Genomic DNA, 576716 nt, shown 5'->3' with positions numbered 1-576716 from the left:
TTGCACTGAATTTCTCCAATGTGAGCAAGTTACCTCAAAACCCAGCTCTTCGACTTTTATGATAGAACATTCCATTGCAGCTAACCATTTTTCCTGCACTAGGATAGTAGGATGAGATCCTTAAAGAATTTAGAATTTTCCAGAATCCCAGTTTTCTTTGTATTTCTTCCTATATCACTCACACAGTGCAAAAAGTTGTTATCAAATGGAGTCTTCCTATAGATCAATGTTCACAGTCTTTGGTCAGGTGGATTACACGAGAAATCTCAGTGTTTTATTAAAAGAACTGAAATAATAGAAAGCACATGATGGGCTTTTGCAGCACTTAGATTTCATCAGATTCTAATATTGCATTAATTACTTACATATTTTAATATATTCAAAAAGGCATGGGAATGATAATGTTCTATAATTTAATTTTAGATATTTAAAAGCACCTATTTATATAATTTTTGTTGTTTCTACTTTGAAAATAAACTTGGAGTTCTGAGAAAGTTCTTAAGAAAGTTTTCCTGGACTGACTGTCAGAGTTTAAAAGTTCTTTGATGTTTCTGTATTAGCTATCTACTTGATAATTTTCCCATATTTCATTTGCTTTCTCCAAAAGTAATACAGAATCTAGGAAAATCCACAAAGTTCTCTTCTGCTGAAGTATATGTAAAAGAAGAAATGATCAAAATTCCTGAGGACATATAGGGGATAGAGCCACCAGCACTCAGCAGGCCAAGGAGATTTTGGAAGTGAAATGTAGTAACAGACATATTTCTGCAACTGCCTTTTTGTCCCCTTGTGTACCCCACAAGGCGGCAAGGCTGGAGTCAAAGGCAAATACTGCAAAGGGATTGCACTATAAATAGCAACTACATTTGATCTTGCCAACAACTTTGTATGTATTCTGCCCACAAATGTCAGGACCAGGCATGATGCCTCCAACTTAGCCACATTTCTCCTCTTCTCAGGCAAAATGTGGCCTAAGAGTCTGGGTTAAGTATTAAGATTACCATGTCTGAATCATTAAAATAACTCTATGATGTCATTGGTACTATCAAGGATACTTTTGATCATAATATCCTGACAAACCTAATTCAAATATGTGTATTTATTTGTCATGTTAACATATTTTACAGCTTTTTTTCAGCACATATTATATATTAAGATAAGGCAGACCTTAAGAGAGGAAAATGGAACCTGAATTTTCAAGCCTGCTTAAATAGGATATAAAGCTAAATCTGGTACTTATGATGCTTGTAGTGCAAATAATGTAGAAAGTAACAATTGCAAAGGCATAACATTATTCATTATGAGTATAGAGCTGAAATGTTAAGTGAAATTAAAATTTTTCTGTTAAGACTTGGTAATGGGTGTCTGGATAGAAACTATTTTGAAAGCAATAGTTAAAAAGAAGGAAATGTGTTCTCTCTTATTTTACTCAATCGGTACACAATTGCTCCTACAATGAAAGCAGGTTAGATGTCTAAAGTCTGCAAGACTGAATTTTGTTCCTGCATGTTCTGAGACAAATGGAATTAGACAGATTTCTCTGGAGATGAAATCAGTCACCACTGTGCTGTATGGATAAATTAAACAGAAGAACAGTATGTCTGAGGAGAAAAAATACATTGTCTTAAATTTTCCATGGCAGAGTACTTATATTTCATAGCATTGCATTTATGCTCAATAGCAAAGCTTTGGCACTGCTCAATTGATGTAACAAAGACCAGAATTGTACTCTGCTCAATTTCTCAAAGAATAGGCCACTTAACCAAATAATGCTGCAAGTGAACATATAAAAGTGGGCTACCAATTTTACAAATGATGTCTTCTACTGCCAAGTACTTCAGAAAGCTGGCATGAGCTTTCCAACAGGAAGTATCCCTGTGTGCAATAGTTCCTGAAGAGTGCCAGCTAATGTAGAACAAAGAGGAGTCTGAATGTGTCATGAAGCAGTTTTGAGAATAGAGGGCCAGATATTTGGAGATACATTTGGCTCAGAGTTTTTGAACTATGAGTTAGCAATTTCAACTAGGAGCGCTGCACATGAAAAGCATCTGGTTGTTTTGGAAACAGGAAATAAGAAGTGCCCCAGAAGACACCAGTGAGAAAAGCTTTTGCTCTTAGCAACTTCATGTTAGCTGAACAAATTTGTGTTTGGGTTCCAGCTGCGAAACCTGCACACTGGTAAATGGAAATAGTTGAAATAGAACTTATCTATCCTGCATCTGCTTCTCACACATTTTCTGTCTTCTTTGTAACAACCAACTTTGCCAGGACACTCTACAATGTCTATTTGGGGTCAAGACAATTTCATTAGATATATATTAAAGGCAGAGTTTGCAAACAGTAGCCCAAAGTCTAGCTAGGAGAAAACCAAAGTGAAAAAATGACCAGAATATCATATAGGAGTGCAGCAGAAATAAAAACAATAGAAAATGAAAGAAAGATCCAAGACAAAAACCAATAAGAGTAGGTGGAGTAATTTGACAAAGCTCTGTAGAAAAGTTTTGATATTCTCTTTTTAAAAACATTTTTAACTGTCTTTATTGTGTCTTGCATTTAAAAATGTTCCCAGTGCATGGCATTTCTTGCCTAACTCCCTAATTTGACTCAGACTTGCTACCTTCTGAGCTATTTTTTTCCAGTAATCTGCTTTTTCTAGATGATATTTTCTGCCTTCTTTGTCCTCTACAGAAAAACTGTGCATCTTCTTAACCTTTTATGTCCTTTTTTTCCAGGATTAAGGCAGCAATCACAAAGAAGGAGAGATGGCTTTTATTTATTCCAAATTTATCAGGCCACAGGAGTATCTTTCTTCCTCACCTTAGCAACACAGCTGAAGGGCAGCAGGAGTCAGTGCTCTGACTCCCACTTGGTGATATTTTGCTTGCTCCTCCTCAGTTGCTCAAATTAATTGATTGTTCTGCCCATAAGCTGTCAATCAGCGAAACACAGGAAAAGGGAAGCATATTTGAATGACTGTTTACAGATATATTAGTGAGCTAAGGAATTAATTTCTGTTTGTCTTCTCACCACAAGAGTTAGTGTTGACAGAGAAAATAAATTCTTTTCCTTGCTCCTTAGCTATAGAACCTGCATTTTGAAACCAATGCAGGGATTCAGTGGAAATAGGACTTTTATAAGTCTTCCCAAGGTTTATCAGGTATCCTCCATGCATGCACACAGAACCTGAAATGAAATTAAAATTGGAAGCAAACAACATATTCAGTGAAGAGGAAAAAAAAAAAAGTTTTCTGTTATGATGTATCTTCCACACTTAATTGGGTCTTCACAAAGACCTTTCCCTTATGTGTTTTTTCTGGTTGACAAAAGAAAAGAGAATAAGGAAGATGCTGTGGGAAGAATCCAAAGTCCTGGAATAAATTCTGATGAGTTTGGACTAATGTTCTATCTTTGTAGGACTTTTCTGTTGTATTATGAAGGAAAAGCATGAATAAATGAAAGAAATTACATATATACAGCAAATTTTAGATCAGATTTAGTCTTCACTCAAGACCCATTTTTGAGACTCAGGTGAATCAGAGGCTCTGTTACTGGCTCTCTGTCATGCAGAATTTTACACTATTATTAATACCATTCTCATGAGATTTTTTAATTGATACATAGAAATCAGTCAGTGAGAGAACATGAGAGTTTTTTGATCAGCAGTCTTTGACATTGATCAAGGCAGAGTCAGTAAGGCACTGCTGATTAACAAAGCTCATCTTTCATTGCTTCTGCCTCACCACAAATTCCACTTTATGTTCATGCAATGAGTATGCATCAGGTTCAGGTACAAACATGGCTTAGAAACATTGACTGCTACTTTTGCATTCAAGAGGTATTTTCTACTGTGATTTCAACCAGGAAAGCTGATTTTCAGAAAGCATAATAGTTATGGCTGACTCAAGTGATGAAGACATAAAGAGCATTATGCAAAGGAGTGAAAAAGTACAAGGATGTCAGAAACAATGTAGCAAAATGTTCCAACCCTGCATTTAGATCAAACTCTTCAAAGGAAGTAGAATGAAATTAGTGCTTTTGTACCCCTCAGCTGGTCACCAGGAGACAGAAATCCCTCTTCTTCTGCAGATTGGAAGGACAAAAGGGGCTAATAAACAATAATTTATGGAGCTATCTGTAACCAAAGTATAAAGTTTCAGTGCAATATTTCTGTCTACAATATGGTAACTTGTGTACCACTAAACATCTTCCAGAAAAGCTGACTTGCATCAAGAAATTATTTTTATCTGCATTTTCAGACTTGAGCTTTGTGAAGAGAAAAATTCAGTCACACATTTGCTATATGGATTTATGTCCTACAGTTTTAATTGCATTTGATGTCTTTTTCTTCCTGGTCCAATAAAGCTACACTGCACTGTCAGAGAAATGTAAATTGGTCTTAATGTGACACTTTTGGCAACAAGGGATTGATTTTAAAAATACCTTTGTCTAGTTGTTTTCCCAAATTTAGGTGTACTTAGTCCAGAATTTAAATGCATTTTTATCCCACTGCTAGGTCCATACTTGCTTAAGGACCAATAATACTGCAAATTAGGACATCCTTACGGGGGCTCATACCCAAGGTCAGTTTGGCTGCTCCTGGAAATCTCAGGGCCAAGAAAAGAAACTCTGAGCAATCTTTGCCTCCAGTTGCAGTTCTGCCAAGGCTGTGAGGCTCTAGAAATTTTCTCTTTCTAAAATGCTGATACTTTAAAGAATTGCCTATACATTTGTGGCAAATCATATTACAGTTCTAATTTAATATTTAGAAAGACCATAGTGTTGTATTTGAGGTACAGATGGCATAAACCAGCTAAATTAAATACTTAAAAAAAAAAAAAAACATGGAAACTAACAGCAAACAGTACTTTATCAGAATCTATGTGTTTAGAGAACTACTTAGGTACTAAATCTTGACATCAACGTTGACCTTATGTTTGCCATTTATCAGCAAAGTTCATCACTGAACTATTAGGGTATGATTAAGATATGTACTTCAATACATATGTATTTCAAAACTGTAGTCTCGGTCATGTAGCTCACCTGCTTTACAGAAATTCATCATCATTACTAAGTAAAACAAGAAGAAAAATGTGGATATTATGGTCTGGCCAGAGAAAGAGAAAGCCAGATAAGCTTTCCCATTAATCGCTCTGGGAAGTTTTAGGGAGGCAGAGAGAAAGAATGGTAAAAAAATGGTAAACTATTTGCAGGTGGTGTTTGTATTAAGTTGTTTTTCTCATAAGATGTTTACAAATGGGTGTCTTCTTAATTAGCCAATCATGTGAAATGTGTTGATTAAATGACCAATCAGGTCAAAGTGTATCGGAGCACTGTATAAAAGAAGGAGTTCCGATAAACAGGGGGATTCTAGCCTTCTGACCTAGAGTCTGTGTCATCTATTATTCATTCCTCACTCAACGGTGACATAAAAATACTTCCAATGGCTTCAATAGTGAAAGGACTAAAGCAAATGGAAATTACAAACAGCGATGCTACAAATTTCCTAAATCCTGCTGAAACAGAGTAAAAACTTAATGGGGAAGAAAATCCATTTAGATTTAGGTGAAATGTGCCACACTGAGCTTGCTAACATAAGTAAAATATGCTGTTTAATCTGGTAACTGCAGCACTAGCAAAACTGGCCCAGCTAAAGAGAAAGAATGCAAATTTCCAAGCTAAAAAGATAAGAGATAAGAAAGACTCCTCGGACCTTGAAACAGAGAGTGTAGAGTGACCCAGGAGTTCTTTCTGTACTTTCTGCCAAAAACTGAGTACAAGTGTAATTAGCTGTAAGTGTAACATGAAATCAGTGGAATGAATATGCATGAGCCTATTGTGAAATTCTATGAATATGTAAATTGGTAAGAGTAATAAAAAAGGACTGGGAGTTTTCAGGGGTGCGCATGCTCTTTTGAAGGGAAATCCCTGCATGCGCCCAGCACTGTAATAAAAACATACCGCTCCCTATAAATCTCTATCGGAATTGTAGGGTCTTGATTTTTCACCGCATTTCACTGCCATGGAGAGCTGCATAATGGAGTATGTGGGACACTGACATTTTTCTGGGTTCTGACAATAAAAATTCTGAACATTTTGTTTGAAATTCAGTTGTTGAGACTCACAGCAGATAACAGATCCCTTATATGAAGAGGTCACACTTTTTCTTCAAAGTGCTGGTGATCACCATTAGCTCTCTTCATAATTGTGCTAATAATTCACATGCTCATGCTCTTAGGACAGTGAGGGGGCTCACCTCTGAAATTCCAATTCACAAATAAGGTTCAAGAGCATGGATACAGTCTACAGCATCGTTTTTCCACTTTGGCTGAAGTCTTGTACAGTTTCCTGACCTCCCCCATGAAACTCAGCACAAGGGCTGGAGCAGCTTCTACTGGAGCAGCTGCCACTCCATGGTGTGGCAATCAGTCACTTTTTCCTCAGGTGAACAGGTATATTGGACCACAGTCCAGGCTCCAACTGACAGGCTAAAAGCATGCTTAAGTAAATTTACAGTATCAGAGACAGCCTGAACAAAAGTGAGCAACATCTTGAGCCATAGTTGGAGGCACTCCACAGGAAATCCTGAGATCCATATTTTTTTTTCTTTTACTGAATTGCTTTTTATCAGAGAATTTATTACTATATAATATACATGCAGAGCCTGGAACAGAGACCAGATAAACCTTATCTTTCCTCCTCCCCCATTACATTCTACATCAAGTGACATGATGTAAGAATTAATATTCTCAAAAACTGTCAGGAGCTCTGATACTGCAGTGACAAGGCACCATATATAGGCACCTATACATACAAGGCACCTGTAAATAATCCTCAATTTCTTGTGAAATTACTACATTCTGAAAGGGTAAAATTTATAACATTTAACTAATATAATTAATTTGTACTGAATTGTTTGGCTAATTGTTAGAAGAATAACATTAACAGAGAGTACATGAGGATCTCTATCAATATTGTTAGAGATGGGAATAAAACCCTCCTAATCAGAACAATCACTTTGCTTCTATATGCATTCTGAGTCCTCCCAGGTGTCCCAGAGTATTTGCTTTTGAATCTCCATTTGAGCTGCAAGATGTGTGAAAACTCGAGTACTTAGACAGCTTTCTATTAGATCTACATCTGAGAAGACTCCAGAGTATAAATTAATCCTTTTAAAGTCAGTTGTAACTTACCTTCATTAAACTGGCTCAAGATCCTTCTGCTTGAGAAGATAACATATGACTGACTTAAGCTTTTTGCTAAACACTGATTTTTTCCCTTACCTCCTCCCTTAAAAATTTCTTTGCTTTTGACATTGACTGTCAGACCTGAAAGAATAGGCATGTTTTAGACTTTTGATTTCTGAGAGGGGGACAGAGCTCTGATGCACCTGAATGTGTGATATACTATATTAATACCTGATCCTGAAGAGTCTCTCATCTGACTGGAAGGAGGGGAATCAATGCAGAGGAAACAGCAAAGTGGAAATTGCTGTGTGGCCTCTGGTGGCTATCTACTTTCTACCAATTTAAAATTTTTTCATAGTATTTTATGCCCTCTGAGCTCTCAGTTTCCCAAGTTAGCAGCAGAATATAATCACTCACATCTTTGTGAGGGCCAATGCCAGTAGAATGAGTTCTGCCAGGGAAGATGGTGAAAACAAGCAGTGCTGAGGTGCAGCAGAGTTCTTTTCATCTTTCCTTCAAACATTCTGAGGTCTTCAAGATCTCTTTTACTCAGTGATTTATTTCTCCAAACAAGTTCATTTAGAGAAACATCTCTGAAGGGCAATGAACTTTGAGGGGCTGTCCTATAACTACTACTTAGTCTGGATGGATTGCTATGTAGTGTAAAGGTAACATCAAGCTTTGGAAACTTGAAGAATTGCAGAGGCACATTTGCTGCTGATGCATTTGGATGAATCACCTAATTCAATTCAGTGAAACAAAATGTCAGTTTCCAGTCAGTCTGGTCCATATAGACTTATACTTTTTACATTAAAAATGCCAGTAATACACAAATTGGATGAGATTGAATTTAGCACTTTAACTTTCCTAATACTTCACATAGATGATCTTCCTTGAGATAACTTGTGCTTACCTTATTATTGTCTAGTCTCAAGTCTTTCTGGCTTACTGTACAATCAGCTTTTAAAGACCAGTTCAGTTTTCCTTTATTTTCTGTCTTGAAAATATATAGCTATTTTTTTATCAACATCCATTAAGCTTCCAATTTTTATAACTCAGAGTGTTATTTGTAAGGAGCATCTATTTGCTTTGAAGTGCTTCTTGGTTCCAAGAATTCTGGAAGAGGACTTTCTAGATCACTTTCTTGAAGGCATGATCCTATTTCCAATTTATTCTACCTGAAAGCCTGCTCACTCTCAAAAAATACTCCAATTTAAACAACTTGTAGATATTTCCCATTTTGATAGCTGATCTCAAAACAGGTTTCCAAAGAAAAAGTTTCAATATTTTAGTAAAATGTTTAAATTAATCAAATGCAATCATATCAAGTAAGAAAAGCTTAAGCCAAGTTATTGAATACAAAATGCAATTGATTTAAAAAAAACCCCTTCATTTATATCTTCCCATCTAAGCTGTAATAAAAAGATGTGTGAGTATCAAAGTTCTCACACCATCCCTTTTCCACACTGGAAAAAAAATTACAGTGGATTATGAATTTTTGTCCATTACCAGAGTACAATGCCCTGGTAGTTGATAAAAATTCTTCATAAGTCATGGAAAGTGACAAGCATCCATGCAACTTTTGACTTCAAAATAGTGTAACACCAAGTAAAAACTTCTGATCATTAGACTGGCACCATATGAGTGTCTGGGGGGAAAAAGAAGTATCCTTAGAATTTAATGTCAGAGTTTGAGTGCTTGTTCTTGCCCTTTTTATTGGTTGGATTTCTGACTCCACTTCCTGCTGCTCAGTACTGACTTCAATTATCTCTTATCCTGGTTCTTTGGAATGTTTCTTCCTGACTTCAGCTTCCCAGCTTCAGTGTGCCCTGCCCTGACACACTGAAGCTTCTTAGCTGAGCCTTTTCTAAGTGTGACTCCAATATCATGTAACCCTGGTCATGACTGTGACACATGCTACTCAGAACTTCATAGGGTGGAGCACCTCAGATATGTCTAATCTCCCCCTTGTGTTGGTAGAACAGGGGACCAGACAAAAAACAAAAAAGACCAGCTCTTTTTTTTTTTTTTTTAAGGTGCACTTTCTGTTTTTTGAGTATTTAAATGACCCAGTTGCAGGACGTAGATATTGTATTTTATTTGTAAAGAAGAGCTCTATTTCAAAATGTAAACCTATAATCAATTTGGTGTCTTGGGTGTGTTGGGATCTGCCTTACTTCTGGCTGTCTTCTATTGATAAAAGATATATGGAAGCCATGGAATCCAAGCTTCTGCAGGAATTTTGAGATACTTTGCAGGGGGCTCTATATACAGGAGTTCAAGTTATCCTAAATTTTCTTTACACTTTTGAAACAGACAGGAAAAATCATTCATGAAACACTGTTAAAAGCTTACACAACACAAACATTTCAAGAGGAAAACAGCAACAAGAAAATTGATTTCTCCTCTAATAATGCCAACACCCTTCTTCTTTTGCTGGAACCTTTAAAGGATTTACTTCTCATCAAAAAAAACCCAAAAAACAACCAAACAAACCCACAAGGATTTTTGTTATTAACTCTCCACAATATGCTTTAATTAGATAAAATAATGCAAGATATTGATGTTGGCATAATCTATAAAAGCTTTAAAAAGTCTCTATATTTCTTGCTCACTCTCTCCAAATTTAAATATCTTCTCATAGTGCAATAAATATTTTAAATGAAGCAGAAAGACATAAACATAATTAAAAAGTAGTGCTGCACCATTTCCTTATAAATATTTTATAAGTTTTTACATTAAAATAATATGAGTCTGAACATAGTGAATTAGAAGGGTATTAGAAGCATCTGTTGAATACCTGATAAAGAAGAAATTCAATTTCATTGAATGATACTTTTGAAAGCACAATACAAATCTTTGGATCATAGGGCATATTTCAATATACTATATTGTTTTTTATATCTCAAGGAGATAAGGACGACTCCTTCATTTCATTCTGTAAATTATTTCAAAATTCATTTTCTAGGAAGTTGTCACTTTAAATTTTATAGGCAAAAATTGTACATCAATAAAAAATTATTAGTGTACAATTTAGGATGGTGTGTTTGCATACAAAACACACAAATGACTATGTATTAGGCCTCTCATCAGACAATTTACTTGTATTATAAGGAGAAAGACATCGCAGAATTTACAGTGTACTGCACAAAACTCCTGACTGTTGTAACATCTAAAACCAGAACAGGTGGAAAACCTATTAAGACTGATTTTCAAATATTGTGAAAGCCTAGTTGCCATAAATTAATGTCAGCACAATTACAGACCCAACTTGTGCAAACGTAGTATGCAAGCGTCTTATATATGAAGAGTTTCAAATAACCATTCTGATGTAAATCTAATTATGCAACTGTATAAACAAATACACTGTGTATAAACACAATAAATAAATAGACATAAAGGAATATGTTATGGGCATGGGATTCTTATACACATGTTCTACTGTTCAAGTCAAGAAAATAATTCAAAAGGACCAATGAAGGTGTACCTTCTAGTTCCAAGTCCGCTTGGTCATTTGTTTTAAACAAACAGCAGGAAGATATGGTCACCGTTTCATGAATAGTATTTATTTCATTTCACCTCCAAATGTAGCCGAAGGACATCTGGTATGTTGGACAGCCTATTTCATTTAAGGCATTTGTCTCTGGTGTGCAAACGAAGAAGGATCTGATGGAAGCATGATTTTGGAAAATTTTCTTTCAAGATAAGTTATTTTTCCAGTATAGTTTATTAAGTGTATTTGTGTCCAAGCTTGTATAGAGCATACTTCAGGGTGTTCCACATAGCTCTTGGCTTCATGTAGATGTGTTATTGTGCAAGTTTAACACTATCATGTAAGTTATAATTTCAAGCATGCTGACCACTATGCCTAGGAAAAATATATAGCACATATATTAAATTTTCATAGAGGTATAATGGTCATTAAATTTTGGCTGCAACAATAGACTTGCAATCCAAATATTATGCAAAAGATAGATATTTTGCTTACTCATTGCATTGTGGACTTTATGTAACTTATTCAATTATCTTTTTAACTTATTCAAAAATCTCTTGATCAAAGTGGCTTATTAAAACTCCAGCACATGATGAGACAATCAGTTATCTGTCATAATCTGAAAAAACATATTGTTGTGGAAAGTAACTTTGACATGGGTAAGGAGGAAATAGATGAGTTTAGATTTGTAAGAGTCTCCACACAAGATGTGATTGACAGCATCACAACCTGAGTACTTGAGGTACAAATTGTTCTAGCCCATCCTGATAATGAGAGAAAGATATATCTTGTTGAATGGTTTATAGAGGAAATCTGATGTGCCTCACAACAAGCCTTTTTAGTGCTCTTTCAATGCCAGAGGGTTTAATAAGAGTTTTGTGAGTCCTGCTAATTCTTCATGGAGAGTATAAAAATAGGCTACTAAAAGATTACTACTTCTTGAGAAAGACATTATCAAATGCTATATAGGAAATGGGAAGGTGGGATTGTGTAATTTTCCCCATAGTATAAGAAGAAAAAGTTGGATATTAACTTTGAGCTGCTTTAGAGCTCCTTATGAAAAACTGCTATAAGAGGTTGACAAGCAGAGACAGAATATTTATCTTTGGTTTTCCTTTCTTAATTTGATTTTTTTCTTCATTTTTCTAGAATACTAACATATTTCATAGAACTCTTTGTGTGTTTCATGAAGGTACTTTAATTTGTAGTTGTATCCTTTATATCAGTAATTTTATTAAGGGCACACAATTTAAAAAGTTATTAAAAAATTTGGAACTATAATGACTTCCTCAAAATGCTACCAAAATCCTCCAAATGAAAGCAAATTAATCTTATGAATCACTTAGTAAAACTTCCTTATCTTTCCAAATTAAAACTACCTCATGAACTTTTCAATAAATTCCAGTCCAGTCATATAACCTACATGTATTCTTCATTGATTTTTATATTCCTAAAAAAGCAGATCTATTTAACTCTTATGTTTCATATGAAAACTTATAGGAATTTTAACCAATCTGTTTTCTCAAACTGTCTTCCTGAATACGACTCTATGGTGGCAAAGATCCTGGAATGGTCCATGTCTTTGTGTGGATATTTCTGTGCAAAGTTTCAATGACACACAGCCATTATTTTTATATTAAAAATTAAGTCCATAATAAATTTTACGATGCATGACAAATTATATTAAACTAGAAGAACAACAACATCTAGTGTTTTGTGATACAAAACAAGAGATTAGCCCATCTAACACACAGAGAGATCTGATAGCTAAATAAAGGAGGAAAGGGAGGAAATAATTTCATTCTGAGTAACAGATTTGAGCTGAAAGAATTCTTTACCTCATTTCTTCATCATTTTTACCACCCCATAGCTTCTGATTAGCTGCCATCAGACATAGCTCAGTTGCAGCAATATTTGGAAAGAAAATCTCTTAAGCTCAGTCCAGGTGCAACACCCTGCTCTTTTGTGATCTCTGTTCCTGCTTTCTCACATTTTTTGCTTTTGCAGGTTCTCTATATTCAGCACTGTTTACATCTCTTTTTCATTTCAGAACTACTTGTGGATAAGCAGGGTTTCTATTTAAAAACGTAACAAGGCCCTTGTGCTACAAATGATCTGTAGCTTAAAACTTCATGTGCCAAATTTCATTCCTGAGGGAGGTCACTTGATACTTCTGCTGACACCCCTCAACTGATAAATTTCTCATTAAATTAGACACCTCCACAGTTGTGAGAATTGGCTTTTATGAGTCTACACCACGTTTTTAAGTATAAGTGCAAGGAGCAACTATCTGTTAAAAATGATTCTGTAAAACATGACTAAACTCTGGAACCAGGATAATGATTTCAGACACTACAGGAGAAAAGCTAACTGCTTTATCTGAAGGAGATTTTTTTAGTAACTACTTGCTACATAAAAATACCTTGTTAGATATTTGATAAATATTTTATTGAGTTTTCAGTTCCTAGAGTACATGAAGTACAATTACATCAGCACAAATGGATGTAATTACCCTGATAGCACATAATATTAAATAGTGGATTATTTTGGTCTTAGTAACATCATTAAAATAAAATATTAGGTGAAATAAAGTGAAAGAATTCTACTGTCTCTCAGTTCTTGTGTTGGTAGACCAGAAAATGTGTTCTGTCTGTCACCTCTCTAAGGCAGTCAAATATTCAGCTACTAAATTTTAGAAGCAAATTTTACATGTAGACCAAAAGAATCCCCAAAATTTCACATTTGGAAAAAAAAAAAAAAAAAAAAGAAAATGAATCATTAACTCCCTACTTGATATAAATCCAAGAAAGAGCTTGCATTAAATTAAGGGAAATTAACACTATCTTACAGAATACAAAAGAAAAATATCAATCCATTCTTTCTTTGCATGTATATGGCCTTACAAAATCTGATTTGCAGAGAGCTATGGTCTATATAATTCAGAAAGATTCAGAAAGGTCTGTACAATATTATAAAGTCTGATGATAAATATTCAGCATTCCATGTCACCTGAGAATCCTGTAAAGGGTTGTCTGCCACCTACAACATCCCTTAAGATTTTCAGTAGCCTGCTGCAGTCCTTAGCAGGGACAGCATTTCCATCTGCAAAGATAATCTGCCTTGTTACAGAACTGATCCAATAAAAAATCCAGAAAGAATATCTGAAGCACTAAGAAAATATGGAAAATCTGTGGAGATTGAGGGTTCTGTGAAGTTATAATAAAGTTGGAAATTTAAATTCTCATGGTCAGTGGTGTTCTCCTGATTTATACCTCTTCAAGGTCGCATGAGTAAAGGTAAATATTTTCTTCTGTATTGGAAGACTCAGAAGTCTCTGGTACAGTCTCTTATTCACTGACTATCAGTGCTGCAATATAGTTCTATTTCTTACAATTCTGAACATTAAGAAGGATTATCTAAATATTTTAATATTTATTATTCAAATTTTATATATACAAATAAAATTACATTCTTGCATACCAGACTATGTAGGTGATCATTAATAAATTTCACTCAAAGACCATTTTACAAGTCACTGAGTACCTTCCAAAGGTTTGTGATATTATTTAATTTGTATTGGAAATTATGGTTTCAATCCTTTCAGGGATTTGAACATTGCACAGTACTGTCAGCTTACTATGATTAATGTGGGAATTGTGGAATTTTATCAAGGTTGTCCTGGATCCTAAGTTTTCCAAAGTGAATGAGAAAAACAAAAGAGCAGTTAACCTTGCAGTATAGAATTGTTAGGGGAAAAAAAATTTCAAACATACAGTAGCAGTCTTAAAGGAGATAGAATTACATCACTATATTCTTTTCAATTATATGAACACTGAGTAACACTTTGGCTATAAACATAAACTTCATGCTGTTTGTCTTTCCTTAAGACATTTTCATTCCTCTACACATCATTTTGCTAATTCTATTGTTCACCTCTTGTTTTTTACTTTTTCTCTATAAAACATCTAACTTTGCCAAGTAAAATGATTCATCTTTTCTAACAGTATCCCTAACCTACAGCTAGGAAGGCAATATAAAATCAAAGGTTTCAAAAATTCCATGCCATAAAGTTCAATTATTTGAGCAACAAGATGATATGTCAGTCTTTTTCCACAGCAAGGATGTGTGGGAGAGTAGAATTCAAGAACAAAATTATCTGCTTTATCTTTTCTTTTGTCTTTTAATTTCACATGGATGTTTTCTGTTGGGGAAAGTAGCATCAGGCTTCAGAATACTTTTTTCCCCTTTGACCATCCTTAATAAAAGCTATGCTAAAGTGAAAGAGAAAACAGGAACTGTTTACATGAGATACATAATTTTATAATGCTGTAAGTAGGTTTTTTTCTCAATTCTGTGCCCTGAAAATAGCTATTTTTTTATTAATAATGTCATTTGATACAATGAAGGATACCTAGGGATATCTTAATCTGAAAAGTAGAAAAATAGAAAAAAATATTGTTAAAATTATGAGTGGGATTTTTTTATTTTTATTTTTCTGTTAGTTTTAATTACCACCTCCACTCCCCTTTCCTTCTTGTTTTAACCAATCACTAACTCTTTCAATCAAATTAGAGAAACTTCTTCTCTGAATAAAATCTTCTCTCAGGTAATTTCAAGTAAAATATGTCTTGCACAGCATCATCTGTAAAATACATCTGTTAGAGGCAGAATAAATAATCTGGACCATTGGGGCAGAATAGCACAGGTTTTCTTAATGTTATGAACACAAATATCTGTTTAGAAATCCTTAAACACTATTTCAGATTGAATAAATTTCAAAATAAATAGACTACCTAAAAATAAATTTCTACCTTTCAAAAGATGAATTTACATGTGCTCTGAAAAAACTTTAAAGGCAAAATCTATTTCAAATGTTTACTAAGTCCATTTTTGAGCCTAATTTACTCATAAGAAGTCAAAAACCCCCAAAGATTAAGATTTGGCTGAAAAATTAAGTAATCTGGAAAACTCCTTTTTTGCTTCCTATTCAATCTATTCTTCCCCTAGTGCCCACAGATTATTTTCCTTTTTCTCACATAAAATAGGATTACAATTTTAAAATCAAAGGATCAAGGTATATCAGACAATCAGCTCTATACGGGATAGAAGAAGGATTTTTAAACCAGCAAACAAGCCACAATTCATATGGAGAAATATGGGTTGTGATTGGATAAAACTGAAATTTTTCTGTGGAATAAAAAAGACTTGGCAGCGAGAGTTTTCATTTGTTTTTCTACTATGCACACAGATTGCCACAAGCTACAGGGACTATCTACCCTTCAATAATATATACTTGGAGGTGGAATTAGGGATACATTTACAGTCATACTGAGTATATATTCTCATTTTGCATGCTTAATTGCACAAATCAAATCCTAGGCATGTTGATTTGCGTGCACTATATATCTGATAACATAAAACAGATAAATCCCAAAAACATTCACTTGGAAAACAAACTTCAATCGCTTAAAAGTTCATCGGTCATTCTATCTTTTATAAATTTTAAATCAATTCCTTTTGTTTTGAATTCACTAGCAAATGTTTTTGTTTAAAACATTTTGAAATATTCCCTAGTTTTATGTCATGCTTGTCTTGGTCTCTTCCAAAAATTATAATGACACCATAAATATTCAAAAACTCTATACACAATTACATGGCTTGTTAATTAAACCTTGATATTTCTCAGGTGCTGACAAAACTTCAAACATCAATCTTGTGTAACACTGTAATTTTGCATGATTTACAAATAGCATGTTCATTTAATGTTTAGACTCAAGCCTGACTAAAGAGTTCACAAAGAATGTGAAGACTCTACAGAGTCTTCATGGGATGCTGCAGACGGTGAAAAACTGAAGGCCTGGTAATGAAAAAACCTGATACATGGTTGGAGAAGATAGAGAAATTACTGCCATGATACAAGTCCCTTCCAGAAAACTGTGGAAGTCTGTAGACAATCTACCAATTTTTAAAAATATTTTTTACAAAGCTTTAGACTGTAATCATCAGAATAATGGCATTGTGTAGTTAAAAGTGCAGTCAAGTCCCTGCTCTTCCATATGTTCTGGTTTTCAACTCCTCAGGGTCAAGAAATTCCTCTCAGCAAAGCATCTTCTATACAACTGCAAATAAATAGTTCTAATGGGCATAAAATCCTGTGCCCTGTGCTTTAGGATGGCCCTGATTTAGTGTTGAGGTTGGACTATGTGACCCACTGTGGTCCCTTCCAAACTGACTTAGTCTGTGTTTCTGTGAAAGTTTTCCCTTTTAGGTAGAAAAAAAAATATCACAGAATGCAATAAATAATGTAGCATAGGTCACACATGCTCTAATTTTTTTAATTCACCAAGGAACTTAAGCTGTAGACTGGGAGTAGGCTTGAAAATATGTTAAGTGCAGTAGTAAAAAAATGCTATTTTCTGATGTAAAACTGAGTCTGTGGAGGGTAGTTTCAGCTTTCACAAATGCTTTTAGCTTTCCTGTTAGGAGAAAAATAATGGGGATGTTAAGGCTTTTTTTTTCTCTTTATCAGTGTATTTGACTTTCCTAAAGAAAATACTTTTTTTTGTTTTTTTTTTAATTTCTGAAATATTTAAAGTTATTTGTGTGTCATAGGGAAAACAACCGAAACAGCTCAGTTTGAAAAATGTTTTAATTTTATGGCTCACACTAAGTCCTCCTACATAACTAAGAGGTACACCTGATTCTGCACTTCTTCACAACCAGTAGTTGGAAACTGGAAATATATATCTATATAGCAGATGCTTAGGATGCAATTTTTGATAAAACAATGAGAAGAAAAGAAATAACTTCAAAAAAAGAGTCCAACTTCCAATTAGGAAATGCCCTGACTGGGAGATCCTGAGCCCATGATTACGTCTGCAGATTGGAATGACTAGAATCCTTTCACTACAAAGAGGACATAGTTGGAAGCCTGTTACAATGATCCAGAGAGATGGGGAAGCAGAGACTTTTTTCCTAATCAAACAGAAATGTCATTGCACAAGAACTAAATTAAGATCAAATTCTTTGTTGTGCAGATTTAATGGGCAGTAGAAAGTTAAGATCTTCTCTTGGTGACAGCATAACTTATATAAACTCTGAAATAAACCTTGGGAAAGCGGAAATAACACTACTAGGAAAAAAGCCCAATGCAAAACCAAATATAAAACAAAACAAACAAAAAAATCCCCCAAACCACAAATAAACCAAAGCAAAAAAAAAAAATAAATCCAACTCTTCCAACAAAGAAAAGTGTGAAATAGGAATATAGCATGTTTTGAAATTGTCAAATAATAGATTTTGAATATGTACCCATGATGTCCTTCTCATAACATAAATTCTGAGAAAATAGTTTACTCAAGTTCAGAAGGTCTTTGCAATTTAATGGAAAAAGATATTTTACAAGATTCAAAGATATGAGGAGCAGTTCTAAAATTTGAAGGTGATTTGCCTTGATTCCATCAGGAAATTACTCCTAAGACAAAAAGTCTAATGAGTCTATCAGTTTTGGGTTTACTTAGTTGATGCTATCATTGCAGATGCAGACACTCTTTTGCAGTACCATATCAAAACTAAATGGGAGAGAAAGAAGAAATACAGAAGCTGGCTAAAGAGCATTAAAACAGTATAAGACCTAATTTCAGCATCCCTAAAAACCAGTTTGGCACTGATGGGTGGACCCTAGCTGGACACAAGGTGCCCACCAAAGGTGGTCTATCGCTCCCTTCTTCAGCTGGACTGGAGAGAGAAAATGTAACCAAAGGCTTCTGAGTTGAAATAAGGACAGGGAAAGAACACTGAACAGTTGCCATCACTGGCAAAACAGACTTGGGGAAACAGGTTGAATTTATTACCAATCAAATCAGAGTAAGTTAATAAGAAATGAGAACTAAAATTTAAAACACCTTCCCTTATCCCTCCCTTCTTCCCAGGCTCAACTTGACTCCAGACTTCTCTACTTCCGTCCCCAACAGTGTGAGGGAACAGGAAATGGGGCTTGTAGTTACCTCATGGCATTTTGTCTCTGCTGCTCCTTCCTCCTCTGGGATAAAACTCCTCAAACCCTTACCGTGCTCCAGCCTGGGATCCCTTTCATGGGAGACAGCTGCCCATGAACTTCTCCAGCGTAAGTCTTTCCCATGGGCAGATTTTCATGAACTCCTCCACTGACCTTTGTCTCTACAGAGCTGTTTCTCTAACATAATCTCACACCTCCCTACAGCTGCAGTTGTTCTTGCACAGTAACTTTTCCCTCTCCTTCACTGTGTTTTCAGAGGCACTACCACTGTCACTAACAAGTTTGAGCTTGTTCAGTGGAAGGTCCATCTTGTAGCCAGCTGCCATTTGCTCTATCAGGCATGGCGACAACTTCTGGCATTGATTTACAGAAAACATCTCTTGATGCCTCTCACTTCCAAACAGTTTCACATAAACTCAGCATAATGATTAACGTGGAAGCATCTTAAAAGTAGCTGGATTATGATACAAGCAGACACCTACTGGGTTATTATTCTAGAATTTCATAAACACATTTGTGAAAGACTTTATTCTAATTTCCACCTAATTTCTAATTTTATTCATGGACATGGGGCACATATGGTATAATTCATAGGAAACAATTTAAAAGTGTTCTACCATGGTCAAGAAAAAAATGCTTATTTGCTTCAAGAATAGGGAAAAGATGCTTAAAACCAGATGCGGTTCACAAACCTGTCTCTTGATCTCTGTATGATTTCTTAGCAAAATTAATACAATTCTGCCTTGTGCAGTCAGTGCACAGAAAAAGAAAATGCACTTAGTTAAAAGAGATTAATCTAGTTAGCACCTCAGTAAGTAGCACGGACTTTAATGTTATTTAATGTAAATACCCTTCAAAATATAAGGTTTAACGTTTACACGGATTTAATATATTTTAAAATATTTGACTGGAACTTAATAGGCTACACATCTTACTCTATTTTTATATAGATGGCCATATTACTGACACAGTACTCAAATCTAAGTTCCAGTAAAAATTCTATATTATACTTTGTAGAAAAGTAATGTCTTTTAATTTCATGTAAAGACATTGCAATTTAGATGAGATTAGAATATTTGCTTCTCCCTGCATTTAATTATTTTTTCCTTCACATTATTTCTTCTCCATACTCTTTTGTTATTTTACAACTATAAATTTGCCATACCAATGTTTTCTTCCTTCTCTTTTTATTTTTGTTGAGTGTTTCTGCGGAATTGATAATTTCATATGGCATTTGATAGCTCCTTAGAAGAACTATATTTTATAAATTATCCCGTTGGTAATTTCCTGGAACCTTGATTAATATTTAAAGACCTTACTGACCACAGCAAAGATAAAATAGACTTTAAACTCTGTAATTATCCTATTTCACTGCTTGATATATGCTATGTGACTAACTGTGAGTTTAGGTATTGAAGTACACAAATGTCTGAAACTGAAAATTAGGGATTTACTTTTGCTGGTGAGTGCCTATGACATTGTAATATCTCCAAAATATTTTCAGCGTCTGGAAAGTGTGTTTGAAATATTATGTCTGAATAGGTAAAATTTCTGACTATATGTTTTGGGGGTTTTAATGGAGAAAGTACAAGTATCACTTGGATATCTCTTAGTATTGGAACTGTTTGGGTCATCTTCATTTCTTAAGGACTGTTGCAAAGCATATTTGGAAGCAACAACATTTGCGGCATACTATCTAAAACATAATCCTTACACCTACCCCTGAGAGGATTCCCATGCACCACAGTTAGTCACCCTTTGACTGAATTATTTATTTCATGAAAGGACCTCCTTTTCAAGTTCCTCTAAGTTTGATAATTCCTTCTGAAATTCTTTCTTTTGTGACCTCATTACATCTTTCTGAGAAAGGCACTCTGGAGACTTATGTTCAAGCAATCTTTCATATTAAAAGAAGGGTTTTCAACAGCCATGTACAATGGCAGTTCTTGTTTTTCATGCTTTGTTGAGGGAATTATCTGTGGTCCTTTAGGGCTGCAAGCAACTTAACAAATATTGTAAAGCTCAGGTATTTATCTCCCAGAAATAGGATTAAACTACTGCCTCTCTTGTTTTCTTCTGCTTTACCTTGGTGATGTCCTTATTTTAAATATGTTAAGTACTGTACCTTCTCAAGTGCTAGTTGTGCAGATCTCCAGAATAATGTGACCTTAGTCTATTTTTTTTTAATAGTAACAGCAAAAGAAAATAAATGGTCATAATCATGTCTTGAATGATCCTTGCTGTTGCTGACTTAAATGAAAAAAAAAAAAATTAAGCAGACAGAAAAAGCAGAGAGGGAAAGAAAAGGGAGGGAAGAAAAGTTCTTTCTCACTAAACAGCAACATGAATTTTTGACTGTGAATCAGCAATCAGGAAATGCACAGGTAAAGTGTGATTTCTATATAGTATTTTCTGAGCTATTGTGTATCGAGTTTCAAGAATATTTCAGTCAACACTTTGTACTGGAGAAGAGTTTGGCAAGGCACTGGGACAACCTAGGGGCAACCAGCAGCAACCTGGGAAGGCAGTTTACCACCTACTGGTAGATGCTTTGATAGAGTGTTCATCCACTACTTCACTATCCATGCTCAGTAGGCATGGAAAAAACTGCAGCCTGGAGCAATGACCACAGAGAAGATCTGATACTCTCAGTCAACCCCTGGCAACATACAGCAATTTCAGTGCACTTTCAGAGGGCACTTAATGTAGTTCTGAGGTTTTTGTTTAAAATAAATCTAAACTTATATGTCTTTATAATTAGTTTAATACAAGTCTGTGTGATAATGAAATGCCGCCAAAATATACATCCTGGCGATTGAGTGTAGGAGAACATCAGGGTTTCACACAGAAATCAGAACTCATCCTAATAAAACTCAATGGGAAGCCAATTCTAATCACACAATTTAATTTTGGTCCTGAGATTAAAAACGGGGGGAAAACTCACAATTCATTAATTCCTACAGGAAACCAACTCTAGATTTACGATTTGAAAGGAAAAAAAAAAAAAAAAGTGGAATAAAGAAAATATCTGAAATCAAATACAAATTACATATTGGCATTACAAATATTGCTTTTTAAAATAAAGGTTACTTTCTACTTAATGTCAACAATCCTACAGCTCCAAATATATTTACCCTAACAGACTGAAAAATCAGATACTATTACACAAAGAACTTTATTCAGTACTTTTAAAATGACCTGTTGCTTTAATGGCTCAGGTTGACACATATTTATGAAAAATATATACATAGAAACTCAAATATTACTGGAATAGAAAAAGTAAACTGTATACCTCAAATGTTGAAAGTTTAAGATAAAAATATATTCACCTTGCTAAGGATGGGGGGAAAGAATTTTCTCTTGGCTTTTATTTGTTTCCTTATGGCTTTCTTGTAGTGTGTGGTTCAAGTGAAACTTCAATCAGTGTTCAGAGATTTTAGTATGTCTGGGAGGTTAATCCTACCAAAATGCACTGACAAATATTATTTGACAGCTTTATTGATTATGCATTTTTTTAGCTGTGTATAAACAAAACCACAAAATAAAATGTTATAGAGTTACTCAAGGATGAACCCTGCATGGTATATAAGCAACAAAATTCTTTTCTCATGTTTGACAAAGATCAGAAAGTTTCTGCTACATTCTATCCCAGTTTTTATATATACAAATATAAAATTCCAAGTACTTTTCATGTTGTTGGCAACCTCCCACCAGAATATTTTTCCTTGTTTGTCATGTGAAATGGGGAGATTTCTTTGACCCTTAGTGTGGGGAGATTTCCTCAACCCTTTGTTGCATCCCGAGTTGGTACAGTTAGGGAATTTAATAAATGTTAGTTAGACCAGTTCTATGTATCCCTTTTCCCTCCTCATAATAGTTTGCTCCAAGCTGTATCACAGGAACTCAGTCATGACAATCTTGTAACCACTCCCCTTCTCCTCAGAAAGCTCTGTATCAATCACCCCACCTCTCTAATCCCATTCATCCCAGAACCCTGTACACATCTCTGTTATGTTCCCATAGGTTGTCGTGTTCCGCGTCACTCCCCTGTCCTCTGTCCCCATTGGGCGAGGGGGGCTTCCTCCCCTGTCGGCCCACCCCCATTTAACCCCCTGCTCCTGGTACCCCGCCGCCATTTCTGCCCATGCTGGCTTGGGAACAGCTGCATTATTCACCACTGCGGCCATGCGGGAATAAAGAGTTCTCAACCACATGAGCAGGGTGCGCCATTCTCTCACCCCTTGTCTCGTCTCAGCATCCGGCTATGGTGCAGCAGACCCACGCAGAGGCACAACCCTAGAGCTCCGCACACACACGGTGGCCCTGGTCCGGCAGAGAAGCAGCGCGCTAGCCAGACACACCCACTGCCCTGGACCGGGGGAAGAAAAGCACAACGTTGCAACCCTTAGAGTAGGATTTGTCTGTCAGTGCCCCAGGAAAGGTGAGACTTGTGCCTGACCAGTCTGTCAGTGTCCTGTTATGGGGACACTGTACTGAGCAGTACTATGCTAAAATCCTAATCATCATCTAAATCCTACATTGCTGTGGTGTGGTTTTTGCTTTAAGTTTATGTTTGCCCACTATTCTCCTCCCTAACTTCCTCCCCTCCTGAGTTGCCAATCTCCCCAAGCCCTTCCCTAACTTCCTCACTCCCAAGTTGTTAATCCTCCCTATCCCTAAACCCTTTTCCAGAGTGTTCCTTGCCTATCTTGTAGTATTTGATACCCCATTTGTTACTCTGTATTATCCCCCTCTCCTGCTCTCCCTGATAGGTTTATGGAATGTTAGTCCTACCCTAGATTCCTCCCCTGCCATGCCCTCATTGGTTGGTTGCCCTATAGCACTCCCCCTATAAAACCCTCTGCAGACCCCCTAAGTTTTGTCTTGGGGTCCCAGGTTGTGGACCTAATAAATCCACCCAGTTCTACCCCAAGTCCTGTGTCATCGTTATCTGTTCCTGCACCGGACCAAGCAATAACTGGGAATAACAGAGCTCATGGGAGGAAGGTCGTGCCCCTGCTGTCACTGCCCAGCACACCACAACAGCGCACTGTGACACTACATCATCATCTAAACAGGACTTGTGAATGAAGAAACAAATGGTAAAAATAAACAAACAAGATTATGCTTCTGTGAGAATACAACATACAAGATAAAGTTCTTATGGAACAGTGGCCTGGTGATGTGGTCTTTGTTTCCATGACTGCTTCTGCTTTTCAATATTTAATATAAAATGCATTCACCTGTCAGGGAATAGGATCTCAAATGCCTCTTCCAGTCTCTTTCTGTTGGAAGATTCCCTCTGGCAGCAATTCAAGCAGCAAATTGTAAAGGTGGCAAGCCAGTATGAGAGGAGCAATGATCAGATGTTCTACCGAGAACTCAGTCCAGCAGTTTCTGCTGCTAATACTGCTGAGAGCAGAAGCACATAGACTTTCTTGTCTTCTCTTTCTACAGGTCCGTCCCTGCTGGTCCATCCATTGTGCTTTGGGCTATAAAAGTCTTGGTTTAGACTGTGTTCTAAACTCCAGCAGTATGAGATTTTTGTCCATGACCATGAAAGTTCTTGCATAAACTGCTGTCCAACCGTAAGCTAGGATTTCCAAAATAATGTAAGATGTCTTTGCCCATTGGTAGTTGTGCCTTTTTTGCAATCATAGCTCTGAGGCTTATGCACGAATGAGGGGTTACTGACTGATCCAATGTATCACATAAATTCACCAGCATGATAGCCTGATCTCACAAATCACAGCATTCCAAATGTAAATAAAAAAATGCAAAAAAGCCCCAACAAAAACCAAAAAAACCCAAACCAGAAAATTAAGAAAACCCCACACACCAAAACTCAACCAAACAATGAAACCCAAACTCTAGCATTTTCCAGACGTCTCAAATGAAAACTCAAAAAACCCTTACCCAATCTTCTGTAGAGAGAAAAATGTTTTTCAAATATTCAGGGAAGACATTCAGTATAATTCACAGAATGACAGGATAGCTCAGATTGAAGAGGACTTTAGTCGAAACTTCTCAAATCAGGGAAGAGTTGTGAGATCAAATCAGATTGCTCAGAGCTTTATATAGTTGGACAAACACCTAATGATGGAAACTTGGGGGAAAAAAATCTTTTTTTGGACAACCTTCTTCAAGGCTTTATTAGCCACATTTTTTATTTATTATTATAAACATGAAAGCATTTATTCTTGCATGTGGTTAGACACTTCTGTTTATGACAACTCTCATTTCAATGAATATCCATTGTCTCTTCCCCTCCTGTTTTCAATTTCTGTGATGAGCCTGGCTCTGTCTGTTTGCTGACTTTCTCCCTAGTATTAGAAAGGAACTATTCAGCTCCCTTAAACCTACCTCTTTTTTCAGCCAAGAAGTCTCTCAACCTCTCCTCATCAAATTTTATCCTGTTGAATTCACAAATAAAGGATGGTTTTAATTCTTCTGTTGTAGTGTTAAGAGCATCCATTTTATATTTCAAAGTTCTCTTTAGGAGAATATGAAAGCTAGATTAATGAGAAAATTTAAAATATGGAAGATATATAAACATACATGTTCAGACACTGTGATTTTATCAAAATAAGAGAAATTGAGTGGAGTTAGCAGTCATAGAATTTTTCATGCTTCAATTCTGTGACTTGTCATTTTTTCTAATTTAAGTTAACAAGTAATGAATTATATAAAATTTTCCATGATGCTTTTCCAATTAAGTTTATAAAAGAATCATGATTTCATCTTTTCTCTAATTTGTGGGCATAAGTATGTTCTAGTTCCCTTTATGCAAAAATATTCGAAAGGTCTGTAGTAGCATAAGCTCTTTTAGCATTTTAAAGTTCCCTGCCTTTGCCCTTACTTGCCAGTGTGTGCTGGCTTTGTCTGAAATAGGGCTAGTTTTTTTACAGTAGCTAGTATGGGTCTGTGTTTTGGATTTGTGATGGAAAGGGATGCTTCTCTTATTGCTGTAGAGTGCTTGCATAGAGTCAAGGCCTTTTCTGCTCCTCACCCCACCCTGCCAGCACAGAAACCAGGGTTGCACAAGGAGCTGGGAGGGGACACAGCCAAGACAGCTGAGCCAGACTGACTCAGGGGATATTCCAGAGCATATGGCATTATGTTCAGCATAAAAAGCTGGGGCAGGAAGAAGAAAAAGGAAGAAATTCTTCCCCAGTAAACATCAGGTGTGAAGTCCTGCTTTCCTGGGGAGGGCTGAGCACCAGTCTACCCATGGGAATTGGTGAATTAATTTCTTGTTTTTATTGGCTTACACACTTAGCTTTTGCTTTACCTATTAAACAGTCTTCATCTCCACCTTTGAGTTTCCTCACTTTTACTCTTTGCATTCTCGCCCCCTCCCCACCAGCCAGGAGTGATCAAGAAGCTGCATGGTGCTTAGTTGTCACACAGAATTAAACCACAACCAAGAGAAGGGAAAGCACTTAATACCACTAACTTAAAATTAGTTTTGCAACATTTCTGAGATTGCAAGATTCTGTAAGACATATCAGAGTAGGATGAGACTGCACCTTATGTTTCACCCCGCATCTCATATCTCTGTATATTTTGTATTGAGAAATGGATATAAACCCATATTCATTTTAGGAATAAGTGCATAATTTATAAAAAAGCCTGGCTGCATCTACATTTAGTAACTGTGTTGTGAAATCCTGGATAGTTAAAAGAAGTTCTCACAGACAGCTGAGAATGAATCATAAGAGAAAGTCTGTAACATTCTCCTGCCTTTGAAGGCTTTATATTCTCCACTGGAAATGCTTTTAGCCAACATAAACTGTCAATTTCTGATTTTAAATACAGCCATCCAGCTGAAAGTGCGTTCAAAACAATATTTAGAAAAACACTCCTTTTTGCTTTATACTTTCAGTTTTAAAAGTGTGGGTATCAAAGGAGAAAGAGCCTACAAAAGAGCTCTGTAAAGTGTGCTACACAGTAAGAAGCCCGTACCTGAAAGGAGTCAAGAAGAATCCTATAGGTGTTCTTGATCTACAGTTTTAGTGAAGGGTCACACCCTGGAAACGTTTATAGTTCTGAAGCACCTCTGGTTAGAGTCATATGGTTGCTGGGTTGCTGAACTGAGTAGCCCAAGAAAACCAAGGCTGATTCAGCTCCAGCATCAAGACTGGGCACATTTTCTCAATATGTACACAGACAATTGCACATATTGTATACACTTATGTATCCCCCTGGCAAGCCACACAGATCAGCACAGACAGAAAACACAACATTCATGCAAGTAGAAACAGCATCAGTAGCCTTATCCTATTTCCCTCGCAGGCTGAGCAGACTGAAGATGCATTAGTGAGAAACATGTCTATGTACATCTCTGTGGATATTGTGTCTGTATCTGTGTGTGTCACAGTTTGACACTGGCGCAATGCCAGCGCCCCCATGAAAAATACACCTTCCTAAATAATTGCTGTGAGATGTGATCAGGAACAGAGCAGAGCAGGCCCAAGCTTAATAACAAAGAAAATAACTTTATTAATCTACTACTACTATAAAACTACAAACACTAAATCCTGGATGAAGACCTTCCAAAACACCCCTCCTCCTCCCACCTAATTTCCAAACACACCCAACAGTGAGACACCACCCAGGATCCTGATCAAGTTGCCACCCTTCAGATATTCAAATACTCAGTCCTTCAAGAGAGACAGGAGTCTCTCCTGTGCCACAGACACCCCAGGAAACACAATTGCCACCCTTGTGTTTCCATGTCACACATGGCAACCACTCGGAGAAAATCTGCCATGGTGACACTCTCCTTTCCATGTCACAGTGCTCTCACCACCGTGCATGGACAGACTGCTCAGAGGGCTCCTTTAAGGATGCTTTGCCATGGACCAAAAGAGACAACAGTTCAGCATCTCATCTCAGGACTAGAGTCCCCCCCATTTTCCCCTAGGGCCGAGGGTCCAAGAACAGAGGTCTTCTCCTCTTCTTCTTCCTCGAAGACAGAGGGCCTCTCCACACCTTCTTCAACTCTCCTCTGTTCTCTCCACTCCTCTGTTGGTAATCACTGAAACAGGTCTCTTGGCTCACCAACGCACCCCCCTAAGTGCAGCCTCTGTCAGGAGAATTTGGTACAGTCTATGGCTAACAAGTCCAGCCACAAGCCACTCCATCATCTCCTTACAACGCAGCAATTTCCTCTTCCATCATCTCGGATCCCAGACTGTCTCTCTTCTACTTCAAATCAAGGAGGAGTAATATTTTACAAAGCCTTCATTTCTCAGGAAAGGGTTAAAAGCTCAGACTCCCTGGACAGCTGAAATCTCTGCCCAGCAGCCAATTCCCAAGGCCAAGGCTGGGCACCTTTCCCCCCTGCCCCCTTCACCTCCGCAGGCAGAGTTACAGGTGCCGTCCGGACTCTCTGTCTCTTCCCTCTGGGGGGGGGGGGGGGGGCGGGGGGGGGACGACAAAGGCATCTCCGCTTCTCTCCACCCTTCTGTCCACAGGAGCTGGCTCGGTTCCAGTCCTTCTACCCCTCGGCTCACCTCGACCAGGCCGCATGGCTTCCCCTCCCCCACCCAGCCCCATGGCTGGGCAGGGGAGATCTGCACAGCACCCTGACCAGAACCAAAGAGAGCGAGCTCTTGGGAGTTCGTGCTTTTAACCCCCTGTGTTCTCAGAGGCGTGTCCATACCCTTCAGTGGTCACTTTAGGTGCCAATATCCAAACTTGACCATTGACTGGTTTGACCCAACTTCCTGAAAGAATTCACTTCCATGTCAAACCACAACAGTGTGATACACATCTCCCCTGGCCTTACAGTCTATGTGTTAATTAGAGCCCTTATGCCCTCATTCTCCCAGCTGCTGGCACCCAGGCACTCAAAGTCCCAAGGCACACAGATACACACTCATGTAAGCCTGCGCTGCAGAAGACATCTGGCAGGACCTATGGCTCCCTGGACTGGAAGGCCTATGCTGGAGCAGGTTTGCTGGCAGGACTTGTGACCCCATGGGTTACCCATGCTGTAGCAGTCTGTTCCTGAAGGTCAGGACCCTGTGGAAGGAATACAAGCTGGAGCAGTTAATGAAGAGCAGGGTCTGTGGAAAGGACTTGTGTTGTAGAAGTTTCTGATGGTCTCCTATGGGATGAACCCCATGCTGGAGCAAGGGAAGAGTGTGAGGAGTCCTCTCCATGAAGAAGAAGGAGTGACAGAGATAATGTATTTTGGACTGATTACAGAACCCATTCCTCATCCCCCTGTGCTGCTGGGAAGGCAGTGCAGGTAGAGAAAACTGGGAGTGAAGTTGAGCCCAAGAAAAAGTGAGGAATGAAAGGAGGTGTTTTTAAGATTTATTTTTTATTTGTCATTACTCTACTCTGATTTTATTGGTAATAAATTACATTAAATTCCCCAATCTGCTTTGCTCATGACAGTTATCAATAAGTGATCTATCCCTGTGCTTATCTTGACCTATGAGTCTGTTTCCATTCCAGGAGGGGAATGATAGAGCAGCTTTGGTAGGCACCTGGAATCCAGTCAGAGTCAATCCACCACACTCCCCCAAAGCATACTGTAAAAATTTTTGTACATTCCCAAAATATTCTTCCCCTGGATTTCATACTATGTATCATATACCTAAGCATTCACCATAGTCAGTGTGAAAGGTGACCTGGAGAGAAGTTCCTATTGCCTTATGGTGGTGGCTGTAACCTGGTCCATGGGAAGGAAACTCTCCTGGGACACACTTGGAGCACCCAGAAATGGAAATTTTTTCTGACTGGTTTGTTGAGTTTCCTCCACCTGTCCTTGTGCCTCTGTATGCCCCTGTACATGTAGATCAGAGTCCTTTATAATAAAACTTGCCTCTGCAAGGACCACAACTGAAATTTAGATTCTCTAAAAGAAATTTTGCAGCTTTTCTCTCCTCCTAAAACACCTAAGCATCCATCTGATATTTCAATAAGGGCTTATGTCTTTTTTGTGCTCATAGACATGCTAAAACATCTGCCTATTGAAACTGTGGAATGACTGGCTCTGTGGTTCTCAGCAACATTCCACCAGGTACACAAGTCAGGCATTCATCATCCATATTACTTTCACAATAGACAAAAGAAAACTTACTGCTAGTTCATTTTTCCTTAGGGGTTAAAATAGGAAATTTAAATTAATTTTCCTCTTCATGGTATGGTTTGAACCTAAAGAGGTCTTAAACTGAGGCAAAAATACCCATGAAATAATTACAGTGAAGAATAAAATGCATGCTAAATATACATAGTCAAGAACACAACCAACAGAAACATCATCCCTGCAAAATAACAGAAGGGTTTGCTATCATTGAAAATGTAAACATTTTAAGCTACAAAATTTCTAGAAGAGAAATTCATGTAGCCTTATCTGTACTTTGTGTTCCTCAAATATGTCCCTTCAATGATCTGAAAAATAGTGAAGCCTTTTTTTGCTCTTTGGACTGCCAAAATTCCAGTATTTACTTAAAAAAAAATAAATAAAAGCCCTAACTACAAAAGCATAGGACACGCAGACTCTCCCAAGAGTGAAATTCAATCTGGGCTATTCACTTGGTCAGCTGGGGGTTTTTTGAGAACCCTTAGCTGAGGCAAAATCATCCACTTCTAGGCAGATCCTCATTTCTCTATATTTTCCCATAAGAACCTGAAGTTAACAGTTCTGTTTTCCTAAAAATTGCTTTAATTAGAGGTGAAAAATAAGTAAATCATAAAGATTAAACAGAATGTATGAGCATTTAACTTTCTACTATGGACTTTGCAGGCATGCTCTGAAGATGTCTCAAAACTGTTTAAAGACATAATGGAAAGGGAAAGTGGGCATAATAAAAAAAAAAAAAAAACAACAAAACAAAACAAAACAAAACCAAAAAAACAACCAGCTACTGTCTTGTCTGTATCCTTTGAGGATGAATAACTAGAACAAATTTTTCTCTTACATATAGAAAAAGAAATAGGAAAGTAAATTTATGTATCTATCAATATGGAAGTCACCAGATAGATGGCTTTTGGGCATTTTTAACAGAGTGCTCAGAGGGAGAGGGAGAGGGAGAAGGAGAATGAAAAAGAGAGAGAGGGAAAAAAAGAAGAGGCAAGAAGAGAAGGGGAAGGAAAAACAAAAAACAGAACAAAGAAAATTGAAAAGCTGTGAATTCTGTAATAATAGAAGGGGAAGGGACTTGAGAAAAGAATCAGGATGTCAGGGACCTCATTCAGAAATCAAATAAAATTGTTCATCTTGCACTGAGAGAAAGTCTTCATATACTCAGCAACAAAACCACCTTAATGATACCTCCATCTTCTTCAAACATGAAGTATGCTCATCAATGACTTGAAAAAACAGGGGTTAATGTTTGCTGTTAGAGTTATTTCAGTTCTAATATCAAACTCCCATAATATATCAAATAGAGCATGCTATTTTGCATCAATACACTTTTTCCTCCATTAAGTCTTTTTTTGTATTGGCTGAGCTGGAGTTCACTTTCCCCCAGCAGCCCTCTCAGTGCTGTGCTTTCCCTGGTAGCTGCAAAGGAGCTGATAACCCTCCAGTGTTTTGGCTGCTGCTGGGCAGGGCTGGCACAGCACCAGCGCTGGCTCCCAACATCGTGGTCCCATCGAGGGGCTGGGGGTGGGAGAGGTCCCAGGAGGGGCCACAGCCAGGCCAGCTGGCCCAAATTAACCAAAGGGCCACTCCACACTGTGTGACAGCTCAGGTATAAGAGCTAAGGGAGGGAGGAGGAATGGTGAGGTGTTTGTTATGTGCAGTGTTTGCCTTCTGTAGTGACTGCTCCATGTGCTGAGACCCTGCTGCTGGGGAAGCGGATGGACACCACTCACTGATGGAAAGTATAGAATAAACCTTTCTTTTTTTCTTTGTTTATGCAAGTGCAAACTTCTGCTTTTTTGCTTTTCTATATTCTACTTAAATTCAGAACAATTTTTATCAAAACCTGCTTTGAAATATTTATCAAAATGAGGCAGTTGCAAATTTCTAGGTGAACAGGAAGCATTGTTGAAATTACTTGGGCTGCCTTGGAAACAGACTGTGGTATGAAAGAGAAAGAATTAAGAAAAAAATTTACTTCAAATAACAGGAAGTTGGGTTTTTTTTCTTTTTTTCTTTTTTTTTTTTTTTTTTTTTTTTTTCTGAGCACAGACAGAGATGTCAGGAATTCTGATTATATTGTTGTGGAGCATTCTTGGCAAACAAGATATTTCCTCTGAACAAGTTGACCAAACCTGAGATTTTTTGCCTTGTAGAAACCAACAGGGAATCAAAGGGCCTTAGGCATTCCATAAAACTATCTTCTTGTTATGGGGATTGATTGACTTAGCAGAAATTTAAACAGCTTGCAAATCTGCTACTCACATTTAATGAAAGTTTTCCAGAGTTATTGGACCGAGTTTTTCTTGTAAAATTTTGCTGAAGATGCACCAACACCAATGAAGTAATATTCTGTCTCTGTGTTTGATTTCTAATAAAAATGCTAACTACAGGAAAATGGGGAGCATGAGAGAAATAAAGCATATGAAAATACATCTCATAGAACAGCAAAGAATTAGTGTAGCTTTCTTCCCAAATCAAAATCTGCTGAGATTATTTATGCTACCGTTTTCTTCCTATCTAATTCAGCATATGAGAACAGAGCTCATTCTCTATAGAGATATCCTAGAGATGTCCCAGGGATAGGATGTCTTAATGATTGTCTTGTGCAGTAAATTATTGCAAGAAAACAATTTAACTGGTGAATTACTATGATGACACCATGATGTCATTAAGCTACCCCTGTTGGCTACTCCAGCTTTAATACTTCAGCAAGAGTCACTATCTTTCATATGTCTGAGCCCTATGAGTAACAGAATACAAACAATAATTTTGAGTTTAATGAATCCATGCAACAACATGTGCTTTAATTTGCAGTAAGAGCAGTTCTCCATCCTCCAGCAGGAAGACAACTGGCAGTAAACTATAAATGAGAATTCCTTCTCATCTGTCTAGTGAGCCAGACCTCCAAGGAATCAAAGAAGTCAGGCTATGTTCTGTCTATTCCCTCCACCAAAACCAGATAAGTAGATCATTTTTTTCAACCCAATGACCTGAGCTGGGGTCCTAAAACTGTTGTGACTTACCTATGTGAAAGTACATCCAAAAAAAGCTATATTGCAAATACATTATTGAAGCTGCAAAAGCAAGTGTTCAAGTGCTAAGAACCAGAAGATTCCTGTTCCCTGTAGAAACTAAATTCAAGCTTCTAGCACATTTCTTTTACAAAGTGAGTAAAAGAACCCCTTTAGGGAAGCAGTATCCTCCTGTGTAATCAAGAATGCGCTAGAGAGAAAGTGATGGCTCTGAAACTGCAACTCCTGTGCATACCTAAACACACATGCACACTGCTCCCTCCTTTCCCAGGCTTCAGGGGTGCAGCAGCTTTCATACACAAACCCCAATGCTCAGGGTGAGGCAGTAGTCAGTGTGTCCTAACTCTGGCAACTCCTTGTACGCTGGGTAAGAAAGCAGTGTTTTACTAGTATCTTGGCCAATTATCAAGGCAAAAGTCATAAATAATTGTGATTTTTAAGAGCCTCACTCTGAAACTTTACATTAAAGAGGCTAGATCCTACCCAGTTTCAGATATCACGTTGAGGTAACTAGATATTGGCTTTACAAAAAACCCCAAACAAAAGAGTGTTGCCCTTTTTTTAGTCACAGCCATGGGTAGGAGATGATTCTGTGTCTATTGTCAAAATGAGCCTGATGGTTCAGAGTTCACTATATTTTGTTATCCATTTTTTCTTCTGTACTAATGCAGTAGCTTAACCTTTTTGCCCATTATCAACTGGGAAGATACCTTAAAAGACAGCATCTCCATTTCATATGAAAGTTAATTACAGTTTGGAAAAGCTAGGAAAAAAAGAGAAGAAAATTGGATTACTTGTGACAATGTTATTACAGGCTTTTTGCATATGGTGATTTGCAATAGCCTTTGAGTTCAGGGAGCAGCTAGATGATAGTAATATCAAAACTATCTTGAATATGCAGATATGCATATCTATGACAAGACTTTCTATTTACTTTTTGTTACAGGTGCTAATAATAGGGATAAAACAATTCCCTGAAGTTTTCATATCTGATGACAATGCTAGATATTTGAAATTCTGAACTAAAGTATCTTCAATATTTCTAGGGTAGCTATTTATACATTCACAGTTACTTTGTTAAAAAATTAATCTTATTGAAATTCAGACAGAAATATTGCTTTTTTCCTCATTTTTATGTTTTGCTTTAGAATAAACAGAACATAGCATTTATGAGAACATTGTCCATAAGAAACATATATGACAATTTTTAAAGAAAATAATTTCTATAACATATAAGTAGTTGTTTTTTTACTTACATAAATTTTCTGGTTTAGCTTAATTTTAAATATTTAAATGGCATAAATTTGCATTCATTTTATTGCCAAAGGTAAAATGAAATCAACACAAAATTCTAGTTCATAATCAACTTAGTGAATATTTTTATTAAGAATATATCAAGGAAAGGTCAGTTTTTACACATGAATAACTTGAATTTGTATTTCAGATTCATGTGCTTTAATCCCTGCAGCAAAACTTTCAACTGAGCAGAAAATATTTTTTCAATGAACCATTTACTAAAACAATCACATAAATGTACTTCTAACGCTGCATGAACTACCATTGTGACAATTTGCCATGACTTAACATTCAAATTTGAAATTGCTGACATGATGACAAAAAAGACAAATAATGAGAACAATCATATTACAGGAAAGGGCACTTTTTTTTTTTCTGTAATTGCCACAGAATTGTCGAAAAGATTTATAGTTCCTGTTGTGGAAAATAATCTTGTATCTTTGTTAGATTCCAGTTTCATACTGCGTATAATAATTTACAGCTCTCGGAGCAAGTGTCACCTGCCCAAAGCAGTGCATTTCCAGTCTTAAAAGCTTCTTCATGCTATTGCTTAAAGTCATCATTCTCAATATTGTGTTTTGCACATCACTTGCTTCTCCCAAAATTTTTTTCTCTTTACACTTACAGTGTATTTCTAAATGAAACAGCCTTTTATATCCTCAAACTTCTCAATTTCTTTTTAAATATTATTTTTAAAATGAAGGAATAAAAAATTCTATAATATCTTGTAATAATTTAAGGATGTCTTAGTACTAATTGTTTTTAGTCAGTAACAGAAATCATTGACTTAAGAGACTTTTCCACCAATATAATGACAATAAAAGAATGTGTGTAGCTTGCCTCACAAACAGGCAATCTTACTGTTGTGAGACACAATTTTGCCTTTACAGAGAACATGTCTGATTTCATAGAACTGCAGATACGTCAACAGAGGATCTAAAGACATGATATGCTTTATGAACTACTGAAAAGCAATTGTTTGCCTGCTATTAATTCTTATTCTAAATACACTTAAAAGCTGCACAAGTTTATTGGTAAGCGTGGATTTTTTCTTCATGGAAGACTGTGCTTCCCGAAAAGAATTTAAATTACTTTTTTTTTCCATTTTCAAAGCCATAAGGTAATCAAACCATTTTAAAATAGGTTTAAAAGAAAATTTATCAAAACTGACTTGTACTGAGGCTTATGAAAACAAGACAAAACTGATGAAACAAGTTAGTTCGTTCCACAAAAGTGAATTTGGAATGCACCCAACTCATCTAAAAAAAAAATGACCTTAAAGCATTGAAAATTTTCTGCACCCAGAATGTGAACATGTGCTTGAATTCGACAATTTTAAATTATAAAATTCTTAAAATTTTCCATTTCATTGATATGTTTCATAAGATAAAAAATAAAGGAAGGGGTTATTTTGATAAATTGATTTATATACAGAGATTAACTTTGATAAAAAGGAACATGATGTAACTATTCTTGACCAGAAATATGCATGGAAAAATTTTATCTGAATTAAATATTTGAAAATATTAATTGCTGGATGATTTTTTAAATTTCCTGTTTATTTATTTATATATTGTAAACGTTATTGTCGATTTTCTTCCTTCATTCAGTTTGCTAAACATTAAAAAACACAAGAACAGGGTTTTGTTATTCATGAAACTAGCTAGAAATAAACTTTTAAAGAAATTGATCTTACTGTGATATTCACCTTTTTGCAGTTTATGACAATATAATGATGAATTGTCTTGCATTAACACTCAGTGAAGTCATGAAAGGTTAATAACTCATTTAAACATTCATTACATGTCCCTATCAAAGTCATCTTAATTTCACAAAGACATCTAAGTTTCTCTTTAGGGAAACACTCTCTCAGGATTCAAGTGTGATTCTTTATTAACAAAATGGCAAGTGCAAAGTTACATGTCAAAACCCTGACTGATGATGCTGCAAATTGGTTCTTCCACCAAAGCAGAAGACTTTAAATTACTGCTTTTTAAAGGTGTGCTCCCTCAAAGGCAATTAATGTGTCAGTTGTCAGTCAGGATTATTTAACTTCCCAGTGAGGACTAAGAAAATGGGTACAGCAGATTGATGAACAGAACGTGGTGATGCCCACAAGAGAATTCTAATAATGCTGGCAGTTTTCCACATTTATTTGGAAAGATTTAAGAATTTAAAGTTGTGTGTCAAATAAAATGTGGAAATTTCTTTTAATATATTCAAAACCAAAAACCAACCAACCAACCAAAAACTAAACAAAACAAACAGAAGACCCAAAACCACAGGAAAACCCATATAACAAACCAAATCATCACAAGGACATGAGCTTTCAAGGAACATAATGTTCCAAGGCATTCATAACATTCCCTATGCAAGTCATAAACAAGCATGATAAAATTTCTGTTTCCAGTATATCTGTTTTGTTATTTATCTTGCTGACAAGCTATGACCCACACAGCCCTATCTCAGAATGAGCAATACCTCACCTAAAAGTTGTAAAAAGATTTTACATACTCTTTATTCTGTGATTTAGGATAGTGATTTTTAATTGATGTCCTATGATTTAGGAATGTCATCATGTTCAGAATTCAGGACTCTGCATCTGCGTTACTAATTTTTCCTGGTTCAAATCAAATGTGTTCTCCAAAAGTGAATCTTGAAGTTCAATACATTTATATACTGTTCAGTTCACATTGTGGACCATTCTTAGACTGCATTAGCTGAATTTCTTACAAATGAAATTAAATTGGAAAATGCAATAAATCCAGGATTGTAAATCAGTCAGCCCATGAGTTTGCCCTGAAGCCAGCTTGAAGTATACTCTCAGAAATTACACGCACATGAGATTCTCAGCACCAAGCATTCCAGAGCATAAATCCATTCCAACTCAACCACATCATTTGATGATGTATACATAGCTCAGATCTCTCTGCTGATGCTGTTCCACTTGTCATCATGTAGTCAAACTTCCAAAATATAAATATTTCTGTACGAATGCCACGAACACTTGAATTGAAATAATTTCTGAGAATCTGAGAAACAGAAGCCATGCAGAAGAACTTGAGTGTGAACAGTCATCCCAGTTATGTTTTGCTCTTTGCAAGTCCTGATGCCTCGAAAAACAAACAGCATAAAAGCATAACCCTGCCTTTCAATAAGATAAATGTTTGCTGTGTACACAGATGGGATTTGATAAACCCAGAGGGGTAACTTACAGATAAATACATTACTAAGTTTTCTGGAAAAATGAGGCCATATGCAGTAGATTTCCATTGTCTGAGTAAGTATGATCATCAAAATTGCTGTTCAGACATTCATCACATTAAAGCTTGCAGTAAGTGATATTACTTACATCTATTGTTTTTAGTTTTACTTATTCAGAATTCAATTTTTTCAGTCTTCCAGTAACAAAATGCAGTGTTTCTAAAGTTAACATGTAAACATGCTGAGTTGTTTAAGAAATTTTTATCAGAAGAGCAGAGTGTTCCCTTGAAAGTGAGGCTGTTGTATAATGGAGTGTAAAAAATAAGGTCTCTTCATGTATTCTGCCCAAAAAGGGATTTTATATTAGAACAGGGACCAGAAAATCCTACATGCATTTTTTTTGTACGGCAAGTTTCTACCTAAAAAATGACATGAAAAAATTAAATACATATGGTATTATCACTTATTTAATATAACATTTAGAAAATGCTGAGGGCTGTCAATTGAAAAATAGATAATTTGAGTTTAAGTTTTCACACTGGAGCACTTATGTTCTGCTTGACAGACAAATAAAAGAAAGTAACATTTAGTTTTCTAATTTATCTTTTCAAAGACCTCTAAGAAAAGAAGAAGAAAGCTTGAATATTTGAAATATAATGCAAATGACAGAATTTTTGTTAATCCTTACAGAAGTTCAAATTGTCATGAAGAAAGAATGCTTTATCTTTCAAGAATCTAATCCAAAATGCCTGTGGTACTTTTACAATCACACAGCAAGAAACCTTTACTTGTTTAAAAGGCGTAGGTATCACTAGGCAGCAGAAATAACGACCTTTATTAAGTTATTTTAAATGTGTTTTTGAGCATGAACAATAGGAATGTATACATGACACAATTCATCAGGAAAATACTCAACTGAAGAGGAATATTATCTCTGCTTCATTAATGCCAATAGGTTTTTGTTTTCTGAAAACTTCTCTGATTTACAGATTTGATTGAAAGGTCATTTTTTAACATTAAAATTAAGTCTAGTTACATAATCTTGTATTAATATTTATATTTAGAATGTCTATTGTTATGAGCATGTGAGAGTATTTTGATAGACTTTGTATTTCTTTTCTAAAACATGGTTGAAAGGGACTCAGACACTCTCAATAAACAGCCACATGTATTAAAATATTTAATAACATTTTGCTACTGGAAGACACGTCTGAGGAAGTTTATCCTGAATCATCTACATTATGGCATCTGGCTCGCTTTAAAATTCATTTTTATCTGAGTCATCTTATTCTCTTTTGCAACTTGACAGAATAGCTTGACTCATATTTAAAGATACAAAATATGTTTTTAATTCCTTATCATGCGAAAAGCTGCTTGACTGATACTGTTCTCCATTCTTTTCTTCCAATATTAAAAATTATTTGGTTTTCACTGCACTAGTCTCTACACAATTACTTTTAAAAAGTCAACCAGATTTAAAACTCTTAGACAAGAAAAAAAATCCCTGACTTCTGCTCTTAACAGGCCTCTTTCTTGTGGGTAGTCTTTGTGCTGTTCCCTTTCTGAAGTGTAAAATTTGCTTCATGGATCAACAAGAGGAGAAAACTTTCTTTGCATAAAGATGGAGCTGAAGCAGACATCAACTGGAGTCTGAAATCTAATGGATGGTAGGATCCTCCCTCTGTTTCATGACTATGTAAAAGATTTGCATATATTTAGAATATTGTGAAATAATCACAAGTCAGGCAAAAAGTTTTGGAAAAAAAAGGTTTATTCTGAAGAGGGTTATGCAACATCCTTGGGCTGGGGTGATATTCTGCCAGTGATTCTCCAGAATGACGTGAATGCTGACAATTTTTATCCTGTTCCAGGGAAGAAACTTGCAGGCTTGATACAGCTTTTACATTTAACAGCATTCCTAAAATTCTACCTTTTAGTTTAACTTATTCCAAAGATGGTGTCATTTGTGGAAAAACTGTTCTTTATCTGAAAATACATGCTTAAGTGGAAAGCTGGCAGCTGGTATAGAAGAAAGAAGAAGGCAATAGTAAAAAAAAAAAAAATCATACATTTGTAAAAACTGAGTATCATAAATATATATTTTTAATACTTATGGTTTTCCTTTGAAAAAAAAATCTGAATGCTCTCCAATCCACTGGCAAATAGTTGACTGAGGTTTCCACACTTCTGCTTAGGAAGCAGGTCTTTCTTCTGGACACTGGGATTAAGGATGCTATAACCTTACAAACTTTTCCCTGCTACCAAAGATCAGAAAAAGATGACCTCTATGACACCCTTTCTGGTGTGATATCTTTGACTTTCTGTCTGTCCTCACAGAACTAAAATTAAGTTTTATTGTTTCTGAAATGGATAGTGCAATCATTCACAGAAATATGGGTATATATGGAGCACTAAGTCATTTTCTTCGAGCGCTGTAAGTGCTTTGTGTATTTCATTATTTTGTGTATTTCATTCCATATTTTATTCAAATGTAGAAAAAACTTTCTGATCCCATTTAATCCAGAAAATTATGTTCCATTTGGTTCAAAGAGAGAAGAAACAGCAGGAGACAAGATGAGGAAAGGGAAAAGGAAGGGAAATTATTTTCTTACTATTCAGACACAAATATTAAATGAAAACTATGAATATTCCAGAGGGAAGCTACTGCTGGAAAATCAGAAACTATGCAGATTAAAATGTATTTGTTTAAATTGCCTAATTTCCTTGGCATTTTTTAAGAGCTAAATCTTATTCTGAAAACACAAACATGACAGCCCTTGAGGATTTAATAATGAAGCACACTTTTCCCTTAAAAAATGTTTTGTGTCACATGTTAAAAACTTGCAATAATGCAAAATTTATATTTGGCTAAATTTTAACATATTGCAAATAGGAATGACAGAAATGTCAAAATCTACAAATACAAAGGGCTATTCCTTTACTGGAAATAATTCTCTGTGGACCAAAGATGAAGGAGATAATCAATTTTGTAACCAGCTTGCCCCTTTCCATTAGTATCAGCAAGGTCAAGAAATGGTAGTATGCTTTAGAAAACACATAATATGTTTCTCTTTTCTTCTCTTCTCCTGTCTGGGAAGTGATATGTCCTTACAAATATTTTTAAAAGGAATCCCACATCTTTAGCTATCACATATATGATCATTAGTCTGATTATTGCCTTTTCACCCAAATTCTTGTTGCTTAGTTCTGTGCCTTTACTTAGGCAGTGAGGTTCTTTTTTAAGATCAAAACTACCTAGCAGTGACCTTGAAATTTAATAAATCTTAACAGCCCTGAAAACAGCCTCCACTGGCCCAAAGAACTGGAAGAGCAGTTGTTACCAGAGAAGTGTACTATTAAATTGTTAGAGCAGATGAATAGTTGTGGAGCAGAAGAGAATCAGAATCACTGAATGGTTTGGGTAGGAAGGGAGCTTAAAGATCATTTAGTTACAAATCCCCTGACATAGCAAGGGACATCTTTCAGTAGAACAGGTGGTTCAAAGCCCCATCTGACTTAGCTTTGAACACTTCCTGGGAGGGGTATCCACAACTTTAAACATCTCAAAACTGAGTGCCAAGAAGATGGTGCCAGATTCTTCTAGGGGTACCCAGTGACAGGACAAGGAGTAATGTGCAGAAAATAAAATACAGTAATTTCCATCTCAACACGAGGAAGAACTTATTTACATTGAGGTTGGCAGAGCACTGGAAAAGGCTGCTCATGGAGGTCATGTTGTCTCCCTCTCTGGAGACATGAAAAATTCACCTGAACACATTCCCATGTCAACTGATCAAAACCCATCTGTCCCCTTCCTTGGCAGGGGAGTTGGACTAGATGATTTCTAGAAGTCCCTTCCATCAATAATAGCTCTGTTATTCTCTGGGCAACCTGTTCCAGTATCTCACCACTCTCACAGTAAAGAGTTGTGTCTTAATATCTTATCTAAACCTACTCTCTTTAAGTTTAAAGTAATTTCCCTTATCCTGATACTTTATACCCTTGTAAACAGTCCTTCTTCAGTTTTCTTGTAGGCTTCCTGGAAGCTCTCCCTGGAGTGCCTTCCATTTTTCAGGCTGAACAACCCAAATTTTCTCAACCTCTCCTTGTAGGGACAGTACTCCATCCCTCTGACCATCTTTCTGTCCCTCCTTTGGGCTCTCGCCAACAGGTCCACATCCTTCTTATATCAGGGCCCCAGACTTGCATGCAGTACTCCAGACAGGGTCTTATATGGGTGGAGTAGAGGGGAAGAATCACCTCCCTTGACCAGCTCGCCACACCTTTTTGATGCAGAATACATTTGGCTTTCTGGGCTGCAAGTGCACATTTCTGGGTCATGTTAAGCTGCTTGTCAATCAACACCCCAAAATCCTTTTCCTCAGGGCTGCCCGTGATGCATTCTCCACCCAGCCTGTATTTATGCTTGGGACTGCTCTAGCCTCTATACAGGACCTTGCACTTGGCCTTGTTGAACTTCCAGAGGTTTGCACAGGCACAAATTCCAAGCCTATCCAGTCCCTCTGGATACGATCACTTCCCTCTAGCCCATTAATTGTTCCACATAGCTTGATGTTGTCAGAAAACTTGCTGAAGGTGCCCTCAATTCCACTGTTAAGTGGGAAGGAGTAGGTCATGAAGGAGAAAGCAAGTAACGAGAATGATGCAGAGACATGGGTTGAGTGGCTGACAGCCTTAAGAATTGCTCAAAGACTGGATTATTAGGTATTTTGATGTGAGACTTCCTTAATTCTTCTTGTAAAACAGTTCTGCTAATAAAATACATAATGACCCTTTCTTACTAGTACTTGGCTAGACCACTGGAGTATGATAAGTATTACAGATTTTCATTTAATATGTATAATGAGCTGAATAGACCCTTTATAGATTTGTGCCTAAAATTCATCTAAACTTAACTTCTTCCCCTGAGTGCTTTAAAAAAACAATAACAACAGGAAAACATGTTCCCATTTTGAAGTGCTTCTTCTCCTCATAAACAAAATAGTAAGCTTAAATACTTAATTTTATCCTGAAGGTTCAGCTAGAAGGTGAAGCATCTTACTCAAATTTTATATAAATATTACCCATGCCTTAAGTATTGCAGTGCACCAGAAGGTTTATGCATATCTCACAACTCACTTCAAATCCCAAACCAGAGTTTCAGTGCAGTGTAAGATATATGTGTACCTCTTCTTTGCATAACACAAAATCATTGAGAGAGTGAACAAGTATTTAAAAGAAAATATTAAGAGAAGTACAAAAAAAGAATCACTATACAGGGAATGAGTCTATTTCTTTTAAAAGGTGAACTGGGAGAATTTTGATAATATTTCATCACACATGTCTCAGGTATAACACCTCTAAAGCTATCAGCCATGTAGATCACTCCTTCCTATTCATTATGCATAGTGCCTTAGTACCTGCATCTTTTAAGCTGTAGAATGCAAGATGGCTGGAGGTTAATATCAGGTTTCCTATGCATGCTATCTTTGAAACCAGCATGCCATATCCATTTAGGATTCAAGCAAATAGAAAAGAGAACAAAAGTACTTTACATATATTAACTCAGCAACTCTACAACAAAATTCACATGTAATGTAAGAGGAGACAAACATCCCCATAACGATTCAAGTGAAAGCTGATGCAGGCTTTAAATCTGCAAGCAGGAAAGATGGTTTAAGGCATGGAGTCTAAAGAAGAAAGGATTTAAGGAGGATAAAGTTTGCTCATAAATGAAAAGTAGTTCAAGTAAGACTGAAAGCAGAATGTGCTACAGGGATTGTCAAGCAAAAAGCAGAGTGAACCAAAGTAAACAGTAAAGAAGGAACATAAAATTTGTATATAATGCATATATATCTGTATATTTGTAAATACAGATAGGCAGTTATGGGTAGGATCAGAATACCCACATGATGTGTGTGTTGTACATCCAGCACTGGCCTTCATAACAAGGGCTCACAGTTCCTCCTTCCAGACACAGCACAGATGCCTTCAAATCCTAATGTCCTGAATTTCTAGCTCCTTCAAAGCCCTTGTATAATCCAGCCACAGGATGTTCCCATATGTGTTCTCTCATCCCTGGTACAGCTCTGCCAATGAGTTTCACAAAGACAGAAAAAGGTGAAGGATGCCTTGACAGGAGTGTCTCAGGCCACAGATAGGCAGGAATTCAATGCAGCCACAGGGTCAAGTTGGAAGGAAATAGGTGTATTTACAGTGTGCTTGGCTGTACTTTGAGGCCAGGCATCTGAGTGGGAGAGGTGTGAGGCAAGAAAGTTCCTGGAATCCCTCCCTTCATCCACCCACACTATGCACAATTGGGGTAGGAGTTTCCATGAAGTACCAGTCTACTGACAAGACATGCAGAACATACCCAGGGATGCACAGGAAGAAGCCTAAAGAATTTCGGAAAAGATAAAGGCAGAAAATGCTCTAAAAAAATCAGAACTTTTTTTTGAACAGTATTTCTTTGTTAGCAAAACCCCCTAGTTTAGTGGAGCATGTTTTTGACACAAAATCCAATACACTTCAGGCAGCACTGCAGTGTCCCTCAGGTGAACTACTAGATAAGATTTATATATTTGGTGATCATAACTAATTTATAGCATTGGTCATCAGGAATATTAGAGGAAAGTAATTTTTTTTGGTATCTTCTAAAACACAGCAGTAACAGAAACATTTTCTGAAATATGATTAAGTCTAGAAGTACTTTTAAAAAAGCATATTCTTTATTAGACAGACTATTAGACATATATTCCTGTAGCATATGTGACAGATGATATATTTCAAAAATGTTTTTTAAAAATTCATTCTCTTACCCAGAGTAATATTTTTTTACCTTTTTTTTTAACACAATGTGGTCTTTAATTAATTTAAATTTTTATAATCTGAAATATTTTCTCATGGAAAATTTGAATGATATGTACCTGTAGTAAATTAAATTATGACACCCAGTTCAGCTGACATTAAAGTTCAGTTGCATCTATATTCATATAAAAACAAATTAGAAGACTCATAACCTGAAACAGTTTGGAAACCAGTAAATAATAAAATGTGAGCATACTTATGAGATATGAGATATTTCCTATTATCCTCTGTTTTTGCAGGTAAGATTTTCTTTGGGATTTTTTGTTATGTGCAGTTGTGAATTGTGAACAGAGAATTCAACTCTGTCTCAGATGTTGACTCTGAATTAAATTATAATGTGGTGTGGACAAATTGAAATGTTTTCCCTTTATGTAGTTATACTTATTTCCTCAGCCTAAATAAAGATATTTAGCTAACATCAGTTGTACAAACTTTATATATGTCATTTATATGAAACTGCATAAGAATTCCCTAACAGCTTTTTCAGTAAGCTGGAGACAAGATAATCCCAAGATGATATACAGGGGAAACATAATACATGAGAAAAAAAAAATCTATCATTAATGTTAAAGAAATTAACTCAAAGCAGAAAACAGAATATGATAAAATGGAGTTGAAATGTGTTTGTTTTTTTTTAATGATTATTAAAATAGGTACTTACCATAAAATGGTCAAACAGATCAAATTAAAATCCAGGGTAAAAAAAAAAAAAGAAATGAGACAATACATAACATATCTAAAGAATGTATTAGACTTGAATTTAATTATTTTTTATGATTCATTGATATTAATGTCTTATGAATGTAAAATAAAAGAAGTACCACATGAATGCTAAGCAGATTTTATTTAGACTGACAAATTGAATCATGCAAAGTGAAGCAATACTGTAGATTATAATGATACTGCATGTATGAACACCCTTAAAGATGTTTAGATACCACTGCTCTTAAATGAAAATTCACACTGTTTTCCTACTCACTTTCTCCATGTCAGATCAGTAAAATTCAATAGAAAGCTACAGACAACGAAAAAGCCTCTTTATTCTTTTACACTTGAAAAGCCAATCACCTGGAATAAAATAAGCTGGGGCACAAATACATACAGTATTGCTGATTTCCTTAGGAAATTATTTCATTTCTTCTATTAAAATATATTAACAGAGCATACATTGGTTTTATTTCAGAACAACTTTCTGATGCCAATACTCAGCTTCACTATGTATTCAACACAGTTATCAGCAGAGTCATTTAACCCCTGCTGTCAGGAGGCTGGGTTTATTAATAACAATGAAGATGATAATATGTGATATAAACCTGAGCAGTACCAAAATAGAAGGGGTTTCCTAGGTAAAACAGAGGGGAGCAAAAAGGCTGTAAAACATTATTAGCTTTTAATGAGGAATAAGCTACAGCATCAGGATAAAAGGATGAAAGGATAAAGCTTTTAGAACAGACATTATGTCAAGTTAACTGAAAATAAAAAAAAACATTCATTAGTAAGGAGAAAACTCTAGCATGTGTTACAAAAAAAGCTTAATACTGGAGTGTTCAAGAGAAAAGGATGCATAGTTTTCAGAATCACACATATTCAATCAATATAAAAATCTTTGCTTGCCTAACTTTTTCACAGAATCCACTGGAAATTTCATATTCAGAGACAGTTTTAGATTTAGATTTTATTGCATTCACATTTACATTTCACAGACTGTAAAAGAAGAACTAAATAAAGCAAAATTATATACCCAATCCTGCACTAAATTTAGCCTAAAAATTAAATAATCTTTCTCTTTAGCCAATTATCTTAGAAGAAAAATATTATTTCTCTGGTTTTTCTAATAATTCAGCTTTAGGCAAAATTTGCCAATAGCAGCACTACTTTCTGCCTCATAAAATATAGTACAATATTATGAAGCCAGTAGGATAGCTGGACTTGGTTCATTTTTTAAAATAGATGGATAATTGCTTTCCATTGAAACTCTCTTTGGACTTATTGTGTGTTCTCACCTTTCATTGAAGGCAGTAGTAAATCAGAAAATACATGGGAGACAAGACCATGCATCAGCAGTGACTGTGCTTTTCCTCAATTCTATTTTCACTCTTGTTTACAGATTGGGTAGAGAATGAAGAAGATAGAAAAAATATCAGAACAGAATTAGGATTCTTCTAAATTACCTGCAAACATAGTGGAAATCAAACAATAAAAGAAAACAAACAAATGAACAAAAAAAGTGAGTGAATGAAACAACAAAATCATCCAAAGAAACCTCTCAAACAACCAAACCAGAGTCAAAAGCAGAAAAGCCAAATTACTCCTTTTTAAAAATAATCACATTATTTATTTTACCATTGCTAAAGCATTTGCTTTTTTCTGTAAATGTTTATTGAAAATTATATTATTTTCAATAAAAATAACATTATTATTATCAATTATATTATTGTATCATTTAGATACTAATACATTTACTTCTTCAACTCTATTGCAAAGTATTTCCAAAGTGGTAGATTATTAAGAAACAAATAGATGAAAGTGCATGAAGTTCCAGACTCAAGAATTTTTCAAACATTCAAAGCCCCAAAGACTCTTTAATACACAGTAAAAAAAAAAAAAAAAAAAAAGTAGGAATGCAGAAATTAGTGGTCTTGTCTTTCATTCTTTTATTTTTGTGAACAGCTGCAGCTCAGAATTCTACCTGTGACCTACTGCTTGTCCAAAACTACCCAAAGAATTTTTCTGGAAATATCTGCATTTCTCAACAAATTGTGATATTTGTTAGAGGAAAGTAATTTCAAAGATGCCTTCAAGTTTTCTATCTCAAAAACACTTCCTAAAAATCACAGAGCTATGAGAAACTATTACCAATTGGTTAAAAGCAAGAGAACAGACAAAATATGTGACTTTTTTAATTCTATGATTCTTCATGAGTTATCTATGCATCATTTTTAAGAACATGAAAATCAAAGAATCACAGAATGGGTAAGGTTGGACAAGACCACTGAAGGTCATACAGTCCTTAAGCAGAGTCATCCTAGAACTTGTTACTCAAGTTTGTGTCCTGGCAGCTTTTGAACACCTCTAGTGACGAGGACCCCACAACCTCTCTGGGCAATCTGTTCTAGTGCTCAGTCAACCACATTGTAAAGTTCTTCCTCATGTTCAGTTGGAACTTCCTGTATTTCTGTTTCTGCCCGTAGTCTCCTGTCCTTGGCACAAATAAGTAGAGCATGGCTCCATGCTCTCGATGACCTCCCTTCAAATATAGACATTGGTGAATTCCCCTCTCAGTCATCTCTTCTCAAGGCTGAACAGGCCCTACTCTCTCAGCCTTTCCTCAAAAGAGAGATGCTCCATTCCCCTAGTCTTTGCTGTCTTCCCCTGGACCTGCTGCTGGATCTCCATGTCTCTCTTGTTCTGAGGAGCCCAGAACTGGACACAGCACTCCAGGTGAAGCTTCACTAATGCTGAGTAGAAAGGCAGGATCTCATCCCTTGACCTGCTGGCAGTGCTCTTCTTAATGCATCCCAATGGCCTTCTTGGACGCCAGGACACACTGCTGGCTCATGGACAGCTTGTCATCCACCAGGACCCCCAGGTTTTTCTCTTCAGAGCTTCTTTCCAATATAATAAAAGAAATAAAACAAAGTGATTTACATTCCTAAATCAGTAGTTTTAATATCATGTCTTGCTTTATTTATTTCCAAACTTTTGAATTCTCTTTTGTTATTAAATGTAATGACAAATACAAATAATGAAAAATTCAAAATGTAATGTGGCAGCAAGGCACCATATGCAGTAGTGCCAAAATTAGCATGAACTTTATGCTGACCTCTAAGTAGAAGTATCAATATTTTGTCTTAATGCAGTTTAATTAGTAACAAAGCTTACTTCAGATTTTTAGCCCTAAAGTCAAAAAGTCCAGAGGGGCTTTTATTGCTACTTTTTGAAAAATTAAAAGTATTGTCCCACAGAATTTAATTTGTGTAATTTCTCCAGGGAGATTTCAAGTATAGAATGTAAAGGAGTAGAAGAGACCCCCCAGAGTGCTGTTAGCCTGGGCGAGAGCTCTATTCTTGTGCCAAAGGGTTTATTTCCAAGCAGTAAGATTTTTCTCAGAGGCCCTAAGCACTCTTGTCTCCAAGTGTACTCTGTGCCAGAACCTTTCATAAAGGTTTCTCATGTGACAGATTTGCTCTAAGTGCTGTCATAAAAATCATGGGAGAAATAACACAGTAGAAGAGCTAGAGGATTTCCTGAGACCCACTTTCAAAGCTGATCTTTTTTTAAAAGCCAATCAGTAAGTCTAATTGAACAGAGATTTTCTCAAGGACATTTGTCAAGTGTTTTCCTGAGGTCTAGAGACTAATCCACGACAGAATATTTGATAATACTTAATTTAACCTGAGAGTCAGGTCTAGTTACGTGATATAGAATCTGTAGCAATTTTCTTCCATGTGTATGATAGTGTTATCTCATTTTATATCAATTTCCACCTTTGTAGTCAGTCTTTTTTCAGGACTTGTGAATGTGAAAATTTAGGCATCTTAAAAGAGCTAATGAATTCACACTCATAGTTTTAAAATTTATCAATGTAAACTGAAGACACCTTTCTATTTGTGAAGAGACCATTAGTTATATTGACCTTTTCTGCTAAAATAAGCAAAGGATAATAACCTCATATTATTTTCTCCTTTTCTCCTATGTTCAGATTGCCATTTACTGCTTAACCTGAATTCTCTCTTTACTGTAATATCCCTTAAAAAGAAAAAAAAAAAGTGTTGTAAAAGTGGTTCATATGCTTCTTTATTCTTCTCGCCCATAATTTCTGCTAGACCTTGATTACCAGTGATGTTTTTTCAAGGTTTTATATTTGCTATCTGTAGTGGGTTGACCCTGGCTGGATGCAGTTACCCACCAAGACACTCTATCACTTCCTAGCAGGACAGGGGAGAAAAAATAAGATGGAAAACAACTTGTAGGTTGAGATAAGTAAAAAAAAAAAAAAAAAAAAAAAAAAAAAAAAAAGCAGCAAAAAACCGCAAAAGCTTGCACATGCATAAACAAAGAGAAAAAAAGTTGAACCTCTACTTCCCATCAGTGAGTTTATCCACTTCCTGAGAAGCAGGACTTCTGCACATGATGCAGTTACTCCAGAAGACATACCTTATAAAATAGCAACCATCCCCTGCCCTTCCTTCTTCCCTTGTCTTTCACATCTGAGCTGACATCATATGGCATGGAATAGCCCTCAGGTTAATTTGGGTCAGCTGGCCTGGTTTTGTCTCAGGATATTGCCCACTGCCAGCCCCCTGATGGGAAGAGAGAGGAAGGGGAGATGGTGCTGTGCCAGCCCTGCCCAGCAGCAGCCAAAACACTGTAGGGTTATCAACTCCTTTGCAGCTACCAGTGCAAAGCACAGCACTGTGAGGGCTGCTGGGGGAAAATGAACTCCAGCTCTGCCAGACCAAATAACTTTCATTGTTTGAGCTTTCCCTTGTAAAAAAAAAAAAAAAAAAAAAAAAAAAAAAAAAAAAAAAAACCAAAAAAAAAAACCCCTTAATTTATTCTTATATTTTACATACTAATGTGAAGCTGAGATAGTGCAATAGGTATTGCCTACAAATTAGACACTCAAACATGATTTTTTCATACTATTTCCACCAATACCCAATCAGTGCACAGGGAACAATACTGAACATTCCATAGCCGTGGAAATAGTTAGTGGTGGCAATTTTTAATGACCAACTTTCTCTGGCCATAGTTTAAAATAACATAAACTTCTTGACAGTGTAGAAAAAAATTCCTTAAAGATTTGAACTATTTTTCAACCTTAAATTTAAAAATAATCCCTACCTTTGCCCATAGAAAGCAATTCTTTCACACATCTTGGCATGTAATCAAATAAAATCATATATATATGAAATAGGCTGCACAGTGATAGACTTTTGATGTTAGAGATAAATTTGATGGAATTCCTCTCATTCACCTTAGACTTGTATATCTGCTTAACAGTGGAGATCAAAAAGTTTCTCAAGGGAGCATTTCTAAGATGTAACTTAAATATTCTCTCTGGGAACCAAATCTTGATCTCTAACTACTGAACTCTATGATTCATGGGCTTTTTCCACCCCTGATAGATCAAGATTGTGACCATCACTTTGACAAACAGACATTAAAACTGCAACAGTCAAATCTCATTGCTAGATAATGGGTGGTAGCTACCTTTCTGTCTCCTCTGCCTATCTCTCTCTTCCTTGTAAGCAAGGCTAAAAAATTCCAGTCAATGTCTTAGTAAGTGCGTTGTTCTTTGAATAAGTTAAAGTTGGCAAAGTATAAATTTAATAACTTAAATTTTGTGAAATGGCTTATTTTTCTGGGTGTTGTTTTAAAATTAGCCAAGTACCTTATTCTACCATAGTGTCCTAAATTTTGCAAGTAGAAGTGTGTTTTCAAACCTCTTGAGAATTTTGTTGTTTCTTCTGTGCACAGCCTGGAAGAATTCAACCAACCTTCCCCTAAAACTGCCAAGCAGACTGGGGCATAACATTCACCCAGAACTCTATACCGTCTTACAAATTGTTTGCCAGTGAATTTTTCTGTTTTCCAGATAATTCCTGTGCCACTTAGCTGCAATCATTAGCAAGTAAATTATGGTATCTCAAAGTTTGTTTGGAATAAAACTCCAGATTTTACCTGCCAACTTTACATGCGTGAGTAAAATTGGTATAAAAAGAAGAGTTGTGCTGGATGAATTGTAACTCATTTTTTCCTTCCTGGTAAGATCTTGGCTGTCTTAAGTTTTTATAACAGACTAATAAAAAAGCTATCTACACTAGTTACTAAGTGATAAACAATTTTAAAGAAATCTACATTCTAACTCTGCCATTAGCTATTTCAATTGCATTTTCTAACATTTCAAGAAAAATTCTTGCAGAGTGCTTAAAAATGTAGGTTGATAACAAGCATAAGCTAAGTGTGGACTATGCATTTACTTATGAGTTACCACTGTTAACATTCTCTGTGTTATCGACAAAACACACAGAATTGCAGGCAAGCCACATTAATAGAGAGAATCTAGTTCCAGATTCCTACAATTTCCACTCTGAATACTCATTTTTTCTGAAACTCAACTTGGTTATCTTATCTACAATTATACAGTACCATAACTTGTTATATTAAGAGTTTTCTACTGAAGTGCTGAATTTCAAAGCAAAGAACTAGATCTATTAAATGTCTCTGTAGAAACATTTCACACCATAAACATTAGTGTTAAATTTATAGCAAAATTCAGATACTTCTAACTACCATTACTCATTGAAATACTCCTTCAGCTGCCTGGTTGCAGCTCATTTTGCAAGTAAATACTTGAACTTCTTGTGTATATACACACATTTTATTTCTACCACCTTCGCAGCTTCAAATTATTCAAGGTAGAGTAAACTCTTGAGCTAAAAGCAATTTCTTTGTATTTTCTACCTCTTGATGTATTTTCCTTCCAAGAACTTCCTCAAAAGCAAGAATTTTAAAGAAAGCCAAATCAGAGGTATTGGGTATTTTTCTCTTTGGTGACTCTAATAAGCAATATTAAGTAATTTTAGAAGTAATCCTGCACACTAAATTTGTGCTAGAAGCCAAAGAACTCAGAAGCATTCTTCATGGTCACAGTAAAGAATGCTGTGACAATCTTTTCTCAGGATCTTATGTTTTGCAGATCTTTTTAAAATAAACATAAAATTATGGTTTTCACCAAGGAATTTACATTCCACTGAAGTATAAGGAACTCAACAGATTTCCTTAATGAGGTTTTAATTCTTCCATGTAGCTTCAAATTACCAAATTCTACTGATTCCAGCAAAATTAAGACAATGATCCCATGGAAAAAGATTACTAATCTGAGGCTTAGTATGATTGACCAAGATTCCTACTCTCCTTCTGCAGTCTCCACCAGAAGGCAATTCATAGAAGGAGTTTATCTGTGGTGTTCCAAATTACCCTGTAGAGGAGCCAATTGCTGAAATTGGAAAACTCAGAAAAGAACATCATAACAGTTGGAAAATAACATCATAACATAGACTCGTAAATTAAATACCTTATTTTAAAAATACTCATACAGATGAATGCATTGCCAGAAAGCATTTTAAAAGCAGGTAATCTTTTGAAGGAGGACAGTAAGGGAAAATATATGATCACAATTTTTTTTTTTTTTTTTAACTTTGCATTAAAAAGTAAGCATAGTGAAATTTTGGCACACATTGCAGTGCAAGGAGGTAGTCTTCTTTGTTCTAGGAAATGTGTTCATGTACATCCATGTCTACATATGGGAGGAGGAACAGAATGTAAACACAGAAGGATTATTTTGAGCAAGTAGAAAGTAAGATAAATATCTCCTCAGCAAGCTGCCACTGAAAAGGACGAGGATCACCAGAATTCAGTTTTTAATTGGGTTTGACAGACTTTTGAGAACGGGAAGCATCAGTACTATAGCTGTCACCATGTTCAGGGAGCATAGCCAAGAAACAATAATCTCTGAAATGCATTAGTTCCAGTTTTGACTTCAGAGCCGAGCATCTCTTGTGATTCTGAAGATGGGCATCCACTCTGCTGCCTAATAATGAAAAAGTAACTGGAATGGAAGCCAGGGATGTGCTTTATCACTTTTATTCTAGGGAAGCTGTTGTTCTATCAAAATTTACAGTACTGCAAATTCATTAATCTCAGTATAATGAAGGGCTTGGAATGCAGTCACAAAACACACAAGAAATCCCTGTTAAAATCTGTTAAAAAGTCCATCTTAAAAGGTTTTGCCTGGTGTGGCTTCAGCCTTGCATTAAATTTGTATGGGTACCTTAAGATGGGTGTCTATTTTATGAAACTGTTCATAGAGAACAACATAATAAATTAAGTGAAAACTCTGGAGAGAAAATACATTTTTCTGTCATTCTGAACACGGCACTCTAAAGAGCTGTTATCTGGGAATAATGTTAGAAGGAGAAGAGGTTTTGTGCCATGTCACTTGCGCATATTCAGCCAGAGAAGCATTCTAAAATGAGACTAGATAGTTTGGAGCATAAAAATAATAATTCCCTTGATAATTAGCATTTCTTAATCACCAGTCAAATCTTTATTCACTTTCACTTGGGCTTGTGAACACTAAGATCTCAAGGCTTAGCTGGAATTCATCTAAACTGTTCAGCTGTTCAGCACAGTGTGTAGCACCACAGCAGTGTAACCAGGTACAGAATCTAAGAGGGGAGAAAAAAAGAAAAAAGGTCTCTGTGTTATTGCATGCCTCAGAGGGAGTATGAGAGGCCTTGTAGATGGGACTAAAGCTCTGCAACTCTCATGACTGGTTGGTTGGGCTTTTTTTCCTCAGGATATGAAATTTTCACATCTACCTGGTTAAGAAGATGCCATTTAACTACATATATAGACTTTTGAAACAAATTTATTTTAATAATTCCAATTTTTAACAGAAATTTCATATAGACAGTCCCTCTAATAGTTAGGAAATACAAATTTATGAGAACAGTGCAGCATCCTTTATGATCCACAACTGTCCCAAAACCAAATGCTAGCTCTTTTAAATAATCTACTAATTCTGACATAGCTGCAGTCTCCTGAAACTCTCTTTTTTGTAATTGATTTAAAAGCAAACACTTCCAGAACAAAAATATGAATAACATAGTCTATTCACCAAAAAGCAGAGAGGAAAATGTCAAAAATTCAAGAAATATTTTTTTAATAATTTTTGTCCTTTTTTATTTTATTTTGAATCCACAAAAATAGGTAAATAATGTAAGGAATTATTTTCTCTAGTTGAGCATTCATCCTTAATGTTATCTTTTGCATCCCCTCAGTCTCATCTTAGAAAAGGTCCTCAGAGTTCAACAGTGGAGCAGTAAAGCAGCAGGACATCTTCACAAAGCCAAGTGACTATCCTTGTAAAAGTTCTGTATTCATTCACACACAGCGAAGAAAATCATTATTATTGTTACTAAAGCTGAGAAAAAAGTATTTCAAAGTAAAAAGAAAATTACTTTATTCATATTGAATGCCTCATTTACCACTGCTTGTTATTAGCACTCTTTTGCTGTTGCCTATAGCTTGTCTATATTCACTTTCACTAAAGAAATTTCATAATCTTTTCATCCCACTCTAATTTTCCTTCTTACTGCTCATTTTCAGAAAATTGTAGTCAGACCACACTATGTTCTAACACCTAAGAGAGATTTAATGCATAACAGACAGAAAGATTGTTTGGCAAAGTAAGCATGCACACACACACGCAATTATAAAGATATTTCTTGCTTTCATTTACTTTTCTCTTAAAGATTATCTGTTAATATCTTGTTTTTCAAAATCTTAATCTGGTAAATTGCTGGAAATTATGTCCGTAATCAAACTAAAGATACAAGCACATGCCCAGCTAGAAACTTTAAAATCCATTTCTTTGAAGTCACTAACCCTAGAGAATTCTAAAATGAAACACTCTTAAATACTTTGATGAAAAGGAAGCAGAAACAAACTTACAGTTCTGATTTCTATAAGGGAGAAGACAAAATACCTTCTACATGTCATACCTCTGATCTTGCTTGTATATATATATATTTATATATATCTATAGCTATGTCTATATATATATGTCTATATCTATGTCTATATAATTCTATTTAACCTGGTAGTTTGATACAAAGAAAATCAACAGTTGTTTTTTTTTTTTTTTCCATGTGGTAATTCTCTTGACAATTTCAATTATCTTTCTTTAGAATCTCCTCAGCATCATTACTCATTGTGAAAATTTACTCATGTGTTCACAGAGTTTGTAAAGCAAGAAGTGCATTCTGGAGAGTCATTGCATTATGTTGGTTTGGGCTGATATGTACAGCAAGTCACACAATTAATTTTTATGTATTCCTGTAGAAGAATAGGAGTAAAAAGTGCTGTAGGTTTCTAACACTGTGTTTTCCAGGAGTCAGGAATATTCATAATGAATAGAGTTGTTTCCCCCTTCAGTGTGAAAGACATGAAAGAAAAAGACTACTACTACTACTACATGAAAGAAAAAGATACTTATGTATTGGCAAGGTTTTCATGCTGGATATATTTATTAAGGATATACAAGAGTAACTAATAAAAATACAAGACCCAAAATTGTGGCTTTTAATAGTGGAACGAGGGATAACATAGTGATGTTTCTCGTTGCACATTTGCTTATGCTTTGGTTTCTAAATCATAAGTCTCACAATTTTATTAATGCTGCATCTAGATGTTTGTTAGCATACACCTATTGAAAATAAAACCTTTTCTTTAGCTACTCTTACCTCTTTCTTGCACTTTCTTAGTCAATTAATTTTCAGAAAAATACTAACAAAATGCACATAACAAACAACAGGCAAATAATTTTCACAGCTAACTAGTATTTTACATATATATATATATGTGTGTGTGTATATATATATATATTTATATTAATATAAATTCTAAGGACAAATTCTCAGTCTTTAAATGTGAATTATGAAGAAAGAATTGTTTATATCCAGGGTAGCAATTTCTTTCTATGGTAGAGATGTTGAAATATCCTTATTATTCCAGTACACACTAGAACACCAGATTAAATTTTTTAGATCAGATGCCTTTGAAGAAAGAGGTTCTCTAGCAGTAAGTCTTATCCCACATAATTTTAACCCTTTATCCATTTTATATATCTAACCACATTAGAATGAATTGCCTTATGCAGTCCAATGATCAGATAAGTATCTTGGAGTACCCAGGAAAGTAAATTATTCTGAGCTAGATCTTAAGCCAAAGATCTGAAAAGTATTGTATACTTTTCTTACTTCTACCCCCTATCCATTCTTTTTCATTACCAATGTTAGGAATCTTGGCCAACAATAAGCACTTACACAAATAATAAACACACCTACACAAAGTTTGCAAGCAGAGAAAGATATTTAAGCTCAGTTACCAACTCATTCAGTTTTCTGTCATTTGCACGATGCCTGCCCACATGAAATGTCAACTCTAATCCATTTTCAGATGTGTCAATGACTCAGTCCAAGTTCTGTTATCCTAATATGGTACATTACAGAAATTAACTAACATCTGTTAAACTCATAATAGTCTTTGTATGGTCTACAGAAGTATCACAGTTTGCCACTATTCAATGGAATTCCTCATCCAAATTAATATAAACTGCTGTGAGCTTCAAATCATAGCAGGGAAAGAAAGAAAGAAAGAAAATAAAGAAAATAAAGAAAAAAAGAAAAGAAAAAAAAAACAAAGAGAAGAAAAGCAAAGAGAAGAAAAGAGAAGAAAAGAAAAGAGAAGAAAGAAAAGAAAAGAGAAGGAAGAAAAGAAAAGAAAAGAAAAGAAAAGAAAAGAAAAGAAAAGAAAAGAAAAGAAAAGAAAAGAAAAGAAAAGAAAAGAAAAGAAAAGAAAAGAAAAGAAAAAAGAAAAGAAAGAGAGAGAAACAATTTGAACCCATTATTACTTGCATATCCTTCACCTCTGACTATAAGCAATTATTTAGCACATTTTTGATATTTCAGTTTAGCACTGCTTGATGTTTGAAAACAAAAGCCATATATATAAAGATCAGTCAGAAGTGTTCAGAATAAACATGTAGTTTTTCTTTCTCATTGTATGTGAGTTCATTCAGGTTTATCTCATATTCCTGTAATAATTTTTGATCACAATGAGAAAAGTCACACCTTTTACAGCTTAATTTATGAATGCACTATCTAAAAGTTTTATAAAGCATTTTGTGGATTTCATATTCTGTCCTTTTAATACAGAACAGCAATAATGAAAAAAAGAATATTAAAACTTTTTCCTCCAAGTTCATGCAAGCATACCCAGTTTTAAACCAAAGGAAAGATGCCATTACAGAGTAGTAATGTTTTCAGAGAGGATGAACTAATATTAAAAATAAATATTATGCATTCATATAAAAGGAGAGATCTGTCTACACAGTAAATCACACTTTTAGATTAATGATATTCAACAGCCTACAAGAAAATGGTAAGAAAAAACTTTTACCATATATATATGTTTGAGTACACAATGCACTTAGTACTTCTAGGGAAAAAAAAAAGGTGATAATGATCTTTAGCAAAACTGGATGCAATTAATTTCGAGGAATGTTGTTCTTTCACTAATGTGGAGTGTGGCTAACAGACCACCAGTTAATTTACTGAATCAAGTCCATGTGGAAAATAGCTTAGTAGTATGTGTACATCTCTTCCAGAAAACTCATCAGTAAGAGATATTTAAATACAAACTAACGTGTTGATGAATGTTTTTTTATAATAGGACTTTTTGCAAGAGTGGAAGGTGTGACTTTGCAAGTATTCATTATAAAAATAGATGAGTAAAAAAAACTAAAAAAACCCCAGAATACAAAACCAAATAAAAATTTCATCTGTCGCCAGAATTGTAACACAGTAAAACCTACTTTTTTTGCCATTTCTAATCAAAGGCTTCAGGCTGTTCCCTGAGCTCAGAACATGTCTCAGGGCTGGTTTGGGCTCACCTTGGCCAGAGCTCAGCTGTGCTGGTTTCAGCTTCTATCTCAGGTCCAAATGTCTGTTGCCTCCCCTGCCTGAGCCTGGACTGTGCCAGTGCCTCCATGGGAAGGGTCTGGCAAACCCAGGGTATTCCCATGTCTGAGCATGGGCAAATGATGAGGGTTATGCTCATCCCTTGCCTAGGATCAGCCAGGAAGCATCAGCCAGATGTAAGGAAGCCTTTAAAAATAAATACAAGCATATCAAACTGAAGAGGAAAGATGCACCCCACCTTCACACACAAATCTTGCATGCACTTCGTAAATGACCTGTTCCTCCTGCAGTGACTTTTGATGTTCCAAACCCAGTAAAATCTTTACATTTTGCAGCTCATGGGGCATAATGAAGTTCTGACCATAGATCCCAAAGACATACTTTGCTAGCAGAGAATGAATGAGTTAGGTGGAACAGATGTGAGGCATGGGAAAATAGCAGTGAGGACTGAGTGGAAATGAAGGCTACCATTTGGAATTTGTCCCTTTCTTTACTGAACAACTTTGGTATGTTATGAGTAAGGAGTTATTTGCAGCTGGAGGACAAGTAAAAGAGCCAGTGCAATGCTCAGTTGCAAAACAAAACATGGACCAATACTCATAGAGCATTACTTTACCTCAAAGTCCCATCCCCCCAGTTTCCTTCCTATATTCAACACAGAAAAATAAATTTCTCTATGGGACAGCTTGGAGTGGTGACAATTGTAACATTGTTATGAGCAGTCTCAGTCCATTAATAGTCTTCCTAACCCAGAGGTCTCTTGGCGAATATTCTGTAGTGATGATAACAATAAGGTTTAAAAGTACTTCTCTGACATACGTACACAAGACTAGTCATAGGTACTGCAGGATATGCAGCTGTGGAATTTAACAACAATGAACTTTATATGTCACAAGGGAGCTGCATAAACCTACTTCAGCAGGAATCAAGCTCACAGTTTTTATTCTAGTCTTAAATAGTACTGTAATAGTTTTAACCTAGAGTGTTCTAATTCTGATAAAAAGCATGGGAAGTTGTATTTTGCAAGGGGTGATAGTTTTATTGTATTTGTTTTAAATGGAATGGGTGAATGCAAGATATTATTAGACATGCTTATCTTTGTCTCCCCCTGCATGCAAAAATTCACCTTTTTTCCTCTTTTTTTTTTTTTTTAATAGGTGTACTCTCTCAAAAGCCACTCTTTACAAATTATTCCTAGTGGAATCTCATGAGTGAAAAAATAAGCAACAGATTGAAACAACTATATATGCTTTAACTAGACTGGAATCAGTCCATTACTATTTAGCTGTTTATTCATGCTGTAGAGTTAAGCTCTTTTACTAAATATTTGTCATTATAATGAGACTTCATGGAAAAGCAGCTGGACATTCAAGTCAGTTTTTTAGAGTGATACTCAGACAGAAGATCGGCTTTGACAGAATGAAAAACAATTATAGCTAAAATTTTACAGGTTTTGGGAAATTATTTATCTGTCCTGTTGTTTTGTTTCCTTCCTTTCATGAGTTTGATTATTTAAAGACAGCATTTTTGACGTAAAAATTCTTTAAAATAAATATATATCAGAAAGATAAAATTTTCCCAACCGTGGTATGAATTATGATACAACCTGTAACTAAATAATTGCATTTGCTGCTGCTGTCAGTGAGTGTAATGGACAATGTCTATTAAATAGTAGGTACGTAGTTGTTATCTATTTGTTGTTCACTGCCTCTCCCTGTCTCAACGAGATTTAGATATCTATATTCAAAACCAGGTTTGAAGAGACAATTCTTAATATATCGTGGACTTTTTTTGCCACATGTAAAGAAAAATTCTCTTTGGTTATTAGTGACTTTATTTCATTACTATCTTATGAGAAGAATGTGTGTTATTTCAATTTTACACATGCAGAATGGGTATGTATGGAAGTTAAGGTTTACATATTCATCGGTGACGTATCAGGTAAGGTAAATGTCATGCATGAGTATATATTTCCAATTAGTCACGGGCAAATTATTGTTACTCTGCTCTGTATGCCAAACCCTGCTATCAGTCTTTTATCTGGCTTTTTGCCAATGCAAGTGCTCACTTTCTAGTAAGGAAGTCAGTCTACACCAACACTTAACATATTTCAAATAGCTTGATCATAGTTGCATATGCTGTGAAGTAGCAAATAGAAATAATATATTAGTTAATTTTGTAATTTCTGTGGATAACGCACTGTAGCATGAGGCTGTATTGAGCCTTGCATATAAGGTTCTCATTCTCAATGCAAATCCCACACTGTGGAAATACAAATAATAGTATAATGTATCAAGCCCGAGAAGTTGCACAGATAAGAATACATATCCAAAAATTAATGAACTAAGCATGAGAAATTCAAGGACTTGAACAGTTTGAACAGTTCAGCAGTCAAAAAAAATCAAAAGAAATCATGGATCCAATACTGGATCCAACACGGAGATGAAGGAAATCGCAGTTCTAATTCTATTTGTTTTAGAGTAAACACTAACTGAATCTTAAAGTATTGGATTTCAAAGAAAATTAGGAGTAAAGCCTAGAACCTTGATTATTTCACAGCCTCTAAATGCAAGCTAACAAGTCAGAAGACTATATTTATTATTCAATGATTTTCCAGGCTTGTAAAGTCCTGTGCCAAGGGATGTGCAAAGGAGATGAAAGCACCAGCTTACCTCTGAGAAATAAGACATTTTCACAGAATATGAGATGTATAGATCAGATCCCCTGACATGGCTGTGTGAATTTACTAACCATTGGGTTAAGGGGAAAATGTGTCCTTTGGCTGCATGTCAGAGGCAGATCGGTAACTCCTCCTGCTACAACAGACATTGGATTTTGCCCTTAGCAGAGGGCTCTGTGTGCTCACCTCTTACACAATTTACTACAACCATACACCATGCATCAGGAGAGTGACCTCAGGACAGAGGATTAGACCCAATGTGAGGCACTTAATTCATGCCCTAAAAGAATCCTAAGAGACTAACACTCCTCTTTTGTTTCCTGTTTTAACTCTTTATCACTGTCTAGTCTAAAACTGAAATCAGCAATTCTCTGCTCTGCTGATTGCAATGGGAATATTGCCAAGGGGTCTATAACCGCAGTCATAAGCTTTTTGAAGAATTTTCATCAGTTTCAAAAATTTGGGCTTAATCCATTTAGAAATAATTTTCAATGGAATATACAAGTCTGCATAAGACCTTCATTGCACAATGGTCTGAAACTCCTAAGTGCAAAGTTTGTATGAAATATCTAGTCAGAAATCCCTATTCTGTATATTATGTAATAAATGGTAGTTCTGTGAAAATAACATAAACATAGGAAAATAAAAGGGTGGGGGAAAGGGAAGAAATATAAAAGAAAAAATAAAGAAAAAAAGCTTTGTGTGTATAAATTTGAGACCAATGTATCATGAGCTACTGCTTTAATTGACTTTACCTGTAAGGTCTTCAATACTGCCATAGAGAGAATACGAAAGGGCGCGGCTGCTCTTTACTTTGTCTGCCCCGATTCTCCCGATTGCCCGGCTTGGGCGTCTCAGCTTTTCGTCGGGGCCGGGGCTCGCCGCAGTTTCCGGGCGCTTTTGCTGTCACGCTCCGGGGTGGGCTGTTGGCCACGCTTTGCCGTCGGCGCGAGGGAAGAAACAAAGAGGCAGGGAATTCGTCCAAATCCGTCCGCGTGGCGGCTGGATGCTTTATTGGCTGCGAGAGCTGCGATGGAAAGGTTACAGCCGCTCCCAGCTTCGCACGGACGCAAATGGCCTCGAGCATGCCGAGGAGTGGGGTGATATAGGGAAGGGACAAGGCGGACGGGGAGCCCTCCCGCCCAATGGGTACAGACATCGCGGTGATGACGTGTACTACAGCGACCAGTGGGAACACGGCAGGGGCGGACACGAGACTTTGGGGTGAGTGGGACCACGAGAACGGGAAGACGGGCACGGAAACCACAGGAGTAGGGGAAAACCCGGGGGATGCACGAGGGTACAAAGAACTGGAAAACTAACAAAGAAAAAACCTATTATGTGAACCCAAACCTGGGATGCAACAAAAGGGAATAGATATTTCTTAAGAATTTAGGCCCAGATTCTAAATAGTTTTCAATTTATAAAATCATTTCTAATTCTCCAGAGGTCAGAATTATACTCAAATTTTAGAGGTGGTTCTTATTTAATGTTATATTGCTTAAATATTATACATACGTATGGTTGAATAGAAAATAAATATTAAAGACGCATTTCTCATCCTTTCCACAAGTCAAGTGGCATTGTCAGCAGATTATTTCAGAATTAATTGAGGCTCATAGAAAATAACTTAATGAAACTAGACCCTTTTTATGTGCTCTTTCTGAGATTAGTTTTTCCACCAGGAAAAACAACTTCTCATTACTGAACTAAGTAATAAGCATTGCCCAAATTAAGAGGAAATAGTGTAAAAGATTTTCCACATATCTAACTTCATCTTTCTTTTTTCTGTTGATAACTGCAGTTTAATGATACTTTGAGATAAATTGTGGGGCAAAAAATGTCCGATCTGACAAACAGCAGGAAGTATTAATGGACCTGCTATTTAGTAGGAGCAACAATGTACTATTCTCGATAAATGACCTTTTTTTACATGTTGGGAATTGAGCCCTCACTATGTCCTTGATAAATGAAAAATAACTCTGGCATCAGGAGACCAACAAGCAGTGCCTCAGATATTTTAAATGATAATTGCTACAGCAGGCCATCTTACAACAGAATGATGACCAAAATCTGTAATCAGTTTTATAAACAAGTTAATAGGGTCTTTGACAACTACTTTTATTTTAGCTCTTCATAAGAATAATTTACTTTTATTAGATGGCTGCCTTCATAGGGTAAAAAGGAAAATCCAGGTCTACAACTCCATCATTCTTGTTTTGAAGCCACTTTAGATTAATAGGACCCTGATGATTTCATATAATTTACCCGTCAGCCACTGGTAACTTCATAAGAACTTTTCCCTGGGGGGCTGCTGGATGCTGAACTGCTGAGTCTGATCAGTAACCATACATTACAAAGTGGATGAAAGAGGTAGAATTAGATGAGAGCATTTATAACACCATTTGGTTCTTGCTGTTTTGCAACAAAAATCCCTGTTGTGTACATTGTGTGAGATCATGGAGAGAGAAGATACATATTTAGAGAGTTACCTGTTCATTCATGAGCCAGTGTTACTGCTTACATTCCCATCTGAGGAGAAAACATTCATCAACTACAACATTTTAGGCTTGTAAAAGCTTGCAAAGGTTGTGAAAGAGCAGAATGGATTTTAACTTTCTGACTTTCATGTCAAAAAAGATTTAAAAAAAAAAGAAGACTGGGAAATTATCTGTAAGTCTATGAATATAATAATTCAGACACAAATTTGATATAGTAGTGGTTATTTCAATAAGAATGATATGTGAATCTTGGAATTAATTATTTTTAAAATGCCATTTTATTGTTTGAATTGCAGCAAGAAGTTTAGGTAGTGATATATCTAATTTTAATTAGACTGCAATTTAATTTGTGGTCTTCTATCAGAAAGCAATCAAGGATCACTTGATCACTCTTGGATTTTAAGGCCCCCTCATAATCCCATTTCAGTACAGACTAAAGGATGCTATTACGCCATAGCCAAACCAGATGAATACCTCTTTATTTGAGTTCAGAATAGAGTAAGAAGGAATCACCGAGTATTCAGGTATTTCAGATAACATAATCCCAATCCAAATAAAACAATGTCTTTAAACCTGTTCAGTTCATAAAATGTCACCTTTGGCACTTGATATCAAAATCAACTATTGGAATACTTGCCTTTCCAGTGCAGATCCATTATCTTCACTACTATGTAGAAAAGGACAAAAGAAGCTTGTTTAAGCAACAGTACCAAGTTATTGAATGTGGGATTTTTTGTAAATATTTTCTGTGAGCTGTACTGTTGATCTCAGCTATTAGACTTGTAAATGTTAATTATATTATTACTCTGAAATGAATAGGCTCAAGTCAAGATTTTTATATGTGACTTCCTTAAATTTGGAATATTTATTTTGGGTCTACAAAATTTCATAATTCTTACAGAAATCACAACAAGTATATTTTACCATAGGTCTGACTGCAACCCTATGCCATATTTCTCATTAATCTTACCCATTCCTTGTAACTATGAGAAATGATACATGCTCCTATTTGATAGGGTATTTTGCCCAGCATCTGTGGTGAAAATTTCACAGCATGTGACCTTTTATTTTTTAATCTTGTCTGTAAATTAATGTTGGAAGTCCCTAATAGCAGGATAAAGAACTTATGTGGAACACATGATGTAAGTACATGCAGGTTAGAAATGGAAACAAGTTCACATGAGCTTATTGACCAGAAGTCTCTGCCACCATGATATATAGCTTTAGAATTGAACTCTATAGATCATCTCAATTTCTGTCACTGTGCAGTTCAAAGTTTTGCAGGTCTCTTGTGGAAAGAAAGACATAACCCTTTAAATCTATCTAGCTGAGACATGGATGTTTCTCATTCAGAAAAATGACCCTGGGATAAAAATGAAAATAAGATGCAACTGCTCATCTCAAGAGATTATCTCAGGGCCTACAATGTGAAATAGATTTTTTTAAATATTTGTTTTTCTAAAAATAACAATAGATGCATTAATGTACATTCTGTAATGAATTTATATCATATGTTATTTATATCAGTCTTTTTACAAACAACATTAAGGGGAAAAGTGTTGTAAGAAATCTTCTCATTCAGATTAGGGGAAAAAACAACTGTGACATTGCCCTTAAAAGCCTTATCACAACACTAGTGTCACAAGCTCAAGCTTGGTGTCTGCATAGAAATGTCTCGTAATAAAAGTTTCCAAATAGTAGGAATTTGAGACCTGCTCATGTTCTTTATTGTAGGACCATTAGCCAACACATTTTTAGATTTAGTCTTCATTTTTGCTGATTTGTTGTTTTAATAAAGTTCCAAAGCTTGGGAAGAACTTATCTCTTTGATTCATCAATCCATATATGTGAGCTACAGACATACATTTTACCACTGAGAAATTACTCATTTTGTCTGGTAGGCTTCAGTAAAGTAACATAAGGTTTTCTGATATTGGTTTTCATTTGGATATAATAAATAGGAAAAATTCATTTGTTCTCCATAGGTGCCATATTTCAGGTAGAATCCAGGTAGCCTATGATTTACATGCACACTCTAATTTCTGAATAGTGACTTTAATTAGAATTATTAACTCAAAGCCAGTGCTAAAAGAGATAGCTTTCCCCTCCATGTGTTTTTGGATCAGTCCTAGTTGTACTAATATCAACATCAAAACTCCTGTTGATTTTCCTGAGAGAGAGACATGGGCCCCATTTACTGCACACTCAAGACCCTAAAGGATCTTTTAAAGCCTTCAATAGACCAAGCCCCTGTTGTACTGTGGCTGTTTAATTCTCTTAGAATTATTCCCTGAGTAGCACTACACTGCAAAACATCTTTTTTTTTACTTCAATTTATTTTTTCTCATACCATTTTATTGCTTTTAAACTTAATTTCCCTTTCTTCATCTTTCATAATCAGCTCCAATGTCTTCTTAGGCTAGCACTCAAATTTACTGAGAGGGCAAGCAGCAGTGAAACAAGGGCAAACGAAGGAGTAGAACATGGGAATAACTGGGAAAAGACATGCTAATTCAAATAGTTTTAAGCTATTCAGATGCATCTACTTTCATTTTTATATGGATCTTGACACTAAATACTTGACTTAGCTGAATCTTGTGGTCATCTCACTTTTCAGTGGTTTAATATACCTTAACAGTGATATTATTTCCCCTGGGAGGCACAAACCAAAACCACTGAGAGATAAATCACTGAAGTCTGAAAACAATTGAAATTTTTAATGCTTTTTTTGAAACGAAAGTAATCTTCAAATACACACATTTTGTCAAGCAAAATAAGTATTTGTTTATATTTACCAAATCTTATTTCCTCAACTATATTGATTAGTAGCAAAGATAACAAAGAACTCATATGTACTCAGGTGCATAAGTGTATAAACACAAATGAGCATTTTGTGAACCACGTGTGTTGTGTATATATATACATCCTGTCCCCATAATTCTCCTTCCTTTGCAGTTTATAGCTCCATCTGCAAATTGTCCTCCAAATACACAGTATGTGGCATGACATAACTGTCAATTCTCTTCTCCAGATGCTCTGAAAAGGGCAATGAATACTGGAGAGAGAGTTAACTTGAAATGCCTAAATTCCTTTGGAGGAATATAACTGAAAGGACTTGACAGTACATTCCTGATTAGACCTTTCCACCTGAACCCATTCTTCATTCTCTTTCTGCTGGCATTGGCTTTTATTGTGAGGGAATAGCTTTGTGCAAGCTACTTTGTGAGCAACTAGGGCAAGCTGTGCAGCTACTGTGAAGTGCAAAAAATTATAGTCTATTAAACTATGTCTCCATATGGGATTAGCTGGATGATAATTAAGCCTTCTCTGCTTCTAGATGACAAAAACCTGTCAGAAGCTCCGGATCACTATTTTTAAAGTGGTTTGTAGTGTGTAGAGTTGCAGAGCTGCATCCTTTTGTGAGATGCATTCATTTCCTGTCTGGATCAGGGAGCAGGGACCTTGGTCACTTGCACTGAAACACACACTGTATTGACACTTGCAATATTTTTTTTCCAGACACAGGGTAATACCTGGAGAGATGGTTAGTAACGAGAACACAAAACAACCACAGTAGGAATGTACAAAGCACTCCACAACAGCATGAAATACAGATGTGCTTACCAAGGTGGTCTGGCAGGATGAGACTACGTGTTACTATAGAAGTATTTCAGAAGGCATGTATCAGTCCTGTGTTTTTAGGTCATCTGCTCTTGCTCATACACTGTGCTCCATAAAAAGTGTTCCAAAGGGGAGCCAAAGTTTTTCAAATATACCTTAGTTTAACTACAAATGCAGGGAATGGCAACTACCTGTGTGCCACTGCCCCAGCTGAGGCATTTAACCTGGAAGCTGTGACTGACAAGGCGTGAAACTACCAGGGCAAAGTACTCAAAAAGATTCACCAGTCCTGAAATCTGTCTCTGACACACGCTGCTGCATTAACCAGTGGCTTAAATTTGTTAAGTTCATGTACAAGGCATAAACATTGCCTTGAATATTTTCTTTGACGTTACAGATATAATACACATCTTAGGAGCTGAAAGGCTGATTTATAGTTTCAGCTGTGATAAGTTTCAATAATGCCATAGGAAGTTTTTGGGTTTTTAATATTTTTTGTTCTTCAAAGCATTTTATTTTCTTGCAATGTCTGCTAAGATTTTTTTTCTCCATTTCATCTAGTCACACTTCAAATTAAATTCTCCTTTAAAGGAAAATGCTTCTGAAAAATAAATAATATTTTAGGACATAAACACTGGTATTATTCATTTCCACCACTTAACAAAGTCTTATGCAATTGGAGCCACTGGGTCTGAGAGAAAAATCCAAATCAATGCCAATGATTTTCTTTCTACTATCAGGCTTCAACAGTTCTCTGAGTTTCTGAAAATATAAAACTGTCGTGCTCTTCATCATATAATGTCCAAGTATTATGTTCAAAGATTAAGAATAAAATTTCCTGAAACTACCAGCAATCTACACAAAGTACTGTCACCATCAACAGGTCTATTTCATGTGATGAAATAGCATGATGGGTAAGTATTCAGGTTTGACAGTTTTATTACAGTTTACAAAAATATTGTTATCTAATGTAACTTGTCTAAGTTTTGTAAATATTTGAAAGCTTGTTGACATTTTCTGAACAATATACATTAGCAAATATATATTAGCAAATCTATTTTGAATCGCTAAAATCTTGAGGAATAGTTATCTTCATTTTATGGTGATATTTATTTGAAAGATTGTGATAACAAAGGAACAGTAAACCAAGCTGGTTTTGCATAGCAGGTAAAAACACAAGGTAAAAATAATGTGATGCTTCTTTTGGGATTGGTGTGATGGTAACTACACCCCCACAAGTTTAATTTTGGGAATCCTTTCAGTCACTGCGATTCACTTTAACAAGTTCATTCATTCAGTGTTAAATGTTCCAGAGCTCAGTGCCCTGTGATTAGCTCTGCTTTCTTGTGTATGTAAAGGGGAAGAACAGTCAAATAATTTGAAGCAGGCTGCAAGACTATTGACATATGCATTGATGTTACCCATGATAGGATAGGCCCTAGTGATGGTAATCCACAGGAGGCAGCACACAGCACTGAATACCATAAACTCCACTAAGTAGAAAACAGTGCTAGAATTCAAACCAACCTAATTCAATCAAATACAGCTGTGCTACACACTGTCCACAGACAATCTTTTGGATGACTCATTAGAAACAAACAAAATTACAGTGATCATGTGTTTTATTTAACATTTGATTCTGTCAGTACTCATATTATGAATCAATTATTTATATTACATAGTCTGTAATAAAAATATAATGCCAAAAACACCTGAGGAAAGTTGAAAATACATGTTGCTTTTTGTGATATATGTAACAAAGTGCTGTTTCAAACTGTGAATACTCAAGCTGGACTTCAGGGCTGTTTTTTAAGAATTAGAAAACCTGACAAAACCTGAAATGCCTTAGTGTGAAGAAAGAGAGAGAGAGAGAGAGGAAGGAACAGACAATTTTTCTCCTTTCTTGTATGAGAAATCTTCCCATCTACCAATGACAGATATGTGCATTATGGAGAAACCCAGAGCACATGACCTGCTCCCAAATGTCGCAGTCAAATCGAATTCAGTATTATATTCCCATTATTGACCTTAACTGAAGGTAGATCCTTGAGGATGCAGTATGACATTGATGGTAGTGATAGAGAATGGGGAGTCTTAAAAGGATTTGTTAAGATGATTTGGTCATGCTTGTCAAATCTCAGGCATCTCTGACTGATTTCATTATTTTTATATTTTACTTTTAATCCTAGAATGTTTTATAATGAATGCTAGGATGAAAGACTGAGTACTACGATACAAATTTAACCTTGTTCAAGATGGCCCAGCCCTGCAAAGGTGGGCAGTGTGTCCTGAACCATGAATATGTACATGTGATTGGTACTCACTTTGCCTCACGTTGCTCTCAGTTCTCCACTGCTGCTCAAGTGTGACTGCAAAATCTGTCCTGAAATTTTGGAGAAATAATCTGTGCATCCACAAAAATATGTGGAAAATCAAGAACTAAACCAAATTTTAAGCCCTTGGAACCTTGCCACCAGCAACAGATATTTGGTAATTCATATGAGTAGAGAATTCTTTTGTTTTGGCAGTTAATTTGTATGGTAGTAGGAGAAATTGCATAATTGCATTCAATGTCTCCCAAGTTATTTACTGTTGAAACAGATATTCTTTCCAAATATCAGTGTTTTAAGTGCTATCATAAATTAAGAGTTTAATAACACAAAAAAAAGTTAAATCTGTTGAGTAATAACCTTTAGTATATTAATTGAATAGAATGTTCATCAGCCAGTATTTCCAAAAGAAAAGAAAAACCTACCAAATATAAGCAGTATTGAGGAAGATACGTTTATACAGAAACAATTCTCACATACTTGTCTTTAACATTCATTACCTTTCCCTATGAGCCTCTCTTTATTACAGCAAAATAGATCATAAACAGACACTATTTCAGCCTTACTCAAAAATCATAAAAAATTGGTTTAATCAAAATCAGCCTTCCATAACTAAAGAAGGAATATGAATCAGTGTGTTGGGTTAACCTTGCTGACTGCCATTTGCCAATCCATTCTCTCACTCCCCTTTATCAGCAGGACAGGAGGGGAGGGGGAAAAAAATGGGAAAAGAGTCATGGGTTGAGATAAGGACAGGGAGATCACTCATAAATTACTGACTCATGCAAAACAGACTAGACTTGGGGAAATATATTTATTTTACTGTAAATTAAAAATAGAGTAGATAAGAAATGAGAAATGAAAACAAACATACTCTCAGCCTGCTTTTCTGCTTAGACTCAACTGCATTCCTAACTGTTTTAAGTCTTCCTCCTGAGTGGCACAGGTAGGCAGGTAAGGGGGTTCTAGTCAGTTCATGACCTTTTGACTCTGTTACTCCCTCCTCATTACACTCTTCTAAATCCAATGTGGGCTCCTCAACAATGGGATAGAGCCCTTCATTAATTTCTTCAGTGTGGATCTTTCCCACCAGCTTCATGATCTGTTCTGGAATGGTCCTTTCCATGTTGCACTGTTCTTCAGGAATGGTTTGGGTACCCTACAAGACTACAGCTCCTGACAGAAGGCCTGCTGCTGTGTTCCTCCATGGGCATGGTCTTCTCCACAGGCAGCAGCAGAATCTCTGCTCTGGTACTTGAAGCACCTCCTCTCCCTCCTTCTTCATTAACCTTGGTGTCTGTAGGGCTGTTCACTTATTTTTCCTCTCTCTCACAACTGCTACACAACATTCTTTTCACCCTTTCTTAATTATGTTATCACAGATGGGTCATTAGCTTGAATCATGGGCTCAGTTTGGTCCACTTTTGGGGTCTTTCAGAGCTGGCTGGAACCAGCTGTGTCCAACATAAGGCAGCCCCAGGCTTCCTCTCACAGAAGCCACTCCTTCAGTGGCTTCCCTTGCCAACCCAACACAACGAGTTTAACAGTAAAAGAAAATACAAGGCATTTCTCTAAATCCTGTGTGAAAATAAAAATAAAAAAGAAAATACAAGGCATTTCTCTAAACCCTCTAAAGGCTTTTTCATTCTGCACTTTTAGAGTTGAGAGTAAAGCATCTCCAGAACTGGCAGTGGCAACAGCAGTAGCCAAATTTTCTGTGGAAAAGATTGTCCAAAATGCTATTAGAAAGATCAAAATTATTATTATGAAAGTGTTTCCTTAATTTATTCTTCTTTAGAAAGACAGAAAAAACACACAAAAAAAAGTAAATTCCTTTTCTGGAATGAGCATGCATCACATCTTTTACTTTTCTTGTGGCAATATAAAAAATATGGAAAATTCAATGTCAAAAAAAGCCCAAACCAAAAATGTAATAAAAGATATATAAGTGAGAAATAAAGAATGAAACTCTGTCTTACATATCCCAATAGATATAAGACAATCATCCACCTAATATAAATGCTGTTTTAATATTAGTATATACAGCATCTTTGGACAGGTCGTTTAAAGATAAAAGGTTGTAAAAAAAAAAAAAAAGAAAAAAGATGTTCTGTCAGATTTCACAGAAGCAGAGATACACAGTCAATATTTTTCTGAATACTAAAGAAATGCTCAAATCTGTGACTTTTATTTCTGCTTTTCTTCAGTAAGTCATACTCCTGTTTTTTATTGTAGCAAAGAATAACTTTCTTGAGATAATTTCTGTACAATATATATGGATGTTAGTTCACCGTTCCTTACTACAAAAAAATATTTGGATGTGTTTAGATCATATACTTTTAAAACAATTTATATGTGAAGAACATTTTATTGAATTCACAGCAAAGATGTTATTGTCCAGTTTTACAGTGACCCAGAGCAGCCATAGAACTCTAATAAAAAAATTAGAGAGTCCTTTATTTTAGATTTAGAAAAAAGAGAAGAACACAAACATTCCATCAGATACACATATCTACTTTGGAAATAAAAAAATTTTAGGTGCTTTGAGAGCAAACAGGCCACTACTAACTGAAGCATCAAAATCTGTGTTTGTTTTTGACTCAGTGAGAATAAAGGCAAATTTCTATACACCAGTTTTAGTTGAATCAAGAATACTTTATGAAATTTTGCAAATACTCTGGAATTTTCCCTCTAAAGAGCATACCAGTAGTAAAAGTCTGGCATTTCTTTTTTTTTTTTTTTTTTTTGAAAAATCAAAGTTCTGGATAAAGCATCTGAAAGGGTTGTTAAACGAATGATTGGGTAATAATGGACAGTACCTATGAATACTTTTCTGGAAGACCACTTGTATAAACCTAGTGAAACCTCCCTGGATTCTACCTGTTCAGATCTCCCCATTAAAGTGTCTGCCTCCAACAGATGGTAGGAGACAATTTCGTGTTCAGCCTCCAATGCTGTTCTTCCCATGAAAGTAGAAAATCACACTCAAATGATGAGAGAAAAGTTGCTGTCAAAGCTGTCATTGTCAAAATAAAAAAAAAAAAATCACACAGTATAGAAGTGAAAAAATCTGTGCAGTAGTTATTGCATATTGCTGCATCTAACAGAAATTTGGTTGTGGACATGGAAGGCAAGAGATAAAAATTCACTGGTTTCTTCAGCTGCACCCACTTTTTTTTACTTTTTCCTTTTGGTTTTTGCTTTTTCTTTCTTTATAATTCTTCCTCAACAGAGAGAGATTAAAGGGGAGATTGTCTTCTAAAAGAGAAATATTTGGGGTTTTTTAAATGCTTCATAAAAGTAAAATATCTCAAAAAAATTATTTGATCCTACACAGATACAGGAGAAAATACAGGAAAAAAAATCCTTCCTGAAAACATTTTCATTGATGTTCAATTACCCGTGAATGAACACACCTTTTAATGCTGTTTTTCTGAGATATGAAACACATCTGAGAGATGTGTTTGAAATGAATTTAAGTGTGATGCCTTAGTCAACAAGCTGCAAAGGTAATAAGCTTCCTTGGCCAATAGTGTCTCAGAAAATGTCACATGATACATAGCAAGGTCCAATATTGTTTCTAACGCAGAAATTAATTTAAATAATTGTCGTATTTATTCAACCATTCTCTCTAACAGCAGAATCTGTTTCAATGATAGGAGCTTCATTTCAGGGAGTTCAGCAGTATGAAAGTAAGCAACTCAAAGAATTCTGTCCTTTCAACCTGTGCAAGATATATTTTTTATGTGTTACCATTTAAAATGTTGAAAGATTCTGCTATGAAAGCTAAGTGATTTATTACCTTGATATGGAGCACAGGTGAACATATTTCTTCCTTTTTCGCTGATACCATTAAAAAGTATTGCTTCATTTGTCTTATATATTCTATCTTCATTTATCTTACATATTTTACCTTCAACACTTGTTAGCAAGCTGCAATACAAACTTCCTAGAGAAACTTTTGATACTCAAATAATGAGAGTCTTCTGTAAAAAATGCAGTTCCAGAGACTCTGGAACATTGTTCTTTTCACTCATTCTGTAAGAAGAATATTAAAAATAAATTTAAAAATAAATTAGTGAAAAATCTTGAAAGAAAAGAAACATTAGGCCCCATCTTGCTAATTATCCTATCTTTTTATTTGTAAATAAACTAAAAGTATTTTTACATGTAAAAAAACTTTAAAATTTCTTATTTGTGCAGTTTATGATAGTAGGGGAAAATATTTCCTACTTCAAAGTTTATGCTATTGAATGAGAAATTACATTATTTCTTGACTCATATGGTGAATAAATCAACTAGATAATTAGTAGTACAATTAAGCCATGGGAAAAAAATTATCAAGGATATCAAAATGAGACATTACAGGAACCATTTGAGAAAAGTATTAAGAATCTAATTTTAAAATATGAGAAAGCAAATAATTCTCCTCTTGCCTCCTCCAAGATGTCAAGAACTGCAGCTAAGCTCCTTGGGGCAAAACTTGAAAACTCAGCAGAGATTGGTTTACATAAAACAAGAGTTTACGAGGCTGGAAGACATTCTCTGCGCATTTCTATAAATGGCTTTCCATGAAATTGCGCTAATAGCATATATGGGAGACACATGCAGCTAAGAAATCCAAGGGGGAAAAAAGAAATACATATATTAGCTAATGTAAAATCTGTTAGCTGAAGTAAAATAAATTGTAAGATCTGCCTTCTTTTCCTAGCTTGGTCACAGGACTCAATACAATCTGTGCAAATTAATTAAAATATAATTGTTTCTACTATTGAAGGCAAAGTCTGAAAAACCAAAAATGCCTTTTAAATAACAAAATGTTTCTCTGACCATCCTTCCATGTTCCTTCTGTTATATAGGAATCCTAACTGTCACTGAGCTTCTAGATATTCCTGGTAGTTCCAAACAATAACAGTCTGTATGTCTAGCAAAGTGTTTCTGCTTCATTACAGAGTCATCAAATTATATTTATCAGAGGAGCCAAGAGATTTTCTCTGAACTACCTCTTACATGTTTTTTACCTGGAAAAAGAACAGCGTGTGATTTGGATGCGTCATGTAAGTCAAAACGGCATAAAAACATTACTATAACAAAAACTATGTTAGTTGCAAATTTTGTTTTTCAAACAGTTAACTGATTCCATGCAAGTGACAGCCACATTTCTGCTGTGCTTATGATGCTTTCCAGGAATTGCTGTAGAAAATAACTTTTACCAGAGAGTCTCATTTTTTTCAATTGCAAGAAATCTCATGCACATTTTGTTGAGAAATATATCTGGTCCAGGTAACTGGGCTTGAAAGCTGCAGATGGAGATGCAGATTGGGCTTGGGTGGGAGTCTGAGACAAGAGGCTGTGAACTGTCAAACTTTGAGATAACAAAGTGCGTGAAAACTGGTGAGATCAGCCAGGTGAATGGACACTGGGACATACAGCTGGAGCTTGGAGTTGCTGATCTTTTGGGTAACAGAAGAGATGAAAGGGAATGACAGCCAGTGAGCTGGTTGGACATGGAGAAAGCAAGGAGTGGGGCCTCAGGAGGAAGAGTGACACCTGCAGACAGACAGTCAGGGTGTAAAAGCCATGGGATTCCTTTGTTGGGGGTCCCTTCTCAGCAGCACCACTGGAGCTGTTTCTGTGTCACTGCACCATGAATAAATGGCTTTATGGAACGAGACATCTGGGACCCTGCAATGGGAACCTGAGGGTCAAAATGGTGAGGAAACCTGGAAACCTGATCTGCCTGGCTGGGAGTGGGGTGTGCAGGGAGTCAAGGGGGCTCCTCTCGGGCACTGGAGCTGCTGCTGCCAAGGGCTCCAGTCCCAGCAGTGAAAGTCTCTGGCCTTGGGAGTGTGACTGCCAGAGAGGCTCAAGAATGGTCACACTGGGAAGATTTCTTAACAATTTAAAATTTCAATTTTAATTTCATTTCAGTTGTGCTTCATGTATTCACACAATCATTACGAGGGGTAAAATCCTCACTCCATAAAAAAAGAACCACCACAGTAGACAGCCAAGACACATAAATATACACATAGTTTAGCCCACAGAAGAAGCTCAAGGGTATTGCCAAGGTCTCTGCAATAGTGGTAAAACTAATTCATTTAAAATGTTGTACTGACCCCAACAAGTGGACCACGTCCTCTGCTACAGAGAAATGTCATATTGTATGGAATATCACTTTTGGTGAGTTAGAGGCAGCTGTCCTGACTATCTCACCTACCAACTTCTCCAACCCCAGCCTCATGGCAAAGGTGGCAATGTTGGTGAGACAGTGCTGATGCTGTGCCAACACTGCTCAGCAGTAGCCAAAATTCTGGTGTGTTATCAATACCTTTCCAGCTACTAATACAAAGAACAACACTATGTGGGATGTCACATGGAAAATCTTATTCTCAACCAGACAAAATTCACACCTCTTCTCCCAAAATCTTAGGATATATTATTACTCCATTCTTCCTACACTGAGTTGAGTTCATCAACTCTCTTTTGATATGACTGCTATTCTTTTTTGGGACACAGAGGGTAATGCTCAGACTTTTACTGAATCAGCATGCTAGGCTCATTTACCTTTTGCATTATGAGTAGCATGGATTTAAATTAATTTTTCACCCTGAAAATTGCTAATTTTTATTAACTTCCACTGCCTGACAACTGTGTCTGGCTTCTGCAGTACATGAACATGACTAGCAGCTATTTTTTTCATATCAGAAGTGAGTGGAAAGTATTTTTTTTTTAAATCCACTTTTTTTTATAAAAAACAGCAGGAATGTTTGTAGAGTTAAATCTCTCACTGTGAAAATGTAAGACCTTGGCTCACTCTATATGTGGCAAACCTCCAGAAGTCAACATTCTTTTTGGAGGTGAACCCTTCAAGCTTAGCCCTTTGGTATTGATTGTGACATTTTCTTGTCAGCATGAACATCCAATATCCAACGCAGGCAATATTTCTCATTAAATTGTATAGACTATGGACAGCATAAACTTAAACAAATGTGCAGTGTCAGGGCACAGGCAAAGTGCAGCACCTAGTTTTAATAGACTGAAAACAATCCAGCTGACAATATTCCCTAATTTTACCTTTGACTCTGTTTATGTTTTGTTCCCTCCAACATTTCTCCTTTCATTTTACTTTATCTTCTCCTTTTGTAATCTTTCTTTTTTGCCCAAGTGAGTGCCTTCATAGAAGGCTGCTTCACTGAACTCAGCAATAATCCTCTCATTGGAAGCAACAGTCCAATATCAAGCTCATCCCTAGCAAAGTAAAATTTTTATGGCTATTGCTCTGTTAAGTGCTGAATACTCCTCTCTAGCTGTATAAATCAAGTATTAATTCTTCACTAGACTCACAGATTTTAAATTGTGACAAAATCAACATGATCATCTAATCTAGTATGTTGCATACCATAAAGCATATAATTTTGCTTCATTTTTATAATACATTCATTTCTTTCAGCTATACTATCTCTTTCCAAAAGTCAGTTCTCTTGAATGAATGACATCATATAAAGTAGAATGCATCCTAGTTTTTCATAAGTTGTTGCAATGGCTCATTAAATCATAAACCAGTTATACTTCAATTTTCAATATGTTTCATTTATGATTAAGTCACCTCTGAAACTTCTCTTGGATAAGCCGAAAAGCATGTCTCTGTTTAGGTCACTGTCAAACCATGAATACTTTTATCTGTGTTTTATGAAGCTGTTTCAATCTGCCATTTTTTGCTCTAAAGAGCTTTGCACAGTCAGTATTCAGGCAATGACCCCACTAATGTGGCAATACAATTTCCCTCTTTCAACTCAATAATCTTTTGCTTATTGAGACTCAATAGTCTGAAGATATTGTCTGTCATAGGTATGTTCAAAGTGCTTTCTGATTACTTGCATTTCAAAGATATTTGAGTTTTACCCCATTTTTTTGTTGGTTATTGAGCTTATTTTGCATTTAACAGTCTCACAGGGCAAGTGAATTTAGTTGAAGAATAGTACAGAGTTGTCTGTATAACAGCTAATATTTTTGTTATCCACTGAGTTCACTAGTAATGACTTTGCATTTTCTTCTACAGACATTCCAGCTACTTGAATATTGTCTCAGAAGTTTCTGAAATTGTGTAAAATGGCCTCTCTTTTTTCTTCTTTGTTTTGATGTTTGTTATTTTGTTTTGGTTTGGTTTTGTTTGTTGGTTTATGTTTGCTTTGTTTTATTAGTGAATATAGGGAAAAAACCCATCCTCGAACATGTATTCTTATAGAACAGTCTACAGCTTCCTTTAGTAGAACTCCCACTGTCAGAAAACAAAGAAATGGGGATACTGTGGAAACAGTAAAATGAAAAAGACAAAGTGCAGGAAACTGTAATTATACTGTCATTTTGGTGTCAGAGTCTCTGTGTTCAAATGGAGATTGTGTGTCTGTGGGGGTCATCCTGGGCCTGCCCTGTGATATCAGAAGCTCCTGATAAACCTTGACCAAGTTGACTGAACAGTGATCCTTGATTGGATCAGCTGGGTCATGAGTCACTCCCTGATTGACCAGGAGCTCTCACATGTAAAGCTGGAAACAGCCAGAAACATCAGCTGACCAATCATGGTGGAAAACAAAGGACAAGCAATTATCCTTAGTTACCTTGGTAAACCATTTACCTGAATTGTAGCCTGAGTGCTATGGTACCCTTATGAATTGTAGCCCCAGAAGAACAATATAATTATTACTGTACTTTGGGGAAAAAAAGCCCAGTAACAGCAAATTTGCATTTTAGCCAGGATGGAAACTTAGTGCTGACAGAAGTTGTTAGTTACCTTGGAACTACAGGAGGCTGTGCCACTACCTCCCTCTGAGTATGACACCTCTCAAAATCAGTTGTACTTGGAGGCCTGGGCTGATAGTCCCTGCCCTCATCTCCACAGTCCTTGATGTCCCCCCCGCCCCTTGGTGAGGAAACACAAATGGATTTGAGTGAGGTGTTTCTCAGAACCTGAGAGGAATTTTTGGTAGGTACCTTTCCACATAAAGAAATAGCTGTGTGGACCATTTTACCTCTGTGTGTATGAACTGATTATTGTATGAATGTGTGCTGGTTTTGTCTGGGTTAGAATTAACATTCTTCCCATTGTCTTGTATGGGTCTGTGTTTTGGATTTGTGCTGAAGACAAGGTTGATAGTACAGAGATATTTATGTTATTGTTAAGCAGGGCTTACACAGAGCCAAGGCCTTTTCTGCCTTTCATATGGCCACGCTGGTGAGGAAGTTGGTGTTGCATGAGAGACTGGGAGGAGACACAGCCAGGATAGGGAACTCAAACTGATCAAAGGAGTATTCCAGATCCTATGGCATCATGCCCAGTATATAAAGGGGGAGGAAAAGAGGGAATGTTTCGAGTGATGACATATGTTTCCCCAAATCACCATTAAGTGTGATGGCACCCTGGTGTCCTGGGGATGGCTGAATATGTGCCTGCCCATTGGAAACAGTGAATTAATTCCTTGTTTTGCTTTGTTTGTGTGCATGGTTTTTGCTTTCTATATTGAACTATCTTTATCTCAATCCAGGAGTTTTCTTTTACCCTTTTGATTCTCTCCCCAGTCTCACTGGTGGGGGAGTGAGCAAGCAGCTGCCTGGGGCTGGGTTGACAGCAGAGGTTAAAACATGACAGAATGTTACTATTTCAAATCCATAGTTAAGTCATTGTTGTAATTGTAGTGAAATCTATCAAATCACTTGGTAAATGTTAAAGTACACAATGGTTAAGAGCTGCTACACACTTTTGCACGCTTATCTTTCCATTCAAATCTTTTTCACTCTTACCTACTTTTGCATTCCTGGCTTCCATGTAAATAATTCAAAATTACTTCTAATTTGATCTTCCTTTGTATTAGTCTTTGTAGCAAGCAATAGAGTGAACCTTGCCATTGAATTCTGTAAAACTGTATTTTCACAAATTCATAATACACTAATTCATAATTCATAATACACTATGAACTTTTTTGACACTACCATTGACAATGTTTCTTAAAGTGGCAAGTAACTCATCCACATTTCAAAACAAGTTATGAGGTTGTTTTTTTTTTTACTTTTGTATTTAACTTTGCTAATAAATATATCAGATTAGACCTTGCAGAAAGCACAATCTGATCTATGTTACTTACTAGCTTGGATGTATTAAACACAACTAAATTTCAGGAATCCTGTGTATTCCTTGCACAGAGTTAATCTGACTTTTCAAAGACACAGCAAATTAGGCATGTAATCACAGTTTACCTAACAGAGTCACAGAATTATTTTCATAACCCTACGTAAATTTCTAAAAGCTTGGAAGACTTTATCCAGTATATATATGTGGAGGAAGAAAAAAAGTTGAGCAGAAGAAAAATGATAGAAGGGGAAAACCCTAAAAACCAGAGAAGTCATTTGAATTACAGCACTGAAAATGAGAGAATAACTTTATGCTTTTGTGAAAAAATTCAACATTGTAGTTGGATGAGATTTTAACTGTAAAAGGCTTTCCATATTAATGGTAAATAACAAGGTTGCTAAATAGCAGTATGATAGATGTTAAATCAGCAGGTCCAGATAATTTTGCCTGCAAGTGCTGTAGAGAGTCAGCTGCGCAGATCTCTTGCTCATCAGTGATGATTTTCAATACGTCTTGGAGCACTGGAGCATTTCCAAAGGGTTGGAATGAAGCTAATGTTATGCCAATATTTTAAAAGTATAAATGGGACATCTAATTATAGGCCTGTCATCCTGACATTGATCCCAGACAAATTATGGAACAAGAGATATGGGATTTGATGAATAACCTATTAAAAGAGGATAATATAATTAATGGCAATCAGCATGGGCTTATAGGAAAGACATTCTTTTGAACTTGCTTGTATGCTGATCAGGAAAAGCTATCAATGAACTTGTATAAGGATAATGCTGATGATCTTGTTTTACTTCTATAGGTCATTTCATACTGAACATGCTGATTAACAAAGAAAAAATTGCAAACACCAACATTATACATACTAAACTGAATAAAATGTTCTAGCATATAGGTTTTAATATACTGTGTTTAAAGAATTATCAATGAGTATATGTTCTAAAAAATGCCAGAGGGCTTGTTTTTTTTACCTTATTTGCAGCCTCAGTATAACAGCATTATTGCTGGGAAAAAAATAATGCATAACGCCACAACTGGAGGAGGGATAAATGAGGAAAAAGAAAGATTGCTGACAAGCAGTTGGAATCCACCAGATATCAGGTATAAACATTTATTATAGACAATGAAAATTATGTATCTAGGGACAACAGTGTAAAGAACACTTGTAAAATGGGACCTCTATCCTAAGAATTAAAACTCTAAAACCTTGAGGATGACAAACAGCAACCCACTCTGCCTGGAAGAGCCTAATACAGTCTTAGCCTGTACAGGATTCAGCCTCTCTTTCTTGGAATATGAAGGCTACTTCTGTACTCCTCAATTAAAGGAGGGCACTCATATATTGAAAAACAAGTACCGAGAAACATCGCAAACCTATCTAAGCATCAGGAAATAAATCTTACACCTAACCTTAAGGAACTGTTGTAAAAATTTTCTGGTATAGCAGTTCCTTTGCTTCTTTTAGCATAGAGAGCGCAGCAACAATTCTAGTAAGAAGTCAGCTTTGGTGACTATTCCCAAGATGTTCAATCTGCTTAAGAATTACAAAAGAAGGTACAGGATTCATTTGACCATAAGCTGTCTGTACTTACATTCAGAGCAGAAATATGGCTGTGGAAAATGTGATAACCAGAATCCATTTACCAGACAGTAAAGCTTCTCTTTTTTTTTTTTCTCTCTAAAATCATATATTAATTCTAACAAAGTGTAGTCATGTCATTAATTGTGAGCTTGTTTGACTGCAATAAATTGACTTCCACAAGTTAGCACTGATACATCATTCCCACAGATTTTGCTTTTGCTAGGTGCTATCCTGAGTTGTATTTAATTCAATAACATTTATGAGATTTATGGTTGATGGCAATCCATTGTATAAACCCAAATTTAAATTCCCAAATTTGAATGAATTATTTTTATTTCCCTGCCCTTTTTATCTTCTTACTCATCAAAAATAGAAAAAGAAAAAAAGCGAAATGAGGGAAAAAACTAAAAAAAAAAAAAAAAAAAAACAACAAAACAAAACAAAAAAAAAAAAAAAAAACAAAAACAAAACAAAACAAACCCAAAAAACCAAATCAAAACAAAAATTGAAATCCACAACTAAACAAAACCCCACAAAAAACCTACAGAATAATTCTAGCCAGTAGTAAAAGAACAAAGATTACTTCTTGGACAATAGATATTAAGAGTGTAATGTGTAAAGTCAGAACTTGCTTCTCAATTCAGCTTTTTCATTCAGCTTGTAACAAATTTCCCTTCCTTTGGAATGAAACACATGAAGTATTATATGCTAAATGCTTGTTTTGAATTCTAGAGAACATTATGTTTTTCTGTGTTTTAGGGAACAAATAATAGGTGTTCCTCTTTATTATGACTAAAAAATAATGTTATGAAATTATTCAGTTTCACCAGCTGTCTATGCAATAACCTATTTTGAACTCATTCTCTTAAGACTTCAGATCTTCTAGCCTACAGTAAAATGCAGCAGTTGTTTGAGAGCATTCCCAACCCTTTCTAAAGAATTCCTGTGAATAAAAATTAACATATTACAACCATGAAATTTTCCTTTAATGTGTGCTGACCATATCAGTTTCCATTGAATTCAACATGATTTTAACTAAAGCTTTCAGTCAGGAATGTCAAGGAGAAACATGACTCCATAATGCTGACAAATTCAAGACTCTTCTGCATAGAAAACAAAAAAATACTTGAAGAAACAGCTGCTTCTTCAGTGCTGATTGTTCCACTGCTGTCCTTTGATTTTGAAAACAATAGCAATCTAAAATCTAAACTAAAGAAATCTTGAAAAATAAAAATATTTTAAAAATCAAGCTTAGCATAAGACTGAGTTTGCTTTGCAGCTCCGATGCTGCCGTGTGCTACCAGTACCAGTATTACAAGTGAAGTTCATGCAAATATTTAGAGGTTTTCCATGTAATGAGAGCTCTTTTGAAAAAGAGTAATTAATAAAAGTCTTATTTTATGAAATACTATATAAAACGCTCTAAATACTATCAAAATGTGGTAGAGCAGTTAAGGCGCAGAAACACACATAAGAATACAATTTTCCAAAGATGCAATGCCAGAGTTAAAATTTTCACTGGAGAATGATTTTTTAACAAGGAAAAAATACTTTATCCTGCTATTAATTGATTGGCAAATACCAGCATAATGACTATGAATATAACAAATTATGTGGTTCCTAAGTGTTTCACAGATGCATACTGCCAAGGTACTGGAGTGTGAAATTAGTGAAGCACTTATGCAATATACAGGTATTGTGAATATGGTTATAACTAAGAGATGATTCTAGTAATGATAACTTGAAGTTCACACTAGAACAATTACTAATTTTCATAAGGTGATAAGGGTGACAATTTTAATGTTTAAGGTCTCTATCTTAATCCCTCCAGCATTTGTATAGATGTAGCCAATGCAGGCATGCAGTAGTGTGGAAACAGGTTTTTTTCTGGTGAGAGGGATAATCTTATCTCAGTTCTGTGTGGTGTTCCTATGGCTAAAGAAATTTCAGTGTGGCACACAGAACACTAAGTCATGAAATATATTTAAAGAACAGGATAGAATAGAATAGTTCAGTTTGAGGGCACCTACAAAAGTAATTTAATTCACCAGCAATATTTTGCTCATATATGTGACAGGCCAAAAGCTACTATTATGTGGTACACTGACTACAAAATTATAAGGTGGGTAAAATTATGCATGGTCTAAAATAACACAGTAAAGAGTATGAAATGAGAAAAAGCATCTGGCTAAGGCTAGATACTAATCGCAAACTTTCTATTTGGATACTTAGGGTCAGCTACTCATGAATGAAGACAGATGGTGCACATAGTTCAATTCATGGAAATGTCAATGTTGATCAGTAATAAACCAAAACCACTCATATTCAAAGTTTCTTTCTCTTTTTCAAGGGTATCATTCTGGAACATGCAGGCTTTCCACCCTATCAGTAAAAGCACAGCAAGAATACCTATACGAACAATGTTCTCAGGTACATGGTGTGACTCTTGGGGTTTCCTGAAGGGGGACAGAAGCTGGAGTTAATGATCTTGATGGATCCCTTCCAACTCAGCATATCCTACGATTCTATTAATTGAGACCTAGATTAAAAAGAAACAGCATATGTATGAAGATGTATCATGGAGTTTTGACCTTTGTTACACTCTCCAGTATCGCTCAAGTATGTATTCAGTGTGAGCTGACAGTTCCCTGTGCAGTTGAACATACCATCAAGCATTCCTAGAGCTCCAGCAGACAAAGTCTGAGCTTCAAAATAATCCCATTCTATTGAAATCCATAAATCATGACAATGATTTAATCATAGTATTTAAAGTTGTTTTTATGCAGTGACTGAATTGACATAGCCTCTTATTCTGTCACTAAAGCCAACTTGCATAGAGCTTCTCAAGCACTAATGCTTAAAAGGTAGAAAGCCTCCAAAAAGTTATTTGAATATGGGCCAGAAAATATCTTTTTTTTCAGGCAAATGCAGTCACAAATACACAGAGGTGGTTATCCTAGGCCTCTTTAAATTCCTACTCCTTTGTATTGATGTCCTCAAGCAAGAATTCTTAATTTCATTTTTGAACATATTACCTACTGAATTATGAATCTAGAAACACTGACAACTAGCCTGAAGTAAATTTATTTTAATATAATCTGAAACTTTTATTTGGAACCTATCTTCCTCCAATGGCAATATAATCACCAAGACATTTTGCATGATTAGCTGGAAAACTGTTTTTCAATACTAAACATGCATACATGAAAAGCCATGCTGGTTTATTTTCTTCTGTATTTGAAAATGAAACTGAACACAGTCCTTTCTTGTTGAACCTAAGATTCATGAGTCTACAGAGTAAGACCATTTTTAAAAAACATTTGACGGAGCAGATGACTCAGGTATTCTTGTAGCTTTCATCTTTCCTCAAAATTTTAATTCATTAAAAATTGTTGGATCAGTAAAGGTCTCATTCCAACAACTGTCCAACAACTTGGTTTTATATGAGCCACAGAATTAATATCTGGGAGGGTAATATATTATTTCATTCTAAGCTGACCATGAGCTTAAATAACTCCAAGAGTTCCAGCTGATGGAACGGAATGTCCCTATCATCCAGTTAAAGACTCAGGCTTTAAGGTAAATTGTATCATATTTTGGAAATTCTTAGTTTCTTACAGTTGCTTTTACAAGAATATGTATGCAGAAATCCACAAGAACACACGTGCAAAAATCCAGAATGCATCTGCAAATATGAATTCAGATACCCAGATTTCCTCATTGACTGGACACAGAAGGTGTAATAATTTGTAACAAGGTTTTAAACAATGCAGAAGAACAAAATAAAATGTTCACTGAAAAAAAAAAAAAAGATTTGTAGGTCAGATACTGGTCTTGCCCTCAGGAGACAAGTATTCATTTCTTGATTCAGTAAGAGATTAATTTTATAATACTGAGTAGATCTGTGTCTCCATTTCCCATTTTCAGAGCAAAGATAATGCTGTTTAACATTCCCTAACCACAACATTCCAAAAACTGCTTTGAGTTGTTCAAGCTTTCTAACAATTTTATATCCACAACTTTGTCTGTACAGTCTCTCCTAGGAAGATGTTGAAGGGAAGGAATAAGACAGCATTTCCTTTCCCACCAAAAATTTCCTTCTCCTGTGATCATCTAACCTGACTGGTTTTCTTACCAACCAGATGGTCTCGGTGTCTGGTCCTTGCATTTTCACGGTAACCCATGGTCAAACTCCAAGGATGTTACCAGTTTGGGGAATCTGTCAGTTTACGTATTTTTTTGCTTATTCTTGCTTCTACCAAGAATATCACATTCTCTGTTGCTGTAAATTCTAGCTTCAAGGAAAGTCAGAAGTATAGGTAAATGTGTGTAGCTACATCCTTAAAAACAGTTTGGAGCTGAACCAAAACCCACCAGGAAGCTAGGTTTGATAGTAAGATGTAGACAAAACAATATTTGGTGCTCAGCAGACAGTCCACCTCTGCCCAACACCCTCCCACAATTCATAACAGCTCTCGTTAATTACTTCTTGCAATTTGTACCAGAATGACATTCCGTTGGAGGCTATGACCAGAAAAAACCCAAAATATCAGTAAGTGACATCTTCAAGTACAGAAATAATTTTTAAAAAAGTATTGCTTTCTAAAAAAATATTTTTTAATCTTATTTAAGCAACACTGCAAAAAGACCATTTCTACACTAAATTATCCCAGCTGGATGTCTAATGTGTTCTAGTTTTGAAAAAGTGATGTTCAGCTGATGCTATAAATTTCACACAAATGTTCCAGTTATTTACCAAATGATTAAAATCAAATATATTATTGTCATATTACAGATTTTTTTTTCTGGAATCTTAAAAATGCTGCTTCAAACATGCCCTTTATTGCTATTCATCAATCCTGAAAATGTTTTATTCTCATATGGCAATGGTGGAAAATTTTATGAGTCAGCAGTGCCCTGGCAGCCAGGAGGGCCAAGCATGACCTGGGGTGCATCATACAAACTATCACCAACTGGGCCAGGGAGGGGATTGTCCCACTCTGCTCTGCTCCACACTGTGGCAACCTCACCTCAAGCCATCGGGTCAGTTTGGGGTGCCACAGTGCAAGAAAGACATTAAACTATTAGAGAGTGTCCAAAGGAGGGCAACAAAGATGGTGAAGGACCTTGAGGAGAAGGTGTATGAGGAGCAGCTGAGGTCACTTGGCCTGTTCAGCCTGGAGGAGACTGAGGGGAGACCTCACTGCAGTGACAACTTCCTCATGAGGGGAAGAGGAGGGACAGACACTGATCTCCTCTCTGTGGTGACCAGTGACAGGACTTGAGAGAGTGGATTGAAGTTATGTCAGGGGAGGTTTAGGTTGGATATTAAAAACCAGTGGGTGGTTGGGCCCTGGAACAGGTTCTCCAGGGAAGCAGTCACAACACCAGCCTGACAGAGTACAAGAAGCCTTTGGACAATGCTCTCAGGCACAGGATGTGATTCTTCGGAATGGTGCTGTGAAGGACAGGGAGTTGGACCCAGTGGTCCTTTTGTGTCCTTTCTGACTCAGCTTATTCTGTGAGTCTATGATATTTTTTTTCATAAAAGTGTTCTGAAACTGAATTCACTTTAATAATTTAACAATAATACTGATAATGTAATGTTTTAAGCTCCTATTTCAAAAGCATTTTAGATTTTTTTAATTGCAGTTTTCTATTATGGAGTTTTCTGAGGTGGGGAGATTAATTTCTTACACTCAAGCTGTTTTAAATTCATAAATGAATGCATATTGACAGAAAAAATTTCATTGCCCCAAACTCATAATGTCACATAATTAATGTTGAATTCCTTTTTTCCTTCAGTTGGATAAGATCTCCAAAATTAGCAAAGCAAGTTTGAATGAAGTTCTTTTCTTCTGTCTCAGATATGTGGCTTTGGATGAGAAGACTTTTCTTTGGGAAGTACCTGTCTTTTTCATTTGAATTTAGGGTTTGTGTAAGGGGATGAGGACTCCCTTGTCAATGTTTTTTGTCAGAAATGAGAGCTAGAAATTGTGAATCCATAGAAGTGGGGGCTTTTTTAAGTACTGTATCTCTGAGATACTCCCTTACTTTAGGACACATATGGGTGATCTATTATCTAAATATCAATAATCTAAACAAATCAATAATCTAACTAAATTTAAAAAAATATATAATGGGACTTTTTTATGTTTGTGTATTTCAAATGTCTTGAGGAATCAATCTTCTCTTGCCCGATCCAAATCAAATACAGGGAAATGTGAGTTCTTCCATTAAATTCCAAAGCATAACCATCAAGCTACTGTTTTCAGGTGGCACACAACCTCTCTTTTGTGAACTGACTATTATCCTTAATACAACATTGTTGTGGTTTGGGTTGGTTTAGTCAGGAGTTTAATTAATGTTAGTTAGGTACATTCCCTGTACACCCCTACTTTTCCCTCACAGCGGTTTGCCCCAAGTTGTTTACCCCAAGGTTTACCCACCTCTCGGATCCACAGTTACCTGTCAATCTTCTCATTTCTCCCGGGTTTCTCCTTATTTGGTTCCACCAGTCAAGGTTTGTTCACTCCCTGCCAGGTGTAAATCATGTACCCACTCCCAGCTTCTTCATGAAAGTCATGTATCAGTCACCCCACCTTAGCCTCTCTATTTGTCCCAGGACACTGTGCCCACCTCTGTTATGTCACCATTGGCTTTGAAACCCTTTCTTGTTTGTCCACATTGGGCGAGGCAGGTTTCCACCCCTGTCCGCCCACTCCCTACTTAATCTGCTGTAACCTTTTGTTCTCCGGCATTTTGAATAGCATCACGCTCAGAGAGCTTTTCCTTCCGACCACGCATGGGGGAATAAAAGTTCTTCGAGCTTGCAAGAAAAGCGTCCTTCTCTTGTCCCTTTGTCTCCCTCTCAGCGTGTGAAGCTACCAAAGCTGCGTTACGCACACCGCAGCGATCAGCATTACTAGGGAGGCAGACGCCAACCTCTGGAGCACCCAGACTCATGTGTCAGCCACCCGGCCTCATGCGGGCAGTACTAGCTAGTGCATTTCGACTGCTTGAGGTCATGGCAGGTAGCCAACGCACAACACTGATATATTTTACTCAGAAACATAGCAGACATTATTTTCTCTTCCTAGAATGCTAGTAGCTACTAAGTACTTAGCACTTCCCAGCACTAAGGAAAACCATCATGTTCTTCTCAGCAATTTCCTTCTTTATTCACTCTTTCAAAAGTCAACATTGAAGAAAGTTAAAATCAGAGGATGTATCATTATATGCATTTTAAGAAAAAACACAAGTACCAAGCTGGTAAGAAATGCATTATTTGTAAGAGAGGCTTTTCTTGCCATGCTGTTGTCATTTGTTTATGTCTGAATTGCAGTAATTCTTAAATCATAATCTTAATTTAGGCCAATAGTTTACTGACAGGTACTGCATTCTCTAAATGTTTGCACCTGCTTCAGATTGACATCTCATTGACTGGACATGCAGAATCAACTCTTCCTGTAGGATTAAGTGACAAGCAATAGAGGTGAGTATAGAGCACCTGTGTATTACAGTAGCTGCAAAGGATGGGCAAGGTAGCACTTTCATACCTCCACCAAATTGTACTGAAAATCTGTAAAGCTGATCAGAGAATTACATCTCAAATAATCTCAGTGCAAAGAACTGACGCTATTGAGAATTCCAGTTTGAACATTTTTCTAATTAAATCTGTTAGCTACACATCTGTGTGAATGGGGGTGTGGGGGTGTGGGTGGTCATTTTCTGCTAAAGGCACCCTGAACTTTTCTTCCTGGATCTTTTTCTCAAATTTATTTAGGCTTTCATAAAGCTGCATGTTTCATTGCAGTATTAAGTCTCTACAGCATTAGAAAGTCTAAACTTCAAATAGAAGATTAAAAAAAAATAGTCTAGAACCAACCAAGCTAATTAAAGACTCAAATACTCTGTCTTTAGGTAGCAAAACAAAACAAAAAATATTAGTGTTAAAAAACAGGCTGCCCTGGCCTAAATAAAGAATATTTTTTTTTGTAGAAGTGCTGACACACTGCATTATTAACCTGATCCTTCCTAACTCAGTGGGGGACAAAAGTGTAATCCATGAGGCACAGATGTATAATCAGAAGATGAAGTGTGGGGCAGAGAAGTCTACTATTACATGCTGGAAGCTGCTGAGAAGCCATCATAACTGCTCACTAGTGTCAGCAAAAGAAGTGTGTGTTGAGGCGCCTGATCAGCGTGGTGAAGGGAGAATTTTGCTTTTTCTTTTCCCCCAGCATCAGGGTGGGTTTGTATTGTCAGAATAAGTGAATAAAAGTAGTATCCAGAAGAAAGCACCCTCAGAATTCTTCATACTGATCTCAAAGGATAAAGGTGTTTTACTCTGAGCTCAGGTGTACCTCCAACTCACACTTGAGCTAGAGTGCAAGTCCTGAGCACTGCACGAAGGCTTCCAGTGTCAGGGCTTTTCCACTAAAAGCTGGCAATTAATCTGAAGGATTCACATGTCTTAGCTGAAAATGCTACTGCATGATAAACTGCTGCTCCTGTTTCTTTCAGACAAGTGAAAATATGTTATGCACATCTGTTTCTATCTCTATAATCTATATCTATATATCTGTATGTGTGTCTCAAAAAAAATGTTCCCCCTTTATGTCAATTTGTTACAACATGAAGCAAATACATACCTGCTTCTTTTTAAACCATGGTTCAGATAAAACAGTATTTTGGTCAAATGGTCTATGGATCTGTTATTCCTCTTTGAAAAGTAATCTCTTTGTCAATATGGACACATTAGCTGTCCTTCTGTGGCGGAAATATCCAAACAAATTTCACCCATTGTGTTTTGCAACATTCCAGAATCCTCTGAATTGGAAGTAGATCAAAAATAAAGACTTCAAATTTATTAGGGCTGATCAGAAAATGAAAATCTGCTATGAAAAAATTACTGAAGCTTGCAATTTGCTCAGTAACTGTACAAAATTGAGATATTTCAAATTTTTGAATAAGAAATGCATGTGAAGATATGTATATTAATAAAAGACATGGTCAAACTTTTACTCTAGGTGCTCTAACTGAAGCTATTGGATGCTTGAGGGTTTGGGCTCTATCTATAATTCTCATTTATTTTGGCTAGAAAATGCTTTCTTAAAAAAAAAAAAAAACCTTGAATTTTATATGCTCCCACTAACTTTTTCAGTCTGGATTAATAGAGGTGTTTTGACAAAATTTATTTTATCACAAATTCCAAGCTGTTCTTTATCCAGTGTTCTCAAATTTTAGTGATTTAGATAAAACTGGACATAAATCTAGATAGTAATCATTTCAGAATCTAATCCGCATAAACCAGTGCTGACCAAGTGAAAATAAAAGCAGAATACAATCTCTTTAGCCAGCTGTGGTCATAATAGGCTTAATCACATCAGAAGGTTGAACTTAGAATTCTGCTTTTTGATTTCTAGAGTTGCTGCATTCTAGAAACTGAAACTTAATTATAGACCCTGGCCACACACTCATACAGTTAAGACAGATGAGACTAATAACAGTTATTTTTGCTTGATTGCCTACTGAGATTGTATGTGCCATCATGATTTTCACACTGCATCTTCTCTGAGGGAGAGGATACTTGATTTGTTTTATTTGTATCATAACCCACTTTTAAAACAGAGATTAAATCATTTTATTAAAATAACACTGCTGAATAGAAGTGTACTTTATCACTCTGTATTATTTGATTGGCATTGATTTAAGGGGTAAAAAGAGATACAACTCAAATATTATATGATTTAAAAAAAAAAAGAAATCAGAAAGCAAAATTCAATTCTCACACATGAGATTTTAATCAAGTAAACATACAGTATCATATCACATACAATTACCAAGAAACTTTTATTGCCAGAAAAATATGGAAAGAACACTTAGAGTCATGAGCCTGAAACATACAATCATTCAAACATGAGCACAGCAAGCCTGAAATAATGCACAGATCTCAGAGGGTCAAATGTAGACAGTCTGTTTCCAGTGTTCCTATCAAAGGGATTCCAGTTTTTCTCTCAACATAGCAGCACGTGTGGCTCATTAATTTTTAAATAGAGATCTTGTCAAGTGCTTAAAATAAATAGATTCATACAAATCTTTCTCTTGACATGTCACTCTCCCCTTAGAGGACAAGCTTCAAATATTCTTGAAGTCCTTGCTTTAATTAACTCTTTCAGTACCATATGATAAATAAGAGATAAAATCACTTGAATTTTGAAAATGATGGAATATGGTGCATAGTCTAATAATTCCAATTATATTTAAAACTAGATCTCCCATTGCAATGCCAATTATGCTAGACTTTCCCTCACTTTAATAAAGCATGAAAAAATTGGATATTTTGTTGAATACAAATAGTTATTAAAGACTGTTTTAAATAGATAAGCCCTATTGTATGTGATTGAGAAAAATTGGGTGTATGTAAAATCAGTTTATGTGCTGTTTTTTATCCAGTTGTTCTGTAAAAAACATATTGTTAAGCTCAAGAATGTAAAAAGTTATACTAGGCCCAAAGGTTCAGAATTTAGGATATGTTCCTATAATAAGGTGTTTGGAATGAGGGAAACCTGGGTAAGCTGTTTGATAACATTCATGGCTATGGTAAAGATTTTGATCAACACACAAAAGAGAAGCCTTACAGAGCATAGGGAATTTGTTTATGCAAGTCAAAGACAGCTTACATGCAGGATTGAGGTAGTTATCAATGAAAGATGGTGTCTTAACTGCAGAATGAAAGAAACAGTACTCAAAGCCTAGCATGAAAGTTCAGTGTCATTTATGGTTCTGTAAGGTTGTTCTAACACACCATTTATGGATGCAGCGCTGCGCCATTTGGATGTAGGCTAGAAAGAGCGTGCAGTCCACACAGTGAGGAATGACTCTGAGACAATGGATATTGCCAGCAGGACAATTCTGGGCATTAAGGAAAATAAAAATAAAACAACCACTAAAACAGATTTGTAAAGAGAGATTATATAGGGAATTTCTTTCTTTTTATGAAGAGTGTCTGAATTTTCTATTCTAAATGCTTTGACCATCCTGTATGAAAAGAGGTTACCTTCAACTTCACCTATTACAGTAGAGAAACATAAAATTAACTTTTGTTTTGGCAGTCGCAGATAAAGATACTTTCCAGAGCAAATACCTCTCATGGTCACAATTGGAATTTTCACTGCACACACTTATCTCCATAAGTTACAGTATGCCTGCACACCCTCATTTGATGATGATTTCATGGAGGCTAAGAACTATCCAGGAAACATTTTGAAAGATGATCTGCAGAATATAGCAACTTCTATATCTTCTGTAAAGAATGTCTTGGTTTAACCCTAATCAGCCACCTGCTCATTTCCCCCTGGTGCATTTCTCCCCTGGGAGAGAGTTACAAGAGTAAAAGTAACTCCAGCCAGCAGCTCCAAACATTACCCAGTAAGACAGGGGGAAAGACAGTATACTGCATAATGAAACCAAACAAATTAATTTGGGATCTGAGCAAGGTACATTTCCAGTTTGAATAGACTGAGCTTCTTATCATCTACATATGCACGGAATCTTTCCTTTGGGGGAAAAAAAAATCAAGTATGAGAAAGACCAGTGTGAGAGAAAAACAATAAACACAAATTCTGCATACTTTAAACTGTTAGGAATATGTAACAAACACTTGTTTCTCAAATATGCACACAAATAGCGGAATCTTGTACTTCTGTGGCTCTTGAAAGGAGATGAAGATGGAAGAACAGCTCCTGAAGCTGCATATTCCGGATTAATATCAAGTCACTCCTAGTGAACAGAAGAAAAACAATGTAAGTAAGAGTCAAATCATGCAATTTATGCAGCACCTTTTATATTTTAACAATACTTCATAGCAGTTCACCAGTGAAATTAGTCAGTTTGATTTCCACAGTGATAGCAAAGGTTTCAACTTAAATTTAATAGTCAGAAAAAAAATCTAGAGCAAAAACCCTAGGGTTTAGTGTTTTTTAAACTAAAATCTTAGATGGGACTCCGGTTGCATCTCTGAAACTACATGTTCTTAGTTGCATTGCAATACACAATTTTTCTTAATGAAACTAAAACAGTTACAAAAGTTCAGGAAGTCTTCATTACTTGAGATGACTCTCCCCCATCATAGAGCTCCTGTGGGTTTTCAGCACATGGTGTACACAATTTCATGTCAATTCAGCATTTACTGCTGAAGCTGCAGTCAAACACTTGACATCTACCCAATATACCCCTTTTTAATGTCTGTATTAGGTGTACTTGCTATTATAATTAACAGGGTTAACCACATTAGTATCCCTCATAGAGTGCTCTTGCAGTGTTTACTATTGACCTTATAAGTTAACTGTAAGAGGTCAAGATCCTGAAGATAATATATACTTGCTAAAAATAAAAGTACCTTTGCTATTCAATATATCCCGTATTAATACATATATATATATAAATTATTACCATTATGGTTTCATGTATCTTACATTTAAAATTATGCTTGAGATTTCAATTATTAAGAGGCTTTATATCTTCAAATTTTATCACAAAATCGAGGTTTATATGTAAAATGTTATTCATATATGTTCTGTGAATAACTATAAATGAACAAAACTACTAGCATATAGATGACATAATTTTTTTAAGGTTGCTTTACTTTAATTTCCCCTTGATTAAATTTTGTGAAGATTGTATTCTAAGATCTGTGATGAGAATGTATCAGTTCATATCTAAGTAGTTCATTGAGAACTGTAAAGCAGAGTGCTGAGATAATTAAGTATTAAATGGATCAGTTGGTCACATCCCAAAGCTCTGAAAGGCCTTCTCAGTATAAAATAATGCAAAATTACTACAAAATCTGATGGTATAATTTCAGTCATGGATTTAGCTGTCTTTGTGAGAACGAGGTTTTACTTTCTGCTGTATTTTCTCCTTGTCACCTTACAACAATCATCAAAGAGTCATGACCATATTATAATTATTTCCTACTTTCAGTATTAGTTTACATGGAAGTGAAAGGGTCTAGAATGAAAATTTGACTCTTTGTAATTCCCAGATGGATTTCATAAAATTTGAGGCCTACTAATACTCTTTATTTCTACTCTTATAGAAAATAAAGAGTGTCATACTACTGGAATCAATGTGTCTCTAAGTTCTGGATATTTGTTATTTGTAGGAATTCAGATAATGACCATTTTTCAGGGGAAAAAAAGGTCTAAAATTGTCCCTATTTCACATTAAACTCTGTTTATTTTTTAACTGTAGTTTATTTTGAATTTATACTTATAGCAGGACCAAAAGTTTCAACTTGAATGGTATCTCAGAAAGCAAATAATATTTCTCAAGAAGTAAATATAAAGAAAGGAGAAGACACTGCATAAATACAAAATTTATTTTTAAAGAGAGTGACTAGACTTGTTTCAATAAGTCACTTTAGGACTATAAGTAATAGCTAAGGGGAGTGTTTGCTAGTTTTATCATTCCACTTTGGAAATTTGAATTATTCTGCATCCTGTCCAATGACAGAGTTCCACTGGCAGCCAGCTGAGGTGACCATGGTGTGGCAGCCTGAAGTAGTGAATATTCCATTTCAAAGCTGAAAGCTGTGAACAGCTACAAGCTGTTCTAAGGTTTCACTTCTAAAAAAGTTGGTGTCCTTTTCTTATAAAAGTATTGTAATTTTTTTTTTTTAATCTGGCCTGGAGAAAGGTACTTAAGTAAACACATGGGAACTGTTTCATCACAGAGATTTAAATGTAAGTTAATTAAATCAAAATTCTATTGAATAATTCTTCAAAGTGAAACTGTACAGAAAATGTTTGTCTTCCTTGGAATTTCCTGGGTTAAATAACTGATGAATTAGTTTTTAATTTCATCTCTAATTTATTGGAAATCATATTTCTTTAAATTATGAGCCTCATTCTTTTCTGGGTCCACTACATGAATAACACTGCTATAGTTTTATTCTGTGTTGTGCATATTTTGCAATACCTTTTCATGTCAAGCCACATATTCCTGGAAAACCCTCCCATTTTTCTTCAAGTATTGATATTTGATGGATTTTGCTTTAGATATCTGAAGAGAAATTTTCTTTTGTCACTCAATTTAAATCCTCAGTAAGATAATTCTAATCTTCCCCAAGGTATTTCACTGGAGATATTTTTCTCTGGTAATATCCCTGGCTACAGCTTTTAATATACAGACACATCCTAAATTTTGAAATTATTATGAAAGGAATTTTGCTTGAATAGGCCAAAGACTTGTTGACAATGAGTTACAATTTTCTATAAAAATGTAAAAAAAGAGAGAGGCCAGAGCCATAATTAGCAAGCAATAGACAGCAGTGTAAAATCAGCATATAATTATTAGGAGTTATTTACTTCCACATTTTCCAGGTGGCTTTAGTCAGCAAAAATAATTTATTAGTAACAAGCTTAGGCATTATCATAACTCTGTATAATACAATAAACTACATATCTTCATGACAAATTTTGAAATAAGGAAATTCCACACCATTCCAATTTATATGCTTATTGTTTTGAAAAAACATTTTCTAAAGTAGATGGCCAGCTATCTTTAAACAAACTATAGAATGTTTTGTAAGAATAACTTTTATTTTTCCCCAGAAAATAAAAAAATTGGTGTTAGAAGTGGTTTAAAGTGGTAGATATGTTAACAAAATAGTTTTTAATGTCTTTGTCTATAAATATGGAAGCATTTAGGTAAAAGAAAAGTCAAACAACAAAGACATAATCATTACCAAAAAATTATAATTTTATCTATTTGGCTTCAAAATTGTCAAGTCTGGAATTTCTCGTAGAAACTGTACACACATACACAGAGTTCATTGCAAAAACTCTATCAGTTAGAAGGTCCTTTAAAATGGGAGACAATCTGAGATATAAGAATATATTTTGAAAGGGCAGAATTTCTCTCCCTGTATTGAAAAAAAAAGAAAAATAGACCTTAGAAAGGTAATGGAAGAGAGTACAGAGAAGATACAGGAAATCACAGTCATAGTAGAGAACACACTGAGTCATAGTAGAGGAAATACTTGTAGTACATGTCTTTAACAACCAGTTCTTGAGATATTTTCTTTTCACTACTGTTTTAAATTACCTCTCTTCAGGCTGAGAAAATTAGTAAACTGAATATAAGTTTTCCACTGAAGTGACTTTATGCAAATGATTCATTAATGCAGTCTCCAGGATGTTGTCAGCCCAATCTGTTTCTATCTTAGCATTAACTTCTTAACATATGTTTGCATCTATTTTATGATTCTGGTAACACTTCTATCATGTGAACCAGGAATTGGCCCCAAAACTTCTGAGTAGTAGCAGCTTGCTGTACAATACAGGAAACTGTTGTGCAGATCCCTTAAAAAATTATTTAAAACATTCCCAATACATCACTTAAATAGATTGCTCCTTTAAAGAATTATAGAATAAATAGATAAATTGGTTCTATTCATTACACATGCTGGTGAGTTTCCTACTTTGTTTCCTTACTATTTCAGATTTGACATGCTGTTACTGTGACTAATGCAACCTCACAGGGCTTAAAGAAACTTATATGCTAGGAATCAATAATAAAGGGTGTCTCTGCTTTGGTTTGCATACCTTTATTTATTTAAAACAATGAAAATATATTTTTCTTAGTAACAGAGACAATACTTACTAGTTCCTATTGTCTATTTTTAAAATAACCAAGAGCTACAAAAAGTGAATAACTATTCTAAATAATATACAAATAAAAATACATTTCTGATTGCAGTCTTTTAAAAAAATCCTCCTTTAACTGACAAAAACAGAAATTTGTACATAAATAGCCAACAGCAAGTTGATATTGTGTCTCTTCTGCTCAATAAAAATGAAAATTATAACCCCAAAAAGCTTTCTTTTTTTGGCACTATTAAAATTTTGATAGCTGCCTTTACACTTCAGTTTGAAATGCTGTCTGAATGATTTCAAATGAATTTTTTGAGGGTAGCAGGTTGCAAGAGCTCAGAAATTTTAAACTGTCACCAGTATAAAAGGCATTAACATCCCACTGAGCAGGGACTAAAATGCTGGATGACTTCTTAAGCTGTCTCATGAGTTTTTGAGTGAAGAGTTATTTTTCTACTGCAAGAAAGAAGACCAGGGGCTGGGCCAGTCATGCCATAGAAAGGGTACAGTGGATGTACAAAGCTCATGGTTTCCACATCACAGCCGGGGGGAGAAGGAAGAAGAAAGAAGAGAACTGACAGCTTCAGATAGGAGGGTCTTCTCCCCCTGCAGAAGCTGTTGTCCCAGCTTCTCCTTTTGGAGCTGGCAGCAAAGGGAGCCCAGCTTTTCACAGCTTTGATACAGCAGGGAATGAAATGGTGCAATAACTGGCTGTCTGGGTCCAGCAAGAAACTGGCTTGGAAACCAGTACAATCAGAAGCTGCTCAGCCTTCTTCCTGAGTTATCATTCATAACAATTGCACTTCAGCTATGCCTCCACTTTGTTCTTTTTTGCCCTGCTCTCATGAATCATACACTTTGATTTGCACAGTGATGCAGCTTTGTTATATAATTAGCCTATAACAAGTGGTCATGGTGAGATATAGATCTGAAACTGCTGGACTGAAATGGATATTTTATCTTTATCACCAATTTCTTGCATGATTCATAAAACTCTCTATATAAAGTTGGCAGGAAATAGTGGCCCATGGGCAGTAATTTATTATAGATGCTTAGATAGTCTACAGTCATTTCTTTTTAATTTGATGAGCATATCTACCTGCAGATATGTCAGAGTCCTGAGACTGAAAAGCAATAGGATTTCAGGTACTAACTCTCTGGTCCTCCATATTTCCTAAAGCCCTAATCAACACATGTGTATTTTGAAATATCTAATTTCTCTGTGAAATGTGCAGGCTTTCCCACTCACATATTTGATTTCTACTCAAATAAAAAGAAGGATCTAATATATAATTCCTAAAAAAGTGGCAACTCAAGAATATCTGTGGGAAAATTTCCATCTCTAACCCCATTGCAGGATCACAGTACAAGTTAATAAGAGACTGTTTCATCTTAATTTCTTTCAAACTACAAATATGCATCTATATACTGTAATATTCAATATTTGGGGCTAAAATGTCATCTTGGATTTTGCTCGTTGACCTGTCTGTAGTGGATCTCATCCTTTTTCCCTACAAGTTTTCAATATTGCTATTGTTGTGGTGACTGATACTATTTTTTCTCTGCTAAATACAAAAGTAAAACAGATATTCTCCAAGTTTAAACAAAATCGCTATAAGGGGCATAACTAGACCCTTGGGAGCATAGCAGGAGAAAATCATTCCCCCAGAAGATTCTGCTTCTGAATTTATAGATGTGGAAAAGAAAATAACAATCTATATAACAGTGAAATCCAAGAGTAAGAGAAGAAAGGAGAATGAAATGACATAAAGAGACTCATTAAAGGTATTCTTTAAGGAACAAATGAGAGACAATATCAGAGGTCAGAAGAGAAAAAGAAATTACTGTTACTCTGCTTTATCAACACTTGAATCATAAATATATTTTTATTTCTTAAATGAGAGTATTTAGAGTAGATCCTTGGATGAACAGGAGCTCAAGGGGTACTTCATAAAGGTGTTTTTTTCTCCTAAATAGTAGTTTCAAAGAAAAATCCCTATAGGAAATAGCAGAATCTCTTTGTGACCTAATTACTTAGTTATAAAAGACTACTGAAAAAGAAATATTGGCTAAGCATTTATATTTAAAATTGTATCTTTAAATATAAATACAAACTCTGAGTGTAACCAACTGTATAATGTGTAATAATGTACAGCTGTGATTCCAATGATTCCAATCTGTAAATGCAGGTAAGACTTCTAGTGCTCTTCAGGAGTTTGCACATATGAAAAAGAATGAGTTCATTTGAGAGATTTAGCAAAGGAGTTATTTGAAAACCTTTCTAGAGCCCCTTCCTCCTCTGTTTATGGTACTCCTTCTTTTGCATCATTAACTGTAGGATGATTCTGCTTTATATAAGATAATATTAATTCAAATTAATTTCATAAAAGGACATCTTGAATCACATTCCCTCCTTGTGTTTCTTCTGAGTTTTTTTTTTTTATTGTATGATTTATGTTTTTTTCTCCTCTGAAGTGGCTTTAATGTGGTTGAAAATAATATATGAGGCTAAGTGTAAGGGGCTTTCCTGTGCCATTAAGGTTATCTGGTCAAAGGAGCCATAAACAAGAACACACAGAGACAAACCTGGGGTTGTGATATAAACAATTGTGGTTAGTCACGCAAATCACTAAGGGCATATGGATGGTGAGAATGTTCCTCTATTCAGTTGGAAGGATAAGGAAGGGGAGGAAGACAACCCATAGACATAGAACCTGAGAAATTAATGTTTACAACAAGAACAGGAAACAAACCTGGTCATTAGCACTAAATGATGTGCTCTCAGGAAGCTGCAGGCAAAGCAGGACACTGGTTTTTGGTGTATGGGAGGAGGTCAGTGGGACTATGCCAGCTGATGAGACAATGTGCAGGGTAAGGGCAAGCAAGGAGCGACAAAGTGAAGGGCAAACAGAAAATGGTGCAAAAAGGAACAGCTACATGAAAAATGGGGTTAGTCAGCACACGTCTCTGACTGACCCCCTGAGGTGTCCCATCACCTCAGTCTATCCTATCTTCTCGTATCTTGTTCTTAAACATTTTCTTGTTACTGTACAAGCTGACTTGTACTGGGCAATTGATTCTTCTATAACTAAGAAACCCAGCCAGCTTCATCAAACTGTTCATTTTCTTTTCAAATTTGACTTTCAAAATACAAAAATGAAAGGATCATAATATAAAAGCAAAAATGTTTCTACATATTTAAATAGGTTCAGTCCAAAAATAGGTTCATGATTCTATTTTCAGTGACAAGTTAAGATTGTGTCTTTCTTATACTTAAGTATCTGTCAAATTTTCTTTTGAAATTGTGGAAATCCACTGGATAAATAATTTTTTTGTAACTTTAACCTTAGAGCAAAGACCACTTGTGTATTGTTTTCGAAGATGGCTCAGATTTCTGTAGAAACTGAATATTCATTTTATGAAATAAAGGGAGTATATAGTTAGAAAGCTGATACTTTTCCCCTAGCTACAATCTATGAAAAAGCTTATCTCCAAAGTTGCATTAACTATAAAAAATGTGCATGGTTTGGTGTCTCATGTACAGCATACAAAGAGCATCTCAAGGAATCTGCAAATGTAAGGATCTAATGCAAATGCCTATCACCAAGCCAATAGAATATTCTCTCGCATTAGGACCAGAATGTCTGTGATCTGCTGAAAGACTTCAGGAGTGGAAAAAGAACTTAAGATGTTTCTAAGTCACATTTCACCTTTCTGAATCCCTCATCTTGTCATTCATAAGAGTTGCCAAGAACAATTTTGTGTGGCAGAGCAGTATATTTTTTTTTCTTTTTAGGGATTCCTCCATTAAGAAAAAAAAAGTATATATATAAAAATTAGAAATTAGTTATTAATCAGGGTAAATGATGTTCACTGGGTGGATCTAGACTATCAGAAAACAAATTTCTTAATCCTTACAGCATATGTCAGCTCCTCCAAATCATCAAAACAGAAGGTCGGTATTCTGAAACTTTCATGATCTTCAGAGACTTCAACAAAGCGTAAATAGTGTATGTTGTACAAAGGGAGTCACAGCAGAGAAGCAGGACTTCTTCCAACAACTGTTTGACTCAGGGCATGGATTCGTAACCTAATGCCAACTAAAGACATGCACTGTTTGGTGTGGAATCACATTTTTTAATCAGCATAAGGAACAGGGACCTGAGCCAGTGGGAAAAAAAAAAATTCAGGGATAATGTGATCAATAAATTTCAGTCTGTGTCAGGAGTCTGATTAGCATATCCCAAGTGTAGCTAAAAGGACATACAAGGCACCAATAAAAAGGTCAGAGTACAACACACAGCAGTAATTGTGTGCTGCTTATTAAAGAACACCTACAGGGCTGTGTACTGCCCTAAGTGAAAGAGTAAGAGAATTGACTGTAGGCATTTTTAATTTAATGAAACTTAAAGGACAACCTCTTTTTGCTTTTTTTCATTACAAAATAAAAATCAGCAATTTACAGAACTACTTAACAAAAGAAAACAAACAAAACCCAAGGAATCTCCTCCTCCAATAAAATTCTAACTCCCAACAAGAGCTGATAGCTATCATCTATCTAAATATGTGTTCAGATCTGAGCTTTTCATCTCCCAATTATTATTTCTGTTGAGGTTTAAATCTAAATATTAAAATGGATGAGCCAATTAACTATGTTAGATTGGTGTTATCGTCTGCTTTAGTTCTGTAATAGCACTGTTATTTTTAATAAATTATAAACAGTATAGTGTTCCTCAATCTAAGAATAATACAGTTTAGATTTATGTAGCAGGTTACAGATTACTCTGCCTTTACCACTACTGGAATCAAAATAAAAACATCAGTTAAAGAAAAAAGGTATAGTGAGAGACTGATAATATAAGCATTCTCTGGCTGCAGGTCAGGTGAAATTAGTTTACACACCTCTTTGTGTTGAAAGGAAGTCATTCAGTAAGAGTTTCTGGCTCTTAATATAGCTATAATACTTAACATGAGAAGCCAGTATCAATCTTCCTAATAAAAAATTGAGACTATGAGAAGGAAGAGGTATTTTTCTGCATGTATTCAGCATAGCTGGTAGTCTCCCAGTCATTCGTGTCTATACCTGCTGCTCTAGAAGAATGCCAGCATAAACATAATCTGCAAAATCTCATCCCAAAATAATTGTGTAATGATCCCTGTGATACTGTGATCTTTCTCTAAACTAATTATAGAAGTCAGAAGAAACTGATAATAATTTAAGGAAAAAAAATTACATCTTTCATTCTGTATAATATCTATGGATCAGAATCCAGCCAGTTTTATGGGAGAGACATAGCTGAACCTTTGCAACATACTAAATGAAATACCTGTGTGAGAGTTTTTCTGGTCTGAAACCAAATCTTACCTGAATGCCTAACCCAACATGTCAGCTTAGTATCTAAGCAAATGAAAGAGACATATTTATGACACATATGTTAACTATAACTTTTTTCTTTTAATTGTGTTCTACTGTCAGACTCTCAAATTCCTCTCCTTTGGGACGTTGGGTCTTTTAGTTCCCACCTTTCAGCCTGTAGCAGAGGTAACATGAAAAATTAATCCCTAGTGAATTAAGAGTAAATTTCTAGCATTTGTATATCCATGGCCTGATGTCTCAGTACTGACTTGTATGTTTCTAGTAGTTGTTGTAACTATTGATAATTAATTGATTAATGTAAGTAAAAAAATAGCCAACAAAATATGTAGCATATGTAAATTATAGGTCTTCAAATATACAACTAAATTCAACTTGATTATGTCATTAGCGTAGGTAAGTGATTTGACTCCTTACTAGTGATTCTTCCAGGCAGACTATATTGAAGAATGTCACAGAGTTTCTTGTGTAAAACAGAAGCAGCATGTTCACACATCCTAGCTGGCTGCAATTTCATGCTGAGAATAGTGTATGTGCTCACTGGTAAGGGAGGCTGGCGACAGCCCAACAGACATCTTCTTCTACCCCGTTTAGATATAATGTACATATTTGTAAATCTTCCTACCATGATTCCTAAAACACTGCCTTTACTTAAGGAAAGCTTAATCCTGCTGAACATACCACAAGAGAATACACTTGCATAAGCACAAAAACACACACACAAAAACCGATAAAATGCTCCTTTTTTTCAGAGGAATTGTATTCCCTTACTAAGCTCTCAAAGTAGCAAGAATTCAGATTCACTGTTTGCCTCAGGGAAAGAGTCCTCTAACTATGGTTGATATGGAGATATGGTTTCTGCTGTAGCCTCACATGCAACTTTCAACTGATAGCAGAAAGGAAACATATTTTATGCTTTCCTCTCCATCCCACTCAGACCTTAGCAAATGGTAGTGATATTGTCCTCATGTTTCATTGAAGGAGGTACAGTAGCTCATACACAGCCAGCTACAGCCATTCTTTTTCTCTATGATGTCTCATACATTAATATGAAGCTCACAGACACAATCCAGGACTTTCAGGAGACTAGCAGTCTTTTGAAGCAGTAGCTGGAAGCCAAGAGGGGGTTGCTAGGGCATACATCTGGCTAAAAAACAACAGAGTAGATGGGAGAGGGGACTCTGAACACTTTGAAGTTCATTGTTAGATCTGTAATTCTTGTAGCAATATGAACACAGCAACTGATCCTAAATCCCTTTAAAAATTAACTTCCATCTCTGACAACAGAGTAAGGTAGCATTCTATAACCTCTGCATTTTATCCCACCTTTCTACACACTGGGAAGCAAGATTTGTGTCACAGCAACGGGCCTCCAGCTGGGTAATAATTGACATAGACACCATGTATTACAGAAGGCTGATCAATAATCTTTTATAAGAAACCCATTGCTGTTTTATAGACAGTTACGATGGAGCAGGACTTAATTGGTCCTCCAATGCAAACACCATCACCATTGGCCAGTTAAGAAACCACCCTTTGGTAAACAAATCTCCATATCTCAACATTCCACATGTTCACAATACAAAGTGCAGCAAGTTAAGATAAGAATTGTTTCTCATTCTTTTCTCTGATCTTCTCACAGACCTTCCTAGAATGATGTCTGGGAAAGTTGTGTTTCTCTCTGTAGCCAGAGAGCTGCTGCCATAGATTTGGGGTAAGGATTGAACATGTACATCTCTATGCAGCCTATAACTCTCTTCAGACAGCAGTTATATGACTGTAAATGTATTTAAAAAAAAGTGAACTAAAGTCTCTACCCTCTTTTCTTGTGGGATGGCATACCACATCTAAAGACATCATCTCTTTCTTTCTATTTTTCTGAGTATGACAGCATGCACAACAAGTGAATGATGTGGTCCCTTTGAAGGTTCCAAGTCAATCAGAAGCACAAGGGGCATATGATTTGCCCTCTCCTGCCTTTACCAGAGTTTAATTCACAGGCATTGCATAAGCAAAATGAGTCAGATGAATGAGGCTGGAAATGTGGTTAAATTGTTTGACTTTCTGTCCTAAAATACTTCATATAATACACATTTTCTTTTATCTTTCAGGATGTCTTTCTTTTTACACTCACTGCTTTGGCATTCTGAAGGGCAATGCTCATTTTAAAATATGTATAGGCTTCATTTAAAATAAATGAATCTAAAATCCTCTGGGGCAAAACCACGTTTGGTGTATCTCAGCTAACTTCAGTGGAGTTACACCAAGGTTGAATCCAGGCCTACATCCTCTCACTATGAGCTTAGAGAAAAACAAAGAGATGCCATTAAAAATATAGGGTATTTTAGATTCTCTCATTCATTGACTAGCTTTATTTTATGGCCTTTATAAAACCTTATATTAGTGGGATTTCATACATTTGTCTTTATGTTTGATAACGTTTTTGCGCACAGTGATAAAATCAACGGAAATTAATGTAATTTTTTCCAGCCAGATTCAATAACTCTAATTACCAGCATTTCTAGTCCAACTGCATAATATGCTTAACTATCCTATGTACTGAAAAAAATTTAACTACTGCTGACTCAGTGTTCTTTTATATTTGTATATGGATAACAATCAGAAGAGTAAATAAAGAAAAAAATGAATTTGCAAATTCCTGTTCATCATAGAGCCATCATTATTGCCGAGCTCCATAGAAATATATGAAAAATCCAATCAGGAATCTTTTTTCATGGTGCATTTAAATTAGAGAAAATTGTATGAATCATTATATGAGAAATGTGGCAACATAGTAATGCATTTTTAAATTGAAGAACATCTATGATATCCTAAAATAGCTAACTCTTTCTGGTATGATATATTCATGACTGTCTTTTACACCCTTATTTTTGTATTCCTCTTGGATGAAAGTGTCTTCAATGGCTTAGTGTGCTGAAAACAACACAAAGAAAAAGATTGAGTCATGATTATTTATCTGAATTTGATCAAGGGAAATAGGAAGAAATTATAACCTATTTGTATCCAGAAAAATTGTAAACACACATCCATTTAAATAATTTTGTTGCTAAACTGTAAAAAAAAATAATTGGTATATCACTGATTTATGGGTATTTTGGTTTATGCAGATATTTCTAGATATTTTAATCTAGAAAATACACCATAAAATACAGTTACAGGGTATGGAAGTTGCTGGCATTTTTTACCTGATTGCAGCTGACTCATGTGACTCTAAACAGTATATTCTATACTATTTTAAGTTACCAAGTAATTAATAAGAGTGGTATCTCTGTTACCTTAAGAGGACAGTCTGAGAAGAAGCAAAAAGATGATAATGTTCACTTGTATGATCAGTAGAGACGGAGTAAGTCACTACTCTACCATATGATAGATGAGCAAAATACCAACTTCTTCCCGCTGAAAATTCAATTATTTATATTTCAGAGACAGTTAAGATCTGGAAAATGCTTTTGCATTTTCTATGCAAATTAAAGTGTTTAAAGCTTGTTGGGGATATGGGATTATAATTAATTCTTCTAAAGGCTAAAAATACAGTGATTCACTGAGTTTATTACATGGGCTCAACAAACCATGAGATTTAAATATATATACATCACACTCTACCTACTTTAAAATAAGCTTTGCCATTATATAATAAACACGAAGTGCAGAATTTTTTTTTCTAAAATTCTCATTTCCTATAATGAATATTTTCTGTTAATTCTTGAATTTTACAAAGTAAGTTTCCTATGCAACATTAGAATACACACTAACATATTTTACTGCCTATATGTTCCAGCAATATATTTCAATGTATGCCCCTATAGTGTTCAATTTACTTGTCCACAAACCCAGCTGAGGCATAACAAAATGAGAAAAATCTTTGTATCTTGTATAACATACATGCACAGAAGCTCAAATATCAATGACTCTTTAATCTGAAGCAAATATAAAGCAGAAATTCCCTGTTAGTTTGACATGCTCATCACATCCTTTTTTTTTTTTCCTGAATAGAAAAAATTAATTTCTCTGTAGAGTAATTTTGCAGAGAAAAATTACACCTCTACACTGCTCACATTGCTCTAAATCCCTGATCTTTATATGTTCCTCTTCAAAGTCATCAAATTTATCAAATTGCAGGACTCGTAAATAGTTAACAGTCCTGAGTGTCAGTCATTTTTAGAATGACATGCTAGGTCATGTTTATGTTCTCAGCTTGCTTTATCTATTTTGGTTCTTCTCCTCCTCTGGCCTGCTGCTATATTTTGTTTACTGGCACTTGTGCCAAACCTAGTTTTTTCCTGTTCATGTGGAGATCATCACCTTTACAGTGACTGTGATGATTCCAGTAAAACCCAACATCTCAAGGTATCAGAACACTTGGTCTTCCTGAAAGGTGCAGTAAACATTCACATTTAGGGATGTAACTAATATTTTTTAATTAATTGATTTAAGGAACAATGACAAGATTCACTCAAGGGGATGCAGGGAGCCTCGGTTACTCTGAACATCAAAGCTTAATTTAGTTCTCAGACTGCAGAGTGATACAGTGCCCTAAGGAAGGTCAAAGTACCTGGAAAACCAGCCTCTCTTTAGAAGAGCCAAGCTGTATATAGGTTTTTTTTGATGTTCAGTGCTCTAAGACTTCCTTTAAAATAATAAGATATAATTTCCTAATAAAAATATCCCCTATAATTATTTCCATTAAAATGTTTACTTCAGTAATTTTTTTTAAATCAATGCTTCAGAAAGTGCTTTAATATAATTTGACCTTGGGTTTGGTTTTTTTTATCTTCATAGCTAGCTACCATTTTAGTACCAGCCTTTTGTGAACTAGTTTTGATCCTGGTCTTGACTTTTTTTTATCCCTTATTAGAGTTTCACATCTTCATCTGAGCTGTGTCAGACAGAAAGCAGAATTGTAGGTACCACGCAATGAACACAGTCTCAGCTGCTGCTTTCATACCCTTCAGATTGCTGAATATATACTGTAATGTTCACTAACAATGACAGTGCACAACTGTACATAGATCAGCTTGCATGCTATAGAGCTGAGGAAAATAGTGTTGTTTCACTTACCTTTTCAATTCTGCCCTTTTTAGTTGCAAACAAGATTAAAGATGAGGAGAGGAAAATAAAATAGAAAAATTTCTCAATAAGGAAATGTAAAAGTTATTGATGGTACTAATGAAAACAAAATTACAATAATATCTTGAAGCTAGTAAAACCTGGAGGAGGATTTTTTTTTCTTTTGAGCAAAGTAATTATTAACAGTTTATTCATAGATTATATTGTCAGAGGCATTATGTTTTTAATAAAAGAGTTGAACATTTTTGCCCAGATGTTGAATACAAGTGCTTTAAAGCAATACAAGTACTTTGAATTTTATTTTTTTTCTCACTGAATTTGTTGGGGGCTTTTTTTCCCAGTATTTAAACACTCTGATGATTACTTGCTCTCCTTCAAGGAAAATGTTTTAAAGTACTACAGACCCAGTAGAGTTCTTTGTGCATCTGTCCAAGATCTTGGCACGCTTCCCTGTGCTCTTCTAGCCTCAACCCTAAGGGCAGCCAAAGGCAAAAGTATTTTCAGCAAACTAAGAAACACTGTAAGCTTCAGGGATTTCTGGATGACACATTTTAAACTGTAACCAAAGTAAAGGTTGTGATTAAAAATAATGAGCTAAATCCTCTCTCTAAATTGTAAAGGGAAGTGTACAAATTTATCTTCCCTCAACATTATAACTGCTAACTGAACAATTTCTAAGTTATTCACAAAAGTTAAAACGAGGATCAATCTACAGGCCATTTGAGCCATGTTCCTAACAAAGCAGTAAAACTTTACATTAAATTTTGTCATCTTTTTTTTGTTGTCAGAATTCAGGTGTTTTGAAACTTCCCTTGCTGTATATAAGGTGCTGATGTCAAATGTCTTTGTTCCTCTTGGCTCTTAAAGATTTTCATTCCTTAAAGTCTTAAGAAAGATCATTGTTTAGTCTGGAGAAAAGGAGGCTCAGGGGGACCTCATTGATCTTTCGCAACTGTCTGAAAAACTTCTGCCTAGTCTCAAATAAAAAGACAAAAGGAAATGGCCTTAACTTGTGCCAGGAGAGGTTCAGATTAGACACTAGAGGTTTTTTTCCCCCACTAAACGTGTGGTTAGACATTTGAATTATTTGCCCAGGGAGTTGGTAGAGTGTTCAAGAGAGGTCTGGACATAGCACTTCGGGACATGGTTTAGTGGTGATTGTGGTGGTGCTGGGTTGACCATTGGACTAGAAGATCTTGAAAGTCTCTTCTAACTTCAATGATTCTATGATTTTGTCATTCCTAAAGAGTGTATAATCACAACAATAAAAACAGTTTCTTCTGCTGCAGCTACCTCAGTCTAATTAGCAAAGCTGCTTTTAGACAGATTATGGAATTAAAATCATGTAAAGCAGTGAAATTTATGGAAGCATTTCTAGAATTAGGAATTAATTCAGTGTAAAGAAATATTAATAGTTACAAATTTGAAATATAGTCTGCACAAAACCCCAAATCCATCTGAGCAATGGTATATGTGCTGAAAATTCTGCCAGACATCTTCAGAGTAACTGTGATAGAAGAACACGGTACATTCAAATTTATAATGGTTTCTTATTCCAGACAAAATAGCTGCCAGGTGTTAAAAAATCAGGAACCTTACAGTGAATATCAAACAAAATCTGTTTGTATTTTATTCAGAGTTCTCTGTTTCCTGTCTTTGCACATAAAAAATGCAAACATCTTCAGCAGGTCTTGCACCCAGGATTAGACATGAAGGGTTCTTTCTTTTGAGTCAAAAGATCTTGACTCACCAACTCACAAAACATTGCTCTATCCCAAATCTACATCCAAAATAATTTGATTAGTTAAGATTAAGATGTCTTTCCAAACAGTCCTCATTCAAGCAAAGCGGGTCTTTTTTTTTTCTTTTTTTTTGTGTCACTTGTAGAGTGTAATAGCTTTTCTTTATCCAATCCTTTCCAGACATTCCCATTCAAAAATATGTTAGGAATAAATTGAAATCACTTTAAATTCAAAATCAACAACATATCTGTAGTGTTAGATCTAACAAACTAACCAAAGAATTATTTCTATTCCAGGTATAATGATACTAAAAATTACAATTCAAAATATGTGCCTTTAAAAGGATAAATACTAACTTTACTTGGTGTATTACTCATCTATTCTATGCCCCTCTGTGCCATTCAATTTCAGTGCACAAGGTAGAAGGGGAAATATATATTATATATATTATATTATATTATATTATATTATATTATATTATATTATATTATATTATATTATATTAATTATATTATTAGGAATCCTCAGGCTTTTTGAGACTATGATGGTGGTCTTGGTGATTTTCTTCTTACCTCTAGGAGTTGCCTAAGAACATTTTTATGTTTGTAAATATACTTTACACCTTACTCATACTTCAGTGATGTGAATCTACACAGATATGAAGTTGTTGTCTATGATGTGTTTCTCTTATGCTGGATACATGTTTTTTTGTTGTGTTACCACTGTAATCCAATGATAAGAGGTGGTTGATCACTGGTAGGTGTTCTGGGGCCTTCATATTGTCCTGTGTCTGTATTTTCAAGGTCCTTAAATACAGGTATCACATCACCAAGTCTCTGGCAGCCTCTGCAGAAGGGTATACACTGATTTACTACTTCTGTCATAACTGCCAGAGTGTCTAAAATGTAGCTGCAAGTTTAAGTTGAGGCAAATGAATCTCTTCTAAAGTTACTACAACTTTTGTGAAAATCTGTAGTCTAATGAAACAGGTAATAACAAATACAGTAATTCCCCAATTGGCAAGAAGCTATAGAACTCAATGCTTATCTGTCCAGATTGAACCCATTTGTCACACTCTGGTCAATCCCACGCCAAGGTCAGAATCAGCTCTAAGAGATGTTGCCATTTACACTGTTTTTAATATTAGGTTACAGAAAGGAGATGAACATACAGCTGAGGAGTTTTTTGGGGATTTCTCTTTTTCTGTCTTCTGCGTCTGGAAGTCATGGTTATTTCTGAAGTGATTTATGTAACAATACAATTTCACTTGCATGTGTCAGAAAGATGACTTTGGTCCTTACTTAGCACCCTGACTACCTTGAAGGATTTGTTCATGCTGATCCTCTGGAATTAGACCTGTTCCTCAAAATAATTCTGTCACTTCAGACCATAATTCCTTTTCATTTCATCAATTAAGCTATCCAGTTCTCACAGTTTCTCAGCTATTCTACCTACTTCACAGATTCCATTTTTATATGTAAGTCCTACATCAATCACTTTTTCTTCAGCTGGTTTGTGGTGGATTCACTTCTCTTTCCATCCTGTCTCCTAGAGTCAGGGGAAGAAGGAATTGTTTACAGCAGGACTTTCTTGGACTCTGATCCAAGACTGGAAGAAAAGGAAGATGTCTCAAAACCTTTTGAACACCTTTTCCTCTTCCTAGGGAAGAGCTGCAAGGATGCAGAAGGAACAAAGAGAAGAAGGAAATATCTTTTGTACTAAAAGGACAAAGAATCTGCCCTGGAAATCTTGTTCTTTCTGTATCTTCCTTCCCATTTACTTTAGGCAACAAAAACTTCATTGTTTATACCCCAAGGAGATAGATCTGTTAAAAAAGTATTTTTCTCCTTCAGAAAACTTACTGATTAGACAAATTTCCTAGGTCACTGAAAAATTCTTAATAGTCCCTGAAAAATGTTATTATTAAAATTTTTATACTGTTGATTGGAAACATTTTCATGGTTAGGAATATATAGTATTATAAGTAGACTTCTTATGCATTTACATTTATGCAATAGGCAACAACAATTTGTTAATTAGTTATAATTATTGTTATAATTATTTTGAGCCTCCTGTTTTAACCAGATAATATTAAAACATACCATGTTTCCTTTCAGGACGCTAAGGAATTTCTAAGACACAGATAACTGCAACAGTGGTATTTCACATATTTTAGCTTTAGGTTTTGTTTTTGTTATTTTCAACGAGTCTCTGGACATATCTATTTCAAAGTAATAATAATTTATATGTGAAATGTGTAATATTGTAACTGAATATATTTGTCTATAGATTAAGATTTGTATAACTTAGGGAATTAGAAATTGTGTTGGGAGTGATGCTAAAACCAAAAAAAAACCTAGGTCTGTGGAGTTGTTTCTGCATTGTTAGCAACAATAGCTATGGCCCTTGGTGGTGCTAAATTCCTGTCACCAAGGTGAGCAGGCTTAATAGGTCTTTGACATAAGAAGTTGGACAATTAAGTGGAATTGGCTTCTTTCTCCATCTTCCTCACTTATTCCACATGCATTTATACTATTCAATCCTCCACCCCAAAAGGAGCTTTTATTTGCTCCTGATGCTGCTTATTTTGTTTGTTTGCTTTTCTTTTCCCAGTCATCCTTGTGGACTTGGTAATAAGTGCTGCTTATTCACAGTCCTTAGTGCTTACCTTCATCATTGTTCTCTAACTTGAAAGAACCCTGATTTGGATACTTCCTAGGACCAACTACACAAATATTCATTTGTCCCTCTATATTCACACACTGCATATGTATTTGTGCAAAATATCTATACATTTTATTTGTCTGTGTCATCACAGTACTACAAAGTACCTATATACTCTTATTGGTCACATAATTGCTATGCAAATTTTGAACAATCCCATCCTTGGAAGTCTGGGCTGTTCTCACTTATAATCAACTGATGAATTTGAAAACCATTGTTTTGTTTGTTTATTCGATTTTGGTATTTAGCCATTTTCCATTCAATACAGATTAGGATTTATCTGAATCTTTTTGTGCATGGCTGTTCGTCACTCTCACATATTAATGGATCAAAGTGATGTCACCTAAGATCTGTGATCAGCACAAACCATCAGCCACATTGCCACAACATTCTACACCAGACCACAATGGAAATACTCATCCGGTGGGAAGTTCTTTGCATAGCACCGTGTTCTATGCGCAATGGCTGGGCTGCATCTTGCTTAGCTGAAGATACCTACAGTGCAGAATTCCGTGCCTCAGCTAATTGCCTTCGGATTTAGTTAGCCATTACTTTTTGTCCACAAGGGACAGACATTTTAGGGTGTCATTCAGCTGATGAGATGAGGCATAACATGACACGCCATTGTCTTTCCATTGGCTCTGAAGATAACTAGCTGAGGTACACGTATTTATCAGGACACCCAACTTGATGCCTTATACAGGATAATTGCACAGAGTCCAAAACTGAAATAGTGTAGTCTGCATGTCAATCTATTTTTCTGTGTAGCTGAGTAATAAGATTCTAACATCTCCATTTTAACTTAAAAAATACAACTATAGAGCAGGTAGTAAGTACATGGTTGAAAATCCAGACTGATTAAGATTGGTAGAATAGTGACCCTATATTCATTGTCTTTAGGGTCAGAAAAAAAGGCAGATATCTTTATTTTCTGCATAAAATACTGTAGTAGAGTTTGTCAACTCTTTTCTGCCTTTTTGATGAAGTCAAAGCCAAAAGTGCTCGTCTTCCTCCTTTCGGATCATCTTGGTAAGCTATATTTGCTTACATTACTTATCTTGTCATTTAGAAACACATGATACTAAAATAGCATCAGTTTATAATTTATGTCTATTTTAAAATTTATCTTCTATCCTAAATTTATCTTCTATTTGATCTTTCCTGTGAAAATGGATCTGAGTTTAATAATGTGGGAGTATATTTATTTTAAAATTCTATCTTTGCATTTTTCCTAAACGCTACTTGGAAAAACTCCCCTTAATTTCAGATTTATTTTAGGTCTTTGTTAAGGAAAAACATTCTATTTTAAGAATCCTATGTTACCAGTTACAATATTTCTATATGGAAAATCATTTAAGTCAGCATGACACATAAAGGTACGACAAACATAACAAATATACAGAGATTTATAGAAATTGGAAATCCTTTCTAAGTAAATATATCAAGAACAAGTAATAGAATATGTAACTTACATCAGTATGAAAATTGATGTGATGTAAAGCAAGATGTACAGGTAGATATCTGAGGTAAGAGTGATTGAAAAGTTGGTAGAAAACTGATATGATTTAAGTCCAGAAATTGAAGCAGATGGTGAAAATTAAGAAATTCAAAAAACTGATGCAGCTCTAAGTGAACAATGGAAATAGTGAGCTAATTAAACTTGAAGAGACTTAAAACTTGAAGAGATTTAAAATATGAAGCAGCTAGGTTCATCTGAAAAATCTGTGTGATTTAAAGACAAGCCTGGAAGAGGGGACCTGAAGTAGAATTTACCAAAAAACAGAAATAGTCAGCTGAATTATGACTGGTAAACTTCAAGAAAGACACGTGATTAGATCACATGCTATGTCCTTGTTGTAGTCCAAGTCAAATTCTACTTTAAACCCATGCTAGTTTCCAAATATAAATGCCAAATAATTTTATGAGAATTTTCTGGATTTCTTTATCCTTTGCATTAATTTTTTTTTAACTTGCAGTTTCCTGTGGAGCCTCATATGCTTCTGCCTTGTGCTTCTTCATTTTCAAATGCAGATTTTGACCTAAGCAGCTGGTTTTTTTTTGACTTTACCATGGCTTTCATACCTACATTTTATGGTCCATGCTCACCTGTGTTACTCTGTATCCCAAAGTTTTAGAATATTATAAGACATTGCAGAAACATGCTGATTTCCCTTATTTTGCAGTCAGGAGCTTTCATGGACCTTGAGTGATATCTTCTTGAGTTTTGAGGACAGGGATATGAATCATGAGTGAATCCAACCTTGGCACTAATTTTGACAGCTCCATGGTACTGGACAAGACACTTCATGTTTCTTCATCAATTTCTCTTTTTGCAAAGCTGTGATATAAATACTTCTCTGTCTGTAGGCTGTTTCAGTGAATAATTGAATTTGTAGGTGTTCAGACCACTATTTCTGTCGGTTTTTTGACACAGAAAAACTTAATAATGATGCTGGTGCTGTGAGGAGAGTGTCAGAGAAACATGGGGGATATGGGAATGGGGTTGTGGCAATAAGTAAATTTAAGTATGAAGTGTGACTCTCATTATTGGATAAAATTCTAAAATTCCCTAGGGAGGACAATATCAGTGGTGTGATTGGAACATAAGTAAATCTCCTATTGAAAGAAGTGCATATATTGACATTCTATGGGGTAACATCAGATTTTTTAGATCTTGGTCTCTAGTTATTTCTCTTAAAGTCCTGAACATTGCATGTATCAGCTTATGAAGTTAATCTCTGCAATTTAGTGTCCTGAGTTTTAGCTTCTTAGTTATCTGCAAATATAAGTCTGACTTAGAAGAAATTTGACACTTTGTATCTTTTACTATTGAACACAGACATGACTCTGTTGTGCATATGATTTTAACTCATAAATAAGCTGTATCAGCATTAAAAGCATGTAAGGTAAAGGGTACCACAGCAGTAAGGGTGGAACAAGTACTCACGCAAGGCCCATTATTAACTGCAATTCACTTTCCTCCTTTTCTGTATTATCAGGAGGAAAAAACAGTGACAATCTTACTTATGCTGCCTTGCTCCCTTGTGCTGCACTTCACAGCACAAGTTTCTGTAGTTTTCTGTGGGGAGTGAAGCAGTGAAGGAAAACAGGAGAAAGGTAACAGTGAAAAGGATTATTCACTTATTCCAGATATTTGACTGAAAATACAGGTATAAAATTTCATCGTTCAGGAGGTTGAATAAGTTTCTGGGAAAAGATAGGAAAAATATTTTCTATTCATCCATTTATTTCTTTTGTCCTATGAAACAAATTATGAAAACAAATCTCAAAGGAATTTAGATGAATTCTGGAAATCACTATTTTCAAATGAGTAATCTACTCATATGGCTGACAGTCCAAGTGACAACTTCATCCAAATTCAGACTTCTAGCTCTTATGCAAACACTATCTTTAACCAAAAGTATATGGATTATCCCATTAACTTAGTAGGACTGCAGACATGTTTTACATTCAGGAATATATAGAAGCATTTTTTGCAATAGGGCCAAATAAGTAAAGAATACAATAAACCTGAAATAAAATAGTAATGTATCATATCTTTATTCTGGGGGAAAGGTCTCTGTGAATTTAGATACCTTATTAGCAAATAAAAATGTAGATTCTATTCCTCCTTGGTCCACTTTTCGAACTGCTATGAAGACAATGTTGAAGTAGTAAAATGATGATTAACTTTGATATTCATCCAAGAATAAGTTAAGATCCATGACTAGGGTAGGGGAGAAAAGATTTAATTAACATCCAGTCTGTTTACTGGCAGATATATTTTTGTTGTTAGTACTTTTTGATGGTACTCTGAGTCTTGCTAAGTTCCACTTAAAATCCAGATATTTGAGACAAACCAGTTATAATCTTAGGAGCTCATTCTGAGCCGGGTAGTTTGAGATCAGTCAAACTGTTCAATATCTAGGCATATATATATGAGTGTGCATATGTGTAAAGTCATCATTTATTGCTTTGACAGAAAATTACCCAGCCAGTGTCTTAGGTTGCTCTTTTCAGATAGATCAAATAAAGAAATTTCAATTTAGAGTACTTGAGACTTAATTTCTCTATTTTCTTCAAGATATGTTGGAACAGGAATGAAACTCCAAAGACCTAGATCCTAATTCCAGTTTTACTATATTAAGTTGCTCTGCTGCTTCTCCAAAGTCACCAAAATATGCTAAAATTTTAAAGGTAATCAGGAAAAGTATGAAAGCTGACTGTCTGGGACTTCAGCAGAGCAGACTCTGGTCCTTCAAGGACCTGCTCAGTAGAGTCCCAGGGTATAGAGTCCTGGAAGGTAAAGGGGCAAAAGAACTCTGAGTTTCAAGGATCATCTCCTCTATGGTCAGGAGCAGTGGATACCAACACAGGGAAAATTGGGCAAAAATGCCAGGAGGCCCCAGTTAGATAAGGAGCTGTTGTGCAAATTCTGAGTAAAAAAGAAGCTTTCAGGAAGTAGAAATGATGGATAAGTGGCCTGGGTGGAATACAAGGAAGTTGTATGGGAAGCTAGTGACAAATTTAGGGGAGCCAAGGCCCAGTAACCTCTGAGTGTGGCCAGGCATATTAAGGATAACAGGAAGGGCTTTCACAGATATGTTGCAAGAAAGAGAAAGAGTAGGGATGAGGTGGGCCCTCTCCAGAAGAATATGGAAGACATGGTTACCCTGAACAAAGAGGATGCTAAGGTTCTCAATGACTTCTATAGCTCAGTCTTTAATGGGAATTATATAGTATATACCACTGATATAGTAGGAGAGGGTCAGGTCCAATAACACCTAAAAAACCTGAATGTGCACAAGTCCATGGGACCTGATGACATTTGTCCACGTGTCCTGAGGGACATGGCAGACAAAGCTGTTAAGCTACTATCCATCAATATTGAAAAAATTGACAGTCAGGTGAAGTCCATAATGACTAAAAAAGGGAAGTATAAGCCCCATTTTTAAAATGGGAAAAGCAGAAGACCTGGGGAACTACAGAGCAGTCAGTCTCACCTCTGTGCCAGACAAGATCATGGAGCAGATTTCTCCTGGAAACTGCTGAGGCACATGGAAGACAAAGAGGTGATTGGTAAGAGCCAACATGGCTTTACAAAGGGGAAATCATGCCTGCCAAACCTGGTGACCTTCTATGACAGAGCTACAGCACTGGGGGATAGGGGCAGAACAAATGACATCTTCTCCCTGGACTTATGCAAAGGCTTTGACACTGTGCCATGTGACATCCTTGTCTCCAAACTGGAGAGACGTGGATTTGATGGATGGACCATGCAGTGGATAAAGAACTGGCTGGAGGGCTGCACACAGAGACTTGTGGCCAGGGGCTCATTGTCCACGTGTCGAGTGGTGCCCTCAGGGGTCACTACTGCAGCTGATGCTGTTCAGCATCTTTGCTGGTGATGTGGATGGTGGGATCAAGTGCACCCTCAGCAAATTTGCTGCTGACACCAAACTCTGTGGGGCAGTCAACACACTGGAGGGAGGGGATAATGCCATCCAGAGGGACCTGGAGAGGCTTGAGAAGTGGGCCTGTGTAAATGTCATGAAAGTCAACAAAGCAAACTGCAAGGTCCTACACCTGGGTCGTGGCAATCCTAGGCACAAACACAGTCTGGGTGAAGGAGTGATTGGGAGCAGGCCTGCAGAGAAAGAATTGGGGGTGTTGGTTGATGAGAAACTCAACATGCAGCAGCAATGTGCATTTGCAGCCCAGAAATTCAACCTGGTCTGCATCAAAAGGAGCATGGCCAGCAGGTCAAAGGAGGCGATTGTCCCTCTGTGTTCTGCTCCTGTGAGACTCCACCTGAATTACTGCATGCAGCTCTGGTGTGCAGTACCTGGGAAGCCAGAGAGTGACTCTTTGTCAGGAACTGTAGTAGCAGGACAATGAATAATGGGTATATATTGAAAGAGGGGAAATTTATGTGTGATATAAGAAAAATGTTTTTACTGTGAGGGTTGTTAGACCCTGGAACAGGTTGCCCAAGGAGGTTGTAGATGCACCAACCCTGTCAGTGTTCAAAACCAGGTTGGAGAAGGCCTTCAGATACTTGGTCTAATGGGAGGTGTCCCTGCACATAGGTGGGTGTGGGGTGTATTTATGGGAGTAGTTGATCTTTAAGTTCCATTCTATGATTCTATATTCCATGCAAGTCTTCCCTGAGAATATAGGTTCCTTTCTGCTCTACACGTTCATGACTTATTAAGGGGAGTGAGTGGATAGTATGGTTTCTTGATTCATCTTTTGGAATAAAAATTTTCTCACTTTCACAGAAAAGATTGGAGATTAGACACTGCAGTTTTAAATCGTGCACAGAAGCCTAAACAGATTCACTACCACCAAAATCAACATTGATCTCAACTATGTTAGCACATTAGTGTCCATGTTATTCATACTCTATATCACTCTGGTTGAATAAACCTATTGGATATTAATCTTTGGAAAGACAGGGTAAAGTTAGCAAGGTAGTGAAAGATATTGGAGTAAGCAGTTAGTAAGAGGTATTACAGTATGGGTTCCAGATTCTCTTTTTGATCTTGGATTGCTGGAACCCTTCTTATTACTATTTCACAACCCACCAAAAATAAATTTAAAAAATAAAGGTGTGGGGAGAAACCCACCAAACCCACCAAAGTCTTCCTGAGTCAATGATGCAGTAAATTTTCTATATACCACAGAGGAAGGAAGAATTTTTCTTGTGGTCAGCACCAGCCATTCAAAGTACAGTGCAAGGAGAAGCTACTGTTTCACCTACCATAGAAAACCTTAATAATAGCTAAAGGTCCTTCCAAAGTTCACTGAATTCAAGGCAATTGCTTCCTTTGACTGTGTTAGAAAGGAGTGAGAATTAAACAGAAGGGAACTGACATGGCAAAAGGCTATAAAGACGAGTGAAGATAAAACTGAATGAAAGGAAAGCAAAAGCAGATAAATAAATTAATAAGAAGAATAGCTCCATGAACAGGAAGATAATGAAAGAAATGAGAACTGAAGTATGTGAGACACATAACCAATAGAAGGTACAACACAAAAATTAGCTTGAAGCAGCTAAGGGAAAATTGTCTTTTAAACAGAAATCTGAAAAGCGCAACAAAATTAGAAGAATGAAGGATATAATTTATAAATGCTGCTTGAAAAATCTTCCATGTGTTCATTACTGTTCCTCTTTCTCCTCTCCTCATTTTTCTGATTCTTTCAAAAATCTGGTGCTTAATTTTCTTTTGCAGTGGTCAGCAGTCCATACCTAAGATTGTCTTAAAAGGACCACTTATGGTTCATTTCAAAGGGTAATTGAGCTTTGTATTTCTATTTGTTACTGCTTCCAGCTATTAAAATTTGTAGATACTGCATTTGCTAATATACTGGCCCTCAGTTCCCTATGGATTTTGCCATCAGAAACAAAAACACGGTGATTATGCACATTTACTTAAAAAATAAAACAATCCATTACTCACCACCTGCTAATCAGGAACTGCAGTTATAAGGCATTACAGAAGAAAACACACTGTTGGAGAGGTTTCTATCAATCAGAGAAAGTCTTCTGAACAAAGGAGTTAAACATCCTAGAACAGTTTGGATTGGAAGGGGAGATCATTAAGTTCATATCCCTCATCCATGGGCAGGGACAGCTTCCACTACACCAAGTTGCTTGAAGCCCCATCCAACCAGGCCTTGAACAACACCTGGGATGAGGCATCCATGATGTAGGAAAGGAGTCCAACAATGATCTATACAGAGAGGTCGGCAAGTAGGAGGAGAAATAATGTCACTGACTAAACATTGTTATAAAACAGTAAACCTTTCCCTAGTGTGTATTCATTTGCACTTTCAGATGAAACAAAAATGTTTTTGTGAGGAAAACCCATGTCAGTTATTATATTTACATATATAAATATATGTAAAACATTAGGACTCAGTTTAAACTTAGTGGCAATTTTCAAATCCAAATTAATTGCTTTGCCTGGATGATATAAGTCACCAACTTATAGATAGATTGATATCTTCTTATTAATTAAGTACTCCAAAGCCAGAAGTCACATTTTTAAGAATACAAATGCATCATGCAGCCCAGAATAGATAGATTGTAAGCCAGTTTAAATGGTGGCATCTTCCTTCTCTGACTCTAAGGTAAATTCTTATATTTTCAAGAGATTGAATGCTAAGATACAGACAGGTTGCACTCTTAGTGATATTCAGCTGGCCTTTCCCCAGCTTCTTCCAAGAGATATTCATTGTGTTATAAAACACCTTTTTATTGTATTCACCCCTTCTTGGTGAATAGCTAATTTCCTTATTGTGAAAGCTTGGTTAATAATATATCTACAGCATTATGCTATTATGCAACTGTCTCTCTTTCTTGATTTAGAAGTAAGAGGGTGACCTCTCAATATAGCTAATTTAATCTGTAAAAATAATCTTGCAAATTGACTTGCCAGAAACTAATATTAGATGAAATCTTTGTTCTATTGAACCTGAGTGTCATTTGTGATTCTCCATAAAAGCCTTAATCTGCAATTTAAAAAAATCTCTGCTAATGTTGTCAGGTTTCATAAAATATCTATTCTATTAAAGAATGAGTGATGCTGATTCTGGTGGATTTCCAATATTTGGGTTGAAAGCTTGGATCTGATTCAGATTCAGATCACCTTTTTGTATTAAAGTTTGGTAGAGCTGAAAAAGTGTTGCAGTAGCTAATGCTGGGAGCAAATTCAAGAGCATATGGTTTTAAGAAAATACTAATTCTTCTAGGAATGTGAAACATTCTTGTTTTCCATGAAAAAGAAAAGTTAGACCATTAGAATCTTTTTCAGCAATGTCCATTTATGACAGCAATTTTCTTCTTACTTAAATAACTCTACTCTTTGTTTTAGATTCCCTATTTCACCATGTAGGAACAATTAATCTTCACAGCAAAACAAATATGTGATGGTGCTGCTCATTATAAGTAGTTCTACAAATTTCAGTATTAAAGCAGTAAATCAATTTGAAATATATTTTAGACCTAAATATATTTAACTTTGTTAAATACTCAAGCAAAGATACAACAGCTATACTGAAAAATTTAAAATTCTTTGTGCATATCTGGAACAACCCCTAAAATCATATAAAGGTGAGAATAAATAGGAAGATGATTGTCTAATGCTTAGGCTGTGCAGTGTTTGAAGTGATCTCCTATATATTGGAGGCTCCAATATAGAAAACGGGACGTGCCTGGCTTGTCTGGCCCCTGCTGCTGGACCAAATGGCAGCAACTGTGGGTTTTCACCACAGAGACACCTTTGGCTAGCTGGATGTCACAGCTGGGTGCATGGAGACAAGCCCAGGCATACCAGAGCTCCAGTAGGGGTGGGATGGAGCTTCCTCTTGCAGAGGTCCTGCTCCTCAGGTTTCCCGCTGTCGGAGAATCATTTAAGGCTATGGTGAAGGAAAGGAGTCGGTTCTGATGGAGGGTTTAATCCAGAGCTTTTATTCTGGCCCACAGGCCTCTGATTGTAGTAACAGCTCCAAGCAGAACTCCCTGCATGCCTTTGAATTTGGTCACTGCTCCATCAGAACTTTCCTCAACCGCATGGCTCCCCTCTCTTTTTCCTAAGGGAGGGAAGGAGGGGAAGCATTAGGGATCCCACCAACCAGGTATGGGAGAGGAGGTCTCAAGGGACAAAGGACACCTGGATGGCCCAATCCCCCCCTCCCCCTCCCCCCCCCCCGGGGGTGGAAGGCATCCTTTGAATCTGCCCAATCACTGGACACACTTCTGGAATGCCAGGAGTGATGGACAGTGCTCAGCAGGGGTCAGTGTGGGGAAAGGAGGAGTGATTAACACACCTGGGAAGACAACTTCAGGGGAGGAAACCATGGTTCGGGGGTACACCATGAAAGCACACTGCAACAATCTCCCACCAGACAGAGTGAAATGCTAACACCTTATCATTTAAAATTAAAATGCATAGATCAAACTTATAGAGAAAAATCAAGCTTTGACTGGGTGCAAAATAGATGGGATTAGCTACTTGTGACTTTTCTATGATTCTTTTTACTTACAGATAATTTGATGAATTGCATGAGGACAAAGAGTATAATTTTTTTAAATTTAAATATAATAGAGTGTATTACACTAGTGAAGAGGCTGTTTTGTGAACTAACCAATGACTATATGTATGCTCTGTACATACATAATATATTTTTTACTAGGTCAAGATTGGAGGCAAAAGGCAGGCTTAGGAAACAAGCAAAGTGTCTTTGAACACCACTTCACAAATTTTTGAACATTAATTCAGTTTAAAATTCAGACCTAAGTGTTAGAACTCTTTCTTCTAATGGTCCATTTTATAGTACAATTAAGCACTGAACTGCATCTGAGGCCACAGCAATATCTATACTTATGTGTGTATGTATGTGCATGTGTACGTATTTTTATATGTCTTTCCAGAATTTACCTGGTTTACATTTTGAAGCTAAGCTCCTGCTTGAGTACTGTTTACAGTATGTTTGAAGAGTATCATTGGACTTTGGCCTGTCACATCAAGATACACATAGGCATGAAGAATACAAAGACTTATATTTCTCTGAAGTATATATATACATTGTTTACATATACTGTTCTTTATCATACCTCCATTTTTAATGCTGTCAATATATGATTATACAAAAACATACAAGAAACAAGATACATGTATTTGGTTATGTCTGCAAATAGCTGTGTCAGTACCAACAAATTGCATAGATGTATTTATTAATATCTTTGTACAAAATACAACCAGGTGGAGTCTATTTTATAGCTGCTTAGAATTACAATAATATTTTTAACATTTAAGTCCTTAAAAGCTACTCAGTAAAGCCTAATTTTGGATATTGTGCTTATAATAATGGATCAAACTATCATACTGTCATTTTTTTCAAATTTAATAAATTAATTCAAAAGTGATGTTTACTTTTAAATTAACTGCCAACACTGTATAGAATAAAGAAACTATTTTAATAGAAAAAAATATGGTAGCAGGCTTCTGTGTCGATATTACATAGAATGTGAACAACAAATAGACATCAATTCCAAATAAGTCATAATAATTACCCATTTGAATTGCAATGTGGTTTTTGCATATTAAATAAAGAAGCATGCTAATGGGCCAAATAACTTGTAACTTGTATATGAAAATAACTTGTATATGAAAAAAAAAGATCATCTGTCACAGTCTATGCTAGCACTTTCCATTGTTTCCTATATGCCTGGCTTGAACTTGGGCTATAGATATGTAAAACACCATATTTGATTAGCTTTTAGCAATCTCATGTTTTCCTAGTCAAAAAAAGCCACAGTAGGAACATCAATGTTTCTCTTGACAGTATCTTTTCAAAAAGTGATACAATCAAAGGAAAGCAATTTGCATCCTTATAGCATGTCTATCTCCATCAGGATAGTCAGTACATTTCTCAGATATTATGAAAATTTCCACCCTACAGTTAGAAATTATTGGTTAAGAGAAAAAGCTTTCTTAGGGAACAATGTGAGTCTGAATATGAAATGAACTACAAAAGGATCCTGGGACCTCATCATTTTGCTATTGCTGCTTGTATGGTGACTCATTCCAGTGGGCTTTGTTTCTCTAGCAGGCTGCAGCTAGGTCATCTGGAGAAAGTCACACATTTTCTGTGCTTCAGCTGTTGCAGTCTGAGTCACCCAAATCCTCCAGAAAGTGGAGAGAGGAGCTGTTCACATTTGGAAAATGAAAGGGTAGGACAAGGAGATGGAATGACAGTAAGGGTGGAACCTGAAGCACACAGAGAAAGGTGGAGCTTGCTAAAATGAACCAGGGACCAGGCTGACCAGCCAGGGACCAGCAGTCAGGGGTTGAGAAGGGATTATGTAGACTTTATTGCAAAGCAGACACAGCTGAAAATTGTTGGGTCAAGCCTTCAGGCTTAAAAATGTTACATCCAAAATTTTGTTATGGCAAAAGGAAACCAGATATATGGAACAAGGAATTTATTGTCTGTTAGTGTTTAAATGTCTAAAAGAGTAAATTATCATATTGTAATGGAAAAACTATGTTACTAATTCAACTAAAACTGTATGTAAACAACCCACTACTGTTCCTGATTTATATTCACCTTTCCTCTAGATCTGGAGTCTGAAATTTTCTATCTTTCTGAAAAAGCACTGAGTGTCTGTAAGCAGATGATACATGATATGTCATTAATAATCTAAGACTTTCACAGGGAGGAATATGATGCTCGCAATGAGAGGCCCCTCCACTGAGCCTTGGGACTTCCTGCTCAGGCAATTTTTGGCTGGTCCCAGCTGAGCCTAAGTGTGGCTCTGCAGCCTCCCCAGGTTCAGCCACAGGGGCTCTTCTCATTTGGAAAACAACCCCCTGGCTCTGCCACACCCTTCCCATGAAAGCACCAGCAGGGCTCAGGCAGTGAAGGTAACAGGCACGTGGCTCCCAGACAGGAGCTGAAACCAGCCCAGCCCTGCTCCTGTCAAGGTGAGCCCCAGCTTTGAGACCAGCACTTGCAGCTCAGGAGTATGTGATTTCTCAGCAGGATTGACAAACTTTATTGGTCAGGCTATGCCAGGTGCATTTCTCAAGCTCCTCTTGCACTCCATATGAATTGCAGAGATCAGAGACAAAGAAAAAGGCAAAGGATGTTCCTTAGGGATCAAGCATTGCCCATCCAGAGGTCTTGCCCTAGACTCCTCTCCCTGCCCCAAGCTGCTCATAAGCTCTTATGCACAGACTTAATGAAGGTGGGAATTTTTACATTCATTTACCCAGGCACTTGATAAGAAATGTAGGTGCAAAATCACACCCCTCTTACCATAGAATTATACATTCTGCACAGGATATTCATAATAATATGCTAATTCTTCATACTATAAAGCTTCAAAATGTACCCAATCTTCATTTTCTTGAGAGCTTATTAACATAATATAACTACACAGCTACATGAACATAGTCCTACCATTAAGCTCAGAAGAAATGTGCACAAAAGGAAAAATAATACGATAATTAGGGAAGAAAATAAGGGAGGAAGAAGTTTGACTGAGATCATCAAAACATCTTCAGAGGCAGGAAGAAACCTAAAGCTTTTTCAGAAACCAGCACAAAAACCAGCATAACTACTAGTCCTTTGAACTATCAACTAATGAACAAAGGAATCAAAGCATGGCAAAATGAAAAGTAGCTTTCTACACTTATATTTGCTATGAAGGGCAATGAGGAAATTTCTTGGCTCAAAGATAATTTTTATAAGGAATTAATGAGTGAACTTAACAAAGGCTGTTGCCTCTAACAAAGATGTTATTGAGCAACTCAAAAAAAAAAAAAAATCCAGGGCAGTAAATCACTGGGACCAGATGGTGCTGATGAAAGAATTCTGTAGGAACTGAAGTGTGAAATAGCAGAGGTAGCAATGAAGATATGCAATATATCCTTAATAAACCACACACTGTTCCCAAAGATTGGGAAGTTGTTATCTTAGGTTAAAAATAAAATAGAAAACCGTATATGACCCTTGGCATTACAGACCAGTGGGTCTCATATATGCTCCAGGGAAACTGGTTTCGAATTTAATTAAAGACAGCATTCATGCACTTATAGCCTAATAGGGTATGGCTTCTGTGAGGGCAAACCTTTCAAACCTCCTAAAAGTTTTAAATGACAGTGGAAAAAAGATTGGTGCTTCTTAACTGGCCAGAGTAATATGTTTTCTAGTTTCACCATATTGCCAAACACGTGGGGATCACAGTATACAATCTAATAGATAAAAGTATGGGAAAGGTACTTCATTTTACTTTCCCAGAGTTATGGTGTCAGGAGAGGCAACTGGGTGCTTCTGAAGTGCTGTAATTACCATCTGAAATGATGATTTCACTTGCCTGCTCCTTAACACTGTAATCTCAGGAGAAAGTATTCTCTGACAACCTTTCCAGAGGTAAAATGACTATTGACTTCTCACTAGTACATTTTTAAACATGCTTTTACAGCAACTGTAAGGGAGATGGTAATGAAAATTTAACTTTGAATAATCAGACATCTACTTGGAAAGGCTGAAAAATGTTGCTTTAGGGGAACTAATATCAGTTTTTGTTATGGTCTCTTTTTTTCATTGCCAGAATTCTCATTTTCTACCTCACAGCTTGAAAGAAGGTAGCTGCTAGAGACTCTGAGGTAGCAAGAATTCATTAATTTTATCATTGCTTCATCTTTCTTTCTATTCTTCATACCTAATTAGAACTGTGCAGAGGGACAATTCCATTTTATCAAAGAATGTATATTGCAAAATTATGTTATGAAACAAAAAATGCAACCAAATAACCATTTATTTGGGGGAAAAGAAAACAGAGCCCTTTTAAAAGAGTGGAAGATGTGGGCTGTTTAAAAAGTTGGCATCCTAAAAATTCCAGAATCCATGTTTCTGGGTTCAATCCACATGGTTCAAGACTAGACAATACGGAAAAAATTGCTTGGTGTTACAATACTAGGGTGCTGTGGGACCCTCAGCCCTGTGGCAATCAAAGTGTCTGGCAGCTGCATCAGCCAAGTTATCTCCCTCAGCAAATCTATCTCTGAAATGTCACCAGTGCACATTGTAACACCATGCAGATACGTTAGCACAAATCCCAAAGCAATATATTCAAAGTTATATTGAATTCACTTTGAGGTATTGCATGTTCAGCACAAGAGCATGGCTCTGGGCACCATGCAGAGCCACTCTTACAGAACTGCACTCCTAAGAAGCCAAAACTGCTGATGGATTGTGCACATAAATTGCCAGGAGCCTAAGCATGCCATATATTTAGGTCTGATTTACAAAACTTACAATGTTTACATTAGATGATTTTCTTATAAAAACCTTAAACTTCAAAAAAATTCTGTGCTTGGGATAATATGACACCAAATTCGCATATACCTGATGCTTTGGTTTCACCTATTTCTATACCACAAAGCCCTCATTGGACTTCCATCTATGTGCTCCTCTATCACATTTCTTTTCAAAAAGATATATCATAGATGGTGAAGTTCTATTTTATACACCCTATAGTGGGCTGAGTTCTTGTTCAGGCAATACTTTGATACAGATGTTAAGTAGCAGTAACAAAGATTTCATGCAAAATACAATTATGTCAGAAGAAATTTGGGTTCTTACTTGAAAGAGAATTGTATATTTGCTTGTTGTATGACAGATTCATTTTTTCAGTCTTGTAAAATAGTTATCTGGTTCAAATGGTCAATATGTTTTCACATTCATATTAGCCTCCCTTGTAAATCAGTAGTAAATTTATAAATGTTTATTTTTGACATACTGAATGTTATCGCTTCAAAACAAATTATTTTTCAGCATGGTATAAACAGAACAGGGGAGTTAGTTATGAAGGCTGTTGAGTTTCACAATAATAACATATCTGTCTTCATATCACTTTTCTACTGTATAATACTCTTTTGTAATGCAAATACCAGAGTAATGTAAGCATAAGGCTAAGCTTAATTGCCTTACAATATCTTTATCCATTTCTCAACATGAATTTTAGTCATTCATCTATTCATTAACAGATAGTTTGCTATGTGGAGATGATATTTTTAATATGTAAGGCAATTTATAGAGTATAAGAGTGCTTACACTACAGAGCTGTTATACAGGTCATTGACCTGTAAGGAAATTAATGAAGAAAGCTTCTTAAGACTACCAGTGAAAAAAAATGAGACATGCCAGCAATGCAAATACATAACATTTATCTATGTAAATCTCTTCTATATACATAAAATCCCAGGAAAAAAAAATCAATAAATTAGACTCCTTTTTCTTTTTTCCAGCAACCACTCTGGAAATCATTAACCAAATCAGGAAAACAAGAAAATGATCTTCAAGTACTATTCATTATTTTTTAGGGTAATCAAAAAATTAAGATCTACCAGACATGAACCTTCTAAAACAACCCTTGCACATAGATTCAAGTGTAATTAAAATCATTATCAGTTCTTGGTTCTGAGGTCATCCTAATTATGTCTTAATACTAAGATAGGTGCAGGACCTTGGACTGATTGAACTTCATAAAGTTCATATAGGCCTACTCCTCCAGGCTGAAAAGGCCCCTCTGGATCCTTCCTTTAAGTGAATCAGCTGCACTGCTGAGGTTGGTATCATCTGCAAACCTGCTGAGGGTCCACTCAATCCCAGTGTCTGTTAATAAATATATTGATTAACACTGGTTCCAGTATTAGACTAGACCTCTGAGGGACATCACTTGTTACTAATCTCCTAATGGACAAGTGCTGTTGACTGCAAGTCTTTAGAAACTGCCATCTGTTCAATTCTTTATCCATGTTATATTCCATCCATCTAACCCCTATCTCTCCCATTTAGAGACAAGAATTTTGTGTGGGAATACTTCAAAGGCTTTACAGAAGTCAAAGTACATGACACCCATAGCCCTTCCCTCATCCACCAACGTGGTCAGTCCATCATAGATGGCCACTAGATTACTCAGGCAGAATTTTCCCTTTGTGAAAACATTCTTGGTGTTTCTCATCACCTCTCTGGCATCCATATGCCTGGACATAGATGCCACAAGAATCTGATATTACTGGAGATAAAGCTGTTTGAACAGTAGCTCCCATGAACTTACTTTTTATATAGATTACAAATTTTGGACATATGAATTAGTATACCTTTTGAATTTTTGAAATGCTAAGCATATACATAAATGCTACTAGTATTTTATTAAATACTTTTTGACACAGATGTTGTGGAAAGTACTGTATACTTTTTTACAAGCATACTTTAGATTTCAGATGAGTCCACTAGCATGTACTGGCTATTTCAGTGATGCGGTTTCTTGACACTAAATTAATCTGCTTTCTGCTTTTAATTTGTGTTAGTTTCACGAATTTGAAATAATATCTGATTCTGTAGGACATCTGTAGAGTGTATAACAAGATTTTTATGTTCCAGGTTTCTCGTGTTTTAAATAGTTGTAGATATGTTATAATGAAATTCTTTGAACTACTTTATAAAGTCAGTTAAGCCCTTCACTCTAAACTTCTGAAATAGGGTTTCCAAAACTTGTGTCATTCTTCTAGCTCGTTTCAAAATCCTGAAATATTTTTCTATATACTTTAGAGGAGTGGAAGTAAGGAGCAAGGAAGCAAGGATTATAATTGAAAACCTTGCACCAGCTGAAAATCCGTATCTGCAAATGTATGAAGAATGCTTGAGCATCTCTAATAATTCTCAGTCTTTACAATCTCTGTATTCACACTTAGTATCACCACAGAGTTGTGCAGCATCACTTTCAAAATGTATGATAAATGAAGTTGTTTATAATTTCTGCTTTTGCAAAATAATTTGCTTTTTGTAATCCTTTCATTGTAAGTATAATGCAAATGCTACATTTCTACCTGTGTCATTCAAGCCATTTAGCATGTCCTGTAGAACTGACTTGTTCCATTTCAATGATTCTAGTGTGTTCTTCAGAGTGCAAGACTATTCATAGAAATCTACTCAGTTTTATTAAAAACCAACAACATTAGGGATCTTATTTTCTCTTAGAATAGTTAGGAATAAGTTACTCAAACCTTTAGATCTAACAAAAAAAATAATTTTCCATTTAGCATTTGCCTAAATATTTCTGAAACAGAAAACATGGCTGTTTCATTGAAACTATGAATTTGTCATCAAACTCTCCTGCAGGTGCAGTAGAAAAACACTTGTTGAGCACCTTATGCCACCTTCCCATGCCCTTATTAATCTTCTGCAACTCTTATTTGAAGAAAATTGAAAACAACAAAAATCTGCAACACAACAGCACTACACTTTCCCATGTTTAAAGTAGCATTCTCTTCCTGTGCTCACATATGCATTGTCTTTTATATTCCCGGTTGAATGCTTAAATGAATTTCTTTCATTGGCACAATCACCTCTACTTGTGATCTATATAAATATAACCAAAGCCAGTGGAGGAGTGGATAACACCTATATGCTATAGATTCCTTGTCTACTGTTGGCTCCGTCAGCAGTCCTCATAAGACTTGTCAATATGATGAGGATCCAAGTACATAGAAATTCAGGGCTGTAACAAGGGAAAGATGAATTGTGTGGTAGCTTTCTTGTCATTGCTGTTGATACTGTCACATAAAAAGAAATACTGAAGCTTTACAGACCCATGGTTGAAAGAAAAGGCAAGAAAAACAAAAGAGACAGAATACTACATAGAAGACTCCAGGAATATTAATCCTAAGATTTAGGATTACATTTTTATCATGTGTTCTCCTTGTTATGCTGGTAATTGTTTTTTTTTTAGTTATGTTAAATTCAAAATTTTAAGAGACAGTTGAAAGCAAGCAGATTATCACCCACTGTTTCCAGAAGGCATACCTGCATAAAATCTTCTGGCAGCTTTGTAAGCAGGAAGAAACTGATCACGATTGGCCATTTCAGCACTGAATTCATGCATATTTCCCTCAATATTCGCAGTTCCCATCCCTAATGGGAGCTGACAGAATGTAAATGAGTTCCTAAAGGAACCAGCAAAAGTGGCAATTTTTCTCATTTAATCTTCAGATGAGCTGTCTGTCTCCCAGATGCTGAGCTTCATTAGAATTCTGAAACTAATTTCACCTATCAACACATGATTATTGGTTTGAGTGAGGGTTTTGGGATATTCTGAGTAAAAATCACTACAACGCAGAGTTGGCTCAATAAAAAAAAAAAAAAAAAGGGATTTGAATAAAACTGGCAGGCTTCAGAACAGTCAGTTCTTACCCTGAAGAAAACTTTCATCCATCTTTAGAGTCTGGGAAAATTTCATTCTATAGATGATCAGCAAAGTAAAAAAAAATGTGATAAGCAGGAAAGCTAGAAAGAATTACACTTTATTTATTAGCATAAAACAAGTCAGAAATTATTAATATTTTTGTCCAATGACAAAAGTATTTAGCTATCACTGGTGTGTTTACCCAAATAAAATACAAGTAATAATGAGATTTAAATGACAAAGAAATAGAATATACTGAAAAAAAAAATAGAATCACTAATTGATTCTTCTCTGCAAAGTGAGCAAATTTTCAGTATTAATATCTGATTGATGTTGTCTTTTCCATATCTTCCCTGAAGTCATGCTTTGGTCATCTCCAGTATTTGTTTTCTATCAGTCATTCTTAATAATGCAATCGGGTGTGTCTGTTTATCTGTTTCAAGATCTATGATGACCACCGATGTCATCAAAAATTAGTCATAAAACTGTATGTATACAAAGCAAGAAAAAAAATAGTTTTGTACATTTTATTTTATCCAGAAAATTACATATGTCTGCAGGAGATGGGTATAATTGTTACCATGACTATGTGTCCTTGGCACTGGACAACTGTGTTTTGCTGTGGTTGCCTTCCCATTTATTAGCAAGAAATCTGTTCTCTGTCATCCATTTACCCCTGCATTTTGTTTTTATGGATCAGTACATACTCATAACAAGATGTATTTCATTTCTCTCACTGTTTTCATTTGGGAAGTCAAGTTTTCCCTAATCTTGCAAACTATTCAGTGCTCTCCTAAAGTACACAATAATTCAGCTTCGACCTAGTTATCAGTTACATCACAAATAATTTGTCTCTGTTGGTCCATCTGTTTCTGCACAGCTTACATGATTTAGCTTTATTATGTAGGGGTAACAGGATGGCTAATAGTCTCAACTGGCAGCCTATTTCTTGTAAAGAAAATTCTTTTCCCCTGTGATATTATTGAATACATCACAGCAGTCTTGAAATTTCTAAGTGACTTTGCCTAGTATTTTACATTGCCTTTCTTTCTCCCAAAAGAGCATTGCTCTCAGCTTGCAAGACAACATTTTGATTGTTTCCAACTCTGATTTCTCTACACTATTACCCATTTTAACTTAATGCAATTTTACACCAGGAACCTGTGACACATATGTTAAAGGACCATAGAAGCACTGAGCAGAAACACAATGTTGATTTCTTATCCCTTGATCCAATGGCATGGGGCAGTTTGCAGAAAGATAAATATACCACAACAGAGATTAGCATAACCTGATACACCAGAGATACAGTACAAAAGAAAAGCAACAAGCTAACTCTAAAAAAGAGAACCTGTTTCTCAAGGTCAGATCATTATATTCTTTTTAGAAATCAGGATGTCCCAGGAAATAAAATAACTTCTTGAATACAGAAGACTTGGAGCTAAAATAGCTTCATATTCCCTTTTCATTTCTAATGGCAATAAAGTACAAGGATTTCTTAAAAATATAAAATTAAATTAAGGAACAAAGAATAACCATAAATGCAACAGTAATTTGTGTTTTGTGTTAATTAAAACTCAATAGACACTTTCAAAGAAAGCACTTATAAGAAATGAAAAGTAAAATTTCAACTATTTCTAATTCTAGTATATATATACAGGCTCAAGAGGTGGGCCCCTGCAAATCTCATGAACATCAACAAGCTGAAGTGCAGAGTCCTGCAAGTGGCTTAGGTCAATCCAAAGCACAGACACAGGCTGGGCAGAAAATGGATTGAGAGTAGCCCTGAGGAGAAGGACTTGGGGGTTTTGATTGATGAGAAGCTTGACATGACCCAGAAATGTGCAATCACAGCCCAGAAAGCCAAATATATCATGAACTGAATAAAAAGAAGCATAGGCCAGCAGGTTGAGGGAGGTGATTATCCCCTGTACTCCACTCCAGCAAGGCCACATCTGGGGCGACCAACATAAGAAGCACTTGAACATGTTGGAGAGGGTCCAGAGAAGGGTCGTAAAGGTCATCAGAGGGCTGAACCTCACCTTTCATATGAAGACAGGCTGCGAGACTCAGTGCTGTTCAGCCTGGAGAATACTCCAGGAAGATCTTAGAGCAGCTTTTATTACCTGAAGGAGACCTACAGGGAAGATTGAGAGGATTTTGTACAAGGACTGTAGTGATAAGAAAAGGGGTAATGACTTCCAACTGAGAGTAATACAGATTAGATACCAAATAAAAATTCTTCACAGTAAGGGTGGTGGGACACTAGAACAGGTTATCCAGAGAAGTTGTAGATGCTCTGTCCCTGTAAGTCTTAAAGTTCAGCTTTCATGGGGCCTTGAGAAACCAGGTCTAGTAAAAGGTGTACCTGACATCGTGAGGGGCTTGGAATTAGATGGTCTTAAAGGTTCCTTCCAACCCAAGGCATTCTTTGATTGTACATCACAGAATGCATGGTCAGTAAGCCATGTCCTACGTCCAGATTCACATCACAGGCTTAAAAACGACAAGTCTGAAAAATACTACAAGAGAGATAACTGCAGTAGCCCACATTTGGTATGAAAAACCTGTAACTGTATCAGAAATCCTTGTTATTTTTACAAACTAACATATATAAGAATTGTTTATTACACAGCTGTACATTATGAATTTGTGGCTTCTTTATGGGAGGTTCTGCAGGATAACTACAGAAAGTCATTATTATTCCATACATATCAAGTGACTTTAACAGGACTCTCTTTCATTTCTCATATTCACACATTTTGTATAGCTAATAACCCATAAAGCACCTTTACAGTCAATTTAACCTGCTTTAAATTTCTATTTATCAGCCATACAACTTACTCCTACTTGCTGGAGCTGTTTCAACAGGTTACCACTCTAATAATACATTAAAACAGCCTTCTAGGACCTAAACAGGGCCTAGAATAAGTCTGAGGAGGGACTTTGTAGAAGGGCATGTAGTGACAGGACAAGGGGGAGTAGCTTCAATGAGACAGAAATTTAGATTATATGTTAGGTAGAAATTCTTTACTGTGAGAGTAGCGATGCACTGGCACAAGTTGCCCAGAGAAGTTGTGGATGCCCTATCCCTGAAAGCATGGAAAACTGGCATGGGTGGAACTTTGAGCAACCTGGTCCAGTGGTGGTGTCCCTGCCCATGACAGTGGGCTTGGAACTCAATGATCGCTAAGATCCCTTCCATCCCAAACCATTGTATGATTCTGTGATTCTATATTACAGCAAATTCAACGGTAAAGGATTTGACATATCATAGGAAATAATCTTAACAAAATATTATCTATGCTACCACAGTGTCTTTTCTGATTAATGCCCTTCTTTTTTATTGTTTTACTGCTTGCCTTAATTCTTATAGTAGATGTAAAATGGACAAAACTCTTCTTTGCAAAAGATTTCATAGCTAGCTAGAAATGGCAATTTTTCAACAGGTTCAGTTCAGAGGCTCTCACCAACTGGATTTCTGTTCCTGATGGATAAGTCTGTGATGATTCTTAATCTCATAATGAAAAAAAAAAAGCAGGTCCTGGGAATAGATATTGTCACACATATTATTAATATGTGTACTGTGTCTTAAAGAAAAAAAAAAAAACTCATAACAATTCTTTAAAAGATAATAATTATTGTAAGAAAAACACCAACTTATTAAATAATACTGAAATGAAAAGCACCTTGGATAACCAGCTGAAGATTAGACAGCTGAAGATGAGCAGCATATAACATTTGTATCATAAGAATACAAATTCATTCAAATTTTCATTTCTAATAACTAACTCTTATCTCTTCACATGATTTTGCTTACCTGAGAGGTAAGCAAATTATTTTTGTCTTATTTATATATAATATTTTTTTAGAGAAAGACACAGTTTCAAGGGTATGTATAGGAGAGGTAGGACATTAAAAAAAGTCCCACAGTCTCAGAGATCACTGCTATTTCCCTAAAACCAGTGAGATTACTTATGTTGTTTCTAAAGCTGACAAATCAATCCTAGACACCTCTAATCAGACAAAGCAGGAAAAATGCAGCTGAGCTTTTATTAAATGAGTCTGAGTTGTTTTTTTCTTGTTCTTATTTTTTTATCATGAAAGGTTTTAGGTTGTTTTTTTTTTTTTCTAGGGATGTTATGCATAGATTTTGGATATTAAAGGAAAAATCAGGATACAGGTGTTATGGCATTCCAATTACTTTTACAAAGGGACATTCAGAAAGAGCATGAGTCATTGCTACATTCTTCTGCCTGTGAAATGGCTGATATTAAGAAAACCTCAGAAGCGAAATAACCTTATTTCAGACTTCTTTACCCCCTGTCATCTTTATACACACAAAGCATGCATTATACCAGACCACTGCCCATAGCAGAATTTCATTTACATAAATGTTCTTCATGAATTGAACTTGTATTTTTCCCATCCTTTTTTTCTGGTTTTCTAGAAGTATTAATATGGATATGAAGGTTTTTCATAGTGTCATTCACAGTGGTAGGTTATACTTATTCATTTGCTTAATTAGTTCATTTATCAAATGGATGTGCTCCATTGTAGAGAAGCCTGATTAAAAGCCTGTCTTTTCTGTCGGTTGGTTGGACTCCAGCTTGGCTGTGAGTTGATTTCACTAAAACCATCCAAAAAGTCTATAGAATGAAGACATGAGCCTGATCGATCTCCAGTTCCTCCTGTTGTGTTCACAAGAACATTAATAACAAGTATTTTTTCTGAAATTACAGAAAATGAGGAATTTTCTTTCATTTGTGAGCTGAAGAGAGAGTTAAAATTGGCCTTATTATAATTATTATTTATATTGCAGTGGTTTCATTGTGCATGTTACAAATGTGTAATACAGACTCTTTTGAAAGCCTTAAATTCTAAAGAGAAGAGACAAAGGGGGAAACAGGAAATGGAGACAGAGAAAGGTGAAGTAACTGCATAGTGACCACACAGCAAGTCACAACAAAACCAAAAATAGAATGTCTCTTGTCTTTCAGCTCACATTGTCTCCAAAATCCCCAGTAAAAATCATAAATTCTCTGAAATAAATTCTCTACATGTTGAATATCAGTTTTCTTGTTGTCGATTGAGTGAACATCTGCTGTTTTCTTGGCAACAGTTCCAGCCATTTTGAGGCACATAATATGTTTTGTTCCTTTGCAGTATTCATCATGGTACCTCACAAAAAATAAATATAATTCAAACTGTCCTAACATATAGAACATATATTACAATATGTTTCACCTAAGGGTTGAATAGAATTGGCACAGGAACAGATAAAATTTTACTTGTGCATTTGTTATGTTTTATGCCCATTTTTGTTGAAAACAATACACATAAAAGGAAAAAAAGAACCATATTTATGCTGTGAAACACAAGAGCAAAACAGTACCTAAAAGATAAAGAATTCTCTCACAGATAGCTGCATTTAGTAGACTTTGAATAAATAAATTTTAATCAAACAATCTGAGTGATTCTGACAAGATAGGAAAGGTTGCTCAAGGAATTGTATATTTTTAATAAAGCTGATGGTTGGATCTTCCTCATCAATCTAACTTTTCCAGAGTAAATTATAGTCTAAAGCAATGGCAGTGCAAAACCATTCGGTAAAAAGCTTGAAAAATTCTTGGATTTTCTTCATTGTTTTAGTTGTATCCCTACCCCATATAAAGCCAAGATTGAAGTCTTCCTATCACATTTCCTATCCAAGACCTTCATTTCCCTGGGAAATAAATCTGGAAACACAGAACAGTAGGAAGGGGAGCAGGTTTGAGCTGGTTCTTGGTCAGGACACAGAAGAGATCAGGCCCTCTACAGTGTGCACAAAAGGGCAGAGGGAAGGAAGTCCTTGTCCCACTGATTTGCTTGCCAAATTAGGGGCTCAAAAAGCTTAAATATTAAGACTACAGCCAACTCCTATAAAGTTACCTTTCACTTACTTTTTAAAATTTGGGATTTTAGGTTTTGGTGACTTGTTTTGGGTAGGTTTTGGGGTTTTTTTGGGTCTTTTTGTGTAGTGAGTTGTGAGGGAAAATTCTTTCTTGTGTCTTTGGGTTTTTGGGGGGTTTTTTTTGTTTATTGTGGTGTACTTCCTAATAAATAGGCACAAGGCCCAATTTAATTTGTATAGTTGTGACATTTTGAGCTTAAATATGGCACAAAATGGAGATATAACAGTAGATGAAGATGAAATTGGGAAATGAGAAACAGCTTAAGGTAAAAGTCTCTGAAACCATTTAAACTTTGTTGATAATTTTAGCTTAATTTTACCATCTTCAAACCAGTCATGTAATTGAAACTAATCTCCACCGTTCCAGCCACAGAGAAGGGAGAGTTTCACATCTCTTCAGTCACTGTAAATTTTGTATCTTCATTACTTTAAGACAAAAAGAAATATTTTCTAACACTTTTCTGCTGATATTGACTCTGGATGGAATCCACATCTGTGCACCTATGGAAGAGCTAATGCACCTAGAAAATTATTTCTCTTAATCTGATATTCTCTGAAATTAGAAGAAGCATCCTGATGCGCTTGTTGTTCAGTCAATGATTTATAATCTATTATGAATATATATTAAGATAATTGATAGTTCAGCTTCCTTCTTGATTAGCCACAAAAATTGCTAAACTTTGAATTAGTAGAGAGGGGAGTAAGATATGTAAAAGCAAAATAACCACTGTAACCCTTGAAAATGTCTTCAATTTAGAACAGACTCTCAAATAAATACCTCAGCAAAGAATAAAGCATCACATGTGCAGATTTTATACACTTCAAATTTACCTGCATATTCACTAATGTTGCTGGCATAGCTGTGCACAAGGCTCGCACAAAGAGATGGACTCCCTTGTAAATCTAGCAAGAACAGAATATTTCTTTCCTCATCTTTCAATCGCTTCCAAATCACTTCGTAATTTCCTTTCTTAGTTTCAGTTATCTTCTGCACTTTACTTCAGGCTTCTTGAATTTAGTTTCATTGCATTTGGCTAAACTCACAAATATCTTCTTTTATAATTTTCCTTATGAGTCCTTAGTGTTATTAGTCTTCAATGTCAAATTCTGTTTTGTAACCCACATTGCTATGTTGTTCCCTGCTGTTCAGCAATTTCAGTCAAGTGATTTCTATTCAAAGCTAATAAAAACTTGTTTGGCATCAACTAACTATAGTAAAAATGTTTCTAGAGAGAGAAAGCAAGATATGCATATACAGTTCTAATTATTTTTATTAATTACTTAGTCTGCTAGGTTTTTAATTATACCAAACATAGCTTCTTATAAGACTAAGGCCAAAATGCTTGCTTGCCCCTTACTTGCTTTCATTAACCTAGCCAACAAGATGGACACAAATGAGAATTGGATCATCTACTCAGACGAACAATTTGTCTTTAAAAAAACCTATAAATAACAATCAAGGTAACAGTGATAGTCCGATTATTAGGATGCTCATCAGATGATGGAGGAGATGTGGATTACCTACAGGCAAAAACATACATCACCATCCCAAATGACTTCTACAAACATCAGGTTATGAGGTAAACACCTTCAAAAATCCTGTCTTTCTGAACATATGTTACTTTTTGTAAGTACATAATTATCAGACTGAAAAGAATGAACAACTAAGCACACAGTCCAGTGACTGGGCTATGATCGACTTTTTTCACAAACAAGACTTGTATGAAAGACTGATGAAAAGCCACTACAGGATTTCCACTAGGGTGGTAATAGCATAATCAGGAAGAGATTAAGAGCTTGAATGCAGATGCCCCTTCTGTTGGGTCTGGGATAACCACATTCACCTAGAGGGCTATGCATGCTGAGTATCCAAGAACATTTGCAATGACAATTTCATCAACAGTCACTAACCAGTTTGAACTGATAGCCGATTAAATGTCTTTTTTTTTTTTAATATGCTTAAAATATGTTATGGACTAGTGGAATATATTATTTCTAGTAATTTACAGCAGCTCTGTCAATTTTGGTTAAAAAGATCAAACAAGAGAGTTTGTACCAAAAACAAAGCAGGACAAAGCATCAGGAATAAAAGACCAGTGGTTTCTACTAAGAATGATGACATGAAGGTGTGAGACATTGAATTCACTTAAAGTCTTAAAGCTGTGAAAGAACCAGACTTAACCCAAGGAGAAAAGGGAATGATACAAAGCTCCATAGGACAAAATTGGTGAAACATGAAAGCTCCATTGCAATGAGGGGTTACAGTATAAAGACTATGTAATACACTACTATCCTTCACTTCATAGCAGACCTATTTAAAAAAGAAAAATGTATATGGTTGTTAGAAATACTGTTTCCTTTATGACCTTATGTTATTCTTATTAATTTCAACAAGATCTAAGCCAGTACTGATAGATATTATAGATTATTTTAATGTAAAATTCGTTCCTAAATCTTCATGTTATTTATACCCACAAGGATTCAAACATAAAACCTAACAAATTAGTATGAAGACCACATTTTGTAACACGTATCAAGACTGCAGTCTTTCGCATCTCTTTATGTACTTCTAGTGAAGAAAGCATAGGGGTAGTATGTATATATACATTTAGTTTTCATGTATATACAATTTTGAACAGATAAAAGCTATATTTTTGGCATTAGCCTTCTACCTATGGATATAGTACAAAGCATTCACAATACTCTTTAGATCTATGGATCCTACAATACATAGAGAATACAATGATTGCATAGCTGTAAATCAAATGTTGCTTTTAGAGTGCACTAAGATTTTTTTTCTCAGACAACTAAAAAGACAGATAATTCTAATGGATTTGGAGAATTGTTGCATTGTGTCTAAGTAATATTTATAATATTTCATGCATCTTTGGCATTACTTCGAGGTAGTGTCTCCCTATAACTAATCTGACACAGGTTTTTAAGGAACTTGGAAAAACACATTTCAATATTTACTTCAAGAATCTTGGCTTAAAGATCACCTACTTGAAGGTAGTATACTTGAAAGAGTATTCATAAAATAGAATACCTTTGAAGCTCCTCCAGCTTATGCCAAGTATTAGCTTGAGCCCATTAGCTCTCAGAATACGTGCTAATAAGGCCAGCTATGGTGTTAACTCCCTTATCTGGGTGAAACGAGCCGAGTGTGTGCAAGAAGGCATGTTTGCACACCCCATTATGTAGTTTCATGTCACGTTCCAGACATATCTTGGTAGTTCAGTGTTTAGGAATTCACTTCTCATTGCTTTATACAGCTGATTACACATATAAAGACTCTGCTATTGAGCACACAGTGCAAGGGGCTGTTTTGTTAACAAATGTTCTGTGCCACGGATGAGATGGCACATAATTACAAAAACACAGATCTGCTTTTCCTTTTGTTATTTTGTGAATACCTGTTTTAAAACAAGTAGTGAAACATTTTTATTTCCAAAATCATTTTCTGCAGTAATTTAACTTCATTTCTAGAGACTAACATTTGTTGTTTCTATACTTTTCCCCTGTCAAATAATACTTTGAAGAATGTACGATCACACCTTTTGTTACAGCAAGTCTTTCTTCTCATATAACCATAGCTGTGTGAATAGCTGAGGATACATTCAATCATTAATTATCCTCAACAGCAGCTTAATGTGGATATATAGCTTTCAAGACCAGAGCAGACATCTTGTCATGGAGCTGTACTAACCTGGGAGATAGCTTAGAACTGAATCTAAAAGGCCTAAGGAGTGCACTGTATTGATACGGCCTTCTTTTTATTTTGGCTTTTCTTAAAGTGTGGAATGAAATTCATGGGAACAACTCTAGCCTACAAAAGGAAACATATATCATATAAATACCTTAAGGAGATAATAGTGAAATAAATGTCATGTACATATTAAATCTCTATTGCATTACATTGTGATACTGAATTACTTAACTGCAGAGAGCAGAGCAGAACAGATACACCTAATTGAAGTATCATGCTCTAAACTGTCCAGTGGTTTTGACTCCCTAAATAAACAGGAGAATGTGTAAGTTCCTCTGTTGACCAAATCTTGACTTCACTCACAGTCAGACTGTTGGTCCAAGATATACTTCAGTGTACTGTGAGCAGCAGAAAGGAACTGATCATTCCCCTCCCACACATGTTGTGCTGCTTGAGAGGACAATAGAGGAGACAGAGGAGTTAGGAATGAAGGAGTGAAGGTGAATTTGGGAAAAAATAAAATGTTTCTTTAATTTTGTCCTTGTTTCTCACCATCCAAGTCTATTTTAATAGGCAAGAAGTTAAATTTATTTTCCCAAATCAAGTCTGTTTTGTACATGACAGAAATTGGTAAGTGATCCACACATCTTTTCCTTGATCTACAAGGATTTTTATCTTGCGTCCTGTCCTGTTGAGGAGGGGGAGTGAGAGAGCAGCCAGGATATCCGGCAGTTGACCAAGGTCAATCCACCACAGTCAGTAACAGAAGAACAATCAAGAATAATCACAAACACAAGAATATCATTCCCAATTTCCCAAAGAATTCTTTGTGTAATTTCCAGGGGTAAATATATATCTAAGGAGAACTGAAATAAGTTCAAAAATAATTAAGCAAATTATTTGCACAAGAACCACATTAGTGAACAGGAGCCTTCAGAGTTCTTTGGATCTTTCAGGTAAGCGGCTTTAAATATTACAAATTCTAAATAAACAAATTTATAAAATGTTATTATATTTTCCTGATTGCAGTTAAGAATTCAATCTGACTATTTACAAAGTTAATATTTTGGAGCCTTATCACAGTAGAATTAGACGCATTTGAAAGACATCACTCTATATACACATTTTCAATAAAATATTTTAAAGAGAAAGCTTCATCACTAGAATAATGTCATTCACCTCTTCCCAATTTATTTCCATAGAGATCTCCTAAATATGAATGAAGATTAGAAAGATTTTACATCTTTGCCTTTACATTGTGTATACTTATAATGAAAGAAAAAAAAAAATTAAAAATCTCTGTTTCTTGTCTTAGTCCTGCTCTGGTTATTTTGTCTTTGGAAAAATACCTCGAAAACCCCGGAATGTTTGACTCCTGGCAGCAGATTTCAGCAGTTAATCGGACGCCACCCAGTGTTAGTAGAGGAAATCACTACTACTTAACTCCGCTCTAAAATAAGATGGGCACTGGAGAATGAGACAAGGGGAAGGCTTACAAAGAAGGTCGAATTGTATTTTATTTTTAAAGTAACATTTTAAGATGCAGTCTTCTTACTGCTGCTGTGCTATTAAATGGAAAATAAATTAGATAATGACTAAAAGAGTCGACAAGAAATAGCGGGGGAAGGAAGTTAAACCTTAAGTTTTGAATTTTTAGTTTGAAATCTATTGCAGGTAGTATTGATCTAATGTTTAATATTGAATTTATAATCTACTAATTAAAAAAAAATCAGCGGTGTTAAACCACATTATTTAAAAGGTTTTATGTCTTTTGAACAACTGTAGCTCTTGAGAATTAATGGATATTAGTGGAGACAATTTTGAATACTATGTCTTAAACCCCAGACACATATTCTTCAAAATTATTCATATTATTTTAAATTTAAAACAAAACAAAACCAAACCAAAACAACAACAACAAAAATAAATAAAGGGCCCTGATGTATTGCATAGTTGAAGGAAGAGAGTGCTGGGAAAAGAATAAATATATCCATAAAATTCAGGAAGTTTCTGAGAAGAATAACCAATACAGAGATATAAAAAGCAACAATTTTGAAATCATTTGTATACATGCCTCATAAAATATCAGAGAAAAGCAACAGAATATTTGAGGGTGGAAGGAGGTATTCTGCCTTCAGAAACTCATGTTGTGAATATTTGTGACTTATAACTCATTTGGATGTTGCTTCTTTTCCTGGTCCCAAACTGTTGGTGAGCAACTCATGATTGTTTCACTTCAGTTTATTTTTTGCTGAATGACTGCTGCTATTGGTTGATCTCTTGGTTGTTCATATTCACTTTGTTACTCTTGATTCTAAATTAAAACCTGCCTTCACTACCCACGTAACAAATCAGCATGAAAACAGAGAGCCAAACCCAAACACTTTGCACACTGTGCAGTACTCAGTAACAGAAAATGAAATATCCAAGAAAACAGTGAAGTTTACTTGGTTGGTTTGGGGTATTTTATATATACATGTGAATATATAATTCATTTTATTATTCATTTTATAGTAAATAATTTTTATATTCACGTGAATACTTGTGCTGAAATCTGAAACCTTTTTGTACACTTTAATTCATAACTAGGATAAAATCTTTCTCTAAGAAAGTAACTGTGGCTACTCTTCATGTTTCTTACTATCATTTCCTAAAAATGATATCTCAGAGCTCAAGAAAGAGGGTTTTATATATTGTTTTATACTATATGGAAAAAAAAAGTCTATTCTCTCAACAATATCCACCTAGCAGATTAGATAACCACCATGTCATATCTACTCTAGTTTCCATATACTGACAATGTGAGACATTTCTTAATGCCCTTTTTAGCTGATGTATGAGGAAATAGAGCAGTGAATAGTCTTTAGAAGTATTTAGGGGAAAAGTCAAATATCATGAGACCTGTATGGGCCAATTCTTTACTGCAGCTCCTAAGGTTATTTGAAACATTTCAGTTGAGAGAGAAAACAATTTTTTTCAGTAGTATATAAACAATCCTTTTTAGGGGAACAATCTCTGCAATTATATCATCACTTTGTAATAGAGCGTGTCGAATTCTTAATCCTGGTATTGTAAGTTAATATAGTGGGTACTTCAGTGAAAGACAATGAAAATCAACAGGTTTGAATATATTAAAAAAAAGAAAAGTTGAACTTACATTGAATTTAACAGTTTGAAAAAAATTCATAATATGTTTAGGACAAATCAGAGCCTCTGCAATCTGCTTTTTCATGGTAATAATGGTTACCTAAGAACAGTGCACATTCTTCATAAGCCAATAAACATGTAAGAGATGCTTAAAAACCATTTTATTGTTTTTAATTTAAATTTAAATATGTTGTGGAAAAAATGTCAAAGACAGTATTGATTGCCACTAAAGAGATTCAACATTTTCTAAGATGCTGTAATTTCAGTATATAGTGGTACTTATATTTCCATTTACGCAAACACCTGCACTATAAAGTTAAGGTGGACCCCAGATGCAAGTGTAAAATTAGAACTAAACCCAAAGTTTTTCAAAACAGGCCTTGAGGTTTGGGTTGAAGTTCAGCCTGATTTATACATAGCACATTTTTTCACATAAACATATCTTATACCCCAAAAAAGAACAGAAAAATATATACTCTTCATCATTTTCTGTTCTAAAGAAAAGATAACTGACAGCTGTAACAAAACTAATTTTGTTATATTTCTATAAGCATAAAACATAGCTGTACTTCCCAATTTAAAGGAATGGGAAAGAATGAATGACTGCTTGGATACAATGTTTTTCTATTTATTATGTATCTTCTTCCTTAAAAAGTCCTGAACTGATCAAAAGAAAAAAGTGATTAAATTATTATCAGCACTAACAAGAAAAAGAGGGGTGGGGAAAGGATATATAAATATATATAGTTAGTAAAGCTAATATTTACTAATAAGAACCTCCTTTAACAGGTTTTACTCTGACATGATGGGGAAGGAAATCAGTAATTGAGTTTATGAAGCAGAAATAAATAAATAAATAAATAATAGTAGATTAGTCATTATTTAAGCAAAATATTATACAAAACTTGTCACATTCATTTGTTATTTCAAATGCCATATTTTTAGCAAGGAAATGCCTCTTAGAGTATTTCTATAGATTTGTTTATTTGTAGAAATTATTGTATTATTTGTAAATAGAATATATATATATTTAATGTATGGATTTTTTTTTCCATTTAAGAGTGAAGCTGGTTAAAAATTAAATGATAGAGATTAGACATATTTTCTTCAACAAATTTTCCATTTTAATAGAGCCCAGGAGAATAAGTGCCATTACAAATTTGGTGGGAATTAATCACATCAAAATAGTTTGCTTAAACCATAATCACAAGCACTTTAGTATTTATATATGCAACCAGAAAATATATGAATTCATTATAATCTGTGATCTGAATTGTTCTCTGGGTCTGTCTTTCTCCATAGGAACTGAAGAAACATCAATTCAGTGATGGTACCCAGTTTTGGTATGGGTGCTGTTAAGGGTTTCTGCAATCTGAGCTCATCAGAAAAAATACAGGTGAAGTCAGGCAATACAGAAGAAGGAATTAAAAAAAAGAAAGAAAAAAAGAAAATAAAAGATAAAAAAGAGGAAAAAATGTCTATAACAAGAAAAAAAAAATGAGATTAACGAGGTCTGGATTCATTCCACTTAACTTGAGATAGCCTGCTAAGTTAGGATCATCAGTCACTCTAGGCTCCCTGCAGAGAAAAACAAATTAGACATAGGAACCTTCAGAAGGCAATTTACCCCACCTAAGAACCAAGTCATCTTCTGGTGGTTTGTCTCATACTGTTCACTACAGGGACAACCCTTGCTCCCAGATAAGGTATGCCACTTTATTCCTGCAGGTGTCCTTGAGCTTAAGTAAGAGACAGGCAAAGTAGCAAAAATAGTAAGATATAGAAATTAATAGATGTCTAATTAGAAAAAAATTAAGAGCATGACTGAGAAAAGATTAAGAACAAGATAATCACCATGGAAGAGAAAAATTGCAAAGAGGAAACTAAAGAAACAAAGAAAAATGAAACAGATTGCAAATAATGCAAAACACAAAAAAGGTTTTCTTTCTATTTATAAATTCAAGTGAGCAGAGCTGGCACTGCTGGTGTGAATTAAGAGGCTGTGTTGCATTTATTATGTTTTATATTATTTTTATGTTGCAGTGGGCTGGAATAACTCTAGCCAGTTGGCAAATGTTTGTCCATGCATGTGGTTTGATGAGCTACAAAGATGATGATGATTTCAAGTATGCTGGGACTTGTAATATTACAAACATCCCAAATTACAAAAAAACTAAATCCATCCAGATAGGCAAAAATTCTCTAAGCACCCAGACCCTACTGAGAAATTCAAATTAATAAAATTTGTGAAACATGTATATTCATTCACTAAAATGAAAATGAAAAAGCATCTTGAACTAATTTTTAAGCCATCTATGCTAACACAGGTTAACAAATAATTCAATGTCCATTATTTGTTGAGCTATGTACATCTTGTTAACTAGAAGGATAAAATACTCCAATTTCCCCATTGAACAGAGCACTCCCTTTGACTTGGAAGTTGGGCAGCTACTAAACGCACTTAATTTACACAGGCTATCTAAGATGTTAAATGAACCATAAAGGGCAGATGACAGAGACAAATAATTCTTTTCCCTCAAAGTGCCGAGTTTCAGGGACTTGGTCTCCCTTTCACACTGATGCACTGTGTGACACTGGAGGACATGGCTATCACTTTCTATAAATGGCTTAACCTTCAGCTTTGTGTGGTTTGTCTAGTACTATACCCTGACAATTAAAGAAAATCAATATCTGGCACTTCAATGCTGAAAACATGGAACCCACTTTGGAGGTAAATAATTAGTTCAGAAATGCTTCAGGCAATAATTAACTAAACTAGACTTATTAGGAACTCTCGCCTACAGCATTTTTCCTCTTTAGAGGTGTTTAATATCTATCATATAACTTCTAAATTATTTAAATTTAGGCATTTCAGCTTTTAACAGTGTTATAATTAACATTGTTTGACTGTTTACTCTTTTAATGATAAATTAGTCTCAAATTACCACCTCAGCTTCACCTTGGTGAAGCTTTTGACCTCATGCTCATTTATTTCAGTCTTCAAAGAGAGAAGCACAGAAATTATTTGATTCAGAAGCCTCTGATTTACTTTTCTATTTAATACTTATGGAGAGAGGGTATTTTTTATATGTTTCTGTTTGAATAATAGATTATACATGTGATTATACATTTTCACAAAGAATTCCCATGTAAGCCACTGACCATGAGAGTGAAAGAATAACATCCTTATCTGTCTGTGAGATTTTCCACTGCCTTTAAAAGGAATAGGAACTTATGGAAGACTCTTATGGTGAAGTCCAGTGATGTGTTCAACATATTTCAAGTTTACATCATTTGACTCAGTGACACAAAGTAAAAAATTTTCATTCCGGTTGCCTAGATACATTATGGCTCAACAGCTGGCTGGAAATAGAGAGTGGGAAGACAAGAGATAATTTTTGTCAGACTAGATGTTTGTCTTTTTCATGATCAACTGTTGAATTCTTATCCAGGTTACATCTTAGCAATTGCTCAATTTTGAAAATATTTCTGTTGAAGTCAGCATTGCTTCTAAAGTTCTATAACATATGTAAATATTTTCAGGATCTGGGCCTCTAGGTATGTTCTGTTGCTATTATAACATTGGAAAAGTAACATTTGAGGGCAAAAAAAGACACTTCATACTTCTGGGTGCAGTGGTTCTGTGGTATCCTCACTCTCTAAGCTATTTTCCCACCATGATTCTTACGCAAATAATTTGCAAAAGTAAAACAAGAGCTTTTCACAAGGCTCGGCTTGGGGCTTGCATGTGAGTGTGTGCATGCATGTGTGCATGCTGCTCAGAAATCCATTCTTCACCTTCAAAATTCTATGGAAAACACTTATACTAGAACATTTAAACTAAAAAAAAGGAAAGAAAAATCCTAAAGCCCAGGTTTGTGGGCCTAAAGATAAACAAATCAGTCATTCACAGCCCCTCTGCGATTTGTGGAAGGAGCTACAGCATCCCTAGATAGAATACTACCCTTTTTTCTCCTAATGGAATTGCTTGATGGGTAAAATTGGTATTGTATGTAATCTATCTTCTCCAGTGTCTCATGAATATACCCTCATTTCATGGGTATAAAATACACTTCATCTTACAATGCTTAAAAAAACCCAAACACTGTAGGAATTAAGAGTCATGGATTACTTTCTATATTTAAAACCTTTTATATCATCCATTTAACAATTTAAAGGTGACTAGTTGGGAAAGTCAAACACAGAATCATAAGGTTTTACTTTATAAAGCAAAGTGAATACTTCTGGAAATTGAGACACTCTAACACAGAAGAGAATTGTCCTGTTTTATTTCACCTACCAATCTTGAAATGCAAAAGTACAAATAATGCAAGCAAGATATCTGATTTCAGTTACACACTTATGCTTCCTGTATACTCTCTACAAAGAGATTCAGTTCTCTGACCATTGGCACATATCCTACACTAGAATACATAACTTATCTTCTGTAGCTAATTTATTGGCTGTAAAAGGGCTATAAACAGCTTATAGTATGGGTAAATGGTGGCCTCATTTTAGTAATATAGAATGCAAACAGATACATACATAGGTTTTTAAGATCTCATAAGTCAACAGAAATTAAGTTCATGATTTATAATCTGTTCAGAGGACCAAATGCTTGTTTCTCCCTTAGGATAAGGAAAATTGCTCTCAGAACACTATTAACAGTACTTACAAGTTCTCCACAAACTACATGGGAAGGTCTGAAAAAAGTTGCCTGTTCTTGAGGCAGTTAAAGCCAAGGCAAGAAATTTCCTACTCAAGAAACTTAAGGCATATAAATTTAGGTAAGACAAACTTTACCTATCAGTAATTTCCCACCAGACATTTCTCTGCTCATTATCTTGTATTTTTTTTATATGATTGCCATATAACATGGTTCCTGTTTTTACTTGTTTCTTCCAGTTTTATATCACTGACCTCACATACATCAACACTCACATTAGTGTGAATGTTCAATTTTCTTTCCATGTATTTAAATTTTAAAGTTTAATTCAGTTACAATACTTAAGGCTACATCCATAAAATGTTTAATTAAACACAATGTATTTTAGAGTAATATTATTTGAGTGATTTTTATTTATTTTCAGAAATTGAGGTATAACAGGAACAAAATATTTTTAAATGTCCATATCTACTATTTTTTTTAATAAAAATTCCACCAAGGATGTAAAGTATTCATTTAGTCAGAATGTTCTATAGATATTTGGGTAAAAAAACATAAGGTGGGTAAATACTTGCCTTGTATGTAACATGCAGTCACCTGAAATGCAGTCACCTGAAATTATCATAAAAAGACTCCATGGAGGATTAAATAGGTTTGCGAATAAGTTGTTATAAGATTTTTGTTGAAGGCCAGGGTTACAAGAAAATAAAGTCAAATGGCGCATTTTATTATTTCATACCCATTACAACCTCATGGGTAAATGGTACCCTTACTGCGAAAACAGATTGATTAATTTTCCGTATACTCCTATGTTTTTATATTGATCTTCACCTTATTTGTGTTCTTTTGCCTTTCATGGATTGTTTACCACAGAAAGTTTGGAAGACCATTTTTAGTGCTACTCCTGTGTTCAATGTAGAACTTTACTATGACAAGCATTTCATTCTGGTTTTAATGATTCAAGGGAAGTCTAAACTGAAGAATGAAATCCTGGCCCTTTTCAGAACAATTCATCTGATGTTTTAGACATTTTAGGCACACTCAGCCAGCTTCTGCAACATTTGGTTGGTTTCCATATATTTTTCCATTTCTTTGCAAACCTCTTGCCCTCCAGGTACATTTTTAATTCTCAGTAAATATTGCATCTCATTCAATAAAAATTTCCTCTGTTGTGTTGAAAAAGTGAAGATTTTAACACCAAGCTAATAGAACCATGGACAGTCTAGAAGCAGGATGCCATTCAAACTGAAGGAACAGAAAGAAATGCAAGTGGAGGAAATAACTTTACAGCAGGTAAAGTCTCTTGTTTCTGTATGACCACAAGTCATCCTTAATAGCATTTTAACATGAAACAATCATACAAGCCTCTGCCCAACTGGGATACGAGCTCAGTCTAACTAAAACGCACATTAGCATGAAAGAAAGTTTAATTACCACTCTCAGCACTGTCAACTGCAAATTTTTTGAACAATGAAGATTACGTTCCTGTCTCCTCAATAAACTCCCTGCTGTACTACAGGAAGATTTCCACTGGAGTTTGCCTAGATTTATTGTGAAACTACATTCATAGAAATTTATTATAAAAATGACAGCTTTTAGATGTCTTTAATGTAAATACAACCAACAAATATTTAATATCTGAACTGTCCAACATTTTTCCAGATATTCAGGTTATGCTTTTGTGCTTGAAATCAAAGATGCATTTTTATTTAAAGACATTCCAGAGTTAGTATTGGAAATACATTTATATTTATATTTACATTTATATTTTCTGTCATATTTTTGAATATACTGTCTCATGACCACCAACTAATTAGGGAACTTAATGAAGAATTAAGAGCATCTTGTATCTCAGCTGACCTTGTGTGTATCAGTGGAAAAGCAACAGGACACATACATGAGATCAAATTATCGGCGTTTCCTCTGACATGTTAGCAGTGATGAGGAAAGCAGACGGAAAAAAACCATATTAGATATTGATCCCTTTCTCATTCCTGCATACCCTTTAATTAGATTTAGATTGTAAATAATGCTATTGTATCTTGTGACAGTATGCATGAAATGATGGCCTGAACTGTATCTATGTATATTTTGAGATATGATTCAAACTGAATGCTTGGGAATTTTATGCATTAGAAACATGTTTTTCGTGACATTGCAAATTTTCTTAAAAATTAACATTTAAAAAAATAGAATGCGCTTTTGAATGCATATTGAGGGAATAGACAATGAAAACTAACCAGGACACCAATATGGTCAGAATTTTTGTCCTTTTGTTATGCTATGGCTGTCGCTGCATCAGCATCTGTCAAGCCAATACCATGCAAACAAGCAAACATCCATTTTACACACACAGTGGTACCTCACAAAATTATCCTTCATAAAGCTGAGGTGAGTCCAGCAGAGTTTTTCAGCTTAGATCTCCTGTCACACAGAGACTGCTCTCTGACTGTAAAACAAGTTCTCTCCTACAGTAGACCACATCAACAGCCTGATCACAGGCGCCTATGTTTTGCCAGAACAGCAGCAGCCCTGAGCAGCTGAGCAGTCTGGATAATTCTCCTGCATGCTTTGATTCTGGACTGGCTTATTAGCAATAGATATGTGTTATAAAACTGCAATTACACTGTATAGGGTGCTGTGCTACTTCCTGGCACACAGGTGATCCTAGATATCTGTTATTAATACAGCCTGGATTCAGGAGTTTGGTGCAAAGAGACAAGAATTTTACACAGGGACAATTCTATATTGGTTCACTTCACATTGTTATGCTCTGCTAATCTCAAAATGTCATGACTTCAATGATGCTAAAAACAAATACATGAAAGTATACACCCGAAATTAAATATAGGGCATGTAAGTAAAGTTACTGATTTGGATTTCCCATTCTGTTACATAGTGGTGCAGAGTAGCAATGAGGTACACTCTTCTCAGTGGCGGCAAACAGGACAAGAGGCAAATTGAAGAACATAAAATTCCATTTTAAAACAACAATTTCTCTTTTGCTATTACTTTTTATTGATAGGGTCATCAAACAGTGGAATAAATTGCTGAGAGAGGTTGTGGACTCTCCATTGATCAAAGCACTCAAAGCTGATTGATCAAGGTCCTGAGAAACCTGCTTTAGTGGACGATCTCTACCAGTTCCTACCAAGTTCCACTATTCTGCCAAAAGACATATATTTTAGTGAATAAGTCAGCTGCTTCTAAAGACATAATAATATGTATATCCCCTGTGAAGAGAATTGCATGAATATGCTGATGCCAGACCTTCCAAGTATTTTCTACTAGAGGATCAAAACTGGATATTTTTTTTAAATGGGTTACACTCCCCCATGATAGGACAGATTGAAAAACTCAGCATGCCATAATATGAGTTACAAAGGTTCCTATTCAAAGCCATCTAGTAAAAAACAAAATATGCAGTTTCTTGAGATTTAGCAAGTCCCTTTTTTTTAATTTAAAATACTATTCATTGCACTCCATTCCACATGCCATGCAATCTACTTCTCTGTTCCTTCCTCCCAAAGCACCACCAAACCTAAGTTTTATGAGGGTTTTGGAGGAGGGGAGGAGGTAGAGAAGAAGATTGAAGGAGGTTAATCCAGCCATTTCTTTTATGGACTACCTGTTGCTAGTGACTTCTCAACATATGGAGACAGCAATGGGCAGCAGTGCTGAATCTTAAACTCAGTGAGGTGGTCTGAATGGAGTAGTCTTAATGGAGTGGCTCATCTTCAGTAAACACAAGCCAGTGGGAAATCATGGATTGCAGTTGTGTATTAGTAAGTGCACTATGGTTTTCCATTGCCTGCAATGTACTGTCAAAGTAATTCTAAAGCCTCAGATATCTGGAACTGGCTGCATACAGGAGACAGACATAAATAAAATGTCAAAGGCATTTGCTTTTCCTTCTTTAATCCACTGAAAATACAATTATCCCCAGAGACAGAGAAAAGGGAATTTTTCTCAGTCCTGCAGGAGATTGCCAAGAAGGGTGTCTCTTCAGGCTGTATTGGCTTCACTAATTTACTTATTTCCTGATTTCCTTCAGGCCTCATCACCTTTGTTAAGAAACAGTACTGTACTTTTTTATATTCGTGTCTGTAATTTGAAAGTTATTTTTTTTTAAGTTACTTAAGTGGCTTTGAGGATCAGTGGAATTTTGGCTTGGGTTTTTTGGGGGATTTGCTTGTTTGGTTTAGGTTGTTTTGTTTTTAAAGACAGTTGCTATTAAAATGTGCTGGATTAGAGACTAAATCCCTTGCAATTAATGAAGAAACATGTTAGTGTAAAAAAACCCAAACAAGTACAAGGGAAAAAGAAAAGCAGCTGTCAGGGACCTCAGTGAGGAGGATCAGGGCTGCCCTAGGCCAACTCCACCCAGCTTGGCCAAGATGGAAACACCACTGGAAAAACAGATTTAATAATGTTCAAAACACTGCACAGCAGTGAAAAGTGAGGTAAAGCACTGTGAGAAACAGCCCTGTAGACACACGGATCAATAAAGAGGAAGGAGGGGAGGTGCTGCAGGTGCCAGAGATAAGATTCACCTGCAACCTGTGGAGGAGACCAGGGTGGAGCAGGTATTTCCCTGCAGCCCTTAGAGAGATACTACTGGAACAGATATCCACCCTGTAGCCTGTGGGAAATGATACGTGGATGGTTTAGGTGGATATCCTGGTTTTGGCCAGGATGGTGAATTTTTCCACAGTAGCTTTGAGGGGGCAGAGGCTGAAGCCCTGTGGATGTGTGGAGGTTGTTATTCTGCACCACTCACTTCACTGCTGGGGAGCAATAGTAAGGGGCTCTCACTTCCAAAGAGGGGCATGTGACTGGCACTGTCAAGGATCTCCTGCCGTTTCATTCATTGTCTCAGGGGTCATTCGGTGCTGGATTGGTCAGTGAGCATCTTTTGAATGTAAACCACCCTAATTTTGTATACTTTTGTTATTAATACTGATTCTGTTCCCCTTTGTTTTCTTGTAAATAGTTCTTATCACAACTCAGGATCTCTCTTTTGTCTCTCTCACCAGAGGGGTTGGGAGAAGGGGAGAAGCTTGTGGTTTCCTTTTAGTGGGAAAAATTTATTAGTGAATACCATTCCTAAATCACCACAGTGGATATGGTCTGAAGGAACTGTGGCATGTAGCAGACCCACACACATCTGGTTTTCCCTTGAGGACTGCAGCCCCTTGTAAGTAACTCTCAGAAGCAAGGAAAAGTCTCAGGAGGCAAGAGCAGCAAAGAGGCTGTTAGGGACTCATCACTATTCTCCCACCCCACATCCTCCCTGTGCCTCTTGAGGACAGGAGGAGGAGGAATTCGGAATGAAGTAGTGAAGTTGAACTTTGGGAAAAAGAGGAGAGAAAAGGTGATCTTTAAATATTGTCTTTTTTTCTTACTATCCACACCTATTTTATTGTCAATGCCTTGGACTAATTCTCTCAATTTCAGTCTGTTTTTCTTTAAAGATTAATTCATAGAATATCTCCCTGTGCCTGTCTCATTTTCTTCCACTGTCCTGTTGAGGAGCTGGAGTGAAAGCAAGGTGTAGGTATCTGGCTGCAGGCCAAGGTTAATCCACCATATGTATAAAATCCAAATAAAGTTACCTTGAATATCAGGAGCAGCAATATATTTGAATTCATTGTCAACACGTAGATAGATTCTGTGAAGAGTCTGTAGCCTATGAATATATGTACACTATGTGCAGTACAGGAAGAATCCCTCTGAAAATACCCTACTTTTCTTAACAGTACCATAGAAGATGTGAAGACAAAGTTTGTCTTGTAAAGATCAGCATCTCCAAATGGCCAGAAGAACCCTCACATATGGAAGACTAAATATCTCTCCCTCTACCACCTAAGATCTACAGATTATATCTCTAATTTTTTTTACCAATGTTGATGTCATAACTCCTGAGTGTAACTAACATCTATGAGACTGAGAAAGACAGTAAGCTCAAACCAGACAGTCTTTCACTATATATGTACAATATATACACATACATTTATATATTTAAGATAAAAATATTAATAAAATGGTAAAGATAAAGTTATCCTTTACCTATGCAAAGATTATCCCACAGTTTTTTTTTTTTTTTCCTTTTAATTATCTATTTTCATACAATTTTAACCCAAGAAAGATGTTGTATTCAGGGCCTTGAAATAGGAAATGCTATTTGGTCTTTCAGTTAATTTGACACATATTTAATATCTTACCACATTTTCAGGTAGCAGAGGGATCAAGGTGTCTCATTACATAAGAGCATTTTGATATTCTGAAATGGGGCTGCAAGGTGTAGCATTTCAATACTTGAACACTTTTAACTCACACTTATTTGAGCCCTGCTAATGGAATTAGAGAGTTATGATGTTTCCTGGCAGTAGGTATATTGTCCTGTAGATTTTTGCAGAACTTCCATTATCATTAAAGGGAGTTACACACTAGAGTAACAATGTCTATTAATACAAATAGCATCTTCCACAAACAGTCTTCTAAACTGTAATTTGGGTGTCCTAAAGCTCTCTAGTCATTCAGGAGAAATTACTCTGATGTCAGCCCTTTAGAAGCAAAGAAACATCCATTCCTCTATAACCACTCACAAGAGACTCTAAAGCAAGACTTTTTTTCTTTTTTTTTTTTTTTTTTTTTTTAGTTAGTGGAAATGTCTTCTATTCTTGAGCCTATTAACTTGTAACAATAGGAATAATAGGAGCTGAGACAGGTGTAGAAAGTTTAATTCTCTTCTTTCTTGTGAGCTTCAAATTTAAAAAGGGAGTTCAAAATTCATGATAAAAAAGGTTATTAAAATTCATGAATGCCAGTATAATATAATTTTGATCTGCACAGTTTTTCAGGGATTGTTGTCAGTTTCTATTCCACTGTTAGCCATCATTAACAGCAAATATGACAGATACACTAATGAAATTGATTTGGTCATGTTATCAATTTAATTCAAAAACGTAACCCCATTTTATTACCATGTAAGTTATAAAGGCTTATAGGCTAATGTCATCTGTCACTGTAAGAGTTCTCTGCCAGACTCCTTAATAAATAAATGTATGTTTATTTTATTTTTTTAATATTTTGAATTAATTACTTCAGTGCAGCAGTAATGCTGGTTTAGCTCATGGTAGGACTGAAATATTGGTCAATGCACTCCAATAGGGGAAACCTTTCAGTAGAATGAAAATAGCAATAGAGTATTGCCTTGGAATCTTGCTACAGCTGAGCAATAGATCACTGTGCAGCAATATTCCCTGCAGTCAGCTCACTGTCTAAGAAATGAATACATTCCTCATACCCCTATAAGAGGTGTGCCTTGTTGTAAGGATGTTTTTTTAAGGTACAGTGAAAGCAGGACTGTCCTCAAACACATACCTCTCTCATTATTAACATTAGAAGGCTCAGCAAGACATTCCTCCTTGTAGATGGCAATATTTCTTTTGAGCATTGATTATCTGATGAAGCCACTTTATAGCTTTTATATTTGTTTGGAAAAATAACAGACAAGGTTGGCTATCATTATGACAGGTGTCATGAAATTGCGTCATTAGACACAGACCTCTGAATTATTTCACTGAGTGACTAAATGTTTGAGCTTGGGAAACTTCTCAATTGTGAATATAAGCTTAGGCATTATCTTAAAAAATGGAATGAATAGCAATATTTTTACTTCTGGTTCACATTTGTTCTTAAGGAAGAACTTGTTTGGAGCACAGGAAAATACTGTTGTATGTAAATAGTTGTTTTACAAGCTGATTGCCTTGTTTTTAGACTATGCCATCTTTAAAAGTAAGTAGAAAGTCAACAAGCTTTAGTGTGCATCTATCTAGATTTGTACTTCTAATTATTCTCAAGACAGTAAAAGAATGATATAAGATTTCTGAAAAAACAAAATTTTATTTTTAACTGGCTAGAGATACTGAGGAAATCTTTAATTCCTGTTCATCTCAGAAAGCCATTCAAATTGCAGTAGTTTCATATTATGCAACCTGTAAAAAATCCCCTCAAGAGTAACAAACCTGAGGGACAATTGCCACCTGGCATACAAATGCTCAGCTAGAGGCAACTAAAAGCTGGGCTTTTAGTTGGTGCTGCACCACACAGTGCCAAACCCACACCAGTAGCCAAATCAGGATGACCAACCTTAAAATAATACCTTTAGGACTGCTGGTAACCATTGCAGTGGCTATATCTGCACAGCATTACAGGGTGCAACCAACGGGAAAAAAAGGAGAAGAGACGAAGCTTGCTGAGTTTTTCAAACTGCTTAAGGAAACTACAGTCATCATCTAAATAATACAAAGTGTCCTTGCCATGGAGTCAGTGACAAAGATTTCTTCCAGTAATATTTTGTTAATCCATGAAGAAAAGTAATGAAGTACAGGAAACACTAACCTGATGTCTACAATTAAATGCAAAGATTTCACAATAACTTTTCCCTCTTACTGTGTTTATCTTTGGGTTTAGACAGTTTTCATGTCTAAAATTTCCTGATTTGGAAGAAACTCTACAGCAACACATGTAAATTCCTGGAAAAGCCTTCATCTCAAGAACAAGGCGTGGCCATTTGCTCTTCTCAAGAACTATCTGTGTCATTTTCAGGGGTGTTAGTTTCCTGTGCACAGTGAGGCCATTGTTATTTACTTAGCTAGAATTTGTGCCCCTCCAGAGCTCACCCTCATGTGATTTATTTTGCATGAGCTGAAAGTTACATTATCATTCTCATGTTGCCCTCTTCAATATTCTGAGAAGAAACAAAACTGTCTGTGGAGAAAACCAAGTGCTTCATGGCTTCACTGAGGCAGAAATTTTAGGTTGTATCAAATTAAACATAATTATCTTCAAACACCAGCATGCTTTTTTGTTTGCTAATAGCACGTCATTTAGGCTTATATGTTTTAAAGTTGCAGTCCATGTTGAATTTCTGCTCTGGAGTCTGCTTAAATACATCTTTGTAGAAGTGAATGGAGAGTGTAGACAGAAGTAGCCACATTAATTTTCATCTCTCCATGCGGAGATTGTCTGCATATACAGGAAGAAATATATGACCCTTGCGCTTACACTTGCTTTAGTCATTGTGCTGGGAAGGCCCTCTCTACTGCCACTGGGGGTCTGTGAGCTGTTCTGTGCAATGTGTTTGTACATTAACAGCCAGGCTGTTAATGTACAAACACATCAGGCTTCTACTACCCACTTTTTGTAGCACCTTCACAGTTCAGTAAAAAATTCTGGTTGACAGCTGATGTCAACCTTTCCTGTCATTATAGCCTCTGCCTGAGGTGGGTGACATCTATTCTTATGTCAGTGTGAGAACCAGACATAAGAATAGATGTCACCCACCCGTCTCATTTCTTGGGAACATAGAAATGTATACATCAGCTTCTTCCAGTGCAGTGAAGACAGACACTTGCTCACAGTGCTTTATACAATGGTTTTGAGGTAATGCTCAAGCTCCTTAGATAATGTAAACTGCTCTCTATACGTGCTAGCATTGTTCCTTCTGTTATGTCAGACTCTATACTAACATAAATACCTTTGGAGTTGTTACTCCTAAACAAAGATCTTTTCAGAAATATTCCTTTTTCATTCTAGATTTTGGTGTGGGTTTTGTTTATTTGTTTGTTTTCTTTTTTACATTAACAGTACTTATGTGTGTTTGGGTTTTTTCTTGTAGCTGTTCTTTGCATGCTATTTATAAATACTTTTAGAAAAACTGGGGTTTGATTATGTGTTAATCAACTTAGTTCATTTGCACAGGTCTTTTAGCATCAGTGCAGCACAATATAGTGTTTTTGTGTCACTTTCACTAGCCTAATATTGGCAACATCAAATTTAGAAAATTGTGGGTATGGTCTGTCCAAGTCAGATGTGGAGGACATAAGTGCCACGAGCACATTGTACTTTGTGATTACAGATACATATTGTAAGCGTCCTCCAATGGCTTGCTGGAGTTCTAAAAAGTCATAACTAACATAGGATGACCATATGAAACCAGTGACTTGACCTAGGCATTGAGTAGCTTGAAACCAACATTAGGATCTATTTCAAGAGCAGAAGTCCTTTTTCACATATTTCCAAAAATTTGACATAGTTGAAGCCACAATTACTTTGAAGTTGTAAGAAATGATAAATTGACACTCCTGATTTTCAGTTTTCCATTTTCTGCTAATATTTGGTGATCCATTTTGTCTCTGCATGTCTTCATATGCCTCCCATATCTTCACTAATCTGTGTTATTTACTGATACTAACAAACTGTGCAATCTCAGTATTCATATTTCATTCAAAGTCAGGAGTACAGGAACTTGTGTCGATTCTCCCACAGAATTGCTCAGTATTAGTCACTATCTATTCTGGCTTATTGTCATTTCCACTTTTTAGTTTAGTTCCCAGTTTTTAGTTTGTTTTTAATCAGTGACAGAATTACCTTTTATATATTACCCATGGGTCTCTAAGTTTAATGGAATTTATATCTCAAAAGAAGACAGCCATTATCAGTAAAATTCTCATCTCTACAGTTAAAATAATGTTTCCTTTCTTATTTCCCTGTTTCAAATAATACTCCTTTTGACTCCCCTACCATGTATTGAATACTAAAAAACACTTATTAAACACTACATACTCTGAAATGAAAAATTTTATTTTTCTCTGGTCTTGGTTGTTTTTTTTCCTCAGTTTCTTTCTTGACCTCCTTTCTCCTCTCAAGCCCCAGTCTGAAAGGAGAAGTAGAATATTGTGATTTCTGTCCATCTTTATTTGCTTAAGCCCAATGTGAGAGATTGATTACTTTAATGTAGGATCAATTCTGTGATGTCAGAAAAAAATAGTCAAGCCATTTCTGTCTTTGTCTGTTATTCATGTATATGTGATTCTTGGTATGCATCATACAAAGATGTTTAAAAGGAAATGCCTTCTTATGTATTTTTTTAATTGGAAAAGATACTGTATATATGTAAGTTTATGTCACGAAAGAGCTGGTTCTGGGTGTGGCTTTCTCCCCTGATTAAATATAATAGATATTTCCATTTTGGTTTGGTTTGGGGATTTTTTGTGTTGTTTTTTGTTTGGTTTTTGTTGTTGTTTTTGGTTGGTTGGGGTTTTTTTTGTTTGTTGTTTGTTTTGGTTTTTTGCTTTTTGGGTTTTGTTTTTCTTTTGGCTTCTTGTGCTACATCCACTGCTGGCTTGTTCATTTTTTCTTTCCGCGAGTTCAGTTCCCCAGGCATTCAGTGCTATGATTTTTCTGTCATCCAGTCATTTGCCATCTTCTAGTTCAGCTGTTCCTCACAGCTATAAAGGCTTTTCAGACACAGTGTTGAAGTCTTTATTTTCTTCTCAAAACTCTAATTAGTAATCAGGATTGTGATGAGTAGACTATATGAGATAGTAACTGCCTGGGTTAAAGATTTATGCAACAGCACATGGGTACAATTTCAGTAAACAAGTGAATGATTGAGAATACCACACAAAAACCTGAGCTGCTGCTAAGAAGAAATGAATTGGCAAAAAAAAAAAAAAAAAAAAAAGAAAAGGCTAAAAGCATAATTATGAAATTGGTGAATGATGTGTCACATTGATTGCTATAGTGTGCCAATGTTTGCTCCATTTGATATCCCAGATATTAAAAGCAGTACTTAAGTGTGTCCTTGCCCATGCTAACAGAAAGCTACATAGAAGGTGTTTTCAAAAAATTTTTGAAGGTGTACTGTATTTCTGGAGGTTGTTTTTATTTTTCTATTATGTGTTTTAATGTATTATTCTGTTCCTTTTCAAGCGTGTTTTGAAAAAGTTACTTGTGTGCAAAATGAGAAATGACGGATATTTAATAGCATTCAAATAAGACATTACCCTCTGTGTTTCAAATTCTGCTTTGGAAGAGGCACAGAAAATACTTTCAGAAACAAACACAATTTTTTATGTAACTTAGTTTTGTAAAATTAAAGTTCACAATATTCTGAAAACATATTGTTCCTGAGAGAGAAACATTTCACCACTGCTCTTAGAGTAGTAATTCACAGTGACAAAGGCAGCCAGTATATTTTGTTTGTTTAAAACTATACATTCTGGGGGAGGACGGAAAACCACGAAACACATTTTAAGTGCCTTGAAGTGTCTGTAGTACACAAGAGACTCAGAAACTAGAATGCACCTCTGAAGAGTAATCAGAATCTTTTTTCTTTGATAGTTCTTATCCAGAGTAGACCTTATAACCATGTACATCTACCCTTTTTTGAGTATTTAACGTAATTAGAAAAAGAAAGACATAAGGTTGCATATTCAGAACTGATTGGACAGTATGATTCTAGATGTAAATATTTCAGATGTCCATTCTTAGATTCTCTTGTTCTTAGAGGATCCATTTTCCTGAAAATAAATGACCATAATATGATCTGTAACTGAACACACCAAAATGAACGTACCCAAGACATGAAAATGGAGGGGTAAAACTTCAAAAAACATTTCATGTCCTCAATTTCCAATTCCATCTTCCTGTCTGTGTTCCTACCTTTCTTATCATCTGGTGAAATTCCTTTGGTGATGTCATGCTCAGGGAACAAGTCTCACTTATAAAAGGATTTTCTTTATTTTTCATAATTTAGCTGAACCAACACAAAACTGAATACTGTAAAGCAACAAAAATGATGCAACATCTTTCATTTTTTCTATGTTTACTAAATAAGGCTACGAAGCTCCCTTTAAAATAAATCAAAACAGAGAGTTGGTAGAGTGAGGGATCTGGCTCTTGAGGTCTACATGTACAGTAAATCTATTTACCATCATTTATTGCATGACATTTTAAACCTGACATTGCTCATCTATAGTGCAGTCAGTCCATAACACTTTACAAGTGGCTGGGCTTTAATTGCTACTTTGATACTGGTCAAAATCCTATGATTAAATAAGAATTTTGTATATATTTATTTTGCTTGAAGACAAAATGACCCATAGTTCATATTTTCCTGCAACCTCTGCATTATATAAGCCTCAGTGTTTGAGTAGGCTTTAAAAAAATTCTTTAATCAACTTTTCATTTTTGTACCTTTCATCTATGGTCACTTGAATAATCTCTATATCTTTTTCTTTAGTAGAATAGAACTAGCATTACACTAAAAGTTAATTGGAGTATTAGGTAGTATACTTGAAACCATAATACATTTGCCTGGAAGAAATTAAGCTCCCTTGTTGAGTGTATCATACCAATATGTACTAAACTTATATGCCAAAAGGTACAGTAAAAGGAACAAGGTTTTGTTTCTGTTTTATTGTAATTTCTCCCTTGTCTATGCTGTCTTTGCTAAATTTTCACTAACCAATAATGCTGAAAAAGTGGGCTTTCTAACAATGAGGTAAAACACTGAAAATGGGATCGAGGAATAGGCTTCAAATTGACCCTAACATAAAAGTAGGGAAGAGAAGAGGGAAGAGAGGGAAGAGGGAAGAGAGGGAGGGAGGAGGGGAGGAAGGGAGGAAGGGAGGAAGGAAGGGAGGAAGGAAGGGAGGAAGGAAGGGAGGAAGGAAGGGAGGAAGGAAGGGAGGAAGGAAGGGAGGAAGGGAGGGAGGAAGGGAGGAAGGAAGGGAGGAAGGGAGGAAGGAAGGGAGGAAGGAAGGGAGGAAGGAAGGGAGGAAGGAAGGGAGGAAGGGAGGAAGGAAGGGAGGAAGGAAGGGAGGAAGGAAGGGAGGAAGGAAGGAAGGAAGGAAGGAAGGAAGGAAGGAAGGAAGGAAGGAAGGAAGGAAGGAAGGAAGGAAGGAAGGAAGGAAGGAAGGAAGGAAGGAAGGAAGGAAGGAAGGAAGGAAGGAAGGAAGGAAGGAAGGAAGGAAGGAAGGAAGGAAAACCTTGCTATGAAGAGCAATGAGTAAAATATTTTACACTCTATTTTTATCAGTACATAAAGACAAAAAAATAAAAATAAAATAAAAATAAAAAATGCCTTCCAACAGTGCAATGGTTGAATGCATTTATGTAATATAAACAACATTATTCTTTGCTTTTTCTACACAGTCCTCTCTGGTCATGCTTTACATCCAGAATGTCCCAATGGAAGAAAGCAAACGACACCGGTCACTTCAGAGACAACTGAAGTAATAAAACACAACTTAACTCTGAACCACTTTTCATGACTGTCAGAGTTATCACGTTAATTGTTAAATAGGATTTTCTACAAATATACAACATATAAAAACTGTTAAATATATAACTTTAGGCTTTTCAAAATACATTTAATGATCTCTTTCAAACAAGTGTTACTTTTGTTTTCTCTTTAATTTCTTTCTGGTGCTAAATGGTGTATCAGATGAGACATAGGCCACAGATGACCAAACATGCTCTTTGCAAATACTGTATTATCCAACTTTAACTATCAAAAATGGAACTGTAGAAGAGGCATGTTTAACTGGTTAAAACGGAAAATGATTTTAGTACGAGAAAGTCAATCTAAGTACAGAGGAATAAAGGTGCTGTGTAGACAGTTTGTGTTCTTTTTGTCCAAGTTTTTCAAACATAGGTCATTTTCTCTCAGTGCTCCATTATGTTCTCTTGAACATGGCATTTCAAGAGCAGGTCTCTGAGTTAGTTTTTACTTCAGCTTTCCATAAAGACTTCTGCTGGACAACATTTCAGCTTTGTGAAAGCTGGAATCATGTCTTTGTGGAGACCTTCAATTTAATGACATAACTCTCTTAAGAGTAAGATTGTGTCCACTTTAAAATAGATTTTGCTCTTTGGTCTATTGTAAATACTGAAAGTATAAGAAAATAAAAGCAATTCAGATAGTTTAGGGCACAAGAAGAGTTTCTCTTTTGCACCTCAGTGTCCTCCCATAGGCAAAACAGTCTTCTCTAAGGCTGATTGGGATGATACTCTTCATTGTAGCAGACTCTTCAGATTGAAACATGTAGGTTACAGCAAGTCCAGCAGTGGTGTATAACGTAGATGAAATGTTAACCATGAACTTTTTTGTATTGCTAATGCCCAAGCATATCTCTTTTTCTATATTCCTTAGTCCATTGATCCTTAGAATGGTAGAACAAACTTTAGCTCATAATGCAGAGGAATTATGCTGTCATTCATGAGATACAGAGAAACAGACAGTTGAGTTGATGACATATAACAGATGATGATCAACAGCAGTGAAACTTGACTAAGTTAAGTAGCTCACAGAGAGCCTAAACCACTCCTACGAGGATTCTGTGTTGCTGCATTTGTCAGGAGACCTGTAAATCAATAAGAACAAATGAGTCAGTGTTTTAATTTTCAATTCTGCTTGTCTTTGCTGTCCATTATAAAATACACTGTAATGAGGTTTTTCAAGGAGACAGTTAATGAATTAGAAGATATTTATTTTGCACAGCATTTTCCCTGAGAAAAAAACATATGAAAAAGCATATATTTTATTATAAAAATGTTATGCTTTAATAATTATTTCTAATAAATTATAGCTTACAATAACGTCAATGCCATCTAATTTCTACTAAGCTTCATGCACATTCCTTCTCATAAAAATCATAGAATGTTCTTTTACACACATTAAAGTTACAAACAACAATGTCAAATATACATGGTGATTAAGATTACTTTTACTTTTTATGTTCAAAATGTAATGAAAATGGACTCGAAAGCCATGACCATGTATTAAAAATGCAAATATGTTTGTACTGGAGGCTTTTCTGCAGTTAAGTTTCAGAAGAGCACTAGACTGTGCCTAATTTAATCAATACTGCCCTCTAGCGATGCTATTACAAGTGCAAATTAATGTAAATAATGGTTATTAATAGTCAATTTAATCACAAAAATTGTTTTAGTTACACACCAGACAAAAAAAATAATCAAAACAAAACCACAAGAAACACAGAATACAATAAAAATAGGCCCAATGAACCTGTTGCAAAGAAAATTGAATGGAAGAAGCATTTCTAAAAAGAAGCAAAGTTCACACTATTAAAGAAAACAAGAGTACTGGAAGACAGCACAAACACAAATGAGAAAATAATGACTTATTTATACAACAAAGAGCCAGCTACTCATGCTCACCCAAAATATGCATTTAGAAATGGTTTAGAGATTCCACAGATTCTGTATACACCAAAATGTTGTGGGGTGTATTAAGCAAGCATGATTGTTACAAAATGCTGTTTGCATTTTCAAACACTATCTTCTGCTTTGGCATTGTTCTGTCTCCAAGTAGTCAGAACTGTTATTACTGATGGAAATACCATGCAAAACTCCATAAAATACTGAACAGTGAATGTAAAAGAGCAAAACAAATAAGAAAATCCAATTCAATTGGTGTAAACCATATATTGAATATTGCATTTTTAACCTAATCAGTACCAAGCAGTACATTAAAGAAAAATCTGCCTCCAAATCAATTTAGTGACAGCTTGAAACATATGGATCTCTATATATATGCATGTAGAAAGAAAGAAAGAGAGAGAGATAGAGGCAGATAGACAGATGAATACTTTCCTTACAAGGCATAAAGTGTATGTCATAGATTTCTGCTTTTGTCCTCTCACCTTTTCCAGGAAAAAACACCCCAGAAATCTTGCAAACAGCCTTTCCTTTTCGGACTAGTGATCAGATCTCCAAACCACATGGCCTCAGACAGGCTGAAGGCAAAAAACCTGGTTGATTATTGTGATATATTCCCCTTCTTAAATATACTTTCAGCAAGAGAAATAATGTTTTGGTTCTATTAATTGCCCTCTTTCCTCTTTAAACTCTTTCTTGACCTTCCTGTAATGCCCCCTATTTTTCTTCCCATTAGAAAAGAACACAACTTTTAAGGTAGTAATACTTTTTAGGTTGCAAGACACAAAGCAAATCATTTATGGTTTATTAGGTCTGAAAGTAAACTACTATGTGTTAAGAATTAACTTGACTTAGCTCCATCTTTCCTTTATAATGCCAGAATGGCCCACAGCTAAAAGCAACAGCGTAAACTGCTGATGGACTGTATGTTTGGTGTTTTCATAGTGTGCTTCTCTACCATATTGGTCCCAGGAAGAAGAGAGAGTTCAGGTACAATGACATACATTCAGAGATAACCATCTGCTTTGTCATTTTATGGGGATAAAAGCCTCCTTCCTTCCTTGCTATCCCTGTCTCCACCTTGAACACCCCTGCTGTATGAATATGGTATTAACACTTTAAAAGAAGATGAGAAGATGGGAGAAAATTATGCACTTTAAAAATGCTGAGGAAGGGCATAGAGCAGGCTTGAAGTAAAGTGATGACAGGAAGAGGAACAGATTAGAGAACAGGAAGCGAATTTACAACTTTGGACAATGACAGAAGAAAATGAAATTAACGTGGGGAAAACGCATATGTTAGCCAGGGAGGTATAAACATCACTTAATAATGAAGCCATGAAAAATAAGTAAGATAGGTAATAAGATTAACAGATAAAAAGGAGAGAGAAGATAGGAGAGAACATGATGAGTCCAGAGAAGAGGAAGAGAATGCACACCTACCCTCCCACCTCCTGTTTTTTCCCTTTCGTTCCTCATTACAGGTAAATTAATCACTCCCCAGAAAAACAGACAGATCAAATTAGAGAAAAGAGGGACTCCTAAAAAAAATAAAAAGGACTAGTTTACGATTTACAGTAATAGTTCAATCCATAGAATAGAATCATAGAATCTGTTAGGTTGAAAAATACTTTTAAGACCATCAAGTCCACCCCAGGACTGCCAAGTCCAACACTAAACCATGTCCATAAGGACCACCACAAATATTTTAAATACTTCCAGGGATGGTGATTCAATCACTTCCCTGTCTAGGCTTTTCCAAAGCTTGACAAGTGTTTTAGCCCCTCTTTTAGTGAAGAAATTTGGACTAATATTTAATACAAACCTCACCAGTGCAACTTGAGGGTGATATCACTCATTCTGTCACTTGGGAAAACAGACTGACCCCCTTATGGCTACAATCTCCTTTCAGAGCAATAAGGTATCTCTGGTCCTCCTTTTCCCCAGGCTAAACAACCTCAGCTCCCTCAGCCACTCCTTAAAAATCTTCTGCTCTAGACCTTTTCCCAGCTTTGTTGCCCTTCTTTGGATATACTCCAGTACTTCAATGTCCTTCTTGTAAGTGAGAGGCCCAAAACTGAAAAAAAGATTTGAGATGTGGCCTCAGGAGCGCCAAGTACGGGGGGAAATCACTACCCAGTCCTGCTGACCATACTATTGTGGATACAAACAAGGATTCCATTGGTTTTCTGGCTGCCTAGGCATAGCTGGCTCATGTTCAGCTACTACTGATCAGCATTCTCAGGTCCTTTTCTGCTGGGTTGTTTTACATCCACTCTTCCCCAACCCTGTAGCACTGCATGGGGCTGTTTTGATCCAAGTGCAGGACTCACCACTTCACCTTGTAGAACCACCTATACTTGTCCTCAACCCACCAATCCAGCCTATCCAGAGCCCTCTGCAGAGTCGTTCTACCCTCCAGCAGATAAACACTTCCATCCAACTTGGTGTCATTTGTGAACTGACTGAGCCCTTGTCCGGATCATTGATTAAGATATTAAGCAGAACTGGCCCCAGTACTGAGCCCTGGGGAACACCACTAGTGACTGCCTGCTAGCCAGATTTAATTCTATTCACCACAACTCTCTGGGCTCAGCCACCCAGTATTTTTTTTTATCCAGTGAAGGGTGCACCTATCAAAGCAGCCAATTTTTCCAGGAGAATGCTGTGGAAAACAGTGTAAAAGGTTTTACTGAAGTTCAGGTAGACAGCATTGGCAGCCTTTCCCTCATTCACTGAGTGGGTAGCCTTGGCATTAGATGAGGCTGGTCTAGCAGGTCAATGCCTTTCATAAACCCATGTTGGCTGGGCCTGATCCCCTGTGCATGTGCCACAGGATGACACTCAAGAAGATCTGCTCCACGACCTTCCCTGACACCAAAGTCAGACTGAAAGACCTGTAATCTACTCCATGGATGCCCATAGTGGCAGTTCTGCTGACCTCCCTTTTTACAACTCCAAGAATTGAAAACATGAATTGGAACACATGAGAAGTACCACTTCCCCAACAGGCAAGTTTAAAGTAAAATAGTGTTCTTGATGGCTGTTTGGCAGCAAATTTTAGAATATTAATTAGCTCATCAGATTGCAATAATAACTGTAATATTAAATAACTACTTACATAAAACTGCTTCAAAGCCTGGGAAATTGGTTTTTGCACTGTTTTAGTTCTTTTTTCACTTCACTTAGGAAATTTCTAGCAGTATCAGATTAAAGAAAGGCTTGATAACTGTCACATAGAGCAACATTTTTTCTGTTCATACACAGAACTCATGTTATTTCTAGGTACCAAAGCACATGTCTGTTTGTCACTGACTTCAGTAAAGTCATAATTTCTTCCCAGCTCTTCAGAAGGTTCTGCTTCCTTTGGAAGTAGTCAAATATCTGGGCTGTAAGTTTGAGTTTCTTCAAATTTGAGGTACTGAGAGGGCATCTAGTACCAGAGATTAAAATACTACTGTATATTTTCTGACTGTTTACATGGTGGAAGCCATACCCCTGCATGTTCCACAGGAATCTGCTCAAGAGGAAAACAAATTTTCCTGCTAATAATCCAAAACATAAGAAGCAATACAGTTCACATGAGCATATGCATCTTTTTGTTGATCTTGGGTGGTTTGAATATGTCCTAAGAGTGTTTGGCTTATTAGAGCAATTATAGCACATTCCACTTAATTTTTCTTACTCTGGAGGGAGTAGAATAAGGGTCAGTCTAAACCCAACTGTGCCCTAATGACAAATAAAATATTTTATTTCTTCATTTTTATGGTCAAAACAAAGGAAAAAAGTTATGCAAGTCACCTTGAGAAGATAAGAATATATGATGCTTTGCTGACTTACACAAGCTTTTCACCAAAAGAAACCCCCACAAAATCCTCTCTTTCAGTGTAGTATCTAGGATTTAACTGAGTGACAAAAATGTTTGAATTTCTCGTCGCAACCAGAAAGTTGAGCCAGGCTTACTGCGAGTGGCAAATATTTTCAGTTAGGATTGAGTTTCAAGTATGTCTTGACCTTTTACTTTATATGGAATCCACATAAATACCAACAATTCCATGTTAAGCCTGATAAAACTTTAGCAGTTTCACCTGTTTTTCACTCTGTGTTTTTAGAATAAAAAAGTTCACCAAAGTTGTGGTTTTTGCTACAGTAGCCAAGTGCCCTTACATGACTACCTATTGCAGTCACATTGGCACTCTGTGATGACAATTCTATCATGTTTCCAGAACTGATTTCTGGAAATTTTCTGGATACCTACAAAGTAATTGGTCGTATTAAAGAGGTTTCAGTGTTGCTTAAGAGATGAACTACCTGTCTAAATTGTGTGTCTTACACTTTCAACTACAGTCTTATACCTCTGTGAGTCTTAGGATTCTGTGCAGCATCCATGAGTGCAAACAGATTTTTTTTTTGTTTGGGTTCTTTTTACCCAAGAAAATTCACAGAAATGGATGCTGGTTGAACCAGACTCTGACTCACAAATCTACTCATAATAGAAACAGTTCCAAACCTTTTACCAACTGACTGCAAGTCAGATAAACAGCATGTATTTCCCCTCTGCTTCTGTGGCTCTCAGTTCTAGGTCCCTAAACAACTAAGCATATATGATGCAAAAAGAAAGATGTAAAAGCATTAAAATGCCCTAGGAAAACCTTACACTGCCTTGCAAGACACCTCCTGCTTTATGGGAATAAAAATGTAAATTTCTGGTGATGAGCCAAGGAGCAGCAATGATCTGTTTCATTCATGAGAACTCCCATAGTCCCTCCTGAAAATGTATTTTGTTTCCTTCCCTTCCTCTCCTTTTCTCCATGCTGTTCATATATGCAAACTGAATTGCTTAGTCTTCAGAAAAAAAAAAAAACCCACAAGTTAATCTAAAGTATCTAAAGCTATTAGAAATAAGAAAAAGAAACATGAAAGCTACCCTACTTAATGCTGTATTCTGTCTCACTATGCTAACCACAGGAAGAGCAATTTCAGAGTTCAAACCACAGTACCTAAGGAACTAGGAGTTATAAGATTGAACAAATTTAGAGTCTGTGCTTCTGGATGAATATTTATAAAAAGAAGTGTAATGTATTATGTAGTGTATATGCAGTAGTGTATATGCAGGTATATTTTGCCGCGCTGCATTCCAACAAAGTAGCAGATAGCTGAGTTACAGATAGCAGAATCCCATTATCAGCCACCTTCAAAAAGAACATGTCTTTTAACACCAATTGTATGTTTCTTTTCACTTCCACTATTCAAGCCTGACACAGAAAGAAGTGTTTATTCCCAATCTGAGACTCTTGGCATATTTTTTCCCAATAACTATTTTAAAATCAGTCTTTCTCAAAAAACCCCAAAAAGTCTTATTTCCCCTTAAATAACACTTCTAGTCCTATCTTCTCAACTTCCCCTGACCATTTGCCAGGACTATCATCATGATCATTAACTTCCTTTTCTGTTAAAACCCTTTTTGTCTCATATTACCTTTTTTTAACTTACAAGATCTTGGAATACACTGGATCAGATCATACACTCCGTTCTTCTTCTGAATTGCCTATTATTTCATAAGAAATAGCAGTGAAGGAAGTGGGACTGTTGTTATAATTAGATAATCCTTACAATGACTGAAAATGTTGGAATCACATGTTGTAAACCAGCTGAAATACATTTGAACCTGGGTCGTGCAGGTAACCTTTGTTTAAAAGCTCAGCCTGAAGCATGTATAATTACACAAGTTTGGTTTGTGGCATCTGAGCATATGCTAAGGAAAAGCAATGAAGGTGGCAGTATCACAGACTCATTTAGGTTGGAAAAGATGCCTCTAAGGTCATTGGTTCCAATCTTTCATCGTCAGCTTGTCAGCTAGGATATGGCACTAAGTATCACGTGCAGTTTTTTTCTCCATGCATGGTGACTTCACCACCTCCCTGCACAACCTGCACCAATGTTTGACAACCCTACTGTGAACAAATTCCTCTTGATGCCAAACCTGAGCTTCACCTGCTACAGCTTGAAGCTGTGTCCTCTCCTGTCACTAGTTGCTTGAGAGGGTGATCCTTGCCTTTTACAGCCTCACTTCAGGTACTTGTAGAGAGCAATAAGGTCTCTACAAGTAGAGATCCCTGAGCCTCTTTTTCTCCAGGCTATACACCCCCAGTTCCCTCAGCTGCTCCTCACAAGGAGCACCTTGTGCTCCAGCCCCTTCACCTGCTCCATGTCTTTCTCTGGACACATTCCAGCATCTTAATATCTTTCTTGCAGTGAGTGGCCCAGAACTGAACATAAGATTCAAGGTGTAGCTCACCCGTGCTGACTAGAGGAGGAAAATTACTGCCCTGCTCCTGCTGGCCATACTATTACTGATCCAGGCCAGGATGACATTGGCCTTCTTGGCCACTTGAGCTCACTGCTGGCTCATGTTCAGCCAGCTGTGGACTCGCACCTGAGGTCAACATTGGTCCAGAAGAGAAAGACAGCAGCAAGAATATCTGTCCTCAGAAGATTCAAAGCCCTTGGATACAAAGGTGATCATGGGAGATTTTTGCTCAAAGTAGCATTTAAAACTGTTGTGGGTAGCAAAAGAGCAAGGCAGGCCTCATTTCGCCCCCAGTGAAAGTCTAAAATCAGCTCCTTCAAGCAACATGGGTGGAAAGAGGGAAGGATGAAGAGGATCACACATCTTATAAGGAACAACAATGCAAATAAGTGTGTTTTCATCTCTCACGTGCTGGCTAAAATACTAAATATCCTTAAATTAACTCCAGATAAAGACCTTGAGCAATTAACTCAATTTTATCTGATTTATTTCTGCTCTTTTAAATTGGTTAGAGGCATGCAAATATATGAAGGTTAACAGCAGATAGAGCTAAGAAAGATTTGTAACTGGTGTGGAATTGTAAACTTGAAAAGTTACTACTTCTCTGTCACCCTTTTTTTCTTCAAATAAAAAACAACAGCAATATTAGCATGATTGAAAGTGTCTAAGAATAGCCATGAGCTTTCCTCAGGATACTGAAAAGATATCTGGAGTTATTTTTCTATTTATATATTTATTTAAATCTATATTATATATAATATGCATAAATTTATATTATATTATATTATATTATATTATATTATATTATATTATATTATATTATTATTAACCATTTCTGACACTTTTCTCTAAGGTAGGAGACAGGTTCAGATTCAATTACCAATGTATCAAAGAATTTATTTTTTATTTAAATGTAATACCTTAATTTTTTACTGAATTCTGAATGTTCATACATATATATCTATATTCAAAGCCTATATGCAAAGACTAACAAATCTTAAAGTTTTAGGCTTAATTAAATTAAATCTTTTTGTGAAAAAAAGTGATTTAAATATTACTGTGTGCTAATAAATCAATGCAATGCAATTTTCTTCCAAAAAATAATGCTTTTATTGAAATAATAGAAGAGTATTTTATTAAGAGGGTGATGTGACTTTTAATTATAAAGTTTAAAAAAATAATCTTGCCTATAGCTAAATTTATTAGTCTACCTCACAGAAAAATTTACTAGTCTACATCATGGAAAAAAAAAGGAAAAAAAATAGTCCATACATAAATATAAGATTTACTTTTTCTTTTCTAATTAAAAGGAGAAGATTGTTCAAGGACATCTGGGAGCACTATCTGATTGATTGTGTTGGTTAAGCCAACAGGAGTTTGGGATGAAGCAAGGTTAGTCTCATATTCAGTAAAAACTGGAACAGTGTTTTACTAAGACTGTGAAAAAAGTTGAATAATACATCAAAAGTGCAACATGCTTTTAGAGGGAATATTTAGGATATCCTACCCATGAAAAGAGCTAATTGTGACTTTAAAAGCATGAGCTTTAAACTGGAAGTTCAACTGGTAGTGAAGGAGCTGCATAGTCAATGTTCACCAGTGAGATACTTTGCTTTATGTACTCCATTTGACAAGTGATTGTTTAAGAAAGCAGTCATGTTTCCCATCAATCCAGAAAGCAATGCAGCACTGTAAATTACTTCTGACAAGCAATCTTTATAAATATTTTGTGTATCAGAAATAAATGTTTGTCTTTGGAATTACTCTGCTTAGCCTTTGTCTAGAACTTGAGTAGAGAGTCGTAAGTGGACAATTATAGGGAATCAGAGTGGAGCAAGAATATATGCATATGAGATAAGAAGAACGCAGGAGGGTTTTTTTTCTCTCAGAGACATGTTTGAAAACAAAAAACAGGAACATACACAACATTTTTCTGTAGAAATAACACACAGACATTCACTGAAAGCAGAACAGCAAGTGTGGTCTTCAACACAGCTCACATGTAGGTAGATATGTAAACAGAAGAAAGTCTATTACTGCTCTTAGTCCTTACGTCCTCTGCAAAGGGAAAATCCTCTGAAGGTAAAATTTTCTAACACGGAATTGTTAGACAGTCCTCTAATATGTACATGGAAAACAAAATAAGCATATAATAGCATAAAATAGTTCAGTTTCTTAAACCTTGATCCTATTCACTTTCTGTGAAAACCCAAAAAGTCCTGGACTAACAGATTGTTACATCCTTGTTAACAGGTTTATGAGATTTAGTTCCTGGCCCTAAAGACGATTTTCAAAATGAGAAAAAACTTTCCCTAAAACAGTTCACCACAGAAACAGTGAGGTTCTTCAGGAATGTGAAATGGATATTCTTCAAAAAGTCAGCTATCATTTTGTATCAAATTAAAGCCAAGGTTTTCTAGAGATCCTTCAAACCATCATTCAGCCATAGACATTCTGGAAGCACAGTGGGAAATATAGTGACTTAACACAGTGTTTTCTTCATAATTTGAGGAGGGAGAGAATTTTTCTTGACAGGGTAAGGGGGAAATTGACAGGTGTAGGGGTTTGTGCATACAGCAACTTCTGCTGATCTCTTAAATGCAAGTGTATCCATACACCTTATAAACATTCAAGTCCCAGTTTTCTTCACTCCAGGAAATGTTTATGTTTGTTTTGTGATATATACTCATAATCCCCAGTAAAATATCCTTTTGCACACCTATGCTTATCCTCCAGTTTTAAGCTGTGCATGACTATGGCAAAGAAGTGGGAAGAAGGATGCGAGAGGGAATTTAAGGATCATTATCCTAAACTGGCCAATTAAGACTATTTGATTCCCCTAGAATAACACCTTTAGGCATAGCAGACATCTAAATGCATTATACTGTGTAGCATTCTGATTAACAGTGCAGATATATTTAAACTTATCACAGGTTATGGATGTAGTGTCTCAGAAACAACCAGTGTTTCAATGACTACTGAGGCAGAGCACTCTGTACACTGTGCAGCATATTGGATCGAAATTCTTTGGCAAGATCACCATTACTCTCTCTACCCTGTTTCTGTGCTGTTTTGGCAAGCAGTTCTGTGGTGATCAGATTTCTGCAGTACTCTGAAAACAAACAACAAAAGAGGAAAAATAAACTGTGGCAAACTTCAAGGAATTTTCTGTAATTTGCAATAAATTTATACAGAAAAAACACAGAACTATATAAAAGCAGCTTCAATAGAATTTTGGGGAGTAGGAAAGGAAGTAAACCTTACCTTATCTCAAAGACATCAGTCTCACGTGCCTCTCCCAGAAGTGGGATGAATCCCCTACCTTGTAAAACCTTTCTCAACTAGACTTTAGAGATACCTAAGCAGTGTCTCTTCCATAACAGCCCTTAAACTCCCCATCATTACAGTCTCCTTGGATCAAATTCAGAGCTTATGATATCTGAAAATGGGTATTATATATGATGATTATGATCTCAGTCAGGATCAACAAACGTAAGCGTAGATGTTTAGTGTCTCTTAGACATGCTTGGGTATCTCTCCTTTTCTACAGAGGCTACTTAAAAAGCCCTTGTTGCACACCTGAATATATCTTAGACTTCTGGAACCTATAGGCTGCCCTGGACATATGAGTAGAGGGAACTGAATTCGGCCCTTATTCTCTTTTCACAAGCTGAAAAGTTCCAAGCACCTTCTGCTTGTGGCTCAGTGGGCCTCCTTGAGTCATGAGTGACCCACTGCACATGCATCAATGCCCAAACCATGTCCTTGTGACTGAGCATTTTGTCTGGGTTGAATGATGCAGATGACAAGGAAGAAGAAGATACCAACCATGATCAGTCGCTGTGTTAAAGAAGCAAATGATTGTGGTTCAGTTAGTCAGCATTATGAGACAGACCATGAAACATTTCTGTGGGTGCACCCTTAAGAAAGAAATGTCATTACACCAATCCCACAGGATCAGGAGGATGAGATCACAGATAAGTGTCTTATTGCACTAAGCACAAGTATTATGAGAGCTGTCAGTTTCTTTCTTAAAAACATTTATCTGACCTTTGTTATCTTCCAAGCTTGTTTTCACATTTATAAGAATGACACATAGTAACATCAGACCCTAAGACTATTTCAAAAGTGACTGAGCTATCTGAGAGATACTTCTGGGTTAAATCCGAGTAAAATGCTTGTTCTAATTAGAGGTGTGGAACAGAACTTGTTGGTTCATAAAACAGTTATTCAGATGAAATGCAATGAACCTGAAAGGAAAATAAGCTTCATGTGAAGACAGGGCTCAGGCTCTAGTTTTGACAGTGTCATTAGTGAATCCATTTTAATGGCTCACACTGTTCCTGTACTGGTCATCAGAGTACCATTTTTGTGTTCATAATCTAATGCAACAAATCAACTTCAGGAACCACTGACATGAAACTTATTTTTAATAAAATATTTTATGCTTTAGGACTTGAGGCCTTTCATATGGTAAAATTTTTGCTGCTGAGAATTCACAGATTTCTTTTTCTTATCATAGATTTTCCCAGATTTGAAAAAATATGGAAGAGATCTGAAAGAGTTCAGCTGCTGCCAGTATCAAGCCCTTGGTTCCTCTGGTATGTCTGGGTTTGTGAGGAGGAGGTTCTCAAGACAGAAGGAAGAGATATCACCATGTTTTAGCAGTTACCAGAAAGTACATCAAAGTTAAGGGGATAGGTCCTAAAATATTAACTATAGTCCAGATGGCCTACGTGGGTGAAACTTGAGAATGTTTAATGAGAAATCACACAAAACTCAGATGCTATAGAAACAAGAGACAAAACAGAAAAAAAGGAAAATGTATTACTGACTCTGCCAGACATGCTAGGCAACATTTCATAAATATCAGATGGAAGAAGTCATGATCAATCTTTCCATTGAGGTCAGGAATAACATGCCATATAGAATAGGACTGGTGCACAAATGGCATTGTATGTTTTGAGTTTCTGCTGTTAGAAGGATACTTGTATATTGTCCTCATAATAGGACTTGGCTTGGGCTAAGAGTTTCTTGGATGTCAGTGTATCAGGGTTAATAGGCAAGGAATAGTTTGTGTTTCTCTAACACTGGTCATTTTTACCTAATTAATCAGAAATGGAAAAGAAAAGCACTTTTTTTCCCAAGTAGGAGCAGAAATCTGGTCTGTGTAGGAGACAATGTGGGTGTGTTCTACAGATTCTGCAAGATTCACAGGGATCACTGTGGGAATGACAACATAGACAGGAAATTACTACTGAAAGACAACCATGCAAGGTAAAAGTATGCTTGTCCCAGCAGTCAAATCTCTTTGGAAAGCTTAGCTGCAATTCTTTTCTATATGCAATTAAAAAGTCTGATCACAAAATGTTTTATCACTTCTAGATTAAATAGGTACAAATACTATTTTGAATAATTTTGTTTAAGAAAAAAAAATACATTCCAAAAAGTTAAACTTCTATTTAAAAGTTATATAATTCATTTTGCATTTTGCATTCCAGAAGTAGTAATATGCAATAAGATATGAGCTGTGTTGAAAAGTAGAAAAAACTTCCAATAGAAAAATAAATACCTGGGCTGCAAATATTATCCTATTTGACCTCTGGGCATTTAAAAGCCTAACTTACAATTTTGTTGGTCAATGAGACTTCTTGGAAAACAGACATTTGAAAGGGCAATACAGTTTTTTTCATACATATTGTAACTAGCTTTTTCAGGTGCCTTCATGTCAAATCCTATAAAAATGTATAGCCTGACAGTATTTGAGGAAAAAAAGCAATTGTCTTGATCATGTAAATGAAATTAAACCTTATCTTTTGGAAGGCCCTATCTTTCTACTGATGATGGGGAAGAATAACAACAACTCTTTTCTGAAGTCATGTAGGTGGTAAATGCTTTATAAGGAAAAAAATGAATCTGGATGTCACAAATTATTTATTTGATATTTAAAAAATCATGTTCCCTGGTTGGTTTTTTTTTTTTTTTTGGTTTTTTTTTTTTTTTTTTTGGTTTTATTAAAAACAAACCACACATAAAAACCCAACTGCATGCTATGCAACTTCTAAAGATAAGATGACATTTTCATCTTCCCAGCAAAAAATATTTCAAGCTAAGATATTAACAAGAAAACAGCTGCCTTTCTAATTAGTACATTTGATGCTTAGCTTCTTTTCATTACAGTGCAGACAGGGAACACTTTGATCTAAATGTTTTAATGAGTTTTAAGTAGCATCAGGCCCCAATAATTTAAAAATTATTTTTTATATATATATATATATATGTATATGCACATATATTTGTATATACATATAAATGCATATATATATATATATGTACATATATTCACACACATATATATATGCACACATATATACATATTATAATTTTTAATGTACACCTAAAAATTGATCGGATCAATGCATTTCCTTATAACATGTCAGCAGGAATTGAGCACATTATATGTGCTCTGGATAGGCCATATAACAATGCCTGAACTGTAATGCTAATGAGAAACATTGTGACAGAACTGAAGCTTCTTTTGGGATCTGAAAGTAAAAATATTAAAAAAACAAGTGAATAAACTTAAATATCAAAGTGAAAATTCTAAGTTGTAACAAATATGATTAGTTGTTTATCTGACTGTTTGTTGATTTAACATTTAGGACAGAAAACTGAAATTATTCCTGAATTTCCTCCTTTTCCTTTCAAAAACTCCATACCAGCACACCATCTGACTAAAAGGTAAGGGTCAGGAGGGTTTACTTTTTTACAATATATGCACTATTAAGTCTTTAAATTTACTCCAATAAAGTATGCTTAATTAACCAATGGTACTTATTCTTCATATAGACTTTAAAATGCAGAACAGCTATATCAATGTGTAATAGAAGACATTTTCACCATAATTTTCTATTTAAAGGTGCACTTATGTTGATATTTGATTACACTAGTGTTCTTCTATAAATAGTAGAGTATCTGCATATTCCCCCAACAAGCTCTGCTCCTGGGAATTTTCGTTCAAAATCTGGCACGATTGTAAGTCAGGACTCTGACACCTGGAACATTTTGGGCTACCTCCAAATGGGAAAAACAAAACAATATCTGCCAGAGGGTGTCTTTCTCAAAGATGGACCAACTAACCTTGGCCAAAAACATATAAACTGAAATTGAACACCTTGCTATCAAAATTAACAGAGTGACTTGAAAAGAATGCTGTCACTCCTAGCAATGACACTGCTTTGCTCACTTTTTACATTTACTGTTGCCTGATAGGCCAAAACTACACAAAGTGTGTTTGGACAAAATTGACAAGAATTATAAGTAGACATAATTCAGAAGCTACAGATTTAGACCTTTATTAATGGCAATGAAGAGAGAAATACATTTTCATTTAAAGCCTCATACATGGTTTGATCAGAAAGAAGTGCCACGATTCATCAAAAGCTGTCAATTGCCATTTGCTGTGCTAATTCGAGACATTCATGTACTTAAATATACTTTTTTTTTGTTTTGCAGAAATCCTGCTGAGTCTCCTGAGACCATTATAACTGGCTTATTCCCCAGACATATCTGTAAAGGGTAATTGGCTCATAGAAAATATAACATATAATATCCTAAAGTGAAAAGAGTGGTAGAGCACTTCTGTCTGTCAAGTTTGTGTGTTAAGGGAAAGAAGTGTTCCAATCTCAAGATACAAAAGGTAAACTGAACTCTTGGCTAAGTCCTTAAAGCTTAAAAAAAGACAAGTAAAAAAAAAAAGCTCCTTGGTCCTTTTGCCAAATAAATAGAATAATTTATTGTCAATTTAATCCCTACTTTTTATTATCTATAATATAATTTATGACTGGTGAACTGTATGAACAAAGACTGTGGTTCTCACAATTCAGTTCCTAGTGCAAATAAGGCACAGAGTCTGATGTAATATCTAAAGCACTGGTTAACTGCCATACTTTACCTTAAATATAGCTCACGACTACCACCCGGAAACTGAGAAGAATGTTATTCACTGAGATTCTGAAGACAGGATAAGGTGTACATATCTGTAACACTTTCAGTCACAGAAAGAGATAAGGGGACTAAGGATATAATTAGTATATCAGTATCAGAAAGCAGTATGGCTGTTAGCACAGCAGAGTTATTAAATTTTATAACATCAGAGAAGCACTTAGCTGAATTATATGAATCTGCAGGTTCTGGTTACTGTCTTAAAGCACAATGTCTACCTGTTCACAGATTCAGGTCTATTTTTAATCAGATGATGAGTAAAGAACTACTCAAACAGTTTTTTGGGTTTTTTCCTTCTACATTTTTTTCCCCTAAGGAACCATTCAAAACACTGTCTTCTTTGCTAGATTGCAGTTCCAAATTCTCCCCCGCTCCTTCCAATGTTCCTGGCTGCACTGTGGTACATCTATACAAGAAAGATTCAGCATTCATTTCCCCCCTTTTCTCCTTATCTCTAGACTAGAGATGAAGTAGATTTCAATTCCTACACTGAAAAGAGAACAGAACACAAGTTTCTTGCCTCATCAGTAATTATTTTCCATTAGGTCTAACCACTAAGTCTATGGGTTCAATTCATTAACCCCAGCATGCCATGTTTAGATGCCTCAGTGTATTGAGTGCTGATGGACCTGGTCAGGCTCCAGTGATCATCGATACCTGCCTATATTTCTTCACCAAGTACTGTATCTCCTAGTAGGGACGCAGGTAGGCAGCTGTGGGAACTACCTCACATAGGAATAAATTGCAGCAGATGAGCCACTTCCTTGAAAAAAAATTGATTTTGTACAATCTTCTGCCTTACAGGTAATATGTGACAAAAGTCTGCACAGGGAGAAGTAGAGCAGAATACCTGAGTTCTGATAAATTGACTCAGCAGAAGTTTGGACAGCCCCAAACCTCAGAGGTTCCTAGAACTATTAGTCCCCAGGCAGCTAACTTGCAAAACAATGCTCAAACTCTATGAAACCTCTGACAGATTGGGTCCTGGTTTTCACTTTGAGTCCTCCATGGTATTGTTACAAAACCATGGCTGGTGCATTCTTCTCCTATTCTAGTTTTTGAGAAAAAGACTTTTGGATCCAGTGCTTTGTGCAGAAGCGCTGAGTACCAATATGCACAGCATCAGTTCAGAATTAAGCGAGGGAACATGCACTTAGAGGATATCAAACATGTTTAACCTCAAGGCAACACTAAATTTCTCCATTTTGCCAAAGTAGCCAGACCTTGGGGTGCATGCAGAAGTGAAATTATATGCCTCTGAGAAACTTTACTGGGAAAGAATATGATGTTAATAAAATTACAGGGACAAAGATACTAGGCAGAACATTTATCAAACACCATCTTGGATTTAAGACTCATCAATAAAACAGGAACAGCACGAACGCAAATATGTTGCACTAGAGTATTGAAGTAGAACATGGTTCCATTCAAGAAAGCCTATTTACCTGTATGCTGTCTCTGATAATCTGTTTCCATTTATATTTGTGCTTTAATCAGCACACCAAATGTGTTGGCAACCATTTTTGAGCTCACTTTTTGACCTCACTGTTAGAAAACCCTCATGGGCAACCATGGGCAATATTCCTCAGGAATTTTCAAAAAGAAGTCAGAGTGGATAAAGCTGAGTGTGTTCTAGCCCCCATGGTTTTTAAGTTGCTTATGAAATTGATCTTGGACATTTTGAATGCTTTGGCATAATAGAACTTTTATTCAGTAAATATCACTCTGGTGCCTTCCAGTGGAAATATGATAAATACCGCATCACAAGACTCAAGATGAATGAACGTCTACTCCAGGGACAAGGAATGCTGACAGCCTTTTCACATGAGGGAGCAGATATCCTACTGTACATCTCTTCATCCTCACCATTCACCAGTCTCACTCTCCATGTTGTCTTTGAAGGATGTCTCCACCAATGATGTTTCTCAGACAGAATTAATTCTGAAAGAGACCTAGTTTTCTTTTCTTAACAGAGTTAAGTTGCTTTGGAATTGCTGTAGGACAGAGAGCAGAAATCAGTAATTCCCCTTTGCAGACGTCTTTTGTAACAAAGTTGCACTGTAGGCATGCTGGACTAACTGGACTGCCTAAGGTCAAACCTTCCCTTAGAGCTCAGCCAGATGCTCTCAACAAACTCTATAAGATGTTCTGGAAACACTGAAATGTGACAAGAAAAATGATAGAAACTTTCATAAATGTATCAAACTGTATGAGAACTGCACTAATGCATACTCTGTAATATTGCTAGTATGACCTTGATGTTTTTTAGGCCTAAAAAATATATATATTTTTAGTACTTTTTGGGCATTACCTGTACTCATGAAAAATGAATACTTGAAAATACAAAGGAAAGGGACAATAAAAAGAAGTGCTGGCAATTTCTTGTTCTGTCTTTTCAAACAAATATATTTTAAAATTCCCTAACATCTGCTTCTTTCCACTGGACTGCATGTAGCATCTAAGATCTTATTTTGCATTACAACATCAACCAGCAATGGGTGGTACTGCACAAAAGGAAGTGAGTATTGTTCTGTCTCATACAGCTGCCTGAAGTAAAGTACTGCCTGTCTGTGGTCCACCCCAGAGACACAAGAAGGATTTTACATGTGGCACAGCTCTTCTTATAGCACCTTCCAGCTTCACACAGCTTTCCCCTCTCACTGAGGCCTGTCTCATATTACGACACAGTCAATCCCCAATTTATTTCTAACGCTAATTTAGGACCAGTACTGCCCATCAGTTTAATGCTCATGAAGTGTATCAAATATCCTCACTCAACAGGACAGATAGGAGATGACTGAGAAACAACTTATAACCCTGAAAAATACCTTCACTCCAGCCACTGCATTTGCCCATAGTTGGTTACAGGGAAGCAAATGGAAATCATATAACTCCTTATGAAAAATTAAAGTCATAAAAGGTGCATGACTGCCTGACCACTAAGACAAGCTTAAAAAAATCTTAAAAAGGAGAAAAGCCCAAATTTAAAACCTTCTCTCATGCTTTAAAAACGTATTATCTTAGTTTCAGAGGCACACTAATCCATTTATTTTCCTCTTGGAAAAAATAAAGGTAAAATTTAAGGCATTTTTTGTGGGTGAGTAGCTATCAAGGGCAGCAGATGCACCAGAAATTTCTTAGTGGTTTTGAATATGGTGGGGGATCAGTCTCTTCTCCCAAATAACAACTGACAGGATGAGAGGAAATGGCTTTAATTGGAAGAGGTTTATATAAGATGTTGGGGAAAATTTCTTCACCTGATGAGTTTTCAGGCATTGCAGGAGGCTGCCCAAGGAAATTGTTCAGTCACCAGTCCTGGAGGCATATAAACGATGTGTAGATGTAGCACTTAAAGCCATGGTTTAGTGGTGGACTTGGCTGTTCTGGCTTATGGTTGGACTCAAATAACTTTTTCAGCTTAAATTATTCTATGTTTCTATGATCCCTGATGGTCACCAGAATAACTTGGGCCAAACTTCCTTACTCCTAATAAAAAATCAGCCAACCTTCAGTTGTAGACAAAAGTAAATGAGATGCCAAAATGGCATCCAGGGAAGATATGGTCGTCCATTGATTCTTGTACCAGTGAGGAGCTGTGTGTTGAGCTTTCTACTCATATCTGAAGTTTTGTTGATCCTGACTTTGGCTGTAAATGAGGAAAGGTTCTGTACAAATGTGTTGTCATGTGCTATACACGATAGGATCAAGATCTACAAAACCTTCTACTTATTACAATATTGACATCAGTAATATTCATGACAGTGACCTAAGGATATGTCAATATTAAGAAGTCTTTTTTTTTTGGTATCCACAAACAGTGACTACAGTGCCTATTGCCACTAGTGTTGATTAAAAATTCACGAAAAATATATTACAAACATTCCCTTTTAAAATCAATCTTATTGAGAAAATGCATTTGTTCTATAAAATATGCCCTCTAAATGTTCTTATTATATAGTGTCTTTCTCAGACTTTCATGTTTGGATTTAATTTTGGTTTCTATCTTAGACAAGGATCATCCTCACTCATTCTTGGGTAATTTTTTCTGGCAGAATTAAAAAACTTATTGTGACTTATATTTCTGAAGAAAGTAGATAACTCTGTCATTCTTAGTGATGGCATCACCATGACATTTTCAGGCACTTTGTACAACACTTGTGAAGATTATAATGTATCTCCGTTCCATTGTGTACTCATGGCCTAAACAGAAAACTTCAGTTTCCATTCAAAAGGCAGAATTTTTGAACTTTCTAAAGCATTGGAACTATATACACACATAATATTCAAGTTTAAATGCAAAGATAATTATTTTTAATAACTTTTTGGTGTTCCTGATATGTCAAGAAAACACTAAAAAATCTAACAAAAAAAAAATCCAAACAATATTAGCATATAATAAATTCTTTTCTGTACATCAGTTGGTTTAATCTCTCTTCATTGCTTCTCTCATGCTTTGTCACACAAGTGGAACATTGAGATAAATCAACCATTTATTTGCTTTATAGCATAAATCTCACAGCAGTAAAACAGAATTGATCACATAAGGAAGTTTAAGATGGTTTTCAGTGAATCCTTGAGACACTGTAAATTAATCATGCAAGCTGATATTATATTTCCCAAGGGAAATATATTTTAATAGATGTTTTCCAAACATTTTCCTCCATTAATATATTTATAAATATTGTTACTACTCTTGTTTTTTTCTAAGATGATTAAACCATTATTTTTCCCTAGCCTTGTGTGTTGAAAAACAAGTCATGAAAATCTCCTTATTACTTATAAAAATATGCAACAAAATAACTGGGAAATTTTAAATGAAGGTACGTATATATCTTCAGCAGCAAATATGAATTCCTAGCCTTTATTTAGACCAAAATAGATGACACTGCAAAAGGATCCATAAAAATGGAAAGCTGCACTATATGTAGCATGTAATATAAAGAAATGAAAGAAAACTGAACTAGTCAATTCATCCTTTGCATTACTTGATATTGTCCATAATATAGCATTTTAAATAATTAAAAAATTATTTCATTATTTTCAAAACTGCTTGATTTATAATGCCAGAAAATATGGTTTAAATTCCCATTTGTGAAGTACAGATTAATGATTTTATGTGCAATAATATAATTTAAAACAGGACTGCTACTAGCTCACAAATAGCTACTGTGTGAATGTTGTCAGTACATGATCATCTTCATTGCCATGTCTTCCTTCTTCAGGGACCTGAACTGGGAAACTGCAGACTCTGCTTGCTCTTGAGATCCTGTACTAAAACCTTCCAATGTCTCCTGATTTGTGCAAGTCATAATAATTTTGTTCTACGATAGTTACTATTCTGAGAAGACTGAAACAAAACATGAACACTTTTATGTCCCCACAATGGAAATTGACATCATCAAAAGGAGGGAACTGGGTTAAACTATGACTGGAAATGAAAATAGTTTCCCTACCCCTAGTCTCAAATAAATTGTTAAATCTGACTAGTTTATTATGGAAATACAGGATTAAAACATCTGAAACCAGTGATAGACAAGGTAACATTAATTCCTTTAATAGTCCAAACATATGTGATAGTTTTAGTTTGCTCAAAGACTAATAGCTCTATAGTAAGAACTGGCATATCTGCTTAGCTCTTAACCATCAGCCCTTAAAAGGGAGTCTGGTGATAATGGTTGTTATTATTATTATTAATATTAATAATAATAATATCACCAATATTATTATTTTCCTAACAAACAGATGGCTGGTAAATCCAGGTTGAAGCACAATATTGTCACATAGTCAAAGTCATCATAAGGCTGATTCATCAGAAAGTGGTTTATGTGAATGGAAATCATGCGTGATTTTTGGCATGGAACAAGGCCAGCAAACTTTGTACCTGATTTCAGAGTACAAAGTAAGGGCTACTTGTGACCAGTGATATGGATAGGGTGAAAGACATTTTTGAGACAAACTAGTAACACCGTGGAAAATAACATTGTACTTTGCTGCACAGGGTTGAAGTTGCCAGTAGGATTTCTACAGGATCCTGTAACAAAGACATTATCTTTATGCTTCCATAATGTGGTTTTGTTTTCAGTGTTATTGAAAGGAAATCCAAACAGATTAAGAGTATGGTAAATGTTTGTTGCAGTATTTTGCCTTGTTACCATAATTTGAATTGAGTGATCCCTCACCATCTTCAGACAAAAGAGGGCACATGTAAAATAAAACAAAAGGATGAAACAGGGCAATTGATTGCAATAGTAAAGCCAGTGTTAATCTGCTAACTCTTTCACTTTGATTAGTAAGCTTTCCAGATATAAAAATAAAGGTGTGGTTTCATTATACTCTATGCCATAGTTCACTCTTAGTCTATTCAATTCTTCTTCAGCTTTCTTGCACCATACACAGTTGCTTAGCCACTTGTTTCAAATCTAATTATGGTGCAATCAAAGAAGGAAGTGGAACAGTTCAATGATCTGATAGAAAATTAACTCATTAAAAAAAAAAAAGAAAAAAAGACTTTATGTCAGAGCAGCGAGCTCAACTGATTTATGCACACAATTGCTAGTTGCAAGAAATGGACATGAATTTCCAGCCAGGCCTGGAAGAGCCTACTTTTCAGGGGCAATGTATAGCTATACTGAAGCAGGTACAATGTCACAGTAAGTCCTGAGAAAGATAAAAACAAGGTTAATGACTAGATGTAATATGATAGGAAAACATAGTGATTAGAAGTTGTTTGTCTTGATGCTTTGACATATACAAAATATAATGATTGCTTTCTATAGAGGCTTTAAATACATAGGACTCAAAGTAGACCATTTTATCAGGTCTGTAGGTCTGCCATATTTGAATTGGGCTAACAGCCATAACTTTAAACAGAAGGCTTGCTATATTAGAAGTATTTATCATGTGATTTCAAACAATGCCTTTTCCATGACAACTGTGGTTCTCATCTTCCCAGGGATCAGCCAGCTATATGCAGACTACTATATGTTTCATAGTATAATCATTGCTTAACTAATATTAACTGAACTCTATTAAGCTAAGTGGTCTTTTTGCTTTTACTTATCTCCTTTCTTCTTTTCTTTATCTGACAAATTGCTTCCCACAGATTTGAAATTGAAAATTTTGAAGACAAGTAATATGTCATATGTGTAAAAGAGCTGAAATAACCCTTGCTGATTGTTTTAGATTATTTCTATATTAATCTGTGTTGATTTTTTTTTTTATTAATAGGAAAAACAACTGCTGATACCAAGGTTCGAGAAGGTAATTTTAACAAGGATTCACAAGTCATCCACTATCTATGCAACATGTTCCAAATAAAGTTTAATGATGAAGAGAGGTGTTGGCCTTCAGCCCTTTTTATTTAATGAGCTAACAATGCTTCACATTCCTGGGCAGCACTGAGAACATTTTGGTTTACAGTAGATGAAACTGGATAAAATGTTTACAGCTTAAGCTGGAAAATTTTTCTTCAGAGGCAGACTAAGCATATCCAGCTCCTGGCTGGATATGAGAACTTTGAATCTATTTTCCTATCAGAGGTCAAGCTTGTCAGCTATTTTTGCAATGGCTCAACCTGTACTGCACTTTCGTCAGCACCTGGAAAGAAAGGATTAGTGAATAACCTTTTTCCACTATGGAGATCAAGAGTTAAAACACTCTCACAGTTGCCTCTGAAGTTCCCTCAGATTATGATCAATGAGTTCATTCTATTTTCCTGATGCTTCTTCAGTTCCCTCACTATAGATTGAGCTAAGAGAAGCCCATAGTTTCTTTACCATAAAGAAAACTGATTTTCAAGTAGTTTGATGGCTACTACAGTTTTGCTGAACAGCACACCCCACTTCAGAGTATTTGTTCAGTCAACATGACCAACATATCTGGGTAAACACACCAGATGAATACAAGCAGCAAAAAGCAATGGAACATGGCTGATCAAGCATGAAAATGAACATTTTCCCCTTAAATGTCTTTGTGTTATCTTTACATTCAAAAGAGGCATTTCTATTGGAAAGAACTCTTGTCATGACAAAGCAATAAATACAGTTAAGAATATATCTCATAACCTTTAGTGAAGTTCATTACTAGTCTTACTACAAGGAATTAATACTGTGAATTAGAAATATGAATGACCATTTCAATGCTTCTTTTGATTGGCTTAGCACAAAAACTTGGTATTACCTCTGGAAGAGATGCTTTTTAATATATGTAATCAGATTACTCTTCATATGTGCTACTATTTGGGTAGTAGTATACATGTACCGAAGAATTTACTGTCATATCACCTAAAGACAGTAATTTTTGCCTGTTAGTTGAAATATTTCACTTGCACCTTCTTCCAAAAAAGGAAACTGTTTTTAAAGAAACTTTAAATAAGAATTTTGGCTCTAACATTACTCACTGTGTTGAACTACCATGTAACTAGTTTCCATGCATATGAGATCAACTATATTTTCATTCTATTCCACAAAACATTGTTCTTTAAAAAATACATTGTTTTCAATTCAGCAGCTGCTTCAGGCCGTAAAAATTTAGAAACCATTCTACAGTGTGAGACAGGATAAACTAGAATGGCACATACCTTACATGAATGCCATACTTAGACACACCAAAGAAAATACCTAAAGCACATTTGTGTTGTGTCATGGTTTGACACTGGCGTGATGCCAGCGCCCCCATGAAAATGTACTTTCCTAAATAATTGCTATGACATGTGATCAGGAACAGAGCAGAGCAGGCCCAAGCTTAATAACAAAGAAAAGAACTTTATTAAACTACTACTACAATGAAACTTGCAAACACTAAATCCTGGATGAAGACTTTCCAAAACACCCCTCCTCCTCCCACCTAATTTCCAAACAAACTCAACAGTGAGACACCACCCGGGATCCCGATCAAGTTGTCACCCTTTAGATATTCAAATACTCAGTCTTTCAAGGGAGACAGGAGTCTCTCCTATGCCACAGACTCCCCAGGAAACACAATTGCCACCCTTGTGTTTCCATGTCACACATGGCAACCACCCGGAGAAAATCTGCCATGGTGACACTCTCCATGTCACAGTGCTCTCACCACCGTGCATGGACAGACTGCTCATAGGGCTCCTTTAAGGATGCTTTGCCATGGACCAAAAGAGACAACAGTTCAGTTTCTCATTTTGGGACTACAGTCCCCCCCATTTTCCCCTGGGGCTGAGGGTCCAAGAACAGAGGTCTTCTTCTCCTCTTCTTCTTCCTTGAAGATAGAGGGCTTCTCCACACCTTCTCCAACTCTCCTCTGTTCTCGCTACTCCTCTACTGGTAATCACTGAAACAAGTCTCTTGGCACACCAACGCACCCCCCTAAGTGCAGCTTCTGTTAGGAGAATTTGGTTCAGTCTATGGCTAACAAGAAAAGTCCAGCCACAAGCCACTCCACCATCTCCTTCCAACTCAAAAATTTCTTCTTCCATCATCTCGGATCCCAGACTGTCTCTCTTCTACTTCAAATCAAGGAGGAGTAATATTTTACAAAGCCTTAATTTCTCAGGAAAGGGTTAAAAGCTCAGACTCCCTGGACGGCTGATATCTCTGCCCAGCAGCCGATTCCCAAGGCCAAGGCTGGGCGCCTTCCCCCCTCCTCCTTCTCCTCTGCGCCGGCAAAGTTACAGGTGCCGTCTGGACTCTCTGTCTCTTCCCTCTGGGGGGGGATGACAAAGACATCTCTGCTTCTCTCCACCCTTCCGTCCACAGGAGCTGGCTCGGTTCCAGTCCTTCTACCCCTCAGCTCACCTCGACCAGGCCTCATGGCTCCCCCTCTCCCACCCAGCCCCATGGCTGGGCAGGGGAGGTCTGCACAGCACCCTGACCGGAACCAAAGAGAGCGAGCTCTTGGGAGTTCCTGCTTTTAACCCCCTGTGTTCTCAGAGGCGTGTCCATACCTTCAGTGGTCACTTTAGGTACCAATATCCAAACTTGACCACTGATTGGTTTGACCCAACTTCCTGAAAAAATCACTTCCATGTCAAACCACGACACGTTGCCTGTGCCAGTTTAAGTAAGCAAATCTTGTTGTTCCACCAAAAATGAAAAATATTGAGGATATTTTTGTTTGTTTTGTTTGCTGTCAGATGTCTTGTTTTTAAATACTGTGACAATGCTGAAATCTCCATTCTTGCAGAAGCTAGCAGTTCTGACCAGTACAGTACAACAGTGCTACATACTGTTGTATTGAAGTGACTGAAGCAAAGCCAAACAGCATATTTGTCATCATATTCCTGCATTTCCATTTTTCCCCTGGCCTATCATTGGAACAATTTGTCTTTGTCTTTTTCAGAAAATGCCCCCTTTCCAAATCACCCCTCAAACAGAACAAGCTGCCAAGAAGACTGAAAGGCACATACAACATGGTCATGATAGGTCTTAATGAGTGCTGTGGTGTTAGACATTACAATGGATGCATTTGGTGTTCCAGTTCAATGGTACTTTTCAAGATGATGTTTTTTATACATGGTTACTTCCAGGCTGTATTGTACATCATAAATAAGCATTTTCTGGGAGGTATGTTAGGCATACTGACCAAGGAAGTACAATATTGTTATATTAGCAGGCCTCTGTTATGATTGATTTCCATATCATTTCACTACTGTTTTTTTTCTTGCATTTCATTCAGATTGCATTTATAGCTGAGGTGACATACTCATTTCTATAGGTTACATATATCTACCTTATATAGGAAGCAACATCCCAACAAGGCACCTCAGGTTTCTTTATGGCAATTTTAGAAGGTTTTTTAAAGATATCTAGATTTAGCTTTTTTAATGTGCTCAAAATAGTGGTTTTACCCAAATAACAAGCGTTTTCATCACCCCAGTATCTTTCTAGTTTGAGGGAGACATCTTGATAAGCTACATGCACACACAGGCTGTGTGCTATAATCATGTTAGGAATTAAAGAAGTACTGCTTTCCACATTTCCCATGTCTAATAGAAAAATACCTTTTACCATTCTGATGATATGAGAGACTGTCACCTGTGACTCCCCCTACTCAGAAGGTGCTTTCTGGGAGCCCCTTCTGCTTGGTCAGAATCTGAGTCAGAAGCTCTTGAGCAATACCTAAAGAACAATCTGGTGTACCAGTTCCTCTCTGACTCCCCTGTTGGGGGCTTCCATATGGCATTTTTTCACAAAGAAGCATGAGAGTCTCTGCCTCTGCATGGATTACAGAAAGCAGAAGGGCATAGAGTGAAGAACCAGCACTCCTTGCCTCTTACTCTGAAGTGCTCTGAACATCTGCAGTGGGCTCTGCTGCCCTCTATGGTGGGTTTATAAGGGGCCACTATGAGCATCCTCTGATGCCATTCAGCCTCTTCAAAATTCCAGTATGCTGTCAATGTTGTTCTTAGGGACGTTCTTCATAGCTATGCTATGGTATACCTGTGTGACTTCCTGGTGTTCTGCACCTCTCAAAAGGAATTTATTAACAGCATTTTCAATGACTTGCTGCAGTGTTGGCTGTGCTGATCAGAAGAAATGCTGCTTTGGCCAACAGAGGGTAGAGTTCCAAGACTAACTGAGCAACTGTGAATTGCACATAGACTCCAAGGAGACTGTAGACATCTCAAGTTGGCAGCATCTTCCAGCACAGGTGCAATGGTTTTCAGGATTTACCACACTCTAAAAATAGTTCAGGAGGGGGATTGCTGGTTTGTATCTGCCATAATGGCACTCACCTAAAAGAGGGTTTTACTTTTATGGATGCCTGATGCACAATCAGCTTTTCAAAAATGGGTATTCACTGTAGCTTTTATCCTGTACTCACCCTTTTAGTGTAGAACCAGATGCTTTAACCTATACCTGCTTCTCCGGGTAACTTACCCCACTGAGATGAATTATGCCTGAGATAATGAGCTCCTGCTAATCAAATCTAACTTTGAGGATTGATGGCGCAGCTGTGAGGGAGCAGAAGGACAGAAAATGGTGATGACCAGCCCCCAGCCTGGAAGAGTATTGAGGGATGAAGTGCATCTCTCTCTGCTTTGCATCCTGACCCTCTTTCTTTTTTTCTTTCCCTTTCACTTTCCTTTGTCATCTAGGAAACAGAATTTCATGGCAGATGCCTTGTCATGGAAGAATGACACAGATTTGGACCTCATACACAGACATTGTTTTCTTTTTCTCTGCTTCACTTCAGATCTGGCAGAGGATGAGCTCATGGCCAAAATTCACCAGGTAATGGCAAACAACATGATTCTGGCTCAGTATTGTGATGACACAGCATCAACCAACCTCTAAGCAGGAAGGGAGATATCTCACAGGGACTGCTGAAAAGATGGCCCTTCTACTGATGCCACAATGCATCTGAAGCTGGAAATGAGCTTCAGCGCTTTTGTATCCAGTCTTGTGGGTAATGCATTGTATGGACATGTGTGGTTGATAATATTTGGGTCTGTAACATCTGTAGTTGTACCAAAAGGCTTCTGCAAAGACTACAGTGTGTCGTATAGCCATGGTGAGAAACGGGGCCTGTGGTCCCTCAGTGGTACCTTAAGATCTGTCTCTAATCATGCTAAAAATGTAAACACCTGTATTGTTCCTATAGCTCTCATTGGAGGAGATAGGTAGGAAAGACAGATCAACATTTCCATGTCTCTCTCTCTCTCCCCATCATAGATCATGGATACAAAGAAGAATAAAAAAAACTTTTGTTTCCAAGTTCCGGATCCTGTGTTAAAAAATGGCAGCCAAGCCATTTCACTCGTGGCTTGAGTAAATGGTGCTATAATGAGAAAAGACAGCTGCCATGGAGCCTTTCAATAGATTTCCTCCAGCTGTGCAGGTTGCTGGCCAGAGAGCTTCTTCTTACTTTTTTACTGTAGTCTCAATTTTTGAAATTTTATTATCTCTCATCACTATTTCAGTGCACATAAGGTAAACGGAAAGGAAGAGTTATTAAAATGTCTGTTGCATAAGCACACACAATTTGATGGACAGTTTCTTCTTTCCTTTGAATGTGAGATGCTCTAGTCAAAACTAGATTTTAAACAGTATTATATTTATATAACCAATTTATCTCTACCAAATTATGACTTTTCTATTATTCAGTATTTAATTTATAATTTCTTTTAACTATTAAAGAGTTTTTTCCATTTCCTTCTTTGCTTTTCTTGATATTATGACCTAATGTAAGAGAAAAAATCTGTGTGCAACACAGTTCCTATCAAAGCATCATAATTAGCTATAAAAGTATCTTAACAATCTTTATTTTTCCTAATGACCTGTACCTTCTAACACTTTTGTTGGCTTGCTTACTTCATTCTGCATTGCTCTTTCTGACTTCATCAGATTATTTTTCTAATTGGAAAAATGCAAGCGGTCTAGTGCATACTCCATCAATTACTATTTTTAGTCCACAATTTGCAAAAAGTCTTGGCAAATTGTCAATACAGAAAATTGTCTATTGTAAAAAAAAAAAGGAAAAAAGTTTTCTGGTGAATTTTCTTTTGATTAGTCTGTGATGTTTTAGAATTTTGCACACTGGAATATCTCTTAAGAAAACATTAACCATTTTGATTGGACTATAATTTCTCTGAAAAGGTCATATACACTTAAAAAATAGCAAAATCTTCACAGTTGCACACAGAAGGTGTAGAAACACAATATGAAAACAAAATTGTGGAAGAAATAAACTGGAGATGAATATGCAAAATAACACGGATTTTAACAGCAGCAGCTTTCTGTAATACAAACTGTGAGGTGCTATTAGCAAAGTGAGCAAAGATAAAAAGAACACTAATCTTGTAAACACAGAAAAATTAGGAGATGATGTGAATAGAGTACTAAGAAAAGCACATAGTTTTTTGGTTTTTTTTTTTTTGGAAGCTCAAGTCATGACTTTTCTAGGAATATTGGTACAGAATACTGTGGTTGTGCCTAGTCATGCGGAAATTTGATTACTGCAATGACCATTTATGATTTTTGCCTTGCCAGCCTGACAGTGTCAGATGTTAAGTCTACAGGTACCTGTATACAGCGCTGAGATTTTGACCACACAGCTTTGTTGCTGTTCTTAACAGTGCTCAATGGCAACCTCCTGAGCTTTGGCTCTGCTGCATTTTGTACTGCAACATTTCAGGCTGACATTTCTGGTATGGCACCTTATTCACTGCTCCTGCAGACAGTACACCAGAGCTCAGATTCCTCCATGAGCAGAGTTTTCATGGTGCAGTTTCCCTCTATCAACCTGCCGTGGTTTGAGCCCAGCTGGAAAATAAGCACTATGCAGCCGCTCCCTCAATCCCTCTCTCTCCCTTGCTGTTGTACCAATTGCTCCTCATTATGCCCTTCTGACACAGTAGGGTGCTAAGGATACCAGTCACTGTCAGCTGAACCACCACCAGACCTTATTTCCAATTCATAGAATATCAGATGAAATTGGAGAAAAGCTTTATATTTCTCTTAATGAACAACTGTAATTTTGCTCTGTCCTTAAAATGTCCTCACAGGCTTGAAAAAATCTGTAAACTCTAAATTTTCCAAAAGCATCCAGATAATATAAAATACATTCTGGCATATAAAAATAATTTCCAACTTTTAGACAACTGGATTTATTAGATATGCATAGGAAGAAATGGCAATGTCTCATATACAGCTCTCCTGGATTCTAACATACATACATGCCATCTTGCAAGTTACACAGCCCTGTTAGACTGAAAAGAAAATATTTAGGTCTGGGAGTCAGGTTCAATCTAGGCTTTGAGCTCTAGTTTGGAGAGCTTGCTTTAAGTACCATCTGTACCTCAGTTATCTCCAGACACAGAATAGGACATTTTCCCTTGTTTCTCCAAGGACTGAATGACCTTCTGCGTGACAGTCATTCAACTGATTCTTTTAATGTTTTAGTTAAATGCAAAACATTTCTCAGAGTTATTTCCCACTTGATACTATCCACGAGGCTACATCTGTTATTCTTTCCTGGTATTGCCCCCTGGTACATGAAGGACAGATGATAAATCTGGGCTAGATTGCATCTGGCTTTGCATGGGCTTGCAGTGAATCAGACAAAAGGGTACAAGGAACTCCTCCTTCTTTCTTGAGCATTCAGTCAAGGGGAAGACACAAATTTATCCCTGATTTAGGTGAGCTCTGAATGTGCACAACTTTTGTATTTAATATTTATAGAAACATTGAGTGCCAAAAAAAGATCTGAGGCCATGGTCAGCAGTGGAGCTAGATGACTTTTTTTATTAATTTGATTCAGAAATACAATCCAGAAGAGACCAAAAATACTAGATTAGGTAATTCGGATTTCTTGACTAGATTTACTCCACACTTCAGAGCAAAAACACCAAGTAAAACATTTCCCTTCTCCCTCAAATAAGAATAATACAATGGAAAAAAAAAAAATCTCTTTCAGTTGTCTCTGTGTCTTGATTTTTTTTCCCCAATTTGATTAGGAAATTAAAAATGAAACCAAACCAAAAAAAAAACAAAAACCATCCACACAACTTTTTACACAGTACAGGCAATGAGAAAGGCCGATGTGTAAGGAATATTAATTGTACCCTTTAAAAAGAACAAAACAATACAGCACAGTAAAAGCTCACCACACCCCTGATTATATCAATTTCATCCCTATCATACACCAATACTGCCAATCACACTATATATTAAAATTCATTATACTGTTCATTCTCTTATTAAGAGACTAATCCAAAGCCTGCTTCCATTATTAATCAGAAACATTTTAATTTTAAGATCTCAGTTGTCCATGACTACTACTATTATCCAGTTGTACCAGTGTAAACAATTCATTCCCTTTGGTGTTTACTTTCTAGCCTATGTCTATTGTGCAATCATCTGCCTTCACAGGCTTGTTATCTAGACAGGGCCACAAAGCACAAAGTCTCTTGTATTTTTTGGGGGGGGTTTTGTTTGTTTTTGTTTCGGGGTTTTGTTTTTTTGATTTTTTTTTTCTAGAAAGAAAAACATCAGCTTATTTTACAAAAGTGCTTTAATCTAATTATTATAGTAACCTTTTTCTTTACATGTTCCACTTTGAAATAACATTGAATGGTGAGTATAACTAAATTTAGGATTCTAGATGAAGTTTCATTTGTGTCTTGCGAAATGGCGTTATGGCTTCTTTACTCCAGGATGTAGTTCTTCCATTGCTTCCAAGGCCCAGAACATTTAACTTATCACAACTCATATTTGTTGGAGGACCTGATGCAGACGTGATAGAGTTAATAACAAAAAAAAAAAGAAATGAGTGTACTTCTGAGGATTTAGAGGAACTAATATAACAAGACTATTAACTTTAGGTTAAAAGAAAAAAAAAACAAAAGACAAATGTTGTTGGTAAGTCTTTGGGTCAGATAAGCTAGATTAAAATAATATTTGTTTTAGCCTTGGGAAAACACAACTAGCAAATTGGGAAGTAAGAGTTATTACAGTTAGAAATGGAAAAATATAAAGAAGATTAGCTAAGTAGTTTAAACCAAATAATCAAGGATGGAAACATTTCTGCATTGTGTTTATGAGGGTATAATTGAAAGCAGGAGATAGATACTTTTAAGTTTTTCCTTAGTGTCTTCCAATATGCTCGTGGATTGATTAGCCACCAGTGATTCTAATAAGGATATAGTGCCCACTAGAGTTTAACTTCATCTCTCAAACAGAACAATTTGAGCACATAAATCCTTCTGTCTGGACATGGAAGCTTTGAGACATATTAACACTGCTATTTGGCATTACTTGCACTGAAATCAAGACCAAAGTAGTTTAATTTGAGGCAACCGTTGTAGTACTTTGAATGTCCCTAGAAATAGGTGGGGTTTTTTCACTTTTCCTTATTTAATTTTGTAATTGCATGGTCAATAAGCACATTGTCAAACTTAATGCCCCATAAAAGTTTCATTTCAGTTTGCCTTCTGGAAATCTTCATTTTATTCTAAAAGAAGTAAGGTTTTACAGCCTTTGCAGTTTCTCTGTTTAATCTTAATGTCTCATTTGTATTGGTTATCAAGTTTTGAGTTTTCGCAATGTCTTCGAATTCTCTGCTTGGGATACGTGTTCAAGAACATTTCTGGACGTTCAAGACAAAGGACTTCCAGGCCTCTTTCACATCCAAGTCAAATATTAATTTGAGTTGCCTTTATGAGTAAATTAATAAATTTTGTTTATATTAGCTTGCCTCATCAAAACTGATACCCTTTATTGCATGCCTCTATTTACTCTTCTACTTAAATGACCTTATGATCACGCAATCCAAGTCTATTTTCTACAACTGACATTTTGCATAATGTCCTCACTACTTAAAAAATCAAATTTTATAGGCAAATCAGCTTTGCTGTTTCATTGGTGGAAGCAACACAATTTCCGTATTCTGAGGGACCACATGCTTTATGAGTAGCTTGTGGTCAGAAGCTCTAGCTGGGAAAAAAATCTGCTGCACATGATTTTCCCAAGGTACACACTTGACAAGATTTTGCATATTTACTGTCAAGAGTGTGGTGGCGTAAAACTCTTTCAGGACAGGTAAGTTCCTTTGAGGTGTCTGCCTCACACACAATGTTCTGGAATACGCCAGGGTAGTGGATCATCCTGGGATGTGCAGAGCAGTATTTAAGGGGCTCTACTTACACTATTCTCTCACAATCAGATGCAGTTTCACTTCTATTACACTTTGCTTCTTTATTATTTTACACTGCAAAGTAAGAACATGTTCCTAAAGCAGGTATGTTCTCCCCATTGCTCTCGTTTTTTTTTTTTTTAATTTCTCTTTCAAAAAATGAAAAGTGATATGCTTGAATAAACTATAAAATATAAGTCTGAGTTTTAATTAATAAAGACTATGGAAACAATCAACTAACACATATGAATTATTAGCTTTTTACTAGCCATTCTGTAACAAAGTAATTTCAAAGCTGTTTCCAATTCCCTCACATGCCAGATGAAACTGGGTACTAAATAAAAGACTGTTGCCTGTGAGATGCAGAAGGAGTGGCAGTAACATATTTGTCTTACTTATTTTCATATGAGGCTTACACAAAGGAGGTCCTCTAGAACTAATTTAACAAATGTTCTGCTCTTTTGCATTGCTTTGTAATCTAAAAGGAAAATTTCTATTATGCTCTTTCTCTGAGGTCTTTGTGGTTTCAGATAAATAATGTTTCTTTGTAAACCATGATATTATTTTCAAAAAATTCAGTCAGACTCAGGGAAGGTCCCATTATTGTTCCATGGACTGTGTGGCTTCATATATTGGTACTGAATGAAAGACTCAATGCATTTCATCAGTATAAGAGCACGAGTCCTTTTTAGGACAACATTGGGAGGTCATACCTTTGTAGGGGATACTAGCAGAACACTAGTAATGTTACGTATTCAAGCTAGATTAAAACCTCATGTCCAAAGACTATGTTTTGCACAGTGAATACCCTCCCCCCCCCATTTCATTTTCATGGATCCCTTCATCTTGACTGAAAAAAAGAGCATTTAAGCATACAGTCAGTTTTCCGTCAATATGCGTGTACCAGTCTGAAAGCAGGACTGTGAATCACATTTCCCAGCATTAGTTAGAGGTGACTGTTATTTGGGGGCATTGCTTCACGGTAACTCCATTTCTTTTCACTTCTCATGTGGGGTCCTGATTTAGATTTCTGTAATTCTAGTGTAGCACTCAGTCTTTCTAATGAGACTTCAGCCCTAGTAAAGCCACGCACAAGCAGATTTTTATCTTCCTGTAAATTAACAATTCTGCAAGAAAGTCAAATGATTCTGTTAAACATACAAAACCATCCATGCTTTAAAATTAACTTTCTAGTCATTGCTCCAGCCCACGTGGCACTTGACAAGTGCTATAACACTCAGAAAAAAACCATGTTAATTATCACATGACTATTATTTATATCTCTATTTCTTGAAACACTATTCAGTTATTAAAGATAGTGAAAAATGGCACTATCCAGAATGAATATGAAATGAATATTCATAACATGGCTAATTGTCACTGACATCTCAAATTTCATTATAATTTCTGTTTTGCTTAGCACTTTCTCACACTTGCAATAAGCCATTCACTGTGCTATTCCATTACCGACTATAACACAAGTCCAGACAAAATTACATATACACAGTAGGACTCTACATTTCATAATCAGCAATATAGTTAGGATGTTTAGAGAAATGCTTCTTATATGAGTATAGATGCATTTATGTAGCACACCAGGTCTTAACTTGCTTAACAGAATCTCCCACTTTTTTTTTTAAATAGGCATTGTGTGTTTTAACTCACAGCAAATCTAATAACTCAAGAGTTTTTATACTTGTTAGTGTAACTAAAATCAACTTTTCCCCTCTATTGGGACATTATAATAGGCGTTATTTATTTACTCAGTGCATTTCTTCACTCCTTTGAATGTGCAAGTAGGAAAATGCAACTAAACAAAAAGGCTTAAAAGTGAGCCATACTAATGCTTATCGAGACCATTATTTTTCTTGCAGGCTTGTTAAGCTCTTAAATATGCATTTGTATCAAGCTAATGTAGCCCATGCTTTTTGTGTAATATCACCTACTTCACATACACATAGACAATAACTGAGCTTTATTTAAAAATTACTGTGGTTATAATGCTGGCTATACAAAGCCAAAGGGAGATTATTTTAGCTTTAAAAATTGACTTGGGGAAAATTAACACAGTGAACAAGCATATTAAATACTAACTGCTTCAAACCATACTGATTTTTGCTGCTGCTAAAGAAAGGGTTATCTAATTTAAAATATCTCTCAGACTTTAACAAGCACTTCTCTTAGAAACACTTCCTTTTACAATCACTATTAATGGAACTGCATTAAAAAAGGAGCTGTTTATTGTCAGCTGTTTAGAGCTGAAAGTTTTGAACTGGACACTGTGATGAGGAAGCTTGTCACAGGTGGGAAAGTAGTCATTTGGGAAGGAGAATTTTTGATGGTTTGATCATGACATATTTGCCAGAATTCCTGGGACTGTAGGTCAATAGATCCCCTTTTCCAAAAAGGGGAAGAAGTCAGCTCCTAACTAGAGGGTGGCCAAGTCGCATGGAGCTGCAGAGCCAGCTGCAGAATGCCCACTGACTTCTGCTGCGATAAATGTCAGCCTCTGAAGCAGTTATTTACAAGCTCTGTCTGTGGTAGCCCTGAGATTCCCAAAGCATGGTTGGCTGCAGCATTATGCATAAGTTCTTTCTATCACAGTAACCAAGGCAATAAAGACTGAAGCTGACAGGTCACAACCCCATTACACTTTATGGCTACTGACATTCCTTTTCATTAATGGATACTTTTAAAAAATTTAAACCATTTTAAGAAACAGTTTCCTAAGAAAATGTTTGTGTATCTATAAAAAAATAGCTTCTCTCAGCTCCTCTTGGGTGTGCTATCATTATTTCTTTTACTTTCTGCTGCAGAAGTTGCACAGAGGTATATAAGCAGGAAGGACAAAAAGAGCTGTGTGTATGAGAAAGTTTTAGACTAACTGTATGTTTTTGTTCTCTAAAAAGGGTAGTAGGTAAAATTTTAAAAATTCATTAAAGGGAAAAAGCAGTGCAAACACTCAGTCTAAAACTGATTTTGTCTGTCTGGTATTTACGGAAGCCATCCATGATTATTCTTAGATAAATATTGAATAGAATAAAATGAACTCGAACAAGCATCATAAGGAGAATCTTTCTTGAAAAATAATTGTCTGGTGATACTCACAGGCCTAGTTATCTGCCCCTCTCTGAAGAGGGACTAACAGATAATGACACTCTGCCAAAGAAGTTCTGCTGGAGGTCATATTTGATACTTGTGACATTTAAAACAGAAATGCAAAAAAAAAAAGGTGTTAATGCTGGGAAAAGAATCAGTGAACACAAACTGAAGCACAACTGAGTTGTTAATCTTTATATCTATCTACAAACACCAGTATTTTCTTTATCCTATGATGCAGCTAGCTGTCTGATACATCCTTATGCTGTTTAAATATGCTAAACATAAAGACCTATTTTAAGTGACTTGAAGAATACAATGGGAAACGTGTTTAAATGACATTTTACACAAGATTTTAAATACGTGTTTCCTTGAACTCCATCCTTCACCATCAGTTAATCAACTGGGACCGAGTAGCTACACTGTGGAGTGCAGAAGTGTATGAAACAGGGCATAAGATTCAATTCATGGCTAAAGTACTCCCAAAGATGCTGGATTCACTGTTAATGCCCTGGATTCAAAGTCAAAAAATCCAGAAAAGATACTTGAAAATTCAAATGAACTATGGAAATTAGAGAATGTTCTTATGAGAGAACAATCAGTAGAGAACAATGAGAGAACAATTCTGTAGCACCACACATTCACTGAATTTTTTCCTAATCTTTGTGGTTTGGAGATAAATTTTCACAGGTGATCCAATAGCAAACTGGTGTTTTCTTCTTCAGTTTGAAGTCCAGCAGAAATGTGAAGATATGTTATAGAGCTTTTAAAGAAAAACAAGAATTTTAATGGGAATCTTTAAATATCCCCCTTTTGGTGTGGCGGATACTGCTTTTCTGATTATAGCAAATGTTGAGTGAAGCTGCTATGGAGTTCTTTATGGTTCCAAACTGACAGGACAGAACTCACTAAGGGAAAAAGAAATTGGTTGTCAGAATAGAAATGGATAAATAAATAAACATACTGGTAGAAGTCAGAGAAAAATAATTTACAATACTGCTATTGGAATTGCTGTGAAAAGCATGGTTTTAACCTACTAGAGAAACCCATTCAATGTGAAGACATGATTTTGACTAGAACAATGGGAGAGTAATTACATCCCAGTTTATAACAGATTATACTGTTAAACTGGCACAGTAGTCATGTTTGACCTCACCTACAGAGTAGTTTTTTACAAAATAAGCAAGCAAGAGAACAAAACACAGTACCTGTAGCAATAATACAATGTACAAAAACACTATTTTATTGAAAAATTTGATAATGGAAAACAAGGCAACAAAAAGAAAGTGAGATTATAAACCCTTGTCTTCTAAACATCCCTTGTTCTACTTAATATCTACAGGATATTTGAGTTCAGACAGCAAAAGATCACCTCATTTGGAGATGAGATTCTTCTCATTCAGACATAGACATTGAGGTAAATGACATTTACCTCACAGGTTTGAGACACCAAATTTATGTATCTACATGTGACTTACATAACCAAGACATCAGTCCAGTTAGTAAAAAACTGTAGTTTCAGTCAGCTGTCTAAACACAGTATTGCCTTCCCATTTAAAATTCCTTCCAATTTAAAATGTCTTTTTAGAGTGTCAGAGAAAACCCCATGGGACTGGTAGATACCATAGAGGACTTCAGGACACTCTTCTGAAGAAGAGGCTGGAGAGTAGGCAAGAATACCTGAGGGATCACTCATAAATTTAACCTCTGTGCATGGACAACTGGAGCACAGACATTTGATCAATGGATCCATAGAGCTATTTAAGCCCCTCCAAAATGGACATCTTCAACAGATGAACTGAGCTGATCCCTACATGCCCCTGCAGAGGACCAGGATAAAATGAGAACTATGAATTAAGTAATGTGCATCTACTTTCTCTTATGCATACATATTAAGTGGTTGGTTAAACATTATTCTGCAGTGCACATGTTCTACAAATGAGCCAAGCCTTGGGTTCGTTATTAACCAAGTGCACTAACTTTTACAATCTAGCAGGTAAATCACTGTAAAGAAAGAGAATTATTGTCTTGTCATATGAAGCGACTTTATTTGGAATACTTCATTCAAATGAAGGAACTACATTCTTAGAAACAGATTGGCAAATGGGAAGGAGTTCTTCAGAGAACAAAAGAATTAGGAATAAATACCTGAATTTTTACTTATTAAATCACTTAAATATTCCAAAGACCTCAGTGCTGGAACAACCACAGACAAGTGATGGAAAGGAAGAATAGTATTAGCTTGATATAGTACAACTCCTTAGGAAAGAAGGGGATTATAGTATGCAGTACTCAGGGGTGTATTTAGAAAACAAAAACAAGAAATATAAAGAGAAACTTTCCAGTCAGTGGTACTTTTTTAGTTATTCAGTAACCTCTGAAATATAGAAATCCCATTTCACAGGATACTGAAAACCAAACTCAATTTATTAATAGAAAATGTGCTTTAGGGGGGTTTCCTATATCAACAGGGAGACAGATGGGATAATCTGAAAAGCTCATCTATTAGCAACACCTATGAATTTTCCCATACATTATTAGTTGTCAGATATTTTGTCAGGACAGCAACTACCCTAAAAAAGGAACAAGATTTGTCAAGAGAATACCAAATAACTCTTACTCAGAATTCACACTGGTAGGCCCTTAGCAGGCTGCCTTAAATCATATCTATCCACCAATATTTCTGTTTAGCAGATGCTCCTTGGCTAGTACTTATTTTGGACCAGCTTTAAAGTAAAAGATTAAGGGCATTGAGTATTGATAACTAAATTAAAAGGGCTGGCTGCCAATAGCTATAACAGTAAGTAAAGAATAAAGAGCATTGCCTGCTCTGTGTCCTCTTGACCACACAGAACAATCATTAAGAATTAAGTGCTGTGATTCAGTCCCCCTCCTCTCTTTTCCCCAGGAGGCAATGCCTCACACACCACCAAGTATGCAGTACTCCGGGAACAAAGCCAAAAGGAGCAACTCGTTCTCTGAATGAGAACAACTCAAAAATAGGTCTTACCCAAGACAGAGGGGCAGGGGGAGGGGAATGACAATGTTTCCTGCTATTGCTTATAATGTAATTTTTGTAAATTGAATGAAATTTGTATTAACTCATCTTTTAATGGCTTTCTTAAACGAAGTTCAGGATTCTAGCTAAGAGGCTACTACAAAAATCTACAATAAAATGATACTGTTTCTTTTATTCTTTTACTTTTGCAATCATCTATATATATATATATATATATATATGTATGTATGTAAGCTATATTTTTGTCTAGCCAGATCATGTAAGTTACAGTAATTTATAATGTGTGAAGTTTAGAAGGAAATGCCTTCCACAATCCCATATCCCTCCTTCTCTTTTCCCCACTAATATCTGCTCCTGGTACACATAAACCAAAAATAAGCCACCAAACAGCTGCATGATATATATTACAAATAAATATACTTTATACACACACACTACCCTATATGTGTATACATAAGCATAGACTTGCATTAACCCTTGTACTAAACTGAAGAGCTAGTAATAATGGCAGTAATGATTTAAAAAAATCTGTTTTACAAAAAACCAAAGTGTAACTAAAAATAATAGCTGAGAAACAGAGCCCCTTCTGTTTTCTTGAGCTTGCTGTCTGAGACCGGTTATACAAAAATAAGGGCACTGACTTCACTGTAGTTGAAAGCAGGAACAAACTACAATAAAAGTTATGCAATGTTTGCATCTCTTTAAGTTATTTAATTTTCTCTTTAAGTTATTTAATTTATTCTTGGTAGAATGAAACACAACTGTTGATTGTCTCAGTTACATTTTCAAAGGGTTTCTTTCTCTTTTGCTTACAATCAACAGCTGAATCATTTCAAATACATGTTATTTTCCATTTGGAAGACACATTGTGATTTGTTTTTTTTTTCTCAAGTCTTTAATTTCTAATGATGTTCAACATTATCACCACTTTCCTATTTATTCTGTGTTCAGATCAACCTTGATTGTCAGAGAAACAGTGTTGCTGGATGTGGTTTTTAAAATTAATATTCTTTAGAAGACTAATTGCTCTAGAGAGCAAAAAATGGGGATGATATCAGAATAATTAAAAAATCCTCCTGTGGCTCTTGTTTAGGTGTTTTTAGATTCTACATTGATGACTACAGGCTAGAATAGGCTAAACACAAATGGTATTGAATTCAGTGGTATTATACTGATGATTCATTTCATCAGGCATGTTCAGCATAAAAAAAAAAATATTAAATACTCTCCTGGCTGTGGCTGACATACGAGTGGCCAGATGACAGAAAAATCTACTCTTGCAGGTGAAAGCCACTGGAAAACTGGGGAGGGCAGTCGAGGTTAGCAGAATTGAGCTGAGCAGTGACAAACAAGCTCTGAATCATTTCAAACTGTGGCTGAACTCCTCCTCCAGCATCCCCTCTCCAGAGGTCTGGCACCCTCTGAAAAGGCTTCAGTATGTGACAGATGAATCAGAGAGTATTCCTTGAGGGAATTCCACTGTTGCACGGCTCCTCTTTGTCTCTTGTTGCCTCCAGCATAACACAGTGCATGCAGTTGTCACGTTCAAATATTCAGACCCTGGATTTACACACAAATACAGATGTTTGCATCTGCATAATGAATACACCTCCCGTTTTTAGGGTATGCTCAGAGTGACTCCAGCATTTAATGTCTGATTAAATTAGGAGGATGTGCATTGTGACTTTATGTAAACTTCATGGAACAGTTCTCAGATCAACAGTCTGTGAATTTTAACTATTAGATACCAATGTCTTTCAGTTCTTCCAAAATTTTGTTTTTTATTCTTTTTAAATACTCTACATACTGGAATAGGGCATGTCTTAGATATTTTTTAGTATGAAAAAAAGTATTACAGTAGATGTAAAATGGAATATATGAACATTTTTTCTTGACTGAATAGTTTTCCTAATACCTGACTTTTAAATACCTCAGAATAAACTGGACAGTACGCTTACATTGCAGTCACTGGAGAGGGAAAAAAGCCCTCATTCAGAGAGTAATCAATATTATTTTCCAATAAGAATCTGAGAAAGGTCAGCACATTGGTAAGTGCTCATTTCTCTGTGTAATTTACAGATAGGAGCTAGGATAGATATCTGAAGCTTGTATATCTACATTTTTGATGACTGTTGTCAGAGAAATCAGCACAAACCCAAATGACCAATGCAAGTGAAAAAATGCATCTCTGTGCTTGTCCTCTTCTCTTTTTCCCTAGACTTCATCAAGGAATCACAAAATCTCAGTGGTTGAGCTTGGTGTGGACATCTGGAAATCCTTTAACACCTGCACTCAGAACAGATAAAGCAGATTGCCCAGAGCTGTGTCCAGGTAGGTTGTGAATATCTCACACAATCCCATTGTGTTTGACCACTCTCAAAGAAAAAAAGAAAAAAAATTCTTTTGCATAAGTGAAATTTCCAGTACTTAAATTTGTGTCTATTTGTCTCTTTCCCTTTCACTGGGCACCACTGAGGCGAATCAGTGGCAAATCTCACTTCCTTAGAACCCTCCCATCAAGTACCTCCAGAAATGGATAAGAACCATCTGAGCTTTCTTATCTCTTGGCTAAATAGGACAGATGCTGCAAGCCCTTAAAATCATTGTTGCCCGAGTAAGTCCATGTTTCCCTCATAATGGGGAGACCAGCACTGGACATAGCACTCCTGATTTGTCTTTCCAGTGCTCACCAGAGATGAAGGCAACTCCTTCTGACCTGCTGGCAATGTCCAGTTTGATGCAGTCCAGAAGGCTCTTGGTTTTCACGGCAAGAGAGCTCAGCTGGCTCAGGCACAATTTGCTGCCCATCAAGACTTCCTTATTCTGCAAAGCAGTTTTCCAGCCTGTCAGTCCCCAGCCTGTACAGATGCATGGTGCTATTTTCCTTTGGCTGCAAAACTCAGTATTTTCCTTTGTTAAACTTCACAAGATCAATACTTCCATTCATTATAGCCATCAAGAAGTCAATTAATCCAATTTTTTAAAGTCATCCCAATGAATTGGAAAGACAAAATTGCTTCAAAGGGCAAATCATCCATCTATTGCACCAAGTAATGTCTGGGAGAAAGGATCACATCTCTCTCCATATCTGTGGCCAATCACACACTGAAGACTATTTGATGTTTTTTTCATGCTGAATATGTTTGCTTGCTTCACAAAAATTCTTTTTTTAATGCCTTATGCATTCTTATTTCAAGAAAATATGGATACTAAAATTTTACTAAATATGGTTGTGATGGTGCTCAGCAATTCTTTGATCCCTGGTATTCAAAATGCAAATGCTCCTCCAATAGCAGCCTTCCCCCAGTCTAAGGCATATCTTTTATTTGATGCCTTATTTTAATCTTTAGTTACTTTACCCACTGTGTCAAAAAATTTATTTTTAGTTGCAATAATTTAAAGCTATTTCTGTAATATTTTATAAATCACATATGATAAATATTCACTATTCCTTCATCCAGTCAAATTCAGTACCTTTAATATGTCTTGATTTTTTCACACGCACCACATATTTTAGGCCTGATTTTAAAGTTTCCTTAATACAAACTACTTTTTCCATGATACTTTAATCACTTTTAAGAGTTCATGTCATGGTAGCTTTCAGCAAAGAGAGAAAAGAACAGAAGTCAGTAAATTTAGTTTTTTTTTTTTTTTTTTTTTTTAAGCAAATGTAGAAAAGTGGTTATTTTTATAATTTGCACTAGTCATTGAATAATGTTTGTATTGCCATTGGCAGTTTAAAGTCCAGTGACAGTTCATACATCAAAATCATAACACGAAATTCACTTATAATTAAAGTATAGATTATTTTACAAAACTCTTTAGGGTCTTTAAAAAAAGAATTGAATAATAAAGATATAGGTATGTTAGTTAAAGGAACAACACAAACAAGTGAAAATTTATATGTAAAGGAAAAAAGAAGAAATAACTATTCTTGCATCCCATAGGTTTTGTAAACACTTATGGCTAAAATGATAAATCCTGTTACTCATGGAAAGAAGTTGTCTTCCAAAGTACAGCTTTATGATGGAATTATATCATACTAGACTCCTTCTGATTTTTTTTTCCCAAAAATATTTTCTTAAGAGTAATTGTCACACAAATCACCCCATTAAGCCAGGTTCTGAAATTCTCATTCATTTTTCCATCTACTGAAGTGGCCTTCAATAACCCTTTCAAAAATGACAGAGCTCCCCCTCTGGCATGCCTTGTCCAGAGCTGTGATTCCTTTTGAAGAGAGGTCAGCTGGTGCAATATAGACCATGGAATGCCAAAAGCAGACTTTTGAGATAGGCCTATCATTTGAAGTTATGCATGCTTTTCTCCGCCTTTTTGTCACCGTGTCTTCTTAATTTTTTTAAGGCTGCTGGGAACCAAACTGGCCCCCGGCATAACTAAGGCAATCTTAGTTGCCCCTTTGCTGGGCTTAATTATTGCAGTGATGCAGAAGGGCTGTGCATTTCTTTTTGTATTTTTACTGTCCTTGGTAGAATATTACTGAAGGACAAAGCAGACAATGTAATACATGTCACAACATAAAAAATATTCACCTCAAAACTAAAGAAAAACAAACCAATGCCCAAAACAAAAGCAAACACAAACTGCTTTCAAAAATATTCCAAGCTGTAAAGCACCAATAATGTTTTCACTAAATTACTTTCCCTTCATTCTTACTTTCTTCATTGGTGTGAAGTCTATACTGTTTTCCTTCCTGGTCTATCATCAAGCAATCCATGTAAACACTTGCCCATCATCGCTTTCACCTGAGCAGGACTGATTAGTTAATTTTGTTAGTTTTTTATTTTTTTATGTCATAGGAACATAAGTTGATGCCACAGAGAAAGATTGTTGATATCTTCTACTGCTATGCTCCTTTGTTGAGAAAGTAGAGGTCAGGACGTTATTTTACTTGGATCAAAATGGCTTGGTCAGCCAAATCAAGAGTCAGACTAGAGATTGCAGTTTTACTGCTGATCACAGGTGTTCTGTGGCATGATGAGCAGTTGCATGGCTGCATCCTTAGGCTGCAGCTCTCCTTGCAGCCACACTCACAGCAGGCCTCAGTGCTGTGGGCAGTGGATGATTCTGTTACTTCGAAATAAGAATTCTTTTCTTGACACCCCTTTTCCTTTGAATTAGATATTGCAGCATCAATAATGAAACACCTTTGAATTGTATTGAAACCTAGAGTTTCTATAAAGGCTGTCTTTTCCCCTGATTAATGCAGCTTTTCTTTAGCACTCTACCTCTGAATGGTTTGTCTGCTGTGCATTTTCCTTCTTTAAACCAAAGCTGTCACTGCAAAATGCAAAAATTTTAAGAATGTGAGCAGGAAGATTTGGCTAACTTGTTTCTAACCTTCTAATTTCTTTCTGCCATGATCATGCATAGATTTTAACATTATCAACATGATTATAATGTATGTTTCCATCAGATTTCCTCTTTAAAAGTCCTCATTTAAAGGAATCACTCCAATGTAAAATCCATGCTTTTGTATGAACTGTTTTTAGCTATTATTCTTGAAAAGAATATTTGAAGTTATAATCTCAGAGAGAGGAAAAAAATTGTTCTGGATCTTCAGTCTTTATTTTCTGCAGAGAACAACCTTGTTTTGCATCATCATTCTGTTCTCTCATTGCCTTCAGTTTAAATAAAAGTGTAATTTGGTCCATAAGAAATGACAGTATAATAATTCATAGGAAAATCTATGTTAAATAATTTTTTTCTCTCTTGACACTACCACTGTTAAGCTTAAACCAAATTCCTGTTTGTTACTCTAGCAGAAAAGAAGAAAATCTACTTTACTGTCAGAACAGTTAATCACTAGTGAGGGCCAAAGAATCATGTCCTGTTTTAATCATGATGTCAAGAAAAATTATTCCTTTTATTTGAAAACATGCCATAAGTGAGAAATTGCAGGATGCTTTGTTTTTCATTAAAGGTATTGACATTTTATCTTTGATTCTTCACAAAAGTAGCACCAGTTATTTCATCCTTGCGCTCATCAGCATTAGAATCATTAAAGGCAGTGAAAAGCAGTTAAACTTTCTAAGTCCTGGATATTGATCTAATTAAAAAAAATCTTCCCAGGTTTATTTTTATTAGATTTCTTAATAAGAAATAAAAGTGCAGGATCTGCACAGCAGTCATGCTATTCTCTATTAAGTCTGTCTCTTCTGTGGACATGTCATCAGGGATGTCAGATTCAGACCTTGCATTGTTTTGCCTATACAGACTTTGATATGTAGATTAATATACCTGTTCTGCACCTTTTTCTATCTAAGATACTTTGGAAGGACTATGGGTGTCTTCTACATGATGTATTTCTTATATTTTGCCTAAAGTTAGACTTCACATTATCTATACTGTATTTCTATTCTCAGATAGTCACACTCAGGCTACCTCTGCAGCCAAAAACTTACAGGAAACTATTAATTTACCCATATACACAAGGTACCTTAAGGTTGAGAGAAATCATTCACTGCTAGGGTCGGTTTCACTGCATAGAATTTAAATATGATTCTCAATATCTACACTTCAGTGAGTCCAATTCCTTTTCTGTCTTTTTCATCCAAAACTTGCCTAATGTGCAATTAAACCATGTCTCTATCAGTCTACAGGAGTGTAGTCAACAACTGAAAACTAAACCCACATATCATATTTAATTAGGCAATTTAACCATGCTGATTTCATGATTGCAGTTCTTTCTGATTCACATTTGAAAACAAAACCCAGACTGTTTAGAAAGAAACTGTCACGTTGAACGGCAGTTGAAGGAGCTCTCCAAATCATAGTATCACTTTTTCCTGATACATAGCTCTTCAGGAGATTTCTCCAACACTCCAGAAAGATTGGGACTGAGCAGATAAATTGTGCTGTTGAGGTCCAGGAAAGTGGGGAATTTGAATTATACTACAAGCCAACAGTACTGAGAATTTAAAATAGAATCTACTTCTGTTGCCTTTCCCACATAAAGGTCTTTGGGCTTAGCTTAGGTTCAATGTAAAGACATATTTTTAAGAGAAAAACCTGAAATTCTATGACTGAACACCAGACAATAATGTTCTTAAAAATATTTTCAAAATTTAAAGTACTGAACATGCATAGCACCTTTTAACCTCTCAAGTCTGCTCCATTCAGGAAGAACCAATGAAAAAGCAAAAATTTATTGGAGCCAGGATAGATTCCTTGGAAGTAATTTACATCAGTCTGTATCTCATAGAAGATATTCCTGGGTAAATACTGATAAAGCAAACTTAGATAGAATTCTAGGCAATTTCAAACAAGAAATGTAGTTGATTATCTAACATCAAACCTCCTTCTCATGAGTCAATCTGTGAAGTTACAAAGCATTATTAGTGGTATATTGTTAGATTCTAAAAATTAATGCATGCCTGAAGAAATATAGGAAGTTCATTTTTTTTTCACCTTGGTTATGAAAACCATAATTTGAACTTTTGGAGAGTCATCTCAGTAAATTCAGTCACCAAATGGTTTGCTTTTGTTTAGGAGCTGTATTAATGCACTGGTCCCTTCAAATACAAGACCTTTTTGTATTTCAGGCATTAATGCATGCCTGAAGAAATATAGGAAGTTCATTTTTTTTTCACCTTGGTTATGAAAACCATAATTTGAACTTTTGGAGAGTCATCTCAGTAAATTCAGTCACCAAATGGTTTGCTTTTGTTTAGGAGCTGTATGATTGACTGATTCTTAATAAGTGCAAAAAATAGCTGTAGGCAAACAATACTAAGCTTGCAGTGCACAGAAGTAAGCTGAAAATCAGATGCCAGCCCTCAGCTCTTCCTGTATAATTTGTACATGGCAACAATAGTAAAGTGATTCCTAAAGCATATTTTCTAGCTTATTATTCACTACTATCTTATTTCATGTGGCACTTCAAAATGCTCTTTTTACCTGGGTTGCTAGAACAGGATAGCAGCAGCTTTTTCCTAGTGCATAAAATTTAAAAGGTTGCTACTTAGAGGAGGCACCATTAAAAATCTGAATTTGCCAGCAGTTAAAGCTCAATTCTACACCTAGAATAGAAAAACAATTATGGTATGCTGCTGTATTTAGAAGGGCTGGCAAGTCTTGATCTCTTAAGGGTGACTTCTGTTCATAATAAGCAGAGAAACAGTGCAAGTAGGTAAGGTAGAATGAAAAATTTTATCAGGATTTAAGCTTCAAACAATAAAATTCCATTACATTTCAAAGGTAATTTCATTTTTAAAAAATGTTGTTGGTTCTCCTGATTTCAGAAAATAGTTTGGAATCACATCTCTTTTTTCTGTTTTGTGAAAGCAATCCCAGTGTTTGACATGAAGTACTTAATCCCACTGTTCAGCTTTAAAATGAGCACCAATTCCTGACTATACTGTGCTCAAAGGGGATGAAAATCAAATGACTTAACATTCTATTTTTTTCCAGAATACAATCCTGCTGCCTCAGGTGGAATCAAAATAAATTCCCAGTATTGCAAAGAGTATGTGTGTTCTACCATACAGATATGTCTTAATGGCACTGCATAGAGTGCAGCATGTTAAGCACATTTACTGCCCATCTTCTGGCATTTGTTAAAATAGAAATATACCTGGCATTTTTGAGGTAGACTCAAAAGATTAGGAGGATAAAATTATTAAGAGATGTTCCTTTTGTAGCTGAAAAAGGTCTTGTATTTGAAGGGACCAGTGAGCTGACTAGATTCCAGTATTGTTGCACATAAGCTGGATTTGCACTAACAATACAGTACTGATTATACCTTAAAGCAAGATTTACTTTCCTGTAGAAGATCATCCCTCTTTATTTACTGAGCTAAGCACTTCATGGGCATTGCCTTGTCTAGCATGAAATAAAAGAGCTTGTATTGAAAAAGGCTGCTGATGAATGAAGAGTTATGTATGCTGTAACATATTTAAATTATTTACCATTTATGTATTTTAAATGGTTGTAAGAAACACACTTTTCTAAAGAATTGATACTAATGTTGTCAATTACCATATATAGCCTTTGGGAATGTAGTGACAAAGTTCTCTACTTCTGTGTTAACCCAAATTGGAGCATGGATGGTTGTCAGCTTGATCAATCACATTCAGGTGAGATTTTCACCCTAAAAGTTAAAATATCTGGGTTTTTCTTAATACTCAAAATACTCAAAACTTGTATTTTTATCTAAATAAAATTGTAATTCATAGATTCATTAAATCTTTGTTAATCCAAGGAAAATAAAATAGCCTTTAAAAGTGACAGCAATTGCAAATGAGAGGTAAAAATATTAACTTTATTTTGATTGTTAAAAATGAGAAAATTTACTTGATGCTGTAACAGTGTGAGGTCACTGGAGATTGACATCTTCATATAAGCCAAGGGTTTTAAAATATTTTTTTTTTCTTTTATTGTTACAGCTGCCTGTCTGGCATCAAAACACTAATCTGCTACTCAAATGATGCGTTATTAAATAAAAATAATGATATTTCTTTTATTTTGTCAATAGGAGGTTTTTACTTGAAATGCAGCTAAAGAGAAATAGTTAAGACAGGAAATTTTCAAGAATTCAGAAAAGTGTCTCCACATTAGCCTGAACAGAGTTCATTCTATCTCAGTCTTTTCTGGACTAAAAAAGAGTCTTTTCTCCATAACTTACAAGAGGATTTCAGCCCCAAGATCAAGGTATCTCCTCATTCTCCATTTGAAATCTAATTTCCATTCTAAGAATTTAAGATACTGTGGAGTCACAAAACTGGCACACAGAAATCCCACTAGAAGCACAACTCTGGAGCTCAGGTACCTGAAAAATGACACAAATCATAAGAAAGAAAATCCAGACTCATTCATTTGATTTAGTAGATGAAAACGGAACAGATTCCAAAGAAAAAACTCCAACTTAGATGTAGCCCTCATTCAGGCCAGCTCTCATGAGCACTAACATGAATTAAATCAGGACAAGATCTAAAAATTAGTAGGATTAGTAGTAGGATTTGTAATTATGTGTGCCATGGTCTGGCTTTTCCGTCTCTTTGAATAATATCAATCTTTCTACATGCTTTTGTGTGTCTGTGTTTCTCTTCAGTACCAAATGTTTACAAATCTGTAGGAACACTCAAAATGGTACTCACTCTGCAATTGTACTTTGGATTTAATTGATGGCAGGAGTGGTTGTTATTTCAGATGTTTTGGGTCATGGAAGAGAATGATGAATTTCAGTTTCATGAGTGACCTCGTATAGAAATTCCATAGAGCAGTTCTGTGCACATAGGTATATAGGAATAACAGTAGCCATGGTTGTCACTCTGATCTTCATTGGTGTTAATCTGAAAGTCTACATAGACAGGCAGACATTTCAAATGGCATAATTTGATGGCAAAGGCTTTTTGCAAGGTAAGAGAAATATTTCCTCCTGTTATTCCTCTTTATGAAAGTGAGACTGATCCTCATGAAATGATAAGCCCCATTGAGGAGGTCTTTCAATTCCTTACATTTTAACTGCATGTTGAATGTTTCACATTTTCTTACTTTTGATCTGGTAGATAAACTTATATCTTTTATTGACTTTCTCACAGTCATGGGTAGCCATCTAAAGATATAGAATTTCCTATAATAAAATCAGGATGGACAGGCATAGGAATGCCAAGATTCCCTAAGCAGTCCTCAAGAATTTTGCACAGGTTTTTCTCTACTGCTACTGCAACACTAAGCATGTATAAAATATCTCTCATGGACTAATGCTCTGAATTTTTCTATTACTTTCAACCAAAAAAAAAAAATCCAGTGTGTGATAAGTTGTAAAATTATGCTGAAGTCATGAGGTACTCCAGCTGCAAAACTAAAAGCTTAACTACTTTATCAATATTAATGTAGACAACTAAAAATCTGTTCTTCATATTAAACATAGGAAAATCTAAACTTAGAATCTTAGAAAGGACTACCACTTGTATAACTAGATTCCTCTTACTTGTAATATGAAGCTTTTATACACATCAATTATACCTAAAAACTTCATGGAGAAAATACTAACAGCTTGCAACCAATCATAATTGTTCTCTCACATTCTTAATTACTAAAAGTCATAGTATGATTTTTAATTTTACAAAGGAAGAAGTTTCTCCTAAGAGCTTCTAAAAAGTAGAAAACATGATATTTTTTTATGCAACTGTGCTCCTACCCAGCTGAATGTTAAATCAGATCATAAATTAATATACACTGCACATGAACTTTTGTTTCATAGCATTTACATTTCCTCCATGCATGCAAAGGAATTCCCAATCCAATCAAAATGCTGATAATCTTCAGTTTGGAGATTAGGTTTATTTGAAGGACATCTAGATTTTAAAAAGTAATAAAAGTTAAAAAAAAAAACAAAAAAAGAAACTTATTAAAACTAGAGAGCTAGCTGTCTAAAAAATTGCAAATATAAACACAGAAGTTTCATTGACTGTGCTTCTAGAAACCTCTAACTTTTTTTTTTTTTTCTTACAAATAGGTCACTTCTTGGCCACGTGATTTTTAACCACAAATGTAAGAAATGTGCAGCACAAGTACATCTAACATCACCTCTGGTAAAATATATGGTAACACAAAGAGTATAGCCAGGTAAATGAGCAGGTCTGATCCCTGCTACAGAACAATTATGACTGGTTGATAAACTGCGAAAAGGAAAAAATTTCAGGAAAAAAAAAAAAGCAAAATTAGTATGGCCAATATAAAATTATATGAATAAAGAATGAATGACATTGATAGAGGATGTTATACTAGATTCTTTGGTACAAAAACTCTGCAAAGTGCTGTGGAACTGGGTCTGGGCTGAATATCAATTTCCTGTAAGAGACTTATCTAAAATGTATATAAAGGGAGGATCTTTACTATTGAGTCAATGGAGCACTTCAGTCCAAGACACAGCTAATTTTCAAAAAGTCTGTTTAGTTCTGCTAAAACTGTCTTCTAGAAGATCACCAATAAAATTGAGAGGTTTCAGAAGATATTTGAGGAAATAAATAAAGGAATGAAAACAGACCTTCTGTGCAATTCAGAGAGTCCAACTTGCCTGATCAAAGGAAAAGATTAATGGGGAAGAAGGGTCTTAGTCACAGCCTGTAAATATCTATACAGGTTTTTATCTTGCATTTTCCTATCCAGAAAACAAAGTTATAATAAGTTCCCATGACTGGCAGTGATGGCATTAATGATAGACAAATTTGCCTCATGAGTGTAGCTAAATTTTCTAACTGATGTCTTTTAGAACTGTTTATGTAGTATTACTTTTGAGCCTCCCCACCTGATGATTTAAAATAATGATTTTTAGAGCATTGTTTAATAACATGATGGTCTTTTCCAAACTCATAACCTACAGAACAACTTAACTGATAATTAGTGCTTCTAATATTAGAGGGTGAATTAATTCAGTGAATAATTCAGAGAAAATACAAGACTAATTCAGCAACAACCTAAATGAAAAAATGAGCATCATAAGCCCATATTTCATGAACAGATCTGTGATTTAAACGCATTTTTGCAAAAAATCCTAAAAGAGAATTCATTTCTCTTGTGTCAAGAAGTATGTTTCTTTATTCATGAGTCCACTGTTCTTTAAAAACATAGCATCCATTCTAATTTTGTCATTTGGGAAGGTAATATGCTGAGTTAAAAAGTTGTCTATTCAGACTTTTTTTTTTCTGTAGGATGTGGACTACAGATAATTTGAACAGCAAAATCTCCCGTCTCTTGAGAAATACTCATTTGCTTTTAAACTCCAGTGCACTCACTGCAATCATGCACTAAAGCACCATATTTAAAACATGGAATGCTGGATATATTTAACAGGTCCAATTCTGTTTGCTGGTTAAAGATTAAGAGACCAAAAGATGGCATCTATTAACAATACTGTATAAAGAAAGGAATCACTGCACACTGAAGTAAGTCCCACTGGGGGCCTAACAAGCACCTGCCATTTTCACGTGGTGAGATCAATCAGTCTCTATGTGCAGCAAGACGACCTGCCAAAAGCTGAACCACAAGGGGGAGAGAAGAAAAATGATCAATTCCCCAAACTGTGTGCTCTGCAGTAATAAAACACTGTTCTATAAACACTTAACACTCTTTTTGCAATTGTGATATCTTGGTCAAGATCAAAATTTGCAGTGAAACCCCATGATGATATACAGAAAAAAAGATATCAAAAATGTATTAGAAAATAAATTCTCTCTATTGTTAATGTGTAAATTCTTTGCATTAGGAGAAAAATAAGTTTTAGGGTTTTCAAACTGACACTTGTGGAGAATAAACAATCAGGGTGTTTTCCTCATGTACAAGAAGACTGCATTTCAAATTTTCCAGACTTCAGTTCATTGCTTACTTGATTCCTGGCTTTCATGGAGGACTGAGTTGGACAATGGAATACTAAAATGTTCTAAATATATATCAAAACACAACAGTGGCAACTAGAAATGAAAACAAGAGAATTGGAACCTGGTATTTGTTTATTTGCTTGAAAGTGTTGTACTAACATCTCTATAAATTCACTTATTATCAAGAAGAAAAATAGCCCAAAAAAATCACAGAATCTTGCAGATAATTCTAAGTCCTACCCAAAAGCCCAGGATATTCCAGTTTGGGTTGGTGCCAGGGCACCATATATTTACATGTTGAGGTAAGGAAAGCCAACCTCAATTTGCAAAGATGAGAAACCATGAATGAAATCTCTAGACAGTACTATCCTTTCCTAGGAAATTAAGTACTCAAACTCATCTTAACAGCTGACATGATCAAACAAAATTATCTGGAATTCTAGGAGAAGCACTTAGATCATGTACTTCTCATGTGATTATCCTGGATTTTTTAATATTTTCATGTTCTCTCTCAAGTGTTCTTAAAGCCACTCTCCCACAATATGATGTGTGATTTTTCATCTCCTGTTATACAGAAGACAGCTGCAGAGCAGTAGTACAGTAGTAAATAATACAGGATGAGAATCTGTTTGGTATACAGAAAAAAAAACAAAGAGCGTTATTAGAGGTATTTATTTGCATTTTCCCTTCACTATGTTAAGAGCAATGATGGTTATACTAAAAACCCTCAATTAGAAACATTTAAAGAGGTCTTTCAATGTAACAAATGAAGTCCAAACTAGCAAAAATGAAAAATAAAGAAGACAACCAAAAAATTCAAAGTAGTGTATTATTCTTCATTAGTTGGTTAGAAAGATACTTCTTTTTGAAACAAAACAATGCAAATGGTCTGAGAAAACAGTGTGCTTCTCATTCACTGGAGAAATTGTTCTGGAAGTGTTAATCCTTACACAAATATTACCCTTGTTATTAAGGTCATGGTCTGCAGAGGTTATCTGCTGAGCAAGTGACTGTAGTGTTAGCTCAGGAGAGATCCAAAGATGGCTATAACTGTTACATTAAACTTGCAGAAAAAAAACACATGACTTTCTCATAAAGAGACAGGCTTTTAAAGAGCTAGTTCAGTTCTGCCAATTCCTGCTTTAGTCTAGTCTCTGACTTCAATTAGGCATCAGCAAATCCATCTGCCCATTAGTTTTGCTCCTTAAACACCACTGTTGATATGTTTAATTTTAATACCACACATTCAGTTGTCTCACGAAGACAAATACAACATGACACTGGGTGGGCTGTACTGCTCCTCAGTCTAAAGTTCAGTTTATAATGATTTTTAGTGATTTTAATGAAGGGAACAGACAGACTTCCTCTGATTTCTGTGGTATCATGGTTTAATTCACAGACTCTATAAATAAACACATCTCTAGGGTTTGCACCATAAATTCTGTTATCACATGCCCTGACCAAGTTCCATACATTAACTCTCAGTAAATTAACTTGTACAGTTAAAAAAACCTAAAAAACTTAATCAATGACAGTTATGTAGATAACCTTTAAGAAAACACTTAAAATAAGCTCTTGATAAAGACTACAAAGATTGAAAAGAAACAAACAGAACCCAAGAAAGTAAACCGTAAATAATTTCTTTCACGCAAAACAGAATAGATTTCAAACTGCATACTTGCCTATTAAATGAGAAGAAATATATTCTTTCTTTTTGGCCACAAATATATATTCTGTACTTCTGTATGAAAGCCAAGTACAAAAATGCTGAACAATGCTGAAGTATTTAGCGGTTGTTTCTTTTTAAAAAACACTTCAAGGATGACAAAATTTACTAGTAAGTTCTTCGTATGAATTGTGTATCACTTAGGCTTACTGTGATGCAATGCCTGTGAAAGAGATTCAAAGGTATAGCTGTGCAAAAATACTCAGAACTCAAAATGAAATACTTCTCTTTCTAGGAATAGTAGACTAAGCTAAATAATGCCTAAAATGATATTCAGATGCCTTACATCAAGACATCACCTAATATCGTTTTACTTAGTCCTGAAAGCATTTCACTCTCTACCTCGTTCTCAGTTTGGTCTCAACTTTCACTGTGTTTTTATATTAAATATCAATGTGTGTGCACTGACACTGATACACTGAGAAGCATGTGCTCTGGGGAGAACCCTGTCTTTCTTCTGCCTAAGCTTCCCTATGATCTACTGTGCCTAACCTAAATTCCACTTAACTCCCCAGAAAGCTGCAAACACTTTTATGCTCAGTCTCAATCTAAAAAGCGATGGAAAACAGTGTTTAACTCCTAGGAAGCAACCTAATGGGTATCATCCATATTCCTTGCAATATAAGCTATAAAAGTTTATATTCACAGCCTGAACCATATTGAAAAGTTTCAAAGAGTTCATCTTACAAGTTTGAATAAAAAATTGTAAATATTATATTTTAGGTATTTTCAAGAATGTCAGTGTATTTTTCCTGGATCATTAGCAAGCACACTGGTTAGTTTATGCTGAATGAGATTTCTGTTATCATTGAAGAAGGGATATTTTAAAGTACTACTGTGTTACACAAATTAAGACTTCTCCAAGTATCCATAATATATATTTACGAACCACTTTAATTAAAACACATATCTCTGTATTTAGCTTAAAGCCTGTATTTCAATCTGACTGCCTTATGATTTTTCAAGGTTCCTGTACCATATGCACATACATTTTGAAAAACAAATATAAATAAAATATGACAGAATAAACACTGATTAGAACATTTTGTAACATCATTAACATATCAAATTTACATGGCACAAATCTGCTAACATCTGCAGTGATTTAGAACCCATCCACATCTTTCACATCATGAAGAATAAAACAGCCTTTTTTTCTTTTTTGCTTCATTTGGCACAATAAATAAAACAGCATATTTCACTTATTTTGCATTTAATGAGAATCCAATACGCATAGAACATGAAAAGGGAGAAGATGGAAATATGATGCTGAGCCATTCAAGTAATCTCTTAGCCCAGGGCCTAGGACAAGAAATTACCTCCATCAGACAGTCTTTCATTGTTCTGGGAGACTCCAAGATGAATAACCTTGCCTGCAGCATCACCTTCCTTGGCATTTTTCACATTTCTTCATTTCATTTGTCCGTACTGAACAGTGGAATTTTAAACAAGGAACAATCTATTAAAGCTGGTGAAAGACATACCTGTATGTACACTGACATGCAGAAGGTTCTGAAGCTATTGCTGCTGACCATTCATGACAAATATTAAGTCCTTGTTTATTTAGATGGTCATTGTTATTTGGCTAACTTTTAACTGGGAAAATGTTTTCTTGATTCTTAACAGGAAAATAAAAATCTTCCAAAAATGAAAATATATTCTGAAGGGTGCCAACTCTTGATGTAAAATGAAATTATATTACAATTATATCCATAGTGAGCTTGCACAAAGATGCAATGAGCATAATCCATTCAGACCTTATGAAAGAAAGCTCAGGTTAATACTCAACTGCCAGATTTTTGCTTCAGTTGAACTGTTTTACTCAATATCCATTTGTATTAATAAATTAAATACTAGTCCTTAGTTTAAAAAAATCAACTATAGTGTTCCCCTAATGAGAGTGGAGTGTACAACTTACCTAATAGTAACAGATCTGTGATTTGATACTATAGTCTGTCCATCTGAACATTTTTAAAACAGACAGTTCAGATCCATTTCAGATCTGCAGATATTCATTCAACAAAATATTAAGTCCTTAGAAACAACCCTCCTCTGCAAAGTCCTACAGACTAATAACTGTTGACAACCTCTTTAATTTGCTTTTCTTCATTTCCACAGAGCCATGTGGCAGCAATCTATCATCCACAAGGTTTTGCATCTCTTTGCTCTTTTCCTTTGTCCACCTCCTTTGCCCCAGGCATTATTCTGCTTCACAAAAATGAACTGCTTGTATTTCAGAAAAACTGAATGCAAAATGTTATGCATTTGCAATCTTCCAAATCCAATAAAGCCACTGTGCCAAAAGTGAGCACTTAGATTTGGGAATCTGAAACCAAATCACTGAGACTTTAAGCTCTTAACCTTGCCAACCTAGTTTTGAAACAAAAAAGGGCCAGTGACACCTTGTATAAAACCACTTTTCCATGGGCCACTGCAGCTGTCAGCATTGCAGGGACAGCTAGTGGACTGGTTATTGAGCAGATTATTGATCAGATACTGATTTTTCTACTTGTTGTGCTGTTTGCCCACCTTTCCCTTCCATTCAACAGAAACCATCTCAGAATGGTCTCTTCCTAGCCATCTCCATGTGTATATTCCACACCCTATCAGGTGTGGGATCCCACATCTTCTCCCACACACTTCCCCAGTGAAGAATTGTTACCATACGTTAAGATAACCTAAAAAACTAATAGCTAATCATAAGATCAGTTTGAAAAACAATTTATTACCCTTACAGATTTTTCGACTACTTATCCTTTGTAACTCAGGGCTTTTTCTTTTTTAAAATTATGTTTCAGATACATCACATACTTTTCCAAGGACAAAAAATTAAATGTAAGCCAAAAAAAAATTTAATGTGTATGTGTCATTCCTCACATAAATTAATGGAAGATCTAGTCCTTGGCTCATAAAATTCTTCCTTATTTGCCTTTTTTACTATGCATTACCAATGACATATAAGATACATCCCTGTCTGCTATTTTAACAAGCACTTTTACTAAAATGATTGTAATTAATGATGGGCCCTTCATAAAAAATGATTTTGAAGTTTTTACTTTCAAAAATGTTATCAGCAGTAAAATCTCCCTCACTAACAACAGACCACTCTGCACCATTAGGCAGAAGAAAGGTAGCTTCAATAGAGCAAATAAAGTAGCAAAATTAACTTTTTTAAAATGAAAGTAACTATAGCTGCTAGATGTCTCATATTGGTTATATATTTCTTTCTGCATTTCTGCATTTCTGTGCTTTCTGCATTCTTCATGTTCACCCTAATTTTTAGAGGAAATGGTTCCATAAGATTACAAAAGACAAATCATTCCTCCTAGAAAGATCAAAGTGCTCCTGTGATCAAGTCAAGTAATTCAGCTTGCTCTGGCTCTATGGGAGGCAGAGAGCTCAAAAAGCAGCAGCCCCTTAGATTACTGGGTCATTGGGTCACTGTCCTCTCTGTATGAAGACCTAATTCAAATGACCCAAGTGACTAGTCACTCACTGTAGATGGAAACTCTCTGATTAACCCTTATCAGGTCTGTGTTATCTTCAGAGGACTCAGAACTGTTCATGTGATTTCTGATATTTAAGATGCAGTTCATCATTAAACAGCAATGGGGATCTACAGCATGACCTTAACTGAAGCACCACTGTCAGTCTGGGACAATAATCATCTCACCTGAAACCTGCGTGAGTTGGCAGATGACACTGCAGGGATAACAGTAGAAGCAAGGAAATCTAAGATTTTGCAGGAAACTTTCACAGAGATTTTCCTAGAAAAGTTTTAAGAGGGCATTGGCATGTGTACTTGTATTAATAACTTGTATTAATGTATTAATACTTTTTGCCCCTTTCCATACCCTCAGTTGACTTTCGACTCTTCTACACTATGGAGTCCTCTCTAGAGGCCCAGTGCAGGAAAGTACATAATTTTATGGTGGCAATTGTAAGAGATATGGGAAGATTTCTGGTTTTAAGAGGCATGGTTGGACCAAAATATTCTACTGGACCATGTACTATCAACACTATAAAACCAGAAATGCATCCTATTTTACGGGGTTAATAATCTTTAGTGCAGTTATCTTATTCTTTCATCTTTTTATTGTCTCGTAATGGAACACCATTTTTAAAGGATATTGTTCCAGATAGTATCAGAGATTTAAGAAATACAACCTATTAGTTTCTTTCTGCACTTATATTAGGCCCCTTAAGAAGAACTCACTTGGAAATAACTTGTGAGAAATAGTATCTCTATCTTATGGGCTTTTACAAAACTCAGCTTTATTTTTATGGATGTTGTTCATTTATTGAAAAGGTTAAAGATCTTTTAAAGTGTTTCATTATTCACAGCAATAGAACTTTACACACACTCTATGAACAAAAAACTTCACCCATGACATCTGCAATTTAATTGTTTCTGCCATTATATACTAGCAGTGAAAATCCTAGATTTTTCTTACATTATACAATAACTTATAATAGGGTGCAGTACGATGAAATATACATATGTAGTCTTGGTCAACAGAATATTATCAAATCCAGCTCAATAAATTCTGATTTTCTATGTTTAACAAGACTCAGAAAAAAACCCACCACCATCAGCAAATAAGGTAAATGAATGGGGCTTCAGTCCTACTATCATGGAAAAAGAAAACAGGAAAATTTCACCCTGCTGAGGAAAAGTCATTCAAATCACTTCTGCTTCAATTGCTGGCTTCCCTGAAAGCACAGACCACACATAAGGGTCAAGTCTTCTAGGGCTGGATCACACTGCAGGCCAGAGCCAGCTGTGAGAAGTGGAAGCTGGCTAATCCTGAGCCTTGCAGGTGCCCTTCTGCACAGAAATACATGGTTAGAGACAAAGATCTGTACTAGCCTGGAGAAAAGGGGGCTGAGAAAAGACCTTATCTCAGACCTTGCAACTATCTGAAAGGAGATGGTATCCAGATGGTGTTGGTCTCTTTTGACAAGCCATAGGATAAGAGAAAATGACCTCAAGTTCCACTGAAGGGGCTGGATGGTAGCGGTGTGTGTGTGTTAGATTGAATGTTAAGTAAAACTTCTTCACCAAAAGGGCTGTCAAGCATTGGAAGAGACTACCCAGGGAAGTGGTAGAATCACCAGCCCCAGAGGCATTTAAAATATGTGTAAATGTGGCACTTAGGGACATGGTTTAGTGGTGAATTTGGCAGTGTTATGATAATAGACTCAATGATCTGAAAGGTCTGTTCCAGTGAAAATATGTCTATGATTTTATCATTCCTGTCAAAATGATTGTCTACCCCTGCATTTGTAAGTAGGAACAAGACTATCACTGAAAAGGAAAGGAGAAAGTTTATTTGGGAAAAATCTTCTCTCTGAATATGAATTAGTGGACTGTTCTTGAACTAATGGACAGAGAATTCAATGCAATTTTATCAATACAGTATGCTGATAATTTGAATCAAGAATTCATACTTGATGTTGTAATGCATACAGGTCAGTATGTCTTCAGTCTTGTTGATACTAGAAAAGTTTTCACAACATATACATGATTTGTGAGTAGAGATGTGCCTGATACAAGGCCTCATTAAAAACAAAACTAAGTAAAAAAAAAAAAGGAAAAAGAGACCCCAAAAATAGGAGTTGCTGAATTATTTATAGAACTCTTGTGAGATCTGTCATATTTTTCCAGTGTACCATTTTGCTTGCAAAGCTGTAACAACCTCAGATTGTAAAAACATGTGATATTTACAAAATCAATCAATAAAAATCTGTCGGAAAACACCAGCAGTAACACACTAACTTTATTCCTTAGCACTTGGTTTTTGATCATGAGGCTTACTAGTCTCTTCTCAAACTATTAGCTTTTCAGTCTGTGGGCAATAGAATTAGACTGCTAATGGGTTGAAATGGACCTTAAGGATCAACTAATCCCAACCACCCCTGCCGTGTGGAGGGACCCCTCCCACTAGACCATGCTGATCAAGGCCTTATCATTCTGGCCTTGAACACTGCCAGGGCTGGGGCATCCTCAACCTCCCTGGGCAACCTGCTCCAGTGTCTAAAAACCCTCACAGTAAAAAATTTCTTCCAAATATCTAACCTAAATCTCCTGTCTTTCAGTTTGTACCCACTTACTCTTTTTCCTGTCACTACAGTTCCTGATGTACAGTCCCTTTCCAGTTTCCTGGCAGGCCCCTTTCTAATACTGGACAGATTCTATGAAGTCTGCATGAAGCCTTCTCCAGCCTGAACAGCCTCAGCTTTCTCAGCCTGTCTTTTTAAGAGAGATGCTTCAGTCCTCTAATCAGTTTTGTGCCTCTCCTCTGGACTTGCTACAACAGTCCTTATGTTGGGGACACCAGAGCTTCATGCAGTAATTCAACTGGGGTCTCATAGGAGCAGAACACAGAGGGACAATCACCTCCTTAGACCTGCTGGCCATGCTTCTTTTGATGCAGACCAGGTTGAATTTCTGGGCTGCAAGTGCACATTGCTGCCGCATGTTGAGTTTCTCATCAACCAACACCCCCAATTCTTTCTCTGCAGGCCTTCTCCCAATCACTCCTTCACCCAGACTGTGTTTGTGCCTAGGATTGCCACGACCCAGGTGTAGGACCTTGCAGTTTGTTTTGTTGACTTTCATGACATTTACACAGGCCCACTTCTCAAGCCTCTCCAGGTCCCTCTGGATGGCATTATCCCCTCCCTCCAGTGTGTTGACTGCCCCACAGAGTTTGGTGTCAGCAGCAAATTTGCTGAGGGTGCACTTGATCCCACCATCCACATCACCAGCAAAGATGCTGAACAGCATCAGCTGCAGTAGTGACCCCTGAGGGCACCACTCGACACGTGGACAATGAGCCCCTGGCCACAAGTCTCTGTGTGCAGCCCTCCAGCCAGTTCTTTATCCACTGCATGGTCCATCCATCAAATCCACGTCTCTCCAGTTTGGAGACAAGGATGTCACATGGCACAGTGTCAAGGCCTTTGCATAAGTCCAGGGAGAAGATGTCATTTGTTCTGCCCCTATCCCCCAGTGCTGTAGCCCTGTCATAGAAGGTCACCAGGTTTGGCAGGCATGATTTCCCCTTTGTAAAGCCACGTTGGCTCTTACCAATCACCTCTTTGTCTTCCATGTGCCTCAGCAGTTTCCAGGAGAAATCTGCTCCATGATCTTGCCTGGCACAGAGGTGAGACTGACTGCTCTGTAGTTCCCCAGGTCTTCTGCTTTTCCCATTTTAAATATGGGGCTTATACTTCCCTTTTTTAGTCATTATGAACTTCACCTGACTGTCAATTTTTTCAACATCGACGGATAGTAGCTTAACAGCTTTGTCTGCCATGTCCCTCAGGACACATGGACAAATGTCATCAGGTCCCATGGACTTGTGCACATTCAGGTTCCTTAGATGGTATTGAACCTGACCCTCCCCTACAGAGGGCCTTCATTCTCACAGTCCCTGCATTTGCCTTTTTCAAATTGTGTGGCATGACTGAAGCACTTGCTGTTGAAGACTGAGGCATAGAAATCATTGAGAAACTCAGCACTTTCTTATTCCAGGGTAGTAAGGTCTCTCTTTTCCTTCTGGAGAGGGCCCACATTTATCCCCAGTCTTTCTCTTACTTACAACAAATCTATAGAAGCCCTTCTGTTATCCTTAATATCCCTGGCAAGCAAATAAGTGTGGCTCTGTTGGGGTTTTTTTGTGTGGGTTTTTTTTTTTTTTTTCTTTCTGTTGTTGTTTCATATTTGTTTGTTTGTTAGTTGTTCAGAGGTTTTTGTTTGGTGTTTTGTTTGGTTTTTTGTTTTCTTTTTGTTTGTTTGTTTGTTTTTTATTTTCCTGTTGTCTTCAGATTTTGGTTAAACTGAATAATACTGTAATGAAGATTTCCTTGAAAAGCCATATAAACCCTGCTGTACAGATATTTCACTCTTTACAACCTAGCTACAATATTCTTCTAAGCAATGGTGCCAAATTTTTACGCAATGTTCAGCTTCATGGCGGAAGTCTGCATGCATACAGACATTTATATGGCAGATGTTTTGTGCATGATATTTTTTGTTTTCCTTTAAAAAAATTGTGTTATGTCTATGCAAATTCCCCTTACTTCAATAATTTTGTGAAGAGCTAACAAATACGCTCAGTACTGTATCGTTCAACAGGAATAGTACTCAAATACAGACTGCTTTGTCAACAACATCTGCAACACTTTGGGAGATGCTTCAAAATTTGTTTCATTTTAAAGTTCATTAATTTGAAACATTTAAAATAAAAATGTATTATAAAATCATGCATTTCTGGCTTTCATTAAAATGTTTATATTGCAGAGAATGTCATTTTGCTAGTACCCTTTATTTCCTTCAAGTTCACCATTAAAAAGACAACTATTCCTTTGTTAGTGTTAGAGTTTTATTTTCATATGTTGAATCAAAAACAAATAAAAGCTTGGCACAAAACACACCATAAGAGGATGTTTTGACCCAGTTCAATTTTGATGTTCTTAAAAGAAAAATAAAATATTATTTCTAGGGGATAGAATGGGAGTTGATTTCTACATTATTAAGTATATAGATCGTCTCATAAGAGCCTGATGACAGCCCAATGAGAACAGTGTGACTATTTCAACAGTGCAGGTAGAGACATTTTCAAACTTCCTTGAGCAGAACAGCTGCATGTATACAGTATGCTACCAAAGAATTCTTGATTTGATTTTAAACATCTGCCAGTGGTCATATATTTTTTATCATTTATTAAGAAGGACTAAGAGATTTCTGATGAAACACAGACATTTGAGAAAGCATTCACACTGCAATTACACGACCTTCTATCTAATATTATTATATAAACACACATTTATTCTTCAAGTCATACCATTGATTTCAGTAGTTAGCTACATCAAGAATAAGACGAAAGAGAAAACAGCAGTTCAAAAAGGAAAAACAAAGATGAAAGGTATGATATTTAACATAACAAAGCCTACTGAAAATCAGATGATTAAATGCAAGTATGCACTTAATAAAATAGAGGCAAAAACAGTGCTGCTCTCTGTGTCAAATTCTCTTCTGGAATGAGAGTAATGGGATGATTTGATTTAAAAATAAAAACATAAAATGTGACTATGAAAACAAAGCTAGGCATCCAACTTAAATGTTTGGAAGCTTCCTCCCTCAAACACATTTTTCATCGCTCCCCCAGCCTCCACTGAACATGTTTACTGCAGCATTATATGGACAAATCTGATCCTCCAGATTGCCTGCAATGGCCAAGATATCCACAGCCTCTGTTCAGATTCCCTAATGGTTCCAAGTTCTTATTTTTCTACAAATAGAAACTTACTATGAAAAGATTTCTAAAGTCAGTATAAAATTCTGCATTGATCACTTAGCAAGTAACATGAAAGGAAAAGGCAAGCCACCTAAAAGGTTAAGTGATAAATATCTAAATCTTCCAAGTTCAATTCTTTTAATTTGCATGTCTTTTAGAATTAATGTTTATTAGATCTCTCTGAAGGTAGTATTAAATACAAAAATGTTCATTCACATTCTAAGCTGAGGCCCTTCTACTATTTTCCAGATTTAGGCAGACAAGAATATGAAGTCTGGCTAAACCACCAGGATCAGTCAGGGAAGATATGGTAGTACGTCAAGAAACGATGATGACAATAGGACAATCCATCATTTGCATTTCAGTCTAGTAGGTCAGTCATCTGGGATGCATCTTGACTTATTTATGGCAAGGGTGATTGAATCTCCCATTCCTGCATTCCAGGAAATTGCCATGATCACCAGGCAAATATCTCAAATTGGAATATTTTATCAGCTCCTTTTCAAAAACTAAAGCACTGTGCTGCAAGTCTGAAGTTGCATGGAGAATTGAGAACATATTGTTCAAGCTCAAAAGTTGACACTCATCAGGGGAAAGAACTGAGGATACAGACCTCTCTCCATGAAACATAGATACATTTTTATACTGCCATGGGATAAAAAAAACAGTTTGAAGAGATTTTAAATTCTTCTGGAGATACCTAATCTGACTGCAAAGCCACTTGGGACAGAAATTTCAGTGTCCTGGTGGAGGTCTGGATAGGTATCCACTGTTCTAGCTGGATAGCAAAGTTGGCCACATGTCCTTGTGCTCATGTCCTTGTGAAAAATACAGTAATTGGCTTGTACCTCATCTTTCCCATGCTACCTCTACTATTATAAGAAATAAGTATCAGTCTTTGCACAAAATGTCTCATTCTTTTGTGGCTAGAACAATTCTAAGATCTGTTCTGTGCGGGAAAATTCTCAGGACTTTGTGGAGAAAAAGGAAAATAATAAAAGAGAAAATAAATTAAAAAAAAAAAAAGTAAATGTATTAAAAAATAGAGATGCCACCTTTAAAAGCCCTGGTCCAGAAAAGTATAACATCCTCCACAGATTAGGACATGAACTTTAAAACATCGTATCCCCTTCATGTAGGGGTACACTGGTGTATTTCACATGAGTGATGAATTTAATGCACTTGGTCTTTACTTCAGAGGCAACTTTGGAACTCTTCGGTAAGGGCGCATTGGGAAGAATAGCAGCGTTGGCTGAAAAAAGCTAACTAGGTATCCATCAGCAATTGCTGATGGCCCAAAGGCATTGGAAATGTGTAATAAAAACAGACAGACTCCACAGATTTTGGCCTAGAATAATTTAATCTGCAGTATTGCAGTCAGAAGCTGATGTAGCTGAAAAGTAAAGTGATGGCAAAAAGTGATGCCTATTTTGGCATCCCAGACACTTCCATAAGCACTTAGTGCCTGACAAAAACAGAAGTCAGACATATACAGACAGAGTGAGGTGGGAGAATAGGAATGGGACAGTCTGGATTTAGGCTGGTTTAGAGTACCATAAAGCTGCAGTATCAATTGAAAGAAAAGGTCTTATTGTATATGTGGCTGATTGATTTTACTGTCCTACCCTTGCCTGGCTTTATTTGGATCAAGGATCAGCCAGTTCTGTTCACTTCCAACCTCTTTTCTTGTTCATGTAATGAGGTCGCTAAGATCTAATGAAAAACAGCCTGAGCTTTGGGCCGTCACTTTCCTATGACAATGTAAACTGAATTGTCATTCTGCATACCCCTGCATGCTCATATGCAAGTGGCCAGGAGGAGTAGCTGAAAACAAAACCTAATGGGCAGGAGCTAACTACAACAAAAAACTGGCAACTTTATCCTTATTTCTTTCTTATTTCTTTGCCCCCAAGGCAAAGAAACTTATGTGCAGACATAATGTTGCTGAGTATTTCTATTCCAAATGGTTAATGAAAACATAGCAGGGGAATACTGAAAACCAGAAATGTCTGGTATGTGTCTACCTTTCACAGATTTTCAATAACACTTTACAGCTTAATACCTTTTATGCTTTTGAAACCTTTCTTAATAAAATACTGTTAGACTTTTCACAAGTCTGTCACTTCCTGGGCCACCTCGACCTAGATCAATACACTCATGTTAAGTGTTATTATGCACTGTTCACAGGTCCTTCATCAGTATCTTGTTGAAAGGACAGTTTCCAATATGACAGGCCTTTCTGAATTAATTTTCAAGTATGGTTTTAAGAAATAATGTGTCAAATGTTATTATAAAAATCCCTGAGCTAAAACACCTTTTTCATTTTCTTTATTCACTGCTTGTTTTTTTTCAGTCCGAGAATTCTAGCTTGCTTTGCATGATTTAACAGAAATCTTTGTGGCTATTCTTAAAAATGGAAACGCACGAAAATGGATATACATGTGCAAAAACTTCAGCTTCTAACACTTGTGTCATGAACACAAGTGCAAAATGGGTGTGTAAGAATTTTAGAATTTTAAATTCTTAGTGTTGATACGACATACCAGTTTCCAGCCTTCATAAGTTTATATTACATGCCCACAAAAAAAAAATGTTTTAAACTATATAGCCAGTTCTGCATTTAGTCTTTCCAGCTTTCTTCCTTGTTTGCATTATCAAATCTATTTTTCTTCCATATGCACAATGTATCTTGTAGTCCCCTTCAGTTCAACCATATAGCACTCAGCATCTATTGAATCCCTTCTTACAGTGTATTGTGCTACTTAGTTCAAGAAATTTCATAAGTAATCTCCAGGTTTGTTTCCTCAGTCTCTCTTTGCAGTCATTTATTAAATGAAAATTGATTTTTTTCCCATATTCATGCAAGAAATCAGTACCTTCAGATAATATCAATCTATCATGAAGCATATATGGTAGAAGCAGACAAAACTGTCTTAAATTATCTGATCTAGCAGATGAGGAATGAGATTTAGTTGCTTAACACAGACAATAAGTGAATGAGCACCTTCTGTCTGACTTCCAGCTGTCACCCCAGAAGGGCACTGGTCTGTAGGTTCTATGTTACAGATGCTCACTCTGTGCAAGATGCCATCAATACCCTTAAGTACCTGAATGCACTAAAATGATAAATTGAGGAAACGAAATCACATTTATAATGTCTGTTTTGCTAAGAATTGTCATAACACAGAAAGCCCAAATATTACCATTACTAATAGGAATTTGGCTTATCTGATGCTTTTAGTCCATCTCAGTACAAATTCTTAACATGCTTATTTCTTAGACCAGTTACCATGATATTTCAGTATTTGGAAAGGTCTATTTAAATGCAAATGATGACCAGGGTGTTAAACAGTAATAAAAAAATCTAGTATCAGGATCTTCACATACACTATTTGATGGGCCTGCAAATTTTCCAGGCATATACTTGAACTATCAATACTTGAAAATTCACTAGGTGTGAATTTTCTGTGACCTGAGCCTTGCATTTTTAAATTTAGGCTATTTTTTGTTTTTGGGAAGATGAAAGAGAATACTAACCCCATATAAAAACATAATTTTTACTCATGTCCTGGAAAATTATTCAATTTAGGAAGAATTTTAAATGAAAGTATTTCTGTTTATCAGGACAAATTTAACAATTCAGACATTACTTAAAATGCAGCTTTTAAAGCCTTTGAATACTTGAATATTCTTAGACATTCACAATTTATTGTATGTGTTCATACTATGATACAGTAGTCAATGAACTTGCCAGATGTGGTTTTATTTGCATTTCAGACTTCTGGTTTCAAAGTATACAAAAAAAAAACCCAAAGGTTTTGCTTGGTGTTTTTACTGAAAACATAATTTATTCCTCAAACCCATTAAATAGATGATTGAAAATTATTATTATTGCTTTGGGTAGAAACAGCTTTTGTTTACTTACTGAAACTGACAGCTCAGACCTCAAACAGATCAAAATTTAGCACATTTTACAGTGCAGTAACTGTTTTCAAATATAGATTAATCTATATAACAAAGAAAAGCCAAAGTTCATAAGCATTAATCAGAAAGTAGATTTACCCCACTGAATCTAAACCTGGCCTGTGTCTAAGTTAGCATAGTAAAATTGGACTGAAGCTAGAACACCTAGTATGAATATGAGTTAAGTAATAGGAAACCTGAAAGAAAATATATGTCTAGAATTTTTATCTATCTAAAAATTCTGGTTTTTTTTTTTGCACAGTAATTGCAATGTCTTTGAAACAGCCCATGCAGAAATGAGCATTCATATTTTCTGTAACTTTAAAAAGACAAAAGAAATTAGTATATTATAATTCATGATAATCTGAAAATACATATTCTAAAAGTGAAGAAAAAAACTTGAATTTACCTAATTTCTTCCAAGGATTTATTTGAGATGTTCACAAATTATGATTTCGCTTTGCATGCCATTTTACTACAAGATATTTTTGGTGTAAATTTTGATCTCTTTTCAAGCAGTGTGGATCAGTGAATATCAATAGAACCCGTATTCAGAATTCATGACAGAGGCAGGTGGCAAATCTCTTTAAGGTGGTTCTTTAAGTATCTGACAGCTCCTTTCAATCTAAAGTCTACAAAAACCACAAAATCTTTTCTAGCATTTTGGCTTAGGACTTGAAGATTACTTATTTGACGTGAAGAAGTGTATTTTGATAAGGATAACAGAAAATAGAATGTGCAGGTTTCAACACATTGGTATGACAAAGAAGTGCACGGCTTTGAAAAGACTGTACTAGATGAAGCATTACTAACATGCAAGAAAACCTGTGTAGTTTGAAGGAATAGTACAGTCCCTTCATGAGATGCTTTAGCTTCATGAGGATTTTATTTCTATTTAGATTTCTCTGTGAATGTAGTCCTTAAGACATGGGTCCACAAAGGCCATCCTACCACTCTGCTTGTAAATTGTCTAAAGGGACTATTCTTTTCTAAAACAAGAATTAGAAACATGATTTTTAACTTTTCTGAGAATTACGACATCCAATTCCCATACTACCTTTCTTGGAAATTAAGAGAAGATAATCTATTACCAACGCTGTCAATGATGACAATTTGCAGATTAAGATACCTTTTGTAAACAATGAGAGTAACAGAAACTGCTCAAAGCATTAAAATATCTTGTAAGCCATGGAAATAAATCGGTTGAATCTGGGCCTTGTAGCACACATCTATAGAGTGACCATTGAAACCCATGGTTACAACATACAAAGAGCTGGTATTTTCTCTCATAATTTATGTTAGTACTACTGAGAAGAACATCAAATTGATACAAAACTATTAAAAGGCTCAGTTAAAGCACTGTACAATGACTAGGACTGATTCTATAGATATGCTGTTACATTAGAATGAGATGCTAATTAAACGTAACCTAGTTCTGCCAGTTCATATGTACAGCCACAGATGCATATATCATGACTTTTTGATCTCAACAAGATCTGCACATGTCATTCTGCAGAAAGTGTTCATGTTCTACCCTTTCTCAGTTTGGTGTGTATATATGAAAAGTAAAACACATCAATGTTTTAACATACAAAAGTTATTTCAGGCTAACTTCCAGTTATGTGGTGTGGTCTCGGAAAATCTTAATCAAATATCAATTTCAGAAGCATACTACTGAGAGCTGAGTTAGTTTTAAAGGACTTTGTGATGCATAATGCTTGGTGAAGCAACGGTCTCAGAGCTCACAAAACTGGCTGTCAGAAGGACTTAAGAATGCAAATGATTGTTTGTGGAAATAAAGATAGAGGTTTTCTTAAACCAGATTTCTAGCCAACCAACTAGAAATTAAGAGTGAGTATATCTGAGCTTGACCCAAAAGACTTAATGATCTATTTCACCACAGAAGTGTATTTGTGAGTGCCCTTTCTTCTGCTGTTAAGATCTCTCACAAGACAGTGGCAGGCATGCCATCATGAAGAGGGACACACAGAAAAATAAAAGACAGAGAAGACATAGGGATTCAAATTGTGTAAGCTCATGGGCTTTGAAGCAAAGATAGTCCCATAGGTTAAATACGGCCAAAGATCCTGATTCAACAGTTGACTATAAACAATGAAAAATTCAGGATCCCAATTTCCTTCTTGTTTCTAAAAGCTAATACTTGGATTGGAGTGAAGGGATAAACCAGCTTGCTGAAAAGTGTCGTCTGTAATCTTGGTCCACACATAGTGGTCCTGTTACAATTCCGACTGTGAAGGAGCTTAGCAGATGAATTGCTGACAGATCTATAGAGTGGATACTGAAGCACACGGTTATGATGTGTAAAGAATTGGTATTATTGTATCTGTTTCATCAGTTGACCACCTCTGACAAAGGGCAAGGGTGAAAATTAATTTGGCATGGCATGCATGCACCATTTCACTTCTCTAATCTGGTACTGCCTGAAAGCTTGTTTTGGTAGGCATTGTATTCTGGAATGACACAGAACTAGAACTGGCAGGATGTCAAAATACTTCCAAAACCAGCTTAACCAAATGAAATCAGCTGAGCTCTGGAGATGTGAAATGCACATTTAGAAAGACTCAGAGCTGGAATGTAGGTGAGGCTAAATACAGGAATACCGGTGTTATGTGAATACCTGACATCAGGAATATTACCAATAAGGACATTTATACATAAGAGTATTTTTATTTCTAAATTAATCTGAATTGAGAAACCTCTAAAAATGTTAAGTCAGGACTCCCAAATTTACTGACCTATGGAGCTAAGAATTATTAATCTTACTTCAGCTGCTGGGGAAACTGAGGCAGAGAGGTTCAGTGACTTACCCAAGGCCACAGAGGGAGTTATTGTCAGAGCCAGGATTAGAGCTCAGGAGTTTCTGGCTCCCAGTTCCCAAGCTCAGACCACTAGACCATGGCCTCAGGATATTTCCAGCTGATCTTCAGTCTAAAAAAAAGTAAATTCTCAAGTATGTTACAAATATGTAACATATATATATATATGTATATTTATATGTGTATACATGTATATATATATAACATATATATATATATATATATATATATTTCTTTTTACCTGAATATAATGGTATGAGTGAAAACACATTGCTCATAAGTCAGTGCTGAAAATCATACCAGTATATTTTATCTGAGTTACCTAAATCATACATATATGTATGATAAAGCTCTGCTGAGAAACATTATGATTTAAATTATAGCCAATACAAATATGTATTGTATTTTTCAGAGTGAGGAACAAATTGCCTTTCCAACCCAGCCAGCATGTCATTTATATTAATGATGAGGCATTTCTATTAATGATAAGTTGCTCTGTGTGTATGTAAACTCTATTAAGAAAGTCAGGTCCCTTGGTGGAGCTAGATCCTTAGTAAATTTTACTAGCTAAGCACTCAGTTCCATGTCAGAGTAATTACACCTTTTATCCACTGTGAGCTCTCTCTTAGCTTCTCCATATTCCTTAATTTCCCACTTCAGCTAATTTAGCAGTAAAATCGCAAAGGTTTAAAAGGTTAGCTACCGAGGAACTGGCGCATGAATGTTCTGTTAAGCTCCGTGCATTGAAATTGCATTATGTAGAAGAAGGAATTAATTAAGTAACAATTAGGTAGTGATGGATCATTGACAACATATCTACACTTGGGTGCTAAAAATTAATCTCCCCTGTAAAAACAATACATTATGCATCTTCTCATCTATACACAAGCAAGTTTTACACTTGAAATATAAAATGGAAAGGCCCTTCAGCAACTTATTTTCGAAAAAAGAGGCATATCTTCTGCACAATTAAAACAATAAAATATATTTTTAAAATCATATAGCTTAATTTTAATAATTAACTTAAAAAGTAATGAGGATAGCAAAAGGAGAAGAATTTTTTAAAGGCAGGAAATTTTAAAGTGAGCGTAAGGACATTTGTTATATGAAAGTACTTAGTATGTTAAAATTGCTAACAATTGTGTAGTATTCTCTTGCTATCTTCTTTTTCAAGTTGCCATGTTGTTTCCTTGTATTGACAGTCAGCCTCTTAATACACAGATTGGCAGTTAGCCCAGTCAGTCCTCAATTCTAAAAGCCTCTTAGCAGATGAAAAATCTTTGGTTCATTCACACCTTGTAGAAAGAACAACAGGGCAGAAGTGACATCCAGATCCATTTAGAGTATACTTTGAGTCTGATTTTCCTTTGCCTTGCACCTTGTGTAGTCATTTATAGCTTTGCAAAGTGAGCACAAAATGGATATAAAACACTGATACTCATGTGAGGAGAGAATTCTGATTTGGTTGCATTATTTCCAGAGGTGATCACAAAAAGTGCCAGCCAGTTGAAAAATCTGGCTCTGCATAGAATGTGTAAACAATTTTAACACAAAATATAAAGAAAAAAGCAGCAGCCCTTTCCAAACATTTTACAGAAATTGCACTTTTGTTTTGCAGCAATGAATATGTTCACTTGCTGCTTGCTTGGAATTTTCATAGAAAGAATACTAAATGCTTAACTCATCTACAGAAAACAAATCCTATTTCTTCCTTTCTTTTAAAGAACCATATTTAATTATGACTCCTAAAGTATATTCTCACTTAAAAGGGAGCTCATATAATCTGTAAGATCTATATAAGTCCTAACTTCCCACATGCTGCTTCTAAAACCAGTACTTAAAAAGTTGCAATTCTACAAAACCTCCTGGAATCAATGTGAAAAGCTGGTATTGTCACAACAGCTGGTCTCAGTCCATCAGAGTTCAACACTGTTCTGACTTTAGTAAGGGTGACAAATTATTATCAGCATTTATCAGTGATATCTCTGCTATACAATCTACTATCAGTATGATAACTCAAGACCTACTGCCAAAAATATCTTTAAGATGCAAGCTATATCAGCAGGAAAGGGCTGCTGATATTAGATTAATGAATGTGTTTTAAAAAATTTGACAGTTAAAAAAATGAAGGACCTAATCTGGCTGTTGCTGGAGATGTGGTCAAAAATTATTTCTACTTCAGAACAGGATACAGTAACTAATTCAGTATGTCTGTACATTTTTCCCCCATACTATCTTGTGGTCGTTTTTCTGGCCCTTCCCAGCCAGAGGTTTTTCCTAGTACACTTAAATACCATGATGGCATGATAGTACATGGCAACTTTGTGTTGATTAGGAGCAGAAACAGCAGTTACTGCATTAGCAGCTATTGGTCTGAGAATATTGCTACAGTAAATAATGCCTCTTAGTGTTTCTGTTGGATTTTTTTTCTTTTAATCACAGTCATGAATTTCATGGAGTCATCTTATGACACAGTTTCCAAATCTACTACCATGGTCCAAATCTTACTTTTCAACCAAGTAGCTAAAGAACATTTTTTTTAATTCTTAATATGTTAGTAATACTGTATTATAGGCTAGAAATTATTGCAGGGTTTTGAATTTGTTTTCCTTCCCGTTTTTTTTTTTCCTCCCCCCTTCTGCATTCAGAGCTTCTGTAAGCATTCTGAGTTGCTAGTCTGGCTTGACTGGAAAGTACTGTGTGTTTGTTGTGTGTCTGCATGTGTGATACCAACTGTTGAAGACTGCTTGATGTTAGATGAGGGCTTATGCTCAGAGCTGTTCTACAGTTGTCTCTCTGGCAAAATCTTTCCTTACCGATGACAATGATGTATCTGTGTGGGGAGAGTCTGTTTTACAATATTACACTTGCCGTGGTCTTAATTTTACTGATGGAGCATGATTATGATTTCATTTATATTAATCAAATTCATGAGTCATTCCATTCATGTCAATAGCATTAAAGAGCTATAGAGACGAGTAAGAGTTCAGAATCAGGCTTCTGGTATTTAATCTAAAAGCATATCTGAATCACTTCATTAAAGACAGAAACTGAAGGATAGATCCTCTGCTTACTTTGCATTACTCAGTCATGCCATTAGCATTAAACATCAAATAAAGAGCTGAAATGACAGCTGGCAATGTGTCACAGTACATGGATTTTCCGTTTACCTCAGATACAGAAAATACCCCGTAACAAGATTTAAGACTATATTCAAAGTTTGACAAACTTATGGTATTAGATCTCCATGCCCTTGAACGTTGGCATTAATGTTTAAAAAACTTTTTCCTTCCCTTGATGTTTTTTTTTTTTTATGTCAATCTTACATAACTTGAATGCAAAAGATTTACATAGCTTGAATGCAAAAGATGTAAAGGCAAACTATATTTAAGTAAGACTTCAGAGATGAGTTAAATTTTATAGCCCTGTCCATAAAGAATATTATATCTGGTAAATACAGAAGCATAAAAATAGTGTTCACAAGACATAACATTTGTTTTGGAGGTATCTTATAAAGCATTATCAAATCTTCTTTCTTAAAAAAAAAAAAAGAAATAATGTTAATTTTCTAAATACAGGCATTCTAAAACAATAAAAGTTTTTATACTGCTATCTGTCTCCTGCTCAGACAGAGAAATTGTGAAGGGGATGATGGGCATTAATTTAGTCCTCACTGATAAGTACTTTTAAGACTAAATATTCTTGAAATTGCACTTATTTAAATTACACTCAAGTTCCCTGTAAATCTAAAAAAAGATTATAAGGAGGGGAAATAATTTCAAGAGGCCTAGCAAGTTAGCAGAAAATTGCTCTATTATATCTCTTCAGATTTTTTCCATTTATTAAGTCAAAGAATTACTGGCATTTGAGAGCATTTTCTAGAAATCTGTTTGATACATTATAGGCCCTAGAAACTATTACAGTCATATACGCTTTCAGCTTCACCACAAGCATAAACCCCAAGATACCTAATCAGAGAACTGAGGGATTTATCAACAAACCAGGGCCAAAGCAAGCTGGGAGAAGGAATCTTTTGCAATATTTTCTGTAGATCTCACTGAAAACCAAAGATCTGTCTGAGCAACTTGTTTTTCAAGTACAGCTGGAATTGCAAAAAATATTTTCTTCGGAACTCCCAGAGAAAGCTTTCTTTTCACTCTTTTAGACCACACATTGAGTTTAACACACTACACTAACACAGCATAAGTTTGTGTATGTTGAAACAATAAGATACTGTCTTCAGGCTGGATACAAATGTTAGTTAAGCCACTGGTGTCTTATGAGAAAACTTTGATATAATGTCTACTCTTAGTAACCATGGGAATTAAACATTTTCCTTTGCTATCTTTTCCAGTGATGTACTTTGAGATAATATTGCTGTGTATTTCAGCATGCACACTTGGTCACACAGATTAATTATGAGGCAATAAACCTTACATAAAAATGCTGAAAAACAATTAAAAATTTCACTTGTTTTTCAACAAACCAAAGTGAATAAGAAATTGAAGTATAGAACAGAGAATTCACGTACCGTGGTTGTCTTTATCCGTCCTCCTGGTTGTGTACAGGTCCAGCCTGATTTATTGATTAGCAAATCACAGCCTTCTCCTTCTAAACATGGAAGCATTTCACACCACTGTTTTGTTTTGATAATTCGTGCTACAAAACAGAAAAGGAAGAAGAAAAAACAAAACCAAAAACAATTGGCAGGAGAATTCACATTTTACTTATCTCTAAACACTTTCTCATTTGAGTTGTCTATTTTCATTATCCAATAATTCAGCAATAGTTTATGATGCAGGCAGCCCTAGGCAGTTTACAAAATTATTTACAACACCTGCCGTGCAAACAAATTTAATTTCAAACTTAAAAACCAACAAAAAAAGTAGACAGCTTTATTATAAATCAAAAGAGTGTAGAAAATAGCTCTTTTTCTAATTTCATGCTCCTCCCAATGAAGGAAACATTGTTGGTGAGGTCTAATAATTGGAAACTTACTATCCTAACTAATCATTTTGGTGTCCCACAACTGTGATTCATTGTGTTAGACTCTCTACAAACCCGAGCAGACTGTCCTTATCCTGAAGGGCTTACACTTTAAATAGATATGAGGCATGCAGGGAAAAGAGAAAAGCCATAATAAACAGAGGGGTCAGTTTAATGACAGCAATTGAGAAACCCTCTGATACTTGCAAAGGTAGGGGTATAGTCAAGGGCAGAAACTAGGAACATAGGAAGGACAGGTATTGAATGAAGTAAATATTGAGAAACCATGGCAAAGGAGACAATAAGCTGAGGGAAAAGACAGGACCAAACAGCTTATTACTACAAGGGAAAAGAAGTCTAGTTAGGAAGGTTTCTAACAGAAAGCTGGTGTGATATGTATTTTGTGTCTACTCTTAATGCTTGTGTCTCTGGCAAGCCAGTTCTGCAAAATTTCCACAAGGTCACATACAGCATGTAGTCTTGGAACAGCAGAGCCCTGACTGCAGTAAAGTAAAAGCAAAGGAGTTGTAAGGGGAATCTTTTCCTCGAGGTATGGAGAGAAGGGGCTTTAATACCTGTAGACCTCTTTCTAGACTATAATACTACTACTTTTGAGTTCACCTTTGTAGTATCTAGGTTCCTTCTCATAGAATAGCAAACAGTATTACTAATATCTGGTATTCTGTTATCCTTTCACTCTTCACTGAAGACAATATTGTACAGTGGAGTGTTTAGGATATTTTTCATAAAATACATATACAGAGAGAATCAATATATGGCACTTGCACGATGTAAGTGCAATATATTCATTCTAAATGAGGTAAGGTCTCCCAAACTAACTTTTGCTCAAACTGTAAGGTTTGCAGTCTGCAGAAAATGGTCCTCAGTTCCTCCAGGAATCATCTCACCAATTCTTGGCTGCACTACAGGAAAGCTTCAGCACTTCAGTTTATACATAAGTGTCCTAGGGTTCAAGGCCAGAACTTGTCCCACATAGAGGGACACAGACCATGCCTTCCTCTATGTTGATGTGTGACACCGATACATATAACACACCTTCAATAATCATAAATAAGCCCAGCAAAAAGAGAACTACAGGAGAAGTACTTAGTAAAATAAGAGTACAAGAAGCTTATGTTGTACCAAATTAGTTTGGGGTCCAAGGAGACTAAAAGTAGGCATTTATCCCAGTGAAAGCTTCAACTTTATGCTCATGTGAACGTGTGAATCAGCCTGACATCTTCTGTCTGGAACTACTTTAAGAATACAATTCCCAATGCCACTGGATCATGGCAAGAAATTGAAGTGCAATTTAAAGTATTTTAATAAAAACTCTTCCAATATTTTGACACAAAACAACTTGTGTCCTCAGCTCTGGTATAATTGTTGGTAAGCTCTAGTAATATAACAAAACCTGATTTCTTTCAGTGGAAGCTAAATCTGAAATTCATATTAATATTTTAATTACAAAACCTCTTTAGCACCTAAATGTCTACATAGGAATTTGCACTGTTCATTAGGGAATATATAAATCAATGGTGAAATGATTCATAACTAATTTTTTTTGAAGCAACTCTGCTAGGGTTTTTAGCTCATAATACACAGAAATGTGGATTCTACTTGGGTACCAGAGATACTGCTGTACTGATAACTGGATATTATCAGGTTTTGAGACTAACCTCTCCTTTGTAACAGATAACAGCCTCATCCTTTCAGTGAAGGTCTGCATCCAGTTACAGGCTTAACAGAAAAAGCTCAGTAAAATGCTAATACCAAATCTGACCTACTTGCATGCATACCTTTCTTAATTCACATATCAAAATGGCTATTTCTATAAATGCTTCAACAATATGAGGAATCACTGAATGACTGAATGACTGAATAGTGAGCTAAACTCAGAAATATCCACTAGATTGCCTTTACTATCTCAGCTAGGAGGTTTTCCTGGAAACATGACTTGAAGTAATCTCATTAAAAAAAAAGTATCTCTGAATTACTCTTAATGTTTGCTTGGTTGCTATTGGTACTATCACAAATCCTTGGGGTCGTTGCTCTGGGTATTGCCTATATCCACACAAATTTAAAACACACCAAGGGTATTTACAAAGCACAAATTCTAAAACATTTCTGTGCTGTGTATAGACCAACTCACACATTTAAGCTTCTTTTGTAGGGAAAAGCTAGCTAGCTCACCTGATTTAAAGCTAATCAGTATCAAAACTGTGTCCCCTCAGCCCCTACACCCTCTTCCAATCCTGCTTCCTGCCACGATCCCTTCCCCATTACAGGTTTTACATCCCTTTAATTCTGCTTCTCCACCCACTCATTGTTTTGCTTCAGGAGCCTCACCAACACATAGGCCCTCACACACAGTGCCACGAGGGAGGCCTGTTCTTGTCCGCAGGACTACATCTATTTTTGCATTTTCACATTTTCACTTTTCAGTTTGCACATTATATCACAGTATGAGAGTGAAGCTCAATGTGTGTTATAGGAAGGGAGCAAAATGTACAACAATTTTTATCAGCATAATATCAAAGAACTTTCATTAGTAATTGAAACTGAATTATACTAGTCAAAGCAAAGGAATATAGTGTATTTCCTGAGGCAGTGTAGTTGCCTTTTTTCTGTGTATATTCACCAGGGGTGTAATTCAGCCCTCTGCAGACAAAAGAGCAAAAAGACTATCAGCTTCTTCAAATCCACTCTGAGCTCCATTATAAAGAATTAAATTATACACAGGCTTTGTGCAGAGCTTCTGCAAAGAACTGAATTTCAGCTTTAGAATCTGTGCTGACACTACCTTGCATCTCCTAAGAAAGGCTGTGCCTCTTCACTCAAACTGGAGTTAATAGGAACTGACGTTGCTCAGCACATGGTAGAATTGCTTTCCTGGGTAGTGCCATTTGAACTGGAGAACAAATGGACTCTATCCAAGGGGTTTTCAGGCAAATAGTTTCGAGGCATTGGATGCAAGCAGATGTTGTATCAACATCATGACAAAATACCCACCAATGTGTTCTTAAGTGTTTTGTAAGACAGAGAAATTTGCAGTTTCCAGTTATTTGTAGAAAAAGTCTCCATTCAAGATCAGTATAGTGTAATTTAAGACTGCTCAACTGAGTAGTGTTTCAGAACACCACAGATTGTTTTCTGCTAAATACTGCAACTAGATAAGCTTTGTCAATAAGCCTCTCACCTGGTTTAATATTGAATTAATATTATAATATTAATATATTTCCAATGGAAGTATTATATAATTTATATATATATATATATATTTCCTATGGAAAATAATGGTTTATTTTCTAGATACTCTTTTCCCAGATTCAACCCACACTCAGGGAATTATCAATCTCTGCATCTCTAGTCAATCTTTTAACTGAAAATCATCAACTCTTTGCGATAGGAAAAAAATTAAGATAAGTCTTGTTCAGTAGCAGTAAATACAAAAACTTACAGTCATCTAAAATATGGTAAATTAAACCACTCAGATTGTTGCAGTTTGTTGTCTCTTTTTTTTAATGTTGGAGAATGAATAAGGGAAATAAAAGTAAAAATGTACTTCATTTTCACTGAATAAGAATATTGATTGAGGCAGCATTTGGATACTGACACTTATGATCTCAGACTACATTATGCTTCTATGCATAAAAGGTGAATATTCATTTTTTTAAAATACATTTATAAAATATAATCAAAACCGTGATGCATGAGCCTAAATAAAGTAAGAAAAAAAGGTAGCAGAGATGTAGGGACAAGGGACAGAACACAAGATTTTGAAACATACTTCTTAAATGAGAACTTAGCCCAACTATACCTTTTCCAGAATGATGTTCTTCTTCACATTATTTTTCTTCAATGGTAATTTTTAGCACTTAATGCAAGCTGTAACATATACATTGGAGAAAATATTTCCTCTTTGACTTTCATATATTATTTCACTGTGTTTTTACTTGAACTTTGAAGAAAGCTGATCAGCATAGCGTATTCCCAAGGTTCAGAAAAGCTTTTGGCTTCACCTCTTTAGAAGTACATAGACAAACACATTCATCTTGCTTGCCCTATTAACACTGAATAAGACCACAGCTTTTATAATTATTCACCTTCAAATGATCCCAACTGGTTTCATAACCCCACTCATCTCCTAGCCTTTTTAAAATTTTATCTGATAGTTTTCCTTTTTCCATTTTTTTCAACCCTAGCTTTTTGCTTTGACCATTTCCCTTGTCTGCCTGATTCAGTACTTATACACTATCTACCTATCAAAGATCCCTAAACATCTTACAGACCTTCCTATGTTTAGCTAGTTTTATCTATGACTGGTAAATGCTGCTCATTGTCCCCATTGTGCACAGAGGTTAATCATTTTGACCAAGGTCGCACAAGAATTTGTTGCACAGCTGGAAACAAAACCTCTGAATTCTTAGTGATCACTAGACTGGAGATCTTTCTGTGCTGCTTCCTTCAGAAAGAGAGTGTATTTTAATATGTATTCATAAAAAAATTAAACAACAATAAAAATATGCAAAGTAATATGCTTTCAAAAACATATATCAGTTAAATTGCAGCAACAGGAAAAAGGCCATCTGAAAGACAAACTGAATCACACCACTCTAAGACACTGCAATCATGAACTGCCTTTAGAGCAGCAATTTGACTGTAATAGTGTAAAAGCCCCAAATGTCAATCTATTTTACAACAAGGAAACATCACAAAGCTTGGATACCTTTTACAGCAGTCATTCTGCTTCCTTAAAAAGAATTGAAGCACTGCTAATTCACACAGAGTTAGATTGTCTCAATTATTTATAGGGCATCTAGACCAAAAACTATTTAGTTCTAAGAACAGCAATATAGCAATGTCTAGACAACTATTTTATCATTTAGCTCTTGCTGTCAAGACTGGGAGGGATGCTTTAGCTGAGGTTGAGAAATATATGGGGAAAAGTGATCTCCTGTGGGCTACAGAGAAGCTACAAATTGAGACCAGGTAACTAGATCATGAGTAAAAGATTGAATGACGGGGCAGAGGCTTTTCCTGCAGCTCATCCAATCATAGTTCCACTGAGGGATAAATCTTATTGCAACCCGTGGGTTGAGAAAATACCACCAATGTTCACTTGTACCCTGAAAAGGAATAACAATCTGGCTTTATCAGAAATGATGCAGATTGCACCTTCTACAACATGTATTTAGGAGAAGCAGGATAATACCTAGGAGACAATCTCCAAATTACGTAGTCATCCATATTAACCCAAAGAATGACTTCCTAAGACACCACTGCCATTTACATGAGTGGTCCCTAGGAATTTAGCTGAATTACCTGGCGTAAGAAATTGTTGGATTAAACTGAGTGAAAGCAGGAAGCTTGGTAAACCACTGATGCAAAAACTATTTGAAAATACTTTGAAAAAGTAAGACCAAACTTAACAACTCCATTTAGAAAGGCATGCATGCATTTGTTCATTTTTATGACATACTTAATGTTTTGCTTTATCTTCATAAGACTCTGTGAAATAAATATATACTGACAGCTTAAAAATTACACAAACTAAAACTGAAGTATAATCCAGATTCTAGGAGCACTCTCATGAAATTCAACAGCTCTTATCTTTTTTCCTCTCTCTGTCTCCAAATAGAAGAATTTCCTCATTATGATACCCCAAACAATAAATAAATAAACAATGAAAAGCATATGAGACTAAAAGCAAAAGAACATGATACCTGACTTTTTGTAGTGTAGAATCTAGAATGTATTTTTCTGGCCTCTCTCTTTTCAGTTCTTGGAAAACTTTAATACTATGTGACTCACTGATATAGTTAAAGGTACCTTACATTAGCCTACATCCAGATGTTAAAATATTTTTTTATGACAGAAGCATTATCCTAACATGGAAAGAGTCCTACAAATCAGCATCACTGTCAACTCATGTCTGTTTCCATTTTACTTTTCAAGGGCCAGTATTCTTCTAATTGCTCTAATTTGAGATTGTAATATATCTCTGCATTTGTTCTCAACTCCTCAGTCTCTCACTGAGGAGTACTCAAATAGTACTCTCACTGGCAAAATTGCTTACTTGGAAAAGTAATGCAGCAAATATAACACATATTTTCCAAATGGCTACAAAGCAGTTGGACAGAAACAGAAAAAAAAATTATTATCATTTAATAAATTTCACAGGGTCACAACAAGCATCCTGACAGCTATAATAAATGATGAATACTGATAAAATCTACATGTTGAATTTTATTTAGGGACAATACATGTGCTTCTAGTCTGTTCAAAACTAGTGTATTCTAACTAAACATTAAAATGTCAGTCTTTAGAATAGGCAACCTGGCCTACAACGTCGTCCAGCATTTCAGCAGTTGTCTGAATATTCAGAGAGGTACATATTCAATGGTTTTCAATCTATGAATGATCTTATTGCTTTGTTGTCTGTGGGTAGTTAGCATTTGCTGTCTAATAAGAGATGCTAATAGAACACCTACCCCTAGAGAAAGCCTTTGTCAGGACTCAGTGTTTTCTGTTTCTATCCCCTGCTGTTCTGCTCTGCTGTATTCAATTAGTGTGCTGTAAGCAAAGTAAAAATTACTAAAAATCTGATCAGTTATATGCCAGCAAAGAACCCTTCAGAGATCAGGTTTTCATCACATTTCACTTTGCTGCCAGCACATGGAGAACAGCAAATTTCACTGGAGAGGGACAGCAATTTCAGAACCAAAGAAGAGAATTTGAAGATTGTGGCAAAGAATAGACAAGAAGGGTTAAAATGGGAAGCAGAGGGAAAATAGATATTAGGGGGAAAAATAGGCAAGAAAGGAAGGAAAAAGAAGACAAATCCCAGCTATATGTAGTAGCTACTGAAGCTAATGGGCAAGGTCAAAAAAGTTGAGCAACTTGTTCAGTGAGTGGAGGCAGAATGGCAATGTAGCTAAGTGAAGGTGAAAGACCAAAATATATTGGGTTTTCTTCTCTCAAGTACACCAGTTTCAATCCTTCTGATGATATGAGCAGAGAACTGCAGTGGAAGACCAGATTCACTATGGTTAAAAGTCAAATGAGAACTGATCAGATACTCACTGCCATCCCTACGTTATGCAGAGAAAACTGGGCAGCTGTGGAAGAGGGAGAAGGGCCCTGAGAACTCTCCTAGCTATGAAATATGTGAACATACAAAAGTAATCACTGAATACACAATGAAGCAAGAATTTTAAGGAGGATGCCACAGTAATAATTAAACTTGCTCTAGGTTACATGGTCAGAGTTTTCACAAAACACACACTAAAATTATAGCCAAGGATCAAGGTTGTTCTTGGGACTCTAGATGTAATGAGTTAATGTACCCAGTCTTACTGGGTAACTAATGAACTCTGCACATGCTTAGTAAGGAAAATATAAAAAATAAAAAAGAAAAAAAAAGCAAATAAAACAAGAAGCACTCTCCATTTGACAATTGCTTTTGCATGAGCAAAGCAATGAGAATCAGAATGTGAGATTTCACGTGCCTGAGGACAGAAATCCGTTAATCTATAATCTTTTGACAGCTGTTTCTGGGAATTTTAGTTAATGTTCTTCATGTGTACTCAAAGGACAGGCATTAGCTGATGGTTCTGCTGCGACCCTCACTGCTTTTAGTACTTTCCAAGTCTGGTCTCAGCATGTGTTTTGCTGCTGTGACATGGTGCTGACATTTTATTGTGCACTGAAAGAGATAATAAGTCAGCTGTTCTCAAGTACAATGGCCTTCCTTTGTCAACAACCACAGCAATGGGAAACTCTGCCCTCCTTTTGTCATGTATGTATGAACAGAACATGGAAGCAAATTGAATTGAAATAAGCTTGATGACTAGCACAGAAACAGACTAAGATGTGTGAACAATTAAAAGTATCAGAAAATGGAACTCAGCAATGCAGCTGAACTTATCTCCTACCAAAAGTGCTTTCCCCCTATTCCACATGACTAGAAGCTGTGTTGCAGTAAACTACAAGCTTTTTGGGGTAAGCCTGTGACTTTTTGCTTTCATCAAATATTAAATATAAGCTACAATTATACTAGGGATTTTGACACAAATCGATGCTTCAAGAATGAAGACTAAGAAAAAATTCCAATAAAACTAGTGAAACAGGTGAAAACAAAAAAAAAGGGAACCATTTTTATGGTATCACTTTTCATAAAGAGAATACAATTAATATAAGCACTTGTGATTCTTTTGAAGCTTGTATCAGTGACCCGGGAAACTTGCCATAGGGAACTGTGATGTTGAGCATTACATAGCTCGGAAACTGGCCTTTCCTTATGAGTTCTGCTTTCACTAGCCAGTGTTTGACCAACAGAGGAAAAAAAGTGTTAAAATACAGCAATGTTAGTTTATATAACATGCATTGTATTGATACACTGTCCATGGTGAAACTCTGTTACAGGTGGATGTGCTGTATCTCAGCTGCACAGTCAATTACACATCTTGTCAGACAGCAGTTTGATATTATGGCTTTGCAGAATGATTTTTGACTGATAGGTTAGGTCATGTGAATTTTTTAAGGTGGGTTTTCATCTATACAAAAATATTACTGCTCCTTACCCCAAAATTTTATGGTCTTATACAATTTTCCTAACTTTGTAGTTCATTTGGACAACGGTTTGTCTCATTACTTAGTCAAGCTTTCTCTGTAGAGCTTCTCTCAATATTTTGTAAGAATAAAAAAATACAAATGAGTACCTTCCATTGACCTTAGGTTCCTATTTTTAATTTATATTTATAATGCACAAAAAATTGGGAAGCAGATACCTTAAAAAGACACCGCATCTCTAAAACTCAGCTAATGCATGGACATTTTTACTTTGTGCACCTAATGCAACAAAAAATTGATTTTCAAAGATCCTCTAGATTCTACTACATAAAAAATTATTAACACTACAGTTCTGAAGGAGATCTATAACAGAAATAGTCACTGATTAGAAGGAATAGTCTTTCTTGACCTAAGAGGCAATATTTGACATATCAGAACATGTCCAGCCAAATGTCTTCTTGATATTCCTATCCTTTTCACCACCAGAAAACCTAACTTTAAATTTCCAAAATTATTTCTATTAAATCAAACTGGAAGGATTGGCCACAAAGTGAAAAGGGGAAATGCTGCCTCTGTCCCAGGGCAGGAAATGCATGTGCTCCCATGCTACAGCCACTCTGTTTGCAAGCAGGAGGCCTGTCCCCTATCAAAAGCTGCACAGTGGAGGCTGGTTGGGCCAAAGGACACAGTAATAGCACAGGAAATATACTCTGACTTACTTTTCTAAACCATCAATTCTTAAAATTAGGGGCTGCAGCAACTTCACCAATTGTAAAAAATCAGACGACCAGGCACAAAGCAGTTGATCAAGTCAGTACATCGAGAGTTAAAACTACTTTTCTGCATTGTACTCCTTTACAGGAAATATGATAGAGTCATATATTTTAGGGATAGAAACAAAAACGTTTTTTAAAGGCCATAAAATTTAATCCAGCAATTTCTATAATAATTTCAACAATTTCTTGTTGACATAAAACATAACTTTTAGAGAGACATCCAGTGCTAACTTTCAGAAAATGTTCACATTTCTAAAAACTCTCAAGGCAGCTTATACAATTCAATGGCAAATGCAAAACTTCTCAGTTCTATAGATTTTAGTATTATTCCTATTGGACTCATTTAACTTTCATAGGAGTATACTCATCTTCCTTTACTAAACTCCAAATGACTGAGTAGTCTACCGCCAGCTATAATAAAGTCACATCTCTAACAAAATAATCTGTGCGCCTAAAGGTTAATTATCTAAATTTTAAATCTCCTGCTTTTGCTTTTTTTTTTTTTTTACATTAAAAAGTATCTTAAGGAAAATAAAACAAACTAAGCATCAACACTGGAGAAACAGGAGATAGTAACGCACAAAATTATCTGGAATAGAAGCAAGTTAGAATACTCCATCTGCAGGAATGTAATTGTTTTCTTTTAACAGCAACTGTCTGAAAAAGAGCTTTCTCAAGTGACTCTTACTTTGTAAGAGCAATGGGGAAACCTCTTTGGAAATATCTACAAATTGTAACAATCAAACAATACAAGTTCACAGCCCTGACTCAGGCAAAACCTGCAATGGGTTTCTTGAGGGTTCTTCTGAATAAAGCACTGCTTGACTGAGTCTGCAGCTTGGAAATAGCCCCTTGCAGATTAAGAAATAACAACTGCTAGTTCTCTATGCTTCTCTTAAGTATAATACTGAAATATTTAAGTGTTCATTTAGACTCGACATTTTAAACATACAAAAAAAAATATCATCAAGAAATCCCACCAGAGAAACTCCACTTTTTTTTTTTTTTTAATATTTTCACATAGCAAAATGGTCCTTTAAATTATCCCAGTATGCTTAATTATGATATTAAGCATGTATGTATATATTTATATATCTATGATATCAGGAATAAAAGTTGCTATTACTACATCACTGCAGTGTTTTGCTCTGGTCAGCAGGATACCCTGTTTAACCACTTTAGTTATACTGGAATAATAGAACACTTTGTATTAAAGTGTAGAATAATATGCATACTTTCTCCTGTGAAACTGAAAAAAAAACTTTCATAATTCCATAAGTGTAGAGCCTATTTAAACTTTTTAAAAAATCCTTTATGTTCAAGAACGGAAATATGTATATATTAGTATATATTATATTTCTTCCTAATAATGTTAGTAAACATAAAATTATTCAGATATCTTATGCCATTATCAGCATACTGTATATTCTAAAGTAATCTTCAAATTCGTAAATTTTGACTAGTGAAAAGGTAGATATTTATAGCTGCCTGTTACAAAGATTTCTCAGCTTAGCAACTTAGAAATATTCACAAGATATTCAAAACCTGGGAGAATAATTTCATGAAAACAGGTACATAGTCTGATAGTATGGAGACTTGCAATTTCTACCATGTGCATAAGTAGGCACTTCAGTTTTCTGAAAATCAACCTCAGAGCATATGTGACAGAGGTATGTATAACACGAACAGACACAAATTTGTTAGCAAATTCTTCAGCAGCTTTGCTGTAATATGAATGCTGGGGATTTTTATGGTTGTTTTTTTTTTATTATTATTTTTTTAAACAAACTTGTAGCGGAAGATACAGCTCCAGTGCCCTGTTTATTACATGTATGGTCTTGACTACTTGAATCTGTGCAGCCCATTCAAAAACAGACTGCAAAATGCCAAAGACTTTCTTTCACTTCCAGCTCTGCTCAAGTTTTCTTTGAGGCAGTGCTCATCTGAATCATTGCCTGTTTCTTGCTTACAAAACATTCATATTCAAAGCACCATTAGCACAATAGCAATTAACAAAGAGCCTTTTATGCCAACATGCTACAACTTCATCTCACACACCCTTTACAGGAAAAAGGTCTTTTCTCTTCTTTCCAGTATCAGTGAAGCACTCATGCCATGTGAAAAGAATGCTCCCTTTCAGTGCAGAGGGGACATGACTGCCTTATGCGAATCTACTCTACATACAACTGAGGGGAAGACAAGGTGACCTGAAAGATCTTTCTCATTTCTAACCTCTGTGAAAGTTCATGGTATCAGGAATTGCATATTAAAAACCAGATATAGATTTTTGTGTGGAAATGGCACAGTACTTCCACAGGATGTTTTTTTCTTAATTTTTATCTGCTGTAAAGGATAGGAAAAGCACTTTTAGGTTTGTCACAAGTACGATCAAGAAGAACAAGAAAAGAGAGTAATTAGCCTTGAGTCATTCAGAGCAGTCATTTACAAAATATTCCTAACACTGAACAGTAAATGGGAAGCAGGAAGAATCAGCAGCTATGTCACATTAGAATCAGTGGGGTTCATTGCCAATACTATATCAAGTTGCCACATTGGCACTAAGACAAACAGTGAGGTTTCCCATGAAGTAAGACTGTTTCTTTATAGTATGCTGTAGATGCAATGATCATATTAATTAGAGAAGAACAAGAGAAAGTGGAAATGTTTTATAATTCCTCCTAATAACAATTATAATTTATAGTCAATTTCACAAGACAAAAGAGTGAGTAGCACAAAGTTGGTCAGAAAAACACAGATGACAAACACATTTGCAATAATGGCATATAGGCAATATTCAAAGCGTTTTACAGTAATGTAAAGATAGATATGAGAATCTAACTTCCCCAAAACATCTTCAGTATCAGTCACAATATTTCCCATAGCTGAACTACACAACCCTGTGACATGTTAATAAACTCAATCATTCAAGAACAGCTGTAACATTGTCTAGAATGTGTTACCCTGAGTTCCCACTAGCACAACACACACTCATAAAACAAGAAACAAAAAAGAAACGACCCCTCAAAGGCTCTTGTGTGCCTTTATTTCACACTGAATGAGCAGGCACAGTACAGCCTGCTGCTAAGCTTTTCCTTACCAGTTGGTCAAAACATGGATAGACTCTTGGTTACAGCTCCTAATGTGTTGATCAACTGACCCAGAATAACAAAGGCTAAGGGTAAGCAACACAGAAATTACTGTACTGGATCAGACCTGCATCAGTCTAGTCTAACATCCTGCCTCTGCAAGTAGCCAGAGGGATGTGTAAGAAACCAGCACCAGCCAGCTGCCCCTATTTCTGTATGTTCTAGCAAGAACTGTTAAGAAGAAATAACTTAATACACCCAGATTTTTTTTTTCTCAATTATTGCTTTGCAAGCTGTTGATTGAGGGGCAAAGGGTGGAAAGTGTATATCTCAGAAGAACAATTAACTTTGTTCTTGATTCCCTGAGGTGTATGGTAAGCCATAATACCATAAATTAATCCAAGGAGAATTTACCATAATAGATCTAAATTGAGAGCATTAAAAATGTTCATACAGTTGTGTTTAAACGTGCCTCTTGTGGTTTTTTTTTGTTTTTTGTAAGGATTTTTCACTGCCAGTTTGAAGGGGAAACAACTCACTATATTTTTTCCCATTAAAATAGAGAAAGCATTGCATATGCATCACACATTAATCACAGATAAATTAAGGACACAGAAAAACAAATATGATAAATCACACATCCTTTTGCCTGAGATATAATACAGCATCAGGCTTCTATACCTCATTAACTGCTGTATGTGCCATTAACACTTTACAAAAATGTGTGAACATATAGCTGCACCATGAAGCTGTTAAAAACAAAACTGTCTAATTTTTTCTGCTTCATCTTCCTCCACATATTAGATGAAAATGATCCATACTGCATACATTTCCTGGTTTAAAATATAAAAATTTCCTTTACAATGGAATCTGCAATGTATTTCATTCACTGTAATACCTACAGCACATGATTTCCCCCTGACCCCAATACGAAATCTTTCCTAAATAAGTTTGACTTGCTAATACTCTGTTCTGTTCTATTCAGCTTTTTACACAGCATCCAGATGTGTTAGACCCAAGAGCCTCTTGGTAGCATATGAGCAATGTGGCTTGCATTTACCATATGCACTCTCACTCCCAGGACAAGTATAAATGGTAAATGTTTTGTCCAACATTTCATTGCTTTTGTTTTTCTTAATGTGAAAAAAAAAAAAAATATATATAAGGGAAAACAAGTCAATAAAACAAATCCTGGACTTAGAGTGGAGAGTGCTGAATCTTATCCTTAGCTCTTTGAAAAATTATTTCAGTTGAAGTTAGGCCATGGACTGCTTTCCTTAGCACAGCCAGGTGCCAAATGAGGCTGCTGAATGCACTCTCATTCCTACCCTCTCTTGTCAATAAATACATGCTTAATTATATTAACTTTAAGACACTTCTTCAAACATCTATTCTTTCTTCCATAGCAGCTCTCAAAATAACTCTCAAATTAAGAAATCACATTCATTTCCTAAATATACCCCATGTTTCAAATATCGGAAAGATTATTCTACTTAAATTCTTTGCTTCAGGAGAAAGATGACAACTGCTTTCATCAGGCTCTCTGGCACATACCCTTAAAACTGGATAATTTTAAACACAAACCCAAATTTATTATAAAGCAAAGTGTTAACATTTGGAGCATGAAAAGAAAATATTAAAAGGATTTGGAATGCTAATATCCATCTTTGTACAGGATGTTACTCCAGTATCTTACCCATTTGGAGTGCTAGTGGTCTACTTTATTATTTAACAGAGAGGAAGTTATTGGTGTTAAGTAATTCTTTCTATTTATTTTTTTTCTGATTCTATGGACTAAAATCTATAAAAATGAGGAATTGTTTCTTCTTAGCAGAATCACTGGTAAATCACACTCATACCCTTTAGTATGTTCTTTCACTCTTACTGCTATAGTTTCACATAATTTTTGTGCAGTTCATGCGTAGATCATGACAAATATTCACACATGCCAGTGCAGTATATTTATACTAAGAAATGTGTAGCTTCTACCTTGCCCCAACAGCTTGACAGGGACAATAGACAATTAATTAATTAATTACAAGCAGTTTAGAACATGTCCCAAGCCTGCACTCTTTCCTTCACCTTTTGTGAACATGAACAGCTCCTGCTTTCACAGCTTTTTGTGAAGCTGGAGTCTGGAACTGAGAACGTCTAGGTACTCTGACTATACTGGCTACATCACTCAGTTCCTTTAAGCTACGGTGTAAAATGTAAATATGATTGAACATCTTCTGGTGATGTAGGCACTAGCAAACAAAACAGCTTGCTTGTCCTGCAGTGATGTATGTTGCCAAAGACACATTTCATTGGAAGATTTTTTCAAAGGCTTTAGGATTATCCTTCAGTCAGAAACGGTAAAATTAGCTATGGCCTTAACACATATAGTCAACTACATAATTAACCTGCCAGTTGTATAACTGACTCATTAAAACAATGGGCCAGTAGTAACTTTGAAAAAGGATTTTGAAATATTATTGTTAAAATAAGGTAAAGAGAAATGTCTTGATATAGGAGGGTATAAAAATAAACCCTGGTTAGGAAAAAATGCATATTTTTACCAACTCTGATTTAACATCAAAGGCTTAGCAGAAATGCAATTCTCAATGACTGTCTCACAGTAAGAATCACTGAAGTATAATTCCAAACTTTCCAACAAGAGTTTTTAAGATCTCTGCTTTTATATCCCTTTTTATTTCTTTTAGCAAGTTACTAGAGAATTATGTAAATTAATTAGATATTATTACCAATATAAAGAATATTTGTGTCTTTTTTTCAAGTGGTATAAACCACTGAACAAAAGAAATCCATTTACATTAATACTAAATCCAGAACTGCTTGTGTTTTTATTAAGCATTGGGATTTTTCACTGAGATTTTATGTTTATAAATGCACATTAGCATATCTTACAACTGACAAAATTGCAGTTGCTCTTGGAAACAAGAAAAATCAAAATTTGTGTTACTTAAGAGAAAATGAAAGCCTGTACTTCACATCTTAGCTGCAACAGTTGTTCCTAATACAGCAAATAAAAGCAGGAATCAACTTCATGCAAAACTGTAAATTATCTCAATCATTTTAATGTGTGAATCTAAATAGGTTAAGAATGAAAAAATAATATATAAAAATGTATTTGGAAATATAAAAGCAATACAAGTTGAGGGAAAAAAAATGAAACTGGAAAACACAAGAGTTGTTAATTTATTTTATGGATGAAGACCAGCAAGAGTCATTGTAATTCTATATTCTGACCTCCTCTGTAATGTTACCCAGAGGAATTCTCTGCATTCATCACTCTACTCACCACAGATAGCAGTAGCTCTCATAGAACTAGAGAACTGTTTTGGAAAACAAACAGAAAACCCTGAGTTTAAAATTTTCAAGCAACAACTTCAGAGACATATCCCAAAGGACAATGGCAATTGCTCACAGAAAAAAAATATTGTGCTTGTTTTGCATTTTTTAAAGTCAAAGTTACAACATTGGTGCCTTAAACTCTATACTCCAGAGTTAGGGATGGAAGAGGCCTCAGGAGATTTCTAATTCTCTTAGCTCTTGATCAATGTCTTGATTAGCACAAACTTCATACAGTAAAGAAAGTTACTTTCATCATCACCAAGACTGCTCTCTGAACTCTTTTAAATTTTTCAATAAAAATTATTTCAAATTATCTGTCCTATGTCTCAAAAGTGCAACAATGAATTTTCCTATATTCACCCAAGCTTTTCCAGGCTTTTGTCTCTAAGATATTCACCTTTATGAGCATTTTTCTTTTTCCAAATCTTTTATTGATGTGTATATACTGGATCTAGCTGGGCTGGAGATAATTTTCTTCATAGGAGCTGGCATGGTACTTTAGACTTGTTATGACAAATGTCTTGGTAACACACTAGTGATTTAGTTATTCCTGAGCAGTGCTGCACAGCACCAAGGCTTCCTCTGCTTTTCATTCTGCCCTCCCACAGAGAGCAGGCTGGGCATGGACAAGAGTTGTGAGGGGACACACTTCCAACACAGTTCCACTGAACAAATGGATATTGCATGCCATACAATGTCACTCCTGTCAATAAAAAGCATGGGGCACTTTTTCCAAGGTAGACACACTGGCTGAGCATTGGTTTGCTTGGGGGAGGTGGTGTGCAACTGCCTTTGTATTACTTTCTCCCCGTATTGCTATCACTTTAACTGTCTTTATCTTGACTCTCAGTATTTTCTTTTTTTTTTTTTCTTACTTTTGCTCTTCTCTCCCCTATTCTGTTGCAGCGACTGGGAGTGGGGGTCAATAAGCAAGGAGATGGTGAGTTCTTAAGTTATTGGCTGTGATTAACCCAATACAGCCTATTAAAAGATACAGTTCACATGGTTACACACACTGTACCACTGGACAGTGCTCCTGAAGCTTTAGTGGATAACTCCCAGTCTTGGCCTTTGGAACGTTTTGGAAAAAAATGATCTGTGTAGTCTTTACAGCAATCTATGCTGCCTACTTTCTAGACGACCTCATGGTCAGAAGTGACTTCGTAGAGCTGCTTGAGTTCATGGAGGCATAATCCTCCAGTGCAATGCAGCAGATCCCACACAACTTTCTTTCCATATCATTCTTCAACCTCATTATGACTTCACATATAGTTTATCTTTTCAGGGGCAGAATGTAGTAAAAATCTCACTTGTAAGAGCCCAACACAACATGATGCTGCTCAGGAAAATCACTAAATGTGCAGCCACAATTAGAGCCACAGCTATAAGAAGTGCCCATGATGATCACTAAGAATAGAGCAACCTCACACCTTCCAGCACTTAGGTTCTACAAATGCTTCGCTTAGCTTCTATAAATGCTAGTCTTGGGCTCTTGCCCTGACATTGTAGGTTGAGAGCTGAAATGGGGGTTTCCCAGGCAACTCAAATCTGTCTAGCAACCACCCATGTAAGCACTCATTACAAGGTCATCGCAGTGTGTTTGCGATTTCCCATGGCATCATCTTGTTCCTTGGCAGCTACAGAAGACAGATGCGCATGGTGCCTTCTCAACCTTAGCTCCTGGTGCCAGCAATCGGAAGCCAGCTGGACCTTTGACAGCCAGCAGCACTGTCCAATACTGATACAACACCCAGCAGAGAAAAGCAAACAGAAAAGGTCCCTATTTGGTCCATACATTAGATGCCCTATGGACACAGTGTCTGGTGCTGCCTGGTCGTGGTACCTGTCTGGGTCTGCCAGCAGACACAGGTAAACTAAGCACAAATCAGCTATCCACAGAGGCATGTCAGGGAGAGCTTGAAGTAGCCAGGGGATCCAGTGGAGGCGAAAGTTCTGGAAAGACTGTACTGAAATGTCAGCAATGGCATTTGGGACATCTGTCGCTCTTAAAAGCCTTCCTTTGCAGAATGCAGTGACTGGGGTAACCTTAAAGGCTTGCAGTAGGAATGTAAATAGCTACTTTAGCATGAAGTGCCACCACAGGGGTTACATAAAGTTATCTAACACAGCAGGATGGGTAAAGCCATTAGAACTACTGTGGCCATTGATGCTTTTTTTACCTCCTTTTAGTTTGTGAATCATGCACAAACACCAAAAGTGACCTTACATTTTCTCCCAAGTTAAGAACAAAGAGTAGGCACTACAGATTAAAAAATCCACTAAAAAATACAGCTCTATGATATGACACTCTATTTACATTCACTTACTTATCTGCTAATTAATGACTTTTTTCACTTATTAAGTGGCATGATTATTTTTAATTGTACATTGTTCTTGCTTGCTTCCAATTTTTGTGTCCATTGAGGAAGTACATTATATTAACACTAGTACCATTATTACATAAAAATGCAATTGATTTGGAAAAAAATAGTATACCAGCTGAAAATCTGCAATTTGCACTAGCCCAAGAGATCTGCAAATTGAACTCACTTCATTATCCTATTTTTGAAATGCAGATTGAAGTAAATATGCTTCCATCTTTACAGAATAATTTTTAAGACTAAAGAATTTCAGAAACACTTTATAAGAGACCCTTAGAATAATCAGACACAAATAGTCTTTCAACATGTCTGAGATACAGGCATTTTTTCACCTGGGATTACCTTTTCACCTATTGAAATTAAGAATCTGCATTTTTACTAGACATTCCAGTGTTTGTCCCAAGCTGCCACTAGATTATCAAGCAAAAATAACAAAGCTCAACCTCCACTCCCATGAATTCTTTTGACCTGTCCCTGGTCATTCTCCATATTTCCTTGACTTCCTAAGTACCATACAGATAATCAGAGAAGAGTCTTTACCTGGGTATTCTTTAATCTACAAAATTAGGTATTTACTACTACTTTCAAATTAAACAGCTCCAGGGCTGCTGTAACAAAGTATTTCATTGCTATCATCTTCATCTAATATGATGTTTTCTTTTTACATAATTCTAGACATAAAAAGAAGAAGATTTTCAATGTAAATGACTGCTATAATTATGACAGATACACTGAGAGAGACATTGAGTTTATTCAGTAGCTGAGTCAGCATTTATGGTGAAAGAATAATTAATTTATTAAGGGGAAAACCCACAAAATCCAAAGTAAATATTGTTTGATCAGATTAAGTAGCCAAATACCATTGTTTACATACCCACAAAGGAAACTATTTTATCTGCCATTCATTGCTTGATACATGCAAGCAATGTAATTCAAAGCAACAAAGACAAACATAAAAATGCTTCCATCTCACTTAGCAGGTGCCTTAAATAGCAGATTCTATAATCCATAAAAATCTTTGTCTTTCATAGGCTAAAAAAGACCAGTTTCTGCAAGTTTCTCAAGCAGCCTCTGAAACGATACCTTTGAGAAAATCTCAGATTACCAAAAGGATTTGGTTTTATTATTATTCAATATAATTTTAGTTTCAAATTAGGTAACACCGTCCTCTTTAAAACTAGTGAAGTAGTAACTTATTTCATCACCTGACATCAAAACAAAGCTCTAGGGAAGCTTTTAAGAAAAGATACATAATCTTTAGCATAGCAGGCTCATTCCAGTATGGAAAACAAAATACTAATAAGAAAATAAAGGAAAAACACCAAAACTCAGGTTCCTGTCTAGAAAAATCTACTTTCAAAGATTTTTTTTTTATTTGGATTAAAATTGAATGAAAAGTTTAAAATTTGTCTAATAATTTAGAATACATTAAAAAAAATTAAAACCATTGACCTACTTAATGGGACTGGAGTATTGATGAAATATCGGTGCCAATTTGGATTAAAAAGAATGTGCTTCTACATTTGAGACATCTCTCAAGATCCTTTTCCCAATGCCTGCTGAAGACTGTTTACCAGTTATGAATTATTCTGGCATTCCAGCAGTTTTACTTCACTCACAGCTCCTTTAAGAGGATTGAACAGTAAAGTAATATTCTAGAATGCACTTTAGTATTTGTCTTTACTGTATTAGGACTTCATATCCACATAGCCTCAGCTACCTACACGCAAATCAATGCTTTGACTTTTGATCAATTTAGAAAGTAAATCAAAGCAAAAAAAGTGTCATTTGACTTGGGTAATAGAGTTGTACAGTCACAGTGCAACTCCAGGATTTCATGACCTGCACAGCTTCCACTTTGGTTTTAACCTAAAGGGAGCTTTGATACAAAAAAGCTCCAGATGCCCTCTGTTCCACCTACTTGAAGCGATACCACAGCTAGTATCAACAGAGAAGCTTAATCTAAATTCCTCCCAGTTTAAAGAAAACTGAGTGTCAATACATTGCTTTCAAAGGGAACTTTCTGCTCTATGGGACCCAAATCAACCAGATCCTTGAAGGAGAATTACCTTTGCCTTCCTTGCCTTCTTGAAATGAATCCATCAAATGACACTTTACTTTTATTCCCTGCAGGTATGTTTTACTAGAATAATAAAATACCCAGGAAAACCAAAACAAAACAAGCCCTAAAACAAGAAAACCAACAAAAAACCTCTTAAAGCACAAAAGTCTGAATGGTTGGGTGAAACTTGAGATGCTTGTAAATAAATCTATCCCTGTTCACTGCTCTTAGACTAAAGTAACCTTTCTTCTAGATCTCTTTTTCAGTGTAATAACTTCAGTGATTTTTTTACCTTGACAAGCTGAAGAGATGGGCTGACAGGAGCCTCATGAAGCTTAACAAAAGGGAAATGTTCTGCATCTGGGGAGAAACAAACCCCAGTAAATGCTGGGGGATACCAAGATGGAGAACAGCTTGGTAGACAAAAATCTGAAGTTGCTGGTAGATAACAATCTGATCATGAGTCAATAAATGTCCTTGTAGCCAAGAGGGTTAATGGTATCCTGGGCCACCTTAGGAGGAGTAATATATTCTGCCAACCATGACTTAACCTGGGAGTGGAAAGAGCAGATCCTTTTCTCTGTATATTTACATGTCAGTAACACAGATAAAATCATTACAGAATTTCAGAGGATCTAGAACGAGCACAATTATCATCACTTCATTGCAATAGTGCAAATTACACTACTACAATAAACCAATATTTACAGTATTTCAGTGCAGTATGAGCCAAAGGAAGACTCACTTCCAGCAGTGGGAGATGCAGATTTAATATTTAGTCTTTTTCTCCCAAGGGAAATGTCAACTTTCTTGCCTTAATTCTCTTTGGCATGAAACATTCACTGGAAATACACCTGGTTCAACAGAGAATGTTACAATTAAATACTGAATTCTGTTCTAAAATAAGCAGCTCAATTTAAATACTGAATGTCTCTTCATATTTTTTGCATCATTTTTAAATATAATACTACATGCAATTACTATTATGCAGTACTTTTCAGCTTCAAATTCCACAGCCAAAATTAGATCATAATAAAATATTTCTTTGGAACTTTTTTTAATTTCAATAAAAGGTTCTCTTTCACTCCTTTTTAATGTGAATGTTCATTTTAAATGCATCCAATTGAAACACTATAGCACTTTGACAGTGCATTACAATAAAACACATAACTGACAGAATTAATTAATGAACAGTAATTACTGTAATTTACAGTAATTCTGTCTGACAGCATCTAATTACCAACAGAGCATCCCTATGACTATAAAGGTAAGCATTTTATTGCTTCTCATTTTTTAATGGGGAAATTGAAGCAAAAATGTTAATTAAGCCCAGAATACTGAAAAATTAGATGTCCAGAATTTAGTCTGGTATGTATCTGTGGTAGATTTAAAGCTTTTCTTTTTTTTCAGAATGGCTCATTAGTCTCTAGATTCTCCTATTGCTTCAGCATATCTTCAGAAAGCAAACAGTCTGATTGGTAGGGGTAAGAAAATTTTCCAAATTATATATTTTGCTGGGGTTTTAATTTCTCACAAGGGGGCGAATCCCAAATATCTCAGTGGAATGATTAGGTTTTAGATTAGCTTGGATGGATTATTTATCAGGAATTCAAGTATAGCAGGTTTCAGGCTTTTTTAAGAGATTTTTCCTCCTCTTAAAACTCCCCAGGTCTCTTTCTGTGCCACCTATCTCCATCATCTCATTCCCCAGTCTGTATGAAATCCAGGATTGTCCTGTTCCAGTCACAGAACCCAGCACTTGCTTTTGATCATCTGGCCGGTGATTGCACAACCCTCTAATTTGTCAAGGTCTCTCTGCAGGGCCTCTCTGCCTTTGAGGGATTCAACAGTTCCTCTCAATTTACTGTCATCAGTAAACTTACTTGCTATACCCTTGAGTTCTCGGTCCAAGTTGTTTATGAAGATTTTGAAGGGCACAGGAATGAGGATGGATCCCTATAGAACCCCACTGATGACAGTTCACCAGTCTGATGTCATCACATTGATGATGACCCTTTATGTCCAACCCATGAACCATGAACCAGCTGCTCACCCATCCCATGATGTGTTTATCCAGCAGTTGTGTGCTGGACATTTTGTTTAGAAGGACCCAGTGACAGACAGCATGGAAAGCTTTACTAAAATTAAAAAAAGAAAAAAAAAATTGCTTAAGAGTCCTACCTTAAATCTCATGCTTTGCATTGCAAAAGTATATCAACAAATAAAACAACCTTGAACTAATCCAAATTGCTTAACTGAATACAGATAATGGCAACAGAATACCCTTCCTGATCCCCAATGGGGATGTTTCCATTCTATTCAGGAACACAATATGCAAGTATATGAGTGTGGGTGAGAACCAAGGTCAAGTAGTTTATGATCATGTGTTCTTTGTCTGCCCATTTGTTGTAATTTGGTGAAAAAAACCCAGCACAACTGAATGAGATATTCAGGCTGCTGCACTACTTGTATAATCACTCCACTAATCTTCTGCTCCTCTTTGTGAGAATATTAGCTTATCCTTTCCTGTCAAAGGTTCATCTTTCTGTCCCAGAATCACTTTCCACTATAATGGAAGCTTTTCCCATATAACACCACATTATCCCATACATCTATCAATACTACCCTGCCACCGAGTTATTGCCAATATGAAGTTCATCACATTAACAGAAGGTTGAATTGGTACGTGTTCATAAAGTTACATATATGTTTTTGAACATGTGACAAAATATGGTTCCCACAGATACATTCTTTGGACACAGGAATGTCAAAGAGAGAAGGAATTCTAAGGGTTTGCATTTCCCCACCCAGTTTTACTGTCTGTGATGGTACATATTCCTACACCACAGGCCAAGGCTGCAACTGGGCTTCTCCTCAGTTCTCTGTTTACAGAAGAGCTATGCCTTTCTCTGTTGTTTAAAATTACCAGAATGCAATTCAGTAAAAGTGCATTAAATAAATTTGTTGGAAATATTGTAAAGACATAAATACTTCTGAACTGGAAAATGAATGGTTTTCAAAGCAACACTGTATTTCATCATGCTATGCAAATTGAACCTATCCCCTTGGAGTTCACTGTTTCTTGGTTTCTGTTAACATATGAATCTGCTTACTTTACCCAACTGCTGGAAAAAATGAATCACCTAGAACAAGACCTGTGAGACTGCACTGAATCCTGCATGTACCATTGCACACTGCTTAATTCATATATGCCATAAATACCAAAACTGCCAGTATTTTTCTTAAATGTACAGAAAATTTGCACACATTGTTAGACGTTCAAGACTACAAATATTTCTTATAACATTGCCAAATAGCATTGCCAAAGAGCCTATAAAGTCACTTTGCTATTGTTTCCCTTTTCCTCAGAAAAGGGAAAGAAGGCAATAACAGAAAGCTCACTTTCCATTTTCCAATATGAAGGTAGTGCACAAATACACAGCATCAGCCCCAAGTTCTTTCTGACACTGAAGAGAGAAAAGTGAGGCAGCACAAGAAAAGATAGCAGTTTCAGTGGTGTCTAGATTTGGGTATAAAGGACATTTGCCAAGCTTTCTCACTGGCTTTGTAACATTTACAGTTATAATCAGAGGTAATTAATAGATTACATATAGTTTCTCCTGCATCTTCTTCCCCTTTTGGTTCACTAGCAGATGTTTCACACATGCTTATATTAACACACACCTGTAAGTCCAGGAAAATGCTGACATTCTTACTATTCACAGTTTGCACTATGATAATGTAGTTGAACATGAAAATAAAACAATTGCAAAAAATTACATAAAGATTTGGTGTGAATTATTCACTCATCTGCATGCACCTTTAATGCAACCTCTTTCTTAGTGAAGTGCAAATTCTGCAGGATCTCCTTTTCAATTGAAAAAGAAGCAACCACTCTGGGCCTCTTTTGTATCATCAGCCATGCAAATGTGAACAGAGTGAAAATAGATATTGCTGTGATTGTAATGCTCACAAGAGGCAGCTCTAGTTCCTCTGCCACTATTCCTACCTTCACCAAGCTGCAGAAGAATAAAAGTTGACTTGACTTTTATCATGTTTAATTGAAAATACTTTCAGAATTGTAGAAAATACAGTCACCTAAAAAAGATTGATAAAACAATCTGAATGTCATGATTAGGCTGCTTGCATACCACATTGAAATAGGTACTTGGCTGTCAGCAGCCTAACTACTTAACAGTGCCTGTTTGATGGGGAGCCCCGTCAAACCCTGTATAAATAGGACAGCAATGAAAGGAGACACCTTTCAAAAGTTTAACAGCTGCTGCAAATTACAGTGTGCTCCTGTATTACAGTATTATTCCTTATTTTATCTATTCAGAAGGTCACTCCATTTCATGGGGAAATATAATAGTCCAAAATCTAATTTCAATCTGATTAAGAACAAGAAAATTCAAATACTGAAATGCTCGTTTAAAAGGGACACATTTATTGGATGTGAAAGCCCTGGAGCAGTTTGCATAGAAGTTCCAGGTTAAAAGGTCAACTCCTGAAATGCTGTAGTCTCTCTCACAAAGCTCAGATTTCCATACCGACAATTTACCAGTATAATTTATTAGAGATATTTTGGCCAAATTGAACAATTTCTATGAAGTATTCCTATTTAAATATTCACTATATTCCAATGAAATCAGAGTTTTTTCTTTTCCTTCTGACTTTTCTCTGCATTTGTGAACTCTTCAGTTTCTCCAAACTATGCTTCCATCACTCAGGAACCACTTCCCTGCTTAAGGACAAAGCAGGCTGCCTGGAATGACATATAGCATTTAAACAAAACAAGCTTGGTAGTGAGAAGCAATATATTCTATTAGCCTTGTTGATCAAACTTACCTAAACAAGCTAGCGGAGTTAAAACGTTTTCTTTGGGACCATACAGGACAACAAAAAAAATACTCATTTGAATTCAACTTGGATTTACAGTAGAACTTAACTGTACCATTCTGCAAAGAGGTAGCAGCCTTGGAATGCAGTTCATGCAGACTTGCATTAGCTAAATACTGTGGCAGCTGCAAAAGAGCTGCAGTGCAAATAAAATTCAATGTTTTCTTTTTCTAAAAACTGCAAGGATCAATTTCAAATCAAGACTACCTGTAAAATCAAGAACTTGTAAGCAAAGCAGCAATGTAAATGGAATTCTATGGCCTTCAGAAATCAACAGGTTTTATTTGCTTTTATAAGTTATATAGAAAAACACAGCATAAAGCTTTAAAGAATTTTGTGAAAATATATTTCACGGTGATACAAAAGAGCTGCATAACAAAACACAACACACTTACTACTCAGAAATAACAGACATTTCCACCAGTGAGGAGTAGATATAATGTGGGGAAGCCCATGACTTTTATCAGGTAGCTGTCAATTTAAGTAAAAACATAAGGAATAATGGGAAAAAACACCTTGGTTGGTTGCTTGGCTTACAAGCAACTTGCTAAAGAACAATGCTTCAAACCTGCATTTTAGATGTCATTTCACTAACTTTTTTATCCTCTGCAATCCATCAATGTAATATGACACTTCAAAGCTAGACTGTAATCTTTAAAATTAATATTTTAAAAAGATTGCAAGTGTTTTTGTTTGACTCCCTGGAAATGCTTTTTATTTTAATGAATAGAAGGCAGACCTCAGGATTTGTGTTCATAATTTCATTGGTGCACTGCTGATACTGTTTTCTTGACTTAAGAAAACCAAGATACTACAATTGCAGCTAGTCTCTTATCGCATACTGGCTATCAATAAATTTCAGATATAGTTTCTCTGGATTAAAATTTACCATTAGCCAAGTCCCAATAGCAGTGCTCATAAGAATTTATTTTATTAAATTATAATTCAATTAGGAGAATTCTTAGCAGCATTATCAACCTATGGCATTTTTGAAAGCAAGGCAGCTAAGTCTCATGGAGAACAATTGGTAGATGTTTTTATTATACCACAGTGCCCTAAAAACTAGGGAATAGTGTTTTCTCTTTTGATACCAATTCAAAACTTCACAGGCTCTGTGAAGACTCTGAATCTGTGTTACTTAGATCAGTGCTGCAATTGCTATTAGGTGAAAGGTGGGTGAGGACTGCCACTGCTTTATTTTGCTGTCCTGATATTTTGAGCTCATTCAGTATTGAGATGAGATTATTGCATAGCTAGGAAATGTTACAGCTCTAAATAACCAACCATGATTAATTTATTTTCTACTCTTGGTTCATTAGTTGCAGCCATATCTTTTCCCACTAAAAGTCCCTTTAAATGGTTTCTAATTTGTTGGTACAGTTTCACCACTAACTGTGAGGGAAAGAGGAAAGATTTTCACACCTCCAATTGAGTGCTACATCAGCTTGTCTTAGCAAATGACCAAAAATAAATCAATCGTAGTTTGCTCTACCTAAAGAGACAAATCATTCTAATCAAAGTGGTGATTCAACAGACTACAAGCTAGTGAGTTGCTTGGTTTGTTTTTTCTTTCATTAGACCAACTAAAGATTTTGTTCCTTTAATCTTTATTCATTATGTGACAGAATCCTATGTGGCACTAGACTAAATACCAATTTACTCCTTACTTGTTTAGTAAGTTCTTGTTTAACAAAAACTAGAATACTCTCCATTCATTTTATAAGCCTTCTAATCTGTGCAACAATCTGTACAACACTTAATGTTAAAAAAAAAAAAAAAAAAAAAAAAGCCCAAACCTACCATGCTCTTTTCTTTTGAAATAAAGATAGAATAGACAGGACCACTCTAAAGAAGTGACATTTAGTGATGTTCTACAGTAGTTCTAAGAAATCCCCCAAACACGTGCATTTGTTTTTCTATCAACACTGAAATAAAATAAATAGGCAGCAAACATTTTTTGATAAACAAAATATTCTGAGCCAATTTTTTTGACCAAAGTCACAACTTTTCAATATTTATGCCATCATTTGAGTTAAATTAAAGCATTGAGAAATTTCCAGCACAAATTTATACAACAGGAAGGTCATGGTGAAGGACAGGATGCTTTCCAATGTATATGCTGGCTATTGAATGGACTGCAATTATTTGATTAGAATTAGACCATGCTTGATTACACTACTTAGAATGGTCTTATAAAAATTGCTTATTTGCAATTTTTAAATGTGTTTGTTTGCATCTTAATTGTATTTGTAATAGCTTAAAGAATAACTAAGATTATGTAATACCAAAAGTAAATAGATTATACAGTCTCAATAGTTTTCAAAGATCATTCACTTGAAAGTTGGAAGAATGCTTCTTCACACAGCTGAGGTTGCTGGATAATTTATAATCTTTTGTGAAAACTAGGCACACTATAATCTGAAAATGAAGATATTCTAGTGTGGATGATAGACAAATCTACAAAGACATTTACTAATCACCTCTAGTATATTGTGATGGCTATTAATAGTAAAAGTACATGATTAACATTTTTTTAAATTAAATAATAGTAAAAGCATAATGAGATGCCAAGCTTACTATTAATGCTATAAGGTTACATCACAAACATATTTTAACTCCTTTTTCCTGGAATTTATGAACATTTTCCAAAGCAGCAAGCAGAAGTATGCCTTCTTTTTTGGTCTATTTTTGATAAAGAACCTAATCCCTTTTAAGACAACACCAAAATGTCTGATTACTTAAGTGAGCAAAGGATTTTACCCAGAAAGTAAATAACAAACAAATTCAAAGTGTCTTAAAATTTCACACTTAAAATGAGATTAACTGCTGTGTCATCCCAGTCTTCATTATGAAAGTATGCTAATGTTTTTAGATACAACAAACTCCTATTTCAAGCTTTTGTCTATTAAATCATTTGGACAATGTATGCTTAAAAATAAAGACAAAAAGTAATTCATCTTCTGAAACCACAAACACTAAAGGAAAGAAGTTCAAAGACAGCAATAATGTGAAAACTTAATGGGCCACATTCCCTGGAAACACCACTTCAGGGTAGTTTTCTACAAAAATGAATTCAGCCCATTTCTTTGTGTTTCATGACTTCTATTGAAACATGATAAGAATGACAACGAAGTAAAAAAGCTAATGTCTCTAATATCAGACAGACAACAGTAACAAAGAGATTTTAAACTGCATTTATGCATAAGTAATAAATGCTTTAACTTGAGCTTCCATCCTGCAAAACTTGTGTTTGTCCATCCTGGTAGATTCACTGATGCCAATGAGATCACAAACGCTTTCAGAACTAGAGACTGGAACCTTGTCTACACCAGAGTAAATTTTTGCTTATAAATACACTTGAATATTGAAAACAATCAAATTTTTAATCAGTGTTCCTGTTACAGCACACTTTTAACAATCTAGCACCCAGTAAAAGCAAGAGACTGCTCTGACTGGCATAAATTCTATCAGTGAAAACCAGACATGTACATACAACTTTGTCTCCAGTGTCAGCTGAAAAATAGAAAGTGTATCCCTAACTAACTCAGTTATGCTGGAAAATCACAAGTACATTTGGACTTACTTCTACTTGTTTAACATTACACAAATATTTACAAATGACAATATATATCCCCAGAGGAAGAAAAAATAAACAAAAACAAAGAGGGAAAATAAAATATTTTTGAATGCAAATTGAAAACTACAGAATCAGCTGAATAATTCTGCCATGTCACAGTGTCTAACTATAACACTGAAGAAACTGCTAATAGTTCAAAAACAGACAGCTGAGGAGGTAAAGAGATAGCAGCTGGAGGTGTCTGTAGTAGAGGCAGGCTTAATTTCAGTGATAATCTAGATTTCCCAGCTTCAAAATATAAGACATTTATCTGATTATAGAATTCAGAAAGATAGGAAAGAATGAGTTATTGAAACAGCAAAGTAAAATTCCTGTGTAAGTAATTCCAACCAGCACTGAACAGACATATATACATAGGATATATTTCACATTTTCCTCTGTATCATGACTTTTAAAAGGTAAAAAAATCTCAGCCTGTTCTAGCCTCCTCCCCAAGTTTTCCTCCCTCAATGTGGAATTCTGTCTGAGATGTTATCTGAGCTGAGAATGAGAAATAATTATGTCTGAATGACTAATTTCCTCTCCCTTCAAAAAAGACTTACTTCTATTGTTCTGGTGGTACTAATAAATGGATAGTGAAATTGGTCTAGAAAAAATGTCCTGCAATTCAAAGCCATTTAAAATAGCTCAAATTACAATGACCCAATGTAGGAGCTCTGGATCTTTATGAAGTATGCCATAATTTACTATGTTGATAAAATATTTTATTATAATAAATATTTTATAATAAAATATTTAATATTATTGCTTAAGTGCCTTGGACTGATGGGATCAAGAAAGTTATAAAATATTATTTCAAATGTATCTAAGAGTGAAATTAGGAAAATTAAAACAAACCAAAAATTGGTTTAGTTTAGGAAAATTAAACCAAACCAAACCAAACCAGTTCTGTCTGTATTAAGAAAGAAAAATGTCCTCTGTAAAATTTTCTGGGCAAATTCTAATAATTCCATGCTCCTCAACAGGCAGCTGATAATGGGTTCAGATGTTTTAACTCTCTGAGATGTTCTATGGGGGAAAAAAAAAATAAGCAAACAAGGAAAAAAAAATAACCTACAAAAATATTTAGCAAATTAAAGGGTTTGGCAGCTAAATTCTCTAAAGTTACCAAACATGCTTCCTTTCCTTTATGATCTCCCTACCTATTACTGATCTCTGAGTAAAGATCTTGTATGACACAGGGTAGCAGCTTCATTGCAATGGAGAATTTTCCTCACAATTTGCTGTTTTTATCGAAATCTAACAGAGAGAGAAAACTGGCATAAGGTAGCAGAATAAATCAGCACAGGAAGGACTGAGATGGGCAAGAGAGACCAGGTGGGTATGTAACCACAGCAGGATATTGCCTCATTAAACTCAAGAACCCTTCTACCAGCAGATAACCTGAAACAACTGAAAAATGTGTCATGTATTTCTAAGGGCTGATACAAATAAGCTAAGATTGTCACCAGTCACTTTGTATCAAAGAATGATCTGCAATATCTAGGAAACTTGTAGCACTTTCAGGAAAATCATCCAGTATCCTTTTTTACTGCCTTTGCCTTGAGGGTATTCTTCCCCCACCCAACCCACCTGAAATCCCTTGCTTTTCATCAAATCCTTAACACAGAAAAAGTGTGGCATAGACCCCCTGTATTCTTCCATAATTTTTAACTCATGTGAAGACCACATTCTTTTATAGACCATGCCTTTTATAGAAAGCAGGGAAGAGGTTTGTGGGAAAGGTAATGTGTAGTGGCAGCCATCATCATTTAAAAGATGTACTCATTACCTTTCTTGACATTAGAATATTTGATTCATAACCCTGGCATTTCATATTGTTTTTGTAAGAGATAAAAATGCTTGGTAATTTGTGTACCATCTGATATGAGTATGCATGTATACATACTTAAGGTAGAGCAGCTTCTCCAGCAATAGTTTTTTTAGCAAAGTCCCTTTATGTTTCATATTATTAAAAAAAAAAAAAAAAAAAAAAAAAAAAAAAAAAAATTATATTTCCAAGCTAGGGTTTATCAGGTTCTCATTATCCTGATATGTAACTTTGACAGAATATGTGTCCAGATTAGAAATATTTTAAAATAAACCAGTCTCTAATTAATTTATAGAGCTCATTTAAACAGGTATGTGATACTCAATTTTTTGTTTATACCAAACTGGCTAATTATTATTTCTTTTTAAATAATGTGTATACAAATATTGATTCTTTTCATTTTTTTAATTGCTATTTTATAGAAAATTCTAGGGGAAAAAATCTTGGAGGATTTTTCCATTGGTAGCCTTTACAATAAGAATTCCATATACAAGTGACTCCTTTAGAACATGTACTGGTTGATTGCACAAAAAAATTCTTACTTTCTCGTGACAAAGATATCGCTTAGTCAGGAAAATCAGTTCAGTAAATATACAAAGTTTTTGCATTACATATCTTAAAACTGAGCCAAAGAATATTCTTGAACAAAACGAAGCACATATCACTGCTGGCTGAGGTATTTAAAAGGTAGATAGGTGTGACACTTAGGGGCATGGTTTAGTGATGGACTTGGAAGTGTTTAGTTAATGGCTGGACTTGATGATCTTAAAGGTCTTTTCCAACAAACTTGATCCTATGATTCTGATTCTATAAACTACTCCTGTGTGAATTAGATTCTTTACCCAACAAAAGAGATGTGACCACTGACAAACTGCTTTATAAAATTTATTAACGTATCTGAACATTTGTCTGGATACAAGAGGGTAATTTTGTTATCAGTTTAATCCCTTGCTAAAAATCTGTTGCATCCCTCTTTGCTAAAAAGAGGGTAATTTTGTTATCAGTTTAATCCCTTGCTAAAAATCTGTTGCATCCCTCTTTGTATAGCTAGCCTTTACCTTTCTGCTGAAACAGCCAAAAGAAGTTCAAATTTACATTATCAGAAATGTTGTCTTACAGTGTGTTCTAGCGTAAGATCCAGTGTGCCCAGTATAATCAGTGGAAATGTAATCAATACAGCCAGATAGTTCGAGGCAGTTCAGCTCACCCTAAAGTAGACAGTTAACACTAGGTAAAAGTTTGTCCTTGTACTCCATTGACAAGAGTAGGGTTTGCTTCACTTTTCACACAAAAACATCCTGCAATTTCTGAAATAGTACAGGGATTTCTGCCTACCCTTCCTCTGACCCTCTCAAAGGGCAAAAGTCTTGCACATTTTATCTCATATCAGCCACAGAAATATTTGAACATTTGGGTATCACGGCAATAAATGCCCAAGAGTGGATAACTAAGCCAAATGCTAGATCTCCATCAATGAGAAATGGAAGTTAGACACCTGCTGACATGTAGATACTTGAATTTAGGTACTTTAGCACAGATATTTTTCAAGTGAGAGCTGGGATGTGATCTTATTTTCTCTAGCCACTGAACTGACCTTTCATTCATTCATATCATGTGGATGCATTTTGAGGCTTACACATGATAAATTGGATCTGAACAAAAGCTGATAACTTACAAACAGCTCCAGGAGCGGAAATAATCTTTTAAAGTCAGAAACTTTAAGCACTATGTTGCTTTTTAAAACCATTGAAGGACATTTTTGAAGAGTAATAAAATTATATAGAAATGCGTGGAATCAGCAAGCATAAAACACAAACCAAAACCAGACAGACAAAACACATGGACAATATCACTTCAAGTATTCTGAACCCATCAATAGAAATGCACTTCACTGTCACATGAAATAAAATCGAGGTTCATACTTACCAAAACCAAATTTCCTGGTCAAATAAGATGGTGATAACATAATTTCTGATAAGAAACAAAGATAAAGCTGTCTTCCTGAGAGGTTTAACTGAATGCTAGGGCTGTGACATAAGGAAAGTCTAAAAAGAAACTCATACCTTGAAATAATGCAATAAAGTTGGAGAGCGAGGGGTAGAAGGGATGTGTTCATGACAAGTATTTCTACATGGTATTTGAAAACTAGAGAGCCCTGGTATTTTCCCTTTTTTTTTTTTTTTCTTTAAATCTTTGGCATTGCATGCTGAAAGTGACCTACATCACTCTCCATACAGTACATCAAATAACCCATTACTTAACAAATCAGTGAAGCACCTCTACTAAATGAAAGGGACCTATAGCTTTAATCCCACTTCGATTAACTTTGTTCTTCTCAGAAGGCAGACCTTAATTTATATCAATTTGCAGTAATCTTTACAAGAAAATTCTACTTCACTTACACATGCTGTTTGACAGAAAAATGAATTTCTCAGGCATGTGGGTACCCTATGATGGTTCCAATAAAAATTGCCCCTAGTAACAATGAAAAAGCTAAACACTTTCTGTCTGCTTAAATGATTTCTTTGGTTAGACAGATGATGAGGTTTAATGATGTATGTTGTGAATTCTCCACTAACAAATACAAGTAGCACTTTGATCAGCAGAAAGACCTCAAGGACATTTGGTACAGTCATTTAAAGTTTCCTCTATGTCCCTGTAGAAAGGCATTCTGTTACTGTATTCAGTTATGCTATTACATGTTTCTGTAAAATAACTTAAATATTTCTAAAGGTCATCAAAACAGCATGCTATTTTTACCAATGGGGAAATAAAGAAAAGGAATCTTTCAGAATAATGTTTTACAAGTAGAACAGACTAAAGGTAATATTTTAATTGTATAATTAAGCATTATACTTATTTTAGGTGCCCCAATTTTTTGAGAACCCACACTTGTCAAGTTAATTATTTTTCAGAAGTCTTATATCTGTGAGTGCAATTTCTCAGGGTGTTCAAAGACCACGTCTGCAAAGACAGTCAAATATGTATCTCTTATGCATTTCCTTAAGTACAATGGGATTTAGGAGCTGAAGCAGAAATAGAAGGTATCATTTGTGTGTACACTTTTGCAGAGTTAAGTCTAAATCCATAACAAGAATATGCCAATGGGATGCTCAGAAGTCCTGTTAAATTATTCCCTAATCCCTTAATGATCTGAAGCCACAAAAAAGTCACATTTTTGCTGAATAACAAGCATGCAACAAATTCCTGATATGCCAAAAATGTCTAGTGCTCAGATGCCAGGAGATCAGCCAGTTCATTTCTTTTGCATCTCAAAAGTTATCACACTTCAGGAAGTATATGTAAAAATAGATGCTGGAATAGTTTTGGCAGCAAGACCAGACTACCTGTGAACTTGTTTGTTAGCACATACACAACAGCCAATGACTCCACAAGAGGAAGAGTCAAAAAAAGAAGTAGAATGCCTGTTTTCAGGTTCATGTGCTAACATAAAGCAGAGCCTGAATCTAGACTGTGAATGCCTTAGCATTCAAGCTGTAAGACATGCATCATTTCTGTAACCTCCTTTATTCAAATTACTATTAAAAAACTGATTACCAAGTGGAATATCTGCAGCAGAAAGGACTGGGACAGCCTTTCACCAAAATAAATGCTTTCTGAAAACTGAGAAAATTGGGCCTCAGAGTCTCAGGTTTGAAATGTTCCTTCTCCTCTGGCAGGACAGTATTACAAAAGATATGTTCGGTCATCAGTGGGCTGTCAAAGTAACCACAGGGCTTCAATATATTATGCAGGTGAGGGAATGGTTGCTTATTTTCAAATGATCAGGACTAATGACTGGACTGACTTAAAACATAGACAAAAGGATCCCAACAAGTATGAGCAGAATTAGACACCTCGCGACAAACTATGTTTAGGCAGAGTTAGATCTGACTTTAAGTCCAGACTAAATTTTGACATCTGAATCCAGACTCCTGTTCAGTAGGTCAGTCACAGGTATCTAGTACTTTATGAAGTGCCATTGGGTTCCCTAACTTCCAGATGGTGATTCAAAAAGGCAAGTTTTCTGTCAAAACTGCAGGCCTCAGGTTGATGCTTTTGACATTGCAGAGCAACTCAGGTGTGTTAAGTGGCTATTGGGAGGTAGCGACATAGAGTAGAAGCTTTTGTTCATGCAGTACAAAGAGTTTAGGGAGTTATTCACCTAACCAAATAAAGACATATATTTTATGCTGAATGGCTCTCTAGATTTTCTTGACTACAGAATAGGCATTAAGATGCCAACATTTAGATAGGTTTATCAGAATATTGCAAGACCTAGGTTCTGAGGCAGATTTACATTATCTGCCTCACCACAAAATGGTTGTCAAAAACAATCAAACAAATTAAATTGTTTCACAAAGCTGGAAACTATCACTTCTGGTTTGCAATTCTGTGGTTCACATAAAATTTGAGAGACATTAGTGAAAGTAAGAGTAGGGAAGGGTTTTCTGAATGGCCTTTCTGACAAACAGTTAAGCAAAAGATACTCTCAAGTCAGCTTAGAATTTAGGATTTCTAACAAAAGAAAGAGATGCCAGTTCTGAAATTCTTTTTTATATAATTTTAGATTATTTCCCACAGTGTCACACTGTGAACACATGAATAATTAATGTGGCAGCAACAAATCCAAACATATGGATTTGTATGTTTTGTGTTGGTCTTTGTTAAAAGGATAACATTCTGTACAAACACAAACAAACCCTGTTGCCCTTCATTCTTCCCTCCCTCTGGGATTAGCATTGTACCAAGAGTAAAGGCAGACAGTTTACAAAGCTTTTTGCTGTTTAAATACATAGATGTCTAAGTAAATGCTATAATTTCGCAGTAAAGTTTTATTTATACATAACCTTTTATTGATTTGTAGTCAAATAAAAAAGCAGAGGGTATCTGACCTAAGTTTGGACAAAACATTGCTAGCGCAAATATGGAATTTGATGTGGGTGTAGTTTTTAGCTGATTGTGTTTGGTTGGTTTTTTTTTAATCCCTCTATTTTATATATAGTTCAAGAAGAGACATCTCACTGAGTCTGTATCAGTTCAAGTTCATTGCATTTCTAATTTGTTGTTCAAGCAATTATTAGTTCAACTTTGAGATAAATTTGTAAGAATAACAGTAGGTATCATAATACTCATACTCAAGTGATGATATTTTATCAAGGAAATTAATGACAAGAGTATAAATTGGCTTGGATGATACTCAGGATCCAGGAGGAAGTAATTTTTAAAACAAAAAAGAAAAAAAAATTAGCAATTATAAACAAACAAAAAGACAAGAAAGTGACAGTTTCTGAGCACAGTTTTCATGTGTGAAGCCCACTCAGGGGCTCAAATGTATTTGTAGTTAAAATAGAGATGCACCAAAGCAAATTACAGCTTTCCTGAGGATAAAAGGAGGGGCTGGAGGGACTACCATGTGTTTAAAATTAGAAGCTCTTCTCAAAGCTGATGATTACAGTTAAATATAAATGAGGGAATCCAGCCCATGACTGTCAAACAGAAACAGCTTCATAGCCCTAAGGGCTTTTCTAAAAACCATCTGAGTTCTAGTCTGCTACAAGAAAGGTGATCAGTCACGCATCCCACACTCATACAGGGGAAACATACTTAATAAGATTCGCAAGATATTTGACCCAAAAGATTTGATCTAATATTCTTTATATAATATAAAATTATCTTGCATGACTTCATCAGAAGTCCCTGAGGAGCTATTGCATAGTCACTGCTACTCTGTTTTGTTAACTGCCCATTTTTTCCTCAAATGAACCTTGTTGAAGATGCCTACTCATTTCAGCTTTCAGAAGGTCATTTCTGATTTTTGAAATCATGGATAAAATGCAAAAAAATACTGATCTTCTTTGTCTATAATTTACTCATTTCCCTGTTCACTAGTTCTTTTTCTTCCCTTCACTCACCCTCTTTTACCTTTTGGCCCATACTCATTTTGTGCATAGATGCCTGAGGTGAAAAAATCCCAACTCATAGATGCTTTTTTCTTTTAACACGTTAATGAAGAAATAATAGTCCAGGATTAAACTATATCGGAAACATACAGTATTTTTCTTTATCTGACAGATACAATCAGACTGTCTTCTAATCAGCAGCAAGATATCTAGCTATAAATTCTGCCAACAATATTTCTTTTATTCAATGGATAGTCATTCCATCAATATAAAATGCATCTCAGGTGAGAAAGGAACTAGAATTATTTATGAATCTTAAGTAATCTGAAAAAAATGGAGCAAACAATAGAAAAAATCCAGGAAGTATATAGGCTTGTTTCCCTGCTTGTTTGCATGTTTTTCCTCTGGTGAAATACTCTCCAGTATAAATCAGTTCTCAGTGCCTCAGATTCAATTTTTTTTCTTTTAAAAACCTACAAGTAACCACAAGTTATTCCTCTTGCAACTAAAACATCTGCATTGCCATGGATTTATTCCATATTACAGTTTTAATTAACTTGTTATGTGCATAAAATTTGAAGATGAAAAATGTATTTCCTAATACAAGCAGGCATGGTTTTCAATGTCTCAGATACAATTTATTTTTCTCTCAGATATATTACAGCACATAAAAAATCTGAGGGCTGCCTGAAAGACTATGTATACTAAAACCAAGTGTTTCTACAAGTAAGATTTAAAGTCATGAAGTAATAATCTCTGTTTTGCAATTATTTACCTAATTTGCAGTAAGAAATCTTACTGCAAGTGACAACTAAATAATGGCTAAAAAAAAGAGTAGATATTCACTGCTTCTACCAACTCTGCCAGCACATGATGTCTGGCATTTTTTGTGTGTTTTTTGGTTGACTTGGTTTTGGTTGGTTGGTTGGTTGGTTTGATTTTGGTTGGTTGGTTGGTTGGTTGGTTGGCTTGTTTTTTTGTTTTCCAAAAGATTGGACCCTTAAGAAAGCAAGGAAAATCTTATACATGATATACCATGAGGTTGCTGAAAGACAAGAAACTGAGAAGGGCTTTTTTTTTCCTCAGATCTTCCGTAGTCACTATAATCATAGTTGATCTTCAGGTACTTATTTTTCAGGTAGAAGTGATTTTTTTTAAAGCTATTGCTGACCCTTTAAACTGATAAAAGGTTTCCCCTTGTTTCCAGATTTTAATGGTTTTTAAAAATTCATCTTCATTTTAAACTGTCAGAGCTCTTTCTTAGCCCAAAAGTGATTCAAAAAAACCCAGAAATGTCTTCCTCACTAATTTGACATGGCAAGAGACAGTGATTGGGAGAGGTGAAAACACATAATTAGCAGAGCTTTATAATGAATAAACCACATCATATTATGTGCAAATTGCTCTATACCATACAGCATCTCCCTCAACCACTCAGTATCAGCCTGGCTAACAGGAGACTCTATCCTGATTTAAAAACACATATACAATGCGTCTAATCTATTTTCTTTCCAGAAAAAAACAAAACAACAAGAAAAATGACAACAACAAAAAACAAACAAAAAACCTCAACCTATTATAAAAAAGAGACATCAACTTGATACTCTGCTTGGCTGACAGGGGAAGAACTTATTTCTCCCATCAGTAGAGACTAGAATGCTGGAAATAAAAAAAATACAATGCAAAAAATAAAACAGATAGCGACTTAAATTTCATATCTGGACATGCTCAGTGATGATCTGCTAAGATTTTGGCAGAGCATAATGAAGAACCGTCTTCTTTGTGACCTCACTGAACATTTTCTCTGCCCAGTCTGGCAGGCACATCTGCTCCCGAAACAATTTGCATGAGGCAAATTTTAATTGAGTCACTGAAACACAGAGCCATGGTCTGCAAAAACAAAATAGACCAACACTTCTTTTGTGGGAAAAATGCAACTCAGAAAATTATAATAATTAATCTAGTAATGTTAAAGTATTTCCATGCTTTTTTGTTTTACATGCTTATTCTCTTTCTATTTCTAAATTATTTTTTTTCTGCCAGCAACAATATTTTCATTACAGCAAACATAGATATGCATCTTGCCCTGTCAACCTGCTCTGAAATGGGACCTCACTGCAGTGTTCAACATCCTCATGAACAGAAGGGGAAGGGCAAGTACCAATCTTTTCACTCTTGTGACCAGGAAAGGACCCAAGGAGACAGCATGAAACTAAACCTTGGGGGTGGTTAAGGTTAGATAATAGGAAAAAGTTTTTCATCCACAGGGTAGTTCCAGAGCAGTGGAACAGGTTCCCCAGGGCAGTAGTCACAGCACCAGCCTGACAGAGTTCAAGAAGCATTTGGACAATGCTCTGAGACATATGGTGTTATTCTTGGGGTATCCTGTGCAGGGCCACAAGTTGGACTTGGTGATCCTGACAAGTCCCTTCCAAGTTAGCTTATTCAATGATTCTTCCAAAGTGAATTAAGCTTAGTGATCAAGTTAACCAGAAAAAGAATAGCATTAGTAAAAAAGCTGAAATTTCACTGCAACTCCTACCAGTTGTCTGAGTAAAATGATCATTTCATCCCCAATTAAGGATGGTTACCTCTGACATTGAGACCTGCACAGGATGAAAAGCTGGGTGGAGAGGAAACTACGGAAGCTCAACAAAGGCAAGTGTAGGATCCTGAATGCAGGAAAGAACAGCCCCATGCACCAGAACAGTGTTGACCTGCTGGAAAGCAGTTCTGACCCGCTGGAAAACAGAGAAAGAACTGGGAGTCCTGATGAACAATAAGTTGTCCACGAAGGAAGGCCAGTGGTACCCTGGAGTGCTTTAGGAAGAGTACTGCCAGAGGGTCATGAGAGGTGATCCTTCTCCTCTACTCAGCCCTGGTGTGACCGCACCTGGAGCACTGTGTCCAGTTCTGGGCTGCTCATTTTGAGAAGGACAAGAAACTGTTGGAGATGGTCCTGTTGAGGGCAACAAAAATGATTAAGTAACTGGAGTACCTCTCTTATGATAAAAGACTGGCTTGTTTATCCCTGGGAAGAGATGACAGAGGGAATCCTATTAATGCACACAAGCATATTAAGTGCAGGTGTCAAGAGAATGGAGCCAAGCTCTTTTCATTGGTGTCCAGTGAAAGGACAAGTGGCAGAGGGCACAAACTGAAACACATGAAGTTCCATCTCAATATAAGGAAAAACTGCTTTTCTTTGAGGGGGACTGAGCACTGGAACAGGCTATCTAGAAAGGTTTCTGAGTCTCTTTCTCTGGAGATACTCACAACCTGCCTGGACACAATCCAGTGCTACCAGCTCGAGGTGAACATGCTTTACCAGGGAGATTTGACTAGATGATCTCCAGGAAGCCCTTCTAACCCCAACCATTCTGTCATTTTGTGACTCTGTGATGATTAAATTGTTAAATAAGCAAAACCATTTCTGTTCTCTCATATCTGGGAAAAAAACAGAAAGAAAATAAAAATATAAAAACAATTACATTAAAATAAATGTTCAGCTAACATTTTCTTTATATCTAAATGCTGACATGAAGATTTCTGCCACGCAGTCACACTATACGTCCAACATTAAAGTGAAAGTTTTTGATCTTTATTTAAAGCTTAAATCCTGTAAGCTATTTTTAGAAGTATATACATATGTTTCTGTGTACACACACACACAGATCACACTGTCCATTATGTTCATAATCACAAAGTATTCAAAGCACTGTCAGTGATCAGCATTAGGGCAAGATGACAAACCGGTAGTCACATACAGTTAACGAGCAATTCCCATCTGGTTTCCATGCTGGGACTGCAGTATGAGGCCAGTCTGTTGACATGAAGATTTTGGGATAATCCAAATTCTCTGTCAGAGAAAGTGAAGCGGCCAGGTTGTCAGAACAACACTGCAGTCTACTCCAGTACTGAGCTGGACACCTAACCCAGTCTTATGCCACAATACAGCACAAATCAGGAGCATTTTAGCAGTTCATTTGAGGGCTGCTTTAAGAGTAAGCCTTTAAAGAAGCCCCAATAAGCACACAACACTCTGAATCTTGCCCACATGGAGATGTTGGAAATGTGGCTCATGCAGCCACAAACACTAGCCAGCCTAATCCACCCTGCAGCCAAGCTGGTTGACATCAAACATTGGTCTGAAGCTCAGGGAGATCCCTCATCAGCTCTGTCGATATGTGCTGACCCATAGCAATGGCCTGAGCTCTGGAGATCTACAAATACTCTACATTTGTAGATCTCAAATGATCTGCAAATTGGCAAAACAATTTCTTTAATAATGAAAATATTTTTCACTGCATGTACACAGAGTTTGTTTACCAACAAGCAAAACTCAGAAATACATTATAGTAAAATGGCAGTAAAACCCCCCATGATTGTGAAATGGGGTTGTATTAGAACTGCCACAGGAGTTCTAATGTTTTGCCATTTCTAATTCCATTCACAGTTGTTCAGTTGTACCAGAGCATTAAAGTGCTAAAAAATGTTTTCATGCTTTGCATATCATATCCTTTCCAAGCAGATCTATAAAGTTCTGCTTAAATATGCTTACACACCTAGAAAAGAAGCCACCTATTTTTCATTTGGCTTTATTCAAGTATCCTGACAATTCACTGAAAATATTGCAATAAAGTTCTCATGTAGTACTGGCTGCAGACCCATTAGAAATAGGAAATCGAGTCAAGAAAGCATGCAGGTAATACACAGTGTTTTCTAAATACAGAGATCAGGCCAAAAGCCAGCACAGTGTAAAATGGGAAAGCATCCAAAAGAGAGCTTTATGCTGTTCTCAGGCATAAATATTTATCAACCAGTGCAAGAGAATGTCACATTCCTCCTCAAGCAAAGAATTTGCTCAGAAAGCATTCCAGAAGAGGCAGAAGGGAGAGAGAATGAAGAAGGAGGAAAATAAAAAAACGTAAAAAAAATGTTGCCTTTATGATGTAAAGCTGGATTATAGCACAGAGCCCCCAATAAGAAGCTGAACTAATCACTGTTACTTTTGTTGTCAGGGAGAAAGGAGCCTCTTCCAGAACACCAGCCATCTCCATGACTGGCCAACACTGAGTGCAGCACAATCAAAATGGCAAACAAACATTATGCCGTGTGAAAGCTGAAGATAATTTAGAGGTTGATGCATGTGCTAAATGAAGAAAAGCCGGCTGTGAGTATGCACCATACTCATCTCATTAAAGCATCACACACCTTTTCTAGCTTACATTCACTTTCCTCTCAGAGAAACACAATCAGCTTGCTTAGTTTCCTAATGAGTATAATAGACAATCATGTAAAGTAGACTATCACTTGGTAAATATGTAATGGAGAACTGCAGGCAGTCTATTAGATGTAAACTTGTTTAATTCTTTAATTATGTGTCTTTTATCAAAAGCAGCTCACTGAAAGATTTTTTAAAAAGCAAAGTAATGAGCTCTCACCTTTCATGTACACTATTGACTGTTAGGCCAACCTGATATAACTGTGGTTTCACTGTTTGTATGTCAAGCACACCACTAAAATTGAGATAATAAATGTTACTTACAGCTATTAAAGCTTTTCTCTCAGAGACACCGACCTGTAAGGGCTGTTCTGTGCTTTTAGCTTTTCTTTCCATCTCTGTCAAGTATCTCAGAGAATTTTTAAAAGAGCTAATTGAGGCCATTTATCTTTATTTTTTTCCTTCTTTGTCCTCATCCTCTTTCCTTTCCTCATTAACCTCAAAATCTCTGCTGAAGATCTCTTTCCTATTACTTTCCACACCTTATACTGTTCCTTGGATTTCATCTTCTGACAACTCTTAATCAAGACACAATCTCTTCAAGACTCTCCTACCTGCTACCTACTTATCACATATGGCTATTTCCTTCTCATCTCCTTCCCACCTGGTCCCTCAAATAATTTCCTCTGTTCAGGTCTGGTGTGATTTTGTAAAGGCAAAAAAGAGTTGCAAACCAAGTTAATGTCATATGCTATTTAGTTTTTACAATCATGGTGAGTAATCAGCCTGAAGGTGGTGTGACAACAGGAAAAGTTTCAGAAACTGCTGCTCCAACATTTTGGCTATAAGTATGGACACATTTCTGTCATCTTTGACTGACCAAGGCTCTGGACCACATTGCCAGAAACTGGTGATGAAATCATTGGCTACATGACAAAAACAAAGCATTGACCATGAAAAGGTTTTGAGCCCAGTCTGAAACATGTCATGATAGAGTCTAGAATGCAGTAAAAACCCCTTTCTAAGCAGTAAAATTGGAAGTTAAATTACCTGGATATTTTCAGTATAGAATTATAACTATCTATCAACATGTCTTAGGTAAATTTCCACAAACATGGAACCCTTGTCATGAGAGAGTAAGCACACTACATGTTCATTACTGGCTCTTCTGTAAAGTGAAGTATTAGGAAATTTATGACTGATATGGAAGACAAGGCTCATTCATGCTGCCTACTTCAATCTAACTTTATTGGAAAAGAATAATAATAAGATCAGCTAAAAGACTGAAACTAGGCAGAAACTAAAATAGAAGGATGCATAGGAATGGTCTTTGCAGCATTCCTGTAACTTACTGGACATCAGGAAAAGTGACTGATGCTATTCCTCTCCTGCAAGTGTATCTTATACACAAATACCTGTAAGAGTATTAAGCACCACAGTTTGAACTCCTTGTAATTATTTATGTGAATCGATTGTTAATCTAATTTTTCTTTTCCATAAATGAAAAAAAGCCCAACTTTTGTTGTATTCTGTTACAACCAAGGGGTAAATAAATACTCCTCCTTTACTGTAAGACTAAAAGAACCTATACATTGAACAGAAAGAGACTGATTTGTCTTCTCAATACAAATACAGTTTGTGCAGATTACTGTTTCATAAAAATAAAAAAATAAATGCTTAACAGTATTGTAGGAGGGCTTACCAAACCCTAAAATCTCAAAAGAAGGAAAGAAAAAAGGAAGATAAAAACAATTCTTTAAACTTGTTTAAACTCTGTGTGCTCGCTTACTGAAAATACAGTACAGAATCCATTCCAGTTCCCACAAATAACAGCTTATATTCTCATGCTGTTTCTATCTGCTGTTTCTTCTCTATGTCAAACATAATGACCTAATTCTCTGAAATTCTTGTTAGGACACATGCAAATCAACATCATGTTTTGCCACATACTGTCTAAATTTTTGGGGTAAATACATACATAAAATTACTAGATCACTGAGATTTACTTGGATTTTAGTCAAGAAAATTTTTATTTATTTGCATGAAATGTTGTTCTTTTTTTTAAAATATATTCTTGGACAGTTTTCAGCAACATTTCCAAGACATTAATGCTTTCTGACTTTGATGACGGTATATGATGTAATTTACATTAATGCTAAATTTCAGAAGATTTTTTTTTAATATAAAAAGTACCAGAATATTTCAAATATTCTTCAAATTTAACTTGCCTCTCACAATCACAAATCACATCATTAAAAATCAGTCCAAGTGAAAATACTGATATTATGTTAGAGAATAAGATTGACAAGACTAAGAACTGCAATTATGACATGCACTAAGCAACTGTTTCAACACAAATAAAAAAATTAAATTTCTTATCACTGAAAATTGATGGTATTCAAAAAGTGAAACTTCCATTTAAAATAAATCTTAATTGCCTCAAACCAGGACCTCTATGTTTGTCTGTTTTAAAGTAATAAAATTAGTACAACTTTCCTGCTCCATGTCTGTTCAGTCTCTCATTTCTTCTTCTGACTAAGCTGAGTTTCATCAGTTGACAGCTGTCTGTGGCAGAGGGAACCAAATAGTTTTGACCAAATGAACAAGCACATTCCATTGCAGCTTGTCCTGTTCTGATATAACTGTGGTAATACAATCAATGACATACATGCATATGTACTGCAGGCAGCAGGAAGAGCAAAAAGTTATGAATATAAAAGCCTGAGTACAGCAATAAAGGGAAGGTATGTTCTGTATTTTTTTAAACTTTTATTTATTTTTTTAATAAGGGGGAAAATACAAAATTCGTTTCCTGAGATTCCATACTAAATTTCAAGGAAAGATAGCTAAGTGAAAATGTATCTAATGGTAAATTCAGCACTTCTGATTACACAGCCTTTGAAGAATTGTTTAAGTTTAGAGTAAAATATTACACAGGAAATATCTTCAAAGTATTCTAAAAATACTAATGTGAGATTGCAGAGTTAATTCTCAGAACACAGGTAAACAACAGTGTTTCAGCATTTTCTTTGAGTCACTAATGTAACCTAGAAATCAAATTTACAGTGTCTTAGCAGTTTTACAGAAGGATTGCTACCCTATGATTTTTCACGCTTCGTGATTTACTCATCTGTTGATTTCTGCACATCTTCCCGTTCATCCTCAATGATGGTTTTGCTTCATCCTATGCCTCAGAGTTAAAAAAGAAAACTTAAATGCCTGATGTAATTCAGCTTGTCATTTCCCACCACAAAGTTAACCTGCATATGTAGGGAAAACAGTAGCAGTTCAGAGCAGGAAGGTGCTACATACCTACACTGACATACTGGCAGATCTGTTTCCATTGTCAAAGATCAGCTCAGAGTTAGCCTTCCTTGCACATTCTATAATGTTTTTCATACACATTCAGTCAGCTCTTGGCAGTAAATCCCTGCTGCAGCCTCTCTGATTTTACACATTTCATTAATTACACTAAATGAGGAGCATGGTCAACCAAGTTTCCTATGCTATGTGTGGAGGGAGACCCTTTTCTCCTGAGAAAGACACTCAGAACAACTGAGAACTTTGCTTTGGAGATTCTTTTGTCTCTCCACTAATGATGAAGGGTGTTTAACAGGACTTATATCTTGACCCTGGGGACTTTGAAAAACGTCAGAAGATAGGTGGGATCAACCTTGGCCCCAAGCACTGCTGGCATATGTAAAGGGCTGCATTTGTGCAATGGCACAAATGGTCATCTCATGAAACTTCATACAAGGTTGTCCAAACAATCTGAAAGAATTTGTACCTTAAATCTTCCAGTTCTGAAAGGCTGCTTGTTCAACCTATCAATTTAAGCAAGATTTAAAACACTGAAGAAGGAAGGAAGAAAGAGAAAGGAACTGAGCAAGACAGACATGCATCTATCTACAAGACTTGAAGTCTTCCCGTCACAGTCTTCTTTTTCCATTGACTTCTTCCTTAGCCATTTGAGTAAGGACAGGAATCTAGAGTACTAGAGAAAGATTAGCCTTCCCTAATAATGATATGAGAAGAATATGAGAAAACATTGTTTACTCAAGTCATGATGACAAAGAAAGGGGTTAAACTTCCTCTCTTTGAACAAAAGTTATGACCTAGTGGTAAGAATGGAAGACTAAGACTGTGGAATTTCTTCTCTTTCTTTCTCCAAATAAGCTGTCTGAACTTATTTTTATTTTCTCTGTGCTACTGTTTCCATGTCTTTATAATATTAACAGTTCCTCATAAGGTTACTGGAAAGTTTAATTCATTAATGTGTGTAAAGTACCAAGCAATTCTTAGAATGGGACTGTGGACATGTGAAATATTATTAATCTGTCAGATATTCTCCTATAAAATGAGACCCTTCTGTCTAAGTAAAAAATAATTGGTATGACAACAAGACTGAAAGCTTTTAAGTATAACATAAAAGCTTGCTTATAATTATGAGGTTATCAACTGACACCACATCCTCCAGAAATTGTGATTCAAAGACCATAGCATGACAACAAAGAATTATTTTAGCTAGCATAGTTCACATTTATATGTATTCCAGTATTATTATTACACACACAAAAAAGAAGAAAGTACAAGGCACAAAGAAACAAATGCACCTCTGAGAAATCTCTACCAGCCTGACAGTTAAAAAGATACTGCTACTCTACTAGAGTTTTTGATGGATATTAGAGGAGTCAAACTTTGGAGTTCTTTAGCAGACATTCAAAACTATTAAAGCATGTGTTTCAAGGAACTGCATCCAGAGAGACGCACTATCAGAATTAAAGAAGAATAGTGAAGAGATATTTGATACCTGTAAAATAGGGCTAAGGTTTTATCTCATGGGAATTCTGGCAAGCAGTGTGCCTATGCGTTATAATAAGGACTGACTATGAGAAAAGCAGCATGCTGGGAATATGCAGAAAGTTGACAAAGATGATGAAGGGCAGATTTTGACAAGGACTTTTTCAGACAGGCTGAGTTTCTTATAACAGAAAGCATGTTTGAAGAAGGCAGGTTATGAGCCAAAGAGTGGTAGCATTAATGAATAAACCAGACAGGCAGGAAAGGTACCATGTGTTCTTTTTATCATCTTACTTTAGACAGGAGCCATGACAGAAACTCAGTCTGCCTCCTATCTTTCTAATTCTTATATGTGATAGCAGAAGCTTGGTAACACCACTTCTTCCCTAGCAGTGAATCATACAGTGTACTGAGGTTCAAGCTAGCGCAAGAATGAGTATTTGAAATTCCTTTCACCACTTCTGTTGCCTTCAAGGGGGTAAGGACCAGATGTTACATTTAACACAGATGTAATGCCACAGAGCCTCAGCCTCTGTTTGGTTCTGAAGCTCCCATAGCAACTGCTATTAAGTGTTAATAATACGATTAGGAGGAAAGAAAGAACTGCTTGAACGACTAAAAAGTAACAGAAACATTTTATTCTGACCCTGCCTATTCTTATACCTGATGCTCTAGGAAATGCAACTGAAAACATTGTTGATGACTACAAAGAAAAAAGGAATGAAGTACATCAGATAGTGCAATAAACACTTGGTGTAATAAATACTTCTATCTCATATTTGCTGGGAGGTAGCAGTGTGCTAGAAGGCAGAGTGACAAGTGTGCCTTTAAAAATATAAATCGACTGATGATAAGAGAACTGACTCACTTGCAAACCAAGCGATCTTATCTGTAAGCAGAAGAAATGTAATCCCTACATAAAATGTCCAAACTGGGATATTTTATGATTTTACTGAAACAGAACAAACAGGGACAGTACAAGGAATAGAATACATGGTTACAAAACAAAATTCAAGACTGTAATTCAGCCAAGGTCTCCTGACCCCACAAAGCACAAAAGACCAACTCAAACGGCTCCTGAATGACAATGAATGATTGAATTCCAGCTCCAGAATTTCAGCTAAAATCAGGATGCAACATAAACCAGCAGAACAAGACTCTTAAATCTGTTTCTTACAGTCTGAAGGTGAAAAATGTCAAAAAGCCAAAATGGCAGCAGCTACCATTTGTGAATTTTAAATAGATAATTAAGCTAAAGAAAGGATCCTGTACACAGACAGGAGATTTAAAAGGTTAATGAAGGTATAATAAAGATGGAGATTTGACTATGAATGCAATAGTGGCTTGAAAAAACAAATGTGAATAGCAGGCAAGGAAGAAAACTGATTAGAATAATATTCATTGGACTTTTGCCTTCCCCCTTGCCATCTACTTTTCTAGTCATTTACCATATATAGGCACATACATAAACTATGCATGATCCCACTTGTAGGATCTCAAACTATGACCATCTCCCATGACCCATTCTGAATCAGTAACGTCACTATGAGAGCATATGCATATTTATAAAAAAAACCCTAAAAAATCATTTTTATTTCAGCTATTCTACTTCACCTTGCCAAGTTTCCATAGCAAGCTGATGTTTATGTAGCATTCAGTAGCTATTTTAATCTTGTCACAATTTTGAAAATATCTAAACTAATGGATGGCAGAAATTATTATGATGTTTTACTTTTCCAGCTAGAAAACTTGGAGGTAACACTGGAGGTAAATACAAACTTCTTCTAACTGACTTTCAACTTCCTCGGGGTAGATGGTTATTTGTTTCTTCACAGTAACATTTACAAAAGGTATGACACAGTGTTAGGGTTAACATGATAGGTCTTAGAAGTAGTATCTTCAGGCAAACTCCATCTTAAGCAATATTTTAACTTTTCAGAGTCCTTGAATATATAAATAAATGCAACATGTTTTGACAGTGTCAGGTTATCCCTGAGTTTCTCATTTTCCATAAAAATATTTTTGTGATAATTCATGCCCTGTCTCCTCTTCATGGAATACCTCAAGATCAAAAAGCATTCTAAACTTTTCTCTAAATCCCTGAAATCTCGTGTTGGACTTACTGCCTGTAAGAAATTATTTAAAACAATTTAAATGCTATTTGTATTAATTGAAAACATGCAAAATTAGGTCAGAAATGCATATATATTTGATTGCATATAATTTGTTCACAGCATTACAGTTCTCCCTCAGGCCATACCTTACAAAGTGAGCTTTGAAAGAATCAAAGCTCTTCTTACTCCAGGCACCACAGTGTCTTTGTATAGACACTAATGTAACAAATATTTATTCTGAATTCTGTATACAGCTGTAATACTGTTCTTAACCAATGTAAATAATTTTATAGTTATCAAAAAACTTAATAGTTGCTTAAATCCACCTTATTTCAGTCCTGGGAAAGTAAAGAGAAGCAAGAAGCTTTACAGAGTATTTTTAATGATAGAATAAACAAAGCACAGGGTTTATCTGAAATATCCTCTAGCTCCAAATTCAAGTGGCACTATCTCAATGTACCTAAAAGTGCTAAAAGGTATGCTCAATTTTGTAAAGCTTTTCATCAACACAAAGAGACATAATTTAGCAAAACTTACCTGGAATTAATGCATTGGGCCCAGAAGTTGAAATCTATGTACTCACAGAAAGGTGAATTTAAGTCATTTTGTATTTCCATCTGCTTTCTAAGAGTACTTGTTTACTGAGTTGGACTTCAAAATAGGTTAGAAAGGACTCAAGGTGTTAAAATGTATGTCTCCTTGCCAAAGTGTCAGACTGACTAAAACCACCACCAGCAATGTCTCCTTTTTCCTAACTATGCCGCTTTAGCAGTGAACAGGAAAGAAGTCATGTTGAAATTGTACAAGTGGTCCTAATCCTTTGAATATTTTCTGTGTAGGAGGAATTTGGGATAGTAGTAGGTTAGCATATATTGCAGGAAGAGTGCAGAGCGTCCTCAATAAATTTCAGCTTTGGCAAGCATATTCTCACTGATTTCATAATTGCTGACAGTTGTCAGTTGGCTGGAACCAAGCTACAAGATGATTGGAGTCGAGAGTAAGCAAAGCAGAGAAACTGCTTAAAAAGGGAAAAGGAAAAGAAAGGAGTACTCTGGCATCAAACAAGAAAGGAATCAGTAAAAAAGCAGGATCTTATTACTGATGATGGAAATAACAGTGGAATAACCTGTAATACACCACTCTGCAATGCCCCAGTGTAGAAGAAAAAGGGCAAGTCCCCAAGGCAGCATCAAAGTAAATCAAACAACATACAGACCACATACATGATCTATACACCAACCACGCAGACACAGGGTGTTATGACACACAGACAGATGTCCTGGCCTGAGATGTAGCTGACTCAGTCAGCCACAAGAAATTACTGCACACAGCGCAAGGAATTGTTGGAGCCGGTGAAGAACAGCATGAGAAGGTGACAAAAAGGACAGAGCAGTGGCAATGAGAGGAGTCCCATGAGAACAACCAAATTGCTTGAAGGGCAGAACTGAAGACCTTCTGTGGAGAGAAGAGCCTCACAAAGCAATATCAAGTAATGCCATAAAAGATCAAGATTACCTAGGTAATGAATTTGGGTATGCATGTAGCAAGCTCTTTTACTCATCAGCTGAGTGAAAGATCACTGTGGGTGTTCACAAGGGTGTCAGTTGGGCATGGTTAGGTTTGTTGTCCATGTGGCTGGTCGTGCCTTACGGTGTGTGTCGAGGTGTGCACAAGTTCACTTCTGTGTGCCTGCACAAACTCCTCTGTAATATATACCAGCCCTGCCACAAGCTGGACTTGCAAATGGGAATGGCAGCAAACAGGCTCAGAGGAGAAATCACCAGAGCCGGAAAGTCCACTGGATTAGAGTTGCCATAAAAGAGCTTGTCTTCGGAATTCCTCCGCTCCCACTTAAGAACAGGGGCTTTACAGCTGGAGATGGAGAATCTGTGTTGATACAGTAAAACTAAAAATCAAACTGGATATTTAAAGGAGTTGCAGAAGTGAAATATGTGTACTCTGGCTAAGAAAAAAAAAATCCTTTCTTTATTTCTTTCTCTTGCCCCATGCTCATTTGTATTTATGTGTGTGTGCATAAATACGTATATAAACGAATATACAGGCAGATAGATGCTAAAGAATCAATACATATCTGTTGAAACACTTTTTGTTCAGCTTGAACTGTACAGAGGGACCAGATATATTTTTTTGGGAAGGGGAAAAAAGCTTCATACTACAGGTGTTACCAACTGTACCGTATTGACACATAAAGCTTCTTTTTGTCAGACAGATATAAGATCAATTTGCATTTGTCTGAGGTTTTATTTACTGGTGGGGTTTTTTTGGGATTTTTTTGAGGGGGGGTGGTTTGAGAGGCATTCTTTGTTGGTCGGGTTTTTTTTTTTGCCTTATGTTGGTTTTTATTTACTAATTATTGTTTACTAATGTAGACAGAAAGTGAATGAACACTTTGAATAGATATACAGCCATGCCTCTTCCTAGATTTTGACACTGTTTTCAAATATGTCACTCAAACCTGAGTATTTAATGGTGATCATATATTACTAATGAATCCAAATGCTTCGAGATGAACACAAGCTTTCATCTCAAGAGTGGTTCATCAATAGTACAACCTTGTCATGAGACTATCCAGGGAAATTTACTGATATCAGCATAAAAAATAATTAGGCCATTATTACTTCATGCATCTGCACTTCTATTTCTGGTTTTGCCTATGTGATTACATGGAAATGGCACTGGAATGTTCAATAACACCATTCAGTTAAGATCTACTTTTGTTTTCATAGAATGTAGCTTTGAGATTTGACTAAGTAAATGTCCATAGACAGCCTACTCAGTGGGCAAAGCTGTTGCAGTTGGGTCCCCAGTTGGAGATCTCTGAGGTTGAACTCCTAAAACTAATTGTTATTCTGCTTCAGGTGCTTGTGAGATTTGTACTTTGAGTATGTCATTACCTATAAATCTATATATATCTATATATATATATCTTTTAATGGAAATTTATATTACACCATACCAACAATTAAAGGAGATAAGAAAATTATATGGCACACTTGTTGATGCGTTGCAGGAATCTTCATGTAGGTTTTCTTTTCATTTTTATAGTATTAATTTCAGACATGTTTCTTATTTAAAATAGAAAAAATGATTTTATAAACTTTCCACCTTACATTAAAAACCTAAAATATCTTTACAATAATTATGATGGAATAAAGTAGAGGTTGTGGACTCTTCTATTAAATTTATATAATTCAAACCTAGGTTTTCACTTTTGAAGTTGCCAACAGACGGAAATCCATGCATGAAACAGCATTTGTGAGTGAGGGAGTAACCATATCTGTCAATCATGAGGCCACTGCTGATATAGTCAACATTACATCCTAGTGCTGGATGCTTCCCTGTGCACTAAGCAATAAAGCTCAAAAGAAAAGATTGCTTGTTATCCTTATTGGCCAGAATTGCAGCTGGATTAAATGACTACATCTTTATTAACTTTAGCATAGCTATGTTAACATTTATTACCCATTTCTTTAGAGATAACATTCATGATGTCTTTCTATTCAAGAAAGCATGATCAATCATACATGTAGTTCCTAAAGCTGCATCAACTATAAATACACACAAAGACATGCTCAAGAACTTTCCGGTCTCTGGTATAGAATTCCTAAAGCTAAAGTGTAGAGATAGACAAGATGATTGCATTCAGACTATATAATTTCAAATCAAAATTCTGCCTGTAAAATTGGTTTGATCTGTAGACAAATGTCAGCTCTGCACCCTATTAAACTTGCAATTGTTTTAAAAGGACATATCAGTGAGCCCTGAAATGTTGAATAAATGTTAATTGGAAGTCAAAGAAAATATCATGACTAAAATAAAATATGCAAAGAAAAAACATTTTCAATCTATAACTCAGTAACAAGTAGATCCAACAAGCATTACCAAACAGTCAGAAGACAAGACAAATACTGGGAGCTAGTTTAATTTAAATGAGCATAGTCCTGGTGCTTATTATTTTTTAAAGTTGTTACCATGAATATATATATTATTTTAAAGACTAAATTGCATGATTAAATTGATTGTTGAGCTACCTATTAGAAATCCCATATGCTTAGTAGGGTAAAAATGCATATGATTTTTGATTTCCATACCATAATATACTCATGTAAGCATTGAGGATTTGTATAATCTAATTAGAATGAGGAAATAGCAATTTGTAATGTTCTACCTTTTTTATTATTCATCCAAAACTAAGTATTATGAAATTTTTTTTAGGTATTTCAATCATTTTTCTCTGGGAAATTTGTACAGTTTGACAGCAGCAATTTAAAAATGAAGACAGAAGAGGGATTTGATTTTTATTTTTAATTATGGAAATGCAATCGTCTTCACATCTACTTTCAAAATGATGACTAGAGGCTATTTGCTTAAGTGAACAGTGAACAGTATGATGAGTGAATAATCACACTTACTGCAGTAACTGTATAATATATGAAATTATTCTAAAAGGCTGCTAGATATAATACTAAAGGGAAATACCATCAGAACACTGTATTGTATATCATCTTAGAGTAAAAACAGCATTTTGATGGAATAAAGTAATCACATCTTCATGTGGCATACCAGTAAAGAATTTTATGGGTATATTCTTTCCTAAATCCTGCTAAGAATTTTACAACATGGAAAAAAATTAAAATATTTTAATCCTAATAATAGGATTATTTAAATTTTTGTAGTATGACCAATGTAATCAGCACAGACCTTAAAAGATTCAAATACAGTAATTATTACAATGTTGTTGGATAGGGAAAAAAAACCAAACAAAATTATTTTAAATGATACCTAGTTCAAAACAAATCTGGTAGACTATGACAACAAATGAAATAAACTGACATTGCTTATTCTCTGAGAAAATAAGATACAAAAGCTTGGTTTCATATGATTCAGTGAGAAATTTCTCATTGGCAAAGGCTGAGGAACTATTTGATTTCAGGCTTTAAGCTATTTTTTTTTCTAACAAGAGTAGTTCAATTTCCATTTCTGCTAATCTGATACTTTGACTGCATGTTACTGAATTTTCTCCCGCTCACACTCTTAGAGAAGAAAATATCTGATAAACTACTTTCTGAATTTCCTAATAACAATAAAAAAGACCCTCTTACTATTCATTTATCTTCAAGTGCCTCTGAAGAAACATTTCTTTTCCATGGAAAAGAATATAATATCTATTAAATTTTAATCCTTGGCTCACTACCTATACAGACCTAATTCACATACTCTCCAGAGAATCTTCAGTTTAAATCTTGAAATATAACCAACCAGCTACAATGGAGTCAATCAATGTCAAGAAGGCAGTTTTAGCAACCTTGACTAAGCACACCCTTTATTTTTCAACTGTAGAGAAAAAGGAAAGAAGGTAAAAAAAATCGTCTTTTCTTATTCTTTCCATTCCTCTCACTTTATTAGGCCTTAACTGAGTGACAAAAAGTTTGGCTACCCTGCAGTTTTACTATAGCAAAATCTTTGTGATCTGGTTTGTTTAAGCACATGTTGATAACAGCAATAAGATTAAACATATTGCATGGTGTATATGCATATGAAAAAAAATCTCTTTAATTCAAAATAATCCTAATTTGGTGAGATGATCCTGCCTTGTGTTAGTTTTCAGCTTTCCCATCCTACTATGCTTCATGGAGCGCTTCAACACTTCAGATCAATCTCATAGTTTGCAGTCATGTATTACTCATCCCATTTCTGTATATTCCTTCTTGTTTGACTCATTGTCCACACTGTTGCACATTTATGGGGACAGATAAATCAGAATCTTTGGGGTTGATGGACTATCCAGTTTCATCACCTTTTACTATTATTTATCCTTCCTTTTATGTCAGTATGGCAGCTACCGAACAGCACCATCTTCTTCATTTCCCAGAAGGGCAATGTAATAAAGGGAATGGAATATATCCTGTGCAACTTCAGATATTTATCTCATCTAAAATTGGCTGTCTAAAGCAATTCAGATGAACCAAGTCCAGTAGTGCCTATTTCTCTTCAATGAGTAGGGGAGTTTAGGATAGTTAGCTAAGATGCAGTCATTTGAATTGAGGAAGATGAATCCAAGTCCACCTGTCCAAGGTCATCAAAATAGTCTGAAAAGACATTTCAACTCCCATCTCAGGTTTACTTTTTGTATTCTGGAATATCTTAGAAATAAAGTGAAAGATTTTTCAGACTAATGAAGAATGGTTAATGTTGTATCAGTGTTCTTATGAACTGAAAGAAAATATTTTGTTTATGGATGTCTTCAGAGTCTCATTTGATATAAAATATTGTAATACCCTTGAAAATGTTAGATCCCATAGTTATGGTTTATGTTAACTAGTTCAAAAATTTTTAAATAACTAGCTCCTTAAGAAAGAAGTGCAGCTAAAAAATAAATTTGCAGGTTTTAAAAATTATATACACGGATTTGAGATCTCTCTGCATCTAGGACCACTTATTACTTTTAATATAATCAAAATGAAGAGTCAAATGATGAATATTTGAATACTTATTAATACTTATTTAGAGTTGTACAAAAAGAAGGCATCTGAATATTGTTAATTGAGCCATTGAAGGTTGGCTTGTCTAATGACAAAGAATGTCTCTATAACACTGAACAATGCTTCCTCTTGACTCAGATAATGGTATTTTATGCAAAAAAAAAGGAGCATTAGTGGAACCATATCAAAACCTGATAATAGGTTAACTTGTATTTTTTGCTCTTGGTACATTCCATGATCTGGACCTTTGAAAATTAGTTGAACAGTGCCTATGAAAGCACCAAACAACAGATGAAATAAAAATAAGGCTAGAAGTGAACAAAGTATTTATTCACTTTGATCTCCAGCTCTCAAACTATTATTTATAATACATAATGTCCTTCTCAGGTGAAAATGTGACTCCTATTAGCACAAGGTTGTACTAATGGCCAACACAGGAAGACTTTAAGTCCCAGTTCTTACTAGGCAATTACAATAACAACATAAAAATTAAGTGCTTTAAAAAAAATTGTTGTTTTTTTTTTCTTTTTTTTTTTTGTTTGGCTTTTTGTTGTTGTTGTTGCTTGTTTGTTTTCTTTTATTAGCTACTTTCTTAGCCTTACAGAACACTATAACAGAGTAACTGACTGAAAATGAAAACATCTGTATTGGTCACATCCACTCTTAAGGTCAGAAATTATTTATGCATATTTTAATACTGTATTGTTTGCTTTGTTTCATCTTCTTGATGGCTTTAATATTCTTCTACCTGTGTTTCCTAAAGAAGACAAAGGGCTGCATTTTACTTGCAAACATTAACAAATTTTAAGCATCTCTTTCCTGCACAGATGCTTACTGTGCTGCTGTCATTGCAGGGCTTCACCTTTTACAGTTAACATTGCTACATTTTGCAAATGAGAAGCAAAAGCTGAGCAAGGACAATTGTGACAAATCCAATCTTGACTTGCATAAGGCATAAACTGGCCAGGACCCCTACAATTATCAAATGCCTTGTGTCAATCTTTCAGTTTTTTAAGCAGTGTTTTTTCTTTAACAATATGTTATGACAATCCTAATAGGGACTGACTGATATGGAGTTACACTGGCAGAGCCCTTGCAGTTGTTCTAGCATCAGGTTCTCCAGAATTTCTTGATGGCCATTGCATAACCAGCTCTTTCTCTCACCAGAACGTGGTACATACTGGTGAAGCAAAGATATGTCCTCACCTTTTTTCCTGACGCGTGTCAAATGGTTTCTATGTTAAATGCTACCAGAAAGACCAGAAGGCTACAACTGTGCCATCTAACAGGGATAAAAATGATGAAAGCTTTTCAAAAATCTTACACAGGAACAGTTTCGTTTATAGAAAAGCAGCAGAAAGAGCTCCTACCATCTTCCTTATTTCTCAGGAAGCCCGCCTGTACTATAAGCTGAGAATAGATTTCTGAATTAAATACCTGTCTTCTCTAAACTATACTTATCACAAGAACGCCTGCCCACAATAGGTAATAGAACTAAAAGCTGTAGGTGTAATTCAGTCTCAGAAAATCTCCAATTTCCTCAAAAAGAGAAAAAAAAATGCAGTAATTCTGTACACTAAAACACTGTAACTGTTCTGGAATGAATAACATTCCCAGTCCTCATGATTATTTCTAGCAACTCAAAACAGCGTGTTCTGCTTGTATAACGAGTATTTAATTTAGACTCATATGCACACTCACTTCGATACAAGCTGAATGCCATCATAAGCATCCTCTTCATTTCACTTACCTTGATTTACCCTCAGAATCACTTTAAAGACTGCAATATACAGAAGTGATTAGAAGGGATTTAAATCATAGAAGGGGCCTGATCAAGGAATAAATGTATAAACAGAAAATAGTACTGCAAGGATTTTTTTAATACTTTTCTTCTAGAATCAACATATGACAATAAAGCATGTCATATTATGTGATGGATGGACTATAATTTGCTAGATGGCCTATAATTTGAAACTTTTTTTCCTTGCTCTTTTGACAAAAAAATACACTCCCATCACCAATCAAACTCTCCTCAAAACTCTAAACCTTCAAAATATTAAAACTGTTCTCAAGTGTAGCTTTCAGTATTACAGAGTGATTCTTGATCAATAAGGTGCATAAATCACAGGCTATATTTTCCTTTTAGTAAACAGGATTTATTTTACTCTCTCTTTTAGGTTACAATTCCCAAGCCTTATCCCCACGTCCATTCTTCCCCCTCCCCACTAAAAAAAAAAGCAAGACAAGAGAAAGGATAAACATCATCCAATTCCGGTAATTCAAGTAGGAGAATACCAAATTTCACTGTGTTTATCAGTTTCAAGTGCAATTGAAGTTACTCCTAGAATCACAGCATACGCTGAAAAGCACACAGATTTTTCTATGTCTTTGTACTCAAGTTCTTGCCTGTATGTTTTTTTCTCATGTATGTCTTTGCAATACAATGATCAGATTGGGAATGTACTACCAAACTGGTAGGTCTGTATTCTGATGAAATACATACTCAAATTCAAATACAATAATAGACATCAAAACTATTCTTAACTGCATGTAATGATGTATTATGTTGAAGAGAAATAGTAGAATAATTTTAATTTCTTGACCACAGCTGTGATTTGAGCCAGGTTTTTTTCAATGCTAAAGGAAGAACAAGCAGCTTGTTACCTCTGCCATTCTTGGAAGGTGTGTTTTGGAGGACTGAAGGATTTGTTCAGTAGTTCTAACTAGTTTTATTCTGAATTTCTGACTACCAAACAATGAAAATTTCAAAGGCAAAATAAAAAAAATAGGATGGTTATAGGACATTTTCGAACACACACAATAAGGGTTTTATTCTTCCATTACCTATGTATCATAAACTTATAGTTCAAACTTCTTCCCAATGTAAAGTAAAATGCAATACATTCTTATAGTTGTGTGACTGATAGGAGGGAGGTCTTGGCTTTTTGCTAGTTTTGCTAATCACTTCTAATACAATGGTGAGTAGCTTAACAGATGCTGCCAATAGTCTCCAGGGAAGTGCAAGTACATTAAGATGACTTTGCAGTGCGTCACTCCTGCTTACAATGTAATTAAGCTACAGTTTTCTGTATATAATTTAATTAATGTGGATTAGTCAAAATATCAATGCACAAATAAATGCAGACTTGCAAAATGTATCTGTCGATGAAATAAACATAGCGCTCTAGTAATAAGGTAGGAGTGTAACTTCCACAAGAAGCCAATTCAATACTGCTACTCAATTGTCATTCACATGAGTAACAGAGGTTATCTGAACTGTGCATTTATGACCACATCCTTTTGACAATTCCTCACTATTCTAATATACTGTGAGAAATGTTTTTTTTCCTCACAGTTGTCTGAAGGCAGACTCTTCTGTTTACTTGAATCAATTCCCTGGGATAACATTCTGTGAAAGCAAAGGTAAACAGGAGCTCTGCAGGATGAATCATGTGAAGTAAGGCAGCTCACAAGTGAGCCAGCAAACCATCACGAGCAACCATAGAGTCAGCAAAGAATATGTCACATTTATAGTCAACAAGAAAATTAGACTTTAAGAAGATGTAAAAGAAATCTTGACTGTATACCTGGTGAAACATTATATATCCAAAACTAATATGGTTTTCACACAGTATAAGTTTGGTTCCCTTTCCTTCTTTCCTTTTCTACATCCTACTCTGCTTTCCCTTTGAAAATTAATTACACTTACAAGCATGTATGGGTCTATTTGAAACTTGTCCATAGTCAGCTTTATGGAATATCATTCAAAAAAACCCCAAATTGTATACAAATAGCTGTTTCCACTCTCACCATACTGGAAAAGCCTTTGAGAAGACAGAACTGCCATCAGCTAATTAAGAATATGTAAAAGATTTTTATTTACTGACCTTTAGGGTTTTATTACACTTAATGTCAAGATAATACATAAAAAAGCAAAACCATAAATGCTGTATATTAGAACATACTTTTAGATCCCTTAGAGAAATAGAAAAGAAAAAATATAATTTCCTTGCTAAGCTTTTTTATAGTAAAATATATATATATATATATATATATATATATATATTTATAGATATATATATATATCAAAAACTTTTTTCAGTCTGAGTTTATACAGAGGAATGACAAATAACATCTCCTGGCTCAGTTGGGCTTGCAGATTAGTACTTTTTGAGTCAGAGAGAATTAAGCTCTTTCTCCTCCCCCAGCAAAGGTAAAGGTGATAAGATTCTATTAGTATACCTAATAAAATCCTACATTGCAGCAAACTATCACAAATAAATCACGTGTTTCAAGCACCAGGCATTAAGATGTTGTACATTAAAAATAAGACTGATGCAAAGAAACCAGACTCAAGCTTAAGTATAAAGACAGAGATTTGCCATGTTGCTGTACAGAAAACAAAAAGGCTTACAATTCTGTACAGCTCCTTAAGAAAAATAAACAGACAAAGCAAACATAATCCAGCTGCTGTTCTCTAAAAAGACAGGGATAGCACACTCTTCAAGCATAAAATAAATTAATAATTATGATAATTCATTCATTTGAGCTTGTTTTCAAGCAGGTTCCCTGTTGGTTTCTTAATGAGGATAATGATGCATAATCTTTACAACTGAAAGTCTCAGAGGAAAGTTTACACTTCAGAAAAAAAAAAAAAAAGAGACTGAGACAAAGTGCCTTAAGAGTAAACTAAAGCCGCACTGGGATAGATCTAAACAAGTGATATTGTAAGGAGAGGCTTCTACCCAAGTTGTGCAGCCCTATGAAGTCATGGAATAACAGCATCAACACTAGAATAACACTAGAGCTCCTGATTCTGAGAAGCATCTCTTTATAGATACCAAAACCACGTTAGGATAAAAGACTAGGCAGTACAACTGTAGTACTCTGCCTCATATAAAAGCTATGAAAGGAATGGTCTTTCTACCCATCCTATTCCTTAGGAAACCATGCAAGATTTTATACCAAAAATATTATCTTCCTAGTACTGGCTGATGGTGAGTTTGTGTTTCAAGAGAGGATTTGACAGGCAGTGAAAGGTAGCCACCTGCCTGAAGAAAAACAAATACAGACATTCAAAAGTGCAAGCACAGATAAGATCATAGAAATGTAGAATCATTGAAGCTTTTAGATTGGAAAAGACCTTTAAGATCACAGAGTCCAACATTAACCAAGTCCACCACTAAGCCATGTCCCTAAATGTCACAACTACATGTCTTTTAAACACCTCCAGGAATGCTTACTTCAGCACTTCACACAATCCTTTCTGTGAAGAAATTTTTCCTCATATCTAATCTAAACCTCCCTGGTGCAACTTGAGGACAATTTCTCCTGTCCTATCACTTGTTACTTAGGAAAAGAGGCTGATGCCCACTGGATTACAATCTCCTTTCAGGCAGTTGGAGAGAACAGTAAGATCTCACTTGAGCTTCCTTTTCTCCAGACTAAACTATTCCAGTTACCTTAGCTGCTCCTCATTAAAGATATATATATATATATATATATACAAAGTCAAGAAATTTGATGTTAAACCTAAAATCAAAATACAACCTAACAAGACCAAAGCAGTTTGTCTTCTTTATGTCTGGAATTTTAATTAAAATTTTAAACAAAAATAAGCATGACATCAGAAATGTAACTATTACAGAAGGGCAAAGGAGAGCGATGTTTGTTTGATTTGGTATTAGTAAGTTAATAATGTGATAAATCTACTTATTACTTAGCATTAATACAGAAGCTATTGAGAAGCACTTGATAAAATCTGCCCTTAGAGAAATGACTTTCTCCTTGTTTGAGGAACACATCTAATTGGGTTTGAAAATGGCATCTGATCCGCTAATCTGACAATTTTGAATGAATTGGGTTTCTCAGGTTTTATACACTGATAAATCTACAACTGCTGGGCTTATGGTAGCATTCTCATTTTTAACAGTTTTTGAGATGAATCAATGCACATTTGGACACATCACACTCACTCTCTCTCTCATCTTGATTAATCCATTAATGTTAATGCTTTAGATCTCATCTGCAGCAGAATCTCCTTGAAAACCTGGTAAGGCAAGTTAATCATGAAAACAGAGTGATGCCACATCACAGTCCTTAATATGCCCCTTCTGATAACCTGATTAGTAGATCATAAATATTAGGTAATTATTTTTAAGAGACAAGGATCCGAGTTTCCAATTTAAACTTTGCATTACTATCTGCAAGAATTAGCTTACTTTGGTCAGCTACGCAAGAATATAAAAGAATACAACTAAATGACTCGTAGACTTCAGTTCAGTGTACAAGCAGTGAAGAACGTTTCTAGTCAAGTAATGTTTGTAATATAAATATAGATCAGTGACCTAGAGCAAGTAAAAACAATAAGAGTAGTCTCAATGGTGAAGACACTGATACACAATAAACACATCAAATAAAGAGCGCATTTACAGGACTATCCCAATTTTTATCTTTGCCCTCACACATAAGAAACTTATTTTGCTGCTTCTGAACACAGTCAACTAAAAAGTTTCCAGTACTGCACAATAGTAGCAGTTATTGAACATATCATAAAATCATTGATAAAGCAATGATAAAATGTGATTGATAATTAAAATAATCTGCTTATAGTACAGTAGTCTCCTGCAAAAATTTAACCCCAGATATAACAGAAGTCCAGAACAACCACTTTCTGCATCCAGTATAGTTTTAAAATCTGGGAAACTTCAAAATATATTTTATGTCTCCAGCAAATACTCTGTTAAAAAAATCCTCACTAAAGCTACATTTTTCTAATGAGCTATTCAGGGGTAGGGAAGATGCTGTCCTTCTATTAAACCAAATGCTCTCAGGTGGGTATTACCTTATGCAGAATTTTTATTTCTTCAGGTACTCCCAATAGGTGAAATCAGTGTTTTGGATAAAGCATATATAAACATATATAAGCATATATAAGCACATGTAACTTGCCAAAAAGTTGCAATTGGAACATAAAAAAATACAGGAAATATCTTTCACATTCTAATTGAGCATTTGTTTTAGAAAAATTTTTAGAAAACTTTATTCCTTACCAGAAGCTGAACCAGGTGAAAAACATACCACACTCAAAGGAATTTCAGAAGTTTAAATTATAAATATATCCAATATTCTTAACACTGCTTTGTTTTTCTGTTAATCACAGAACACTCATCACATGCACATAAAAACAGTGGACTGCCACTTCAGTAATATGCATCAGATGAAGACATCAATTCTACTATTTTGAGAAGTTTTGATAGATGAAAAAATAAAAAACCATCCCGTCATAAAAATTTGAAGTGTTAAATTCTAGTCATTAAAAAAATCCAAATGTTAAGTCATTTCAGTTGGACCAAGATATCATCCTCAAATCTAGACATTTTCAGAGCCACGCTATTTACTTAAAAGAAAAATAAATAAATATCTATATATTAAAAAAAAAAAAAAACCAAAACAACAACAAAAAGAGAACTAAAAAAAAGACGCACAAAGAAAAAAGGGGAAAATTAGGAAAAGGTGGGGGGGGAATGGAAAAAAAAAAAAAGAAGGGCTACAGAAATTCTCATTTCCCTCTCTAGAATAGGATTGGGCTTTTAAGTCATCTAAACAGAGGTTGGCCACTAAGGCACTTTGTTTAAAGCATTTTAAAGCAGAGAAATATGTACGTTTCTGAGGTATTTCAGTGAAAAGAGGCTCACTTGTGATGAGCACCTGAGTCACAACTATAATAAACAATTAGGAGAAGCACTACAAAAGCCTGGTAAAGAGAAAAGACAAATTGCTAAGCCTGGTAAAGAGAAAAGACAAATTGTTAAGAAAAGCCTTCCTTTGAACAGGAAATCAGCAGGAGGGAAGAACTCTCAGAAACCTGCAATAACTAAGTGCAGATTGTTGGTATTTGCCATTTTGTAATGCTTCTTTTGGAGTTCACCACCTTTTCCACTGATTAAGAGAATTAACATTCCTGACACAGGGAATTTTTGTTTTTCGGTTTTATTTTCTAGTTTGAAGTTTCTGAAATAATAGAAGAGTTGACTGCAGCTGCTAGTGGTGGTATTTTTTATAGTATACAACTACTTCTGTGCCATAGTCTAGGATAAGTCATGGCAGCACATGGGAGTATTTGTCGGTGAAAACATGTTGAGATAGTAATGGAAAACTGTGGAGGAAACCAAACTTTATTTTATCTTGTTCACAATGCTTCTTCAGGAATGGTCTCTGGCATTTACTCCCTCAGGCGATGTCTCAAGGAGCACTGACTGGCCCAGACCACAAATGTGTCAGGGACCACTCTGATAAGAGGGCTGGATGAGTGCAGGTCAGGGCCCAAGCTGTTGCTCTGGCTCTGTTTTACTTATTATAAAGATCCCTGCTACAGAGCCAGCAGGACACAGAGATGGAAGATGGACAGAAGTGCTGGATATGAACAAGAAATTGTCCAAAGGGTTTCACTGATTTTTACTAACAAAGAAAGAACAGTAAAGTGTGGAAATCATGTTTGTATGGGATCATCCTTCTACCTGTTTGCTCCAAATTAAGCCCATATCAGAGAATCACAGAACCACAGAATATGCTGAGTTGGAAGGGACTCACAAGGATCATTGAGTCCATCCACTGATGTCTGTCTTCCATCAATGTCACTCCAAACTGTTTTATTAATTGCTAGCTATTCATTGTAACCCCTTTCTGCTTAGTTCTCATCTTCTCCCAGTTGGCTTCTACCAGTTTCTTCCCTTTCCTATCCATTCCTGGGCCTACGCTTAACAGAGAAGAATGCATTATTTCCCCAGTCTCTTTCTTGGAGACAGATGAACCATATTTAGCCTCAAGCAAGCAGCTGTAATGAAAAAATTCAGCCCAATACCAGAAAGTTTAATAAAGTTAGAAACAATCAAAAGCAAAGATCCGTCTTTGTGGAAGACAACTAAAAGATGTGTGTATAATACACATAGCCTTTTGTATACTCAAAATAAAGAAACTCCCCAAAATCCAACCATGCCTGACATCTATTTGGCAGTGTAGTCTCATTGGAAAGATCTATATTTTTGAGACTAAAATTATCTTAAAAAAGCATTTGCAAACACACCAATGCTGGGCATTTTTTGAACACTTAGCAAAAAAGAAAAAAGTAAAAACAAAAAAATAGAATGAGATGACCTAATCAAAATGAAAACCCCAAACATTTCCTGCCTCACAGGTCACATAATACTCTGAACCCTGCCCTGTAATTCTTCTCAAGCCAGGGGACCTTTGGACACTGGAAAATAAATAACCTCATTTCCTCTTCAGCATGTTGTTGGATGTGCACTAAATAGGAGAGATGTGGCAGCTTTGACATAAAAAATGAGATAACTTACTTTTTTAAAAAAGGACAAAAAAAAAACACCTTGCCAGAAGCAAACCACAATGTTTCTTTCCTTTTTGACACACTTATACAAACTATAGAAAATAGAACTATAATTTTTCCAAACGTGAGACAACTGTTCCTAAAATAACATCAAATGGTAAAATCACATGCTAAGCTGAGTCTCATATGGAAGTAAAACAAAGCTCTGGAAAACAAAGACCTTTAAAGGACTGGAAAATCTTTGTAGAAATTGAAGTTTTATAACTATGTGATGTAAGACAACAGTTTAAGCTCATATTAGAGAATGCAAAATCATTATTACAGAAGAAATTTATAGCCATCATTGATTTGCACAAGGTAATGACATAAGTTTTACTGAACAAATATTTGTTTTAATCCTTTAAATTATGAGTTTTATGTCAGTACTTAAGGTAAAAACTAAAGCAGTGAGCAGTAGCCTGATTATATACAATAAATACTCCAGTTCCTGTACATGAAAAAAACTAAAAAAACCCAAAAGTGTAAAAATTAAATAGTTCATATATAAAGCTATCAAGTTAACGGAGTATCTGAGAGCTAAAGACCTACATGTGACAAATTTGACAAATGTGTGTGAGTTAGTGTGAATGCTATTTTGGATATCTATGATTCAACCAAAAGAACTTTGCTGCTGCCTTAATGAGTACATACAGGCAACAGAATTGAAAAGGTTTACAGGATATGTGCTTTCATTGGATGTTATGAGACAGTGGTTATAATTATATTGTGAAAACAATACTTTAACTGTGATACCTTGAGAAAAGTATCTCTTACTTTTCAGAACATGCTAATGAGACATAGGATGGAAATTGTCTACATGCTCCATTTTCATTTTCTCTTAGGGAATCTGTATTTCCATGAATCTGCTAGGACTACGTCATAAACCAGGTTACACAAAGAAATTTTTGAGAGTTGACTAAATTATGAGCAGGACTATCTGTAATATTCAGTAAACTCTGTAGTATTAGATAAATTCTGTAACAGTGCATGAATGGTAATAACTGGACAACTGCAAATGCTTTATCTCGAAATATTACCTACTGTAATTGTGGAAGGATATAAAAATGCATAAAGAATTTCAAGGATCAGTAGAGGCCTTTATAAATAATACTACCATATCTAAGTTGTATTTTGTACTTCTCAGTACTAGAACTAATTTTAAAACTTAAACACAAGCATTCTCCTTTAAATACTATATAATATACAATAATATAATGAATATACTATAAATACTATATAATATACAATAATATAATGAATAAGAAAACTTTCAAAATATAAAACAAATATGTTCCCTGTAACTTAAGTTTGAAAATAAAGTAATGTCATTTGTTATGAGAGGTTGTAACTACCTCATTCACCACTGTATGGAATGCATGAGAAAAAAGCAAACATACACTAGAAACCTCCATTAATTATTGTGAATAAAAACTGTAAGGCTATAAGAGGATTTCTTGGAACTACACACAAATCAGTAACAGACAGGAAAGAATAAAGGAGAAAAAAAAAGTCAAGGGAAAAAAGTCCCTTCCATAAAGGAGAAGCATTTGAGAAAAAGATTATTTTTTCATCCGTACTTTGCTTCAGGTGAGCATTGTAGATATAATTGTTATAAATGGAGCTGCTAATAATTAATGACTGCTTACTATTCAAAATATTTAAATGTTAATTAATGTTTAGGAAACTCACTGTTTTAAATATACTCCTCTAATGCCTTGTCCTGATCTACAATTGTTTCAGAGGTTGTTGACTACATCATTATGAGTATGAAGATGAAAACTAGAAAGTTCCATTTCACACAGTAAACTGCTAGGAATTTTGCTTTATTTTTTACTTACTATTACATTGATTATTGCTGTTTCTTAATTATTGGTATAATCTATTTAGAGTATGCTCAAGGCAAGCACTAAAAAGTTCAAATAAGAAACCCAAAAAATAGTGAATGGTGCTCCAGGAGAATCTCAGAAATATATTTGAGATTTCAAAAAGATAAATGAGTTCATGTCTTCATTCTTTTTTTTTTTTTTTTCAAAATGTGGAGAAACAAGCTATTATAGCAACAGAAATAAATGTCGAGAGAAACTGTTTTATTGAAAGAGAACAGAACTGGAAAATATTTTGTTAGGTCTGTTGCAGGGCAGGGGATTTTCAGTCATACAACATCCAAATGTTGCTAAAGAGATTTCAAAGATCCTGTGCTATTTTTTCCCATTATAACCTTAAGGTAATTTATAAAAGCCAGTGCTTTATATGCTGACTGACTGAAAACCTTCAGATGCATCTGTTCATGTGGCAGAAATGGTCGGATTTGGAACAGTATTTGTGAACTCAGATCTGACTTCTCTGCATGTAAACCAGCTTCATCTTTCACACAACTTTATAAATTCAGGGGATGAAGGAGTTACCAGTTTGAAAATATAATTTCTAAAACAGAAGAATATTTTCAATTATTTTGAATATATTTTCTATACACATGATAAACCTAATAATACTCCCAAAAAGCTCTGATAAAATCCCTCCAATCTCTCATAAAATATAAAAAATTGAAAATTTTTCTTTCTCTATGACAGACTTTTGATATAAAAATGCAGTCAAAATACAGAGAACTAAGTAAAACAGATCAAGCTTTTTACATCTCAACATTCTTAAAACAAGTCTCACACTGAAGTTTGTTCCTGTCTCTCTCTGCTTTGAAAGATTATTTATTTCAAAGATTGGGAGAAAAAAATATTTGAAGAGGAAAACTAACTGGGAAAGACATTAACATTAATCGTGTTTTGTTAGCAAATATTCAATTTGTGCCCTAGACTCTCAAGCCATTTTACAAACATTTCCTGTTAAAACATTTTTACCAGTTGTACAGATTTACATGTCAACATTTACCAACACATATGCTTATCATCAGCCAATGTTACACAGTTATTTAGTGATTACATCAGCTCATTAGAATTATATTATTATAACTGTCAACTCTTCCCCATGCTGGCATTTTTTTGATTATCTTTTTTATGCTGCTCACACTTCAGGACTCAATCCTGTTAACATGAGAAGTTTAATTTTTTTTAAACTATTTTTAAATTCAAAATTAAAATAAAATAAAAAACCCAACAAAACGCTTCCTGTTAGCAGAACTAGGAAAATGATTCCATGGTGATGTGAAAACGTTTCACTTCTGGGAGCAGACTAAGATCAACCTTGGCAAATAACATAAGCATTAATAAACAGTGTTGTTTCTGATCCTCCTAATTAATGAAGACCAAAAACAACAACGAAGCAAATGATATCTGAGGTGTGCACAAGATCTGTCAAGGGCGGGACAGTCACGTCTGAGACAGATCCAAAATAAAGCTTGAAAATATTATGCATGACAAATCAAAATTTTGCTTTGGAGGTGACATCCATGATGTATGCAGTTCTCATCTGTTTCAAGGCACTTTTGGTAAAAAAAAAAAAATTAATAATAGAAAAAAAACCATCAAATGTGCATAGATGGGCTTTCTTAGTAGGAAGGACACATCAAAGTATCAGGATCTGATTAACTCTGAAAATGTGCCGTTTGCTCTTACCTAATGTGGAACTTGTGTCCTCTATTGTGATATACAAATAGTTAACTCCAAACTTGGTATTTCCTTAAAAATATAAAAAAAAAGCCTTTAACATCTTTGAAACTAAAATGCTTTTAAAGTGAAGTCCTAGGCTCCATGAAGAACATTTTTGCTTCGTACTAATTCCAGGTTTTCTCCCACAGCTCTGCACTGGATTGGACACAGTCTACCTACCATGCATGTTACTTTGGGATAATATAAAATCTGAATTTATAGAAAATATATATATATATATATATATATATATATATATATAAGTGCATATATATATATGAAGTGCATATATATATATATCTGCATTTCTATATATATATATTTATATACCTAGCATTATGAAATGCAGGTATATATATATATATAAATGCATATATATATATGAAGTGCAGATATATATATATATCTGCATTTCATAAAATTTCCTCTTTCTGGCACACAGTATGTTGTACCTATCTGATAGGTCTAAAGCTGGTGGGCAGATGTTGCAGGTAACCCATATTATACCCATCTCTCTAAAGCCTGTGTGTGTAATAGCCAACCATCTGTTTTCTGGACTCTCTGATCTCTCCAGTCTTTTAAGGCCAGCTCTATGGAGAATGGTGGCAGCAATGGCTTGTCATCTAGTGAAGAAGTATCACATCAGCTCCTCTACTTGTTTTATACCCCCTGCATAATACTGCATGGGTTATTTTAATTATAAGCAACCTTGTTAATTGCATTCTGTTTGTTGAGTTAAACCCACGTAACCTGGAAGTTCTCAAAAGAGATATAATAAATTTGGATTCCATAAGTATTTAGCAGTTTTCCAATTATGGCTAACATCTTACAGGGAAAAGCAAACGTAGGCAAAAAACATCCGTAAGTCACGCTTATGTCTCTAATCATCTTGGTATAAAGTTTTCTACAAATTAGATAAAGAAGTAGTATATTATTAAATGTAGTACTTAACAATAATAGTGATAGAAATGCTTTTAGATACTTAAAAATGTCATCCATAGAACTCTAGATTGTTCAGCGTACACCTGCTCTGACAATTCTACTTTATAATGATAACTCTGTCTCGTGTAAAATCTGCCTCCCCAGTCTGACTTTCCTTTGATTTACTTTTAATATCTTTATTCTGTCTTACCTCTGTGCTTTGGAATAGGCCACAGAAATAGAAATATTATAAATATTTCATCAATTATACATTCTTTTCTGAGATTAAAATATGACATCTTAAGAGAGAAAAGCTGTTTGGAATTTGCACAGAAATATGTTCCTGTGTCTAAATGATTGTTCTAATGCTTTTATGGACTTCAGTGTTTTCTTTCATCCCTTCTTAACTGCAGCATATAGAGTGGTGATTTGATCAAAACCTCTTGCAGCTAAGTATCTTATAAAGAGAGATGAAGGCAGTGTCTTTTATCAAGACTGTGGATAGACAAATTGAAGATGGGAAAAAAACAAGACAAATAACTGCTTTACTAAGAAAACTCTCTCCTCTGAGGTATGCTTAAGATTTTTATGTTCTTTAAGTAAATAATCTGTAGAATTAATTCATTGCAGACAACAACTAAAACAGGAAATATCACACAGGTTTCAAATAAACTTTGTTGCTTTTTGATCTTAAATATTAAGCAGAGAGAAATCAGCTAGGAACTTATTAATTTCTTTTTAATGAAGATTAAAAAAAGCCATAAACATTGGACACAGAATATATTATTTATCCATATTCCACTCAGCTGATAAGAAAGGGTAAGCTTTTTCAGTACACTAAATATCATAATTCTACAGGTGTCCAGAAGGCACCATGAAGTAAATCAGCTTGTCTGCTGGCTGGGATTCAGACTGTCTTGCCAAAAGCCTGCCAGTTTAACTGAATAATTCATGATGTTTTATGATGTGGAGTACTGTCCACAGAAGAGACAAACAGATTCATTTTTCTTATGTCCTGAAATTGGACTCAAAATGGGAGGCTAAGAAGAGAGGAAAATATGGTTTTACTCTTGCATCTAAATAAGCTTCTCACCTTGTGAGAAATGCATTATACGGCTACTTGTGACCAGTCATGTCCTATGGTATAATTGCTCTGATGAAGATGTTGAGGAACTTGAAAAAAATGAGAGTTTTCTGAAGAATGTTTTGTTGAAATTCAGGAGATAAACTGTAACAAAAAAAGTGACAGAAAACAGACCAAAATTTTGTAATCCACTATTTTTGGATCTGTTTTCCTACCTAATTCCTATAATGGAATGGTTATAATGGTTTTGCATTGAGCATTACTTGTGTTCCTAAAACCTTTGTGCATGATATAGTAAGGCCATTTCTTGGGTAACAACCTGATTCTCAGTAATTATTTTTTTAAGTTCTATGGCAATTTGCCTTAACAAATGGCACATTTTTTTGTGTCATGCCTCTGTAACCTTTTACACATGACTACATTCAGTATGGCATTTTCTACAGAAGAGAATGTTAGTATAATGTCAGCAACACCAATGTTTTAATCTCCAAAGTGTTCCGATCAGAGCTATGAAGTGACTGGTACAATCTCATTAATAACAAATAATTTCAAAGATGCCTATAGCCCTAATCCACTGAAGTTGTGGTGAATTTCACTGAGTTAAACCACCGAAAATTCAAATATGGAATTGCATGTAGATGCAAAGCAAGATGAGAAGTAACATTTCTATATCTTAATATCTTCTTTATTATATTTGTTACTTTTTTCTCAATAACTTTCAAAAAGCTTACTACTACATAAGATATATTCTTATGTGATTCAATGTCTGTGAACTTTAATGCCTCATTTATATATGCATACAGGATTTTATCCTCTGATCTATAGGCTATGTAATAAGGAAAAAAATATTATAATCACAAAACCTGAAAAATATGTTGCTTAAATGCTTTCAAAATAAAAATATTCATATTATTCCTTTCATTTTCTAAACCCCAGGGTTCGGATTTAAAAGCAAAAGATTTGTCACTTAGCAACGCAATAATCACTTTTCAAATCTGTTTTCATACTTCTGCATTACAAAAAATTTAATGCATTTTAACAGAAAAAGAAAGAAAATATATTAAAATGCTCTAAATAGATTATCGCAGACTTTTACTTTCCCATTCCTCATAAAATAAAATTATATAGGTGAGAAAAATTCTTATTCAGAATGTTAATTAAAATGTTTAATGTAACTTTAGTTTTTTACAGTGTTCAAACCAGTGTGGATGAGTCATTTCATTCAGGTAAAAAGCAAGAGGATAAAAAGAAATGTCCTTAAGTGGTACCAGAGCATGCTTAGATGGTATATTAGGTAATATTTCTTCACCAAAAGGCAAAAGGGTTACTAAGAATTGAAAGAGGCTGCCCAGGGAAGTGGTGGAGTCACCATCCCTGAAGGCATTTAAAAGACATGTAGATGTGGCAGTTAAGGAAGTGGTTTAGTGGTAAATTTGGCAGTGTTAAGTTAGTGATTGGACTCAATGATCTTAGACATCTTTTCCAACCTAAAATGATTCTATGATTTTACCACTGATCCTCTTAGTTTGGTGGTATCTGCAGACTTGACCATTGGCTCCTCCAGATAATTAATAAAGGTGTTAACAAGACTGCCCACAGATATCTGCATTTCATGACCACATATCGTGCTCTGATTCCTCCTGCCTATTTACCAGAGTCCACGTCTTTCTGTACTTCCACTTGAGGCAGATATCCATCTGCTATTTTTTGTCATTTCTGAGGTCCCTCTTCACGTAACTCAGAAGCATTTGCTTTCTACTCTTGAACACTACTTCCTCACTTGTCCCCCAAATTCCTGGTTTAGAAGAATCTTGTTACCATGTTGGCCAGACTGTTGACAAGGATGTTGACAAGGATATTTACTGTTGACAAGGATGTTCTTGCCCCACTTTCTCAGGTGGATCCTGTCTCTCTACCCTGGAGTCCTCAGTGCTCAGAGTGAATCTCATGGCCATAAACGCCGAATCCCTGTTGTTGGCACAAGCTGTTGAACTAGGTGTTATCCAGAAAGATTCATCTTAGCTCCCATCTAAACTTTTCATTTGTACCAGCAGGACTGAAGAGAGATCATCTTCAATCCTAGAGCTCTGTAGTGATTCTTGGTGTGCTACAGCCCTTCCCTGACAGAGAAATTTAAAAAATCAAATGCAGAAAGTTTCCATACCAGCTATTTTCACATTGGACATACCACAGAAAAGCTTTTAATAGGAAGTGATTTCCAAGATTTTCATTAGCAAGGGGCATTACTATGTGACTTTTTGCCTTTTCTTATCCATTTTTTCCCTAGCTTCTTTGAAATGACTTAAGGTGATCATAAATTACTAGGCTGTTCAGGAAATATCATTTCCACATGCAGAAAGTCATAAAACAAAAAGCTGATTTAGGTTTAGCCTGGTTCAGCCTGATTTGCTGAAGCTAACAATACTTAAATGCATACTTTCACCTCAGACTGAGTTTACCACCAAGCTATGAAGATATTACAATTATTTAATCCAATACTGAATTTCTGTTCACATCATGTAATGTGATTCCATGAAGAACATATTAATACAATTATGCTAAGGGGCTATTTCATTCATTTCTGGAAATATGGAATTAAAGACAAATTAAAGTAATAAAACCTGTCTCTCTGCAACTTGTCTGTAACCATCTGGTTAAGAAACCAGTGGTGTTATGGTATATGTAGTTGCTTCACTGGACAATATGTAAAAAAAACCCATTAATAATAAATATTTCCTTGTAGCTTGACATATATTAAAAAAAGCTCATTTGTTTTCTCATAAGCACAAAGAATAAAACTTATCTTACAGTATATTGGACATAGAAGGAAATATTTTTTTATTCTTATAACAAGAATTCCTACTTTAACTGAGTTTTGTAACTGATGATGCCTCTGAATAGTCATTATATTATCAATAAAATATTATGTTAGAAAATTGTTCAGATATTTTAGTTTTCAATCACAAAATGCAGATGTTAGGCATAAGCATGACACGAAATAGAATCAATATTAAAATGAGTAAAGATAGCACTGTACAAGTCCAATGAAATTGCTGTTTTCTCCTGCAATCTATAGTAATCCTACTCTCATTTAGAAGCACAGCAATTTTTACATTCATCCCTTGTAGCTAATGCCATCAGTGCTGTGTAAAAATAATAACATTGCTGTAGACTTCAGAAATAAATTGTTTAAATAGGATTTTGTAATTTTTCTTATTCTTCCCAATTCTGTTTATGGGGCACCTCTAGCAAAGGTTAGATGAGATGTGTTTGGTTGAATGGCTTCAGCTGCCTTGCTGCCTTTCTTGGTATTATGGTCTGCAGCAGAAGAAGCAGCAGGGTGCACTCTACTATGTTCAAGCAGGGTAAGAGGTGAGCTGTGTGCTAGTCTGAACAATGCCAGAAGGGGCAGCAGTGTGTTGTACATGCGGACTCTGCTGCATTTACTGCTACTTCACTTGCCCCTTCCCCCAAACTCCTTTGATTTCTTCTTAACCCAAGCAACATTTCTGAAAATCTGAAGTTTAAGTGACATTTCAATCTACCCAATGGCTCAGCTGACTAACACAATTCTTTCTATGCAACCTAACAAAATATAGTATTAAAATACGAGATATTTTTAATCACTCATGACTAGCTGTGACAACAAAAAACTCCTTGCTCTTGCTGCCACCAGTTTTCTAACATACACTAAGTGTTGATACTCCATTTAGACATTAAGAAGCTGAAACCATAGAGCAGGACATGAAACATACCTACTATTTTTTGGGTAACAAACCCAAATGGTGCAGGCAGAGCACGTGCTATGGCAGTGTTGAGCACCAGTGCTCATTACATTACTAACTGCAAGTAGGCGTTCTTGCTCTTAAACACCGGCACTGAGATTTGTTAGACATTGTTGATATCCCTTCACTCCTGTTTAAATAACTCTTTGGATAAATGAAGATGAAATATATGACTCCTGACAAGTGTTTTGAGTTGCTGTCTTGCTCTGGAAGTGAGATATCTGCTGTTGTCAAATATTTTGTTCCAGCATCGTAATACCAGTACTGGTAACCCCAGCAGCACAACGTCAGCTACAAGACACCCACATTTATCCTAGCTACTGTCATCTTAATTGCTGAAAGTTACTAATCAAAAGGAATTATGTTCTGTACTCTCATGTCCTATAACTGTCAAATCCTAAAATCTTGAATTCTAAAGCATAGTATAGCAGCATGAATAAAGGCTGTAAGTGCTGCACGTGTACAGATATAATTTGTACGTGAAGGACTCAAGCACAAAGTTGGCAAATAAAGGTACTGTACCCACAGAAACAAATATTATATGTGATTGTGCTCTATTAGGGTGTTAAGCTTAGTTCCTTCTTACACTTGTACGCACTAGGGAACAAACCACAATTAATTTGCTATAGAAGCAATTCCAAATGTTAACTCTGTAAAAGAAAGATAAAATATGAAAAAAATTAGAGAGTGTAGCTTTTAAAATTAAGCTAGTATTATTTTATGCTCTAAGAGCTATGGTTCATTTTGACTGATTAATCTTTATAACTCATTGAGAGATTGTCATGATGTCACAAACAGCCAAACATGGTAGTGGTATTGTAGTAATCCATATTATTGGCAAACCACAATCTGAGACTGTTACCCTGTGTTAGGATTCAAGGGAAAATGATAACATTCCTGCAGCTGACAGCCATATACAGATCTTACCATTCTTCAAAGAATACACCATTCATCTTCATATAGAAAGAAACCTTACAGGTGCCTCTTCAATCAGGAAAGTCCTACGAATTGACCAAAATTTAAAGAAGCCTCAAATCTTTAAATGCTATATTTTTGCATTATTTAGAATTTATAACAGCATTTTTAGCCTAGTTTTTCATAACATGGAAATAAATTATCTCATAGAATATGGTCAGTACTCACCAGTCTGATATTTGAACCATAGCCCAAAAAAATTCAGGAATCGCTTTAAAAAGTGGTGACCAGAAAAGAAGTCCCCATTATTCCTACCTATGAATTTTAGATGCCATATATTTAAGAAAAGGTTTATGTATCCTACTGCATAGGAAATGGGATTTGCACATAGGGATCCCTTAATTGCATACATGCCTAAAAAGCAAGCTTGCTGGAGTGTAGGACCTGTCCTGGCTTTGAAATTTTTGGTAATAAGGTTACGGTCTATAAGGAAACCTTATCGTATACTCAGGGAGACACGACACTGTAATTTCATCATTCATTACTTTCAAAGATCAAAGATTATTATCTTATAGAAACAGACTAACACTTCCAAGCCAGCATTTCAGCTGTAAGTCTTCTTCAAGTGGCAGAACTGATAAAAGCATTACAGAAAACAATGTTCTTATTTCATGAAAAATTGTCATGAACTTCCTTGGACAAAAGTCTCCTGTAACAAAACATCTAGAAGAGCTGGACTTCTACAGATGAAGACATTTGTTATCAAGTCTTCTGATTCTGAAAAAAATTACAGGATTTTTGAAGAAAATTAAACTAGTGAAATCTTTAAAACCTATTTTTGAATTTTTAAAGATAACATGAAGATAAGACTTTGTTTTTCCTCCCTAAACTAAAAATATACTTTAAATAAAGCTTCTCCCTACTTCACTACAAAACTTAAAAGTAATAATTTAGTTTGAGTGCATTTTTCAGGACACAGACTATATGAGAAATAAAGAATTAATTGGGAGGAAACTCAGCTGTGCCACTGCCCTAAGTGCTGACTGTCAGTCTTCAGATGAGATCTTACCTAAGAGCAGACACGAATGTGTCATGAAAACATAATACATTACGGCATAGGAGAAACTGCAGTAGTTTTTGTCATAATGTAAAAAACTACAAGATAGCTCTGACTGACCTTCAACAGCACACACATAGGAGTTCATGCTGTGAATAACTGGATTATCTGAACACTCAGAGAAGACTGTGCAGAACATGAGTCTTGTCTTGGACACAAGTTTGGAACCAAAGCCATAGAAACAGGCATGCCACCAACTCCTGAAGAAGACTAACTGCACAGGTGACTTGTATGTAGAAAAGATGGTCTTTGAAAAATTTATGTAAATTCTACTTTCAAAACAAGAAGTATTTAAAGCTATTGCACTACAAAATACTGAAGGAAATCTTAAAAATAACTTCACTACCAGTCCTTTCAATCATGCCTATAAATCCATATACTTGGCAGTTCACAGAAACAAAATAATAATGTTCACCTTACCATGCTTTTAGTTCTAATACACCATCAGTCCATTTCTTGTTTGCTTACTCACTGAGCTCATATCCATCTGAGGAATGCTAACACAAACACTCTAAAATGAGCAAGCCTGGTGCATATATGTGACATAATGCATGCTTTTTCAGCACTGTCATTTAACTACTACTCTTTGTAAAAGTTACTTTCTCCACCTTTACTGGTTTTCTCATACCTTCCTCAATAAACAATCACCATCCATTCATACTCCTCTAAAGAAGACCTAGAAATATCACTAGTCACTTAAAAAAAAAAAAAGACAAAATAAATATATCCACAAAAGAAAAAATCACTTGAAATCCTGAAAATTAACTGTATCTTATACAAATCATCCTCATTGCTGGAAAAATGGGATAATCAATGGATTTCTACCAGGATACAATAGTTGGAAGAGAATTCATTGGATTAATATTTCCTATCTGCTATGAAATGTAAGCTATTCTAATAATGCCTTAAGAGACTCATTTTTTACTTCATATGTAAAACTAAGGTAAGTTTATAGGGACATGTGATTATGTTACTTTGTTAATATAGATAGCAAACATAAAGCTAACTGTTGAGAAATGAAATCCCTTGGAAATACTTCATAGATCTACTTCTGTAGATTTCTTTCAAGCATAGCTTAAATGGAACAAAAAGGAAGGATTTGCATGTGCTGATTGACATAGGGATGGTCCTGGAGGAGTATACTTGAGCATACAAATGTGAAATAAAATCAAATTAGCATGCTAAGGAAATTAACACTTATATAAATATATTCCTGAATAGTCCCAGATAGCTAATCCCTGGGAAAAATAACTTAAATTCTGTTTTTATTTATGAAAATGGATTCTAATGGAGTTCCACTTGCTAAAAATGTTCAGAGCCTTAGGCTATGCCTAAAGGCAGAGACACTATATGTACTGAGAATCCTAACTATTTCAAGTATTTCTTCTTAAAGTTACCCTAAATGTGGCAAAACTTTAATACCATATAATGAACTTGACATTCAGTTCCATTAACTGCATATATAATTAACTAATTTCCTGTTTGAATTATTTGATAGATCTAATTAAATTACAAATTAAAATACTATTAATCTATGCTAATCAGCAAAAGTGAATGAAGACACCTCAAAGATAATAGGTTTTATCTTCTCTTAAAAAGCTTCAAACAAAACTAAACCAACTTGTTGTAGCACTAATTCAGTAATGAACATAAAAGCACTTAGCACCTAAATATCTGTAAAAGGAGTACAAATATCCAAGAAGAATGAAGAATTAAATATCTATACATCTATAAAGCTGGTATTTTTCTCTAATAGAATTAAAATTTTTCTACAGATGTAAAAATGTATAATCTAGATTAAAAAAACCCAAAACATAATAAACACTAAACCAAAAAAAAGTTTTACAATGCCACGGAAAGATATTTTTTAAGAATATGAATTCCCAAACTGAACTTTTTTTCTGTCTCTTATCCCAAAATTTACTTTAATGTTTGACTAATCCAAAAACTTAGCTTATTTTCTATACAGATGATCACCGGGGAGTTATTTTAACATGTCACACACAAAACCCAAAGTAAATAAGCTGTCAAAATAACTATTTTCTTCAGCTTGTATCAAACATGACAACATGCCATCTCAGTGATGAGGTCATAAGTAATTTTGGCTAGAAGCTCAGATTTACAATCAATTATTTTACAAAGACATTTAAGAGATTGTGAGATTACTTATAATTTGCTGATGGTAAAATATGCTACGGTTTTAGTGTATATTGATTTAAGAGGAAAAAAAAACATCTTGACTCCTAAGAGTTTGAACTAACTCATGTTGTAACTAACAAATTGCCAGGTATAGTATTTTTATTGGGTGTAAAGGATCTTTGTAAACAGGCAGTACACGTTTTTTGTGTGAATTTGCATGAACTAATACTAGATGTAAAAGGCAGCCTCTATTACATTTCCAACCACTTGATAATTATAACAAGTTCTCAGCTTGCAATAAATTAAAGCTTACATTGCAGAAAAAAAAATGACAAGGAAAAATATTTTAAAAATCAAAATGTGGAAAGCAATCAGGTTAAGTGCTGGTCAGCAAAGTCAACTGATTATTCTACAAAAAAAAATAAACTTTACAAAAATAATTGACTACTGACATCAGGCTAGAAAAAAGACCCAATAAACTGATAACAATTCCTAACCCAACAGAAATGTCCTTTTCCAAACAACAGTGAGTGATATTATTACTTTATATTACATGTATTAACTTATCATAGGCATGTTCTCTTTGCTTTTTTGTATTCCTACAAAGGGGCATGGAGATCAGAAAGAGTAAATTAAAAAAAAGCCAAGGACAACCTGAAGTTTAACAGTTCTACTCAGAGAAAAGTGCAAAACTTGTTTAGTGTTAATAAACAACAAGAAATACAGATGAACAGGAATCAGAATGTCCAAAGCCAGGAAAATGTGATGCTGCAGCATTTACTGAGCTGGAACTGTGAGGTGTATATGCTGATGTCAATAGATGACTCTGAGTGGTAGAAAGAAAATTGTGAAAGTTGCAAAGAGATCTTATACTGCTGTGAAATCGGATGATAAACTGGCAGCCGAAATCCAATGTCAATAAAAACAAAGTAATGCACATGGAAAAAAAATAGCTCTAGCTATAGATATAAAGGAATGTACTCTAATTTAGCTATTATCATCTCAGAGAGAGATCTGGAAATCAAACCAGAAATGTTTCAAAGTAAACATCAAACCAGGGCTCAGTAACTGTCAGAATTGGAGGCAGAATGATCCAAGTTACTAAAAAAAGAACTGAGAACAAAACAGGAAAAATAAAAGCGCACCATTGCAAAGCTACATAAGCCCCAGTATCTACCTTGGCAGTGTCAAAACTGAAAAGATACAGTTGAAAGAAAAGTGTTCACAGAAAGGAACAAATAAGGTCTTATTACTGGAACACCTAATGAGGACATGTATATATGTACACATACACAATTATAAGCACCACAGGAAAAGTGAGCCATTGCTTACAAGAAGAGACAATAAAAGAACAAAGGAGGTAATACAAAATTTAATAACACATCAAACTCTGAAGACTTTGAAGAGGCAACTATGTGGCTGAAGTCTTAGCAGAGGATGCAGTGTCTTTACTTGTTTGAAAGTACCAGTGTTAAAGGAGTACTGCTAAATTCTTGCTGCCCTCATTAGCTTCACTCTTTCCAGCATAACAGAAAAATGGACTATGCAGAGCTGCCGTCTTCTAGCTTTGCCTTCTATGCTAATGTATTATGACCACTATTGGAACCTGTTCAACCCTCACCAAGAAGACTTCTGTGAACTTAGTTGTAAACTCCTGACAAGATCATTAGTCAGTATTATGATGGGGCAGAAGGATGAAGAATAATGGATTTTAGCATTTGATTAACTATTCTGGATTTATCAGCAAGCAAACATTTACTCTCAAGCAGATATGAGATGTCACTCCTCTCTCATTTGTAAAACTGCAAATAGTTTTCTATTAAATTACCTATCTGTCCATATGAGATATTTATTATCACATCCTCTATTTTACCCATCCTGACATGGAGCATACTTCAGTCTTCTCTACTATAAACTGTGCATCCACTCACCTTGTCTCATGAAGCTCAGGAGCTATCCATATTTTTAAACAAAAAAATTATACACATATGTATAAAGCAGACATTGAGGATAAAAATGGGTCAAGAAGATGAATGTCTATGAAAACATTATCTATACTGTCCTTGCCCTACTACACAAGCAATGAGGAACAGATTTACTCATATTTTAATTCACATTATATTTAGAAATATGATTAACTACTTTACAACAAAAGAAGAGCATCCTGGTCTGAACAGGCTACCTAAGATAAATGGGAGAGAAAAGTAGCTGAAAAAACCTCTGCACAACTGTTACTTGCAGGAGAAAAGGTTTCCTCATCAAAATGCCAAAGCTACTTTATCATTGAACATAAGAAGAGAAGAAATGCAATTAAAAGTCCTACACAAATGTGGATGTCAAGTAACTCTGGATGGCAGGCATATTTATCTTGTGTTTTAGGTGATGGCTGGTATTTCCAAGTTCTTTTTGTAAGAGGATGAATATCTGTTAATGGATTTGTGAGAAAAGTGATGAAGACCGAGTAAGTGAGCAACATGACTAACTCAACTTGTTCACTAATGTCTTCCTTTAGGAGTTTAATTAATCCATTTGATTAAAGCATGCATTATTGGTAAAACCAAATAATGTTTCACTTATACTAAAAAATTAAAAAGCAGCTCAGGAGAAAGCAAAAGTAAGGATATATTCAGAGATATATAGCAATATTAACTTCTGTTTCACCTTCCTGATTCAGGTCCTACCATCTCTCACAAATATAAGAACAAAATGGGCTTCTGTTTCTATCTTCAGGTGAATCTATACCTGTTCTTTTTATTTCTGCTAAATTCAGAGCTAATTACAGCTTTTACTCACTTGGAAAGGCATGCTATTACCACTGCAATTATTCAGTTCCTCTGTATTGCCTTTTGATTTACCTCATTAGCCAACCTCTAATTTTACTTAACCAAGCCACAGTGTTTAGCTCCTTGTCCTTGACTCCACCCTATCCCCATCCTCTATGTCTTCTTGCTTTCTTCTACACTCCTGCTTCTTTTTATAGGTCCAGTAGTCCAGCATCCAACAACACTACTAAACTAACAAAACAAAAAGAAAAAACCACCAATGAACCAGCAAACAAAAAACCAACAAAAACAAAGCAAAACCCAAAAAGTAAACTTTACAAAAAAAACACAGTCTAGGATAATATCCTAAAAATAACCTAAGTACATTTATAATCATCAAAAGAAAATATTTTGGAAGCACAAAAATGTTGTTAAAATGCTGATTCGACTTCCTCTACTCTGTATTGACTTGCTCAGGCCCTTTACTCTTCCTTCTCTTATACATGCTTCTCTGCATACCCAAATTTCTCAGCATCTTTTCTACGGCCGTGTCCCCTTCACACCTTTTCCCTTCAGAATCTCTTTCCATCATAAATTGTTTTCATTTGGCTCTGCCAGCTTTCAGCACAACTTAATTCTGCTGCACCCTATAGAAATTAACAAAATGGAACAAGCACGGAACAAGATTATTTGGTCTCATATTTTCTCTAGTAAGTTTTGGCCCTTTCCCCCTCTTATTTCTATTTAATTTTCAGGAATGGGATTAACTATTAATATGAGTTTATACAGCATGCAGCATAATAAAGGACTGTGACTGCTCTTGCACACTACCATGGCAGCCGTGAGAAGCAATAACAAGAATCTTGCCAATTATCTTTTATAGATATATCAAATGTTTTTCCAATTTTAGTAATTTTGACTGATCGAAGAAGTCAAAGTTTTTGACATGTGCCCAGTCTCATTTTGCTCTAGAGGATGTGATATACTTTTGGTGATGAAAGAATATAACAATGGTAAACTAAATTATGAACACATCATTATTTTTCTTAAAAATGCCTTTACAAAAACCAATTTAAATAGGCCACTGAACAATCTCAGAGACCTTTTTGTTTTCCTTTTTTTTTTCCCAGTAAGGGTATGGAAAGTTTTATTTTCTTTTTATGTTGCTGAATCAAACAGCAACAACCAATTTTCAGAAAAGATCTTTATTCGTGATTACATCTGCAACTCTACTACTGAATGTCTACTAGAAAATGGTAACTATGTAATCTATACCTGAAACAAATATCAGTAACGCTCTACTGAGATCAATTATTAAATACTTTGGTAGATAAAAAATCCTTATAAAACATATTAAAAAACCCACAAAAAATTTGTTTCAGAAGCTACTCATAATCTTACAGAAAACAGGAAAGGCCTTCAGAGGTAGTTATGCCTTATTTTTCTCAAAATGTCTGACTGCTCTTAATGCAACTCTTAAAAGCTACTGTTTATCTCTCCTTCCTCAGCCGCTGTGCCTCTACAGCATAATGAAATTCTGGTGTGATGATAGCACATCCTATTAATGAAAATATTATGGACACAGATGGCTATCAAGGCTGCAGATTGCTGAACACCAAGACCATAGCTGATTTTCTAGCTGATATCATACAGTATTTAGAGTCAACAAATCTGGGACACAAATAACTTTGTAGAAAGCATAATCTAGTACTCAGTGGAAACCTTTTCCATTCAAATCAGGGCATGCAAAGGATATGGAAAAGAGAGGGAGAGGGTAAGGAGAGGGAAAAAATAGTCTACCCCTTTTCGATTCTCATGAATATTTTTTTTTAATTGGCAAAATCTTTTCAAAACCATTCAAGTGGATTCAGCTTTACATCATAAAGGTAAAATCTAGGAAAAGAAAAAACAAATGTTTTAATTCAAATTGAAAAAAATCTGCTGATAATCCAATTTTATAATATATTTGAGCATATTTACTAATGTTCACATAATTTACTTAAGCCTCACTTTCACAGACATCACAAGAAATGTATACTACTTTAATTTGAATCTTTACCTCCTTTTTTTTTTCTTTATGCTTATCATGTATATATATACTCTGATGAATTTTCATAATTGACAGCCTGTGCATATCATATTATCATACACAACTTTTCTGTAATTTTTCATTTATGTTCAAATATGCTATGCCACTGCTTTTCAGTACAGAAAACCTCGACATTTTATGTTATGGGGAAAAAAAAATAAAAAGCAACATGTTATACATGGAAAATACTATATGTAGGCACAGTATTCTGAGGAAGTGAAAATTTGAATCTTGAATATTGTGCAAATTCACATTTAAATGAAGTTCCATAACTTTGAAGAATACTCCAAAATTAGGTTGAATATTGAAGCTAGCAGGGGCACTGTTAACAGGAAGTCACACCTCTAAATCTCATCATATTATGATATGAATTCAAAGATCAAAGGAACACTATTTTTCATTATTTTAATAGGCAGACTCGATGCAAAATAAATTTAAAAAATAAGTAGAAGCAACTCTTTATGTTAACAGTCCACAGTATAATTAAAAAAAAACCAAATTCAGAGTACAGAAAAAATCCAATGCAAACTGAGATGCAGTTAGTCTTATAAAAAATTTTCTATTCCAAATAAAAGCCTATGTAGATTATTACTAGACTGCAGTGAAAAATACACTATTTAAAGCAATTTTATATAAAAACTTAGAAAAAAGGGAAATAATTTATACAAAGAATTTCAAATTACTCTTACATGAATCTGAAGATCTTCAAATTTCTTTCTTACGGGAAGCTTGTCACTGCACTGATCCCATTATTTTTTTTTTTTTTTATTATATCTAGCTATCCAGAAGAGTACTGATCCGGTAAATCCAAATTCAAGGAAACAGGTTCATTAGCTTCAATAGCATTCTTAATTCAACTAAGAGGTTAAAGTATGTGAACCTTAAATTATAAGAATATCAAGATAGGAATCATGTCTCTCTGTCTGGGTAGGCTATTTTATTAATTCTATAATAGGATCTAGACTCATGCTCATGTTCCAGATACAGTCATCAACATCTGAAAGAGAAGCAAAAACTACTTCAAGTACAGAAACCTTTCCATAATCTTTATTTGCATGCTGAACACAATGTCATTGTAGAATTTCCTACACAAAGAACTGGCACCACTTAATTCATAATAAATTAGTTTAGACATTGTAATAGCTGGATGGGCTCTTACACTGGTTTAAACCTGACTTGAGTCCTCTGGCTTGTCCTGGAAACTACTCTCATGGGTGTAATTACCACCTTAGGACAATTACAATTGCTAGGTAACTTTGTACAACTGTGAGACTTTTTTACTTGCAAAGTCATCCTTGACCAGGAAGGTAATATTGAGAAGAAGCACTAAATGTTGGGGAAGAATTTTGTGTTTTGGCCTTTCAGCTTCTAATTTATTCACTCCAATGTCACATAATAATATAAATATAAAGAGATTTTCTGTTTTCTATATATTTATACATAAACAAGATATAGATATATAAATATACAACTGTAAGATAGAGATTAATATGAAAAACACCGTATGATTACCAGAAATTAAAATCTTATGTTATGCACAGTACCTACAGAACTCAAGTCAACACAATACATAGCATATATTTTTTGTTTCCACATTAACCAAAGAGTTTTAATCTGTGCAAAGAGGTTCAAAATTAGCTGTACTCAGGCTACCTTAAAGAACAAGAGGCAGGGCAAATTCTGTGAAAAGTGAGGCATGCACTGTTCCACATCGCATCCCCTGGAGCCTCTTGTCTGGCCCAGAATGACTGTCTGGCACTGGCACACCAGAGGCCCCACCTGGAGGGGAGTGTCCCAGGAGACCAAAGCAGATGACAGCAGTTACACAAAGGCACATGTGGGCAAGGCCCAGCATTTGGATTTTACAGTAGCTATAATTGCACTGGAATTCAAGCGGTGATTATTAACCTTTCTCTGCTCTCTGTTCTCCTAATTTCCTCCTCTCAAAATCTGGGTAATTTAAAGTTGGATGGGTTACAGGTTTCTAAGTCAATGCCACACAAAATGCTTTATTTGGATTGAATATTTGCTTTAAAATTTGCCAAGTACCCTTATTTTCTAAAGTTTGACAGTAAAAGTTTGTTGTGCAAACCTCTTGAGAATGTCATGTTTCTCCTGTGCCCCTGCCTCAGGGTATAAAAACCTAAGCCTCTTTAAGAAACTCATTAAACAAGTCTGGGGCTTAACACCAACCAATGCAGATAATGCCATTCATATCACTGGTAAAGGAAGACAACACTAACTCAGCACTTTTTTGTGTAGGATGGTGAAACCACAAAAATTAAATTGTGATGTGAATTCAAATGAACGGAGGTCAGGTACTTAAAATATTCAAACAAACCAAGACATCCACTTCTGACATGTGAGAAATGCAAAATTGCAAAACTCAGTTCATTAACATAACATCTCTTCAGGAAATCTGGTACTAAAAGCCCAGCGGTATTTTCTAACAGTAAAGACCTAATGAGCTTTTTTAAACCCAAATGTCCTCCTACCCCAAGACTGTGAGGCAGTTTATGTGCCTGCAGCCCACCACTTCAACAAGGAGCTTCACACTGAAGTTACTAAGCAGGCTGCCTGCAATTGAAAATAAAAATTCGGATAGAATCTACACAAAAATACAGATTCAAAGAGACAGACATCTGTGGGAGTTCCTGAACTTCTCTGAGATGAAATGCACAGAGAAAACCTTGATATTATTAGCTAAAACATGATACGTTCCCGATCCAGTTTCACAAAGTCAGATCACAATAAAATTGGGTTCCAGGCACTTTGTGGATAGCATGATTTGTCTTCTGAAGGAAGATTAAACTTCAGCTGGGAACAAATTGCTGATGCTCTTCAGACAGGCAACAGGCCCTTCAAGAGGGATCCCATCAGGTATTGCCCCACATGAACGCATAGTAAGGCAGCAGGATGATGTGTCAGTGTACATGACCAGGTGACACTGAATCTGGGTCATTTATATTTTGGGCAGGGCTATGCTGGGACCTGGACTCAGCGCTGCAGCCTTCTTTTCCAAGGCTGGCATTTCCCTTGGCTTTATATTTATATATAATGATTACACTTCCAAAACTTACATCAAAATTCTGACTTAAGGCTGTTAAAGTAAGAGTGTCAATACTGTGTCTAGGGTAACTACTTACTTTTGAAAAGCTGCTCAGAATTCGTCAATATTCTTAGCAAGCCCTCAATGTTTTATGCCTAACAAAATTAAAAATTCAGTAATGCATGCAAAGCTGAAGGCTGAAATTTAAAATATGCTTGCTGCTTTGTGCAGAAGATGTCTATCCTAAAAAGAAGGCCTTTTCTTGAATTATTTTAATCTGTATTACATGTACCCCAGACAGTAAGCTTTAAAATACAATAAAAAAATAAAATTTAAAAAAAATTTCTCAAGGTCAGAAGGACTGAGTCTTTCAATTTTGTAGACTGTTACATAATATAATTGGAGAGAAAACAGGTGATTATTTCCATTGGTTATTGTTATTGTAATGCTGCTGCTGGTTATTGCACCAAAACATTCCAACAACTGAAAAAACCCAATTCATAGGCCTTTCCTTCCTTAAAAAAATCAAACTCTAAATCAGTTTTATTCTTTATCTGAAACATTTTTTTTTCTATCCCAAATAAGAATTTATTTCTCCTTTGTGATGCACAGTCTAGACTGATAAATCTTCCTTCATATTCAATGAGGGCTGAACCTTGCCCTCTCAAAGGGATGAGAGTGGGTGGAAGTCCTCTTTGTATGCCCTTCTCAAAAGGATGAACCCCTAAAACTCAAAATACATACTCTGAAACAAGTGGACGGAAATTCTACTTTTCCACTTCCACCTCTTCTGGGAGTACAAAGAACCCGTGAGGGCTTGAGGGCTTTCCTCCTTATCCTACTCCTGGAATCTGGATAATTAACAAAAAGAAGCAGTTACATATCCTTATTGCCTTGTATCACCAATGAGGTCTATCCTTAGACTGCAAGAGCTTTTAGTCTAGGACTGTGTGAGACTGGCTTATGAAGTACCTTGCATGTCTATGATACTGTAAAATAACACAGCAGCAAAACATAAGCAGAACAAGTTAGAGAAATAAAAAATAAAGACATATTAAAGCTTATTTCTGATGTGAAAATGCCAGTTTTTATGACACAATTTTTTTTTCCTCCAATATGACCTCATCCCATAACTACAGGGGAAACACAACTCCTTCATATCGCCATAAATATGTGGCTTTCTAGAGTTCTGTCTTCAGAAAAAATATTTTCCCTGAATCAGCACTGTGTAGACTATTCTAAAAGAGATATACAAAAATGCTTAGCATTAACTACTCTGTCTCAGGTGTTGGGTATAGTAGTGCTATTAATGTCATTAATTTAGCAATCAATTTTAACATTTTCTAGGACTCTTCTGACACATCATCTATCACCACAGATATTTAACCTAAATTTTAAAAGTAAGCTTAAAAAAAGTGGTACATAGCTTTAAAATGCCATTTCTAACCATGTTATAGCCTTTCTTGATTCACTTTTATGAAACTTTTTGTTTTTATTGTTTACAGTTCTTTGTGGTTAATGGGATTACTAGCAAGGGGAATATTCCTTGACTGTGCTACTTTCACATAGCGTCTGTAATGTCATTTAGCTATAGTTATTATACCTCACCCATTGGCAGGGGTATTTACAAAGGTTCATCTCTCTATATTCTCTTACACTCACTGGAGACAAACATGTTGCCCTGGCAGAAGCCTACCTTCACACATGAATAATTTTGGACGTTTCTCTTTTCCCACTCTTCTGGGGATAACTGGAAGGTAGGCTAACAACCAGAGGGAGTAATATGAACATGTTACATTTTTTCTTTAAACTGTCTCTAATCAGTGAAGACAGTGGCTTTTCCAGAAGGCAATTTGAGCAGCTGATCAAATTTTTACATACATTACATTCAAGCAGAAAACCTTTCTGCTAGTCAGCCCATGTTGTCTTCAATGCCATAAAAGAAAAAGAGACAAGTTTTCAGAAGTGATTCCAATACTCACACTACATGATCTCTGAAATGCCCATCACAGCCCCCTGTCTGCAGAGGGAGATGCAGAGGGAGCTTACAGTGACCAAACTCCTGAATTTAGGAATGTCATTTTGACCTATTGCCTGAAGTTAGGTAATGAATCAGACTGCAGTCAGACGGCTGTGGTTGTATGTAGCACCCTGCTGCAAGATATCAAGCACAGAAAACTCTACCCAGTGATTCAGTGCATGCTTATGTTAATGCATAATATGTTCTCTAGTTATTTTGTCCAGTTCAATTTAAAATGTCTGTAGTAATTAGGCTTCTAGTCACTTCCTTAGAAAATGGTTCCACAGTCTAATGTAACATAACCTCTAACCATTTTTCTGTGCTGAAACTGCCATCAGAGCACATAGATGAAAGAGGATTAGACTACATGGGTGGCTGCATAGGAATGTCAAGGAAGAAAAGAAAATGAAGCTGTTACCATTGATGAACTAATGCATCCAATCAAACACCAGGAGGCTGAAGGTGTTGTCTTTCAGATGAAATGTGAAAGCAAGGCACTAAGCATTAGAAGCAATTAAAGTTCTCTCAGCACTCTTTGCACAGTATCAGTACTAACCCCTGGTTCCTGGCCACCTTCCAAATCACATAAATAATTCTGCTTTCCTAAATATTTCCCTGCCCTATAATTTAAAAAGGCAGCCATCTCTTTACTTGAAATAGTATATTCATGCCAGGTTTAACCTCGAAGTAGGATGCTTATAAGTGAAAAGTGCTTCCAGGTCTTTGTTATAGGTACAAGAACTATTTTATTTTCAATGACATTTTATTCACTCTTATCCTGGCATTATTTCCTTTACCATAAATCTATACTGTGCCCAACTTATAAGCTGTGATCAGTACTCATTCCCTGCTACTTGACTGCTATGAATGAACTGTTCTGTGGAAAAGACTAACGTTATGCAGCTTTATGCCAAGTCCAGTCACTGAATCACAGAATCATTGAATATCTCAAGCTGGAAGGGACCCGCAAGGGCCTTTCAGGGCTAGAGAAAGCCATATGTCAAATAATGCTTCATCTGTCAGATGGATCACCACCACTAACATTAAAACGCAAAGAAGGGTATCGTGGTAGGTGGTTCCCTTCTGAGGAGAACAGAGGGCCCCATATGTCAACTGGACCCAACCCACAAGGAGGTTTGCTGCCTCACTGGGCCCAAGAACAGGATATGCCAGGAGACTCCCTGGACTGATTCAACCCTCTGATTATTATCCATTGCTGTTACTCCAGGATGGTAGTGATGACATTGAAAAGAGAAGCATCAGGGCAATTAAAAGGGACTTTAGGGCACTGGGTGAAGTGGTTGACAGGGCAGAAGCACAAGTAGTGTTCTGCCTTTGGTGGCAGAGAAAAATGATGAAAGGAATAGGAGAGCCCACATGATCAACAAGTGCCTCAACGGTTGGTGTCATCAGCAGAACTTTGTGTTCTTTGATCATGGGGCAACTTTTACAGCACCTGGCCTGCTGGAACTGGATGGGCTCAATTTCTCTGTTAAAGGCAGAAGGATTTTAGTTCATGAACCGGCAGAACTCATTTACAAGGCTTTAAACTAGGTTTGAAGGGGGAAGGAGATGCAGGTGGGCTGTCTGGAAGCAGGCCCAAGGGTGGTGAGCCTGAGTTAGGGGTGAAATTATTAGTCCAGCTGAAGTGCATGTATACCAATGCATGCAGCATTGGTGACAAACAAGAGCTGGAAGCCATGGTGCAACAGCAGAGCTGTGATGTAGTCGACATCACTGAAACATGGTGGGATGACTCACATGGCTGGAGCACTGCACTGGATGGCTACAAGCTGTTCAGAAGAGGCAGGAAAGGTGCAAGAGATGGAGGCGTGGCCCTTTATATTAGGGAGGCTTTTGATGCCATGGGTATTAAAACTAATGACAATGAAGTTGAATGCCTATGGGTAAGAATCAGGGGGAAGGTCAACAAGGCTGACATCCTGCTGGGGGTCTGTTATCATCCACCCAACCAGGAAGAAGAGGTAGAAAACTTTTTCTGTAAGCAGCTGGAGAATGTTTCAGGATCACAAGCCCTTGTTCTTGTAGGTGACTTTAACCTACTAGACATCTGCTGGGAACTTAATACACCAGAAAAGAGGCAATCCAGGAAATTCTTTGAGAGTGTGGAGGACAGCTTTTTGTCATAGCCGGTGAGTGAGCCCACCGGGGGGGGGCTATGTTAGAACTATTTATTTGCAAATAGGGGTGGGTTGTTGGGAGATGTGGTGGTTGGAGCCTACTTGAGGCACAATGATCATGAAATTATAGAGTTCTTGATATTTTGTGAAATCAGAGGGAATATCAATAAGACTTTTACATTGGATTCTGGAGGGTAGACTTTGGCCTACTTAGGAGATTTATTCAGTGAGTTCCTTGGGAAGCAGCCCTTAGAAACAAAGAAGTCCAAGAAAGCTGGGTATGATTCAAGACAGAGACCTTGAGGGCCCAGGAGCAGACTGTCTCTGTGTGCCAAAAGGTAAGTTGATGAGGCAAACATCCAGCCTGGATGGGCAACAAGGTTTCAGAAGAATTTAGGAATAAAAAGAGGATGTAACGTCTTTGGAGGGTCTGGTCTCAGGATAAGGGTTGCTAGGGCATGTAGGAAAAAAATTAGGGAGGCCAAAGCTCAGTTCGAACTTAGTTTGGCAACTTTTGTAAAGGAAATTAAAAATGTTTATACAAATATATTAATGGCAAAATGAAGGGTAAGACCAACCTTTTTTTCTCTACTGGATGCGAGAGGGAACTTGGTAACTGCAGATGTGGAGAAGGTGGAAGTGCTTAACGCCTTCTTTACCTCAGTCTTTAGTGATAAGACGGCTTGTCCTCAGGACAGCTGTCCTCTTGGGTTGGTAGATGGTATCAGGGAGCAGAATGGTCCCCCTGTTATCCAGAAGGAGGCAGTCAGAGAATTGCTGAGCTGCTTGGATAGTCGTAAATCTATGGGACCAGATGGGATCCCTCCCAGGGTGATTAGGGAGCTGGCAGATGAGCTTGCAAAGACTCTCTCCATCATTTACCAACAGTCCTGGCTCACTGGTGAGGTTCCAGATTACTGGAAGCTAGCCAATGTGACACCCATTCACAAAACGTGTGGGAAGGAATATCCTGTTAATTATAGGCCAGTTAGCCTGACCTCAGTACCCGGCAAGTCAATAAAAGTTTATATTGAGTGTCATCACACAGAACTTGCAGGATGGCCAGGGTACCAGACCCAGCCAGCATGGGTTTAGGAGGGGAAGGTCATGTTTGACCAACCTGGCCTCCTTTTATGACCAGGTCACCCGCCTGGTGGATGCAGGAAGGGCTGTGGATGTTGTCTATTTGGACTTCAGCAAGGCCTTTGACACTGTCTCCCACAGCATACTCCTGGAAAAGCTGGCAGCACGTGGCTTGGACAGGAGCACTTTTTGCTGGGTTAAGAGCTGGATGGATGGCCAGGCCCAGGGAATGGTGGTGAATGGTGCTGCATCCAACTGGCAGCCAGTCCCTCAGGGGTCTGTTCTGGGGCCAGTTCTGTTAAATACTTTTAATGACAACATAGATGAGGGTATTGAGTCCTTCATTAGTAAATTTGCAGACGATACTAAGCTAGGAGCGTATGTCGATCTGTTGGAAGGTAGAAAGGCTCTGCAGAGAGAACTGGAATGATTGCATGGATTGGCAGACTCCAATAGGATGAAGTTTATTAAGTACAAGTGCCAAGTCCTGCATTTTGGCCACAATTATCCCCTGCAACCCCCTGTTACAGGCTGGGGATGGAATGGCTGGACAGTGCCCAGGCAGAAAGGGACCTGGGGGTAATGGTCGACAGCTGGCTGAACATGAGCTAGCAGTGTGCCCTGCTGGCCAAGAAGGCCAACAACATCCTGGCCTGCATCAGTTATAGTCTGGCCAGCAGGAGCAGGGAGGTCATCCTTCCCCTATATTCAGCACTGGTGAGGCTGCACCTCGAGTGCTGTGTCCAGTTCTGGGCCCCTCAGTTTGGGAAGGATGTTGAGATGCTTGAGCACGTCCAGAGGAGGGCAACGAGGCTGGTGAGGGGCTTGGAACACAAGCCCTGTGAGGAAAGACTGAGGGAGTTGGGGGTGTTTAGCCTAGAGAAAAGAAGACTCAGAGGTGACCTTATCACTCTCTACAACTCCCTGAAAGGTGGTTGTAGTCAGGTGGTGGTTGGTCTCGTTCTCCAGGCAGCAACTGACAGAATGAGAAGACACAGTCTTAAGCTGTACCAAGGGAAATATAGGTTGGATATTAGGCAAAAGCTTTTCAAAGAAAGAGTAATAAAGTACTGTAATTGTCTGCCCAGGGAGGTGGTGGAGTCACCATTCCTGGATGTGTTTAAGAAAAGACTGGATGTAGCACTCAGTGCCATGGTTAGTTGAGGTGTCAGGGAACAGGTTGGACTCAATGATCTTGAAGGTCTCTTCCAACCTAGTGATTCTGTGATTCTGTGACCAAGAGTATTGTCCAAATACTCCTTGAACTCTGACCAGTTTGGTGCTGAGACCATTTCCCAAGGAAACCTATTTCATTGCCTGACCATGCTCTCAGTGAAGAACCTTTTCCAAATGACCAATCTGACCTTCCCTTGATGCTGTTTCATTCCATTTCCTTGGGGCCTAGCACTAGTCACCAAAGAGATGGGAACTTTCCCTCTGCTGCCCATCTTGATGAAGTTGTACATTGAGATGAAATGAGATCACCCGTCAGACTTCTCCAAGCTGAACAAAGTGACCTCAGCTGCCTCTCTTAAGTCTTGCCCTCAAGACATTTCATTGTCTTGGTCACTCTCTTCTGGACACACTGTAACAGCCTGATGTCCATCTCATATTGAGGCACCCAGAACTGCCACAGTATTCAAGACAGGGCATGATTTGTTTGAGTTTAGGTACCAAATATTTTAGAACATAGTGAAACCCTTACATACCCTTCTTCATTAAAGTACTCCTTTAGGGTAGTTATCAATCTGTGTGCTACCTTCCTTGGCAGGACTTTGGGTTTATTTTTCATTGGTTGCTTGTTTTTTATATAATGTGTTTGGTTATTCCTTTTATGTATTCTCAGTCAAGAAAGAAAATGTACCCTACCTCCCTGTATTTCTTATAGACACATCTTTCTTGCCAATGATGGTGCAGCTATTGATATGTTTCATTTAACACTGCTCAATTTCTGTCTTAGGGTTGAACAGTCACATTTCTTCCCCAAGGAACACTTCAATCTCTAACTGACACTTGACATTCATTATCAGAGAACAAAGGTATTCAATGTGAACATGTTTACGTGATTTTACTATGTTTGTGATACTATTGAGACAAGAAATTTCAGTCAACTTCTTTTGGAATGTCACATATTGTCCTTAGTTTGGAGCTGAAAGCAAAGTAACCTAAATGAAACTTCCTGTGTGTTACCATATGAAAAGTGACCTGAAAGGTGGAAATTGTCAGACTGCACACATAGGAAAGGGAAGCTCATAAGTAATAGAAACAATTTTATTTCTATATCAGTAACTAGGAAAATCTGTAGTTCTGGTGGAATTTTCTAGAGGTAGTTGGAAGAAAATAAAGGCTTGTACATTCTCTGGTGCATCTATACATACAGATGCATTTGTGATGGCAGATGTGGAAGTTAGGAAGAGGAAAGGAAGAAAAAAAATATTATTTCTTCAAGCCATGTTGAAAAATATGTTTGATATGCATACTAGTTTTCCTTTTGGTTTCACTTGTTTTAAAGAGATATTTCTTAAATGCTATTAAGTAAAATATGTCATAATTACAGTGAAGGAAGATTTGAAATATCTGCAGTAAAATAATTATAAAATAACATAAATATTGCAATAACAAGCATGTTAAATACTCTAAATGGAAAAGCAAAAATTCTCATTTCTTAAAGTAATTATAGTTCTGTTTTCTTTTTTTTCTTCTTTGCTCCCTGCAATATGTCTAGAATTCTTTAGAATGATGAAGCTTTCCAGTTATTAAGCAGTTTTGTTTGAAGTGCATGACCTAGGATTCTATTAATGATCAGTTCTGACCCCTACACCTCCCTATAGAGTCCCAGAGATAATAAGAAGAGCAGGGAATTATTGATTGAAACTAATGTGGCTTCCTTGTAGATCCTGAGTGTCTGTGTTAAACAAAATCAATCAATGCCAAGTGAAAAGCATGTTAATCATAATGTATGAACAACTTATATACACTAATATCCTCTAGAAACCAATAGTGCTACAATGCATGCAAAAGCAATTAAATATACTAAAACTCTAAAAAGTAGAAAACAATAAAAAAAAACCAGTCAAACCACACTTTGATTTGTAACAAAATGTGTCTGAACACTTTGAATTCACTTACCTGAGCTACAACTGTTCATATTTATGATTTTTGGACAGTTGGGATTGATCTCCTGGCATTTTTCATAGCACTTAGTTGACAAAAAAAGTAACTGGTACTCAAATCCAGAGCATAAGAGTCTTCTAATCACAGAATTCAGGTAAGCAAATTAATGATTGCCATCCTAATTTTCTCAGGCAAATAAACGAAATTTCTCATACCATTTTTCCTCTCACCAACGGTTTCTATTTTCTGAACAAAATTGCAGTTTATTTCATTTACCTATAAATACATATTCTACATAAGTACTTTTGAATTATTAAGCATTTAAAAGTTCTTTGCACACTTCTCAGGATACTATCCTTGTATTCTAAAAAATGCTTTGGCACAACAAATCTTTTCAGATTTATATAATTCTTATGAAAGACCACAAATCATGGGTGCATCTGTCCACAAACTTTTATCAAAGACTTTTCATCAGTTTTCATCACTTGCTTTAAAACAAATTTAAATTAACAAAGGTACTGTACAAACCCAAAGAATAATTGCTATCTTCCAATCTCTCACTGGTTCCAGCTTAAAAACTGATGAAGCTTAACTGACAAACAGGGAAATTACACTGGTAATAAACCAGATGCTATGTTGAAATAAAATATCAAACTAATGCAACTGAGGTCATTGCTATGGAATTTGAGCTCAAAAATAGGACTAGGGAACACCAGTTGCAAATAAAAATAATATGATGAAAAGTGCAGGCAAACTGCTACCATATTATCACAAACTCTACATTCATGAATAAAAATTACATCATAACAAAACATACCAAACATACATTATGACTCTGTGGGTATAGAAATGAAGCAATCAACACTAAATCAAGCTTTAAATCAGGGTGAATATTGATGCCATTTTTTTAGAATACATTAGCAATCTGCCATAGTTAAAGACTGCTAGAAAAAAATACAAATCAAATCAACCTTCTCCATCACATGGAAATATTTCAAGAAAATCTCTATTCTTTGTGTGCTGCTCAGACCAAGTTCTAAACACTGTATTTCCATTTCTAAAACTTCCAGTTTTATCTATCTGACATTCACTGTGTTTCCTTTCTTAGGAAAAGACTTTCAATGATGCAGCAGTGGAAAGCAGAGTGGATTTTGATAATCAACTCAGGACTTACTCTAAGAGCGATGTTGACAAGTGCAATCTCACCCAATATTTGTGAAGTTTAAGAGCCCTTAAATTACCTACTCCTTTTGCTGCAAGAATTGACACTTGCATTTCAAAGCTCCAGGAAGTATACTACACAACTGAATATATTCAAAAGTACTTCTCTCCATTGAACATTGTAAAAATAGTAAACAGGTACAACACAACCCATTTTAAAGTTGTAAAAATTGCCAGCTTTGATACTGAATTCTTAAACCATTCTCTTGCTAGAAGATGCAACAAAATTGTTAGCCAATATTTTCTCACAATTGGGTTAGCAGGTCACACTTACTATGCCTGTTTCCTTCGCATTAATGGTCTAAGGTCCACCTTCACTTTAGAAATAATCTCTTTAAAATCAAACTATATAAAGAATGAAATTAAAAGAACCAAATTTTTGAGGTTTTTTTTTTTGAAAGCAAAAATGAAATGTCAAATAGCAATTATATACTTAACATCAACTATAATGTAGATGAAGAAAAATTTGAAAAAGTACATTCTACGTCCTATTTAAGGAAACCCAGGGAAGGATTTATTTGTTTTAAAAATGAGATTCTTTATTTTATTAAAAGAAAAACAGCCCAGCAATTATGTTTGGTTGTTACATTCCTAAACCAGAAGTGTTTGACTGAATATTGGAGACAAAACCAGTTTTCTGCTACATAATTTTATGCAGCATTCATGTCATGTTCAGATTAAATCTTTAAGTAGTTGTGTTTGAAAAAAAATAATTCTAGAAATATGTATAAAAATATGGAAGAATTCAGGGTTAATTCTTTAAAGTATGAACCTGGTAAATTCATAGATGGATACTTGTCAGTCAGTGGCTAATTTATCTCCCAGCTTTACTTGCAAGCATGTTGGAGACAAGATAAAGTGCTTGTTTATTTATTATATACTTTCCTATATAATTGTGTTGATGTTATGTAAAACTAATTTTTTTAACTTTATTCATGACAAAAACCTACAGATCAAAGGTTTGACTTTTGCCTTCATTTTAGTCTGGAAACTTGATATACAGTTCTAAGTATTACTAACCTTTTTGAGCTCTGATTACAAAACATCCCCAACAGTGCTGAGGAAAATAAAGTAGCATGTCCTACATATCTTGTAGGTATTCTTAGCAAAGGGCTCGACATCCTAATTATAAACATTTCAGAAAATAATGAAGAACCATGTTATTCTATCTTAATAAGTAACAGAATCAAAGAATACCAGGTAGGAAAGGAACCTCAAGGATCATCTGGTCCAACCTTTTTAGGCAAAAATGCCAGTTTAGACCACACGGCCCAGCTCCCCTGTCCAACTGAATCTTAAGTGTACAATACCAGGGAATCCACCGCTTCCCTGGGGTGTTTCAAATGATGATTTTTCTCATTTTGAAAAATTATCATTTTGTGTCTAATTGGAATATCCACAGAAGAAACTTGTACCCATTATCCCTCATTTTTTCCATGTGACTCTTTGACAGCCTTAAAAAATAATTGTGGTATTTAGACACAAATGTTACAGGGAAGCTTTATTTTTCAACTGATGAACTTCCCACTTATTTTTCAAATGTGAAGTATTACATAAAGAACCTTCTCTGACTACATGATCTCAAACCATGGATCCTGTCATTCAGTTCTCTGTTTTCATAAAATGATGATCAAGCACCTTGAAAGCACAAGCAGAATTTGAAAGAGATTTTATTTGTGAGTTTCCCCTAATAAATTTTCCCCCAAGAAATTTTCCCCCAAGAAATAAGTAAAGAAAGAAAAATATTTTCAAATATCAAATTAACTCAAAGCTTCCATATTTTGAAAACAATCTGAGGTAATAATCAAAGGATGAGGTGCAGTCATGTCTTCTTAGTGACATTTACATTCCAGCTAAGTTTCATCTTAAGACACAGGTATATCAAGGAAAGACAGAAAAATAGTGTGTAACAGAGAGCGATACATCTGACTTATCCTAGGAAGTTAAGATGAGATAAATTAGTCTGAGAAGGTCCCTTTTGCTCTTTATTTGGTATAAAGAAAAACTGGAGTTGCTAGCAGCTACCTTTGGATACCCAAGTTACAGCAAATCAGTCTAACCATAGGCCAAAACTGACTGACAAAAAATTATGGTTTTTTCCCATCAGCTGGTGGAAAACTCTTTTTTTCTTGCTTAGAACTTTGTTGTTTTAAAATAGGAAATACATGTTGAATATTTTAATTGGTAGTAAGCATTTTTCCTAAAGTCGCAACTATAAATGACACAATAAAATCATTCCTTTCTTAAGCAGTTATATCATAGGATCTTACAATGAAAAATGAAAGGAGAACTGGAATTAGTATTATATTATGAAAGAGACAGCTAAGAAACTATCTTACAGAATACTAAAAACAGTGAAAGAAAAATGCAAAAATAGAATGTGCATGATGTTCTATATTTAACTTTGTGGGTTGGCTCTGAAATCTCCTTTTGAGCTGTCTTTGATAATCACTTGTATGACCAAATTCTGAGGCAACAGTAGGGTGTTCTCCACAATATTTTTATCTAAGGACTTAAACCAGCCAGTATTCAAAGTTAATCCATATTTATTATAGTTCTATACATAAGCGTATTTTTTTTTACTTTTGTTAATGGAGACTAGATCAAAACATATAATTCTACATCATTATTTTCAATATGTATCAAATTTCATTTTTAATATTAATGCTTGCTTAAAGCCCTGAAAGGCAGACCTCTCTTGAACATTCTCCCACTGTTAACATAACAGAGAATTTAATCTGTCTCAAAAAATTATTTCAAAGTGAAACATTTTCATACCTCCCTGTATGTGAGCAGTTTTCCAGCTACATGCTATCAGTTCATCTCCAGTGAATCATACAGAATATTATTTTAAAGAGAGAAGAAATACTGGACATGTGATGTACATTCAGATACTGTATTCCAATTATAGCATCAGTGCTTTCTTCAACAGCATTAAATATCACACAGGAGCAGTCACATTAGCCTCCCAGTGGCATAAGACCTTTGAGGCTTGCTTGCTGCATTTTTTAATGTTTTAAGGAATAAAAAGTAGAGGAAAAAAGAATGCCATTTCACTGCTGATTCTGTAATCACATGCGGAATATAACAGCACCATTCCCTAAACATTCAACTGCCTATCAAGTTAAAACAAAAGTAAAATTTCCAATGGAAAAAATGCTATTGTAATATTTATACTATTAGTCAGTATTACCCTTTGGTTGAATTTCAAAGCTATTGCCAGTGTTAGTTGGGACAACATGAAAATTTCTTCTACAGAGTTTTTATGGTTTCTTGGGGTTTTTTTATGAGACACCACTCTTGTATTGGCAGAAATTGATTTAATAGATTTTTGCTTCTTACCATCAACACACGCTGGCCTTGCTCTTGTTGTACCGGCAATCTGTCCTTTTTTACATGCACAGCGAGCTGTTTGTCGGGCTATAGTCCTTCGGGGCTGACTGCTATCTCTGTCCAAAGTGACAATCTCACAGGTACCTGCAGCCAGTTGACCTGGAAAAAAAAAACAACAACAGGTACCAGAGTCACTGAATGCACTACAGGAAATCTATTACAGCTGAATAGAGCCACGGCCCTAAGTCACAGCAGACACTCCACAACAAATGGGCAGTCAGATGATGGATATAATAAAACTGAGGTGACTTACAATTTTTCTTTGTGGTGGACATATGAAAACCCTGCACACTGGTTCTGTCAGAAAATGATTATTGTTCCATAAAAGCCAGAGAGTTGAGGTTATACAGGTTGCTTTTACTTATGTTGGCTAAGTAAAGTAACAAATTTTCATGGCAATGGAATTTAAATGGTATGCTCTTTCCATACTTTAAGAAAAGAAACTATAAAGCATACATGAAATAAAAATTTCACCGAATTTCCATGAATACAATGAAGTCTTAACTGCTTTGTGTGTTGCTTTTGAAGGAAAAAACCTTTCAAAGCATGCCCACATTTGACAAACTGTCAGTCCCTTGGCTCTTGCTTCATCTAAACTGAAAGGTAATTAATTCTCTTCCTGACTCATATTTGATGTAGCCGTTAATTTTTTTTTTTCTTTTACTAACTTTACTATGTAACTGTCAAATGGCTTAAATGACACCATACCTTTAGCTCAGTAATTACTTCCTTTTACTTGACTTGTCCAATATAGGTAGCTTTTCCTAAGTACTAAAGAAATCCACACCACCTAATTCTGAATTTGGACTATGCTATGAGAAACAAAACAAAAATTTCCAAAAATTATTTTATGAAGATCATTAGTTTGAAGTTAATGTTATACTTTTAAAGCAATGCACTTCCTCTGGTACAATTAATAGTAGGCTAGTAGTATACCAAAATAATACCTTTTACAGGCAGGAAAGATACATTATTGAATTTCAATGTGTAGAAATACCAAAAAAAAAAAATTCCCAACTACTACTTTGCATTACATACATTACACATTCTGGGGTTTATAGTGCAGTAGTAAACATGTGCAACACCATCTGCAAATCACAAGCTTTCCATGTTTTAGCTTTTATTAAAAAAAAAAAAAAGAAAAATTCCATATTGTTTTTAGGAAAAAATACAGTTTAAATAATATTCACCATAAATCATTTTATGCTGTAGAAATAAAAAGAGAAAAAAGCAATAATTCTATTATAACATCAAAACTAAAAAAAAACCAAAACAAATCAACCTGAAATATATATGAATGGCCTTTATACCAAAAGGTGCAATGTTATTTTCTATGCTCCTTTTTTTTTTTTTTTTCATTCTGAATAGAAGTTTACCCAGTCTATTCTTCTCAGAAGCAGTTAAAATGCTTGTTGTGTGGAACAGCAAAATTTGGCAGATTGTCACCAGCATTGTGTCTCGTTTCCTGCTAAGGCACCTAAATTTTATGTTTCTGTGACTCTTACACTGCAGTGAATTACAAGATGGCAAAAATTAAGATCTCAAGGATGGAACAAGGTACTACAAATTCATGCAAATATATGACATATGTAAGTAATATACATTAGGCACTTAGAAACACATATATTATATTCACAATAGTGAACATTATCACCCCAGTGTTTAATGGCTGCTGGCAACTACACTCATGAGCTATGGTCAGTCCTGTGTTTCTACTCTTTTTTACCCAGTCTGTTAATAAAAACATCTTAGGATAAACATATTAGAGGACTTTTATTCTGTTATATGCTCCATTTTTTCTTTATTCATTCAAAAATACCAGATTAGATGCAAAGATTTAACAAGAAAGATAGTGGCACATAATTTTCTAGAAAAAGACAGGGAAAATCCAGCTACACTCTAACATGTTGAACTGAAAAAAAAAAACCCAAACCATTTGCCTTGGCACTAATATATTTCATTCTGGGTTGTAGGAGATGTATTGCTCCTAAGGAATATAGATGTCTTGGTAGATCATATGAAAAAAAAAGATAATCAGAAGTGTATTTAGATCCTGATGCCTTAGGCCACAAAAAAGTGGAAGCATAAGTAAGACACATGTAAGTATATGGGTTTCCTTATTCTCAACTATCCATGAGTCTATTTCTTTCATTAAAAAATCATACAATCTAAGTGAATAATTGTATAAACTCTCATTTCAGAGAAAAGGAACCAGACTTACAGCACAGTGAAAGCAAATAATGACTATACTCAGAGAATAAAAATAATGAAGCTCTATGTCAAGATAATTTGTGAAGGCAATGAGTTTTCCAGGGACTGCAAGCAATGAGTATCAATAAGAATACCTAATGGTATTTTCCGCTTTTGGACCAGTAGAATTTTAGTTCTGCTTTGGTTTTCAGAAATTATAATTTCTTCAAGGCATAGTGACCAAATTTTCTCTATGAATTTTGAAAACAAGGATACCTACACAAGAGTAATTGCTATACAATGTTGTCTGTTGCTTTTCTTTTTTCTATAGCAGAAGAAAATTGTAAGCTGTTGTAGAGCTACAGGAGCTCTTACATATATGACCTAAATATTTCCTCCTGATTGTGTCACAGGCTGCAAAGATTGCAAGCATATTGAGCACTGCAGCAGAGAGTACATCCAGTGTTACTTGGCTTTAGATGGATGTAAAGCGTGAAATGTATTAGTTAAGGTAATGGAAGGCCATCTCCAGAGACAGTCATACTGGTGTAAAACATGTTCTCTCTGTCTTTCACTAGGTAGAGGATAAGTCTGCAGGAGTACACTTAGATGATGTGTGCTACTTTGGCTTTTGAACAATTTAATCTAGAAACATAAGGAACAAAGTAATAGAACTAAATGAATATGCGTCTTGCAAGTACTGAATTGCAAAAATTAGGATACCTTTCATTTTCAGGGAAGTTAACACAGTGACCTCTTTCAGAGATGTTAATGAAAAAAGGCTGTTCATCGGTGAGCCTCTGAACATGCTCCACTTCTCTCCTAAAGCTAGAGAAGAAATCTCAAGGCAGCAATGGCTGGAGTTCCACTGGAGCTTTTCCAGTTGAGAGATTAAGAGCCACAGTCAATGAACAGTCATAAAGGCCCCACACTTTCATTATATTTTCTTTATGTACTTGCAACACACAAAACAACTCATCACTCTCCAACCTAAACAAAATAATCTTGATGGAAAAAAATACAAGCATCATTAAAGAATAGAGTCATACTAGCCTAACTCATAAGCCTAACCCAGAGTCAACCCAAAGAAAATTTTGGGTTTTACTCTTTTATGAATCAAATATGAAAATTATTTCAGAAGTACCATAAAACTGAAGCTTTCCAAGTTAATTAGTAGATATTTCTTTGTTGTTGTTACCGTTACTATATATAAATATGTAAATATATTTAATATTTATTTTATAATTTTAATCTAACAATTAAGAGCTCACTGATAATTTGATTTTGTGTTTTCACCATCTGATTACTAAACAGAGAACAGTTTCAGTTCTTTAATGCTCTTTTATAGTGTAGCACTGCGTTCTTAAAATGCCAGTAGATCTCCTCACTCTCTCCCACCACAAACACAAATGCTTCTATATGGAATAATTTCAGAAAAAGGGAAAACCACAGGATTCTGAATTAAAAATGCAAGTCAAAATAAACAAAAATTAAAAAATTGCACAACTGCTAAAATTTAAGTAAAACAGGACTGCAGTCTTGGCTTGTATCTTGAAATTGTTTACAGTAACTGCTGTATACATCACTTTTGTTTTTTTTTCTAAATGAAGTCCATGTATGATCAGGCCTCAAACTGTTCTTTGTGAGACTTTCATGGAAGTGTAGGAATCATGAGTATAGGTATATATATTTAGCAAATGTGCAGGAAAAATCTCAAGGTAAAAGGAGCATATTTTTAAAAGATCTTTAGTACTTGCATTCTTGAAATAAAATAATTTGCTATTGAAAGTCTTAAAAACAAAGGGCATTTTTCATATTTACCACTAAGACTCTTCTGTCAACTAAATGTCATTGTTGAAAGAACAAAGATTTTGAAAGATCTGTATTTTCTGCAATAGCTAATTAAATAGCAGATGTATTTGTATTACATGGAGGGTACTTGGGATAATATTTTAATTTTCTGTGGCTAAAAATATTTCTGTTCTTCAATAAGAAATAAAAAACTAAATAATCCACATTAACTACAGCAATCAAATTACAGATTTTTTTAATTTATGCTTATTGTAAAGCTGAAGGCTTTACCTTAAATTAATTTAAAGAAATAAAATCAACTTATGAACTAATGAAATCTGTGGGTACAGTGAAAGTAAGTCTTGATCTAAATATACAGATTTTTCCAGAGGTTTAGATTTCATGCTCATCCAGAGAACCTACTTGTGATTTGTACATGCATGCTTATATTATAGTTTCAGTGAACAATTTTTCCATGCATCACCAATTTGATGCCTAGCAACACAAGCACTTTTAGTTCAAAATGCATTAAGTTATATGGTATTAAAATTCTTGGCTAGATTCAGATATGCTTTTGTCAGTGAACACAATGCAGGAGTTGTTTCAAAATCAGATGATAGGAATACATTCAGTAGTTTTCTATTACAATATTGAAGTCTTTCTGAAAACAGAGCCATGCCAACTCCTGAGCAGAGCTGAGGATCAACAATTCCTACTGAAATAAGGGAGAACTGAAATACTTAGTGTCACTTACTATTTGCAATTTGACATTAACCTGAGTAACAAATATTTTAAAATAATTCAATTCAAAATATAAAAAGCATATATTTAAGTGCAACTCAATTTTTTGTCATATATCCTTCCTCAAAGAAAATGTCCTGAAAGATCTCTTACACTGAACATGATCCAAGTCCAGACAATCCAATTACCTTTTCTTTTTAAACTTTAGTTCATAATGAGCGAGATTATGGCAAGGAATTGATTTGCCTCAAAAAAAAAAAAAAACACATTCATGTTTAAGCTGCAATAGTAAAATTTGTGAAAATCCAGCTAGCACTAAACAAGAATGAACAGCTTCTACAATGCTTCTGGAAAAAAAAATATTTAAAATAAAGTAGTAAAATAAATAAGAACAGAATTGGCTCAGCCAGTATGGGAAAAAGTTTTTCAAATTAATTAGCACCATTTGAGAATAACTATCAAATGAGAATATTGTTTCAATTGTTAACTTAAGTGATACAAAGGCATTTCAATTTTTCAATAGATTATGTTTAAGGAAATAAGCTATTTCCCTTTCTTCTTTTCAAAGTCAGTGACATTAAAAGCATTTCTTTCCAAGATGTTTCATTTATCATTTTGGACCTTATATTCATTTCATTGAAACAAATGTTGTTTCTGTTTAAGTAACAAGACTACACAAAACAATTCTTCATGCAAGTAGAGTTAGACAACTGTTTGAAACAGTCTTTACTAGTTTTTCTTGAGGGTATGATTATGTTGTCAGTAGAAGACAGGACTGATGTAATTGAAATAAAAAACTAACTAATTTAGATAATCCTAATCTATTGGTGTAACCCACAGGTGCCCAGTAGAGTCAAAAGCAGTACAGTTTTTCCAGAAGAGTCCTTGCTTCATTATGTGATAAATGATTTACTTCATTACAGGTTCAGAGCTATACTTGATGAGAGTCAACTTTACAATGTGACCTTTGTAGCTTCTCAATCTTAAAAGGAGTGATTTTGAATTTTAGTGGTATTAAAGGAGAATATGTCTTAAAAGGTGTGGCCCATTTTATGAAGAAAAAAATCCCTGTAGAACTTAATTATGTAAAATTTATGAATCATGAGAAAAATATGATAAATGTCTTCTCCTTCAAATACTTAGTTTAAATAGTTTTCAGAGTTCTGCTGCAATGAAACAGTATATTATGTCCCCCTAGTAATTACTAATCTTACTGCAATTTTCAGACTACCACTTAGCCATCTCAAGGACATAAACAGCACAGACATTAGGAAAATAGTTTTCAGCTCCTCCATTCTGAAATAAGCAGTAAATTTTAATTAAGATAGATCCTGGTCTTTTAAATTGTTGCACAGGAAAGAAAATCAAGTCTGTGGAGATTTAAGATACATTCAGGGCACATTTTGAGATTTCATTTTTTCCCAGATAAGAGTAATGCCCTAAGTTATTGCACCTGATTCTGCTATTGCATGTAATTGCTTAATGTTTTGTTGTATAATTAAGAATAATTTCCCCATATCTGACTATTAAAAACACAAGAGAAAGAAAAATAAATGTAAAACCCAACTGCAGTAAAAACAAACTGCAAGATTTCAGATTCCAAATGGAATTCTCAGTCAGAATTGGTACACAAAGGAGGATTCCAGACCAGAAAAAGATCAAAAAGTCAAGGATGTATGAAAAAATGTGGAAACAAGTCATTGTACATACAAACCTAGTTCTAACCAATTTTGCTCCTTTATTACTTTAAAACATAATTCATACTGCATATGTAGAAAATGACAAGGTGTTTGAGACCTTTTTCTTTAACTAATTTCAGCCTCTGTGTAAGTCAGTGTGAACTGCAAATCTCAGCTCCACAGAGCTGTTCCAAGGAGGACCTGCAGCTCCAAGGGGTTAGTTAATTGCTTCTGGAGGCCTCGATTGGTTACAGAAAGGAAATAACTGCAGGAATTCAGGATTGAATAAAGCTTTGCTTATTTGCATAAGCCAGGAAGTGGCTTTTATTCTCGTACTTTCCAAAAAATATTAAAAGATGTTAAAAAAAAAGAAGGTAGAAAAAGAGAAAAAAAAAAAAAGGCAAAAGAAAATTAAATTAAAAAGAAAATAAAAAAAGCAGAAAAGTAAAAAATAAAACCCTTCTATGTCTTTACCAGCCTCCACATGTAAAATAAACCTAGTCTGTTTATAAAACAAACAGAATAGCCATAGGGGAAAAAATGTTATTGGAGGGATGCTGATATTCCTCTTGAAAAAGACAGGAATAAAAAGCACAGGTTTGTCTAAAAAGCTACTGACATTTGTTGGAGCCAGAAGCTGTATGTCGGGAAGGAACAAGTCTGTTGTGTTAGCAAAATATGTCACTGCAGGGAGCATGAAATCAGTTTGAAAGAACATGCAGATAAAGTCATATATCAGAAGTAGATAAAATGCAGCCACTCAGGTAAACAGTGTTTTTAACTTCTCAGGCTTTCCTTTGCACTATCAAACCATTATCCTAGGACTACCTGATTGCTATTCTAGAAGGACTTGAAAACTACTTACAAATGAAAAGCCTTTAAAAAGTCATCATACAAGTAGCCATCCTACTAGTATCAAGATATGCGCTGCAAGATTCTGGGTTCAACAGCAGGTTTTGGGCAAAATTTGGTCCAGTAAGGGTCATGCAGGAAAGAACTAGCATACTGAAATTTTGCTTTATTCAAACCTGTTGATATGTGTCAGTCCTTAAACTGCAGAATCAATAACCCCAAAGTTTAATTACCATCCGCCAGGAAATAAGTTATATCCTATGCAAAAAGAACTGTGCCATTATTACGTGCCTGTAGCAGGTTTCAAAACCTGAAGGCCAAAGTAGGCAGCTGAAGACAACTACCTAACACTATCCAGCCTTGTTAACATGCCATATGCTAACTCATACCTATGTATGAATAAAAAATTCAAATTATAAACATTTTCTGTCATTTTTGTAGGACAACTATTATCACAGTAAATAATCTACTCTCCTGGTAAGTAGGTCTAAATGATTTCTTTAAAATAAAATTTCTTTAAAATATTTTCACTACTACCTGTAATACTACTCTTCCTTTTCACAAAAGAATATGACAAAAAAACCTTAAAACATTTTCTTTCTAGTAATGGCACTGTAGTGCAGCTGGTTTTTTTTTGTAATCTAGATGGCAGGCTTACCCTAGAAGTCACTAGATAGCAGACAAAATGTTCTAGTAGCTAGGGTAATTATTTTGCCATCTTTTTTGTTTACGGAAAAAGTCCATAAACTTTCTCCATTTAAAATAAAGTCTCTCAAGACTTGATTATGCTGTACTTGCTGTGAACATATAGGTACAATAGCTCACATATAACCACAGGAAAATATAAACTTATCTTAGGAACACAGCAAAAGTAAACACTGGGGAAAAAGAAAAAAAAAAAAAAAAAGAAGCTCTGAAGTAGAACAGTATCTGTATCCAAGAAGGAAACAAATTTCAACAATTTTTAATGTCTTACTATACCTGAGAAGAAGTAGTCCTACTGAAAAATATATGACATTAATTAGGAGTATTATGGATGAATCCAAATCAGTCTCATGCTGGGAATCTTGAGCAGACCAAGGATCCTCAAGCCCAAAGCTCCAACAGGCAGAATTTGCATCTCTTGCAATGTGTCTGCAGTGATCATAAAGGAAGTTTATGGTGCATGTGTTCAACTAATCTGGATGCTAGCATGAGTGCTCAATTCAAGCACATCATCAGGTCCAGAGCAGAACAGCTTGTACCTGCTGTGTCTGCCGTTTCTCCTTGCTTTGCTCTCACTGTTGTCACTGATCCCACCAGAGCAGTTTTTCCATGTGTACAGCAGGGCTTGAGGAAGGGAAGCATAGCCCCCTCATTCAGGGGCTATGCTGATCCCACAGCTACATTCAGCACACAAGCCCCACTGCTGCAGGTACAGCACCAAGGTAAGAGTTAAAAAGACAGATATAGTATACAAAAGAAATACGTCTTTTCTGTTAGGCTAATACAAAACTTCAACTCCAACCAGAAGAAGTGAACTTTAGACAGGCTCCTTAACTGATTAATTTGAGTGATGGCTTTAATTTTAAAGGTTTGGGAACAGGGTTTTACGCAAGTGTGACAGAGAAGCATGAGTATGCTGGCTATTATTCTCAGATGTTCTGCAGACTTGGAGGAGTGATTTTCTATCTGGGCCAGCTTCACTGCTGCATTTTCCTTTTTTATCTGTTTTGCTCAAAATGACTTATGAAACAGGTGCATGCTGAAATGAAAAGTTTTCATGGATAAAATCCATGATTTTCATATCCTTATTTCTAGTCCTCCAAGAATATAACCATTTATGGGATAAGATTCTCTTCTGCACAACTCAGAGGAGGGTGACAGAAAAAGAGTTTTTAAGTTGCTCATGTATCCAAGGCTACCCAAAGAGAGAGCAGTTAACGAGGACGACTGTCATCCCACCCACCTTTACCAATCAGTAAAGGGCTCAAGATTAGAGACACACACAATATCTCCTCCTGCATCCCACTAACCAGGACCAATGCCTTCCATGTACACAACTAAGTGTTCAACCATTGCACACTCACAACTCCATTATTTCAACTCTACAACATATGGAGGGGCTTCTGCTTAAAGAAAGTACGTCATGTATGTTCACACTAGGTGTAGAATTAATCTCAAGTTACTGAAAACCTGAAAATATTTTAACTGCACAAATTCATTTTCTTCTGGACTTAGTGGCTGCAAAATAAACATAAACAAATCTATCAATAAAAGCAAAAATTATATGGTATATGTGTTCATATCATAGAAGGAAATGTCACAAAGACTTTATACACTGATGACCTTTTAAAAAACTTTAAATGAACCTTTATTATTATTATTATCCCCTCTATAACAAGGTCCATCTTTTTATGTACTGCTTATCAGTTTTACTAGCTAATAAAAAGTTAAATTATGCCATCAATTCCCAATGAATGCCTAATAAATAATATTTCCTTAGTTCAAGGTCCTTAATAAAAAGGAACAAAAATGAAGCCTGACACCATTTTGCTCAGCATTTTGATGAACTAAATTTGCTATTACTCATGGTGTACCATCATGAAATATGTTTTCTAAGACGAAGAATAGACTACAGTTAATTAGCTTCTAAACAAAAGCAAACTTGAATAAATTTACACACATATACACATATAGATATTCTTCACAGAAGGGTGTGTTGAAGATTATGCATAAGGCATTGCTTCTGATATTGACCATGCGGTATAAGCAATTTGCCACGGTTCCTCACACAATATTGTTATACTAATAACATAGAGTGAGTCACTAATCCTGCTCTTTATTATACCATAGCCAATGGTGCAATAGCTTTACAATACACAACTTTTAGTCCAACCCAGATAAAAAATTCATAGCAGAAACTACCTGTGTAAGAATTTCCATTTATTTCTAAGGGAATGCAAAAATAAAAAAAAGTCAGGTCTGAGTCTGGTGTTGGCTATACGTTGCATTGTTTGTTCCCATCTACCTGCTAGAATTTTAACACCATAGTGCTGACTGTAGACAATGATTCAGTGTTCTGAGTGTGTCCGGTAGATGACACTAAATTTTCCTCCTTAATTTGGGATTAAGTGCATCAGAGACCATTATAAACTATATTTCATCTTTCATCAGCTAAGATCCTAATAAAAAAAGCTAATATGTGAGATTTGACCAACTCCATGAGTCACACTGAGGTAGCACCAACCAGAATTTTCTGGAGCAGAGGACATAAAGAAAACTCTCAAGGTAAAGAGCACTGAGTGTAACTAAATGCTGCTCCTCAAACAGAAGAAAAGCTGAAAGAAAACTGTTAACATAATGGAGAAGCATTAGCATTTTCTGCCTTCCTATTGGTGAATATATTTCAGTTGTTTAGATCAGTGGTACTGATATTGTGCTTCTGTGGTAATGGTATGTAAGCAGGAGAAAGTATAAAGCTCATAGGGAGGAGAATGATCCCACAGGGATGAGTAAGACAGCAAGTAAAGCAAGATTTATTGAATTAATGTTTGCACTCACCAGATGTAATAAAAGTTGAATGATATCGAGCAACTAATGTACATATATGAGATATACATGGTCATGTGGATCACTTATGGCCTGCCCTTCTTATTTTAATTTTATCAATGGCAATATAGAAACCTGAATGAAAACTGAGGATAAGCTGATAGGAACAAGAACAGAAAAGCTAGCAATAATATTTCATTAAAAAAGGGTTTCTGAAAGGCCATATAACCTTTTATCTAAATGCCTCAAATCCAAAATGTATTAGGTTGAAAGAAAATAAAGTAATTTTAATTAGGTATAGGTAATCAGAGTTTATACAGCAACAGCTAAAGAGAGAGTGATTATGACACTAAGACAAATCTAATCCTTCAGATCAAAGATTGGGCAGCTATGTCTACAGAAAATAGGCCAACATAAGTATTTATTACCTAAGGGGCAAGTAAGAGTAGTGAACTGAATGATTAATCACAGCTGAAACTATGCATCACATTATTTGTGTGTATGTTGATGCATAAACCCATTGGATATTTTGGTCTGATATGAGGTGGACAACAGCAGAGTGATACAGTAATTTTGTAATAAAGAGAACATCGCATCCACATTGAAAGAGAAACATGAGCCTATTTATATACAGAAAGAAGTGACTATGTTTTTTTTCATTGAACTTAAGAAATTTATTAAATAATGATTACATAGTCTTGGTTCTAAACAGGTATGGCAAACAAAAGGCTAGGATTCAGTTTCTGAGGTTATCATATATCTTCTGTACTAGCTAACCATTTTGCTCTTGTTAACAGAAGTATAGAACACTGTTTGCACTGAAACTACACCACCATTAAACTAACAGTAGCCCAGAGCTGAAGCCATAAGGATGTGGTATTAATCAAAATTCAGTTCTTCTAATCTGCTAAAACCTAATGAATTAAAGAACAATCCTTCCCTAGTCTTAAGTGAAAACAGTAGTACATTTTCTGTACAACATGAATCTTTTCACAATGACTAATCTCATTCCCAATAAAATCAATGGAAGTTTTACCACTAACTACATGGACAAAAAAAATCAGCAGCATACCAATCTCCACACTCCCAGCACCAGTCCTTTAGCAAATTTGTATTACATCTTAAATAACTGTCATTCTAACCAAGGACATATGTCAAATGAATTCTTAAGCCAACTGAAAGCTCTATTATAAGAACCATTCACTTTGTATGACTTTGTATGTACCACAAGTCATGGCAGCAGCTCAGAAAGTGCCCCGAGATCAGGAGACAGAGATACATGTAAAACCAGAGGCACACTTGTTCAGTGTTCCACTTGGTATGACAAGTCTATGGTCTCCCTATTTTTTTTTTTTTTTATTGTATTAGAAAACCTCCAGGCACCCATTCCAATCTAAACATTCTATGATTAAATGATCACAATAATGTTCCAGAATACACTAGCGTACACTGTGGGTACAAGCAAGTACACACAGTATCTATACTCTTGTATGCATAGTTGTTGACATTTTAGTCTTTAAAATACGTTAGACACACCACATCTATTCTAGCAATTTCAAGTAGATAGTTTCTACTTTCTACTGCTTCCCAATTTCAGATATTAGTATCAATTTTCCGTAACACAACTTCTCTGTTGATATGAGATGAATGTATTCCAAAATTATTACATTTAATACCTGCTTTCTGGTGTCTTCAATCAAATTAAGCTGGTGACTGTTAGAGAAGCAGACACAGTAACAGATCCAAAGACTTGATACGAGTAAGGTATAAAAATAAACTCTGACAATGCTAAACTCCTTAAGAGAATACAGAACTACATGTATCAATGATCTAAATACTGTATAAATGTAGTATCTGTGTGCATAATGCAGGATATAAATTTTGAATACCTAGAAATTGTAGCAGTATATTCCATACTAAAAAAATTTAGAGATGTACAGATCCAGATTTAGTCTGTCCAGATCCCTCTGTAGAACCTTCCTACCCCCCAGCAAATAGATATTTCCACTCAGCCTGGTGTCATCTGTGAATTTACACTTGATCCTATCATCCAGATCATCAATAAAGATATTGAACAGAGCTGGGCCAACACTGATCCCTGGGGGACACCACTAGTGATAAGATGCCAACAGGATGCAATGCCAGTCACCACCACTCTCTGGTACCAGACATCCAGACAGTTCTTAATCCAGTAAAGGGGCTACCTGTGGGCCACCAGCTTTTCCAGAATGCCATGGAAAATGACACTTAATGGTTCCCTTTTCCACTTTCTACTAATTAGCATTTTACCGAGCCCAGCATTAAAGAGAAAAAAAAAGTCAAGACTGGATTTGTTGCTTAACTCTTCACATAAACTTATGCATTGTCAGGGAAATGTTATAAAACCTAGACAGTCTTCCTCCTCTCTTTTAAACATTACATAACTGGTATCTTGTATCCTGTCCTACACAGAGAGCGTTTCATAGTGGTTTTCTGAGATTGTATATACACACATAAAATGTATGGCTATACACACAAACACAGAAACATATCCCACCCTATCCTGTCCAGGGATAAGCCATGTCTCAAGTTTTTTTTTTGCCTCCCCCATATTAGAAAATCCACTGATAATAGTAACTGCATGATCAGTATTCAACTGGGAATAAAAAAAAAGAAACAGTAAAAAAGAGAAAACCCTCAAGCTGTCTAGGCAACCAATCCTTTCCACATTGCAACAACTTTCAAGTAAAGAGACTTCCCTGGAGTTGGTGAAAAATTAGAATCTTTGCCAAAGTCCCTTGGTGACAAAATAAATGGATTTTGATATATAAGCCCTAAACACAAAGTAGAACCAGAAAAACATAAAAGAAAACAAATCTATTTAATAATCTGATTAATTTTACCTTCCATTTTTCCAGTGATGGGGCTGTATCCAGTGACAGTGTAAACATTTTACTTTGCACAATACAAGAGCCACAATAGAAGAGTGTAATTAGCACTGGAAAGACATTCTTGAGGAAGTACTTTGATTTCAAAAGACTGTTGGAGTGATTGTCACCCCTGCTGTGCTTGGATTCTCTCTTGATGTGCATAAAGTGTGAATGCAGAACGCATTATTATGAAACTCACTCATCCCTGCATTTGTGTGCTCATTGCTTTGCCATCTTGTGGTAACCAAAAATAGAAACCTACAGAGCAGCATATAATTCACACTAGAATAATGCTGCCGTATCTTTTAATGAATTCTTCTGTGCACTTGCTGGAAATCTACAACTCAAACCATGTTCCGCATTTTGTTATTTATTTAACAAATGTGCAGTCATTTTCCTTTTAAGATTGAGATTACTTAAAAATACAAACTCTTGTCTAAACATTAAAAATAAGCACAAACATTAAATGATTTAATGCTGCATGAATGATTTCCAAAGAACTTTACCAAAATACGCTGAGATCTTTTGTTTAAAGGAAGCAAAGTGATTCTATCCTCTCAGCACATATAAAAGCTATACCTGTATAAAAATTGTCCAACAATAGGACAGTTTAATATGTTATAAAGGAAATTGGATTTGGACTTCATAAACTAGTTAATAATTATTTATGGAACAAAGTAATTCGCTGGCTTTAGTTTGGGGTTTCTCCTTTAAATTATCATGGGAAAAAGTAAATATAAAGCATCTACCCCTTCTAACTTTAATTTTTAAAAGAAGCAGCACATTTTTGAGTTAGCAGTCCCAAGGGAGAGAAGATGAGCCCTTCTGTTGCTAAGCAAGAGTTTGCCAGTTATTTCAAGCTTTAGCTGAGTACAAGCAATAATCACTATTGCCTGAAATATATTGGAATGAAAGTACATGGGACCATTCATGACACTTCATCAGCATGCAGGAGGCAAACAGAGTGACTGCAGTGATTGAATACAGGCTCAGAACTACTGGCTTTAATCTCCATCTCATTCATTCAGCCTTTACTTTTGGCACAGCTGTATGATAAACATTCTGACATTTCTTCCTTGCCCACACTCCCTTGGAATCCCATGATTGCTGTTTGTATGTTTGTTATGTATTTAAGATCATCAGGTTTGTTTTTTCTTTCTTTGTGGAGTTGGTTCCACCCCCTTCTTCCTCACCCTCCCCCCACACACCAAAAAAAAAAAAAAAAAAAAAAAAGAAGCCAATAAATGCCTGGGTATGGGGTATGGGTAATATCCAGGCTTACAATTGTTATTATCAAAACACCTTTATTTGTCGAGAAAAGAAACAAAGTCATGATCACTTTGCTTCTGTGAACATCTTAATTTTTTTAAAAAAAGCTAAATTCACAATTAATACTAATTCTTCCTACTACCTTCTGTGCAAAATCGCATCTATACAGTGAATGTATATATTTATTAAAAAAAGTATAACTGGTTTATATTGGCATTATATAGAATTCTAACTAGTGCTAAAAAAATTCTGATGTTAAAGAGAATACAGTTTGTTACTCCCTAATGGAGATTTTGTTTGGTTTCTTTTCTGCTTGTTTGGATTGTTTGGGGTTTTTTTAATTTTTTTGCTCTACATCACTTATGTTGACAAGAAGAGCTCAAATGCAGTTCCATATCACCAGTTCCTTGAATCTGCCTTGGCTTTGCAGCCACTGGGTTCTAAGGGTCCTGCATACTTTAAGGCCTAATTTGTACCTTAAACATCCTACAGTAAAGTTAATGAGTTATACATAAACCCAGTAAGCATGAGCAAACTCTGCAACTGGGTAGAAACTATTACAGTGGAGTGACACTGGTGTCAAAAAACAACTTCTATTTTGTATTACTCCTTCCTCATATTAAAATACTTTAGAGTTTTGGGAAAATCTGCCTAGTCTACTTACAGAAGTTGGGCTGACTTCTTTGGCTCAGTATGCCAGACTCCTTGAATTCACAAATCTGCTACACAATACTACCTGATTTTCACTCATTTTGTACTGAAATTGATGCTGTATGATCACTACAACAGTTGTAATTTAATCAAAAAGATACTCTTGTGACAAAAAAAAACACTATAAAGAACCTATTCAATACTCCCCACTCCAGTATGGGAATATATTTGCCATTTTGCTGACTGAAAAGGCATGTGGCCATTCCTTAATGTCCAGAGGTAAGTGGGATAGAGCTCTGTAGAGGACTGGTTCTACAGTGCCTATTACTGATATGAAGATGCCTTTTCTCTTACGCTAACTTTTCCTGCTGCTAAAGAGTTCCTGAGCAGTCAACATAACAAAAATGAAGAAAGAGAGAGAAAATAAACCACCTACACCCTTTTCAGGCAACATGAAACACCATCTCTCTCAACTAAGTAAAAAGAGTAATTGATACACTGCATTGAAATCTGGAGACAGCAAACAGATCAATGAGATAAGGAGATAGATGAACTTTGCAGGTTCCCAGGGAGATGCAGACATATCCTTAGAATAGCTAAAATAAATCCTTTAAAGAAAAAAAAAAAAATTTCATTAACTACAATGTCATCTAAGGAATAGGACCTAAAATCAGTCTCCAGAAGACAAGGCAAATTCTGTGCTGTACTTAAGTAGCAGCAAACAATCCAGCACCTTCCTCCTAAGCATTCTTACCATACTTTAAAGGATCAGGTTTCATTAGTTACTCACTTAAATCAGGAAAAAAACAGAACCCTTGAATATAGAAAAAAAAAAAAATTGGCCCATCATGTGAGACATGAAAATCTTCTAAGCAGCAACAACAAAGGAACACAACACACAGTGAGACTAATCTTACTACCTGTATGTCATTATGGAAAAGGGAGCTAGGGTGACTACATCTACACTGTAGTGCAAATACATTGAACTGTCAGCCAAAGACTGACATTATATTTGACTGACAGTATATTTATTCAACACTTTCTTGCTGTGACTGTTCTATCTTTCCTGAAAATAACCATTCACTACTAGCAGTTGGTCAGCAATGTTGAATTATTTAACTATACCAGCTCACATTATGATTTTTTTCATTATTTATTTAAAAACAGAATATCACTGCTACAAAAACCACCCAAATTCCAAGATCCTCTTCAAAATTTTCATACCAGCTGCTTAATTCAAATAATTTCTTCTTAATTAAAAACAACAGGTTTCCTGACAAGAAGTTTAATGTACTACCAAAAGGAAACAAAACCAAACAAATAAAAAGCAAACAAAAGCAGAAAAAACAAACCACAATTGTCCAACTGGGTGCACAGTCTGATTTATTTATGACAGTTATGGAAAAAAAAAACCTCCATTCTCTTGTAAAGAGAAATATGTCTCCTAAACAAACCATTCTATCAACTGTTCTTATTTTTGATGTAGAAGTTATTCAGGATATATTTTAACTGGTGGGCTAACAGACTAAACAGACGGTAGAAAAGGAAAGCTGACACGTGATTTCAGGCAACTTAGCAGCTTACTGGAAATATAAATTATGAATATCACAGGGGACATCATCAGTGCATTGTGACCTGCTTAAAAAAAAATTTAAAAGTCATATTTTTTCAATTACAGTGAAGTCAGATCTTACTTTTAGCACCATCAGGCAAAGAAGCCTGCTCTTTTTTTTTTTTTTTTTTCATCTTACTTTTCCTCATTAAATGTAGGGCAAGAGCAACCTTGCTTCCCAATGTCAGGATTTATGAATTCCCATTCACAGTGTCCAAAGATTTGCAAGACAACCATCCTGACCTTGGTTAAAAAGGAAATCACTCTGAATGAGTTTAATGAGGATTTGAAGAAATGTCCTTGGAGGTGCAGCTTGAATGAAAATGTAATAATGTCTACATTTTGCCTTGTACCTTATGAGGAAGCAAGAAACAAATTTTATTCAGGATTTTGCACTTTCTAGTCTCAATCTCACTGAAGCTGCTTAAACAAAGCTAATAGAAATTGGCTCAATGAGGCATTATTCCTTTCATCTGCAGTGCTTAGTTCCATTTTTTAATGCTGACTTCAGAAATTATGTATTAAGACAAGAGAACAGTAAGTTAGTATCACTGTGGATAAACTTATCAGACTTTAGAGGCAGCTGATGATTGTTGGTGTCTGAAATGTTTATTTTGATTTTAGCTGAGAAATTTTGGTGGTTTTTACTGCTCTTATGTTGTTTTTTTCTTGATGTTTTTTTCTTGATGTTTTAGGAAGATGGTGTGTTTTTCTAAAACATACATCACTGCTCCAATGAAACTTAGACACATATTCTGCCTTTAAAATAAACTAGCTCATCAGCAAAAATATTTTTCTCCCTTTTAATACACTTCAGGCATGTGGTCTTATTTGTCATGTTCTCTTTTTGGATGTCAAGGGCCCCAAATGACATCAGTCTGAACTTCAATTGGTATTGCACAGAGGTGTCAATATCAATGACATGAGAGATGTTTGCAATAAACTTGTGTTGCTAACTCTAAGTTAGCTACACAAAGCTAAGGAACTAATTTGTGTAAGATACAGCACAAAAGCACATGCTTATCAGAGAACAATCAAATCAGATGCCATATAATGAGCTTTGGTGAATAAGAATTCAGAGACCAGAATGTTCCACAGTATTGCCTGGGAACACAGCAGGGTCTTTCCACTGACTTCAGAAAGAACTGTAAGACCTAGTAAGATACTACTGTCTGCTCATATAAACTAGTCCAAATTCAGTGTTGAGAAATTCACACCTCCAACACAAATGGTTTAGTTTAATTTTTAACAGATCCTTCTATGGTACTAATTTACATGTCCCATAAACAGAGTTTGAAAAGATCACCAAAATAGTAGAATTTGAATGTGATCTTGTTCTGCAGCTGTTTGGACTACTCTCTACTGCTCCAGTGCCTGACCAGAAGAGGAGTGAAAATAAAACTTCAATCTCTGTGTAATAAGCCATAAAATAAAAATCTGTATCAATCAAATGCTAACCTACATTCTGCAGGTATAAGTTTGAAGACCACATGCTAGGAGAAAAACTTTTAAGCAGAAGCTGCTGCCAACCTTAGCTGGAATAACCTGTGTTCTTTAGACTTCACAGCTTGTCTCTTGAAAGTTCTCTGGCAACATGTGCTTTTTCACATTTGTCATCTAAATCACAGATCCAAATGTAAAATATAACATTAAAGAACAGTAAGTGCATTTGTGACACTCCTTGGAGAAATCAGGTACACATAAGGCAATAACTATGTTACATGGAAATATAACCAGTCCCTAATGCGACTTTGCTACATTAATTTAATTAAGAAAGATCAGTTGTCCTTCCTAACATCAGTGCACACCACTGATACTCTGCTTTTCAGAAAACTTTGCTATCCCTAGGTAACAATGAAACAAGATATGTGACAGTTTGGCACAGTAGTTCAAACCACATACTGTTACCCTTTTTATTCACAATGCTGTGCAAGCGCAGGCAAAGAAGTATGAAAATTGATTTCTCAAATTGTGCATTCCACTGATTGTGAAATGCAAAGCAAGAAACATATTTACCTTTCATCTGTGACAATGAAACACCTCTACTGAAGAACTTAAACCAGAAATTTCCAGGCTGTTTGGGCTAATTTCTCACTGTACTATCCAAAATTCTCTGCAAAAATCCAGTACACATAAAGTGTAGGCCTACCACAAAAAGTTTATTCAGAATATGGGTCAGGTTTTGCAGAATTTGATATAAAATCAGGCAATCCCTTTGCCATGAAATAATAATACAGAACATTATATTGCTAAGTTATTAAATCTGGTGCTCAGTTTCAGAAATTAGCTGATGTTGAGGAAATTCCTTAGGCAAAGGACTGATGATGTGGCAACATTTCTACACACCGCATGTAGGAAAAAATATGCAAAATACATGGTATGCATGCCTTACACAATCAATTTCTCATCAGAGTGAGATAGCCCATATGAGTTTTGCACTTCCTAAATGCTGTCCGGGATCATTTCATCATAGGAAACAAAACTATTTAAAAAAAAAAAAAAGTGCTATGGAATGGCACAATGGCCTTTAAAACTGTCAGTATCATCAATGAACAGATCTTTCATCAACAAAAACTATCCCAAATACTTTTCAGAAATAACAAACACTAAAATGAAATAAAATTTTGCAAAATTCTTGAAAGGCATTGCAGCTGCAAATCCAACTACATGCTTGCTATAAAACCACATATGCTAGTATTCATCTCACTGAGTACTGCTCTCCAAATTTATTCAAAAGTCACATACAGAGTACAAATATCACAAATACTTCACTTTTTTTTGAGACATAAGGCATATAAAAATTCACATCAGTCACCTTTTTTGCATGTTTTTTCTTTTTTCTTTTCCCCAACAGCAATTTAATAACATATATATACTAGCCATTTTTACATAAAATATTATATTTCAAATCTATCCCAAATGGGGCTAATCCCATCACTACTCTCCTTCAAAGGTTTTTATAGAATGAAGCTTTAAATCAAGGACTTAGAAGAAATCTTGATCTTCTATTAATACATAGTTATTAATAAATAAATGTTATGGCAAATTCAGTTATTATTATCTTGAGGAGAAACCTACAGTTCTCATGAAAGCAATAAGTGAATATACTTTATGTATTCCCTGAACACAGAAAATAAGAAGACTCTCAACAATAAGATCATTTCACAGTGGGTAACCAATGACCTTAATCTTCTTTTCTGGGCAATACACTAGACAAGAATATACTAAAAACTTTATCTTTCTCTATGTTACTTAAAGATTTGCAACAGATTTTGAGGATTACTACAGGAAATTACAACCAATTGCATCTGATGTTAGTGTCACTTCACTACAAGTAAAAAAATTACCAAACTAAAAATCCCATCTTTTTATGGAAAGGTTTAATTAATATGAAAATATATGTGTGTGCTTCAGTATTAATACCATCTTTGTAAAGATATGGTTTATATTTTCTTGACCTTCTTTAATACTTGTTGCATTTATATGTCAGTCACTTTTGACTAACAAAAACAGTACTTTAAAAATTCTACTAAACTGAAAATAAATCTTTCCAGCAGCACTGAATAGTCATTTTGGTTTATAATTCTGTTTCAAAAAATGCATGATTACAGTCTTTAGATAGAATGTAGCTATCACTTTTGGCAATTTTTTTCCAACTTGTTATTTACTTTTCTCTGGTAAATCTAGTTCTGAAGGCCTCTAGTGCATTTATTTTGAGCTCCTACTCCCTAATTTATCTTGAACAAATTTCCTTTACTAACTTTTCTATCATATAAATCCATTCACTAGGATGATTATGTTCAGATTCAAATTTTAGGTTTTTTTCTCCATGTAAGTAATTTATCTTGAACATTTTCAAATAATGGAATCATATTTTCTTAAACATGTATCATTTAATTGCATTCTAAAGATTACTTTGGGGTTTAACTATTATAATGCATAGCCTAGGCAAACAAAACAGTGAAATGAGACATTTTGGCTATGAATTTATGCATTAATTAAACTCATGTTTGAGCATAAGAAGATCTGCATATCTATACAGTTACCTATATAGGTTTGTACAGCACATAACTGAGGCAATGCTCAGGAAAAGGTGTTGTGAACAATAAATAAATAAAGAGATATTGATTTATTCACAATTGCCCTGTATTTTAATAGCTTTGTTTAAGATTTTTGAAATTTAAGGCTATTGCTGAACATGAGTTTATTTCAGTAGGAAACATGCCTTTGGCCTAGTAAGTGTTCTGAGGACTGTCATTTGAGTCTGTCCATCTTACTCAAGCTAAAAATAAAGAGGAAAAAACCCAACCCAACAACAAGAAAAGTAGCCTTCAGTCCAAAAATGTCATGAATTTCAGACTCCTCTCCCAGCTGCATCAGGTAGTAAAAAGATACTACAATTTCATAACTCAATTAAGAGCCAATCCATATTATATTGTACATAATTCTGGCGATTGTTTGTTAACTGCATGAGAGAAACAACTATGGTGAAATACAAACTTTTCTTTGTCAGAATAAAGATTAAATGACTGTATCTACACATAATGGTTCACAAAATAAACAGATAACGTTCATAAATACAAATGCTATATGTATACCCCGATACTGTAAATTACTTAAAGATTCAGATGTATTCTGTTTGCTTTTTAATACAAAATTCAATACATGTTTTATACGTTATGGGAGCAATTAAAGGGATTTATGTGGAAGAGAAAAATCTTGCCCTTGTCACTTGCTTTTAAATAATCTATTTTGAAAGAAGTAAATTACTTAGGACACGACGTTAAATTGTGAACCAAAGTATAATTAATCTGTATTCTGACTCTGCTTAGTTGTAGGAAGGAATAAGAATTGTTTAAACACATATTCTGAACTGATTCAGCTTACATGACCTACAGAGAAACAGAGTAACCACATCTTTGAGATATCAAAGTACTTTATAACAGCATTACAAGAGCTCTACTGACACCCATGATTAGCTGGAGCATATGCTGACCTCTTTCAGTTAACATCATTCCATTCTGCTAGTACACCCGAGACGAGACAAAATAAAACAGCCCAGAGGGCCTTTTCTAACTTGGGAGGAATATATATATATATTTGCTTGATTTCTCATTCATAATCCTGCAGCAAAGCAAAAAAAGGGTAAATCACGCTGTAATTCCTGCTTCAATTTTTTTTTTTTAATTTTTTTGTGTAGAGTCTATGTGGTTTCAGAAATACACATCTCCACCTCTCCACAGTACTGGTTATGAATCAGAACTCTACCCTGGTCTTAGGTTTGAAACATCCAAGAAGAAGGAGGAAAAGTTGTGAATTTGCAGTTGAAAAAATTCCTGAAGAAGGACTGCTAGAGACAAGTGATCCTTCTTTCTCTCATGCCGCTCTTACTCGGTGTAGTAGTCCCCACAGAACACCATACATATGAAAATATCTTAGGATTCAAAGTTGAATAAGGACTGGAAAAGGTCTCCTACAAAAGCAACACCACACCAGGTAGGTATATTTATTGCAAGCTTGGTGGATTTCAGAACTAAGCTCTAGGTGGCAACTAGATGTGCAGACTCCATATGCTAGGGATGGAGGCATCTGAAGAAAATAAGACAGCTATGTTAATCTAAGGTGGCTCCAGTTCAGCAGACAAACTGCTTCCCACATGCTTAGCTATCCAGTAAGACAATCTGTTGAAACAGCTGATTTCTAGCTCACTTTGTTGTCATATGGACAAACAAGGATTCTTCCTGAAAGGCCTCATCCTGGCAATATAAAAAGAGACAGCTTGCCTGGAAAAGTGTAAGAAGAACTAGTATATACACTGGGGCAAAGATAGGAAGCCTTGGCTTAAATAAAATCCAGTGCCTTAAAAAATAAAGGGTGTTTTCTGAGGATAACATATCACAGAAAAATGAAGAGGAGGAGGCTGTAAATATGTATATACACCATATTGGATTATAAAGATTCAACTGCAGAGATCCAGAATTTTTCCCCCTCTTTTGGTTGAAATGAAAAGGGAAAGATGACAGAGGCTAAAGTTTTTGAAGGCTCAAAGCACTGACCCATCTCAAATCTAACAATAGGTTAAGTTATTGACTGTGTATACTGGAGGAACTAATACTAGTTTCTCTGATTGCAAATTCACAAGTATGTTTTGGAGGATGCCAGAAACTGGTCTGGCTCTTTTCATTTCCTTTTGGTACTCCAGTCAAAAGCACAGACTTCAAGATGTGCTTCTCCTTCTTCACCTTTCCTTTATGTTCCTGTTTGCAGTATCTCACAGAGTTTACAGTTACTTAACTTTGTTACAACTCCTGATTTAGTTATAGGGTGACTGAAATCTGACTGCAGTTTGTAGTGAACTGCACCACCAAAAAGAAGTTAATGTAATTTTTCTTTCTGTGGGGCAAGTTGCAAAATATGCATTTTGTCTACATTATTTGTAGCTGAACTCCTTTCTACACAGGGACAGAAAGCCTGACACATCTCATTAGTGTGAGCTTCAAGACAGTGACGTATATACTGAGCTTCAAGGTCAACTGCAGCCTCCAATCTCTGAGCTCACTGACGTGAAATACCCATCCAAGGAAGGAAGAATTAATCACTACTAACTTAAAAAAAAAAAAAAAAAGTGGAACTGATGCCACTATGTGCCACCCACAGGGAAATCTTGCAGAGTTCTTCACTCCCCATCTGTACTGGGAACCTGTGGGGAGCAGGATGCCCACCCATTTGAACAGTGATTTGGGGAGTATTTTCCCCTATTAGCATGTTCATGGAGACACTACTTACCTAAAGGCTTCTTCTAAGATCTAGGAAATGAAACAGAACTAATTACTAAATTTCATCACAGTTATTTGCATGTTTTCTCAGAAGATATTCTCAGTATCTGTACTGTCCAAAATTTAAATCCAACCTAAATGGTGGGATTTGATTGAATCACACTGGTCTCTAAGCCAGAATAAGCAATTACTGTGAGTACAGTTTGAGGAACAGTGGAAGAAATGGTAGATTAAGTATGTATTACTAGTACTTTACAATCCGCACAAACTTAATGAGGTACTTGAAAAGAACTGAGGATGCGGTATGCACTTTCATTTCCACTAATGGGTAAAAAACACTACTATCTAGGACTTCAAATGGAGGTTCTCTGGGTATTTCGGAGGGAAAAGAAAGTCTTCTATGCTCACTAAGAAAAAACCTTTTAAGCTGTGTTTTCCACAATGTTTCCATTGGAAACTGCTATATCACCAAGTCTCATTGTCATCAAGTGACTATTTATTACTAATAAATATATTTTTTCAACACTTTACATCTATAGATCATCCTAACAACCCCTGCTGTTAAACAAATAACCCAAAACACTTTCATGATTACACTTCTGTTCGATTCTTGTCACCACAGATTGATGTCTTCTCACTGATAATTCTAAAAATGTCACTGAAACTGGCTTTTCTACAGCTATATAAAATGACATTTTTGTTTAAATTTCTTGTCATCATAATAATTTTTCAGTTATGATTCACTGAAAATGCAGGACATTTTCTGGCTAGGAATTAGTTGCATTAAAGACTGGCAAACTATGTACGCTGATGGTAGCTGCATAGATTTTGAGCTGTACTGCTATTTGCCATGGGATCAAAAACAATGAAAATACAATCTATAAAAAATATGCCCAGCTTATCTTAAAACAAGATTTGAAAAATAACATGTGTTTGTTATATCTGTGCTCCCTTGTTATATGTCAAGTACAGAATTGGATACCATTTGGCAACTAAGCCATAGGTTGAAAGTATGAACATCTACAGTAACACAATAAAAAATAACAATAATATGATGCTTTAAATACAGTATGATGCTATAAAAATAGCATAATACTAAAAAGATTCATTGTTTAAGATCATTAATAAAATTTATGCTATAATTTCTTGATACAGGCAGTGGAGGCATCTTCCCTGGGGAGATTTAAAAGGAGAAAATATGTGGTGGGAAGTGAACTGAAAAATCTAGTAACTTTCATCTTTAATTTCTGCAGGGTATGATCTACTTTCAGTTACCCTGGTGTAAATGCCAAAAAAAGAAACCAGAATTGCAAATTCAGATCTTTCTTCAGTTCTTCAGTACACCTCTTATAATAATACGGACACGTCAAGTGATGAAAGACTGGATTTTCCTAATTTGGAACACTGTTTGTCCTGCTAGCCACTCTGTAGAAAACAGATCCTTAAAGACCAGTAAATATGCTTACCACACTAAATGAAGCAAGATAAAGGACTATGATTCAAACAGGAATAGATTTCTAAAATATGAACGCAATGACAGAAAGTTATGTTCAAATTTAATTTTCCTGCTTTGTCTTCAATCTGAGGAGCATCAGTCTCTAAAAGTGATCTCGAAGTCCATGAAATGTGTTATTAAAAATAAATAGTTACTAAAAATTATTTTGGCATTTAATAGGAGGCCAGAATCCTCTTCTAAGCCAACAGAAAAGCCAAGAAGTAAAGGAAAATACAGACAGGGGTTTGGAGGAGTCTGTGTTTCACACCTGGGGAAATTAAACTCCACTAGATTCTAAAAAAGCAAAAACAAAAACAACAAACCCCCCTGCAACCCCCCCCCCCCCAAAATAAAGAACACCAAAAAAAAAAAAAAAAAGAAAATAGATTATGAAAACATATTCAGAATATGTATGTCCTATAGCTGATGTTCCATTCCACTGTTTCCATACACGCCTCCTCACTCAGAGTAATATCTATCAGACGTGCACATGATGGCACTGTTGACAACATTTCATATCTTGTCCAGCATGATGTCATCACTGGTGAGAGAAGAACTGCACCATCACTCTCATCTTTTTATATGCTAAGAAAAAGTAGTATTTCAAGAACCTTGGGCAGCCTGAACATCTCCGCAGCAGAGATCCGGAGGCATGACAGTGGGTCTGATTTTGTCACTGTTGGGTTCTGTCTTTAAAATGCTGGGACAGAAACTCCTTATGTTCTGAGGGGTACTGCATAATCACAGAAAATGTAGTGATCACATCCTGGAATCAAGATGAGCAGTAGGACCAACAGGTAAAGACAAAAAAAAAAATATAAAACTGACAGATAGGGTAACTTGTGAACATTTGCTTCAGCCCTTCATGTACTTTTAAGTATCTGCGTTTCAGCACTCCTCTCAAGAGGTTGTGTGTGTCTGTGCATGTAATTATGGTATAAAACTGATGATATCAAGACCAGATAGAATTAATAACCTTTACTAATTTTACAGCACAAATAGCAATGTAAATATAATTCAGCTTCAAAATTTATGTCTGATGGTGTCCTGCAAGCCCATCCATTAATTCAAGGAGTGAGTTTATTAATTTTTCTAATAGCTTGGAAAGCACAGGCATGTGTGCTAAGGCTGGCAGATCAATCCAATTCACTCTACATCACTTTCCCTTCAAGATGGTACAATATTGTTCCATCTCTGAAACATAAAACTATATTTGAAATTACACGCTGAACTTAAATGGTGGAGAAATTAAGCCCTGTTATTAAAACCCTTACAGTGAAACTGAGACTAAAAATAGTTTTACAATGTCTGCTGAGGCATCACTGAGATCAACCTACACAGTGTCCTGCTCAGGTCACTCCCACTGCATGCTCACGGATTGTAGACACGAGGCATCTACTAATCACACACACTTCTCAACAGACTAACTCAATCTGGAATTTTCCAAGTGATCAATAATACAATACTATCACCTGCCTTTTAAATATTCTCATGCACTTAATAAAAACTCCTTCAATTAATCTTTAAATATCCTTTAAAGGCAGTTAAATATCCTTAACTTACATTGCAGCATTTAGGTGGAAGTACTGAAGAAAGTCCAATGATAGCCAACTGAAATATACATCTAACCACAAAAGGAGAGTTGAAAAGGGACTGCAGGATTTCTGCACTAATTCTCTCAGTTATTTCTGCATCATGTGCTTGCATATTGCAGTAAGATGTGTGCGTGCCATATATAGTAACCAAGACAATTCCCTAAGTTCAAAGGCATGTACCTCCCACTTGACCCACTAAAGAAATTTTGGTAATACTCAGTGATTCCACTCCACTAAGACAGAATTTAGTATTTTGCTCTGGCATAAATTACTGAGTTTAGTTTTACTGATAGAGCTATTGACTCTTTCCAAACATTTGCTTCTAAATAAATACAACAAAAAAGAGTTCATCATTGTAACCAGATGTGATGAAGTAGATAACAAGTGAGTATCTCCTGAATGTTATAGCATGAATGGGAATATGCCATGAAATAACAACACACCATCAACTTGAAATTGTACCATGTTACAATGAAGTTCCTGGTGTTGATAATTCAACAAAGGCAAGTCAAGTATTCCTTATGATTTTACATTACAAAACTAAGGAATTATTTGCTCTACTATCTCAACCACCTGCTTTAAAATTTGATCTGGTTAACAATGAACTGAGACCAATAATTTGTTCTTGGCAAGAGTCAAATAATTTCCTGAGAGTTATTTAGTTCTAATTTGACAACCTCATGTGATGGAAAAATCACTTGTTTCTCTTGGCAATTTGTCCCAGCAGTTAATCACCTCCCTACTGAAAGTGTTTGCCACATATTTAATTTGAATTTTGGCTTCAGCTTCTACTAACTTGCTTTGTTAAATTAAAAAGCCTTTTATTACTAAGTGTTTTAGACACAGTTAGCAAACCACCTCTCAATCATATCTGTGATAAGTTAAATGTATTCAGATGCGTCTGAAACTGTATCATTTTCTCCTACCAAGAGCTCAGCTTTAGGGCTCTTTTCTTCACTCTTTATTTTCAGTATGAAAAAGAACAACTGCAACTGAGTACTAGTTCTGCCACTGAGGTAAAATAACTCCACAATACTTTATTACTTTTCTCTACTTACTCAGACAGCTCAATTACTCTGTTGTCACTGTTGATGTTGATTCTGAACTAATTTGAAATCACAAAGAAGTAGTGTAATTTAAAGACTTACCACTGATATTTTTCCTTTATTTCAAATCTCCCTCCCAAAATGTTTACTGCCTCATTGAGCAATTGATTCAGCATTTAAAAATCTGTATATGATCAGCAATTGATTTGAGCTGGCATAACACTAAACATATTACAAACTTTACATAGTTTACTATGCTACATTTGCATTGTCATACATCCACCAATCTTGTTGTTTCAAGAAAAACAAATTCATAGGTGAAATGTTACCTGCTTAGAAAAGTCTGCCACTCTTTCTTAACTACATCTTTCCCCTTTAAGTCTCTATTTATTTCAGTCTCTTATTACATAGACTGTTATTTTGCCCATAACTGATACCAAATGAATCAATCAAGAAACTACCACTCACTTGAAATATTCAGAAATGTTGAATCCTTATGTCGTCTGGTGCCCTGGGCTCTATCAAACAAGAAAGTCATGAGGTTGGAGATACCCTTACCTAAACAATTAAAGAATTATGGCTGATAACTATCCATAAATTTTAAGGCATGTATTTGTCAGATACATCATCCTTAAGACAAGAAGATAGTAACATAGACATGGCAAGTATTTTTGTTAAATACAGCATACTATTAAATATAACATAGCTGTGTTTAATGTAAAAAGAGCCCTACATATGTGATTAGTTTTGTTTATAATTTTTTACTTTAAATACTTCTAAAAGCATCTTAACAATCATTAACGAAGTGAACATTTCTCTTTATGATCTAAAGAAGTATTATTCAAACTACATGGCAAATTTTTCATGCTATCACAGAAGTCCTTTATGATTACAGTGTTTCCTGGATGCAAAATTACATAATAAACTAACATTACCTTCCTATAAACTATGTAATATTATATATAGAAAACATGTAAAGAAAGAAAATTAAATGTTTCTGTAATGTTCATAATTATGTGCCAGACATCATTAATCTGGTTGCTTGACTGAGATTTGTTATACTGTATACACTGAAGCTGTGGTCACCTTCATATGGAAACTGATGGAAAAGAAATCATACAATATGACATCTGGGTCCAGCAATCACTGTTGATTTTTCACTCCTCTCATTCATAGATTCTCCCTATGAAAAGCAAAAAAATAGTTTCTTATTACAAATATAGTTTTGCCAGAATGAAAAAAAAAATTAAAAATAAGGCATAGGTGAAATTAATTTTCCATTGAAGGAAAAAAGTAGTTTTGTTTCCTTGAACAACAATTTCTCCAAAAGAGCAGGCTACGAATAATTCTACGTTATTGATTCTGGTTTGTTGCTTTACTTATAATGATTTATAAATGATTTAGTAGTTGGTTATTAAGCATGGCAAGGCGATGAAAAATGTGCCCATGCTAGAAGTTTTATATTTTTATTAAACAACTATTAGATATATTCAGTGCTGTTCATGGAACTGAAAAAGTAGTTGTAGTAATGGTTTAAGTACTTAAATTGTACCTAGAAACACAGGTTTAGAAGAGAAATCTCTATATAATACTATAATGCTTTAACATTAACCAGTGTTTGCTGATTGTATTGGTTATTTTGGAAAGAGGTGTAGTTCTCATAAGAAAGATTCATAGTCTATGAACCAACTTGACAGGAAAGAGTAAGACTCTCAATTGTGCCACAAATTAAAAAAAAAAAATGTATTTTTCTTCCAAGATCTACTGCCCTACAGCTTTACAAAAAAAGCGACTTTTAATGTAAGCATTATCTACATTGCCAGATAAATTTAATACCAGTAAGTATTACCTCCCACACTCCATTCCAACAAGATATAAGAATGTCATCTTAAAACCCTACTAACAGAACAGGTTTTGCTGTCTAAAGTCCACTTCACAATACTAACATAAAACTGCAAATAAGTGTTCATATGGAACACATTATTAAAATATGCAAATATAATGCAAATACAAAACTACTGATAGATGCCCTTCACATATTCTTAAAAATGTGTTCCACAAATTATATAATAACAAAAAAGGCAGCATTTCAATTGTATTTATTTCAATTCTTCAGTGTAATAAATAATTTTAAGAAAAGAATAATTAAAGAAAAGCCAATGAATCCCTGGCAGCTCAACCAGGGAGCAATGGCGCCCACTGAGCAGAAAGCCATGGCCTCTCTAAGCTCTGCCCCCAAGACGACTCTGCAGCTGCCCAGAGCCCCAGTGGGAATGTGCTGCCAGTGCCAGGCTGCAGCATGTGCCCTGTTCTTAGGGCAGTACCAGGCCAGCAGCAGGGAGCACGGGAGTGGGAGAGGCACTGCCCCTGCCTGGACAGAGGAACTCCTCCCCTCATTGCCAGAGCTCAAGCAGGAGGTGAGCAGGCTGAGCAGCATCAGGGAGTTTGAGAGAGATAATACAGAGATGCCACTGGAATGGCACGCTGCCTTCCCTGGAACAGGCTCAGCATGCAGGCAGGATGCATGGCAGAGAGGATTCCCTCTCCTCTCTCCACCAGCCTGAACACACTGACGCAAGGGATAGGGCAATGGCGCCGAGTCCCTACCTGGGGCAGCAGTGCATCTCCTGTGTGACTATCCTGCTGTCCTGGCACCACAGGCACGAGGCTCTGCAGGTGGAACTGAACAGTAATGAGGATGATGGTCCATTGAGTTTGAAAGTGTCACCAGGGTTGAGGTAGGCTATGCCCTGCATCAAAACTACATCCATAAAGAAAAAGTTTGGGTCTTTGTGATAGGAGACACCTTCCAAAGGGAGCAGAAGGTTCTATATGAAGCCTAGACCCACTTCTTAGGGAGATCTGCTGTGTTCCTGGGGTCTGGTTTAAAGATCTGAAGCGAAAGTTTCCTATCCCAGTACAGCCCCTGGATTATTAACCATTATTTTTCAGGTAGGAAGCAACAAAGTTGCAGAAGAAGGCTGCCCAGGGGAGTGGTGGAATGACCATCCCTGAAGGTATTTAAAAGATGTGTAGGCATGACACTTAGGAATATGGTTCAGTGGTGGGCTTGGCAGTGCTGGGTTAACAGTTGGAATCAATGAACTTAATGGCATCTTCCAAGATAAATGATTCTATGAAAATAAGCCAGTAGTAATTAAATTATCAATCAATAATTTGAAAAGTTGCTATTTTTTCTTCCCAAAATGATGTTATACTTTTCAGAACAGAAGCACAACTACTTTGCTTCTTACGAGAAAAGGAGAAAATACAACATTATGAACCCAATCTCAATAACAATGTACAAGGGAGCATTTACAAGGGACAGTCAGATATACATACAAAACCACAAACATTCTCATCCTACTGAGTTGCAAAACAGACATTTTCTTAACCAGATTTTCTTCAGTATAAGCAATGAATGCTCAGCAAATTATAAATTAGGTCATTGAGAATCAACTGTTTAAAGAGATTATTATAATATTGGTACAGTAAAAATGTTATCAGAAAAAAAAGAATAATAGTGAACAAACCATATAAACACTGGACAACTGACAGACTCAAGAGTGCAATAGCATTAATGTCATGATACAAGCTATTTCTGGAAATTTCTGTTGCTTTCTGCAATGGGTAATTTGTTTGTGTTGTGGGGCTCTTCAATTCATTCATATAGATAGAATATGTCTACCTGAAGAAAAGGCCAGCCTTTCAAGGACAGAATCAGCACAGCTATTCATGAGATTAGTAGGAGACAGAAGATGAAAAGCCCGCTTTTTTCTCCATGGAACAGATAAGTGGGGTTTTTACACCCTCCTTTAGTTATTCAAACGATATGAGTAAAGATCAGATTGCTCCTTTAATACACACTCTCATATTTTGGTTCTCTCTTCAAGGGAAGGTCATACAGTGTTTTGAAGGGTACCACTCTAACAAGAGCAAAAGCAAACATTGTATTTTAAGGAACTGTTTATCTGGGAGCTTTAAAAATTGAAGTGCTAATGTAACTACTACTATTTTCTTCCTTTTTCAAATACTACTACTCCATTTGATTTACATGAATCAACTTTTGCTGCAGGTTTGGATGGATGCAACACAGATTGAATAGTCCTGTCACAGAATCTGGTTCCGTCTGTGCCTCCTGTGGAGAGTCCTTGTGCTGAAGCAGTGATAGGAAATGTATCATACCAGGTCTTCATAGGGAAGAATTGGTAGAAACAGAAGAAGAACTATACATAATCCTTCATAAGCTTCCTTGGGGATAGGAGAAGCCATCTCCTCTGACTTCCATGCAAGCAGTGAGAACATATACCAGAAAAAATGCCAAGAAATACAACCTTTTCCATTCCTACAAAGTTGTAGCTGCTGATTCAGGTTGTCTAATGCAAGCCAGAGATAAAAAGCTACTATTTAAAAAAAAAATAGAAATTTGTTACAAGAAAAACATTTTCTAAGAACTCAATACCTAAATGTCACAATATATTATTAAAATGAAAAGCATTATATATGACAATACAAAATATAATATATATATTTAATCATAGTTTCTATAGGTTAAGAAAGCTACTTTGAATTCTTCCAGACCTGACTATTTATGTTAATGACATAATGACAGTAATGTGCTGAAAGAAAGGATAGCTGAGTGTGAAGGTTTCACAAAATGTTGCTGAATAATTCAGAAAGACTATAGTGATTGTCAGCAAAAGGCAAAAAAAAAGAAAAAAACAAACAAAAAATAAAGAAAGACTATTTTGGGATATTTTGCTGCTAACTAATGAACTGGAGATAATGTATCTGGTTTTTTTACTGAAAAAAAAAATAAACCAAATCAGAAAATATTAAAGGTTAGGGAAAAAATTAACTAAAAAAAGAAGATGGAAAATACCCAACAGATGGTACATCTGAGATGAAGCTTCTGAACTCAAGGAATAATAAAGCAAGAAAAAAACAACACCTTTTGGGGTTTTTTTCATAGTATTTGTACTAAATAGAACTACTTACATCAAGCTGCATGAAATACCAGGAAAAGTCCTTTACAGTAGCTATACCTGTTCTCAAAAATCTAAATTAAAGGAAGCAATAGGGGTTTTTTTCTGAAGCTGTAGAACACAGCTCATGTAATAATAAATGAATTACTGATAACAGTTGTCTGAATCTAAAGGAGTAAATGCTGCCCATCAAATTTTAAAATATATCAAGTCTTAAAGTCCAACAAAAACCACTCAAATATCACAGTACTGAATTCACTTATGTGTCCTGAAATCACTCCACCAAGTGAAATTCACTTGTTCTGTGTTTAACACTGAAATATTATAAGCTTGTGTAAAGCAAAGGCCTGAACAGATCTTTGTAAAAAGAACTAGAGGGGCAATAACACCAAATACTTTATGTGACTACAGCCATTCCTATTCTCAAGTATATTAAGCTGTTAACACTTTGTAATGGAAGTGTATAAGGGAGATTATGGTACAAATTGATGACAATAAAACAACACTATTACATTGTTTCTCATTTGTTGCGACAGACGTTTTATGTGCAATTATGTAATTATGATTCCTAAAGAAAATTGAGATCTTCACTCCTTTGCTGTTGAGAGGTTCAAATTTTACATAATCCGAAAAGCCAATAATCATAAATCTGTTGCTTCTACTCCATTATATTCTACAGATATGATGTGATGAAAAGTTCATGCAAATTTAGATTTCAAAAATGCATTACTTTGAAGGTACATCTAAAACACTTACTAAATTACAAACCATAAATTTAAGATGATATTGTATATATTTAAGTACCTCATCCCTAAAAGGTAGATTCATACACTTGGTAAGAAAAAATGAAACCAATTTGGTGGCTAGAAACCATCAGACATCTCAGAAACATCAGTGTGAGATCACTTACCTTTGGAATACTTACAAAAATAATGAAAAAAAATGTATGAGACATTTTCCATGATTTAATTTTTCTTTTAAAAAATGCTGACCAAATGAAGCTTTTGTTAAGATGGATAGCAGTTATTTCCTGAAAAGATGTACTGTTCCTTGTAACAAATTGAAAATTGTTATTTGAGTCCAACTTTTAATGGAATAAAATCAGCTATTTTTTTTGTTTGCTTTGAAATTCTGATTATAAATGAAACAGGCACAAGTAACTTCTTCTAAAGTGAATTCTTTGCTCTACTTCCTTCATAAGTTTTCAGTATTAGAATTAATAGCCCTAGAAGACTGGAGAAGCAGAAAAAATGAAGCCCTCATGTGATCATATAATTTTGCTTGCTAATATGGCAGCATTTACTAAAGGGTATTAAAAAGAAAATATGGACATTTTAATTGTTCTCCTTGAGGCAGAAAATACTGCAGTGAAGAGATTCATTACTATATATTTTACCACTGTCCAGCTGCCTTACAGTCAATTATGTTTAGTTAATGTGCATATTAATGAAGATCTTGACATACAGTTATAATAACAAACTGTCCACTCCAATGTCAGTCTTCAGTTCATGATTGGTACTTTGTTGGCATAATACAACAAACACTTCTAATTACGTTTCAGTTCATTAAAATTAAAACAGAGTTCAATAAAAGCAACTTGCGACATGCTATTTATTTTAGTAAAGACATAATCCTATTCTAGAGATGAAGATTCAAGAAGTAATAAAAATGTGAAAAATGCACAGACTAAAACTATTAATATTATACCTGTTTAGTACTGAGGATCACTTTCATTTGGTTATTAAAGTTATTATGCAAATATTCTCCATAGTAAATCAACACAATATATCAATGTTGGTTTTGGGAAAGAAGATATATGAAAAAAAAAAGAATATCCCCAAAACACAAAGGTACTTCTGCAGCAGATTTCCCTTTGATGCAAGCATGGAGGTTGCTATGCCTGAAAAACAGATAATCATAGACCTATGAAGATGATTCAGGAAATACTGTTAAATGACAGAAAATAAGATATGTAGCAAAACATGCTGTATTGTTTCAAATGAAGATTTTCAGTCTGAATACAGTCTCTTAGTTACCAATGGTGATACCATTAGAACATCTGAGTTGCAGGTTGTGAGCAGAGTATTAACTAATATCAACAGATCCCCATATCTTTCACCAGAGAGGAAGGGGACATTGTCCCATGCCACAGGAGGGGAAACACTTCTCAGGCAGCACTGTTGACTACATCAGCTTGAATACAGATTATGCACCATACAATTACCTTGACTTTATTTGCCCCTTTTTAGATGAAGGTCATTCCATTAACTCACACTGGCGGAAAATAAAGAATGTTTGTTTCAAAGCATTAGGAACAATAGATAAGCTTTGGGGACAGAAATGGGATGAGAGGCTGGTCTTCAGCTTTACTGTTTTATAAAGGTACAACTGAAACTCCAGTAGATTGCTACTTCACAATGTTACTGAGAGGAGAAAAGAATTCCAGCCTGTAGGAAATTACTGTGGTATAAGGAAATCATATTTCAAAATATAATCTCAATGGAAGATATGTCTAGTTACTGCACTAGGAATAGGAATATCACTGGTCTGAGAAGAATATGTGAATTTTACATGAGTATTTTTACAGCAGAAAATTGCTATTTATCACATTCATTATGCAGTTCTCTAATTTTATCTATTACCATAGACCTCTTGTATTAAATCTTTCCCAGTTTCCTCATAAGTGCGTTCTAATGCAGTAGACTGTAATTTTTACAGAAGTGCAGAGAATAATACTTCAAGATAACAGTTCCAATATTCATAAGAATATTCATTATCGAAGTGATGGAATTAGAAGATAACCTATCTAATTTTAACTATTTAATGTCCGTGCAAGGCGAAAGGAAATTAAAAAAATATTAATTCTCTTGAATTCCTAATTAAAAAAACAATCAAAATTTTCCCACCACATCCTCACCTGCCCCTAAGTGATGAGATGCAATAGGACCTTGCTTACACTCTTTGAAGCCTGGATATATGCATGACAATTGTATTACCACTATAAACTTCCAGTCAGTGAAGACTGACTAGGCAAAACACAAAAATGCTGAAAAATTCAAGCAGTTGGAGAATTTAGAAAAGCTGGGTCTTGCATATTTAGCACCTTTCTTTATTTGAAGAAAAAATGTGAAGCAAAATGTTATCACATACTAGAAAACCCATTCTCTATTTGAGAGACTAGTGACTCTCACCCACACTATTTGAGTGTGACTCAGGTTGTGAAAGAGTTAAAGTTTAATAATTTTAAATCCATGGAAAGCCTCAACAGGAAAAATTATTTTATTTTAAATCTACACAAGAGACTGCAAATGTGTGCTCTGCTAGCATTTTCTGGTTGTATCTGTTTGGTATTTATTGAAAAGAAAGGTTGGTTTACAAGTGTATCCAAAATATATCATTCTTCCTTTAGACCTATCTCTTGATTGTCTCTAAGTGCTGCAAAGGTCTTAAATCAACAGGAAATTGATTTTTTTCTTTAACCTTTGTACTACCTCTATGCTAATTTTCTCCTCTACCTACTATAAGAAGAAATGGATAAATTCCCTTTGCCTAATGACAGAAACACTAAAACATGTTTGATTCACCTTCCAATTCCAAGTCTTGTCAAAGGGAAATCAGACTGAAGAAAGGAGATTTCTCCCTTCTGCTGATACTTTGGTTTCCCAAATCTGGCCTACTCAGGCAAGCAGCAGATGCCACTTCCCCTATGATGCCTATCATGGGGAGTAGTTATTTTGGTTTTCTCACAAGTTCAGAATATAGCCAGTGCTGTAGAATGAAACAATTCTCAAACACATGCAAAGATTTAAATGATTCAACATCTTGTAAACATCATTCTTCTATTGCTCTGCAAGAAGGATTAGTAAAAATGCGCTAGTCCTGTCATCCAGAAACTAAAATTTCACAAAAAGTTTCTCTGTCATAAGCAAAATACTGAGAAAAATAATACTGATAGTGGTTAGCCCTGCCTGCAAAATAAAGCTATTTTCCCAGTGAAATATCTCAATGTGAAGCTCTTCTAGGGATCAGCACAGAAAAAATGAAAACTGTGAAGTATATGAGTAGTTGCACCAATTCAGTTAAGAGGAAAGAAACAATTATGCCTGCTCTGCTCAACTACATAATTTTCAAATTGAGATAGGAAATTCATGAAGGAAACACTGATTTTCGTGGGAAGCTACAGCCTAAAGTATTGTAAGTATTTGCCAAGAATCCCCAGGAGTGATTATTAACTGCTTGAAACATTTTTTTTAATCCAGAACAGATAAATCCCATATCAGTTTGTGATAGACACCAGACATTTTGCTCCTCTTTTCAGCACACAAACCTGCAGGCATACACACATGCAGACACAAGCACACACTTTCCTTCATTGGGAAAGAAAATTAAAAAAAAATATTTTTTAACCATTAACGAATTAACTATAGCTTAACCCAGAAAACCTTAGGAAGAAAGATCAACTAATATTTTCAATAATAAAATGAAACATTTTAAAAGGTTACAAGCTTGTGAAAACACTAAGGGCACCTTCTTTATGAGGTACTACATAAAACAATGAGATAACAATAAATCACACAGGGACTTAAAATACTGGTCCCTGTAATTGCCTTCATGTACTGCATATACAGGCTGTGTGCTTGAAACTTGCAGCAGAACTGACCTAAGGAACATTCTGCAAAACAAGGCTCAGCAGGGCTAGGAAGTCATTCAGTGAATCTACTGAATAATCAAATCTATGATTACACAAGTTGTTCATCCTGCAGTGAGCAGTGATGTAGCATTTTTGGTCCACGATTATGAAAAACACCAAAACCCATGGAAAACATGTCAATAAACAGTTAAATTGATGAAAATCCACACCCATGCAGAGAAATAATTTGTTTTCCAACAATGCAATGCACGCAAAAGACCTGAGGAGAGCCAACCTTTCTCAGTGTTCTCCTGGTCTTCTCCATAGTACCAGGCAGTGAACAATTACCTCCTTATTCCCAGCTTTGCTGGCCAAATACATTTAGAATTGTATCACTATTGTACAGGGGCTGACCTATGTAAAATTCAGTGAGTGACCCTAGACTTTCCCATACTGAAAGATTTATCAGCAGACAAATAGTGTAAGCCAATTGGGCTATGAAAATTTACTTCATAGTAGGAAAGTGTAAATTTTACAAACATTTGACTGGCATATTTAAAAACTGGAACTAGAATCATATAAAAAGGTCTCATGCAGCAACTTTCCTGCTTAGATGTATTTCTAGATTACCTCTTAAAGAAGACTCTAATGTGCAATGCAACTCCATAGCATCACTTTATCAGCCAAGGTATATTGAAAAATACCTTGATTCATACCTTAGCAATTCCAGTATTTTAGAATTTATCTCCTGATTTGAACAGAGATATTCCAATAATAAAATCTATTTTTTTTAATATTGAATGTGCATATTACAAAAATATGTCAGTCATCTTCTGCATTGCTATATGGTAGCCAATTGTATTACTAGAAATGGGTACCCAGAACACCATATGTAAAAATCTGTCATGAAGAAGGTAATTCTAAGCTTCTCAGGTTACTTAAGAAAGAAGCTTATTCAAAATCAAATGCAACGTGGTTTTCAACTGCTTCAGTTTACTAAGCAAGAGACAAAAACAAACCTCTGTCATCTAAGTCAATAAAGAACCAAAGTAAAATTATTTTTGATCACACTTGATCTAAACAGCAATCTTTCAGAAAGCCTGTCATGAAAAATGTCTATTTTCTTTGTAAGTCTAAGATAATAAAATGTCTTTTTATTTCCTTTTCCTTTCAAACAAAACAAGCAGTTAGGGAACACAGATATTTGAGGACTATCCTAATTCTGTCAACCAAATACTTGTAAAGTTTTCAAGTGATTTTAATTCCAAGTTGTTGTTTTCTGAGCCCAAAAACATTACAGAAAGGAAAACTACTGCCACTGGGACCAGAAAACTGTCACTGTGAACCTATTCTCAAAATAACATTCTGATAGGGCACTACTAATTTGCTAACTATTGAATATTTTAGCTTTAATGAGTGCAATAAACATAGAAGCACAAACAGGCAATTAACCTAATTTTCTTTGCAAACAATGTCCAGAGAATACTCTTTGTGCTATCATTTACTATATCAAAACAAGTTAATACTGGTAAGTTTTTAATATACTAACAGGTTTATCTGTCAGCAGCATTACTCTGAAATATCACATGCTGTTCTACAAGCTGGAGAAGTGGGCCCATGAGAATCTCATGAAGTTCAACAAGGCCAAGAACAAGGTACTGCACCTGGCTCAGGGCAGCCTCTGGTATCAATAAAGGTTGGAGGAAGAAGGAACTGAGAGCAGCCCTGCTGAGAAGGACTTGGTAGTGCTGGTGGATGAAAAGCTGGACATGACCTGGCAATGTGCACTTGCAGCCCAGAGAGCCAATCTTACCCTGGACTGCATCAAAAGAAATGTGGCCAGGAGGTCGAGGGAGGTGATTCTGCTCCTCTACTCTACTCTCACAACAGCTTACCTGGAGTGCTGCATCCATTGCTCGAGTCCTTAGAACAAGAAAAACATGGATTTGCTGGAGTCCACAGGAGGGTCACAAAAATGATAGGAGGGCTGCAACACCTTTCCTATGAAGACAAGCTAAGAGAATTGGGGTTATTCAGCCTTTAAAAGAGAAGGCTCTGGGGAGATCTTACTGTGGATTTTCAACAACTAACGAAGGCTTATAAGAAAGATGGGCACAGACTTTTGTAGGGCATGTTGTCAACAGGACAAGGGTTAATGGTTTCAAATTAAAGGATGGTAGATTCAGACTAGATATTAGGAAGAAAATTTTTATAGTGAGGGTAGTGAAAGACTGAAACATGTTGCCCAAAGAGGTATAGGCCCCATCCCTGGAAACATTTAAGGTCATTTTGGATGGGCCTCTGAAAACCTGATGTAGTTGAAAATGTCCCTGCTCATTGCATGGGGACTGGATTAGAATGCCTCTAAAGGTGTCCAACCTAAACAATTCTTCAATTCCTTAACAGATAAGTCCTAGGCAAATATCTTTTACTTAGGCAGAAATAATTCCATACAATATTACAGATGAAGGTCTGATTGCCTAGAAAGAAGCTTTGTATACAAAAATGTGGGGTCCTGCTGGACAAAAAGTGAACATGAGTCAGCAGTGTACCCTTGGAGTAAAGAAGACCAACTGCCTCCTGGGATATATTAGCATGAGTATAACCATCAGAGATAAGGAAATGATCCTTCCAGCCTATTTACCATTTGTGAGACTCCATCTGGTGTGCTGAGCCCAGTTTTGAGCTCCCTGGTACAACAAAGAAATAGATGTACTGAAATGAATCTGCTGGGAGTCACCAAGTTGGTCATGGAGATGGAACACAGGACACACAGGAGAGGCTGGGATCTGCATCTGTTCAGCCTGGCCAAGAGAAGGCTTGGGAGTCTGCAACAACCGAGTTAGAGGGTACAGAAAACAAAGCGTGCAGAGCAAGAGTCAATGGACTTGGGAAGCACCCATTAGATACAAGGAGAAAAAAATCATCCTGCAAAAACTCAAATGGTTGAACATGACCCAGAGATCTCTATCGGTTTCTGGGCCTCATGCTGGGCCTGGGGGTTCCCCTGTCGGGGGAAAACCCTCCTGGAGCGGTTCTGTGTCAGGAAAAGGAGACACACAGGACTTTTTCAGTCTTCAGCTTCTTGTTATTGTTATCTAAAATTTTGCACGCTGTCTATACCAGAGTCTGCGAGCTGGAAAAGCACCGCAAAAATGGCCTAACAATCTCTTGTTACAAGGTCTTTTAAGACTAAACTATCAAATTAAGAATTCACACCTAGATTATTTTCCCTTTTAACTCAATAACTGATCCCTCAAACCTTCAATGCAACTTTTCTGCCCAATTACAAGACATCACACAAACTCATGAAGAAGAAAGAAGAAGGTGAAGAAGAACAACCCACCTCTGCCCTAAAACCTCCATCTTGTTCCCATCTGCAATATACTAAAAATCCCAAAACCTAAATTTCTCACCCAAGTGACATGCTATACCACTTTCTATAATCTATTTCACACTTGTGTGGACTCTAGTCTATGTTGATTATGTAGTAGGTCAGGAATATGGTGCCCAAATGTACATGTCAAAAGGCTGTATCTGTTTGGCTCAGCATCTTATTTTTAGTGCTCTCTGGGCATACAAGAATTTTACTCCATCATTATCCCATAACCTATGGACATCTAGAGTTTTCTCCTTTTTTTCTACCACTGCTTCAGTCAGAATGTTTCTATCCTTAAATTAATTCCTTCACAGACTACACCTAAGCTGTAACTGCTAGAACAGGAATTGAAGCCAGACCTCCCACAGCCTGGGTGAAAACCTTAATCAGCAGATGCTGACTCATGATGCTTCTCACCCCTCTTTGCTCCTCAACGTGGCAGTTCCTGGCTTTGCAGAGGAACAAGTGCCTTTGCAGAGCTGCACAGGTGCCGGGGCTGCCCACCACAGCACACAGGACACCCAGGTGCCAGCCTCTGTCCCCAGAGCTGCAACTGAACCTCCTCAAAGTGAGAAAGAAGCTCATATGGAAAAGGCATAATCTCCAAGACAGAAGATGTAGGTACCACTCACCATCTCACACTAACACACATCCATATCTCCTTCCAGTTAAGAGCAACAATAAGAATTGATCAGGGTTGCAGAAGCTCTGTTGTACCTATCAGCTTGCAGATGGCAAATGCAGGAAGGTGCCATCCTGAACATACTGTGATAATATGGAAAAGGAGCTTGATCTCCAGGGAGAATAGAAGTTCCAGACAAACCAGCTGTGTTTATAATTTCTTACAGGCTTCTTGCAGACAGTACAAGGAAGGCTAGGCAGGTAGTTATCAGTTTCCTTTAGACCTCATTCAAGGCACCTATTTTTTCCCCAAAAACACATAAAATGTCAAGAAATTGTAATGTAGGTTTCCTATTTAGCTACCAGAATCTATTCTCTACCTTGAAACTGGTATCCACTAAGAGTAAACTGTGAATTTTACATTACTTTTTTTTTTTTTTTAATTTACCTGGTAACTGTCATGTCTAAAATCTGTAACAAGATCTATATGACCTAGCTACAGATTTCACAAGTGTATTTTTTTTCCTTAAGTCTACATCATCTGTTCAGTCCTGAACTGCCACAAAATAGGATTGTTACTCAGCTTTCAAAAAGGAAACATGCAAGTGATTTATTTTACTCCAAAAGATAATAAAGACGCTAGAAAAAAAAAGTTCTTTGCCTATGTCAAACAATGAAAATATAGAACATGTATTACTAAAAACACAAAACAACAGTTGGACACTAATTTGTTTTTTAGTAACTGCAAGTTATTCACTGAGTATATGTCTCAGTAGGACACCATAAAATCATAACAACAGATATACCATAATAATATTTAACAACACAGTGAAAATGTAGAAAACATCACCACATAATTCCACAAGATGAGGCTTTTAGTGGGGAGAACTGGCTATACAAGCAGGAGTCAGATGACCCAGATTCAACCCAGCTCCTCCACTGGCTCTGAGCTTATCTACCCAGGGAAAACAACCTATAATAGCTTCTCCTACAGACACTCTTATTCCATTAGTCCAAAAATTTCTATGTTCAGGTAATTTAGTTCACTTTAGTTTAACTGAAGACAGCATGCAATACTCACCATGTTTAAATTTCATATGCCAGCCTATATTGCAACAGGTTCAGTGTGTAGAGAAGACTTGATTATAAGGCTCAAAATAATCATTATATCACTTGGTGCTTTGATTTATTCAAAGTGTAGATGACAATAATTCATGCTACATAAATCAAAACAATATTTTTAATCTGTAAATATTCAAAAATTATGTCTAGATCTTCAAATAATGTCATACATATCTAACACAGATGTAGTTGGCGATTTTTTTTTCCTAAATTGTTTAACAATTATGTAAAACACTGTTTTCTGACTTCTACTCCTCCAAAACTTAAAAAAAAAAAACACATTAGCTAGTTCCAGATACAGAAAAACTTAGAGATATATTTCTGGGAAAAGAAGGGAGAAAATTGGTTTCTCTGTGTGAAAATTAAAGAGGCATCCATTGCCTATTCACAAAACTTTTTGGTAAATTGCATGTTAGAATGAAGTCAATAAATACAGTGGATTTAGAAATTATTTTATTTCAAAGTGCACTTTTCTCCTTTTATGAAGCATCTTTGAACTGTAATTTAAACTTATTATACTTCATAAGTGAATATAAAAAGTTTTGTGCTATACCTACATAATACAGAAAACCAAAATAGGCAATTATGTCTTATTCTTGATCAAAACATAAATGTAACTTATAAAAGTGCACAGTTTCCACCTGAATTACATGTCTTAAAGCTACAGGTATTCTTACTACTTATCTATGTTTGTTATGCAGCTGACATGCAATAAGTATGTTTCCTTTTATCCCTGACGTTTCAGTAATCAAAATGCATTTTTGTTTCTTTGTGTATACTAAAGCTAAGACTACTTAGTCTGAAGAAGTTTTTTTCAATAAAAACCTCACCACAAAGAGATAAGGTAGCATTGTCTCATGGAATTAAAAAAAAAAATCAATTACAACTGAATACCACAAACAAAGTAGCAGTAGGGGAATTATTAAAGAGACATATTTTTATTGAAGAGTGCTCCGGAACAGAAGTTTTAATCTTGAAATCTTAGAGATTAAGTAAAAGCCATACTGACTTTGGCTGGGTCACTTGAAATTTCATCATAGTTGCTGGTACAGGGATGTGTTTTAGATTTGTGATAACACAAGGATGATTTAGTAATTGCTGAGCAGGGCGTAGCAGCATCAGGGACTTTTCTGCTTCTCAGGCTGCCCTGCCAGCAAGGAGGCCGGGGCTGCAAAGAAGCTGGGAGGTGACACAGCCAGTACAGCTGACCCCAACTGACCAAAGGGATGTTCCAGACCACATGGCATTGTGTTCAGCAATAAAAGCTGGGGGAAAAGGAGGAAGGGGAGGATATTTGGAGCTGTGGTGCTCCTGTGTAACACCTAATGTCTGATAGAGCCCTGCTTCTTTGTCAGATAACTCTGAGAAACATGACGTGAGTTAGCATTGAAATTTGCTAGTCACATTATTCTTTAAATTCTTCATATAATGTCTTGTAAGGGTAAGATGTTCTCATACTTTTTTCTTTTTTTGATAAAAGTTATTTTTTTACATTAAACCGTAAGTCTAGGTCTGCCTCCCAGAATGGTAAATTAGGTTTGCCTTTACATCATGAAGCTACATGAAGCTTCAATGTGGGATACTAGAAGGAAGAGGAATAAGGACACTTTAAAGAAACTGACTCTTTTAAGGATTTCAAACATTTGACAATTCCCAATTTCCATTCTAACTAAAATGCATTTAAAATATGGCCTTGCAAGTGAGTGAACAACCTATTTAGATTAGTGGACCAATTCCAGGAAGCTACCTTTTCCTCTCCCTTAAGACTATGTTACAGATATTTTAAAAATCAAGTTGTCATAACAGTGTTTCCCTTCTCCACTAAAATTAGACTGATAACTGTTATCATTTACTGAAAAAAACCCCACACCTGATTTAGCAAAATTCACATGTTCAAGTGAAATAAATTTTGTGCCCATCCCCTCTTGCATACAGAGTTTGGGGTTGTTTTAAATCCTAAATATATATGCAGATTGAATGTCTGTTTATTGCTAGGGTAAGGCTAATAGCACTGGTATGGCTTTTCCTAATCACAGCCTTAGTTATTTCTTCAGAAGAGAAGGAGGAGGAGATGCAGGAGAAAGAAGGAGCTGTAATTTTGTAGCAATCTAAATCTCTCACTTCTATTTCACTTGTTTTCATGCTACCAGATCTTCTTTACATTCACTTTTTTACTGGCACTATTGTTGGACCAGGCTATCAAGGCTTTAGATGGTCCCTTCAAACAGTGATGAATGTTCCTGGTATTCCATATGTTTTGTGACATTTGAGACAAATACTACATTTAATCAGTGCAATATGCTTCAATGGTTCTCATCGTCACACAATCTCTAAGTCAAAATAACAAAACAACCTCCCTACAAATCCTTTTATATGTGATACTTTATCACAGTTGCCAGCATAAATTTTCCGTTAGTGACAGCTCAGTTTTTCTTCCAAATCCACACATGTACCATTTAAAAATATTCATCCTATTTATGGAACACATAGAACTATGCAGTGACTTGTAGTAGTGAATACTCATTGCCAGATTCAAAACATGTCACTGGATTTCATTGAGACATGTGGAACATTCCTAAGAAACTCTTTTCTTTCTGTTACCTAAGGACAACATTTATTAGTTTAATAAAATGTCATTTAATTATTTGATTAGAAGAAATATTTAAGTCTTACTGGGTTAGTATATCTTGCTACTCATGTGAAAAGACTACCTGTTTAAGACCACCTACTCCATTGGAAATTCAAAAAATTTCAACTCCAAATATAAAATAATTAGGTCCATTTTTTCAAAATAACTCACTGGAACTTGAGGACATGGTGAACATTGTGGTGATGCTGGGTTGATGGTTAGACTTGATGATCCTAAAGGTCTTTTTCCACCTTAAAAATTCTATGATTCTATGATTGCTGATTATTTATTACATCTTCAATACTGTAGGATGCCCTACCTTATTTCTATTCTTTATATATAGATATTATATGAAAATATCAGAAAAAAGTAGTTCTGCAAACATAAAGTCTTAATGACTTGAATCAGTGTGTCAGATAAGAGTATGTGTTGCTCTTCAGAAAAAATTTAATGCTGAGGTTTCTTTAATTTTCAAAAGATCAATATAAATCCCTGAAACCTTTCTGAAGTTATTTTAAAAAATCATAATACTTCAACATTCGAACAATTTCGGAATTTCTACCAAAAAAATGGGAATCCAGAGAGAGCCTAGAGTACTGTAAGATATAAAATCTGCTTTCCTACTTATATTTACATTTGAAATTCTCAATTTAATAAATCAGGCATTTTCTATACTCAAGACAAGAATAAGACCTTAGGAAACTGAACACACACTCAAACCCTTTGTGTTGTAACTAGTGATTTCCATGAACTCTGCATCTGTAAAGAAAAACCAAACAAAACAAAAAAGCAAAACTCCCCCCCAAAAAAGAACACCACAAAACCAAAACCAAATTACCCCTCCCCCACAAAAAAATACCAAAACACACACAAAAAAAAAAAAGACAACATGGAATTTTTAGTCTGTCTTAGCGTATATGCACCTCACAGAGGTGTTCTACTGACTGCTAATGAATGAAAATAAGGTAAAATAAGCATGCATTCCTTTATTCTTAGCATAAGATTGTATCTCCACTAGACATACAAGTAGAACATAAGAGAAATAAAATAATTTAGAGTGATCATGAAATAAAGAGAAATGGTTGCACAAAAAAGAAAACATTAATATCAAATCTACATTAATTTCCTCTCCAAATGCAGCACTGCACTGTGGGAAGATCTCCATATTCTGAAGAGAGATGGTAATTACTTTCTTTGAGGCCTTATTTTAACTGGAAATTTTTTGTGTAAGCCTTTTCCCAGCAAAGAATAATGGTCCAATATAAGCAAAAATTTCCAAAAATAAACTATTTCTATTTAAAAATCTAAGGCCAGCACCAGGATTATTTCCACCAGTAGCTCTGGCAGCTGGTCTGTCTGTCCAGAGTTTCCTCTTTCTGCACAAGGCTGCCAAAATTACTGATATGGAGCAGAGCTCCTAAGGTTTCTGGCTCAGTAAGGATGAAGGGCAGCCAGACCTCCAAGAAGACTGTTTGCCTCCTCAGCAAATACACGTTGAACTAAGACACAGCTGATTCCCTTCCTCAATCACCTACCTGCATATCTGGCCAGCTCTTATAGCAACCAGCCCTTGGCCAACAACATGGACACTTACACTACTTTTTTCAGGCACCAAGACTCCTAGAGCACCTGGGAAGCAGCTCTGGCAGCCATTCAGACTGGCAAAAAGATTTGACTTTTCTGTTTCTATGATAATTTGAGGTGGTAAAAAAGATGAAGGCAAAGGGTTAGCATGGACATTAAATTACATCCAATATTCTAGCAACACTCAATAAAATAATTAGTAAAATAAAATTACAAAAAAGACAATAGAATAATAAAAAATCCAACTCAGCCAAACAAAAAAAAAAACAACAAAACAAAACACAACAACCAAACAACAACCAGAAAAAAACCCATGCAAGCAAAACCCAAAAAAAACACAGATAAAATAAATTATAGAAACTAGAAATGAAGAGAGAAAAAATATATATCATAATCAAACCGTATAAATTTCTGTGCACCTTGTTTCCTCAAGGTAATTCAACCTCAATCTGCCTTATTCAGGTGGAAAGAATTCTACTGGCTTCAGAAAGCACAGAGAAGGCCACATGCTATCTGTCTCAGAACAAAGTATCTCCTAGCCCATTAAAGCCCTCCTAAACATTCCAGAGCACCTACTGCAACTTTTCACATACTACTTTGCAAATACCAGGCGCCTCAAAGTGAAGGTAAGACCACGTTTTCAAACTGGAATAGGAACTCTGGCTGTTTTACATGCCTTCAACAAGCTCAAACATTCAAACATACACCTTGCTGACTCTCACAACAGCTGTCAGGAATTTTCCTTCCAAAACTTCAGTACGGTCCTTGAAACATAGGCTTAAAACTGTCTTGCTAGAATGCCCTCTCTTTCTTTTGTTAATGTAAAACAATGCTCAACAGAAATACCTACTGTTGCTTCTCAAATCATCTGATGAATTAGTCAAGTCAAGAGCAAATTATTTCAGGATGTATTTAGAATCTGTTTCAGACCTGACATGTGTGTGAAATTCTGGAGGATTTTCCCAAGATTTTTATCAGTTATTCTAGTAAGAGATACCTTTCCTTCTTTCAGCAAAGTACCCAAGAAGAGAGGGTAAGATGAGAATGTGCTGTAACACCATCCTGCCTCCTTCAACTCTTCTTGTCTCGCTGCTCAGACCTGAGACTGTCAGATCTTTGGGGCAGAAGTTCTTTCTTTTTGTCCTGTTTTTGCACAGCATAAAAAGATTTGAGTCCAAGGCTGGGCACTAGCAATATGGCATTACGAAATAAATCCTAATATTCAGGAATAAAATTTAATGTCTGAGTTTGAGCGGAAGTATGATTTTAGAGAAATATGTATGTATCAATATGCATATATTTTCTACTATGAATTCAAGAATTTTGCTGTTCAGAAGAAAGCATAGAGTGAATTATTACATTTATTTGATGAGATTTACTAGGATTTACTAGATCAACATTGTATTACCTATGTAATAAACATGCACATAGCAACACAGTATATACTTTGCAGACTTGAAAAGAGTAGCCATTTTTCTTTAAAGATGACTTTTTAAGAACTTTCCCCAGGAAAAGTATACTATCTGAATGAGTAAAAAAAAAAAAATAAAAAAAAAAACCCAAACAAACAAAAAAAAACCCACCAACCCCTCCCACCCCCAAATTCCCACCCCCAAATTATGATAATTTTCAGATAATACTGCCAACATTATTCAGAAAATTGTATTAGGCAGTAAATAAACCTGGGCAACATTAGGATATTAAAGCTAGACAAGTAAAATCGAATACAGCTATAAGGCTGATTTACAAGTGATTTTGTCTGACAAAGTAACTCCAACACAACAATGCAAAACCTAGAGGTACTAGAAAACAGTGAGTGCAAAACAGTTGTATAAGAGAATACAGCAATCCAAGAGCTAACTGCCCCTAAGGGTGTCCCATGACTGAGTTTTGTGTAAAGGTCAGGAGAGTTAAAAGGCAGTAGAAGGCAATGTGACATCTCTGAAAAAGGACTAAACTAACACAGTAGCTTCACCGGTAATTCAGTCTGTAACCTTCAGCATATTTCCCTCCTCCTCCTTTGTCTTCCTTTTCTTTCACTCTTTTTGGCAATTTGAATATCTGCACAGATGTGGACAGACACTGAACTCATTCTGACTGCACTGCACAACAGCTGAATGGGAATCATCCCCAACCAGAATGAGATTTAATGACACTGTGGTGGGGTGTTCAAGCCAACAATGCATGCTGACATCTCTCTATATTTACTATCTCTCTCTCCCAAATGGATCGTAATGTTTGGTTGTGTAATGTAAATAAAAATATTTCAGACATCAACAAAATGACACCAAAAAAAACCCTATCAAAATACTCACATGTACTGATCTGCATTTGTGTAAATAGAGAGAGTGTAGCCAAAGATACATAACATGTCATAATGTTATAGTACTGATAGATATCTTTCGGACAGGCTTAAAACACAGCCCCAGTTTGCAGATTAGAAAATGACCCATTAGGGAGTATATTTTCAAATTAGTACTGTCTGTGTCTTCATTTATTTTGGACACTCCAGCATCCAGTTATAGCAGCCCCTGAGACATTACAGTTCCTGTAGACAGAATCAGGCAGTGTTGATACTACCAAACTCAAAAATATAGTGTGACAGATAAGGGGAAGTACAGTTCAGACTTAAAAGCTTTTAGGTCCAGATAAATATCTTTGTGCCTGGTGGAAGCCAAGATGCCTGCTGCTGTGGTTATAATAGTACTCATACCAGCTGTATGAGTATTCAAAATTAGTTTAAGCATAAGATTTGAGAGGCCTCCGTATCTCATGTGTATCATGATCTGGACAAGGGGAACACATCAGTCATTTTACAGATGACACCAAGCTGGCAGGAACATTTATCTGCTGTGGGGTAGGAAGGCTCTGCAGAGGGACCTGGACAGACTGGATCAATCCCAAGAACAACTGGATGAGGTTCAACAAGGCCAAGTACCAGATCCTGCGCTTGGATCATGACCCATGGAATGCTGCAGGCTGGGAGCAGAGTGGCTGGAAAGCTGCCTGGCAGAAAAGGATCTGGGGGTGCTGGTTGACACCAGTTGGACATGAGCCAGTGTGTGCCTAGGTGATCAAATGGGCCAGTGGCATCCTGGCCTGTATCAGAATGAGTGCAAGCAGCAGGACCAAGGTAGTGATCATCCCCCTTTACCTGACATGGTAAAGGCACACTTTGAGTCCTGGGTTCAGTTCTGGGCCCCTTAGAGCAAGACACTGAGGTGCTGGAGCGTGTCTATAGAAAGCAACAGAGCCAGTGAAGGGTCTGGAGCACAAGTCTTATAAGGAACAGCTGAGAGAGTTGGGGTTGTTCAGCCTGGACAAAAGGAGGCTCAGGAGAGACCTTATCACTCTAGAGCTACCTGAAAAGAGGTTGTAGCCAGGTGTGGGTATTTTTTCCCAAGTAGGAAGAAATAGGACAAGAAGAAATGGCCTCAAGTTTGCTGGGAGTGAGTGTGTGAAGATTGGATATTGGTAAAAATTTCTTCACTGAAAGAGCTGTCAAGTACTGGAACAAGCTGCATAGGAAAGTGGTTGAGTCAGCATTCCTGGAGGTATTTAACAGACATGCTGGTGTGGGGCTTAAGAACGTGGCTTAGTGGTGAACTTGGCAGTGGTAGGTTCATGGTTAAACATGATGATCTTATAGTTTATATCCAAAGTAAATTATTCTATGATTTTATGATTCTAAGATGATCATCTTTCCAGTTGTCTCTTTCTGTATCTCTCAAATCAATTTGTTATCTTTCACTAATAACTTCTTTCACTCATGTACTCACTTTACAGAAAATTCAAGGAGTTTATTTCCTTTCATAAGCTGGAGAGCCTCTGGTCTTATTTCTGCAAATATAGGTTTTGAAATGCAACGCTTATCTAAGAAATCTTGTAGAAATTGTTCCTTTGCTAATTAACAGATAGGAAAATACTAATAGACTTCATGCGAAGCCTTTGCACTATGACAATTATGCTAATGTTCTCTGAGGCTTTTCCTTATTTTCTTTTTAATTGTAGAGACACAGAACATAATCCTGTGAACATCCAAAATTGATGGCGCTTATTATCAAACTGAACACTAGGCAATTTCCTTTCTAAGTCCTTACATTTAATGCTGCCAGTATTTTTGTTTTGTTTTGCTTTTTAAACAGCTGTCTCTAAAGACTCACAGGCATGAGAAGATCTAGAAAAGATCCTCTCTTCCAGTACTTGGCTCTGTAATTCAGAAGATGCAGCCAGCATCCTCTCCCTACAGACATACACTAAGGCAAATGGGAAGACTCCTGTGAGTCATGGTACAACACAGGCTAAGTCAGCCATTCTTCCTGCACTTTCAAAAATTTCGCAATCAGGAGTTTAGCTGTCATATGCACAGCATGTGATTTACACACAGATTTGTGTCATGTATACCTATGATGGGCAAAACCACAAATACCCCGTCATTATGTATAAAACCTGAAAAAATTTGCAATATTTATGCACAATTCTATAAATAAACATAATGTCTTAAAATCAGTTCTCAGAAATGGAAACTCATGAAAGAGTCATAATCACATAACTGCAGAATAAGCTTCCATCAAAACTGTTAATTGGTAGGCAATGCAGTGCTATTTTCACTCTCTGTGTTAGCATTTCAGGGCTCTGCTCCCCTCTCTCCATTTGAGTTTTTCAAATCTGTAATTCTTAAGGTTTATTTTCATTGCAGAGGTACATCTGGTGCTACTGAGCTGCATTGCAGTGTTGTTTGTACTCATTCAACAGTACCTGGGACAAAATATGGTAAAATACCTACTCTGAGCAGGCCATTCTGTGGCATAGGAAGACCTCCTCAAATGGTTGATTAACATGCTAGTAGGACATTTTTCCCTGAATTCCCTGACTATAACCTGTCTGTCTAATTCCAACAAGATTATTTGGAGTATGAACTAGTGGTTACAATACCCAAAATTCAATAGCCTACCTGATTGCAGAAGTAGTGTGGATATCATACTTAAGCTTGTCTTTAAAATGTCCTTAGCATCACATTTAAATTGCATGTGGCTGTGCAGACAAGTAACTGCCTCACTTGCCCTTAAACCAGTTTTTACAGTTTTCACATTAGAACACTCAGAAATGTTCCTGGGGCAATACAGGATTGCACCCAGCCTCCTCTGCCAGCAGGTACACTGGCCACAGAAAACTCAGCATGTCTATGGACATGCCCACCCTTCCAGACCACAACACACCTTAATGCAAGCCTGCCTTTTGTTTGATGTTTTAAGCTAAAATGCCAAGGAAGTCACTAGCATAGCTGAAATACAGCACTGGTGTGACTGGTCTGTGTTCTGCACTACCAGTTTTGATGCAATGAACAGTAACTTTCAAAAGAAGCCTTTTAATACCTGAGAGCTATAACATTTTACAAGAATGCAGACACATTTACTTTAACTTGTCTATCAAAGCAGGTATTACCACAAAGGCTTAAGTGCAAACCCTTCTCTCCATCAGGTGGTCATGACATAGACAAGTAGCCTTTTTAAAACCAGTCAGCAAGTGAATCTAGAAGCTATTTTTTGCCAAATCAGACAAAATATTATAGCAAATTAGTTTAAAATTAAAAAAAAGCCTACAAGCTTACCTAAGCTTTTTAATCTTGTACTTAAATCCAGGCTGTGTTATATAAGCTTTCCTTTGAGTTATGGCAATATAAATGACAGTTCTAATTTCTCTAGAAAAGAAAAGAGGTTGTTTGCTCACTTCAAGGTTTTCAAAAAGGCCAATCCTGTCCAGATAAAGCAGAGACTGCTTTTTATATGCAGTGATGGCTACTAGCACTGGGTTAGGACACAAAGTCCTTCTTTTGTCTCGAAGTGGTATTCCATTAGGAAATCCAACAGGCCCTTTAGGCCAAAGCAGAGCTACTGTAGCATTTACAGCTGACAGTGGCAGCTCTTGTCCTTGCAGTGGAGCATACAGAGCTACCCTTTCTTCCTCTCTCTCCATCCTTTGTTTCCAGACATGCTGCTGGCAACACAACTACACACCTACTCTTAGAACAGACAATCATTTTCCAATGTTCATACAGAATGCTATTACAGTACCCATCATATTTGTATAGTGTCTTTCTCCTATTAACATTATAGTGACTTATACTATTTTGAAAGCAATATCCTTCTGCCATTTAGCCAGAATGTCTTTTCCATTTATTATGACTAGAAGAGCAAATAATCAAAACTTCTATGATCCTCAGACCAAAGGTTCTTAATCAATGCATGAAATACCTTCTGCAATAGATTATAGCTACATTTTGAAATCAGTACTTAGAAATTTACTTTATTATATATATATATATTTTAGGCTAGGATTGGTTTTATTTTTGCTGTATTAAAATATGTGCAAAAGCTAATATTTACTATTGTAAAAAACATTATTTTCGAATATGAGAAGGCTTAAACCACATCTGTTACTAATCTGCTGGAATAGTCACAATGCATTAGTACTTTCTATAACAACTAAACGTGATTTAAAGATTGTGTACTTAAGAACCTGTGGTCTAATTTTCAAAAATGGAAAGAATTACCTCAGTGCAAAAGGTTCAGTGTAACTGAAGAATAAATTGGGAACCCAAACCTCCTCTCATCTGCCTAATTTTAAAACAATCCTCCACCCTAGCATACTTATCATCAAAATTGCCATCAACGTATGCTGCAGTAAACACATCTTCACCAGAATGAAAAATAGAAAAGGTGCCCTTTCACAACTGGCATAAACACCTCACATAACAGAGCCATCAAACGCATGGATCCTGTGCACACACACATGGAAAGCACCAATACTGTTATAAAATTATGTAGGGCAAAGTGAAGAGACCTTCCTGTACCAGCAGAACTCACATATGAAACAGTAAAAGACAAGACATCACTTAATGGAAGAAATGTTTTCACAAAATATTTCTTACATTTCTGATCATTCAACCTCTTTCTCAACAGAAACATACAAAATAATTTGAAAAGATAAGCTTTGGGACTAAAACTTATAGCTTTTCCAGATACTAAAAATCATGGATCTAACAATGACACATTATTATCACACTCACATCTTCTCTCTAGATAACTTCTCCATGTTCCACAGGTAATAATTATCTGTCTCTTTTCATCCCACAGCACTAACAACTTGAATACCTCCAGTCTTGCTAGCAGCTTCTACTGTCCCACAGGTAAAAAAAAAAAACAAAAAAACTTTTACATTGTTTCTCAAACTGTATATTAAATTACCATAAATAAATTAAACTGAGCAACTATTTTCAACATGCAGTGTTTTATTTCTGTTTTGAAGAGATTGTTTTGTATCCAGGAACTGGCTTATTTTTCCAACATCTCTTTCTTATAAAACTCAAATGCACACTCACACACACACATACACATCTATCCAAACATATATAAAGAAGACTTATTAATATATATTTACACATTGTAATATATGTGTTTACGTGCATATTTATGTATTTTAATATATATATATGTGTAAAACTTCTTAATATATCTTCATAAAAACCTTGTCTTCTAAAATTATTAAAGTGTTTTCAAAGCTTACAATATCACATCTCAGAAACACATACTGGCTTAAATAGGCAATAAAAGATAAAAATAATTAAAAATTAAACCCGTAGATAGTAATCCCATTTTATATTGGGCTTGCGTGGTCAGGTTTTGGTAGTAGGGGGACTATAACAGTGGCTTCTGTGAGAGGCCGCTGGAAGCTTCCTCCATGTCCAGCAGAGCCAAGGCCAGCCAGCTCCAGGATGGACCCACTGCTAGCCAAGGCTGGTCCAGTCAGGAATGATGGTAATGCCTCTGTGATAACACATTTAAGAAGGTAGAAAATAAAGTTATTTTGCTTTTGTAATTGTGGCCAGAGAAGAGCAGGGTGAGAATATGTGAGTTGAACAACAATATAGACACTAAAGTCAGTAGAGGAGGGAGATGAGGTGTTCCAGGCAGGAATTCCTCCACAGACCATGGTGAAGCAGCTGTGCTGCTGCAGCCCGTGGAGGTCCCCAGGGATGCAGAGATCTGCCTGCAGCCCGTGGAGAAGAACCATGCCAGAGCAAGTGGATGCTCAGTGGGAGGATATGACCCCATGGGAAGCCTGCACTGGAGCAGGCTCCTGTCAGGGACCTACAGAGGGATGGAGAGAGAAGCCCAAGAACTGCACCCATGAAAATATACCCACTCTGGAGCGGCTAATGAAGAAATGTAGCCTGTGGGAGAGACTCACACTGGAGAATTTAGTGGAGAACTGTCTCCCATGGGATGGATTCATGCTGGAGCAGGGGAAGAACTCTCTCTGAACAGCAGCAAAAACAACTTGCGATGAACTGACAAGAACTCCCATTCCCTATCTCCCTATGCTGCTGGGAGAGGAAAGTATAGCCCAAGAAGAGAGGAGGGGTGTGGAGAAGAAGGTGTTTTCAAAATTTGTGTTATTTCTTATTATCCTGCTTTGATTTTCACTGGCAATAAATTAAATTAATTTCCTCAAGCTAAGTCTGTTTTGTCTGTGACAGTAACTGATGAGTGACAACTTTCCTTGTCTTTATATCAATCTATGAGCCTTTTGTTACATTTACTCTCCTCTGTCCAACTGAGGAGAAGAGTGACAGGAATCAGTGGTAGGAGTGGTAGGAGTCTTTGCTCCCTACCTGGCCTCCAGACAGGGTCAAACTCAGCTCACTTTTAATGCCTTCTGAAGGCTGACTTAGAACAGAGGCTAGACAGAGAATAAAGAAGGAATTTATTAGAAGGCCTCAATGGATACAATTTGGGCAGTACAAGAGCCCAGCCAGGGATATATCCACGATGAACCCAAAATGGTCTCAAAATGGATGACCGGTCATAAGGTCTCTTACTTTAATAAGTTCTGGTCGATTAGTATATTGGAGTTAATTGTCCAGTTATAGCTTTAGGTTATGAAGTCCTATTCTTCTTGTTTATCTCCCTTCAGTCCACCATTATTTATGTTCTTGGGCCTGAGATTTGGATCATTTGTCCTTAGTCCCCAGCTAGAGAAGGAATGGTTTTTTCTACCTACTCTGTGAAGAGAGCTTACTACCCCCTAATATGAAGTTCAGAACCACACACTAAAGCAGCATAGAATCTGAGAAATAGAAAAGCTAAAATGTGAGGCATCACTTACGCATCCTCCTTACTCTGGGGGAGGGCACCACACCCTTTGAATATTCTTAACACAGATTTGCCTTACCTATTTTGAGCGTCCAGAGACAGAGGTGCCCTAGAGTTTTTCCAAGTATTTAGCTGTCACATAAAGAGTTTGCTTGTCTCAGATTCCCAGTGTTATGGAGCATGCTGATTATTTTTGTTCAATTTTTTATCATTTGGGAAACAGAACCATCACTGCTCATGCTATTCTTTTCTACATTAGAAGATAAACTTTTTTTTATAAATAATAAATAATAAATAATATTGACATATATACCTCTCAACCTTTCTACTGAGTACTAAGAAGTGTTCTTTTGTCCTTCTAATATCTGCTGCTGATTATTGTTTTTCTCCTCTGGAGGCCATTCAATTCATCTGTTTCTTTCTTTAAGCCTAATGCCCAAGACCAGACAAAATGCTTTTGTGATATCCTAGTCAATGAAAAATAAGCTTAGTAGCAACTCCCATGTGTTCCAAATGACATTCTTGTCTGCATGTTCCAGGGCTATTTGCTCTTTTTTATGCAGAAGAATCACATCATTAATTAATTTCAAATTGTGGTTATTCTAACACCCATATATATTTATACACTACTGATGGTTACACATTGATTTCCTATTTTTAACACAAACATTTGATTCCTCATTTCAAAATTTTAGTAGTTAGCATTTATCTTTATTGATCTTCACCTTACTGACTGAAAAACATTCCTCCAATTTATCACTCATTTTGATCTGAGACTAAGTGCTTAGTACTCTTAGCATCTCCATGCTATCAAAACAATAAAATTGCTTTCTGTTGCAAACAAAGGATCTTTTTACCATTCTCTAGTTGTATCTTATACTCATGGATCAAACAGAATATACAGTTCTCTAGGTTTAATAAACTTTGTGATCACTGTTATGTTCATGGAACATACTATTTCTAAATAAGGTGCATATATTCAATCTCTTACCAAAAGTGTTCATACAGTACTGGAAAGAAGACTGATATTAAAAACTTTAAAACCAAAGATAATTCAGTATTAAAAAAAAAAAAAAAAAAAAAAAAAAAAAAGTAAAGAAGAAATAAAACAAACTCAGAAACCACAGTTTATGACAAAGAAAAGAAACTGCTATGACTTTCTACATGAAAACACACTGCTCAACAAAAACTGACAAATAATCCCTAATAAAGACAAAAATCCACAGAAAAAAATACCAAGAGGAAACAAAGAGCACCTGTATACAGGAAATTCTATAAATCTTTTGCCAAATCCACAATTAGAGGTCAATACAACCTCCAAAGTAGATTCTCGGAAAACTTTGTACTGCCTTCAGATTTTAAAATAAATACTTAAAAATACATAGACATGAACTCGGCACATAATTTCTGGAAAAAATATCTATTGAGCTAGATAAGGCTTTTCATATTAAGGAAATGTTGCGGTGTGTCTCCTACCTCCCAGAGGTAAAGTCCTCTCTCCTATCCCCCTGCCCCCAGTCTCAGGAGCCCTGGCTGTGAGACAAGGTGTTGAATGATTGGTAGATTCAAAAGATACTCCCTGTTCCCTGTGGTCATTGGTCAACTCAGGTGCCTCTTCTCCTCCTGGGACCCCTCCCCCTCACCTGTTTGGTGGCTACCTGTCCCTGCCCCTCCCCCTACCCCCGGGTTAAAAGGACACTCCAGCCACGTGGCGAGCCCTTCTGTTGGAGCTGTGACGGGATTCAGAACTTTGTAGCTGGAATAAACACTCTGGATCGAACCCTCTGGCAGAAGTGACTCCTTCCTTCACCATCACCTAAAGTCTCTCCACCGAGGAATACTGTCCGCTGGGGCTTCTGGCAAGCTTGCAGCCGCCTGCAGCCTCTGTGTGAGCCGAACGGTGTTGCTGGGGTAAAACCACCCCAGCTGCCGCCTTTTGGACTCAGCAGCAGGACAAGTCCGGGCAGGTCTCCGTCGGAATATTGGGAACCCCAGTATTGGGAACCCCAATATTTGGCGCCCAGTGTGGGGCAAATTCGGCCCTGCGACCACACAGAGACTCATCCGGGCAGGTCTCCGTCGGAATATTGGGAACCCCAATACAGGGAACCCCAATAAGGAAAAACACATTTTAAAGAGAAAAGAAATGTAAATTATAATTTTTCACAGTCTTGAGTTTTTTTCATAATAGTACAGCTTCAGGCAGAGGAGGGATAGAAGAGGAGCTAGGGAGAGGAGGAGACAATTAATGAAATTCATTCACAGCTCTCAGCCACATCATCTCCCAGAAAGGGAATGTTGATCCAGGAAGGTCAGCGAAAAAAAGTAAGTTGTAACAACTGGAGAAAGAAAATTAACTTAATAAAAGGGTATGTTAAAAGATTTTTGAACTGCACAAAGTAAGAATGAAGAACATATAAGTAGAACAAATAAAAGAAGAATGCATATAAATACCCCAAAATGGTGTCTTGCCAGTGAGCGCAGTATACTGCAATAAACATTCCTACTCTCTAAATTTTATGCAACACTTACAGTAAATGACAGTATTTTTGGTTCAAATCTCCCAACACTCCATTCAACTATGATTAATTTATTTTTACTAAATCTCTACAAGGTAACTATAGCTTGTACCACTTTACAAATGGATTGACAGACAGTGTAGCTTTTCCAGTCTCACATAACAACTATGACAGGATGAAATTATTTCAAATCCCAAATCTCTTCATCATCTATAATATCATCCTTCCTCTACACTTTTCCAAGTGTTTTCTGAAGACTGGCACTATCATCAAGGCCTACAGCAGAGTATTCTGTTTTCATGGTGTGCCCTCAGATGTACCACTAGGTATATAAACAGAGTCATACAATCCACTTCTTTTGGAATAAAAGACTTACTGAAAAATGCACTTATAGGTGGGCAACTGAAGCTTGGCAGTATCAAAAATAGATGAAAATACATTCTGCCAGTTTTACTGTGCATAAGCTAAATGGAAACCCAACACCCCAGTTCATATTCATGGCAAAACATAAGTCAACTCAATCAACAGTAGAAATAATTACTTAGAACAGTTCATAGACACTGATCTTTGGCAGACACATTCAAACCCTTTCTCTCATAGCAAACCTGTTTACTTGCTAAATCGAAGAGGAGGATTCAAAGGTTTTGACATTAAGCATTTCAAAATTACTATAAATGATGCATTCTGTAATCACTGAGTGAAACATTTCTGGGATTGACAATTCAAGCATTTCACAAGTTAAGAAGTAAAAAAATTTGTTCCAACATGGGGAGCCAAAGAGCAGTTAATACATAGAAATAGATAAATACAGGAAAAACCTCAGCATGAATAATCAGTAAGCAAACTAACAGACAGTTTTCTAGGAAACTCAGGTCTTGCATTTGATGGATCATTGATTCTTAATATTTCTCCATAATTCAGCACTTACTAATAAATGAACATCAAAGCCTCATCTATTACTATTAGAATTGGATAGTGGCACAATAGGCTGACACATGTTTCCACCTACACAAGCACGTGGATTTTTCCACCACGCACTGAGCAGGTTGCAGTGATCAGCTGTTGCTTGGAAAGGAGCTGATACTGCAGTGCAGTGCAGCAACTGAAAGCTGCCACTGTCATGTTTTGAAGCTGTTACTTCTGAGGGCAAGGATGGATAGAGATATGCTACATCTCTCTCAAACCCACTCTGGGATTCTGATAAATTTTCCTACCTACCTTTCTTGAATGGAAAAATAAATAAATAATAATGAAAAAAATGTGCACAGATTTTAAGAGGCAAAATATATTTTCTCTCTGTCTGCTGAGAAAATAACAGACTACTTTCAGAAGCATGTTTCTTCATAATAATCTACCCTTCAAAACTGAGACTGAGGAAAGCATTGCTGCTGCTCAGTGTAGAACTAAAGCTAACGAACAAGTGATTCCAAATTTTGAGTCCCTCAGATTCTCAGATTCTCAGATTTTTCTCAGTATTATTCCCATTTTGAAACAAAATTTCAAACCAAGGCTTCCTCTTTACAAGCAAATTGTAGGAGCTACATAAGCATTGGAAAACTGGGGAAAAAAGCACAGTTCAAAGAAGATAAGCTCTTGAAAACTCTGGCTTGAAAATCAACTTTAAGTCAGCAGTTAGCATATAAAGGACAGAGGTTTTACATACCAGTTTCTTCTTTGCACAAGGCTACAATCAATTACATATTTTAGGACAGTATATCCTGTTCTACTCGTCTCTTGAGATTCAAAAAATGCAAGTCACACCAAGAGTCTTAAGGGTTAATGATAATAATTCTTTCTGATCCAGGACAACTATTTCAGTATATTATACTAAAGGAAAATATAAATACTATTTCAAGAGCTTCTCAAAAATCATACATTAACTTTTACTCCCTGAAAGAATGACCCCAACTCATGACATTTTTTCTTTATAGAAGATAAAATTATTCTAAGAAAAAAGTTAATCTACCTCACAACTTTTTTTATCTCTGCTCATCTTGTCTATCACTATGTATGTACAATAGCTTCAGATTGAAAAAACAAATTTTAATGAACTCTAATATGCACATATGTGGCTTCTCCACAAGAGACTCCACCAACCCACAGCTCACCATTAAGTTCTGAGAAATGCCACTCATCTGCTATTGCTGACCTGACTCTTTGCCATCCTGTATTATGGCTATTAATTAGAGCTACCTCTATCTAGCTTTATTGCTAAATTAAGCAATAAAGAAAAACCTGTGGATGTTACATAAAGATGGAAGCTCATGTGGCATGAAGAGAGTGGCAGGCTGTGTTCTGCTGCATCTGAAGCTACTGCTTTTATTTAGTGCTCTTTCCAGCTCCACACATCTCAAAACAGCATGAGAACTTCTGCTTGTCAGTGCTATTGCAAATTCCCTGCATGCACACACACACACATCAAATCCTGATTCAGTAACAACAGACTGCACCTCAGCCATCCCCAAGTATTCATTACCTTCATTGCTTCGGCAGCACTGAATTGCTATCCACCCTCTTTCATCCAGTACCTGTATCACTGACCTCAGTTCCTCCCTTGCTCATACCTAAATCCATGTCATGTCAGCAACCCACGCATTGCTGCTCCCACTTGCCATGAACCTTTCATAAGGATTTCAGTATTCTTTGCAGTTCCCATCTTCTATTTCATGTTTCTTAGGCTGCAAAGAGTGCTTATAGGCAGTTCATATACTCAGGTTCAGCAGGAAAATAAGCTGCTGTCATAAATTAAAACTACTCAGCTATTTCCAGTGTAAAGATCTCATATTTGGAGGGAATGGTAAGACAGACCATGACACCTGGAACAAATAATCCAAAATGTCTTGGAAATATAAACTTGACTCTCGGAAGTATTGGGACAGATATTTTGCTTGAAGACATAGATTCATCCTCACTGAAATCTATGTGGCTGACATTATACAAATCCACTTTTAAAATAAAGAGTACCCAGTAACAACAACTTCTGTCAGTCCTAGTAAAGGCCCACAAACTGTGCCCTGAGCTGAAAGCTGCCAGAAGGTAGCAGCCTGGGCAAGGAAACACATGAAAATAAACCCAAACAGGTCCCAGAATTGAAGAGGTGGGGATTGTCATTATGAACATCACAGTTCGCTCAGCAAAAACCTCATGACAGTGATTGTACAGCTGTACTGACTGTGGGCTAGGAGAAGCCATAAACCATCAACCTGCAAACCCAAAAGGAGCCTTGAAGGGTGAGCACAGGACAAGAGAAAAGACACTAGGGTGGCTTTTATCAAGAACCATCTTTATAAAGACTTTAAGGCTGTTGTTAATGAACACTTTTTTGGTCCTCACCTCTTCAACCTCATTAGAAGACTAAAATAAAACAAGAAAGGTTCTAGGTCCTTCAAGGGCTTGACACTCATCAAATTTAACTTTGGAATTCCTGCAACACTGAAAGGCTGATGTCATAAATATCAGTTGCTTGATACTCCATAGATTCATAGTTTAGTCATATAAACATGCCAGGGTTGAAAGGACTTTAAATTGCGTAGCATTCCACACCTTCTCACATAGCTGTAAATGACCATGAGAGGTGGTAGGCAATGGATAATTGGGTCCATGGTAACTACCCAGTCCAAATGAGGACATTTACCTGTTTTAAGCCATCAGGTTGAATCTAGACTTTATCCATATATATGCCTGTTCTGTACACTATAAAGCACATGAGCCAGCTTGTGAGTGACAGACAAAATGCTACTGAGTCTGCTGACTCTGGGTTGCAGAACTTCAGAACACTGCAAGGATATGAAACATTTGATGGACTTGAATTCATCCTTCAGCAAGACACAGGTGGAAGTAAGTTTCAGTGTATAAACTCTATTAGGAAAATAATGGGAAACAAAGACAATACTTGTGCTTTTGTGTTGCCATAATGCACACTGAAAATTCCGCTGAAAATGAGGAGTCTCCTCTACCATACAAACTCCAGGGAAGGAAAAAGCAATTTTACCTTCTAAAGTGCAAATTATTTCTGTGTTCAGTTAACCCTATTTTTTTTGTCTTCCTTGAAGTGCTGAATATATTATTTTGATTGCAAAGCTCTGTCTTCAACATTGATTCAGAATATATAGAAAATGACTTTTGAAGCCAGACAAGGTAAAGTGTACCTTTATGTAAATCTTAAAAATAAAATGGCTTCATATTACCATTTCATGAACACAGAAACCTACCAAAGTTCAGAGATTTTCACAGATGGGATTCTGGCTTGAACTCTTCATTGATATTAAAATGAACATTAACCAACAGAAATTACTTCCCCATAGTGAGTGGGGCTTTCCTTGCAGTCATAGACTATTGTTGAAGGCCACAGTCACTGCCAGGGACAGCAGCTGTACTGTGCTAGCGCTGTGCTCAATTTCATCACTTTTACTTCATTGTGTTCTTGTTTTCACACTTCTAAAGGTGTCTTTCTATACCAGTTACTTTCTTAATAAAAGCCTGACTGTGATCAAAATGTTGAGGCAATTTCTTCATGAATTGCTCACAGTGGGCATAGCTTGACATCTGATGCATTTTAGAGGTTGCATCAGAACAAAGAGAATACATTTTGGGACTTAGTTTCCCATTCAACTTCCTCTACATGATAGTAGAAGATGAGTGCAGGAAATGTGGGCAAAAAAAAAAAAAGGGTTCAGGAAAAGAGGTACCTCTTTCCCAAGAAATGCTGATTTGAGTCAGAAAGATAAGTACTCTTATTCCAAAGAAAGTCACAATCTACAAATTTCAAAAGTTTAAAGTAAAAAAGCTCAAAATCTCCCTGACCTTTTTGCTTAAAATATCTGAAGGTTTTTAGATATTGAGGGAAAGCAAGCATAATTTAAAAAATTGCTGCTATTACACTACAGAACTCAACACATTTTCCATCATACAAAGACGCATATCTTAATGTGGATTAGAAATGCTAAGGAAAAATAGCAGGTTGAGATTCACAGTGATTTACAGCAGAGAAAACATTACCCAGCAGGTCATTATATGAAAGCATTGTCCAAAAATACCTGGGGAATATTTTCTAATAAAGCAAATACATATTTTAGTCCATGTTCACAAGCAATATAAAAGACAGACACCAGAATGTGTGCCAAATACTACGCAAACCCCTACGAGTTCTGTGATTTATCACATTAAAAACAACATATGCTTTATACAGTAACAAGTAACTGACTTTACCTTACATTTGTAACATTTTTATTACACTTTGGTCCAATAATCCATCTGTGAGCCTTCTAATGCCTTGACAACTAGAGTATTCTACCACAATGCTTTAGAAATTTGCCTTTTAAAATAACTTATAATTTAGGAAGATTACTCAACTCTCATTTAGGAAAAAAAAATCCATGAAACAAAAATGAAGGGGGAGAAGCTAGTGAGTTTTCTGGCTAGAATTTACTGAATTAAAAAATAAAACCAAAACAAAAATACCAAAATCAAAAACAAAAAGCCAAAACAAAACACCCAACCAAACAATAAAAAACCCCAAACAAAAAAATCACCCAAAATACTAGAAATTATGTAAAAAAAGTAAATATTTCTTTTATTTTGATTCAGTATGTTCAATATGTGCATGCATATATGTACATAAAATACACCTGCACACATGAACAGGTAAGAGATTAGATAAAAAAACTGAGCTCCATTATACTGTAAAAACAGAAATAACTTTTTCTTAGAAGACTAACTGTAAATTTACCCCTATACTTTCTTCCTTATGTTACCCAGTTGTGTTTCCATAGCTACTCAATTTTAAAAATCACTGAGTCTTACAAGAATATGAATAATGATAATATTCCTTTATCAATACATTTTATGAAAAGATCAATCAGGCTAGATTTCTAAGATGTAAAAAATAATTTCTCCTTCTTTTTTTTTTTAAATTATTATTTAAATTCTACGTTAGGCACACATCTAAACGAAGCATACAAATGGAAAAGAATGTCACAGAAATATTGTAATTAAAATTGATTTTGAGCTTTAATTCCAAATTTAAATAATAACTTTCTTGATTTCTATTTAATGATGTGTATATTTATTAAATATATTTTTGTTGGTTTCAATCATTGACATTCAAAAGGGAAAGAAAATGGAGGGAAAAGTGGTTAATGTTTGATAAAAGTATGGCTTTGTAGGTTACAGAAAGTAGTCCAAGCATCTACTCTTGATTGAAAGTTGATCTTAGAGACTAGTTATTATAATAATGCTTTTCCTAAATAGATCACAACAAAAGATTTGTTCAAGTCCTTAGCTGAAATCAGTGTGTTGTAGCATGTACACAGAAATCTGTCTGTAAATCTGGGTTGTCATGATACAGACACATAGAGAGAATCCTTTTTTTCTGAGCCACCATTTTCAAAGTATAATTCATTTTAAAAATTATTTCCATGTTGAAGGGTAGTAGGGATAAAGAAAGATAGAGAGTACAGAATCACTGCTTTAAGTAGATAAAAGACCAGGGGTAAGTGCATTCTCCTTTTTTTTTCCTCCCACTAAGGTACCACCTATATCAGTGCATTTATTTACCCATTATTTTGAAGGCACTAGAAGCTACCTTTTAAATGTAGTGTCTCAGTGTAAGCCATCTACACTTTCCCTTTAAAGAGATAGCCTTATTTACGACTTCAGTGACTGCCACAATATTTGAAATGAGTGGTTTAGCAACTATAACAGCCAGTTCCCTCAAGACTCTGGGATGCATCTCACTGGGTCCCGTGGATTCAAATGTGATCTTCCTCTACAATGGGGGGATTTCATCCCCTCAGTACCTGTCCTGAAATTCAGGGTCTGGAGAGATGTGGAAAAAGAGATTACTACAGAAAACTGAGACAAACACACACACACAAAAAAAAAAAACTACTTGAATTGCTCTTAATTCCATTCTCTGTCTACAAAATAACACTACATATTACTCTACAAAAAAAAAAAAATCAGAATTGGTATCCCTTCAGCTACATGGGACTTAGATACTTCATTCTGAACAAAGATTACCAAGAATATACAAAAAATCTCAGCCCCAAGCGTCCTAAATAACCTGATAAATAAAGGTTCAGTCTGCTAACTCAATTGCAGTAAACTTTTATCACCTCCTTATCACCAGATTCAATTTTCAGTGCTTACTCACTCTTATTCTAATTCTAAAACTTTCAATACATTTGCATAAAAATGCAACATACTCATACAGGCTCAAAAATCACAGTGAATGAAACGTGTTTGAATTTTATCAAACTGAATTTGACTCAAGGGTCAAGCTTATGTCCTTCCATGTAGGACAAAAATCAGTTTTCAGAGAAATCAGAAATAACTTATTGGATGAAAAGTAAATTGATGCTTCAAGGACTGAGGTTTTCTTGTTTGGTTGGGTTAGGCTTGGTTTTTTTCCTACTTCTGCCAATGTCTTGTTTGCATTTCAAAACAAAACCACAACAAATAAAAAAATCCAAACCAAAAAACCTAAAAACCAAACAAAACTAAACAAAAACAAAAAAAACCCACCACCAACAAAACAAAACAACACAAACAAAAACAAACAGAAAAAAAAAAAAACCAAAACAACCCAAACCCATAAAATCATGAGTTCTTTTCAGTTATGTCAGGGCTGGAAACCGTTTATGAATCAGGATGCTCAGTGACCAGCAAACTGTTACATGACTGTGAGAGGCAAGAGAGCTCAGCAGTTTCCAAGGAAGTGCTACTCTTTAGAGGGATGAATCTCCAGGGCCTTCCAGGATGACTTCTTTCAGCATTATCAGCTGGCAAAATGTAGAATGAAATCAAGACTCTGCTATACTCTCGGAGGTTCATACGTAGCACAAGGCTCCCATCAGTGTGGTGGTTTAACCAAGGGCCACTGTCACCTCCAGTGGCACATGGACTGATACTCATGGTATGCAATGTGCTGTCCTGCCTCTTGATGGGACAACTGCCTAGAATATGCACCAGGAACCAAGGAAAGAGGAGAAAGAAAGATGACAAATCACTTACCGCTGCTATTGGACAAACCCAGTCCTGGTTCACTGAACAGGCTGTCGGTGCCCAGGCCTTGGGGGCTGCTTGGGGGTCTGTGACAGGAGGCTGGGATTGCCCTGGGCTGGACATGGCCAGTTCCGTATGACTCCATGCCACCCACCACAGGGCATAGCTGAGCCCCTTGCCCACAAAGACAGGACCTCTGGGAATTTGTATTTAAGAAAGAGCAAAACCATGAGAAGTGAAGTAGGACAAGGAAAAAAGTGTAAGAAACAGCCCTACACACCAGGGTCAGTGAAGGGGAGGGAAGAGGTGCTTCAGGCACTGCAGCAGAGATTCCCATGCAGTGCCTGAAAAGGGGCCCAGCAAAGCAGGTTGCCACTCAGCAAACCAGGGAGAAGACCACAGTGGAACACATATCCACACTGCAGCCCATGGAGGAGCCCCATGCCAGAGCAGGTGGATATCCCTTAAGAAACTGTGGCCCACCGAGAGCCCATGTTGGAACAGATTTATCCTGAAAGACTGTAAGCTATGTGGAGGATCCATGCTGGAGCAAGGGAAAAATGTGAGGATGGAACTTGAATTTTAGCATTCAGCTTCTAATTAAAGAAAAAGGTGTATATTTTTTCTTTAAAAAATACTCTCTTGGTTGTGACTTGAAAACTTTTAGGAAAAATACACTAGAAAATGGAAAACCTACATAAAGAAAAATGTGCAATCTCCAAATAACTTATTGGACCAGCTGTCCTAAATTGGCTTTTTACCAAGTAAGGAATTGGAGGCTCTCATAAAATGAGCTTGGTTCAAGGAGCTCATAGCACAGGAAAGAAAGAAAGCAAGAGCAATCAGCAAGTTCAACATAACGGGAAGAGAAAAAGAATTTTGCTTCCACACTTATGATTGATTAGACAAAGGAAAATACATTAATACTATCTAATGGAAGATGTAATAAGGTCAGCTAAAATTCCCACTGGGTACAAAAAGGAGTAAATTCGAAGAAACCAGTAGCTTACCACAAACTTCAAGAGGTCCCTCTAGGAAAACCACATCAAGTAATTCATGTTTAAAGAAAAAAAAAAAAGAAAGAAAGAAAGAAAAAAAGAAAGAATTCAGTTCTATATAATAAATACTCCTATGGGAAAGATAAGGCTAAAATCAAGAGGCTGGCCCTTAGGGCTTTTTTTCAAAGTAGTCTTGATATTTTAGAAGGTATGAGGGCCATGATGTGCTCATGACAGATTCATTTTTCCATTAACTCATTCTTTGGTTTACTTTGCTTAAAATAATTTCTATTTTAAATCACTTAAAGGGAGCTAATGAAACATTTTATTCCTAAGGACTGTTTTTTAAGGGCAGTTATTTTTTACAGCATAGTTACTGAAATAGCAAGCCAGAATGACTATTAGACCAAGTAAGTTTACAAATTCTGAAGAAAAATACTGTGGTTTCTGCACAGACTCATATTTAAATATCAGTGACACCATGACTTTTAAGATCCCATTAAAGGTCTATCCTTCAAAATGCTCTGCAAGCATCACTCTTTCACATCTGGACATGTGTTCTGGTCCTCTTCCCAGAAGTCTAAGATACCTCCAAGTACCAATGTAAATGTTTTGATAATTCCATTATGACCAGAAAATGAGTTATCAAAGAAAAGACTACACTATAAAACAGTGGGCAGGAAAAGTGTTCATCCTTTGCCAAAGCACATTGTTTGTTCTAAAGTTAAAACTGGGGGTGGGGAGCATGGAGTTGGAGGAGGGAGAGGAGCATATATGAATTAGATGGGAAGGGTACTCACACATTTAAAATATATCTCAGTATAATTCAATAATGAGGAGAAAATGACATATGAGGAAACATGAGAAAGCATGAAATCAACTTTACCATTGTTGATTTCAGAGTAGAAGCATTTTAAAGGTTATTTGAGCCCAAGTATTATACAGCCTGATCTAAAAGAGATGAAACAGTATCTCAGCAAGGACATTTTGTACAATTGCAGTCCTTGGTGCTTATCCTCCTTGGTCTATAACTCAGCTGGAGGCTAGCAGAAATAAACTATGCTTTGTAGAGAAATACTAAATGAAAAATCCCCCATTTTTAAAGGTTTTCTCCCTATGTTATTATTCTTCTGAATTATTGAAACCACAATAAAATTCATTTTGTCATATAATTGATTTCTGTATGTTTTTGCATTATATATTCAGCTCAAATACTAAGGCTTGTCTAGCCATTTTCTTTTTATTTTGTGTTAGTTTTTATCACATATTAGCCCTTTTTAACAGGGGAAATTTTAAATAAACTAAAATATATTCATTGATGACTGATATTGACTAATCCTTTGATACACAGAAACTCCTTACTGACATCTGACTTGGGATGATGGGTGTCCCTTCACAGCTTCACTAACCACTCTGACTATTCCAAACAGCTCTTGATCTGCTCTCCAAACAAACAGAAGTAGGTGTGACTACAGACTGAAAGTCTCTGTATCCTCACAGCTATTAGCTGTGTTTTTGAACAAGGCACATCAGCCTGCTCATCATGTGTTGACTGGTGAAACTTAGTTAATAGAAACTATGTGTAAGAGAGCCAAGAACAGCCCTGTTTTCAGTCACGATTAAAGTTATTGATACTTCACCCTGAGATAATTTTATTCAAATATCAATTTTTTCCATGTAAAGAAATCCCAATATTTCATGATAAATATGACAGGTACACATACAACCCATGTAAAAGCAAAGCATGTCTGCAACAGTCTATTTTAAACATCTGAGCTTGTGCTTTGTTTATTGTAACATGCAGGCTTTCAAACAGAACTGTTATCAGAAGACTGCAACTCCTAACTCAAGGAAACAAGATTGCTGACAAAATAGGTTTGAAATATAAGAATTTGCTTAGTTTGCCCAAAATGAGCAGCATTAGTATTTACAAATATAAAATCTTATTTTTTTCACCTCCTTCAACATCTGGTTGGGCCCCAAGAAAAATACTAAACTATGTGAAATATATCTCTAATAGTAGCAGGTTTTCCCATTAACAGGCAATTTCTTCTCACTGACTTTGAGACAGAGCAAAGTTCTAAGTAAAATATTCTAATTATTAGAATTATGCAAAGATAACTTACATTTATGAAAATTAAATCATTTAGCAACTTGTATATGGTTAATGAAGCATAATAAACATTAAACTAATGACATTGTAAGTCCACAGAAGATAATATGCCAAAGCAATTCACAGCCATCATCTGCTGTAAAGATAAGTCTAAATTTTCACAAGCATAGTCAACTCCCTAAACAGATATGAGGGATTTATTATTACTATTATTATTGTTATAGCTAGTGGATGTTTGTCACAAATTTTTAATTTTGTTACACAGCAAGGTTTAGACACCCTCTGAAGAGTTAGACATATGAAGAGAAAACTGTAAGATTAATAAAATTTATTATAAAATTCGATGAAAAAATCAGATCAAAATATCTGTTTACAGAAGATAATTAACAAAATGAGAATGTTTGCAGAAAGCATATTAGTCAGCTTTTAATTTTCCTTTTAGTCTTTTGGTAATGCAAAGGCATTTTCAACTGAAATTAATAGCGTGTTTTATCAGGGTTGGATATTATTTTATACACATCAGGAACTGTCTACCTACAAATTAAGTATTGCAGTGTGAACTCAAAAAATAGAAGCTTTCCTTCCTCTTTTCTCCCCTCCTCAAAGCCAGTAGGAATCAAGTCTTGTACTATCAGCCAGGAGACACAGTGATGTTCCACCACTTAGGGGAGCAGATCCCTTGTCTTTGCTATCTGCCAAAGGACACAGAAATTCTGCATCAAGTAGGAAACAAAACACCCACCCCAAATCCAAGACACTGTGTTCCTGCCAGTGCAGAAACTGGATCTTTATTCCTTGTGAGCAAGCAGAAGTCATGTCCTCCAACAATCTACGCCCTTCCTAGCAGCAAGAGGAGAGTGTGCAGCTCTGGCAGCATCACAGCAGCCTTGTCTGCCTCCGAAAGGCCCAGTTCCAGTTCCAGCCTCAGCCCCAGCCCCAACAGCTGAGCACAGCAGCTTCCAGCCTGGAAAGGACAGGTCTGCAGTGGCTGAAGAGGAGCCAGAGCCTTGTGACCCAGCAGAAACAGCCTCCAGGTGTGCTTGGAGTAATCAGATCAGGCAATTCCATGTCAGTGAAATGTTAGTGCTCATGGGGCAAAATTCATGACAGTCTCACAATTTTAATAAAGTTGGCACATGCTTTAAGTCCTGATCTGGGAAATGTCACTTGACTTCCGACTCAGGTTATAAGACCAATAATGTAGCTCATGTGATATACTAATGTTCTTCTGTGTGCTCTGCATCCAATTAGTCACATAATAATAGAAAAATCAAGGAAGCTTCTCTTTTGCCATAGATCATCACACAGCAAGAAAAAATGATATTTAAGATGTATCCTTACATTTAAAAGTTTTCAGAATGAATAAAGCTTAGAAAAAAAAAAGCAAAAAACTTTTCAGTAAGAAGATGATGAAAGAAAAACTCAGAAATATGTCTTATTTTTATATAGGTATAAAAATATAGGTATACAGATAGAATATTTTATAAATTACCGTATGTATATATATTTATTAATCCTATAATTTATAATTATATTATTGATTGATGGTAATATACTTAATTATAATTTTTGGGTTTATATATTTATGATATTTCAATGATTGTGTATCTGTTCCAAAAAAAAAAAAGCATTCCCTTTCTGGAATTCTGACATCTTATTAAAAGATTGTGTTACATGGGTATTTTATTTTTTTTAAGGGTTATTAAATAACTCTTCCCAAATATTATGTTGATTAGACAGGAAGATATCTTGACAAAAATTATTGTCCCAAACCTCCCTTTGAATCACCCAGTGACAGACCTAGCATCATTCCTTTGGTAATTACATCCTCCAATCTAGAAAGGAACCTTACCACAACATCCAGTTATTAGAATAACAGGATGCATGCCAAATTAGTTTTGCCCAGGTCCTGAAAGACACATAAATAGATGCACATATACACTTGTATTCACACAGACTATATTATGTGTATTCCCTTCTAACACACAGAATCAGTTTGGACATCTCTAAATACTACAGAGAACTTTGCTTTAGATTATACTCACTGTTTTCCAAATCAGTCAGAAAAGCAGAAATTAATGAAATTCCTTCATGTTCACTGAAATTTGTATACAAACTCTAGAATCCTTCTGATCAGAGGGACCTTGGTCCAACAAATGTTTTCTACCACTGCATTTGAGTATCAAGACTGTGCTTTATAAACACTGCACTGATGTCTGTGACTCAGAAGGAACCACTGTGTCCAAGGGACAAATGTTGCAGTCAGAACCTAAACAATCTACTGAATTCAAGGTTGATTTTGACCAAAGTAATTGTGTCCTTGTATGTTTATTAGCTTCTCTTGTCTTGGGGAGGGGAACAAAATGGCTGAAACTGTTGATATAAGTAGACCCTGGAGAAATTATTTCCTCGATAGTAAAGCTTCTTTCATGCATGGTAATCTTTGGCTTTTAGGAGCAGATTGTGAATCTACACAGACTGACAGATTTTCTACAGCATCAAAAGTCTGTTGGATGCAGCAGATCTATGATGGGATGCAGCCAGGAAGTATTTTCTGTCCCAGTCTTAGAGAATACAGGGCCTAAACAAGGAAATGCTTTTACTTGTCACAATCAGGAACAACATGCAGTCATAACACAACTAGGGAGACAGCCAGAGTATGCTGTCCTCCAGCCACTTCCCTGGCATCTTCTTTACAGGAGTAGTAGTAGAGAATGAGGAGTAGCATTCACCAACTATAACTGTACAACCATTAGAGAAATTAAAATAGGGAGCTGCTCTGCATGGCTCATCTTCTCTGAATGGAAGATGTTCAGTGGGAACTTTCATTCTCACTGCTAATTCCAGGATGAACTGAATGAAACAGCTTCCCTAAATGTCTTGCATGGTACACTCCAGTGTTCTTTAGCAGTACAGATATGAGCACTTCAGTATGGAAAAAAAAAAAAAAAAGAGTTGTCTTATGGAGATTTGCAATGGCAACCTCCTGAGCTAAAAAATATGAATTCACACTCTGGCATCAGACATCCAAAGTCAGGCTAGCTCTGCCAGAAAGGAAAAAAGGAAGTCAAATAGCCAAAAACCTGTCCTGTTTCAAAATCATATGAGACTGAAAATGAATTTTTTTGGTTCCTCTGGTCACTGGACAATATCCAAAATAAAATAGCAGTTTACATTATTGCAACAACTCTTGAAAGCCTAAGACTCTTCTTTTCTCTTGATCAAAACTCTTGTTATGCTCTTCCCCTTCCATGAGGATACTTATTCTTTTAGTAATGTTGCCAACAGTTACAAGATGTTCCATTCTTGGCTCTACAGCAAATCTATTCACTTATTAATCAAAAGGAACAGTCTCCTTAGCACTCCTCTTTTCAGATCTACTGATTCTTGAACCAAAAAGATAAAGAGGGGAAAAAAACTTCCAAGGAAGCTGTCAGAAGCCAGAAAGGAAAGGGTCACAAAAATGTTCAATAGGTTGCACTAATACTCTGAAAGTTTCCTGTTTGATGCATGGTGTGGATATGGTTTCCTCAGACTGAATTCCCTTTGATCTCTAAAAAAAAAAAAAAAAAAAAAAATGGAAAAAAGAACTCAGAATATTACTCCTTCTGATGCAGAAATGACAGGAGGAGTAGGAGAGGGAGGAGGAGTAAAACTGACTCATCTTCAGAGTCAGATTCAACAAATTCTAGAGATATTATCCATATCAAGAAGACTTTAATCAAACATATGAACAATAGATTATGCTACATGGATGATGAACAAGGAATCAGAAGTAGGCTAGATGCAAGCATCAGCCTATGGTACTAAGGGAGGTAATTTTGATGTGTTTAGAGATGCTACAGGTAATACAGCTTTCTATCTCCCAGAGTCAGATCAGATAGTAGGATTACAATACATTTGCAAGACAAGAAAGGCAAAAAGGGAATCTATTAAAAATTATTATTTACCTTCCTAAAGAAAGAAGGGAAAGAAGTTATGGGAGGAATATAGAAAGTTTACTAGTCAGAAAAAAAAAAAAAAAACAGACAAAAACCCAAACCCTATTCTGCTATTCTGCCCACCAACTGCTTAGACTGAGATAAAATATCAACCTAAAAAAGTCCAAGTAAATTTTAATGCCTATTGGCATACCACACCACAAAAGGACTCTTTCCTGTAATAGTGCTATAGAGAGAATCAGGATAATGATTCCATTTAATTAATTCAAAAAACTTTGAAGGTCCTAGCGATCCCTAATGACCAAACATTTGCTCAAAATCAGGGCACAGTCTATTTGCAAACTGTGTGATGCCCAGAAGCTTCATATTCACTCAGAGTGCACTGGTGTAAAAGACACAGACACAAAGAGCTGTGAAAACCCATGGGGTTCTCTGACCAGAGACACCTTGAAAGAATAATTTGCCTCTCTGAACCCAGGAGGTATTTTCCCATAAAGTGGCTATAAAAACAGCTACACCAGGAAGAAGCATTATGCCCTACGTGTCTGAGTCCAAATCCATTACATCTGCCCTTATAAAAATAGAAAAACTGCAAGAAGAAAAAAAAAAATAAAAGAAAATACTGTACACATATTGAAAAAGAAACAGAAAAAGAAAAAAAATCACTTAATGAATAACAAACAAACTTCTCATAACAGCAGAAAAAAATGAGTTGGTCTCATTTGTTTCAAATGTGTTTGAAATGTATCTGTATTGCACCTCACATGCAAATATCTTCTTTTTTTTTCCTTTTAATCTTCACATTAAGTTCGTCTCCAAAAACTAAGCATGCTTTTCATTTAATTCAAATAAACTAGTTTAATTACTTCTGCTAGCACTAATTTATAGCCTGTAGATTCCTGTTAATTAAGAATCCTAATCACTGTTTCAATCTTCTCCATCATACCTCCATCACCTGGTGTGATTCATACCTGCTGATTCCCTTAGGCATTAAAGCCATACATCAGAAAGACATTTCCTAGGATAAAAGTAAACTTTTTAAGCATTTAAGAATTAAATCAAGGAGACTTATATGCCAAAATTTTATCCTTACAAATTTTAAACAAAACATCACAAATCCTGTATTGTACAGAAGGTCAGTGCTCTGAAAAAGTTTGCAATTCAACTTCAAAAGACTTTTGACTTCCAAACCAAGACGTTTTCAACTGTTTTTCATTGATTTGCTAGTTCTTCATTGAAAATGAAAGGTCAAGAATGGCAAAAATCATGACAATCAAGAACACAAATACCAAAACCCAAGAACACCAATCTTTACTCATAAAATTTAAACAAAGGAAAAAATTAGCAATGGGAAAACAAAATGAATTTCAGAACAAAATATTTTTGTTTTGCTGTTAATTCATTCTGTTTATTAGCTCTTCAAAATTTCCACAAGCACAAAGTCCTGATCAGGAGAATGCAGGGATTTTTCAAATACTGCTATGATTAGACTTAGACCTGCAGTAGTTTAATGTGTATTAATTTAAGCTTTGTATGGGTTCTACTGCACTCCTAGAATAGAATCTACTGTACATAAGTAATCCTTTAGTTAAGTTTCCAGTTTTTCACAAGCATAAGCACTATGAAGAAAAACAAATCAGCAATAACAAAATTACAGCATAATCAATATAGATTTTAAAATAAAAATACAAGATATCCTAAAAGTGGACAACACCACATTCTTTTGCTGAAATCCTTACACTGTTATTCTCAGGGTTGTTTAGGGGGGGCAGGTTGTGCAAGAAAGCATTTTCAATTCTCCTACACTTTTTTTTTTTACTTAAAATAAATTATAATATACAGTCCTTCCTATCCACAAGGAGTTTGAAACAAATGGAGGAATGTCTTAAAACAGGTGGGGCAGGTTTAATGCACCTAGATCAAATTGCTATTCTTACCAAGCAAAAGAATAGAAACTCCACCAGCAAAAAGTATGCTGGAATAGGCCAAAATTAACAGAAAATCCTTTTTAGATTTGCCAATCTTGATTTGATAAAAATATAATTTTTAAAGGCTAGATATTTCTATAAAACCACAGCAATGAAAATCTAAAATGAAAACCTTTAACTGTTAATAAAGACAGTAAATCTAAATTGGACAAATGGAAATCTGCCTTACTTTGCTCAATTACAGCTAAAAGATCTACTGTCAATTTTCAGTTATTTTATGACTTCTTATAAGACAATACTTTTAAGAACCAAATATAATAACCTAGATCTTCACATGTGTTTCAACAGGACTTCCAGAACACTCACTCTGAAAACACACTGAAGTAAGAGATGCCCCCATTTGAATAAATGCTATTACACTTGGTAGAACTTTACTTTTCCCATTTACTAAATTTACATAATTCTACACTACCACATGTGGGTGGAGTAGGAGTTCAAAACAAATGAGTCAATATTTTTCTTCAGGAAAAATACCATTAGCAGAGCATTCATGAGCAATCATATAATCACAGGCAAGTGTCCCAGACCCATAATATATGACGACAAACACACTTCAGAGAAATATCTCAGGCAGAGAAAAAGCTCAGTATGAAAAGTCATGATGTTATTCCAAGAACAATGAACTTAAGCTTGACAATCTTCCTGCATACAGTTATAACACAGTCCCCCCTCAGCTGTAAAATGAGTTTATTAGCATTCCTATTCCGAAAATTTTTACATCTTTTGCCTAGTCATACTTGAAGCTTTTCAGAGCAAGTATTTTGTCTTATGCTTTTAGCAAATCTACCTCAATGGGTTTCATTATATTCTGTTAAAGAACAGAAAAAATACACTAAAACCACAAATTCCCATTGTAAACACTGGAAGAGTTCATATTTCAGAACTGAACAAGTTAAATGACCAAAGCTCCTATATATTTTTTTACCATTTCTTGCATGCAGGAATTTATGCAGAACACCCACAGAAAAGACTAGTTTAAATAGATTATTTTGTTCTTTAAAAATTTACAGAAATCCAATCCACTATAAAATTTCTAGCTCATGTTTTGCATGATAAATTTGGAGAACATCTTTCTGTCAAAATTATTGAGAACATTTTGTAGTAAATCACCCTGCTGTCTGTCAGAAAGCATGTATAACTGCAGCCAGAATGATCACTGAGCCGAGTTCAACACAGGGTCAGCAGTGACTGCACTGGTTTCAGTGAAGATACTTTATTACCACCTTTTAAACAACAAAGTTTTTGTGCCAAACAAGAAACACTCTAAAATGGTGAAAGTCTGGGTGTGAGCAGTCAAGTAAGGGCTTATTCCTGCAATGGAAACAGCGGGTCCTTGTCAAATGTCACTTCTCCTTGTCATCCTTTACTTATCCCTTATCCCTGTGAACCTCTGCAGCCCTGCAGCCCAGAAAACACCATACTGTTCCTGCTAGGAACAAGACACACTGTCTTTGAAACCAGCTTTGCATGGCCTTGGGACTGATACCTGTCAGACTTGCTCTTGACTGGCCTTGTCTTGGTCTGCCTGGAGCTTTGCTTTAACTTTTCTTGGTGGAAAAACAAATTTTCTAAGGTTCAGATGGCTACAGCCTGATTTGTATTTGAATAAATTTGTGGAATATTCATAATTTTTATAGTCAGGAGTCACAAGTAATTTTCTGAAGACAGAAATACTAGGCCAGTGTAATGGTGTAATGTAGAGGAACAGAGGCATGATACGATAACAGAGGTCTCAATAGTGAAATAGTGATCTCAATAGAATGTAGTGAGGTGAAAACATGAGACAATAAGAAAGTGGATACTTTAAGGAGCACAGAAACAGGAAAAAAAAAAAAAAAAAAAAAAAAAAGAATGCAGGCCTGGCAACTGGGCAAATGCTGTTGCAAAAAAAAAGCATTAAAGAACAGTACCCTCCAGTGTACATTCTACTAGATTCGATTGTAATGTGAATTTGCAGACTGAAGAATAAAACACTAGGAAGAGATCAGATTATTATGAAACAAATTACATATAAACTTTGTTGTATATTTTCATATTGCTTGAAGGACAGATGTTGAAACATTATTGCTTGATTTTCAGGGACACCCTCAGAACTCTACAAATAACCCAAGCCAAAACTCAGTCTACATAGAGCATTTTGATTAGAAATGCTTTGCTGTATTAATTCAGGCTCATATTTTGAACCTGCTTGCTGTCTTTTTGATTAAGATTTTTCTAAGATTTAAATAGAGAAGTAGTAAATTCTTGGGTCCATGTTAAAGTATGTTTCCTTTTGCACAGAAAAACATTTTGACTGTAAGAGGTCATAATTTATTTTTGGTGCAACAGCAAAAAAAATCTCAGATGAAATAATTAACACTTATAATAACTACCCTGTCTCCACAGGGTCTGCTTTTGATCAGCCTTCTCCCTTATCTGGCTGAAAACCCAGAGCCTCTCTATGGCGGTGAGGGTTCACCCCTCTGTCTTATGCCAATCAGAGGTTTTGGCATCACACACCCCAAATCTCACTTCTTGCCCTTGGGGCTGTAAACCCAGCCACAGGAAAAGCACCCTGGCTCCTCCATAAAGGGCAAGCGCTTTGAGCTATTATCATTCCAGGCTCTCATAGTAGGAAATAGTAACTAAAAACCCTGCTGGGTTAAGATACTGACAACACAGAAATAAAAAGGAAACCCTAAGTTAGAATGACATCAGCAGCAGTAACAAATTTCTACAAGAACACACATAAGCAGTACAAAGTGTAACAAAATGAGTTTGGGAAAGCTTTTAGTGAATCTATGCTCTCAGCAAAGCATTAACTTCCAGTGAGCACAGAAGCTCTTTTCCTTTAGCCTTCATGGAGTAATGTTCTGTATTTGACAGTGAGAAGGGAGAAATGGCCAAGAATTCTCATATTTCGGGTGAAAGTACACAGATTTTACATCCATAATAAAGTACTAGATACAGTCCTGTCCCTAAACACCAGGATCTAGCATGCAGAATCTACTGCGACACATTGATCACATCTGTACAGAAATACCACATGTAACTAATTCTAATTTAGAATGTATAAATGAAAAGTGACAGAAAAATCTGTGGATGTTTAGCCTGTATATGCTAAAGATATGAGTACACATAAATAATTAAAATCTAGCCTTGCTGTTAGACACCTGTTTCTTGAAGCATATTAAAAATTAAAGGAATACTATGGATGACAGAAGGAAATTACATGTTTGCACAGGATCAGTATGACAGTAACAGGAAAGCAAATGAGTGTTTAATTCCAATGAGCTGCACTTAATTCAGCCAAAAGTTGTTTTCGGTAATTTAGTGGAGTATACTAATTCTCTTCTGCGCTGCATTTTCATAACTTTAAATATTGACCCTCTGGACTAGCTAATTAGCTACTTAGCTCTCATTTAAGTAGTTATGAAATGTTCTATCACAGTAATTTTCTTTTCATGCTGTGGAAAATATGTTTTGCATTTGTCTTAACAATGTGATATTACTATTCAATATGTGTAAACCCTGGAATATAAATATTATTATTTCTATTAACTGAAACAACTAATCAATAGGAAAATACACAATGATGCAAACACTATATGTGTCCCACTTACCCACTGATATGAATTCTCCAAACTCTCATCAGCACTAATCCCTGGACAACCTCTGTGTTTATGCAATGACACATTGTATAGGAACACTGAAGGACCAAAGTGGATTTCAGTCTCTTCAAAAGACTGCTTGAATCACTAGTCTGAGATCTTGTGGCCCTTATGTATTTTTTCTGTTTCAAAAATCCCTCAATCCCTCGTTCCACTGGGGTTCAGTTTCAACAGGCACAAGGGGTGCCTTTAGGGGTTTACACTCCTTCATAGGCTGAGAGGTGTGAATAGGAAGCTGGTCTAATATCGTGTGCAGGGAGACATAAACCTTTCCTTCAGGGGCTACTCAAATGTCTGCTCAGATAAGTACTCCAGCAGACTCATTCAAAAAACAAAGAGCGGTCCCTGACATACAGCCTAGGCATTCTCTTTTGGTCATCTCTGCTGAGGCTTGATCAATTTACAAACGCACTTAATTTTTTTATCAACAAGTGTAGAGAAGTCCTAGTAAATCTAGCCTGCATAAACTAGCTGACATTTTCTCCATAGGTGCTAAAGCCTAAAGAGAGTCTTGTTCTTTCTTTTTGTGACTCATCTTCTTGTTATTCCCAAATCTTATTCAATTCTCCAGCACTTAAAAAGTATCAGATATTCAGAGTAGGATTAAATATATAGATTAAGATGGCCAAATCCAGGTTTGTATTTTCAAATAGTTCCACAGACATGCAGATAGCTACATGTCAGTAGGCAGAATGGCAACCCCTACCAAAGAATGAAGAGCAAAGCTAAGAGAAAGGTTTCCATAAACGAGAACACCAAACATCAGGCCTGAAGTCTCTACTCCCTTTTGAGCTGTGAATGAGAGGAGGAGTACAGGGAGTTCAGTTAAGGTGCTGTTCCTCAGATCACCCTTACATGCCCCTAATTCTGCGTATCTCACCTACATACTTTAATTTCTACAGGAGTAAGGGAATATTTTACTTCTTCTACAGACACTAAACATCACTAGAAGAGAAGGATGTAAGAGGTCTCCAAATACTTCATTTTCAACATAATTTTTACCATTGCTTTTTCCCTTTTGGATCTTCTTGCTCTGTAAATAACTATTACTACACAGAAATGCCAGTAGCATGTGTGAAACTTGCAAGTTTCAGTTTTGGAGAGACATTGCAAAATAACAAATAAAAAATAAAAATTAAACAAGTGCAGATCCTGTGCTAATGCTACACCTCCTATCTTTGCCAATGTGCACAGGAGTGAAATTACTGCCTATCTTCAAGCTGGAAAAGACACACTGGAAAATGTTCATATAAGTTTCCTATCTTTAACTACAACAGAATCTCAAGAATATTTATTATTAAACCTAAATGCTCAAGTCCCTAGAAATGGCAATTCCCAGTTAAAAAAAAACCCAATACCAGCCTTAATTGAAGTCTTTGTTAGGCATTTTTATCCAAAGAAAATTTTTTCCAATTTCTAAAAAAAAAAATCTGCTGCCTCTTGTGTCTTTTGTGAAATGCAAAGAAGACAGAAGCAGCAGAAATACATCCTTGAGACATCCTTCTAGACTTTTTTAGATCTTTGGCATAAGCACTAGACAAATTTTGCAGTCAGGAAATGTCAGTAGTATCTGATCATCGCTTCCCACTGCCACATGTATTGTTACTTGTCTTTTTGCTGAGCCAAGTGGGAAATGCAAATATTTATTTTTATCTAAAAAACCCAGGATATGCAATTTTTCATTTTATTTCTATGCAATAGACTAATGACTTCTAAAAGAGAAATTTAACAGAGAGACAATTTACCATGATGGCCCACTGGATTTCTCTATTTATTTTGAGCCAATGAAAGAAATTATTGTAAAGAGTTTTCTATTTTTCATAGCATTGTTACAGCCAGTCTTGTTTGCTTTACTAGATTCCATTTCTTTCAAAACATTTCAAGACATAACAAATTTCCCTGTCTCAAAATGGGAACAGAACCTTATAGCAATATCAGCTTCTTCTGAAATAGATATACTGCATAAAAAGATCAGTGAAAATTATAAATCAAATTATATCCTTAGAGGGATAATCAGAGAGGGAACCCTGAAATTCTAGCAGACAATTCTAAAACTTCTTAAAACTTCTTCCTAAAACTCTCAGCATTGTCTCTATTTTCCATTATTTCTTAGGATTCCCTTGTATAGTATGAACTGCCCTCCTACCAGGAATAAAAAATAAAATAATAATTCTATGTGCTTGTTATACAGCCTGTGTTAGAAAATAACATATATAACAAGTTACAGAATATTCTGACAAGCCCTCAGGAATGTATTCTGACTTTAGAAATGCGTGTTTGATTTTGGCAATGTAATGCCTATGCAATTAAGATAAATGAGATAATCATGCGCTCAGAACATATCACACGGAAACTTTAATTGTAGATATCACACAACCCAATAACAAGTTCCTACTCCAAATGGAGCACACTAATAGATGCATAAGAAGGTTCCCAAAAACCCAGTAGTAGTACAGTCATGAACAGCAATATTGCAGCTCTTTATTGGTTTCACACTGTGAAAGCCACTAACTTTCAATTTTGGAATGTTATTCAACACAATTTGATCAGCTATTTTATGCCACTGTGGATAGCAACAACAAAAGATATAAGAGAAGTAATAAAATAAGAATTTGTTAAAGTCAACCGCCTTGTCCCATTATAGAGATGAGAGTATGAGAAAGAGGCAGTAAGATTTGTCAGGCTATTAAAAGAAATTAATTTTGCTCTGCTTATGGCAATGAGAGCAAAACAAAGAAAGAATTAAACATGACAGCATGTTTTTCAGTAGTTGAAAAAATACACAGTTCCATAAAGAAAAAAAAAAAAAAAATGCTATATTTAAATCATAGTATCTACAGATTTCTTCACTTTTAGCACCTCAGGTGTGATTCTCAGGACATGTTCCATGCTGACATAAGAATAATCCAATGGTGCAGCCTATATGTGCTTTCCATGATTTGTAGTTTCTTTGTTTTTCTTTTTTTTTTTTAATATAATTAATTTTTCTTTGCATTGGCTTTAGATATGCACTAAAGCAAATACATATAAGACATAATTTTCATATCTTTTGACTGCATATTTACAAATCTTTCAAAGATCTAGAAAACACACAAGGTAATGTTTTTTGATTTTGTTTTTCAGCAGATAAAACAAAACAAACCCATAAAAACAACAAAAACAACAAACAAAAACCCACACAAAAAAAAATAAACCAAAACAATCCAAAATCTATAAAATGCTGAAATGTTTCTTTATATAGATACTACTGATAAAACTACCATATTTGATTCCTACAGTTGTGGTCTAACATTATTAACTAACCAGTCAAAGAATGAAAAATGTCAGAGAGCAACTCTCTTTCAATAAAGTACCCTAACATTCCACTAGCAAAAAGTGATAAGCAAGAGTCTGGTGTTTTATTTAAAACAGCTTAATACAGTGTTCACCACCAAAATCTTCTAAAGATATATTGGTACCTAACACTTTAAAATGCCTCTGAGACCCCTCAGACACTTATAGAAAGTAGCTCTCATAAAGAGCTTTATAGCTGAAGAGTTAATTTTTTTCACAGAGAAAGAAACACTCATGTAAAATTATATGCTACATATAATCAAAAGCAAATTTCAAATATCTAGGCTAAACTAATATTAATGATGCTACAGTATTAATTACCTCAGAGTCAATGTCAGAAAATTTGTATTAAAAAGATGTACCTTTGCAAAGTCAATTTATTTCCATCTAATCTACCCATATATACACTCAAAAAAGCAAACTAATATCAACTTTGTGACTTTGTATTTCATATAGAATATATTACATAAGAAAATTTGTAGAAGTGAAGTTTTACTGGGCAATTTTAAAAACCAAACCAAACAAAAACTTCCTTTCTACTGTACAGAGATTATCCCCAGAAATTCAAAGGTAAGCACAAACAACCTTGTCAAACCTAAAATAGACTACAGAAATAACAGACCAGATACAAAAACTCTATTAAAAATCCAGTTCATTTCCCTGTCATCCTACAACACAAATCAAAACAATATATCAATTATGTTAAAGGATCTTATTAAATAAAAATTCATCATTCTGCTCATTGTCTTAATGTTAGCTGAGTCTTTGTAGAACTGCAACTTTTTTCAATTCTTCCAGACACACAAGACAGTTAACAAGATTATTGCAGATTCTTGCAACAAAAGTCATACATCACACTCAGCATCATCCACTGATTGCTGTGTCTTCACATACTGTGCTGTATTCTTGTCTCATCAGAATTCAATAATTTTCAGTAATGCATTATCAGAAAAAAAAAAAAAAAAAAAAAAGGCAGTATGTCTCCAGGTACCTTACAAGGAAATTTATGAAAAATGAGCCTCTTACAAAAATTCAATATTTCTAAACCATATAGACACACTGATAGAAGGTAAGTTTGCCAATGTTGATTTGACCTTCTATTTCCCTTTGGAATTAATACTCCTTCCAGAGAGAAGCAAATACAGCCACGTGGGCTATTCAAAAGGGTCATGTACTTCTGTTATGACAGGCATTGATTACAGTATTTTGATAAGTCAGCTAATGAAATAGCACTAAAACTAGCTTGCAGTGGAAGCCTGCCAAGGTTCTATTTAGAAAACCACATCCAGCTATATCAAAAACTCTTTATAGATTAATGAAAAAAAAAAAGGCAATATATTAATTATGTTCAAAACTAAATTCTCCAATTAAATTGAAAGAACTGCACTTTGCTTCTCCACATATTCTCATTTTAGTTTTAAAAATAACTCCTTGTCTGAAAGGCAAATGAGAGCTACTAAAATGCCCTTAAGAAAAAAAAAGGAGCATTCTTGGAAACTTCTACCAAGTGCAAATATACCAAGTACGTACCATCTAACAGAGCTCTGCTCCTGTGCTTATGATTCAAATTAACCCAGTGATACCATGACATTCCAAACTAAATGGCAATAAACCATGAGAAGACATTTACATAGAAAAACTTGTCCAAGAAGAAATAAAGGCAACATTCACTGGGTCTAAAGTCCAATCCCAAATTTAGTGTAAAGAAACTTTATTTCTCTGATTTGCTTCTGAAAACAATGGTTCCAAGCACAATACATCATTCAAGCCATGGAGACTTTTGTGCGTTTTCAGTATGGACTCTAGTTCCAGAGTAGATGCATCTCTAAATCACACAAAAACAAAACAATATCCTGCATGGATGCAATTTCTTGGTAGATATAGAGTATACACACTAATTTTACATTATTACTCTAGAACAGGTTCAAAATTGTGAACAGCTACAGATGTTGGCAATGCATGCACCCTGATACACACCTACTAGTTTAATTAAGAATTTTTTTATTATTCATATACAGTCCCATGTAACTCCTTGAAAATGTAACATACTTTGAAAATATAACTGCCTCATAAAAATATTAAGTATCAGCTATAAAGCAGACTTCATTGTACATGAATTATGGTATCCTTTAATTCTTGAGGGCCACAGAAATAAAAGTCTAATATAAAAAGCTTTATTAAATCAATCTCAAACAATGGCATTATCTTCCTCTTGTTCTTCTTCAACTCCGTTCTTATGCATTAATATCCACTTCACTTCTTTGTTCAGCCCTCCACTTAATATATACTTAGCTCTATCACCAGCATATACACTGCTCTCTGGGAGCACCTTCAGAGACAACCAAAGAGTCAGTCCCACTGTTTAGTCCCACTGCATAGCTGCAGTATAAACAGTGGCTGCAATCTCTTCAGGAAATTGCCCACCTCCAAGGTTCATCCTTGTTTTCAATTAACACTCCTCTAAAGCCCTGGAGAGAACACTACATAATATGCTCTCCACTACAGCACATGCAACTAAAGTTTTTGTTCGGTACAGACAAGCTGCATTGATACAGAAAAAATATGAATGGAAGCATGGCAGAACCACCCAGACCATCAAAGCACATGAGCAAACACAGCCAGAAAAGCCAGACCTGCTCAGGTTTCCAACAGGTAATTTTTTCAGATGGGAACCAGGAATGGCTCAGACCATACTGCCCTTGCTCTCTCTGCACTGGAAAACCACTCACCAAAGCATGCAGAACCTGACTCATACAAAGACAACTAGGAGTATTTCCACAGAAAACATTGCTATGAAAGAATACTGAGGCAGATCACAATTACAGGATCATCAGTGACCATCTGGGAATAATCTAGCACTTGCAGTGAACCAACATAGGCAGCTGAGCACTGAAGGGAGCTTCACTGTCTCTACGTCCACACTCTGTCTGGGCCACAGTGCTTTTTATTTCTCCTCACTGCTGACAGTACACCTTCACAAGCTGTCCCTATCCAGGGTCTACAGGAGAGGGAAAGCACCCAAACAAGAAATCAAAGAAACTCCTTAGATTGTCAGTAACTAAAATAGTCAAAACAGCAGCAGTGGGAAAAGAGTAGAAGCATTTGCTTGGAAGGTACTTGGAAAATGCCAGTTTTATTAACTGTAATAAAAGAGTAGATATATTCTCAGGACAGGATGGGCTGAATGCTTTCTTTTCAAAGAAAATCTTCAGCTATCAAAAGCCCAGTCTCTGGGCAACAAGTAAGAGCTAAGGATTTGGCTCAAGACCTTTTGGACACTACAATTCATGAGAATTTATTTGAGTAAGCAAAATCAGCAAAGCAGGTAGGTATCTTCACAAGATACATATTCAATTCATATACATCCCTGGAAGAAAAAAAAAAAAAAAAACAAAAAAAAAAAAAACCAAACAAACAAATAAAAAAATTATTAAAAAACACCACCTAAAATTCCAGGCAAAACTCAGATAGGTAGAAGACGTTGCCAGTGATCAACAAGGTCATGAAGTGAAATTGGGGTTTGGTCAAGGATGTTTCTGATACGCATCCAGCAAGGCTGTAATGATTCCTGAGACACCAACCAGGGGAAAAAGTACTATGTAGAGGATGAGCTGTAATGACAATGATACCCATGCAGACTAACTGCAGAACTGCTGTGCTACAGACTGGCATAAGCCTGGTTATGGCAAGTTTCCAGAGAACAATTCCTTTATGCTTCTGGGCTCTGATTCAGAACTAGAAACAAATGTGCAACTTTCCCTCATGTCAAGGGCAATTAATCACAAAGAGCCACCAAGGTTATCTTGCACGTTTAAAAATTATCAGTCAGTGGGTGGTTATTTCATGTCTGATCCCAAAGGGTTTACCAGAAATATGGACTGCCTGTAACACAGTCACAATGTTTCACTGTGCTGAGCAAGACTCTTGAGAGATCAATATGGCTGTGGTGGGTTGACCTTGCCTGGATGGCAGGTGCTCACCAAAGCTGCTCTGTCACTCCCTTTCTCAACTAGACAGAGAAGAGAAAATAAAAAAAAAGACTCATGGGTTGAGATAAGGATAAGGAGAGATCACTAAGCAGTCACCAGCACATGCAAAACAGACTCATCTTGAGGAAAACTAATTGAATTTACTGTAAATCAAATCAGAGGAGGAATTTGAGAAATTAAACCAAACCTTTAAAACATCTTCCCCTCACCCCACCCTTCTTTCTTAATTTTGCTCCGCATTTTCTCTGCTTTCTCCCCCTCAGTTGCGCTGGGGGATGGAAAATGGAAGCTGCTGTCAGTTCATCTCAGATTTTCTCTGCTGGACCTTTGTTCCCAAGGAGAGGACTCTTCACACTCTTCCCCTCCTCCAGTGTGGGATGCTTCCCATGAAAAACAGTTCTCCACAAACTTCTGCAATGCGTGTCCTTCACACAGGCTGCAGTTCTGCACAATCTGCTCACGAATGAGTCTCTTCCATGGGGCACAGTCCTTCAGTCCCTTATGGGGTCAAAGTCCTGCCAGAAAACCTGCTCCTGTCTGGGCTCCTATCTCCACGCATTCACAGGTCCTGCCAGGAGCCTACTCTAGCACAGGTTTCCCACAGAGTCACAGCTTCCTTTGGGCAGCCACTTTCTATGGCTGCAGGAGAATGTCTCCTCCACTGCCTGTAGCACCTCCTTCTTCACTGACCTGGGTGTCTGCAGGACTGTTTCTCTGACATATTCCCACTCCTCTCTTCTCCAGCTGCAATTTACTTTTATGCAGTAACTTTTCCCCCCCCTTAACTATGTTACCCCAGAGGCTCCATCACTGATGGGCTCAGTCCTGACCAGCAGCAGGTGCACCTTAGAGCTGGTCCTGGCTCCATTGGACATAGGGGAAACTTCCTGCAGCTTCTCACAAAAGCCATCCTAGCATCAACCCCCACTACCAAAATCTTGTCATGTAAACTACCCAGTGCAACTACCCATGACATAAGCTGGGCAGCAGAGACAGACAGCTGGTGGTCTGATTCCTACTCCACTTCTAGCCCTTTTCGTCCATTGTTAACACCTGTTTGGCTTACACTATGATTGTAATAACAAAAATTATGCCAAGCTGCAGCAGTTATCAGATTTCCTGAGAACTGTATGACTCAAGGGTTGTACAGAGTAGGTAAGGACCAGCACACCTAAGAAAGCCTTATAGTAAATCTTGTTGGAGTGGTGCCATCCCTGAAAGCATCAGCCAGACTTCCAGTAAAGACATCTGAACCATTCTACAGAGCCTATGTACCTGAATGATGAACAAGCACTCCAGGATGAGACACTATCATTAGAATCATAGACTTCTAGGTTATACTTTTAAGTAACCAAAACAAGTAGAGCCACAAATTTTAGGTGAATCCCTAAACCTAGAGCCTCTAATTGCATATGCATTCTTTATGCTCCACTGCTCCTTAGACTCTCTTTGGTAGACAGCATCTGATAGCACTAATTTCACTCCTCACAAATCATAGCAAAAGAGCAAAATCAGAGGCCAACCATTTCAACAGACTTGTGCTCTACTTTTAGTTCCACATAGGCCTCCCATGGACAACTAACCTGCATATATTTTAATTTTAACTCTCAAAGCATTATAATTAAAAAAATCCACTACTTCAAAAGGTAGTGTGATAATTAGTTCATTCATTATAAAGTATTATGAATTTTTCAAAAGAGAAATGCTACAGAAAAATATTATCCTGCTATGAAATTATAACAGTCTATGACAAATATTGACAAAGTGTGGAGAGGATTATGACCTTCAAGTAAATAATTTTTATTTTTGATCTTGGCATTTTTATGGACCTTATCTCTGTAAAGTCTGAACAACTCACAAATACTAATTAACTGAGCCTTTTTAATTATTCTCCCTGCTTACACAAGGGAAAGCCTAGACCCAGTCCAATCTAAGTTCTCCTTTAACACCAGATGAGTCAGAAGAAAGGAAGGACAAAGCACAGTATGTAATGTTGATACTGACTGACCTAATACATTCTTCCAAGAAGGCTGTGAGAAATGGAGCAATTTCTGAATTATCTGAACTCATACACAAGGTCTCATGGTGCCATACGTGAAACATTTATAATTCTCTCAGCAGTGGGTCCAAATGCTCTATACTGTGTGCATTACCAATAAGGCTTAAACTTGTAAAACAAGCAACGTTAATATATTCAATACTCATTCCCTTGAATCCAAGACTGTTTCTTGAAACATTTGTAGTAAAGGATCATAGATTAAAAAAAGCCCAGACAACACAGCATTACAAACCTATCTAAGAGATCAAAGTATTTCTTGCTAATAGCAAGACTGTACCAATCTGTCTGATTCTTCTTGTACATGCTTCGCTGAAACTACAAAGTAAGCACTAGCGCATTCACTCTGTTTCATTAAGCTGATGAAAAAAAATCTGTAAGCATACATAACACTAACAATTATCAGGTGGACTACAACAATGCTTAAAGTCTCAACCCTTTTGTTCTAGTTTTGGGGGAAAAAAACCAACAGAGAGATGGAGAGATTTAACTAATGGAAAAATAGAGATTTTCTATCTACAGTGTGGTTATATTAATTAAGAAAAAAATATATACTATTTATTCAGCCAGTCAACATGCATCTTCACTGAAGAACATAACAGATCTCATCTACTTTTGGTTCAGGTTTGGTTTGGTTTGGTTTTGCAATATGTAGACGCCTCAGTCTTTTCCCCCTTTTGAACAGCAAGGGACTGATCCTACAAACAAATTACTTTAGTGCCAAACTGCAGTTAATATTTCAACTAGGAACAGGAAGGAGTGATGAAATAACTTCTTATCAATAATGAAAAATTATATATATATAAGGAAAATATTCCTTCTTTTGCTTTTTAAACATAGAATACATGGGCTGCTCTCACCTGTCTCTTTGAACAAAGAACCTTTTCTCTGCCCTTTCTGACCTCTTTATTCAGATATCTAAGTCAATAACAGTTTAATTGCCCTCCCCCTGCCTTACTTTTGTCTTTTTTTTTAGCATGATATGTACAGATATTTTTAGGGCAGACCCTTTGGTGAGAGAAATATTGATCCTATCAATATACAGAGCATAACTAATTTAAAACAACATAATCATGTGAAATAATGTCTGGGAAGGATAGCTATGACAAGATTGGAATGCAGTATTTACTAGGGGGAAAAAAAAGGAAATATACTACTAATTTTCTAGGTGTATTATCAGTGTCAAAGCAACACAAAAGTTAAACATGAGCAGAGTTTCTAGATACCAGATACGCTCAACCAAGCACAGAAGCAGGAACTGAAGGATTGATAAATGTCCTTGCAGGCAGAGTTTTGAAGTCATTATTGCATAAGATGACAAAATGGCGAGAATTCAACAGCACCATTGCTAAAGGCTCTGAGAAGCAGAGGGCCTCTTCTTCCCCCGCAAAGCCAGTGCTCATGCATGAAAACTGTACTTCATGAAACAAAAATACCAGCATGCTGGATGCCACTCTGCAGCCTTGTCGGATACAAATCCCTTTTCTGAGCAACACAAACTGCACCCATTCCCTCAATGGAACTGAAAGCAGTATTTTTACTGAATTGCATGCTCTGGCTTTGGGGTAGGACGGTATGCAATCCTGAAGATACTCTCTCAAAGTAGAGCTACCAAAGAGGTAAAGTTAAAGGAGTGCTGCAGGACAGCATATGCAGCCCAAACAAGAAGCTTCCCTATACAGACACATAACCAGGACAAATTACAAACTGCCCATTTTGCTGCATTATACCTGCTGTTCTCAGCTGGAAGCTGTACAAGGCACTGTTCCTACACCAAACGAGTGCAGAAAGGGGGCTGCTGTCCCCGTAAGCCCACCAGAGAATGTTTCCCACAATGGACATCTAAGAGAAAGAAAGGATGAGCAATCATCAAGTTTTAGACAAAAGTTTCTGCTCCTTAGTAATGACAATGTTGCAGTCATTTGTGATACCACTCAACCCTTTTTTTTTTCAGGTCCAGAAAATATTCTGCTCCAAATGACAAAACCCTATTCTCTAAATCAGCCATTTGCCTAAAAACCTTCTTTCCATTAAAATCAAAGAGTTGCAAAACAAGTTATCTGCTGGTTTAATGTTGTTAGCTTCATCTGTTATCTTCATCTGGTTTTTTTTTTTTACTGGAAATTGCATGGGTTTTTTTAAACTATTTAACAGCAAGGCTCCCTCAGTTCTTAGATTGAATACCAACGGCAAAATAAGAAGATGAAAACTCTTACAATGTTCCATTCCAACCACCTGTACGTTTATTTCCAGCTAATGAAAAGATAACTACGACTTCATTGTGCACAGCGAAATAAACTATTAGGTCTAGTTTAAAAAGATGGCAACAAACTCTGCCTTATTCTCTCCAATTGGTTGCATTACATGAAATTAATATTCTCATCCAACATTAACCAACGAGATCTTCCTGACGGGTATTATCAGTATCTTCCACATACTCCATGGCATACCCTTGTTTAGAGCATCTAACAAGGCAAAGCTAACTAAAAGACGGCTGACAAGCTTCATATTTTCATGACAGAACAGAAGGACAAATCCTGTTATACTTCATGTGCATGTTCACAGCTGGCACACTGTCAAGGGGCATTGTAATATGAATTAAGGTCAGCATATGAATCACAGTGTCTGTGCATGCACAGCTGGACTCTTAAACAGACTCAAGCAAAAGACTCATGTCTTCACACGGAACCATTTCTACTTGTTCATACTTTCAAAAATAACCATCAAAACAGAAAAAACTAACATTAAAATGCCTTTCTTTGCTTGATACTGCCCCTGTGAATGCAATTTTTTAATTGAAAGAGTAAATAGGTACCATTCTCAGATTATTTTGTATCAGATCTATATACAGAAAGATCCTTCCCCACATGCATCATTCTTTCCACGGAGTATAGAAGAACCTGGGCCTGTCAGCAATTCTTTCAGGTTTTCCAGACAACTGATTGTATCTTTGATTACATCTTAGCAGCTGCAATGCCAACCTCAGTCCCCGGCAAGAGGAACATAAAGGCCATGAGGTGGATGTCTGTGGTGTAGAGGAGTAATCAAGGTCTTTGTCCACAGTGAGAAGATCCTGGATACTTGTTTTCGCTGGGGCTGGAGTCAGCTTTTCTACAAGAGTTAAATGAAGAAGGGGTATAATCTCAGTTTAATATCCTAAAGTCAGTTTCTCCAGTTCACCATCAAACAAAAGAAACCCTCCAGGGAGGTGAATCTCCAACCCTACTGATTTCATAACAATGGGACTAATTTACATGGTTTTTTTCCACGGGGTGCTGTTTTGCTGCAGACTGTTGGCACAGCAGCACCGGTGCTACCAGAACCCTCAGCAGCCCTCTGCTCTGACTGCCTCATTCCCTGGGAGCAGTGTGATCCACCCCCCTCCGAACCCATCCCTGCTGAAACAGGGACAACCAGGGGACAGGGTGATGGCTCACCTCTGCTCTTCCATCAGGCAAAATGGAGCTGCCAAACTGAAGACCATCAGGCAGTTTAGATTAAATTAACTCCCATCTCTGAAGGGCAGCCTTTCCCTGTTTCTGCTTGACAAGCAGTGTTAATATACCAGCTATATTCCAAAATTATTCAAAGCCCAGTCCTGTGTAGACTAAATACATTGAGTATTTGGTAATATTTCTTATTTAAAAACATGCCATTTGATCTAATATCACTTTCTTCTGACTGGAATTAGTTTACACTACATTGAAAAGCCTATTCTATTGACCAAGAAGCAAAGTAAATTGAGAAAATTAATGACATGTTGAAATAAATGACTGCTTTCTCTTCTATTAAGCACGTTGAATTCAGGAAAAAAAAACACAGATGTATGACACAAACTGTGCAGCATGGTCTTCTTAACAGTAATATATTAAATAATTGAAAAAAAATTGCTAATTCTAAGTGGAAAGGAACATAAATGTTGAAAAAAAGGAATATAACAGAACACTAATAATTATTTGGAAATGTCCATTTTCATACTTCCAATTTTTGCATAATCACACCACTTAATAAAGCTACAGAAAGATACTGTGCACTGCAAATTTTAATTTATGCAGCATGTAGTTCAGCTGCAGTTCTGAGACAGCCTTACTTCTTAGAGGATTAGAGCACAGTATCATTTTAATGTTGCTCCACAAAGACATTAATTAAACAGTATATTGATACGTTCAAAGCTGGTTGAATTTCAGGCCAAGAAAGCTTTCTAGCTATCTTTTTAAATGTCTTTTGTAGACATTTATCAAATTCTGCAGGTTTGCTTGCTGAAACTGATAAATTTTATTTACATTTGAGGACTTTTAACCCAGCCTGTTTGGTGGCTCAGATGAGCAGTGTTTAGATCAGTTGCACAGATCTCCAACCTGCACAGAATTTCTTCCTGTGAGAGCTCTTGCTACTGCCAAAATTAGTCTGTGTATCCATTTTCTATGAGCCATGTTTGTGTTAGAGAAACACACGCCAGAATCTTGTCAGCTGAACTCGCTACTTGCTGTCTAAGCACTGCTACTGCTGAAGCCACTGAGAAGAATATTTTGATTTGGATGATAATATTTATAGTATGTCAAGTTAGTAAATAATGAAAAAGCCACAGCATATACAAATCACCCTTTCAGGTTCTAAATTCTATAATAGCTTTACTTTTTTCCTTCTAAGGTTTCAACAGAAAAAAAAAATATTTCAAAGGCATAGAGGTATCTCCAGCTTTTGCTGCAGTATTTGAAAAACACATATTACAGTAAAAAATCCCAGCCTAAAATAGAAACCCTTAGTCAGCAATTACTGTGGAGCAATGTAAATCCTGATGTATTTACAGATGAAAGAGAGTCACACAACTCAGCCAAAATATTTCATTTTCTGAAAATCACAATTCTAGTTGAGCTTGTAATATTTAAAAAAATCCTGTATATTTACAGTCAGCTTATAGGCAGCTGGGGTACACTTCCTTCACCAGTAAAATATGTACTTTCATATAAATCAAGTTTATAGTTCACATGGTGCTGTAAATGTGTTAAGTCTGTTCCTTTTAAAAGTGTATTAACAATTTTCAAAAGAAGAGGGAAGAAGCCATTTATAAAGCACATGCCTCCAAAAACCTCCTGAGGGGAAATGACACGATAGAAGGGCCAGCAGGAGGTAACACTTTCATCACTCTCTCTGGCGCAAGGGACCAGGACAGAATTTTGAGGTCGGTCCATAGGATAAAGGACATACTGCATGAGAAAATTAGACATGAAAAACAGCTTACAGGAAAACACTTGTTTGTTTGTTTTCCTCAGTGTAGGTCATGTGAGTTCATAATCTAAATTCTGCAGTTAATTTCAGGATTAGACATCTCAAGATCTCAGACCATCCAATTTTTACTGGTATAGAATACAATCAGAAACATCTCCTTGATATATAGTTTGGTTCAAAGCTGAGTCATGGTTCACCTGAAAGAATCATGAACTTCTGTTAATCTTTCTGTGAAATTAAGTCAGTTAAGTGCTTCCTATAAAAAAATGGAAATTAGTTTTGCACCATACAACTGCCCTAAACTTCTACTTCAAAGCCAGTAAAAAGTTAGTATTTGTAGTCACTTCAACTTGTCTGAAAAAAAAAAAGAAAAGTTGAGATGTTCCTTCACAAATGAAAGAGGCAAACAAAGTGAAACAATTATCCTTAGGAAAAAAATATGTATTTGGGAATCTAATTTCACCCACTCAATTGCTAAAAATGGTGGGAGTTTATTTTGGGGGATTTGTTCATTTATGTGGTTTTTTGGCTCTTTTTTTAAATCAAGACAGGAATTTTGTTACCAAAACCCAAAGCTTTTCTACTACCATTCATTTTTAACTGTTTCCACTTTATTCAATAGGGTCTTTTCAGGCCTAAGCAATTTACAGGGGTTCTTAATTTAAAAAAATAGCAAAATTCTGAAATTATTCCAGTCCTTTCTGTCCTACACCCTGACTGTCTATATGCAGTAAAAATAATGAAAAATAAAAGAACTTGAAAAGCCTATGTCCCTAATACACTGGAAAATATGCAGTCTAATTCACAAGACACTAAGCTTTTCTTTGTAGACATGAAAGCTGTAGCAATTCCAAACTACATTTCTCAAACAGCAGGTATCGAAGAAAGGAAAATATTGTTGTGCAACTGCCAGAGAACAAATAACCACACTATTTCTTCTGTTCATACCTTTTCCTAAATCCACTAAGTGAAAACCCTTACACATTTTGAGTGGTTTTATAAGTACATACTGGAAGACAAAATGCAGAGCATAAAATGAGAGTTGATTAATTAAATATTAATTGACATAACTAAACCAACTACCGAGTTCAGTTCTGAGAAAAAAAAAGAAAAAAAAAAAAAGGAAAAAAAAAGAAAAAAAGAAAAAAAAAAATAAAAAAAAAGAAAAGAAAATTTTAAAAATAACAATGTTTTCTAATTTAATTATGAAAGCCTAGAATATTAAAAGAGGGAAGTCCTAAAAAATTGAGCTAATAATGACATCATATACCACTCTTGATCAAGTCTTCAGACATGTAGCAACAATTTTAGTTTGGAAATCTAATCTCCAAATGCCAGTTCAAACCCATATCATATCTTAAATTATGTTTTTTTCCCAGTGGTTTTTTATGTGCAAAATAAACTATTACTGCAAATTTGGTTACTGAATTATTTTATTGTACCTCTGAATTAGAAGCTCAAAAGCTTCTAATTCAGAAACACAAATTCTGGATGCATTGTTAATACAATAAAAGCTTGAAATACAGCATAGGAAGAACTGAATGCCTTTCTGATGACGAGATTAACAGGAGTGGGATGAGAACAATGAAATGGAACGCCAAGTAGGTAGGAACTAAAAATGGTGAAATGAAAAATTGGGGAATTTACTGGTTGAAAATGAGAGAGAAGAAAAAAAGGACTAAAACGATGAACTGACGACAGAGTCATGGTACACTATCACCCTTATGGGGCTGTGAAAGGACAGCTGCTATCCTAACAAATGGGAATGGGAGAGGCAATGCTAAGAAAAGAGAGGTAAGTATTAGTGTTAGTGCTCAACACCATTGCAAGACAGCTAAAGGGAAAAGAAGTAATGACAAGTGCACATTCTGAATAAAGCTGGAAAAATATCTATTTTTCTTCAGCAAGGCAAAATAAAGACTAAGAAGGAAAAATGTGTATTAATGACTTAAGTGGGTATACATATTGGAAGGAGGGAAAGTGCAAAGTAACAAATGGGCACGTATCACAAATAAATTAAGGTGGAAACAAAAAATCAGATTTCCAGTAAAAACAGCAACGAAAATCTGAACCAGCCTATGATGGGATTAAGAGGTGAAAAAATCTTCAACTCAGTTTATGGACAGAATATAATGTAGTTGACTGTTATGGCCTACAAAGTTCTGGTGCTCAACTTGAAAAATTTAATTAGATGAACAAATGTTGGGAAAGGGCAAAAGAGAGAGTAAAAGGGCTTGTGCAACACAACAGCTGTAGAGCTGATCAAAAGAGAGATGGGACCTACCGTATTTAAGACTATTAACTTTACAAGGAAATATTATACTTATAGTTAGGGCTGATGAAGCTTTTTGCCAATAATGCTTCAGTGTGCAAGGTCAGAGTTTGCTGACTACAGGCAGCAATTGTCTTTGACTAGCCAGCAAGTCTAGAACTAGTCTCCATCTTCCACCTCTTGTTACAAACCTTTGAAAAACCAAGCTCATTAAAACTAATGACATATACTAATAAGTATTTAGTCATAACATTCAAGGCCCTTCTATACAGTCTTTATGACACATTTTTAAGTTTCATGTTCACAGTATATGTACACCTAATACCTCAGAAAATAAACACGCACTTCAAACATGTTAACTCAAGGTTCATCACAGAAAAGTAAAGGTATATAAATAAGAATGTTTTTGCCTGGGCAGAATATGGAAAGCATGCATCCCAACTATAAATAAACCTTTCATCACTTTCTTTTTTCTTTCACTATAAATTCGATACCTTGTATGTGATCACAAGATAACATACATTTTCATCATACACATATTTTCATCCAAAACCCTAATTTCAGTCATTATACACAACTGAAAACCAAAAGCACATTTCATCTACTGAGATGTAAATTAACATGTAAGGAAGATCTCTTACAAGTATAGCACATCCACACTGCTGCTAGCAGTCACTCTTGCAGCTAAACTGAAATTTGGTCAAACTACCATCCACAAATGTGCATTTAAGCCTGTCAAGCCTCAAAACTGTACATAAACTTGAAGGACAGCTGGACTGTGATACAACCAAAATACAGAGTAAAGCCTTGGTAGAGAGGGATGACCAGCATAGCTGTACATTGCACATTCACTGCACACAGATATGATCTGAGATACTTGCAGAATTTAAGAAGAGTACACACTGTTCAAGCTGAATTAATTTCTGAGAGTTCTGGTTACTCATTTACCTGCAGCATAGCATAGAGCTATAAAATGTCCTTTGAGAAATCATAATTGCAGACTATGTAAATGATGCCCCAGAAGGACAATGTGGGTCTTATTGACATTGCAGCCTGTCTTTTGCATACAGTAATACAAAGAGCACTTTGTGTGACTGCAGTTTTAATGAATCAATATGTTTATATATGACTTAAGCATACAATATTTGAAATACGAGCTATTCTATCATAATCACAAGTACAGTCAAATATTACTTTACTTGAGGGGATGCAAGTCATATTGTTGTAACATCACAAAAAGCAATATAGAGACAGGAAAAAACAATTAAACAATTAGGCACATAGTTTGTGCCTAATTTCTACAGTTTAAGATTGCAATGTAAAACTACGTATTTTTGCTACTTTTAAGTGTGTCCTTCTATGTGATACTAAAATGATTCCTAAATTCTGTGTCATGGCAACACAGTCCATTCATTGTAGATAAAACTATGCTGTCCCATATTCAATGTTTTTCATTGTCTGCAGCATCATGTGGAATAAGGGAAGATGGAAAGGAGATAAAAGTAGTAGTTTAAAAGTATCCTGCAGTGGATCCTGCATCCCAAAATGCTTCATAAAGTCACATCCACAGAAGACAACTTCGTGCCTTTCTATGACATTAGGGTACTATTAAAATGCAGCAAACCTTTCACTTTAACACAATTTAGAGGAGGACCTAACTGATAACATCAGTCAGATAATATTAAAGGAAGTCCAATACAGCTCAATTCAGTATTAACCCTCCATTCTTGCATTCTTTTTCTATACTTCTGAAGAAGTGACATTTTCAGAAGCACAGATCCTATTTCCTTGAAGGACTGACATCGTGCAGCAATGTATCAATCACCCCAAGCACAGGGCTCAATTTATCTTCAAGTGCCAATCCACAGCGAGCTCATTCAGGGCCCATTACCCCATTCATAGAGTAATGTGCATGGCCTTCAAAAGACAAGTATATGTCTGCCACATAATATGCAAAATGCAGCGTGCCAATGAATGCTGGTAGTCTCCTGATGCACTGATAGCATGCTCAAGGGACTTTCTTAGTGGATCAGCCACAAAAGCAGATCCAATATCAGGGCCCTGAAGGTCCCAATGTCCCTGCTCAGCACACCCTGCCCACACCTTAGGACCTCATTCCAACCCACAGGGCCATCAACTCCGAATCCAGCAATGCCACAGCCGGGCTGGTCTCCAACCCCCTCCAGCCCTTCACTGTCCAGCCATGGGCGCAGCCTGCCCTGTCCCTGTTCCCAGGGAGAGGACTGATGCCCAGGACCAGGGCTATCCCCGTGCCCCTGGCTGCCTGGCTCTGGGCTGTGGTGGGACAGGTCCTGGCTGCCAGGTCTCCCAGGGAGCCCCAACACCTCCTGCACCCCATCCCCAGAGAGCTGCCAGCCTCACAGCAGCCTGCTACAAAAATGCAGAACACGGACCTTAGCAGTATATACATGGACTTAAGTATATGCAAGGAATATTTCCTCATAGACTTTGCCCTCTAACATGAAATTTAGTTACCATCTCTATCATAAAGAAACAAGCTACATATTTGCCAAGACTTTAGAAAACAGAAACACAAAGTGAGACTGCACAGAGCAGCAATTAGAGATGGATGATTTTCAAAAACATTCAAGATTGTCAACAGTAGCAACGGCACGTTCTAAATACTCCCAAATACTCCCTAAATGTTTCTATAAAAATGGATTTAAAACATGACTTTTTATATCCCATTGGACAGAGATTTGCTAGTGACCTCCTTCAAGACTTAAAGGAGAACAAGATTTACTGTTTTTAATACCTTCAATAATTTGCTGTTTTGAGTACCTTCAAAGTGCTGCTTTGAATACCTTCAATACCTCAAATGAAGAGGAACTCATGTATTCTTAACACAGAAAAAAAAAATTAGTAGAATTCCCCCTTACACATTTACCTTTCCATGGGAAGAAAAGCATCTGCACAAAGACATTAGTCATAATATCAAATGAATTGTTATGAACTGTAGTCACAAGACATATTGCAAGTCCTGGACAACCACAGAGCTTCATGGTCAGAGCTTCATGGATGCTACTCCTAAACAGTAAAATGCACAGACCTGCATTTAAAAACTCTGGAATATCATCAAATACCAGCCCTTAGCAACTTCTAAAACCACTAGTGGTCTGTTGACCTGGGATATTTTGGGAAAGCAGAGGATGAGTACTCAGGGCAGTACAAGAAGCCATTCTGATGCTGCAGTGATGTGAAGCAGGGGCATACAAGGATATAAAATCTTGAGGATGGGAGGAGAAACACAAATCATGGCCAGTTACTGGTTACTGAAGGAATCTTATCTTTACGAGTTCAGTAGAAACAACACGACAAGGAAAAACAGGGAACGTACATCTCATACCCTTGTATGAGGTACAAAAAATAAATCAAAAAATAGCCATAGAAAAATGGCCGCTGCTTCTTCAGGGGCAGAGGCCAAGGAATAATGGGATTGTCCAAGTGCCTTCTCAGCTAGGGATGCCACACCTTACCACTGATTCTGGGTGTCCTCAGCAAGTCTTCCTCCTCCCTAGCAGTGACTGAACACTGCTTTTTGATTTGCTATTCATTACATTCTGCAACTCCAACCCAACAATCATACATAAAGTACTATCTTTACAATTTAATTGGGTTAAGTATGTTAGGATTTCAAAGAACTCTTTATGTGTGTGTGTGATTTCTGCTCCAGCCTTCCCACATGACAAAATGATTGATACCACAGCAACCACTCAAGAGTAAATGCAGACATAACAGATGAGTGCAGCATGAAAATCTGGGAAAGCTGTAGAATCTCCATGATGAGAGGTCTGAAAGTAAAATGATGGTCCAGGTGTACTCAGATCTGCTGTGTGCTTTTTGACTTCTTTTCTATGATTCTATAGGAAAGAATAAATGCTAATTGAAAAAGAAAGTATATTAAAAATTTATAATGGGAAAGGAGACCTTGCAACAGAACTGCAGCTGAAAAATGGTAATGGTGGTATACATTACTGCTATCTAGTCATAAGTACTTCCTGTTATTACATTTAACATATGTAAAAACGAGATCTATTATTAAATCTAGCACACCAGTATGGAAGAATTACCCAAGCTATAATACTCAACTCTATCAGACATCAGCAAAAACTTCACCTTAAAAAGTTACATAGCTCAGACCTCCCACAAGTCAAAAGGTCATTGGCAATCATCAATAGGGGCCCAACACAGGAATAGTTAGAAGGCATTAGACAATAGTTGGGTAAAAACATTATTTCATAAACAATTCCTAATCAGTTTTAAATATATAAGTAGCACTGACAATAGAAAAAAAAACAACTGGCTGTTTGCTGTGAATTGAGATATGCAGTAATTTAACTAGTAAAAAAAACTGACCCTACATATTGCTCCATAAAAGTTATCTGCTCATTTTGGCTGCATGTGGAATTAGAAAGGTAACAGAACAGCCCATGGCACTCAGAACTACAGTTTACAATACTCACAGTGCATAGTATTAAAACTGGCCTTTTAAAATAGCAAATATTAATTCCATTATTAAACTCTATCTTTTCATCTGTTCAGCAAAGCCCTGTTGAATATAAAAATATTACTGGTAAGTTTTTTCTAGTGGAAAAAGTTAACCATTTTATTAGAATTAAAAAGAAATTTATGGGGACAGAATATAATGTTTAAAAATATCAATATTAACTGCACAGTTGCTGTTGTACAGAGATGCAACAAAATCTTATACTGAAAAGCATCTATATATTCTACATTTTTTTGGGAAAAAAGATTCAAAACAACAATTATCTTAGGAACAACACAATTAGAAAGCTGATTGGAAAAGACTCTGTTTGCATAACTTACTAGTGTCTGCATATTTTTTTATGTTTTGCACAAATTTGTGGCCAAATACACAGAATTATGCTCTTATTCACAAAACTAGAGAAACTTGTCATGCACGTTAAGAGTTTCCTCAATCTAATACATCAGATTCATAAAATTTTTGCAACCTACATGTTACTATGGCAACTTTTTTGTTTCTTCAAAATGTAAATTAACTTTGAGGCTTCATTACAAACTCTGTATTTCCTTTGTGTTTGTACATAATTTTTTCTCATATATGGAATCAGAATAGCTTTTTACTTTAAATGGCTACAGTTTATATAAAAAGATGAAGTTACAGTGAGAAGAAGTTGGGATTAAATTAGTTTGTAAACACATGTCTGCTTAACCTTGACTTTTAAACCATAACAATAAATAAGTGCAGGAGAAAGCAATCAAACAAATGACTTCTATGGCAAAGGTTTCTCTCTTTGAGTTTTACAATTACAAACTTCTAGAAAATGAAAATATGCTGCATATTTCTGTCCTTTTCTTGCTCTTTTTACTGCTAGTTCGATTGAAAACCCCCTTTACTGGGTTTTTATTCTCTTTTTTGTAACAAAAATTTTAAAAATCTGGAGAAGAAAGTATGACTCTTCTGGTTTTTTATGACGAAAGTTGTGTTTTGATATGCCTCTCTAGTTCTGGACAAACGTACTAAGTTCAAGAACCTGACTGCCTTAAGATGCGCAGGTGTCTGCAGTTCCCGTTACAGTGAATATTACAGGAATTATGTAAGCCCGGAGGAAGATCTGACATCTTCATCACCATGTAAGAGAGGCATAGCATCAGAATGAATCTGAAAGAAAAGTTATTCCTTTTAACTTGACTCCGTTTCTTCTCTGCTGAAGAAAAAGAGTATAGCAAATCTCAACTTGTGAACTGACAAGAATTTTCAATCTACTCATTAAAACACCTGCAATAAATAGAGACTTTTAATTCATTTTACACCATTACTAAATATATATAATTGCTATGAACTGAGTTTAATATTAAAAATTATTATAAATGTAATGCAGTTTAGCTCATATCATAATGGAGCTCACAAAAGTGAGGTAGAAAACTTTAAAACATGACAATACAATAAAACACACGTGAAAATGAGGGAGATTAACAACATATAAAACTTGGTCTCCCCACCATGGGCATCTAAGCAACCTGGTCTAGTAAAAGGTGTCCCTGCCTATGGAAAGGGATTGAAATAGATCATATTTAAGGTCCCTTCCAACCCAAACCACTCTATGATTCTGTGATCTGTGCTGTCTTCCTAAGGGAACAGTTGCCCAGAGGTTTGCAACCAAGGAATCTATAAAAATAACCATCTAGCAAAGACAAATGACTTATAAAAAGGGCATAAAGCCCATGTTCATCCTAGTTCTCTGTCAGTATCAGAAAAAAAATCAGACTATATTCTAACAAAATTAAACCAGGATACTGGTAATTCATTAGCTACTACACAAAACCCTAATGCCCAGTGAACTAGATCATGCAGCCAGACCTATTCTAATCTAAAAAACAGACTGTATCAATTTTATAATGGGTGAAGGGACAGTCAAGGCTATACTTATATAAGCACAGAGACAGTGGGAACATGGAATTTATTTCTAAGAGAGCCTAGAAACTAGGGGGAAAAAACCCACAGTGTTCAGAATCATGAGATCCCTTGACTATCTCCTTTTTTGTCTGTGTTCCCATGGGTGCATGCAGAAGGAAGCTGCATTCTCTTTGGAGAGCATGCAAGAGAGAAACCGAAAGTAGACAAGACCTATTAAAGAAATTCAGCATCTAGATGATGAAAAGCATTATGCCTGTGAAGAGACACTGAGGAGAAATGATATTTCATAACTTCTGTTATTTTAACCACTTGCTCATGTATAATTTAACAATCTTTTTCTTGCACTTCTTCTGTGAACAGCTAGCGTCTCTAGACTTGTTAAGTGACTGCAAGGATATGGTTCTGGCTCTAGATAAAGCCTAAGTGCATATTTAAGTAGAAGCACAAACTACTAAGACTAATAATTCACTGCATTGGAGTATGAAGCTACACAACAGACATAATTTTTAGGGTTTGTGGAATAAGGAAAACAGCCTCACTTTACCATCAGGAAACAGTGTCATCAGGAGCTGCAGTGCCCAAGTATGGCACAAGGAACTGTAATGTGGAGCAGAACCTTCCCAGTTAAATCCATGCTTCAATCAGTTGTTTTGAAAGAGTTTCAGTACAGATTATTTACCTCACACACCTTACAGATGGAAAGGACACTTTCCCAGGTCAATAAACCAAGGCAAAAATATACCAAAGTAAAACCTCAGTGCTGCACAGGAGCATAAATGAAAACAGCAAGAAGTTCAATATCAATTTCAATGGAGACAAGATTTCATTCCTAACTTCAATCATATTTTTCCCTTCAACTTTCATACCTTACAGATTTACTTTCTCAAGGCTGTTACCAAAGTTTAAGTTTGCTTAAGTGAAAAGTCATGTGTGGTTTGCAAAATGCTTTTGGGGTCAGAAAAGTGCAACAAAAAGGAAAAACTGCTGCTAATTAAGCATATAACACCCTTTTTTATAAATACGTAACAGTACAAGTGATGCCTATATAACATGACAAAATGGATATTGGTCTAGTTATGAATTAACCAGTAATTATAATAAATCTCTTGGGCCTTGACATTAAATTAGTAGGTGGACATGGCCACAAAATGCTCAATACATGTTTCATTATGCAGTCTCTAACTGCAGGTAATGGGAGTTCTTGGGTCTTCAGCCCCGATGAAAATCATGTCACTATTCACTAAATAACAGGAAAAATACATGTTTAACGTTTTAATAGTCTTTAGGGAAGACATAGAACTTATTAGAATAATAAAATACAAGAAGTTTTACTAAAATGTTAATCACAATAATGGAAAGTTGAAAAGAGTGAACAAAATGGGGCTGTTACTATATTCTACCAAAGAAAATAACATACAGCAAAGTGATTTTTATCTTTAAAGGCTTGCATCTAAAACTCGCCAGCATCCATTATAATTCTATAAAACAAGATAAGGCAGCATCTGGTACAATCTATATAGTTTTATAGCCAAGTACACAAAAATGCTTAAAACAGTTACAAGATCTTTTCACAATAAATGAGGCTGAAGACTCTTTACTTCCTCTACCAGCATGCATTATAAAAACAAAGGCAAAAGCTAGAACAAAAGAGGAATAAAAAAGAACATTCATTTTTCTTAATGACTAAATAATACTTCTAAAGGATTAACAGATAATGGGGATTTGCTGAAGCACAGGAAGAGAAAGCATCTTCAAAATCATTTTAGTTTAATCTCAATTAGTTCATAGCCATAAGCAAGGTGATACTCAAGCACTGACCATTTCAAACAACTGTTTGATTCTCTTGAGGCTAAATCTATTCCCAGATTCACAATGCACATCTCCAAAACACATGCAACTCTGAGTAATGGAGCAGAGGTTTGTTTTTTTCCTTCCTTGAAGACATAAATTTGTATTGAAAGAATAATGCAGAAAAAAAGTAATTTAATACAATAAAACAGTACCAAATTTCAAAAGATATCATACAACATCATTGTCAGGATTAATTAGCAGCCAACACAAAAACACATAAAATGCAAGTGCTTTTTTCAAAAGCTAGTGTAAAGGGACAAAGAAATTTTAACTTGTCATATAGTAACTTCAAAAAACTTTTATTTTTTGTCTTTTAAGAAACGTTTGTGCCATTCAAGAAAAGAAGAGCTAGTATCCAGGTCCTCTATATCTCTAAGTAGAAAATTTGGTAGTGTATAACTGTTCCATAGACACAAAATAATTCCATACAAAACTTGCTCCAAGCACAAGCTGTGGATTATGAATATATTTGGCTTGCATGGCAATGTTTGGGGAGAGATGGGGGTGACTTAGAGATATCTTCTATGAGAAGCTACTGGAAGCTTCCTCTGTGTCCAAGGAAGCCAGCACCAAGCGGTTCCAAGATGGACACACCGATGGCCAGCAGCATCCAGAAAAAAGGGAGGCATGAGAATATGGGAGAGAAACAGACAGCCCTGCTGACACCAAGGTTGATGAAGAAGGGGACAAGGTGCTCCAAGTGCTGGAGCAGAGATTCCTGTGAAGACCATGGTGAATCAGCTGTCCCCCAGCAGTCCATGGGGATCCACAGTAGAGCAGAGATCCCCCTGCAGCCTCTGAAATACCCCTCCATGCTAAAACAGAAGGATAGATGGATGCCCAAGGTAGGCTGTGGCCTTATGGGAAGCCAGGAGCAGGCTCCTGGCAAGACCTATGGATCCAAGGAGAAAGGAGCCTATGCTGCAGTAGTCTGTCCCTGACTGACTAACCCCATGGAAGGACCCATGTTGGAGAACTTTGTGGAGGACTGTCTTCCATAGGAGGGACCCTGTGCTAGACATAAGGAAGAGTATGAAGAGGAAGGAGCAACAGAGACAATGTTTGATGAACTGATTGCAACCCCTCTTCTCCATTCCCCTGCACTAATCAGGGGAGAAGACAGAAAAATTAGGAGCAAAGTGAAGCTCAGGAAGAAGGGAGTCAGGGGGTGAAGGTCTTTAAAGATTTGGGTTTGTTTCTTGTGACTCTACTCTGATTTTCATTGGCAATAAATTCAATTAATTCTTCCCTGAATTAATTCTTTATTAAGAAGAATTTGTCTATGATGGTAATTAGTGAGTGATCTCTCTCTGTCCTTATATCAACCCACAAGCATTTCTGTCAGCACAACTTGCTAATTCTCCTTTTGCTACCAGATTTGGAGCTACACAGACATCTAAAAAGTGGACAGTACTGCATCAAGATACACACCACTGCAGACTGCAATGAACACAAAGCTTTTAATCACCCATGGCACCAAACAGGCATATGTTAGCAGAGAACTTTACGAAGCCATTTGCAGATCACCCTGTTCTGGGGCAGGTTCTGTGTTTCCCATACCAGAGGTCAGAGCAGCCACAGGATAACCTGGAGATAAGCCCTTCACAAGCTGGGGTAACAAGAGCAGACTGGCAAAACCAAACAATCCTTAACACAAATCTACATCTTATAAGAAATACCAGAATGTGAATTAGACTAATATATCTACTTCACTGTTCATTGCATATGAAGAAATACAAACAGAGCACAGTCCTGATTCAGGACAACTTTGAGTCCTAAATAGCTTGCAAGATAAACAATACTTAAAAAGTAATCTTCATTTACATGACTCATGATACTTTCTGATACTCTTTTTTTTTGTCTGCTTTTAAATTACATCTGCAACTCAAAAAAGTATGATTTAGCTAATAAAATACTTAAAACACCAGCTGATTTCTTGGAATTTTTTTTTTGTTCTCTGATACTTTCAGACCCTAAGATAATTTCTCATGAGCCTATTGACTTCAGCAGCCAACAGAAAATTGCCCTGAAATTAGATGTTAAAATATCTTTCACCTTCGTAAGTTTTAGGTAAATGCACATTTCAGAGACTCAGACTTCAAGGGACTTCAAGAAATCACCTAGTCCACCTGTCTGGTTCAATTTAAGAATACTATTCCCAACAGACAAGATTGTAATCTGAAAATAAAACTCTCCGATTCCACAACTTCTCAAGAAAATCTATCTCAATGCTTAACTGTTCTTGCCAATGGCAAGTTCTCCCTAAAGCACCAGCATAAATCTGTCCTGCTGCAACCTTTCCCAATGTCTAGCTTAAATTTCCCTCAAATCAGTTTGCATTCATTGCTTCTTATGACCTCCCTACTTTACAGAAAGGATGGTTTGTTATTCTCAAGGTAGAATTTTACTCACTGAAATCTCCTGTCATGCTAGTAATCTCTTCTCTAAACTTGTTAACACTAGTGTCTTTAGTCCTTTTTTCTAGGTCATATCTCCTAAAGATTTTGCTATTCCCTTTGTTCTCCTGTGGATCCACTTAATCTTTTCTCATGTGTGATTGCAATTAAACAGGCAGACTTTGAAACACCACACAGCCTTGTGGAACATTAGAAAGAAGCTGAGCTTCAGAAAATACTTGCCCATTACAAATACTTTTTTTTTACCTGATAAATTAATACAATCTCCTTTCCTTTATATGGTCAAAATAATACATCACTCACGTAAAAACACACATTAGTACACAGACTGCCTTAAGAAAATATTAGTACTGTTTATTTCTGTATTAATTTCCTGTTTGGACATATTCCAAACATGTTACTCATTGCTTCTCACAAGACTTACAACAATTAGTAGGAAGACCTATTGCTTTGAGGAAGATTTACTTGTGAACTGATGTGGTGCCAAAGGTAAAATATAATGAATAGGCAGATTCACTATGTTGTGTTGGATTTCTAGAACAAGCATAGAAAGCACATTTATGCAAATAATAGCATTTTATTAAACAGAACCCACTATCACTATGGGTTATAAGTAGCATAAGGATATAATTTCTAAGAAAAATAAATCTTAGCTAAAATGCAGTACTGGGTGGAATAGATACCTCAGTTGGCCAGACACTCAGCTGAATGATCAATTCCAACTGGGAATCTAAATATTACCATAAAACAACTACTGTTATTTTAATTAGTATAATTGTGCTGCATCTTTTCTTCATGTGATTATAAAGAACCCTTTTTTAAATATAAACACAAAGAGAATAATTTTACCTATATTTTGACTAGTGAATGTAAAAAAATATGGCTTCTCTCAGCAATATTATATTGAACTCAACTTGTAAGTACATGCCTCTTTTTTTTTTTTTTCCCATTTGGCCTTTTTGGTTCAGTTTCAAAAAGTCTCAGTTGTGTGTGTCTTGTTTGGGCAGTTAAATATTTGATACAGTGATGCCTGCTAAGAAACAAGAAAAATAAATATTAACCAACAGATCTAAAAAGCATGCTCTTTTGTATGATGTGACTCACACCAGTCTATAATACTGCCTTTAGGAACAGGTAGTACTGAAAAATGCTGAGAAAGGTCAATAATTCATCACTTGTGCTCCTGGGCTATGAAAACAGGCAATCGTAAAAAGGCTACTGAAAAATCTCTTACTAATGGCCTTTTTTAAGTTGCTCAGTCGGGAAAACCAGGAGATTTATACCATCAATGGTGCAGTTCCCTGTGAAAACATACACGTCGTTCATATTAAACACCCAAAGTGAAAGACTATTTAAAAGCTTCCTCCCATGGGCAGAAAACCTGCCAGACTCCCCCTCTTGGTACATCCCAGCACAGCAGATGCCACATAGAGAACATCTTTCCTGCCTCCCTGAAAAGAAAATGATTGAGAATTTTGTCTGCATTTTTTCCTTTTACGGCTACACTTCTCTAATCCTATTGAAAAAAACAAAGAAACAAAAAACAATAGACTGGAAACATAAAAAAAAAAATTCAAATACAAAGATATTTTATCTCAAAGCAGGACCTCCTCTCATTTTTCTGCAGCTCCAATGTGCCACACACCATCACATAGCCACTGAACTGGGTCTTAATTCTATTTAGCTGCCATAAAACTACACCAAAAATGCAAAGAAAAATTGGATACCTTTCACATTTTCTTTCCTATTCAAGCCCTTATTCAAGCTTAGGGCTTTTCAACCACCAATTCTGTTTCCTGGATGGGAACAGTAAACCTTCCACTTCTGCATTTTGTACCTCTTTCTACCCTGATGTCCTGCACTGAAAATGTCATTCATATCTGCCTCTTCACAACACCCCTCCAAAAAATGTATGGAAGATAGACAGTAGAAAAAAATTATACTACATTAAATGTAACAAACTCTTCAGCAAATTTGCAGCTGGGACGTGCTGTCCTCTACTCAATTTTGCTATATATAGGTAACATATGCAGCACATCTGGTATGCAAGGTATCTTACTGTTTTGAGACACGAGTATAGCATAAAAGGGAAAACTGAAAAAATAAAACAAAACAAACCTTTTTTTCTCCCCCACTATATTCTTAAAAGTAACTATCTTTCTGCATTTAACTGGTTCAAGTATTTTTTATGTTTTAAAGATAAAATAAAAATGAAAAGATAGCAATATTATCTGTCATACTAAGTCACATTCAAGCTCTTTCTAGGAAAATTTTGAGGGCCAAAGGCTCAAAACATTTTAGAAGATAACAGCTCCTTTTCTCAAAAGGTTTCACACAGCAGTCAGCATTAGCAATACCAGCTTTTTCAAGCCATCAGGTTATATGAGCAGAAAGCTCTTTAAAAAATCATCTTGGGTATACTGTCAGTAGACATTTTCAAACATTAGCAGAAGAAGTAGCAGCGTTCTTTCGCATTACACAGCTAAAAAGAATATGTGCCTTATTATTGTAAGTGTCAAAATGTACATGCTAAAGCCAAAAATATGCATAAAGCTTTTTCTGTAGTTTTAGAGCTGGATAAAGTATTTAAATCTGTATAAAAAGTGACAGAAAAAAAGATATTAAGTATAAACTTAGCCAACTTATTATGTAAGACTGCAATCTTTTTTTTGAAAAGTGCTGTAGTATTTTTCACTATTGTGACACTAATTCCTATATACAGAATTGACAAAGAAGTGCCTACAAGTGTAACCAATAAATGCTAATTTTTGCTTGAGGGAAAAAAAAGATAACTATGAAAAATTTGCTAAACAGATACCTTATTCATACATATATATATAAGTATACACTAAAGTTGCACAAATTATACTAAATTTTGGTTTATAGCCATAATTATCTGATTATAAAAGAAGTACTGGAATTCTCTTGTCTCAGCTAGTGCAGTGTATCAGCAGAAAATCACCTTATTTTACAGAGCTTACTGAACATCTACCCAACAGATTAGGAATCTAGTTTTGGGATCTGAATATTCCAATCCTCTATACTTTAAGAAAGATTCTTGAGATTTAATCTGCTTCCGTGCAGTCCCTCTCCAAACAAGGCTAACATCACCCAAATCTCCTAAACCATTCAAAACATCAACCCACCTTTTGATAAATTAGACATTTCTATCTCCTAATGAGCTATCAGCACATTAACAAAGTTTGAAAGTATATCCAGGGCTGTAACACACCTTGGCTGCCATGTACACATACCCTTCTTAAGTTACTCCATAACTGCCCTACTTTCCATGAGACTCAAAGACACATTTAGAAACTGTATCCTTTACCGTTCCCCATCACTGCAGTGTCTGAATGGTTAAAACCTCCTACTATATGAAAGAGGTCCTTGTCAGGGGCAAAGGAGTTCCCACAACTGATGGGGTGTAACATCAACTCAAATGTTTTTCATTTCCTTTGAATAAGTGTGTTGAACAATATTAGATAATGAATCACCTAAAATCAGATGTGGGTAGTGAATATACTTGGTTACTTTTAATTTGCAATAGCCTATGCAAAAAGTTTTAGATACTGAAATTTTAAACACTCCTTCATACTGACTGCAGCTGACTAGAGTATGTTAAAGTGCTTTGCTTGAAGATCAGACAGGCATGGGACTGCAATTATATATCACAATACCCTTTTCTGGGTTCACAGCTCTATTCATCTTTTAGAAACACTGAAGGACAGATTGGACATAGGGGAACGGATTAGCCACAGGACGACCTGTATTTTCACACAAAAGCCTAAGTGTGGAAAAATGGCACCCTGTGTTACCCATTCTTCACTTCCTGAAAAAAACATATTCATGAAAATAGACATTTAAACAGCTCTTTCCCACTCATCTCAGAACAAGTGCTCATTGTTTCTTAACACCATTTATACAGTAGCAATGCAATGCTACTACAAAACTGCCTCAATTCACAAATGTATTTAAAAATATTGAAGAATTAAGACAGGTCCACTTCAGCACAGGAATTGAAATTAAATCAACGCAAAATTAACATTAATTATGAAAAAATCTATGTTGCCTGTTGCAACATACAATCTCATATTTATGAATGGGACTGAAGGAGGGTTTGGTTCTGGTAGTAAGTTTCAGCTGGATGTCATGGAAGTTCTACACACTGTAGCCATGCAGTACAACTGAAATTATAAAAAATACATTGTGTTAATAGGTCATAAGAGCACAACCTACCACACAACATCAGTAATTCCAAGTGAGTAAAAGGAAAATGAACACAGAAAAATACATGTAGTAATTATATAATTTTGTATGACGTGTAGATTATGTCAGTTTTCTGTTAAAATCCATCTCTGGAAAAATAATAAGCAGTAAATATTTTGAAACATGCAAAAATGGAAAGAATATCAATTAATAAATCAGGTTTGAGCTTTAATTAATTTTACATGTCACTCTTCTTAAATCAATTGTTCTGCATACAACAGAGATGCTTGGTGTATGGACTTGTACCATCAACTTGCCTCAGGAGATAGGTGTTATCAGCTAATCTGATCAAGCAAGTCAGACTGGTAGCTTATTTGAATGTTCCTTGGGACAACAGAAAATTATCCTTCTGCACAAGCAATAATCAAATTAAAATGTCCAAGCATTTAACTTAGGAATTTGACCACACAGCTGAGTTACAAACAGCTAGGCTGTGTAGCTCATTAGACTCCAATGGGAAATTAATCTTTTTGCCAGGAAATCAACAGTCTAACATCATGTGCAATGAGACGTAGCATTCCTAACTATTTATAAAATTATAATGTAAAGGGATAACTCTGACATCAGAAAACTATTTCAAATCTTATGAAGATAGTGAGGTAATCCCACATGTATTCTTTATACATATTTTCCTAATAAACTGGTTCTTTCCTCACAATTTTTCTCTTTGTTTTCTTATTGACAGTAACATAAAACACCAGGTTCAAAAATGTAAAAAAGGTAAATGTAAATCTTATTTTGCAAACTGCTTATAAGACGTAGTTTAAATCCAGTGTTATCTATTTCTCATTCTTTTATATGCCTTCATTTAGATATCTTATGCTTAAACCACTCACTTTTATTGGATATTTTAAAAGTTCTTCAGAAAAAAAAAAGCTCAGTCATACCATGCAGACTTTCATTCAACTCCACCAAACTATTCAGTGTCTTTACAGAAACTACAGGGAGGAGGAAATACATACACTGCTGAAGTAATTGTATAGAAAGGGCCAAAATGCTATAGTGGAGATTAACACCTGTCAAGAAAAGTCTGACAGCTGTCCCAATATATGCAATTTACAGGCAGTATATAGTTCTCATTGCTAAAGAAAGCAGAAATTGTTCAGGAACAAATATAAACAAACTGATCTAATTGAGTTTTCCAACAAGCTAAAAAGCTTCAGTTTGCTGTCTGTAATCCATGTTAAAAATGGTTATAATTGCTGGAAAAATGTAGAATGTGCTAAAAGTCCTTCATGTTCCACCAGGGGATCTGTTTTCATATAATAATTTATTAGCTTTCTATTCCTACAAGGCAGGATAAAATATTTTAATGGAAACAAAATGCTTTTTCTTTTAAGGATTTTTTACAGTAACACAGACCTCAAGCCCTAAAAGACTGAAGAAGAAAAAAATCAGTATAGTGGCAAATAGAGTAAAAAAATAGCCTGAAAGTCTGCAAAATCTCCTCAAAACAGGCCATGTCATTAGACAGATATATAGAAATACAGTTGTCTGAGCATTTTAAAAGAATGTTAAATAAGTCACTATGTGGGAGGCATTGCACACAATGCAATTACAGCATGGGTAGGTTTCTTAAAGGAGAAATGTTTAGCACTGGAGGTATCTGAATAATGCTCCTAAATTAACCAAATCAGGCAAATCAGAGTTTATTCATTCCAGGAAAAAAAAAAAAATCTGTGAAAACACAGTCTCATGCTTTGCTTAGACTGACACTAAATTAAAATCAGTACTGACACTTCAGAGGTTGCAAGGTAGTCACTTTGCCCAGCCTTGAGTGAAACTTTGTCCCAGTCACAAAAAAGTTTGTTCCCTGCTTTACACAGCCAGCATTCCAAGCTGAGCTTGGCTCCTTTTTCCTCCAGCTATATCCTCAACTATATTACAATGGTAATAAAAGAAAAAAATAGGTTCACCAAAACCCCCATATTGTTGTGTTATCTTTGTTAACACTGCTTAAAAAACAGGACTGGACTTTTCCACGCACCATGAAATATATATACATTTTTCAGGATTCACACTTGACTCTCAGACTAGAGTTTGCTATACAAGTAAAAAATGGACTAATTATTTTAGCAGTAGGAGGAAAAAAAAGAAAATACTAATTTCCTGAGGGAAGAACACAAAACAGAAAAGGAGCAATACAAGGTTTACTTCCCAAGAAAATCCCTCTATTCACTTAAGCAAACATTTTTTCCACCCAATTCAAGTAGGGAAAAAAAAAAAAAGAAAAAAAGAGGAAAGCCCGCCTCACAATTCAAATTATTTTCTCCTGTAAATTGTAATCACAGTTTTCTGACCACAAGATTGTAAAAACAGAAGCCTTGAAGCCACGCAAAGGCCTCTTCCCGTTTCGGGGCAGTGAGGAGAAGGAAGACGCTGAATGCCCAGGATTTGCTCTGCCCTGCCCTTTCCATAGAACTTTAGTGCCATCTATTGAAAATGTACTGAATAAGGAAGAGGCAAAGGATGCCTATTGATCTGATATAAAAAATAAGACGTTTACTTGTTAAGGGTTTTTTTGGTTTATTAATATTCCCATGATGACTACTCTTTTGTGGTCATCTGATAGCAACAAATATTTTCTATACACTATACATGCCCCATAAAGAAATGAGACGTCAGCTAAAACATCGAATATAAACATCATACAGATTTCATATATATATATATATATATATTTATATATACATATAATATGTATACATTTACCAAAGACGTAAGTCTAAGCCTACCTATTATCTAAAGCAACAAAACTGAGAAGGCTTTAACGGAAAGGAAAAATAGCGTGGAAGCACTGCTGTAAATAGAACATACTGGAAACAGTAAAAATAATTAAGGCACCTCGTAAAGATCTTAGTATTAAAGAAGAGGATATGTAGACATGCACATACAATTACCTTCTTTAAGAAACTGTGAGTGGATGATAAATATAAGAAAACAGCAGATCGCTGCTCCTGCTAGTGCCCATAAAGCTTTCAAGAGCTGCATCTCGGTCTGAAACTCAGTAAATACCCAGAAAGTCACACAATGAATTTCCACAGCGATGCATCAACGCTTCCCTCTGTGCGCCAGGCGCGGCGGCTCCCGGCAGGGACCACACTCCCGAGCAGGGCGGGCGAGCCCGGGGCTGCGGAGGAGGGGCCGGGGCTTCACACCCCGCGCGGGGGCAGCGGCAGCGCCGCGCTCTCCTCGCCGAGGCAGCCGGCGCGGGGCCCCATGAATCAGCGCTCCGTCTCCGCGGGAGCCGCGGCGAGCCGGCGGCGGGGGCAGGGAGCCGGCAGTGCCGGGCAGGGTTGCGCAACAGCGCCCGCTGCGCCGCGGGGGCGCGGGGCCGCCGCCGCCGCTCAGGGCGCGCCGCCGCCGGCCGGCGCGGGGCGCGCAGGGGCCGGGCCCTCCCCGCCGAGGCTCCGCGGGAGCCGCTGCAGCATCGCCGGGCTGCGGGTGCCGCTCGCTCGTCGGGCCGCTGCTCCGCTGCTCGCTGCCACGGCTTGGGGAGGAGAGAGCGAGCGGGGAGGGGAGGGAGCGGGAGGGAGGGATCTCTCTTTACTGCAACTTCTCCCGGCTGGCGGCAATTTGTTGCACCCCCTTCCTCCTCCCCCGGCTCGGAGATGCTCTCCAGTGCGGGTGCGAGGGGCGGGAGGGAAGTCAATTCAGCCCGCCGTCCCTGGCAAACACGGGGCCGCTCGGGGGCTCTCGCACAGATCGCTGTTCTGCCTTTGGGCTCGCACCTCCGCCGCCGGGGCTCCTCGTCTCCCGGCCCCGAGAGGTCCCCCAGGTGCCGTGGCTGCCCCCGCTCCCTCGCCCGCCGTCTGCCCGCGAGGTCGACCCTGTCCCGGGGCCGCGCCCCGGCGGTGGCTCCGCAACGCGCCCTCCGAGCAGCCGCGCCGGGCTACGGCGGGCTCTCTCAGTCTACAGGTTGATGCCTCCGCTGCAGCAATCCCCGTGGAAAACAGGAGCGCAAATGAAAGAATCTAATAAATCAGCGTGAGGAAAAAAAAATGAAAAAAAGAAAAAAACCCAACACAGCCCACAACAACAAAAAAAAAAAAAAAAAAAAAAAAAAAAAAAGAAACCCGGAACACCAAGGCTGTGATTCTGCTGGCGCCCTCCCACTCCAGGGGAAGGAGCCTGCCGCGGCCACCGGCTGCCGTAGAGCAGCCGGGCGGGGGGGGGCGGGAAGGCCGGGGCGGTGCTGCGATGCGGGGCCGCTCCGCGGGGACTGCGCGCTCGGCACCGCCGTTGCGGGACGCGGTGTAGCCGCGGCCAGGGGCAGAGGCGGCGCGGCGCTCCGCACCCGGGGGCCGCCCCGACGGCCGGGGCTGCCCGGTCAGGGCACCGAGCTCGGTGCGCACAGGCGGCCGGCGGCGGCTCGGCGGTGCGGGGCAGGGCAGGGTTAACAGCCGCACACCGAAGTGCTGCCGGCCGTACAGGAGGGCTGCCCGAGCCGGGCCCCTCGCGGTGCCCTCTGCCCGCGCAGGCGGTGCGGCTCCGCGCCTCTCGGGTTCAAACGCCGCCGCCGCGCCGCGCAACCTCCGCGGCGCGTGCGTGTCCCGCAGCGCGGCCGGCGCTGCCCCGCGGGGCGGAGCGAGCGGCGGCCGCGTACTGCGGGAAGAGGGGCTCCAGCAGCGGAGGTGCGGGCAGGGCAGGTGCGGGTCTCAGCCCCGCGGAGGCTGCGGGCACAGGGCCGGCGGCCAGAGCGCCCAGCGGCCTCGGCGGGGCGGACGGTGCTATGGCCGGCAGAGCGGAGGGTCCTCCCGCCGCGCAGCTCCGCGACACGCTGGAAGTCGCGGGGCTGCTCGGGCTGGCTGTACGTTCACTGCACAACAGTGACAACGACGGCAACGCACCGACCGCCAGTGAGCTGCCCCGGTTTCTCCGGGATAGACATCCAAAGTTTTGGAGATTTAAACCAAGTAAGGGAATACATGTACGCTGAGAGCTTTTTTTCATTGCACCTTGGTTACGTCTGCATTTATGATGTCGACTGGGGTTTTGGTTTTTTGGTTTATTGTTTGTTTTGGGGTTTTGGTTTTGTTTTTTTTGGTTTTTTGGGTTTTTTTTTAATATTTCATATTTAAATATTTGCTTAATTTTAAGAAACCAGGACAGGGTTTCGAGATGCTTGAAAGGACAGATTAATAAAAGGTCAGTATTTTTATTGGGCAAACATCTCCCATGCTGTTGATGATGTGTCTTAAACTCATCCTTATGCATTTTCATTTTTCACAGATAGCACAGAGAAACATTAAAATCAACCATCTTTTGAATTCTAAACTTCACACAAATCCCTATAAACCCATGTATTGCATTTACTATATTTGAAGATTACAGCAATGCAATGTTAAAGCAATGTCATAGCTACACTAGAGAAATTCCACTGTAAATCATTCATTCTGAAATGCACACTTCGGTGAGGAATTTGCCATGCTTGGGCACAGTTCAAGTTGGGTTTTCTTTGTTTATTTGTCTTCTGGGTGAAAGAAAAAAGTGTCAAGTAGCTAAAGAAAATTCACACTTTTTATACTTACGCAAACAAATCTTTCTCCCCCTGCCCCCCACTGACATAGCGGCTTTAAAATCCACAGGTAACTTTAAAATCCACGGGATTTTAAAAGTGTCAAACTTTGGAGTTTACACAGACTGCAGTAAGTATCTTTTAGTCTGAAAACATTTAGAGAAAAATCCTCTGAAATATTTTACTCATTGCTTTCCTTTTTGACTAAAAGCACACGAAGATCCACTGTCAATGGGTCAGAAGCCCCAACAGCTTGTTCCTTGCTCCTTTGGAGGTGCAAGATGATGCTTTCTCTCATTTTAAACTAGTCTTACTTCTCTGAGCTTCTGAATTAGACAAATACACCTGGGTTTCTATGGCCTTTAGGTCAGACCCTTCATAAACAAAACATCAGAACATGGCATTGTGCTCCCTGGCCACAGCAGAGTCACTCTACTTGCACACTAGTGGAAGTGGGAGCAAAATCTGGTTCAGCGCTCACACTATACAGACATATTTAGTCTCATAGCAACAAAGAATTCCAGAAGAGTTCCCATTTGAGAGGACAGTGGTACCTGGCAACGCCACTTGCTATACTACATATGGTTCACTCTCAGTTTTGTGTTTTCTGAATAGCTTTGGACTTTTCAAACAGGGTGAGTCCTATTCAAAAATATCCATCTTCAATTTCTTTACTTGTTACCTGCATAAAGATTTATAAAATATAAAAGATAACTCAAGTTATCCATGTAGACTTTTCTGGAAGACTTTTCTGAGTAAATTCCCCCTTTTCTTTCAGACTATTAAGATTTGCATCCCCAACTAATGGAATTGTTTGACACCTGTCAAACAATTTCTAAGCTGTTTAGGCCCTAACAGATTTGCAGACCTATCTCTGCATTTCCAGGTTTTGTCCTGACCCTATTCATTTTCAGCAACACAGAGGCAAAAAATCTGGGATCCTAACAGTAGCTCCTTCTAGGGAATCACTCCACAGGGGTTTTCCCCATTGTGTTTTAAAGTTGAAGGAGCAATGCTTAGCACCTGAAAACTGGTAAAGGATGGTGATGGTGTTGGCAGACATTTCTGATGTAGAAGGCTTTTGCAGCTGGGAAGAGAAGTGAGGAATACATTTTCCTGTTGATCAGGGAGTAAGAGCAAATGTGTAAGAGACAGAAGATCTTCTGAAATCTTAACAAGAAAGCAGCAGAAAAATGAAGTGCATAATTTTCAAATGTGTGTTCTCTTTTGAGAACACACAAAATTCAGTTGAGCTCTACAGAGTTACTAAAACTGGAACTCGGTAGCAAAACCAGCAGCCTTTGCTCAAGTATAGAGACTTCAAAAATTATCTATACTCTGCATTTAATTCTGTGAAAAGATTCTACCAGACTCTGTAAGATTTATTCTTCACTACTGAGCTATTTTATAAATAAAGATGTGCTAAAATTCCTGGAAAACAATCATGATCAGATTGTATTCCACATACGTAGAAATAAAGTCCTACTATTTCCAGCTGTGTCAAATGCCTCTTGCATAACTATTTTATTCCTGTTCATGCACTAAACCCCCAAATTATGCATGGCCAATGCAGATCTAAATGCGGGAGCACAAGATGTGACATTAGCCTATTTGAAGTAATGAATTTGGAAGCTACTTCTGGCTTTAGAAAAAAAAAAATAAAAATAGACAAGACAATAGCTATTATTAGGTTATTTAGACCAAACTTTTTTCAATGCTCACTGGATTTCATTTTTGTTACTTTTGAGTTACTCAGGCAATAGTCTGTCACCAGCCACTTGAGGTGATTATTCCAGCCCAGTGGTTCTCTCAGCTGGAATGTTTCTCCTGATGCTAAGTTTAACATTTTATTTTGTTGAAATTCACCCAGTTCATCAATCACACATACCTGAAGTAGCATTATAAATCCTTTTCCATTTTGAATCTAACCAAAATATAAGATATATGGAATATATGGGAATGAGTACAGATAAATATATTTCCACCAATTAGTTTTAGCAGCATTTAAGCATTTTTTTCCTCCTCTTTTCTCTGCATACCAATGGCTGGCTTGCATTTCTTTGCTTTTGAGCTAGGCACAACTACAGCAGTCCTCAAAATTTTATTCCCGGTCTTCAGCTGACGCTGGGTAACTGCCACTGGAGTAGAAATTAACATCTAAAGAGATGATATTGATCTCTGGTTTGTGACATGATGCGGCTACCATAGGAACCACAAATACATTTCATTATCTCTTTCCATGAAGACCTAAAATTTTCTTTTTTTTTCCTTTGACTTACCAAAGTAGGTGATGCTTTAATAGATCTTTAATATTTTTGACAGGCTATATGCTGCTTCCTGTCCTGTCTCCTAGTGGCAGATTCATAAAGGGGATAGCACAGCCTAGATAATTTAGAATTACCATTGTGTAATCTCCTTGCTAACAGTGCATGTTTAGTAGAACTTTTGACAGTTTTGTTTTTTTTTTTTTTTTTAAGTAATTTTGCTTTTCAGTTGCCTTATTTTGCTGTTCTTGTCTTCTTCCTACCATCTTACTGACTTTCTATTCAGGTATGATTTTCTTTTTCTTTTATATTTACAAAGATTTGTGCCAGCAGTTGATGTCATGTAGACAGTTTTCCACTGGGAACTCACTGAACATTCTCCCACACAGCAGTTAGCATTTGGTAACAGCTTTTGGCCACTACCAAAAGAGGAGCTGCCTAAGAAGTTACAGGTCTTGTGATCTGATCCCTTGAAGCACTGATAAATTCTCCCAAAACACATATCTGAAATCACACAATGCGCCCGCACAGGCACTATGTGTAGTGTAGTGTCCTAGGTTTGCTCACGGAGGGGGAGCCTAGAGCCCTGGGCCTGGCCACATTGCTGTTCCATAGCGCTCACATCATCGCTGCTGGGGGGTTGGTTCCAGGGGAAGGAAAACAAGGAACATACTCCAGAAGTTCACCATTTTTTTCTGTTTTTTCCTGAGCCCAGCTGAGCATGTGCCACGATGCCTGTGTGAGAAGCAGCCGCGGGAATGGAGCAGCAGAGCCTGAGCGGAGCCCGAGCTGAGCCCCAGCCCTGCCAAGCCCGGGCTGGGCAGACAGGAGCTGAGCCAAGTATTGCTGGCCACAGTCAACCCCAGCAGTGCAGAAAGCAGGCAGCACCATGGAGAGGATTTTGGGGGTTTGTCCATCATTGTTTTTCGTTGTCTCAGGATCAGGGATGGGGAATGCTGGCTGCGGGGGGTCCACTACCTTTTCTTTGTCTCAAGAATAACTGTGAGCTGCTGCCAAGCTGGAGGAATGTCCCCCATCTTGTCTTTGTCTCAGCAGCCACATGGAGCTAAACTGGGGTATTAGTGAACACCTTTTGTGTGTAAAGAACCATCTCTTCCATATACATTTGTTACTAATATTGCTGGTGGTACTGTGCATTTCTTATTCCTCTGCTGTTTGCTTTCACTAAATTGTTAACCCACAGTCTATGCTTTTGTCCCTCTCTCACCAGATGGGGGCTGGAGAAAGGGGAGTGGCTTATTTGAGGTTTAATTGCTAGCAGGTGTTAAACCACCACATGCAGTCAAACACTGCTACCCTATTCCTTTATCCATGTTGTATTCCTGGATCATCATCCTCACATCTGCCTACCAAGACATCTACCATTATATAATTCAAATATTTAAGCAATTCAGTTCTGAAATGTTGCTTTTGTCCTCTCTCATTTTGCTTTATATGCTCCACCTGTTACAGGGAGCACCTCAATTTGCAGTAGCTGCTCTGACACATTTAACAGCACAATTATAGATGACTTGGTAACCACCCATTGACTAAAAATAACCTAGCAACTGAAGACACACTTGGGTATTTATACTTAGATATCCCAGAGGAACCCTTCACAGCTCCTGTAGCTGGGGAAAACATATGTATCTCACCAAATGCAGTAGGCTAGGAATCCTCAGGGGTGGGGGCGGAGGGACGTAGGGGAAGTGATAACATTGCACAGCTGAAAGATTTTCCAGACAACACTCTGCCAGCTAATCCAACTCTCATCCAACTAGCTCTGCAATTAAGGTTTCCTACTGAGAACAACGACAGCGTTATGACCTGGGGAATTTTCTACATAAAAAACCTCTTTGCATCTGGGATTGAAAAATGTAGAGCCTTAAAATCCATCTCCACTGATGGTATTTGCCACCATTACAGATCCTAAGGAACTCTAATGCCAGTATGCATATGAGAAAATATGTGAGCTGCAATGAATGAAATTCCAATGAGGAGAGAGACAGGCAGTATATCCTCTATGAAGAATGTGCAGTGCTGAAACTCATTCTTGCCTTCCAATGCATAGATTATTTTATTTCTTTTAATTCAAGATGTACCAAGTTGTCACACAACCTGTTCAGGAGGAAATATTCTGATATCTGAACAAAGAGACATCTAAATGATGTGATTTAATTTCCATGATGCATGATTACATATGCTGTGGCTGCCTGTGGCTAGTTTTCTATTTGAGCAGAAGAAGAAACTTGGAATTTAATGGAAAGAACCCCATATATCTTAATGGAGAACTTGTATTACTGCAGTGTCTGTCTGCCCATCCTTTTTCTACTCCCCATTTTTTTCTGGTTTATCTATGGCCTTCACCCATTCCTGTCTTCAAAATATGCTTTTATTCACCCTGAATAGTTAGCAGATTAAAGCAAGAAAAAGAACTACTACTCTCAAAAAGAGATTGTACAATGTCATAAGGGCCTTTCTACCTGCCTTCAGTTGTAAGATTATTGTCTTGAAATGAAAATGAAGTGTTCAAAGTGAGGTTTGATGTGGCTTTGAACAACCTGATCTAGTGAAAGATGTCCCTAACCACGGCAAAGGCTTGGACTAGATGACCTTTGGAAGTCCCTCCCAACCTAAACCATTCTGTGATTCTGTGATAATTCAGAGAAAGCATACAATTCTTGAAACACACACTTAAGACTGATGTGCAAGGCATAGGCTCAAACATTCCAATGACTGTAGGGCTATTCACAAAAATCACAAATTCAGAGGGCTTATCCTCATATTTTTACATTTTATGTATTTTAAGATCATCTGGACTTTTAAACACTTCTCGAAATACAATTGTTCACTCTTTTTTTTTTCAGAAAAAGGATTTGTATTTTAACCAGGATGATTAACCACATGAAATTACGGGAATGTAGTTATGATCCAGGTTTCCAGCATCAATTCTTGAAGGTCTAGCTTAAAAATACACAACTATAATGCTGCAACATTCAGGGAGTAAGTTCTTAATTGAGAATGAGACCCACAGAGAAAGCCACTCTGAATACACACAAACTCCATGAGCCGTGTCACAGCAAGCCTTTATAGAATGGCCAATACCAGTGTTGCGTGGAAAAGTGAATAAGCTAACGGATTTGAAATGTCTGTTGTTTTCTTCAATCTTAGTGGAGGGAGAAAATGAAAAAAAAAAAAACAAACAAAAAAAACAATTCTATGGAAATGAATTCTGCTATACAAGCTCATACTTGTATAGATATCCAAAAGGAACCTGGCAACTTAAGCAATGAACTCTTTGACCTGTAGTTTTAACTTTAACCAAAGAACCTCCTTTACATTTCTTTAGATTTTGACTTGACACATTTTTCAAAATCTGGATGTTACAAAAATTGAAGTTAGACTCAACGACCACTTGAATTATTTCCATTAGCAATTCTTATTGTAGTATGTATAAAAGGGAGATGCAGCAAAAGTGATGCATATCCAGAACACCACTAGGCACCTCCACAGTAAGTTAGAACAGGTTCTGAACATATGGGGAAGAGACAACAACTGCCTCTAATATTTGAGCACATTGGGTGATACTCCTGAGAGAAGTAAACTTTGGTTGCTATTAAGCTAGTGAAAGGAAAACAAATATTTTTCAGACAAATGTTAAGTGAAGATGGTTTAAAATTATTCAAAACCTTAAATAAACAGTTAAAATTGTTACATGCACAGAATTAACAATTATTACAATTTACGTATAAATTAAAATGGGTTTACCACTATGGCACTCTTTCCTCAAACCTAACAATTCTCATGTTTTCAAGAGATTATCAGACTATGACATTAAAAGAGACAGAGAATTTTATAGAAGTTTATTCTGGGTCTGTATTCAGGAATAAATAAAGGTGAAATGGTTGTTAAATTTAAACCTTTAATCTGAGTACAGAAACTTGTTTGTTATTCTGAAATATAAAACAATCATTTTATAAGCCATTCATGTATAATATAGTTCACTGGTTCTTGAGAGTAAAGAAAAAGTATCAGTGAATCTCCATCTATTATTAAATATGGCCACTTAATACTAAATGGTATAAGACTTCTTTTTTTTTTTTTTTAGTTGGAAGAAAGTGGATTATTGAAAGCTAATCTCAGGTTTATTACTGGACTCTGTGGAATTAACACACTGGAGGCCTCTCTGTTTACACCTGGGTGGGATAATGGCAGAAACTGCAGATTAATATAACTTTCTCTTGCATGCACAACCTATTCATTATTTGCTTGTCTGTTTGTTTTTATAGGAAGTGTATTTCTTCTATTTACCAGATATATCAGGAGTCCTATTACTCACTATATTTAAGGAAGTAGCCACTGCATAGCACCTTTTTCACAAAACATTTTTTGAAAAACATATTTCAAGTGGCAAACAAAATCTTTGGTTTTATTTTAAATTATGCTGTCCTAATAGAAGCCATTTTTCTGCATGCTTATATTATTTTGAAATAGAAAGCTTTAATTACAACATGAAATTGAGCATCTAAGATTTTTGGCATTTAACAAAAAAACAGTATTAAAACATGACCCCTGGGTCATGAGGCAGTGACAGTGTACAACCTGAACACACTTTGGTAAAAAACACGGAGATATTTTAGCTGATCCAGCTGTATTTCAGCTGGAAAGAGCATTACAGAGAGCATTATACAAACACTGTAAGAAATAAAATATCCTTCTCTACAGCAGAATATACTCTCTCCTTGGACACTACTTAACCTTGAATATAGAAGGAATGGAGTGCCAAGTCCTGGTACGTTTTAGCAACACACCTGTGCTGGGATGTCTCAATCATTATCATACTCATCTTCAGGCTTTTAAACAAGAGATAAAAAGTTTTCTATGATTTCTTAGTGTACAATCAGTGAAAGCCCCACACCAACAGCTTATATACTCCACAGGTGAAATTCACAAGCCCTTTTCAGTTGTCTGTGTACGTAAATGAAAGGGGAGATGAGTCATGATAACTAATTGTTCCTGACTGAACAGGGGTGTGCAAGGTTATATGTAGATAGTAAGGATGATAGAGTCATTACAGCTTGAATTGAGTATAAATCTTAAACTAGCAGATTGGTTAAGACATGCCTGCAGAAACAGCTTTGACCTTAAAGTCACAGTAAAAATCTGAGTCTGATTTACCACACCAGTCCTAATATAGGGGTAATAGAAATTAGATTAGCATAATATTATACATTGAATGGCTACTATATTAGAAGTAGACCTATCAGAAGTGGGCAATGATGAATTGAAGTTTTTATGCATGAATTACCACAAACAGATTCAATACTGTATTTATTTTTTTTTTAAATATTTGTTACCTATTTTTTTTAGGAAAAAAAATATTTATTTGGTTTTGTTTAACATTTCAGAGGAAACTGGTATAGTCTATTCTGTCAGTAAACCGCAAAATATTACATCAGTAACACAGTTTATATACTATGCTCTCAATCCATGCCATAGTGCTTTGAGAATGTGTCAACACTCAGTGATTTCCTTACCCAGCTCAAAAGCATCTTGGAGGCACCCCGGGCAATGTCTCATATACAGCCATTGAGGGTTATCCGCTCCAAAATAGCTGTTATAATCTGAATGGAAGAACCATAAATGATTCAATTGAAATCATGCCTGAAATGCAAAAGGAAACGAACACAGAACAAGCTATAACATTAGTGGGTCCAACAGTGTGCACACCTGAAGGTCCAGAATTGAAGACTGGTGTTTCCCCTTACAGTCATCCTACTCTATGAGACAGCTACTTCAAGATGCCGAGAATAGTACGTACAAAATTGGCCTTTACTGTTGTTTAGAAGAGTTATTTTGCATCATTTCTGACGTAAACAAAAACATCCAGTCACCTCTGACACAATTGAAACCTGGTAGAGGCTCTCTCCCTGCCCTTTCTTCTTTTCTCTTTGAAAGAGTTTAAGTATTCATATCTTTCCAATGAAGTGGTTATAGTATAGTACATAGCACCTACCTAGTCATAGCCTTCATATTAAAAATCATTTTAAATAAAATCATACAGGCTAAATACTGGATCCAAGTGCAGCTTGCTTTGTGGATTTTTTCTTAACTTTATGAAGAAACTTGATCAGATTTTGTTTTCCAACAAAAATGTAATGGAATTCTATACAGTCAGACCAGTCTGAATTCCCAAAACACATGACAATTACTTCTAGATTTGAGGGACTAGTAAAAAAGCAGTATATTTAGTAGAATATTTCTTATGGTTAAAAAGGACATCTTGGTTTTATTTTGAATGACAACCACTTTTTAAAGTGTTTTCTCTTTGCCTACATGTAACAAATCTTTATTTTTTTCATTAGGACCCATAATGTTTTAAAATACTTTGTTTTCAAATTCGCTTTGGAAAAATAAAAGGGGGAATATAAGAAGCAGGTGTGTACTTTATGTAGTAAACTGAAATATCAAACAGTATGAGCAAGACAACATCTAATTGTATATTAAGTATCGCCTGAGGGATCAGCAAGGCGATCCACAAGTAATCAGAAGTTATTTTGCTGAAGTAAACATGTGCAACTGGCATCAATCCTAAAGACATTCCAAAGGGAGGAAGATCTTTATCAATAATGTCCTATCAAAATGGATAGAATCCCTGTACAACCAATGACCTCCTATTATGAGAAATTGCTGCAATTTACCTGGCCATAAGAAAAAGGCCTTACTCTTTCCAGATTATGTGCCCTGCTGCTTCTCATACAGAAAAGCATTCTCGAGAAGGCAGTCCTTAAAAAAAAAGAGGAATACAACTGTAACAGTTTCATTACTTTTTACCAGGTGTACTACCAAGTATGTGTAATCTTCTTTCTGACAGACACAATATAGAACAAAAATTCTTTAACAGAAACCTGGGATGCAACACAGAAATTTTAATTTTCCACTGTTAGTGGTGATGATATTTTTTAATTGGTTGACTATCAGAACTGAGTTTTGAAAACAGGTATCCTTTCCTTTTAATCTTTTTTTTTCCAAACTACAATAATCTTTAGCATCCTAATTATTTTTGTGTGATTTATACTGTGTCTTAAAGAGGATTAATTTGACACAAAATATAAAATATTTCCTATTTTTTTGAGAAGATAAAAATAGTCCTTTGAGTTACAGTCTTCCTGAATATTTTGCTAGATGTTTTAGTGTTGCTGCACTATGTCAAAGTATTTTTACAGGAAATTTCTGGTAACAATAGATTTTACTAAAATAATGTTCAATAGCCCGAGACATAAATAAACTAAAAATTGAAAAGATGTTAGAATGTACATCAACTGAGACAAAATACTGGCTCACTAACAATTGTGAAATTAAGCTTCCTCTCTTGACTTAATTGATAATTTTTTCTTCAATCATGCATCAACTTGAATTACAGAATCTTGAATTCTGATTAAGAATCAGGTCCTGCATTTACAGAAAAACTGAAAGACAAGATGATACAGAGTCTTTTGCTAAATCCAGAAAATAAGAATACATGACACTGAGAGCAGCCTGATGGTTGTGAATTCAAGTGAAGATTGGGAGTTGATGCTTGTGGATCCTTTTGTGCTAAGTTTTTACAACACTGCAATAGTATACTTCTTTCATTTTTGCTTCTTCTGTCCAAAATAGTATATGTTATGTAAGTGTATAATAGACGATATCAACCCTATTCAATCTCCAATACTCATAGAGATAAGGAAAAAAAAATTACAAAGCTCTTTTCTCTTGCATTGTGAGGAAAGTCTTAACCATAGCAGAATATAATATTCATCTTGAGAAGCATTTACACTGTCACTCATATGGGAAGGTTATTAAAAGCAATTCTATTCACTACATATTCAAACAACAATAGTGGAGGGATGGACTTCATGGCAAACAAGCAACCTCATAAACCCTGGCACAAATGAGGCCTGTTCTTCTGTATGTTTACATCTTGTATTTAACTGCAATTAACTGAATTCCTACAGTTCAATACTTCTTAAGACCATGTCAATTCTCTACATTTAATGCAGTAGGAAAGGACATAGTATGTTCCCAACACTGGGACATTTATAGAGTCTCTATCATCTAATGATGATTTCATCAGCATTTTTGTTGAACTCAACCACTAAATTAGAAAGCTTTACATGGAAACACTGTAGATATCTGTTTTTCTGAGCCTCAAAAGTTGCAGAGCCCTGTCCTTACTGACAGCTCACATTCTTCCAAATCTCTTACTTGTACAGTGTGTCTGCTGCTACTACTGTCTATAAATAAAAACAAACCAAGCCATAGCAAAATGAATTTTTTTATGCAGTCATTGCAGCAACTTTTCCCCTAGTTTGGAAATCTTTCACCAAGTCCTTTCCAAAAGACTTGGGAATATTGAATACTCTTTTTCTGCTCCTTGGTGCTCATGTCCTGGGCGCTACATTCAGAATTTAACGCTGACCAGCATTCAGCCAGGAAAATTAAAATCAATTTATAGTGGCTTACCAATTTACCTTCCATCAGTGCCTTGTTAACCGGGTATAACTGTGTGGTGTGTCTGAATTCACACATGTGAGTGAAGGTTATTTCAGAAAGAAAGGACAGACTGAAAGAACAGGCTATAACCACAAGGAAAAAGTAGAGTAGACATTTGAGCAAACTGTTTAACTTTAAAGGCAATTAGGCAATGAAATTACTTGCCTGAGGAGGTAGTTTAGCCAATGCAATGAGAAGTGCTTAAAATAGAATAAACTGTTTGCAAGACAGATACAGATGTAAATAACCCTCCATGTTTTGAGCTAGATGAATCAGGAGAGGTATCTTTTCCATTCAAATGTCTGACTAAAAATGGTATTCTCTTTCTTTGGGAACAGCTTTCCAACTTATGACTGTTTACACCTGTTCTGAATACTAAAGTGAAACTGCACTCCAAAAGGCAGTTTAACCTCACTGTATCATTATAAAGTGGATTTATTAATAACAAGCATCTATGAAAAACTTCCAACAAAAAAGCCCTTAGTCAGGGAGATGCACATTGTTGCAAAAATGGATTGTTTCTCTAAGTGCTTATATGGCCCCATTGCTATAGCATCCAAGTGCCTTACAAACATTAATGAATGTATTCTCACAACACCCCTGGGAGATAGAGATAGTATTATTAGCTAATGCACAAAGAGTAGCTTGTCCAAAGTCACACAGAAAGTCTGTGGCACAGCCAAGACTCAAAACTGTGATTTCCTGCCCACTGCTGTAACCATGACTATATTCTCCTATCCATATACAGCATTTCAAAATTTGTTACATATAACCTCAGATCTTTACACAATAAGCCTTTCTGTTCAACTGTAGATCCAATCACTGACGTAATAAAGAAAAATAACTTTGTTTATCTGGAAGCTTCATTACAGCAACAAATTTGCAGGTTACTCAAACAATGACAGTTATATGGACCATAACTGGTACTGATATATGAGAGCAATGAAAGAGAATTCCCTGATCATCACATTCAGAACAGAAGGCATCAAATCCAGAACATGACTTTGATACCTAAATATTTTCCTTCAGATAATGTACATTATACAGAGAAGTCTTGTTTTGAGAATAAAGGGAAGAAAAAAAAAGGAAGAAAAAGAAAGGCTAGCTGTATTCCCCAAACAGTTCCTTGTGGGTAAACTATTTCTGCAATAAAAGGACACACACTGTATTTCTAGATTTAATGAGGTCAGATCTGTAGGGACAACTGCAGTAAATATATTTACACCTGAATATCAGAGAAGAGAATATGACATATATTTGATAGTATTATCATGTAAATATATGATATTGAGACATGATAGATAGATAGATATAGTTTTGCAGTCATTTAATGAATTCAGAGATCTAAAAAAATGATAACAGGATTATTCTAAATCAGGAACACAGCAACTTTTATTTTGGCAAAAGGGAAGCACAGGGATTACATTTTTTCTCAAGTGCTAAATAATTAAAAAAGAGAAAATAGTGGACAGCTGCATAAATAATGGAAAATGGTATGATGGTATTGTGGATCACAAAGTGAATAATGATCCAAAAATACAATATTATTGTAACAAAGTGAAGTATAATCTTGGAATTTATTGACAGAAACAAAAGACAAGGTAAGTAGTGTCTCCTGAATTTCCAGCAAGAGCACTTTTCTTAGTTAATGGCTTCATCTTTTAAGAAAGATGCAGATAAATTAGACCTGGTTCTAATTAGAGCCACCAGATAGGAAAGGGGATTTACATTAGATGCTAACTGAAAACAGCTCATCTGTCCAGACAATTAAATAAATAATGGAGCTGTTTATTATTGATAGTGAATCCACATTTCAACACATGTTTAAGAATAAGTTAATAATTACCCATTGGGGTGATCCTAATTCACATGATATGATAGCCTAGGTAGTGTCCTCAGATCCATTTCAGCCTAACACTTACATTTGATCACTGTTCAAACAATTATTCAGATCACTTATTGTTCAAGAACTCCTACTGCAGAATCTCTTATCGCCTCTCTTCCCATCTCTATTACTTTCTTTTATTTTCTTTCTTCTTCTTTCCCCCATCAATTGTGTGTCTTTCAGCCCTCCCTCTGTCCTTTCTGTGTGCACTTAAAGTCACATGTCCCTATTTGGACTGGAAATTCCTGAGATGTTTGCCTTTAGCAACCTCAGCATGTTAAAGAACATCCTATACTTAGAGATCAGATATGTGTTCCCTATAGACTACATCAAGGTCCAAATTTAGATAAAATATTCTTTAAGCTACTCATACTCTCACTACAGGACCAGAAAACTGCAATGAGTTGGTACTTCTGCATAATTTTTATTATCATTTTTATTACCAAAGTAATAGGAAGATAGCCTGTACATTAGTAAAATTACCAGGTTGGAGAAAAAGAGACTCTGGCTATTAAAGGGCTTAGGTGCTTAGTTCAGTTGCAGGAATAGTTTTTCATTTTCTCTGGTTCTCCCAAGCACAGGACCAGACTTCTTTGTCTGTTCACTACCATCACAGCTACCTGTTCATGTTTGCACATGCAAAATACTTCCTCCAATTTAACCTGTTGTGCATGGATCATTCTGTTTCCTAATAACCAATGTCACGTGAAAGACAAAAAACTGTCCTGTACCATAAATTTGTCTCCTTTAATTTCTTTTGAGACTGTTGACACAGGGATTGGGTAGAGATAAATGGAAGGGCACTCAAATGAAAGGATAATAGGATTTAATAGTTCCTAGTTCCAGGTGAAATGCAGTCAAACAGGAGCATAGGAACTGTTTCTAACAAAGGACTAAAGGAAGACTTTACACTTAGAGCACCCTCTTGGAGATATAATCCCTTCTGGGACTGTTTCCTAATACTGAAATCAGGCCATGTTATCTGGTTAGAACAGGTTCTTTGCCCTACTTTGTTCCCATATATATAAAGCTGACTGGGACAAACCATTCCTTTATCTGAAATTATACAAAAGCCATAACAATATCAATAAATGTATTTTGACTTTTTGAAATAGCAACCTGCATATCTCCCACTAAGAAGGAGTACAGTCCCCTATACAAAAAATCCATATTCACTGGCATAGAGGTTATTAGAATAGCTATATTTATGTGCAGTTTTGAAGGGAAAGTATAAATGATTGACTAAAAGCTCACATGTCTGGCAAGTACAGAAGTACACACATGAAGAAAAATCCTTACTTGAGGAGAAAATCAGCCTTTGCCTAGAATGTGCAGGAACCTGCAGGATGATTTTCAGACAATCTGGAAAGAAAGACTACTGAAGTTACAGCGGGTACCAGAGAGCCCACTTACAAGATGTTAGCAAGGGCCCTCTGCTGTGAAGTGTGTGGAGTGCCTGGCCAAACACTAATGAAGAAAGCCACAGGAATCCCATACTGGAAACTGAAACTTAAGCAGTTAAATATGAACATATGGAGTTAGGCAAGCTGTAGGAGTCCCAGATAGTGGTGATGGTTTAGACAATAGCACTCGTTATTCCTCACAGGATGATCATATCAATGAGAAGAGTCTCAGAATTATATCAGTTAAAATGGATGGCTTCACTTAAAATTGACAACCACCATCAACATAATCAGTGAAAGGAGTCATGATGACTCAGTGAAAACAAAAAAACAAACATAAAATTTCACTTGAAATTTGGACATGATCAGCATTGTGCTAATTTTACCAGGAGCTAACAGACTGTCAACAACATATTGGGGGGAAGATCTTAGAGAATGGCAAGTGAAGAACATTCCCTCTTGTGAAAGGTGATATTGTTATTCTTTGCATTAATAATCTCTGATATAATATGACAATACTAAAATACAGTCAGAAATATAGCTGTGGGGTAATGATTTGTTACTTTTGATTTTGCTTGGCTTATTTTGTGTCTGTACTTGACTGTGGGAAAACACACGGCCTTTCTGACTTTCACACAAAAAACAAGGGCCTAATGAGTGAGAAATGTTTGAGGAATTACTGCAAGCTATCATCTAGAATCTCAAATGAAAAGATGAATCTGCTTCATGTACCTTCATTTCATTTGGTAACAGAGATAATTTCCTCTCATTTTACAGTATTGAGTCACGGAATAGTTTTAGTTAGAGGAAACTTCTGGAGATCATCTAGCCAAATCTCCCCGCTCAGAGCAGGGTCAGCTGGGGATACAGTTAACTGAGAATTCTCTGTGAGGATGCAGATCACCAAACCCTGGTGGACATTCTCTTCTAGTGTTCAAACACCCTTATTAATAATAATAAAAAAAATATAAATTGTATTTCAATTTATGCCCTTTTTCTCTTGACTCATCATAATAATTTAGGCAAAACTCAGCCAAAATGGAAGAAATCAAAGGAGACTGTTTCTGAGAGAAGGGGGTGACAGAAGCTATTGTTCAGCTGAGCAGCAGCATACAATACCAACTACCACATGGATCTACAGGCCACCATGGCAGAGATGTCTTCTATGAGTTTCCATGTCCACAGAAATTTTACTGCAGTCTACTCCATATGAGTACTGGCAATAAGCTACATGGATAGTGTTTTCTTGCTCCAAAACTTTATATAGAATTTATCTTATTTGATAGGGACAAAAATAACACCTATCTGTCAGTCTATGAAACAGAAAATTGCAAAACACTGACAAAAGTTAGAGCTGAGGCAGATTACAATATTTATTGATAAAATAAAGTTTAAGGGAACATTTTAAAATCCATGTAGAATATGTGTAAAAAAAGGAAAATATCAATAGGATCTTCAAACTTTGCTCAGAATATCAGAGATTAAATTCCTAATGACTGAGTAAAGAGGTTTAGGAAAATAAGAGCAAAGTGTGAATAGCATCTTTAAAATTCTGCTGATTTTATTTTGCTTAATAAAGATTAATAGTTTGAACTTTTCCTCAATAGTGAGTAACATAACAGAGTAAAATCACATTCCAGACCTCATAAAAAAAAGTATTTGCAGGGAACCTGAGAGACAATATCACATCATGCTATGTATTTTTTTTAACAAAATAAAGGGAAAAAGAAGAGACATAACTAAAAAAAAGCCTCAATACCTTGGTTTGCTTTCTCCTAAGCAATAAAGAAGATTCATTTTGAGCAAGGACTTTATCACAACCCTCCTAAATGTTTCCATGATCCTAGAATGTAGCATGTTCCATAAAGAAGAACACTACAAATAATTGTTTATAATCAATGATATTTATTATAAAAGAACGTTAAACAACTTTTGTCTGATAATTTCAAAATAATGATTATATCCTAATGCTTTCTATGCCCCCTGCCCTACCCTCCTGCTGCAGCGCTGCTGCCTCGCGCTGCCATGAGCTGTCCCTTCAGCACCACAAGGCACCACAGCAGCTGAACCACATAAAGCCCTCCAATCAATTCCATCAGTTAATTGTCTCATGAAAGAAGAGTGCTGCCATCCTATTCAGACTCTAGGGATATATGTTTAAAAAACATAAATTAAACTATATAAACTGAGTTCTGAATTATGCATATGTAAAAGTAGTCATTTAGAAGAAACTAGAAATACTGGCAATTTTATAAACCAGTACTTGTATAAAAGACAAAGAAATTCCTTCAAAACTATATGTGTTTGAAAATCCTGTCAGAACTGCAAAGCAAGAAATAATTTCTTCTTCTCAACAACTAAGTATGCATAATAGAATTTCTTTAAAGAGCCAACTAATTTTACTTAATCCCACTTTACAAAACTTCCTTTTTTTATATAGTTGATAAGTGTAGATTTTCTTTCCGAAACATTTGAGTGTCTATTTGATACAAAATTCCTACTCTGTAAGCACTAAAAAGATCATATGAAAGAATGTCTTTGTTGTGCTGCAGAACTGTGTTTCTTAGTCAATAGAAAAAATGGGGAAAAAAATCTGAGACTGTCACCTATGCATATACATGGCAAAATGAGATTAAAAGTCTGGGTTTAAAACCAGCACTAAATGCATTAAACTGTAGTGAGACTATTTAGATAGCCACAAAATTATTATCTTCTACTGTATTTATACCTATAAATACTCTTGCAAATTTCAGATGTAACTGAATGTCCTGGGTTCAGCTAGAGTAGAGTTCATTTTTCTTGGTACCTGCTACAGTGCTGCCTTTCAGATTCAGAATGAGAATGGTGTTCATAACACACGGAAGTTTTGGTTTTTTGAGAAGTTGTGTTTATCCTAAGTCAAAAACCCTTTTCTTTTTCCTTGTCTCATGCTCTGGCAGTGAGCAGAGCACAGAAGAAACTGGTTGGGAGCACAACTGGGACAGGTGACCTGAACAGACCAAAGGGTTATCCCATAGCATAGAACATCATTCCCATTATATAAACTGGGGGAGTTACTCAGAATGGGAGTTCAACCTGGGTTCAGGAAGGAAGGTCTGGAATCTGTCAGCAGGTGGTGAGCAATTGCTTTGTACATCACTTGGTTGGTTGGTTGTGGTCTTTAGGTTTTTTTAAATTATCATTCTTCTTATTATTAACCATTCTTATTGTATTTTAAATTATTAAACTGTTTTTACCTCAACATACAAGTTTTACTTCAATTCTCCTGCCCATTCAGGGAGGGGATTTGAGAGTGTGGGTGTGTGGTGTTTTATCTCCAGCTGGGCTTAAAACAACAGTCCTTTTTGGCACCCAATGTGGGGCACAGAGGGTTGAGATAAGGACAGATCTGACCAAAGGGTGTTAAAAGAAAATTAATATAAACACTCATTGCATTGGTTTAACAATTGCTAGTTAAAATGTGGACTTATTTGCTCTCATGTTTGTGGTTTTTTGTCTCTATTGTACCAGTAATACATTCCTTGCAGTAGGTGTTCTCTGTGGTGTATTTCATAGGATGGGCTAATGATATGACAGCGTTGCTGGTTGGGACAGCAGTCTGGTGTCTGCATTCAGTATTGCAGGTACTCTGTGCTTTGGGAGTTCTCCCGGGAGTGATTCATGGTCACATCTTTGTTGTTTTCTCCACAAAGAAATAATCTATGGGGAAGACACCTTCCTAATTTTTTTCTCCCCTCTTTTTTTTCTCTCTTGTCCTACAGGTTGACTACAGAAGTTAAGAATTTTAAAGATTTTGGATATCCTTTGACTATCCTTGAAATTAAACAACTTTGTTTTGTTTTGTTTTCCTAGAAGCATGTTGTTCTGTATGTTCAGTTCTTCTTTAAGGTGAGAAAAATAATTAAGATTATTATCCAGAGGTCTGCCCAAAAGCTGGATATTTCAGAGTTGTGGGGTGTATGGGATTGTATGGACAAGTACCCAGGGCAGTTGGTACCTCCAACATGTTTGCACCCTACCTCTGAATAAGTCCAGAAGCCAGAAAAACTAGTAAAATATTTTTTTAAAGTGTGCTGGCACCTGGCACTCCAAAGAGAACCCAAATCATTGCAATGTGTTGGGGGCTGGCCCAGGTTTATTGAGCCATATTCAACACTGCTCAGTGCCTGCAGGAGAAAAAGAAGGTCTCTAAATGTGACAATGAGACAACAGGCCCTGCAGCTGTTCCAACCTGTGGCTGCAGTATAATACTTAAGAAGAAATTACATTTGCTCCCTTTTGATGTAATGAGGAGATTGTTCATGCTGGAAAGTTCAGAACTCCACCTTGTGGTGGTAATTTTAACTGTAAGTTGAAAACTGGGAAGATGAACACTGAGATGCAACCAGAGAAAGCAGGAGAGGTTCAGGTTTAAACTACAGTGAATAAATTCTGTGGAGGTTTATTTGAAGAACCTTTCAAATTCACTTAAGATTTGAGGCAAAGAAAAACTTATAAGGATGTCTTTATTTGGGAAAAAAAATTACAGAACACCACAATGTGTAATATTCACTGTGGAGATAAGCTTTCATCACTGCTCTACTCCTTCTATCAAGACAAATGCCTGAAAGTTAGCATATATCTATGCTTACAGAGAGCATTCTATGGTTTCCTTTAGCCTTCTTCTAGCAACAAATGCTAAGCATTCTGCTGGACTTGAATTGTTTAAGGAAATCCAGACTGACTGTCTCCCAACACAGACTGCAATAACTACCTGATAATCAACAACATAAATTCCATCACTCGATGTTTCTATATGAAAAGCAAATAATCCGCTAGGAAAAGATCCATGCTTTTTATTTCTAAAACAATACCTAAGTATCTAAGCATCTGGAAATTTTCTCCAACTTAAAACAAAATGATCATAACATCAGTCTGATGTACAGAAGCTGAAACATTCATATGCATATACTGAAAAAGTTTGCAGGCACTATCAATTTAATTATAATGTTGTGGTTTGATTTTTCATTATCCTACAGAAAAAGAGGTTTAAGGGTGACAAGTTGGCCGAGCAAGTTACTATTCCAAATTCCTAGAATTCCACTGATGCTCTGATTTATCTGTTTCTTTTTGTTGAAGCAGAATGCATTTTGTGGATCCCTGTTTCCTTTCATTATACTGCTGACTTGTAACTGAGAATCATATGCTCTACTGCTGATGTATCTTTGCAGAAAGCATAAACTGAATTATCTAATTTATTTAAAAAAAACCAAAAATACTACTAATTTATCTAGTAATAATACTAGTAATACTTGTTTGGTGTCTTTGTTTGTTTGTTTACACTGTTTAACTAATTATTTTACTTGGAAAAATTATTACCATACCACAGAAAGTCTTTTCCTGGGGAAGAAACCAATTCTTGTACATCTTCAGTCACAGAAATTTATAAGGTAAAAAGCCCAGACAGTCTTCACTGCCAGGGATCCTCAGCTGTTCAGTGTAAGTAACAAACCCACATTCCTGGTCAGATATTCCTTTATTACTGGAAGTATCAATTTGTTGCAAAAGATATTAAAAGCTGTACATATCATCACATACAAACAGAAGAAGGCATCATCAAATATTCCTTTGTATTCTTGTCTAAGCCCTTCTATGCTATCAGGAGTCTCCTGCAGAAGGAGGGTGCAAAGTCAAGACACTCGGACAGAGTTCAAGACACGTTTTGCCAACGTTTCCAGGCACATGGTGTGAGTCTTGGGGCCTTCTGCACAGGGCCAGCAGTTGGACTCGATGATCCTGGTGGTTCCTTCCAACTCAGCATATTCGATGATTATATTCTATGATTCTATGCTAATCTTCTTAGAGAAGACACTAGAAATAGTCTTAGAAAAAGTATTCCTATGTTTATTGTACACCAGAGAACATTATGCCCCAACAGCTCACATTAAAGCATGTCTACACCCCTGACTTGCTAGTATTTCAGAAAACCATTGTGTAAATCTTAAAAACAAGGACCAAGCCTTTTCAACAAATAAATGAGTTCATAGCTGTTTCTGGAATATACCCTCATGGACCACCACCAGACTCTTTAAAATTATTCCATAACTATGGACAAATCTACATTATCCTAATACACAAGACATACACACTGGTACATTTCTATCCTGACATGAAACTAGCACCAAAAGCAATAAATAGCTTACATTCAAGGCTTGCAGACAACTATAAACATTTAGGTCATGATAGTATAAAGGTTTTACCCACTAGAAGAGAGTAAAATCTACAATGCAGCTATAAAAAATAGTAAGCTTTCATTAATTTTTAGCATGGGTGCCTCTTAATGAAATGTTGCTGCCATTATTCTGTGCTGCACAAAGGAATCACAATGAAGGCCTGCCAAACTTATTTGTGCAACTGCAGCAGAACTCTGTAACACAATAAAGGTTTTAGTAGAAGAAATGAAATATTTTACTTATCTTCCTTTGTTTCCTGTACTGATCAATGCACCCTACCTTGAGGCACCTGAATTAAAATTGAGCTCAGTGTATGAATTAATGAAACATAATATATATTAGGCAGAACAGACAAGCAAAAAAGCACATCATACCAAGACTTCTCCAAATCCCAAACATCTAAATTTGCAGATTTATGTAACTCAGTCACCAGGGAAATAAGAGGTTTCCTAGATCTCCTCTCCTTTCAGTCTCATATTTTCCCTCAGGTTTCTACAGCTAACCTGCTCAGAGAGCTCTCTTCACACTAGAAATATAGGCAGGAGTTTCATTTGGAACTTCCACATTTCTCTCTCTTTATTTTCAGCATTTACAAGTTCAAAATTCAACAGATACCCATGTGACTTTTCTACTTTTTATGCTCATTCTCTCTGGGAGTAGAGGATAGCAAGTAAAGCCCTATACTTAGTTATTATCTTCTTGTGTTTGATGGCTTCACATAGCTTGTAAATGTATTATTTTTGTTATGATATTTAAAATGCTCACTTGTAAGGATGATTTATGTATGCACTCTGTCTCTGACAGTACTTAATGTTTTATTACAATTTTTATGATAAAATGAGCTTTAGAGAGGGAAGTCATTGGCAATAATTTAGGGTCAATTTCTAAGTGAGAATTTTTTTTCTGAAAGAAACTTAGCCTACATGCCTTTATCACAACCAAATTCCTACATGATATAATAATCAGAGTCCACATAAAGTGCTTGCTTTCATTGGTGTTAGTTTGGTATGAGCAGATTTTATACAACAATTTCTATGAGATTTTTTTTTCAGCTTCTCAGGGATTCCAGTCATCTGCCAAGGGCCAAGGAGCTCATCTGAGCAGTGTCTCAGCACCTTCTCCTGCACTGATCCCCCTAAATAGTGCCCTGCCTTGGGACTGCCTCTTGCTGATTGCAAGATGCTACCTTTGGTACCTCTCTTCTTTGTGAAGCCACCCTTTGTGCCTTACTCAGCACCATTAGTCATTGTTGTTGGCAATCTCTCACATTAGGAAAAAATACAGAAGTAGTTTAAGGAAATGTACTTTACAGAAGAAATTCCACTGAAAAATGAAATCAAACCCATAAAAAATTGAACAAAATGAAGTTCTGTAAGCAGAACTTTTGTTTCTTGAACAAAAGAAATTAAGAAATTCTAAAAAGCAGATGTATAAAGAATCTTAATTAGACATGTGTAATAAATCCCACACAATGTTTCTGATGAAATGCACACTACTTTTACTTCTACATTTTTAGAAAAAAAACTGTATGACTTTCTCAATAATCTTAAATTGTATTTCCTACGAAAGTTCTTAAGTAGTATCTGTGTCAGGATCTGATATTCTATTGTGAACTACCAACAACAAAGCCAGCCCAAAAGTTAGAACAATTAATTATATCAACACAGAGATTATTTGCATACATTATTCAACATTCTCAGGTAGTCAGGAGAACTGTTCACAGTCATGAGAATTTAAGTCCAGCTTTTGCAATTTAATATTTGTAAGATATTCATGCAAAGTATTTTAGAATACTTGTGGCTCTGCATATATGACTTTCATTTTCCAGAAACCATTTTTTTTTCCAATTTATCAAATATTTCTGATATATACGGCTACAGCCGCAGGTACCTTTCCCTTCTGTGAAAAAGTACATGCAATAAAGCACAGCAATACATTAGAGTACTATTCCTAAAGCAGCTTCATTCAACTTCAGATACTTTTCCCTTTAAACCACGTTATCTCATCAAATCAACTTCTCACTTGGGTATGATCTCATTTCCAAGAAGCACTAAGTATGCCTGCTTACGAAGGACAACTTTAAAATTACTTATACTGTAGAATGGCTTTATTTAGACTTAAAAGAGAAACCACAGAAACCAACGTGTTTAATTATGTTAATCATGGCTACATTTTTAAAAGTATTTCTGAATTTTATATGTATTTATATTACATAGAAATATAAAAGGAGAATTTTTTTACAAAAATTTCAAGTTTCTTTAAAATCAAGCAAAATTAAGTAATAACTGAATACAAATACGTTAATCAGATAATTTACTTGCTAATTTAGTAGTTTAATGTTGAAAAAAGAAAACAATAATTTGTTTTAAATATCATAGTTTGATTGTGAATAGAAATTTTACAATTAAAAGCTTTGATACAAAATCTGGTTTAATCTTACTATCTACGGTTTCTGATATATGTTATAGATAGATGAACTACTATATTTTTAAAGAAAAGTAAATATGTAGAAAAAATTAATTGCTCTTCTTCTTAATGATTTGATTAAACTAAAAGAATTTATGTGAAAAAAATTGTCAATACTAAATGTTATGCTTTCTTTTTGGTAGAAAATGCCTAGGCATAGTACCAAGAAGCCAAATATAATGCATTAAAAACCTTTTTATTTCCAGGAATGGAGGAGGAAGTACCAGAAAAGGTCATTTGAAAATGTCATGGGAAAGTGTAGTACTGACTGCTGCATTTATAGTAATTACAAAGGAAATGAAAATAAAAATAAAAATAAAAATAAAAATAAAAATCAAGTCCTTCTCAAACATTTATAATATTCCAGGTGAAAGAGTGAATGTACTTCTGAAAAGTTGTATTTGACACTAAAAATATTTCTGCCGTTTTTTCAATCCTTATCACTACTCAATTATTCCTGACTTCAAGATGTCCAAGATTTGTTCACTGGATTTTCTTAACGTCCCAGTGCTGCAGTAAAAATAATTAGGCATAAAACCCCCCCAATACTCTGCAGGGTAGTTGTCATCAGTCAATTGTGAAGGCACGATATAAGCACGACTACTGTTTCCAATTTGGTGCATGGCTCAAAGCAGATATAAACATTCCATTCATGGTTGTTGGCAGGGGCCAGGGAAGAGATACTAGCAAACACCTACTGCTGTTAGCAGTGTGCCAAAGCAGAATTTTGCACAAGAAAATGTTACAATTCTCTTTGAAAATACAAAATCCAAAGGAAATCATGCTAATGGAAAACAATATTTGCTCAGAAAATGCACGTATACATATGTATGGGCTTATAAAAAGTTAATAAGCAATGCTTTGTTCACATTTCACAAATTTTTAAAAACTCAAAGTTTTCCACACTGCTATAATAGCAGCGATACTGTGTTGGTATCCAAAAGCCGCTATGTAAAATCTCTACTACAAAAAGCACAGCATTAAGGTGTAGAGTTTTGTACACCAGTGAACCAACAATATGTGACAACATGAGCAATAATGGAACGTAACTTCCCTGCCTTTACATGCCCTTTACATATTCATATGACTTAGAAGAGCACTTTGATGAAAAGAAACCAACCAAACAAACAAACAAACAAAAACCAACTAAACTTTAGAAGGACAATCCTAATTCTCATTTTCAGATAAGAAATTACAAGAAACTCAAATTTCTCCCAACACACGGCCCTCAGCCATTTGGCTGAATTACAGGAAGACAGTTGATGTTTTCACATCTTAAAATGGGAAGTGGCAGGTTCACTCAAACAGCGCTAAAGAAAGAAATCTTACTGAGCCCTGAATGATAGAGCTCAGCATATAAGGTCTTCCAAGGAAAGTCATACAAATAGGGTGATAGGGGAAGTGTCCCCAACTTCTAGGTCAATGCCAGAATATCTAGGTTACAACACTACAAATAGTGTTAATTGAAAGTTTTCTGATACACATTTCTTGTCATTAGCCTAAAGGCTCAAACACTGGTAGCTGGTATATTTGTAAGGCTTAGTTGGTAAGTCCATATCAAAAATGATATGCAGGAACATTTATCATGTAAATAGCAGCTAGGCAAATATCAGCACTTTTTAAAAGCAGCTTCTGATTATACCATCAATTCTACTATCCCATCAATTTATAACCTGGAAAGAAAGAAAAAATAAAAGAAAATATCATGAAAAGTTATTTAGGTAGTATCAAATGAAGCTACAAGAACTTGGGAGTTTCAAATAAAGCTAGCAACAGTCATGCTCTTGGGAAACAAACGTACATGATTCTCAAAACAAAGACCTTGTGATGTGGATTCAAGAGAAGACAGGACAAGTATGGAGAGGAAATTTCTGCTGACAGTAATGTAAGAAATCACATCACAGTCAGAAAAATGCCTAATATGGGAAGAGCTGGAAGAGTTTTTCTGACATGCCATATATGCTTCTCTTGTTTTCAGTCCCCTTGAATACCAACAAATGAGTGTTGTTGGAGACAGGAGGAGATAGATCACTGAGCTGAACACATGTGGTCATTCCTAGGTTCTTGCTTAAAATATTCCAGTTTCTTTGCCATAAATAAGCGAATGAAATAAACCCCCACATTTTCCTAAACATTTTACACTTATGTTGTGGTTTATGACCATCTGGCAACCAAGCCCCAGAGCCACTTGCTCACTCCCCCACCAGATGGATGGGGGAGGGAATTAGAAAGGTAAAAGTGAAAAAATTCATGGGGTGAGATAAAGATACTTAAATAGGTAAAGCAAAAACTGCACACAGGCCAAGCCAAACAAGGAAATCATTCACCATTCCCGTGGATGGGCAGGTGTTCAGCCATCCCTGGAAATCAGGGCCCTATTACACATAATGGTTACTGGGGAAGACAAACACCATCACTCCAAGTGTCCCCTGCTTTCTTCATCTTCACCCAGTTTCCCCCAGCTTTTATGATGACATACAGTAGAGAATATCCCTTAGGTCATCTGGGGTCACAGCTGTGTCCCCTCCCAAATACTTGTGCACTCCCAGCCTCCTCCTTAGTGATACAGTATGAAAAGCAGAAAAAGACTTGGCTCTGTGTAAGCATTGCTCAGCAATACTGAAAACATCTTTATATTATTAAAGTTATTTTCAGCACAAATCCAAATCATAGCTTCATACTAGCTACAATGAAGAAAATTAACTCTACCCCTGCCAAAATCAGCACAGCTTGCATAATATCCTTTTAATGTAAAGAGTACCTTTACATACCAAAGAATGTAGCCTTTTTTAGTCTATTCAGAAGACTACATTTTCAGTACTTCTGCTTGTTAGTATATTATCAGGATGGCCATTCATCCAAAACGCATTTTCACTTTTATTGGAAATATAATTGGTGTATTAATGATCCATGTTGCAAGTCACTTACATACTGCCATACTTTTCTTCTCACAATATATTTTCAATAGGTCACTGATGTCCCTATAGGGAAAGCCTGATTGTCATAATGATACAGCAGCATGGAAGCCAATTGTGATTTCATACTAGAATACTACACTTTCTGTGGCCTTTTGCAGTAAGCACCACACTAAAAATAATTACTTACATTTAAAATCTAAGCCAATTTTTTGCTGCCACTTTCACTCATCTTTGATAAATTAAAAAAAGTAGAGATCTTAGAGTAGTTGTAGTCCAAGATGAGATCTTGGCTTATGATATACATCATAAATTGTGTTTAGCTGACTCTTCCTATTCTGAATGCAAGGAAAGTTCCAGAGTGGTGCAAAAAGGGGGTAAATCTGTTCTCCAGGGCACAGATAAATAATTTTCTGAAATTTGAGGTATTCAATTTTGCATTATTGGAAATAAATAACATTGCTGGTATCTAGTCTCACATTTAACTATTTGCTGGTTTTGATTTGTATGTAGGACTCCCTTCTGTGCAAGGGCTTTTAAAATATGCTATTTTTTTCATTTAGACTGTCAGATTATCTACTTTCCAAATTTTTAGCTATTGAGGTTGTGACACTAAAACAGAAATTTATTTCTTCACTGCTATGTAAGGTGTAACTTTTATTTTTTTTTACTATTACATTTACATTTTAGATTCCAAAAATATTGCTTTTTAGTAATGTTGAGAAATACATTAGATTGGGTTTATGATTAGTCAAAGGACTATTAAGCAGCTTCAGTTCACTCCTGTGTCCTCCAGTTCAACAGACCATTTTCATGACTGAATTGTTTACAGTACTTCCAAGAGGATTTGTGAAATTCATATTTCACTTTCAAAACATTATCCACACTTGTAGATTGTTCTTAAAAGTGAGGATACATTTCTGATTTTAACAAAAGTGTGTTATACTTACAGCAGTTAATATGTTATACTATTAACATTACTTTCAAACAGATGTAAATGCTTCAAAAATGCTGTAAAAATAATGTAAACAGAAAATCATAACAACGTTATGTTTTATGTCATACACTTAAGTAAATCCACATATAAAAATAAATTCATAAATAATTTTTGTTCATAAAACCTTCAGTTTTGTTATTAAAAAAATCATCTGGTACTTGGAATATTTCTGTGCATGGATCCTATACTTTAGATAGACTGAATAAATTAAAATAGTCGTTTTCTAAGAGTTAACAATATTATAAATAAATTTAAATCAATAAACTGACACAGACTTTGCATTTTCCCCAGAGATATAACCCCCAGACAGAGAAGAAAGGTGGCAAACTGAACATATATTGTTAGATATGCCTAACAAAGCTAATCATAAATGTTAAATGCTTTAAAAATTGCTATGATATAAAGTTTGTTGAAGACCTTTGGGAATCCTTCTTCTTTAGCAAAATTAATTAAACAAGAAACATTAGACTTTCATAGTACAATAGAGGGGAATTTTATTATGAGTAAGCTCTTTACAACAAGTTCATTTGGGACTACCATGTCTCAAATGGTACCTATTCAAATAATTTTATTTTTAAAACAGATCATATATATCCTTCCTCTATGGCTCATAATGCATAAGCAATAAATCATTTGAAATTCTTAGGTTTTTTATGGTTGTATTTGATTCATTTACACAGAGTGACTCAGAAAAATTCAGAAGAATTCTCCCTATATCAGGATTTCAACTGCTAAAATTTCATTACATTATTTTAGTAGGTATACTGTAATTTAACATCATTAGGATATTTCCCCATGTCCATAACTTCCAGTGCAATAGATTCTTTTACATCCACTGGCCATCCATTCCCTTACATCCTTGTCTTGGCCTAGGTCCACACTGTCTGTGTCTCTCTGAAGAATAACATATCAGAGTTAGCAGCAAGTATGTATTTGTTGTCACATAAACCATCTTTGTGTTCACACTGTTCATACTGGAATTGTGAGGTGGGTTTCCATCTCTACTCAACTCAGAAATACTGAATCCTTTTCTCACAAGATATCCATTGCAATCACCATGTGTGATTATTTGAAACTAGGCTACTGAGTAACCAGGAGAGCAATTCTGATTCTAAACTAGTAGTAACTAAAAGCAGCAATGAGTTTATTTGTTTAATGTCTAAGGTAAAATGGATCTATATTCAAGGAACTGAATTTGGAACCAAACTTATAGCTCCTGCAAATTCATTGCTCATTCCATTAGACTAAAATACGATATTTTCTACCTTCTGTTCCAACCATTGCATCCTTTGTTGGCATACAGATTCAACTTCTAAAATAATCAGTACTCTTATCCATGGCCCTGTAGCCTGGTTATTACACCACTTGCCAGAAATTCAAAATATTAAATTTAATGTCCTTTCACTTAAGAGACTATTTTAATCATTAGCTATTAAGCAAAAGAGGAGTGTTGTAAGTACAACCAGTCCCCTCCAAAAAGTCAGCAGGTCAGATCTTCACTGTATGGGAAGTTATTTCGGACCATTTCCTATGGACTTGCAGCAAAAGTTTGGGGAAGCATGGCTAGGAAGCTGCCAGGCAGGAAAGCGGCTGGAGTGCTGGTCAACAGCAGCTGAACATAACCCAGTGTGTGCCCATATGGCCAAGAAGGCCAAGAGCATCCTGGCCTGGATCAGAAATATACTAGCAGGACATGGGCAGAGATTGTCACTCTGTACTCAGCACTGGTGAGGCAACAGCTCAAATCCTGTCTTGAGTTTTGGGCCTCTCACTTCAAGAAAGACACTGAGGTGCTGGAATGTGTCCAGAGAAGGGCAATGGAGCTGGGGAAGGGCCTGGAGCCCAAGTCTGGTGAGAAGTGGATGAGGGAGCTGGGAGTGTTTAGACTGGAGAAGAGGAGGCTCAGGGGAGACCTCACGCTGTACAACTGCCTGAAATGAGGTTGTAGGTTTTTGGCATTTTCTCCCAGAAAGCAAGAGGCAGGACAAGAGGAACTGTCTTCAAGGAGCACCAGGAGACATTCAGATTGTATATTAGGAAAAAATTTCTTTAGGAGAAAGGGCTATCAAGCATCAGAACAGACTGTCCAGGCAGGTGGTTAAATCACCATCCCTGGAAGGGAGCACCTGTAGATGTGGCACTTAGGAATATATTTTAGTGGTGGACTTGGCAGTGCTGGGTTAATAGTTTGACTTGATGATCATAGAGTTTATTTCCAACCTTAAAGATTCTATGATTCTATAAGAAAGAACGTATTTGCCTTCTGGATACACAGTAAAAAGGGAGTTCTCTAACTCAGAAAAATACAAAATGTCCACAAATCTTGAAAGTATAATTAATGTATGTGTTTTGTATTTTGACATCTAGAATTATTGACTGCAGTGGATTCAGGTTGTTCAGTAAATAGAAATGTAGATATGAATATAGAAAGCAGGTTAGGGGTTTAAGTTGAATCTCATTTACTTAAAGAAGGAAAACATGAAAGACAAAGAAATGAAGGAATAAACCATAGCTGATTTTATATATAAACTACGAAACATTAATTGCAAATACACTTATGTTATGAGAGGATAATAGGTTGCATTTCTATGTGCTAAGTTTCAAGCACTTAACAAGTTAAAAACAACACAAGAAAGAAATTAAGATGTCAAAATTAATTACTTCTCCCAGCTATCCATTAAATAAAATCAATATCTATTTTCCATACAACCTGCTCAGAGATAAAACAGCAAAATACAACAAATGTACTTACGTGTGATTTCCTCAGGTCCTAGGTACACTTTTTCCTCCTTGAATTCAATCACATGTGCGGACTGCTGATATAGCACATCTGTATAACATCTCAGACTGCTGTGAGAAGCAGTTGCCTCCCCTCTCCTTTGCTGAGAAGTTTGAGCTTAGGCTCTTGTCCTTGGCTGCTGACTGAGCTACAGTATTACTGTGTCTGTGCCTGGAGATGTATCCTGCTGATCCAAATCCTGACCTGGAGACTTGACTTCCTGGCTTGCATTTCAAAACTTTCACCGGCCTTCTCACCCCAGACCTGCCTGGGATCCCTGCAGTGGGACTGAGCTTGGTTGTGTCACTGGACCTGATCCACACTTGCTGACTTGACTTCTCAGCTTGACCTGGGACATCCTCCATCACTTCAGTTTTGCCTGGTGGTTTAGACTCTCCTCCGACTAGCTAATGCAACCAAACCTGCTTTGCTCAGTGGGTTTGGGTATTGTAGGACTGGGCCCTTCCTGGTGAGGGCACTGCTGCCCACCTTGCTTCACTCAGCACCCAACTTGCTTTTCCTCATGGAACAGCCCGTTCTTGCTGCTCTCTGATGTCCCTAATAATGGAGGGGGTTTAAAATTAAATCAGGCAATTATCCCATCTTCAATCATTTTCTTTTCCTACATATTAGAAGATACCACAAAAACTAGCAAGATGATTTCCTTTCCAAGAACTGCTATAGGATTATTAGAAATAAGGAATGGGTTAATAACTAAAATAAGAATTAAATAAGTTAAAGTAGAATAAAATTAGAATAAAATACAGTGAAGGGATAGTTTAGAAATAATATTGAAATCAGATGTGAAATTCTAGTATTCAAGTTTTTTTTTTAATATAAAGTATTGCACTCAATTGAGCACTTTGAACAGGAAATGTAACTTGATAAAAACAGTATTCAATTACTAATGGCACCAGAGGTATATTTCTACTCAGCTAAAATAGACTAACTGCCATTCCAGTAGCTGCATTTAAATGCACCAAATAAAAATTCACTGGAAGTAAAGCACGGATAGTATCCTATAATGCAATTCAATACAAAAGTTCTTTTAAAGAAAAAAAAAAAAAAATGTAAACTCCTAAAACAGGTAGGATAGTATAATTAAAAACATTATTATTATATAAGGTGTACATCTTATAAATCCCATCAGCATTGCCTTAAATGTGAAATATTTCTATTATTTCAAATGTAAGCACAAAATTTAAGATAAGCTCATGGTTATCTAGGTACTCCACCATGAGTTTGTGCAGAGTTGACATATATAACCCTGGCTAACCACTGTTAAAATGACAGATTGAAGGAACTAATTTTATACACACAGTATGATGGTTCTAGAAGCAATTTAGGGTGATTCAGCCATTACTGATCTAATGTGAAGTAAGAAAGAATCAAATGGTGCAAGTAAATCATCATTTAATCATTTATGATGTAAAATATGAGATTAGAAAGAGATAAAGTGAAAAAAATATAAATAGAGAGATAGATTCAATTAGAGACCCTGTCTTAAAAATTCAATTTTACAGTCAGATAATTTCTATAAGCAAACTTCATAAATTTCAGGAGAGCTAAAGTACAAAAGAGATATAATGAAAAGCAAAAAGTTTTTTACTATTGAATTCTGATAAAAGTAAACTGGTACAAACAAGATAATCTCACCAAACTTCCGAGCTTTGTAAAGCACAAATGCCTAGTCTCCCTCATCTAGCCTACCTCTAACCTTAGAGCAAGGTGGCACCATAAGTGGTTTCATTCTTGTGTTTGACTCCTACGTAAGGACAACCACGTGTCTCCTCAAAGTTTAAGCAAAGCTCAAATGTTTAGCTGTGCTGCTGTACCTACAGTACTCTAAGAACATGGATGAATCAAAGATTGGGAGTTGAAATATGCATTTAGAGTATTATAATTCATTGGTCTAGAATGTAAGTGTTGCAAAGTTAGTGCTGCATTTGGTTGATGTTATCATGTCTGCCTTCATACACTCTTCAGCTCAAGCAAGATCCCTGCTGGAACCATAGAAAGATGAGGTGAGTCACGCTGAGTGAGCACAGTGGTATGGAACTTCAAAGCACCACTGCATATACTTGCAAAGGAAGACAAACTTCTGTAGTTACTGACATATATAATACAACCTCAGCTGAAAAAGCAGCAACAACAACAACATCATGGTTCTGTTTAAGGTACACAGAGATGAAGATTAAAGAAGCACTGACTGCTGTACTTCGACAGTAAGAAAAGATTTCACAGCAATAAATTCTGTAGCCCATTATAAGAAATAAAGGTCTGTGTGGTAGTAATGAGGTGGAGAGAGGATTGTATTATCCTCACTTACCAACCTACCAATGCAATCCATACCAAATACTGAAGCAAGCTTTGCTCAGTCATTGGCAATTGATGTACAATTTGGAGCACAGGACACTGAGATCAGATGTTCTTTCTGACTTACACCACAGTGCATGCACACACATAAAACTACTCCCATACTATGCATTTCATTTTTAAAAATTAGGTATTTCTACCTGTTCTCTAATATAATAGGATTTTTCCCTGCTTTTGAGAAGTGCACATTTTCACATGATGAAGATTTGCCCTACTTTGTTCGTAACCCTGAAATAAAATCAGTAATATTGATAGCATTGCTTTAATCCTTAATTTAAAGTTGTTTGTAAATGTCCAGCAGTAATGTATTCTATACTTTCTAGTTTTTCATCCATTTCATAATTTGAAGTTTCTCTTCACATAAAATTTTTATTATTATTTAACCCTACCCATAGGGAGGTTTCATGCATTATGAAGTTAAGATTCTAGATTTAGAGTCCAGATCTTGATATTAGAAAGAAAAGATGTTTGGGGTCTTTACCTTATACAGATATCAGTATTACTAGATTTCACTTGTTCTCAATTTCTAATATAGCAAAGGGTACTTGAGTACAATTATCTGATACTAGAAAATTTCTCAAGAAAAATTAAATGTTTTCATAATTTGGTTCTTTGCACACTATTTTGTGGGCTTGTCTGAACAGTTTGGTATAGAAAGTATCTCATAAGTACAGTCCACCCTGCAAGCACATTTGCCGAGAACTGTGCTGTGCTAATGACTCCTTCCTCTTACCTTGTTCTCTACATACCCAAGAGTATAAATTATGGGGACTGTGACATAATTGACTTATTTTAAGATCAGGAAGCTTAAACTGGTCATATTCCTAGTGGCTAAATATTTACACATTGTGGCAGTGTGGCTGAACATCAGGTGTCCATCAAAGCCTCTCCATCACTCTCATCATCTGGACAGGGGAGAGAAAATAGAACAAAAGGCTCATGTGTCAAGCTATGGGCAGGGAAAGATCACGCACTGATTACCATCACAGGCAAAAAAGACACAGCTCAGGGAATTTACCTTAATTTATTGCCAATCAGGTCAGAGTAAAGTAATGAAAAATAAAAGCTAAATCTTTGAACACATTTTCCCCCCAGCCTCCCATCTTCCTAGGCTTAACTTTGTTTAAGATTTCTCTTCCTCCTCCTGCCCGCAGCAGAGGGTGGAGGATGGGGACTGCAGTCAGACAATGTCTCTGCCTCTCTTTCCTCCACAGAGGGAGGATCCCTCACACTCTTCCCCTGTTCTAGGTGGTCCTCCCTGAGCTGCAGAGACACAATTCCATGGGCTGCCTCACCAGGCACCACGGACTGCAGGGGAATTTCCGCACCTCCTTCTCCTCCTGCATCACTGACCTGGGCGTCTGCAGGGCTGTTCCTCTCCCATATTCTCACTCTTCACTCCAGCTGCAATTTCCTCTTGTGCAGTAACGTTTTCCCCTTTTTAACTATGTCACCTCAGAGGTGCTACCACTGTCCCTGATGGGCTTGGCCGTCAGTCAAGCAGTGGGTGCACCTGGGAGCCAGCTGGCCGTGGCTCCATTAGACACAGGGGAAACTTCCTGCAGCTTCTCACAAAAGCCATCCTAGCAGCAACCCCCACTACCAAAACCTTGCCATGCAAATCCAATACATATAGTTATGTTTCTTAGTTGAATAATAAATATATTCTAACTGGCAAAATAGACACTTAAGCAAAATAAAAAAAGCTTAAGCACAGTTTGCTTTTTTGAGCTCTTCTGCTGTGGTTTTACAAATTTTTGGGATACAGAGAAGATTATTTTCTATTGTCCTTTTCAGGATAACTTTCTGTTCTTGAAAATTATTTGGTTTTAGGCATGTATTTACAAGGTAGAAGGAGATCCAAATTAAATTTCAGTGAAGTGATTTTGCCCTAGGAAATTCAGGATTTTTTATTCAACATAAAAGAAGCATATCCATGTAATCTCTCTATTTGTAACTGAAACTAATAATTTACAGTTCCATCTGAGAATTTTAATCTTTTTTTGCCAGGAAAAAATTATACTTTAAGCACAACCAGGACATGCTTTTAGAACTCCTTTTAGAAGGCCATACAAAGTCATTAAACTGTTTATTTTAAAATATAAACAATCTCTAAATAGATTATTCTTGAATTTGTAGATAAAAGAGTCAAACATATAAAACTGAATGTGTGTGAGGACAGCTGGTCAAATTCTAGAGCAATCATGATTTTGTCGTTTAATCCATTAAGACAACAGTTTTTATTAAAACTCATTTGTTACTTGTGAGAAGTTGCTGACATAAATTGATGATTAAGCTGCTATGACCTTCACTGAACCCTAGTAATTCTCATTTGCATTCTCATTAAAGCTGGGTTTCAGTATCATCTTTTCATAACTGTAAGACAATTCTACTCAAGTCTTTCTATTGTTCCTCAAGAACAATTATTTGGTCTAAAACCAATTTTTAACTTGTAATATATAAGTTTATATAATTTTGTATAGAAATATATATAAGTAAATGCATAATTAATAAATATAATAATAAATATATACATAAATATATAATTAGTAATTATATAAGTAGTTATAGAAGAATGCATATTTATAATTATCTTTATATATATATATATATTTAAATGGATACAGACAAGAGGTTATGATCTATACAATTACCTTTCTTTAAATTGAAAATTATGGATTCTTTTTTTTTCTAAATCAAGATAAATTAAGAGAAGAATACTGGAATAGTATTAAAAGTGGCCAAGGCAGTTATTATTATAGATAAGAGAAACTACTTTGGTATTCTGAATTTTTGTAAATTCAGGACTCCTATTTTATATGGGCATTTAACTAGGTTTGTTTAAGTATTTGATATGGCTTTTTCTTGGCAAGGTAAGCTAAGCAATTTGCCAGAACTAATTTACTGAGCCTTACTTCGTGAATGAATAGATCTCCTCTGAAACATAGGTCAAAGAATACACAATTTTAAAGATAAAGCCCTAGACACAACAGTTTTCTGTGTTTCAGTAAGAATCAACAGTGGTGAGGTTGGTGCAAATATTGTGTGTTTTCATGCACAAAGATTAATAGAATTATTTTAATGGGTCTTTGATATCAGCAAGTAGGATTTCTTCAAAAAGGATGTGACACCATGTCTATCTGAATCACATCAGAATCTAGGATTATGTTTCCCTATACCTGCAATGTGTTAAATTCCTCTTAAGAAAAAAGAATTTTCAAAAAAAGAACAGATAATTTTGTCTTCAGAATCATAGCCTTTTCATATAATAAACCAACTGAAATCTTATTTCTACTTGCATGCTGATAAATGAACTATACAAAAAAAATCTATTCAGACAGCTTCTGGTGCTGTAAAGAATGACAGTATTCCTAATCTTGAGTTCACATTACTTTTACAGACAGAAAATTTGCAGAGTATTCAACTTAAAAAGACAATCAGTATTAAAGAAAGACAAATGCAGTAGCTTTTCATCAGGCCTACTTTGACATTCATCTTTAAAATTATTATTTTTTAAAGAATGTAGAAGCTATTTCTAGTGCATCTCATAGTTGGAAGGAACTAGACAAGTCAAATATAAACACTTTATTAAAGAAAAAAATTGTTCTTTAAAAAATATAAAAAAGGCAAGTGACTGAAATTTTCTTAAATCTCTTTCTTTTATATCAATTCCTATAACAAATTTCAACCTTGATAAACATCTTAATTAAAAAACACCAAAACAACACAACACCTAAATAGGTTCATTAATAGATATTAGAATATCCTGAAACTATTTTAGGCATCATGTGCTCGGCAAAAATGCTGATAGAGTATCTGAAATGATTGACCTAATTAAGACCATGTTAAATGTACTCAACAAATTCTAACTAATTCAATATGCATGACTGAGCAGAAAAGAAAGTAAAGAGTAAATGACTAAGACAGTAAGGCAACAGAAATGTGTATACCAGTGATGCCTAAACTGCAACACACTGAAAAGTGCTATATTCCAGCCCCCACAAACTTACCCAAAAGGCCAAATGACTAGATATCATGACTCCACCTTGTAACTTTAATTCATCCAGACTTCCACAAGAATTAATGAATGTCAAATTCACACAGGACATTCACATTCACTGACAGTCCTGAAGGTATTCATCCCTTCTGATGGGGCATAACTGACTCAGCTATGCTGACCTGAGAGGCAGCTGTCATGTTTTAGAAGGTGCCATAAACCATCAAACACCCTGAAGCACCCCCAGACTAATTTCTGAGACCTTCCACCAGAGCACCGCACATGAGCCATAAATGTTGTGAAGATCTAGTATTACAAAAGATGGTGTGAAACATTCCTCTCCACAGAGGAGCTGTCTGGGCATTCCCTTGTATGCCTGAAATATATTAACCCACAGAACTCTATGTTTTGTGGGACCCCCCCTGACCAAGAGGACCAACAGGACACTGTTGGATCCACAGTTGTGGTGACTGCTTTTCTACTTAATTTGTCTCTCTCACTTTTTTCTATTTCTCTCTATCTCTCTTTGTATCTCACATTAATGGTTAAATAAAACCCATTCTATTGGCTTTAGCATATGGTTTTATTTGCACCTTAATTCAGGTACAGACATCTCTCTCTAGTAATTGGATCTTAGCCCTTTAACCACAGCCATCCCAGAATCTTTCACATTTGCCTTTTCAGTCTGGGCAGTAGAAAGAAGACATGTGCTACGGTTAACGTCACTAGGAGATATTGTAAAAATTTTCATGATGTCCAGCTTTTTCCCAGAAGGCACTAAAGAATAAGCTTTCACAGTAAACAGAGAATGTATTTTGATATTTCCTGTTTCAGACATTTAAAGAATAAAATTTCATTCTTTATCCTCTTGATTCCTTTCCTTGCTTTGAGCAGAGGATGAATTTTCCTGCCTTTATAACAGACTCCAGAAGACATGTCAAGTTGGGGAAGTCGTATTTTGAAAATCCTTTTTTTTAAAAAATATTTTAAAAAATAACATTAAAATTTCTTGCAAAGACTTAAACATAATTTTTTCCTGAAGTGGTCCACTGTTCAGCACTGAGAAATTTACATGGTCACATCTTGGGTGCCTTTTATGTCTTCTCCTTTAATAAAATAATTAAATCAATATTATTTCTTTTAAAAACTCTAACATGTTAGATTTTATCGAGAAAAAAAAATATATATGGCAAATATTTTTACACCTGCAGTATCACCAGATGGTTTTTATCACACTGCATTTCCTCTAACTCAGGCAAATTGATAACATGTTAGTAAGAATTCTCAGCATTCTTAAATACCACCAGATGACAAAGGATGGAAACATCACTTAGTTCAGTTAATCAGTGCTTTAAACAGCTTATCTTTTATAAATAAAATTATGGTAACTAAGGAATTAACCATGACCTTAAGAAGATCCCAAGAATAGGGGATGCAAAGTATTACTTCTATATTTACAGGACTCACTCCAAACCTATTCAGGGGATTTCCGGAATACTTGAGTAACTTGTACAACATCTAATTGAATGATTATTTTGCTGCTGTATGTGTGTTTCATTAACTTTCTTACAAATCTAGCCAGTGTTTGGTCATCTTCTCCACAGTGGGATACTAATGCCTTGTCTAATAAAACATCAGCTATTTGCAGGATAATCTCTTCCACAAGCACTGGACCAAGTATTCATAGAAAATTTCATTTACATTGGATCACATAAGCTATCAAAAAAAAAAGTAACTTTCTATATTCACTTTTACCTAAAAAAAGTCTAACAAATAGAAAACATGATTCCCTGAAGTCTTTTGGCACTTCCAGTATACAATCCAGTCTCCTACCAGATGAGAGCGATGATAGGATAGGATAGGATAGGATAGGATAGGATAGGATAGGATAGGATAGGATAGGATAGGAAGAGAAGACAAGACAAGACACAAGACAAGACAAGACAAGACAAGACAAGACAAGAGATCTCCATGTATTTGTTTGTCAGTTCTGATACAGTTATATATTATTTTTGCTACCATATCAGTATTTCCTAAGGGAAAAAAAAAAGTCCAAAGCTTGTATGAGCCACAAAGTGCACTGAACCACTGGTAAATTACATAGACAACAATTTCATAAAAAAAGATGTTTAGCTTCTTTGCAGACATCTGGATACAGGAAAGAATTTTTTTCAGGAATTAAAAACCACCTTCTGTAATTAAAAAGAAATAAGAAGCATCTCATAACTAGAAGTTGTTTAGGCCATAGTAGTTTTCATAAAGATTAAACAACACTTCAACCCCCTCACCCTCATGTTTTTCAGAGGTAGGAAGAAGGGCCTAGGTGGGTGTGTTTACCCAGATATAACACTCAGAAGAACTGCATTCTTCTTTAGGTCACAAATAATTTACCTAGCCTGAGTGGTTATTAGTACTAATTAGTACCAGTACTAAGAGGAGAAAGAAATTAATACTTAGACTGATATTATATCACTATTCTGTAACTGCTGTGAAGATGTAAGGGATATTAGTTCATTTAGTTTAGGCTGAAGTATTCTTAAATAGCCTCTGGCACTCCCATTCTGAATTATTTTCTTAAGATAAGAAAACATTTCTTAGGTTTATATCGTTTAAGAGAGGCATCTACAGGAGTTTGCAGATTAAAAAAAAAATTATTTCCAGTTTTTGCATATTCTAATATTTGTTTTTAGCAAGTCACCATTTAAAAATAAATTGATTATGCAACCTATCAAATTCCAATTTTCAGGAGAAATATATTACTGTTGAGTATTTTGAATAGTTTAGTATAAGACTTCTTCAGATATGAATACACTGCTTTACCAATACAGAAAAGTAGACACATACACAGAAAAGTTATGCATAACTGCGGCAGTAAAATAATTTTTTGAGATCTTTGCATTCTATACTTTTGTTAAGTTTCATAGCTATAAATTGTATTTACACAGCTGAAAGGTGCTAATGGCAAAACTGCTACATGAAAAGTACTTTTCTAAACAACAGAATTAGGTTTAAAGCAAGGACTACTTCCTACATACAGGCTTGCAGGCAATTATTTTTCAATAAAAACTAGAAAAAATAATTTAATTCAAAAACTCAGATGGAATCTAGTCACAAAATTTGAAAATAATATCTATGTAACTTTGGAAAGTGAATGGGATGTATATAATGTAGAACATTTTTCATCAAGGAGCTCATCTTCCAGAACTTGTTTTCTTGCATATTCTAAAGTTAAAAGCATGAGATAGATTGCATACTTACTGATATCCCAGCAATCTTGGTGAGTCAAGCAATTTGGAAACTTCACATTGCTAAGAGCTTTGCTGCTGAATGCACCCTATGGTTCAAATATTTTAATGAGAGTCCAGTGTAGTCTACATTCTGAGGGATCTGGTCTTTCCAGATCAATGACTGAGACAACAAGTTTTTAAGCTTGGGTCAAATTACCTTTCTTTTGAAGGGAGTTTTACTTAAGCCAAAACCAACAAGAGTAAGAGTTTCAATGCACTGACAAAATTGGCCAAACTGATCTCACGTCAGCATTTTTTAGAGGCAATTACTAGGGAGAAGATTAATAATAATCTCTGTGTAATAAATAGAGTCATAAATCCCTCTCAATAATATAAAAGTGATGACTATATGAATAAATTAGTCCTGATGTCATGAAAACAGTTCTTAAAAAAGGACTATTTTTACAGACTACATCTGTATTGCCAGTAAATAGATTCATCCAACTGTATTTAATGATTACCTAACATACTCCAATATTTTCTTGATTTTATGTATTTTTACATCAGTGCCAAGTTTTTAATGGTTTAGAAGACAGTTTACTAAGGAAAGACACAAAATCCTACAGGGTTTTTTTTCCCTCCGGTATATAGAAAGTTTATGCAGACTTCATATATTATAGAAGATTTGGAAGATGCCCTTCTTGTTTATTTAATTGCCAACCAAGAGGCAAAATACATAACTGAATAGGCATTAAAACAAGGCCTGTACATGATACACAAACCTTACAAAATAAGATAGTCATTGGAATCTTAAATCAAATAGGAGAAGGTAGAAACAATTAAGAACAGGATATTTCTCAGACCAATTCATCCCTTCAGCTTTGACTCTGTGCCAGTTCTGTGCATGCTTATTTTCAATCCAAGTTGATAGAATTTTCTTAAAAATAATCCAGATGACTCCAGTAGCAACTTGTCTGAATACAAGTTTTGGATGTGGTTCAGCACTGATCTCTTATCTAATCCTAAAATGAATATCCTAATTTAATTTTTAAGCAAGACTTAAATGTACAAAAATATTATTAAAGCCCATTTTGCCTTTTTAGAATATAAATGAAAATTTTATTTTAATTAGTGGCATTGTGGGTATGTTTTTTATTTCTTAATCTATAATATACAAATACAAATGCTAATGTACAAATCCTAAGACCTTCTTTAAAGGAAGAGAACCCTACAAAATACTCAAAATACTAGTTTGAGAAGTTTGATCTGAGATCAGAAAGGAAAACTGCCTGTTTTATAGAACAGCATAAAAACAATATTGCTGCAACTCATGACAATAAACCCCAACATATCTCATGACATGTCTCTTTGCAGAAAGATAGGAAGGAATTACCATGCTGTTAAATATAATTAACAATGATTTTTCTTTCTTGCTTTAGTGTTCATTGTAATCAAACTGGAATCATTCTTTGCAGGAGTTTGTGTACTGAAACCAAGCATCCTCCTTTGTGGAATATTAATGAGCAGATAATTAACTAAAACAATTTCATGTAGGCTATTAATTAGCTATGGAGTAAAATATTACAAAGTAAACCATTACTTTCTTTGGGAAAGGATCCTAACTTTTCAAATCTCATAACTTCTCCCTGTTTTTTTTTTTTTTTTTTTTTTTGTTTTTTTTGTTTTGTTTTTTATTTAGGAAGAATTATCATCTAATAGTTAGTCATCAATTTCTTACTGACCTTGATGTCTCAAGTGCTTAACATACCCTCAGATTATTCCTATTTTAATAATTTTAAAATTATATTAAGTAAAATAATTTTCTATATCAGCACCCACTAATACTTAATTTTTTAAAGTTTCTTTACCTTCACTGGATCTCACTTCTACCCTTTGAACCCAGTACTTCTTTTCCTAAATTGCAAAGCTATCACAAAATTAATTGTATTTTCCCCATCATATTATCTTCCTTCAAGGCCAATCTCTATGTTTTGGCTGCCAGTCACAGTAAGTACAAAAATAAAATTGTTCTACATGTAAAGAATTTCCAGTCAGTGTCTCTGATACCAGCATCTCCTTCACTCTTAATTTTCTCCTGCTGGCATACACAGTGGCAGAAATTGAGTAATAAAAACCTAACAACTAAGTATTTCACTACACTTTTTTTTGTGCTAAACCCTCTAATTATCTTTGTTATCCACTCTCCTTTCTTTTAGTTTTATCTGTTGTCATTTTCTAATCTTTTAAATTATGAGCTGTTTGAGTTACCCATTTGTATGATGTCCTAATAAATGGAGTCTGAAATAATTGAGTTATCCTTTACCAGCCATTAATGCAATAAATACTAAATATATTATTATTACCCCATTAGAAAAAAAAAAGTTATGTGCATTCCTTTATTGCCATGTATCTATTTTAGAACCCTACAGCAACAATTAGGAGATATTGGAGGTAAATGAGGCACAAAATAACTACTCTGCCTTTCTGGTCTTAGCACAGAAATGTTGCAAATCTGCTAAAAAATGAGCCCACTGAAAAAGGCCAAATTCCTGGCAGCAATGGTTTTTCCCCATCCTGCCTTAGGAAATGGCCCCCCTTTGACTGTTGGTCCAAAGAGCAGTGACTCACTATTTCCAAAACCTGGGGAAGGATGGTTACTGGAAGTAATAGGTGAAGAAAGGCAACCAGTACCTTTCTTCTTAACAAAGCAGCTTAGGAGGAGGCAACCATTTCCTCTTAAAGTGCTCCCTGCTGTGTTGACTCAGTTCTAAAAACCACAAACATCAATCAAAACATTAATATCTTGCTGAGAAATTAAGATAATGAAGAAGGTTGGTAAACTATTTAGCATTAAACTCAGTATATAATAAATACTATATCTTGTAAATGTAAACACACAAATCTTTGTCTCCCTTTGATTATAATGGAAATATTTCCCCTCTCAGATTTTGTCTTTTTATCATTATTTTAGAAACATCTGTAAGGGGCTTCTCAATACAACACATTATTATAATGTTGTTGAAATTTGCTTTTTTGCATTTTGCTTTCTGTCATTTATATTTTTATTATTTATAGACATTAGTAAAGGAATTTAGCACTGGTAAGTATAATTTCTATTGATGAAGTTTTTTATCTGATAGATAAAGCAGCATTATAATGAAATGTCCATCTATTTAAGAAATGTCCAGCTATTTAAGAATTACTATCCAAGATACAATATGAGTGTGGTTCATTTAACTCAAAACTATATGTGCTTTAACTCAAGATCAGTCTAAAGTTAAAAAAGAAAAGTTAAGTATTATGTTAACTGAAAATAGGAAGATTTTTGATGAAGAACTTGAGAAAAACTCTTTCTGGAAATACCAAAGCGACAGAGGATAAATCTTGTTTTCAGAATTGATCTAGGGTACTTCCTGCATTTTAATTACTGAACAGCTCACAAGGCCATAACCTAAATGTCTTTAAACATTGTATAATTAACACAGTCTCAGAAGCCAGACCTCAGCATAAACTACATAGCAGATAAGTATTTACCCAGCTTTTCAGACGCTGTATGCGGGTCCAGGCCACATATAATTGCAGGAAACCCAGTAAAAGCCCTTCTCTTAGACAGGTTAGAGCTAGTTCGTACCTAGATGTAACCATAAGAAAATATACATGAGCTCCCTTGTAAGGATATTCAGGGATATGGTTACACATCCTACATGTCATAGGCCCTGGACAGACATTACTTGGAGCAAGGACAAAATCTGTCTGTCACCTGCTTCTTCTCTGCCCAAAGTCTCTGTAATCCTGTTTTGCACAGGGACATTTTCATCCCTCTTCTCTTTCATGAAGCCCACTTTACAGGGCCACTATTTGAAGCAGTTTTAGGTAGGCTTAAAAACTCTCTTCAAACCAGAATAATAGAATGAATGCAATTGGAGAGTACACATTTCACACAAACAATATAAAAAATAAAACATGTATTATCTGGATCAAAGACAGACATGCAAGTACATAAATTCAGATATAAATTGCCAAATTTACATTTCTAGGAATACAACTGTGGGACTGACATAGCTGAACAGACAGGCTACAGGCTGGGGTGAAGGTTTAGAGCAGGTTTAGAGTGCAGAGTGGCACTGCTGTGCAAGGCTCACCTGTGTCCCAACATCTTTCATCTCCACGCACAGCCTGCTGTTAAAAGCCTCATTCTCACCCACTGACCAGGAGCATTTGTACTCCTGATACCAGTACCCGTGTGAGCATAGTTATACCATAAAATGTAAGAACCTTTCCTCCACCTCCTTATGGATTTAACTGACATTCAAAGTATAGCATTTCTTATCAGGAACCGCTACATTTTGAAGTTTAAAGATCTAACAAAGATTTTCTCACAGATTAATAGCTTTGCTTCATGTCAGAGGAATTCTTTAATTTACCTGGCTAATCTAAGCAGGCTGCCTGCCTAATGCCAACTGCACCAAGGAATCTCTTTTGAAAAGTTGACTGATGTTTATGCAAAAGTGTTGCAGCAGGTTAGAAAGGGCACTTCACATGATGGAATTTTACATTTCTAGGTGAGACGGTGCTACAGATTTCATGTTAAGGAAGCTGAGATGAGAAATAATGGAATAGGGAGAGGAATAAACAGCATCTCAATTTAAATAAATCAATTATTCATAATAATGGAACCAGAAGGATTCTTTTCATTTTCAATTAACATCTTAATAATGGGGAAATTTTTCTACTAGGGCATTGGGCAAGGAGAGTGGTTTATGTTTTTCAGATGTGTAACTAAATTATAGCCATACACTCTTGCAGGCTATTTCACTCAACCTCTAAGCAAAAATCACCATGAAGAGCATTAACACAGCCGCTACTGTGAATTATATACATGGAACTCCTCTGTTTCCAAGTAATTGTTATTTTTCCACAGAGATCACATTAGTGAAAGAGGAAATGCCAAGCACTTGTAATTCAAAATATTGTAGTTCATATATCAATTGTTCAAAGCAGTACTTACATGTTAAGTATTCCTGTATTTTAACCTAGTAACAACCTTTTCAATACAATATCTAATAGTTGGAGAGGTTCAAGAAAGAAGTAGAAAACCAACACCAGAGAAATTAAAAAGGCAGAAAAAGATGAAACATCACATCCCAGTAAAATCCTAATCCAATAGTTCAGATTAGAAGTGTAGTCCTAATCAAGAAGTGCAAACATATTAATTTTGATGAAAATTGCATACATATAAATAGAAATTAACCATTTAATAATTTTTCAAACTGTTTTATGTAGACACATAAATGTTGTTTGCCATGGTTTGACAAGTAAAACATACAGAGCAGAAAGAAGGACATCTTGAAATGTACTTCAGAAACAATCAGAATGCTGAAGTATGAGGATTCTCAAATGGAAGGTGGTTTAAACACCTCTGATTTTCAGGAGAATGTGTGCTACTATTTGCAAATTTCATGCTTTTCTTAGTCTACCAGTAAATATTTTAAATGTCATCAATTCATGCCTTATTTATTTTATGATTTTATTTCACCTTTTTATATAATCACACTAATAAAATACACTCTGTTCCCCAGTGAACATGTATAGCAACAAGATCTATACTGCATCCTGCTGGCTATGAACCCTTGTCAGGCCTTTCATCCTGCCCACAGCTCCAGTAACAAATTACAAGTTATGGACATGGGATTTATTTAGAGCATTCTTAGCATTCCCTATCATTATATGCAGCTGAATCACCAGCATCCTGAGGCAGTGAAAATCCTCAGTCACTAACTCTACATGCCGTTGTTGCACCATGTTCTGAAATACACAATGAACTTTTAGCCCCAGGCTAAGCTCGTTCCAAAGGTTGTTCTTTCTCTGCCCTACTTTCAGTTCATTTTATCATACAGAGCTTAAAGCCCTTCTTCTAATTTATTTATTGGTCCGAACACCAAAGATGGTTTCTATTATGACCTGCAACCAGAGATGTAACATACTGCTAAAACTAGTAGGCATAATACTTGAGAGTGTGTGAAAAATACTGGCCAAGACAGGGAGTGATTTAAAAATATGTAGAATCAACAAGAGAAGTTAAAATTAACAGAAAAAGTAGAGGCATAGTTGACTTATATATTGAATTTAGAATTCGATTTACTTACCAGCACAGTTAGTAAGTAAACTAATGCAGATTTTAATTATATATTTTGTCACATCACTGGCCCTGCAAGGTAGTTGGAGATGACATTTGGCAGACTTTCTCCCTGTAATCCTGTTCATTGTTCCCAACAAAACAAAAATGGAGAAAATTAGGCTGAATGCACCACTGAATACACAGAAGAATCTAAAAAAAAAAAAAAAAAAATTCCAAAAAGGGCACTGAAAATTTCAGCAGTTTTTCAAATGACAGTACATGTCTACAGCCAACCAAGGAGAAGAAAAGGAGCCTTCCTTGCCTCTTCAGAAACAGATTTATCTCATATGCAGTACTTAGTGCTGGCCAATAAAACAGTTATACAAAATATATCACTTAAGGGGAATTAACAAGATCATAATTTTCAACAGTATTACAGAACATTTGTTTGATGATGAAAGTCATTATTGAAACTTGTCACTTTAAAAGCACAACCTGAAGCACTGATGTCATTGATACAGTAAAATGAAATGGCAGTCTTAAAACCATTTCTATTTTAAATAAATAAGCAAATTTATTTGGAGTTATTTAAAAAATCCTCATATGAACTATGTTAAAAGAACACCTCAGTATGCTTAAATACATATGCCTAAAAAGTTAAAAAAGATCAACATTAATTCCAGTCTTATTGATAGATGTTCGAAAATGGCAAAAAGTTCTTCTAAATTGTGTCATAAATACCATTAATAACCATTATGCCAGTTTCATATGAAAAACAGCATGAATATTCTCTTAGCTGTATACCATTTTACTCTTAGTGTTAGAGACAATACTTGATGATATATTGTGTTGAAATTTCAACATATTCTGAACATACAGAATGTTTCAGCATAGGAAAAGAAAACAAGTTTTCTAAAAACTGTGTATAACATTTGGCTGTTTTTCCTATTTCTTAAAGACAACAAAGCTACAGTAACTCTATTTTTTTAGAAAATAATCAAACTGAAAGAATTTCCCATTCCAATCTCCTAGTTCTTGCTGAAAAAAAGAATATTTAACTTAATTTATTCCAGTACCACAGCACTTTGCTAAAAAATTAATGTAAATTGAGGGCAAATCTGCAGAACCCATTAGTGAAAAAATCCAACACAAAACATTTTAAGAATAAACAATTAGCAATTTTTCAGTTTTCTAGTCATCTGTGTTAGAAAAAGTATGAGGTGGGGGGAAGATTTGGTAGTCTGAATTAAGTCACTATAATGATTTTCACATCCTAATAAGAACTTCTGTCCTTATTAAGTGATCTTAGACAAAAAAACTGAGGTTTTCATTGCACACTGACTGGAGAATGAGATTCCATTTTCAGTTGCAATGATGCAAAAGCCATCATGACTGAGTTTTTCACAGTTCTCTGTGGAATGATGCTGATAGATAAGATGATTGTCTGCAATTCACACATTAAATATATGGTTTAGACAGTGTTCTTCACATACTTCCTTAAGGAACTGAAGACAGTTGCTTGACTCCTAAAACTCAACTCCTAAAATGTTGAGGGCTACTGAAGACGGGTGCTAGAGCCATTGGAAGTTTCTGAGTAGTGTTTATAGAATGACCAAGGAAAAATGATGGGATAGGTTTAATTATGTTTACAGCTGACACTTTTCCCTTTGAGAAGCCAGATGTGAGGATGGAATGGGATAATGTTGTCTGGAGTAATCTCAGAGACTGTTTTCTTTGCAGAAGTGTGAACAAAATGTTTGGTGCTGAACAAACAGCGAGATCAATTCAGCTGCTGCTTCTCTGCTTTTCTCATCCTGGAATAGGGGTAAAATGAAGTGCATGACCATAGTGTCTGAAGTCAGATACCAAACAACCAACATCATTAAGCATATTTTGTATCACTTCATAATGTTTAACCCCTTAAAAATGGTACTGTCCTAGACATGAAAATTAGTAACAGTTTTTCATTTTCCAGGTACATAAAAAAGAATGATTTAAGTAAAAATCAAGATAGGATCACTGCCAAAAAAAAATTCATTATGATAGGTAGATAGATACTTCAGAGTACTGAGGTATGCTGGTAAGTAAAAAGAGGGCTGGGCTATTTAGGCAGCGAAAAGAACACAATCTGACCCCTCTTGCTGCTCATGAAAATGGTAACATTTGCTTCTTCTGTATTCCAGTGTAAGTGTAAGTTAAACTTAAAGGAAAGTAACTCCATCTCTTTACCTCACAAGCAAACATGAGTTCAGGTTTAAATAACTTCTCTTGGTAAGCAACAAAGCATTTATACTCAGAGGTGTTCTTCTTCAAAGACATGAAGAACTGAAAGCTTCTAAAGACACATAGCAGTGCATGTTAAAGCATACCTGCATACCAGGTCCATGTGAAAAAGCAATTTAAAACAACAGAAATAGGGCACTTAGTATATACACTGCTTGTAAGTAAATTAAAAAAAATATGGGTTTACTTTGGTTCATCAGTTCAGAGTGGTGTAGCCCACAAAGAAGTAATGCAGGTTGTAGAGCATACATGGTGCAGTACTCTCCACAGAACTTTATATGGGTTAAATTTTACTACCATTAATATTTACTGCTTTTGAAACCACAATTTTATCTCTGGTCCTTGCTTCTTTGGAATTCATATAATTTCATGACAGGTAACATGTGTAGCATAGCTTGATACAACACTTCCTGTCCTAGATACCTAACCATCCTTCCACCTTTTGAGACCTCACTTACCCCTTAAGATCTTGGGACACCACAGTAAAAACTGATCTCGTGTTGGATTTTACAGTACAAAAAATAAATCATGCATAAGAAATAAGCAATACTGATTGATATTTCCTTGTGCTTGTTTAAATTGCTTATATGTTCATATTTTATGAACATTTCAATATTTCTGCTACTTGCAAGGGTTAAAAATTATTTTTTTTTTCTTGGTACACTATGTTATTCCTAGATACTGCATTCCCTTGAACCAGTAGGCATTGATTATCATGAAAGAGAAGATAAAGCAGATTATGCTGGTACTTTGGCAGGTATCTTCTGAAGTACTACTTTGTCTTACATGTTCAGGGCTTAATCAAATATAGGACTCTCAATAAGGGAAAGGTTTTCCTTTTTTCAGGTGGACAGAAAATATTGGCTCTTCTGTTGTTCACGACACAGTCCACTTGGACTTCTTGGTTGAGCAGTTCACTTAACAAAAATGTTTTACATAAAAAAGTAATTTTTTGACTGACAGCATTTGAAGTACCAAATTCTTCCTCCTTTATTCTTATAGCACATTTTTGTTGTGATGCTTCATCATTTGCCAGGTCTAAATTTCATTACAATATGTTGGGAAATTGTTCTAAACTTGGCATGTGGTTTCATTGACTCCTCTGAATAATTTTTTATAGCATTACTGGCTCTAGTTACAGGCTTCCTTCTTTTCCTTTAATTTCTGTATTTTTACCACAAAACAATCTAAATTATTACAGTAAATCTAATGTTTCATTTCATTGGCATTTCAAAAATATAACAATCCCTTAGCTCAACATTAGTTTGTTCTGAAATAGATTCAAATGAACCTGTGCACTGAAGATTTGAAAGATAAGCTGTCAAACCTACAGAAGCCTTACTAAGAGACGGAGAAAAAATCTTTAATGTTGGCCATTTGGAACAAACTGCATAGCTATAATTGATCAGGAATAAAACTAAAAATATAGCAATTTAATAATAGTCAGATAAAAAAAAAAAAAAAGCAAGCAGAATGTGAAAAGGAAAGCCATGCCAAGAAACTGAATTATTCTGAATTATTTTCCTGGAACAATTAAAAATTATTGACTAAAATGAATAAGGCATGGTCCATGACATGACTTTATTATTTTAATTAAATCCTTTTAAAATGCTGTTTCATGATAATGTTAGGTGGTATTTCAAAGACCATATGATTTATAAGCCATGGGGACAACATGATCCTAGGGTGGCTCTGGATATTTGGGATTTCAAAAATGTGAACTGAAGATTACAATAAGAATTTGAATAACAGAAATTGAAATTGAGTTGCAGAACTCCAAAATTTAAAAAAAAATAAAAGTAGCTGTGATAAAATATACTCAGGTTTTTCCAATAACTTTTACCAATATTGAGAAATTAGGCTACATTTTGTAAGTATAATCTGGGTAGAGATTACTAAAGTAATAACCCAAGAAGTTTGTGTAAACTAATGTTAAACTTATTTGTTATGCATATCACAACTAAATACTCTTTCCACAGTTCTGATCCACTGGTAATGACAGTGTAAAATGTAAGAAGCTTGGCTCAAATATTATTCAATAGTCCTTCATTTCTTTTGGTGTATCTTCATAGCAAGTACTTTAATACCTTGAAGATGGAATTTTACTTTTCTGAAATTTGAAAGATTAGTCACATTCCCATTTGATCTATGTTCTGTAAATCTTGTCAGAAAGATTTCCCTACATGAGATAATCCACAATACAGAGAATTTCCAGAAGTGGTTAATAATTAATAATGACAGTGACAGCAGCTGCAAAGAAGACAGAGGCTCTCACTTCACCAGGAGCCATATGGAGAGGACATGGGGTGGCGGGTGAAAGTTGCACCAGAAGAGGTTTCAACACAACATAAGGAATATATTTTTTCACAGTGAAAACAATTATTCACTACAACAATTTCCCCATGGATATGGTAGAGTCCCCATTGCTCAAGGTTTTCAAGGTTTTCAAGGGACTGAATTTCAAGGGACTGCTCAAGGTTTTATTGGACTGAGTGCTACATAATATCATCTAGACTCCCTTTTCTATGAAAGGTTGGATCAGAGGATCTGGTATGCTCTATGACTTTGTGACTGTATATCTCTACATCTCACCCTCTAGTATGGAAGGCAGTATCAGTGCCTCCATTTTTAGATGGAAAACCTGAGGAAGAGAAGGGACTTGGTTTTCATACAGCAGGTGGCCAGCAGACCTGGGACTAGAATTTCCCAACTAAAGAATGCTAAGTGATAAAGGGATTGTTTACAATGATTTATTTTCACTTCTTTCCTAATTCACTGATTTGCCAGACCAAGGCAAAAATATGTGAAAATCTTTAAGATTTCCAGTTCCCAGGGGTATCTGTTTATTGAATAATTTTCTCTAAAGCTGAATCATCTAAATAAGATCTAAATTTGTCCAGAGCAAATATTTGCAAGAGCAAGTGACAGAATTAAAAATATTTAAAATGGGAAGAGGAAACAATTTGTGGGGGGTAGCAAGGTTTTCAAAACAAAGCAAAACAAGACAAATGAGTCCAATATCCCATCCCAAGATGCTCTTTTAAACAGATGTGGAAAAGAAGTTCATATCAAGCACAATGAATGCAAGCCATAAACATATGCAAGTAAAAGATAAGTTTGGGAATGATTTTGTAATACATTTTATCTCAAAAAAAATAGGAAAATGAATTTATAAAAAACTGTCTTTGATGCCTTCCCATTTAATTAGAAGTTATTATACAGGTGACCATAATTTATAAGAATTTTTCTTTTTATTAAATTTTCTATATACAAAAGTACCTCACATAATTATTATAACTATAACTACCAGTACATCAAAATAATTTAAATCTCTGGAATCTTCAAAGTTTGATTAGAATGATGTGAATAGTGAACAGCTATGTTGATGTCAGCAAAAAGGAATCCCCAGCAATGGTCTGTAGCCATTTAACTATTTTGAAAGAAAAATAGAAAATGGAAAGTTAATAACAAAATGTTTATAATGGATCCTATAAATAGTTCTATATAAAAATTAAGGCAATTTGGTACTTTAAAATAACTGATATGAAATGTAAAATTTAGGAATAACATAATTAAGGTTCTACTAAAAACCATTTTCATTGAAAAACTATTCACTTTATTTAACTTAATAAAACTTACTCATCATTCAAAAATGTCAAAGACAGATGCTTTCCATCATGCTGAGAAGAACTGAGAATTATTTCATCATATTATTTCAATTATTGTTTGCAATTCCATGTATCCAATTTTTTTAATCTCTTTCATTTAAAGAATAATTCCACAAACATCTCTGAGTAATTGTATTGTTTCTTCTATTAGCACTATAATTCAAATCAATAAAATAACTATCAAACACTAGGTCAAGTGGAAAGTGTTTGCAAAAGTCAGAATTCTCTAGTATGAGGAGTGACAAGGATTTATCATTTTGGATATGGTGCAGGGTTAAGAATAGTGAAATTTGAAAAGCACCTGATAGTTTTAAGGATTAAGTATCTAATTTCTAATATCAGCTAACTGTATAAATTCATAGACTACTGAGACTTTGTAGCTACATATAGCTCAGTTAACTGAAGAGTTTAAAATGAATTTATAAATATTTGAATACTTATGAAAATTTCCATGTCTCTATTTTTTAATGTCTTTTCAGTCAGTTTTAGTAATAGTAAATCAGTACACTCAACATGATCACCTATGGGCCAGATACGTGCTTCTGTTTCACCTGCTATCCTGCAAGATTGGTGGAATGGGTGTTGCAGAAGTGGACACAACTAAGCATGAAAATGTGTTTTCCCCTGGCCCAGAGCCTCATTAGTGCTGGAAGCAGTTTTGCTTCTGACACTGACTGCATTAAAGACAGGAAGACTCTCAGCTTATACGCAGCCCAGCACAGGGGAGGCAAAGGGAGGCAACATTACCTTGGCCCTCAGTGTCCTCACTCCAGAGACAGTGTTATCTGAATGTTGTGCCCAAGCACTGCTCAGCAGAGAGAGCAACAGTACAAAAGCGCAGCAATAAATACAGTAAAAAAGATTCACAATCTTTCTTGCAATATGCAGGCTGCTCTCACTCTAAGGATAATGAACTATAATTCAAAAGCATTAAAACTTTAAACCTGCATTTAAATAGTAATTATACTGATTGTTTTTAATATCTGCCTAATTTATTTTCTTCTGAGCAGCTGAGTATCTTGCATGATTAAATACAAACTCTGCAAAGAAGTCCGCTGTCTCTTACTACAAATAATATTTTATAATTGCAGCTATTTTAATTTTGAGACATCATGTAATCTGTTAAACACAAAAGTTGAATGAGGCCTTTTGACTTTCAATATGCTGCCGCAAGTCATCTGCACATTAAATTTTGTGAAAACTCTGTAAAGCCACCATAAAAAAAAGAAAATTGCCTTTTTAAAATCACATTTGTATGGAGATGTGTCCCTGTGGCTTCCTCGTATCAGCTGCCAATGACAGAATGCACACCAGAGGTAAATGGAACTGAGCTGCCCATCTGCGTGCTTCAAACACAATTGTGTGCCAACAGCTAAGGAGTGTACACACAGAGACATAGATATAGATGTGTACAACATCCAGCTCCTTCATCCTGGAAAATGCAGCCAGAAGAATAAAACCATGGTAGTAGTCCATGACTGCCATCAAAGTTAACAATGCATCAATTGCAGCACCATTTGCAACTCTGGGACAGAAAGCATCACTATCACACTGCTTCCAAAGCCTTGCCAAGATGAACATGTGTTGTCAGGGCAGACATCAGTGGAGAACAGAGCTTGACAAGCGAGCACTAATTTCACCCTCTTGGTGAGAATCACTTGCCAATTATGTGGTAAAGGAATTTCTGAATTTCATAAATTAATTTCTACATGTAGGAAATTTTAAAAATATATAATTAATGCTCTAATCTTCTATTGCTTTGTTCTAAGATCCCTTTTCTACAGATTACATTAATATCCAAGGAAGCATGGCTCAGATTAACACAGACTTGCACTGAGTCTACACAGATAACTAAATAAGGTTTTGATTGCATTCCGCTACCATAATGTTGTAATTATGAATAGGTATGAAATATTTGCAATTAAAACGTTGAATATACTGAAAAAAAAAAGCAACTCAAATGTAATTTGGTCATCTTTATACCTAATCTATAGTTATTTATATATTTATTTTTCTTCCATGCTAAGTTTAGTTGGCATGTAACTATTAAAAGACATTTCCTAAACCTCAGTGTAGTCAAGCTATAAATGAGTTTATTACCCATTAGCCTACTTCCACCAGTTTTTCATATGACATCTTTTATTATGTATATTTTGGAGCAAAGGTCTTAAAGTGATGTATACTTCCACTTAACATACTGAGAAATAGTCAACACTAACAAATCCCAGCACCCAAACAAATTACTGTCTAATGTCTAGACTTCCTCCTTTTTCAGCTCTAGATTGACTAATTTGTTATAGATGTTTCACTCTATTTCAAGTTAATTTGCTAATGTCCAAAGAAATCTTTAAACTCATCAAACAAATGATTTCTCAATAACTACAGTACTGCTTTTGTATTGTCTGTGTGTCATCCTTTTGGTCTATTCAGTATTATGTCCCCTCAGAAAAGTTGTTTGATTTTTTTATGAAAGGTAGGGTTTCAACTACACTCAGATTGATCCTTCTTCTATGAATTGCAAAACACATTTTAAGATCAGGGTACTACAGTCTAATAATCTAAAATGCATTAGATAACATGGCTCAATACTGAAATACACTTGTATGGATGTTGTAGGCCTAATTTTACAAGTTTATATTTGACTTTGATGATAGTGAGTCAGTAGAAAACTGATCGGTTGGAAAATCTAATAGGTTAAGGTCTTCAAATACATAGACAAAGCAAGGAATAAGACAAATTCTGGCAGTTAGTCAGTAACACAGGACAAATGAATTCTTTGCAACCAGATCTATGCAAAACACATGTAACAACTATAGAAGACTCCTTTCTCCCTGGTTAGAGTTAGTAAAAGATACCTATCCACAGGTATGCTAACCACTGGAAAAGATCAGCACAGCAGCAGAATTTGGTACTTAATGCACAGGGACAGTACCTGACAGGACAGAAGCATCCTTCCTGGCTGGCCTTGCCAGTGCTGCTCTGAATGAACAGTTCTCAGAATGGCTCTAAGCCCACCATGCACATCTGACACATCTGCCTTTTCTGGCTTGTACCTTTGCTCTGGCTGTCTCCTAAATCATCAGCTCACTTACAAAGCAAGAGAGGATGATAAGGGTGAAATTGTGACACTCAAATTAAGTTTTCTCATGTAAATTGAAACTTCCACAGTATAGATATTTAAATATCTTACCTACCAAGATTCAATTGATAGCCAATGGAGAGAAATTGATTTTATTGGAAATGCCACTTACCACTTCTCACAAGGCATGTCTGGGAAAGGTTAGGTGAATTGCCCTCAGACAGGCCTTTCCTTTCATCAGTAAAAGAGGAAAAATAGACATCTAGCTGAGATGTAAAAATGTACACGTGATTGCTATGTTAGGTGAGATGAAGCTCATCTGCTCCTACACTTTTCTGTTGAACCAGTGTAGATCATGTGTCTAAAATTGTCTGAAGAGGCCAGAGTCTCATTGCCACACTGAGGATTATTTTGCCAGTGCAGGTACTATAGAAGACTGTTTTAATAATGCCTACTAAAGAGTAAGACAAAGCTTGGCTTACAGACAGTGTCATATTCTTGATATCAGTCAGTCTCTGAAGAAGTGTGAGGAGATACCATAACCTGATAACCAATACTGACATCCCACAGTTTTAAAAGGTCATAAGAAGGAAGGGATGAAAACAGCCTCCTTACAGTTTTTTTCTCTCTCTAGGTGTTATTTTTTTCTCTTATACATATGTCATTATAAAATAAAGTTTTAACAATGTTTTTGAACCACGATTCTAAAATAGTGAAGAAAAAAAGATATGGCTTTGCATCTATCAAATTTTTACAGGTAGATAATGTCTGCGATCACTTATATTCCAGAATATATATATTTTTTCAGTGATGAAGAACAAATCTTTTATTGCTTTATTCTATCAAGTAGGATAGTAAATACTAAGTGGTTTAGATGAAGCATACTGTGATAGATTGAGCCTACCAGCTGAGTCAACAAAAAGCTTCTGATTAAGAGAATATATTTTAGAATTAAATCAGTACTCAAAATCCAAACCTCCGTATCATAGTGCTAACATTTAAACCACTTGATCTCCTAGATTTAAAAATTCTGATATTATGCCTGGCTTACTTGAAAAAAATGACTAGAATTATTCTTAATACAATAACATTTTTTCCATGAAGAGAAGGTCCATATGAGAATTATTTGGAAATAATTACAGAAGAATTACTTCTTCTGGTCTATTTCTCTTCTATAGACAAAATCTTTGTTTTAATACAATTCTACTGATTTCAGGAGAACTACTTTTAATTTTCCCTTAGTGAAAGATGAGACTCAAGCTCATTTTCTTCTCATCATTTTCATATGTTAAACCTATGGTGGAGTCTACAGTTATAGTATTTGTTGTCTCTAGATGTAGAGGTCCCATTCATCAAACTGTTATCATCCATTAGAGAGATTTTCAAAACATCTCTGCATCTAAGAATAAGACGTGACTTTATCCTTTTATACCCCTTCATTTTTTTTCCTAAATGTGAAATCCTCTCTGCACAGAATATTCAAGCACTACATTTTTCAGTGTTAACAGGGAATATAAACCTGATCATTTCTCTTGTATCTATTTTAAAGGAAAATAGAACAAGGAATGGATGAATGTCATTTCAGAAAGATACACGTTTTTATGGGAGGAGAAGAAATCATATTTGCTTCAAGGAATTATTTTTTTTTTACATACACTAGTAGGACACAGACTGTCAGTCATTGCCCGCAGCCATCTTGAAGACCTCATTGAAATACCTGACATTACACCTATCAGGTGCCAAAACCTACTAGATTATGTGATGGACGGCTCTGAAGGTGAGGCATGTAAGAAATGTATTTTCCTCTTAGATCAGCTATATTAGAAGCAATGGCTTAGATATCAGGGGGCAATTGGATCAAATTCAAAATTCTGCAGTTGATTTAAACAGTCTAATATCTGTCCTTGAAAATCGTTACTTGAAAACTCCATATAGTATAGATAGGATCTTAAATATTTATAATTAATAGTTATTTTTTTAAAGTGAAGAACAGCAAAAGAGAAATTTTATCCCCAAGAGGATTTTTTGCCTTTTTTTCTTAGAAGAATACCTGAAATGATATGTAAAAGTGTCCTACCTGCAAAGATAGCTGCCACTTTTGCCATTGTTGTATCATAATGACCTTACAACATCAGAACTAATCTTAGGATTTGCAACCTATATTCCAACAGCCTGTATCTACTTATGACTGCAAAACATATTGCCGTTCACGTGAAAATTATGAAAAAAATCAGCATTCAGTGTTTAAACTCTATTTAAAACAACCTAATATAGGTCAGTGCTCCCTATTGATTTAAGTTAGTCTAACCTCTGTTTGTGTCAATTAAATGAGAGCAGAAACAAGCCCAATCAATTGCTACTAATCTTAAATATCTCTGCAAGAAATACTGGTGCTTTAGAACAAAACACTGACAAGATTTTGTTTGTGCAAGTGTGTGTGTGAGCATGTGTTCACAAGCACAAGCAACTGATAGGATCTGAATCTAGGACTTTGACCTTTGTGTGTAAATCTCAGAGAAATATCTATAGCATATTTCAACAAGTTGCAGTCCTCATAATTACATAAATTCCAGGTAAAGATGGAAAATACAGTATCTTTAAAAAAGAAAGTTTGATCACAAAGTTGTTAAAATCACTCTACCACTCTACAAGGACCAACTTATTTGTTATATCTTTTAATTTTGGAGTACTTGAAACTGAGACATGAATAACATTGATTAAATATATTTTTAGCTTATTTCTTAGAGGAACAAAACATAAATAATTGTTTTGAATATTTAATTTTCTGCCTGGTGGACCTTTTTAAACTTCTGGGTAATTTCTGTCCATCTATCAATCATAGTCCATTACTTATCTAGAAGTTTGAGTGAGTTGTTAGGTAGAGAGTCTTACTAAAAATGAGATGCAGGGAGAGCAGAGCCCGTAACACACTGACAGCAACCAGGTGGCCCATCAGATATTGGCCAGATGATCAATATATGAACAGGTCTAAATGAACCACAGTGCTGTCTCTTGCCTAGAGGTATTCCCATAGGAGAGAGCTATACTTACTGCAGCAGGAAGGAAGAAAAGATTTGGGATATAGAATATATATCCCTAACAAACTCGGTTGTTATCTGTCCCACTTCTTAGGGAACAAACTGTTTTCCACATACTTTTGTTAACTGTCATTACAGAAATCAAACCCTAAAACACTGGTGAAAGAGTAAAGAGCTATTTTTGATCTTTTATATGTATATGCAAAGTGCACATAATCCAGAGAGGAAAAGTGTTTAATTCTATCACAAAGTAGGTTCTGACTACGTGGGAAATGGAGCTTTGTTTTCACTCAGGGGCAACAGGACCTGCACCTGTACCTGCATCACCTGCTCAAGGCACTGTCAGGTGGCAATGTAGGCAATGTATTCAGCTCCACAGACACTTCTGATTTCTTCTTTTGTCTTGCAGAGGGGATAGTTTAGCAAGCTTGGTGCAGCCATAGGAAAACAATGGTGACTACAGAATGAGAACAAATGACACCTCCTCCCCATTTTCATTGATGATTGTTTTTTTTTTTTTTTTTTTTTGAGTTGGAAGAAGATTAGTTATTTTACTGTGATTTCATGAGGTTAGAATGTTATTAAGAAGTTTGTTTATTTATTAGGACAGACAGATAATGTATGCTTGTACTTTCAAATTCTTTTAAAAGAGACCTGAAGTTGTGTAATTCTATGAAAATTATTCTGTACCTGAAACTAATCATCCAAAATCAGAGACACTCAAAATAACCCAATACTTTGGTTTACAATTACTCATATATTCACAGTGAAGAACAGAAAATTGACCTCTGTTCTTAACGTTGTTCTTATATCACCTATTTTAAAACTTTACTTATCTAATTGATGACATGAAGTATCATTGAAGCCTGATTATTATTTAATCACGTTGATTACATAAAAAATATTCTGGCCTCAGCAATACAAGATAGTTTATGTTCTATACAATTTGCACAGGGCAGTAATTGCAGTTGTGTGCATATTCTGCAGTGAAGATGAGGAAAGAAAGTCTCGTGATGATTAAATATAAAACAGTGTACTTTGTAATTTCATGAAGGGGGTGGCAAAATGCCTGAGGGCAAAAAAATAGAGAAAATTGTGAAGATTTACATTCTAACAAGTTATAACAGTATAGAAATTATAGGCTAAAATATCGTTGCTACTCCCTGGATGGAATGCAGCCATGCCAACCTCCCACACACAATGCATGTAAAGGAGGACTAAAGGGAGGGTGGAAGAGAATGGAGACACTATAGCCAGACTCTGCTGAAATCCTTGCAAGAGGGGGAACATGGTGATATCTTGCAAGTGTTAAGCCACATGGCAGCTGTCAAAGGGAGAGGAAAGGAGATTTCTTGCTTTTGAACAAAAGGGGTAAGATCAAAGATGTACATCTCCATCCTAAAGGCTACCTCAGATGTAATACTGACAGTATCCACCTCCAGGCTTTGACCACTGAACATCATGTATGACCAGAGTCACACAAGCTGCACCTAAATGCAAACTTAGTATAAAAGTAAGTAAAAATGGGGAGTAGTTAGGGAAGGCTCCATTGTAACTGCTGGGATCAGTCGATGGGAACCTGTCTTCTACTCCATAGGGGTGCCTTTCCTGGGGCACTGACAGACTAATCAAACACAAAAGGTTTGACAAAATCTTTCCTTTCAGGCAGCAAATGACAAAGGTAAATCATAAAGACAACTGGAAAAAAGAAAAGTTGTTGTCATGGGAACATAACAGTTAAAAATTTCTCATGCTTTTCTAAAACATCAAATTTCAATCACCAGGTTGAATTCCCTGCTCCTCATAGCAAACTATTTGGTGAAACAAGTGCTGGTATGAGTCTGACAGCACATCATCTTCAGTGGTTGAGCAAAGCCATATGTCTACATTGCACTGTAGTACAAGCAGAAGTTTCTCGAATTCCTTAGACAGCTCAGTGGAGGAAAAAAATCAACATTTTCATACAAAACTCCAAGTTTAGGTATTCAGTTATTTTTGTCAGAAGTATTTAAATTCAGCTCCTTGTTTGCATACAGAGGAACAACTGTTTATAATAGTTTTCACTTTAATGTACCCAGCAGTGTAAATTACTGCTTGTCACACTTTTCCCTAAAAGGCAGTTACTATACAAATTCTAGCTCTAATTTCAAAAAAAAAAAAAAAAAACAAAAAACAAAAAAAAAAAACAAACCAACAAAACATCACCTGTGCATCTTGATATGCCAGTAATTAGTTGTTTTATAAGGAAATGGCACTGTTACTAATTGACTTCTGCTTAGGTCAGCTGTTTCATCTGCACTCATCACTCTCTAAAGCTTGCTCAAATGAATGGTGACTCCTCTATGAAATCAGCCAGAGAAGCATGCCTGCAGATTTTCCATCAAATCTGTTATGAATGACTGCTGTAGCAAAGTGGTGAATACCACACAAGGTATTCAAGATCTGGTAAGGGACAGAGATATAACACAAAGGCTCAGTGAAGTCTAATTATCTCCAGAATCAATCTGTAGGATTGAACTTTAACTTGAACTGGAAACCAGTTAACTTTAAAATAAGAGATAAACATTTAATTGTCTCCTCTTCCACATACAAGAAAGTGGCCATGGTCTAAATGGAGAAAAGGAGAGAGTTCTAACACTACAGATTTTGCAGAACTAGTAAGGAATTATACAATATTTTTAGAGGTAGGAAGAAGGAATCAAAATTGCACTAGTAGGTAATTTCTGCTTCAGTTCCACTGGGTTTCCAGAGGCAGAAATATCTCCGGGACATCAACATTTTATGATAATTCACAAGGAAAACACCAGCCTACTGAAGTAACAACATACTAAATCCCCTTCAGTCTGTTCTTTATATTGATTCTTCAAATGACTTCTGCCTTTAGAGACAATAACATCATGGTTGTCTTTTTTTTTTTTTTTTTTTTTTTTCCTTTTGGCCAAAATCTATGCCATGCAGGAGTATTTTTTTTAATGACATATGAAGAAAAGATTGTGTCTAGTATCAGCTGTATTTAAAATTTGGGAAACAGATTTCAAGTATACCTCCAAAACTTTCCATTTGCAGTAGATCTCCGTGCAAAGCTCCTAAGTGTAGAAAGCAATATTTCTCATAATTTCCTTTGCCTAAGGCCATTGGCATGAACAGCACCATGGTACTGTAATCTAACAATAGAAAAAGAAATGGCACTATCCAAATGCCTAAGAGGATCTGAAACCAATCATTGTCTTCGGAAAAGACAGAAAACAACTGCTGCAGTTAAGTGTGAATGACACTAGAACAATACTTCCCTTTCCAAACCAAGTCCATGTATTGTCAAAATTACAAGTGATGATAATAAAAATCCATTAACAAGCTGCTTAGTAATTCTCATCCAAATATGTAACCACATAAAACTAGATCAGAAAAAATATCACCAGGCTTCCTTAGAATTTTTCTTTTTCTTGAAATGAACATGCAACTCAATCAACTGAAGTAATATGTACATAATTTTATTAAGAGAAAGTAGACTCTGCAATAGTTTTGGCAAAGCTTTTACTCTGGGAAGGAAGGATCATTTTTGCTAGCTTGGCTGCTTAACATTTAAATGTAGAGTCCCTGAAATGTACCTTATCTTTATGAAGAAATAAAATACCAGTAGAGCAATATAAAAAATGTACTAAACAACATGAGGTTAAAATTACTGTCAAGTATATTTTTTTTTTTTTTAACTCCTTGATTTTTCTACATAGCCTTCTAGGTTAACTCTTTGGAGACTGAACAATAGGAATTATTGATCTTGGGATTCATCATCCATATTTAGAAAGACTGACAGGTTGAAGCATTTTTCTTTCTTGCAGAAGAAAGTTAATTTGATTATATACTTAGCTGGGTAAGCTATCAGCAGAAATTTTGACCTGCAATATAATTTAAGAGCACTTAAAAAAAGATGGATGTTACCTAATCCTGCTTCATGAGTAAAACGTCTGTTGATATAAAGGAAATTAAGCTAATATTTGCACTAGGGAACACTTGGCAGTTTTCTGGGGACAAATAGTTAAACCTTTGTGATCAGTGCAGTAAGCATGTGCAGGCCTTGGAAAAATAAATGAAAAGTTACATTTTAAGACAAACCAAATATTCCATCCTTTAAGACTTTTGATCTCAAAAAAAGACTGTCTTGGTACATAATAGAAAACAACTCATCAAAACCTTCTTTGTTGTCAAAGCTTAAATATAAATAAACTAACCAGAGATTGGTCCAGGCTTACTACTGGACAACTAATTCAGAACCTTAAAGCAGCACTTGATATTGCATCCATCTTTCTGAAGTAGTAATAAATTTGGCTCATTCAGTTAATTCAGTCATCAGGTATCACTATGAAAACTAATAAGAAAGAATGTTTTGGGAAGAGAAAGCATCAAAAAGCTCAATTAATGTTCTAAGTGTTATTTTTATGCTTTTATATTGTTGTATTTCTACAGATAATAACCAAAATGGCTACATACCTACCTGCCATTGCAACCAAATGGTTTTGAAATAAACCCCCCATATGTATATTTATAAACACCAGTGATTTAGTGTCATTTCACTCAAATCCTCCCCAGGGGATCTATTATCAAAAGAACCTCAGTTACCCCATCTTCAGGGGCAGGTTGCAACAAGAATATCCTCTGTTACAAGGCTTTTTGAAAAAATACCGTTCTTACTCCTCTTTACTGGAAACTTTACTATTGCTGTACTTTCTTCTGGCAATGATGATAAACAAAATTTACTGCCTGTTTAAATTGTACTTTACCAGGCTAATACAGCAGCAATGATAACAGCTTAGAAATTGGATTGCATGTGACTCTGAAAGTGGGACATATGAGTGAAAGCTTCTGCTTCTCATATGTTTGCAAAACAAGCTCCAGGGCCCAAATATAGAAAAGTAAGGTACAAACAAAGGTCTGAACATATGTGCTCTGGGAATGTTTAGAAAAAGGATATGCCACATCAATGAACTGCAAGATGGTTTCCCCCAAGAGAAAGTAGACAAGCTCACACAACTCTGTCATTTATTTCTCTTGTCTGCCAGCAGGATATCTATCATATTTCTTTAACATCATTTTCACCAAACTATTTTATTCTCTTTTTTTCTTCAGAATGGAGTTTCAGAAAAGGAAAAAAAAAATTAAAAAAAAAAAAATTGCGAGATGCCTGAAAGGAAACAACCCATTTTTTTTCAGGGAAAAAATGATCAAGGAATTAGGGGAAGTTATTCCACTAAAACAAAACAAAAAAGGACATACATTTTAAATGACATCTAAAAATCTAGCCTAATCCAAAAGAGACAACGAGCAATCTGTTTCCAGAAACTTTATTGTGTTCTGTGAAAATCCTTCTGTAAATAAATCTGTCTAAATTATTTAGATTAGCTTGAAAGATTGAAGTTCTATTTTCATGGGATCTCATATAAAGCTTTTACCAGTAAGTGAGAACTTCTGGGACAACATTTCAGTAATTCTCCACATAAAACCCTTTAGTACTAAACACATAATCTTCCTGACAAACATATCCTCTATTTGCCTTCTCCATCCATTCTTCTTAGGGGAAAAAAAAAACCCGCAAAACAAAAAGCTTTAAGGAAGTTCTCATCTCGTGAGATTTTAGTTGCTATTCTTCATCTTTCCTTAAGATTTTTTATTTTTAATATTAGTTCATTTCTAGCAAAGATGAAAGACATGCAAATTGGCAGAGTTGCATAGAACTGTTTAGAAGGTAAAAATAAATGCGTAAGAAACCTGTATAAACTAAGTATCTCAAAACAGAAGAAAAATTGGAGAAATCCTGAATTGCTGAATCTGTTTTTCCCCCCAAGTCTTATTGAGGCAGAGTTATCACTGGGGTATGTTGAACTATGCACTAGAATCAGAACAAGATGACCTAATTTTATGTTATATTGAATAATGTGTGATTTCAGAAAACGTCACTTAATTCCTTACAACTTCAGTTTTCACCTTTGAATAATAGGAACAATGTTTTTTTACGTTATCAAAAGATGCTTCAGAGAAGTGGAATATATATTATTTCCACTACCTCATCTTGGAAAAGAAAAGCCACAAAGAATTCCTTGATTAAATATGTGCTGCATTTTGCTTCACACTGGCAATTGAATAAAATACTACTATCTCCCTTTCCTGCTTCTTCATCTCCTTCTTCCCCTCAAGGATCAGTCAGATGTCAGAGAAAATCACACATCTTTGAAAGGCGAGGAAAATGTCTAATGGGAGAGATGTCTAATGTCTAATGCATGAGAACAGAGGGTTGCTAAAGTTACACAGATAGCAGTAGAAACTGAGGTATCACAAAGCAAATGAGTTATTGAATCATTTTGGTTCAAAAATCTAGTATGAAAAACTTGCTAATGGATAAAAATGCTGACTCCATCAAGTCAAAATGCTGAACATGATGCTAAACTAGATTCTGGTTGCATCCATGTTATAATTTAAATGCCATTGTCTTGGTTATTCACCTCTAAAACTTAATATCCAAATATAAGTACAAAACAAGTCAAAAAATGTTGCCCCTCTCTTTCAGAGAGGTGGTTTTATGATGGCATTCAGGTTTCATGTTCCCAAATCAAGTGCTGTCTTAGAAGCACTTCTGTATTCAGTGCTCACCTGTCTGGTTATTTTTTAGAGTACAAGATTTCTAAAACACCACAGTGGATTACTTTATATAAAAACCTGCATACTTATTCTCCTGTTCTAACTGGTCTGTGAAAATGACGGTATCAATCAAGATTGATCATTGTCAAGAACATAGTGTTCGGCAGAGAATTTTGAAATTCCTAGCTGAATTCTGCTTTAAGACCTTCTGGATCCAGGATCCTCAGAGGACCCTTGGGAACTCTCTGAGAATCTTCTGCCAGATCAGGAGAAGGTAAGGCCATGTGTGTGAGCATGAGATAGCTCTAGCAGCTTCTAACAAGGTGAACCAGCTGTCTGTGACCCAAGCATACCCGCTGCCTTTGGTACAGATACCCACAATTGAGAGTGTCAAAGACCATTTAAGTGTGGCTGGAAGGGGCCAGGGCTGAAGCACAGCTCCCAGACTGTAGCTAATGGATGCAGGAGCACAAAGAGGGGGTCTCATCTCAGTTCAGACCACCCTACATGCTTTCAGGTACAGGCATGTGCCACAGCACAGGTTCCCCCAGGTGGAGGAGCAGCTGCCTCAACCAGGGCAGAAGCTGCAACCCCAACAGAGCTTCAGACTGTGGGTGCAACCCTGTGAATCCCAGGCTACAGGGAATCCTCGGGTCCTCTCCCTGGGGCTGAGAGGTGGTCCCCTCTTCTCAGCAGGTGTGCTGCTCTTGAAGAGCTGTGTCACCAGTGGAGTTACAGAGGAAGTGAACAGGCAGTGCAATGTCAGAGAGGATTAGCGATCTACAGAAGCAACCAGGACAGTAAAGAAGACCTGTATTGCAAAAAAGATGGTAATGAATATCTGATCCATATTAAATCCCCCTGAAAAATTTCTATTCTTGATCAGATCAACCCTGGTCACACATCTTTTGAACTGCTTTTGAAAGGAATACGATTTACAAGCTTCAAAACTATTCTGCAATGTAAGGACTGTAAACATCCTGATCTACATTAATGTAAATAAACTTTTATCTACACTATTTATATCTTCTATATCTTTTTATTTTCATAGTTGCAATGCTGGTTTCAGGGTTTCTTCTTTCTCAAGTCTCTTTAAAGATTACTCACATTAGAGGGGGAAAAAAGTCAATTATTTGTGAGGGAACACCTAGAAAGTTATGACAAGATACAAAGAAACTCTTGGTTCTAGTTTTCAGGGAAGTAGCACTTTATAAACTGCAGTTTAGGAAAGCCCTATTAGAGATGTGTAGTAATTAATTTAGCCCTACCTTAAACAAATGACAGTTTTAAAAATTTACTTCTGCATCTGACCAGTATATCTGATAGGGATGGTAGAGAAAAGTCATAATATAATGAGATGGCTACTCAGACTGGAAAATTTATATGACATGCCAAAGCAACTTTCCATATGGTTCATACACATTTTGCATGAAACATTTATCATGGAAGATCCTGTTAACGGCTCAAGAAGTAGCCAGGTAGGTGCTGCTTGCCTGTGGCTTAGAAGCTGACATATATGATGAGGAATACAATAATAAGAAATATTCTGGACTGTCTAAACATTTTCCTGATATTTGAAATAATAGCTGTGGGGAAGAAAAAAATTATACATACCTGTATACATGCATATACAACAGAAAGAAAATTTAGGGATCATGCTGCTCTAAAGAGGTTTAATTTTTCCAATTGATTAGAAAAGGTCTTTAATATCAGGGCTCTCTTAAGAAGTCTATTGTTATTACATATTGGAAATACTTATCTATGCTTAATTTAGCTTGTTTGGGATTTTTTCTATTAAAAAATAGATTTTCTCAATATAAAGACTTTGGTGCTAGTCAAGTTTCTTATACACTTGCATTCTATGCAAAGATTGTCAGATTTGATTTGAAAAAACTTCTTGATTAATGTGTCTACCTTTTTCTTTTAATTACTGAAACATCTCCTCAAAAAACGGTATTCAAATTAATCTTTTTCACCTACATAAAAATACCCTATTTTATAACTATTAGTCAGATGCTTCAATATCATAGATTTATTGTATATATTACACATGGCATAGCCTGTTCTGTCCTATAAAAATTAAACGTTAGCTGTTTCATTCTTTCACATGACAGCATGGTTAGATGGCTGTTGAAGAGATACAGAGTTACAGAGGGGTGGGAGGAACAGAAGTGATGCAGTTCTGTAGGCCAGTTGCAATTGGAAATCCACGTTCTGTGTTGGCTGTTTCAAAACACAGGACAAGAGGTTTCTGGCAGGGCCCTAGAGCCATTCAATACCAGATAGCAGCACATTAGCTAGCAACTAGAATGGAAAATAAAAAATTCTAAATTAAAAAAAGAAATTAAATTCTGACAAATGTCTGAAATATTTTCTCTTTGTAAATCTATCTATGCCTTAGATAGATGTCTAGTGGTGCCTGCCAATTGTACCTAGAGGAGCACTAGCTCTTCTGTGTACCAAACTAATGTTTCCCCTTTGAACAGCTGATAAAAACAACTCTACTGGGCTTTAATAAAATGTCAAAACATAAGTGGATGGAGCACTTTTGTCTGACTGCTGTCTGCTTTCAGCCTCATTTCTGCTTGTGCAAGATGGTTGCAAAATGCCTGCAAAACTGTATCAAGGTTTTCTTAATCGCCACTCTCCATGCCGTAAATGATACATTCAACTGTGGGTATTCAAAATATTTTCACATTAAAAGCCTTTTAAGTTTGGTTGCTTTTCTTCATCTACGCATTTCATACTACACCAATAACACCTTGAAATACTGTCGAGAAAGGTCAATTCCATGTTCTTTGCTCTTCCCAGCTGCTGAAGTATCTTTAATGCACAAGGCCACAAATTAGGAGGAATAGGCTCTGGGATAGTCTGAGGCAGATGGCAGGTAGTTTTTAAATGTCTCCATTCCCTTATTCTCCACACTGTTCCCCCAATCATCTTAAGTGGAGCAGTACTTTTCTTTTGCTTTTCTATCTGAATATGCACTTAGCAGATTTACAATACCTCAGCATCTTTTCCTCCTGCTGGACTACACTCTTGTTGTCTGTGTCAAAAAGGCAGTATTAGTAAAACTCCAATTTCATCAAAAGACTGATTTCATCCTCTGAAACATTTTAAGAAATTATGTGAATCTGATTGATTACCTTGTAATTTCATAACATTCATTGTTATTGCCATGTTCAATGACAATTTGTAAAGAACTCATTTTCTGCTTTCTGTGCTGTCTCCTCACCAATCCTTTGGTCCAGGTTTTGTTGGTTGGTTTGTTTTGGGTTTTTTTTTAATCATCAAAGGTTCTTTCCTTATCATCATAAATACTCAATGTTATGATGAGAATTCAGGAAGCTTATTTCCATAATCTTTTGAGATGTAAAGTGTTTTTATTTCTGCTGAAGGGAAAAGAATATCTTTTAAAACTTATAATTACATTCAAATAAAAATTTGTATGAGGGAGTTTAAATATTTGGATAATTTAAAATACATATCTAGAGTAATATATATTATTATAATATTTAAAGTAATTTCTCTTTTAAACCAAATCAGGATTTTTTTCCAAAATTTTTGATCTGAAGACATTCACCTTCAATTCTGATGTATTTGCATAATCACTGAGGAACTGATTGAAACTAAGATAAAATGTTTTTAAAATCATCTGTTGTTACACCTCTTTATCCTATTTCTTTGAACAAGAAAATAAGTCAGTTATCAAGATTAATAAAATTTCTCACTTAGAGATGTGCTAGACAAATTACTGATATTAGATTTCAGCAAAATCCGAAAAATCCAGCAAACAGACACTATGTTCAGTACAGAGGGTGACATTCTATGGCCTATTTAACATGAGAAGATACTGTAGTAATCCCTCTCATCTCCAAATATGGATAAGGAGAGTGTTTTCCAAAGAAACAAATAGAAAAAATACAGAATACCGCACTTAATAGTTGATCTCTACAGAATATGTTTGAGTCAACCTTTCCTCTTCCACTCTCTTGCTACTTCTTCTGTAGCTGCAGTCTGAAATTATTAAGCCAGACCCTTAGTCTCTGATTTATTTGCTCTTCCAAATCTATCATAATATAGTAACACATTCCTCTTGTATGACACTAGTGGTGTACACAGCAGGCCTGAAAGAGCCTCTGCTGTCATGAAGTTTTAATTACTGTTGAAAATAGAGACCACTGAGACCTACTGCAGATAACTTAATGGCTTAAACTAGAAAACATGTTCTGATCAACAGATAAATATGGATACAGTGGGAGGAATATGTAGCTGTTTAATGACAGATAATCTTGTATGAGATGGAAAAGTTAAGATTCCAAAAATCTAGAGCATAAATGCCCTTCTAATTCACACAACTGATTTAGGAGCCTACTGGATGAACCTTGACCTTTCAGATCTTCAGAATATTGAATGAAATTCAATGGAGAGCTTGATATTTTCTCTTGGAGAACATTTCAGTTATTAGGAGGTATCCAACAACAAAATATATTCAAAGATCTAGTAGCATGTTAAACAGACCATACCCATATGCCAATGAAATGAGGTGCATTCTGCAAAACTATTTAAAATTGGAATATTCTTGCATTATTACTGCCATTATCAAAGAATCAGCTAGGTTGGAAAAGAGCTTTGAGATCATCAAGTCCAACCTATGATCTAATACTAGCTTGTCAACTAGACCATGGCACTAAGAGCCACATCCAGTCCTTTCTTAAACACCTCTAGAGAGAATGACTCTATCATGTCCCTGGCACCCCATTCCGTGAAGAAGTTCTTCCTAATGTCCAAAATTATATGCACTGAGAAGAGTAGTCATAGACACTAAAATTTCTTAGCCTCACTGTTAACTTACATTTTTGGCTTGTTTTTAGTATGAATGTTTTCACTTCCAGACTTTGGAAACAGGGCCTCATGGAAAGACCTGTAGGAACTGCACAGCACAGAGTAAAAGAATAATAGGCTTAACTGAAAAAAAATCAGTCTACAAAACAATTATATGCATATTAAACTGTACCTTGTGGGGATCATCAGAGGATTGACCAACTTGAAGCACTAAAGTGAACCCTCTGCAAAGAAAAGTGGGACAATACTAATACTATCTTTTTTTACTCGGATTTTAAAGAATGATTCATGCCTTTTGTTTCAACACAAAGATGTTTTTGCTGTCTTCCTGAAAGATCTATTCATCAAATTAATATTCTAGTGCTTGAGTACTTCAGTACAATACAAACATTTTATTTTCTATACGTTTACAGAATAAACTGTACAATTAGTCACAAATTCCTTGTATATGCCCTGCTCTCTGCCTCCTTTTGCAAAACGTATTTAATTATTGTCATGTACATTCTTGGTAGGTTTTTCTTAGGCATTGAAAGAATATTTTTCAAGTGATTAGTCTTCTGATGAAAGGTCATGGCCAAGGAGCTTTCATTATATAAAAGAAACTAGCAGAGTGTGAAATGAACAAGACAGATGAAATATTCTGTGTCATATACCAAAATTCGACTATCTGAAAAGGAGTAGGTAGGATGGTAGGGTAGACACATGATTAAAAAATGTTTTCCAAGCTATCAGTAAAACGGCTAAGATTGCAGACTGTCAACACTTTCTTCACCATAGATTTTTTAATTTCCTTCTGTAAAACATTTAGCTGAGACTTAACTGTAGCTTCTTTAGCCATCTAAAGACATTTATCTGACATTAGTCATCTTGGTTCAATCAGGGGCTGTGGCAAGCACATTTCTCTCTCCCTCAGGATTTTTATAAAGGTGCACAGAGAGAAGTGAAAGAGAAAACAATTTCTATTTCTGCTCCTTGATTTTCTCATGTGGAATGTGTTTGGAGAATTGTTTACCTAGAGTGAATGCCTGGTTGGAACACGGTGGATTGTTTGGGCCTGATGGCCAATTGGATCCACCTGTTGGACTCTGGAGAACAGGGTCACAAGTTGTGAGTGAGTTAGATCTGATAGTTAGAGAGAGTAGCATGTAGTTTTTAGTATCCTCTTTTATATAGTATATTAATGTATCATAGCATAATTATAATAAAGAAATCATTCAGCCTTCTGAAATAAGTCAGACATCATCATTCTTCCCATTGGGTTCGCCGACATCTACAGCAAGGGGCCACCATCACCAACAAACCATTCTGTCATAAGATATATGCACAAAATAACAGGATGGATCAGAGCTGGTTCTGCCTCTTCTTTTTGATTGACTCTGGAGAAATTCTAGGGAAATGGCTTAAATTAGACAGTTAAATGTTTTGATGTCTACAAATTGTCCAGATCCAAAAGTAGTTACAGTTTTGTTCTTTGGTTGTTTTCAGAATAGGAAACTGTGAGGCCATCCAGAACAGAAACCAAAAAAGCAAATAAAGGAAAGCCACCTGAGCCATACAGAATAACACTACAGACTAACAGTATAAACACTGGATGCTAACAGTAACTATGAACACTGTACACCAACAGAAAGTCTGAGGGGTGAATGACTGCATAATCAGGTAAGGAACTTAAAAGGGGGGAACTTCAAGTCCAGTTCCTCTTTCGAGGCATAAGAAGGAACTGAATGTTTGTGTCTCCAAGAACCCTTAAGAGGTGGGACACCACTACAGCTTTCTCCCAACAGCCTGTAACTTTAGGTGCTTCGTAAATCTGTGGCTCACTAGCATAAGCATATGTTACCTTTTAAAAAGAGAAAAAAGTGCAAACACATCCCATGTATTTCACTTACACTTAATTTGATAGGTGCAAGCCTGCTACTTCCAATTTAGAAGTTACCATGCATAAAGGGTGGACCCTGATCCTTTGAAACCATCAGATAAATTTGAAGGTGAAGATTTTTGTCCTCAAGTCACCAAAAACAGTAAAAACCCAACAAATTAAACAAACTGAAGGAAAGCTGCCACATATTTTTACATGACATGCTGACATTTGTTTCCATCTTTAAGAATGAGCTAATGAAAAAGTCATCTTCAGACAGAACAGGACTAAGGTATTATCACAGTCCAGTCCGTATCAGAAAGATTAAAACTGAATCTCAAACTGAGCATAAAAAAATAGTATTAACCACTTCTACAATATAACATGATTTTTATGTTATGACCACACCAAGTGAGTTCTCTAAAATTCCAGAACTGTACCCGTAGTGATTGTAACCAGAAGACCACTGTAAATTGAGGAGTTAGTGATCCGCACAACAGTTAAGCTGAGCAGGTGATGCATGTGTTGCTCTTTGCTAGACTTATGTCACATCACACCTGTCACACCACACATGTGCCATCACAGCTGTGCTGTGCTGTGCTGTGCATATCCCCTGGCTGCAGGAGAACCATAGCCTACCCACAGTAACACAGGAGCCTGTGAGCAGCTACTCAGTATGCGGATTGTATTTAGGCACAAAGGCAGGAAGAAGTTCTCATGTGAACATCTTTTTTTTTTTTTGACAGTGGAATTTATTAATAGAATAGTTTTCTTTTAAGAAAATCCTGTAAAAACTCAAAATACTTTCTCCTTTATAGTCTTAGCTCCAATAAATGGCATTTTTAAGTGGTGTTCTACAGTGTGAGTGCCCTCCTTATTATGATGGTAATGAACCAACACTTGCAGCTGCAACACAGTAACCAAGATACCTGATGCTCCAGCTGAAATTACAGTCTTTAGAAATAAAAATGTTTCTACTATTATTTCTGGTGTTAATAATACTTTATCCAGACAACAGTATTGTTAACTTACCAATTTTCTTTTTTAAACACATTTAATACATATCTTAAAATGAAGGGTGAAAGTCGAATTTTTTGACCAAACTTTAGGTGCCATCCATACCTCTAACATTCATTATGCTGAAAAACCTGCTTAAGAGTGAACTAACTGCCCAGCTTTTGAAAAATACACCATCCCTAATATTTCCTTGTTTCTGGTACTGTTTTTAAGAGCTTCATACCTAATATATGAAAATCTTTAATAATGTTACCATTTCTTACTCACATGACCGCAAAGTGCAACCTTCACCTCCTTTTTACCCACATTTAACAGAAGCATCTACCTACAAGAACGACTGACTCTCATCCAAGACACTACAAGTTTGTTATGGAAGCTTATTTAAAGTGATGTCCAGATCAGACTGAAAAGATCTCAATGCAATGGATAAGTAATTCCAAACATAGCTATTCAATTAAATAATAAAATACATGCATCATTATCACACACTAAGTGCCTTTTCTGAAGCAGTTCACAAATCCTGGCAGCTGAAAAGACTTGCCTATTTAGGAGGAGCAACAGTGTAAGAGAATTAAGGTTTAAATGTAAAAGTTCTAAAGTCAAATTTAGTTCTTACATCTCTATAAATTCTGATGAAGCCACAGACTACAGGGAAATACTCCAGATGTCGAGTAAACAAAGATCAGGCACTAAGACATAAAACTCTCATAATAATTCCAGCAACTTCTGTCTCCTCTAAAATATGCAATTACTTAGGTGTTGTGAGAAGTCTTAGGTACTTTTTTGTTCTCAAAGAAGACACTACAACTGATTGTTTTAAATATTTTTATTTTTACTTCCTGTATAAAGAGGTATAGCTAGTAATTATTTTTCTTTATCTTAGATGCTTGAAGATATACGCTCCTGTCTTAAGGGAAGCACACTGTCTATGAAAAGCCTCTCTCCTCATCTGCATGGTAATTAAGCAGTACTCAAGGTGTTATCAGACAGCGTACAAGAACAGGGCTACAAGGCAACTAGGGAACAACTACAAGAGTCTGGAGCGCTGGACTGGAAAGTTAATGCAAAGATTTTTCATGAAAACTTTTCCATCCAGTTCAAATTGCATTTACGGGCTGTGATTCTGAATTCTTAGTTTCTTTTCATAAAAAGGATGTTTTATAAAAGATGGACAGTAAAAATACAGAAGTATCAACCAATGAAGGAAGAAAACCTTGCAGAATATAAAAAACACTAAAACGCCTTGAGTGCTTACTGTCAGACAAATCACAGTTCCAGTGAACAGATCTCTGTTAATTTTCTAAATGGCACATTCAAGAAAGAAAAGCCAAATAAAAAGAATCATCAGTTCAGCATTTAAGAAGAACACATTTGATAGTATATTTTTAAATGGAATCTCCTCCTCCAATAAAAGTGCCATGTTGCAATCTAGTTAAGTCTATTCACAGTACTCCACATTGATCATCTCATTCTTCTCCTGCAAAAAAACTCCAGAGGACACATAATGACAGTGTAATCAACATTTCAATGAATTCACCAGACATTGTCCAATCAGGACCAGGAAAGATGTAACAATAAGCAGCATAGAAACTGTCTTCACTATCCTGTATAGATGAGTTTCCTAAAAGTGACTATCTGAAAGTTGTAAATGACATTAATTAATAGAGAGATAATGCAGATAAACAGCACTTACAGGCTTATTCAGACTGATGCTGAGTCTCATCATCTTCCATATCATTCATCATAAGGTGAAGGCACTTAGCAGGATTGGTATGCAGGATGATTATTCACTTATACATTTCATCCACATCCCGGTATTTATTCTATCTCATCATATAAGAGAATCTAGAACACACCTACTTTTCCTTCTGAATATGATTTTTTTTTTAATTCATTTGTTCAAAACAATAAAGTTACAGATTTTGTAGCCTTATTTTAACATGAAAAATGAATATACATCAAAACCACGGATATAATACACCCACCAAGATCCCTGTAACTAAACTCTCCCCACGCAAATAAAAGTCCTAAGAAAGAGGATTGCATTTTGCATCCAAACCTTGAAAGCCCAGAGGATCTATCTGATTGCACCAAGAAATGGATGCCAATCTTACCTTCGGGATCTTTAGTCTTTATAACCACTCACTGAAATATACAGAGCTACTAGTTCCATTTAGAGAGCTGCTAACTGTATTGCCTCAGAGGAACAAGTTCTGGAAAGTCAAGTTTCAAGCTCTGTAAGACTCATAAATCAGTATCAACTCCTTATACTATACACTGACATAAATGGGAAAAGCTCCTACACTGCCATTTCCCTTTCTTACATTACAAGTCTGTATAAAGAAAATACACCACTTTAGCAATATGCATGGCATGCTGTGACTGTCATTCTTCATACTAACATTATTCCCCTCTGGTCCTTTCAGAATTTATTTACTTATCTGTAGTCATACAGCTGAATTGTAAATTTTCTGAATGGAAGTAACTGTATTTGCCAATTGTTTGGTAGCTAAAATGAAATCAAGTTCCTATGACTATTCCAAGCCCACAATATATTTGCACAAGGCAGACTTTTAAATCTTTACATTAATTGACATATTTGTCACTCAATAACATGCAAAATAGATGAAAAATTTTTTGTTTCATTATAAAGAGAACTAAAGTTTAGGTTTATGTGATGACACAACAAAAAAGGCAACAGACATTTCTAGTGTTTAGGACAGATAATGTTTCTTTCATGTAGTACTCATTAGGGATACAAGAGTCGGTTATCACATCCCATGCAAAATATCCATAGACTATCCAGAGAGAAATCTTGTCCTAGGCAACAGCAATTCACAGTTTAAACTTTGGAAGTCTAATCTTTTTGAGCCTTCAACAATTTTACATGAATGCATAAAATTTAGCAAAAGCAAGTGCTGGATTCTCCACCTGGTATTGGAAAATCCTGGTTACACATAGAAATTGGGGAATGAGAGACCAGAGAGCAGCCTCACAGAAAATTACCTGGAAGTCCTGGTCAATGGCAAGCTGAATATGAGTCAGCAGTGCTCTGGAGCCTGGAGGGCATCAGGCACAGCATCACCAGTTGGGCAAGGGTGGGGATTGTCCCACTCTGCTCAGCTGGGGTGGCCTCACCTCGAGTGCTGGGGGCAGTTTTAGAGTGCTGGGGGCAGTTTAGATGCCTCAAAAGATATAAAGCTCTTATACAGCATCCAAAGGAGGTCTAGAAGATGCTGAAGGGTCTGGAGAGGAAGCCATATGAGGACTGGCTGAGGTCACTTGGTTTGTTTGGCCTGGAGAAGAGGAGACTGAGGAAGACCTCATTGCAGTCACTACAACTTCCTCAGACAGGTAAGTGGAGGGGCAAGTGATGACCACTGCTGACCACTCTTGACCAGTGAGAGGACAGGAGGAAATGGAATAAAGCTTCATCTGAGGAAATTCAGGTTGGACACTAGGAAAAGGTTCTCCACTGAGGAAGTGGCCAATCAGTGAAAAAGTGTCCCTGGGGAAGTGGTTGTAGCACCAAGCCTGTCAGAGTTCAAGAAGTGTCTGGAAAATACTCGTGGCCATATGATTTAATTTTAGAGTCTTGCAAGGATCAAAGAGTTGGACTCTTTGATCCTTACGGGTCCCTTCCAACTTGATACTTTATGATGCTATTATTCTGTGATTCCATTTTGACAGATTTTATTTTCCTTTACACAGCTTCATGATTTTTCTCCAGAAGATGTAAAGCCAGTGTCTGTAATGCTATTAAACTAGAAGAACTACTGGAGAATAAATGCATGCAGTACATGCTTAAAAACCATACAGAAAACATCGTAAATAACAAGATATATATTATCTTTGTGTAATCTACTGGTTTTACAAAATTCTGCTTAGACACTGAGAAAGAAGAGACTAAACTAGCCAAAGAGGATTAACACCATAAGAAAGAACAAGAAGGATTATTTTAAACATGCTCAGAGAAAAAATATTTTGTTTCAGAAGATGATATTACTCTATAGTTTGGCAAGCTGGTAGCTTGAATCACTGAAAAATAAGTAATTGCCTTCTTGGCTTCGAGTGCTACATCTGTTTAATTGACTATCCTCTGTCCTTTGTCATTTCAAAAATTCTAAACACACAATTAAATGGTTTCTAGCAGACAGCCAAACTTGTCTATTTCTCAGAAGATATCAGGTAGCTTTATGTGTTTTTACATCTTATGCAGACAAAAAAATGGCAATGTGTTTGGAAAGACAGCTGTGCAGCAAATAATAGGTACTTTCAATCAGTGAATAGACAGGCTCATTGATAAGGAAAATTCTGTTGTACATCAACCAGTTCAGATGGGATTGGATACCCCTTTTCCTTGCTTCATTTCTGTTGCCCATGTGCTGAGGTACTTCTACCTAAAATGTTAGAAAGAATCAGTGAACCATATAGCTTGCATGAAGTGCACACACTACAGCAGTGACTGTTTGTTGAAGTTATAAATATATGCTATGCAAGAGCATCAGAGCTGGCTTATACATGCTGGGTTCTTATAGCATTTATGCCTAATATTAATTTAATGCACAATATTTGTGATTCTCATATAGTGATGGATGCATAAATAAGCTCAGAGCAGCAGCTAAAAATATTTTTGACACTAACTGTACCCTTTATTGAGTTTGGCCTCATTAACTTTGATATTAATTTCTTATCATGAATAGTTTATATGGATCAAGTTTATTGTGGTATTTTTTTCTCTATTTCAAAGTTTGTCCTAGTTAATCTGTTTCTGCTAACTAGATATGATAAAAAAGTCCTTGGCCCTATGCAGAGATTTTCTCAACACTCAAAAAATGTTTTACAAAGAAGGTTTAGCATTGTGATCTCTATTAATACCAACAGAGAAACTTACACACAGATAAATCAAGTGCCTTTTAAAGTATGCTCTACACACAGCTCAGAGAGCTAAGCTAACAGGACTCGAGTCTCAGTCCTGTGCAATATTAAGACAGCTAGGTTCTCTCCCCTACAGACAGAAAAAGCCCATATCAGGTGGCTAATTACAAGTAACTGCTGACAACCAATAATCCTTGAATAATCCAGTTTCAAGCACCCTGAATTATTAGATTCATAGATTCCTTGTAAGCCTCTGAAGTAATTAAAGCCTGACTGAGAAAGTAAGCAATCTTCAGCTGAAATCCTATGAATAGATTAGCCCGAGAACATAACGTATCATGACTATTAATGTACTGTTTTGCTGTTTGAGCAGCAAGTGTCATTCAGCAAAAGCTTACCCAAACTGAACATGTAATAGATTCACATCATCTTTACAAAGTTAAAGCTAATGTTAAAAGAAAACATCACAGAATGTGATTTAATCTCTTACTACATCAATGACAACATGAGATGCAGTAGTTGACAGAACACAGTCAGATACTTCAAGGCTCCAAGAGATGAAGATGTGTGAGTCTTTCCATAAATTAGGAAATTGAGCAATTTCTGATGAGGGCAGTCTAGTAACAGGAATATGAACTTGTTACTTTCCAATCATTTTTAAACAAAGATTCTCCATAATTTGGAAAGAAATTTTAATATTTAAGGGCTTCTAGAATTATTAACATACTGTTAATTTTGTATGTTTTAAGAAAAAATACCCTTGGAAACATACTATAGTGTCTACAGGTAGTTAAACATCCTTGAAATTACCTGGAATCTCTCCATTGACCATACAAGGAGCAGAAACCATTTATTAGACTCATATTTAAACTGTATGTGTTGAGCAACAAAATATTTATATCGTAACCATTGGACTATGTTCTAAAGAAATGTTCACTAACTCATCCCTGTGTCTGAGCTCATTAAAACCCTCATCACTTAATCAGAAAATAAGAGATTGCTTATTCTAATTCAAATTGGACCCAACCTAAAAATTTATTTTTAATAGTTACAGTCACTGGGTTTCTGTCAGTCACTAAGACTAGAGCCTCCTTCTGAGCTATTAAGTACAATTAAGCTCAAGTGTGAATTTGATGCAACTTGACAAGAATAACATCCATCTTTGCCCAAATTCTTGGCCTTTTTTTTTCTACTTTCAGCATCCATTTAATGTAATTTTTTAGTGCACATTTTTAAAGAAAGTACAATTCCTGGCACGTCTGTTCAAAAAATCCCTATCATTTTTAGCAAGACTATGAGGCTAGAGCCACTTTGGACCACAGCATTAACAGACCAGTGCTTAGGTTTGTCACAGCCCTTCCTCTTGAGGAATATTTTTTTGCTGAGCATGTGTTATAGAGCTTTCACAATGCAGAACCCAGGACCTGAGACATGAATGAGTAGCAGCATCTGCTTATATTACTACCAGCAGCATCATACACAATGAATGCCTCAGGAAATGTGCATTGCTCTCCTAATCTTATCTTTCTGCCTGCCCAGATCTGCAACTCCACACTCCATGGAGCCACATCTTCCATATTCCTTCCTCCTCTCCCAAGAGAACCTGATATGAAATGGGGTCAACCTGGTCCATCTGCCTAAGAAGGAGTAAAGAAAAATAAAAAGAGCTAAGCTTCACAAAAGTGCAGCAGAAAACCATCACAGCTATGCATTCTGTTTTGAGCACTTGTTCCACATCTGTGTTATGATGTCTCTTCAATGAAAGAAACCAGTGATACTGGTGAGGCTTTCACATACAGGCCTCACGTCTGACTCACTTCTCTGTTCTAGTTACAGATTCTATATCCTCTCATGACTTCTCTTTGCTATTCTAAACATCTCCAAACCTTTTGTTCCTTCCCCATGTGGAGGTCCTGAGGGTATTTCCTAACTCTTGGTATCATTAAGACTCATCAGGTTTACTTTCATGTTAAAAAACTTTCTTTAAGGAACTTGTGTCCTTTTCTAGACAGCAAAAGATTAGGGAGAATCTCATTTCTAAACATAAAATGCAAATATTATATAGTTCAAATTTAAAAATTAAAAAAACCCATTTCAATTAGCATAAATGTTCAAAGAATTCTTCATGCCTGTGCAAGAAACTATCACTTCTGATCTAGTACCTATGGTTCTGAAAATATGCAGGTGGTGAAATATTTCTAAATTTCCATTAGAAGCTTAGATTACAATGGCAGTTTAATGAAAGATTAGAATTAACCTCACTGAAATGCAAAATTATACAAGAAGACTCTTTATATTACACTAACAGTGAGGTGAGATTATACAAGCTTTTGAGACGGGAAATTGTTGGGTCCAATTTTTCAGCAGTGCCTTGCAAAGATGAGTAAAAAAAAAGACTATTGTACCTCTGGTGCACTACTAAGAAGCACAGCATAAATATAGTTAAAGTGAAGAGGAACAATAGGTCAGCATGATGGAATTTGTCAGGAAAGAAAAGCTAGGAAATGTGGAGGTCTACAAAACTAAAATATATGTATCATCCCTGAAATGATCTTTGGACTCATCCATTGTATTAAAAAAAAAAAACACATATAAAAGAGAGAAAAAATAACAGAGAGCAACATAAAAGTGATAGAATTTGCAGCTACAGTAATTTGAATCAAACCCTGAAAAACTTCAAAAGGTTTCAAGAACTTTATAAAACTTGTACAGAAATTCAAAAATAATCTGACATCTGTTCTTTCTTCTGACACTGTTACACTTTCAGATGTGCATCCCATATATTCAGTTAACACCAAGAGTGAGAGAAAATTTAAGCCAACTGACCTCTATCACCTCGAAAGATTTCTCACTATATCATCCTATTATCTCCCAATAATCCTATAAAGCATCTCTCTTATTTGCAACATAAGAAGAAAGTTACTAGACTGGTGATTCATCTAGTGTAGCACCACGCTGCTGACAATGGCCGGGTTCACCTTCTCTAAGAGGAAATTCTGCTCCTAACAGATACAGAATGCACCCTCTGTGTGGAGGCCCCTCCATAGCTATCGTAAACTAGCTAGTATGACTTACCTTCTAGATTGTGAGGATATAGAAGGATAATTTTATTTTTATTAGAATTAACAATATTTATATTTTCCATGTACAGAACAAACCTGGTTTCAATTTAATTCACTTTTCTATATCCTTGATCCCTTCTTGAACTAAGCTGAATGGTTCATCATGTGCTATCTAAAAAGAGGATAATTTTATCACTTTTGGTGGGTTTTTTCATTGTTGTTAAAAATTAATTCATTTTTTAATTATTAGCAAGGAAAGAGGAAGCTATAATAGATCCTCTATTGAAAAAAAAAAGTTATTATCTTTATACTAGAGCTGTGCTCTCCAGAATCTAAACCCTTATGGCATGGTTGGTCCACCTTTGGTCAACATACTGCCCCTCTTTTCTCTGTAATAATGATGAGCTCAGATCCACAAAAGTATGCATGCAACGACTGTTCTATTTGGCTGCTAAATTTTCATTTATCTAATATGAAATAGGAACCAAAACATTCAAAGATTTCATTCTTTGAATTTTAGAAGTTAAAGAAAAAATAATAATTAGTTATATTTGTAATTCATCCCACTAAAAGAAATTTGAGACAGATATCTGAGTTACAAATGTAAAACCAAAGAAATAAAAATATCTCCACTATTAACAACAATGAACAGCCTACAGCAGTTAATGATTTTTTAAATGACAAATAGAAGGAGTTTGACTATAATTTTAATCCCTCTGTCATACTTTTCTTTCATGTTTAATAGATTAGGACCATTTGCTGTTTTTTAGTTACAGCTCTAAAGATGTATTAGGCTATGACAAGATCCAAGAAGCCATACTTTTAAATAAAACTTATTCATCTTGTAAATATTCCTTTAGAATTTCTGGCTTTTATAATCAATTTAATGAAGTCTAATGGATCTGTTATTATCCCTTCCCTTCAATGGGGTGATAAGAATAAAATATAATTAAGTGTGTTTGAAATAAAAGAACAAAAGCTGACAACATGGGAGAAAAAGAGATAGATACAGTAATACTACATGAATGAGAGGTCAGGCAAGCTGCAAATAACTTTTCTGTAGGCACTCCACACATAGTCATTCTATGATTCCAAAACTTATCATAACCTTTCTGCAGCCTTCTTAACTGGTTACCTGGCCAATTGAGTTATGAACAAAATAAAACAACCTGGGTGAACTTGGTAAATTCATTTTTAAGAGAAAAGCAAGTCATATTTTACTGAAAGTTAGCTGGCTGTATGAGGCAATAATTGTGAAGATGATGTTCATTTTTTGCACATTGTAATTGTGCTTTATTTAAATTAAGGGGACCCTACATGCAAAAGGATGTCTGATTAGTGCCCAGTAAGAAGAGAAAAAATTATGTTAAATATCTGCTTTAAAGAGGCTTCTTGTCTTTATTTTGCTATTTTTAAATAACTTTGCTATATTAATTATGCATTGGGTAGATGAAAAATTCCTAATTTGAAGAAAAATTAATAACAAGGATGCATATGCAAAATATCAATTTAAACCCCCCCTACTTGTAGTGTCAGTATCTTTCTTGGAAGTTATATTACACTGAGAAGTTTCTACATTGAACATTGAACAAGGCATTATACGGAAATGTTTTCCTTTTTTCCTAAAAAACTGAAAAATTCAGTTTGGATTTGTATGACAAATTGTAACTCTACCACAAATAGATAAAAAAAATCTTTGATTTTATTTTTCACATTTTTGAATAAGGAGGAATCATTTAAGTTACTTCATAGGTTGCATGATATTTCCCTTTCTTATGTAACACTAGAAAAACACACTATATATCTTGTGTTACACATCTCTCATTAATAAAAAGAATAATCGGTTTTATCACAAACCTATGACTTCCCATCAAAGTAGTACAGCTTACAAAAAAAAATGAAAATTCATACTATGCTCTCTTTGTTTCTCAATTTAAGTATGATATTTTAAAAATTTATCACTTAACATCCTGCAGTAAAATTACTTAGTAAAGTTTCAGCACAGTCAAAAATGGGTATGGGTTTATAAAACAGAGGCAGGGGAAAAAACCCACAGGGTTTGTATATGAAGCAACAAGGAGGACAAGATTAAGTAATTTTATTTTGAAATATCATAATGAACCTGATCAGGAGCTGCACAGGAAAGATATCGCTTTTCTCCTTGAACACTTTTGGCTGCACTACTTGCTAAAGAGAAGAAAATATCTGGAGGTAGATCAGAAGGTAGATTATTCTTGGCTGTGATGTTATTTCAGCTCATCAATGAGATCAATGAAATGCACAAGAGAGAAATTTAGTTAGTCTTTTGCATTCCAAAAAAGCAAAAGTTACCCAACTCCCCACACTGTTTTCTCCCTACACCATCTCTTGAAATTCTTTCTAAATTTTTGTAACACATGTTGCTCCTTTAGTGATGAACTCCTTTGGTTTATCACTTCCACTATAGAGGATCTACACTTTTCTTTGAGGCCTAAGGGAATTTAACCAATACAGTATAACTGAAAGTGCTGAGCAAAATGGGCAGTCAGCTGAATCTCTGCATACAACTAATTTGCCTAATTTTTTCTACAAAGTATGAATTTGAAATAATATAAGGCCACTTTGTTTTCTATTTCATGCTTCATAAGTAGGTTTTTTTGTCAGAAACACAATATCAGTATGTAATTTGTGTCATTTTTCAGGAAAACATTGCAAATTTTTTTTACTCATTTTCCTTTCCAATACATGGATAACTAAATGCAATCCATTTTTTCCCATTGTCATATATACTTAAGCTCAATAGAGTACAAAAATAATTTTTCAGCACCTTTTGTCTATTTCCCACTTTGATGGATAAGTGGCCTAAAGGAGAGCATCAAGGTGGCCAATGGTTCCTTCACAACTTCTTGGTTTGTATGAGTTGAATATATGGCACCACAGCAAGACTCTTGGGCTGTCCTATGCAAGGATAATCAAATATTTGGTAAAGGAAAAAAAGTTAAGCAACTTCTCCTTCCCTCCCTTTCACACAACAGTAGAGCCACATGGGTGTTCAAGCTTGTTATGCACAATCCTGTTGTTGTTACAGGAAGAACTATTCCATAAGAAGATTAGATATTAGCTTGAGCTGCCTTGATGCAACTGAATAAACATGAGCCTGCAGATATACAAATGCTAAATCTACTGGCATTATAATTTCTTAAGCATTTAGAAACCTCCGAGCTTTTCTAGATGGTAAAGCATCCCACTACACATAAGTCTATTTCACAGACATACCAAATCTGTTTATTTGGAATAGAAGCAGCATTGTTCAAGCTAAGTTATAATGTAATGAACAGATTAGGGCATTAGGCAACACAATTATTAAAAGAGTAACATCCTCAAAATGAAGAAACGAAATGAATGTGAACTTTTCTGTTAAATAAAAAATGCAAGGAAATTAAAATTAAAATGCAAGGAAACTCAAATTAAATCTAGCTCAAAATAATTTACCTTTTGGCATCATACATCAGTAATTCAGGTACTAGTTCAGAAAGTAAATAACACTTCATGTTGAATGAAATTGCCATCTCTTTTGAACCAGTGTGGATTTTCAATTTAAAGTAATCTGTAAGTCATGTATTTAGGGAGCTATTGTTAAAGTATTGTTCATTAAAGAAGAGACAGGACCTTTTAAGATTGCAACTTGTTCCTGGAAATCTAATGCATTTTGGTTTTTTTTTCAGTTGTTCTCAATAGCATATGGGAGATTGGCTCAGCAAAAATAATGCAAATGGACTATATGTAACATTTGCTTTCACCAGCAAAGGTGAAATTCACAGAGAAAAGGTTCCTCCACTACCCCTCTTTATCAGAGTTTAACTAATTAAAGATTAAGTCCTATGCTGGATCTTGACACAGAAATATCTTACATAATTTTTATCATTTGAATCAATTCCATCTCTTTTGAGATCAATTTCACCAACTGCTATTATAAAAGGAAATAATATATCAAGAGTCAAAAAAGTCAGTAATCCTTTCTGAGAAGTTTTCTTTACTATAATATAAAGGTGACTATAGCTGTGTTTCTAGCTGTGTGTATCAGTATTTTCATACTGAAGTTCAAACTTGAAGACTAAGAACTTGAAGTGGTTCAGTTTTTCATAAGAAAAGATTTAGCAAATACTACCAGAACCTGCAGAAGCAAGGTTGAGGGTGGGAATGTGGATTGCTTTCAAAAACTTATGAAAATCTAGCTGTTTATAGTCTCTTCCAATCAGAGAGACTTTATAGCTGCCCTGATTAACTTCAGAAAATTGTACAAAAAAAAACCCAAACCAGTATTTTTTTTTTTTTTACATTTAAACACCATTGACCTACGTTTCCATAACTTTCTAAACTTCCCCAATATTAAAAATCCAATTAAATGTTGAGAAACCACAAAATATTCAGATTACAAAATAACCTGATAAGGACAAGAAGCTCAGGCATCCTGTTTAAGCTCTTTCAAAAGAATACAACTTATTGGCAGCTACATGTCTCAAGAATACCTGTAACTCCATCTGTAGCCAAGAAACAACTAAAGAAAGAACTCTGTCTCAGTGGTAGAAGTATCAGGCCTTAAGAAACCAAACAAAACAAACTAGTGAATATTCATGGGAAACAAGAATAGATAATTTTCTCCTAGTTACACTATTATGCAAATGTTTGGAAATATTTGTTCAAATCATGTCTTAACTCAAAACAGTCTCTTTGTAATATTTAGCCTGTGTTGTCACATAAATGGGAGAATATCATAGTGTGCTGTTTTGATAGCACAGAAGTCAGCTCTAAAGGCAATAACTTTTCATATGTATTTGGATTCTCAGACATCCCTGCTATCTGTGGACACAGATGCTAAGGGTAAATAAATCACAACAACAGACTCCAGACTGCAGTATATGGTCAGGTTTCAATGTACTCCAGCCACTGTCAGAGACAAAATACTAGACTGTTTGGAACCTTGATCTCTCCCAGGGGAATTTCTTATACTGTTACACCTGAGCTCAATTTTGAAGTATTATCTTCAAATGAGAACATTATCTTCCAGGTTTGACTACTCTATAGGATTCTATACCACTGAAGTATTTCCAACACCTTCAAAGGATTAGAAAGAATTGATTGATGATGTTTCAGACATTTGAGACAAGCCTGGGGAATTCAGAGATAACTATAGTAGGATTTTTCTGATCTTTCATTTAAAAAAAATATATTTTTAATGAGTTCTTTTCTGGAAAACTTCTATGTGGAACTTTCACAGAACTACATTTGTGTCAGTAAGTCGGGGAGCATGCTTGTTATTCAAGATTTGCTGTCCCCACCCATTCTAGTCTAGAGCATCAACAAACATATATACCATTCACTTTTCCACCTTTATCTTATCTTATCTTATCTTATCTTATCTTATCTTATACATAAGACTGAATACCTGGAATGAAATATCTCAAATATCTCTATAGTAAGTTATACTAATTCTTCCCCCTCTTCTCATGGTAGCCTTATGGTTTCACTGCATTTATTCTTTTCTTTATCTCATTGTTCTGTGACATGGAAAACATCTGTATACTGTTGACGGTACTAGTTGCTGGGAAACTGACTGCAAGAATTATCCCCTCACTAGTTCCATTTTCAAAAATGGAGTTTAAGAGAAAATTCTCGAGACTCATTCTGCTACTCTGCCCTATTTTTTCCTCTTGCTTACACGTGTCTTATTTTAAAAACAAACTTGGTTTTGTAAAACAGGAGGGATCTACTTGAAGTCAGTGTTACTCATTTGTAGAGAACAAGCTTGCATTGGCTTTATTGGTTTGCGTTTCAACTACCTTGAGACGATATAAAGGGCAGAATTATGCAACATTTAATGCTATAGAATACATGTTGTATCTTTCACATGAGTATTTTATGTCAAATCCTTTACAGAGAAAGCTAACATAAGACTAACATAAGTGAACAGAACTGATAAAAGAAACTGAGAAATTAAGGCAAAGAAGAAAAACTAGCTTGAAAGAAGCTATCTCAGTGTGTAAGTGTGGAACAATTTTGGAATATACCCTGCTCCTTTCAGACTGCTAAATGCTTTCCTTGATCACGGCAACAATAGAAGTACTGGGTTTTGCTAATAACTAAAGATAACATGGGGCAAGATTTCTTGTTTAAGAGTACCCCAAGCTCAAACTTTTCTGAAAAGGTCCTGCTGAATTTAATATAGATTTATATTAATGAAGAATTCTAGGAGGGTTACATAGAATTATGAAATAATTTCAATAATTTTTTAGCATAATTTCTGAAGGCTTTATTTAGTTCTATCTCTATTAACATTCCTTGGGAACCTTGACAAAATGTGCTGATTGATTTCAAGCACACCCTAGAAAGGCAGACTTTGTATTTGGTGTAATTTTTGCTTTGGTTTGGGCTTTTTTTTGTTTGGGTGTTTTTTTGGTTTTTTTTTTTGGGGGGGGGGAGTTTTGTTTGTTTTTCTTTATTGTTGTAGCTCTGTTTGGTTTTTGGGGGGGTTTGGGATTTTTTGTTGGGTTTTTTTTTTTGTTGCTGTTTTGTTTTGTTCTTTGTTTTTTGGTTTTTTGTGGGATTTTTTTGGGAATTGTTATTCTCTGTAATTCTTTTATAACTTTTTCATTTCTTTACCCACTGGCTTGAAAATGCACTAGTGGTAAATGATCTTGTGAAGTGCCGGAGATATCTCTAAGTAGAAAAGACAAGACTTGTACTTCAGGACATCAGCTGCAACGGAAAGCATATGAGTAGGAGACTCCCTGAGAATTGCTTCATTTCATATATTTTCACAACACATGTTATTTCCAGCTTTTTCAAAGCATTTATCATTGCTAAATTTAACAAGGACTTGGGCAAAGATTTTCCATATAGTCCTTTACCTGTTCTATGAATCTCTGTGTAGGCTAAACCCATAAATTTCTTCAAATTACATTAAAAGAATATTTCTTCTTGTGCAGAAAATCTTCTTTTCTCATTTTTAGGGATTTCTAGGCAGGCAAAATTTGGCATTGTCTTCTTTCTTTTTATAGCTTACTCTGCATCCTTCTCTAGCAAAGTTTCACCTTCCAGTCTTACTCAACTGTTTTAAGCCACAATAATCCATGCTCAACGAAAAGAGCAGCTCTCTTTTCTAACCAAAAATACCTTACTGACTTGGTAGACAACAGGAGAGCAATGGATATTTTATGGATAATGTCTACTTTAACTGCAGTGAAGATTTTAACAGTTTCTCTCTCAAGACTATAACAGAGAAGCTGCTGAAGTATGGGCTGGATGAGCAGAGACAGTAAGCTGAACTGAAAAAAAGCTGAATGTCCAGGCTCAGAGGGTCGTGATCAATGGCACAAATCCTTGATGGAAGACAATAGCTAGTGGGGGTCTACCCTTATAAGGGGTCCAGTCCCTTATAACATTTTCACTAACAATCTGAATGATAGGGCAGAGTGTTCCTTCTGCAAATTTGCAGGTGACACAAAACTGGGAGAAGTGGCTGATATGCCAAAGGGCCATACTGCTATCCAGACAGACCTCAACTGCCTGAAGAAATGGCCTGACAAGAACCTTATGAAGTTCAACAAGAAGTTCACCAGTATATGTTGTACACCAAGTATCTGGAAACCAATCATTTGGAAAACAGCTTGGCAGAAAAGTAGGCAGCAGCGTGACTGTAAGCCAACAATGCACCCTTGTAGTAGAAAAGGTTAAATGGTGTCCTGGGCCAAAGCAGATGATTGTGGACAGCAGGTAAATGGAGGTGATCCTTCCCTCTACTCAACCCTGCTGAGGACACAGCTAGAGTGTTGTGTCCAGTTCTGGGCTCCTCAGTACAAGGCATGGACTACTGTAGAAAGGTCAGTGAAGGCATGAAGATGGTAAAGAGACTGAAGCTTCTCTCCTGTAAGGAAATGCTGAGAGAGCTTGGCCTGTTCAGGTTAGGGAAGAGAAGACTTGGGAATTTGATCAATACCTCAATATAAAATACATTTTGATCAAGGGAGTGTGTAAAGACAGAGTCAAGGGCCTTTCAGTTGTGCTCAGTGACAGGACCAGAGGCAATGGGGCACAAACGCTGCAGGTTTCCTCTGAACATCAAGAAACAATTTTTTACGGTAAGGGTGACTGGATACTGGCAAAGGTAGAGTCTTCAACCTTAGAAATACTAAAAAAAAAAAAAAAAATCATATGCAATCAGATTTGGATGGACCTGCTCAAGTAGAGCTGTTGGACTAGATGAACTCAGAGGAACCTTCCAACATCAACTGTTCTGAAAATCTATGATTCTGTAATGCAGACTTGTGACTGAAGCCCAGTGAAGATACAGAATTCAATAGAAGTGTTCAAAGCATTATAAAAAAAAAAAAAAAAAGAAGCAACATCCTACATCAATTTGAAATATTAATTGCATCAGGCTTAGTTTTGACTGACTCTATTAATCCTCCATTTAAATGAATATTAAATCCAGTAAAATAAAGTTATTTTCCACATACCAATATCAACACTTGTTTGGTATTACTCTATATGTATGCAAACACTGCTAATACAAATGCTTTCATATAAACACTCACATGAATGTCCTGTTTGGCATATTCATAGTAATTCACTATACCTGTAAAGTATATTGATTAATCTTTTATCACATTGCTTCTCCATTTAGACGCAAACAAAAGATCAAGAGTCTTTTTGTTTAAATTAATCTTTGTACTTTATCACAGTAACATTGTTAGACGGGTTGACAACTCATACTAGTGCTACGGACTTTATTATAACTAGAAGGAATTTCGAGCTGAGGAATATAATAGGCAATTATAGATAATATATTAAGATATTTTTTCTCTCCCACTTCAACCAACTGAAGCTCTCCCAGACAAAAGTATGGCTCATCTAGTCAGAAGAAGAGATGTTCACTGTTAATGTTGTTCTATGAGTTGTTTGAACAGGCAGTTCTGACTAAGAAGTAATTTACACTAGGAAGACAGAAGCATATAAAATCATCAAGCTAATGAAAGCCCATTATTCAGAATCCTTCACAAAATCAAAATACAGTTAACTTAATTTTATGAATATTTTCAGTGCTTTTAACAGCACCTGGATAAGGAGCAGCTGTGAAGATAAAACATTATTCCATAATGCTTTATGATCATAAATCTCATTTGTGTTTTTCCACTCTCATTTAATTTTATATCAGTTCAGGCAATGGGACTGCATATTTTCATGAGCTGCATTCCATTCATCAGACAATCTTTAGGAGGCAAATACCATCAGTGTATGAAAAGAGTTACTGGTTTGAAAAAAGTAGGTATAATAGAGTTTTATGCTTTGGGGAATAATGGGGAATAAAAAAAACATAGTAATTATTTGAGGAATAAAAATAACAGCTCCACTTATGGGCAACGGAGAGACTCCAGTCATAATGTATGTGGTGTGGTGTGTTATTCTGTATTATTAGCCCTGCATGGCACTGCTAAAGAGAAATGGTGGCAAGTCAAAACTAATATAACAGGAACTGGAGTATTTGTAATTCCCTCCTCAACATCTGTTGCATAAAATGTAATTTGCTCATTTGTACAAGCTGTGCTTCTTTAGAGGCAATCTCCAAATCCTTTTTTTGGATGTACCTGCCCTAATTTTTACAATTTGAATGTGGCCCAAAATAGCTGGCATTTCAGTTACACATAATTTCAGGATTCTGCAGTGTAAAAACTGTTTATTTAAATTTCCTAAAATACAAAGCAACACAGGGGTATGAGTGACCAGAGACTCTGAAAAAAAATAATTCAAAGAGGATTTTTGTTGGGTTTGTTTTTGTTGTTTTTTTTTCAAGAGGCAGAGCTCTCAAATCACCAGGAAGAATATTAAGGAAAGCAGTTAATATGTAGTTAAAGGAATCGTAATGCATATGAACATATGTTGTTTTACCTAATTTTGATCAACTTAAAAGTAAAAATATCTTTATTTTTTCGGTTGGGTTTAACACACCATCTGGTTTAATTATTCCTTAGGTAGCACACCATAAAGTTAATAGTAACAGTATTGTTAAGCTAATCAAAAAGAACATTTCTGATGTGATTTTTCACCAAGGATGTTTCTCTTAAACCCATTGACTATAAGGTCAATGTAATAAGCTTTTGCATAAGGATTATGTTACTACCAGAGCCTGACAGATGTTAGTTGCGAATAATCACCTCTCAATTTACTCAAATCTGCTTACTAAGTGAAAGAATTTAATCATAATCTAAAGTGCTCCTTTAATCTAGAATTTTGGGAAAATTTTTCATTTAAAAGTTGTTGAGATACTAGAACATTAAAACCAAAAAATCCTACAGGATTCCTACAGGATTGTCTACTAAAAGGAAATAAACTGGAGTTTATAAAAGTCATGTTGATTAAAGAGAGAATTCTAAAGCTAATCTGAGTCCCCATTTCAGCAAAGAAAGATGAAGCCTTCAGAAGCCCAGTGAGCCTTCTGAAATCCACTTCTTTGATCAACTAAGCAAGTGAAATATGGAATGTTCATTATTCACTGTAATACCAGAAGGACAGTAGAGATTTAGGGATTCACTTCAACATCTATTAGTTGAAAAGTGACTTCAATCAGTTTTGCATAATCCCAATTTTAAGGAGTTCTAGTGAAGTTCACCATTCCACTCCTGCTGACTTTCAACAGACTTAATTATTGTTTAAAATTTTAGCTAGAAATTACTTCATGCTGTTTATCTTCAGAAGTATTATTTAAAAAGAAAAAGAATGCTGTAACAAAATCCCACAAAACGGAATGCTTCTGTGGTCACAAAAAACCTGTTTCTGAACTGACCAGAAAATTACAAGAAGGGGCCATAGAACAGAATTTCATCTCAACAGGTTTACAAAAATTACTTTATCAAACACACAGTATTCTATTCTTAATTTATCAAAAGAAAGGGAGAAGATCTAGAATACATTACATGAGTGCTTGATATTATCATCAAAACATATATTTCCATTTAAAGATGTAATATTATATGTTCTCATTTCCTATTCCATACTTTAGCTATGTGTGTGATAAAAAATGCTACATGGTGATCATGAATTAACAAACCAGATATCAGTCACACTGAAAAAAAGACCACATTATATCACTTTATTGTCACAATTAATCATTGTTTTCCCAATTCCTATACTTTGTTGCCCATTGTCACAGTATACAATTTATGGCATAGTACTGCCATTCTAAATCACAACAGTTACAGTGGAGTTCAGTGATACCAGGAAATACAAGAGGAACAAAAATAATTTAATTTCCTAACAGCAATGCTAAATGGAGTTAAGGGAATTAAATTTTCATTTACTAAATGCCCCTAAATCTCATTCAACTGCAGACTCCCTGAGCACAAAACAGGTTGGGAACGGAGAACTTGAGACACAAGTGTCCTATAGCCCTGTTCTGTCCTTAGATTTCCCTAAGTACACATTTTCAGCTACCTCAGTGAGTATTGGGCTGAATAAATGGTTGATGCAACCAAGTAAATTTGTTCCTATGTTTCAGCATAAATAAAGAACTGAACTAAATAGAACTATGACCCATAAAACGATAAAAAATTACATCAAGATGACTCTGGGTACCTAAATGTGTATTCTCAACTGAAGAAACGTTACACAAAAGACATGGATCTCTCCCAGGACCCATTTGGGGAAATCCTACAGATAAGAACATACCATATTGATGAACAGAAGTCATTCCATCTGTAATATAAAACTTGCATTTGAAAAGCCTTATCAAACAGTCCAAGGGAGCTAATCAACTTGTCAGAGATATCAGGAGATGAAGACAGTAATCCATAGGAAATTCCATTATTAAGTGAAGACTTATTGGAAGGAGTAATCTCAGCCACATGATCCTACACATTCTTATCCAGCCACAACACTCAAGGAAGTTATCTGTCTGAAACCAATTTGACCAAAAGAGTCAGCAGACAAACAGAAGTCTACATGAGATCTCTTCAAGTAATCAAATCAGGTGCCTTGGTACCACAGGCCCCTGTGTAATAAAATAATGTTTCTAAATAAATTAAATTCCACTTCCACTTAATTCTGAACTAACATTGTCTTTCTTTTTTAATCTTTTTTCTTCTTTATTCTTCTGATGTACTTTATATCTTTCAGTTGTTTGTTGACTAAACAAGCCAAGCAATTTTCAACTTCATTTCTAGAAGGGACATTCCATTTTTCCAAATGTCCAATTATTTTTCTCCCTAGTTCAGTATGAGTTTCTGAATAACACAAATTATTCATGGCTTTGCTAATCAAGGCTAAACAATGCTGTCTATAGTGACATTAATGCTTCTATATTTTCTAATTCACCTTGGGGTCACACATCGTTTTCACAATTCCAGTAATGATTCACAGCTCTCCTGCAACTAACCACCATGCCAAGGATCTCTGTGGCTGGAAGATGATAGATGATCTTTCATTTTACTGCAGAAATTCGTGCTGATAATTAAGAAACAGAATCATAGAATAGTTAGGGTTGGAAGAGCCTTTGGGTGGATTTCTGTTCCAACCCCCTACCAAGGCGTGGTCACCTAGAGCAGGCTACATAGGAATCAGGTGTGTCCTGATCCAGGTGGGTTTGGAACATCTCCAGAGTGGAAGACTCTGCAACTTCCCTGGGCAGCCTGTTCCAGGGCTCTGCCACTACTGATGTGAAGTTCTCCCTCATGTTGAAGTGGAACATCTTGTTTTTCAGTTTTTTGCCATTGCTTCTCATCCTATCCTAGGGCACCATGAAAGAGAATCTGGCACATCCTCTTGGCATGGGCCTTTGAGATATTTGATGAGATCCCCTCTCAGTCTGCCCTCCTCCAAACTAAACAGGCCCAGCTGACACAGTCTTTCCTCATAACAGAGATGCTCCAGACCCCTAATAATTCTTGTGGCCCCTGCCAGACCCTTTCCCTCACTAGGGCCAAGTGGAGAAGCAGCCTCCCATCATCTTCTCCCATCATCTTCTAAATGAACCTCATATGATGCTGTACTTCATCTAAATGTAATGGATCCCATTCTATTCTAAGTCTTCACAAATCATCCCTTGGTGTTACACTTTTACCTATAGATAACATATCAGTACAATTTTAATAGGCGCGCTAAAGGAGATATGTTCACCCTAAACGCATTTGCTTCTTCAAGTATTAGATACAATCCCTTCTTTGATATTGCTTAGACCCTATGCTTCAATACAAAGCATCCCAGGCTCATACTGTAGCAAATGCCATGATCAAAGAATTTGTTCTAAACTAGGGAAAACAGCCAAACAACAAATTCTACATACAGAGACTATTACAACAACTATCTGATTGTATATGTAAAAGAAAATTCTTAATATTTTTCATTTAGTAGGAAGCAGTTGTACTCTTAACTTTACTATGTGGAGAACAGGAGGGGAAACAGCTGTTTAAAAAATAGCAACATTTGTAGTGAAAAATGGCTTCAACTTTGGGAATAATTGATGCTGCCAGTAGATTGTTTGAAAATTACCAGCAAAGCATTGACATAAAATGCATTAAAATTCCGTAGACTTATAAGTAATTTTCAATGTTAAAATTAATTATAATTATTAACTGTTCACACATATTAGTGGTCAAGAATACACAACTGCAGCTTAAAATAAATTCTTCAGTCACTCACTGGTAGCTGTGACTAGAAGCCACCTAAATGCATCAGGAAACTCTTGCAAAAGGGATCCTTGAAGTATTAACAGAAAGTTACCACTTCATCCCTTTCTGTCATTATTTCTTTTTCATTGCAAGTTCTCATAACTTGATCAATGAAACAAGATACCCAAAATTATTATGGGTTTTTTACCATCAGTTTTCTAAGTGAAGAATTACATAGTTGAGGAACAAAAGATGCACTGGGATTTAGTGAAGATTAAGCCTTACCCTACTCTTTTTGTTCCCATGTCAATAAAGTAAAAGAAAATATCAATAGCTTTTCTTCTATTTCAGTAAGTGCACTATTATTTAAAAATTAAGTCAAACTAATTATTTTCCTGTAGAGAATCTGACACAATATTTTCTAATTAGTGAAGTATCTGTTTTTCTGTAACCACAGTTATGAGACTTAGATGTTAAGTTTTAATGTGCATGTGCAGAAACGTACATTTATGTAACTCAGAAAGACTGGTCATTTGATTATAACTGCTGGCCGAGCATTAAAAGTACTAAAGCATACAACACTTTGATGTCTCAGTGCTGGACATTTTATCAGCTGCTGGCCAAAATCTGATCACCTTTTTCTAAGCAAAATATTCAGTAAAGTAGTAAAAAACCCTTCTGTCTAACACCACCTGTCAGCTGGGCTTCAGACCAGGCCACTAGCCTGAGACAGCACCTGTTGCTCTGCTGGATGACCTCTGCATTGTAGGGAAAAGGAAGACAGTCATATCAATTCTAATAGACTTGGCACCTTTGATATAACTGATCTCCAAATACTCCAACTTTCATCCCAAAGAGAGTTGCAGACAGCAAACACTAACAGCCTGAAATTACTTGGCCCATTTTTCTCAAACCATAAACCTGGGAAAGTACCATTCATTTTCTCTACGATCTTCAGACTCTCACAGTGGTTGCACTCCTCCTATTTACTTTCATCAGGATCTAGATCTGCTAAGTGCAAGAAGCAGAATCCACACACAGCATTCAACACTACCCTGCATCAAGTATGAACATAAAAAAATTCTGTAAAAATCTCCTGTTTAGAGAAGAGGTGGTGAGAATCGAATCCAGGAAGGCCAAAACAATGCGTGAAGCATGACAGAAGTGCTCAAAAAAAATCTTCCCCTGGAATAATTTCCATTTACAGATACATTTGTGGCATTAAAACAGGTCACTGCTTCAAAGATCTATTTTCTGCCTCATCTTTGGCTCAGATACCAAAAAATCAAAAAATGTTTCCCTGGATTTCATCTGAGATTTACTGGAACTTACCAAGCATGGGTTGGTCCTAGTGAACTAGTCAGTCATTTCTCCAGATCTGCACTGCATGTATGAAAGGAGGAGGGAACTGTGATTTTATGTGGAAATGAAGCTTCAAAAGAGACAAAATTCAAAAGAAACAACTAAGTAATAAAAATGTCTACAAAGATTAGTTCAAACTTTCAAAGACCTACATTGGTCTATGAAAGTAACTTCTGTACTCATTACCATTCCAAGAAAGCAATTATGTTTGTCATTCTTCACAATGAAGTGTAAGCAACAACAATTTTATGATGGTATTAGCATCGTTGTGATACTAATTCCCACAAGATTAATAGAATACAAATCCAATTTATTCAGATTAATTTTACCTTCATTTTCTTCTTTTACACACAAAATGGAAAGACTCCTATAAATTAATTGAGCCAATTATTCTCCAAAGGAGAGAGAGGGACATGCTTGTTGGCAGTGTTTTATGAACCTGAAAGGTAATGGGGCCCATAAAACTCTTTGACACATGTTTTTGAGCTTCACATAATTAGTCTGTACCTCATACTTGAAGTGTAAAAAAAGACTAGTTTCTTTTGCCTGATCATCTACCAGCTCACATATGTCATAGATTTTTACTCCTTTCTCTTTAAAAAATAATATTTAAGTTAATTGAGGTAGTACATCTTTTATAAAAAGCAAAAATAGCAGTTGTGTTATGCCTATCCTGTAAAATCCAACACCGCAACCACTCTTTTTCAATGTTATTGAAAACGTATGAAGACAATGAAGTCATGTTTAGAAACATGTTGTTAATGTACAATCAATATTCTTAATGGAAAATTGAGATTCATCTTCTTGAATTGAGATTCTTCTGTTCTTCACAGGAGTGTCTGGGCATTAGAATGGGCTGCCCAGAGAGCTGGTGGAGTCACCCTCCCTGGAGATGTTTAATAAAACACTGGACATGGCACTTACTGCCAAGGTCTATTTGGCAAGGTGGTGTAAGGTCATAAGTTGGACAGGATGATCTCAAAAGTCTTTTCCAACCTTATTAATTCTATAATTCTGTGTGATCTTACATAGACCTGTTTTTTTTTATTTGTATAGAATCTAGTCAGGCAATTAGGAAGAAAATCTACTATAAAATTTGGTTTATGATGTGTGTACATGGACTCAGTACAGATAAAATCACTCTCCAAAATAGGCTGTAGGAACAAAAGATACTAATTTCTGGTATTTGTAAAAGTTTCACATTTAGATGGAAAATTTTTCAAATGTGATATAGGAACTAAAATGAACAGAGAACTAAAGCACATTTAATGTAATACTTCAAAGCTGCCTTTAGAAACCTAGCTTTTTTCAAAACAAGCTGTGTACTTAGTTTCAACAGAGTAAGAAATATTGAGAGTTTGCTATGTATCTTGATATTATCTGCATGTGTTTCATATGTGGAAGCACTTCATCCTTTGTTAGTTCCACTGGCTCTGACACCACTGCAAATTTCCAATGTGTTGTTTCAATATTAGTCATCTTAAATCCAAGTAAAGAAAAAAAAAAAGTCTTCTCTTTTCTCCATTAATACACTTTCATCATCTGAAATTGATTTAAAGAGAGGCTTTTCAACTGTTTACATAAATTAAATCATTCCTCATCTTGTGTACTTAAACTTTCTCAAATTCCTTGTTTTTAGGAAATAAACATTGTGGTATTTTTCCTGGAATAATATAAACTGTTAATATATGTAGGTGTTAAATGTATCAAAAAACATGCATTCTGTCTGAGAACAGTCCCAGCAAGAACTACTTTCAATACAGGAGAAAATACACTTTTATGGTTATCACTATTGTGTTTTATAGATGCAAGCACTGCAAGATTTCATGAGCCTTGCGGCCAAGATTCCTGTTAAGTGTACACAGCAAGTAAATGAATTTGCCAATACACATTCTGTAAGATCTTGATTTTCCTGTCTCTCAGCTAAAATACTAGAAAAGGTAGGAACGAACATTTTGACAGATTGTAACCACTTTAATTCCTGCACTACAACAGTTCTCGCATTGAGCAAGGAGTCAGAAGTGTATGCTCCCAGCAGGCACAGCTTCCTGACTAGCTGTAATGCTTCAGACTCAGCTGCCTGTGGGAAAGACCAAGAGAGACACATTTGTTTCCAATGAAGCAAAACTAAAGTGTATGATCCAGAGTATCAAATTATCTTCTCATACGTGTATCCCTCTGCTTATTTTGTTTTTATCTGAACTGTGAAAGTCTGTCAGCAAAAGTATGTTGAACTGAATAGGAGACCAAGACAGGAGGAAAAAAAAAAAGAGATATCCATAAGATAAGGGAGACGTAGGTAAGAGGAAAAGCAACCAACACACAGATAAGCCTCAGTGTGGATTCAGAAGCTTTCATTATTTAATGACAAAATTTTCTCTGACAGTTCTCTATTACATGTACCTGATTTAACTCAAAATTTTACTCCTCCATTATTTCTTTAAATGTGTATTTTTTCCTTCTAAATAAAGTTAAATTAAAAATTGAAACAGAAGCAACAAAACCCAACTCATGGCAACATCTCTGATCTTCCACGAAAGAAAAAAAAGTGCAGATTTAGAGATGTAGGGAAAAAAGGCTACATTTTGATCACTTTAGTTCAGCTACAGTGTTACACTGTTACATTAAATATGTGATTTTATAGAAATATAGACTGAGAAGAGTAAATCAGAGCAAAGTAAGAACACAAAATTGGTCAAAATCATACTTCAGAAATGTTGCTATTTGACTTTACAGAAGAGCTCTGTAATTCTCATTCCATATGCTTTATGTCACCATCACCTTCAAACAAACACCAAAACCAACTAGCTATGATTTAAGTTCTAGCTTTCTGACACCCACCTTTAAGATAGTTGTTTCTGTTCCTGAAAAAATGGATATTATTTGGCCAAACCATAGGTGTCCTTTGTCACATGAAACATATAGGACCTCAGTAATATTGACAACCATCTGAAAGTCAGAGGCTCTTGTCATGACAACTGATACATAACCATCACATCTACCAGGGCTCTACAGAATCCTGGCAACCTAAAAGGCTTGTTCAAATTACATGCACTGAAACTGAAAGCATATTTTTTCCTCAGTACTTCAGTACCAACCTTCTGTGCATAATCATATCTTTTGCTTAATATACTTCCAAAAAATTGAAAACGGCAGAAGAAAACAAACTAAATTCTAACAAGGTACTTAGAGTCAAGACTGCAGTATGCTGTATCACAGACTTTATAATTGGGCTCAGAGAACCTGATGTAGGGAAAAAAAAAAAAAAACCAACATAAAAAAGCTCAAATCTCTGCAGATCTAGCAGTTGGGAGAAAAATTCTCTACACATATATCAAGTTAATTTGTCTGAGAAGTCACTGACAAACTGTGATTCACATAGCAGTACCTGTCATGCCAACTAACAGAAAAGCACTTCAGAAAGAGGCAAGACAAACAGTAGGGGCAATTCACCTGACCTTCGATAAGAAAAATAAGGAAGCAAAATGGAAAAATACAAAAGATAGAAAACTACTATTGGAACTCAATCCCAACACTGAACACTAAATTCAAAAACAAGCCCTCAGGAAGGAAATGCTTATCATTTATTATAAACAGTGAAAAGAAAAGTAGTGAAATATATTGGGAATGTGCTCTAATTAGATAATGTAGGAGATGCTGTCGTGTGTTCTTTGATGAAGACCAAAAAAAAAAAAAAAAACCTGTAATTTCCAGGAAATTTACTAAGAAAACTAGACAGGTGCATCATTTGATATTTGTGTCAATGCTTAAATTAAAATACTATGGGGAAAGAAAATACTATGGGGAAAGATTAGTTTCACTCTGTGAAGTTGAGGATTCTAAAGCACATCCTTTTCCTTTATAAAGAGATTAATTATCAGAGAAAACAATAGACAGCGATTCTTAATACTACCTATTGTCAGTACAATGTTAATCCTATGAAGCCAGTATAATATTTATGCCAAAGAATATTCCAGTGTATACCTACAATATGCCAATGTATACCTACATTGCCATCAAATGTCAGGGCTAATTTTTAGCAGTAGCTGGGAGGGGGCATGCCTAGGACAGAGAGATTATTCCATATCACCTGAGGTCATTGCCAGGTAAAGGGAAAAGCACTCTCACTTCTGGGGAGAAGGGGTTCCTTCTGGTCAAGAAAACATGGCAGGGGAACTGCCAGGTCTTGTTTATTCTCATAGAGTCCACAGTGAACATTTTTGCATGCGAATCACTCTCTCTTGCACACTTCTATTATTGTTGCTTTTATTATCATTGTCACTGTTCACTTCATATCTTATTTCTGTTTCCAGTAAATTGTTCTTCTCTCAACCCATAATGTCTTGTGCCTTCAACAGGAGGTGGGGTGGAGCGGGAACAGCATTTGGGGTCTTTTAGTGAGAGTACTAAATTGGAGAATACCATTTCTAAACCATGACAAGTAAGGCATTCTACATTTGTAGACAGGATTAAGGTAGAAATCTCGGGTTACACAGGCAGTACAAACAGAACTGAACAGCTTTAAGACAAAGAATTCATGAAGATATATTTACTGTGAAAAAAGGTGAAAAGCAATATATTCCTTGAACAAAAACATATTTGTAAAACAATGAGCTATAGAAGGCAACAAATCTCTTCAGATGAAAAGGACTGTAGAAATAGCACTTACACTGAAGAATGGAGAACTGGAGGAAAATCTCAGGTCATAAAGCCCAATATCCTCTCAAAAATAACCACATAACATTTTTCATATTAAGCTTTTATTTTCTTCATATCTGCTTTTATATTCAAGGTAAGCATTTCAGGTCTTCTTTGCCCCTGCAGCTTCTTATAAACATATACAAATTATTCACCATTAAACCTTTTCTTACCTAAGTCAGTAGTAGATGAAGGTGTTTCAAATATTTTAACCACACTATAAAAGTCTGCATGGTGAAAATGTGTTCAATATCGTTTCATATGGAAGAGACTTAAAAAAGAGTAAAAAGGAATGGTAAAGCTGATAACCTTTGGTACACAATGAAATTCACATAGGTTCCAGCTTCTGGGGGAAGACAGTATTTTTAGAGTGTCCAGAGTGTGACAATACTTGCAAAGAAACTGGAGAACTTGCAGTAAGACAAAACATTGCAAAAAATATTTGGGATTAAAACTGTTTGCAAAGATGTCTTTAGAAAATCCCAGTAAGTTATGCCAACTACATCCCTCGAATTGTACAAATCCTTTGCTGCATTAATTCAATACCTTGACCTACAGTCTTAATCAATCTGTATCACAAGCCCATTTTTCTGTGTTTTCCTTTCCTATAGAAATACTGAACCAGTTACTTGGCATTAAACATTTTAATATTTAATGTGGGACTTGAAAATAGGAAAAGCAACATCCTAAAGATGCTGTAATGGTGGACTGGATTAATGTGATAACATGTATGTTAAAATCTTAGCAAGTTGTCTATCTGCCAACAAAAACAAGCACTTCTGCAGCACAATTTACATCAAACTCTAATCTCTACCATGTATCTTAAAAAGGTCACATGAACTGCACTGTGTAAATGTTTATGCTTTCACTGACTTTAAAATGAGATTATGGTAAATATAGATGACTACACTGCAGAATTCTAAAGTAAGCAAAGATCCGTCCTGTTCAGATGAAATTATTTGTCAGCTGTTTCTTTTAATCTATAAGGATCTGACTTTCAGAACATTTATATTTGGGTTTGGTGGTTTTGCTTGTTTGTTTGTTTTCCAGCTGAAGCTGATAACTTAAAATGAAAATATCTGTGAAAGTTCTTTAAAATGATATCTTAGAAGAATCATTATTCCAGATAATATGCTCTGCAAGCACATGTTAGGTCAAATGCTTTAGAGCGGGTAATTTAATCAAAATTATTACCTTTTAAATCAAATACCAAATTTTAAAGTCCCTTATTTTTATTTTAAATATTGATATGTTTTGTACTGAGCACATATATACACATAACCATATATACTCTCACCCTAGAATGAATGTTCAATAGAGCGTTACTTAGAAAGGTCTGTAAAACCTTTCTGATATTTTTCAACAAAATTATTTTCAAAAATAATTCAGGTTATTATATTAGTTCAATTCAGGAAAGAGTTTTCTATTTTTTTTTGATTCAAGCTGATAAAGAGAATTACATTGGGATTTGTTCAGTATACAAAGTAAATAATAGAAACAGCCACATTTCTTTTAGGTTGCACACAAGAAAAGTGACTACCCAAGGTCTAATTAAGTAGAAGGTTCATTTTGGCTCAAAATACAAGAAACCAGTGAACCCCTTCAGTAACGCAAGAGAATGCTATCAGTAACAGGTAAAATCTCAATATCTGTTATACTTGTATTTGTTTAATTTAAAGCAAGAGAAAAAAAGTCGTAGACTGGTTTGGAAAGGACCCTTTAAGATTATCTAATTCCATCTCCCACTACCATGGGCAGGGGCACCTTCCACTAGACCAGGTTGCTCAAAGCCCCTTCCAGCCTGATCTTGAACATTTCTAGGGACTGGGCATCCACAGCTTCTCTGGGCAACCTGTGTCAGTGTCTCACCACCCTCACAGTAAAAGACTTTTTATGTCTCATGTGAATCTACTCTTTTTCAGTTTAAATTATTGCTCTTTGTCCTGTCACTACAGGCTCTGGTAAAACATCTCTTTCCATCTTTCTCACAAGCTTCCTTGATATACTGCAAGGTTGTAACTAAGGAATTCCCTAAGCTTTCTCTTCTCCAGGCTGAATAGCTCCACCACTCTATACTGGTCTTCATAGGCTTCAGCCCCCTGATCATTTCTGTGTGCTTCCTCCAGGTCTGCCAGAAGAAGTGCCAGAAGCCACTGTTCCACAGCATTTCAAAATTTCTGCGTTCAACTGAACCATTTAATGAACAGTGCAACTGCTTAGCTTAAACTCACTTCTGTCATCTGGCTAAAATGTTCTGGCAAACTTAGCACTGGTCTAGTTCAACAGAAAAATTAAATATCCACTAAAAGGAATATTGACAGCTGAAAGCCTGAAGAGTGATAGAGGTATTCAGGGTTAAAGGTATCTCTATTTGTCAGTTTATCATCTCTTAGAACACATTTGTCAAGATCAGCATTATAAGATAATCAGAAAAAAAAGGAGTTCCAAGAGTAAAGGTCAAAGTCACCATAAATAATACCAGGACTAGCAAGAACTCAGAAAGAATTCCCATGTACTTTTTGTTAGACTTCATTTCATTTGTAGTGATTTTTTTTCCATATGTAGTGATTTCTCCTTTCTGTAAGAATTAAGGACCCTTCTCTCAGATGACACATAACAGAATCATCAGGTTCTAAAGCTATGCTTAAACAAAGTTGGTCAGTACAATTCTCCCCTACAAGGGATGAAAAACCAGGAATTAACCCAATAAATAAAATTTGCAATCTGAAATATTTCCAATCTTGTAGGCATTCTGTTCTGTGCTTTTACTCTGGGCTGTTTCTGGTACAGAAAATACAAACAGGACACATCTGTTAACTAGGTTCTGGAATTAACCTCCAGACAAAACAAAAACAGAGGCAGTCCCACTACCAGACCTTCGAAACACTAGTATGAACAAAGGGGTCATAGCATAAATTGTTACTGTCGGTTGCAGGCAAAGGCAGAAGGATGTTTTATTATGTAAGGTATGTGATCCTAAAAACATCATAAGATCCTGCCCTGTTAAGACACTCTCCTGTTGGAAGAGCAGGATATAACAGTGGAGGAGGATTCTTGAAGCCAAGGGTCAGATAAAGGCATGAGTTAACTCAGGCTGCAAGAGAATGAGGCAGCCTAGGAGTGGGACCTTTTATTCGGCCATTTAGTGATAGGATAAGGGGCAATATTTCAAAGCATTAGTAGCTTCAAATTGAAAGAGGGGAGGTTTAGATTAGATATTAGGGTGAACCTCTTCAATGTGAGTGCATTGAGGAACAAGAATAGTTTGCTCAGATAAGTTCTAACCCCTGGAACTGCTCAGCGTCAGGCTGAATGGGGCTCTGAGCAACCTGGTCCAGAGGAAGGTGGCCCTGACCATGGCAAGGGGGTTGGGACTAGCTGACCATTAAAGGTCCCTTCCATCACATAACATTCCATGATTTTACGAGGCAGAAATATACAAAATAAACAAACATATATAAACAAATTAAAAAACCATCAGAACTATAAATAAGTCACACCAACCTACAGCCTTGAAGCACACTATAACAAGAAAAATTTAAGGTCTCTCTACATATAGTTTCTATTTTGTCCAAAACCAAAATACAATTTGGCAAAATAAATAACACTTTCTTCTAGAGAAGCAACTTCCTTATTGCTGTACTGCTCCACAGGCAACAAAAAGAAGTGTTAGGACATGCAAAAGCACAGATGATATTCATAACTGGATGCTACTCAGGAGAAAACCAGAGGGGTTTGTGTTCAGAGACCCTTTTAAAAATAGTCATACTCCTCACTCCAGTTAGATGATTTCCTCTTATCTGAGAGCAATCAAGTGTTTGAAGAAGCAGTCCATTCAGAGATCAAAATAATACACAGGCCACACAGTTTGGAAGAGATCCAAAGATCATCATATAAATGCAAAACCCTCTACCATTTTACTTGTTATTCATGAAGAGTCCTTTTTTGAAAAACATGCACAAATTCTTTGAAATAAACCTCCATACCAAAAATATTGGAAAACATAATCTAAATACGTTTCATATATTTTCAAATAGTCACCACATAACATTTTCTATTTGTAAGGCTAACATAAAAGCATGAAGAGATGACTTTCAAAACATTGACAATAAGCAAATTTGCCAACCATCTGTCCAAAAAGCAGTCTGACTTAGACTTAAACACAGAAAAAAAAAAATAGATTCCCAGCCCAGCAGTGGAACAACACACCTGATCAAACATGAGATCAGGCGCAGAAACATTCTAGTTTGAATTTAGCAACAAAGACTATGCAGACCAGTGTTTGCCACAGACCAGGAAGATTATGGCTAATCAAACCTGCCCGGATTTGCCTATATATCTAACACTTCTATATGAAGCTCAGTATCCAAGTGCATTTTTGAGTTATTGAAAACATTCAATGCACACCTCTAATAAACAATATTTGACATGCCAGATGCTGTACTAGTTGTCAATGTGATTTTTTTCATGTAAGAGCCTTATGGCTAGAGCATTCTCTAAGAAAGCACTAAACACTTTAAGAACTGAGATATTTCATACCATCCTCTTTTAGCAGAGAAGAATGAGTGGACAAATACTAACCCCTAAGGGCTAGGCTCAGTGAAGGTCTTTCTACTACTTCTTCAGTGGCATCAGTAAGGAAAGACCAAAAGATTAACGGGACCCCAGTAAAAGAAAATCTAATCCAGCTCATGCTTACACCCTTAGCTGGAGCAGCAGAGCTCTACTCCATGGTCCCAGTACTGTTTTCATAGTATATGGTAATGTTATGTGTATATGGGATAATTTGTGCGTATAAAAATGCTTTATATATCTTATATCTATATATTGGTAAGAAACACCCTAATAAAAGATTTTTAAGTGCAAAAGTCAGTGTCGGGGATTGCATCACAGTGTCGAAACCACCTGGACAAGAGGAAGGAGAACCTCATTTACAAATAAATGAACGTAGCTGGCACAGAGATGGGTCGCTCCCCAAGGTGATCTGAGGAACTCTTGGACGATGAATACGTGATAAATATCTGAGATTCAGATGGACGGAGCCATCGGTGAGGTACATCTCAATACCGGACCCTGGGAATGCAATCATGGATGTTCATCACTCCCCGGACATGGTTTTGTTCAGCTCGTCCCGGAGAAAGAACTCCACATGAATATGTGCAGTCCTGAAAGGAAGAAAAGGGACTCTGCCTCAGGCAGGAAAAACTGTCTAAAAACCACTCGGGCAGGACAGTCAACGTGAAGCATAGGGGACCCTCTGCTGTAGCGGTCAGACCTGTGTCTCACCCAGTGCCAATACCCAGGCTCGGCACTGACCCTTTTTGATTGGATTGTAGCTATCTCGGACCAAATTTCAGTCGCGTAATAAAAATCTATTTTTATTAAATATTAATTTGGTTCAATTAATTTTTACTTATAACAGGAAGAAAAAAATAGTACATTACATAAAGAGCACAGAAAAAACTGTCAAAGAGGTCTCATTCTCTGTCCTGTCAATCCTGCTGAAAGATATAGAACACTTCTCTACCACATATTTAATTGAAAATATCCATTTTCTTCTAGTTTCTCCTCCCTACCTACTTCCCATTATCCATCCACATCAGTGGTTATACTTGCAATGGAAGTATGAATTGCCAGAATTCAAACACATTTGAGAAATTGTAATGGTGCTTACATAGCCTTTGGCTTACTTAGCCAAATTCCATATTCAAAGCAGTAAGAAGACATTTCTTATGTTGATGCCAAGGACTTCTATGTAATACATCATCTGGACAGGCTACAGCACAACTGGCGAGACAATCTCAGTGTCACTTTGGTACTCACATTGACAGGTAGTATGTTGTAGAAGCCATCAAGTTCTAAGCACTGGTTTTATCACAAAAAATGAGTCTGCTTCAAAAGGAGCAACTGGGACAGTACATAAAGAAACAGAATTTTAATATTTTACTTTTCCTATTTAATGTCATAAAGGCATTATTTTTCCTTTCTATATACAAATTAGTCTGAAAAAAGTTTGACTTAACGACAGTTGCTCCTTATGTCACATCCTACAGAGTTTGGGAAAAATATATGCAGAGTAATTCTTGCAGAAAATATAATAAAGTTGCAGATCAGGTAAACAGATTTTTTAAAAATCTGTGATTTTCAGTTTTGAAAACAGAAGGGTCCTGAATGATAAGAGATCAATAACAGGAGCTGTAGGCTTTCATTCAGAGCTGACTTGTTTGCATCCAACATAAATGGGCAGTGACCATTTACTATCTAACAGCTGTTCGGTAGCCTGTGCATGATGACATAGTAGCCCCTGTTGTAGAAGTGGCCAGATGACAGTCACAGTTAATTGCCATTCCTGCTGTCAGTCTCAAATAAGGAAACAATAAGACCTGGAGACCATAGCAGCCCATGTCTTTTAGACAGAAAGCAACTCTAGAACAGGACAATGAAAAGGTATTTCTTAAATGAGCCGCGTCTACCCAATATGTAGCAGGATCTCAATTTAATAAAGGTTAATACAATATAGTTAATATAATATTTTTTCATGGTTTAATTCCATCCAAGAACCCAGCCCCAGGCAGCTGCTCACTCATTCCCCATAAGCAAGACTGGGGACAGAATCAGAAAGGTAAAAGCTAGAAAATGCATGGGTTGAGAGAAAGATAGTTTAATAGGGAAAGCAGAAGTCATGCACACAGGCAAAGCAAAGCAAGAGATTAATTCATCCCTTCCCATGGACAAGCAGGTATCCAGCTGTCTCCAGGAAAGCAGGGCTGGGCTCCATCATGTATAACAATGACTTGGAAGACAAACACCATCACTCCGAACCTCCCCTCCTTCTCCACCCCATTTCGTATACTGAGCATGATGGCACACGGTCTAGAATATCCCTTTGGACAGTAGGGGTCACCTGCCCTGACTGTGTTTCCTCCTAACCTGCCATGTACCTGCAGTTTCCTCACCAGTGTGGCAATAAGGAAAGCAGAAAAGGTCTTGGCTCTGTGAAAGCCCTGCTCAGCAATAGCAAAATTATCTCTGTATTAAGTTACAGGAAATACTTTGCTTTCTGGATTTTTAGATTCCTTTTTCCTAGTACTATGATCATTTAGTAAGCATAAATGCTGGTTTTCATACTGCTCTCTTCCATATACTGTACTCAAAGCAAGGAGGTCAGTGTTCCAAGTACCATTAAGTTTTGGTAGCTCCTTTCAAAAAAAACCCATTTACTCACCCTCAGAAGTATTACCTTAACAGAACAGCACAAGGCTCTAGTGTTTCACTCCTTAGGCTTAGAAAACAGTATAAAAAAGGAAAAGTAAAAGCTCAAAAGGAAAAGTAACAGCCATAACTTTGCTAAAAGCTGATTCCTATATTGCTTAAAAGGTTGCCATTTACGTATAAAAAGCTTTTCAGTATTTATAGCAAAGTCAACTGAATAAATGCACTAAAAAGTAGTTCCGAATCAAAACTATGTTATTTAGATTCCTGATCTAGCGGGCAGCTGTGATACTACATAGAACTTCCTTAATTTGACAAAACTTTCTAGCATGAACAGAAATGCATACTCCAGTTATAAAGAAGGAAAAAAAAAACCCATAACAACAAACCTATTCATTTTACCTTTCCAACAATAGAAGATACAATGTGAGGAATTCACTGTAGGTACTTCTCTCTGGTTTGTACTGTTTATTAAACAAGTATGCAAGATACATGTCTGGAATCAAAAACAGCTCTGAATTGCCATGAAGGTGGTCACCCTCTACCAGGAGAGCCTTCTGAGGCTGTTTTTGCATTTAATGATGCTTCTGTTTAGTAAAATAACTCCTTGTTGGTCACACCAAGGACCATAAACAGCCTATTTCTACTACTTTGGTTTTGTCTTTCACTGTTGAGAGCCTATCAAATCAGACCATTTTTCTTCAGATGGAGAATATTATATTATATTTATCACTATAGCAACTAACCTAATTGATTTGATGCAGGTTTCTCTTCCACCATAGGATGGAGCCATTATCCCTAAGTATAATCTAAACATTTAAGAAAGAAAAAATTGTCCGTTTATCATTTTACCACATCAATAGGAATATAATTGGGTTTCATATTCTAAAGGATAAATGAATGTCTAATGAGTTGTACATGTACATCCAGAACATTCTTTATAAATATGTTTATCTGTCAAGTGGAACTTAAAGTATGGTGTTTACTGGTTGCTCCCAGTAATAGGGATGATTATTGTACAACAAATATACTTCCAGAAACAAAGATTCACAAAGTAATTAAAAGGAGAAGCAATGTTCAAATAATTGATTCAGAAATAAACTTTGTCAGACTAACAGATTAAAAATGGAAATAGGCAAGATACATCAAAAATTGTATTTACAGTGCTATTAAGAAAGGAAAAATGGAAAAGTTCTTCTCCAGATTTTGTTTTGGAGGCTGCAGGGTTTGTTTTCAGTAGAATGATACAATGAGATAATAAAATATTAGGTTCCTGAAATGAGTTTGATAATATATTCACCTTTATTGCTATACATCCATATACCTGACAATAATGTGTGGGGAAAAATAGACACCACCTTACATAGTCAAAATATTTCCTTTAACTTCCTAAGAAATATGGCAATCCTGTTATTTTTAAAATATTTTTAAAAGTTATCACGTACCCCCCAACACCCAAATTTGCTTTTCTTCAAAAACAGGCATCAGACAAAAAAAAGGCTGATTAAACTCTAGCTGATTTTTAAGAGAATTCAAAGAATCTGAAGTGCTGCTTTAGCTAGAAATAGCTTCACTTTTTTCATCTTGATTTTTCACAGAGCATAAACCATATCTTTTTAATGTCTCAAATACTACCACTAGAGAAAATGTTCATGATGCTTCATTAACATTTGGAATTGCAATTGTCAAATCAGTGAAGTATTACATAAATGGTGGAGTGTTTTGACACTGCATATTTTAAGCAGCATGGTGCTTTTCAGTGCTATATGAAATGAAGAGTGTACTACATATTTGAGGAACACCGTCTACACTGGCTGAAAGAAATAATTAGAAACTGATCTTTAAGCACACTAGAAAATGCCTTCAGATTATCAGCCAACATTTGCATTTTTTATCAGTAAATAATGCAAAAAATAAATAATGAAACAATTATATTCAATTCAAACAATATGTAACAATTTAAATGGATGACTACATTCCTTAGGATAAAACATTGTCAAAATTCTCATCTCTGAAAATAAGTAAGTTTTATAGTGTCAGAGTTCATGGTTAACTCTTTTTGAGGCCATGCTGATTGAAAATATATGCACAGAAGATCTCATATCTTCTCATAAGAAGCCTGTGATGCTTTGAACACTTCTAACAAAATCTTAACAAAATATTTCCTATCACTATTACCAAAGTGAACTCCTTGGCACTTGAACTATATACACTCCCGTGATACAATAAATTATTTTATAACTCACTATGTTGTTTAATATATCCTCTACATTATCACATTGAATATAGCATGATGTACAAAATTATATTATAAAAGTGTATCCTGTTTACTATGATTTTATTAATGAGAAGTGTAATGCAAAATGTGCTAAATTACAAAAAAAAAAAAACCAAAAAACAAAACAAAACCAAAATATGTTATTCTTTTTGGCATAATTTACTTTCAGTGTCATCAGTATAAAGGACCCCTATAATATGCAAAATAGAAATGAATTAAGGGTTCTCCAAACCAATTACAATCTTGTTTCAAAAAAAATAAACCCAGAACACATACATAGAAAAATGGTCAGTGTAATACAGTCGGAGGAAATGGAATAGAGGGTTAAGAAATGCAGCAGGTATACTCCTGCAAACCAGCATCTATTTCCTATTCATCATAGCTTACACCTATTACAGCTCAACAAGGCAAGCCTAGTACAAAATCTTTTATGCTACAGCTAATGAAAACAATATGCACCATGGGTCCTTCCTGATAGATTGTGTTTCCTATTTTTTTTTTTTTTTTTTTTTTTTTTTTTTTTTTTTTTTTTAATAGCGTAAAACCTGCCTTTTCTATTCTCTTTGCAAGTTTCCTGCTCTGGTGCTATGGACTAACTTGCATTCCCTAACTTGAGGTGTGGGTATTAACTCCACTTAGATTATATAACTGCTTGAAAATGATTCCTGCTGAAAGTAAAATAAACAAAAATGACCAAAACCAAAAAACAATCAGGAAAAAATAAAGACTTGAAAGTATTTATAGTCCAAGTACTTGATTCTTACAGATACCTTATCTGCAACACTTTAATTAAAGGAAAATCTATCAAGCCTTAAAAAAGAATATAAAAACTCTACTGATAACCTGAGATGCAGCTCTAAAACTGGCAACATGGACTTATTAAACTGCTGAGGATATGCTAAGTGCCAAGATTTGCTCCTATGGAATTTCAGAGGATCACATACGAGCCCAGGGATTTTAAGACATCTGTCACTTGATGAAGTACATGCTTCCTAAAAGAATGAATATAAGCAAACCAGTTCCCCTTCATGGAAGGTGGACAGAGTTAGGAGAGCGTGTATGTGGAGGGAACAGCCTCAGAGGAATCTGGTAACATCTGACAATAAACAGTGAACAGTGGATCAGGGCTACTACCGCTAGAAAGTTTGTTTCTAAAATCCAAGAGATGTTACTGTTTGGATTGGAAATGCCACATCTACAACCTAAGGACATCTCACTCTCCTGAGAAGCAGCAGTATTAAAGTGCCAGACTACCTGCTTTGCCATAGGGGAGTGGGGGAAGATGTGCTGAGGGGCAAGTCTAAGGCACAGTACCTGTGCCTGCCAGCTTGAGCTTGGCCTTTCCCTGAAGTGTTACCTCACATTGGAAGGGTGTGGATTTATGCCCAGCAAAAGCACCAGGACAAATATGTACTTACTGCAGTAAGCGATTAGGAGACTAGCCAGGATCATGATAGCCCAGAAAGTTGAGGACATGCTTGGCAAGGCGCTGGCATCTTTCCTACTGCTTCTCCTGGGAGATGGAGCCATTGAAGCCACTTCCCCGGTGGGGGGCAAGTCAGACAGTTTCACCAGCCAGCTCTCCCCTTGACCGATGGCCTTGCTCCACGTGTAATCCTCAAGGAAGGCATCTTCCAACGACTCTGCTGTTCATCATCAGCAACATGGTCCTGTTGCAGGAATCATCTTCCAGCCAGAAAGCCAAGGCGACTCTAATGCACGCGGGGCTTGGGAACAGCGGCCACAGCCAGCTTTCCTCCTGTCACTGTGGTGGGATGCACTAGCATGGAGGGTTTCACTGCGGCTGGGATGCCTCGCGTGGTACTGAGCTTCGAAGATGTCCAACGAACGAGCCTCTTTTTTTTTTTTTTTTTTTCTTTTCTGTTTTTAATTTGCAGAAGTTGTTCTGCTTGCTGTCCTTCCCCCTGCCTCCCCCTCCCCGGGGGCAGTCCCCGCAGGCGGAGCGCGGGCCCCGGCGGTACTAACACGGCGCCTCCCCCGCCCGCCCGCGGCTCTACGGCGACCCCCGCTCAGGGCACCGCCGTCCCCCAGCCCAGGCCAGCATGGCCGCGGGGGCCACCGAGGGGCGAGGGCAGCCCGGCGCCACCGCCGCCCGCCCGCCCGCCGGGAGGGGCTCCGCCGGGCAGCTCCGCGCAGAGAGGGCGACCAGCGCCCCGGCCCAGCGCCCGCAGGGCGAGGACAGCCCCGTCCCCCCCCGGCCTGTCCAGCCTGAGCTCCCCTCCCGACCGGTCCTGCTGCTCGACGGGGCGGAGGCGCGGGATGCGGCCGGGACACTTTAGGCGGAGGGTCGGCAGCGGGTCTCCTCTCCGTGCGCCGCCCGCTCCGCTCTCAGGCTCTGCCGCTACAGCAGCGCTGCCCCTTCAAGTAAAGGGAAGCGGGAGGAGGAGGAGGAGGGGGCCGGCGGTCACGCCCACAGGTGCTCAGCGCTCCGAGCAGAGCGGTCCTTTCCCCCCGCCGCTCCGCTCGCGCGTCCCCGCCGAGGGAGCGCGCCCGCCCCGGGGCTCGCATCGCCCCCCGGCCCCGCGCCGCTCCCGCTCCCGTTCCACGGGCGGCGCCCGCCGGGCTTAGGGAGGGAGGAGCCGCGGGGCGACTGTCCCTGTTCCCGCGGAGGCTGCTGCCAGCCCTGCGGGGCCGGCGGTGGGAGCGGGCTGTGCGGCGGGCAGGGGCCGAGGGGCGAGCCCTGTGTCTCGGCGGGGTATAGCCGGCACCTGCCCCCAGCATCTGCCCACGGCCGCCGACGGAGAGGTGGCGCGGAGGAGCGGCCGCCCGGGAGCGGAGTAGAGGGGAAGGGAGCGCAGGCGGTGCCCGCCCCGAGCCTCCTCTGGGAATCTTTGCTCTCGGCTGACATGGGGTCTCCACAGAAGAAGTGGCCCAGAGAATTGTCTCTCCCAGTCCCCTCACCTGCACGGTGTGGCTCGAAATCTCCACGATGTATTGCGCCTCGACACGACCACAGATGCTAAAGGAAACAATTCCTCATTGTGTATCCATCTGCGGTCCTTATGGGGACTGCTGTTGGCACGCGGTTTCTGTCGCTGAAATGGCAGCGACACATCGGTATGAAACCCACTTTAGAGGGCTTGAGTTCACATGTGTGCCAGTATCTCTTACGATGAAAAGCTTAAATATTTTAAGAGAGACCAGGTAGTTCAGCTTTTCTGTTCGGAGTCTCCATAGCAATGTCTTCAAATTAATATTTTAAGTTCTGCAGAAGGTAGTCGCATTCCAAGTACAGGCAGGATTGGCAGATTAGAAGAGGAGCTTAGTCACAAAACGTCCCATTATCTCCTCCTGTGTTTTACTTGCATAACAGAAAAGCCATGAAAAAGCTGATTTGTATTGCTTCAGAAGCCCCAGGTTTGTCTAATTGTTTGCCATTTAAACATATAAACTTAAAATTGCATAAGAATGATGCGATATTCACAAGACAGGACTGTAAGGACATTTTTAATATGGCTGCACTTGATTAGATAATTGTAAATAAGTTCAGTTTTGCATCATGACGACATTGCCAATGTAATTGCTTTGATTTTAGAGAAGATTTTCTGCCAGAATAGTTTCATCCTAAACTGATAGGGCAATAGATTAATGTGTTCAAGCATGCTTCAGAGATTAAATTTTAACTGTTGTTTGGGTACAACTACATTTGGGTACCAGAACGTTTTCTTCCAAGATGTCACCTTCTTTTCCCTTATTTTCAGGGGAATTTCTTTTCTAGAATATTTGAAAACTAGAATAGAGCACAACTCAAGCATTAAGACAACATGCTAATCTATATTCTCCTTCCCCATATCATTTGAAAGAGCATTTATATGTTGAGGCAAAATCTTTGTATCACCTTCCATCCCTAACTTAAGTACTATATTTTCCTTCTAAGTCAACTTTAATTCATCATACCTATTGGAATCCTGAAGTATTACTTCAATTTGATGTTGTAAAGCTGTACAGCTTCATGAGAGTTTTTAAAAACTAGGACTTTCAGAATTCCTCTTCTCAGACTAAATGTAAATAAGTGTCAAGCAACAAAAATGCCTCTGCATGTTGTGCTGCTGTTCATTGCATTTCCAGGACTAACATTTAAATTATGCATTTTTATGTATTTATGAAAACATTTGATTTCCATTATAGCTGTGAGTAATGAATGTCCACCTAAATAGCATATTTTAAAAATTACTATAAAAAAAAAGCCAAAGTATCTTGAAATGAGTTATGTAATTTGATGTAAGGTCAAGAGGCTCTACAGCCATAAGGAACAGCTGTAGATGCATATAGGCAACTATACCTTTCAGTAGAGTCCACATAATTCTATATAGTAAATCTTACAGTTTACCCTGTGGTTAGACAAGAGCATTTCCCTTGAAAATGCATTCAGCTGTCAGTCTGAGGAGCGGGAGTCATGATAACTGTTCACCTAAATAGAGCTTGAAGGTTCATGCCGAAGCTTAAGTCTTGCTTTTATAATTCTGAAAACGGACATTCTTCATTTGAGAACAGGTTCATTCCCATGTTGAAGAACTACTCAGTTACTCAGAAAGTAAGGTACCTCTCACTGAATACAGGAAACACCGAGCTTGAGCCTTTGTGTTTCTATACAACTACCTGTAATAGTTTTGCAAAGAAATTTTAAATTAATAAAGATTTTCAAACATTACATTTTGATTTGATTGTCAAAGACAAGACTTAAAACCACTCATAAAAAGTAATTTTAGGTCACTGCTGATTTGTTTTGTAGGTGCATGTTGATGTCCAGTAATGGCCTGGCTGTTCTGCAGGGTCTTGTATTAAAAAGTATTTCACCCTAGAGTGACACTATTCACAATGTAAAGCCTTATTTTAGGAAGAAGTGGCAGAATGTGATCTCAAATTAATTGATTACCCCTTTCTTGATATGTTCCTCATACTTTGATTTTCAAGGAAATTATGTGAGGTCTGTCTTTATTGCCTCCCTAAATCTCCCAAGAAATTCCCAGTATTCAAACCTGTGTGTACGGAAATGTAAGAAAAACAATGAGTAAAGTCATGAACTGATGTCTGAAAGCTGAATAGAAAATAGAAACCCAAATTAAAGGCTGTAAATCAAAGTGAAATACCCTTTTCAGAAATCAGATTTGTTCCCATATAGTCAAAGACACAGATCTCTTATTCTGCCATTACTGTTGGAAGAGTTAATATTCACAAGGAAATTAAAATAGTATTTAAGCTTTTTACTAAGGCTGTGCTATTGGTCACATTGAAAATATAAGCAAAATTGACTAGAAAAGGCATAGTTTGAAGCCTATTGTAAGCTGTAGCTATGTCAGAGTTTGTCCATGATGTGTGTATGTATCTCTGCTTTCTGCAAGGATTTCAGACCTGTGAAGCCTGTGTAGTGACATTGACCTCTATTATAGGTGAGAAGATAACCTACAGAGGATAAATCTTAACATTCATTTAGCATCAAGCATGTACATGATAGAAGGTAGATAATGTTCTTCAGGTCTTTACAGAGAGACCTTCTGTTCTTTTTGAATTTGCTTATTTGCTTTGAAAATAGAAGGTTTAAATAAATTGTGGGTAAGTTACATGGCATTGCACTGATTTAGAATACTTCAGAGAGAATTAATAATCAATAATATTCAAGCCAACAACAGAGTTTTTGCTTGGGATAAAATAAAAAACTTAGTTGATTCTAAATGTTGATTTCAAGGAAACAACAGAATATCTGAATGGACATTATTTATTAGATTTGTTAATTTCGAGATAAATATGAGCAAAAAAAGATGTAAAAGAATAGCAGCATTTAAAACGCTTTTTACAATGTTAAAAACATGAATTACATACAAGAGCTGTGTAATATAACCTTTTTTTTATATCTCAAAAGAATTTTTAATGGAAGAGCAGTAGAGCATAATACTAAGAAAGTAAGCTCCTCAACTTTATTTAACAGTTATATTTTCCACAAATTAGTTAAAGAACTCTATGTCTCTTTATACATATCCATAGCACCTCTTTAACAACCATAGCAAATATAAGAAGGAAAGAATGCAAGAGAATTGCAATTTTCTTCATCTTCCTTGAGATGGAGACCAGGCAGGGAATATGGATTCATGGTTGAAGAAAAATAATAATTTTAGTTAGATTTTATGATATTTGCTATCTTTGCATTTACTGATCTTAGGCCATCTTTGGAAAAAAAAATTTTATCTAGACACATGCCTCAATTTTTTTTTGTAATACCTGTTTAGTGTCCAGAATATTGACCATCTATTTAGTAGGGAAGTTTTTGCTATTGATTTACATGAAGCAGAAAATTATTGTATTTGTGAACAAAGAAAAAGTAAGGAAGAAAGAGAGACAGTGTGCGGTTGAATGCCTAATTCATTGTGAAATTATAATTTAGAGAGTTCAGTTCTTCAATAACAGAAATCATAGCTTTGTCTAAATGGCAGTGAACTGCATACACCTGAAACTGTGGGATAAGAAACTTAGTTCTCACCCACTAGTTAATAAAAATCTTTATTTTCAGAGTACTTTAAAATTTGTAGAGAGAGATTTTGATACACGTACATGAAAGAGCCTTTATTATGGTCAGTACCAGTAAGGTTCTTAATTAAAATTCCATTAATGCATAGTCAAAATATATTTAGAGGGAAGCCGTTGACCAAATTCAAGTGACGTTGCTTTATTGCATTCTATTGTCTGCGTGGCAGGTATTCACACTGAGGAGTGGTTTTGTTGATTTTTACAAATGTAAAACTACAGCCTTGTTACTTGTAGATTGTGCCTTTTCACTGATCTTCTTTCTTTAACAAGGTACTAGTTAGTAGGGTTTATTTTTTTTTTTCTAAACATTATTAATTTAGCTGGATTTAGGGTTTATTTCCCTAATTTTAATTACTTGCCCAAGATATTATAGATACTGTGTGATATAGCTACAGTTTGAAAAGCTATATATGTTTTGTTTTTTTTTTGAAATGAAAGCTTTCATAAGTTATGGGAAATCTTCAGCCTGTAAAATAAAATATATGAAGTTGTTCACTGACAGCTATATTAACCTGTCCAATTATATGCAAAGCCAAACATTTAAAAAAAACAAGGAAGTGACAGTGGGAATATGTTACCAATACAAAACATTTTTATACCTGTCTGTATAGCTGATGGGGTGTCACAACATCCACATTATCATCCTGACTGAATTTTATTTTTAGACTTTACACTAAAATGCATAAAAGCAATGAAGAGAAATACTTAAAGGTGCATTTTAATTCCACTTTGTGTCAAAGACAAGTCTGTAGTTTTTATTAAAAAATGACATCAATATTATATCCTTTCAAAATGTGTCTGCCATTTTTTAAAAGAAATACTAGTTGTAGACGACCAAGAGATTAAATGAACTTTTTGCAAAAATACTGCATTCTCAGTTAGGTCCGAAAAATATAGAGATTGGAAAAAAAACACTTTACTGTTGTCATGCAAGTGCAAATATCACATCTAAAGTTGGGTTAAAATAAACTGCATCTTTTCATAGCATGTACTAATAAAATGTTTATTGTTTATGATGTGGGTGTGTAAAATTGTTTCTTTGCATTGAAATGCCTACAACTGATGTGGCAGATAAGTACATTCCTGCCACTTAGCAACCTTTACTAGTTCAGAAAAGAACATTGGGGGGGTATCTTAAATGCTGTTATAAAAGTTTCTGGAATTTAGCAAATTACCAAATCATTCAGAAGTGAGTCATTACCTGAGGTACAGTGATGTAATATACTGGATTTGACAGTAAGGACAAAAATAACTAACTTGCATACATGGATAATTTAAGACATGAGATATTTTAAAAAATTAGGAAAGAAATCAGAACACGAAACAGCAAACAAACCTGAAATAAATCCAAATATGGTAAATTGCTTTCATTACAGCAAATAGATAGAAAATGAGAGGGATATGAAGCCATGACTCTGAGCAAATTTTTGTCTTGGAAACTACATAAATTATTAATCAGATCTGTTGTGAGTTAGATCTAGTTTAATTTTGTGCAATCAAGCAAAAGGGACACTGAATTCAGTTCCAAAGTGTCCAGAAAAATCTGCTTTTGATTACCTGACAAATAACGCATGCTATTATGTTGCAATATATTAAAAGTGACAGAAGAGTACATTACTTGCTTGGGAATTTATTCCATTTTGTCCATTTTCCCCTCTAATTTCACTCTACTTTTTTTCTTTCAGTGACATACCACAATTTGATAATTTAGACACTTGACACTTAAATGTGTTAAGAAGTGTACAGTCACAAAGATCTAATTTTTTTTTTGTCAGTCCTGTATTTTTTCTGTCCTGTGTTAGCTTTCCTGCACAGTATTCTCTAGGAGAGAGAAATCAAAGTATCCTATACTTGTCTGTATATACAATCAGGAAATATCCATTCAAGAGAAAACAGCATCACTGCAGATCTGGCAACTGCATGATCCTGTTTTTCATGAGTGTTCTCTGAAGCCACCTCTGGATTTGCTATGTAAGTCCTTATTTCCTTGGACATTTTAAGACACACTCAAGAGATGTAATGGCATATGAGGCTATGTCTTCTTGCCTTTTTCTGGAAATCTTGCTCCTTCTTAACAAACCTTGCTATAGGAGAAGAAATAGGTGGAGAAATAGGTGTCTGGAAGTGGAGTACAGGATTATATTTGAGAGCTGAATTCTTTTGATGATGAAGCCAATACATTTTCTGAGCAGCTCTTTGATAATGTTTTAAATGTCTCTTGTTGCCTTAGTTGCTACTGGGATCATAAATGTTAAAATTGTTAATGTTTTTTGTTTGTTTGTTTGTTTGTTTTTGTTAAAAATTGAGAGAATTTTGATAAAATATTTTAAGTGTTCTGTTTGAAGGTGAGGTAACCTACAAATATTTTAAAAAATGTATTTTTAAGAACTCATCTCTATGATGCAGTGAGTTCAGATGTGCTCAGTGTAAGCTGGTACTTGAATTCTTAAATTCACCATGCAGCAATATGTTTGATCAGTGAATAGTAGGAAATCTTCTCAGGAAAATAAATCGTGACAAACCATGCAAAGCTGCAGATTTAAAAGCTGAAATTTTCATCCAGAGTTGAAAAGACTAAAAGAGAATGTAGCTCCTTTGCATTATTTCACTTTCCAGTTCAACTATGTGTTCTTTAGATGAAATGATGTTTCTGGCATCAGAATCCCATCTTTCAGAAATCAGCTGACTTTCTGTAACCAAGGAAGCCCTCAAAAAATCATTGCCTTCCTGAGTGGAAGTTAGAAACTATTGGTTTACTCTAAACTGTAGCATACAAACTGCAACCTGTGAACCTGATGGACTTATTTTGAGAAGCAGACAAGCTGTCTCTTGAATGATATTGCTGAGGAGCAGACAAGGGTTGAAATTACCAATGTTTTTTCTGGTGAGCTGAAATGCTTACTTCATCATCAAACACTATCTGTTTCTATCATATAAAATAGGATTTTAGATGTAAGGTAGGAAAAGAAAGGCTACTAGAAGGTGGAGTAGACAACAGTAAATTACAAATAGGAGCAATTTACTCGTGATCTTGCTGGCAAAATAAGTTTTAGACTGGGATTTTTGACTTTGGGTGGAATTTTTATGGTGGGGCAGAGGAAGGGAGAACAAGAGGTGGTGAGATGGCAGTAAATGCTGGATTAGAGAAGAGTATTTGTACATAAGGCAGTAGACATGTACATCCTGCAAAATTTTGGCAATGCTGAAGCATTACTTTGGGTAAAATGTTTGGCTTTCAGAGAACACTAAGCTCCTAAAGTTCAAAATTAGGAAATAGTAAGTCCTGCATCTGCAGAGTCCACCACTATGGAGTGGGGCCCATGATGTGGAAAGTGGCTTTGCAGAAAAGGACCTGAGGGTCCAGGTGGACATCAAGGTGACCAGAAGTCAGCAATGTGCTCCTGCAGCAAAGAAAGCCAGCAGCCTCCTGGGCTTCATTAGGCAGAGTGCTGCCAGCAGGTCAAGGAAGGTGATCCTTCTCCTTTAGTTAGCACTAGTGAGACACATCTGGAGTGCTTTGTCCTGTATTGAGCTGTCACAAGAAGTAGTACAGGAGAGCACGAGAAAGGTATGTCCATCTCTCTCTTTAGTGCAGTAAAGAGCTGAGAGAGTGGTTAAGGAGTCAGAGCATCTGTTGTACAAGGGCAGGTGGAGAGAGCTGAAATTGTTTATCATCAAAAAGAGAAGGATGTTGGGGGTATGTGTGTTTTTGTGTGTGTGTATGTGCATGTCTTACTAATGGGTCCTGATGGGGCGGGACAGAGCCTTCCTATCCAATGAAAGGAAAAGAGACAATAGGTACAAATTGAAACAGAGGCAATTCCACTTAATTATAAGAAAAAATATTTTACTTTGAGGATGATTATACACTGGAACAGGTTGTGCAATGACACTGTGCAGTCTCCATCCTTGGGAATATACAAAATCTGTTGGGATAATGTCCTGAACAGTCTCATGTTAACTGAGCCTGCTTTGAGCAAGGAGGTAAGACTAGATAAATTTCATAGGTCTTTACCAACTTCAACTGCTCTTTAAAAAGTAATTGAGTAATGCTAAAAGTACAAATAAATACATATTTTAAAATTATAGTTCCTTCTCCTTGCCTCTTTTTAAGGTATTTGGCTGTTATCTAAGACATCAAGTAACATCTGTGCTTTCAGACAGCATGATGAGGTCTAGGTACCTCAACACAGGATCTGGCCATAAAGTCAGTAAATAGTTCAGATTAAGAAATAACATGGAGATATCCACTTTAAAAAGCTGAGGACAAGGGTAACTCCTGTCCTCTTATTAGTACTCTAAGTGCTTTTCCATCCACGTGGATAACCTACTCCTGAAGGCTGTTATCAATAATCCTTCCTTCTAACCAACTATTGTATTTAGAGGAGAATGAAGTGGTGGCAATAGGACAGGTGTCACATCAGGTCCTCAAGGCCTCCTAGTCATTACAACATTTATTCAGGACGTATGGGAGCTCAGTTCAGTTCTCCTCTCTGCCAGGGGCAAATCTGCATCAATCAATGGTTCTATAATGGGGCAATGTTACAATCCTGTGGTTGGAACAATGCTACTGCACATGTAATAAATCAAGACTTACAGGGCAGTGGGAGAAAGTATAAAAGTGAAACTGATTCTGTAGGTAACTGTTTATGTGGGTACTCACCTTGAGAGGAGACCAATCTTTTCTTGCCAGATCCCAGGACAGTTTGTATAATTTTAACCGTGACTGCATAATGTGCTTAATTACGAAAAAGACAGGCCACTGAAAATGACCATTATCTGAAAACTTTATTTACCAGGACTTAGCTTCCATGCTTTGTCTGAAAATTGAGTAGTAGCTAGTGTAAGTATGTAGCCTTCGTGGCAAATTTCTGGATAGTTACATCTAGGACAGGTTTCATTAAACAAGCAAAAAAATGAAAATTTTACATTAGTATTCATAACAGTGTTTTCTGAAAAGATCAAACAAATATTATAATTAATACATTGTTATTCACTCCACTGAACACTTTCTTTCTTTCTTTAGGTTCACATTCTTCTTTATCCCACCCAAAAGCTTTTACTAATGCAAACACTTCATTAGGTTACTGAAATAATACTTTCCATTAAAAAAATATTTTTAAGTTGTCCAAAACTTGTTTGTCTTCTCCTCCACTGCTTCATTGTTTACCCTTTAAAAACTTCAGGTTGCAATATGAGAAGTCAGATCATTCTTCACCATATTTGGGATTATTGCAATACAACTTAAGCAGTATTATATACTTCTGCATATATTGCTGTTTGCACAGAACCCACACCTAACACTGGAGCCTCTGTGGTGAGCAGAAATATAGACAGGCTTTCCTCTGCCACACCTGTGGCACTGCACCACTGGTGCCAGCTCTGAAGGGGACACCCCCATCTCTGCCTCAGCTTTGTGAGGTCCTTGGTTTTCAGATCCAAATTTGATGCAGCTGAGGGGTGGACACCTGGCATCGCAGCAAAAAGGAGTGTCAGCATCAACTGCCTGTGGATCCTGTGCAAGCTTTGATTGCAGCTGGAGAAAATGACCCTTGGTGAAACTTGCCCAGAGGGCAAGATAACAACATTATCTTTCTTCATTATAGAAAAGTATATAATATTCAAACCTGTGGAATATCCAGCATTATAAGTAGGAAGACAGAATGGCTCAGCTGTGCATCATAACAACATAAACATATTTCATGGAATCATACAATGGTTTGGTCTGCAAGGGACATTTACAGGTCATCTAGTCCAGCTATCCTATAATAATCAAGGACATCTTCAACTAGATCAGGTTGCTCAAAGCCCCCTCCCACCTGACCTTGAATGCTTTCAAGACTGGGTCCTCTGCCACTCTGGAAAATCTGTTCCAGCATTTCACCACCATCCTTTTAAAAAAATTTCTTCCTTAAATCTAGTCTAAATCTACTCTCCTTAAATTTTAAACCTATAGCTCTTGTCCTATTACAACAGGTCCTCCTAAAATATTTGACCCCATATTTCTTATAAGCCCTCTTCAAGTATTGAAAGGTCACATTAAGTTTCCCCAGAGCCTTCTCTTCTCCAGGCTGAACAGCCCCAAATGCCTCAGACTTTCCTCATGGGAGAGATGCTCCAGCCCTCTGGTCATTTTTGTGGCCCTCCTCTGGACCCTTTCCATTTGGTTCATGTCTTTCCTGTGCTGAAGACCCCAGAGCTGGATGCTGTACCCATTTGGTTCACAAGACTGATAAGTGGCTATTTGCCACATGTTCAGCTTATTAGAACTGGTTCATTGGCACCCTAGGAAGGCATCTTGGCTCTTTCTCCTGTTGGACACACTAATGAAGGGCTCGGAATATTGATTTTGTGGGTCTCTTTGAGACATTGCTTTGCTCCTCCCCTATGGAGATTCATTTCCTCCATCATGACAATATCCTGTAATATTATCTCCAGTTGAATGGAACTGCTTTGTGTTTGGAGCAGCGTGAGCCACAGAATCTGTTAATACACTTTTAGATACTGGACTGATAAAGAAGTATACAAATTTTTAAAAATAATTTAACTTCAAATGAGGAAGCAACATATTTAATTACAAGACCACTAATTAATATTTTAATTCACTTCTATTCTTATACTGAGGGTAGCAGGACAATAAAAACAGAACCCAAACACATTTCTGTGTCATCATGAATTAAGGCAATCAGAAAAATGTCTTGACAAGTTGCCAGCCTTCATCATTAGGGACTTCTCTGATGCTCATTCCACAATGAATTTTTAAATCTCATCAGCTGTGTGAACTATCTTTGTCAGGCAGGAAGGACCTTACCAATGTCTTTGTTTATTATCAGGACCTCACATGAAACTAACATGACGCTTCAAGTCTGATGTGAATTTTTCTGTGACCATAGGCTCTCTTTCAAACATGCTAAGTGTTGATACCTGGTATGACAGAAACTTTCAGTCATCTGTGCTACTTAAAGTTGCACTGTATTTTTCCCCTGTCCATCCCCAAAATCATCTACTATAATCAAAATGCCCCCTTCTCACACAAAGATCTGTGTGCTTTATGTTAGATCTGGATAATATTTTACGCACATTAGTCATAAGAAGAATTGGCTTCAAGAAAAGATTGAGCAAAATCCTTATACATTTTAAAATACTAATTTGAGAAATTTGGAGGATGAAAATTGCAGATTTTGACTGATCTGCATTCTTCAAAATTCAGAAATTATAAAAATTGAAGATAAAGAAAATTTTTTAATAGGATATTTAAATTATGCCCTCATAGGTTATGTCTCCTCCTTTATGATTAACTGTGGTGCTGGATGAAGCTTTTCTATACAGTATTCTTTTCTTTTTGTCTTGTCACTTTTAGCTCCAATATAATTTCAAGAGATAGCTTTTGAATCATTAGATTTTTCACCTAATTGAAAAGCCATTACAGTCAAAATATGGCAAGAACAGAGCCTGTCAATGCACCCATTTCTTTTAATTTCTTTTAGTTTAATTGTAGCCCATCTATCTTAGCTTCTTTCTGATCTACTTTTAAATTTAGATAACATTCTCTATGAGATTTCCCATAAACTGTCATTCTCGAAACTGTGAAACTTTCCAAATGCTGCAGAATCATGCATATTTTTCTAAGGTTATTCTGATGCCAAATGAGAAGCAAGATAATAGATATCTTTTAAATAATGTCAGAAAATTGTCATCTTGTCTCTTTAAGGAAAATATGGTGAAAGTAATTTTGACAAAACATTTTTCACAAAAAAATGTCTTGATGAAATCAAAGCTTTTCACAGATATCTGTATCTTTTTAATAAAGGTTTCACAATTAAGATTTTTTTTTCATGTCCAGGATAGAATTTCTAACCAACTTCTAAAAACTTGAGATGCACTCTGTGATCAGGGCAAATTAGGAGATGTGGCTTTAAACTGTTTACTTTGAGCTGCAGAAGGTAACTGAGCCTGGGCCTAGCACTCTAAAAGTGTTTGTCCTCAGCACTTGAATGCTGTTTTTTGAGGTAAATCATTCTCAGAGCTCTCTTCAGAGCTTTTTATA

The 576716-nt window shown here is 35.9% G+C and overlaps 1 protein-coding gene and 1 long non-coding RNA gene across 13 annotated transcripts; one reads left to right on the top strand and one right to left on the bottom strand.

Moving 5' to 3' along the window:
* Positions 1 to 92055: 92055 nt before the first annotated feature.
* TAFA5 (TAFA chemokine like family member 5) lies at positions 92056 to 564632 on the bottom strand. Of its 12 annotated transcripts, none has more exons than XR_010998987.1 (7): positions 563545 to 564625; positions 461209 to 461295; positions 336550 to 336699; positions 237206 to 237333; positions 232666 to 232786; positions 163951 to 164043; positions 159999 to 162648 (listed from the first exon to the last, which is right to left on the bottom strand). XR_010998987.1 is itself a non-coding variant. In XM_068189762.1 (6 exons), exons 1-5 carry the CDS (start codon positions 563654 to 563656, stop codon positions 129981 to 129983), a joined length of 510 nt encoding a protein of 169 aa, XP_068045863.1. In that variant the 5' UTR covers positions 563657 to 564625; the 3' UTR covers positions 92056 to 92392; positions 129967 to 129980. The 12 variants fall into 12 exon arrangements, 7 of the variants coding, with proteins under 7 accessions (XP_068045863.1, XP_068045867.1, XP_068045866.1 ...); XR_010998989.1 differs by lacking the exon at positions 232666 to 232786 and adding an exon at positions 164908 to 165005; XM_068189762.1 differs by lacking the exons at positions 159999 to 162648; positions 163951 to 164043; positions 232666 to 232786 and adding exons at positions 92056 to 92392; positions 129967 to 130013.
* Positions 174295 to 179118, top strand: LOC137474954 (uncharacterized). The gene is made up of 3 exons (XR_010999579.1): positions 174295 to 174375; positions 174974 to 175051; positions 178583 to 179118. It is a non-coding gene; the product is annotated as an uncharacterized lncRNA (long non-coding RNA).
* Positions 564633 to 576716: the final 12084 nt, after the last annotated feature.

Source organism: Anomalospiza imberbis, chromosome 5, assembly GCF_031753505.1.
Source record: "Anomalospiza imberbis isolate Cuckoo-Finch-1a 21T00152 chromosome 5, ASM3175350v1, whole genome shotgun sequence".
NCBI lineage: Eukaryota > Metazoa > Chordata > Aves > Passeriformes > Viduidae > Anomalospiza > Anomalospiza imberbis.
This window is presented reverse-complemented; position numbering and strand designations above follow the sequence as displayed.

Excerpts from the sequence above, each read along its gene's own strand:
- TAFA5 (XM_068189762.1), bottom strand. The coding sequence starts at position 563,656 with ATGGCTCCATCTCCCAGGAGAAGCAGTAGGAAAGATGCCAGCGCCTTG. Across the intron at positions 461,296-563,544 it reads TCTCCTAATCGCTTACTGCA|ATTATAACAGCTATTTTGGA; the intron begins GTAAGTACATAT and ends TCTTCCATTCAG. Across the intron at positions 130,014-237,205 it reads GACGGATAAAGACAACCACG|AATGAAATTTTCCCAGACTC; the intron begins GTACGTGAATTC and ends GATCATCTATAG.